The sequence below is a fragment of the Notamacropus eugenii genome, chromosome 3, assembly GCF_028372415.1.
Source record: "Notamacropus eugenii isolate mMacEug1 chromosome 3, mMacEug1.pri_v2, whole genome shotgun sequence".
In the NCBI taxonomy this organism is placed as follows: Eukaryota; Metazoa; Chordata; class Mammalia; order Diprotodontia; family Macropodidae; genus Notamacropus; species Notamacropus eugenii.
In genome coordinates this window covers 345,663,266-346,205,901 of record NC_092874.1, presented here as the reverse complement: position 1 = coordinate 346,205,901, position 542,636 = coordinate 345,663,266, and the positions used below count along the sequence as shown (strand labels likewise).

The 542,636-nt window shown below is 36.9% G+C and overlaps 3 protein-coding genes and 1 long non-coding RNA gene across 8 annotated transcripts; 2 read left to right on the top strand and 2 right to left on the bottom strand.

The window, feature by feature from the left end:
• The first annotated feature begins 93,391 nt into the window (after positions 1-93,391).
• Positions 93,392-116,852, top strand: PPIC (peptidylprolyl isomerase C). The gene is made up of 5 exons (XM_072597166.1): positions 93,392-93,756; positions 107,653-107,766; positions 108,381-108,474; positions 115,239-115,423; positions 116,276-116,852. Exons 1-5 carry the CDS (start codon positions 93,637-93,639, stop codon positions 116,402-116,404), a joined length of 642 nt encoding a protein of 213 aa, XP_072453267.1. The 5' UTR covers positions 93,392-93,636; the 3' UTR covers positions 116,405-116,852.
• A 26,991-nt stretch (positions 116,853-143,843) lies between these two features.
• Positions 143,844-374,174, bottom strand: SNX24 (sorting nexin 24). 4 transcript variants are annotated; one of them, XM_072597167.1, is made up of 7 exons: positions 374,001-374,174; positions 244,841-244,924; positions 227,142-227,246; positions 151,734-151,828; positions 149,623-149,655; positions 149,023-149,087; positions 143,844-144,952 (listed from the first exon to the last, which is right to left on the bottom strand). In XM_072597167.1, exons 1-7 carry the CDS (start codon positions 374,172-374,174, stop codon positions 144,882-144,884), a joined length of 627 nt encoding a protein of 208 aa, XP_072453268.1. In that variant the 3' UTR covers positions 143,844-144,881. The 4 variants fall into 4 exon arrangements, with proteins under 4 accessions (XP_072453268.1, XP_072453270.1, XP_072453269.1 ...); XM_072597169.1 differs by having other exon boundaries at positions 149,623-149,720; positions 374,001-374,132; XM_072597168.1 differs by lacking the exon at positions 149,623-149,655 and having other exon boundaries at positions 374,001-374,132.
• A 30-nt stretch (positions 374,175-374,204) lies between these two features.
• Positions 374,205-392,358, top strand: LOC140496860 (uncharacterized). Of its 2 annotated transcripts, none has more exons than XR_011964420.1 (2): positions 374,205-374,515; positions 388,051-392,358. It is a non-coding gene; the product is annotated as an uncharacterized lncRNA (long non-coding RNA). The 2 variants fall into 2 exon arrangements; XR_011964421.1 differs by having other exon boundaries at positions 374,205-378,763.
• A 32,731-nt stretch (positions 392,359-425,089) lies between these two features.
• SNX2 (sorting nexin 2) lies at positions 425,090-503,121 on the bottom strand. Its single transcript, XM_072597165.1, has 15 exons — positions 502,891-503,121; positions 465,906-466,023; positions 460,452-460,615; positions 458,809-458,875; positions 458,597-458,640; positions 456,268-456,409; positions 449,476-449,554; positions 442,311-442,386; positions 441,295-441,408; positions 440,948-441,041; positions 439,136-439,341; positions 434,758-434,901; positions 433,402-433,482; positions 433,215-433,286; positions 425,090-425,584 (listed from the first exon to the last, which is right to left on the bottom strand). Exons 1-15 carry the CDS (start codon positions 502,996-502,998, stop codon positions 425,534-425,536), a joined length of 1,560 nt encoding a protein of 519 aa, XP_072453266.1. The 5' UTR covers positions 502,999-503,121; the 3' UTR covers positions 425,090-425,533.
• Positions 503,122-542,636: the final 39,515 nt, after the last annotated feature.

The window sequence follows — 542,636 nt, the reverse complement described above, 5'->3', positions numbered from 1 at the left end:
GTTTACTCCTTACATAGAGCAGATAAGAAAACAGACGATGCAATGTTTATCTTAAACACACACACGCACACACGCACACACACACACACACATACACACCATAACACAATTATTTGGAATCTTCTCTGAGTCCTTTCCTTTCTCACTTTCTGTTCTTTTTTCTACCCTTTCATTCATTCTAGCAGAGCCTGGGAAAAGTTGCTGTTTAGATTTTGTCTGCTTCTAACGCAGGACATTTTAACACAGATTTGAACAGAGCTCCTCTAAAAATGTTTTGACTGGCGTCATTTTGACAAGGCCATCCGTCATGTGCTGTGCAGATTGATAACACCTAAGCCAAAGGCAAACACCACTAAGAAAAAAAATCTACGATTTTATGAGCTGTGAAGCTAACCATACAATCTAAGCTGTCTTTGATCAGTTTCATTGTGTCAGATAGAATGAATTTTCAGCACTTTTCTCGACTAATCTACTCGTGGAACTTCTGAAATGCACTTGTTCAGGCTTCGGGAGAAGACAGAAAGTCTTTCTCACACTTTCTCTGTCCAGTGCTGAGAATCAAGTGGAAGCGCTGCTTCCAAGCAAGAGCAGAACGCTACTGCCTCTCTGGGGTTTTAATCTGAATTCTCACGTTGTCACTGTAATATCATCAATTCTTCTCCGGCGTTTGCCTCTGTCACTGTGGCTCCCACTTTAACATGCAAGCACTCTTGCCTTTCCACCCCACATCTTCCCCAAATTCCCCAAAGCCTGCCTTTTTCTCTACCAGTTCATCACCTTTCAAGGTTTGAGAAGCTTCTGTGACACCCATTTACTTTAAAATTTCTTGAAATGTGGGTACGAAGTTTTCTTATAGGGGCCAGGAACCTGAAATGATGCCCCATTTCACCTATCTCCTCCTTCACAGTCTCATGACTAGGATAGCTCCCTGCCCCTCAGCGTTGAAGTCATGTTTCTGTAGTGGTGGAACATTCAGGACACAACATATCCTTTTCTTAGCATTGTAGAAAGGTGAGTGGAGGACAGAGAAGGGCTAATATCCCCTGGGTTAGGGACCTGTTCTAATATCAATGGGAAATTACATTACTTATTCCTGAATTCAGGACTCTGGAAGGGAATGGGGTTCAAGCTTTCTGAGTTCTGGGTCTGGGAAATGAGGTGGAGGTAAGCAGGGACAGTTTTGAGATGAAGAAAGTTGTCAAGATAATCTGTCTTCCTCGCTGCCCCCCCTCCCCCATCTGTAGAGCTGTCAGTATTTAGGCATTGAAACAATGGGACCATAATAGCCCATTTCTCACAATTACAGGGGCAGACAGACTGATGACAGCTGAATGACTGGTGGGTAAGAGAATAATAGTAAGTGGAAGAAAAGGGGAAAGTTTGAGAGCAAACCAAAGAGAAAAGAGTGAGGGTGAAACACAGGCAAAAAAGGGATGAAAGAGAAACTCAACCAAGAGACCAGGTTGAAAACCCTTAGTACAGAGGAAAAGTCTTTGCTGGGAGGAAGAGGCAGCCAATTCTATGTCAGTGCATCCCTGGCATAAGTGCATCCTTACAAGACCTAGCTACTAGTCCGGGTCCTGAGCAATGAGAAATGGATTGAGGTCTCTGAAGGGAATGGCAGAGAGTGGCCAGCTAGAAATAGGATTTGATCGTCTGGGACAAAATATTGCTGAATCAGTATCTCACTGCACTAGTCTAGCCCACAGTTTTCTTTTTGTATAGACCTTGAGATTTTGAGGCCTTCTGCACCTTGGTTTGAATTCCCACCTTAACCAACTTGTCTCTAGAGATGTGCTTTATCATTTTGTTTTTCTCTCCTGTTCAAATATTCTTCGGTTCAAATATTCACATATCATATTGCATGTAATGGACACTCTTGATTCTGTTCCTTCTTCTCATTTTATCCTCTCCCTCCCTTCCTGTCCCCCATCTCTATCACTCTCTGTCTCTCATCAACCATTCCTCCCTTCCCCCTTCTCCATTCCCTTCTTTCTCCTCACCTCCCTCCCCCTCCATCATTTTACAGAGAACGGCAATGGAAACAAATCACTTCACCAGCTCAGGAAGCGATCAAACCTTTATAAAAGTCCATGGCTCCCAAATCAATAGGCGAATATTTGCTGGGAATTTGTTCCAGAGGAATAAATAAGGAGTGTGAGTGTATTAAATGGAAGGGAGGACCTAGTGGTGTTTTTCTTCATTGATTAATGACCTCTAAAATAAAACATGCGGGAAGAGGAGCCAGGATCGATAAATTAACTACCCAAATTCATCATTTTCCCAGGGAAAAAATTAAAATAATCCCCAGGAAGCCAATTCTCCTGTTGTCTGGGTGTTGTGGAAAAGAGCTGGGGTTGAAGAGGAGAGGGACTACCCGAGGCAGCTGAAAGGCAGTGAAGTGATTCTGTTGGGGAAAGCCTCTATCTGATTTCATTTGACACGCAATTAAAAAGTTTGCCTTTCATATTAATTAATTTCTCCTGATGAGGGAAGACAAATGGTCGGTTTCCCTTGACAGGAGTCCAATAAAGATTTCAGCAGCTTTTCTCCCTGCCCTAGGCCTCTCTTGGTTCTAGTTTTAAGGTCATGGGTGGCTGAGTTAATAATTCATTAATGCAGACATTCTGAAAGGATTTGCAGATTCTTTCTGCAAATTCTTTTTTAAGGAAGAGGAGGAGGAGAGGAAGATAGAATGTAGGAATGGAGAAGGAAAGGAGAGAAGTAAAAGGGAAGGGAGAAAGGAAGGAGAGAGAAAAAGAGGGAGCATCTTCTCTATCTATGTAAAAAATTTGTTTGAAGATGAAGCATTCAAACTGGAGAAGGGAATTCTCTCTCGATTTTCCTCTCCCTCTTTTCCATTCCTCTGGAAAGTCCCTCAAAGAGCAAAGATATCCAACTTTGTAGACTTAACAATGAGCAAAGGATGAACTGGGCTCAGTGGGATCCCCTTCATCTGGCTCCCCCAAAGAATATTCTTCACAACATATAGGGCACTCTGAAATCTGGAATCAGAAAGAAATTTCTCTTAGCAAATAAGGAACTGGTATTAGCCAAGGCAACCTCAGGTTCTCCTAAGAGTTGCATTAGAAATCAAATAAGAGCTGTCCAGAGTATACTATTTTCTTTGCAAGAATGATGGTGTTCTAGGCTGTTAGACTGTTGACCATTTGAAGGGACATTGGGAGAAATATCCATAACTACAGTTTAGGGGATTTACAGATACTTTTATATTATTCTCATTCTGTTGCCTTTCTCTTTTTTTGACTGCATTTGGCTCAGGGTCTCATGACCAAGAAAGGGAAAACCCATGATGAATCAAACAATTATTGCTCTGAGAAATAGCTATTTTTGATACACTGTTTTAGGAAGGGCATTAGTACCATTGGAGCCACCCTAAAACCACACTAACCATAACTGCATAGATATATATGACCAAGTCACTCTTCCTCAAGGCAAATAACTGAACTACCTTAATTTCTGTTTTGAAAAACAAATTTAGGATACTGACTTCTGCTTTGACCCTCCATTACCCATCATCCACCTTGCAAAGTAACTTGTATAGTATATAACAAGAATCCAGGTGCTGAGTGAGGTGAGTGAAGTTTCTCATAAGAAAGAGGATATGTATATGCAAATGTATGTAAAAAATTCTTTTTCATCACGGTGTAGCTTATGCATGATTTTCTTAATGTCCCCTACTTATTTATTCCTGTCTATTACTAAAGTGGAAGAAAGAATATGTTAATGACAGATCAGATGAGACATGTCATAAGTTTTGTAAGAGAGTTGTATAGAAAGTTGTATAGAAAGATTAGCACATCAAGTAAGGAAATTACTATGTGGTGATGATGCAGTCACACCAGTTAGCATTCTGGTTGTCCCATTTACTGTCAATCTGATGTCCACTGGACCATATACATGTTGGGATTTTTTCTTATAGTGAAATTAACAATCAAAGTGCTGTTCTCTCCATAGGCGGCCAACAAAACAAGACACTGGAGTGAAAAATAAAGTTTTCCTTTATTTTGTTGAACTAAGTACTATCCTGGAAATTAGAAACTAATATCAATCTATTTTCTTACCACTTTTTCTCAGTCTCTGGCAAGACTGTCAGCGATAAGATTTGGCTGCTATGGACAGCACCTGTTCCCTTGAATTGTGCTTGACCCTATAACTCATTTCACCCTGGCCACCCAACAGCTGTCACTCAAACAATGGCTTCAAGGGACTACAGACGTGATTTGTATGTGAACTATTGACCTAGAGGTGAAAGGCTCTGCTGTCTATTACTAATCCCTGGAGTCACTTAATTCTCCTAGGAAATCCTTTAACCAAATCCTTTGGTTTTGCAAAGTATATCTACTATGATTTCCCTTTAAGACCTCAAGAGTTTGAAAAAAAAAATCAAATGGCTCCTTTATTTCATGAAGAACTTATATAGAGTCAATTAACCATCAAAATAACTACTTTTTTTAAAAGTTTGATAAATAAAGGAAAAATAATAATTGGGCAAGAGATGTACACTTCATCACAAGATCTTGTCATTTTCCACTCCCACCCTCTTCTCTTTGCCTCAATGATTTTATCATGATTTTAAGAAATGATTTATTAGTCTGACACTACAACCTACAAGTCAAAAGCAATCAACCAACCTTTCAATTAATCAACTATTATTTGCTGAGCACTTATTATATGCAAGACACAGTACTAGATATTATGAGAGTATCAAAGATGTGTGAACTGCTTCTCAAGGAGGTCAAGATGTATTTAGGAGAAAAGGCATAGGTATGAAATCTTATTCAAGGAGTGTCAAATGAATGACTAGTACAGGCAGAAAACGTTATAAGCTCAAAAATCATTATTGGCCCAGATGGGCAGGGAATTTATTACCTGCATAATTTTCGACAAGTCATCTAAACCCTCTGGGTGTCAGTTTTCTCAACTATAAAATAAAGGGATTCGACTAGATGTCTCCCTAAAATCCCTTTCACCTTAAATTCTAATCCCATGACCCTATCATTCCAGAATTTGTATAAACAGAAATGAGAGAGCAAAGAGGTTAACTATAAGTCTTGAGTAGAGTTCCAAAGGGAACGTACTCTAACCTCCAGAAGAGTTGTGTAATGGTTGTGTGGGGAGAACGTATAGTAGAAAATCCCACCTCACCTCACTCTTGAATGAAGCTGGTAAAAGAATCCAGTAAAAAGAATGCTAGACCTCAGTCCAGAGGATCTGAATTTGAACCTGGATCTGTCACTTTAGCATTTGTGTCATCTTGGGTCACATCCCTTCCCTAGGAACCAGGTTTCTTATGTGAAACACAAGTTGATTGTAATGTCATCTCTAAGATCTCTCGTTCAGTTGTTTTTCAGTTTTGCTTGACTCTTTATAACCCCATTTGAGGCTTTCTTGTCAAAGATACTGGAATGGTTTGTCATTTCCTTCTCCAGCTAATTTTACAGATAAGTAAACTGAGGCAAACAGAGTTAAGTGACTTTCCCAGGGTAACACAGCTAGTAAGTGTCTGAGTTCAGATTTGAACACAAGAAGAACCCAAGATCCCTCCTGTCTCTAAATCTATAACTTCTTTTTCAGCACAAAAATGACAGGATTTATCTATCACCTTTTAAGAAATTTTTGGACAATGCATGGAATTAGTATGTTCAAAATCTTAAGATTTTTTATAGAGAATAATCTGACCTGAAGCCTTGAAGTTTCACATTTGTTATTAAAAGTCATCATAAGGACCATTGAAGGAAAGTGGAAAGATAATTTCTCTAAAGAGAAATTACCAGATAAGGCTTCCTATACAAAGATAGGTCAATGGCATTAGCTCTTCTTGGGTTTGTAAATGTTTTTTTAATGTTATATTGAAAAAATGTTTAAGTGAGAAAATCCACTTACCCAAACCCCATTTTAACCCCATTATGGAACATTATGATCCAAATAACTGAGGAGATTAAGTACCACAAAACATAATTTATGATTTTTAGAGTTTGAAATAATTAAAATATTAAGATAATTTGGGAGTGTATTATATAAAATTTATAAAGATCTACGTAGTAATCCACTATTTAGAACTAATGAACAGAATCTTGTATAACACCACTTCTGTGCTAGCTTCCCAACTCAGTGCTCACAGGTTGGTAGATAGGTCCCCATGGGGATTATTATAACCTTGTTTCAAAGGATACTCTCTTGATCTGAACTCCTAAATCTAAAACTCATGAACATGCATTGGTGAGCTTACTTTAATATTCATTCGATAGACAAAATTAAATCAAGGCAAAGGCATTTACTAAGATAACATAGTAAGAATAGTAGCTAAAAACATTTCATCCATAAGCCTGGGACACACTATTCCACAAGTACACACATCAGTTTTAAGAGTGGGTATAAACTTAGAGTACATTGGAAGTGAGGCACACTTGTCAGGAATACATGTGGCCAAGGTAACTCAAGCCACTGGTTCAAGATCTTCATGTGAATGAATGAATGAAAAAAGCATTTTTAAATCACTTACTATGTCCTAAGTACTCTAAGTGCAGGAGATACAAATACAAAAGAAAAGACAGTTCTTGCCTTTAAGTAACTTACCTTTCAATGAGGGTAATAGTAACTCCCTGGTGGTCAGGAAGGGATACTTTGTTCCACAAAGTTATCGAAATGATGAATGGGTTCACAGGGAGTGAATTGACATGCCCCCTCCAGAAAGACTGGTAGAATTGATGTGAACAAAAAGTTCATGGTTCCAAACTTGAAGAGAGGTCTGGGGGGAGAAAAAAGGATGTAAGTAAGGTGTTGAAATGGTTTTGTAGGAGGTGGTCAGAGAGAGAGAACAGAGGGAAGTGGATCACAGTCAGGGCTTTCCTGGAATAGTGTTCTGGGAGAGACAATTATCAATCAGGAGTAAAAGAGTCCAAGGCAGAATTCCTTCAGATCATGATCTCTGGTGTGGGTGGTGAGAGAAGAAGTTGGAGTTTGTTTTCCGAAAATATTGTAAGTATGAAAATATATGCAATGTGTGATGCCTGTGGAACTCTCACCTCCATGAAGGGGTCAGGTAGGGAGGGGTCTCTTCTCATACTCTTCATTCAAATTCTGCTTCATCTTTATAATTTTGTTACATTTACTTTTTATTTTTTTTGTGTGGCATTGTTTTCTCCATTTTTCATGGTTGTAGTAACTACATACATCATTTTTTTGTCTCTGCTTACTGTGTACTCTGCATCAGTTCATAAAAACCTTTCCATGCTTCTCTCTGTTCATTATATTCTCACAGCACAATAATATTCTAATATATTCATGTACCACAATATTATAGCCTGATGGGCATATACTTTGTTTCCAATTCTTAGTTACCACAAAAAAGTGCTGCTATTAATATTTTGGAGTACATGGAGACTTTTTTCTTATTGATAGCTTCCTTAAAATATAAAGTCATCAATAAGAGTCTCTGGTTCAAACAGCATGTACATTTTGGTCACTGTGTTTGCACAATTCCAAAGTGCTTTCCAAAATGATTTTACCATTTCACAGCTCCATCAGCAATGTGTCAGTATATCTATCATTCCACACAACTCATCCATCATTGACTGTTTGTGACTTCTTGTCATTTTTGTCAATTTGCAGGGTGTATAGTGAAACTTTAGGGTTGTTTGGATTTGGATTTGTCTTATTATAAGTGATTTGGGGCATTGATGTGATTGTGACTACTTTGCAGTCTTTTGAGATCATTTGTTCATACCTTTGAAAATTTATCTATTGAGGAATGGCTAATAGTGTGTGTGTGTGTGCATGTGTGTGCACACACATATGCATGTGCTCCTGGAGAATGGCTTTTAATGTGTCTATCCTTCTACACAACTCCTCTAATATTGACTGTTTGCCACTTTTCATCATTCTTGTCAATTTATAGTGTGTGAGGTAAAACCTCAGAGTTGTTTAGGGAGATGACTCCATGTGTGTGTGTGGAAGGGGAGGGTGGGGGGTGGTATGTGTGAGTATGTATAGACATACACACAGTGATTCCCCAATAGATAAATATATGTTATATATTGTGATAAGGGCATCCAAGAGAATGATAGATGGATAGATAGATAGATAGATAGATAGATAGATAGATAGATAGATAGATAGATCTAGTTATCTTACTACACATATTTGACACAAAGATTTTTTTTGTCATTCAATCAACTTCTCTTCTTCTGCCAGTTGATTTTGTCTATACAGAAGCTTTTCAAGTTTGATGTAATCAAAGTTATCTGTTATCTTTTGTAATTGCTTTTATGTGTTTTTTGATTAAGAATACATCTCCTGCCCATAGCTGTGGGAGGCATATGATCTGTTTCTCTTCCAATTTTTTAAAATAATATGATCTTTAATATTAAGGGTCACATATACATTTAGAATGTATTGTGTAATATGATATAAGGTGTTGCTCTAAGCCTAATTTATGCTAGACTGATTTCCAGTTTCCCAACAGTTTTTTTTTTATCATATATGGAGGTTTTCCCTAGGCAATATACATTTTCCACTTTATTAAATACTGGGTTATTTAGTTCTATTACTCTAGAAGCTCCCGTGTCTAGTCTTTTCTATTGATCTATCTATATTTTTTAACCAATACCATATGATTTTGATGACTGCTGCTTTAAAATACAGTTTAAGATCTGAAAGTGCTATTCCCTATTTGTCCCTATTTCTTTTCATCACTTCCCTTAATAATCTAGAGCTTTTGTTTTTTTTTAAATGAATTTTACTATTATTCTACGAAGTTTTGTAAATTATCCTCTTGGTAATTTACTTGGCATAATATTAAAAGGATTAATTAATTTTCATAGCATTATCATTTTTATTATGTTGATACAGCCTCACCATGAGCACTGAATATTTCTTCATCCATTTAAGTTAATCCTTATTTCTTTAGAGAACACATTGTATTTGAAGCTATACAAGTCTTTTATGTGTTTTGGGGGTCAGTTCCCAAATGTTTTATAGATTTTGCAGTTACTTGGGATGGAATTTCCCTTTCTGTTATTGTTTCTTGTATGTTTTTTTTAACTATATAGAAGATTTGTTTTGTACCCTGCAACTTTCCTGAAACTATTCATTATCTCAGTTAGTATCTTTATTCATTCCCTTGGATTTCCCAAATAAATCATTATATCAGCAGCAAACTTAGATAATTTTATCTCCTCTTTACTTATCTTTATTCTTGTCATTTTTTCTCTTCTTACTACTGTTGTTAGCATTTCCAAAATGATATCAAGTAATACTGGAGAGAGGGGGCATCCTTACTTCAATCCTATATTTACTGTAAAAGGGTCTCGTGTATCCCAGTTGTATATGATGCTTATTTTTGGCTTTAGATAGAATCTTTTTGTGATATTAAAAAAAGATCCTCAAGGGTGGATGACAAAGTAGAAGCAGGGACCTGCCTGAGCTTTCCTCATATAACCCCTCAAAATACCTGTAAAAAATGACTAAAAAAATTCAAGAGTAGCAGAAGCCACAAAATGACAGAGTGAAACAGATTTCCAACCCAAGACAATCTAGAAGGCTGACAGGAAGGGCCTATTGCACTGGGCTCAGAGCAGAACACAGCCCAACATGGGTCATACCAGCACAGACAGGACTGGAGCAGGCCTCAGGGCACTGAATCACTGGCATCTGTAGCACTTTCCAGACTTCTCAACCCGTAAATGCCAAAGACAGCTTCAAAGGTCAGTGGGAAAGCTTTCTCACCTGAGTGAGAGAAGAATAAAGTCTCATCCCAGCCCCAACCCCAGCCCCATGGTGGCAGCAGCCATTGCTGCCCTGGCAGTTGCTTCTGGAGCTCTAGGCCTACAGATGGTGGGGGAATCAAGTAACTGATCTGGGTCCCAGTCCTGAGTAGCAGTCCTGGGGCAAGGAGGATCATTGGCATGGCAGAGCTGGTAGTGGCTGTGGAGAAGGAATCCTATTCACAGTTCTAAGGCAGAAAAGTGTGCTTATGGTTGCTCACAGACCACAGTGCAAATCAGGAGAGAAGTAAAAACCTCTCCTTTGATCATACCACTTTGTAGAATTTACAGGTACCTAGAGATATCTCTGAAAACAACTGCACAAAACCCCTGAAACTTAGGACAGTGAACCCTTTACTGAGTTCAAGAGTCAAGTAATTGGCTGAGAAAATGACCAAATGGAGGGAAAATAAGAATATGAAAGGTTACTTTCTTGGTGAAAGGTTATTTCTTATGATGAGGAAGATTGAAGCATAGAACCAGAGGAAAAGAGCAAGGTCAAAGCTCCTACATCGAAATCCTCCGAGAAAAATAAAAATATTCTCAGGCCATGGAAAACCCCAAAAAGATCCCAAGTAAGAGAAGTAGAGGAAAAATTATGAAAATAAATGAGACCAATGCAAGAAAAATCATGAAAAACAAGTCAACAGCTTGTTGGAGAATCCCAAAAATGCTGAAGAAAATAACACCTTTAAAAATAGACTAACCAAAATGGCAAAAAGGTCCAAAAAGTCAATGAGGAGAAGAATGCCTTAAAAAGCAGAATTAAATGGAGGGCAGGATAGGACAGAGGGAAATGTGGTTAGTCTTTCACAACATAACTATTATGGAAGTGTTTTGCATGGTTACACATGTATGACCTATATTGAATTGCTTGTTTTCTCAATAAGGGTGGTTGGGAAAGAAGGAAGGGAGAGAATATAGAACTCAAAGCTTTAATAATGAATTTTTAAAATTGTTTTAGCATGCAACTGGAAAATAAGATGTACAGGCAATGGGGTATAGAAATCTATTTTGCTCTACAGGAAAATAGAGGGGAGTGGAATGAAGAAGAGGGGTGATAGAAGGGAAGAGACTGAAGGAAGGGGTGAATGGGGTGCATGTTGTCCTGGTTTGGGAGGTGGGGAGAGATGGGGAGAAAATTTTGAATTCAAATTCTTATGGAGGTGAATGTTGAGAACTGAAAAATAAATGATATATTAAAAAAAATTAAGTTGTTAATTACTTCCCCCAAAAAGGAGCAGAATTAGCCAAATGATAAAAGAGGTCCTAAAGCTCACTGGTAAAAATAATTGCTTCAAAATTAGAATACAGCCAGTGGAAGTTAATGACTTTATGAGAAATCAAGAAATTATGAAATGAAAAGAATCAAAAACTAAAAGACAATGTGAAATATCTCATTGGAAAAACAACTGACCTGGAAAATGGATTCAGGAGAAATAATTTAGAAATTATTGGTCTATCTGAAACCAGGATAAAAAAAAAGAGCTTAGACATCATCTTTCAAGAAATTCTCAAGGAAAACTGTTCTGATATTCTAGAATTAGAGGGTAAAATAGAAATAGAAAGAATTCACCTATCACCTCCTGAAAGAGATCCCAAAAGGAAAACTCCTCAGAATATTGTAGCCAAATTCTAGAGTTCTCAGGTCAAGGAGAAAATATTACAAGCAGCCAGAGAGAAACCATTCAAGTATTGTGGACACATAATCAGGATAACATGGAATTTAGAAGCTTCTCTACTAAGGGATAGGAGGGCTTGGAATATGATAAAATTAAGGGGTGAGAGAGGAATATATTGGGAGGAAAGGAAAAAATAGAATGGGGAAAATTATCTCTCACATAAAAGAGACAAGAAAAAGCTTTTTCAGTGGAAAGGAAGAGAGGGGAGGGGAGAGGGAAAAAGTGAACCTTTCATCACATTTGACTTAAGGAGGGAAGAACATGCATACTCAATTTGCTATGAAACTCTATCTTACATTGGGGGAAAATAGGGGAGAGGGCGACAAGTGGGGGGACATGGGGAATGATAGAAGGGAGGACAAATGGGAGGAGGGCATAATTAGAAGTAAATACTTTTGAAGAGGGATAGGGTCAAAAGAGAGAGTAGAATAAATGGGGGGGCATGACAAGATGGAGGAAAATATAATTAGTCTTCCACAATACGACTTTTATGGAAGTCTTTTGCGTAACTACACATATACAACATATATTGAGTTGCTTGTCTTCTCAGTGACGATGGGTGGGGAGGGAGAAAGGGAGAGAAGTTGAAACTCAAAGTTTTAAAAACGAATTCTAAAAATTGTTTTTACATGCAACTGAGAAATAAGATATACAGGCAATGGTGTTTGAAAATCTATCTTGTCCTCCAAAATAATAGAAGGGAGGGGTATAAGAGAAGGGAGGGGTGTGATAGAAGGGAGGGAGGATTGAGGGAAGGAGTAATCAGAAAGCATGCTGTCTTGGGGTGGGCAGAGGGGAGAGATGGGGAGAAAATTTGGAACTCAAAATCTTGCGGAAATGAATGCTGAAAACTAAAAATAAATAAATAAATTAGAATTTTTTTAAAAAAATGTTTACCATAAGCAACAGATTATGGGATTTTTTCTATCCAATCCGTTACTTTTTCATTTTATTGGATTGCTTAATCCATTCACATTGAAGAGTTAGGTTCATATGCCCAAAGGTATATAAAACTGTGCACACCCTTTGGCCAAGCAATACTACTGCTAGTTCTGTATTCCAAAGACCTTAAAAGGGGAGTGAGGGAAGGATCTATATGTAGAAAAATATTTATAGCAGTTCATTTTGTGGTGGCTAAAAATTAGAAATCAAAGGGATGTCCATAAGTTAGGGAAAGGCTAAACAAGCTGTAGTATACGATTATAATGGAATATTATTGTGCTATAAGGAATTACAAGCAGGATGATTTCGGAAAAACCTGGAAAGATTTATATGAACATATACAAAATGAGGTGCGCAGAACTAGGAGAACATTATACACAGTAACAGCAATATTGTACAATGAAGAACTGTGAATGACTTAGCTATTCACAGCAATACAATGATCCAAGAATATCCCAAAGGACTAATGATACTATCTCTCGAGAAAAAGAATTGATATTGTTTTAATACAGACTGAAGCTTGTCATTTTTCACTTTCACTCTTATATTTGAGTCTTCTTGTACAAAGTGACTAATGTGGAATTGTTTTGCATGATTGCACATGTATAACCTATATTTGATTGCTTACCATCTGAGGGAGGTGTAGAGGAGGGAGGGATGAAGGGATAGATTCTGGAACTCAAAAATTTTTTGAGCAATTAAAGAATTTGTTTCAATATGTAATTGGGGAGAAAATAAAAATGTTTTTAAAAGAGTTAGGTTCATATTTTCGTCTGTCTCTTTTTTTTAGGTTATGATTTTTCTCATCTTCTGTAAACACAGTATTATGATCTTTTAGTTACTTTACCTTAATCTTTTTTAAGGTGGGCCCCAAAGGTGAACTTCTTACTGGCTCTCTTCCCTTCACCCCTAATTCCCTCTTTTCATTTGTTACCCCTTTCCTTTTGGAGTTTTGCTCATTAGTTTTTATGTCTCTTCTGATTTTATCTGTTTATTTAATTTTTCACTCCTTTTTTCTTCTCAGTTAGATAGATGTCCCCTTTCTCTCCTCCCTTTCAACTAGTCTTGTTCATAAATTTTATAAATTTAATTTTTTTGCTCCCCTTTCCAAAAAAGAATTTCTCTCACTTTTTCAATATTCATCCTTTCTTTCTGACTGCTCTAGACCCTCATTCTCTGATTCATGACACCTAAAATTATCTGTTCTCTCTCTTTGTATATTTCATGCAATCAAATTTTCCATTCTAGGTCATCCCTACTAGGAACTTTCTGCCACTGTCTCATAGGGCCTTCCCCATGTCTATCCCTTTTCTCTCTTTTTACATTGTTCTTTGCTCCCAGAATAATGGTGCTGCCCTATGGTAAGGTCCCTCCCCCACCATGGTATTGGTTATACAGACCATTTATAAGTCCCCTTGGTTACCATTCTCCTGCATAAGCCTCAAAATTTCCTCCCTGGGTCCCACCTCTCCCTGTCCCTCAGGTGCCAGTTGCCTCTAGAGGTTCTAACTCCCTGCCTCTCAATGTAGAACATGTAGACTTTGAAAGCATCAAATTCCTCAGTATCCAGTGTAAAGTCCCCATCCCCTTCACAGACCATCTCTATCCACCCAGAGTAGCATTCATCAGTGAAATCCCCTCCCAGCACCAAAGTTCTCTTTCCTATCCCTTCCCCCTTTACAATCTTTCCCCCTCCTCACCTACCCCTCTTTCTGGGACCATAGAGGTCACCTTTTCCTCATTACTAGCTCTTGATTTAACCTCAGCACATTACACACACTTCTCTAGACCTCTGTTCCCCTACCTCCACTTTCATGTATCTTCCCATGTTGTAATGTAGTCCCATAAAAAAATTGATTCATCAAAGCAGGATGTCACCAAATTCTGTCCTTAATGCCTCCTGTCTTTCTTCACTGTTACTTCTACCAGAGTAGTGCCTTCAACTGTGTCTCCTTTCATACATTTAGAAAAATGTCTCTTACTGGTATTTCTGCTGTCCCTCTTTCACTCTTGCTATTCTTGTCTGCTACATTTATTCACTCCTCCTGTATTCTTCTCATTTGAGATATTCAAGAACCACATGATCTCTTCATTTCTAGTTCTATTTCAATAAATGTTTCATTATTGAACATCCTTTATTTCTCCTATACTGCTAACCTCAGATTTGCAAGATAGGTCACCCTGGTCTCTATCCTGAGCTCCATTACCCTCCGGAACACATTAGTCCATTTCTTCCTATATTTTCTAGTGGGTGCAAAATATCCTTGCATTATTCAAATGTCCTTTCTTTTGTGTTTGAAGTCTTTCTCCTGATTGTTTGCAGAACTTGTTCTGAATTGAACTGTCAAATTTAACCACTATGCATTTGCTACCTTGAACTTTTTCATTGCTGTTGTTTTCTGAAAGTAATCTATGAATTCTTTCTATTGGAATTTCATTTTCTATATTCAGAAGTTCTGGGCAGTTCTCTTCTATTATTTCCTTCATCATAATGTTGAAGTTTCTTATTTGATCATGTTCTTGTGGGAGGCCTATGCTCCTTAGGTTGTTTTTACACATCCTGGCTTTGAGATTAGTGTATTTAGCTTTCATAGTGAACGTATTTTTTTTAATTTTCTTATTGCATTTTTTTTTTTTTTGCTTCTCTTAAGTTGTCCTTTGCTTCTATGCATTTGCATTTCCAATCTCTTGCTATCTTTTTTGTTTCTTTGGTAGGCGTGCCACTGTAGATTCCAGTTGTTTTTTTTCTGTTCTGCCTTGCTTTCTCTTCTCTCCTCTTCTCCCCTCCCCTCCTTTCATTACCTCCCTTCCTCTCCTCTTCCTTCCTCCTTTCCCCTCTCCTCTCTTCTCCTTTCTTTCCTCCCCTTTTCTCCTCTCCTCCCATCTTCTCCCTTCTCCTCCTCCCTTCTCCTTCCTTCCTCTTTTCTTTTCTTCTCTCTCACTCAGCCATAAATTTTACTTATAATTTTAATTTCATTTTGTAATTACACAGGCATACTGTGTTGTGATCCTATGCCCTCCTTAAATTCCACAGGTTCTTCTGTTTCATCAAGTGTTGCATCATTTTCCTTTGTTTTGCAGTATTTATTCATAGAGGTCTTAATTTTTTTTTTTTTACTAGATGTGGAAGCTGTATTTCCTTCCATTGTTACTATTTTCCCCTCTTGATTTGTCTGTTTATGTTTAAGGTCTTTGATTTTCTTCTTCCTGAAATGTATGGTAATTTAAACCTTTTTACTCCTCTTATTTTCCCTATCACTCACTTTATGATTCCCTCCCCTCTGATCATAGTTTCCTTGGGAGCAAATCTGAGTGTCTCAGTCTTCTTCTATGCTTCTCAGTTCACAGTTCACCAATCTAGGTCTCAGTCACAAATGTCTTTTGGGTGGTCAGAACTGGCCCCAAATAGATTCTGTTCTTTTCCCTTCAGGCTTAATGGACTGCTGCATTGTTCTTCACATATGATATCCTCTCCTGGTGTCTTATCCTGTTGCTTTTTTTCCCTTAGTTCTATGGCCCAGCAGTTCAGAACTTTGCAACACTGATGCTACAGGATTGTGGCTCCAGCAGACTATTTCTCCTCGGGGGCTGCAGCTGCCTAGATGTCTGTCTTGGTCAAGGAAAATTTACACAGACTAGAGCTTGAATCTTTACAGTACTAGAAAGAAGAGGAACTGGAGCATGGGGGTTAGTTTTGTTTTAAGCCTATGCTGTGTCCTGGGGTTTGCTAGTGTAGTCTCACAGCCAGTCACATGAGAGGTGAGAGAGGGCTACTGAATTAACTCATGGTTAGTGACCATCTGTTCATGGGTTTGGCTGTTTTGGGTTGTTGGTTTTTTTGGTTTTTTTTTTTTTACCTTATTTTGGATTCTAGGTGTCCTAGACCATGAAGATACCTGAAGTCGCTTTATCTTGGGTGCATAATTTCTGTTTTGGAGAGGTTTAAGAGGTCATGGGGATCAAAGAAAATGTCTAGTCCTCCATCTTTTGTTCACATGACCCAGTTTGCGCTTGTTAATAACACTTTACATCAGTCAGTTGCCTTGTTTTCTGCTATAATGTTGAATAAGCTGGAGGTTCGGTTCAGTCATCTTTTTCAATCATGTCTTACTCTTTTTGACCCCATTTGGGGTTTTCTTGGTAGAGATATTGGAGTGTCTTGCAATTTCCTTTTTCAGATCATTTTATAGATGATGAAACTGAGGCAAATAGGGCTAGGTGACTTGCCCAGGGTCACAATCACATAGCTAGTGAAGGTCGGAAGTCAAATTTGAACTAAGGAAGATCTGTCTTTCTGATTCCAGGTCAACCATTATATTTACTGTGACACTTAGCTGGGGTAGAACTCAATTTTTCCTTACTGCATTTTATTCATGTTAATAATACAGGGATTAATCAATTGACTCTTACAAATATATCTTAAGAAGTGAGAATGCCTTTTGAAACATTTTTAAAAACATTGAAAAAATTTTTTCAAATGAAATATTTTGATGAACTAGCAATTTATTTGGTACTAATCTGAAAGTATATTTTCGAATTTCAAAACTATATATATGTATACGTATATACACATACATATATATATACACATTTTCATACACACATATACCTATATTATTAGTAGATACTTTAAAAGTCATTTTAAATTGTTTGCTCAAAATAAATATCCATTTGGATGACAGTAAAGATGGTCAAATACTTCTATAAGACTTTATCATGGTATACCTGCCATTAATACTTCAACTTTCAAGATTTCCTGTTGACCAAAGTTGCGTAATGAGATTTCTAGTCATATTATTAACAATTTTTGGTAAAGTTAGTCCAAATATTTCATAAAAAGAGAATACTTTGTAAAATTGATTGCCATTTCTTGTACTTGTATTTTGCTTTAATCATTTAGGTACAATCTGTTATTTATTATTCCTAAGAATGAATTTAAAGCCAATACCTTAATTCACAATTGCAATTAACATAGATAGTTATAGATATATTTTTAAATAATATTTTTTATTTCATACAGGACATGTATTTATGAGGAAACATGGCACAGTAGATATGGAGATAGCTTCAGAGTCAGGATGATCTAGCTTGAAATCTTGCTTCTGAGTAATACTGACTTTTTAGTAAGTCATTTAGCCTTTCAGTGCCCCAGGCAACTCTCTAAGACTAAAAGTTGCATGACAGTTATAGATCTAAATTGGCAGTTTTCTTACAGGGAGTTACCAACAATAGAAGAACATACAGATTTTGACTCAAAAATGTATTCACTATATATAAGTGTGAGGCTTCTATATATTGTCCCACTCATTTTTAAAATTTTTTAAAGCTTTTTTTAAACTTATTTTTTATAATTGCTTATTGTCTCTTTCCGACTGCACCTATTAATAGAATAATGCGGGGTTTTTTTTAAAATGAAAACAAAAGAGGCAGCTAGGTGGTGCAGTGAATAGTGCATGGGTCCTGGAGTGAGGAGGACCTAAGTTCAAATCTGATCTTAGACACTTGACACTTAATAGCTATGTGACCTTGGGCAAGTCACTTAACCCCAATTGCCTCACCTTCCCCCTCACAAAAAATGAAAACAAAAAAAAAATCTCATAATAAATATGCATGATCCAGCAAAACAAATTCCCTCATTGGTCACGTCCGTGAATGTCTCAGTTTGGATTCTAAGTCCAGTACCTCTCTAGCAGGAGGTGGTTGGCATGATTAATCTTTAGTCTTTTAGACTTATGTTTTGTCACTACATTAATCAGAGTTCTAAAATCTTTTAAATTTATTTTCTCTACAATGCTATTTCATTATGGAAATTGTTCTCCCGCTCCTCATTTTGCTCTGCATCATATCATCTAAGTCTTCCTAGTTCCTTCTGAGGTCTTCTCAGTTTTCTTCCATTTCATTATTTTTTATTGCACAATAATATTCCATTACATTCATACATCACTTTGTTTAACCACTCCCCAATAGATGGGCACCTCCCCCCCACACTCCCCAAAAAAGCTGCTACATATATTTTATGCAAATTAGTCCTTTCCTTTTTTCTTTGATGGGGAGGGGGTGCCAATATGTCTAGTAGTAGTATAGTTCAGTCAAAGGATATGAACAGTTTAATAAATTTTGAAGCACCATTCCAAATTGTTTTACATAATGGAAGGAAGGAAGGAAGGAAGGAAGGAAGGAAGGAAGGAAGGAAGGAAGGAAGGAAGGAAGGAAGGAAGGAAGGATAAAAGAACCTACAGTGTGCCAGGCACTGTCCTAAGTGCTTTACAAATATGCCATTTGAACCTCAAAACAATCTTAGTAGGTAGGTACTATTATTATCCCCATTTTACAGTTGGAGAAACTAAGGCAAGCAGAGAATAAGTGACTTGTTCAAGGACCTACAGTGAGTAAGTATCTGAGTTCAGATTAGAATTCAGGTCTTCCTAACTCCAGGCTCTATCCAGGGTGCCACCCAGCTGCCTCTTTTTTTAGAGGCAGAATTGACTGAAACAGTTCAAAGCTCCACCAATAATGAATGCAATTTTGTTTCTGTTTCTCTCAAGAACCTTCAATATTTGCCATTTTCCTCTTTTGTCATCTTTACCATCCTAATATGGATGAAGTAAAACATTAGAATTGCTCTAATTGGCATTCCTCTATTAATATTTGGAACTTTTAAATATTGTTATTGGTAGCTTGGATTCTTTGCAAACTACTGGTTTATGTACTTTGTCCATTTATCTATTGGGGGATGTCATTAGTATTATCAATTCCTTATATGTCAGAAATGAGACCTTTTTTTGAGAAATTTGCTGCAATGATTTTTCCTTCAAGTTTTAACTGCATTGAAATTGTTTCTGTAAAATCTGTCCAATTTTATGTAATCATAATTATTCGTTTCATTTTCTGTGATCTTTTCTATTATCTGTTTAATCATAAACTCTTCCCTTAGCCATAGATCTAAATGGTAGTTTCTCCATGATTTCTTTAATTTGCTTATGGCATCACCTTTTATGTGTATCCATTTGGAGTTAATTTTGATACATGGTATGAAATGCTGCTCTATACCCAATTTCTGTCAAACTTCTTTCCAGTTTTCACTATAATTTTTGTCAAACAATGAGTCTTTACTCCAATAATCAGGTTTTTTGAGTTTATCAAACATTATGCTATTGTATTTGCTTACTTCTATATGTTGTGTATATAATCTTTTCTGTATATCTACATATAATACATATTTCTATATACCTAAATCTATAATTGATTTTTTTTCACCAGTACCAAATCATTTTTAATAATTACTCCTTTGTAGTATAGTTTGAGGTCAAGTATTGATAAATCTATTTCCTTCACATTATTTTATGATTACCTTTAAGATATTTATGATTACCTTTAAGTCTTTTGTTCTTTCATATTAATTTTGTTATTTTTTTAGCTCTACAAAATCATTCTTTGGAAATTTGATTGGTACAGGCACTGAATAAGTAGATTAATTTAGATATTATTGTCATATGTATACTCACTCTACCTGTACATGAGCAATTAATGTTTCTCAAATTATGTATGTCTATTTCTATAAAGTATTTCATAGTGGGATTCATATAGATCCTATATGTGTATTGGTACATACACTCCCAAATATTTTATATTTTTGGTAGTTAATGAGTTTATCTTTCTATCTCTTCCTCCCGGATTTTATTGGTAATATTCAGGAATGCTAATGGTTTATGTGGATTTATGTAATGTCCTGAAACTTTGTTGAATTTATTGTTTCAACTAATTTTTTTGGTTGACTCCTTAGGGTTTTCTAGGCAATTAACCATGTCATCTGCAAAAGCAGATAATGTTATTTTCCCTTTGCCTATGCTTATTTCTTTAATTTCTTTTTCTTGTCTATTGTTAAAGCTAGCATCTATAGAAATACGTAAAGACTAATTGTGATAGTAGGCATCCTTGCTTTAGCCCTGATCATATTGCAAAGTTTCTAAGTTTTCTTCATTAAATGTTTGCTTTTGGGTTTTGATATTTACTACATTAAAGACAGGTCTATATTTCTATGCTTTCTGTTGGTTTTTAACAGGAATGGGTATTTGTTAAAATCTTTTTCAGCACTTATTTATATAATTATGTGGTTTCTAGTATTTAAATTATTAATATGATTTATTATGTTTATAGCTCTCCCTATATTGAACCAGTTCTTCATTCCTGTTGAAACTCCAACTTGGAGATGGTGTATAATCTTTCTAACAGTTTATTGCAACCTATTTGCTAATATTTTAATTAGAAAAACCTTTCTGCATCAAAGTTCATTAGAGATATTGGCCTATCATTTTTTTCTCTGTTTTTTTCTCTCCCTGGTTTAGGTATCAAGATCATATTTTTATTTTAGAAAAGTCATTGAGAGGGTGTGTTCTTTTCTCATTACTACAAAACATTTGGGTAATACTCAGGCTAATTGTTCTTGGAATGTTTTATAGACCACTTCCATCTGGTCCTGAATTTTTTTTTTCCTTTGAAAGTTCTTTTATAACTGCTTCAATTTCTCTTTATGCCACTGGATTATTTAAATAGCCTATTTCTTCTTTTGTTAATCTAGGAATTTTATTTTTTGTAAATATTCATCCATTTCCTATAAATTATGAGGGTTTTTGGTATATAATTTGGCAAAATATATTTAGATAATTTCTTTGACCTCCTCCAGTTGCTGTGAGTTCTTTTTTTTAAAAAAATTTTGATGTGAATAATTTGATTTTCTTTTCTCTTTCTGAATCAGACTGTCAATCTAGTTTATTAGTTTCTTTTTTTTGTAAAAGCTCTATGTTAACTTTCAATACAACAGGCTTTTTTCTTTGTTGCTCTCTCTAAAACATATTTTTTCACCATATCCCACCATGTCCAGTTTTTAATTGAAGTCAGCTGATGCAGTGCAGAGTGCATTGAAACTAGAGTTATGAAGCTCTGAGTTAAAATCTAGCATCATACTAACGACAAAACCCCAAGCAAGTCACTTAATCTCTATTTGCCTCAGTTTCCTCATTAGTGAAATTCAGGTGATGATAGCACCTATCTCCCAGGATTGTTGTGGGGATCAAATGAAATATGTAAAGCCCTTTGCACATCTCAATATGCTACATAAATGCTAGCTGTTGTTGCTATTTACTATATTTGAAGGATCATATTTAGCTGTCCACAGAATTTCACTATCTCTTCATACTGTACACCAGATGTTGATGAATATTATTTTCATAGTGGTCTTTTTACAAATCCTTATCATGAGCATTGAAATATGAGGTAACAAATGTCCCATGAAATGATGTTTCTCATTGCCTTTTGCTATATGACAAAAATCAGGTTCTTTCTTTGTCACCACAGGGAAAATTTGTAAGCTCTCTTTGTATTAAATTGCCACTTTCTTTTGAGTTCTACTTTCATTATAGAGACAGCAATGAATCAGTTGCTATAGTAATATGTCCACTAGGTCATAATAGTTCATATTTAAAGTATCAACAGCTAATTTTATGTTCGCCTCTATAGTGAATGACTAATAGCTTTATAATTCTGAGCTCTCAATCAGTCACCAGTGTTGCTTATTTAACTATGAGTTCCCTGAGGGTTTAGAAATGACAGTCTCTGCAATCCCCTTAGCCTTTAGCTCCTTTGCACATAGTAGAAATTCAGTAAGCATTTAACAAAATTTACTGAATTATGTCAATTCTTCTTTTGAAGTATGACTGGCAACTATCCATTCCTTTCTATTCCCTTTGCTACCAGCCTAGATCAGGACTGTATTATTGCCATGAGGAGAAACTATAGGAGAGAGAATCAAGATGAATTTCAGAAGCATTCACCAAAGGCATGACTACAGTAGAAGAAGAGACTTCCTATGTATTTAATTAATTCCTATTCATAGTTTCCTATAAAATTTTTACTAAGTGCTAAATTCAGTTGTTTCTATGTTTCAGAAGAAATTCAATTACAAGCAAGATTCTCTAAATTTTGGAGTCCTGGGGCAAAGCCCCGGTCTTCTATTTACATCTGTGACTTACCTCCATAAGCTCTTTGGTCAAAAATTAGGTCAATATTATGCTTCATATAGCTCCACAGAACATTTGTTGGCATAAGACATTGAGAAAAACTTTTGTCATAAAACCACGGGTTTTGGGCATTGAAAGGGATTATTTTGTCAGCTAGAAGTAACAATTACCTCCATATAATTATGTATTTTTTAGGGATTTCCCATAGCACTTAGGATTTTGCTTTCGGACTAGTATCCTTTTTTGCATTTTATTATTATATGTATTAACATTGTCAGGTGTTTAGATAGCATTTTGTAATCTAAGTGCTTTCACATACGCTATATATCATTTGATCTTCATATACACAAAAAATCCTATCTGGTGGATTGATAAAGTGTTATTATCCTCATCCTATAGATGGACAAACTGAAGTAGAGAGAAGTTATGCAATGTGTCCCATGTGGCAGAACTAGGACCTGAATTTCGATCTTTTCAGTCCAAGACCAACGACCATTCCACTATGACATGCTGTTTCTCTAGCTCTTGGAGTACATGACCTATGGCTTATTTCTCAAAGCAGAGTGCCTTTTAAGTGCTTTGTAAATATTATAGCTGTTTAACAAATATTTTGAATGAATGAATGTATAGATTTCTCATGACAGAGATCCCAAAATAACTCTGGAATTTCTAAGGGCAGATTTTTTGGGAAAGTGTGACTAATTGGAACAAACATTGTACTGGTAGTCAGATAAGCCAAGTCAAGTTTCTACTTTCCTACTTTCTTGTTCTATGACCCTGGGCATGTCACCTAATCTCTCTTAGTCTTAGTTTTCTCTTCTATACGAGAGGTTTGACCTAAGATGACCTCTAAGATCTCATTCAGTTCTGACATCTTGTGATGTAAAGAGTAGATAACTCTCTAGTTATATATTAATATAACTATCAAAAATTATTCCTATAACTTTATTAAAAGAATGTTTTCTAAATACTTTGAGCTTTTTTCTATCAAACTTTAACGTATAAAGATTTGGACTGCAAAACATTTCCCTATGTTTCCATAGAAAAGCCAGTCTTTTAAATTTCAGAGAAGGATTAAACATCTTTATCTGGTAAAAAACCACGTAACTTTGCTTGAGTGTAGATTTTTTTTTACTCATGCCAGTCATGTCAACTCCACAGTGCCCCTCTTGTATTATAAACCACACAACCCCTTGGGGACAATCTACTAACCTCAACTATGCTCTGCAATTGCACAAAAGTGTGTTCCTTTCTCTAAGGAAGTGTGCTTATTTATAGTAAAAAACACTGAAAATGTTCAAACACATCCAGGAATGTCTCCTGTATGTACCCTATTTGCTTACCAATGAAGAATTTATTTTAAACAGTTTCCTCTTTCAAGCACTCAAGCAACTAGGCCTGCCAAACAGCAGTGAGGAGGAGGTGGGGGAAGCAATTGGATTAAACTTTAGGTTTCTCCTCTGTATGGATGAAGTGTAGTGCTGCTCTAAAGAAAGGGAAGTCATCTGTTCCAATCCTTTCAATCAAGCAGAACTAATCATAAATTTACAACACCTTTTAAAAAACCCAAGGAATCAGAAATTCCACTTCTTTTGAAGTGTGTTTTAGTGTCTAAATACCTTTTTCATCAATGAATGTTTTTTTTAGATAGAATGTGCAAAGTGGATAGAGGGATGACCCTGAAGTGAAAAATACATACGTTCAAATCCTGCCTTTGCTGTGTACTAAGTGTATGATCGTAGGAAGTGACGGTACCTTTTTTCCATATCCCAGAAAACTCTTTAATATGTTATATGAGTTATGAATCTGCATCAGTGCGAGAAGCTCCCCAAATCAATGAAATCTTACTTCTCTTCAGTTTTTCTTTTTCAGTTTCCATCTTTGGAAAGAACATGTACAGCATTTCTTTACCCTCTGTTCTCACAAAGCTCATTTCAAGAGCCAGGGTCTCTATGAACATTTCCTTCATTGCTTCAGGCTTTGATAATCTCACTTGCCTCTCATTGTTCTTAATATTCATTTGACCATTACCTACAGTACCTTAGCAGGCTACTAATCTTTTTTAATTGAATTTTATTTCCAAACATTGTACAAAACCCCCAACTCACTCAGAATTGAAAGATTCCTACAAAAGAGTGAAACAAAACAATATAAAAGAATAATTAACTAATTATTAACCCAGTTTTGAACTTTACTACATTTTGTTCAATGAAAAGGTAATTATGTGCTATGTAAGTTGATAAACCAGCATTATTTTTATTAAAGTTTTGTTGTGGTTTAAAGTTGTGTTCATTTAGATAGTTGTAGTAATTGCTTTTTGTTTCTGCTTTGTTAATTTCCCATCCCTTCATGCAAAGTCTTCCTGTATTTCTTTGAGTTTTCATATCTATCATTTCTTATCGCATAAGAAAGTTCTACTACATTCATGTACCACAATTTATTTAGCCATTCACCTGCCATTAGGCACGTAGTTTCTTTCTAACTGTTTCCTATAAGAAAAAAATGTTGCTACTAATATTTTCATACCACTAGGACTTTTCTTTCCACTTTTGTGGGCTTTCCCAACAGAAAGAAAGAAAGAAAACTGAGTCAAAGATTATGAATGATTTTGTATGTTTTTGCAAAATTCCATGTTATTTTCCAAAATATTTTAACCAATTCAGAGCTTCTCTAGAAGCATATTAATATGCCCATTTTAACAAATCTCTGCCAGCAATGACTTTTCTCCAACTTGATGAGGTCAGAGATCTTTGAAATTTGCAATTTTCCCACTATGACTGATTTTGAGCACTGAATTTTATTGTTGTTGAAAGAGTGTACTTCTTCTTTTGAAAACATCAAGTCACTTGATGACATCTTTGGGGAAACAGCTCTTAATCTTACCAAGTTGTGTCAATTTCCTTTCCTTTTTGTAAGACAGACGTTGTCAGACGTTTCACAAATCTGTAGTAGTACTGTATTTCATAAACTTAATCACTTCAACTATAATGAGTAAGAACACACTTTTAAAACAAAATTTTGACAAGAAAAATCTCCAAATATACAAATAGTTAAAGAATATGAAAAGACAGTTCTTAAGAAATACAAATTATCAATAAATAAGGAAAGTGCTCCAAGTCAATAATAGTAAGAGAAAGGTCAATTGAAACACCTCTGAGATTCTACCTTATATACATTCAATTGGCAAAGATGACAGAAAAGGAAAACAACAGTTGTTGGAAAGGTTAAGAAAGGACCCTCACTCTAGGCACTATTGCTCTTTACTGCTCCCCTCTCTAGACAGTAATCTCTTGTACCAAAGAATAAAGAAAAGATGAAGGTGGTGGTGGTGGAAAAAGGCTCAGCAGAACTAACCTGTAATTTTCTTTCACTGCTTTGTCTCTCCTTGGTTTAGATATCATAACCATATTTGTGCCATGAAATGAATTATTTATGGTGCTTTCTGTTTCTGGAAAGTTTATGTTATATAGGAGTGAATTGTTTTAGATGTTTGATAGAACTAACTTGTGAGTTCATCTGGGCCTAATTTTTTTAAAGTATGTAACAAATTTCACATTATAGTTCCAAAATTTCCCTACTAGTTAGTTTTTAACTCTGAACTTCTTTCAAGTCTTTTCTCTCAATTTTATCATGTTTTGTTGATATTTTTCTTTCTTCTTCTTTGGTATTACTGTCACATTTTTCTTCCCTTAATTCCCATTGTTTCTCTCTCTCTCTCTCTCTCTCTCTCTCTCTCTCTCTCTCTCTCTCTCTCTCTCTCTCTCTCTCTCTCTCTCTTTCTCTCTCTCTTTCAAAAAAAAAAAGCCCTTCCCTCTACCGCATAAGTATAGTCATGCAAAACAAACCCACACATTGGCTGTATATTAAAACATACATCTCATTGTGTATTTCATCACCTCTCTGCAAAGCATGACTCATCATGGTCTTTTGGAATTGTGAAGTTGCATTGGTCTGAGTGTGTAAATCTTCTGAAGTTGATTTCTTGTGCAATGTTCTTGCCATTATATAGCTTGTTCTAGTTATTTTCACTCCCAGTTTTCTTTGAGTCTGTTCTTTTCTTAATTTCTTATTGCACACTGACATATTCCATTGCATTCATATAATTTCCATTACATTCACATAAATTGTTCAACTGAAAGGATACCTCCCTTAATTTCTAGTCCTTTGCTATATCAAAAAAATAAAACAGTAGTTATTTGTGTAGATATGGTTCATTCCCTCCCTCTCTCTCTTTTTTTTTAACTCTTTGGAGTACAAACCTAGAAGTGGTATCACTGACTAAAAGACTATGCAGTTTACTGAATTTGGGGATATGCTCTAGTTTCAAATTACTTTCTTAAATGGTTGAACTCCCAAAAAGGAAATTTATGGAATATACATGGATGGGCAAAGAAGTTAAAAAATCATCTCTATTTGAAAATAGTTAAATAGTTGAATCCCAAGGATTCAGTGAAAGAAATTAATCAAAACAAACTTGGTAAAGTAGAAAGCTATAAAGCCAACCCAACATCAGCCTTTTTGTAAATTGCTAACAAAAAACAACAAGAAGAGATAGGAAAAAACTTCCATTCAAAATAATCGCAGAACGCTCTAAATATCTTGATTTTAACTGAGAAATATACTCTTAGGACTTAATAATAATAAAAATATAACTTTAAAATATTCTTCATAGGAATGGAAGATTATATTGTTTTGTTGGACCTAGACATTACAATAAAAATGAAGATACTACCTAAATTGATTTTCAAATATATTGCCATAATCACATTACAAAGGGTTTACTTTATAGAATCAGACAGAATACATTAGAAAGAACAAAAATTCAAGGCTCTCAAGGGAAATGATGCAAAAAAGTAAGGATGAATGTGGTGAAGTATTACCAGAACTCAAACCATATTATAAATCATTAATCAAAAAAAACTATTTGGTATTCATTAGAAATATAAAACTGATCACTGGAATAGATGAGGCAAATAAGAACCAGAAGAAATAAAATAACCCAGAATTTGATGGTCAGAAGAATTTACTACTATTGTAAGTTTTCATTATTTGACAAGGATTGCTGTAAAAGTTAGCAAGCAGTTTAGTGGGAAATGTGTTTAGATTGCATATTACATCACATTTCACAAGTGGATATGTGGAAAATATAAAGTCACACCATACAAAAACTGTAGAAGAATTCAAAGAGGTACTTTGCACAGTAGGTGGAAGAAGAATTCTTGAACAAAGAAGGGATAAAGGTCATGACAAAAGAGAAAATAGACAATGTTGATTACTTGAAATTTTAAAGCTCTTCATTGGACAAAATCAATGCAACTAAAATAAGAACAGATGCTGTAAAGTAGGGAAAATATACATAGCAAATACCATTGATAATGACTGGCTATCCAAAACATGTTATGGAATTGATACAAATATATAAGGATAAACACCATTCCTCAACAGGATAAGTGGGTGAAAGATATGAACAGGCAGTTTTCAAATTAAGAAACAGAAGTGATAAAACCATAATATGAAAAAATGTTTCACATTACTGCCAACAGACATGAAAATTAAAATAGTTCTCAGAATTTACTTCACACCCATCAGGTTTGTCAAAGACAACAAAAATAAACCTGGATCTTAGTCATTTTAGTAAGGTATTTAAGAAACTTCAAAAAACATTCCTACTACATTTTCTCCATGCTTTTGGTGGACCAGTCCAATAGAATCAGCCCAAACATGTTGGAAAATAATTTATCATTTTACTGAAAAAGTCACTAAAATATATATACCCTTTGATCCAGCATTACTACAACTAGACTGAAATGCTGAGAAGGTCAAAGACAGGGGGAAAGACTCCACATACACAAAAATATTTTGATCAGCAAGTTCTGTAATAGCAACAAACTAAAAATATATACCTATAAACTGGAGAATCACTGAATAGTGGTATGTGACTATAATAGAATGCTATTATATTATAAGATATGATGAATATAAAGAATTTGGGGAAATTTAGGAGGACTCACATGAGCTGACAGAGCAACAAAATATAAAATATACAATAATACCCAATAGCCAGAATTTATATGGCACTTTAAAGTTTCCAAAACACTTTTACAATACCTCATTTTTATCCTTGCAACAATCCCTATTATCCCTACCTTAATGATGAGGAAACTAAGACTGTGATTTCCCTACAGCCACACAGTTATCAAGCCTCTAAGACTGAATTTATAAGCTCAGGTCTTCCTAGCTCTGGGTCTGTGACCCATTCTTCATCTCTTTTGGGAAAGGGATGTAGTAGAAGCCTCCCAGTGCTATTTTCTTCCATGAACCAGCTTTGAGAAAGAACTTTATCTTCTCATTTCCGCTTGTCTCTTTCTCTCTTCTTTTGGGTAAGAAGAGATTTTGTCTAAGAAGACTCTCCCTGACTTTCTTGCTAGAGTTGAGGATGGGAGATTTTAGTCAGCCTCACTTTATATTACAACTATAAACATCATTCTGGAGGCAAAAGAAAGGCCATAGGTATTGTCTTAAATTCTACTTTGGGGAAGTATATTAAATTATTAGTAAAATAACAAAACTATTGAGCTCCAAAGATTTCCCCCAACCATAGACCAGGAAACTGAGATCTCCATCCTATATGAAATTCTGTGTAAATTTTAGTTAGCTACTGTCTCTTTTTAGCTCCCTCTGTACTTAACTCATGTGATAAGAAGTTGTTGTTTGGTTGTTTTCAGTCATGTCCAACTCTGTGATTCCTTCTGAAGTTTTTTTAGCAAAGATACAGGAGTGGTTTGCCATTTCCTTTTCCAGCTCATTTTACACATGAGAAAACTGAGGCAAACAGGGTGAAGTGATTTGCCTGGGGTCATACAGCTAGCAAATGTCTGAGGCCAGATTTAAACTCAGGTCTTCCTGACTCCAGACCCAGCCCTCTATCCATTGCACCACGTGATAAGTAAAACAGGACAATAACTAGTCAACCATATATTTTATGAGAGGGAAACAGAATTTTTAAAAAGTATATATGTAAAGCATAGCCAAAAAAAAGCACATTCCAGCTAATGCCCAGTTATAAAGATGAGAGTGTTGGATAGAGAGAAACCTATTTTCCATAGGTCCTCAGAAAATGGATCATCCCTTCCTGACAAGTGAGTTTCTTTTGTGTGGAGGCTAACTACCTAGCTAGGCTTAGATTCTCAGAGCTGTGTCCTTGAATGCACACTGCCAGACATACTCAGGGACCTGACTACCATAACTACCATTCAGTTTCAAACTTCTTCCTCTGCTGTAGCATGGTGACTTCCTCTCATCTGGTACACATTCATAAAGTATTAAACAAGCACCTGCTATGCGCAGACTGCAGCATAGTGGATAGAGAACAGGACTTAAAGTCAGGAAGACCTGAATTCAAATGCCACTTCTGACACTCACTAATTAAGCAACTCTGGGCAAGGCAATTAACCTTTTTATGCTTCAATCAATTCTCTAAGTTTACCTACTAAGTCATAAATAGGTTGCAATATTTGTATGTGGATTTGCATGTGTATCTCCCCCACAACAGAATAATATTTTCTTGACATATTGATGAATGCACACATAGGGTATACATGCTGCCCATGTAAGTTGTGTGTATGGCCATATGGGTTGTCTAAACGAAGCTTCTAGGAAGGCTTTGCCCACTCCTTCCAAAAGAATATTTTGATTCCTTGAAGGGAGCATAAGGGGTCATTAGGTTATCTACTTTCTTCTCCTGAGACAGGGGATACTAGACTAGAATTGTATCTATTGGCTCCTCCAAATATTGCTAGTCTAGGGGAAATAGTTTTTTTTCTTAATATCAAACTTTCTTGGTTCTTATACCTTAAGGAGCAAGGTGGGGGTTGGGAGCAGGGGGAGACTCAAGTTTATATCATCAAGCTTGGTTCTCTTCCATCAAATGCAGTTACACAAAAGACCATCAAAAATTGTGAATAGTGAATAAATTCATTTATCCAAGCAGATGGCAAACAGAAGTCAGAGATTGTATAAGACTAGATTATACCAGTCAATACACATACAGAATGAGCTCTTTGGGCATTACCTCACCCTAAGTGAGTTCCTGAATCAACCTTGGCCTCAAGGGGCCAAGGTCTCCTATTGCATCCTGGGTCATCTCCACTCATCCTGATGAATATCTGGTCAGTGGATTCTCATGGCTCCAGAGGAGAAGTGAGGCTGATGACCGTGCACAGTCCTTCCCCACTCAAAACAAAGTCAAGTGCAAGTCATGTCATCATTTCTCTGATGGCATGGTCTTCTTTGGCAACAAATGACAAGCACAACAGTCTTTTGCTAAGAAGGAGGTATCTCCAGTCAAACAAGAGAGAATCTCCTATCTCACCTAAGGAGAAATTCCTTGAAGTCCCTAGGCAGACAAACTATAAATGAGAGGCATAATGAAACATTTGCTCCTCTATATGTCTGCCACCTCCCAAAGTCTGTTTTCTTAATCCCTAGACTTCTCTCTCAAGTGGTTCCAGAACCTGTGTCCTCTCTTGAAAGAGGAAGCGAAAAGGTTTCCCTTCTTCCAAGCTCTGATTCCAACTCTGCCCCTCATGTAGGCATGTAATATAAAGTCATCATTTTCTCCCCCAATGAAAGTCTTATTCAAGTGTTCCAGTTTGAGCCCAGAGTTATATACAAAGTACTATAAAAAGGAGCCAGGAAGCTTAGATAAGACCCAGCTGCTGCCCTCAAGGAGCTTACTATCTAAAAGGAGAATAGAATATAAATATAAATAATTGTAAAATATATTATTCCATACTAAGTGCATTAGAAAGTTGAGAAAGAAAATACAATGTGAAACCTAATAAGGATAGTTGTTATTTGACTTGGGGAGGAGCTTGTGCCTCAACACACCTCCCATTTGTAACATTTTTGTTTGACTTTAAAGAATGAGTTTAAATTCAACAGGCAAAGAGGAGAGAAGACATCCCAGACCTAAGAAACAATATGAGCAAAGGCCAAAGAAAGAAAGGAATTCTGAGTGTGTTTGAGATTAGAGGAGTGTGGGTCATTTTAACTGAAGCATTCAGTGCATGGAGGGGAGCAGTATCAGACAAGTCTACAAAAGCAGATTGTGAAGAAGCTTGAAGGATAGTCAAAGGAATTTTAATGTATCCATCAAATGCAATCTGTTACATTATGATGACTACCATGCACAGAAGGACATGGACACAAAAGCAGGAGATACCTTCCATCCACCCATTTCTCAAAGATCGCAGATCTAGAATGGGAAGGAATTTCAGAGGCCCTTTTCTTCAGTCCTCTCATTGTAAAGATAAAGAACTGACATTCAAATAGTTTAGGTGATCTGATCACGTGATTTGACACAGATTTGGACCTAGGTCTTCTGTTTTCATAGCCAGTGATTTTTCCATTGTACCATGACATAACTCAACTGAATTTTTAATATTTATTTTTATTATTTGCTTTTTTGTTTTTATTTATTTATTAGCACCTATTATGTTCTAGGCATTGTTCCAAACATGGGGGACACAAAAAGGAAAAACTGAAGCAGTGTTGATACTAAATGAACTTATATTCTAAAATTCTTAAGATTTACTATTTGCTATTTAAACCATCAAAATTAGATCTCTTTTGGAAATGGGAAAGTTCAGAGTATCACTTACTATGTTTGCAAAGGCCAATGAATAAATTAAGTCGTACATTCCAATTTAGACTAATCTGAGTGCTAGCAACATCTCTAAAGGAAATATGAATGAAATTAAGTGCAATTATGAACACTTCTTTTTGTAGGACTTGTAATCTCAGTTTAATTTATTTCATAGTTATAGAGCATCATGGTTTTAGTATAATAAAATTGAGCTTGTGACTCACCACAATTTCAATGGAAAGATGAATAGCAGATATAAATAAGATACAGTGGATTACCAGTGACAATTTGCACATAAAAATAGCACAACAGATACCATCATGGATATGCATGATAGAAAAGAGTGATGGCTGGTTATGTATCAAAAGTGAGGGATAACAGATGGACAGACAAGTGCTGCAATGGTATTGAGGTAATATTGAACCAGAGAACCAAAGGAAGGCATTCAAGACATGGGGTAGATTCTTTATGGAGGATTTCTTTTTGTAAGGTCCATTAAACTATGACTGCCATGATTTATTTCATAATATCTGATATATGGTTTCTATAACTGTATAGCAAGTCAGAGATCATAGTTTGAAAACAGTAAAATTCATAAAGATTAAGAATGCACATTGGGGAAGCAGTTGAAATGGGAAATAGACTGTCTGAAGTATTTAAATGATTAATATGACGATTCCAAGAAATCTAAACCACAGTGCTATAGCTTATTCAAATGGCTCCTGTCTTATCTTTAAGATGGCTAGTGGGCCCAGTCTAGCCCCAGAAAATTAACTGCAGGCCCCTCTTATGAATGTGGAACAACCTAGTATATGAGGTCCTGAAAAGACTCAAAGTGAATGTGAATTCATCACGTAGACACTCCTTTAGGAGAATAAAAAGTTTAATAACAAAAAATAAGAAACCCTCAAGTTATGAAGAACTTGGCATCTTTGTTTTTTGTAGACTGTAAAACCTGTGTGGAGGGGTTTCTCAAAATCGTAATACACAGTCATCTTGAAAAATGGCCAGGCAAATTAAAATCAGAAGGCCTATGCTGACTCTATTGCAGGCAGTTACTACTGTGCCTTGCTACTTCATCACTTTCTATTAGTAAGTCTTGAAGACTTCATTCTTCTTTGAGACTAGCCAGTTTGTGCCCAAGGTAAATATTCCTATGTTTTGTCAGATTCAAACAGAAATGGATCTCTGAGGGCCATATCTTGACTTAGAAAACCAAAAGTCCACATTACGTATATTATATTGTATTTTTATTTATTTTCTTAAACATTTCCAAATTATATTTTACTCTAGCACAGGCCTCACTCAAGAGTTTTGCTGTTGCAATCCTGGGGCTGCAAGTTGAATACTTCTGCTAGGATATAATGCATGTAAGCAAAGGAGGAAAATTTGGAGTTGCTACTGTGCACAACTGGATGGTTTAACCCTAAATTTTCTTTTAGTAGTGCAATAATATGTTTGTGCCAGCATTATCTGCCAGGTTCTTAATGTTGAAAAACCAACTAAAATGAAGAAAACAGCATAAATAGCATATTTTTCTTTCTGTTAACATACAAGTTGATTTTATTCAAATGACTAAATCTTATAACAATGAATATGTTTTTGTTATAGCATATATGTTTTCAGGATGAGTTGAAGCTTATCCCACTGCTAAAAGAGACTCAAAAACAATCACAAAGAAATTGCTGAAAGACTTTGTAACCAGATACCATTAACCACCAAAATTGGTGCTGTAAGCCATGATCTTCAATCATATATCCCACTATAAAGGAACTTTTGCTCCTTTGGAGTTTGAAGCAAAAGGACAGGGTAATTGTACTAGCAATCTCTCCCCTGTAAAAAGAGGATTTGCCCCTCCAGAGAGAAGAGGTTGTGCTTCATGAAGAAAAAAGACCATACATTAATCCCTTATGGCCCAGCCTGATGAATATCTTTCAGAGGAAACTGGGAAAGGTTTAGCAGAGAATATCAAATGTACCGTTACCTAAGATTTGGAATAGTCAATTGTCCTTACATTTACAAATCTTTACAACTATCCAGTTGCAATATGCACAAAAATTAGAAATTATTGTACGTATAGTATGTCATAGGTACATTATGTAGGTACAGTAAATACAGTATATCATAAGATATATTAGGTTAAATAACAAATAGGGTATGAACTCTCCAGATGAGTTATGCTTGAAATGGAACAACCAGTATATAGATTCATGATGTTCATTTTGTAATAACTATAGATAATTAGTTATTACTAATAGCAGCAGATGATAAGAAGAATAATGTGACTTTTAAGTTCCAATTGCCCCTAAATTGGACCAATTTAGGGACCACCTTATCTCTTTTAACCTCTTTTTATTATAAATATGGAGCTTTCTACATTTTGCTTTGACATAGAAAGTATAGAAAAACAATATCACCTTGGCTTTTCCAACAAAAAATATGATATGAGCAGCTCAGTTTTGTCATTGACGACATTTCTGTGAGGCAGTTTCTGCTTATCAGCCTGGTGGAAGCCAATGAGAAGTTTGTGTGAATGGCAACACTAAAGTCTTGACCCAGCAGATAGACAAAATTATGGACTTCCCCTAGCTCAAGGGATTCTTCCCTGATCCCATGCTCTTCCTCAGTGGTACTAACTCCAAATCCATCCAAGTCACCATCCCAAGATCAAATACCTCTTCCCTAAAGTTTGGATCCCATGTGTCCCAAGGATTGGCCACTGTATCCATAGCAACCAAACCCAAGACATCATGGCTAGTATTTGAGGCAGACAATCAAGTTGAAAAAGGAATCTCTCTGAAAGCTAAGAAACTTTCTTGTGGTCAGCAAGTGGAAGGTGCCTTTTTAATTCAAGTAAAAGAAGGATTTCTTGAGTTCATAGCTGATCAGAGTAAAAGGGAAATCCTAAAAGAGAATGTTACCCAAAGAAAATATTCCCTAGTTTTGTCCTGGACTAAATGTGAGTCATTTGTTATACCTTGAACTTGAGACTTGAAGTAAGGCAGTGAAGCAGGATGAAGATAAGAAAAGAGAGTATTCAAAGCTAGAGGTACAGTCAGTAAAAACACACACAGTTGGGAGATGGAGAGCCTTGTGTGAAGAAATGAAAGAAAGACAGTTTCACTGAATCATAGAGTATGTGAAAAGCAATAAGACATAGAAGATTAGAAAGGTAGGGAAGGGCCAAGCTATGAAGTACTTCAAAAGCAAAAGAGAGAATGTTATAATTGATTCTGGAGGCAAAAGAGAGCCATTCTATTCAATAAATCCTCAATAAATAGAGAAGTTAATTCAATGGGGAGGGGACTGACATGGTCAAATTTGTACTTTAGGAGGATTACTTTGGCAAATGAGTGAAGTATGCAGTGGAGCAGGGAGAGATTTGAAGGGGGGGAGCAACCAAAAGGCTACTGTAATAGTCCAAGTGTCAGGCAGCCGGACTTGGAATTTGGTCTCAGACACTAACTGTATGAGTCACCTGTTTGCCCCAGTTCCTCATCTGTAAAATAAGCTGAAGAATGAAATGGTAAACCACTCTTTTATCTTTGTCAAAAGAAAACTCAAGGGGGGTGATGATGAGTTGGACATGACTGAAACAACTCAACAACAGGTGATGAGGGTGAAGTACCAGAGAAGAGAAGGAAGAATATATGAGAAGTGATGAAGGTAGAATATGATTTTGCAACTGATTGGATATGGAGGATTAGAAAAGAATAAGGAATTAAGGATGACACTTAGGCTGTGAGCATATGGGGCTGAGAAGATATTAGTGACCCCTACAGTAATAGAGAGGAAGAGGGGAGGGTTTGGGGGCTAAAAATAATCAGTTCATTTGTGGACATACTGAGTTTCAGTTTAAATTGGATATCCAATTAGAGATGTGAATGTAAAGATCAAAAGAGAGGTTATGGCTATGTAAACAGATCTAAGAGTCATCTGGATAGAAATGATAGTTGAATCCATAGAAACTGATGAGATTGCCTAGTAAAATAATATAAAGGAAAAAGAGGCCCTGGACAGAGCATTGGGGAATACTCATGGCTATGGATAAAAATACAACAAAAGACAAAGCAGGGGTCTCATAGGTCGGAGGGGAACCAAGAGATAACAGTGCAATGAAAATCTAGAGAGAATAGTGTATAGATTGCAACATTAAAGGCTGTAGATAGACCAAGAAAAATAAGGATGAAAAAAGGTCATTTGGTCTGGCAATTAAAAGATGGGAGGTGAGGTTGGACAGAGCAGTTTGAGTTTAATAATGAGGTCAGAAGCCAGATTGTAAAGAATTAAGAAAAGAGTAAAAAGGAAGTAGTGGCACTGATTGACCTTCTAAAGGAATTTAGTTACAAAATTGAGGTGAAATATAGGATAATCCCTCGTGGATATAGCCAGCCAAGATCTTACCAATTACATATTTAATAGACAAATGCTTACCTGGGCTCAAATGGCCACATAGTGTCAAGAATCATAATCCTTTTTAGCCAGTCTTGGGGAACATTAACATCTTAGGATTTTTCACCCTCCCCATGAATTACAGCACAGATCTAAAAGCAGAGATAACAGATAATAATGTGTTCCTCTCCAAACAACATTATTGGAACACCCAAAAGAGGAGAGAAAAGTTGAAAGTCACTTTGGGTGCTCTTACACCATCACTTCAAACTGGATACAGATTTAAGGGATCACAGCTCTACCTCACACCAGTTTTCCTAAAGCCTCAATTAGCTGTTTATAATATTCTCTAATAAATCTCATTTGGACATGTAAGTCTCATATATGAGGTTTTTTTCCTTTTCTCTTCCCTACAAGAGACATTACCACATAACCATTCATTGATATCAAATTTTAGAAGTGAAATGGATAGGAGAAACTGATTAAATCTCTTTCTTATTTTATAGCTCTTAGAGCTTATACTGAAAACTCACATTCAAACTGCTATGGTGAGTGGTCCTAATTTACCACTCAACATATGACTTCAATTCGATGTGGGTTAGAAATATAGATCAAACTCCCATCCAATGCTTATTCTACCAACAGACCAAACAAGAATCATAAATCAGTACCAAAATATTCAATGGAAATGGAATAGTAAGCTGATAAATTAAATCAATAAGCACAAGCACTGTGCTAGGTAATGGAGATACAAAGGCAAAAAAAATTTAAATCCCTGCTCTCAAGGAGTTACACTCTAATGTAGAATATAATATATAAGTATGTGTGCATCTGTAACAAATATAAATAGAATAGAACATATATTATATGTTCTTATATAATATTATATATATTATATATTTTATATAATATAATATATATATATAATATAAATACAAAAAAATCAGGCAAATAAATACTGGAGGCAAGTAGGTGGCTCAGTGGACAAAGCCCTGGGCCTGGAGTTAGGAAGACCTGAGTTGAAATCCAGCTTTAGACACTTACTAGCTGTGTGACCCTAGGCAAGTCACTTAACCTCTGTCTCAGTTTCCTCATCAGTAAAGCAGGGGAAATGATAGCACTTAGCTCCCAAGACTGTTGCAAGGATAAAAATGAGATAATATTTGAAAACACTTTGCAAATATGGTGGTGATGATGATGGTGGTGATGGTGGTAGTGGTGGTGGTAGTGGTGATGGTGGTAGTAACAGTGGTGATGGCAGTGGTGGTGGGTGGTGGTGGTGGTGGTGGTGGTTGTGGTGATGGTGGTAGTAGCAGTGGTGGTGGTAGTGGTGGTAGGTGGTGGTGGTGGTAGTGGTGGTGGGTGGTGGTGGTTATTAACAGACAGTCATTCTAGTTACTGAATAGGTGAATAACATGGCCAGGCCTGCATTTAAAGAAAATCACTTTGCAGCTATTTAAATGATATATATTGGAGCGAGGAAATGAGACAGTGAGATTTGGAGGTCATTCCAATAATCCAGGTGAGAGGTCATGATGGCTTGAATTCAGGTAGTGGCTGCGTGAGTAGAGAAAAGGAGTCAAAAATGAGAGCTGTTGTGGAATTTGCCAGTTGATTGTATTTGTATATGCGGGGTGAGACTGAAGAATCAAGGATAACACCTAGGTAATGAATTTGGAAGAGTGGGAAAATGGTGGAACCTTTTCAAGAAATGGAATAATTTGATTAGGGGTGTGGTTTGGGAGGGGGTAGGGAAAAGGGAAGAAAATGAATTCTATTTTGAACATATTGAGTTTTAGATGTCTTTGGGATATCCTGCTCAAACTGTCCAATAGCTAATTAGCAATGCGGGGAGAGAGACTGGAGATAGAAATATAGATCAATGGATCATCTATGTATAGAAATGAGAATGAAATCTATGAGAGCCAAAGAGGACACAAAGAGGACTTCTCCATATAAGAGAAGATAAAAAATGAAATAGAAATTCCTCTTTCTGACTTTTAAAGCCTTTCATATGCTGTCCTCAACTTATCTTTCCAGTCTTATTGTACATTACTCCCATTACCACACTACTTTCCAGTCAAATCCCACCTCAGGAGACATGAGAGAAGAAGGTCTATGACACCCACAGTTAGAGGGCTTGAGAAGGGAACGAGATTTTTTTAAGAATCCACTACGTGCCAATCACTGTGCCAAGTGTTTAATGAATATGATCTCAAATAATAGTAAATATAATAAATCAAATACATAAACTGTAAATAAAATAGCAAACCAATAGTAAATATGTATATATGAGCAATGGAATCGTTCTTAGCCTCCATACACAACAACTTCAATTTTCCAAACTTATGCATCAGTGGGGAAGGGGACATATTCTCACAAACATTCCAAAGTAAGAAAGGCTTCTGTGCCATTTGCCTTACGCTCTCAAGAACTCCTATTCTAATGCTGGAGACATTGTGTAAATAAATAATGAAGTAAATAAACTCTAGCTCTTGCTTTGGGTTCTGATCAGCAGAGCAGCACATGACCATCATCACCACAGGGAAGCTTTACTCAGTGGAATCAAGGATGTGTTATTGCTGAATATCCTTCCTTGGCTGTAAAATATCCTTCAGTTCATTGTTAGATGGCCCAGGAATCTCCTTTTAGTACAATAGGGATCCTCAGATAGTAGAGCCTGTTCTACAATATTTTGCTGCTGCTTTCTGCTATTGAGTTGCTAATTTACTTCTGTATTTGCATTTCTCTGTCCCCTTAGTTGCTTTCTACTGAAGTTCCATCTCTCTGTTCCTTATTGTTGCTACTGATTTACACTGACCATATTTCAAGGAGAAAATAATTGGATACTTACCCAAAAAGAAAAGAAAAGAAACAGAATATCTAGGGAAAGAATTGCACGATGACCATGGCAGTTCAAGAAAATTTTCTTTGACTTAAAGCTGGAAGGTGAGATAATTTAATGCTCAATTCTCCATTGGGAAAAAAATACAAAATGCACCAAATAAATACATGGGTCACGTATAAGCATTTATTTGTGTATGTCACTTTGTACAGTTATATGTGCTTGAAACTTGGTACAAATTGCATAGTGGAACTATGTTAAGTTCACCAGATACATAGGTCCCATTGAGATATATTTTATACAGCATCATTGTTGCTGCTTAATCATTTTTCAGTCATGTCCAACTCTTTGTGGTGTCCTATGGGGTTTTCTTGACAAAGATAGTGGAATGGTTTGCTATTTCCTTCTCCAGCTTATTTTACAGGTGAGGAAACTGAGGCAGAGTTAAGTGACTTACTCAGGGTCACACAGTATCTGAGGCTATATTTGAACTCAAGAAGATGAATCTTCCTAATTCCAGCTCTGGTACTCTAAATATAGTACATGACCTCAGGCCAGCAAGCACTATCACATTTACCCAATTACACTCTGGGCATTATAGATCAATCTGACCACTGACTGGATAATCTAGGCACCTCTCATTATCTGCATACTCAATCTTTCTAACTTCAGTGGATGAGTAGGAATCCTTGGACCCTTTGACCTACAGACCCAATTTTGGTTACATAGGTGTCCTAGGTTGAAAAGCTCTTTCTATGGTCTCAAAAGACTCAAGCCTTTTCCCCCTTGGCTCTTCCGTAAGTGGCAAGGCAAGGCAAGGCAAAGTTGGCATCAGAATCCCCTGGCAAGGCAAAGGTCTCCTTCAGATCCAGCATCCCTTCCAACCCTCAGGAGGGGAAAATATTCCATTTCCTCATCAAAGCCCTTCATAACCTAGCCACCTCATTCTTTGTGGGTTTCTTACATCTTATTCTTCAACACATACTCTTTGATCCAGTGACACTGTTCCAGGAATAAGGCATTCCCTCTCTCAGTTCTGGACATTCTCCCTAGCTATCACTCATGGATGGAATGTTCTCTTTCCTCCTCTCTGACTACTGACCTCCTTGGCTTCAAGTTCCAACTAAAATGTCGCCACCTACAGGAAGCCTTCTCTAATCCCTCTTAATTTCAATTCCTTAGCTCTGTTAATTATTTTCTATTTATTCTGTACGTAATTTTCTTTGTATATATTTATTTGCATGTTGTCATCCCCTTTCAGGTTGAAATATACTTAATTGCAGGGACAGTCTTTTGCCTATTTGAGTATTTCCAGTACTTAGCACAGTCCCTAGCACATAGTAGGCATGTACTAAATATTTTTGATTGATTATTGATTGACCCAGAACCTCCCTGTATGGACCACCATCCAGCGCAAATTATCCATATCCACAAGCATCCTACTTGGGACTTGTGTCTTGAATCTTCCTTGCTCCGATCCTTTTGTTTTCTGAGAAGACTGAATAAATTCACTATGGGAGCAGGTGAATACGATGATGACCAGAAATTCTCTTGGTTCTGATAGTCCCTGTGAAAACACTATACACCCAAAGGACATACACACTGTGTAGTGGTGGTGATATGCTATGGTGAATAGAGCTGCTCAGCTACTCTTGTTCATCCATTTCCTACTACTGACTCACTTCCTAGAAATGTTTCCTGGTATAAACATTCTTTCTCTGCTCTGGGAAGTTGTAACCAGAATAATCTATATAATTCTCTCTCTTCTTTTTGTTTTTAGCTCTAAGCCCTTAACCAACAGACAAGGCTCTGTCAAAGTGCCTGCCTAACTGCCTACTTCTCTGTCTCTGTGTCTCTATCTATGTGTCTATCTGTATGTCTGTCGGTCTGTCTCTGTCTCTGCCTCTCTCTCTCTCTCTCTCTCTCTCTCTCTCTCTCTCTCTCTCTCTCTCTCTCTCTCTCTCTCTCTCTCTCTCTCTCTCTCTATCTGTCTCTCCTGAAACATCTCCTCCTAGCTTCATTCTCAGTAAGTAAATCCAGATTGGCAATGCCTGCAGTTAACACTATTTATTGTAAATGCTGGTTTCAAATACAAAGTAGGGGCAGCTAGATGGCGCAGTGGACAGAGCACCAGCCCTGGAGTCAAGAGAACTCAAATTCAGCCTCAGACACACTTGATGCTTACTAGCTGTGTGATCCTGGACAACTCACTTAACCCTGATTGCCTCACACACCCCAAAAAAACAAAGAAATCATTCTAAACAACAACAAAAGGTAAGCAGACTTTCAAGAAACAAACTTTCCCTGTCCCCAGAGGAAAGACTTAAGGGTTTCATGAAGAAATCCAAGAGAAGAAAAGGACAGAATTGCACTTTGGAGTGGGGAAGAGGGTCACCAACATAGCATCTGTCCTGGAACTCCTGATCAAATATCACAATAACTGAAGAGAAAACAAAGGCAGTTCAGTGGCTGCACCAAGCCCAAGTTGGGTCTGTTGTTAGGGAGGAGTACATTAAGGATATACATGACCCCACCTGCTATGGCTGTGGTCAAGGCTCCTCTTCCCTCCTTTCATTTTTTTTACGCCTTGATCTTCCTTTCCTGCCTTCCTGGAGGGTGGCTTGTATACTGCGTAGCTGCTCCAACTTCAGGCAACTCAGGCTGATCTTTGAAGAGGGCAAGAGCCATTTGACTTTTTTTTTTCTACTTGAAGTATAAGAAAACTAGCTTGTGGGAAAATCGTGTCAAAGATTATTTCTGAGCTGCAGCTGCTTATGGGTTACCTTTCTTTGTTTCTAATCTGCTAACTTCAGAAGCAGAGAGTAACATATTCTTTTAACTCTGAGGTTGTATTCCTTGTCAGTAAGGCTGTTATTATTTTTAAAAAGAGGAAAAAAGCAGGAATAACTAAAGCCTCACAGTCTGCTTATAAACTTAGGTCACCAGTGCTTGCAGTGTCCATGGCAGAGAGTGAGCATATATTTGTAGATGTCTAGCAGGGAGGCACAAATGGGAAAATTCCTGTGAAACTCATGAATATGAACCGTAGGCTTTGAAATCCTTCCTGCCCTCAGAAACACTTTGCACCTCACAAAGCTGGTTCACTTCTAGCTATTCTCCTGGTTCTCACTGAAATTCTGCAGGCCAACACCATTCTTTTGATCTAGAGCTGAAGAAGCATTGATAAGCTCTTTTTTAGCTCACAGCTACCCTTAACAAGGTTATGAGATAAATGTCATCCAATATTAAGTGGGTGTAGGGTGTGTTCAGGGAAGACTAGTACTTCTGGTGTCATGACTGCTGAACCCTTTCCAAGGCTGCTTTCCACCTTTGGTGTCCACCTCTTTTACCTGCCTCTCACCTGTGGTTCCAAGAAGCTGTAGTATGCCTAGCAGCCACACCCTGATAAAACGTTTTGGCAGTTAGGCTAAACGAGTTTGGGGGTAAACAAGGGGTCTCAAACCCATTGCTGAGTTAGGGGGGTGTCTACCTCAAGCATATGAAGACTTCCCCTGGTGGAATGGGTGGAAGAGAACAGTTTGTTCCAACGGCCACAAAGGCAGCTGAAACAGGCGATGTGGAGCACTTTGAGGTTGGTTAGACATCAAAGACACCAAGGTCATCTACTGAATCTTGAGTCATCACCACTCATCTTGACTCTGTTCTGCCACTGGATGGTGATGACTCAGGAGGAGAGAGTGAGGCCGGCAACTTTGTGCAACTTTGCCTCACTTACATCCAATTTATGCATGAATCAAAAGACATCACCCATATCATTTTACCATTACTTGGGAGGTGCTGGCACAGGACCACTCAGCATGGCATACCTACATCAGAGAAGGCTCTGTGCTCTATGAGCAAAGCTCACAAGAAGAGCAAGATGTGCAAATTTAAAGACTCCACCCCAAATGTTCACACAGGTTATTTGTGCCTGACCTGTGGTAGAACATTCTGAACTCATATTGGCCATCCTGAAACTTGACTCTCACATAGTGATGCCATTTTGGTCCTTTTCGAGGACAAAGGACAACCAACCATTATATATTAACAAACAATATACGAACATTGCATTTGTTCAGTGACAAGCAGATGCTATAAGTCAGAGAAGAAGTCAGAGACCACAGAGTCATAGTCAGGATCACACAAGATTTAGTATAATCCTATAGGGGCAGAGGTGGGGGAGAAATGGATATTTAATGAAATAAGAGAACTTTTAGGCATTCCTAATGAAAAGACCAGAAGTGAATAGAAAATTTGACATTCAAACACAAGACTCAAAAGAGTAAACATGAGCAAGAAATCATAAAGGATTCAACAAGGTTAAACTGTTTAAATTCCCATGGGAAGGTAATACATGTAACCCCTAAGAACATTATCATCATTAAGACAGTTAAGTGTCTACTTAGAGGGCATGAATATGAGTTTATTACTTTTGGATGATCTTAAAAGAATGGAGTGATTATAAAGAGGGATCCACTGGGAGATGAGGAAGGGAGAGGAAGAATGGGAGAAATTAACTCATATAAAAGAGACCTGCAAGGAAGAATTTTTATAATGGAGGGGAAAATTGGGGTGGGGAAGCAGGCAACACTTGAACCTCACTCTCATCTGAACTGGTTCCAGAAGTGAAGAATACACACACACACGTGTGTGTGTGTGTATATATATATATACATATATGAACACATATACATATCTATTTTACACACACACACACAGAGTTGGTTATAGAAATCCATCTTGCCCAACAGGAAAGTGTAAGGGAAGGCGATGAAATAAAGGGGTGAGGGAAAGTGATAAGAACAAGGAAAGATTTAGGAAGGCAGTGGTCTGACGCAAAATAGACTTTTGAGGAGGTGTCAGGGTAAAAAAAGAAAAGGATGAATAAAACAGAATGGATTGAAGGGAAGTTAGCAATCATAACAATGAATGTGAATGGGATGAACTCATAAAAAGAAAGAAGAGGATAGCAGAATAGATTAGAAACCAGAATCCAATAATATGTTGTTTACAAGAGATAAACTTGAAACAAAGATAACAAAGAGTTAAAATAAGGGTCTAGAGTGGAACTGATTATGCTTCAGCTGGAATTTAAAAAGGCAGTAGTGGCAATCATGATCTCAGACAAAGCAAAAGTAAAACCAGACTGAATTAAAAGAGACATTCAGAGAAACTACATTCTGCTAAAAATCACCATAGGCAATGAAGTAATATCAAAAATGGATGTATATGAGCCAAATGGCATAGCATTCAAATTCTGGAAGGAAAAGTTAAATGAATTACAGAAAGAAACAGAGTAAAACTATACTAGTAGAGGATTTCAATTTACCCCTCTGAGACTTAGATAAATCTATCCACAAAACAAACCAGACAGAATTTAAGGAGATGAATAGAATTTCAGAAAAGTTAGATATCATAGACCTCTAGAGAACACTGAAAGAATCAGAAAGTCCATGCCAATTTTTCAACTATCCACGGTACCTTCACAAAAGCTGACCACACATAAAAATAAAATACCCACAAATAAATATAGAAAAGCAGAATTATTAAATGTACCTTTTTAGGACCATAATGTAACAAAAAAAATTACCTTCAATAAAGGGCTATGGAAGCATACATTGAAAATTAACGTATCCCAAAGAGATCAAAGGAAAAGGTAAAGGAACTATATGTATGAAAATGTCTAGTAACTCTTTTGTGGTGGCAAAGAATTGGGAATTGGGAGAATGCTCATCATTTGAGGAAGAGCTGAAAAAGTTATGACATATGATTGTGATGGAATTATAGCACTGATGACAAGAGGGATGGTACCATTAAAATATGGTGAGACCTACATGAATTGATGTAAAGATGAATGAGCATAACCAAGACATCATTGTACACAGTAACAGCAATATTATAATTATTATCAACTGTAAAAGACTTAGTTATTCTGATCAGTATAATGATCCAAGATGATTCCAAAGAGCTCATAATAGAAAAAAATGCTATCCACCCACAGAGAGAGAATTGATAAACTCTGAGTGCAAACTGAAATATAATTTTCACATGTTCTTTATTTCCTTGTTTTGTTGCAATAAAGTTAGTATGGAAATGTGTTTTGCATGATTTCACAGAAATAATTGCTTGCCTTTTTGGTGGGTGGGAGAGAGGTAGAAGGAAAAGACAGAATTTGGAACTCAATTTTTTTTTAATGTTTAAAAATAAGCAAATAATAAATTTAAAAACAGGGAAAACAAAATATTCAAAAGAATTTAATTGGGAAATAAATAATCTAATCCTGAAAAATGAGTTGGTCAAAGAACAAATCACAGACACAATCAATAATTTCATTAAACATAATATCAAGAATGAGACAACATACTAAAATTTGTGGGTTGTAGCCAAAGCAGTACTTAGGCAGAAATTTATATCTCTAAATTGTTATATCAATAAAAGAGAGAAAGAGCAAATCATTGAGCTGAGCATGCAACTAAAAAAAAACTTGAAAAACAATAAATTAAAAATTCTCACTTAAAACTAGAAATCCTAAAAAGCAAAGGAGAGATTAATAAAATTGAAAGTAAAAAATAATGATTGAACTAATAAATAAAAGTAGGAGCTTGTTCTATGGAGGAAAACAATAAAATAGATAAACCAGTGGCTAATTTGAATTTTTCTTAAAAAAAAGAAGAAATCCAAATTACTATAAAAAATGAAAACTTTGAATGCACAACCAATGAAGATGAAATTGATTGCTAGATTTTGTTTGCTCAACTTTATGCCAATAAAACTGACAACCTAAATGAAATGGGTGGATATTTATAAAAATATAAATTTCTTTGATTAACAGAAGAAGAAATAAAATATTTAAATAACCCTCTCTTAGAAAAAGAAATTGAACAATCCTAAATGAGCTCCCTAAGATTAAAAAAAAACAGAATCAGATTGATTTACAAGTAATTTCTACCAAACAACTAAAGAACAATTAATTCTAACATTATATAAATTGTTTGAAAGAAATAGGTAAAGAAGGAGTCCTACCAAATTCCTTCAATGATATCAATATGGTTTTGATACCTAAACTAGAGAAAGCAAAAGAAAAAAATGATACAAAAATTTTAAATAAAATATCACCAAGATCATAAAATCTTACCAGGTGAGATTGTACCAGTAATGTAGGGCTGGTTCAATATTAGGAAAACTATGTGAACAATTAACCATATCATTAAGAAACACAGCAGGAAATTTATCATTGTATCAATAGATATAGAAAAACCTTTTGATAAAATGCAACACTCATTCCTATTAAAAACACTAGAAACATAGGAATAAAAGAAGTTTTTCTTAAAATGATAAGTAATGCATATCTAAAACCAAGAGCATGCATTGTCTGTAATGGGGATAAATTAGAAATCTTTCCAAAAATCTCAGGGGATAAAGAAGAATGTCTATTCTTACCATTATTATTCAATATTGTACTAGAAATGCTAGCTAAGGAAATAAAACAAGTAAAAAAATTAAACATACCTTTTTGCAGACATATAATGGTATAGAGAAACCTATGGAATCAATTAAAAATAGTTGAAACAATTAACAAAGTTGTAGGATATTGAATAAAAGAATAAAATAAACCCCCATAAATTGTCAGCATTTCTATATACCACAAACAAAACACAGTAAGAAGAGATAGAAAAATTATATTTAAAATAACTGCAGAGGATATAAAATATTTAGCTATCTACCTGCCAAGACAAATAACACTGTTCACACAAACAGAGACAGATCCAAACAACTGGAGAAATATTAATTGCTCATGAGTAGGCTGAGCCAATATAATGAAATTACAATACTTCAGTGCCATACCAATCAAACTACCAAAGAATGATTTTATAGAGCTAGAGGAAAAATTAACAAAATTCATTGAAGGAACAAAAGATTGAGAATAGCAAGGAATTCAATGTGCAAAGTGGAGGGGGGATGTGAAGGAAGGGGTTCCAGCAGTACCTGTTGGGACTGGAAGCTCAATTCCGTGTGGACAGTCTCGGGCAGGTAAAAGTGGGACTTCTAAATCTTAGAGTCTTACGAGGCCCTCCATGAACAGCGGGGGTTCGAGAAGGTCAGACTGAGCTAGCTCGGCTAGCTCGGGTATTTCCGCCTCTCCCCTGGAGATACCTGATGGGTGGAGTCTCCCTGCCCTCGAGGTCGTCCCGGATTGGAGCACACCTAGTTACCTAACAGCATGGTATTGAGATGCAAACTGTGTGGCTGAAGATTAAGTAGGAATGAGGAAGCCAGAAAGCTCTCTCTTAGCACGTGTGGAGCCAAAGAGAAAAGTAGGGCTCCGCTTCTTTTCTTTCCTCTCTCCCCTCCCCCTCTCTCCCCGCTTGTACTTCTACTTCCAATCCCTTAAGCTTAGCCTCCTTAGGAAATCTCCCCCTCTTCCTCCTAAGGAAGACCCGACCCCTGCACTTGTAACCGATTCCCTGGAATAAAGCTCAACCCCTGTTTGACTCTGGAACGTCCTTTCTCTCATATGTGCATCCGGCGTGGCCAGCCGAAGACCTGGGACAGGTAGGAAAGACTCGGGTAGCCCAATACAGGCCTCTAGGCTTGGCAAGTACCAGATCTCTAACTATATTCCAGAATGGTAATCATCAATACAGTTTTGTACTGGATAAAAAACAGTGGTGGATCAATGAAATAGATTAGATACACAATATACAGAAATAAATGAGCACAACAACCTAGTGTATGATAAAGCTAAATATCTCAGCTACTGGAGCAAGAACTCACAATTTGACAAAAACTGCTAGGAAAAATGGAAAGTAGTCTAACAGAAACTATGCAAAGATCAGCATCTTACAAAATATACCGTGATAAGCTTAAAATTGGTACATGATTTGGACATAAAGAGTAATATAAACAAATCAGAAGAGCATGGGAAAAGGTACCTGTCAGATCACCAGATAAGAGGAGATTCCATGACCAAAAACGAAGGAGAGAATTGGAGAAGAAAAAAATGGATAATTTTAATTACACAAAGTTAGAAAAAGGTTTTACACAAAAAAAACTTCAATGAAGTCAAAATTATAAAGAAAGCAAAAAATTGAGAAGTGTTTATAGCAATTTTCTCCGATAAAGGTCTCATTTCTCAAATACACAAGGGAACTGAACCCAAATTTCTAAAATTAAAAAAAAAAAGGAACCATTCCACAACTGATAAATGGTCAAAGGATATGACCAGGAAGTTTTTGTTTTGGCATCATGGCTAATATGGAAACGTGTTTTTTATTACTTCATATGAATAATGGATATTTTATTTCTTGCTTTTCCAGTGAGGAGATTAGGGAGCAGAGGAAATAGGGAAAGGGTTAGGGACTGAAAATAAAATATTTTAAATTAAAAGAGAATAACAATACATGCACTATATATATTAGAAGTTGTTATTAGCTTCAAAAAAGATAATGCATGTAGAGCACTTTGTAAATCTTAAATTTTGGTCAATGTCTATTATACAGAGTGTCCCAAAAGTCTTAGTGCAATTTTAAGTTTTAATAGATTGGTATTGGTTAGTTTGATAAAATAGATAATGAGTTTCTGATACAGATCTCAAAGTTGATAGAAAAGGCAGAATGTAATTGTGATGTAGGACTTCAACTTTGCAGATATTTGCCTGAGAAATCATAATATCTGACAAATTCTTAACTTGGCTTCTTGATCATTCATCCTTCAGAAAGTAAAAAACACAGTGAAGACACCTCCCTCTGCCTTGAATCAATCTGCTACCTGTTGCACCAATTTGCCCCACCTATAAATCCACTTTATTGATTTGCTTAACCATCTAATTATTTAAATTACTTTTCTTACTTCGCTCTGCCTTGCCAGTTACCTCTAGTCATCACTCTTGAGTCTGTCTCCTCAGGTTCTACCCCCTAGTACTCTTTGATCCTCTTAAATCTTCCCTAATCTTTTAATATCTGCCTAAACTGTCCTAGATCATGCTTCTTTTAACCACCTCAAATTAGAATATGGTCAGTATGGGCCTGGAGATTGTTCTTCAAATTTTCCTCAATTTCTTCCAAGTTTTGCCAAATTTCTCCCCTCCAAAATCAACCTCTAGTATACTTTACTAGTCTAAATTCTACATAATTTCTTTCTCTTTTTTATTCAGTTTAAGTGCTTCTCTCTTCTGCTCTGTCTCCCACAAAAGACTGAACATATCTGGTGGTTTTAGTGAATACAAACTCAATAATGAGTTAATAGTACATTAGAAGTCAAAAAAGCTAATGGGAAGTCAAATTGCATATAGTGGGGCATAACTTTCAGGAAAAGGGAGATGATAGTGCCACTGTATTCTGTCATCATCAAACCTCAATTGGAGTACAAGGTTCCATTCTGGGCATCATGTTTTTAAAAGGAGCCTGATAAGCTAGTGTGTGTAAAGGATGGCAACTTCAAGTGTGAAGAACCTCAATTCCACGATGTATGAGGACTTTGAGTATTCTTTGGCTAGAGAAGAGATGGGGGCAGGGAATGTCATAATAGCAGTCTTTGAATATATGAAGGGCTGACATGTGAAGGAAGGATTGGACTTGTTTTATTTTGACCTTAGAGTGCAACAGCAGGTGTAATGGGTAAAAGTTTGAAAAAGACAAGTTTAGGCTTGATGTCAGGAAGATTTTCCTTACAATTCGAGCTGTCCAGAAATTATTACATTTCTGTAATAAATAAGTAAATAAATAAAGTGGTGACCTCCCTCTCCTTGAAATATGGATCACAATTTGTTAGGTATGTGTTAGAGTAGAGGACAAATGAAATGTGTTTGTTCTATGGGGGGGTATGGAGGAGAGAGGATAGCATATGGTACCATATACATAACCCCTCTCAATCTGAATGACAGAATTTCAGTTAGAAAAGACCTATGTCCATCTAGTCTAATTCATATATGTGCATGTATGTATTTGTGTATATATGTATAATGTCTATATATGTGTTATATATAATACATGTATATACATGCATATGTTGTGTGCATAAATATTATTTTTATATCCACACAGATATATATACACACATATATATATGTATATATGTATGTATATATATATACACACACACACACACACATACGATCAAAGCCTATCATGGACTCATTAATCATACACAACACCACTATTCTATGACTAGATCATCTAGTAGCTATCTGTCATTCAAGCAAGGTCTGATACAGTTGACTATCAATAACAGTAGAGTGAACCAAAATCCTTCAGTGATGGCAAAAGCAATCAATACAGCAAGAATTTTTTGCAGAAGTGACAGCTATATCAAACTTAGCATGGCAGGCAACCTCTGAGAGAAGTCAGCTCTTCTAATGAAGGAGCAAGAGCCTGTGTAATTTTAGTGAACTCACTGAAAAATCAGCAATTCTTCCAAAAGGAGTGAAGTGGAGATAAGAGCCTCTTCCTAGCAGAGAACCTGGCTGGACTTGAGGTCCAAAGGGTGGGATGTTCCAGAGTCAATTGCATCCAAGCAATGACCACAGAATTGGAGCATTCAAGCTGTTTCTCTCTCCAGTGCATTTGACTGTGGAAACTCAATCACATCCAGAAATGAATCAATTTCCTTTGCCTGTGTCCTTAAATTTGATGAATGGAGCCTTTACTTGAAGCTACTGAAGCTGCTATTCATCCCAGCTGGATCACTAAACACAACGTTGTTCTTGGACTTAATTCTGGTGGATATGACTTGGGAGATTTTTCATTTTAACTGTGTAAGACAAAATCACTCCCCAAATGACTCTGCATTTGAACTATTTTCGTCCCTTATACCCTACAGTTTTTTCCATGTTAGTGACTAGCAGGGACTTCAATCTGCCTGTTGCCTGGTGAAAAGGATAAATCTAGCAGATGGTTCTTGTATTATGTCATTCCCCCAATGACTCCTGATTTGCCAACTTAGTATTGCAAATTTAATTGCAAGACACTTAAAAGCAATCTCTTTATAAATACTTTTATATTTGCAAATATTTGGTCATATGAAAATACCTTCATATATGATGATAATGAAGAAATATATTACAGGCTGGATAAAGTTGTATGGAGGACCACAGAATCATGGAAATTAAGAGCTGTGTGACAAAGAAGAATTGTAATGTGGCAGAAGCAATAAGTGACATTGAAAAAAGTTAAGTTTATTCTGAACTTCAATCTTTTTATCCACAAAAATAAGTACGATAAAATCTGTGCCTATATCAATTTCACCAGAACATTGTGAGAGAAAGAATATATGAAATGTCGCATTTGAAAAGACTTTTAGGAAATGAAATGCTATTTAAAGTCAACACATACTGTTATTACTTGACTAATGGGTCCCTTCAGTGGCAACTTCTTCCTACCTTAGTATGCCATCTTTTCCATCCTGGTAGATCATAATATCAGGCAAGTCACCTAATATGTTCCAGTTAAGCTTTTTCTTCAGGCTTTCATCTATAAAAATGCAGAGTTCAATCTAATCCTCATGATTCACTCAAAAAACCAACTGTGAAATACTTCAAGTTTTCTGCTGCATTGCCAGGGGTTCTACATGAGAATTCAAGTCATCATAATAGTTACTAAGATTTGATTTTTCTTTATTTTGATGACTCTTTGGTCATATTGGGAAACAACTTTGACAATAAATAAGACTCTTTCCTATAATTTAGACAGTGGAAAATACTATAACTAAGAATACTAACCTTTTCTTGGACCTCAGTTCCTTTTCATTGAAACAAAAAGAATCAGAGATTCAATTTGACATTTTTAATTCAATTGCAATTTAAAAACAAGAAAATATAACAAAAACAAAAATTACACCTTTGGAGAATAACTGGACTTTTCTTAGATCATAAAACTTCATAACTGAAAGAAACCTTAGCAATTACCCAGTCTAGCTCATTTATTTTATGTGTAAGAATCAATTGAGAAAATCAATGAAAATATCCCTTCTCACACACACATACACATACACATTTGAAGGAAACTGATATTAGTGAGAAAGCATCTTGATTATTTACTAAGTAGAACAAGTCCTGAACAACATTTAAGTTGCTACAAGAAATCTGTTTTGATTGGTTGAGAGACTTGGTCTTGCCTTTAGGGATTTATATAAAACCATGGAATTGAATTTTATGTATGTGGTAGTGATGGGAAGAGAACTTAACTTGAGAAGTGGGGTGGAGGGAGTGTGAAAAGAGAGAACAGATCCCCAGGCCTCAGCCTAGGTCTCATCTCATCCTTCTCTGCCTTCCCACCACCCCACCTTCGTCAGAGAAGGACCTCATGTTGTACAAGCCCTATCTTCAATCAGCATCCTGAGAAAGTTTTTGGAGGAGCTGACAGAAGTGTCTCTATTGAATGTCAAGTATAGATTGGACAATCCAAGGTTCTACAAAAGAACCCAAAAGGAAAAAAAAGATTACACTTTATTTTAAAGTCTTGAAGATTCTAAGCAAAGGAACTTCCAGAGGCTATGCCATGTTTATTCTCAAAACTTGAAACTAGTTTTCCCCATATTCTGTATGAAATTGTGAGAATGTCACAGATTTGGGGGGGAAAGTTTTGTTCCAGCTATTCTTACTATGCTTTCTTAGTAATTATCTCTTTTGGAAAGCTAATTAAGTATGGCTGCCTAATTAACATTAACTAGAAACCATAATGGGAAGCACATTTGATAGGAGTTCGTGGGCAATACAATATTAGAAAAATAACTCTCAACTCCTCAGGGCTACCCTTAAACTGCTCTGGGGAGCAGATTTGTCAGTGGGAGTAAGAACTGGGATAGTCACTACTAGGTCTGTATCCCAGAAAGGTCATAAAAAGGGAAATGGACCCACATATATAAAAATATTTACAGCAGCTCTTTTTGTCATTGGCAAAAAATTGGAAATTGAGGAAATGTCCATCAATTGGGTAATGGCTACACAAATTGTGATATATGAATGTAATGGAATATTTTTGTGCTATAAGAAATGATGAACAGGCAGATTTCAGAAAAACCTGGAAAGACTTTCATAGACTTAGCTTTTCTCAGAAATACAATGATCTAAGACAATTCCAAAAAACTCATGATGGAGAATGCTTATCTGCATCCAAAGAAGTCTGAAGGCAGATCAAAGTATACTATTTTCTCTTTATTTTCTTTCTCATGGTCTTCCCCTTTCCTTTTTCCCATTCTTCTTTCACAACATGACTAATGTGGAAATGTGTTTAATATGATTAAGCATGTGTAACCTATATTAGATTGCATATTGTCTTCAGAAAGGGGGAGGGGAGGGAAGGAGAAAAAATTTGGAAACCAAAATTTTATAAAAGTGAATGTTGAAAACTGTCTTTACAAGTAATTAGAAAAAATACTATTAAGGGGCAGAGCCAAAACGGCAGAGTAGAAAGGCACATATACACTAGCTCTTACCCCACAGCCCATAAAATACCTGTAAAGAAGAACTCTTAACAATTTTTAGAGCAGCAGAAGCTACAGAACAACAGAATGGAGGAGATTTCTAGCCCAGAGTGACCTGAAAGGCTGATGGGAAAGATCTGTCCCACCAGACGTGGAGCAGAGCCCAGCCCTGCCTTGGCCACGCAGCCCTGAGAGGAGCAGATCTTCCAAGCAGGCTTCCGGGACAGAATCTCCAGCAGCAGTGCAGATCCCTCAACCCACAGGCACCAAAGGTCAGTGAGAGGGTCTTTTCAGCTGGCCGAGAGAGGAGTGGGGTGTCCCCATAACTCAGGACCCCTTAGGAGACAGCAGTAGAGGCAGCAGCAGATGAGACTCCTAAAGCAGGTGCTAGCCCGCATCCATTGTTGAAGATCTCATCATAAACCGCCAGAGGGAACTGAGCCCTGCATGGCAGCCCTGCCTCCACCTGAGCAGCTGATTTTAATTTCACACTGAATAGCAGCCCTGCCCCCGCTGAAAGCCCATGAGGCTTTGGAGCAGCTCATCTGAATCTCAGCCCTCAGTTCTGGCTTGGCGGAACTGGAGGTGAGGTAGTAGTGGAGAGGAAACTCATAGGTCAAGTAATTGGCTGGGAAAATGCACAAAACAGGGGAAAAAATGAGACCATAGAAGGTTACTTTCTTGGGAAACAGGAGTCTCCCCCCATCCTTTCAGTTGAGGAAGAACAAGGCATAATGTCAGAAGAAATCAAGGCCTCTGCCTCCAGGACCTCCAAAGGGAACTTAAACTAGGCTCAGGCAATAGAAGAGCTTGTAAAATGAGTTAGCTTACTAAAGGAGAACCAAAAAAATGCTGAGGAAAATAACAGCTTTAAAAAAAAGGCTAACTCAATTGGAAAAAGAGGTCCAAAAAGCCAAGGAGGAGAAGGAGGCTTTAAAAAGCAGAATTAGCCAAATGGAGGAGAAGTTTCAAAAGCTCACTGAACAAAATAATTCATTGAAAGAGAGAACTGAGTTCAGGAAACGAATGACTATGAGATAAACCAAGCAGTTAAAAAAACAAAACCAAAAATTTGAAAAAATAGAAGATAATGTGAAACAACTCATTGGAAAAACAACGAATCTGGAAAATAGATCCAGGAGAGACAATTTAATAATTATGGGACTACTGAAAGCCGTGATCAAAAAAGAGCCTAGACATTATCTTCCATGAAATTATCAAGGAGAACTGCTCTGATATTCTAGAACCAGAGGGCAAAATAAACATTGAAAAAATACTACAAAGTAGTGGGGGAAGGAATTGGGATAGTTGCCCTGGAGCCTGGTCTACTTTCTAATAGATAGATGAAAAGATGGGAGGGAGAGAGAGAGACAAAGAGAGACAGAGAGAGAGACAGACAGTTAGAGAGACAGAGAGAGAGAGAGAGAGAAAGAGAGAGAATTTATTAATTGCTCGCTAGGTGTTGTCCACTGTGCTAAGTACTAAGAATATAAATACAAGAAACAACTTGATCCCTTCTCTCAAGGAGCTCACATTCTACTAGAAAAAGACAAAAAAGAGAAGTTGGGAAAAGGTGGGGAAAACAAAACTACTAATGAATTAGAGGAGCAGGCCCCAAAATCAATAAAGCTTGGGAGTGAAGTCATCATGATTAAAGCACTTAATGGAATAGTGATGGGGCCAGGGACTTAGCAATCAGGAGAGGAGGCTCCAGAGTAGAGGACAAAGAGAATTAGAGAGGTAAAGCAACTTACTGAAGGTCATAGTGAAGTCTCAAGCAGAAAATCAAACCCAGGTTGTCTTACTCTCTGTCCAATGTTTTTCTTCTCCATCAAACAATGGGAAATACCACCTCAGGTTCTTTTATAGGATTCCTCTGGGTGGGAGAAAAATCCTAATATTACAGTACTCGAAGAGATTGGATATCAAATAATATTCCACTGTCTCCAATGCCTGTATTCTTTCCCATTTGGAAGTTGCATTAATCAACACTGAATTGCAAGGCCATGCACTGCCAGATGTAATTTGGTCATTTTATGACTTCATACCATTATAACTTTGCCCTTGGGTGTCATTACTGGCCAAACAACCCCTACAGCACTTGCAAGCTCAGAGGCTGAAGTGGCTCCATGAAGTGGTTAAAGGGGAAAGAGTTGCAATCATTACCCTCAATTACTCAAAAGTTCTATTATTTCAACAAGGAATAGTCACAGGGTGCATTCAGAGACTTCAGTAACTGCTGCATTTCAAGAAGAGTAGTGGTCTTTATTTTATTTTACAAAAGATAAAAGAACATTTTCTGAAAATTTTTATTGGACCTCAATCAAATACTTCTACTCTGTAGCTGGACGTTGGAAATTAGTTGGAGGTTATAAATTCTTAACGCCTTATTATATGAACTTTTGGGAGTCAAGGTAATGTATCTATTCCTGAAAAGACAGAAGTCTCTCTCCATAGGACTTGGCAAGAGTCAAAATCTTGTGCTGATCAAAAAGTAAGCAATGCATTCAAGTAAGCTGTAACTTTGGAGGAGGAGAGAAACCAAGAGAGTGCCAGGGCCATTACTGCAGCCATTGCCACAATCAGGGACTGACCTATGTGGAGGCAACACAAATGCTGGAAAGACCGTAGCTGTCTTGGTTTGTTGAAAACAAGACTGGTAACATGTCTCAATTTCTCTTCCTACCCCAACTTCAAACCCAACACTGGGGAGAGCATCTGTTCCAAAATGTATTTGTGTGTCTTTAAAGCTTTTATTTTACATTGCAATTCACCTAACCTCTCTACAAGCCAGTAAAAAACAAATTTAAAAAAACCACTGCAGTTAGTCCAAATGCTTGTGTGTATGAGTGTGTACACACACACACACACACACACACACACACACACACACATACACACACACACATATATATATATACATATATATATATGTGTGTGTGTATGTGTGTGTGTGTGTGTGTGTATCAAATATGTGTGTAGCTGTCTTTCTTGGTCACCAGGATGCTCCTAAGCTAGGGGCTCAAAACAAACCAAAGAAATTTTATTGAAAGCATGTTGTTAAATTTCACTAAATCAGAGCTCTAAATGAATCAGCAGTGCTGATGGGAGAAAATAGGTTTCGTAGGAAGAAGCTTTCTCTTTAATCTTTCTGAATCAATTGGCCTTTCACGGTTCCCCTCCTTCATTGTTTCTTCTAGAATACTCAAAGAATCTCATCTTCTCCAGGAGGGATATTGTGTAGACATTAACTAAGGGGAAAGTACTGGCAGTTCGGATGTCTTAAGGGAAGAGGTCCTGCCTAATTGAGGGGAAGGTCTATTCAGAAGGAGTAATGAACTCCAAACCTCAAACTGTGTATGTGCAAATGGGTGTGTGAGTATAAATGCATATGAAAATATGTATGTATATATGTATATATACATATATGGAGAGAGAGTGAGAGTTGTTCATCCTTAATATTCGAAAAGGACCAATGACATGATAGCTTGACTTCCAAGTGAATTGGATTTAAGTGAGGCAAGGTTGCTCAAAGCTGTCAGCCTCACTCTCATTTCTAGAATCATTGAAGTCCATTGGCAAGATGACTGGCTATAATGTGGGATGCAATAGCTGACCTTGGCATCTTCAATGTTTGACCAAGCTCTAAGCTCTCCACAGTGCCTACTTCAGCCACCTTCATAGCTCTTGGAGCAAATTGTTCTCATATTCCACTGGGGGAGGACTTCACAAGCTTAGGGTAGAAACCACTCTACTTAACTGATGAGTGTGAGATCTGTCAGTTACCCTCAATGTGATTTAGCTTGTCTGCTAAGATGGTTTACCTCACATCTTGTAATGTACTGTGCACTAGAGTTCTCACCTAGTAATGCCTAGTGATGCAGGTAGGCTCACATGAAAACTGAGAGGTAGAGTCCTGAGGAGTTTGGTTTTTTAGCGTCCAAGGACTATGGGAAATGGAGTCCAAATATCAGTCATGCTTGTTATGATATTTTTTAAAATATGTATTATATTAGAAATAAATGATAGGCCACAGCTAGGTGGCATAGTGGATAGAGTCCTGGACTTGGAATCAGGCAGATCTGAGTTTGAATCCTGCTTCTGAGATCTGTCACCCTTGGCAAGTCACTTAACCTATTTCAGCCTCAGTTTTCTTATCTGGAAAATAGGGACAGTAATAGCATATAATGTGATGATGGGATTGTGCAGAATATCAAGTGAGGTAATGTATGTAAAGATATGTTGAAACTAAAATGGCATATAAATGTGATGAGGAAGAAAAGGAGGAGATTATTGTAGATCATGGGTACATGAAAATGAAATGCTACCCTAGACTGCCTTTAGATAGGCACTGTAACCAGAAAAAGGAAAGGAATAATTTTCCTATCATCTTCCCTTGTCAGACTCCATCTTAAATGCTATATTCACCTCTGGGTCTCACATTTTAAGAAGGTTTTAGACAAGCTGGTAAACATACAGCAGAGCAGAAATAGGTTTGTGAAGTAACTCGAAGTTTTCTGACATGAGAGCATTCCTTTTAAAAAGAAGTGAATTTTAGCCTGAAGAAGAGAAAACTTAAAGAAGGGGTGATTTCTATCTTCAAGTATTTGAAGGAATATCATATAAAAAAGAGATTCAGTTTATTGTGCTTGCCTCTAAAGGCAGAAACAATGAGTAGAAATGCAGATATAGATTTAATGTAGGTAGAAATTCCAAAATCCATTCCTTGGAAATGCCCCCAGACTGAAAAGGTTATCTCAGAAAGTAGCGAGAAACGAGTTGATTACTTGATGATATTACAGAGGGTAGTCCTGTTCAGTTACGATTTATAACCAGAAATCCAAAGGCTTCTAAAATCTCTTCCAAGTCTAAATTTTATTGTTTTATTTTCGGTATTTGTCTTTTCTCATATGACTAAAACAGGGGAATCACTTGGAGAAATCAATCAACAAACGTTTATTAAGTCCCTGCTATGTGACAGTCACTGGGCTAAGTGCTAGGTAGATTAATACAAAAATGAAACAGCCTCTGCCCTCAAGATTACATGTAAACAGAAAGGTAATTATAAACATCTGTCTGTCTATACTTTTCCTTTCCATCTTTTTTTTAAAGAGTGGTATCCCTATCTCTTCAAGGTTGGAAATACACAGTCATTCCAAGGGATGAACAGTACAGACATTTTGCCTGCTCCAGGCAGCCTCGCGTCCTCTCCACTTCCAAAGGATCACCATATTGGTGATGAAATTAGTGTGAACATCCAACCACCATTGTTAGCACTACTAGAGTTCATAACTCCTCAATTAAAGTGATCCTTCAACAGGGACTACAGTTGTGTTCTGCCTTTCTTTTTTCAAGAAGTTTAGCTAATTAGGGCAAGGAAGAAGACATATAGAATAATAACTGGGGAGGAACAGAAGAAGGTATGTTTTAAATATTTTATCCCCCCCCCCAATTACATGTAAAAACCATTTTTTACATTGACTGTTTTTCTTTTGAAGTTTTGAGTTCCAGATTCTATCCCTCTCTCCCTCTCCTCCCCACGTCCTGAGACAGTAAGCAATCTGAAAGAGGTTCACGTGAAATCATGTAAAACATATCCATATTAAATCATTTTGTGTAAGAAGTCTTGAACAAAAAAGAGAAAGAGAAATGTTTTGTGCTTCAGTCTGTATTCAGACAACATCAGTTTTAGGGTTTTTTCCTCCCTCTGCAAGTGGATGGCACTTTTCATCATGAGTCCTTTGGCATTGTCTTGGATCACTGTATTGCTGAAAATAGCTAAGTCATTCATGGTTCTTCATCATACAACATTGCTGTTACTGTGTACAATATTCTTCTGGTTGTGATCACTTTACTTTGTATTGGTTCGGGTAAGTCTTTCCAGGTTTTTCTAAAATCATCCTGCTTGTTATTTTGTATAGCATGATAATATTCCATTATAATCATATACCACAACTTGGCTATTTCCCAGTTAATGAGCATCCCCTCAATTTTCAATTCTTAGTTACTACAAAGAAAATTGCTGTACTTTTGTACAAATGGATCTTTTTCCCTTTTGCTATTTCTTTGGGATACAAAGTGTTTTTTTTTAAAGGGGAAGACATACATATTTGATTAGAGGCAGGGAAGGAACCAGTAGATAAGGAGAAACTGAAAGATTGGAGTGATGGATGGAGATGACAATGAGGACAATCTGCTAGAGATGGGATGGGATCAAGGGTTTGTTTCAAGGATTTGGCCTTGGCAAGGAGAAGGCCCATTTCATTAGATATTGCAATATTTTCAGGAGGGGGGGAAATAATAGGGGAGAATGTTAAGGGGTTATTAGACAAGAAGAAAGTGCAAATAGGGAGCTCAAAAAGAATGGTCTCAATTTTTTTTGGAAGTACTCAGCAAAGTCCCCAGCTAGGAAGGTTGAGGAGAGGTACTGTGGGAAAATTGAGAAGAGGTCTGAAACAGCTATTGTGGAGAGCAGGATAGAGAATCAATTAGCAAAGACTAAAAGAATTGCCTTGCAAGAGTCCAGTTGAGACTGGATAATATAGATTGGTAGTGGAGCCAGTCAGCACTATCGGTATAATGTTCCCTTCAGTTCCATTAAACACCATAGTGAATAGTAGCTGAGGAGGTGAATGATAGGAGTAAGCTAGGGTTGGGATTTGGCAAAATATAAGCAATATAAAATAGTGTAAGGGAGCAAAGCATTTAAGAGTTGAGGATATTGTGTAGAGTTGAATTGGTTCCCTAAAGGAACTACTTGAGAAGGTGGAGATGGAGAGGGATCAAATGCTAAGAAAGCATAATAAGATATTGGTGTTTGAGTTATATCTAATAATAACTGATGTTTATTTAATATTGAAGTATTTACAAAGAATTTTACTTACATTATTTAATTTTATCCATTACAGCTATATGAGATAGTCACTATACTCATTATTGTTCCCACTTTACAGATGTAGTGCCCAGGGTCACACACACAAAGGTGAGACTGGAACTCAATTATTTCTGACTCAGTCACTCTATGTATTTACAGCATACTACCCACTCAGTAAGTCCCTGCTTACATATAAAGTGTACATTACAAAAAGGTACCAGATTTCTATTTCAACTCCTGTAAAATTGTCATGGATTTTTAATATAATTTCCAGAAACTTTGTATCACAAGATTTGTTTTTTTTTTTCTTAAATCCCAAGCCATTCCATGATAATATAAACTACATTCTGTTGGAAGCTGAGAATGAGAAATAAGGAATTTGTTCTTTCTGAACAAGAGGAATGGATAACCATGGAGGATTTGAAAGAAACCATTAAAAGAAATGCATCAAAATAAATAATCATCCATCAAAGAACAGCTATGCCAAGTACCAGTGATACATGTAATGGAATATTATCATAATATAAGAAATGACAAATATGAAGAATTTGGAAGTGCACGGGGAGATATATGTATGTGTGTGTATATATCTTCCCATGCATTTCTAAATACATACATATAAATATATATATACATGTATGTGCGTATGTATATATATATGCATATATGTTTATGAATTGATGCAGAGTAAGTAAGAAGAGCTAGGAAAAACAGTCTACACAACCACTGTAACGATGGAAAGAAAAGAACAAAACAAACAAACAAAAAGAAACTGAACATTGTATAATACTGACCATTCTTGACCTTAGAAAATAATTAAGAAAATGCACCTATCTCACTTCTTTGTAGAAGCTGGTGTTTTTGTGAGTGTGTTAGTAGTGCATACGTTGTTTTTTAAAAAAAAGTTGATAGTTGACTTCCTATTTCTCTCCTGAACACACACACACACACACACACATACACACATACATACACATACACACACATGCACACACATACATAGACACACAGACATACATACACACACATACATACACACACACATACACACACATGCAGGAAATTTTCTTAGTCTTTTACTCTTCTCTGTCCTCTCTTCAACCATCACAGTTAATAGTTTCTCCAGAAGGACAGTTAAGCTCTCAGCTCCCTCGCAGATACCTCATAAAATGACAGTCAGACCGTCACTCCAAGATTCTATTGCCCTTTAAAGATACAGTAGCAATATCTATAGTCTCTGTGGAACAGACTATTGAAGTTTTGTATATAACTGTCTCTCTCTCTCCTCCTCCTCTGTATGTATGTGTGTATATATATGCATGTGTATATCCATATACATATAGAGATATAGATATGTAAATATAGATACACACATGCATACATGCATATATACACATGTTGTTGCTTAGTCATTTCATCCATGTCTAACTCTTTAAGGCCCCTTGGAGGAGGGTATGGGGTTTCTGGCAGAGATACTAGAGTGAGTTGCCATTTCCTTCTCTAGCTCATTTTACAGATAAGAAACTGAAGCAAATGGGGTTAACTGACTTGCCCAGGGTCCATTATAACTGGTCTAATTATAACTAGTAAATGTCTGAAGCTGGATATGAACTCTTGAAGATGAGTCTTTCTGATTCCAAGCCCAGGGCTCTATCCACTGTGCCACCTAGCTGAAATACATACATAAATACATACATGCATACATACATGTGTGTGTCTTTACTAGTCATTAGTCATGTAAGCCTCTTGAAATTGGTAAATGTTTCTCTTTTGTCTTTGTATTCCTAAAACCCAGCATAGGTCCTCTCACAAAGTAGACACTTGTTGATGGACTGATGAAAACTGAAAATGAGATACATGAAGACAGTATTGCTAAAATGAAAAGCAATTATCTCTCAAGAACTAATTAGAAAGAAATAAAATCTTTCCTCATAGGACTTGGATCGTATTAGATAATTTATATTAAACATTTTTATACCATAAAGCTCTTCACAAATAAATGTGTGAGAAACATGATGCATCATTGCATCTTGAATTCCATTAAGACTCAGCCAACTGCTATGTGAATCTCTGCCTCCCACAATGTAGAAAATAGCACGAAAACTTGTGTGAACTGATGCAGAATGAAGAAATAAGAACCAGGAGAACTATGAGTACAATAATGTAAATGGAAATAGCCATAAATGACATCAGAAATCAGATTAAGTACGATGTCTAATCTTGAATACAAAGAATTAATGATACATTTCCTTCCTCACAGCAGAGAGGTGGTGGACAATGTGTTCAGATAGGGAGGCACAGTCTGTACTATCAGACATAGTCACTGAATCAGTTTGGTTTTTCTTTACAGATTTTCTTTGTAATGTAACTCAATAATTATTCATTAAGTGCTTACTATATATCAGGCACTGTGCCTAAGCCCTTCGGATAGAAAGAAAGGCAAAAATCATCCCCTTCCTATGAGGCTTCTATGGAGGTGGGGAATATTAGGAAGATTTATTGTTATTTTTTTAAGCACTTATAAAACATAAAATATAGCACCTTGGCCTCAAATTGTATAATGTAAAAATTCTTGAGGATGGGAGTGGCGATTAGCAAGGATGAGGACAGAGAGTCAGCAAAACATTCCCTGGAGAGAACAGCCATTCTCGAGCTGCCAAAATAACCCTAATCTTTGTCATGGCCCCTAGTCAAGTCCCTCAACTATTGGCAAAAACACTTAAACTATGTGACAAATAGGATACCAGAGTAATCTAACAGAAAAAGTGCTGGATGGAAAGAAAGCAGAACTAGTTACTATTCCTTCTTTGGCCTTTAAATAGAATAGTATGGAAAAGAACCCTGGTTCTGTCACTTTCCAGCTGTGTGACCTCAATCAGGCCAGAGCAGACATGTTCAGCTGTCTGAGCCTCTGTTTTCCCAATTATAAAAATACTCAATTCTCCTACTTCTTCAAATTTCGTTGTATCAGATGAGATGATCCATGGAAACTGCTTTGTGAACGCTAAAACTTGTAAAGGTAAGCTATTATCTTGAGGAAGTAATTTCACATCTCTGGGCCTCAGTTTCTTCATTTGTAAAATTAAAGAATTATACTAAGGTTTGCACCATGGGATCTGAAGGCCCATGGTTAGATTTCAGGGTATCCATGAACATGAAGGGAAAAAATACATCTTAATTTTCACTAAACTCTAAATGAAATTTAACATTTCCTTCTGTTATTTCATTTTTAAATTATTTTTTTAAATTTTGAGTTCCCATTCTTTCCTTTCCTCCAACCCCTTCCCCACCCATTGAGAAGGCAAAGGATCTGATAACTAATGTACACGCATCCTTCAATTATTTTAAACCATTATTCTGAGAAGGGGTTCAAAGGCTACCAGACTCCAAAATGGTCTATGACACACAAAAATGTGCAGTCACCTAGACCCCTAAACTAGATGATTGACAAAGTCCTTTTTACTATTAACATTCTGATTCTCAAAGTTGGAACAGGTGGGACTTGGAATTTTTTTTAACATTTGAATTTTCCCACCATCACTCTTGAACACAGATTCCTTATGGAGGGGGCTGAAGGAAAGGAAGACAGCACACTTGAGAAAAGGGAGAACTAGAATGACCACTTTTAGTGCCTGACTTTGGAAAATCTCATGTGACATTTAGGGTTTTGGAGGAGTTAAACTAGTCTATCAAATCCCATACACAATTGGTTAAATGAATTTAATACAACTATTTACTTTTATCATAAAATAAAATATAATTCTTAATTTCCCATTGTATTTCCCCAAAATTTAAAGATTTTAAATTTCATTTTCAATGGTGTCAGTTTCTGCAGTATGCCATTAAAAAATAAACAGAAGATGACACTGTTCAAATGTCAATGGAAGCATGTTATATTAGAAATACTCGTAACACACGTTTAAGGAGTGATTACCAATTCTGTTTTCACTGTCAAGATAATTTATTCCCTGAATTCACAGATTGGTGATAACTTGAATTTCATCTTATATTTCAATCTGATTTTATGGCAGTGGGTTACTGCACAATAATGGTGAATAAAGCCTGAATTTATAGGACTAGTATCTTTTTACTCAAAGAAATATATTACCAGGCCTCTCTAACGTCCAGACCTTTGACAATTAAAGAACATTGCTAACATTTAGCTTTGACTGTCATTCAACTTGAAGGAAAAACAAGAAATTATCCCAAGGCAGAGAGAAGCATTTCAGGAGCAAATAAAATGTTTGAGATCATCTTCCTGCCTTACAACTAACTGATAAGAAAGAAGAGATGGTTGTGAGGGCAATCTGCTGGAGAAAATGGCATACAGTTGATCATTCATCAAGTAATTATTAAGGGCCTATTGTGTGTCAAGAACTGTGCTGGGATGAAGGGTACATATGGAAGAGTTGGTCTCATCAAGGGGGAGGACCACCTCATTATCAGGGAGTGAACTAAACTATAAGAACCTTGGGATTAATGTCTAAGGATTTTGTAATAAAGAGAAGAGGGGGAAAAGTGGGTCATTTGATCTTGATTTTTTAGTTAAGAGGCAAGATCCTCAGTCAATACAATGATTATTAGTTATTAGTATGCCATGTGGCCATTATATAATTTATAACTGGAATGGCAGTTGGTTCAACATTAGAAGAACTATAAACAAATTATATATACACTGTAACCAAATTGTGTTTATACTGGAGATACAAAGTTCAACATTAGAAAAGCTGTAAACATAGTAATATATACTCCATAACAGACTATATTCCATGTTACTGTATCATATATTATGTATAGTACATTATTTGTAACATTTTTCATGAATAATATGGATAATACCTTTATGCATAGACATTTTACTGTTCAGCCTTGGGTAGGTGAATGCTACTTGTGCTTCAAGGAGTTAGTTGTGGGGAGGAAGCTAGTGACTAGTCCCTGTAGACTACATCCACTATGGAAACTCTTTCCAAAGTAACTGGCACCTATACATTTGAAAGACTAAAACAAAACGTTTCAATATCCTTAGAAAAAAAGGCTTACATGAAAGCTCTGTAATATAACTTCTCACAGGTCAACTTTATCACTTTAGTATTTTCAGTTAGAAAACAATTTTTATTAGATTTTTAAGTGTCTTGAAGACAATGACTATATAATTATTCTTCTTTCTATACCCAGTACATAGCACAGTGCCTGGCATATTGTAGATCTTTAATAAACAAATTAAATTTTATGTAAAACAGTAAACTGAACAATGGTAGCCAAGCTTTTTTTTAATTTCACACCCACAATACATATCTATCAGGGGTTGATCAAGGGACCCTTGGTTAACTGAGTCTTCCCAACCTACTTGATGAAATCACATTATTTAAGGAGAAGAGACAGTAAGGTGAATCATGTCCCCTTCAGACTGGAGAGATTATGTTCATACCTTTTAAAGAGTGTGAAACCTTGGATAGCTTGCACCCTAAGTGACTTTGTAAATGACAAAAAGAAAAACACCTGGAAGTAGTTGATTCACCTCTTTCAGAATCTGATGGACATATAAAGGAAATGCAAAGAAGTTCACTTCTTTAGGAAGTACGATAAAGTTTCTCAGTCAACTTTGTGAATTCCTAGGGTGGCTAGACATTGGAAGAATGGCTATGCCCAGTACTTCTCCTTCTTGACCTCTCTTCAGCCTTTACCACACCATTCCCTTTTTCAATAAATTCCAGTGGCTCCCTAATACCTTTGCTCCTCTGTCATTTAAAGCCCTTCACAAATTAGCCAACCAACCAGACAACTTTTCCCTCCTTATTTCATTTTATTCCCATACACAATATCATTCTTATTTTATAACCAAGCCAAATCAGATTTCTTACCGCACCTCCTACACAACATTCCATGTCATAACATTGCATTATATTCCTTTACGCCTAGTATGCGCTCTTTCCCTGTCTTTCCTTCTTAGAATCCCTAGTTTCTTTCAGGGTTCATCTCAAGTGCCACCTTTTTCATGAAGCTTTATCAAGGGTGGTAATGTATGAAGTGTTGGATTTGGAATCAAGGAGACCAAAATTTTAATCCTTTCTAAGATACTTACCAGTTGTGCAACCAGGGAAAATCACTTAACCTCTCTCAGTCTCAGTTTCCCCATCCATAGAATGGGAAGAGTAAGGGCATCTAACTCATAAAGTTGATTGAGGGGCAAACAATAAAACATATACAAAGCACTTTTCAAGCCTTAAAGCACTATATAAGTGCTACTTGTTATCAGTTTTACATTATCTGATCCCCCTAGATGCTACTGCCTTTCCCTTCAAATTATATATACCCACATATGTGAGCATGCACATATATATATATAACATATAACCCACATTCAACCTATGTACACATACATATATATTGTCTTTCCCAGTTACATTGTAAGTTTCTTAAAGGCAGGAACTGCTTCAATTTTGTCTGTGTTCCCAATGTCTGACACAGAGTAGATACTTAATGATTGCATGCTGCTGATTGATTCCATGCAGTATGCTTTATATTTTATTTATTTTTTAACATTCTTTTTTGAGTTCAAAATTCTCTTACTGTCTCCAGCCTCTGCCCTACTCATTGAGAATGCAAATATGATACTCATTTTACATGTGAAATCATACAAAACATATTTATATATTAGCCATGTTGCCCAAAAGAAAAATTAAGAAAGTTAAGAAAAATATGCTTCAGTTTGCACTCAAAATTCATCAGTTCTCTCTCTAGAGGTGGAGAGCTATCTTCATCATGAGTCCTTTAGAATTACCATGCATCACTGTATTAATCAGAGCAACTAAGTTTTTCACAGTTGATCAGTTACAACTCTGTATATAGTTCTGCTGACTCTGCTTCACTTTGTATCAGTTCATATATGTCTTCCCAGGTTTTTCTGAAACTATCCCTTTCATTATTTTTAACAGCATAATAATATTCCATCACAATCATATACCACAATTTATTCCTCAATTGTTGGGTATCCCCTCAATTTCCAATTTTTGCCCTCCACAAAAAAAGAGGTAGAATAAATATTTTTTTAAATATGTCATTTTTCTTTTTCTTTGATCTCTTTGAGATACAGCTCTGGTAGTGGTATTTCTGGGTCAAAGGGCATGTATAGCCCCTTGGGAATAGTTCCAAATTATACTATAGAATGGCTGGACCAGCTTACTACTCCACCAACAATGCATTAATGTACCTATTTTTCCCCACACACCCCAGCATTTGCCTTTTTTCTTTTCTATCTTGTTAACCAATCTGATAGGTATGAGGTGTTAACTCAGAATTACTTTAGTTTGAATTTCTCTATTACTGATTTAGAGAATCTTTTCATGTGACTATTGATTACTGATTTCCTCTGAATACTGCCTACTTATATCTTTTGATTATTTATTAACTGAGGAATGTCTCTTATTTTTATAAATTTGACTCATTTCTCTACATATTTGACAGAAACTAGTTGTAAAAATCTTTTCCCCAGCTCCCATCCTACTTTCCTTCTAATTTTGACTGCATTTGGTTTTATTTGTATGAAAATGTTATAATTTCATGTAATAAAAAGTTTCTATCATATTTCCTGTGATTCTCTCTATCTCTTGTCTGGTCATAAGGTCTTTGCTTATCCATAGTTTTAACAGATAAAATTTTCCATGCTCCCTTAATTTGTCTATGATGTCATTTTTATATCTAAATCATGTACCCATTTTGCTTCATCTTGGTATACAGTGTGAGATGTTGGTCTACACCTAGTTTCTGCCAGACTGCTTTCCAGTTTTCCTAGCAGTTTTTGTCAAATAGTGAGTTCCTGTCCCTAAAGTTAGATCTTTGGGTTTATCAAACACCAGATTACTATAGTCATTGCAATGTATTTGAGAGATACAACTGTCCTACAATGAAGTTCTGATGGTATTTCAAAAATTATATTCCAGATTATATCAAATTGAATCCTAAAATGAATAATGAGTTCTATTTGAGGTTCTTTCTTCACAAAGTTTTATTCCAATATCTCATCATAGTATTGAAATGATCCAAGTTTCTTAAAGATTAGCAACCAAAGTATCAACTCTAGAAGGTTCTACCATGCTGGCAAGAATTTGAGAGGATAGTGCAGGAAGCAGACTATATCAGCTTTCCAAGAACTAGCCTAGCTAATAGGCTGGCCACTTTGTGATGAATTTTTTGTCCACAGCAACCCATGAAATAAAGAAAAACATAGAATGTCTCTCAAACCTTTTTAGCCCTTTTATTCCTCTGTGGTAACGCTGTCAGAGAGGTAGAAAGAAGGGAAGAGTCTTTTTAGACCTCATTTTTAGATTATCTATAAATATTAACTTAGTTGTTAGTACTCTAATTGTGAGATCTTTATTCAAAGGTCAATGAGTGGACAGAAACATTATTGTTATTAATGAGACCAGAATACAAACAGAAGATGAAATTGAAGGGAAAAGATAGTTTATAGTTTTTACTTAGAGAGAGAAGATGCTGTTTTTATCCTGAATCCAAAGACATCCTAAACCATAATTTTCATTTTTTCCATTTTGTATTGTTGTGTTCATGTTATGTATTTGTGAAAAAACTATGGTGAAATTATGCATAGGTCATATAGAAATAGCTATTGTACAGAAAAAAAAGAGGTAGAAAATACCTATGAAGAATTTTATAAGACCCTCCAAATTAAATAAAAAATATACTTTGCTATATAGTGACTGCCCCTCTCTCAAGGGAGAATGTAGAAAACATGGTGGAAAATATGATTCAGGAGTCAGGAATGAGCAAGCCTATATATCACTAATTCTTTCTCTGAGAAATCCACAAGTACTAAATTACATTTTTGAGTGAAATTGTTTTTATTGTAACAGATAGAAAACAACTTACTATTGATGTGGAAGTAATTCTTTAATCAGCAGTCTATGTACTGTCAGACCATGGACTTGTTAGGGCAAAGATCAAAATTAATGCAAAGCTAAAAGAACAAAGAAACATGAGGAAAAGATAGGGTGTGCAATTAAAACAACTTCAACCTGTCCTAGTCAACCATGTTATTGATGGTGAAAAATGAGAAATGGATGGAGGAAAAAAATCCACTGATTATAACAATTTTATAGAGAAATTTAACTAATGTAAATCAATTGAAGGGGAACAAAAGAGCCTCAAAAAACCTCATTACTCAGCAAACACTTACTTGCCAGCATAGAAATACAGAAGCCAAATGTGCCAGTTGAAAACGTCAATACTGATTTAGAAAATATGCTCATTTATAAAATCACACAAAGTGATTAGAAGTAGCGTCAGTGGTATAATCTACATCCAGGTAACAGAACTCCTCCCACAGCAGCCTCCCAGTCTGTACAAATCTCCAGGCTAAAACCCACCACTTCCAAATGTTGTGCAACCATAGCAGAGTGGGGCAGGAAGTTGGGAGCTTCAAGAAAAACCTGCAGAGTTCTCAAATGGACCTGCCTTCCAATATCAATGAAAATATGGGGGCGGGGGGCAGACTTCTGGACCCCACCCTGAACCTAGCCAAAATATCTCCTTGAGGAAAGGAACCATGTTTTTGCTTCTTTTTATGTACCCGCCAGTTACCACAGTGACTAGCAAGTTTTGTTGTTGTTAGTAGGCACTTAATAAATATTTTTGATTGACTGATCAAAATAATTGGCATATACAAGCACTCCATATTTATAGGCATTCCAGAAATATTAACAGAAGTTATGGAACTAAAATCTACAATACTAGAGAGAACAGCATACAATCTGAAGAAAGAAAATGTTATATGGTGAAAATGGGGACAGAATTTTGAGACAAAGGATCAGGAATGACCACTCTCAACATGAAAAATACAAACATCATGAAAAGAGGAGCATCTTTTCCTTTCATCTACTACTTTATTTCCCTGATATTGCATTGAAGATTTATATTGGAAGATGTTTAACCACCTTAACCAGTAACTTCCAGAGCAAGATGAATGGGAGTCTGATCTCTTCAAGCAGCAGGGTTCCATATTGGAGAAGGAAGGGTAATTAATTGCAGAAATTCCTTGATCTTGTGATGGTTCCTATGACTCGTATCCATCTGTACTAAAAATATTGATGTTTTAGCTCAACTGAAACGAATAAGATACTTATATTCATTTCTTAGGAATTTTCTTATTGAATATACCTAACTGATTTATATTTCTTGTCTACACCAGTGGATAGTGAGAGCCAGATCAGTACTAAAGAGTATACATTAGATTTCCTGCCCTGTTCATGAGATGTCCCCAATTTTGGTGAAATTTAGAAACTTCCAGTTTTGCCCTAGCATTGATTTTTATTTCAACAAATAATATTGATAATAAAATATTATAGACTTAGAATGACAAATGATCATAGACTACTACCCACACCAGTTAGTATTTACCAGAGTTGTTACTAAATGACTTTCCTCAGTTCTACTGCATATGTTTCCTGGATATATGTGAAACAGAAAAGAAAAAGTAGAAAAAGTCTTCCTCTTGAGGGCTGAAGGCCAAGCCTTATTTTATCTTAAATTGTTGTGTTAATAATATGTTTAATTCCACCCAACCTGCACCCAGTTTTCTGCTTCAGGACTTTGTTCAACTGAACTTTCCAAATCAATTCCACTCTAAGGAGGCCTGAAACTAATAAATGGGATGAGGGGAGGAATCTTTGTGAGTCCTTCAGAAGTGTATTTAGTTCATGAGAAAATTGTATTAAATGACAAAATAACTGTATCAAAGAGAGATCTTAATCTAATCTTAAAAAAGAAAAAAAATGCTAGCACTAAAAAAACTACAAGGGGTTGGGGGGAAGACTTTTAGTCCTAATAATTTGCAGAGTTCTGTCAAATTTTTTTATAAAATAATATATCTACCATACAAATTATCCTCAAAATTTGAGGAAGAATGCACTCTACCAAAGTTCTTTAATAAGAAAAATGTACTTCTAATACCTAAAACAGGAAAGGACAAAATAAAGAAGGAAAACTACAGACCATTGTCATTAAGGGATATCAATTTCTAAAAATTTAAATAAAATCGGGGGGCGGAGCCAAGATGGTGGAGTAGAAAAACACAAATACGCTAGCTCCGAACCCACAGCCCATGAAATATCTGTAGAAAAGAGCTGCCAATAAATTCAGGAGCAGGAAAAGCCACAGAACAGCGGAGCAGACAAGATTTCTGTTCCAGAGAGCCTGAAAACCTCTCGCAAAAGGTTCTTCGTGCTGTGGACGTGGAGCAGAGCCCAGCCCTGCGTTGCCCGCCCAGTGCCAAGAGGAGCAGATCCGAGCAGGCTTCAGGGACAGAATCTTCAGCAGCTGCGCGGGTCCCTCCACCCACAGGTGACAAGGGTTGGTGAGAGGGTCTCTTTGGCGGACCAAGAGGGGAGTGGGGAGCCCCCATGACTCAGGCCCCCTCAGGAGGCACCAGCGGAAGTGGGAGCAGACCAGGGCTCCCCAAGCAGGCAGGATCCTGGATCCATTGTTGAAGGTCTCTGCATAAACTCCCTGAGGGAACTGAGCCTGTGAGGTGGCCCTGCCCCCACCTGGACAGCTGAACTTGATCTCACACTGAATAGCAGAACTGCCCCCACCCAAAGCCCTGAGGCTGGGAAACAGCATTTGAGTCTCAGATCCCAAGCGCTGGCTGGGAGGATCCGTAGGCGAAGTGGGTGTGAAGAGAATATTTAGAAGTCAAGTCACTGGCTGGTGGAGGAAAAACTGGGAAGAGCAATGAAAGACATGCAAGCAAAGTATGAACAGCAGATCAGCACCCTGCTAAAGAAGACCCAAAAAAATGCTGAAGAAAATAACACCCTGGGGGGCGGAGCCAAGATGGTGGAGTGGAAAGACACATGGCTCCCAACCCACAACCCATGGAACAACTGCAGGGAGGTAACTCACGGAGAGTTCTGCACCCAGAGGCCGCAGAGCATTGGAGCGAGGGAGGTTTCTGTTCTGGAGAGACCTGCAGACCTCTCGCAGAGGGTCCTTCAAGCTGCAGACTGGGCGCCGGGACTGGGAGCTGAGTGCAGCCCTGCCGCGGCCGTGGCACCAAGGGGAGGAGATCTGAGCGGGCTTCAGGGACGGGATCTCCAGTGGCCGCACAGGTCCCTCCACCCACAGGTGACGGGGGTCGGTGAGAGAGTCTCTTTGGTGGGTCGAGGGGGGAGTGGGGTGCCCCCATGGCTCGGGCCCCCTCGGGAGACAGGAGCTGAGGGGCGGCGGCAGACTGGGGCTCCCCAAGCAGGCAGGAGCTGGGATCCATTGTTGAAGGTCTGTGCATAAACTCCCTGAGGGAACTGAGCCTGAGAGGCGGCCCTGCCCCCACCTGAGCAGCTGAACTTAATCTCACACTGAATAGCAGCCCTGCCCCAGCCCAAAGCCCTGAGGCTGGAAGCAGCATTTGAATCTCAGACCCCAAATGCTGGCTGGGAGGATCAGGAGGCGAGGTGGGTGTGAGGAAAATATTCAGAGGTCAAGTCACTGGCTGGGAAAATGCCCAGAAAAGGGAAAAGAAATAAGACTATAGAAGGTTACTTTCTTGGTGAACAGGCATTTCCTCCCTTCCTTTCTGATGAGGAACAACAATGCTTACCATCAGGCAAAGACACAGAAATCAAGGCTTCTGTGTCCCAGCCCACCCAATGGGCTCAGGCCATGGAAGACCTCAAAAAGAATTTTGAAAATCAAGTTAGAGAGGTGGAGGAAAAGCTGGGAAGAGAAACGAGAGACATGAAGTCAAAGCATGAACAGCAAATCAGCTCCCTGCTAAAGGAGACCCAAAAAAATGTTGAAGAAAATAACACCTTGAAAACTAGCCTAACTCAATTGGCAAAAGAGGTTCAAAAAGCCAATGAGGAGAAGAATGCTTTCAAAAGCAGAATTAGACAAATGGAAAAGGAGATTCAAAAGCTCACTGAAGAAAATAGTTCTTTCAAAATTAGAATGGAACAGATGGAGGCTAAGGACTTTATGAGAACAGAACAAAGCCAGAAAAATGGAAAAATGGAAGATAATGTGAAATATCTCATTGGAAAAACAACTGACCTGGAAAATAGATCCAGGAGAGACAATTTAAAAATTATGGGACTACCTGAAAGCCATGATCAAAAGAAGAGCCTAGACATCATCTTTCATGAAATTATCAAGGAAAACTGCCCTGAGATTCTAGAACCAGAGGGCAAAATAAATATTCAAGGAATCCACAGAACACCGCCTGAAAGAGATCCAAAAAGAGAACCTCCTAGGAACATTGTGGCCAAATTCTAGAGTTCCCAGGTCAAGGAGAAAATATTGCAAGCAGCTAGAAAGAAACAATTCAAGTATTATGGAAATACAATCAGGATAACACAAGATCTAGCAGCTTCTACATTAAGGGATCGAAGGGCATGAAATAGGATATTCCAGAAGTCAAAGGAACTAGGACTAAAACCAAGAATCACCTACCCAGCAAAACTGAGTATAATACTTCAGGGGAAAAATTGGTCTTCCAGTGAAATAGAGGATTTTCAAGCATTCTTGATGAAAAGACCAGAGCTGAAAAGAAAATTTGACTTTCAAACACAAGAATGAAGAGAACCAGGAAAAGGTGAACAGCAAGGAGAAGTCATAAGGGACTTACTAGAGTTGAACTGTTTGCATTCCTACATGGAAAGACAATATTTGTAACTCTTGAAACTTTTCAGTATCTGGGTACTGGGTGGGATTACACACACACATATGCACACGCACACACACATAGAGACAGAGTGCACAGAGTGAATTGAAGAGGATGGGATCATATCTTATGAAATCAAGCAGTGAGAGAGAAATATATTGGGAGGAGAAAGGGAGAAATGGAATGGGGCAAATTATCTCTCATAAAAGAGGCAAGCAAAAGACTTATTAGTGGAGGGAAAAAGAGGGGAGGTGAGAGGAAAACATGAAGTTTACTCTCATCACATTCCACTAAAGGAAGGAATAAAATGCTCACTCATTTTGGTATGAAAACCTATCTTACAATACAGGAAAGTGGGGGAGAAGGGGATAAGCAGGGTGGGGGGGATGATGGAAGGGAGGGCATGGGGAGGAGGGAGCAATTTGAGGTCAACACTCATGGGGAGGGACAGGATCAAAAGAGAGAATAGAAGTAATGGGGGACAGGATAGGATGGAGGGAAACATAGTTAGTCTTATACAACACAACTATTATGGAAGTCATTTGCAAAACTACACAGATATGGCCTATATTGAATTGCTTGCCTTCCAAAGGGAGGGGGTGGGGAGGGAGGGAGGAAAAGAAGTTGGAACTCAAAGTTTTAGGAACAACTGTCGAGTACTGTTCTTGCCGCTAGGAAATAAGAAATACAGGTAAAGGGGTATAGAAAGTTATGTGGCCCAACAGGCCAGAGGAGAGGATGGAGACAAGGGCAGAGAGGAATGATGGAGGAGAGAGCAGATTGGTGATGGGGGCAATTGGAATGCTCAGTGTTTTGGGGTGGGGGGAGGGGACAAAAGGGGAGAAAATTTGGAGCCCAAAATTCTGTGAAAATGAATGTTAAAAGTTAAATAAATAAATAAATTTTAAAAAAGTTAAATAAAATCTTATCAAATAAATTATAGTAATTTTTCAAGAAATCATGCATTATCACCAAGTTTGATTGATACCAATGATGTAAAGGTGACTTCGCATTTGGTAAACAATATAATTAATCATATTTTAAACAAAAATGTACCAAATAATATGATTAACACAACAGGCAAAAAAAAATGACGTTTTACAAAATACATATTATTTGTGGAGAAATCCTACAAAATATAAGTATAAAGGATCTTTTAAAAATATGATTTTTTAAAAGTACCTATCTAAACCAAAAGCAATTGTCATATTCAATGGAGATTCACTAGAAGCTTTCCCAATAAATATAGGAAAAAGTAGATATCCTTTCTCCCTGCTTTTATTTTTATATAGTTGTAGAAATGCTAGCAATAGCAATAAGACAAGAGAAAGAAATTAAAGGAATAAAGATAGTTGATGACACTTATTAAATACCTATATGTCAAGAATTGTGCTAAGCACTAAAGATACAAAAAAAGGCAAAAGACAGTCTATGCTCCCAAGGAGCTACAGTCTAATGGGAAAGACAACATGGAAACAACTACATATACATGCAGGATAAATTGGAGGTGATCAACAGGAGGAAAATACTAACATTAATGAGGATTTAGAAAGGCTTCTAATAGAGAATAGAATTTTAGCTGGGACTCAAAGGAAGCCAGAGAAACCAAGAGGCAAAGATGCAGATTATGAGAATTGAAGACATAAGGGACATCCTTATGAATATGCCAAGAGTCAGGAGATGGAGTGTTAGTGGTGTTGTAAATTAGTGCAACCATTCTAGAAAAGAATTTGTAATTATGCAAATAAAAAGGTTAAAATGCTGGTGTCCTTTAATTCAGAAATTACATTGCTGGCATACATCCAAAGGATGTCAGTGACAAAAATGAAAGACATCATATACACCAAAATATTAATAACAGCACTTTATATGGTAGCAAATAACTGGAAAATGAAGTATATTCTGTTAGTACATTAATAATAGAATATTACTCTGCTGAAAGAAATGAAAAATGTGATTAATTCAGAGAAGCATGGAAAGATTTACATGAACTGATATAAACTAATCAGAGACAGAAAAATAATATATCTAGGGACAACAACAATGTAAATGGAAAGAAAAAACAACCATTGAAAATGAATGTTGTAAGATTATAAAAACAAAGTTAGTCCCAAAGAAGAGAGAGGAGAAGACTAGTCCTTTGCAGAAGGTGGGGAGGGGGAATCTACAGATGCAGAATATTGCATATAATTTGAAATTTTTTTCAATTTATTGAATGGTTTTCCTGATTCTTTCTCTTCTTGTTTTTATAAAATTTCGTTATATATCTGACTCTCCAGGAGGTACATAGAAAAGGATAAAGGGGGAAATATAGGCAAAGTAAAAACAAAAGGTAACAATAAAATCTATTTTAAAAAAATAGAAAATTTTTTTCTCTCATAGAATTTTAAAATCTCAACTTGGTTCACTATCTCTGCTGCCTTCTTTTTGGCAAATAAGGTTGAAAGGTGGTATCTTTGCTGTGCTGCATACAACAAACATTTTTCTTTGTCTCTTACATTTTCCCAACCCACCTTCATCCCCAATCCATTTAACTTTACTAAAATAAATGGGAACTCTCTGAAGAAAAGTAAAACAAACTCTTATGTAGAATGATAGTAGAAGATTATAAGCAGTGTCACTTCATACAACAGTAGGAAGCAGTTTAAGGAAAGTTTAGCAAGCAACTCAACTAAACAAATAATCCCAAGGGCATTTAAAGATTGTTGTTGTGTTTGTCCTTCATTTTCGAAGAAGACCATGACATCAGAGAAATGATGACCTGACTTGCAGTTGACTTTGATTTGAGTGAGGGAGGGCTGTGCAAGATCACCAGCCTCATTTTCTCCTCCTGATATTCATCAGGATGACTGCATACAACCCAGGGTGCAATGGGAGACCTTGGCCCTTTTCTGCCTAAGACCTATTCAGGTACCCACTTAGAGTGAGTTGATGCCCATTCAGGGAATAAACCTCTTTAAGAAGTAATCAGAGAATGGCCCCTTTAATGAGGAAAAGAAAAAAATATAAGTAAATCAGCCTAGGAGGGAAAGAGCAGCAGTTACTACTGATAATCACTCTTAAGCCAGGAGGGTCCAGAAAACAGCCATTAAGTGGAATTTGAGTAGAGGCCTATTGTTGTCCAATCTATGGACTGCAGAGTGCATTTAAAGATAAAACTGGCAAGGCAATAGATGAAAAAGATATACAACTTTTTTTCTGTGTTGAAGACTTTGGAGCTGCTCTAACTTCAAAGTTCTGGATATGCTGATAGGGAAAGTGAAAATAGCATTGAAGAAAGCAAAAAAAAAATTTTTTTAAAGTTGAACAAGACTCATAATGCCAGAGATGATCCACTCAAGTGGTCTTAATTCTGAGGATGTTAAGGGTTTGATCTGCAAAGTATGAGAAGGCATAAAAGATACTGAACCATATGTCTACCTTCCAGTGTATATGAAATTTTTACAAGAATAGTCTATGTATGTATCAAGTATGCCTATTCAACAAACTTCTGACAATATCAAGTGAGGCATAACACAGAGAAATGTGTGCTCAAAAAAGGTAAATTCATTGTAAATGAAGGGGGGATATGGTACAAAGAACAGGGTGAGGACTGATTCCCTACAAATCCAGTTCAACTTTGTGCAGATGAAAAGATAATGAGTTCTCTTTTGGATATGTTGAGTTTGAGATGCTTACAAGATGTCTAGTCCAAGATCCAAAAAAGCAGCTAGGAATCATTACATAGACAGGATTCAACAACTAGGGTGGAATTCCTGATTTTTAAGAACTGTGTCTTGAAGTTAGAGAGTCAAGTTATGGTCTTAGAAAAATGCATGAGCAAAAAGGACAGTATTTATGAGGGCAAAAAATTAAGTTAAAGTCAGGATTTTTGATGTCCAATACTGGAAAGCATGTTAAATCCAGAAGTATGCTGGAGCCAGCTCAACCAGGCTCATAAAAGCCGGTTGTTAAATTGTTAGTATGAACATGTGCATTTTAGAAACTAATAATTGCTACATATCAGGGCTTGCTTTGTCATTTTGATGATTTCTAGACTTAGGAAAGTGATACAGAAAAAAATTAATAATGTAAATTAAACTGTAAAGTGTGAACTTCTTTGCCCCAGAGATCCAGTTGTTAAACATTTGCCAACATACCCCAGGTTAAACCTAATCCTTTGATCCATCTATGCTACTATATCCTCAAAGAAAGAGGGAAAGGACCTTTGTACACAAAAATATTTATTGCAACTCTTTTCATTGTAGACAAAAATTAGAAGGTAAGGGAAACTATTCCTCTTATTACAGAATAACTTTTAAAATTGCAGTATATAAATGTAATAGATTATTATTGTGCCATAAGAAACAGGGGCGATTAACTGGAAGTCTCTTTTGCTGGTGTGGTGGTTAAGAGGACACTGAGGGTTAAAAAATAATTTGACATTTATTTAATTTACTTTTTGTTAATAACCTGATAAATTCCTAACACAGAGAGATGAAATGGAGTGTAGGGCTTTCCTTTCTGCCACTTTGACTAAGTAAGCTAGCTCTCACATTCACTGTAATTGAATTGTCCTTTTTTCTCCCCAACCCAGTAGAAGGCAAAGGAGGGGAAAATTTGGAGGATAGTGACTAGGAGAAAGGTGACACCCCAAGCTGGCTCTAAAGGTCAAAATTAGGTGTGATTTGGGAGAATTTTGTTTCTACCCATTTCTGTTGGGCAAGAGAATGAGGAGAGCTCAGCTAGCTGGCCATCACAGTGACACCTAGTGATTACACTTTCCTCCAGGAAGACTTACCTGATAAGAATGGCCAACTTTAAAAAAAAAAAAAAAGATTTTTTTAAAAATTCATTTTGAACTTAAACACAAAAAGGCCAAAAAAAAAAAAAGAGAGAGAGAGAGAGAATGTTTCCATCCACACAGCACAACATGAAAACAGGATTTAATATAAAATCATGAATTTTCATTTCACATTGCTTTTCTTTGAAAAACTATGCAATAAATAGTATACATCATTTTCAATGCTATCCTAATTTCAGAGCTTCTTTCTAGGGTTTTTGTTGTTATTGTTGTCATTTGCTATGCACTTTTTTTTCTCCCTCCCTGCATCCCCTGCCTGCCCCAGAAAAGGCTATCATTAGATGCAAATATATGTGTGTAAGTATATATATGTGTGTGCAGGGGTAGGGGAGGAGAACATGTATGTATGTAAAACCATACTACACATACTTCTAATTATCAGTTCTTTCTCTAGATGTGAACAGAATCTTCCTTCCTAGACCCTTTTTAGTTAATTTGAGCATTTAAAAAACTCAAAATGAATCAGTCGTTCAAAATTGTACTTAGAACAATATTGTTGTTACTGTGTACAATGTTCTTTCTACTGCTTATGCTCACTTCACTTTTCATTATTTCATGCAAGTCTTTCCATGTTTTTCTAGAATCAATAAGCTCATCATTTCTTACAGCACAGCAGTATTCTATCATTATTATATACCACAACTTGTTTAGCCATTTCCCAGTTGATGGGCATCTCCTCAATTTCTAGTTATTTGCAACCACAAAGAGAGCTGTTATAAATATTTTAGAACATATAAGTTCTTTTCCTTTTTCCCTAATCACCTTGGGAAACAGACCTAAAAGTATTGTGGTATCAAAGGGTATACACACTTTATAACTCTTTGGGCATAATTCTAGATTGCTTTCCAAAATGGTAGGATCAGTTCACAGTTCCACCAACAGTGAGTTAGTATCCCAATTTTTCAACATCCCCTGCATCATTTGTAGCTTTCTTCTCCTATCATCTTAGCCAATCTAATAGGTGTGAAATGGCACCTTAAAGTTTTTTTCTTTTTTTTTTTTTTTTGGTTTATTTATTTATTTAACTTTTAATATTCATTTTCACACAATTTTGGGTTCCAAATTTTCTCCCCTTTTGTCCCCTCCCCTCACCCCAAAACACTGAGCATTCTAATTGCCCCCTATCACCAATCTGCTCTCTCTTCTATCATCCCTCTCTGCCCTTGTCTCCATCTTCTCTTTTGTCCTGTAGGGCCACATAACTTTCTATACCCCTTTACCTGTATTTCTTATTTCCTAGTAGCAAGAACAGTACTCGACAGTTGTTCCTAAAACTTTGAGTTCCAAGTTCTCTTCCTCCCTCCCTCCCCACCCCTTCCCTTTGGAAGGCAAGTAATTCAATGTAGGCCATATCTGTGCAGTTTTGCAAATGACTTCCATAATAGTCGTGCTGTATAAGACTAACTATATTTCCCTCCATCCTATCCTGTCCCCCATTACTTCTATTCTCTCTTTTGATCCTGTCCCTCCCCAAGAGTGTTGACCTCAAATTAGTCCCTCCTTCCCATGCCCTCTCTTCCATCTTCCCCCCCAACCTGCTTATCCCCTTATCCCCTACTTTCCTGTATTGTAAGATAGGTTTTCATACCAAAATGAGTGTGCATTTTATTTCTTTCTTTAGTGGAATGTGATGAGAGTAAACTTCATGTTTTTCTCTTGCCTTGCTTCTTTTTCCCTCCACTAATAAGTCTTTTGCTTGCCTCTTTTATGAGAGATAATTTGCCCCATTCCATTTCTCCCTTTCTCCTCCCAATATATTTCTCTCTCACTGCTTGATTTCATTTTTTTAAGATATGAGCCCATCCTTTTCAATTCACTCTGTGCACTCTGTCTCTATGTGTGTGTGCATGTGCGTGTGCATGTGTGTGTGTGTAATCCCACCCAGTACCCAGATACTGAAAAGTTTCAAGAGTTACAAATATTGTCTTTCCATGTAGGAATGTAAACAGTTCAACTTTAGCAAGTCCCTTATGACTTCTCTTTGCTGTTTACCTTTTCATGCTTCTCTTCATTCTTGTGTTTGAAAGTCAAATTTTCTTTTCAGCTCTGGTCTTTTCATCAAGAATGCTTGAAAGTCCTCTATTTCATTGAAAGACCAATTTTTCCCCTGAAGTATTATACTCAGTTTTGCTGGGTAGGTGCTTAAAGTTGTTTAATTTGCATTTCTCTATTCAATAGCAACTTAGAGCATTTTTATATGACTATTCATATTATATATATAATTTCATCAAAAAACTTCCTATTCATATCCTTTAACCATTTATCAAATGAGGAATGTATAGTATTATTATAAGTTTGACAAATTCTTTATATATTTGAGATATAAGTCCTTTATTTGAAAAACTATCTATAAAAATTTTCTCCCAATTTTGTTTTCCTTCCAGTCTTAGCTACATTGGTTTTATTTGTACAAAGCTTTTAACATATTGAAATTACCCATTTTGTACCTTACAATACTATCTCTTGTTTATTCATAAATTATTTTCCTATCCATACATCTGATAAGCAATATGTTCCATATTCTTCTGATTTTGTTATGCTACCTCCCTTTATATTTAGGTCATTTAGCCACTTTGCTCTTATCTTGTTAAATGGTATAAAATAGTGGTCTATGCCCAATTTCTGCCAGTTCACTTTCCAACTTTTCCAATTATTTTACCAAATAATGAATTATTATGCCACAAGTTTAAAGCTTTACATTTGTAAAACCAAGGTTGCTATAACCATTTGCTACTGTGTATAATATTTCTATTCTGTTTCACTGATCTGCTTTTCTATTTCTTAGTCAGTACCAGATAGTTTTGATACTTACTGCCTTATAGTATAGTTTAAAATCTTGCAGTGCTAAACCTCCTTCCATTATATTTATTTCATTAATTCCTTTGATACTCTCAACTTTTTGTTCTTCCAAACCAATTTTGTTATTATTTTTTTCTACCGCAGTAAAATAATTTTTTTTGGTAATTTAACTGGAATGGCATCGAATAAATACATTAGATTAAGTTGCCATTTTTATTATATTGGCACTCCCTATCCATGAACAACTAATATTTCTCCAATTATTTAAATCTGACTTTATTTGTGAAAAAAGTGTTATATAATTATGTTCACATAGTTCCTGAGATATCTATATTTATATATATATGGGTATATGGATATGTATATATGTGTGTGTGTGTGTGAATGTGTATGTGTGAATGCATGTGTGTGTGCACATCCAGGTATTTTATACAGTGTACCATTATGTAAATTTATTATCTCTATCATATCTATTCTTTCAGGGTTTTGTTTGTGATATATAGAACTGGTGATTATTTATGTGGGTTTATTTTACATCCTGCTACTTTGCTTAAATTATTGATTCTTTCCACTAACTTTTTAGTTAAATCTTTAGGATTTTACAAGTATATTATCATATCATCTGCAAAAAAGAGGTAATTTTGTTACCTCACTGCCCCTTCTGATTTCTTCTATCTCTTTTTCTTCCCTTATTACTATTGCTAGCATTTCTAATACAATATTGAGTAATATTGATGACAATAGAAATCCTTGTTTCACTCCTGATCTCATTGGTAAGGCTTCTACGTTATTCTCATTATAAAAAATGTTTCCTGATGATTTTTAGGTAGATACTTCTTATCATTTTAAGGAAAAATCTCTTTTTGCTATGCTTTCATATGTTTTTAATAAGAATGAGTATTGTACTTTATAAAAAAACTTTTTTTACATCTATTGACATAGTCATATGATTGTTATTATCTTTGTTACGGACATAATCAATTATGTAAATAGTTTGTTTTATGTTAAATCATCCCTACATTCTTGGTATAAATCCCACTTGGTCACAATGTATAATCTTTATAATATATTTTTGTAGTCTCCTAGCTAGCAATTTATTTAGAATTTTTGCATCTATATTCATTAATGAAATTAGTCTATCATTTTTGTTTCTGTTTTTACTCTTCCTGGTTTAGGTATCAATACTATATTCGTTTCATAAAAGAACTTTGGTAGTACTCCTTCTTTGTCTATTATCCTAAATAATTTGTTTAATATTGGAATTAATTGATCTTTAACTGTTTGCTAGAAGTCACTTGTAAATCCATCTGATCCTGATAACTTTTTCCTAGAAAGGTGATTTATAATCTGTTCAATTTCTTATAAATGACATATTTTTGGATTCTGATGTTTGATCCATTTTACCATTTATTTCTGTTTTATGGGTGAGTGCATCCCATAGACATTCTAAGTTATAATTATGAGTTGTATATTTCTATCCATCCTATTTTTCTTCTTTATTATCCTTCTCACCCTCTCTTTTCTCTCTGGCCCTTTCTTATTCTGCCCCCTGTATGAGTCTGTGTGTGCCTTGAGGTTCCTGCCCTTTAATAGGTCTTCAGCTACCTTGGGAAAACAACTGAGGTCTCCCTCAATTGACAAATTTATTTTCTGTCAGGATAGTTCAGACAATTAATTTATAAAGAGTGCTTGGAGGAAAAAAAAAGGTGGAGGTGCCTTACTTTCTACCAATACTAGGGTGATAGTTTTCTCTGTGTATCGCTGATATAGATTTACCTTAAAAAAGGGAATCCTTTAGTTAATTTGATGATACTTCTGAGTTTCCAGATGAAGGTGAACTGTCCTCACCAATCCTCAGGAGAAGAAAGAGAAAGGTCCTAAGTAAATGGTGTTAAGGCATAAAGATTTGGTTTCATCCCCTGAAGGAGATCCTATGGAGGTAGAGGTTCTGATAAGTGAACCAAGAAACAGTGAGTGGGTGGGATGAGATGAATCTTAGTATTGATTTCTTCTTGGTCCCTGAATAGGTTGTATACATGAGGTATATAATCTCTTACTTTACCACAGATGACTGTGGACCATAATGAGGAATGATGACTGTGCCAGAATTTTCATCACCTATCCACAGGTTCACAAAGTGGATGAAATTGCCTTCTGGGGGGTGCTGGAATGATTCAGGGAGGTGGTAGCAGCCTTGGATGCAATGGGAGGGGGCATTGAATAAAAATAAGAGGATGGTGGAAGCATAAGGAAAGGAGAGAAGTTGTAACCAATCAGTGGTCATGTCTGCTGACCAGGCTTAACAATCAAGTGTTGACAGGCAAGTGTGTTTCACACTGTCAGGAAGTCCAGCATGCATCAAGAAGAATATGTGAATCTAATAACTTGTTTACAATACAATAGTATGTGGTCATATAATGTAACACTGCATCATCAAAATTTCAATGCAAGAAAAAAACTCACAAATTTGTAATAAATTATTAAATCTAAATATTGTATTTTTTCTTTTCTTCATTTATTTATTTTTAGATTCCAGCATTCATTTCCACAAAATATTGAGTTCCAATTTTTCTCCCCATCTCTCCCCTCCCCCCACCCCATAATACTTTGCATTCTGATTGCCCCTTCCCTCAATATATCCTCCCTTCTATCACACCCCATCCTTCCCTTATCCCCATCTTGTCTTTTGTCCTGTAGGGCAAGATAAATTTCTATACTCCATTACCTGTATTTCTTATTTCTCAGTCGTATGCAAGAACAATACTCAACAGTTGTTCCTAAAACTTTGAGTTCCAACTTCTCTTCCTTCCTCCCTCCTCACCCCCTCCCCATTGCGATGGCAAGCAATTCAATATAGGCCATATATGTGTAGTTTTGCAAATGACTTCCATAATAGTCATGTTGTGTAAGACTAACTATACTTCTTTTCTTCCTATCCTGTCCCCCATTTCTTCTATTCTCTCTTTTGACCTTGTCCCTTCCCAAGAGTGTTGACTTCTAATTTCTCCCTCCTCCCATTGCCCTCCCTTCCATCACCCCTCCCACCCTGCTTATCTCCTTCTCCCTCACTTTCCTGTACTGTAAGATAGGTTTTCATACCAAAATGAGTGTGCATTTTATTCCTTTGTTGAGTCAAATGTGATGAGAATAAGCTTCATGTTTTCTCTCTCACCTCCCCTCCTTTTCTCTCCATTGAAAAGTCTTTTTCTTGCCTCTTTTATGAGAGATAATTTGCCCCATTCCATTTCTCCCTTTCTCCTCTCAATATATTCCTCTGTTACCCCTTAATTTCACATATTTGGTATGATCCCATCCTACTCAACTCACCCTGTGCTCTCTGTCTCTCTCTCTCTAAATTGTGTGTGTGTGTGTGTGTGTCTGTGTGTAATCCCACCAACTACCTAGATATTAAAAAAAGTCTCAAGAGTAACAAATATTGTCTTTCCACGTAGGAATGTAAATTAAGTCCCTTATGATTTCTCTTTCCTGTTTACCTTTTCATGCTTCTCTTGATTTTTGCTTTTGAAAGTCAAATTTTCTTTTCAGCTCTGGTCTTTTCATCAAGAATGCTTGGAAGTCCTCTACTTCACTGAAAGGCTATTTTTTCCCCTGAAATATTATACTCAGTTTTGCTGGGTAGGTGATTCTTGATTTTAGTCCTAGTTCCTTTGACTTCTGGAATATCATATTCCAAGCCTTCAATCCCTTAATGTAAAAGCTGCTAGATCTTGTGTTATTCTGATTGCATTTCCACAATACTCAAATTGTTTCTTTCTAGCTGCCTGCAATATTTTCTCCTTGACCTGGGAACTCTGGAATCTGGCCACAATGTTCCTAGAAGTTTCTCTTTTTGGATCTCTTTCAGGAGGGGATTGGTGGCTTCTTTCAATATTTATTTTGCCCCCTGGTTCTAGAATATCAGGGCAATTTTCCTTGATAATTTCATGAAAGATGATGTCTAGGCTCTTTTTTTGGTCATGGCTTTCAGATAGTACCATAATTTTTAAATTGTGCCTCCTGGATCTATTTTCCAGGTCAGTTGTTTTTCCAATGAGATATTTCACATTATCTTCCATTTTTTCATTCTTTTAGCTTTGTTTTGTGACTTCTTGGTGTCCCATAAAGTTATTAGCCTCCATCTGTTCTATCCTAATTTTTAAAGAACTATTTTCTTCAGTGAGCTTTTGAACCTCCTTTTCCATTTAGCTAATTCTGCTTTTTAAAGTGTTCTTCTCCTCAGTGGCTTTTTGAACCTCTTTTGCCAATTGAGTTAGCCTATTTTTAAAGGTGTTATTTTCTTCAGCTTTTTTGGGGGGTCTCCTTTAGCAAGGTGTTGACCCACTCTTCATGATTTTCTTGCATCTCTCTCATTTCTCTTCCCAATTTTTCATCCACCTCTCTTACTTGATTTTCAAATTCCTTTTTGAGCTCTTCCATGGCCTGAGACCATTTTGAATGTTTGGGATACAGAAGCCTTGAGTTTTACGTCTTTCTCTGATGGTAAGCATTGTTCTTCCTCATTCAAAAGGATGGGAGAAGATATCTGTTCACCAAGAAAGTAACCTTCTATAGTCTTATTTTTTCCCCTTTTTTGTTACTGTTACAACCAGTTACTTGACTTTTGGGTCCTTTTTTAAAAGTAGGGTATATTCTGGGGATCTGTAAGATCTCAGTTCCTCCAAGGTGGCACAGTCAAGTGTATACACTGGCCTGGGAGCAACAAGAAACTTTTGTGCCCAGAATCTGTGAGTAATAGAATGTCCTCTCCACAATCACCTAGCCTCTAGTTCCACCAAGCCAGCACTGGGGACTAAGATTCAAAACTACTCAGTTCCCTCAGGGGCTTTCAGTGGGGGCAGGGTCACCATTCAGTGTGAGATAAAGATGAGCTGCTCAAATCTCCCAGGAGCATTAGGTGGGGGCAGGGCAGGTACACAGGACTGAGGTAGGGATCAGCTGCTCAGTTCCTCCAGGGGTTTTGCAATCCAGCAATAGATGAGGTCTGCTCTCTGGTGCAGCCTCTGCCACCTCCTGAGGCTGAAGTTATGGGAAGATACCACTCCCTTCTCAGTCAGCTGAAAAAACCCTCTCACTGACCTTTGGCATCTGTGGGTTGAGGGATCTACAAACCGCAGCTAGTGCTGTTGGGGATTCTGCCCCCAAGGCCAGCTCAGGTCCTCCTCTCAATGCTGGGCAGCCAAGGCTGGGCTGGGCTCCACTTCCAGTTTGGTGTGACAGACCTTTCCTGTCAGTCTTTCAGGTCACCCTGGTGCTGGAAATCTACTCCACTCTGATGTTCTGTGGCTTCTGCTGCTCTAGAATTTAAGAGTCTTTCTTCACAGGTATTTAATGGGCTGTGGGGGAAGAGTTAGTGTATGTGCATCTTTCTACTCAGCCATCTTGGCTCCATCCCCCCTAAGTAAGTTTCTTTTGTTAAATGTCATATGGCCTCTAAGTATATCATTTCTTTTTTTTAACTCTAACATTTATTTTTAGTTTGCAACATTCATTTCCACAAGATTTTGAGTTCCAAATTTTCTCCCCCTCTCTCCTCTCTGTCCACCCCAAGACAGCGTGTATTCTGATTACCCTTTCCTTCAATCTGCCCTCCCTTCTATCACACCCCTCCCTTCTCTTATCCACATCCCCTCTATTTTCTTGGAGGACAACATAGATTCTATAACCCAGTGCCTATGTGTCTGATTTCCCAGTTGCATGCAAAAACAATTTTTAACATTTGTTTTCAAAACTTTGAGTTCCAACTTCTCTCCCTTCCTTCCTCCCTACCCATCCTCACTGAGAAGGCAAGCAATTTGACATATGTTATATATGTGTAGTTATGCAAAAGACTTCCATAAAAGTGATGCTGTAGAAGACTAACTATATTTCCCTTCATCCTATCATGCCCCCTCATTTATTTTATTCTCTCTTTTAACCCTATCCCTCCCCAAAAGTATTAACTTCTAATTACGTCCTCCTCCCATTTGCCCTCCCTTCTATCATCCCTAGACTGCCCGCATATCCCCTTCTCCTGTACTTTCATGTAGTATAAGATAGATTTTCATAGCAAACTGAGTATGCATCTTATTCCCTCCTTAAGTCAAATGTGATGAAAGGTTCACTTTTTCCCTCTCACCTCCCTTCTCTTCCCTTCCACTGAAAAAGGATTTTCTTGCCTCTTTTGTGTGAGAGATAATTTGCCCCATTCTATTTTTCCCTTTCTCTTCCCAATATATTTCTCTCTCATCCCTTAATTTTATTTTTTAGATATCATCCCTTCCTATTCAACTCACCCTCTGCCCTTTGTCTATATGTATATAATCTCTCCAACTTCTCTAGTACTGAGAAAAGTCTCAGGAGTTATAAATATTATCTTTCCATGTAGGAATGTAAACAGTTCAACTTTAGTAAGTCCCTTATGATTTCTCTTCCCTGTTTACCTTTTCATGCTTCTCTTGATTCTTGTGTTTAAAAATCAAATTTTCTATTCAGCTCTGGTCTTTTCATCAAGAAAGCTTGAAAGTCCTCTATTTTATTGAATGACCTGAAGTATTATACTCAATTTTGCAGGGTAGCTGATTCTTGGTTTTAATCCTAGCTCCTTTGACTTCTGCAATATCATATTCTAAGTCCCAAGATCCCTTAATGTAGAAGCTGCTAGATCTTGTGTTATCCTGATTGTATTTCCACAATAGTCAAATTGTTTCTTTCTGGCTGCATGCAATATTTTCTCCTTGACCTGGGAACTCTGGAATTTGGCTACAATATTCCTAAGAGTTTTTCTTTTGAGATCTCTTTCAGAAGGTGATTGGTGAATTCTTTCAATATTTATTTTACCCTCTGGTTCTAGAATATCAGTGCAGTTTTCCTTGAGAATTTCTTGAAAGATGATGTCTGTGCTCTTTTTTTGGTCATAGCTTTCAGGTAGTCACATAATTTTTAAATTGTCTCTCCTGGATCTATTTTCCCAGGTCAGTTGTTTTTCCAATGAGATATTTCACATTGTCTGCTATTTTTTCATTCCTTTGGTTTGGGTTCATAATTTCTTGATTTTTTATAAAGTCACTAATTTCCATCTGCTACATTCTAATCTTTAAGGAATTATTTTCTTCATTGAGTTTTTGGGTTTCCTTTTCCATCTGGCCAATTCTACTTTTTAGGGCATGCTTTTCTTCATTGGCTTTTTGGATCTCTTTTGTCATTTGAGTTAATCTATTTTTTACCATGTTATTTTCTTCAGCACTTTTTTGGGTCTCTTTTAGGAAGCAATTGATTCATTTTTCATAATTTTCTTGAATCTTTCTCATGTCTCTTCCCAATTTTTTCTCTACTTCTCTTACTTGATTTTCAAAATCCTTTTTTGAGTTCTTCCATGGCCTATAACCAATTCAACTTTTTCTTGGAGACTTTGGATGGGGGAGCTTTGACTTTGTTGTCTTCTGTTTGCATATTTTGGTCTTCCTTGTCACCAAAGTAAAATTCTACAGTTTGATTCTTTTTTCAGTTGTTGTTCATTTCCCCAGTCATTTACTTGACTTTTGAGCTCTTTGTCAAGGTAGATCTCTGCTTTTAGTGGGGGTGAGGGAGTGTACTGTCAGCTGCTTCATTCCCCTATAATCTGTGGGCCTAGAGATCCAGAAGCAGTGGCTGTCTCCATCCCTGCTGCTGCTATGAGTTCCTCCTCCCCTTCTCCCTCTGTCGCCCTGGGGCTGGGGCTGGACCACTCATCTCTCTCACATTGGACCCACAGGATTTTTCCACTGACCTTCCAATTTGTCCTTGGTGTTTTGGGATCCCAAAGTCTGAAAACTGCCACAGATGTGAGAGATTCAGTCTCCCCAAGGCCTGCTCATTTCCTGTCTGTGCTGGTACAGCCCACACTGCACTGTGCCCTACCCAATGTTTGGTGTGATAGACATATCCTGGTGACCTTCCAGGCTGTCTTGGGCTGGATATTTGCTTCACTCCTTACTTCTGTGTGTTCTGCAGCTCCAGAATATGTTTAGAGTCATTTTCTACAGGTATTTGGCTGGGATTGGGGGCAGTGCTCTAGAAAATGCATGCTGTTACTCCACCATCTTGGCTCTGTCCCCCAAGTACAGCATTGCTTTCTAGTCCTGAGACTGAACCTCCACTATGGCCTAAATCAAGAATGATTAACTTGCAAAAGAGATCTAGAAGGAAGAGTCTGACTGGCAAAAGGATAAAGAGAATAACGGGGACAAAGCAATGTTATGAAAACTTAGTAAGAAAAAGTTATCCTGAAGGATAAAAGTGGTCAAATGTTGAGGAGAAGGTAAGAAAAATAAGATATGAGAAAAAATTGATTGAATTTAACAATAAAGAGACCATTTGAAGGGCAGATAGGTGGTGCAATGGATAAAGCCCCAGCCCTGGAATCAGGAGGACCTGAGTTCAAATTCAGCCTCAGATACTTACTAGCTGTGTGACCTTGGGAAAGTCACCTAACCGCAATCACCTTCAAAACAAACAAACAAAAAAGAGATCTTTTGAGTTGATGAGATCACCAAGAGTGAAAATATAGAGAAAAGTAAAGGGAGCAATACAGAACTCTAGGGCATACCCATGCATAACAGATATGCATGTTGAACTTGTGAAGGCAGGTGCTCCAAGTACGGAGCTTAAATTTCAGAATTTCAGTAGCAAATTGTAAACTTCACAACTAGCCAAGAGGAAGGCATTTGTTTGTGAAGGAAAAATCAATTTCAGTTGCCTAGGATTACTCTAGCTCAATTGGAAACCAAAGAAGGGATTGAAATATATTTCAAAAAGGAAAAAGATTAATATGTATCCTCAAAATAATGTTTTGCAAAGCTCAGGCTAATTATTAATGAAAATTTGTACTTAACAAAGACATAAGAAGTTAGCAGAGCAGTCAAGGTTTGAGGTACATCAAAGAGTGAAAGATGACTCTAAGAGTGAGTGAACACTGCAAATGAGATGTAAGGCTGTCATACTGGGTTGTTTTACAGGAAATGGCAATCTTAGATCTCAACTCAGAGCGAGTGTTGTGGTTCCCAGGACTGATTCTAGGGCTATGCTGGAGCCAGCTCAATCCAATTCAAAAGAGGTGATTGCTAATTTTTCAGTGTGAACATTTACAACTTGGAAAACTGCAAATACAAATTTGTAAATCAGACCTTGAGTTATTATTTTATTGATTTCTAGACTTAGGAAAATGATGGAGAAATGATACAGATTAAAGTTAAAAGTGTGTCATGTGTACTTCCCTCTCCCTATCCCCTCACCTTCTAGAGAGGTAAATATTTGCCAGCTGACTGAATCACATTCCAATAGTGAGTACATGTCCCATTAGAGAAGAGAAGCAATCCAGAGTTTTGGATCATGAGATTGGGCATCTTAGCCTTAGAAAGGTAAAGTAGTTGCCAAAAAGGCCTCTAGGCTTCAGAAACAGAATAACTCCCATCATGGCACATTGTCTCTATCATGAAATAATACTTTAATCATGAGATCAAAGGACTGGTACTGTTATTTTGTTTTTGTGCTTTTAAAAGTATAGCATCAATATGAAGGGCTATGAGTAACTTAGTCCCTGCCTCCCTTAGAAAACTCAGGGATGATTCATTGTCCTTAGGCAGAATAGTGAAAGTCTTTTGCTTGCTTGACTGTGTGATTTTTGATAACCCATAATCTGTTAACATTTTATCTTTCTTAAAGAGTCCTATTAGCTCCATCAAGGTGGCCCTGTTTGAATGTATCAATTAATCATATAAATGGCTGAGATATAGCAATTTCTCAGTGTCAATGATCCTCTAATACATTCCTTTCTTCCTCTATGCTTCTGATTCAGTTTTCTCTAGGGATATAAAAAAAGTTTTTTTGTATAGTTCATTGGAGAGATTCTTGTTATATAGAACTAAACTTTTAGACTTTCAGTCTTTCCCATGTAGCTTCATGTAACCAATAAAATGAATATGCTTTGGTTCAGCTGTGGCAAAAGGCTGATTGCTTTCACACAAATATGGCGCATTAGTTTAGGTGGTGAAGTTTTTATTATCATTGTGTTTGTCCTTTGTTCTCAAAGAGGACCATGACACCAAGATGACAACATGACTTGCCATTGAGTTTGATTTGAGGGAGGTAGGGCTGTGCAATGTCACCAACCTCACTTTCTTCCCCTGAGCCATCTGGGTCCAGTGGCCAGATATTCATCAAGATGACTCAAGATGGCCCAGGATGCATTTTTGTTATATTGACATTGTCAAACCAGGGGCCATGAATATTATTCTCTGTAAAGCAAATTTTGTAATTATTGTTATGTATATCGTCAGTGTATCTTAGTAGGATGACTCTGATAGTCTGTACATTTTGCGGTTACTTTGAGTGGAATTTTTCTTTATCATTTCCTTTTGGTTTTTATCGTTCCTATATAGAAATACTGATGATTTTTGTGGCCTTATTTTGTATTCTGCTACTTTAATGACGTTATTGATCATCTCTTTACTAATTATTTGGGGTTTTCTAAGCAAACTCTCATGTTGTAAGCAAATAGGGATAAATTTGTCCCCTCACTGCAGATATTTTTGACTTTAATTTCCTTCTCATGCCTCATTGCTATCATGAACATAGAACTATGTCAAATAATAGGAAAAGGAGAGACTATATTTGTTATTTTAAATGGACAAGTAATATAGATACCTTCAATACTTCTGCATTTAAAATAAGGCTAGCTTTTGGTTTTAGATATATGATTTTATTGTGGGGGGGGCTTCTCTGGCCATTTCTGCTAATATTCTTGTTTTGGTTGTATTCTTAATGTGGCGAGTTTTACTCATTGTTTTCTTAATGCTGATCCACTTTGCAACTAAGATATAAATTTAGTTTGGTCACAGTGGATAATTTGGGGACCTGCTTTTAGTTTTTAATTTTTTTGCATCAATACTCATTGACAGTTTTATTCCACCGCTGTTCTCTTTTTCAGCTTTATCCCTCCTAGTTTACATAATAGAACCATATTTGTATCATTAAAGGAGTTTGATAAAAGTGCTTTACTTCTCAATTACTGAAAATGACTTAAGTAGCATAGGCATTAACTGCCCTTCAAACATTTGGTAGAATACACTTCAAAATCTCTTGTGTTTTGTTTTGTTTGTTAGTTAATACAAGGTGTGTCCAATTCCACTTTCTGGGATTAATCAATTTGGGGGCTCCTTCCTTGTTTTGTTCATTTTAATTTGTGGTCATTAGTCTTTCATTTCCCGTAAATTCTCAGTTTTCCTACGGCGTAATTGTGTATAACAGACTCGGATAGACCGCAAACTGCCAAGAGCGGCCTCCAGTATTTCTTTTGTATTCCAGCCGGATCCAGGGCTCTGCATCCAGGAGACTCCAAATAAACGAGCTCAGACTATGAGCTCGCCACAAAGGGTCCGAGCACTTGGCCAAAACTGCCGGAAAAGAGAGCAGCCCCTCCTGGGCTCCTTCGCCATCCTAGCCCCATCCGCAATTTGGAAGCGGAGTGTGCCCGAGCCGCACCTCCCACCCCCACCCCAGGTTTGGATACTGCCAGGTCAGAGGAGGAGGGAGGGGGCTTGCCTCCTGCCCCCACCCCCACACCAGGTTTGGGTGCTGCCAGTTGGGGGGGGGGGGGGGGGAGGGTGCCTCCTGCGCAGGCGCACATCCGCCCCGACCAAGCTCCATTTGTAGCTCGCCGCTGCTCGCAGCTCCCGCCCGCAACATGCGCTCTCCCGGCTCGCTGCCGCTGCTGCTGCTCGCCCTGGGGCTGGGGCTCTGCGCCCTCGCGCATTCTTCCAGGACTGGGGGCATCAGGAAAAGAGGACCGTCCGTGACCGCCAAGGTGACTGAGCAGTAAGAGCTGCACATCCCCGCGGCCGTAGTTGAGACCAAGTGCTCGCCCACCTCCCCCCTTCTCCACTTGACTCCCATCCCCGTTCCCCTCTCCCCCAATCAGCCCCAGTCCAGCTGCCCGACCTGGACACCCCCAGCCCGACTGTTCTGCCCCCTGGCCAAAGGCGCCGCCTCTCTCCTCCCCTCTTTGCCGCCGGGTGCACAAGCGGGTGGCACAGGGCTGCCCTGTCCCGAGCGAGAGGAGCTGCCAGCGGCCGCAGGCCGGGGCTGCCCTCCTCCGCGGAGTCGGGCCGGGCGGGGTGGGCACACTTGAGTGAGCTTGGGTCCCGCAGCTCATGTTGGCCCCTAGGCGAGGTCAGGAGCTGCAGCATCCCGCAGCTTGGAGGCCAGCGAGGGCCGTGAAAGATGGCTGTGGGTGAGGACTGGAGTTCGAGAAAGTGGAACGGGCAAAGCTTGAAGGCAGGGGGAGGTAGGTTTGGGAGGATGTGGGCTTTGGGAAGAAAAAATATGTGTGTGCACACACGCACACACATGCACACACTCATGCATACGTGTATAATTTGGATTTAGTTTGTTTGGCCTCCATCCTGTTAAACAAAAACCTATCTTCACTAAAGCTACAATGCCTACGTTGACACCAATATACTCCTCCTACTTCCCCGCCCCATGACTTTTTATGGGGAGTGTATTCCAAACCAGCTCAGCCTTTCCCACAGGAAGAACTCATTGCTAGGACTTCCTGCAGCTTTTCTGGGACTTAGGAACAAGAAAGGGAAAAAATGAGAATGAAGGTTAAAACTAGCCTGACATAACTGGGAGCGTGCATATTACAGCAAAAATACTTGGTTCTACGTATCAACATATCAATCAGTTATGTCTCTTGTAATGTTAAGGCAGCTATCAAAAATCTACACCTACAAGCATACTTAGACTTAGTAACTGTTGTCTTCCATGTGGTTAATTTTCATTTAGCTAGAGTATAACTCTTTATGGCTTGAGACTGTGGTTTGATTTTTCAGGCCAGTTTTCCATAAAGGAATAAAATATGCCCCAGTCTTACACTGTAATCAATCAATCAGTAAGTATTTCCTAAGCTCTTACTATGTGCTAGGTACTGTGCTAGGATCAGGAGATACAAGTACAAAGAATGAGACAGTCTTTTTGGTCTGACTTTTTCTTACAAATATTTGCTTCCTCACAAGCATAAGGTATGTGGGAAAATGGTAATGGTGACAGTAGGAATAATATAGACAGTGTATGAAACAACCCATGATCACTACTAGAAATCTCAACAGAACCTATAGTGTCATGCAGTCACAAAATTTTGGAGCTTGAAGGAAACTTACAGCAATCTGGTTCAACCCTTTTGTTTTACACTTTGAGAAAGTTGAAGCTTAAAGAGGTTGTGCCCATGTTCATAACGCTATATAGAGCTTTTTTTGTAAGACCTTAGCCTAAAAGAGTCAAGGTCTCCCATTGCATCCTGAGCCATCTCCAGGCATCCTGATGAACATCATGTCACTGGACCCAGATGGCTCAGGAGGAGAAAGTGAGGTTGGTGACCTTGCACAGCCCTCCTGCACTCAAATCAGAGTCAACAGCAAGTCATGTCATCATGTTGATGTCATGGTCCTCTTCAATAACAAAGGACAAACAGCTTTTTGCAAAGAATCAGAAAGGACCTCAAACAGATATTCTAGTCCAACCTAATTCTTATGGACAATTCCTTTCACAATATCACTGACTTGGTATTCAGCCTCTGGGAAGATCTATAGGAAGTAAAAGACACTCTCAACAGAGCCTATTCCACTTTGTGACAGTTCTAATTTAATTCGATTTAATTCAACAGTCATTAAGCCTCCACTAACTAATCACTTACAAAATTATGTAATAAATAATATTTGTATTGATATATAATCACCTATTAATCACCTGTGTAAGGCACTACAGTAAGTGGTATACACAGAAAAAATAGCTCCCTCAATGATCATACCTTCTTTTGGGGAGGGGAGGTTAGGGGGGGTCAAGTGACTTGCCCAGGGTCACACAGCTGATATTTGAACTCAGGTCTTCCTGACTCCAGGGTCTGTGCTCTGTCCACTTTGCCACCTAGCTGCCCCCATCATCCATTCTTAGTGGGAGATACAGCATGCGTAAAAACTAAGAAAATATAAATGAAGACCCAAAGGTATCATAATTTAGTACCAATGGAATCTGAAAAGGCTTGAGTTAATCCTCCAAGGAAGTTAAAGATTCTGAAGCATCTGTGAGAAGGGAACACATTTGTTTAGTCATTTCCCATACACTGCAGACTTGGAGGATAGCCTTTGTAAAGGGATAAACAGAGGATGAAATGAGTTCAGGAAATAGCAAATAGGTCATTTGGGTTGGGACAAAGTGAAATAAATTTGGAAAGGTAAGTTGGAAGAAGAGTGAAGGATTTTAAATGCCAAGCTGAGGAATTTATGGTTTATCCTAGAGATAAGGAGCCACTGTAGATTTATCCAGAGATTGACACGGGGGAGGGGGAGGATAATATCTTCAGGAATATTATTTGGGCATCTTTATGTTTTTGTGGAGTGGAGAGGGAAGAGATTGGAAGTAGTCCTGCTGTTTAAAAAGACAGTTAAGCTATTGTAGTAATACATCTCAGAGGTGATTAAGGTCCTGAATTACAATATTGGTCACGTAAGTAGAGAGATGGAAATGTATTCCAAAGATGTTGTGGATCTATAAACAGTAAAGCTTAATAACAGCTTGAAAAGGGCTGGGGGAGGGAGTTAGGATTGGGAGGAGAGGCTCAGGGTTTGAGAAGATTAAAGAGTCACAGATGACTCTAAGAACCTGTGTGAGAAGGTGGATAGTGGTACCTTTAACAGAAATATCAACCCTAATTCTCTACATCTTCCACCAGTTGCTCATAATTCTGCCCTCTAAGGCCATATAAAACAAGTCTTACACATGGCCGCCTTTTAGGAGACACCTTGTTGAAGGAGAGTCCTTAAGGCTGCTTTTGCTTTGCCAGCTCAAGTACTTAATCAACAAATAAGAAGCACCTTTATATTCTTTGCACTTTTCAATCAGTTGTGTTATTGTAAAAATAGAGTCTTCTGTAAACTCTCATTTGTAAAAGCCTGCTTGTTCCATAGAGCATAAAGTTTGTTCCGTAAAAGCATCAAGAAAGTTCTTAATGTATTTGTAGAAAAATTCTGATGAATATTTTGTAGACTTAGGTAAGTCCTTTTGGTAACCTTTTTATGTTTTAATACTATTTTATTTTTCTCAATTACATATATCAACAATTTTAACATTCTTTTTTTAATTTTGAGTTCCAAATTCTTTCCTTCCCTCCCTCTCCTCCACCCTCATTGAGAAAACAAGTAATTTGATAGAGGTTATACATGTGCAGTCATGCAAAACATACTTCCATATTAGTCATGTTGTGATAAAAAGCACAGACCAAAAAAACCAAAACAAAACCATGAAAAATAGTATGTTTTGATCTGCATTTTTTCATCATGAGTCCTTTGGAATTATCTTGGATTTTTTATTTTATTATTATTTTTATTTTTTATTTTAATTTTTATTTATTATTATTGCTGAAAATAGCTAAGTCATTATCATCAGTCAGATTATCATACAATGTTGCTATTGCTGTGTACAATGTTCTCCTGGTTGTGCTCACTTCACTTTGCATTAGTTCATGAAAGTCTTTCTAGGTTTTTCTAAGATCATCTTGTTCAATATTTCTTATAGCACAATTATATATCACAGCTTGTCGGTCATTCCCCAAATGATGGGCATCCCCTCAATTTCCAGTTCTTAGCTACCACAAAAAGAGCTGCTATAAATATTTTTGTACAAATTAGGTCCTTCATTCCCCACCCTTTAAAAGTTTTTTTGGGATACAGACCTAGTAGTGGTATTGCTAAGTCAAAGTCTTATGCCCTTGGGCATAGTTCCAAATTGTTCTCCAGAGTGGTGGGATCAGTTCATAACTTCATCAACATTACTGTCCCAGTTTTCCCATATCCCTTCCAATGATTATCATTTTCCTTTTCTGTTATAGTCAATCTGGTAGGTGTGAGGTGGTACCTCAGAGTTGTTTTAATTTTCATTTTTTAATCAGTAGTGCTATAGAGCATTTCTTCATATGATTATAGATAGCTTTGATTTCTTCATTTGAAAACTGCCTGTTCATATCCTTTGACCATTTATCAACTGGGCAATGACTTGTATTCTTACAAATTTGACTGAGTACTTCATATACTTGAGAAATGAGGCCTTTATCAGAGACAGTTACTGTAAAGATTATTTCCCAGCTTTCTGCTTTCCTTCTAATCTTGGTTGCATTGGTTTTGTTTGTGCAAAATCTTTTAAATTTAATATAATCAAAATTATCCATTTTATATCTCCTACTGCTCTTTGTCTCTTATTTGATCACAGATTCTTTCCTTCTCCACAGATTGAACAGGTAAACTATTCCTTACTCTCCTAATTTGGTTATAATATCACCCTTTTTGTCTAAATCATGTACCCATTTTGACTTTATCTTGGTATATGCTGTAAGATGTTGGCCTATACCTGGTTTCTGCCATACTCTTTTCCTGGTGACCTTTTTAAAAGAAATAATATCCATTATTTTCTGCAAGGCTCTCAAGATTAGTCTAACGGAGGAGACAACATGAAAACCAAGTAAGTTATATAGAGGATAAATAGGATGTAATTAAAGAGGGAAGATGCTAGAATTAAGAGGGATTGGGAACAGCTTCCTGTAGAAGATGGGATTTTAGCTGAAAATTAAAGTTAACCAGGGAAGTCAGTAGGCTGAGTTGAAGAGGAAGAGCACCCCAGACATGGGGGACAACCAAGAAAATGCTGAGTCAAGAGATGCAGTGTCTCTGGATCAAAGAGTATATGTCAGGGAATAAGGTATATGAGTAATGGAAAGATGACTACGTTATGAAGGGCTTTGAATGCCAAACAAAACATTTAGTATTTGATCCTGATGGCAATAGGGAGCCACTAGAATTTATTGCGTAGGGATGTTGACAGGATCAACAAGAATGGTTGGATATGGAAGCTTAGGGACATTCAAGGATGATTCAAAAAAGGATAAACCTGATAGCCTGGTACATAAGTAGACACTTAATAAATGTTTGTTAATTAATTAAGAATGGTGGTATGCTCAACTGACATGAGGAAGTTTAGAGGGGAGTGGCATGATATAATTTTTTCTTTTTTGGACTAGTGAGATTGAGAATGCTGACATCCAGGTAGGGATTTCTGATTGATGGTATAAACTAGAATTCAGTATCATAGTTTAGTGTTGGAAGGCAATTTAGAGGTAATCTAATCCAACCCTTTCATTTTATGGTCATGTGTGAAAAATCTAGGAGACATGGTTTCGGGATAATTAATCATTTTATTAATTATGGCTAGTGAAAAATTAATAAAAGGATAGTCATTTGCCTTTCTCTCCTAAACCAAAAAACCCCTCATGGAGGCCTCTTGACATGGACCCTTGGAAGAGTGGGCATTTCTGACAGGCAGAAATCAACTCTGATTAGTTAACAATTAATGAGAAAATGAATATTATAATGAAAACTGGACCTATTCTAACGAAGGCATGGGGGAGGTGACTTTGTCACTCTTACTACTTTCTGTCCAGACCACCCCTAGTCTTGAATAATCTAGACAAAGGGATCTCCTTCCGCTGAAGCTTGCCAGAATAGAACACAATGGGCTGGAATTTACCTAGATTAGATTGTTTTTACTCTTTAATCACAACTAAACTTCCCCATTGGGTGGGGTCTCAACAAGATTGTGGACAGTGTTAATCCAGTTTCATAATCAGCCCTGTTCTTCAGAGGCTAATTTGACTTAGTAGAGAATGATGAAATGTGAAGGGAGAAAAACCTGGATTTCCCCTGCCCCCCCACCTTTTAATTGGTTATTAATATGAGAAATGATTATAGATTAAGAAATAAAGTACAATGATGTGTGACTTGTCCGACATAATGTATCTGTCTTTCCAGTCTTATTGTTACCACACCAGTTCAGGACCTCAACTGTTGAAGTAACAAAACTGGTCTTCCTGCCCCTGGTCTCATCCATTTTCTAATCTATCCTGCAAAACAAGGGAATCTTTCTACAACAGTGATTACTCATAGTCTACCACAAATACACAAATTCCTAGCCTAGCATTCCAGACCCTCAATTATCTGGTTACAGTCTATCTTTCTAGTCTTATCACCAGCTGCCCTTTACATATGGATTATGCTGTAATCATTGAGCTCCAAATAGATAATGGTTTCCTTCCTTCCACCTATAATATCATCTTCATTGTTGCAGATCTTATCCTTTTCCTCAAGGCCTAACCCAAATGTTACATCCTCTATGAAGTTTTTACTTAACTGTCCAGACTGTAAAGGGTCCCTTCTTCCTATATCACTTAATTAGTTGAGACAAAGTAAAATAATCATAATTATTGATTGTACTATATTGATATACCATAAATACTGATGTACTATAAACTAGTGGTGTCAGACTAAAAGAGAAACTGATCAGGCTCTATATTGACTTAGAAAACCACAAATTAACATCATCTATGCTAATATAAAATTAACATTGTCTATGTTAATATCTAAGTTGTATTGAATTTTTATTCATTTTGCTAAACATTTCCTAATTATATATTTTTTGTCTGTTTTGGGGTACTTTTCAGGAATATTTGCTGTTTATTACCTGTTTTTTAACAGCTATAAGTCTTACTCATAACAGCTATAAATCTTACAACTTTAACATCTTTGAAAAACTTTTAATATGCAATATGTCCTTCTTTTGCTGCAATCACTTATCTTACATGATTTGGCATTGAATTTCCAAGATATTTACAATATTCTTTAATTGTCCCTTATAAAACCCCACTTTTATCACATTGAATATTAAGTATATCTTTAACCAACAGTCCCTTTTTCTAATCCTATCCTTGATTCTAGCCTATAGATTTTCAGTAGAGTTTAAATCAGGTGAGTTCCAAGCCATTGAAGCATGTTATTTCCATCTCTTGAATAAACTCCTTAATTTTTTGTGACATGTGAGATGGTGCAAGATTAGATTGCTATTTTCTAGCTCCCCTGGGGAATTTCTATAATTTTATAACATTTCTACTTTTCATTATATCTATTTATCAGAGTTCATAATTTTCTCATGGAGACAAAATTTGCAGGCCCATTGGAAGTAAAAAATCCCAACATATTTAAAGTGAATGTTTGACAGTCAAATTAAGATGCTCATATCTGGCAGGCTCACCTGGACTTCTAACAATGGTTTGCTATAGTCTTGAATGAAAAATTGATTTTCTTCTGTAAAAAATTACTTTTCCCCAAAGGTACTTCAGACTTGGTATTGTCTTGTATTGCCTAGGTTTTGTATTGTCTTAACCATAGCAAGTGTTTTCTTTATAACCACTAAAAACTAGAGTTTTTTTTTTAAACTGGTCTTCTCCATTTTCTTTCAAATTCAAGAAGCTGGTATCATAATATAGAGAAATGAGAACAATCTTCCAGCTGCCAGGTCCCTCTGAAAGTCTTTGTGTGTTTGCTATGGATTAATTAGATAGTTTTGCCACCATAATTTGTCAGTTCTTAGTGTTTTTGGTTTTCTACCTCATTTGTGCTTCAGGACAATTGATCTGTGTCATTGTGAATTTAAATGATCCTTGAAGTGCCACATCATTCAAAATTGAAATATCTTTAATAGTCACTGAAGTGTAATCTTTAAGAGCTATGTGTTCTGCACATATATACATCCTTTAAAATTACACATTTAAAACTCAACCAAAGAGAACAACGAAAGAAAACTGGCACTGGACTGTGGGAGATTTAAGTAAAGGTGGGAAACCAGATCAATTTGGTACCATGTGGTCAAGGTCACACATTCTGAATGAGCCCAATATCAAAAGCACAAATATAGGATCATTGCTTTCCTAAAATGAAACCATATCCAAATGACTCATCTCAAATAATTTGCAAATGATTTCAATCTATAGCATATATATGGTACTTTTCACATATTACCTTCCATTGTTTTTATTAATATTAGTAGTTTATCTTTCTTACTAGATTAGGAACACCTCAATTACAGACACAATATATTATGTATGTTTGTAATCCTATACAACACAAATCTTGTACACTGTTTCACACATGGTAGTTTTCTACAGGCTAATTTTCTAATCATGAAAAACAGAAAGTTGCTTTCCTAAGTCTAGTGAAATGACCCATTTTGCCTCTTCTTCTGAGACTTACTGTTTTGATAGGAGTTGAATGAGGAAAATGATACATTATTAACTTCTAAATTCCAAAGAGATAAAAGGTAAGTAGTTGTCAGTTAATAATTTCACATTCCTGAGGAGGAAAAGATGGAGTTGTGGACAGACTTTTGAATTTGGAATTAGGAGAATCTGGATTTAGGTTCTGCCTCTGATTTTTACTAGCTATATGATCAGGGATAAGTCACTTAACCTCTCTGAACCCCCAGGTAACTCTAAGATACCTACTACAGATGATTGCTTCTCTAGTTGGAGGAGGGAGTTTCTGATGTACAGATATTTGACATATATACACAGACATACATGTATACATACATACACATATGTGTATATACATATATACGTGTGTGTGTGTGTGTGTGTGTGTGTGTATTCCCAAGGATAGCTAAGGAGGTATGCTTAGCCTGTGGTACATACCACCTCTTGCCAGAAGGAACTTGAGGTATATGCAGAATTCTCTGTGCCTTACCAGGCTCTCAGAGCAGTTGATTGTCACCCCTCAGATCTGACCTTTTATGGGTGGTGTTATTTTCTTACATTACTGTAGGGTTTTATCTAAGTCATCTAATCATATCACATGGCTCATTTTGCCCCCATCCCACTGGCTCCTCCCATTCATATGTTCTTCAATATGTTTCTCATTCAAGATCATTTGAAAAGGTATACCTATACAAAGGTTTTAATGAACATGGTGATAATAAATCAAAGCAGGTTGATTTCAGTTCACCCAATGCACACCTTCATCAATCTCAATCTCCTACTCAGTCCTATTCCCCAAGTAGCAAAGAGGAGAAAATATATTCATTTCTTTGCTCGGCCCCCAGCTAGTAACTGAGTAAAGGAATGGTTTTTTGGATTTGTTTTGTTTTACTCACTAACTGGATAATAACCAGATGTACGCTAATAAATGCAGAAATTTCAGGGTACTTAGTGTCTTTTCTGAAGGCCACACACACTGGTTGCATTTGTCTAGGCAAATGGGACAGAAAGATACGAGCTCTGGGACTTCAGGCAGAATCTGAGACCTTGCCGGGCTTGACAGTACCAAGGCTGTGCTCATATGGTATAGAGCTTGAGCGTAATAAATTTAAAGTCTTCAGTGGCACAGTCTGGAATTTTCTTAATTCACAGGTCTAACACTGTTACCATCTTCTCTTTCTCTCTTCACCCCCATCCCCATTCCCCTCGTCAGGTCCCTTCTGGAGGCACTATGAATCCCAGAAGGCAAACAGCAAATGAAGCTGTGTCAAAGCATCAATGTACCACCAGTCCTGTTACATGCCTATGTAGGAGAGATACAAAGTCCCTGCCCTTGAATAACACAGTCCAGTTTCGGAGAGAAGGCATGTGCACAGGAAAAGTTAAATACTGAAATGAGTTAAATAACAAGAGAAAAGTTACAACCTGCAAGACCCAGTGAGAGAATGGTATAGTATACCATGTGCCTTAGGAGTTCAGAAAAGGGAATGAGGTACCTTTTACCAGCAAAGCACACAGTGTGGAGCCACTCTCCAAACTGCCACTCACACCAGCAGGTCAGATCCCCAGAATTTGGGGGGTTTACTTATTGCCTCAGTTTTCTAGAGATAATCCTAAGGGATTAGAGATGTCTTTTCTAGTGTAATATTAATTTAGTTCACAAGCCCCCCAACAGAGATTTTTCTCTCCGATAATTATCCAGTGAGAATCAAGTAATTAGCCAGACTTAATTGGCTTTCAGTAAGGGTATTTACTAAAGTGATATAATAAGAACAGGCATCTAGGTGGCAGACTCATCTTCCTGAGTTCACATCTGGCCTCAGACACTTACTAGCTGTGTGACCCTGAACAAGTCACTTAACCCCAATTGCCTCAATTTTCTCAGCTGTAAAATGAGCTAGAGAGGGAAATGGCAAAACACCCCAGTATCTTTGCCATGAAAACCAATAGGATCATGAAGAGTCAGACATAACTGAAAATGACTGTACAATTCCCCCAAAAGATGGTGACACACCAAAGTCTGTCCCACAAGTATATGTAAGTCCAGGGAAAAGTGGACTCAAAACTTAAACACATGTAGGAAAGAAGTAGCTCCTAGCTTCTGGCTGCTGGGAATCCCTTACTCTCTTTCATGGGCTACTCATAAAGTTTCCCTTAGACATATTGTAACTTTTATGTTGAGTACTTTGTGGAACTCTGAACAAGTGTTTCCTCATTAAGCCCAGTCTTTTCTTGGTTTCTCATAAAGATATTGATACCAGCTACTGCGGTCCCAGAAATACTACTAGGATGCCAATAAAAAAGTCCAAATTCTTTGGTCCTTCAAAATTTACAAAATTATCCTCCTTCTGGCAAGGTGGGAATAGAAGGGAGAGACTGAGGCCAAGACTAAGCTGCTCCCCATCCCCCACCCCAAGCAATTCTCTCTAAGGGGCTTAGCTGGAAGATTTGCCCCAAAAACTTCCTGATGCCCAAATCTCTAGTTCCCAAACTGTCTCACTATTTTATAGGTGGCCCACAAAGTAAGAGTCAGTGCCCTCAATCAACTGGAACAATTGAGATGTGCTCCCCCAGTTAAGGTATTAGGGGTAATCACATCACTTATTTAAGAAGTTTGGAACAACTGATCACTCAACTAAGGACCCAACACTTACACCAGCATGCCAGTCCCTCAGGGGTAGTTCTCTTGGCTTCTAAAAATCCAGTCTTCGTATACTCTCTTTTTGCTTTGAATTAAGATAGCTTACCTGGCTTACTGCAAGAATACCACAGTTTGCTCAATTTCCTCATGGTGCTTCAAAAAAATTCTATCTCTTTGGAAATTGTATCTATTTGTAAAATTGTCTTACACTAATAATATGCCTAGTTCTTTTTTTTAAAATTGTAGCTATATTGTTTTCTCTGATAGGCAGGATCTTCATTTTTCTGAGTTCTATAAAGCTATATATAAATAAAACTTTCCTGCTGCTTTGGCCATGTAAAAATTGTAAAATGCCACATAGAACACTAAATACCACATCATACCGTGACAGACGCGCTGATGTATTGGCAGGAGCCCTTGTCTTGTAAGGAAAGCTTGACAGTCTTTACTTAGTGATTTTTCTAAACTGTAAGACATCTTTTTTCTTTGACAACCCTTCTTATATTTTTAAAGCCATCTTTAGAATTTTTTTTTACACATTCACACAGTAAATTGGTTCATATAATCTAAACTCACTAATGGAATGCCCTTTGGCTCCTTGGCCTTTTCAAGCATTCTATCTCCAAATCGTGGTTATTCAATGATTACATGAAAGGAAGTGTGTATGGTTTCATTTCAGTTCCAATAGTTAAACTGTCCAAAAAATTTATTAAGTCCAAAGAATGTCTTATCTCTAATAAAGTACGTTGCCAACTAATGTGTGTTTGTTTTCTTTTAAAAATGTTTAAAAGTAAGGCTAAATTCCATTTTTGTAACTTTGAAACCACTGAGAACAAATTCAATTGTGTAATTTGGGTAAATGGCTCAGGGGGTTGTTTTTTATTCTGAACTTAGGAAGCACCAAATAAAATTGCACTTCTATGTACAAAATAGAACAGGAGTAGAAGTGCACATGAAAATAAATAATAAATAAATAAATATAGCTTGCTTTTCCCTTTAACTATATAATAAATTCAACATGAAACTTTTAAAGCTGCCTTGCTTGTCTGTGTTTCCTTCTGTTCTTTTCTGTGATTTTTTTAAAGTTTCAATTGCCCTCTTTTCATTTTTAAGAAACACTTTTATTAGCTCCCCTCTTTCACCCATTCTCTGTCTCAACATATTCAGTAGATATATGGTTTTGTCAACATGTGATTCCAAAGAAATGTCATCCAAACTCTCAACAGCATAATAGGAAGTACTGTAGTATGAGCAGAGAACTGAGGATGAATGACAGCTGTGTTTCTATCAGTGAGTGACCATTCAATTCTGAAGGGTATCTGTGGTCCACGTGTCAGAAAATGCCCATTGAATGCCCATTGGGTTCTTGGCATTGTTGGAAGCTACAAAAAGTAAAGACATCTGTCTGGATGATAGCTGTGGGTGTTTTGCTTCTTTTTCCTTCTTCAGCATTTTTTCCCCTGCCAGTATTTGGATATATCACCTTTGAAAACAGATAATAACATCCAGGCCTAACTTTTATTTTTTTTTTATTAATTTGTTTTCAGTTTTCTACAATCACTTCCATAAATCTTAGATGTTCTCTCTTTCCCTCCCTCCTTCTTTCCCCCTTCATCCTCCCTCCCTTCCTGAGATGGCGTGCAATCTTATATGGGTCCTACACATCCATTCTTACTAAACACATTTTCACCTTAGTCATGTTGCATGGAAGAATGAAAATGAACGGGAGAAACCATTAAACAAAACAAAACATAATACAAGAGAAAATGGACTGCTTCATTCTGCAATCCAATTCCATAGTTCTTTCTCTGGATGTGGAAGGCATTTTGCCTCAAGAGTCCATTGGGAATTTTTTAGGTCTTTGCATTGCTTTGAAGGACTAAGTCTAGGAGTAAAATTCCTCGTACACTGTGGTTGTTGCTGAGTACAAAGTTCTCCTGGTTCTGCTCCTTTCACTCAGCATCAGATCATATAAGTCTTTCCAGACCTCTCTGAAGTCTTCCTGTTCATCATTTCTTATAGCACAATAGTATTCCATTACATTCATATACCACAACTTGTTCAGCCATTACCCAATTGATGGGCATCCCCTTGATTTCCAGTTCTTGACCACCACAAAGAGAGCTGCTATAAATATTTTTGTACATATGGGACCCTTTCCCATTTTTATGATCTCTTTGAGACACAGTCCTAGAAGAGATATTGCTGGGTCAGAGGGTATGCACATTTTTGTAGCCCTTTGGGCATAGTTCCAAATTGCTCTCCAGAAAGGTTAGATCAGCTCACAGCTCCACCAACAATGAATTAGTGTTCCAACTCTCCCACATCTTCTCCAACATTTATCATCTTCCCGTTTTGTCATGTTAGCCAATCTGATACATGTGATGTGGTACTTCAGAGTTGTTTTGATTTGCATCTCTCCAATCAATAGTGATTTAGAGCATTTTTTCATATAACTATAGATAGCTTTAATTTCTTCCTCTGAAAACTGCCTGTTCATATTCTTTGCACGTCTAACTTTTATTGTTGGGTTTCTGAAAACACAATTTAGCAAATACCTGTTTTGATTTCCCCTGGAACCTCATACAACATTCTCTGCGCATAATAAGCACTTAATAAATGGTGAATTTATGAATAAATAAATAAAAGAATCAATGAATATTGCGATTGTGGTATGGCTGAATCTGAGTATTGAATGAGTCTTCAAAACCATTCATAAAATGAAATATTCTAAAAAGTGCCATGATTTTAAACTGTATGGTTGTTTATAGATTATCAGAATTATATATTCTCAAAGGACATTCTGTTTGTATTATTGCTAGACAAAAAAAAATGTCTATGTGTTTAATTCTGAGGTATAATTTTTATGCATCGTGTTCATATGGTTCTTCTGTGTTATATTCTTTTACTTTGCCCTTTAACATATACAGGTCTTCTTTGACATAAGGATCGGAGACAAAGACATGGGCAGAATTGTAATTGGCTTGTTTGGCAAAGTTGTACCCAAGACTGTGGAGAACTTCATTGCTCTGGCAACTGGAGAAGTATGTCTGCTTTATTTTCTTTCAAACTATATACAAGTTAGGATTTTACTTCCACCATTCAAAGTAAAAATATGCCTTTGGGAAAACAGATGCCAAAAGAGTAGCTGTAAAGAAACAGCGACTTTTTATTGGGCAGATCCTCCTTTTTAATTTTTGTGTTTTCCAGGCATTTTTGGGACCTTGGATTCCAGGAATTGAGGCAATGGGTGATGGGTGGAGCAAGGAGGAGAGAAAATCAAAGAAAGAAATTTAGAGGTTGAGTCCTGCTTATATTACTGCTGGTCTGGCCTCCATAGCTTATCATTTCATAGGATCCTAGAAGTTAGAGCTAGAAAGGGCCTTAGGAGTTGTGTAGTCCAACTTCCTCACTTAACAAATGAGGAAACTGAATCCTGGACAGAGGAGGAGATATATCCAAGGTCACACAGCTATGAAATAGCAGGACTAGCTAAGGTCAGTTACTGGTTTTCTCTTCTTGGTATATCATCATAAGCATCCACTTAGTTCATCTAGGTCTACAGTCATTTTCTTATTTCAGGTATAACTGAATGCTAGAGTTTATCTATTTAGTAGTTTAAAACTCTTGCATATGCAGTTGAAATTTTTCTCTTTAGAAAGGATATGGATACAAAGGAAGCAAATTTCATCGTGTGATCAAAGATTTCATGATTCAGGGAGGAGACTTTACTGCTGGAGATGGCACTGGAGGTAATTTTATCTTTTAAGCCTTTCCTATCCACCATAATGTAAAAAATTTGTTTTGCCTAAGCCTGAAACCACGAACTTGCAATTGCCAATAGCAATTATTGTTCAAGCCAACATTCAAACTAATTTTTCAAAATTAAATTTTATTTTCAGTAAGTTTTACCTTTTATCTCCTCCCTCCTCCCCTATTCCTACCATTGTAAAAACAAGAAAAATAGATCCCCTTTTATAAACACATATAGTCAAGCAAAATAAAACCCTGCACTATCCTTGTCAAAAACAAAACAAAACAAAACAAAAAACCACCTTAATCTGAACTCTGAATCTAACACCTGTCAGGAGGTGGGAAGCTTGTTTCATCAGGAGTCCTGTGAAGTCACAGTCGGTCATTACGCTGCTCAGAGTTCCTAAGTATTTCAAAATTGTTTGTCTTTACAATAGTGTTGTTATTGTGTAAATTGTTCTGTTCACTTCATTCTGCATCAGTTTATACAAATCTTCCCAAGTTTCCCTGAAATCATCTATTTCCTCAGATCTTATCAATATTCATATATGGTAAGTTGTTTATCCATTCCCCAGCTGAGGGACATGTCCTCAATTTCCACTTCATTGCTACCACAAAAAGAGTTGCTGTAAATATTTTTGCATATGTGGGTCTTTTTCTTCTTTTGATCTTTTTGAGGTATATACCTAGTATAGTTGATGGTCAAAATCAGAGACCAAGAGGAAAATGAAATAGGTCAACAGGAACAATGAGAATGGGGAATCTGAGTATCTCCATTGGTTCCCATCCAGTGTCTGGTATTGCCTATGGAAATAAAGCAACAGTGGTACAGACCAGGGTCTAGAGTTCTCCATCGTATCAGTCCATATTTTTCCTCCTAGGTGTAGTCACTTCTTTTCCCACCAGTCTTTATAGGTGGACTGTCCAGTAGACATGATCCACAATGTTCTCCCCAGTCCCATGTCCCAGTATCTCAAATGGAAACTATATTCTCACCGACTGATTTCTAATGGATTGTTCCCCACTCCTTACCTTGCTTAGAGTCCCTCCTACATCTGTGACCACAGGCCCTGGTGACGTGAAAGAGAGCCTACATAATCCATTTGTCAATAAATGGCGACTGTAACCCCCTGGGAGATCTTCCCTAAAACTTCCCTTTCTGTGTGGCAATGGAGTTGGCAGGAAATACAACCAGCCCTTTCTTCCTTGGCTTCTTCTTCAGTGAAGTAGGAGCCAGTGAGTCTGGTCCTGCACAGTGTGTTCATTTCCATGGTCAGTTTGAGCATGGATCCATCATGCTATTGAGGGAATTTGTTGGATGAAGGCTTGACTAGCCATGTTATTCCAACTGGATGTCTCCCTTAGGGAGACAGGTACACGAGTGACATACAGCTGTTGGCTTTTTATTTTGACCAGTAAGGAGCCCACAGGGTTGTTATTTCCCCTCCCCCCCTCCACCTTCCATCCTGGGCTATACTTGATATTCCAACTAGTTTGACAGGGGTTGCTACTACAACCCATTAATTGTGGCAGTCACTTGGGCACCCCACAAGAGGGGACCTGGGCTTAAGCTTGTCCTTCACATATGAGTATTCTGGTGTTATAGTCACTTGGGTTCTAGAATCTAGGAAACTCATAAAATATCTAATTCCCTCATCTGGCAATTGGATAGTCACTGGGACATGTGACCTACAGTACCCTCAGAGGAAGGGCCAGCCTGGAGACCACTCCTCATCCCCAGTGTTTTTAGCTTATTTTAAAGAGGGGTGGGGGTAAGATCAGGATAGAGGGCAAATATCTGGGGTGAATCTTGTTTCCCTGCCTCAGAGGGATATAGATACAACAGAGTTTGTGGCCAGAGGCTTCGGTCTAATAGAGCTAAAACTTTGTAAAGTAGCTCCTCTTCCTCCAAGGTATTCAGAATTCCACTGGGATATGTTCTAAAAGTAATTCCCATCCCCCCTTTTAGATCTTCCTTTTCCCCATATTCTTACTTATTCTGCTATCACTGCTTAGGTTATCTTCAATGTTTTCTTGTCTCTGGACTGCTGCATGACAATGAGAGGGTGGGCATGGGGTATCTGCTACCAACTACCAGATTCCTCCCCACCCCTTGCTTCATCTAGTGTCACCTCTACTGTGGGGGCTTTAATTCTTTTAATTCTTTAGTTCTTGTGCTTTAGTTCTTAAAGGAGTCTCTACAACAGGTCTTAGTTCACAATCAGAAATTATCTTCATGATAATTTTTATTTATGTTTGTCATGAGAATAGCAGTATGAGATGACCAAGTCTAGTAACTCTTTACTTCCTTCTTGAAGGACAACCCTTGAGTCATCTATTCACTTAAATGCAGCTTCCTCTATTTTCTGCTTTCCTTTATAATGAGACTGACAAAATTCAGACTATGAGAACTGGAAGACCTCAGAGTTTGTCCAGTCTGGTACACACACAAAAGGGATCCCCGCTGTAACGTACCTGATAAGTAGTCATCCAGCTCTGCTTGGAGAGAGCCTAGGAGGTAGAACTTGTTGAGGCAGCCGTCCATTCGACTTCTGGACAGGTCTAATTGTTGGGGAGTATTTTTCCCTGACATCAAGCCACATCTGCCTCTTTGTAACTGCTGCTCTTTGTTCCTGGTTCTGTATCCTTGTAACAAACAGAACACGTCTGATTCCTCTTCCACATGAATAGTCCTTAAAATACATGGACACAGATATCATGCCCTTACTGAGTATTTTCTTCTCTTTAAAAGTTTTATTGATATGTTTTATTTTTACATTACAAATTTTTACAGATTGCTTTCACTTTTTGAGACATCTTTGTAAAAAAAAAAGTAAAACAGGTAAGTAAAACTAAATGACCATATCCAAAAATACATGCAACATTTCACATCCTCACTGATTTATTTTTAAAAAAATCTCTCTTTCTTCTACCCTCTTTCCACCCCACTGGAAAAAAAAAGAAAAGAAAAATGCATAATCAAGCAAAATAAATTCCCTAAATGGCTATATACCTACCTACCCACCTACATATGTATATACATATATTCAGTGCACATGTATATATGTGATACACACACACATACACACACATGTCATATCTCATTCTGTAATCTAAATCTATTACCTTTCTGCAATGGATAGCATGTTTCATCATCAGAGCCTTGGAGTCATGAAGGATCATTGCATAAAAAGATGAAGAATGAAATGAATACAACCAGGAGACCAATTTAAATGATAACAACAACGTTGTAAAACACAACTGAGTGATTTCATCTCCAACCTCGATATTCTCAGTTCCTTCACTTAATCTCCATATAATCTGGACTCAAGCTCATCACCTTCCTACCACTCACAACCTAAGCATCCTCCTCAGCTCACTGCTGCTTATCCCACATATCCCATCTCTTGCCAAGTTCTGCTCATTTTTCTTTTGCGACACATACAACCGTTCCCTCCTCTGTGCAGACCCTTATCTCCTCACAACTGAACTATTGCAGTAGCCTTCTGGCAGGTCTCCCTGCCCTAGCATTTCCCCTGCCCCAGTATAACCTCCTATTAAACTGATCTTCCTGAAGTACAGGTCATACCCCTGTTCAATAAGTTCCAGTGGCTCCTCTCATCTCCAGGACCAAAGATAGCATCTTCTGTTTGACTTTTGAAACCCTTCATGACCTGGGCCCTTCTGTCTTTCTAGTCTGTTTATACCTCAGTTTTCTAATTTCAAGATTTCTTCAATCCAGTGATAATTGGCTTAATATTATTCCTCATAAAAGATGCTCCAACTCCTGACTCTGGACATTTTCAGTGACTGTCCCTCCATGTCTAAGATGCTCTCCTTCCTCATCTCTGTTTTCTAGCTTAAGTCTCGCTAAAATCCTACTCTCTGCAAGATTTCTTGCCCAGTCCCTCTTAGTGCCAGTACCTTCGCTTTGAGAGTAGCTTCATTTTACCTTGTGTATATCTTATTCGCATGTAGTTTTTGCATGTTATCTCCACAGTTAGAATATAAGCTCCCTCAGGGCAGGGACTGTTTTTGCCTTTTTTGTGAGTGTATCAGTGCTTAGTACAGTAACCTGGCATATAGTTAGTGCTTAATAAAAGCTCATAGCTGACTAACCATCCTCACGGCCCTCCTCTGAATGCTCTTTAGCTTATGGAAGTTGTTCTTAGGCTATGGTTCATAGAACTGGATAAGATGTTCTAGAGGCAGTTTGACTGGATTAGAGTGCTGAGGAACCACCCTTCCTTAGATCTGGGAGTTTAGGCCTCTCAGTACAGTCCAAAATGTCATTTGCTTTCTTGGCTGCCACATCACACAGCTTCATTCACATTTCTGTCATTTTGTTCTTCCAGCAGTATTGAATAGTATCTAACAGTTAAGTTAATGTTTATAGCTTATGTAAAAATGATCTGCTTCTTAGTACCCTCTCTCTAATTTTCCACTAGTCTGTCACCAGAAGGAAGTCTCACAGGCCTAAGTGTAATATTTAATTTTTTTTTTTTGCTTCATGACAAAAGCCAAATAATTCATCACCTGCATAAATAATACATTGTCTTCTCTTAGCAAGGCTGCTTCTTGGAAATCAGACCATTCCAGGGACCATACTTGAAGCTTTCCCAGAATAGTTCAACGTAGGTTTTGTTGACCATTCTGAGAACTTAAGTTCCTTTGTATAATATCTATATAGCATTTTTTTTTTTTACTTTTAAGAAAACGTGTTAAGTTTCAAACAATTGACTTAAAAATGAACTTTACAGTATAATCTATTGTCCTCTCTGGTTGTTACTACTGCCATCTTCTGGCTTGGATTCACATAAGGGCAGGTGACAGCTACAAGGGTTCCTTTGGCTGACTTTTCACCTTCCTTTCCACCTCTCCCCTAGGCCCATTTTATGAACCAAAGAGTCTCTCAGACTGAGGATAATTTAACATGGGGAAATGTAATTAAAGTTTCCACATGCACAGACCTTCAATAGGGGTCAATTTCTTCCCTTGATTTTGAAAGTTCCCAGGCTACAGAATCTGAAAAGAAAATTAATAATCAATTAAATATAGTATTAAATGCAGAAGGTATCCTAAAGGATTTAGAATCATACAGAGGGCTTAGCCATGAAAAACAATATAATACAGCATCCAGCAGATAAGAAGTTGCAAGAGAAGACACAGAACACTCTTGTTTCACTAGTTTGCAAAGTTTAGAAATTTTGTCAATTTTGTTAGATTATAGGCAGCATGGTGAAGTCTTCGAGGAGCCTTAAGGAGTATTCCATAGCTGGTGCATCACCTACAGGGAGAGCAGGCCCTTGCTAAACAGTCTGCAAAAAGTTTTCAGTTCACACTCTGATCTGACAAATCATACCACACAGGATGATTTCAGCTACTTCAGAAGATACCAAGTCATATGAGGATTAATAACATTCTAGCAGAAGAAAAAATGAATTAAATAATTATTTGGCAAATTGGATATGTATTTTTTTTACCAGAAACCCCAACTTTGAAAATTTAAGTGATGTCAAAACAAAATTAGATTAAATAATGAGAATCTATCAGAAGATTATTTAAGAAACATGCTGAAAATACTTAAATACAGAATCAGGTTTACAAATAAAGTGACAGTATCTTTCTGCTTGAAAGTAATGAGTGTCATCATATTCAATGACCAGATGTATCCAGTGGGAGAATTTGTCAAAACTTTAAAAATGTGTACAAAGGGCATATTAAAGTCCATAAGGACCAGTTTCCTAATAACGTGGCAGACTTTCTAAATATTTTCAGAAAAACAACAAAACATTTGGATCTAGACACTACATCCAAGAACATTGAACAGACTTATAGGATCATAGATTAGAGAAGGAACCTAGAAATCATCTAATCTAACCTTTCATTTTGCAGATGAAGAAATTAAGATTCAGAATGCTTAAGAGACTTACCCATGGTCACACATGTAGCAAATGGCAGAGATGGAGTTTGAACCCAAATCTTCTGACTCTATGCTGTAATAACAGTAACCTGGAATTAGCACCTTCTGAAGAAAGAGTATGGCATTCCATTACTGAGATAGTTTTTCTAGCAAATGCAATTATTATCTGATTCATTCCTGCATTTTTATTTTTCTTCTTCTACCCCCTTTCTTAATCATATTCTTGTTTTTTTCTCTGCCGAAATCAATAAAATTATAAACTGAAGGAACTTCTTCCTTTCAGCATGACCATTTAATTATGCATACCTTCACTGAGAAAAATTCTGTGACTTGAACTAAACATTTTTATACACGGATTTTGGATACCTAATATTTCATGCTTTCTCTGCTTGTTTTTCAGGTTAAAAATCTACAATGCTTTCATTTTCTCTAGCTATTTTTTAAAAAGTACAACTGAGGCCATAATGTTTAAATTAACTGTGTTGTACAAAATGGCACCCAATCCAAGATTTTTTTTTAATCTAGTTAAAAAAGGGGGGAGGGGCAAATTTATTTATAGTTTTCTTTACTTTTTGATTTGGAGGGATGGACGTTGTGTTTAATTTTTAGTAACTGGTGTTAAAAACTGATCTACACATAAAGAATTGTATATGCATTTTCATGTTTAAAGAATGGCTATTGATTATCAAATAAAAATCAGGTATCATTTGTTCTAAAACCAACTAACTTCCTATTGAGTGTACTTGACTTTCCCTCTAGTACATTCTGTCAAAGAAAAAAATCCCTCCCTATATCATATATGTAGATATATTTACCTTTATTTGCTTATGTATATTTTAGGTACTAGTATCTATGGAAACAACTTTCCAGATGAGAACTTTAAGCTCAAGCATTATGGCATTGGATGGGTCAGCATGGCAAATTCTGGACCAGATACCAATGGTTCTCAGTTCTTTATTACTGTGACCAAGCCTACCTGGTTGGATGGAAAACATGTAGTATTTGGAAAAGTCATTGATGGAATGGTAATTGGAGAGGTTTTTTTTTTAATATTATATTAATGAGCCATGTTATCTAATTTAATTTTAAACATACTTAGCAGTAAATTTATCTACCTTGTTTGACTTTTTCTTGAAAAACGGATTAAATTGCAGCTAATACTTTAATTGTGGAAAGGGATAGAGAAGTTGTGGTCATTGAAGTTAAAGACAGCTGAGCACTTCATAAGAAATATAGAAATGAAAGGAAAAATGGAAGATACATTGTGATGAAAGAATCTGCATTTTCATTTCAAAGACATGTTAGTGGTCTTGGTGTCATGTACAGAATAGTCCAAAAGTTATCTGTTTAAAAAGTAAATGTGAATTCTACTCAGATTCTTGGGAGTAGCTCACATTAAGGAGGATTCATCTATACATCTGATATAACTATTTAGCATACGTTCACACTAGCTGTAGCTGACATTATTTGCCATGTACAGATCCAGTTCTAAGTGGGCAGATTAATTTGTTCAAATTACCCTTCAGATATCCCATTGGTGGGTCTTAGGAAATACAATTATTTTGACGGTTTTGCTTTGAAATTTGTTCCCTGTCCCATTACTTTGTATTTGTGCTTAACTTGCCTCGTGCTTAGTAAGCCACTATCATGAGTTGAAGACCCCTCTTCCACTGTGTTATGGCATGCAAGTAGAATTCATTCATGAAAACCAAGTGCTTTTTCACCGGAAAGCAAAAGGCAACTTTTTGTCAGGTGTGGGATACCTGTCTATTTCCATGTGCGCCCTCTGAATTGAGGTGATAGCTTTGATGTTTTTCCAAACTTTGGTTTGAAAGTAAATCACGCTGTGTCTCTTCCCTCCCTGCCTTTTTCCCTAGGCTGTGGTGCACTCCATAGAACTCCAACCAACAGATGAGCAAGACCGTCCACTTACAGACTGTGTGATTACGAATAGTGGCAAAATAAATGTGAAAGACCCATTTGTGGTTGAAGTTAATGACTGGTGACAACTTGGAGAAGAGAACAAAGCTGATGTTAACTCCCAGGGAAACTTTGGAATATTTAGAGTAACTTTTTTTCTTGTTCCTTGTTTTCTCACAAAAATGCATAGCAAATTCATTCAGGAACCAGGAAGCAGGAGCCCAGATCAAACAGAAAGAACATTTTAAAAACTGTTCATTTCGGCAGCTTGGCACTTAGAAGAGTGCTGAGAAAGACAAATAGAAAATAGAGAACTTTGTATAATACTAAAGTGTGGGGAAGGCCTAGCAGATATAAGAACCACCATGCTGGCCCATAGGGGCGTGTGCAAAAATGATCAACATGATATTTTAAAGGCCCATCATTAGTTTTGTATTTAAGTACAAGTTCTTTTCAGCTAAAGAATAAGATCAATGTATGTTACAGGGATTTTTTTATGGAAATAAAAATAGTTTGATAATCTATACATTAAAAGTGTTATTAAACAGGGTTTTTTTTTGCTTTTAAAATTAAAAATATTTAAGTGCCTTAAAATAATACAAAAACATTCATTATAATTTATCTTTTAAAAAAGTGAGCCCTTTTGCTTTATACCGTATGTCAAAAATACTGGCACAACAGAATAACTTGAAGGAAATACGCTGTCTCTCCTGGACTTGATCTGTCCATTACAGATTTGGAAAGTTTGTTAATGGAAAGTGCAGAAACAAAAAGTGGTGGGAGAAGCACAGAAAAATTATCTCCACAGAGAAATGACACACAGAGAAAAAGTGGTTGACATGTCTTGTTTTCCAGCATCAAAACTGCATGGGGGCTTGGAAGTTAAAAGCTGAGAAACTGTGGTCCCTGGAACAAATATATATTGGCTAGCTGTGTGGCATGGTACAAATGCAGATTTTGTTTTATCACCCTGACATAAATGTGAGTTATCCAAAAGAGACCCTCTTTTGGACCACAAGGCTAGCTAAAATTAAGGCGCACAGGATGGCAGAGCAAAGTCCATAACAGAGCTGAGCTCAGAGAAAAGCTGTCTGCCCCTCCCCACCTTTTCTCTAAGTTTTCTCCAGTTTGACTAGCTTGCCTGACCTACACTCATACTTTCATGTCAATGAAAGTTTCAGAGGGGGTGGCAACTACCCAGAATATGCTGGTAAATATTTAACAACTGGCTGTCTGTACTCACGACATGTTTTTGTTTAATTTAAATTATTAACTTTTTCTCCATTATGTTCTCAGGTCTAGAGTCAGGGGTGGGGAGCCTACAGCCTCAAGGTCACATGTAGCCTTCTAGGTCCTTGGGTATAGCCTTTTGACTGAGTCCAAGTTTTACAAACCAAATCCTTTTATTAAGGAGATTTGTTCTGTGAAGTTTGGATTCAGTCAAAGGGCCACACTTGAGGACCTAGAGGGCCACATATGGCCTTGAGCCGGCAGGCTCCCCACCTCTGGTAGACAATTAACAAAACAATAAATCCAGCCTTAAATTGTAGTGTTTGCTGATTTCTAAGTTATAAATGTTCACAATGAAAATTGACTAATTGGCTCTGCTGAGCTAGTTCAAATTAGTCTCAGTATGTTCCTGCTACTATCACAACTCACCCTTCCTACCACAACTCCCTTGAACTTAGAGGACTCAAGGGTTAACTTTGGTAAAAGAAATACTCCTACTATGGTACTCTATATCTCCTAAGATCAATCCAGTGAGCTTTGATTAATTTAACAAAGCCAAGATGAATTCCAGTAACTCTTGATCAGAAACATTTACTAAGCAGAAGACAATTACTATTATTAATACAAATGAGAGAAATAACATTCCTGTTAGCCTGTAAGCCAGGGACACACTATTCCATTGATGTACATGGTGTCTGAAGGGGGACACTGAGCCAGTCTTACAGAACAAGGAGGTACATGTGTAGGGAACATGTGCTTGGAGCAACTTACATTCCTAGACTGGCCTTGATTTCCTTTTTTTTCTCATTAGGAAGAAACTGCAATAGTTCACTGATGGGGAAGGCCACTTCTCTTCTGTTCTCCTGTTGGGCAGAGGCACCTCCTTGCAGACTGCTTTCTTTGTGCCAACTTCTATGCTGTAGAGTTAGTGTTTTCCTCTTTTAGAAAAGGTAGAAACTCTAAACCAAGGATCTACAGAGCTTTGTTAGGTCTGCCCCCATGATTAATCTCTGAAGAATCTCCAACTCTTATGCAATTGGTTGAAGTGCAAGTAAAACCTTTCCTCTTCCAGTCAGATCTTCCCAGTTTAGCCTCCATTCTGGTGAGTTCTTCTGAGTTCTGAGTATTCTGGAAGCCTAAACTCAGCTACTCTAGTGGTCCAAATTAGGGTCTCTCTAATGCAATCATTCATTTCTATTGCATGGTGATAAATCAAAATCCACATTTCTAACACCTACAGTAGGGCATCAAATAGTTCTGGGGACCAGAATTTTGTAGCTATTAACTTAAAGTCCTCATAAAATTAGTTTCCAAGTTCAGTGATGGGAAACAAGAAACTTCAACCATCTTCACCATTTTCTCTGAGTGGCTACTGTTTTCACTGTTTCTTTGACAACTGTCCTTGATTTCATCCTTTCCCAGCAGCAAAATGATCCATATCTGAAAGTAGTAATTTTGGATTTTATGTGGTATAACATGCTTTCAAAGCTTCCTGGAATCACTGAAAAGAAGGCATCATATATTCTAACCTTACTTCTTTGATTTGTGCATTATAATTATATACTTCTCAGTTTTCTTATTTATATATAATACCCACCTCTACGCCTATCCCCCCAAATCAGACACAAATTAGGCTGACTATTCCAGGTTCAGGACATTCTGTTGGGTCTGTATTTCTAAAACTATTGCTCACGTACTGGTATATTTACCATTACCAGTAAGTCATTTTACACAAACAGCTCAAAATAAAGTCATTTTCTGTACAGGCATATCACAAACAATGATAAGAAACTATCCCTAACCCATAAATGTAGATTACACTCTCACCCAGATAACAAAAGCATTGGTAGAGACAATGACACTGACAGGGTACACCAGGAAAAGCATCACACACAAGGCCAAGACAACTCACACCCCTAGCACTGTTGAGCCCTTGTTTTACACACACACACACACACACACACACACACACACACACACACACACACACACACACACACACACACACACACACACACACACCACTGTGATATCTTCACACTATTTTGATGCATGTGTCACTCCGCTAGGTTTCATATCCCTGCTCAAGTTCCCATGGATTAACTCAGCTCTGCAGATGGACTCTCTGGGCCCACTTTCTGCTGGAAATGGAGCCCACTACTGGATAAGTTGCTCTTCTACAAAATGTCATTCGCAGTGGGAGAGGAAAACAAGAAAATCCTCCCCTTTCCTTCTGCACTTCAGAGGAGGTGAAAATGGTTCCCTCTCAAGAACTGGTTTAATCTTCTAGCTAGCTTTCTTCTTGACTGCCATAGATGACAGACTTACTATTGCTTTTTCAGGGTATTATGGAAATGGCTGATTCTTCAGCTAGCAAATGGCTAGCCACCTTAAAATTATGAAGTTGATAGAGAAATTTACCCACACCTCAAAAAAGTATAAAAATTTCTTTACACTTCCTTTATTTTTATCCTTTAAAGTCAGAAAGAGGTGAATCATTTTGTAAGGTACAAATGTACCAATGACACTTCTGAATTCCTTATAATCTGAATACTAACTCAGGCTGTGACTTCTTAAGTTTTCACATTCTTTTCAAGCTCTGAAGGCAACCACTTAGATTCTTAATACTTCATTGCTTGTTACCTTCCCCTTACATCTTCTATTTCAACAAGCAGAAGGATTATTACATAAAAAATTTGGATTAAGGTACAAGAAAATCAGTAAAACATGAAAAGGTATCCTTCCAAGCACAGACTTGCCTATGAGCCTATACACTCATAGGATTTGGGGGAACTTTAGAACACCACAAACTCTCTGGATCTAAAAGAGTTATTTTAACCTTAGTAGCCAGAGGGAAAGAGAAAAAACCCTAGGAGCCTTTTGTATGTACAACCAGTTCTGATTCCAGAATTGCTTAAAAAGATTTTAAAGTTTAATCTAGAAAGGGAATAGGAAATTACACACAGAACACCCATGTATACTCTGACATAGAGTGTAGTTCCATCTATACCTCTACTTGGAAGCAGGGTCCCCAAGCATTCACATGTGTTGGCACAATGTGGGACAGACTGTGCATGCTTGAAGGAATGGACCCTTCCTGGCCAATCTCCTATTACACAAAAATCCCTTCAACAGTATATTCAATAAGTGGTTATCGAATTCCATTTAAAGACCACTTGTAAGAGGGAATTCTCCAACTCCTATAGCAATCCATTTTGCTAACTATGAAGTCCTTTGTACCAAGCCAAAATCTACATCCTGTAATTTCCATCCATTAGCTATATCACTGGTTCTGGGATTAAGCAGAACAAATTAAATCCTTCACATGAAATCCTTCAAAGAACCAAAGATAGCTATGGTACCCATTCAGGTTACACATCCCTTGCTAAAAGTTCTTTTCTGCAGATTAAATATCCTCACGTCCTTCAAACAGTTTTCACATGGCACGGATTTCGGTTCTCTCACCATACCAGACACTCTCCTCTGGACTCTAGGAAGCAAATACTTCTAAAATGTGGCATCTACAATTGGACACTACATATGCTGGAAACTATATTTATATAAGATGACCTTACCGTTATTAGCAGTCATTACACAATGAACTCCTATTAATCCCATAGTCTACCGATGCCACCAATTCCTTCCTTTTTCCTCTCCCCCAAAATTCATATAATTTTTTTTAAACCTATGTGTTAGGCTTTACATTTGTTTCTATCAAGTTTCATCTTATTAAATTTTGCCTGGTTGACAGCTTAGGCTGCCTAGCTCCCTAGCAGCATCTACTGTTTTGTCCATTTATTGCTGTAATGTTAAGAGTTTAATTTGCCTAAGAGTGTTCTTACTTGTCAAGATTCCATCTATTCTTTCTAGGGAGGGAATGTACTTGTAAGAAAGCATCACAGACTTGGGGTGGAAGGAATATTGTGTACCAATTGTTCTTGTTGTATCACCTTAGTAAATATTCCTTTTGAAACTTTTTAAGACTACCTAAATGATTCTTCACTAATAATCCTGTTAAGCACACCAATGGGGGTTCCAGCTAATGGCATTGGAGATTCACTCTTGGACCTTGAGGAGAAAAATTAGCCTTGTTCTAGGTCCTGAGACTCACCTGTGAGAGTTGGAGTTGGAATAAGAATCCTTAGCACTTATGTGGACTATACATCAATAAGGTGTGGTTTTTTGCAGCCAAATTAAATTCAATAGCAGGCATTTACTGTATGCCGACTATATGTAAAGTTCTTTGCCAATACTAAGAATACAGAGGTGGAAAACTGCCCAGTTCCTTGCCTGAGAGGAATCAGTAATACAAAAGGGGATCTGCCACATGCACAACTATGCATAACCCAAGGTAAAATATAACAAGGACAAAAGAAAAGCCTATACAAACAAAATTTAGGAAGAGCACTCTGAACAAGGATCATAATAACATTCACAGAAATTGAGGTAATCTAGACATGAGCAAAAGTCTGAATAAATACAGAGAGGTAGGAGAATGCAGGATGACAGATCTAGTAATAGCTAGTACTTTGGTATGACTGGAATGTAGGGTGCAAGAAGGGAAGTAATGGAACGGTAAATTGGAAAACCTAGCCCATCTGGAGAAGAGGGGGAATGCACTTCCCTCCATTTGTTGGGGATATGAGGGACTAGCAATCTGGAATGTTGAATGCCCAGTTAGCTGCTTTCCACGTGTTGATTGTGATTATATAGTCTTTTGAACTGTGGGGTCCTTATTGCAGTACCTTCTTGAACTGACAAATCAGGTCACCATAAGTTCATGGCCAGTTACAGTCCCTTCTAAGGGTACCCTTAAGGGGTTACAGGTTCTTCTTTAATACTTTGGCTGAAGCACCCAGTCCAAGGTGTTCTCCCCAATATCTATGATTAGTGACAGTCAGAATCTCCCTTATATCACTGTCCTAATGATTAGCTCCCCAGTATCATTTACCCAATTTTCATCAATTAGCTTTTACAAAGGGGTATTTACAGAGAAGTTATAGAAAGAACAGATGTACAAACATTTCACCCCAATCTTTAGGTACACACACTCCTGCATATCATTTCAGTCCCTGCAGAGAATGGTTTCTCTGACCCAACCCACACCCCTCTCCAATTTATTCTCCATAGAGTTACCAAAGTGATTTCCTAAAATGCAAGTTTAACCATGTCATTTGTGTAATCAGTGAATTTCAGTGGCTCCTTATTTACTCTAACTTTAAATATTATTTCACCTTTATCCTATTCTTTTTTATTTTCTATTTTTGTGTAAGTTTTATAATTCCATAATTATTAGTGGAGTATAGCCAACGTACATATACATAAAATAAAACATATAATAAAATATCAAATATATAGTAGAAATATAATTAATAATTAACAAATATATATAGTAGGGACATGTTCAAATTTTTTTGTGCTGATAGTAATATATAAACAAAAATATTGAAGACTACAGCTCTAAATAATTTTTGTTTAAAAGTTTTGTTTTATTATGAACTTAAACACAAATAAAATGTATAGTTCCATAATAAAAGAACAGAAAAAGATTAGATATGAAACTGTCTCTGTGTACAGCATGCTTTTTTTTGCTAAATATATATTTATAGAAAGAAATTATATATTATATACTATATAAACACATAATGTTAAACGTATAATAAATTCAACATGTAACTTTCAATGCGACCCTATTTGTGATTCATTATGACCTTCCTTCAGTTCTATTTTCTGTGTTTAATACAATTATTCTCTTTAACTTTTTTTATTACTATCCTATTCTCAATTCTCTTTATCCTTCCACCCACACCCTGGTGGGAAAAGAACAGTGAAAAATAAAGCCCTCAACATCAATATGTAAGAAAGTTCTGAATTGGCCATGTCTACAAATATATGCCTTATTCTGTATCTCGAGTCCATCACCTATGAAGGGGAGGAGTATAGGAATTTCTTCCCATTCCCTCAATAGTACATGACTAGGAGTAAAGAAGGCAAATGGTACAAGTGATCCAAGGTCAGAATTTGGCAAGGGATAACCAACGGGATATGGGAGAAAAGGACTTGTCAACAGAGAATAGTGCTGAATAGAGTTGGCTTACAAAAAGGTCAAAATAGGGAAGGAAGGAGAACGAACTGGGATAAGGGTGATGATCTGGGAAAGAACTTGGGGGAAGACAGGTCATAGTGAAGATGAAGAACAGGGATAGGGGTCATAAAGCATAAAAAAGAAAGATGGAACCATTAAAAATGAATAGATAAATGGATTTCAGAGCTGGTGAAGAATAAAATAGGATACTTGTGGGTGATGGCAAGATTAAAAGTATGAGCACCTTTATGTAGCTGAGGTGGAGTGGAGGAATTGAAGAATTGAGAATGTAATGTGCAAGCCTGATTCAAGCTTATTAGTTTGGGTTTGATATTTGAGTGAAATGAGACACTGGTAGTACATGTCATTCAATAATTAATAAAAGGAAGTTTATTTAGCCATAGCATAGAAAAGATATTAAACAAGGATACTGCAGCACTTAACTTGGATTGATGTGTTCCCTTGAGTTCATATAGAACTGGGTCTGGTCAACAGGACAAGTTGCAGTGACTTGTGTGACCTTGAACCATACAACAAATCCAAAAAGACCAACTCCAGGTGGGTTAGCCTTTATCCTTTGGTGACTGGGAAGTTACCTCAATATGGCCAGAAGTCACTAGGATACAGTTTAAACCTTAGCCCCTAGGTTTATTAATCTTGGGAACAGCTTTCTTTCCTTTTAGGGAAAGAAGTAGCCTAACATACAAGAGGTGGGGAACTCTGGTAGATTAGTGATCCCATCAGAGGCAAGTTAGGATATTTGAAGATGTATCAATAAGAATGTTGAAATTGCTTAGTATGATGGTAGGGTAGCACGCTTCATTACGTCTTCTAGAATCCTGCCTGGTCATTACATTGATCAGTTATTTAGTCTTTCAAAGTTCCCCTCTGCCTGCCTACCTTCCCCTTGATGATGTTGTTGTGAGAAGGTGATTGAATGAGTGAATCAATCTAATCACCTTACTCAAATTAAGTGTCAAGATGCTAGATCCTGATAACATTATCAGGTGAGAACACATCTCAGTTATTCACTAGATATGAACAAAGTCTGGAAATCTTCCTAGCTTGCAGAGTAAGTCTGAGGGAATTAGTTACATCCTCTGAAGGTTGTGTAAAGTCATGGAGTTAGCTTTTAGCAGAAGAGCCATCCCTGAAAAGGAATTGATTAGCGGTCAGTCTTGATCTCTTCCCCTCCAACTCCCACCCCACTTTGGATGGAGAAAGACCTCATGAGCTTTGGGGACAGATTCATATAGTTCCTGTTAGTGTCTTGGTAGATTCCCAAATACTTTTACTTTCTATATTTATTTTGAATGGAACTTCTGTTTTCTATCTCCTGCTGGATTTGGCTGGTAATATACAGAAATGCTTATTTATGTGGATAGAATTTGCTGAATATAAATTCAAGGACAGGATGAATACATATTCAAGGCTCTATGTGGAGCCCCATACTCCACAAAAAAGACACCATGTCTAAGGGGAACATCTTTAGGATTCCAGCAAAAAGGACTTCGAAGAGCTATGAAATTACTTTTGTCACATGTTCTCTCTAAGCTTCATCCCACTTTTCCCTGGATTCTGTATGTACTGTTGGGAGGGTATGTCACAGATTTTTTTTTTTGGGGGGGGGGGATGTTTTATAGCAACTATTCTTATTCTACTTCTTGGTAAACACTCCTTTCTAAAAGCTAATTAAGTCTGGCTGGCTAAATTATATCAACTGATAATGATGGCAAAGAGCACACTTGTTGGAGCTCTTGCATATTAGAAGAGGCACCCTCATTCCCAAAGGGATAATCCCAGTCCTCAGGGGAGACAGAAGCCATGGCAGATGGACCATTTGGGATGGTTACCTCAGAGTATGTGCTGTATTGTTCTTGTATAAATTGTTCTCTAAGTCCTACTCATTTCTGTCTGCCTCAGTTCATAGAAATCTTCCAAGGTTTCCCTGAAATTGTTTCATTAGTTTTTAAAATAGCACCATAATTGCACAATACTCAAATATCATAATTATTTATTGTCATTGCCAGCCGATGGACACCCCTTAAGTTTCCAAATTTTTGCTATAACAATAAGAACTGCTGTGATTGTTTATGTTTATGAGGTACATTTTGCTTTCTTTTTATTACTTTAGAATAAAGACCTAGTAGCAGTGTCACTGGGAAAAAAGGATAGGAATGGCTCAGTGACTTTTGGGACATAATTCCAAATTGCTTTACAGAATGGCTAGACCAATTCACAGACAACATGGAACATTTTTATTATATGGAATTCGAAAAGGTGTTGCAAAACAAAATCAATGCATCAATTTGCCTAATTTTCCAGAGACCTTCCTTTGAAGAACATTTATTGGGAAATGCCTCTTGTTCTAAGGGATCTTTATGTATCTTCATATGAGATACTTATCAGAGAAACTTGCTGCAAAGATTCTTTCCCACCCTCCAGTTTCCTGTTTCCCTTTTAACGGTATTGGTTTTGTTTATGCAACACCTTTTTAATTCTGAGTAACAAAATTATCAATTCTGGCTCTTGTGGATTGCTCCCCTAATTTATGATATGACTTTTTATATCTGTCATATCCATTTGGAGCTTATTGTGGTATAAGATGTGAGATACTAATCTAGTTTTTGCCAGACTGCTTTCCAGTTTTCCTAGCAGTTTTTGCCATAGCTAGGATCTTTGGGTTTATTGGACTTGGTTACTGTGTTCATTTGTTTCTCTCTCTCCCCTCCCCATCCCTCTCTCTGTATATAATCTATTCCACAGAGTGACCTATTTTCTATTTAATTTGTACAAGATCATTTTGAGAATTCTAGTTGGACACCTTCTTTTTCAATATTTTTTTCATTATTTCCTTGAGATACTTGACCTGCTATTCCTCCAGATGAACTTATCATTTTTTCTAGTCCTACATTTTTTGGTAGTTTATGATCCTAAATAGATTAATTAGAATTGGTAGTATTATTTAATACATTGACATGGCCTAACCATGAGCAATTAATAGCTCTCCAATTATTTAAGTCTTTATTTCTGAAAAGTGTTTTGTAGTTGTATTCATATAGTTCCTGCTTATTTCTTAGTAGATGCTGAAATATTTTATACATTCTGTAGGTTTTTTTTTTAAATGGAACTTCCATTTCTCTCTTCCTGTGGGATTTTAATGGCAATATTGATTTGTTGGGATTTATTTTATATCCTGCAATTTTGTTTATTTTTTCAATTAATTGCTTTGTGTTCTCTACTAGGTTCTTGGGTTAGTTGGGTTCTTTTCCCCAAAAAAAGTGATAGTTTTGTTTCCTTTTTGTTTATGTTTATTCCCTCAATTTCCTTTTCTTATCTTTTTGCTTCTGCAATAACTTCTAAATAGTAATGGTGATAGTGGACATTCTTGCCAAACCCCTGATCTTATTTGAAAGTCCTTTGCCTTTTCTCCCTACCATATAATGTTTTTTAGTTTTATATAACTACTACTTACTATATTAAGGAAAAGTCCATTTATGTGTCCTAATGCTTTTAAAGACCAATGCTGGATTTTTCAGAAGTTTTAAATGCATCTCTTGATATGATCATGTGGTTTTTATTATTTTTGATATTGATATGGTCCATTGTGTTTATAGCATTACTTTATATTGGATCCACTTGAATTCCTGGTATAAATTCAAAATGCTCATGGTATATAATCAGTCATTTAGTTTTTTATTTAATTTTTTGTGTTGATACTCCTTAGAGACATCAATCTTTTAAAAATTATTTGATTTTTCTCTAGTTGGTTTAGGTATCAAGAACATATCTACATCATAGGCATAGCTTGAAAGAATCCCTTCTTTTCCTATTTTAACAAAAAAGTTTATGCAGTAATGCAAACATTGGAATGTTTGATAGAAAGCATTGTAAATCCACCCATTCCTGGGAATGTTTTCCTTGACAGCTTATTTATGGCTTAATTTCTTTTTCTAATATGCAACTATTAAAATAACCTATTTTAATATGCACATTTAAAATTTTTGTAACCATTCGTTCATTTCATTTAAATTATTGGTTTTGCTATATACAATTGGGCAAAGTAGTGTATGGTAGTTTCATTTATTTCATATTCACTCATAAATTCTCCTTTTTTCATTTTTGACACGTTTATTTTTCCTTTCTCTTCACTTCACTAGCTGTTTTTCTGTTTTATTACTTGAAAAATTGTTACTAGTTTTATTTTCTTCAAGTTTGTCACTCTCATTTGACTTTCAAAGTTTCTACTTTACTGTTTAATCATATTGCCTTTTTAGTTTTTTTAATTGCATTGATTTTTTTTCTGCTGCTGATGAAAGAATATAGACATGGGATGTTTAATCTGAGTTCATGGATGGATTTCATAGTATCTTTTTAAAACTCGATATAATTGATTTCCTTTGCAATCCAATTTATTTTTATGCATTTTAAAACATTAGTATGTTATGGAAATGCTTATTTTATTCCATAAATAAAAAATAAATTTTAAAAAATTATTCTGATAAGAGGTCCATTTCATACTCCTGGTTTAGATATATGAATGTCCTCTTAAGGATTGCTTTAGCTGCATCCCATAAGTTTTGGTATGTTGTCTCATTATTGCCATTTTCTTTAATGAAATTTTCTGTGTTTATGATCTATTCTTTGATGCATTAATTCTTCAGGATTAAATTATGCAATCTTTAACTTTTCTTTAAAAGTCTCTAAAGGAAAGGTAGCTAGGTAGCACAGTGGATAGAGCATGGCCCTATAGTCTGGAGGACCTGAGTTCAAATCCAGATTCAGACACTTACTTAGTGTGTGATCCCAGGCAAGTCACCCAACCCTAACTGCCTCCAAGTAAGTTTTTTTAAAAGTCTTTTAATGAATATAATTTTTGTTTCATTGTGGTCAGTAAAGGATATATTTAGTGTTCCTCTTTTTCTTCATTTGTTTTTTGGATTGGGCTTTTACACCCAATCCAGGGTAAATTTTTGTAAAAGTACCATTCACAACTGAAAAATATGTAAATTTGTATGACCATTGAGTAATTATCAGAGAGCTATAACCTCCAACTTTTCTAAAGTTCTCTTCAGGTCTTTATCTCTTTGTTGTTATTGTTGTTTGTTAGTTTTTCCAGTGTCTGAAAGGGAGCACACTGATATTATCCAATATTAAAGTTTTATTATTTTCCCCTAAAATCCTATGATCTTTTTTCCTTTAAGTTTTTGGAGGCAATGCTTATTACATGTACATTAAATAGCGATAGTGACTCATCTAGAGTAGTTTCTTTGCCTATCTCTTTGTTGTCTATTTTTATTGTTACTTTGTCTGAAATAATGGTTGTTATCCTTGCTTTTTTGAGTTCACCTGTAGCTTAGCAGGTTTTGTTCAAGACCCTTACTGTTAGAATTATGTTTCATCTGTGTTCCTTGCAAATGGCATATTGTTAGATTGTTTTCTAATCCATTCTACTATCCTCTTCCATTTTTTAGATGATGTCTTCGTATTCATTTTCACAGTTGATTGTTAAATTGCATATTTTCCTCCATGCTGTCCTTTAATACATTTTCCTCTCTCAGGCCCCTGATGCCCTCTTTACAAAGCAGGTGGCAAATGAAAAAGTTTGCATAACACTATGAATTAATTCATAAAATTATGAATGCCCATAATCAAAGGTTTTTATTTTCTTTTTTTCATACTCCACCCTGATTCTGGAGTTCATTTTGCTTAGAAGTACTCAGTACCTAACCTACCCTCCCTCTCACTTTCCCATGCCCCATTGAATTCAATATGCCTTCTACACTAAGCTGTTTTATCTTCCTGTTCTTGGTTCAGTGAGGTTCTTGAGATGCTTCCACTTTTTATCTCATGCATTCCTATTATGGGAGGTAGTAAATTCTCTCTCCTCTTTCTCCTTTCCTCCCCAGTATATTCCCTTTTCAGCTCTCATTTCCTTCTGCTAAGGGCATCAAAATGGAACAAAACCACTTCCAGGTCCTCTGTCTTATTTAACTTTCTCTTTGACCCTTGCAAATATTAGAATTTTGAGAAGAAATTAGTTTTTTTATCACTCTATTAGAATATAAACAATTCATCATCATATAGTCCTTTCCAATTAGTTACATGTATTTACCTTCCTAGGTTTCTCCTGATTCCTGGAGCATATGCATTTTACAGTTTCTACTTGGTTCTGGCCTTTTCATTAAGAATGTTTAGAAGTAATTCTTTTCATTCAAGTTCTATTATTTTTTGCCTTTTGGAACATTGCACTCTATGCTCTTCACTTTTTTTATTGCTCCTAATTCTTGTGTGATCCTGACCTTGACTCCTTATTTGCACTTTTCTTTTGGTTATTTAATCTTATTTTTCTTGGTAATGATGTTAGTGGGAGTTTTCATTTCGGGAAGTAACTGGCGGGTTTTATTTTGACATTGTTTTCTGGTCTTAATATATTTGGACAGTTTTCGTTCATGATTCTTCGAATTATAGTATCTAGTCCCCTCTTTTGGTCATGATTTTCAGGTAGTGTGCTAATTCTTAGATAATCTCTCCTTGATCTGTTTTACAGGTCAATTATTTGTAGTGGATAACTCACGTTTATGTCTATTTTTTTAATTCTGGGATTTTGGTTTCTTATCCATTTCTTGTTATTTCATAGAATCTGATTTCAATTCTTGGGTAAGCTTTACAATGATCTGTTCCAAGCTCTAAATTCTCCTTGCCATTCTTTCCTCCAACCTATCTTTGATTATAACATCACTTTTTGTAGATACTTTCATTTCTTCTCAGCATTCTTTTCTCTGAATTGCTGTACCGTTACTCTTTTCTGGATTTACCTTTTGGATTCCTCTGTTCATAGTTTTTCTTCGTTGTCCTCGACATTTGTTTGTTGTTATCCTCAGCCTCGGTTCATGGATGGGTTCTTTGTGTTAGGATCACTTTGATCCTGGACGTGGTAGCTAAAATCAGGTCCTGCCTTCTGCAGGCACTCCTGTACTTTGGCTCAATATCCTGGCATTTCCCCTTGGGTTTTAGTCCTGGTTTTTCTGCTTCTTTACACAGTTCTGAGCCCAGAATCGACTCTGTTCTTAGCTCTGAGCCTTAAGGGCAATGCCCTGATATGGAGACACCTGCTGGGAGAGGGCAGGTGCTTCAGTTCTGAGGTGCTCTCTCAGTTGCTGTGTCCTGGGTGGGGTTGCCCAGATGCAAAGCTGCACTGCCTAGGACCTGGTATGGTCTGATTCTCTATTCCTGTTCCATCATAGACATGGTTGCCTCTGGGTTATTTGTGTGCTTCTCTGGCTCTGACTCCTACTGCAGACCTACTTGGGCTTTGCTTTGAACCTACTCTGTCTTTCCTCTGCTGTTTTCATCAGAATTCTGGCCGCCTTTTTGTGAAGTTCAAAAATAGATGGAGTAGGTTTTATAGTTGTTTTCTTTTAAATTTTACTATTGTTCTTCCTGGTTCATTATTGAGGGCATTCCAGGCCCTCCAGGTCCTAACACACAGCCATCACTCCACAACCCCAACAATGATAAAGATTTTTAGTAGAATGACGTGTCATAGGTGCGCATTAGAAGTTCCACGTAAGCCTCAATAGTTTTTTTGCTCATGAGAAGTCTGTAATTTCACTGCCAGAATTTTGTTTCTTCAAGTCTCATATCTCATTAGTTTATTTACAATTCATGGCCTCAGGCCACGGAATCTTACCTGTTCTGTCCGAGCTCAAGTCTTGGGGCCACACAAGTCCGCTCAGTATTCTCTCCTATCTATAACAAACTCTCAGACAGCATGGTTTGGCAACAGCAATGTTATCGATCAATCATTCCAGACAACGTGTGAAAGATACAATACAAAGAGTGAAGTAATCCATTCTCACAAGGAGCTTACTTTCTAATTGGGAAGACAAACATATAGGTAGAGAATAAATAAATACAAGATAGTCAAATGCAAGGTAGTTTGAAAAAGCAGGAATTAGTAGTTGGGAGGGTCAGGAAAGGCTTCAAACAGAAGGTGGTGTTTGAATGATATATGGGAAGAAGAAAAGGCCTTTATGAGATGGAAGTGATGAGGGCACACTTTCTAGGCCTGGGCAGCCAAGGAAGGCAGAGGCCTGGAGATGGAGGACAGGGTGTCATGTGGGAGGAACAGAGAGGTGAGCAGTTTGCGTGGATTGCAGAAGCAGTCAGTAAGTATTTATTAAGCCCCTACCATGTGCCAGGCACTCTGCTAAGTGCTGAGGATACCGAGAAAGGCAAACAGTTTTTTTGCCAATGGGGCAAGATCTTAGGAAAACTAGCCCAGACCCCAAGGTGGGTGAGACTCTGGCAGATAATACTGCTCATACCACACATGGTCACAGCTTCCTAAGATTCATGTCATTATCACTTCAAGTTTCTCTATTGGCCAGAATCAGGATAAGAATAGTAGTTTGCCTGGTTTCTTTCTTTATCTTCTGGCTGATGAAACTTGTTTGGCAGGTCAAGAATTTATCAGCTGCTCTGCTTTTAATAGAAAGGTGTCCTTTGGAAATGCAGGTAGTAAAAATTCCCCATCATGGCACTATTTATCTTGATAGGTATAAGATCTTTATCAAGAACTCCTCATCAGCAGAAATATTCATTGTTTCAACTATGAAATTCATAATAGAAAATAACATTTTTAAAAAAAGAGCTAATTATCCATTTTTTTCATCTGACCTAGTTTATATACCACATTCTCATTCTCCTTTCTATTTCTCATCCTCTACTTCTTTGCAGATTATTCGTAACTACCATTTAAAAATAATAGCTAATGTTTATATGGTGCTTTAAGGTTTGTAAAATGCTTTACATGCTGTCTTGTTTGATCCTTTCAACTACCGTGTGAGGTAGATGCTGTTTTCTCCAGTTTACAATTGCAGAAACTGAGACTGGAAAAACTTAAGTAACTTACCCAGGGTCACATAGCTAATAAATGTTTAAGAAAGGATTTGAACAGAAATCTTCCTGAGCCCAGGATCAGGACTTCACCCATTCTACCACCGAGCTGTCCACCCTTTCCTCCTAGATACTTCTTTCTGGGTTTTTGTAACATTATTTTCTCTTGGTTCTTCTCCGTGTCTTACTCCTCAGCCTTCTTGGTCAGACCATTCTCCATGATCCACCCCAGTTGTGGGTGTTTCCCATGGCTCTGTTCTCTACATATTCTCTTATAGATCTCATCAGTTCCCATGTGTTCAAATATCTTTAGGCAGATGACTCCCAGATCCATACATCCAGTCCTAATCTCTCCCCTAAACTCCAGCCTGTAGGCAATTCAACAGTTCTATGGAGCCAATAATCATTCTATTTTATTAACAAAAGCTAATTTTCTTAGAGAAGATGAATGTGAGAATCTTTTGAAAATCACTACTGCTCCACACTTCAGCTACAGAGTACATGTCTTCAATCTTAGTTTCATTTATCCCTTTGTATTACTATGAGTAGCAGAGTGTCTTATGTATGTTAGGCGCTTAACAAGTGTCTATGGAATTGAATTGTAAATGACCAAAACCTTCCTGTCTATTTAATCTCAATAATACTGTTAATTCACCTTTGTGAATATTGGAAAACCTAGTTTTCTCAGACTTAGGTAGATTTATTTAAAAAAAAAAAGCTTTGTTTTTTGCTTCTGTGCCCAATGTGTATGATGCATAGGAAAAAAAGTCATTCTGTTTGTTTGTTTGTTGTAAAGAAAAAACATCTTCTTGATAAAGAGTTGGGGAATAAAAGCAAACTAATTAAATTCTATTTAAAATGAACTTAACTTTCTTTAGGAGTTTTCCAGATCTTCAAGAAAATTAGTGAAATTATCTCAAAATGATATTTTAGGTAGGGCTTTATCAAGCTACCCAACTTCAAATGAATTTCCAGATTTTAAAAGAAATCATGGGCTAATCATAGGAGATAAAATGGTCAAATCTGATTCTGCAACACTAAAAAGTTCTGTAAATAAAATCAGTGTATTTAGAATTAAAAGAAAAAAGTTAATGGGAAAAAATCCTTTGCTACATGTTTCTCTGATAAAAGTCTGATATTCAAGAAATAGAGAGAATTAATACAAATATATACAAACAAGAGCATTTCGTCATTAGATAAGTGGTCAAAGGATATGATCAAACAGTTCCCAAAAGAAAGGCAGGTCATCAACAATAGGAAAAAATGCAGCAGATAACCAGCCACCAAAATGCTCATTCAAACAACTCTGAGTTTTTACTCACACCCATCAGATTAGCAAAGATTTTTTTAAAAAACGGGAAAAAAGGTGATAATTATTTGAGGGACCATGAAAGGACAGGAACTTAATGCACCGGAGCAGTAAAGTGGTCAAAGCATTCTGGAAATTAGTTTAGAAGTAGATTCAGAAAGTCACAAAATTGTACATTGTACAATTACGCACTGCCAGGTTTATATCCCAAAGAGATCAAAGAAGAGGGGAGAACAGTTGTGTACAAAAACATTTACAGCAACATTTTTGGTTGTAGCAAAGAAATGGAAACAAAGTGGATATCTATCAATTGGAGATATAGCTATCAATATCTCAATATGATATATAAATGTAACAAGATTATTGTGCCATAAAATGATGAAATGGATGGATTCAGGAGATGCCTGGGGAGAAGTGCACATGCCGATGTGTACAGAATGAAACCAACAGAACTACGACAATAACTATGACATGATGCAGAAAAACTGAGAAAGACTAATAACTATGATGGAGAAAATGAGGCATTATAACTCCAGAAGGTTGATGAGGGACCATGCTTCTCATCTCCGGGTAGAGAAGTAATAATAAGGATGGAGATGGTGGCAACAATCATAACAAAACACATTTATAAAAGCACGTTAAGGTTTGCAAAGTACCTTATAATGGCCTCGCTGTATCCTTACAGCAAGCCTGGGAGGTAAGTGTTATTATCCTTTTAGAGATGAGCATATTGAGGCAGATAGAGGGCAGATGACTTGTCCAAGGCCATACAGGGAGCAAGTGTGCAAATCTAGGCTTGAATTCAGTTCTTCCTGACTTCAGGTCCAGTGCAATAGCAGCTCCACCACTCAGAGGTAATGGGTTGATGGAACAGAGGTGCAGAATTACATATACATGTTCAGACATAAATATTGGATGGGTTTGTTTTGCTTGGCAATAACTTATTTGTCAAAGGACGGCTTGTATTTTTTCTTTTTTAGGGAGAGGGGAGAGTTGGTATGAAATGAGTAGGTAGAAATAATGAATCTAAAACAAAGGGAAGAAAAAAAGACCATCAACAATTGGCTGTGGGTCGGGATACTGGTGGAGCTTAGGAGGTGTGAGTTAATTGTGGTGCAGAAGTAGGGCAGTTGGGGTGAAATTTGCTCCCAGGTGGATTGATCTAGGACCCAACTGTGGATCCTTTGGGTAAGAGGAGCAAAAGTGTAATATTCAGAAATTTGGCAGAGTTCCAGAAACTCTAAGAAACCTCCTTGACAGCTGTTTTTGAACCTCCTGACATTAGCTTTTATATCTTCCTGAATTGCTTTGAGGAACTAGGTGCTGGGACATAATCTTAGTAAGAGGTTGTTTGAACCCTTGGGCTCTGGGTGATCCACTGCAGCAGATGAATGATACTGACCTGGGCAACAATTAAATACAACAAAAAAAAAAAAATAAAGAAAAGCAAGGAGAAGGAAATTCAGAAGAGGACACAGATAAGCAGGGCAGTGTTAGAACAACCATGCCCAATTTGAGTTACATTAAAAAAAGGTGTATATAGTGAAAAGCCACAAATTTTGTCAGAAGTTCAGTTTCATAAACAATTTCCCTTTTTATTTTTCTTACCATCTTAATATATATTAATATATAATAATATAATATATATTATAAATATAGAAGCCCCAGAGAATTTAAACTTCTGATGACTTTGCTGATGGTAGGAAAGAGGAGACTCCTCTACAAAAGGCTCCTAAGCCTGGATTTTTCCAAATCTCAAATTCAAACTTGAATTGCTAAAATTCATCCAACTATTTAAAGTCCCCAGGGGACTAGGGCTAGATTTTTGTTCAACCAATGTGTCAGTTCCCTTCTAGACACATTCAAAAAGTTTCAAACCATATAAAGGGTCATAGGGCATAGATGTATAATGTTTACAGGTTAAAATCTCATCTTATGTTATCCTATTCTGTGTTTATATCAAGTGGGGGCGGGTGGGAAATCATACCCCCCTTTCCACCTTACACTACTATTTCCAAGTTTATTCTAAATGTAACCACAGAGTTTAAGACAACTCCTCTGCCCAGAATGGTTTTGGAAAGTGGAACTGTGATGCTTTAACTTCTACCCTCCTATTTGTCCTTTTTATGTCTCTTCTCCATTATTACATAATCTACATTGCCTCAACTACAGTGTGTTTTAATAATGAAAGGTAAATTAACACTATTTCTGTCTAGAGCAAAGAGAACCAAAAATTGATTCAATACCATAATGGCTGCAAAGGTTTTTGTATGGAGCCCAGAATAAGATGAGTTATCTTCAAGTTTACTGTTAAACTTTAACTCAGGGAAAATCTGATGTTTGTAAAAGTTGTTAAACACTGGCACCATGTCAACAAACATTTATTGAGCAACTGTACATGTTATTGTGTATAGAAAACATTAAAAACAAAACAAAGCACAATTCTTGCTATCAAGTTACTTTATCAACTATATCAAGTTACTTATAACTTAGTTGAGATAGAAATCATTGTACTTATGTAAAGGATAAATAGAAATAAAATTCTAAAAGCCACTGCATAAGTAAAGCAATGATAAAGGAAAGATGGCGTTAAAGACAAGATGCTTTTTGGAGGTGGATCTCTAAATGAGTTTTGAAGGATAACAGCAGTATTTTTAATACCAGGCTGAGTAAAGTTGAACAGGCATAAGGAAATCACTGTAAATTCCATTTTTATCTTTTCCTTATCTTTTTTAATTAATGCCTCTGTTTTTTTAAAATCATACTCATCTCTTAACACAGCCCTTGACCCTCTCCCACCCAGAAAGAAAAGAGAGGGAAAAAATTAGTTCAACAAAGCCAACATTGACCATGTTTAATAGTATACACTATTGCACAGAGTCTACAGACTTAGACCCCTATGTCTGCACTAAAGGAGAAGAGCATATTTTCTTAACTCTTCTCTAGATCTAGCCTTGGTCATTATAATTATACATGGTTCAGTTTTATTTTATGGTCCTTTTCCTGTATATTGTTATGGCTATTGTAGATAGTTTTCCCGGTTCTTCTAACTGCTTTACATCAGTATGTCTTACCATGCTTCTCTGAATTCTTCATATTTGCCATTTCTTATCATGTAGTCAGGTTCTGTTATGGTCACGGACAGCAATTTGTTTAACCCTGCCCCCAAATGAAGTACCTTTACACTGTTTTCAATTCTTTTTTACCATTAAAAAATGTAGCTATGAATATTTTGGTAAATCTGGCATATTTCTCTTTTGATCATGTTGGAATACAGGCCTAGCATAAAAAAAAAAACTTTCACTACTAGATCCTATTATTCCTGTGAGCTATTGCTATATAACCTTCCTTCCTTTCATAGCCAAACTAGTGGTGGAGAGCCAGGTACAAAGTCAGGAAGACTCGAGTTTAAATCTGGTCTCAGAGACTAACTAGATGTGTGACCTTGGGCAAATTACTTAACTTGTGTTCATCTCAGCTTCCTCATCTATAAAATGCAGAGAATAAAACGCTGCCTCCCAGGATTGTTGTGAGGATCAAATGAAATCATAATTAATAATATGCTCAATGATGACAGAGTGAGTGCTATGTACAGGACAACATTTCTGGACTATGACCTCATCATTCAGCTGAAACGCTACCTTCAAAGTCCCCAGTGATCTCCTGGTGCTCAATTTTCAACTTGCTTGGCTTCTTTGAAGCACTTGACCCTGCTGACCATCTTCTCCTTCGGCTTTTCATGGCACCATTCTTAGTTTCCTACCTCTCTGACCATTCCTCCTCAGTGTCCTTTGCTGATTCAACATTCATACAACACCTCTCAACTGTGGGGATCTTTCCAGGACTCTCTTCTCTTTCCTCTCCATACTTTCTATATTCTATGTATACAGAATATATATACTATATATCTATATAGTTCATACTATGTATATCTATATGTTAGCTATGTATATACATATACCAACCATCTATCCTTTCTATATGCTATGCCCCTCTTTAGCTTCCATCACTTTGATTATCATCTCTATGTTCATGACTACCAGATCTATACATCTAGCTCTAGTTGTGCATTTCCATATGTCTATTGGACATTTCAAAGTGGATGTCCCCGTAGGCAGGGTGGATACCAGCTCTGTGAATAGTAAGTTTAATTTGTATTAATATTTTCTTCACCACTTTCTTAAGTTTAGACAATCAACAAAACAACTAATCAAACCCTGATTTGTATGTGTATGCAGTGTGGGCTGACATTAATACCCTCCTGCACAGGCCTCTCAAATTCACCATCTCCAAAACTGAACTCCTTATCATTCATTCCAAACTTTCCCTGCTTTTGAACTTCTTTAATTCTTTTAAGGGCAACACCATGCTTCTAGTCTCCCAGGTTTACAACTCTGATGTTATCCTTTACTCTTTACTATCCCCACATATCCAATAAACTTGTCAAATCTTATTATTTCAACCTATGTAGGGGGAGCAAAGGTTAGCTTCTGGGTGCTGCACTAGCTACTGGAACCAGGGAAGTCCTCTGCATAGATCTTTGGCATAACCCCACCTGGTACTCTGCAGGCCTGGTGGTTTGAATTTTAAATGGGCCCTAGGGTCAGGATGGGACTCAGAAATGTTTTCCACTAAACTGCCTGTTGAAAGAAAATTCCAGTTCCATTTCAGAAGTGGTGTTATTTTACAGACTTTTGTTCTAGTATTATTTTAAAAAAACTAAATAGCGAAGTTATTTTAATAGGATTTTTATGGCTGACATGCTTATTGAATTTTAAAGAAGAAAACACTTTAACCTATTGGATCAGGTAAACTTCAGATTCATCCAACAACTTGTTTTGCTTCTGCTTGCTTCTCTCTATTCACACAGATGCTACTCTAGTTCAAGCCCTGATAACGTCTCTCTTAGACTATTGAAATGGTCCCTTTGCCTTGTCTCCCTCTACTGTAATCCATCTTCCACACAGCTACTGAATTGATTTTTTTTTCCCAATTCTAAGTTCTGATCAAGTTACTCTCCTATTCAATGAATTCCAAAAGCTACTTATTGCTTTCAGAATCAAATATAAATTTTTTGCTTTGCATCTTAAAACCCTACTGTCCCCAGCATGCCTTTCCAGCCCCATTATACTACTTTACACATTACTCCCCTTTTTGCTGTTCCTTCCACATGATGTTCTAGCCCCTAATCCATGCTTTTGCATGGATGTCTGTACCCTCTGTCTAGAATGCATAGTCTTAACTTTCCTCTCTTGAACTGAGTCATATTATTCAAAATTCAGCTCAAGGACTACCTTCCATGTGAAGTTTTTCCTGATTCACTGAGCTACTGGTCTCCTTGGCCCCCACATCATATACTTTGTATATATTTAGCATAAACATTTATATGTATGTAGTCTATATATTTATCTATCTATCCTCCCTCCTTGGATAGAAGGTACGCTACTGAGTAATTTTAATCTCTTGTGATTTCTATTATTTGTTTGGTTAACTATTTTCCCCCTAACTATAGTTATGATTGTATATAATACTCTCTAAACACAAAAACACAAATAATTTATCTTTTAATTGTTTTTATGATGAAAACTTTTATATGTAAATTAAGTATCCATTTGGAACTTATCATTACATATAGTATGAGATATTGGTCTAAACCTTTTTTTCCAAACTATTTTCCAGTTCATCAAGAACTTATCATCAATAACTTGCCCAAAGATTCTTGCTTGTGTCACTTATTCCTGTTCTACTTTTCATCAGAAGCCAAAAGTTTTGATAATGGCTTTATGATTTGATGTTTGCAAAGATGTTCCCTTTCATGCCACTTTTGTTTGTTTCTTTGTTATTTCCCTTGAGGCTCTGAACCTTATGTTCTTCCAAATGAATTTCCTTATTATTTTGTCAAGCTTAATAAATTATCCCCTTGGAAGTATGGCATAGCTCTAAATCTGTAGATTTAGGTAGTATTTTAAATTTTATTATATTGATGCAGCCCAAACATGAGTAATGACTATCCCTCCAATTGTTTAACTCAGTTATTATTTCTTTAAATAGTATTATGTAATTATATTTATATATTAAATATCTGGTCCAAGGTAAATGCTTAATAAATACTGGTTGGCTGACTCAGAAGATTCGTAGGCATATGGATTTATGAGTAAAGTCAAAGGTTGGATTTGGGTAGGAAAAGTTTAATGAAATTTGGGGGAAAATGAGGAATATTTGGAAAGCAATCTACAGGACCAGATTTCAAAACATTTCAGGAAAAGAAGCAGGAACTGAGATAAGGACTTAAGCTGAATTAGAAAGGAAAAATAGGAAGATAATTTTGGGGGGTTTGGATATGTGGGAAAAACTGAGGCTAAGTATGGGAGAGGAGACATTTCAGAAAACTTAGGACAAGATGAAGAGTGACTTGAGTTGAAATTCTCAGTCTGAAGAAAGAAAAGAATTAGAGAGCAGGGACCTGAAAATGGTTAAAGGGAAGTGAAAAGTAAAATGTAGTTGTAAAGGGAAAGGAGATTAAAAAAAGGTGAGTAAAACAAAGTCACCATCTACTTTTGGTCCTACTTCATGCACTGAATGCTAATCATAATTAGATTAAATCTGATAAAAGCATGTGACACAATCTCAAACAGGTCCTGACGGGGGCCTGCCTGTCTCCTTAGTCTCCCTAATTGATTGTCTGTTCTACTCTGCACCATGTTCCACATCTTCCCTTCTCTCATCACCTCAATCAGCCTTCCTCACAGATGCTACCTGCCAAATACTTTATGGAAAACAAAACCAAAACACCGAGACTGCCAAGAGCTCTGAGCCCTATCCTGCACCTCACATCCCCTCGGCAGCAGGGCACCGCTCCATCTCTTCCTCTTTGTGCTAGTCCTGGAGCAAGAAGCATCTCTTTTCCTTGCAGAGGCCTCTGCCTATGCTTTATGTCTATCCCCTCACATCTCTTTTGCTTTCCGGACCTTTCCATCTTCCCCACTCTCCATTAATATTGCCTCCCAATCTACTTGCTCCTTCCCTAGAGTTTACAAACATTCACAAATCACCCCCTCGCATAAAAAACAAGAATAAAACTTCAACACAGTGTACCCACAGTCAAACCAGAGAAAGCTGACTACACTTGGTGGTGTTTTTTCTGGCCTCCCACTTAGGACAAACCTTCACAATGTTTTTTTATCTTATAACTCAACTGAAACTACTTCTCCCAATGATTCTCTCATTGCTGTTCAGTTGTTTCGGTCATGTCTGACTCTATGTGATGCTGTTTGGTGTTTTCTTGGCAAAGATATTGGGGGAAGGAGAAAACTTTTTATTTATATCTACCAAGCAAGATATAATAGCTAATGGCTCTAATGAAAGAAGAAAAATGATTGAGATACCCAGAAGCTCATGACAAGCAAAATCCAAGAAAGGAGCCTGTAGTGAGTCAATTAATCATCAAACATTAATCAAGCACTTACTGTCTGCCAGGTACTGAGCTAAGTGACAGGGATACAAATACAAAGATGAAATGATATCTACTAGTAGACAAACATTCCCAGGTGCAGACAATCACACAGATGAGTACATATAAATAGATGGCAGCTTGGGAGGGAAGGCACTAGCAGTTGGGGGGGGAATAAAGAAAGGCTTCATGTAGACTATGTCTCAAAGGAGAAGTAGGATTCTGTATAGCATATATAGATGGCATTTGAGATATGAGGTTGGCCTGTGCAAAAAAAGAGCTAAGTGATTGAATACTGTGTGTTAGAAACAGAAGAAAATTTGGCTATATTACAATGTCACTTGAGGCTGGGGTCAAGTTGTGAAGCTAAACAGAGCAAGTTACTGTTTATCTTACAGGTAATAGGAAGTCACTGGAGTTGACTGTATAAAGAAATAGCATGGTTATATCTGTATTTAAGGAAAAATTATATAGGCAGCAATATGCAGAACGCAATGGGGTGTAGTAGGAGACCAATTAGGAGGTTGCTGCAGTCATCTAGGCAAGAGATGTTGAGAATCTGAATTAAGGGAGCACCTGTGTGAGCAGAGAGGATTTGCACGGGAGAGACGAGGCTCTACAAACAGTAAGGTTTGACAAGTGATCAGATATGTGGGATGAGAAGAGTGAAAAGTGGAGTATAATGTCGAGGTTATGAAGTTGGGAGACTGAAAGGAAACTGGTGCTTTTGAAAGAAATACAGAAGTCTGAAAGAAATGAGGGCTTTGAGGGGAAAGATAACAAGCTCTGTTTTGGACATACTGGATATGAGATGTCTCTGGGACATCTATTTTGAAATATCCAAGAGGCATTAGTTGATGTGAAACTAAATATCAGAGGAATGGATATACTGATCTGAGTTATTTAAAGAGAGGTGATAATTAATCACGTAGGAGCTGATGAGGTTACTAAATAAGAGTGTAGATACAGAAGAGGGCATAGGACAGAAACTTGAGGAATGCTCATTATTAGGAGGCATGCTATGGATGATGAGTCAGCAAAGACTAAGGAGGTGTTGATTAGACAGAAAAGAGGAAAGCCAGGCCAGAAGAGTATGATGAAAGCCCAGAGAGGGGAGAGTATCCTGGAAGAAAGGAAGGAGAGTATCCTGTATCAAATATAGGAGATTGGTAAAAAAGGATGAGGTCTAAGAAAAAAAGATTTTACAGTTAAGAGATTTTTGGTAACTTTGGAATAAGTAGCTTCAATTGAGCAAGGAGGCTGGAAGTCAGAATGTAAAGTGTTGAAGAATGAAAGAGAGGTAAGTGGAGGCAACAGGTATAGACAACTTCTTCAAGGACTTTGGTTGAGAAATGGAGAAGATAGCCTGAGGGTCTAGTAAAAGATGTTTAAGGGAAGACGTGTACATGTTTGAAGGTATTAAGAAAGGGACCAGCACAAAAGGAGAGGCTGAACATGATGGAAGGGATGATGGAGATTATAATATACTAGAGAAATAAGACCATGACCTCAAATATTTCTATACAAATGTGTATAGTTTAGACACCATGCCAAAAGAACCCAGAGACTCTAAAACAAGGAGGCAAATCTGACTTCACTGGTTACCACTGAGACTTTGTGGGATGAAAACAATGCCTGTAATATGGCTCTGGACAGGTATACTTTACTCAAAAGAAAACAGGATAGGTAAAAGGAAGGAGAGATAAAGTAGTAGCATTATCTTTTCAGAAAGTATACTCATGTGTGAGGAAACGTAGGAACCTGAGGGGAAGAAGCATGGTACAGAATACTGTGTGAAGAGGGAACAGCAGAAGTCATTTTGATATGTGAATATACCACAGTTCACCTCAACAGAAAGAGGAAACACATGAGAAACTCAAGAAACAGATCACGAGCCCAGAACCGAATGCTACGAGAAAAGGGATGGTGCTTAATGGTGGCCACAGTGTGGAAGCTAGGGGTATACAGAAGATATCACAGCTTCCCAGAGCTAGTGGAGAAAGGAACTCTCAAATGGATTCTATATGCCCTCTTCTTTCTCCTAGTTTCCTTCTTGTCTTGTTATTTCTATCTCATCTTTTTTCTTTCTCTCCTCTTTTTCTCTATCAGTTTTTATTACCTCTCTCATTATTCCAAATTATATTCCTTTCCATAATGGACTTTGTCATATTTCCCAAATGAAACCCAAAAGTAGCAGAAGACTCTAAAGTTCAGGACATTTTACAGACTTCTTATAATTTTAATTTAAATCTAGAGTTTATTATTAATTTAGGCTAACTGTAATTACAGTAATAAATAAAATTTAAATTTAAGTTTAAGTTTAAACATTTGTTTCCTTTTTTGCTTTTATAAAAAAAGTATTGCTTGGCCCCTGTGCTGTCATAGCTTCTTGGGACTTTATTTTTTTAATCTGTCCACTGTTAATCACTAACTATGAGCCCTATTCTGTACTTAGCACACAATAAGGTAACTTGACTATTATTTTGTACAAATGGAAATATATTTATAAAATACTATTCATATTTCAAGCAGAAAAGATCAACTCAAATATTTTCTTGTATCTTAAGTTTATTTTACAGCCCAGTATTCAGTAATATACAAACTATTTTAGTGTATCTCCAACATTGGAAAAGCCCTGTTATTCAAAGTGGATGCTATTTTATTACTTGGCAATACTATCTATCTTCACCATGAAGCAACATAAAATGCCCTTTGTATAATTTATCTTTAAAACGTAGGAAGGTCTTGAGTTTATTCAATTAGACTATTATTAGCAGTAGTGGAGTTCATTAGTTAGAATTCTAAATTTGTTTCTGCATACATTGCCACCCAGGAACTTATTAAAACCAACCACCTTAAAATGGAGTTGCTATTTAGTTTTCAACCAAAAGTGCCCAAGTACAGGTAGCAAGCATATGCTTTTACTTTCCACCAATCAAATATGAATTGGATATGTTAGGGGGTGGGGGCCAGGGAAGGGGGATGTGGAGAGCCAATACAAATATACTAATAGTACTCTTAATTTCCAGTTTAAGCAATTTCTCACATTTATTTGTTGCAATGTTTCTGTGACAAACCTTTCTTAGTGCCGGCTCTTCAGTATACACCTTTAGCCAGCTGGGAAAATCCCAAGGTAATAAGATTAGTGTATTGCAAAACCCAAACTAAACCAAGTTTGCAAAGTTATTCTGTCAGTCTCAGTTTGTCTCAGTCTTCAGTATGTGACCCTCACTTAACTTAAAGTGTTGCTGATGCAGACAAGAATTCATTCATACTGCACAAGAGCTTTTAAGGATAAGATGCATAAGAACCTTCTCTATATGCCTCTTTTTTATGTACTTCCAAGCAGGCTGCTATATCCTATTTCTTAAAAATTTTGCCTTTGCTTGACCAAACCCCAAGTTCAGTATCTATTTTTAAAAAGAACAATTTTAAAGGAAACATACATTTCCCTGAATGTAGCTGGGACTATGAATTTTAGCAATGACTATAGCTATTATGTCACAGAGTTTAGGTAATTTGGGAGATATCGATTTCCTTGACTAAGACTTTGAAACTTGCTCCAGCTTCTTTAGCCACACAGGATTTCTACCTGGGCTGTAGATGAGGGTAAAATATCCCATGGAGAACTCCTTCAATAACTACATTTGGAAAATCATCTGAAAAACAAAAGAAAAAAACTTATTTCTTATATGCATCAATACAACATTTTTTGGAAAAAACTAAACAAGGTAAGACTCACTATAATTTAAGCAATGGCATCCGTCTCCTGTTTATCCATGTTCAGGATGAGCTATTAGTAATGCTGTTTCAGCACTAAAGCCATTTCAGTTCAGCACTAGGCACTACATGAATGCGCCACCAGATTTGTAGCTTATTGATTTAAGGGATGTTCTAATACTTAATGCTGCTGGGCTCCAGCTCTTTATCTGAATCTTTTCTCACAAGGAAGATGGATTACACTGGCAATTCAATTTCTAACAAAATCTCAATATACTTGAAAGAATTCCAAGATTTCTACTGGGAATACTTCACTGCAGGTTTTCCACTGTGGTTTACAGCAGCATTTAGTCCAAGTCATTTTGAGGATGCTGGTGCTATCAAATAGGCTTCTTTAGAGCAATAAGATGCTATCCTGTCTTCCTAACTTAAAAGGGCAAATTTCCTAAAAAAGTCAACCTGTCATACTTGAAAAATCAGCCACATTTCCAGAGCATATGCAAAGGAAACTCACTGCTAGAGTCTTTTCCTACATGCTGCTTCTCAGAGCAGGTAGAATATGAATGGATTATGTGAACTAAGCTATCAGCACTCAACTTTCCATTTTAAATCCATTCATCCATATGCTACCCCATAGGAGATTGTGATGTACTTAAAACAGGTATTATAACCCGCATTTCACATATAAGGAAACTGGGGCTTAGGAAGGTGACAGGATCTGCCTATGGTCACAAAGGTCAGGTGTGAGACCAGGTCCTTCTGACGTCTTCTTCTTGTGCTCTGTCACTCTCAGAAAAGACACGCCATTCACAATAAAGAAAGTAGGTCTCATGTGACCTGAAGAAGCATGATAATATTTGGAAATCATTCCTGATGGGAAGATTAAAATTATTTTTTGCTTTCCACCTACATAGGATAACTGGATCAAATCACAACTCTGAACTGGAGATTTTTCAATCATCTAGTCAACCTATTCAGTATGCATAAAGGTATAAAGAAAAAAATTCTAACTTTCAGGGGTTTGATTTCCAGTTGAAAAAAAGTAAACTCGAAGTAGCGTTGGTGACATGTGGTAGTCAGTGAGTTCTGATTCAGGCCAGAATTCTTTCACACAGGAAGCACAGCACAACAAAATCAGACTGAAGCTTGTAGTTCTGCGCCTCTCTGTCTGCACCATGGGGTACAGGGATAAGTGTGTGTGTGTGTGTGAGTGTGCATGTGTGCATGTGAGTGTGTGTGTGAGTGTGTGTGTGTGCTTGTGAGTGTGTGTGAGTGTGTATATAAGAGTGTGTGTGTGTGAGTGTGTGTGAGTATGCGTGTGAGTGTGCGTGTATGCATGTAAGTGTGTGTGTGAGTGTGTGTGTGTGTGCTTGTGCGCGAGAGACAGAGAGAGAGATGCATTTAAATCAGTAACAATCAGCTAATGGTTTATTCAATTACAATGTTTACAGAATATCTGTTTACAGACATACTCAAGTGATCAAGGTTTTATACTGTTCAATAATTTTTTATATGGACCCAATCTTCAAAATTCTTTAATCCTTTAACAACTAGTGAAAAATTGTTTTTAAGAGTGCTTTAATATTTAAGTGCTAAAATCTACAAATGAGTTCTAAAAACCACTTTTTATAGAGAAGTATTCCAGCATCACGATTGCAATTTGCAAAAGAAGAGATTCTATTCTAATAGATTAATTCTAAAAGAATAATAATATTCTAAGAGATGCCTGACCTAAATTGGAGCTTCAAAAGTTTGAAAATACCTAGAAAAAAAGATATGACTTGAATGCCTTTTAATCCAGAGACAATACTCTCCTGATAACACAATAATGTGTACCTGTTGGAATGTAGGTGGCACAGTATATTTGGATTTATTAGATAGTGGATTTGGAGTTAAATGGATCTGAGTTCAAAACCTGCCTCAGGCATGTACTAGTTGTGTAACTCTGGGCAAGTCACTTAACCTGTCAGCCTCAGTTTCCTCAACATTAAAATAAGGATAATATCTCCCAGGGCTGTTGTGAAATAAAATGAGAGAAGATCTGTAAAGTGCTTTGCAAATTTGAAAGTACCATGTAAATTCTAGCTATTGCTACTGTTTCTGTGTATTCCATTAATATTTAAGGGTTATTATGGTCAAGAGCTATTTCTTCATTCATTTCCTCTGGCAAGATTGTGAAAACAATTTTTATTAAGGTACAGCTAAACATTAAACTATGACACAGAAAAGTTTTACTTTGAGTGCTGAAGATTTGAGCAGCCCTTTTTCCCAGCTTACACTTTCGTAAGATTAATGATGCTGGACATGTTGGAATATCCATCGGTAACAATATATTTTTAAGACCAAGAATTCCAATGATAGTATTGGTGAATAAAACAATGAATAAATCTGTGATAGCTCAATTTTCTGTTTTTGAGGCCCTCTGTCATCTAGTCCAACATTACAGATTTCATCTCATTTTCCATCATTCTTCAACATGAACAAGGCAAGCTCTTGCTAACAGATTTATTAATGCTCCCCATTCATTCCTGTCTTTTTGTCTTTGTTCCACTTGCTCCCTCTTTTGGGAATGTCTTTATGAGGCCTTTCTGCTAATCTGAGTGCTACACTTTTTTCAAAGTCCAATACAAGTCTAATCTCACTCAAGAAACTAGATTACACCAGCATGCAGATATCTTTTTCTTCTCCACAGTGTTATAGGGTTTTTAGTCTGAACGGTGCTAACATTTGGACCTAAACATAGCTGGAAGAAGTGTAGATACAGATGCTGTTAAAGGTAAGGTAGCAACAATTCTTTTTAGCTGGCCACCTGCCAGATCCAATAATGTGTGTGCATGTGCGTGTAAATATACACACATGCATATACATATATACATACATATATGTATACAGACATATCTACATATACAAACATATATACACATAAAATATATGTGTATACACACATACGCACATATATATAATACGCCTTAAAATGTGCAAAAATGCTATGCATGTTACATCACTCGATCCTTATAACAACTCAGAAGTAGGTGCCATTATTATCCCATTTTACAGATGAAGAAACGGAGGCTAAGAGAGGTTAAGTGACTTGCTCAGGGTCACACAGGTAGTATGTGTTCAAGGCTGCACCCAAATTCAGGTCTTTCTACCTTCACGTGCAGTGCTCAACACACTGTGTCACCTAACTATACAAATGACATTTTTGTAACCTTCCAAACACTGGATGAGTACTCAGGAGACTTGGATTCTAGTTCTAGTTCTGTCACTTAACTGGCAGGTGTAACTGAGGCCAAGCCAAGTAATCTCTCAGCACATCTAATTCCTCTGTAAAGTGGGAATAATTATATGTGTATTATTTACAGGGTTGTTGGAAAGATCAAACAAGACAATGAATATGAAAGAGCTTAGTAAACTGTAATGTGCTATATTATTATCAAAGCATTTAAGGGGGCAGTGTGAGAATTTAAAGAATTCCTGACAGGGAGGAATGAATGAGGGCAATTATTTCTTCTGATAAATCCTCTTGAAATTGGTGGTGGTTTGTGATTAATCTAATGAATTTTATTTAAAAAGGAATTTTTTTAAAAAAAAACAAACCATAAAGGCTACCAACAACAGAAAAATATTATCTAAATGGAAATAAGGGTACATTTGCAATATAGAGATTAAGCTTTAGAAGCAATGTATTTAAAAATAACTATACTTTTCTATTTCAAACTTGAAAATGAAATTAATGATAGTCAACCACAGTTAAAACAATAATAAGTATTTTCAGTTAACTGTTGTACTTAACAATATTGTTGTTAGAGAAAAAAATGACTATTTCTCATGAAAGACCTGCCCCAATTCATATTCTTAATGTCTGTTACACAAAAAGCCCTACTTTATTGGCAGATTATTAGGCTCTGGACCAATGTCACTCTGTAAGTCCTGTATTAAAAACATGGTTTATGTGGTGCATGGTCAGATCAGTAAAGAGCTGTTAACACATGACAGGTTTGATTACCGTTGGCTGTGGGCAAGACATATGGATCCCTCAGGAACAGCAGCACTGGCTGGTGGGACAGTTTGCTGGAAAGGTCAAGAACAGGAATGTCAGCATCAAGGGAGAGTAAACAGAAAATACTACAAACTAGCTTTGAGGTGATCAAACTGCTATGCAATGATGTTGAGAAGGGCAGACGTATATACACACACACACATACATATTATATGTAACACAGGCAGACATATCTGCAACTATGTAACGAGTTTAATTTTAGAAAGGTCAAACTAACATTGCCATGCCTGTGTAGTTTGAAACAAACATACAATCTTTATTATAAACAAGTATTAAAAAGTTTAAAGGCAAAACAAAAGACCAAAAAACTGTCTCTGTTGCAGCATAATTAATTGGCAAACCAGTATTTTTATCAGCTTCATGTAAGGATGTAGGAATCTATACGCTTTCATATATAACCAATTATTCCACTGTCTTTATTACAGGGACCAATAGTATGCTAAAACCACCAAATAACAGGATACTGAAGTAAGTCATTAACATTTAAAATACTGAAGTAAATAATAGTCCTTTTAAGAATTTACACAATACTTGATTAGCTCTCACCTAGACTCTTCAGATTCTGTTTCCTCAAAAGAGCTATAAAAACAAAAGCATGGAGAGACCAGATCATTGTCCACAAATTATAGAATAGCAGCATGCATCTGTAAAGCAATGAAGTAAGGGATCCCTTAAACAGAATGAAGAACTTAGCAAACACGTATGTGCTGGACCTGAAACAATGGAGCTTTCCTGAGTTTCACTTCTGCCTAACAGAATTACTTGGAAATACTCCAGTTTTACTATAAATTATGGTTTTGGGTCAGGAACAAATGGTTTCCAAACATTCTCTCTGTAAAGTTTTAGAGATACAATGATATGTCTATCAACTTTTAATGAAAATATATTAACACAAAGATTTCAACTTCCCAAACAACTTCCCAACAAATACATTAGTGATACACATTAAAACATATGCAACTCTTGAAGAAAACTCTCCAGGTACTGGTTTTGAGGCATATGGACAAAGGCATAAAGTTGTGAAAGCCTCTGAGTAAATATGGGATTTGTTTAGTGTTCCCTCTGTTGACTATTAGAGAGGTTCAGGGAGATCACTCTGATTTAACAAAATTCCTGTTACAATGAGTTATCCATTGGGTATGGGTTAATCAGAAGAAATCTGTCTTCCCTGCTTGGATTTACAGAGACTCTGACAACCGGTTTTCTTTATAAATGATGGTTTAGGCCTGACGGTAACTGACAGGTATAGCTGGGTCATTCTAGGGAGTACAGCTATATGGGCAGGTAGGTCATTTGTTGAAAAGTGGTTATATCAAGATAGTCAATGAGAGTCATAGGGCCACAGACTTAAGAGTCTGAAGGAATCTTATAAGTTATCTAGTCAAACTCCCTCATTTTAGAGATGAGGAAACTGAGGATCAGAGAAGTTAAGTGATTTGCCTGAGGTCACAAAGCTATGAAGTATCTGGGTTGTTTCAAATACTATCTTATTTGAACTACTCATGATATGTCAACCATCCAGTCACCTGGCATCTAAGATTTAGGATCTCAATCCTTCTCCCTTTAAACATTTTCATAGGGGAAAAAAGGAAGTTAAAGAACCTTAATAACTAAGTTTAAGTAAATTTTGTTGTTCAGTTGTGTCCAACTCTTTGTGTCCATATTGTCCATGGGGTTTTCTTGGGCAAAGACATTGGAGTGGCTTGCCATCTTCTTCTCCAGTGGATTAATGCAAACAGAGATTATGTGACTTGCTCTGGGTCACAGAGCTAGTCAGTGTCTGAGGCTGGATTTGAACTCAGGTATTCTTGACTATAGGCCCAGTGCTATCCAATTAAAGACATTAGTTCAATTAACTAACATGTCAATGTTTACTTCTTTGTAGAAGAATGAATTACCTTGAAACAGGTCAGATTCTTTCCCAAATATAAGCATGACTTAATGGCTATGTCTCTTAAGAGGCCTTTGAGGAGTACCCTTAATTACATGTAGAGGGCAAAAGAACTATTTTTTTTCCTCTACATCCTAAATGGGTCCTGAGCTACTAAGAGTAGGTATGCTCATAAATTTCATATGATTTAGTGCTGAGACAGAGATCATTTAGTCTACCTTTCTCACTTTGCAGATGAGGAAACTCAGGGCTAGAGAGTTTAAGTTAACAACAGAGTTGATCCTAATTGTGACATTCACGAGTTTTTGCTCTACTCATGAAAACTGTACAAAGCCTGCTGTCCTGACTGTCACCACCATTCAGTAGGAATGTGGTGGGCCCACTTTAGGTAAGGGCCAACATATTATCTAGATGAAACCAGAATATAAACCAGAAACCAGAAATAAAACTGAATACTGTTAAAAAACTAGGGGTAAAAGAAGAAAGGGTGATAACATAGGGGGAAAAGGAGGCCTTTCCCCTTCTGTGTCTAAGGCACATTGTTGTTCATGTCCTTGCAGAGGCAAAAGGGAAACACTAAAATGAATTTCTGGGAAAATCAAATTTAACTAATACATCTCTACATCATACTCTAGAATGAACCTAAATGTCTAATTTGGAAAATTCTATCGTTTCAAATTATTTTCTTAATTATACTGTTTTACCAAATCCCTTAATTGGAAATATACTTCAAAACCACACTGAATATGTTAAAAACAAATCTTACCCACAACTTTCTGTCTTTGGTAGAGAGGGTAAATGCCGTACATTTAGAAAATCAAGAAATAATTTCGGAAGCTCCTCATTTTCCAAAATGACAGCCTGTGCAAGCAGAATATAGTTAGAATTAGTGACTGAAGTAAGAATTAGAAACCATAAGCCATCAAAAAAAAAAAAAAGGAAAAAGGAAACCATAGGCCATTTCAAGTATCAGTCATAGTATTTGAAATATTCTTAAAAGACTGTATAGTTCACAAAAGTTTCTATCCACTCACCATTTTCAGATTCACAGGCATTACTGTTTGCAAATTCAAATTAAACTGCTCCTGCACACCTCAACCACCAGGAATTCCAATGATTCACAGAACTCTTTTTTACATAAATATCAAGAGATATTTCAGAAATCCCCTCAGACTTATAAATTAGCAGTACTATTAGACAAAGCTAAACTTAACACAGAAAAATTTATATGTATTTGTTCTATATCTGATGCCACCATTTGAATAAACACTCCATACAATGATCATGGAAGACTACTATAAATTCAGTCAACCCTGGAAATGTTTTTGTCAGGCAAATCAGTCTGAACTTCTTATTTATCAATTTGTTCAGTTATTAAAGCATGCTGCCTTTGTCACTGTACAGTTAAACATTTATTTTCTCCACACAATTCCTGATTGGAATTTATCAGATAACAATTACTAGATAATAATTATTAAAGGTCTACTGTGTGCTAGGCATTATATGTTAGGTGCACAATGACAGGCAAAATGATTCATGAAATGAAAGTACCTAGAACAGCGCCCTGAATAAAGTAAATACTTAAATAAGTATCTCAATGAATGAACGTTAGAATGTTTAAGTGTGATTGTTATCATATATTGTAGCACAGATATTTAGGGTAGGCACATATCTCTAAAATTATGGTGAAAGTTAAATGGAAATATGTAATACAATAAAGAACACAGAGAGAATACACAAATTGAACCAAATTGCACAGAATTTACAATGACAACAGAATTTACATCTTGAACAGCCAAACTTCATCGACCATCCTTGAAAAATATTACCATCCACTTTATGCATTCATTTCAAAGAGTTGTATTATTTGTGGCAAGTTGCAGTGATTCAGGTTTCTTATTTTTATTTTTTGATAGCCATTTAAGTACATCAGAAAACAACTGCTTGAATAAGCAAACATAATGTGGTAAAATCACAAAATCATCCAGTCGAGAAATCTGCATTCATTTAATTACCTTGAAGAATAATTTTATTTTTGAGGGTGGTGGGAGTATAACATTCTTATCTCTACCCTCACCTTTTAAAATAAATTAAATCAATAACAAGTGTGGGACACTTTAAATGACCTAAACTACTTCATTTCCAGGATCTTCAGATGTGTCATCCATCACTGTGGTATGTAAAAGACATCTCTCATGTGTTCAGAGGGCCACTTTGGTTTTATTAATGCAAGATTTAGGGAATGTTAACAAGGTGAATTATTTATTTTTCATGATGGATTGGCTTACAATGCACTGGTTACAGTCAGAATGTGATCATTAATGAGAGAAGACAGGCCAAAAAAAAAAAAAAACAACTGTTTATATCTCTGATACCATCCCACATCATTGCAACATTCCTGGAATGAATTTTGCCTAACTTCTACAAACCTGATTTTCTCAATGAAAGGCAGCATGGCACAGTGGATAGGGTGCTGGTTTGAGAGTCAGAAAGACTGAGGCTGAAATCCCATCTCTGCCACTTGGTACTTGTGAGACCCTGGACAAATCCTCTCTATGCCTCAGTTTCCTTATTTTTAAAATGAAGACGTAGGACTCAATGGTCTAAATCTAAATATGAGGAATAATGTATGGCTGTATTATTTTAGGTAAGGTATAATGAAAACTGTTTCTAATAAAAGGACTTTAGGATATTCACTTTTTAGTGTACAATGAACATGCTGCCACTTTTTTCCATAAAAGAATTACAAAGAAAATGCTAAAGAAGATAGAAGGAAGTCTATATTGGTGAGAGGTAATGTTCAGTTAGATAAATATTCAATCCAGTAGACAGCAATGAGTTTCCTGGGTTCTCTCTGGAAAGATTTGTTGGAAAAGCATTAAAAATAAATTTAAAAGACAATACAGGCTACTTTAATTAGCTAAATTTAGCTAGGTTTTATATTATTACCAACATAAAATATTCATCCCTCATTTCTACTTATACAAATCCAAGATAGTTTTGAGAAAAAACAAATATTAATTAAATCAATTATCATCAATATATGTATGAAAATGCTTAACTTACTGGAAATTGACCATTATCTGTGAAAGACTAAAAAGACTGACTGATACAAGAACAGCAGTCCGTCCTCTTGGCTTGCAGCCTACATCTGCTACTTGAAGAACTTGGTAAAATAGTGTTTTAGACATTATGTTTACAGAAATGTTTGTTAGAGCCACTCCATTCCTCAGTACAAGGTTATAAATATGCCCCAGGAGTCAGATGCAATAACTATAGATGTTCCAGGTCTCATAGGAATATGAACTACTCTTTGTTCAGTATTTAAGTCCTAAAGCTTAAGAGACTGGACCCTTCTCACCCTGAGCCAGAATGCTAAATATAAGGAGGGTTTGAACCTAGGTCTTTTGAGTATGTATGGAGTACTCAGCTGTTGCAGTTCCCATGTGAACTTTGTGTAGACACTGTAATTGATTCCAGTCAACTAATCACTTGGTGTCGAGGAACCTTTTTGATCGGCACTATAGCCAGAATAGGGGTAGAAGTAATGGGGGGAGGGTGGAAAAAGGGACATTAAAAGGCATTAGTTGTCCGTTGATTTGACTACTTCCAGCATGGCAGAATCAAAGTGTTAGTGTAAAGTGTAAGAAGAAAGACAATGCTATAAGGGAAGAGCCCTTGGTTCTTTGCCTTTGCATTTCTCTTTTGTTTTATGTAGAGACTGGAGGCCATGATCTTGTGAGTTCTAAAAGTCCAAAGAAAAGGCCATCAGGAAGTCCAGGAATGAAGTCTGTGCTACATACAGCTTTTGGCTAGCAAGTCCAGTTTTACAACCTGAGGAGTGAGGAGTAACTAAGATAAGGGCCCATGCAGTAATGATGACACCTTTGGAGGTAAACTTGGTGATGTCAATATTATGGAGAGACTATATTAAGTCTGAGCCAACTCCCCCTAGGGACCGAAGTGTGACAGGAGAAAATGTGCCCCAAAATACTTGGGGGGAGAGAATGCATGCACGCCTGTACTCTGAAGACCCTATGCGACCTGAGAGCATGTTGCTTAACATCTCAGTGCCCAGCACATAAACTCTCTGAAACAGAGATCTCCAAATACTTTTGATCACATAAACCTGTAAAAAAATTTTTTTGGGTATGCACCCCCAATATGTGTCTATTTCCTTATTTGTAAATGACATGTACACACATGCAGAGATTTAAACAGGATGAGATGAAGAAGCATGTCTGTGGAGAAAAGGTGCTGGTCGTAATTCATTCTTGCTCATGCCAAATGATGTATTCTGAGACACCCAAAGTGAAATGGGGATGAGAAGGGTCCCACTCGCAAGTCACTATCATGGAGTACACAACTAGCTCTGAAAGGTGCCTGATGCAGCCATTAGGTATCTGGGGTATAAGGGGAAGATTTCACAATGGCACATACATTGCTACTGCTATGGGTATCCAGTAGTGGTCAGGTTGCAGCTGGCCTGAGGGTTCAATACTTAGCTTAAAAGGAGGGGAGGCTGACAGCTTGTATAGCAGAGAGTGGGGATGAAACTAGGGAATATCTGGGGATAAGGGTAGGTGTGAATGCACTGAAGACAAGCCCCCTAACTAGCTATCACTGGGAGGTTGAGATACAATCTATCTTGCCATCCTCCAAATGGTTGTCAGGCATGGCTTGCCTCCCTGGGTCATGCCATGGTCCACATTTTGAAGTGTACTGCTCTAAGCCTACAAGTTACCCACATGCATCAGTGGAGGAAGTTCCAAAATGGGCACTCCCCATACAAATGATATCAGATCAGGACTAAAAACATGAATGGAAAAGTTCCTAAAGTCACAGATTTTAATTTCAGGGAAGCTTTACTTTCATTTCTGACCAGGTGTTCCTCAATTAATAGCCATTCCTCATATTTCAGCTTTAAGTCTCTTCATTTCATTATCCTTGAGTAGCTAATGATCAGTAAAAAACAAACAAAAACTTTAAAAAGCAAAGAATAACAAAAAAAAACCTTAAGTGCATTTGAAAAGATCCTATTGAAAACATTTCTATATAGTAAGTGATCTGTGGAGCTGAGATGGTGGAGTAGAAGAAGCACTCAGCTGATCTCTCCTAACATTGCGCCCCAAACAACTTTAAAATAATGCCTTAAATCAAAATCTGGAGAAGCAGAATCAACAAAAGGTCAGGGTGAGACATTTTTCAAACCCATGACAACTTAGGATGTTGGAAGGGGAAATCTGTGACACAGGGTTGAAGGCTGGCCCATGCCCACATAAATGAAATACCAATGGCTTCCATAGGTGGTGATGACAGAAGGAGCAGCAGCTTCAGAAGCTCTAAAGCTAGAGACAGTAAAGGGACCTAGCGACTGGTCAGAAAGAGATAACAAGGGACCCCTGTGCTAGCACTGGGCACGGGACCAAACACTATGAAGCAATTCCATTATCTATACCTACTTCTGGCTCATAGTTTAAGAGAACAGGGGAGCACTTTCAATCAAGAAGGAGGCCCTAAGGAGAAGTATCGCCTTCACTTACAGGGGATCAAGGGCACTAAAGAGCAGTATCACTTCCTGTTCAAACGTAACCCGCATTAGTCATGCTGCAAAGAAGAGTTAGAACAAATGGAGTGGACTACAAGAAAGAATAAAACAAAACAAAAAGGAGAAAGAGCAAATAGCATGCTAAATATCCTCTAAATAATACTAGGATCTGCCTGAACCCAGGGGTGGGGCAGGGTTTAACTTGTACCTCCCCCGATAAAGCTGGCTTCCTGGTCACCTGCACACAAGGTTCCACTTACTGGGGGTCAGTGCTCTGTGGGCTTGTTAAGACCATTTAAGTAAATCCTACTGAAAAGATGAGTTTCCATAAGGGGTGGAGGCGGAGTCTACCAATAAGTTCTACTATATATCCTTTCTATGATAAAGCTAGGTGAACTTCCCTTTGCTAAGTGTTTAGTGACCAAGTGTCTCATTTCATCCCACACTAAACCACACCTAACACCCTTTTAGCCAAACTACATATTGAACTCCACTATGTTCATTTCTTTGTTCAAATCATTTATCATGTATATGGAAAGGACTGCCTTTTCTTTTCTTGGTCAGATGAAGTTCCTTTCCTCTTTCAGGGCCTAATTCAGATACCACTTCCTCCAAGAAGCTTTCCAGACATTCCCACCCTGTATCCTGATCTGAGTCACAAGACAACATATTACCAAATAGCAAAGAGGCCTATTCACTGAATGGGCATTCCCTCACTCTAAGTGAGTACCTGAATAGGCCAATGGGTCATCTCCAGTCATCCTGATGAATAACTGGCCATTGGCTGCAGATGGCTCAGGAGGAGAAGTGAGGCTGGTGACCTGCACAGTCCTCTCTTCCTCAAAACAAAGTCAAGTGCAAGTCACGTCATCATTTCTCTGATGTCATGGTCTTCTTCAAAAATGAAGGACGAAGACAGTCCTGTGAGTAGACAGAGCTGTCTTGCTGGGTAACTCAGCTCATCTGCTCCCTTCTGCCCCCACCCCCACACCTTTTTCTCCTCTCCAAAAAAAGGTAAATTTGGATGGCCAGAGGATGCCATGCCTTCCCTTGCCTTGCCTTTCCCTTCCCTCTCTCCTTCCCTCCTATCTCCCTTCCTTCTTTCCTTCCTTCCTCCCTTCCTTCCTTCCCTCCTTCTCTTTGCCAAAACCTTAAATCCAGTGCACTCTGAAGCCCATACACTTCACAACAATAGGTCCCAGCCCAAACTTCACATGAGGGCTCTTTTCAGGACACTCCTGGTTTCAGAATGATTATTAACAGTAACTGTGGCTCTTTCTCTCTCAGCTCCTTTTACTTTTTTTCTTTCTTTTGCTCTTTAAAGAGGCCATCCCCAGTTTCCTTCTTAAAGAGGCCTATTCACCGCATGGGCATTACCTCACTCTTAAGTTAGTACCTGAATAGGCCCAGGTCTCCCAGTGCATACTGGGCCTTCTCCAGCTGTCCTGATGAATCTCTGGTCACTGGCTGCAGATAGCTCTGGAGGGGGAGTGAGGCTGGTGATCTGCACAGCCTCCTTCACTCAAAACAAAGTCAAGTGCAAGTCGTCATCATTTCTCTGAAGACATGGTCTTCTTCAAAAATGAAGGACAAACACAGCAGACAGAAATGCCTCAGTGCATTTTGCTAGAACCTCTCCTTTGTAATTATCACATTCCCCTAGTATCAGTATTTTTTGTTTGTTTAGATGCTCTCTCCCTGCTCCCCACGTACAATTAGAACTTCTGGAGAACAAACTTTTTTTTTATATACCCAGTGCCCAGGTCAATGCATACAGTAAGTGTTTAATAAATAGCTATTAAATTATTTAACTTTGTCTTGAGCTTAATGTCCTCCATGTTTGGTACCATACAGTATGCCTGCCCTCCAAAAAAGATGTTTGACTTCTGGTTTCATTCTTTACTTTGTCAGTTAAAACATTACTGGATGATATGCTATTAGATTTATTAATAACCTAGTTCTCTGTACTACTGATTAAAAGGAGAAGTTGAAAGGAGAGTCTCATTGGTTAGGGTTCTTCAGGATTTTTTTTTTTAATACAAATTACTGGAAAGTAGCTTACCGTCACTTCCATATCTTCACATGTCACACAACTAATTGTTAAGTATAAAAGACAGTGATGAAACCTAGGTGTTCTGACTTCTATAACACCAATATGACTCTAGAGATAAGAAAGGAGAAGGATGTATAAATTGTGATCTGTAAGTACATGAAAGGTTACTTTGAGGATGATGAATTTATTTTCCATTTCCATGGTGAGAACCATAAAATAAAAACATAAAATAGGTACATATTCATTATATCTATTTATCTATAAACAGGAAATGGAAAGAGCAGAAGTTCTATTACCAATGGAGTTAGGATGCCTGGTTTCAAATTCTTGCCGTCATACATACCTGTAAAATCATAGCAAGCACCTTAAACCTCCAAGCCTCAGTTTACTTAATGGCAAAATAATGGGGAAAATAATACTTGCACTATCTATTTCATTGGGCTGTTATGAGGAAAGTGTTTAATAAATCTTAAAGTAAATGTGAATTGTTGTTGTCTATAACTTACGCTGGGGCAACGAAATAATCATAAAAAGGTAGATTCACAGATGGCCACAAAACTGGTTTCTTGAGGGCAAAAATAATGTCTTATTTTTATACCTGCTATAGTATATGTAAGTGTGCTTTGCACACATATTTGCTTAATAAATGATGATCTATTTTATGGTTGAATGAAGCCATTTTATAGAAACATAACTATCCTGGATTTCCAATATCTACCAACAGCTCTTGAGAAAAAGGCTATGAAATAATGGTGTGTAATGAGGGATAAAATGCATTCAAATATACTATTTAATTCAATATCTGGTAGTGTATTAGACACTTAAAAAGAAGTTATTATTAATCCATTCAACTTTGGAAATCCCAACCTAGAATGAAACAGTCTTGATTGGTGAATGAGTGCAATCTATCTGTCTGTTCTAGGCAAAGTAAGATTCAGGTCAATACAGTGCTTCAGTTTTGGAATTGAAATCAAAAGAGACTTCACTTACTTAACCAGAGCATGGAAAGGATATTCAGCAACGACAGAGAATAGTTCAGTTAGGCACTGCTTCCCTTCCTCTGTCTTGGCCATGCTGGACTGCTGGTCTAGTCTGAGAGAAAGCAACTCCTGTCTCTTCATGGGCTAGCTTTTGTGCTTAGACCACCAGAAAGCTATGCTAACTGCCTGACCCATTTGATTTGAGCATGATTTCAATACCTCTTAAGAACAATTTTATCTAGACTATATGGCAGATGCAGTTTGTTTCACAGCATTCCACATCCCATCAAACTGTCCACCTGAACCATCTTGCCATTGGCCCTGTTGCTGTCCTACTTGCAACTGTAGTCTCTGAACTAGACCTCCAAAAAACATAACCTTAAGTCCCTGGGACTTGTTCTCCTCAGCTTTGTAATTCCTGCCCTAGTAGCCAAGTGATCTCGATTGGCAAATGAAGGGAAAATTCACTAGACTATCTAACCTGCCCTAGACCAGACCAGACCACACTTCAAATCCCATCCAGCCAGGGTCATTTTGCCATCTGCCATAAGCTTAAACTCTCCTTCCCTCTTCTTCACTCCCATTCCATATTTTCTCTTGCTCTGGGATCAGTGACCAAATCAATATTATCTTGCTGCTGGAAAAGTCATGTCAATAGGCTGCTCTAGGGAACAATTTGCTATCACTGTGCCTCTCCAGACTCAAACTCCCTTCCCTGGCAACCGATGCCCTCCATGTGTTGTTTGCTTCATTAGAAGGAAAGCTCCTTGAGGAAAGACTGTCTCACTTTTATACTTGTATTCCTAACACTAAATGAATGCTTTAAGTTCAAAGCCCCTCAAAACCTAGTCCTCCCCATCTTTTCAGTCCACTTGTACTTTATGCCTTGTCTACTTCCCCTGTTTCTTCAATCCACTGACACTGGCCTCCTTGTTGTTCTTTGAACAAGACATTCTACCTGTCAATATGGCATTTTCACTGCTTGGAATGCTCTTTCTCCTCATTTTTGCCACCTAGTTTCCTTTAAGTCCCAACTTAAAGTCCCACCTACTACAGGAAGCTTTTCCTCTTAATTCTTGTTCCTTCCCTCTATTATTTCCAACTTATCCTGTATATAGTTTGGTTATACATTGTTTGCTCATTGTTTTCGACACTGGACAGTAAACTCTTGAGGGCAGAGACTGTCTTTTGCCTCTTTGTATATTGTATATGTGCATACTGATGGAGAGATTTTTTTTTCCATTTTCAATCATTTATTTATTCAGTTATTCAAGAAATACAGTGAAAATTGTATTTGATTTTAGAAGATTTAGAGGCATGTTTAGACTTTCCAATGTAGTTAAAGACTGTCAAATATTAAAACTAAGTTAGTTTCTCCTAGGTGGCACAATGGATACAGCACTGGCTTGGAATCAGAAGAAATCACCTCCATGAGTTTACAACTTCCCCTATGCACTAGCTGGGTGACCCTGGGCAAGTCACTTAACCCTATCTGCCTCAGGTCCTCATCTATAAAATGAGCTGGAGATGGAAATGACAAACCACTCCAGCGTCTTTGCCAAGAAAAACTCCAAAAAGGGGACATGAAGTCAGATGCAACTGAAACAACTAAGCATCAACAAGGTTTAAGAACTGGAAACAAAAATGTAAATTTTTCTCCTCAAACTATACCATTTTCACAAGAATATAAGTTCTCATTATTTGAAGTGGCACAAAAAAAGGACTCAGCAAAACTGACTACTTCTCCTTAAGAACCAAACTCACAGACTAGAAAAGAAAATTTGTAAATAACTTCTTTGTTTAATAAATGAGTGGAAAAAATAAAAACCCTGCAAATAGAACATGTCCCTTGAAAGCCCAATATTTACTCCACTAGAAATGTCTTTTTTCTTGAAAAGGTGCAATTATCGTCATGTAACACAAATCATAAAATCCCAATTTTTCTCCCTTATCAGCTTTATAAAACCATGTTCCCAGAGGATACCATTGATTAGTTGCATATGTTCTTTTAGTGACATCCCAAGTACTTAATTGTCAGGTATCTTTTCTTCTTCACTAAGTAAAATATAGTCACAAAATTACAGAGGGACTTGTTCTGCCTTAACCTTAGCTAGATGCCATCATGCAGTGGAAAACACTGATAAAATATCACAAGATAATGCTGTCCAACCAGGGAGACATATAAACACTGTAATGATTTCCCACGAGTTTCCATTTTAGAAAATTGTCACTAAAGCCAGCATAAATGGTGACACATCTTCACAGAGGACACTCTGAAATCGAACACTGGCATTCTAGTTAGGTCCAAACCTACTCAGCAGCCAATTATAACAGTATCTGAACATCTTGTTGGAAACTTGAACAAGAACACTTGCTAACCTTCTAAGATTGCTGAACAGGCTGCCTTGTTTTCACAGACTGGATTCTTTTACTCTTTCTTCAAACACTTAAAAAATACATTTCTTTCCATTGTCTACCATAGTTTCTTAAAAAAAAAAAAACCCAAGGTGTACAAAAAGCTATGCAATGAATTAAGTAGTAGAGTTTCTAAGAATCCTTTAAGCTCTTTCTCTTTCTATCTCGTTTGGTTTGAAAAGCCCAATATTACGGTGAAAAAGTTCATGACAGTTTTTTCTCTCCTCACTGAGAGATCCTTCTTACTAGGCTTTATTCAGAGGTGTAGCTAAAAACAGGGAAGGAAGAAAATCAATACCTATTCGCTGTAAGTAGGCCGCAGTGTCACTCTCCTTGGGGGCTGAGAACCATATGCTTTTAGAGTGCTTTAGAGTCTATAATCTTTTATTTATCCATTTTCTATCAGATGCTTACAGTTCACAAAATGATCCAAGGCAGAGTTAAAATTCAGCACAAGAGACTAGTCTCAAAAATGGCCATGAATGGGTGAAAAAGTAGAAGTGTATGTACATCATTTATAATCATTTCTATTCCTTGTTTAGGCAAGTTATGAAAGATATCTCCTTCTACACATCTGTAATTTGTTTATAATAGGAATAGTTTTATTTTTAGATCATGTATTCATTTGGAATTTATTGTGGTATATGAAATAAGTTGTTGATCCACACCTAGTTTTCAGCCACACTTTGCTCCAGTTTTCCCAGTATTTTTTATCAAAAAAGATGTCATTAGCACAGTAGTTCACATCTTTGGATTTATCAAGTATGATTGAACTGTTAGAGTATTTCTGAATTTTGTTTACCTAATCTGCTCTCTTCATCAGATTCTATATTTTTTAAGCAGTAATAAAGAGTTGTGATAACAGCTTTGTAGTATAGTTTGAGATGTAATACCCCTTCCATCCCTACAATGTCACTATTTTCCTTTATATTTTCACCTGTTATCTTTCCAAGTAAATTCTGTTATTTTTGTCTAATTCTACAAAATGACCTGTTAAAATCTGAATGATAAGACATGAAATTTGTAAAATATTTTAAAGTAACATTATATTTCTGTTATTTTGGTGCAACCTAACCATGAGCAACTAAGTGATCTAATTATTTAAGTTTTCTTTTCCTTCTTTAGAGAGTGATATGTAGTAGTGTATAAGATTTGGGTGTATTTTAGTATGTAGACTCCCTGATATTTCAACACAGTCTGTATTTTTAAAAATTTCTTGATTCTTATGAATTAACAAAGATTACCAAATTCAACATAGTAACTCCAAAGCTACCTGTTTGCCTCAGCTTCCTTCTGAACTACATTCTGATCTCCCAGGCATTTGGAAAAAATGTTTCATTGACGTTATTTTCTTTTTATTTTTAGTGACATCACTATCACTACTTCTTTTCTATCATGTCATCTGAAAAAAGGCATAACTTGATTTTGTGTTCCTATGCTTGTTCTTTTCATTTCTTTTTCTTATTTTATTGCTACAGCGAGCATTTCTGGAACTACTTGAAAAAAATAATAGTGACAATGGACATTCTTGCTTTCCTTCTGCTCTTATTGGAAAGACCTTTACACTCCCCATTAAAAATATTGGTAATTCTCGGTTTATAAAAGATACGGCTTACCCTATTTATGAAAAAGTATGGTTAACCTCACACTTAATGGTGTTTTTATCATAGCTGAGAATTGTATTTTGATAAGGTTCTTTTTTTGCCTCTATTGATGTGAATTTCAGCATTTCTGTTAGTAATGATTCATCACGTTTACATTTTCTTAATACTGAATCAACCCTGCAGTTGTGGTAAAAATCCAACCTAGCTGTAGTGAACAGTCTTTTGAATATGCTGCTGTAGACTTTTTCACAGTCCTTTGTGAAATATTTGCAAATACATTTTCATTAAAGATAGCTTTCCCTGACTTAAATATTGGGACCATATTTGTTTCATGGAAAGAATTTGGAAAGGCACCTCTTTTCTCTCTTAGAAAACAATGCAATAGTGGAATTAATTACTTTTTGAATATCTGAAAGAATTTATAAATCCATCTTGTACTGGGGATTTTTAGCTTTGGGAATTTATGGCTCATTCTGTTTTTTAAAAAGATTGTTTAAATTGTCTACTTTTTGGTCTATCAAAGCATTCTGCATTTAGTTACTTTGTTAGCTTATAATTGGGGAAAATAATTTTTATTTCCTCTTTTTAATGAGTTTCCCCCCTTTGACTTTGTTAATTTGGCTTTTCTTTTTTAAAAAAATCAAATGATCTGATAGTTTGTCTATTTTACTAGACTTTTCTGAAACACAACTCCTACTTTTACTTAGTCATTTTTTCCAATTTTTCTTACTTTATTTTCAGAATTTCCATTTTTATTTTTTAAGATATTTCTTTTAAGATTTTTTTCCCTAAAAAGTAAATGTCTAATTCCTTGATATCTTGTTTCTCTTTTATGGTAATGGATGAGTTTAGAAGGAATGTGAACTCATTGAAAAGGTGGCTAAAAGAACAAAAAGGAAGCATGGCAAAACATGGAAAACTGAGATTCCCTTGGGAACTTGCTAATCCAAGTTAATATCAATGCTTCCTCTCTCCTCATTTGTAATACTGATATAGAAGCAGGTGGGGAAAGCTAAAAAAATAAGTCATTCCAGATTAACAAGTACTTATTAAGTACCTACTGTGCCAAGCCACCAGTTCCATTCTTGGGTTGAGGCTAAGGTCTTTCATAATATTTCTGGATTCTCACTACTTCCTTCCTTACCCCAAAGAGTGTGTGTGTGTGTGTGTGTGTGTGTGTGTGTGTGTGTGTGTGTGTGTGTGTGTGTGTGTGTGTGTGTGTGTGTCCCTCCCTCTTTCTGTAGTGTTTTCTGGCCCTAATGTACAATATATAAAATAAAACTTAAGAGCAGTGTTGATATAATTGTGGAACATCTTATGATTAAATATTTTCTCTTCTGTCTTCCACGAGTTCCAAAAGTAACAACGTCTCAACAACATGAACCTAATTGGAACAAACCCATTCTTTTTTTCTTTAAAGAGAAATATTGCGTATGTTGGAGCCCTTTGTCTCTCACCCAAAATATATATCCCATTAAACATTAAAATTTGTTTTACTGAAATTTATTTTCTTTACTTCATAGAATTTCTGCCTCCCTTTCCCTGGGGTTTTCAATTCATCTTAATTTTTTCATTAACTATTCCTAATATATAAAAACTAATTTGAAGATACTGATTTAATTTCTTCCACTAATGTACTCCCAAATCCACACAAATGAAACACATTATACTTCAAAAGTCAGAAGTTTTGTGCCAGAAGAGACTGTAGACATTATCTAGTCTAATACCTTCATTTTAGAGATATTGGAAATAAAACTCCAATGTTCCAATTCCCAAATCATGCTTTTCCCACTACAATACTGTTTGGAAACATGAGATTCTTTGACAACAATACATAGTCCCAGAATCAGTCTATATTCAAAAAGTCTTTCCAATATGTGTTTATCTGGCATAACCTTGCAGAACCTAAAGATGAAATAAAATAAAGACTTTAAAAATAAAATAAAATTTAAAAAATAAAACTTGTTTTGAAACACATTTCTCTGTGGTCAGTTCTTAGTAACAAGATAAAAGTATCTGACTAGGATTTTAAGGGAAGATAGTTTTTTAGTTATATTTTTATTACTTTATAGCACATATGATAACTGAAACTAGTTGCCTAGGAGATATTTTTAGGGGATTTGTATTAACACAAGAGTGTTAACACATAATTAGCTTAACATAGCACAATATGTTTATTTAGTAAGAAATTATGAAGTTTTTAATGACCCCAAGATTCCCTTCCTGATTACAATTTTTTTGGGTAACATACAGCTGTAATGAAATATCACTGAGATGCACAGTGGTCATAACCAGATTGTAACATATTACAAATAAGGAACCGCATAGGAGAAATTTCAAAAACTATATTAAGGAAATGCATGACCAGGAAAAATCAGCAAAGTATAATCAGTAGACAGTCTAAGTGCTCCACTGGTAGCTACACAATGTAAAAAGATTTAAATGAACACCTCCAACAATTACAGAAATTCATAGACAAGAATTGTACAAGATAGGCAGGCATTAAAGGGTCATAATCCACTTTGTTGGAGGGAGTATCCCATGAATGAGATCACAGGCTCTTAGAAGTATCCAATATAGACAGGTGTGATAAGATGATTCTAAAATGCTTAAGGTGCTCAAAATCAATTTGATCTCTTTACTAGTTTAAAGATTTCTCTAATAATCTTGTTAACACTAAGATTGCTTACCAATCTTTTTGTTTACAAGTTACTAAAAAAAATTGAGTCAACTCCTAGGAAATGATAGGTAAATTTCAAATTAGTAATACATTATCATAAGAACTGACCACAGAGAAATAAGTGTTTCAAAACGGGTTTTACTTTTTAAATTCTATTTTATTTTTAAGGTCTTTATTTTATTTCATCTTTATATTTCATTTTTTTACTCCCATTTCCTTCTCATGTATACAATCAAGAAAAGCAAATTCTTGCATCAGTCATATTGGGGATGGGAAAAATATACATGGTAATTTTATTATGTATTTAAAGGAATTGCAAGTCATACATAACAGACAGGCAGTTTCATGTGCAATCATCTTTTTTTTTCTACTATGTTAGGGAAATGCTTGTTTTATTTCATAAATTAAAAATAAAATAAATAAGATAAAAAAATAAAGCTTATGGCCTAATCAGCACTCTGGGGCCATCACTTAGCTATCTGGTGGCAGGTGACATGATTTATCATATGAGTCCTATGGAACTGAGGTTGGTCATTGTGTTCATCACAGTTTGCAAATCAAAAATCTTTGTCTTTACAATATGTTGCTATTTATAAATAGTCCTCCTGTTTCCATTCACTTCATTTAGCATTAGTTCATACAAGTCTCCTTACGCTTCCTGGAAACCAACCCCTTCATTATTTCTTAAAACAAAATAGGAAGCAGGTAGATAGCACAGTGGATAGAGCACCAGCTCTGGAGTCAGGAGGACCTAAGTTCAAATCCACCCTTAGACACTTACTAGCTGTGTGACCCTGGACAAATCATTTAATGCCAACTGCCTCCCAAAAAGAGGAAGGGGGAGAAGAGATAAAAGTATTCCATCATGTTCATGTAGCACAACTCATTCATTTTCCAATTGGTGGGTACTCTTTCAGTCTCCAATAAAAAAGAGGTGCTATGAATACTTTTGTATGTAGAGATCTTTTTCCTCTTTCTTTGATCTCTTTGGGATATAAACTTAATACTAATTTTGCTGAGTCAAAGGATATGCACAGTTTAACAGCTTTTTGGGCAGAGTTCCAAATTGCCCTCCAGAATGGGTGGACCAGTTCAAACTTCCGTGAATAATATATTAACATACAATTTTCCAATAGCTGCTCCAATATTCATCATTTTTCTTTTTTGTTAGCTCTGTCAATCTGATGGTACCTAAGAGTTATTGCAATTTTCATTTCTCTAGAGATTTAGAACATTTTTTCACATTGTTATTGATAGCTTGGAATTCTTTCCCTGAAAACTGCCAATTCATATCCTTTGATCATTTATGTTTTGGGGAATGGCTCTTATTTTAATTTACTTCCTTATATATCTCAGGAGATCTTCATTAAGGAAATTTGCTGCAAAGGTTCATACCTCCACCTCTATTTGCTTACTTTTCTTCTAATTTTAGATGAATTAGTTTTGCTTTGCTTAAATTTTTTAATATATAAACAATCAAAATTATCTATTTTATAAAATATATATATGTTTCCCTTGTTTGGTCATGAACTCTTCCTCAGTCTAGAGATCTGACAGCTCTTTTCTTTCACATTCCTCTAATTTGTTTACAATGTTTCTACGATTTGTCTATGATAGCTTTATATCTAAATAATGTAATCATTTGTAATGTGGTTTGTTAAATGTTGTGAGATGCTGATGTACAACTAGTTTCTGTTGTAATTTTCCCCAGCTTTTCCAGCAGTTTTTGTCAAATACTGAGTTTGTGCCCCAATGGCTTTGATCTTTGGGTAGCATGCTAGTCTTTTAAAAAGAGCTACTAAAGTTTAATCACCAATTTATAGTTTTCCAGGTACATTAATTGAATGTAAATTACTCCTGTTGAAATGGAATCTACCATTTAACCAATAACTTTACTAGAAAATTAACCAACAAAAATTCCATAACAGTTCGAGAAGTTTGGAAGATAAAAATCAATAGTGCACAGAAAAACATAACATATGAAGGTGGGAGATGGCTAAAGAAACTATTATTAAGATGCTTCTAACAAGTCCTCAGAGAAATAATACGAAGAATGAAAAGTGGCCCTTATGGAGCTTGTTCAAGGACCTAAAGTTAAAAACAAACCTGTATAGGAAATGACAAAGAAGGGTGGGGAATGAACCTCTGACCTTAGACTGGTACCAAAAAAAAAATGTAGAGTCAATGAAACCGGTCAGGGAGAGTACACAGGCAGCAAAAGACCAACGAGTTAATAGTAGTCAAAAGCAACCACCAAGGGAGACTGTGAATATGAAAGCAGAAAAAAAATATAATCAGGCAAGTCAGCTTGTAATAAGAGAAAAATTCAGTTTTATCGTGAGATTGAATTTTAGGAATGCATGGAGACTACTCTATTACTTCTCTTAGACCAAGCTTTGAAACTAAATCTAAACTTGGTTCTAGCACTGAATTGGTTATCTAAACGCCTGTATTTCTAAAGTGTTGAAGAAATCAAATGTTATCACTCTTGCTTGAAGAATCCCAAGGGCTCTCAAAGAAGCAAGAAAGTGCTGCTGCATTTCTAAATACGGCAAAGAAGAATTTTCTGTACTGCCTCTAGTTCACTAGGGATTTACAAAGGCTTTGTCTCTGATTTTAAAAAGTGATTTCTGTGAAAAATTTGGTATGGAAAACCAAGGCATAATTAAGATTATATGAACTAAACTGTCAAAAAACAGCAACAAAGATATTATTTACGAAAGTATACACAGTGTGCAAAACTCAGTAGGAGGAGAGAATAGAGAAGGTGAGTGAAATCAACCTTTGGCTAATTAGAAGAAACTAAGCGAGATGGTGCAGCTTATAGAGTTCTAGCCTGTAGTTAGGAAGATTCATCTTCCTGAATTCAAATCTGGCTTCAGACGTTTACTAGTTATGTGACCCTGGGCAAGTCACTTACCCCTGTTTGCCTTACTTTCTTGTTTGCCTTACTTTCTTCATATCAGGCAGCTAGGTGGTGCAGTGGATACAGCACCAGTGCAGGACTCAGGAGGACCTGAGTTCAAATCTCACCTCACACACTTGACACTCACTAGCTGTGTGATCTTGGGCAAGTCACTTAAACCCAACTGCCTCATCCTGGGTCATCTCCAGTCATCCTGATGAAGATCTGGTCACTGGATTCAGATGGCTCTGGAGGACAAGTGAGGCTGGTGACCTGCACAGCCCTCCCTCACTCAAAACAAAGTCAAGCGCAAGTCATGTCATCATTTCTCTGATGGCATGGTCTTCTTCGGCAACGAAGGACTAACACACACTTTCTTCATATGTAAAATGAGCTGGAGAAGGAAATGAAAGCCACCAGTATCTTTGCCAAAAAAACTCAAAATGGGGTCACCGCAACAAATGAACAATCACCACCACCACCACCAAGAACAAAAACCTCCAACAAAACTGGACTAACTAATGGGGAAAATGTCCTACCAAACTAGGCCTCTGGAATGGAAATATTTTCAAACTCTCTGAAAATAAACAAGACTGTACAAAGTATAGGACAATATGACATAGGAGATAACCTAGCACAGACTGGCTGGGCACCACAGGAGTTGTACTGTATAAGAGGCCCCTTCTCTACTAACAAAAATGAACATTCCAAAAACCAATTGTAATAAAATTATGCATATAACCAAAAATTCCAAAATATTCTTTATCAAAAAAGTGTATACAAATATTAACAAAATAATAGCTCTTATTTACTTCTATGTCCTCTTTCAATTTATCCACTTTTTACCAACCAAATTCCCTGAAAAAGCAGTTTGAATTAGTTGGCTCCACTGACTTGCCTCTCATACTCTAAACCCTACGCACTCTGGCTTCCAACCTCTTCACTCAAATGAAATGGCTCTCTCTGAAGTCACCTGTTCTCAATCCTCATTCTTCTTGACTTATGTTCAGCACCTGACATTATTGACCATTCTCTCCTAGTTGATACTCTCTCCTGTCTGGGTCATCAAGCCACTACTATTTCACTTTCTCCTGCCTGTCTGGTCCTTCTTAATGTCCACTGCCTGGTCATCACTGGGATCAAGGTAAGTTAATGCCAATGTTCTGTCTTGGACCACCTATTCTTTCTTTTTGGTTCTTCCTAAATTTTCTTTTTAAAAAAATGTGTAAAGTATATATAATGGGGGCAACTAGGTGGTGCAGTGGATAGAGGACTGGCCCTGGAGTCAGGAGGACCAGAGTTCAAATCCAGCCTCAGACACTTGAAACTTACTCACTGTGTGACCCTGGGCAAATCACTTAGCCATGACTGACTAGTCAAAAAAAAATGAATAAATAAGTTGATAAACCTCAACAAATGTAAACATATCCATCTACCAAAAAGAAAATAGATATGAAATTGAATCTCTAATATGTACAGATTTTATTTTAAGTGTATGTTAAACAATACAGTACAATACTACCCTAATTGTGTCCATTTCTGAGCTACCTTCTGCTTGCTTCTATGTATTTTAAAACTACTTCACTGAAACTTTTCTTTCTTTTCTTCACCTTTAGTACTTTTCCTTTTACTCCCATAACTGCCTCACCCTCAAATAAAAGCCCCCGCTTGTAAAGTACAACACAGTCAAGAAAAGACATTTATCCATTCTCTACAAGAAAATGTATGTCTCATTTTGCATCTTAGTCTATCACCTCCCCAAAAGAGATGGGAGGGCATTATTCAGAATACTGAAAGTCTTTATACTGTTGTCCTCTGATAAACTATACTCCAGCTTCTCATCTTTCTGTATCACCTCATACCAGTCTTCTCTGACGCTGTCCCTTTCATATTTTCTTTCTTTTTGGAATTCTTTTATTTTTGGTTCTAAATTCTCCATCCCCCAAACCTCCTGCCCTATCCAATGAAGAAGGCAAGAAAAGATACCCATTATATATACTTTTCTTTGGGGGAAAGAATGGGAGAAAGGCAAGTAAAGTGATTTGCCCAGGATCACACAGCTAGTAGTGTCTGAGGCCAAATTTTAACTCAAGTTCTCCTGAATCCAGGGCCAATGCTCTATTCGCTGCACCACTTAACTGTCCCCATTATATATACTTCACATATTTCCTAATGGAAAAATAATATTTCATTGTATTCACATACAATAACTTATTCAGTCATTTCTCAAGTGATGAGTATCCACTCTGTTTTCAGTTTTTTGCTACAGTAAAGTGCTGCTATAAATAGTTTTGTACATCATGAGTCCTGTTCCTCTATTTTTGAACTGTTGGGGTACAGTCTTATTGATTCAAGGTCAAAAGATATGCATAGTTTAGTTACTTTTGGGGTATAGTTTCAAATTTGTTTTCAGAATAGTTGCACTATTTCACAGCTTCACAAGTGTATTAGTATGCCTGTTTTCTCATAACTTCTCCAACAATTGTCAATTTTCTTTTTGGTCTTTGGTCCTTTACCCGAGGAATTTGTTGCAAAGACTTTTTCTCCAGGTCAATATTTTTCCCTTAAAATTCTAAATCTATTTATGTTGTTGTACAAAACCTTTTGTAATAAAAACTCATTTTCTCTTTTATGGTTGTCTCTGTCCCTTGTTGGTCAATAATTCTATCCATGGTTGTGAAAGGCATCTCCTTTTTTTTAAATTTTATATGATATGGTCTTTTAAATCTAAACCATCTACCCATCTGGAGCTTTGACTGGTCTAATCCCAGCTTCTTCCCCATTATTTTTAAGCTTTCTAGGTAGTTTTTTCAAATAGGGAGTCCTTGCTCCAACAGACAGAACTGGTATCCTTTTGTTTATCAAGTACTATGTTCAATTACTGCTGGATTTTGAGTTATCTGCTCCACTGATCAATTAAAAATGTTTTTAACCAGTACAAACAGTTTTGATTATTAATCCTTTGCAATGAAGTTTTGAGAACTAGTGCTACTAGGTCCCCTTCATTCCTATGTGTTCTCATTATTTTCCTTGAGATTTTTGATTTTTTGTTCCTCCAGATGAATACAGCTATTCTTTTTCAATTATGAGCATAATTTGGATTTTCTCTTATCTATTATAATATTTCTATTTTATTAGTTATTTATTCCTCAAAAATTAACTTAATCTATGGATCAATTCAATAGTTACTTGTTCTCAATTTTATTTCTTCTTGGGTTTTCATAATTTCTACTTTTGTGTTTATTTGGGGCTTTTGATTTTTTTTATTGTATGCCAGTTCAATGCTCCCCTCTTTCTATTTGTTAATTAAAGTGTCACTAACTCTGATCCTTCTTAATATAGCACAAAATCACATTTGCTTCTTTGGCTGCCACATTAAACTGATGATTCATATTGAGTTTGCCCCATTCCATCTTCCTTAGATATGCTACACTGGTAACATTTTTGAGTATTCTACACTATTTGTTCTCCTTTCATTTTTTTCCTAAAGAGCTCTGCTTTCAATAATCATATCTGTTCAGGAGTTACTCTCAGGTTTCTCTCTTGGACTCTTCTTAGCCCAGAGTATTTCTTTGTTGTGGTTGGTGATTTCTTCTGATTGCTTTTATCTCCAGGCTCAGTCTCGATATCCAGGCTGTGGCTCAGAGTAGCCTCTACTACCTCTCAAACTCTTAGGTGGCAAAGATGGCATAGATAAGCCCTATTTGGTTTTACACCCTCTGTAATATGGATGCTACTATTGTAATTGTTGTTCTGAATGGAGTGGGTGGAACTAGATTTTATCCTCGTCCACTGCCTCTGCCCTGGGCCTGACTTTTGCTTCCTTTTCTGGTGGTCCAGTGTGGGTGCTGACCTATGTCCTCTGTCTCCTCTTTGCACAATTCTCAATAGTTGGTTCTGACTTCTGCTGTAATGGTCTTCGATCAGATGTTGAAGATCATACTCTGACTTAGTGCTCATTAATTTCCATGGGTTCAATTACAGGCTCCATGAAGATACCATCTAAATCTACATATCCAGCCCTCACCTGTCTCCTGACCTCTATAAATACCTATTCAATATTTCAAACTGTATGTCCCATGGACGTCTTCAATTCGACATGTTCAAAACTAAACTCATCATCTTTCCCTCTAAGCCCTCCACTTTTCCTAACTTCCCTATTGCTTTCAAGGATATTATCCTCCTCCCAGTTACCTACCTACCCTGAAAACCTAGGTGTCACCTTCAACTCCTCACACTATCTCACAGCCCTTCTCTCCCAATTTATATATCCCCTTCTCTTCTCCGACCCCAGCAACTACCTTGGTGCAGGTTCTTATCACCTCAAGCCTCGACTACTACAATAGCCTGTTGCTTAGTCTCCCTGCCTCAAGTGTCTCCCCACTCCAATTCATCACCCATTCAGTTACAAAAGTGATCTTCCTCACGTGCAGGTCTGATCGTGTAATTTTCCGGCCTCTCTGTTGATCATCTCCATACTCATTCCTCTCTGGACTTTCATGACATTACCCTTTCCATTACCCTGTCTCCTACCTGTCTTATCCGCTCCCTTTCTCAAGTTCCTTTGTTGAATCATCCACATTATTCCCCCATAATTGTGGGCATCCCCCAAGACTCTAGCCTAGATTGTCTTCACTTTTTCCTTCTATATTCATTCAGTAAATTTTGTCAGCTCCCATGGGTTTAACCATCATCTCAATGCAAATTGTTAACAGATTTATATGTACAACCCCAGTTATTCCCCTGAACTTCAGTCTTACAGCACCATTTATTTGCCTACTGGGCATTTCAAACTGGATGTCATAAAAACTGAACTCATTATCTTTCCCTCTAAACAGTTCTCTCTCAAATTTCCCTAAATCTGTTGAAGGAACCACTACCCTTTCAGTATCTCAGGTTTATAACCTTAGCATCATCCTACTTTCCTCATTTTCCAATCAGTTGTCATATCTTCTCATTTATATCTCCAGAATATTTCTTGCATTGAAGCCCTTCTTTCCACTCATATCCACCTTTCTTCAGACCCTCACTTAGGGCTTAGCCTAGTTCCTAATTATTCTTCCTACCTCAAGTCTCTCCCACTCCAGTCTATCCTACATCATGCTACCAAAGTAATTTTCCTCAAATATATATCTGATCATTTTGTCTGGAACTCCCTCTTTCTGTCCTTATCACACTCTATCATGTATTATTCTTAGCTTATGTATGTATCATACCCATTACTCTCATACCTTACAGACTGTGAGCTTCTAGATGAAGGGACTATTCAGTTTAATCTCTGGACTCCACCTCCTACAACGAACATGCTAGGCACTGCAAAAATGTTAACTGAATAGAATTTATAGGGTATACCTGAAGTATTGTGACTTATTCTGAACGCCACATTTTAAGACAAAAATTGTAACAAAAGAAGGAAGAGGTCTTCAAAAAACCACATGAAAATAAAGATTAGATTAACCAGAAATGTTTAACATGAAGAAAATAAGATGAAGGAGAAGAGATATGACAGATGTTTACAGATATTTGTAGGGTTTTTATTTAAGGAAGAGATTTTTTTTTGTTGTTGTTTTATACACATAGACTCTGAACCACTGGGGAGAGGTCACATGTGCATGAGCTGTATGTAGCTTTTATAATCATGGCAGGTGTTTAAGGAGAGACTGAATGACTGTCAGGTGTTGCTGCATGAGAAATTGTTATACTAGGGGAAGAGGCAGTTCCCCAAAAGGATTCATTCCTCACGCTGCCCCCCGTTTAAAATGGAGGCTGCTTCAATTGAGACATTGGCAATAGCCTTTGTAAATAATGTGGGATATCTGTGGCTTTAAAAGAAACCAACAAACCTGATATTTCTGTATCAGTTGTTTTGCATTGTCTTTGTCTCCTTTGTGCCTGTAGATCTATTTCTGTCTCCCCAAAAATGTATAATGGGTGGGAGACTGTACTAGGGGATTTCTGATATGTCTTGCAACTCTAATATTTCATGATTTCAAATTTTGACAAATTGTGAGGTAAAATAAACCATTAACACTTAAATTGAAGGACGAGCACAACTTGACAATGGCAGTATGCCTACTAGTGTTGTTGTGGCATGTGAAGAGCACTGACTAAAAGATAATGACTTTTTGAAACCTTTAAAAACAACTATTACAATCTGATATTTGAAAACAGAATGTTTGAAACTTTGGCATTACCTTTAATATAATAAAACTGCAATCTAATGTAAAGATAAAAATTAGAAAACTATCTGACATTGCCTTCTTTTCAAAATTTTTGCCATGGAAACCAAAAATAACCAAAAACTAGAACTGAATTTTGAAAAGCCTCCACCTTTATGATAACTAAAACTTGCCTCTTCTTCAGTTTATAAGATGAAAGTGGACATTTAATAGGATGAGTGATCCTGGATATAATTTTTGCAAACAGGACCAGGCAGAAAATGGAGCCCTTTGATAACACGGCACCTCAATAAAATGATTTTATTCTGGTAGGTGATAACTTTTTTTCTTGGTCTCATTGGTATTTTCTTATGAGGGGTTCTGGGTCAGACTGAACTCCTGAGGACTGATCTGACATTCCCTCTGAAACTAATTACAATAAATAGCAGGTGCTCAGTTATAGTCAAGAGCAGGTGAATGCAGAATGCACAGGGAATTCAGTGCACTTGGGGTTAATGTACTCATTTTTTAGCAGCTTACTTACAAGCAGATACCCACAATTCTACTCTAATTTTGCTAGTATAATAAAGGGATTACGTAACAAATAAGTTATAAACTATACCAAAGTACTCTATTTCTTTGCAAGACTACCTCTAAGTGAATAATTTGAAATATCTGAAGTATTTTATAAGTTATTGGTTAATCATGCTTTAAGGAAAAAATACTACATATAGAATGTAATTTTCAACAACCTCCTAAGTTGTTGATGAGAAGTTTTGTGTGTGCAACTCTCCATCAAAACAATTATCAGTAAATCCTATTTTTACTGACTAGTAGTTTTTACCCTAATTCAAGTGCTGTCTAAAATTATGACTTAGAAAACAATTTAATGCTGAAACTTGAGGGATCCAGTAAATCTCGATAATTTGTCCAGGGGCTTTTTTATTATTGCTAAGATGATTAAGTATTCTATGTATATTTAGCAAACCCTAAAACATTATTTACTTCTTAATGCATCTTTTCCATTTAAAATATGCCTAAGCATAACTAGGAAATTTAAGAAAACTGTAACTCTGTTTTAATCTGACTGAAATCAGTAGTTAAAAGTATTTGGATTCCAATACAAATGTGATTATTTAAATTTTATATTATACTCCATAATACACTATAATGACAATAATTTAAAAATATAATCCACATAGATCTGCCAGTACCCAATTACCTCATGAATGAATGATTACTTCAACTAGAAGAAAATATGAAAATGAAATTAAAATAGTGGTCTATTGTGAGAAAATAGAAGTTTGCAAAGATAAAATGATAGTCAAAATTTCAACCTAATTTATTGTACATATAATTTGTAATAAAAGGTCACCTGGCCTATTATATATTAAAGGAGTAAATGGGTTATAAACGTACTTTAGCACTGAGACTTGATTACTGGATTGTTCACTCAATGTCATTTCTTGAACACAGTGTGATTCCCTTTTCTGAGTAAGGAAACCAGGTTTGAATTATTATTGTATAATCATGACTATAATTTTGCTATGTACATAATTTGTGTGTATGTGCGTACACACATACATGTACAATTATGACTTTTTGGAATGTTTTTGTGGAAACAGCTCCACAAATAGGAAAGTTCACTTAGGACTATTTTTTACGTGTACCCTCTAAAACTAAAGTTTAGATTTACTTAAATTTAGTTTACCTCTGACAAATTTCATTTTCAAATTTACTGCTATATTCAAGTATTTTAAGTACTTGCTTTGCTAAAATACCTCACATTCATCACTAACTGCATACTCACAGACAATACAAGCAGAAACAGACATTCCAAAGTACAACATAGGTAAGTTGTCATTTTGGAACCTGATAATTTTCTTTAGAGCTAATAATTTTTTTAAGTCCCCAGGGTTTTGTCTAACACATTAAAGAACTGCAACAGCCTCAAAAGTTTCTAATTTGCTTTGTGTGTTAGATGGAATGATTATTTAGGTGCTAAAAAATCAGCTCTAAATAAAGGTGCCTCAGATTTTCAACAATGAAAGGTGAATTATAATAGAATTTGGTACAAATGTCACAATTCTTCCAAAAGATAACTATAGAAATAACAGGGGAAACGGTTTCTTCTACATAACAGCAATTTATCCTCCAAAATGAATTTGTATAACAACAAAAATGATGAAGGCATAAATAAAATAAAAATTAAATTATGATCTCCCTATCTCTCTATTCTACCTATTCCCACCCTTCTTTTTCCTTAAATGTTTGTTAGTACTAGTTATGAAAAAGATAAGCTTCTCAGATCCGTGCTTTAATATTTCAATTCATGATTTAAGAATCCATCCTAATTTTTGCATAAGTTACAAAGATGAAAGGATATCCATTCAAAAGAATTAGGTGAATTTAGAGACCAAACAGATGAATTTGTAAGACATGGTAGACTATCATTAATTCATTAATTATGTTTTTTTTTTTTTTAAATTAGGCATGTAACAAAATCTATTAAAACTACCATGATAATTAATGAAGTCTGGTGATCTTTTCTTTGACAGATACATAACACTTTCAGTGTAACTGACAGAAGCTGGGATATAGTTTTCCACTCATTATCTTTTTAGTACCCAGAAAACCGTGATTTAACAGAAAGATTATTAAATGAAACTGAGAGCTATTATGTCAGTTATGCTCAGAATATGAAAGGGAACTAAATTTCTTAAGGAAAAACAATTAACATGCTGCTTCAAGTATGCACATATGAAAGTTAGAAACATTTAGTAGTACATTCTTAATTTTGAATAAAGGTAAATATTTTCCTGAATTAATTAAAAGTATAAAGCACATATTTTTAAAGGAAATATTTTCCTACTTTCAATAACACCTCACACTTGTGTAGTATTTTAAAATTTACAAAGTATTTTTACATATGGTAATTTAAACTGTATCTTGAAAACACTGCCAAAGAGAAATTCTCTTGATAGCTTTAATGAAGAGAAAAATGTTTTTAGATGCAATATTATTTGTCTAATTCAATAACATTTATTAAGTGCTTTCTGTGTACTTTTATTGACCAAGGTCTTGGGAATCAGACAAAAGTCCAGCAGGGGGATTCACAGGTAAACTGAACGTTGCTAAAGTAGTTTCATAGATTTTAGGGGGAAAAAATTTATTTTAGCTAGGTTAAATATCTCCCCTACAAAATCTTACTTGCACCACTAGCTTGGTCTGAAAACCCCCTTGGGAAGTACTTTGCCTTTCCATATGAATATTACTATTATTCAAAAACCTTTTTTAAATTTAATTTTATTATTATTATTTTTTAATGTTTTACAATCACTGCCATAAAATTAAGATTTTATCCCCCCCACTACTCCCCTCCCTCCCCACGACCACATACAATTCTGTATAGGTTCTACATATACTTTCCTATTGAGTACATTTTCACTATAGTCATGCTATGTAGCCGAACTAAAATAAATGGAAGAAATAACAAATCAAAACATGATACACAAATAAACACACACACACAAACATGATCTGCTACATTCTGCGAATGACTTCCATATTTCTTTCTCTGAGTGTGGAAGGCCTGGAAGGACTTATATGATCTGATGCTGAGTGAAAGGAGCAGAACTAGGAGAACTTTGTGCACAGCAATGACCACAGTGTGAGAGAGTTTTTTCTGGTAGACTTGGAATTTCATAATAATGCAAGAACTTATCAAAAACTTTTTAAAAAAGACATGGGAAAGAAAGCTACCAGATAGAAACTAAGGGGAACACAGAAACAGATAAAAACACTAGTACTATAAGAATATATTGATATTCCCTAATGAGAGAGAGTAGGCTCATAAATGTGAAACTCACATAAATGTGAGTCCTCTACCCCACAATAAGTGAAGAAAAATGGTTGTCTCCTCAAAAATGATGAGGGCCTGTTAATTGGAAGCCTGATTCAAGGCATAAATTTAGACACTTCTCTAACTTGGCATCAGGGTTAGCATCAAACACAGTGAGGTTTAGGTTTGGCCATAAAGGGAACAAGTTCATCCATTTCTAGTCAGTCATTAGAGAGAAGCTGACACTCGTGCCTTCTAATGTTGAAGGCCAGCAGTTTGTTTATTAAGCACTTTGGTCATTTATTATTTTACTCAACAAATATGTGAATATCTACTGTGGTGACGCTAGGCTTGTGCAAAAGACCAGTTCTCAGCACTTAAGAAGCTTATGTAAATTTTACTTTTAGATAAATTTGTATTTAGGGGAGTTAAGAAACAAACCATCAAGCTTGATAAGAGTTCAAGGGGGAAGAGAACTGTTGATTGGGATGACCACTGGGTATTTTCTATTCATATTCTAAGTGGTGCCATTCAAATCCTGATAGTTATAAATGCTTATTTATTTATACTCTGATATTTATCACCTTTGTGACCATTTAACCTCTACTTTCCTTAGGCAATTACCTAAGGTGTATATCAATTAACTAGTTGAAATGCCATGATATGTATATTAGTGCTTGGAAAAACACAGGTGCTTAGTAAATGTTTGTTGAATTAGACTGAATTGGTGGGGTATTTCCTCTCAAGTACTCACACAGATCTATAGTATGATCTCATTAATCTGGCTATTCCCTTCCAGTGATGCTGACTGTAACCCATCCATCTCCGTCCATCTTATATGACTCTTGTGTGTGCTTTCCCACAAATTCACTACAGGGGATACAGCTGAAATGCTCACTCTCTGTTGACATTTTGAGAATATTAATGGAGCACATAAGTTGTATATACTAGTTATCCTGGGTATCACTACGTTATCCCTTTGTTTTTCATTTATATATTTCTTTAATTAAATCCGTTATTCAGCTTTACCTTTGCAATTCCCTGTATGTAATGTGTTTCAGAATACTCACATCCACTATGTGCTTTTCCATTGCCCTCAGGATGATACTTATTTTTTAATTTTTTGGTGACCTTGGTGTTGCAGGTCTTGTAGTCACACAACAACACTGGAAGACTATTAGTATTAAAAAGATGGGCCTTGGGCGGGGGGGGGGGGGGGAGCAGAAAGTCTGTGATCATTAAACACACACACACACACATACACACACACACACACACACACACACACACACACACACACACTGCATTTTCACAGAGGTAAGTCATTCTAATCTCCTTTTCATGTTTATTGCAAGGTCCAAATCATTGTCCCTCATCTCTTCCTACTAGGCCAGCAGATCAAGGATTTGCCATGTAAGGCACTTTTTGATTCTTTTTATCTCTTTAATATGGGTATTAACATTGGTTAAATTTGTGCACAAAATTATTATAATTGTAGAGATACTTTTCTCCATCTGTATCCTATTTTTATATCAATACCCAGTTTAGGTCAAGCTGGAATTGTTTTAACTGCAAAAAATATTTTTCTTATTTTAAGTCTCACTTTAACTTTCTATTAATTTTGATCTTTGTGTCAGTCTTTGACTGGCAGACTAACTGTACAAGGACAGATGATTCAGGATTGACTCCCACTCAAGGATAACAAAAGATGGAAACAGTTAATGTTAGAGAGGCTACAGGAAGATGAGCACATTAATACACTGTTAGTGGAGCTGTGAATTATACTCACATGATTCATCCAACAATTCTGTAAAATAATTTGAAATTGTACTAAAAAGTGATTAAATGTCCCAACTTTTGACAAAGAGTTCTCACTGTAAGGCATATATCACAAGGAAGTTCAAGACAGAGAGTCTCATATTTACTAAACTATTCACTATGGCAAAAAAAAAAAACCCAAAACTAAGCAAAGTGGGCATCCACCAATTGGGGAATGGCTAAACAAACTATGTTATATGACACTGACTAAGACATGTAAGTGGAAAGAACAATAAATCAAAACAGAACACCATGTAATTATAAAGACCAAGATTAACCCTGGGTATGAGTTGAGAAAGCTTAACTTTAATTGGGGAGGTGAAAGCACTATGGATATGGTATATTGTCTACACTGTCAGATACCAATGATGTACTAAGTGGCTTTCATAAACTACTCTTTTTTTTTTCCTCTTTCTTTTAAAATCTTTCTTACAAAAATCAGAGACAGTAATCCTAATCTCAGACAAAGCAAAAGCAGAAATAGATCTAATCAAAAGAGTTAAGGAAGGAAACTATATCCTGCTATAAGGCACCATAGAAAATGAAGCAATATCATTACTAAACACATATGCTCCAAGTGGTATAGCATCCAAATTCTTAGAGGAGAAGATAAGGGAGTTACAGGAAGAAATACACAGCAAAACTATACTAGTGGGGGACCTCAACCTCCTCCTCTTTGAACCTGATAAATCTAACAAAATAAACAAGAAAGATGTTAAGGAGGTGACTAAAACTCTGGATAATGTAAATATGATAGATCTCTGGAGAAAACTGAATGGGGATAGAAAGGAATATACCTTTTTCTCAGCAGTACATGGCACATGTACAAAAATTGACCATGTACCAGGGCACAGAAACCTCACAATCCTGTGCAGAAAGGCAGAGACAGTCAATGCATCCTTCTCAGATCATAATGCAATAAAAATCATATGTAATAAAAGGCCATGGAAAGATAGACCAAAAATTAATTGGAAAGTAAATAATCTAATCCTAAAGAAGGCATGGGTTAAACAACAAATCATATAAACAATCACCAACTTCATTCAAGAGAACGACAATAGTGAGACAACCTACTAAATCTTATGGGATACTGCAAAAGCAGTTCTTAGGGGAAGCTTTACATCTTTGAATGACTACATGAATAAAATAGAGAAAGAGGAGATCAATAAATTGGGCATGCAGCTGAAAAAGCTCGAAAAAGAACAAATTGAAAATCCCCAAGTAAATACCAAATTAGAAATACTGAAAACCAAAGGAGAAATTAATAAAATTGAAATTAAGAAAACATTGAATTAATGAATAAAAAGTAAGGGATGGTTTTATGAAAAAACCAATAAAATTGATAAACTTTTGGTTAATTTGATTAAAAAAAAGAAGAAAACTAAATTACCAATATCAAAAATGAAAGGGGTGAACTCACCTCCAAAGAGGAGGAAATTAAAACAATAATTGGAACTTACTTTGCCCAACTTTATGCCTATAAATTTGGCAATCTAAATGAGATGGATGATTATTTTAAAAAATATAAATTGCCCAGACTAACAGAAGAGGAAGCTGAAGACTTAAATAAGCCCATCTCAGAAAAAGAAATTGAACAAGCCATTAATGAACTCCCTAGGAAAAAATCTCCAGGGCCGGATGGATTTATAAGTGAATTCTATCAAACATTTAAAGAAGAGTTAATTCCAATACTATACAGACTATTTGGGAAAACTGGGGAAGAAGGAGTCCTCCCAAATTCTTTTTATGATACTACCTATACCAGGGAGAGACAAAACAGAGAAAGAAAATTATAGACCAATTTCTCTAATGAATATAGATGCTAAAATTTTAAATGAGATTTTAGCAAAAAGAATACAGCAACTTATCATGAGAATAATACATTATGTTCAGGTAGGATTCATACCAGGAATGAAGAGCTGGTTCAACATTAGGAAAACTATTAGCATTATTGATCATAACAACAAATCTAACAGAAACCACATGATTATCTCAAAAGATGCAGAAAAAGCTTTTGACAAATTTTAACACCCATTCATATTAAAAACACTGGAGAGCATAGGAATAAAGGAAACTTTCCATAAAATAATAAGCAGTATCTATCTAAAACCCTCAGCAAGCATTATATGCAATGGAGATAAGCTAGATGCATTTCCAATAAGATCAGGGGTGAAACAAGGATGTCCATGATCATCACTATTATTCAATATGGTACTAGAAATGTTAGCTGTAGCAATTAGACAAGATAAAGAAATCGAAGGAATTCGAACAGGCAAGAAGAAACTAAGTTGTCACTCTTTGCAGATGATATGATGATATACTTACAGAATCCCAGAGATTCAAGTGAAAAACTACTTGAAACAATGAACAACTCTGGCAAAGTTGGAGGTTACAAAATAAACCCACACAAATATTCTGCATTTCTATATATTACTAACAAAGCCCAACAGCAAGACACAGAAAGAGTAATCCCATTTAAAGCTAGGGTAGACACTATAAAATATTTGGAAGTCTACCTGCCAAAACAATCCAGGGACTTATATGAACACAATTACAAAACACTTTTTGCACAAATAAAGTCAGATCTAAGTAAGTGGAAAAACATCAGTTGCTTGTGGGTAGGCTGAGCCAATACAGTAAAAATGACAATTCTACCTAAATTAATTTACTTATTTAGTGCCATACAAATCAAACTATCTGATAATTATTTTCTAGAGCTGGAAAAAATAATATCAAAATTCATCTGGAAGAACAAAAGGTCCAGAATAGCAAGGGAACTAATGAAAGGAAATGCTAGGGAAAGTGGCCTAGCTCTACCAGATCTCACATTGTATTATAAAGCAGCAATTATCAAAACCACTTGGTACTGGCTAAGAAACAGAAGGGTAGACAAGTGGAATATGCTAGGTACTCAAGACAGAGTAGTCAATGAATATAGCAATCTATTGCTTGATAAACCCAAGGACCCCAGCTTCTGGGATAAGAACTCACTGTTTAACAAAAATTGCTGGGAAAACTGGATAACAGTGTGGCGGAAATTAGGCATAGACCCATGCCTGACACCATACACAAGAATAAAGTCCAAATGGGTACATGATTTAGGTATAAAGATTGATACTATAAACAAATTAGTGGAGCAAGGATTAGTGTATTTATCAGATTTATGCAGAAGGGAAGAATTTGTGACTAAAGAAGAGACAGAAAGTATTATGAAGTACAAAATGGATAATTTTGATTACATTAAACTGAAAAGTTTTTAATAACCAAATCCAATGCAGTCAAGATTACGAGGCAAGCAGAAAATTGGGAAAGAAGTTTTGCAACTAGTGTCTGTGATAAAGGCCTCATTTCTACAATATATAGATAAATGAATCAAATGTACAAGAATATGTCATTCCCCAATTGATAAATGGTCAAAGGATATGAACAGGCAGTTTCAGAGAAAGAAATTAAAGATATCTATAATCATATAAAAAATGCTCTAAATCACTATTGATTAGAGAGATGCAAATTAAAACAGCTCTGAAGTACCACATCACACCTATCAGATTGGCTAACATGACAGAACAGTTGGATGATAAATGCTGGAGAAGATGTGGGAGAGTTGGAACACTAATCAATGTTGGTGGAGCTGTGAGCTGATCCAACCATTCTGGAGAGCAATTTGGAACTATGCCCAAAGGGTTACAAAAATGTGCATACTCTATGATCCAGCAATATTGCTTCTAGGACTGTATCCCCAAGAGATCATAAAAATGGGAAAGAGTCTCACATGTACAAAAATATTTATAGCAGCCCTCTTTGTGGTGGCCAAAAACTGGAAATCAAGGAGATGCTCATCAATTGGGAAATGGCTAAATAAATTATGGTATATGAATGTAATGGAATAGTATTGGGCTATAAGAAGTGATGAACAGGAAGATTTCAGAGAGGCCTGGAAAGACTTACATGAAATGATGCTGAGTGAAAGGAGAATAACCAGGAGAACTTTGTGCACAGGAACGACCATAGTGTGCAAAAGTCTTTTCTGGAAGACTAGGAACTTCATTGCAATGCAAGGATTTAAAAAAGTTCCCAATGGTCTTTTAAGGAAAAATGCCTTTCATACCCAGAGAAAGAACTTTGAAATTCAATCATAGAACATAGCAGATCATATTTGATTTGTTATATGATTTTGGTTTGTTATATGATTTTTCCTATTCATTTTAATTCTTCTACATAACATATGACTATAGTGAAAATGTATTTAATAGGAATGTATGTATAGAACCTTTATAAAATTGTATGCTGTCTCAGGGAGGGAGGGTGGATGTAAAGGGGAGGGAAGGAAAAAATAATCTAAGTTATATGATAGTGATTGTAGAACACTGAAAACAAAAGTAATATTAAATAAATAAATAAAAATAAAAAATAGAACCTTTCTTACAAGGGTTTGTTTGAAAGGGGGTGGGGGAACAACACAGATATTCATTCATTCACTCACTCAGTAAATAAGTATTTATTAAGCACTTATGTTTTACCAGGGACAGATTCAGAAATCAACATACTGTAAAAAACAAAAAAGTAGCAATAAAAATAAATTTTATTTAAAGAATATCTCCAACATTAATAATGAGTCATTTTCTGTTAAGATTGTGTGATGTTATTCAATATTAAACATGTCTGCTGTCTGGTAATACTCTTCTCAAAGAAAGTATTCATGATATGTAGATTTGAAACTCCAGTTTGGCTTGCAAATCTTTGGCCTCTCCCTCATTCTTTACTCATTTTCAACAACATTTTCAGCCCTGCCCCCCCCCCCTCCCCGGCCCCATTTCCACCTTTCTATTTAATTCACTAAATACCAAAGTATTTGGTGATTTAATCTGGAAGGCCTTAGAATTTCTCTATATCTTCATCCTCTACAAAAAATGTTGGTACAAAAATTACAATTATTTGAATTAGGAAAGATGATTGTGGGAAGATGGCAATATGTTAGGACAGAAGACCCCATATCTCAAACATTCTGTCTAGGCTAAGTGATAGCAAGAATCACTATCCAGGCTCTCCTACTCATCCCAAAAAATCTGAAGAGGGACTCCTAGAGTACTATAGATTTCCTGGGATAGGTAATCTGAAAAAGATGGAGAGTAAAGTATAGAGGGCAGAGCATAAAGGGCCCCTAGGCCCTTCAGAGTAGTTCTAGCAGTTCTAGAACTCAGACTGAACTAAGCAGCACCCAACCCCAGATGCTTCCTTGAGGTCAGAGATGCAGGAGAGCCACTCTGGTCTTCTGTGCTGGGCATGAAAGTCTAGCCTGATCCTTCCAGAAGTCTGTGACTGGTTCCCTGAGCCTAGTACAAAAGAGGTGCCTCAGGGTATTTGTGGTGATCCAGGAAAGCACTCTCACAAATAGACTAAATCCCATCAGAACCTGAATGCCATCCTAGCAAGTGCATAGACAGTAGCCATATAAAGAGAGAGGAAGGGGCAGGGGAGGTTCAAAACCAGGTCCAACACAGTACAAGTGTCACAGGTCAAGAAACGTCAGAAAAAAAGATGCCAAGCAAAATCCTGTCATAGTTCTGATGCCTTAATAGTAGGAAGAACCCCAAGGAAAGTTTATGGTAGCTCTGTGAAAAGAGGGACCACTGAGGTTGAGCCTAGCACCAGAACTTTCACAGAGACCTAGAAAGGAAGGAGGCTAGTTTGGCATACTGTACTCAGGACCAGGCAGGCCTTATCTCCATCATTCAGGTGTAGAGCTAGAACCAAAGGCAAGTTTCTTGACGTTCTACATCACTCTTATTAGAAAAACAAAGATGAGAAAAGAAGAAAATTACAAATACTGGAGAAGCTGCAAGGAAAAAGATAACACTGTTAGTGGAGCAATGAATTGTTCCAGCCATTCTGGAAAGTAATCTGGAATGAAACCCAGAAAGTTACCAAACTATGTATAACCTTTGAATTAGTTGTACCACCACAAGCCTCATCCTTCCCCCCTCAAAAAAAATATCAAAAAGAAGAAAAAGATCCTTATGTACAAAAATATTCAAAGCATCTCTTTTTACAACTGCCAAAAACAGAAACCTGGGGTTGAGGGTGGGGGCGGAGGAGTTTTCCTACTCAGTAATGACTACACACATTGTGGCATATGAAAATAAAGGAATATAACTGTACCTTATGACACAAGAAAATGGGTCTGCTGAGGCAGAATCAAGAAGGCAGAGTAGAAAAAGCAAATGGCTGACCTCTCCCAACATTCCCCTTACAATTTTAAAATGATGCCTCAAATCAAAATCTAGAGTAGCAGAGCCAACAAAAGGTCAGGGTAAGACATTCTTTCAGCCAAAGTCAATTTTGGAAGTTACAAGGAGAGATCTGTGACACAGGCGTGGAGGCTGGCCTAGAGCTCATGTGGATGAATTACCAAAACTGAGACTAACTGATGTTGACAGAAGTTGCAGCAGCTTTGGGAGCTCTTAAGCCAGAGGTGGTAAAGGGACCTGGCAACTGGTCAGAAAGTGATTGCAGGGCATACATGGGCTAGCACTGGACACAGAACTAGAAGCTGTTTGGCAAGGTGACTGTCTATACCAAGTTCTAAATCATAGCTCAAGGACAAGAGGAGGGAGCACTTTTGGTCAAGAGATAACAGATGCCCTGAGGAGGAGCAGCACTTCCAGTCCCAAGGAATGGGGGAGGGGGAGGGGGGGCTCAAGAGCAATAAGAATTGCAATTCCAGGAGAGGAAAAGGCCTTTTGGAGTAAGGACCGGAGTCAGAGAAGGATTGCAGTGACTACATCTCTCCCTAGATCACATCACATTGGAAGCACCAAAACCATCCAAATTCCCAGAACTAGCTCTATAAACAGCACTATGAAAAGCCCTGAAGCTTGGGACACTGTCCCATCCACCCTTACTGGGAACAGAGACTAACTTTAATGAAAAGTTAAAAATCAAGAAATAGGCTAGAAAAATGAGCAAACAACAAAAAAGAAATTGAACATAAAAAAATCTACTATGGTGACAAGAAAGGTCAAAACATACTCAGAAGAAGATAATGAAGTTAAAACTGCTACAAGCAAAAAGTCCAAAGCAAAAGTACAAATTGGACACAAACCCAAAAAGAATTCCTAGAAGAGCTAAAAATTGTTTTTCAAAATCAAAGGTATCAAAAATGAGAAAGGTGAATGCACCACTAATGAAGATGAAATTAAAGCAACTGTTAAAAGTTATTTTACAAAATTAAATGCCAGTAAAAATACAGAAGAAGAAGAAGAAGAAGAAGAAGAAGAAGAAGAAGAAGAAAACTGACTAAATGGAAAAAGAGGTACAAAATAATTCCTTAAAAAGCAAACTGGCCAAATGGGAGGAGCAAAGGTACAAAATTTCACTCAAGAAAGTAATTTCTTAAAAATTAGAATTGGGCAAGTGAAGGTAATGATTCCATGACACATCAAGAAACAATAAAACAAAGTTAAAAGAATTTTAAAAAACAGAAAAAATATGATCTCACTGGAAACACAATTGACCTGGAAAACAGATCGAGAAAAGATAATATTAAGGATTATGAGACTACCTGACACTCATGATCAAAGAAAGAATCTAGACATAATATTTTAAGAAATTATACGGAAAACTGGCCCAATATCCTAGAACCAGAGGGTAAAATAGAAATTGAAGCAATCCATAAATCCCCTCCTGACATTCCAAAATAATAACTCCCAGGAATATTACAATCAAATTCTAGAGCTCCCTGCACAGAGAAAATACTTTGAGCAACTAGAAAGAAACTATTTAAATACAATGGAGCCACAGACAGGATAACAAGGATTTAACAGCTTCCATGTTAAAGGAGGAGGGGACTTGGAATATGATATTTGGGAAGGAAAAGTGTTGAAATTACAGCCAACCAAATTACGTAACCAGCAAAACTGAGTGTACTCCTTCAAGGGGAAAAAATAAATATTTAATGAAACAGATGACTTTCAAGCATTCATGACAAAAGAACAAGAGTGGAACAGAACATCTGACTTTCAAATACAAGATTCAAGATAAGCATAAAAAGATGAACATAAAAGAGAAATCATATAGGAATTAATAAAGTTAAACTTTTTATATTTCTATATGGGAAAATGATATATGTAACTCCTAAGAACGGTATCAGTATTATAGCAGTTACAAGGATTCTACATACACAGAGAATGCCAGATGGAGTCAAATATGTTGAGTTCATGTAAAAAAAAAAAAAAGATGGCTGAGAAGGAGGGATTCCCTGGGGGAAACTATCTCACATATAAGAGGTTTGCAAGGAAAAGCTTTTATAGTGGAGAGGATAATTGTGGGGACAGGGGCAGGTAATGCTTGAACCTTATTCTCATCTAAACTGGTTCAGAGGGGGAAAAATGAACACACACATACATGTTCAATTGAGTATAGAAATCTGTCTCACTCAACAGAGAAGTAGGGAAGGAGGTACGAGGAGAGTGTGATAAATGGGAAAATAAAGGAAGGCAATGATCAGAAGCAAAACAAACTTTAAAGGAGAGACAACAAAAAGTGAGAGAGAAGCATAAACAGAAGAAAAAAGGTGAAGAGAAAAGTACAGTTAGCAAATGTAACTAAGAATGTGATAACCCATAAAATAGAAGCAGAAAGCAGACTGGATTAGAAACCAGAATCCATCAATATGTTGTTTACAAGAAACACACGTGCAACAGAGACACACACACAGAGTTAAAATGAGGGGCTGGAAAAGAGTCTATTACATATCAGCTGAAGTAAAAAAGGCAGGGGTAGCAATCATGATCTCAGAGAAAGCAAAACTAAAAATAAACCTAATTAAAAGAAATAAGCAGGGAACTTAACATCTTGCTAAAAGTCAGCATAGACAAGGAAGTAATATCAATTGTGAGAACATACACTCAATGGCAAAGCATCCAAATTCTTAAAGGAAATGTTAAATGAGTTACAAAAGGAAACAGATAGTAAAACTATACTAGTGGGGGCCCTCAACTTTCCCCACTCAGAAGTAGACAAATCTAACCATAAAACAAATAAGAAATTAAGGTGATGAACAGAATCTCAGACAACTTAGATATCAATATGATAGACCTCTAGAGAAAACTGAACAGTTTTCTCAGTTGTACATGGCACCTACACAAAAACTGACAATGTATTAAGACATAAAAACTTCACAGTCAAATGCAGGAATGCAGAAATGTTACATGTTCCTTTTCTATATTTCAATAAAAATTACATTCAATAAGGAGTGTGGAAGCATGGATTAAAAATTAATTGGCAACTAAATAATCTAACCCAGAAGAATGAGTAAGGCAAAGAACATGTAAGAAAAAAAATGGTTTCATTAAAGAAAATAACAATGAAATAACAACATCAAAATTTGTGAAATATAGTCAAAGTAGTACTTAGGGGAAGTGTATATCTCGATATGTATACAGCAAATCAAAATAGAATTTAATAACATTGAAAGTTAAAAAACAATAGAACAAATAAATAAAGCTGGAGCTCACTTTAGGAAAAAGCTAATAAAATTGATAAACCATTGTTTAATTTGAGTTTTTTTTAAAAGAAGAAAACCAAATTATCAAATCAAAAATAAAAAAGGGTGAATGCACCACCAATGAAGATAAAATTAAAGTAGTTATTAGGACTATTTTGCCCAATTATATGCCAGTAAAATGGATGGTCTAAGTAAAATAAATGATATTTACAAAAACATAAACTGCCCAGATTAACAGAAATAGAATACTTAAACAATTCTATTTTAGAAAGAGAAATTGAACAAGTCATAAATGAGCTCCCTAAGAAAAATTTCTTGGACCATACGGATTTGCAAGTGAATTCTACCAAACATTTAAAGAACAATTAATCACAATACTATATGAATTATTGGAAAAAATATGTGAAGGATTCCAAATTCCTTTATGTTACAAATATGGTTTTGATACCTAAACCAGGGAGAGCAAAAACAGAGAAAGAAAATCATAGACCAATTTTCTTGAGGAATACTGACTGAAGATTTTTTAAAAAAACACTAGCAAGGAAATTACAGTAACATATTACAAAGATCACACACTATGATCAAGAGGGATTTATACTAGGTATGGAGGGCTGGTTCAATATTGGGAAAATTATCACCATAACTGACCATATCAATAACAAAAACAACAAAAATCACATGATTCTATTAACAGACGCAAAAAAGAGCTCTTGAAAAATACAACACTCATTCCTATTAAAAACATTAGAAAACTGAGGAATCAATGAAGTCTATCTAAATGATACGTAATATCTATCTAAAACCAAAGCATTAGAAGCATTTATGAAAACAAAAAAAGCATTATCTGTAAAGAGGATGAACTTAAAGCCTTCACAATAAGACCAAGGTGAAGCAAGGACATCCATTATCACCATAATATTCAATTATGTGCTAAAAAGTCTAGTTACAGCAATAAGACAAGAAAAAGTTTTGCTGGGTAAGTGATTCTTGGTTTTAATTCTAGTTCCTTTGACTTCTGGAATATCATATTCCAAGCCCTTTGATCCCTTAATGTAGAAGATGCTGGATCTTGTCTTATCCTGATTGTATTTCTACAATACTTGTATTGTTTCTTTCTTCCTGCTTGCAATATTTTCTCCTTGACCTGGGAACTCTGGAATTTGGCTACAATGTTCCTAGGAGTTTCTCTTTTGAATCTCTTTCAGGTGGATTCTTTCAATATTTATTTTGCCCTCTGGTTCTAGAATATCAGGGCAGTTTTCCTTGATAATTTCATGGAAGATGATGTCTTGGCTCTTTTTTGATCTTGGCTTTCAGGTAGTCCCATAATTTTTAAACTGTGTCTCCTGGATCTATTTTCCAGGTCAGTTGTTTTTCCAATGAGATATTTCACATTATCTTCCACTTTTTATTCTTTTGGTTTTGTTGTGTGATTTCTTGGTTTCTCATAAAGTCATTAACTTCCATCTGTTCCATTCTAATTTTTAAAGAACTATTTTCTTCAGGGAGCTTTTGAACCTCCTTTTCTATCTGCCTAATTCTGCTTTATAAAGCATTCTTCTCCCTCATTGGTTTTTTGGACTTCTTTTGCCAACTGAGTTAGCCTATTTTTAAAGGTATTATTTTCTTCAGCATTCTTTTGGGTCTCCTTGAGCAAGTTGTTGACTTGCTTTCCAAGATTTTCTTGCATCACTCTCATTTCTCTTTCCAATTTTTCCTCCCCCTCCCTTACTTGACTTTCACGGTCCTTTTTAAGCTCTTCCATGGCCTGAAACCATTGAATATGTATTTTGAAGGCTTTGGATGTAGAAATCTTGACTTTTAAGTCTTCATCTGATGGTATGCATTGTTCTTCCTCATCCAAAAGGATGGAAGAAAACACTTGTTCACCAAGAAAGTGGCCTTCTATAGTCTTATTTTTTTCCCTTTTATGGGCATTTTCCCAACCAGTTACTTGACTTTTAGGTCCTTTGTCAAGAGTAGGGTATACTCTGGGGACTTGTAAGTTCTCAGTTTCTCCAAGGTGGCACAATCAAGGGAGAGGAGTTAACTCCTTGCCTAGCTCTTGGCTAAGGTTCAGATCAGTGGCTCAATTCCCCCAGGGGCTTTAAGTGGGGGTGGGGCCACCACTCAGGGCTGAGGTTCAGATCAGCTGCTCAGTTCCCCCAGGGGTTTTCTGCTGAGTGCTCCAACAATGGAACAATGAACTGAGGCTGCTGCCTGCTGTGGCCACAGCTGCCCACTGCTGCTGCTCCTGCTACTGAGGCAGCCTCCTGGGGCTGGGGTAGGGGAGAACCCTGCTCCCTTTGTCACGGAGGTGAAAAAGCCCTCTCACTGACCTTTGAAGTGTCTTTGTTGCCTGTGGGTTGAGGCTTCTGCCCCACTGAAGTCCTGTTTCAGCTCTGCTCCTCCTGGTGACAGCCAAGGCTGGGCTGTGCTCCCCTCCGCATCCGGTGGGACAGACCTTTCCTGTTCGCCTTCCAGGTCACCCAGAGCTGGAAATCTCCTCCACTCTGTTGTTCTGTGGCTTCTGCTGCTCTAGAATTTGTTGAGAGTCTTTCTTTACAGGTATTTTATGGGCTGTAGGGGAAGAGCTACAGTATGTGCATCTTTCTACTCTACCATTGTGGCTCCACCCCCCTTTAATACATTTTAAAAGAAATCACATAAGTGGAGTTTTCAACACTTTAAATAATTTTATTATCTCAATTATTCAGATTATAAGTGTTTTACTTTCAGTTGTTACCAATTGTTAACTTTATGATAAATAAATGATCAAAGGATATGAATAGGCAATTCCTGAAAGGAACAAAAAAAGGAAACTGAAGTTAGCAACAATCATATAAAATTGATCCAAATAACTCATAAATTGAGGAACACAAATTAAAATAACTTTGACATTTCATCTGACATCCATCAGATGACAAAAATGGAAAATGACAATTACTGCAGAGGTTGTATGAATACAGGCATGCTGATTCACTGCTAGTGGATCTGTGAAATGAACTGACCCATTCTGGAAAGCAATTTGGAATTATACCCCACAAATCATGCGACTAACAGATTAGACCCTGGGATACCAGTACTAGTCAAAGGAATCAAAGATAGAGGAAAATAATGTATATGCACACAAATATCATCCAAAAAAATGGAGGCAATGTGGGAGTCATTAGTTGGGGAATGCCTCCACAAATTATGGTACCTTAATGTCATGTCATATTATTTCAGTGTAAGTAATTATAAAAGGGACTGAGTTAGAGAAACCTGAAAAAACAAGCATAAACTGATGCCAAAGAAAGCGAGCATGATCTACTGAACAATTTATATATCTACTACATTACAAAGGATATCTTCTGAAATTTCAAGACTTAAGAACTCTGACTCACTGATCATTAATTATTCATTATGATCATTAATTATTAATGATAATAACCATTCACCAATACAAAAAAAACTGAAGATTTAGCATGCCTCCCACTCCTTGGCAGAAAGATGATGAATCACAGTGCAGAACGTAATAATATTCCAGCATGACCAATACATCACAAATTTGTTTTGATTGGTTATACTTATTTGTTACAAGAGGGGATTTTAACTGGAGGGGAGGAGTGGTATGAGGAGGTAATGGTAAAGATATAGTGATGAAGATGCAAAAACAAATTTTAAAGAAAGAGAAGTGTTGATGAAACATAAAACTATACAGAAAAGAACAGATTCAGAAGGATAGGGTTGGTCTTACCATGATCAAGGTGATGCACACTAAAAACAAAATAATAACAAGCGGTACATGGTAGATTCATACCTCCATGTGCAACACAATTTATGTATGGAAATCACATTTGCTCATGATTGTCAAGTTCAAAATTAAAAATAAAAAGATTTTTTAAAAAGTTAACTTTGCCATAATATCTGATGTTTCACAGTACAGATAAAATTATATTGCAACAAACTCTGTAGACCAGTGGGAAAAAGATTATCCAGGAAGTTGGGAAAACTTTGATCAAGGCCCTGCCTAGCTATTTAATGGCCCTGTGATCTTGGCAGCTTATTTAATCTCCCTGAGCTTCAATTTCTTTCCCTTTAAAATGAGAGGCTGAATCATATTTAGCAAAAGAAATATTAACTATCTAATGCATGTAAAGGATTGCATGAGCTACTACGGATACCACAGATGAAAATAAAATTACCGTGGTTTTCACCAAACTTAAATTTTAGATAAATGAATAAAAGGAAATACAAGGCCACATCACTATCAGATGAGGGGACCAGGGAAGATGAACTGCATAATCTTTTTTGAGTTATTACATCATGATTCTATGAATTCCATAGACCGAACACACTTTGTTATTGTGGATTTTTTTCTTTTGAGTACAGGCTTAGAAAATAACAGTGTTAGGAATCACTTGTCTCTGATCAATTAGTAACTGAAGAAAAGGGCTCTCTAGCAACTTTTAAAGGAAAAAGGAAGCAACGCCCTATGCTTACCTTCCCCCCTTTCCTCTCATAAGCTTGTCTAATTTCGTGCATATTTGGGTAGTTTAGGTGGGTTTCCTGGTGCTTGTCTTCACTAAGACTAGGAGCTGAATGCAGTTCTTCGTGATGCTTTCTTCTTCCCTCAAATCTCCATTTATCCCTCCTGCAATATATAGGACTGCAAATATCATATTATAAAGAAATGTTTATTATGTAAAAAGTTGTTACATGAGCATGAACAGAAGGTATTTTATATTATTATTAAGTATAGAAAATTCAGCAAAACTAGATCAACAACATTCAATTACTATGGACAATCAATAGAGAACAGCTTTAGTGAAGAGAAAACTTTATTGTAATTGTATATTGGAATAATTATATTTTATATATTATATGTAATTATAATAATTATAATGGAATATTACCTAAACATCACATTTTAAATTATCATCATTTTTGTAAGCTAGAATTTATCTTGAAATTTAATATTTCATTAAATTTAGGATAAATGTTTTATAAAGTAAATATCTTCCAAAGTCAATATCTTTATAAAGTAACTGTTCATGTTTTGTTTTCACATGTTACCTGGCATCGGAAGAGACCTGAAAAAGTCAAATCAGTCTTTCATATATGAGATATGTCATAATTTTCAAGAAAATCATTTGCAAGTTCAACAGTTGTACCTACTTATTAGGGAAAGCAAATGTGACTATTCACTAGTGAAATAAAGACTATACTATCTGGTAAACAAGAATGTAGGTAGTCAGTGCTATTATATACTTTTATCAAAGGCTAAATGTCGAATAGTTGATTTAATACAGCAAACTCTGAGGTCTATTAAATTAATCTCACTCAGAAAGCAATCAGAATTTTATTTGACTGGTTTTTTAAACAGTGTTCCAAATTAAAAATTAGTGTTCATCATTATTATTCAACTTGTTAGCCAATGCTGAAATCTGTGTGAATGAAGAAACAAGTATGCTTTCTTTATAAGTATAAAGTTCTTTTTACATATATTCCTTTTAGAGCCATTAAATGAAGCACTTAATTATACAAATTTTCCTAAGGTTTTTTTTTCCTTAGGACTTTAGGAGAGGTCAAGTCAGTCTTTCTGTCTTGCTTCATGGTCCCCAAATAAACCCCCTTTTGAAATGAAATGGGCATGCCTAGCTCAAGGCTGCTTCTTAACTATAGGAGTAAATCAATAGCAGCTGAATGCCATCTGCTGCGGGCCACACAACAGCACCAAAAGTGTGAGCAATGCATCTTCCCTTATTGAAAGGTTATTTTATGCAAGTAAACAATTCATCGTCTTCTTGCACGCTTGATGCTCATTTACCACTCTGATCAATAAAATATGCAAAACAACAAAAAAATTGAATCCTAGGAGTAGTTCTGATACCAGTGTGATAGTTAATCAATATCAGGTCTCTGCTCACCAAGGCAAGCAGTGGGGGTATTTCTACGAAATCTGGAGAAAGATATGTGACTCTTTCAGAAAATGTTTGTTTTAGGAAATGAGAGACATTACTTTTAGTGCTAAAGCAGAAAAATGACAACATTATGAACTTAAAAAAAAAAAGCCAAAAGGTTTTAAAGTCAGTACTTTTTCCAAAGCCAAAAAACAAATAATTTTATCTGATATACAGGGTCTTAAAGATAAATACTGGATGAGATTCTAGACATAAGTCTCTGGACAGCAACCTATTTAACTATTTCTAAGCTCTGCATTATTAAAGTCTTGGTTTCCAATGTATTCGTGTTTTAGGTGAACTCAGTTTTTCTTCTAAAAACAAACTGCTGTGGGAATTTCTTTTGTACAGTGTTCCTTTCAGTCAGACCTCAAGCTGCTTTATTATATTAAGCCTCTTGACAATTGATTCAAGTAGAATATTTTTTCCCAACAAAGAAAACTACATAATTTTACAGCACTGAAGACCCTCAATTAAAGACTGTTTCCTAACATGATACAAAGGATTCAAAATGTCAAAGTTTCATCATGTAAAATATCTCCTCTCCTACTGAACTGAAGATTCAAAGACAATAAATTATTTTTTAAAATCTAAATATATGGATCATTCCTAACAGGTATAACAAAGAAAAATCACAGCCATGTAATAACAAAACAGGAGATAAGATTTCTTCCAATAATATTTTCAGAATTTAAATACGCTGTATTAGTAAAAAAGTATCAAAATACTGGTTTTAGTGTTCTAGCTGAAAATATTCCTTAGTTCTCCAGGCTGATAAAAAGAGATGCTACTATGTGTTTTCAGCTAAAATGACTGTAACCATCAAAAGAATTTCTTACCTATTTCCATAAATAAAATCTTCCTATCTTATTCAGATGTTGAAGATAATTAACATTTACACAATGTCAGAAATAAATTCAAAGGTACTTTTCCCCACAAAAATATGTTGCTAGTATGTCATTATATATTAATATTATACAGTCAAAAAGAACTGTATTTTGAAAAGAAATGAACCAGTCATTAATGTCCATAAGAGAATATTTTCAACATGAAGGAAAAAAACCCCACCAAATTCATAAAAATACATTTATCTGTTAAGATACGAATAATGTGAACAGAAAAGGAGGGCAAAATGTTCTTAAAGATTTGTTTTTGTTATGGAATAGCCAAAATGGGAAAGTTACCTGATGAAATTCCTAGTTTTCTAAAGACTCAAACAATAGGACCATTCCCAGTTCTTATTTTAAAATATTTTTACCATCATATTTCATGTCTTTATATTTTAACAGAGATAAACATATAGAAAACAAGCTAATTTACATATTTATCAGAAAAATTATTTTAATCAAATTAATACTATAGCACAGATATTAAAGTGCAGTAGCTTTGAGTCATTGACCCAACTGGTGGCAAGGGTATAATTTAAAGGTAGAAATTTCCAGTGCATGCACTGTTAGCCACAGTGAACCTGTTACTGCTCTAAAGGGAATTGTGTGCCTCTTATTAGATTTTCTACAGCACAGCCATAAGTGATAAATGTACTGCTGTACTCACTGTCAAGTTAATCAATGCTGCCAAAGTTTTGTTGACCTAACAGTAATCCATAAAGTGAGCGGCATTTTCTCTATCCCTATGACATCTCAGTCCACAGAGGGGATAGGAATCCTAAAGCAGTTTCTTATAAAGAGGGATTTGAAGGCACTGTTAGGATGAAAAAAAAATCGGTTATTTTCAAAATTAGCAGATTGTAAAAATCTCTCTCCAGCATGAGAAATGGCATAAGGACCAAAGTTAAAAAATAAAGATTTAGCTTAAATGTAAAGAAACAAAACAAACAAACAAACACAAACACCACCTGATTAAAAATTTCTCATAGGAAAGAGCCCTGTTCATTTCCTTCAAGGACCCTCTCTTCACAAGAAAAAAAGAACTTACAAATTTAAAAAAAGCCTCCAAGAAATTTCAAAGGAAAATAAACCTACTGTAGGAGCCAGCACACTACTGTACACACTTCAATGCACTGATCAAATACAGTACGAGCCGCAGTAATAAGAATGGTAACGTGGAAAAGGGAAAAGAGTTTTGCTTCAGACTAGAGCGATTCTGGGCATGTGAAGGACGTGGCCATTAAGAAGGAGAGAAAGGAAACAAGAGGGGAGGGAGAGCTGCCCTATAAACAAACTACTGCCGTGCTTTCACAAGCAATTATAGACATAGGAAATATGAATCGCGATTGATTTTCCTCCTAGGGGTCACTGTGCTCCATGTTTTTACGCACTGTAGGCATTTATTTGGGCAGCAAACTGACACGTTTTTGTAGGATGATCCGAACAATGTAATCTCTGTGCAGTCACAGGATTTCACTGCGGCTTTTATTCAGCGACACTTGTCCCTTTCCAAAACTCGCTGGCAAGGAGCTTCTTGATAAAGAAACAGAGCACTTCAATTACTGTTACAGAAGGCTAACACAACTTCACCAGAAAGTGCTTATTAACCTCTTTTGTGCTGATATAAAATAAATAGCATAAATCCAGGAGAGGATAATTCATCACCTAAACACTACCGTAAATCCTCTTCCTTGCGTCAAACAACACACCTGCATTACTAGACCCATGTGATGAGATAATTAATTTAAAGCAAGCCTTAAAGGGCTACCTAGATGTAAATTACTATTATTACCAAAATAATTTCAATACTCAATTCTAGCAGTTCTCATAAAGTATACTGATTTAATTCATTTAAATAAATTAACATGAAACAGACATATTTTTTTTAAAACTCCACCTCTCTTCACTCTGTATTTTTGCATTTAAAAAAATAGACTACCTAAATGTTTTCTTTGTAGATAAGACAGAGTTAAGTGTGCTGGGTGAGTAACCTTCAAAGGGGATGGGAGTGGGTATTCCTCGGGATACAAAAGATGATCTGTGGAGATGTAGAAAGAAAATTAGAGCCTAGAGCCTCTGCATTCTGGCAACTGTTTTGTGCAAAGGATGCTGTTTAGGTGGCTTCTATAGCAGTTGGGTAGCTTGCCAGTTCCTCTCTCACTATCCATACCCCTCCAAGGTCTGGGACGTGGCAGTGGCAGCTGCAGATGCAGATGCAGGCTGATCACATGGCCTTGGGACCAGAATGGCCCCAATGGATGGAGATGGTTGAGGTCTCTCTCAACTTGAAGCAGCAGTGATCTTAGACAATGTCTACATGTTGGCTCTACTACACTGTGATTAGATCATAACTGGAGTATTTTAAGTTCAATTCTAAGAGGCATCACCCCATTTCAGGAAGGTCATCAAAAAGCTAGAGCCCCTCCAGAGGAGAGCAACTAGAATTCAAATTTAAATTAAACCAACCTTTATTAAGTGTCACTGTGCTAGGCCCTGGTGATACAATAAAACAGAAATCTTGACATTTAAGGATCTGGAGGATACAAGTACAAACTTATTAAAAACAAAATAATTTCAGGAAGGAGAGCATGTTAATTACTACTAAAGATCTAGAAAGGCTTTGTAAGGGAAATAGTGACTGATTTGAACCTTATAAGAAGTTCTGAATTTTCAGAGGTGAAGATTGTACATTTCAGGGATTGGGGAACAGCATGTTGAGCATACAGAACAGATTGTATACCAGTTTGGCATGTGGGAAGAGAAAGAAATAAGGCTGGAAAAGTAAGAGGAAAAGAAGGAAGTTGGATTGTGAAGGAATTAAACTATAGATAAGAAATGTGTCTTTTAGCCTTGAGACAAAGGGAGCCACTGAAGACTTCTGAGCAAGGGAGGGATATGATTAGACCTGTGTTTTGGCATTAGTAATTTTATAGCTATGTAAATTTTATATGTAATAAATCCCATACGTAATATTACAGCTGATTATAGAGGAGTTGGGAGGAAACAGGAACACGAAAACAAGAAAAGGGGTTGACCTTAGAAAGGAAAGTCTGTTCTTCAGAGATTGGATCAAAGAAGAGACCATGGGATGATTTAGAGGGGCTTTGAAGTATGGAGTAGGGGACAAAAGGGAACTTGTGACAGATGGCCTCTAGCTTTTCATAAAGCAGAAGGCAAGTTTCTCTGCTAAAGGACAGGGAGATGCAGAAGAGAAAATTAGTGAGCTAAGGGACTTAAGGAAAAAAAGTTTGGAACAGGCACCAAAGCCAGTGTAGAGTCAATCAGGAAAGAATGCAGTATTGCCTAACAGCAATGAAAGCCCCATCATAAGACAGGGAAACTAGAAAATTTATTGTGGTTACATCAGTTTCTTCATCTGAAAAATGAGGGAACTGGACTTACGTCTCTTCCACAACTACCAATCTCGAATCCTGGGACTTACCCCATAAGAGTTAAGCAGCAGTAAGCTAGGCATGGAGTTTGGTAAGGCATGAGTGACAAGAAAATAAAAGGGAGAAAGGCGAGGGCAGCAGACAGCCTAACAAGCAAACTATGGTGTCAAGACTGCAATTTAGGAAAATGAGCCCAGAGCAGGAGTCTAGAATCAGGAGAAAGGGCACAATTAGAGGTCATAGTGAAGATAATGAGTAAGTTTAGGAAGAATGAAGTAGAAAAGATGAAAGCATAAGATGGGATGAGAAAGAGGAATTTCAGAATATAAAGAGAATGTGAAGGTAGCACATTTATAGAGGGTGGCAGGTTAAAGAGTATTACAACACTTGTTCCAGTCCTCATTCTTCTTAAAAACACTGGAGAGAACAGAAATAAATGGAGTTTTTCTTAAAATGATAACTAATATCTATCTAAAACTATAGCAAGCATTATCTATCATGGGGATAAGCTGGAAGACTTCCAATAAAGTCAGGGGTGAAGCAAGGGTGTCCATTATCACCACTATTATTCAAGATTGTATTAGAAATGCTGGCTACAGCAATAAGAGAAGAAAGAGAAATTGAAATCGGCAATGAGGAAACAAAACTACCACACTTTGCAGATGATGTGACAGTAAACTTAAAAAATCTGAGAGAATCCAAAAACTACTAGAAATAATGAACAACTTGAGAAAGGTTGCCTGATTTAAAATAAACCCATCAAAGTTATAACCCTTTCTATATATCACCAACAAAGCCCAGAGATAAAAGAGAAGTTCCATTTAAAATAGACTATAAAATACTGACTGCCAAGAGAGATTCAGGAACTATATGAACACAATTACAAGAACTTTTCACACAAATAAAATCAGATATAAACAATTGGAAATATATAAATTGCTCACGGGTAGTCCGAGCCAATTGAATAAAAATGACAACTCTGCCTAAACTAATTTACTTATTCAGTGTTATGCCAATTAAACAATCAAAAAAGTATTTTATAGAGCTAGAAAAGATAACAACAAAATTCATCTGCAAGAACAAAAGGTCAAGAATATTACAGAAAGTAATGAGGAGAAAAGAAAAGGAAGGGGACCTCGCACTACCAGATCCCAATGTACTTATAAGGTGGTAGCCATGAAAACTGTCTGGTACTGGCTAAGAAACAGAGTGGTGGAGGTGGAGCAAAGATGAGCTCTCCCCCAAACCCCTCGGAATACCTGTAAAAAGTGACTCTAAACAAATTCTAGAGCAGCCCAACCCACAAAATGATGGAGAGAAACAAGGTCAATAGGAAAGGTCTGCTGTACCCGTCTGAGAGAAGAGCACAGTCCAGCATGAGCCACGCTTGCACAGACAGGCAAAAGCAGGCCTCAGGTGACTAAATCAGAGGCACCTGTGGCAGTTTTCAGACTTCTCAACCCACAAACACCAAAGGCAACTTAGAAGGTCAATAGGAAAGGTCTGTCAGACCTGGGTGAGAGAGGAACACTGTCCGGCCCTAGCCCCAGGTGGTGGCAGTGGTTACTTCCGGAGCTCTCATACCACAGATGATAAGGGGATTGAGTGGCTGATCAGAGGGGGTGTGGGGAAACTGAGGAAGATTCTCCCTCACCTCTTGCAGGACCACCATATGACCTAACATAAGGAATGTAACTTAAAGTTGATATGCCTAACTGTGAGTGCCAGGGGAATCAGCAGAATTAATGAAGCACACAGCCAGGGCAAAGAGACCCTTATCTTAAGAGTCATAAACTCCTTCAAGGAGGAGGTGTCTGTGCCTAAGGACCCAGCCTGCCCTTGGGCACGTACACCAAAGTCAACAGCTAGAACTTTTGGCTGGAGTTCCCTTTTTGTTCTAACTGTCCTCTTTTCCCTGAAGTTACATGTATAAAGGGACAGAGTGAGAGATGGATCTTTGGAGGTCTTTTGCCGCAGAAGTGGGGATGCCCACTTCTGCTCTCCAGCCAGGACCTTTGCTGACTACTCCCCCTGTCTCTGCCTTCCCAGTTGGCAAAGTGTTAGAGCTCAGATTTGGCTGGTGATGTATACTTCTTCTTTTTCTATTCTGTCTTAACTATTATCTATTGCTCATATATATATATATATATACACTTCCTAACTTGCACTATTTGTAGTAATAAATTTTAATTGCCTATTAAGCTTGTTTTAGTGCATGTCATTGCATCTTAAGGTACAAACCTAAAGTAAAAGTACTGCACAGTCTATGTAATTGCTTTCCATCACAGGGGGACTGCAGGGATTTCTTTGCTGGAACTGAGACAGGATTCTCTTGCTTTGCCTGTGCTTGGATCTGGCTCGCGGTCCTAAGTGGTAGTCCTGTGGTGAGGAAGCACACCGGCATGGTGGTGTTTGTGGCAGCAGTGGAGAGGGACTTCTCCTCATAGTTCCATGGCAAAAAAAGAATACTTGTGGTCACTCACAGACCAGAACACAGGCCAGAAGAATAGAAAACACTTCTCCTTTGATCATACCACCTGGAAAGAACTGAAAATTTACAGGTCCCTAGAAGTATCTCTGAAAAAGTTGCACAAAATCCCTGAAGCTTGGGATAGTATACTTCACACACTAGAACCAGAGTCCTACCTTGACAAAGAGCTAAAAAAGTCAAGTAATTGTTCAAGGAGAAAATATTACAGGCAGTCAGAAAGAAACAATTCCAGCACTGTGAAATACAATCACAATAACACAAGATTTTGCAGCTTCTATTTAAGGGGTGGAAAGGCTTGGAATATGATATTCCAGAGGTCAAAGGAGCTAGGAATAAAACCAGGAATCACCTACCCAGCAAAACTGAGTATAATCCTTCAGGGGAAAAAATAGATATTTAATGAAATAGAGGACTTTCAAGCATTCTTGATGAAAAGAACAGAGCTGAATAGAAAGTTTGACTTTCAAATACAAGAATCAAGTGAAGCATAAAACGGTGTTTGATTTAGAGAACAAAACATTCAGGTTTGGAGTTTAAGCAATCCAAACGCCCTTGGTCCTCAGTTGGAGCCACCTGTACCTGGAAAGAAGTCTAGGAATCTTAGCAAACACTGCGGGGCTTCTCAAAGATGACTGCGAGAGAGATGAGCCACAGCCCTTGGTATGGATCCTTTCCAGAAGGCACAGGCCTAGAGTGAAATGTTTGGATTTTCAACACTGAAGTGAAATATAAAATGGCTATTCATTAAACGATTAAACACTCAAAAAACAAAGTAGAGTGGTGGATCAGGGCAATAGATCAGGCACACAAAACACAATACTAAATGAACCTAATAACCTAGTGTTTGATAAACCCATAGACCCCTGTTTCTGTGATAACAACTCACCATTTGACAACAACTGCTTAGACAACTAGAAAACAATATGACAGAAACTAGGTATAGACCACCATCTTCCACCATATACCAAGATAACATCAAAATGAGTATGTGATTTAGACATAAAGGGTGATACCATAACCAAATTAGGAGAGTAAGGAATAGATTTCTTATCACATCTATGGAGAAGGGAACAATTCATGACCAAACATGAGATAAAGAACATTATAAAATATAAAATGGATATTTTTGATTACATTACATTAAAAAGGTTTTACACAAACAAAATCAATGCAACAGAAGGAAAGCAGAAAGCTGGGCCCCTGCTAAAGGCCCCTTTCTCAAATATATAGAGAACTGAGTCAAATTTATAAGAATACAAGCCATTCCCCAACTGATAAGTGGTCAAGGGATATGAACAGGCATTTGCAGATGAAGACATCAAAGCTATCCATAGTCATATGAAGAAATGCTCTAAATCACTACTGATTACAGAAATGCACATTAAAACAATTCTGAGGTCCTACCTTACACCTGTCAGATTAGTTAATATAACAGAAAAAAAAATGATAAATGTTGGACAAGATGCAGGAAATGGGGACATTAATGCACTGTTGGCAGAGCTGTGAACTAATCCAACTAATTCTGAAGAGCAATTTGGAACTATGGGCAAAGGGCAATCAAACTGTGGATACTCTGATCCAGCAATATCACTACCAGTTCTGTATCCCAAAGAGATCATGAAGAAAGGAAAAGGACCTACAAGCACAAAATAATTATAGCAATTCTTTTTGTGGTGGCAAAAAACTGGAAATGGAGGAGATGTTTGTGGTACATGAATGTAATGGAACAACTGTAACAACAACAACAATAATAAAATAGTAACAGTGCCATAAGAAATGATGAGCAGGCAGATTTCAGGAAAACCTGGAAAGACTCACATGAACTGATGCAAAGTTAAATGAGCAGAACCAGGAGAACACTGTACACAGTGACAGTAAGTCTGTGTGGTGATCACCACGAATGACCCAGCTCCTCTCAGCAAGAATTCAGGATGGAAAATGCTATCCACATCCAAGACAGGACTGATGGATGCTAAATGCAGAACCAAGCATGCTTACTTTATTTTCTGTGGTCTTTTTTTCCCTTTTGGCTCTCGTCTTTTGACAACATGAGTAATGTTACACAACTGCACATATGACCTATATCAAATTGCTTACTGTTTTAAGAAGAGAGAAGGGGAAGGAGGGAGGGAGAAAATTTGCAACTCAAATATTTGTACAGATGAACGTTAGAAATTGTCTAAATATAATTGGAAAAAATAAAATACTATTTTTAAAAAGATAAAGGGTATTACTAATCAAAGCTATGAGAGGCTGAACTGGAGTGAAAAATATATGATATAGGAGCTAATGAATTAGTTGATTTAATGGGAGGACAACTTATTCAAGAGAACATCGATATTTATATTGAAATTTCCAATTATGAGGGCAGGAATTGGGATGAAAAGGAAAATTTTAATTTTTTTGAGATACAGCTATATCAAGGACCTGAATCTCATATAGATGGAAGGAAATAACCTTAAAGGAGGAGAGGTTTATATGTGAAAATGGCAAAGGGGTAGGCTAGAAGTGATAATGAGGCGCAAGGAGAAAGCCTATTGCTCTTCCACTGTGTCACTGGATATGACACACAGTGCAAAGAAGAGTGTTCAGTTGCACAAATGAGACTATTAAAGTTGAAATTGCAAAATGAGAGAAACCTCATAAAATATCATCAGAAACCCTAATACTCAGGGCCCCCCATTCATAGTCCATAGTCTCTATGCCTACAATGCATATGGGGCAAACTAAGTGCTAACAGACTGGCACACTTGTGCTTTCCAGTTTGGCTTTGGGATGGGGAGGGGGGGTCTCTAGCCAGACTAAGTTCCTTATTCTAAACCTCACAAGAGGTGGTAAACATTGATTCTGCACAAACACACAAATGAAATCAGAAAAACTGAAGGAAACAGAAGATATTGGCAACACAGAGTCAAACAGATGGGAAAGAACTCCTATGTCCAAGGAAAATGGGACTAAAAACTCAGCAGAGTCAATCTTCCCTCTGTGGAGTTTACTCTGATTAGGGAACAGACATAGGACTCCATATGAGGAGACTGAAGGCGTTTACTCACTAAAATCAAGGCACCGGAAAAAGAATGAGGGGTCAAAGAAAGAGGCGAAGAAAAAAATCAGAGATAAGCTCCTGGGAACACAAAAGAGAAAGAAGAGACGTCCAAGAGAGAAAGTCAAAGCATGAGGCTAGCTCCCAAGCTCACCACCATCACCATCAGGCAGTAACTAACATCATGGAGCATCTACTATGTGTCAGGCCTTGTCTCATTGGATCCTCCTAACGATCCTGGAAGGTGGGTACTGTTATTATTCCTATTTTACAGATGAACAAACAGGCAGACAGATGTTGAAAAAAGGAAAAATGAGCAAAAACGCAAAGGGAGAAAGAATACAATGAATGAAAATTATACCATGAAGGAAAATAAACCAAAAATACGTGATAAATAAAATTCCAGAATGGTTCAAAAGAGAAATAAATTGTATAAAAAAATATTAGGGAAGAAATCACATCAAGAATCAAAACTCTCAATGCAAAATTTAAAAAGACAAACCACAAAGCAGAATATATATATATATATATATATATATATATATATATATATATATATATATATATATATGAAACAACATAATATACAAAAGACAATCTATCCAAAGAAATATTCTGAGAATGACAAATTTGGAAGACAAGGTATAGAAAAAGAAGAAAATGTGACAGAAAAGAAGTAAAGGTAACAACCTTAAAAGAATACATGAATTCTTTACAGAACTAAGTGAGTAATTTTGAAAATGGGTGACAAGGAGGTAATTTAAGGATTAAATGTATCCCAGAAGAACAGGATAGATAGATAGATAGACAGACAGATAGATAGAAAGATATAGATATATAAATAAAATGAATACTAAGTGGAAAGAAATAACCCATGTAATGAGCCCCAATTTCTGAATGCAAACAAAAAAGTAATAACTGCTGAAACCCATGTATTGATGGCATGAACAAAAACAAAAACCTTAAAACTCCAATACATATAGTGCTTTAATTTCACAATTTCAATAATGAACAACAGAGGTTGCAAGAAACCAAGAAAGAGACTTTCAGTAATAAAAGAATGCCAACCTGAATAAATCAGGATTTCTTTGAGGACATGAAAAATCAGAGAAGAGACTGGAATAGTACAGGAAAAGAAAGCTAAGTAGTTTTAGGTAACCCCACAATATATACTGAAAACCTCAGCTTCCTCCTCCTCAAGATGAGCCTTCAAAACAGGGAGACATGTCAGAAATTCCTGAAAAAACAGAGGTGCTTAGAACAGTCAATTTTCAAACACTCAACCAAAAGAAACTCAAGAAAGGTAAATAAGTAACAAGAAAATAATGAAATAACTTCTCTCATTTGAAGAGGAACATAAATCTCACTGAGGAGTTAAAAATTAAAAGGGGATCTCATCAAGCAAAAAGACCCAAAGGACTTTAAGAAAGGAAGGAGGAAGAGATGAAATAATCTAGATAGGTAAATCAATATACTTGTGAGAGACTTAAGATAATGAGAAGCTGTATAAATGGCGATGGTGAAAGGGGGGAATCACCCAATCTAGAGACGAACACAAAGAGAAGAATTTAAAAAAGAAGTCATTTTAAAAAAAAGTGGGAGCTGTGGGAGAACAGAATAGAAGCAATATAAAGAAAGAACCATGTAAGTGTACTAAAATGACGTTGAAAGAATGAAAGTGAAAGGAAAGGTGTCCCTAAAGAATTTTCTCAAAGTTAGAAAAGGTCAGGAAAGCAGTTTATGTGGTAAAAGAGATGTTTTTGGCTGTAAGACTTTGTAGAACAGATCACCTATTCTGAAAAAGAACACCCTCCCCCCCCCCCAAGAAGACCTAAATAATTAGAAAGCTTTTAAGTTCTTAAGGGACATGACAGTATAACAAAAATCACAATTTTATTTAAATTAATTTGCTTGTTCGATATCCTACAAACCAAATTAAAGGTCAAGATTATCAACAGGAATAATGGAAAAAAAGTGGGAAAAAAGAAGCCAGCAATTCTAGATTGCAAAGTACACTACAAAGCAGTACTCATCAAAGCTATCTGATAATTTATTTAAAAACAGAAAAGAAGTCAATGAAACAAATTAGCTAAATGATAACAATATCAGTGTGTGGTAAAGTCAAAGACTCCAAATAACAGAGTAAAGACTCATGATTTGACACATGATGGGAAAACTGGAGACTAGTTTGGTTTTCAGAATAATATTTTTAAAAAATTAAAATTTAAGGAGATGATGAGTTTCAATTAGAAGTTAGTGAAAACAAAGATGCAACTTCTTCTCATCCAAATTTCTAGAGCCCTCTGAAATGTATCCACAGAAGACAGGCTCAATGGATCCGAGGTGAAGAGTTCTTGCTGCAGAACAAATGTTCATACCGTATAACAGTAAGCTCCATGGATGGCTACCATGCTATAACCACCTAGAGGAACAGGAAGAGACCTTTAACAAAGGAAAAGATAAAGATGGAATGGAATAAAATGTTGGAGAAAACAGAGCTGAAAGACTCATGATATTATCTTAATTAAAGAATATATGCACATTTCTCAGAATCTCATGTTATATTTGCAAAAACTGACCATGCGTACCATTAAACTATAAAGAAACATTAAAAAGCAGAAATACTAAAAACATATTGTAGAACACAAGAAAATATAAGTAGTAGTAACAAATTCATGGAACACATGTAAAAAGTACAGATCAAAATTTTGTTCTATCATTTTTCAATTGTGTCTGACTCTTCATGACCCCATTTGGGGTTCTCTTCTCAAGGATCCTTGAGTGATTTGCCATTTCCTTCTCCAGCTCATTTTACAGATGAGGAACTTGGGCTAAAAGGCTTAAGTGACTTGCCCAGGGTCACACATCTAGTAAGTTCTGAGGCCAGAATGGAATTCAAAGGGTCAGCACTCTACTGTCACTCATCTAGGTCAAAATGAAGACAATAATTATATTCTAAGTGAATGGGAAAAGAAGAATTTTTTAAAAAATCAATTACCTATGAAAAAGAGAATGAGAGCACACTACCATTTCTGGGATGAAGCTAGTTTTCAGAGAAAAAATTTTATCTCTGAAAATATACTTGAGGATAATATAATATAATATAACATAATATATAAAAATATATGAGAGGATCCATGAATTGAGAATGTAATTTGAAAAAAAACTAATCAAACAATCAATCTGTATTTGATAAACTCCAAAAATACAAGCTATCTGGGGAAAGACTATTTGATAAGAATTGCAAGGAAACCTATAAAGTAGAAATTGGCAGAAATTATGCCCAAGCTAACATTTATAACATACATTAAAAAAAGCTCAAAATACTAAATTTGGATATAAAAGGTCATTAAAAAATGAGAAGAGAACATAATCAGTTGTCTTGTACAACTAGAACTACAGGGATAATTCTTAACCAAAAAGGGGATAGATAGTTTTAGCACCAAAGTGATATTCGCAGGACCTACAGCTGCCATGAATATCCCAGTGTAATTCTGAATGGCAAAATACAACAGATTCTCCATATGGAAGACAGAACCAAAAACATTGATTCAGACACCAGAAAGCCAAATCCATCATAGTAACAAAAATCTATACACAATAACAGTGCAGAGGACAATATCATCCCCAAGCCTTCCCCCTGCTAGGCTTCCCTCAAACCAGTTCCATTAAACAAATCACAAGCAGGTTCCCCTTAAACAAAATCGTAAACAAGCTCTCTCACTCAGGCTAGCCAAGAGCCTGCTTGCCTGCATCCTTCCTAGCTCTGACCAATTTCCTCTCAGTAACTAAAGATGGAAGAAGAATGAAAGAAGTCTAAGATGAAGGGAAATTTGTGTAGAGGAGGATGGTTTTCATTTAGGCAGCTGCGATTTCAGCATCACTGGAATCAGAAGGCTTAAAGGTGGGAGTTTGTTGGCCACAGGATAAAATGTAGTACATTTTGACTAGGGCTAATACCCTCATGAATACTGTGGAACACAGTTTCTTTCAGATGTTATAGAAGAAGGCAAGACTTGGAGTTAATGACTCTTCCTGTATATAAGGTCCTAGTAATAAGAAATCTGTTATCCCAGTAGGAAAAATTGTGGAAAAAGATGCCCATGATCTCCATCATATTTCATACTATATAAGAACTGAAAGAAGAGGAAAATTATCTCTACTTGTGAACAATATGATAGTTTATTTAGAAATTTCAGAAAATAAAAAAATTGATAGATGATTTTCAGGAAAATAATCAGTTACAAAATAAATCCACAAAACTGTCAGCATTTCAGAAAATTACTAAAAAAAAATTAGAAAGACATCAAAAGAGAAATCTCATTTTAAATAACCACAAAAGGCTTCAATATCTGGAAGGGTATCTTATCAAGAGACAAAGAATCCTTACAGAAATGCAATTACAAAATAATTTTCACAGAAATAAAAGAAGAAAATTCATACTGCTGTGCAAGGCAGCCTATAGATTTATCAGTATATCAATGAAACTACAAGAGTGATATTTTATGTTATGAGACAAAATAGCACCAAAATTCACATGGAAGAATTAAAGGTAAAAAACATTAAGGGAAGTAATACAAAAAAAGTAGGAATGAAAGAGGCTTGGGATACAAGGACTTAAATTATTAAAAATAGTTATTAAAACTACCTAGTACTTCACTAAAATTAGAAAAGTAGATTAGCATACTGGATCAGATAATCAGCACATAGAAACATACACATAACTGTGAAGTGGAAAATAAACTCCCAAACACAAATTCTTCAGGAAGAGACTTTAGAAAACAAGAATTTTGGTGGAAACTGGAAAGTAGTTTAGTGGAAAATAGGTTCACATCCATATTTTATGCTACACACTACAATAAAATGAAGATAAATGATTTACATATAAAGAGTCATATCATAAAAGAATTAGGGAGAATGGGAGTCTACATTTTTCACAATTGTAGATAAAGCATGAATTCATAACCAGATGAGATACTTATAACAGATAAAATAATCTTGATTATATAAAATTTAAAACTTTTTACACAAAGCCAATGCAGTTAGAGTTTGAAAAAAAGGTAAAGATTGGGGAAAAAGTACTCTAAACAACTGAAAAATCTGACATCCAAAAATCTATAAAAATTTGACAAAAATACGTAAAGATTAAGAGCTATTACATTCAAGATAGAGTAGAAAGATAGGAGAAGCTATCAGGAAAGGAAATGCAATTTGTCAACAACAGTTTGATATACTGTTCAAAATCACCAACAATCACAGAAACAGAAATTAAAATAACCTATACAACTGACAAAGCTGGTAATAGAAAATTTTAATGTTTAAGAGAATGTGGGGAGAAAGGTACATTAGTTGTTTGAAAAATGATTTGGGATTATGCAAGAAAAATTAATAGTTTATAACTTTTGCTCCAAAAGTCCTGTTCCTGGTTTTGTAACATAAGAAGGTTAAGTATGGAAAGAAAAGGCCTATATGTAAAATATATTCATTAAAGCATTATTTGTAACAATAAAAAGTTAAAAACAAAAACATGTGCCCAATGATTGGGGAACAGCTAAAAAAAATGTGGCACAGGAATATAACGGGATATTATTGAGTAATAAAGAATGATATCTATGAAGAATTCAAAGAAATATATTAAAACTTGTCAGACATTTCAGAGTTAAAAAAAGGAGAGTCAAAGGAGCTCTACACACATTGACTAGAGTAATATAGGTAGCACAACACTAAAACAATAATCTACAGGTCAATGATTAAGAATAGGTTAATTATAAGAGGTCAAGTATCTTTATAACATATATAATCTATAATATAATTATAACATATTAGGTCTATTATAAAATGTTGGCACCAAAATACTGCAATGAAAGCCCCATACTTTCTGTTCATCAGCAATGCTGAAGGTGATTTACCATCAGTAATAACAATTATTACTTGGTGGTCTTGATTAGTTGTTTATGGGAGAGTTTGCTTGAACATGGGGGGAGAAGTTATCAGTTGTATTAAAGTAAAAAAGAAAGTAAAGGCAAAGTATAAACCAGCCCAGACCTGAGGCAATATGAAGTCCAACTTCCTTCTCCTTTTCTATGTGTATGCCTGTCCTGCATCCTCAGAAGAACTGATGAAAATGGTATTTTCTTTCAAATCAATTTCATTATTTAAATTAAATACATTATAACCTTCCATTTTGAATTCATTACTGGCTTTCATGTATACACAAATCTTACACTGGTGTCTAATTTATTCTGGATATAACATTATTTGGGAAATAAAATGTTTTTAACATTAGAAATTATTTTTAAAAATTAAAATTTTAGCAAGAAAATTTTGTTCTTTTTAACTAGAATGGCTTAGTTACATCAAAAATGGTCACAACTTTGTTTCATGCAAAATTAACATTACTAATGTTGGTTTACTTTCACTATTATAAGAAGCCTTAAACTAATTGCTTTCAATTAATCTGTTCCACTCTTTGATAGCTTATTTATCAGATTGGGAAAGATAGATTTAATGGTACTTGCTTGAAACAGGTTCTTTAATTGGAAACATCACAGCATTTAGCTCACTCTGTGCTCCAGCAATTAAGAACAATTTGGAAAAGTGGTGTTGTTTTTTTACACTATTGTCTCCTTGATTAGATTTCTGAAGAAGCAGACAAAACAAATGACAATACTGCCCACAACTATTGGTATAAATAAAAGCCCAACAGCCAGATTACTTACTATGAGAAATGTGAGCCATCCTCATCAATTTCTTCAATGTCTTACATTTATTTCACTGTACCCTTGCCTCTTGTGTAGGTAAACAGCAATATTTCTTATAAAATACATCATTTTGCATCTCCCTTTACACAATTATCCTTTCTCCAAATAAGCCAAATCAACAGAAGAAATTATTTTTCTTGATTAAGCACCCACGTTTCTCTTGGGATGAAACAAACAAACAATTAATCTTTCCTTATTTGTTCTCAGAAGTACCTGTATTCCTTAAACGTACAATATCCAAGGTACCTGTGGCAGCTAGTCGGCAGCAATTAGGCTTGTGCAGAAAATGAATGGACTCCAGTCAGAGGGCCTAATCTGTTGAGAGTTTCTAAGAGAGGGCAAGGTTACACCAGTAAAATTCCCTTGTTGTGGAAATACTGTTAAAAATTACCACTTGACTTCAGCATAATTAACGAGGCTTGGGAATTTATATGAACTAAGTAATTGGAAAGAATTAACAAGAGATACATACATTAATCTTTACCAGTTACAAAGTGTTTAATGAAATTAAAGTTCCAGTTCTCATTCCTGTCTTGCTTAGTTTGCACACTTTTTATTTCACATGTAGATCAAAAGGGTGTACTATGCGAAGAAGAAAACCTTGCCATTTTAGTGAGTCAGTTATCTTTGGAGAACTCAATTACATATTTCAGAAAATAAGTTTAACTGGATAGAAATTCAGACATAATCAACAGAGAAATAGTTACCATGTTAAGTGGCCTATACCATGAAATTTAATTTTAAAAATCAAATGATGATCACCAGCCTGGTGAAATACAACTCAACACTGCATGCTACAGCTTTTGATCCATGAAATATTATCTGAATGGAAATTTTCAGAATTAAGACAAATAAAACCCTAATATTTCCACCTTTCAATGGGGCTAATGTACCTACGTGTTAATAAATCAGTTTTATGCAACAAGAAGATCGACCTTTGGGCTAATTCTCAATCTTGAAACAAAAGAAAATAACAATTTATGCAAAAAAATCATTAGACTGAATTTGGAGGTGTTTTTTTACAGAAGTTGTGATGAGACTGGGCTAATTCACTTAACCCTTTCACACAGTCCTTTGGTGGCCAACAATACACACCTGGGAGAGGACAAACTAGGTCTAATGTGGTAGCAGTTAAGAGAAGAGAAGCGACAGCTCTCTATTACCTTGCTTACACAGGAATGGAACCCCAGACTTGCCACTCTAAGGACACTAAGGTTTCCTTAAGCACCATGTCTAACCACAGGTAAAGGGTATCATTTCAATTTCAACTTTTTTTTTTAATTTATTTATTTTACTTTTAACATTCATTTTCACAAAATTTTGGGTTACAAATTTTCTCCCCTTTTATCCCCTCCCCCCCCCAAACACCAAGCATTCTAATTGCCCCTATGACCAATCTGCTCTCTCTTCTATCATCCCTCTCTGCCCTTGTCTCCATCTTCTCTTGTGTCCTGTAGGGCCAGATAGCTTTCTATACCCCTTTACCTTTATTTCTTATTTCCTAGTGGCAAGAACATTACTTGACAGTTGATCCTAACACTTTGAGTTCCAACTTCTTTACCTCCCTCCCTCTCCACCCCTTCCCTTTGGAAGGTAAGCAATTCAATACAGGCCAAATCTGTGTAGTTTTGCAAATGACTTCCATAATAGTTGTGTTGTATAAGACTAACTATATTTCCCTCCATCCTATCCTGTCCCCCATTACTTCTATTCTCTTTTGATCCTATCCCTCCCCTTGAGTGTCGACCTCAAATTGCACCCTCCTCCCCATGCCCTCCCTTCTATCATCCCCCCCACCCTGCTTATCCCCCACTTTCCTGTATTGTAAGATAGGTTTTCATACCAAAATGAGTGTGCATTTTATTCTTTCCTTTAGTGGAATGTGATGAGAGTAGACTTCATGTTTTTCTCTCACCTCCCCTCTTTATCCCTCCACTAATGAGTCTTTTACTTGCCTCTTTTATGAGAGATAATTTGCCCCATTCAATTTCTCCCTTTCTCCTCCCAATATATTTCTCTCTCACTGCTTGATTTCATTTTTTTTTAAGATATGATCCCATCCTCTTCAATTCACTCTGTGCACTCTGTCTCTATGTGTGTGTGCGTGTGTGCATGTGTGTGTGTGTAATCCCACCCAGTACCCAGATACTGAGAAGTTTCAAGAGTTACAAATATTGTCTTTCCATGTCTTTCCATGAACTGTAAACAGTTCAACTTTAGTAAGTCCCTTATGACTTCTCTTTGCTGTTCACCTTTTCATGCTTCACTTCATTCTTGTGTTTGAAAGTCAAATTTTCTTTTCAGCTCTGGTCTTTTCATCAAGAATGCTTGAAAATCCTCTATTTCATTGAAAGACCAATTTTTCCCCTGAAGTATTATACTCAGTTTTGCTGGGTAGGTGATTCTTGGTTTTAGTCCTAGTTCCTTTGACTTCTGGAATATCCTATTCCATGCCCTTCACCCCCTTAATGTAGAAGCTGCTAGATCTTGTGTTATTCTGATTGTATTTCCACAATACTTGAATTGTTTCTTTCTAGCTGCTAGCAATATTTTCTCCTTGACCTGGGAACTCTGGAATTTGGCCACAATGTTCCTAGGAGTTTCTCTTTTTGGATCTCTTTCAGGCAGTGTTCTGTGGATTCCTTGAATATTTATTTTGCCCTCTGGTTCTAAAATCTCAGGGCAGTTTTCCTTGATAATTTCATGAAAGATGATGTCCAGGCTCTTTTTTTGATCATGGCTTTCAGGTAGGCCCATCGTTTTTAAATTGTCTCTCCTGGATCTATTTTCCAGGTCAGTTGTTTTTCCAATGAGATATTTCACATTATCTTCCATTTTTCTATTCTTTTGGTTTTGTTTTGTGATTTCTTGCTTTCTCATAAAGTCATTAGCCTCCATCTGTGCCATTCTAATTTTGAAAGAACTATTTTCTTCAGTGAGCTTTTGAATCTCCTTTTCCATTTGGCTAATTCTGCTTTTGAAAGCATTCTTCTCCTCATTGGCTTCTTGAACCTCTTTTGCCAATTGAGTTAGGCTAGTTTTCAAGGTGTTATTTTCTTCAACATTTTTTTGGGTCTCCTTTAGCAGGGTGCTGACCTGCTGTTCATGCTTTGACTTCATGTCTCTCATTTCTCTTCCCAGCTTTTCCTCCACCTCTCTAACTTGATTTTCAAAATTCTTTTTGAGCTCTTCCATGGCCTGAGCCCATTGGGTGGGCTGGGACACAGAAGCCTTGATTTCTGTGTCGCCTTGATTTCTGTGTCTTTGCCTGATGGTAAGCATTGTTCTTCCTCATCAGAAAGGAAGGGAGGAAATGCCTGTTCACCAAGAAAGTAACCTTCTATAGTCTTATTTCTTTTCCCTTTTCTGGGCATTTTCCCAGCCAGTGACTTGACCTCTGAATATTCTCTTCACACCCACCTCACCTCCTGATCCTCCCAGCCAGCGTTTGGGGTCTGAGATTCAAATGCTGCTTCCAGCCTCAGGGCTTTGGGTGGGGGCAGGGCTGCTATTCAGTGTGAGATTAAGTTCAGGTGCTCAGGTCGGGGCAGGGCTGCCTCTCAGGCTCAGTTCCCTCAGGGGGTTTATGCACAGACCTTCAACAATGGATCCAGGCTCCTGCCTGCTTGGGGAGCCCTGGTCTGCTGCTGCCTCTCAGCTTCTGCCTCCCGAGGGGGCCTGAGTTATGGGGGCACCCCACTCCCCTCTCGACCCGCCAAAGAGACTCTCTCACCGACCCCCGTCACCTGTAGGTGGAGGGACTTGTGCGGCCGCTGGAGATCCCGTCCCTGAAGCCTGCTCGGATCTGTTCCTCTCGGTGCCGCAGCCGTGGCAGGTCTGGGCTGGGCTCCGCGTCTGCGACGGACCTTTTGCGAGAGGTTTGCAGGTCCCTCTGGAATAGAAATCTCCTTCGCTCCACTGTTCTGTGGCCTTAGTGCTCCAGAATTTGCCGTGAGTTACTTTATACAGATGCTGTATGTGTTGTGGGTTCGGAGCTATGTGTATTTGCGTCTTTCTACTCCGCCATCTTGGCTCCGCCACCCCTCAATTTCAACTCTTTCAACTGCTGCTGCTACTAGCTGACAAGTATTTGTTGTTTTAAGGTTTATAATGCTGTCTCATTAAAAAGACTCATAATAACTGCCCAGATTTTTCACTAACATTGACAAATCAAATAGTCAAAATTTCTGACTCACAAATTAACTGGCTGCCATACTTAGAGTTTGTTGGTGTACTGGATAAGTTTTGGCCAGCTGAACTGTATATTTCATTCGTCCAATGACCTTCTGAGCAAAAAAAAAAAAAAATAAGCTGTTATATTCTCTTACTTCTAAGTTTCTTCTCCACAGAGGCAATTTCATGTATTGGAAAGAACACTGAGTTTAGAGTCATAAGACGTGCGTTAGAATCTTGGTTCTGATACCCAGTAATTGTGTGACCCTGGGCAAATCATTTAAAATCTCTGGGCTTCAGTCTGCTTATCTGAAAAAATGTGAGTGGGTAAGCTAGACAATCTCTAAGGACCTATCCAAAGGAAAAATCTATAAAAGAGAGAGAATTTGTGATTTCTCTTTTACGTTAATAACTAATTATTAACTGAGATTAAGATTTTACCTTTCTATTTCCTCATTCAGAAACGAATCCTATTATCAGCCAGTCTTACAAGGACATTGCTGATAGATGAGATTACCCAAATCGTTGGGGTACATACTTGGGTAGAACCCTCCCCAACTGAAAACCTTACCAAGAAAATCTAATCTAGGTGAATTCCGGTCCATTGTACTTCATTTGAGCAAGCTTGGCAGAAGCTGTCTATGAAAATTCAAATAAGAGTGACATCAAAATCCCATCCTCTAGCCCCTCGTTAGAACAGGTCCACCTCCTATTGTAACATTCATTCTCTCATTAATTTTTAACCTATCAAAACTGACTTCTGCCTACTGGGAATACCCACTCTTCCAAGGGCATATAAATGTTGAAATGTCTCTGATTCATCTTTGGTTTATGAGAGAAAGCCAAATGACCATTTTATTATTTGTTAGCCATAATTAACACAATTATTAATAACCCAGAAACTACTTCTAACTTTTAGTGTCACAAAAGCCCAAAAAATCTAAGTCTTGCACATGTGCATAATATCTACATATTCAATCCTAACCATTTAAATGTTTATACATTTGTGTTGCTTAGTTGTTTTTCAGTTGTGTCCAAATCATCGTGACCCCTTCTGGGATTTTCCTGACAAAAAAAGAAAAAGGGAATGGTTTGCCATTTCCTTCTCTACCTCATTTTACAGATGAAGAAACTGGGGCACACTAGGTTAAGTAACTTGCCCAGGGTCATACAGCTAAGTGGATTTTAACTTAAGTCTTCCTGACTCCAGGCCTGGCACTCTATCCACTATACCAGTTATCTGCCCTTACTTTAAATATATGTATATACATATACAATGAGACACACACAAAACACTCATATATATATGCTAGAAGAATTCTATGTTTCTTTGTCTCTGCCTCTGTCTTTCTCTCCTATATCATATATATGTAGACACATCCACAGAAGCTCCTATAGAATAAAAAGTCATGGGAATTTCATATATTGATGAAATCATTGTCCAATATACACAGATGCATAAACGTGTGTATGTATATCTAAGAAGAATTATGAGTTCATACTGCTACAGGTGGGAGAAAGAGAAATCTCTCTCCTTTGTTCCTCAGTCTTGAAAAATGGGCATTGCTGAAAGCTCCTCTCTCCCTCTAGTAGGCCTCACCTACTCTCTTGATGAACTCTCCACTTAGGGATTTCTCTGGGCATGCTAGAGGAGAAAAATGAAAAAAACGGCCACGCGACCAAAACAGAAACCCAGTCCCACTGGTTAGCCAAACTGCTATTTTTAACCTCATGGATTGTTTGTGGGGTCATTTGTCTATTTTGGGCTAGGCAGACCTTGCTTGGATCCATGCTTTCTATGCTCTGCTTTGGAAAGTTTATGAAATCAAGATAAGTTAAGCATTTATAAAGCTTTTAATCTGTGCAAGTCAATATGTTAAATGCTGAGGATAAATATCTAGACTCTGATTTTAAAATATATTCAGTATCTAAACTTGTTTCTTAAAATAAGGAATATCACCTTTAGAGAAACTTAGATAAAGTTAAATCACTTGGGTAAATAAAAGAAAACTTGCAGTATCATATTTCTATATATTTAAATCTCTTGGGGATGCTATGTTATACAGCTGTAAACCTTAGAGTATCACACAATCTCTAGGCAACCAAAGTTTCAGAGGGCCCCAAAATGAATGAAAGACAAATAGTGGGCACAATTAGGTCAAATGGGACGTCAAAATCAGAAAAAGGAGTGGGCCAGGCACAGGGCAGGAGTGATAATAGATGAAGACCTTAAATGACCCCTGACATCCAGGAAATGTAAGAAGACCAAAGGAAGGACTCTGGTATGCTGGGATAGCTGTCTGCTCAAGACTAAGAAATGTTATATATAGAAATTGAACACAATGAGAAGTCAGAGACCACAACATCAATGAAAAGAATTTAAAGTAATGAATTTCAAAACCAAATATTTACCAACCACCTAATATGTGCAATGAACTATGCCAGGCCCTGGAGATGTCAAAAGAAAATGAAACAACGCACGTCCTCAAGGATTTCACTGATCGTTAAGTATCCTTACCAATAATGATCAAAGATCTACGTGTCAAATTCCTGAGGAGCAGTTTGGGTTTTCCTGATTGAGAAACCTATTCCAAATGAAACAAAGTTATATGGATCCTGACCAGACACCCTAGAAACATGTATGCACAAAAGAACCTAAAAACAGCTTCAAACAATGATGGATTTAAGTTATTACCAGATCCAAAAAAGATGGATGGCAGTCTGCTTTTCGTAATCTACATCATCATCTAGATCTATTTAAAGATATGTGATACACTAACAAACTTAGTTAACATTTCGATAAAATCAGTAAAATAATCTGCCCCTGTTACACTGAGTCTGTATCGATCAATAAAATCACTTGTACAAGGAAAGTACTGTTAAGTACTGACAATTCTAGCCATTAATATTATTTAACACACTGTGCACAGTCTTTAATGAGGACAAAGAACAGTTTGTCTCTTTATACTTACTGCATCCATAATACTACTGTGACAGACTTTCTACAGTATTTTCATACTATCCAAACTCTATAATACTTTTTTTTTACCTAAGTACCTATGGATTCATCAATTATTTTAGCTATTGTTTAAAAACAATCCTTTGAAGGGACAGAATCTGCATTTTTAAATATGTTTTTACTCTAAAAAGCAAACTAAGAAATTTGAGAACTCAAATTTCAAAACTCTGAGTATAAAGGTTTGAATATACAAAAGAGAGTCTGAACTTTCCCTAAAGCATTCATCATTTAGTCAATCCCTTTATCAAATTATATTATATATATATTTATAATATATATTATAAAATTATCAAAATATTTTAAAAGTCTCATTATCTACAAGAGATCATGTATAGCTAGGTATAGACACATGAGTACTTTTAGACAGAAAATTAGAGAGTAAAGATGGAGGAAAATGTGGGAAAGGATAAAAATTATTGTTTATGAATTAATTATCAGGATAATGATATTTAATCAGGCCTAACTCAAGTCAGTACAATGAGTCAGGCTCAGCAATAAAACACTCATAGACCACATCTTGAAATAAATATGACTTTGCTTATATAACAAATTATTTAAAAGACTCCCTTTGCCTCTGTGAATTCACCAAGGTAAGTAATGGTGGGTCAGAAATATGTCTCACAGATTCAACCACTTTCAGATCAAAGTAAGCAAAGGACTACACTGGCACAATGTTTGCTGATGTCTGGTCCAGTGTCTACTCCTCTGGGGCCCAAATAATGTCACTGGGACCAATGCCTCTGTGCAGGGATTACCCATCACTCCTAGGGTCTGGTTACTACCTACTCTACTGTTGCCTGTGCATCACCAAGGCAATAACCACAGCACTGGGGGTGACTACGAATATGCCTGCTTAGCTCTCAATTGCAAAGTATAACAGACTCTCCACAGAGAAGGCAGAAGAAAAACATTTGTTCCAACACCAGAAAGCCAACTCCCAAAACCAGAAAGTCAAATCCATCATAGTAGCCAAGAAATCAATACACATTACACGCAGGGAGCAAAGCCATTCAAAGCCTCCTCCTCTGCTCCTTCCCCCACCCCAGGGACCTTCCCACAAACAAACACTCAGGAGCCTAAGCTGTGGCTGCCAGCTCTGACTAGCCTGACTAAGCTCTGCTCCACCCTTCCTGTTCTACCCACTCAGCAAGATCCTCTCACCACATGACTTAGGCTTCCATGTGGTTTAAGCAGGTCACAAGGGCCTATTCGTGAATGGGAAAGATGTTCCCATTTCAGCCTGCAGTAATGTCCTACATTACAGTGTATGGTTATTTGGAGCCCCATGCTGTCCATTCTGTTAGGGCTACAATTGGAAGAACGTCATGGTTGGTATCTGAGTGCTAGCCCTCCAAAGCCAGGTTAAGTGATGCTTTCCTATACTTTGTCCCAAAGATGCCCTCCTAACCCAGGACCTGAGTACACCCCCTCCCAATCGGATCATGTGTTAGCTCAGATGCTACCACTACTGGGGCTGAGGCCTGCCTGGGGCCCCTCATCCCACATCAAGCCCACAAGGAAAGTTACTGTTCAAAGGAGAAAGAGTGGAAACTGTCCATCCTTTAAACTTTTAAAACTGATGAGACTTTTACTGTCTTCAGCAAATCAGCTGGGGTTCATTGAGCACATTTGTTCATGTTCCTAATTCCAGAAGCATCTCCAGACTCCTGGTGGAAAAAAAGCATTGTCTTTTCAAACTCTCTCCCAACGCTTTCAACCAAAAAGTCCCCAACTAGTCCATACAGCAGTTCCCCCAGGCTTCCCACCAGTCACTTTAAAAAGTTCTAAGTAGTTCCTTCAGTACAGTTTTTGGATAAGCCCAAAATTCTAGTCTTCAAATTAGGCCCAAACCCACAACCGCTTCTGAGCCTGGGGATCACAACTCCCAAATAAAAAAATCAAGCCGCACAACAAAGAGTTTGTGGCATTTACCATCTTTAGATCGTGGTCCTTAAAGACACAAAATATATTCATATCTGTGTCTAGTTGCTGAATGCTCACAGACAGTGGGAATTTTTCTCATGGCATGTGCCAAGCATCATCAAGTACACAAAGACCACTTTGGAATTCAACTTATTCTGTATTATCCTTCCTCCATTTCCAACCCTAGACTACTAAGCATCACCTGTGTTCTAGTCTGGGCCTGACTGAGGTCAATTTGGCACATCATTTCTGCAATGGGAGTAAAATGAGACCCGGTAGATCCTCTAACAAAAAAAGGATATTTACACAGACCTAGCATAGAAAGGATACTGAGCAAGGATATAGCACTGATTCACTAGAATATAGCTTCCCTAATCCTTTGTTAGCTATTCATAAGTCTGCTAAGCACTTAATGGAACAGTTACTGATTTCACATTCAGCCTTTTTCTGCTTAGGCCACCAGGAAGGCCACCGTTTCAATGGTCCTAGTCTCAGTCCTCTCAGACAAGAAAGTCTTCAGTAGGATTCTTAAAGGGAAATTTAGACTAGTTTATTTTTTCCTACCATAAAATATATAAATCATACAAATTCCCCAAATCTGATCAATTTTAATGTAGAGTTAATATAACATTTGTTATGTTTTTTATTGCAATCAGAACAAACTGATACATTTGATCTCCATTCATGCATAATAGTCTTATCTGAAATTGTAAAATAGACCTAATATTCAGGAAACTCACAATGCCATCCATATTAGTCAAGGCAAAAACTAGTCCCTTCTGAGATAACATTAAATAATAACTGATGATAGAGTAATAACCATTCATTACAAATGGCAAATTTCAAAACAATAATTATTCCTAAATCTTTTCAGTGGTCAGACATGCTAAAAATATGACTAGAAGACGAGGAAGCTCAGATCAGTTCAAAGGACTAAGATAAAAATGTTTGAAGTCAGAGGAAATGTGTCTGAAGGTCAGTTTTTCTACCTCTATGGCCTTGGGAAAATCAATTCCCTCTGTTGGCCTCAGTTTCCTCAACTGTAAAATGGAGGGTTCAACTCAATGATCAAATTCCTTCCCACTCCAAATCCTATGAAGCAAGTTTACAAGAATCCACTAACTGACCGAATTTAAGAGACATTTTTGCCCTATTATGCATTTTAGATTTTAGATTTGCATGTAGCTTTCAAAAATCATGTTCATTCAGACTAACACAGATATTAAAAACTGGGTGACTATAATTTTTATGACATTGAATGTTTCCTTTGGGGTTACACTTCTTAGAAGTAATATCCTGAAGGATAAAAGGAAGCTGCCTTCAAGTTGAGTGAAGCAGAATATTAATAGAGATGGAAATCTGCCTATGTGTCTTTAGGATGGTTCTAGAAAACTGGTGCCAAATCTGAATAGGAACAAAGACCAAAAAGCCATACTTACGTGACCATGACCTAAGAAACCATTTATTAACAACATCACTGTTCTATTATATTTTCATTTATTTTGGAAAATGTTTTCCAGTCACATTTTAATCTGGCTCAAGTACAGACCATGTGTTTGACACCTCTGCTCTAGAATACCCTGCTCTGAGTTCTCATGGAGACTGAGATAGTTCAGTGGCTGTATTTTGGTACCTTTCTTAACCGTGTGATATCCTGTTATAATAATTAGCTCATTTTAAGCTTCAGGGGTCCATCTGGTCAAGAATTTTAGATAAAAAATTCTGAGTTCCATCACAATTGCTCCAAGCCCACAGTTAGGAAAACTTCCTGACTCACAGGGAGAGAGTGGGCTCTCTGGCTTAAGTCACACTTATAATTCTCTCTAGTTAACCCTTGGTTTCTGTGGTTAAAGCAAAATCCAGTTTATTGGAAATATTTGGTAATAAAGCAGCAGATTATATGGCATTACAGTACTTAAGGATTGAAAATCAATCAATCAAGAAGCATTTAAGCACCTACTATGTGGCAAGCACTTGTTCTAAGCACTGGGAGTACAAAAACAGGCAAAAGGCAGGCCCATCTCTCCTAAGGAAGAGAAGTTAGGTGAGAAGCTGCCCTTTTCCTGGGGCATCCTTCTTCGGGTGTGTGTGCAAGCATCTCCCTTCTCTGAGGCAGCTCAGTCCTCTCTCTTTGCTCCCAGAATCTCCTTTCCTCTCATTCTGGAGATACCTTCTCCCTCTTTGACTGATGAGAGTTAGCACACAAACCCCACCAAGCCCCCTAAGTCCTCTTAAATACTCTTAAGCAGCTTTTGTTCCTATGAAAGAACATGGCCACACAGTGGACTTCGGAGACTCTGAATCCTCTACGTTTCCATTTGCCAAATAGTCTAATATCCTTAATCCTGCTTACTAACCTTCCAGAAAACAATAGCAAGGGGAATTGCATTATTATTTTTAAATTAACTTGCATTTCTGATCCTCTGCGGAGACATTCTTATCACACTGCCTTTTCTCATTTTCCAGAAAGTACATGCACAGATTATCCTGGTATTAAAAACTATTTCCTAAGACTAAGAGAAACTTTGGGCTTAACATCTCAGGGTCTCAGTTTCCTCATCTGTAATTCAATCGGTCAACAAGCATTTATTAAATATTTGCTATGTGTATATGGTACTGGGTATACAAATATATGGAATGAAATAATCTTATCTGGTCAAGAGAGAAGGCCAGATTAGAATATTGCCAGCTCTAATGTTTTATGATTTCTATATGCTATTTAAAAAACTAGAAAATATGTGTTTCTGTATTTCCCTGATATAGCTGTCATATACTTAAGTGTCTTTCAATCAGGTTTTTATATAAGAACCATGGCTGGTTCTTAGCTCTTAAATAAAGTATGATTTCTTTCCTATGGGAAATGATATCCTCTATTGTTCACAGTTATTCCCTCTTCCTTTTTATCCATCCTTCTGGAATTCAGAACAGTATTCAGAACATGTATCAGAATTACTAGCGAGATGAAAGACACCCTAAGAATCCAGCAGCAGCATTTACCTTGTGTTATAGGAGGAATGAAACTAGATTATTTCCTAGAAAATAAGCAATAAAAGACACTGAAAAGGGAGAAGCCTGATGAAGAGGTAGAGCTCTGTTATCCATTTCAACTCCACGTGGACTTTCCACAATTATAGCTCTGGCTCTGCGCTCTTATGCCCACTCCTACAAAGACTCTAAAGGTGTTGCCAATGCTGCTATTAAGGCTGATGATCTAGTCAACAATGCAGATGATAGGGACTTACAGAACTTGTGACAAATGGGTCTGGTACCGATCAGACTGAGTCTAGTGTGATGACATTACCTACCCTTAAAGATAACATTCCCTTGTCCTAAATCTAGATTAAAGAAAGAAGCAGCTGCCCCAACTTCTCTCTTGTGTGAGGGGAAGTGTTTGGAGCGAACAGTCCTCTGTGGATACCTGCCTAAGTACATGCATTGCTCCTTGCCCCAAGACGGTCAGTTCACTCCTTCTCTACCAATTTCCCGTTGTTACATGGTACACAGATAAACTCTGTGGTAAATTTTATACCAGCCACACCAAAAGATATCTGGAAGAATGAGTCTGCCTGGGAAGGCAAAGCTGAAGATATATTTAGCCTCAGAGAAGAGGTGGCAAAGTGATGAATGCCCCTTTGGGAAATCACAAACCTTTTCAGTCACTGCAATCATACTCATTAGCCAGCCCGAAGCTGATTTACAGGAAGGAGTATAAATAGAGAAAGTTTGATAACCAGAAGCCAAGCAAAAATACCCTAAACTAGAGAAGAACAGGCGCAAATAGGAGCCAACCTGAAATAAAGAAGGAGAGATGGCTTTCTGTAACTCCTTTTGGATTTCTTGATGGTATTTACATGGGTTTTCCCCTAGATACAGCAGCTTGGATGAGGACTTACAGGATGAAGGACTCCCTCTGGCACCTTCACCAACTAGCATTTACGTTACAAATGGAGGCCATCGTCCAAGGAGTCATGATTAATCTCACATTAGGAGATCAGTCAGTTTGACACTTACATGTGTAGGGGCAAATCTAATTCCTTTGATCATATCCCAAATTCAAATGACAATTTCATAAATAGTGTCCACCATGTTGTAACTCTTAGGCTAACTTCAGCCCTAAAGTATGGTGCCTAGACTAACCATCCACCCTAAGAACTTGGGTAATTCTTTTCTCTTTAATTTCTCAAGCTTCTTTGCCGTAACCTCTTGTTTCCTTTTTTACTTACTAATAACCACAGGTGATCCCTTCACTCACCTTAAAGTTTATTCTTCATATATTTTCTAGTAATATATAGGATCTTAACCCCCCAAAATACACTCAAAGTTCAAAACTTTTGGATCTGGAGACAGAAGATGTAAATTTAAATCTTGGCTGTGCTATTTATTGCCTCAGTGACCCTAATCTATGTAATGAAGGAGACAGACTAACTCTACATCCGTGTTCTTATGATAATTTCCCATGGGAAGGAATGGATATTTCACCATGGCTCTCCATCAGAGTGGTTTCAGTGGGTCAAGCTGACAACAAGAAGACCTATGTCACTCATTCTCTTCTAATATCCTGCACTCTGGTTATAACAACCAGGCCTCAGCTGAAAATGGACAAATCTTCACATCCTCTAAACGATTACATACACATTCACATCTGTCTTTATATGAGGATCAGGGTTCTAATGAAATTAGGAAATTATTCACTAAAAAGATGATTTAAAATTAAAAATGAATAAAAATTGAATAGACTGTCTTTCTTCTCATTTATGATCATCTAAATGTCATTTTATCCTTCTCTGAACTAAAGGTAATAAGAAAGTAACATCATCTCCAATCTCTAAAATTATCATTTCTGGAATATAAAAACTACATTTTTTATACTTCCATTCTCATTTCTTAGTAATATGGGAGAATACCAAGTCAAATTATTTTTAATTACTTTTTTCATGGGGACAACACTTTCATATTAATAAGTGATACAGTGAATAATTCACAGTGTAAATTACTGCTTCCCACAATTTGTAAAAGTTGAAAAGACACCTTACCTGTAAATAGGCTTCCAAACCTTGTCGTCGCTGCTCCAAGACTTTTGGGACCCAATTTCTAACATGTTTGGAAGGAATTTCTGGAGTTTTTATACATTTCTTGAGCTATAAAGGCAGAGAATGATTTTTTAAGATTTGCAGAAAATGATCAAAAATTTTGAAGACAATGTTGAAACAAATTCTACAAAAATGAGGTATGATAAAAAATAAATCAGACATAAAAGATTGATATAATACAGGTCTATTTAAAAGTTCTGCCCCAGACTTATATGAACTGATGCAAAGTGAAGTGAGTAGAACCAGAATATTTTACACAATAAAAGCAATATTGTAACAATGATCAACGATGAAAGACATAACCACTCTAATCAAGGCAATGATCCAAGACAATTTCAAAAGACCCAGGATGCATCTATCTCCAGAGAGAACTGATGAACTGAGTGCAGACTGAAGCATACTTTGTTTAACTTTATTGTTCTTGTGTGTGTGTGTGTGTGTGTGTGTCTTCTTCACAACATGGCTAATAGGGATATGTTTTGCATGATTTCACATATATAACTGATATCCTAATGCTTGCCTCTCAAGGGGTAGGGGGGAAGGAAAGAATCTGGAACTCAAAATTTTAAAAAATGAATGCTAAAAAATTTTTACATGTTATTGGGAAATACTTAAAAAAAACTTATTTAAAAAATAAAAAAGTATTCTCCTAAACATACTTCTTTTTTATATACTTCTCAAGTGATAGAGATTTTATTACATGCTCTTTTAATGTTTTATAATAGTACATATGTTAAGCATGTGACCATTTTTCCCAAAATATTTTAAACAAAGTGAAGTAGGTGAACTAATCTAAAACTGCAAAGATGTGAATAGTTCCTTGATCAAACAATATGAGAATTTGCTTATGTAAATGAATTTGTTAGAACTATAACTTATTTTACATATTTTGAAAAAAGTAGAGCCAAATGTTGTCTTCAATAACACATGACTGGGAAGGCTTAATAATACACTATGCCATCCCATTTGGAGATCATTCACAGAGGAATAAACTAAAAAACCACAGAAACGATCCATCTCAATTCCTAAGAATCAACTGAAAATATTCAACGAAAACTGAATGGTCCTTTCAAGAGACCGATGATGAAACCTCTTTTCAGCCTTTTGGCAGCTAATGGACTGAAGGCATAGCCTGATTACAGGTATTTTCAGGCATGGCAAAAGTATAGGTTTGTTTTGCTTACTTACGTGTATTTGTTTCAGGGGAAGGTTTCTGCTTGGGAGCTGGGGGATGGTGATTAGTGGGTAGTGACAGAAAAAAGAGCATCAATAAATCATTTTTAAGTGCACAGAAGAAAAAAGAAGTATATGAGACACTGAAGAAATTTTGATTAAATAGTTAAATTTAATATATTCATACATTATCTTTCTAAAAGCTGTATATAACAAATTTAGTTTCTTATGTAATCCTTTTTTGTTTTCTTCATATGATAAAAAGTGTTTATTAAGATTATTTTAAAAAGAAAAAAATAAATGAAGTTTTCAAGCCAAAGTTTTCAGGGCTTTATGGGAAAGTATAGTTTGAAAAGAAATGGCCTAAAGAGGAAAGAGAAACTATTTCAACTATCAAAAATTCTCATTATCCTCATTAAAATTATCCTCATTAAAAAAACCAAGAAACATTATGAAATAAAACAAAGTGAGGAAAATAGACTGAATTAAAGAGTACACTCTAAATGTAACAGAATATGAGGAAAAAAGGATGAAAATGAATGAACAAAAAATTCTGATGGTGACTCAGAACAAATGAAAATGTAATGTGTTACTTGATGTTTTAAAATTAATAAATGTAAATAAATAGTTAGAAAAACAAAACAAAAAAACAAAAAACAAAAAAATCTGATCTTAATGTTCTAATTAAAAATATGAAAACTCTACTTAATATGTCAGTATGTGATTCTTTGCTCTACATCCAAAGAATCAGCATGCAATAATGATTTAAAAATTTAACATTATGTCTTCAATAAACTAAAAATATGATTCATTCACAACATTATATTGTAAACTTGCTTTTCAAAACACTTTATAACAAAATAAAAAATGGAATTTTTTGGTGCTGTATGTCATTCTTTTTGCTTGATACTGCCTCTGAGAAAATATGGAGAGAAACACAAGGACAAACTCAAAATCAACTTTGACATGCCTGCCCACAGGGGATTGAGAATTTACATTTTGTCTCTGAACTGATCGAGTTGTTTCTGAAGCAAAAAGCAAAACCAACAAAGCCAAATCATTATGAAAACAGTTATTACAATTCAAAAGGAATTTTCAATTTCATAATAAATTTCTTTTAAAAGTAATAAATTACAACTCAGATAATGTTTAAGAATGGGAAATCAAGTCTTTCTACATTATGTCAAAGCTATAGCATAAAAAACATTTTCTCTCTATTTATGAGTCAAGAATACTGAGGAAGCTATCATCAAATAGCTACTGGGATGACAGCATTTGTAGGTGAGTAATGAATTGCTTTAGATGAAAAAAAGACAAACTTGAAACAATATAAGTTTCCAATAGGGCTCAGCTACTTATAAGATAAATACTCCATTGCTACTCTACTGATGATCAACTGTCTGGATTATACTGTGATCCTGTTGTATAACTTTTACCATCCATTTGGATGACCAAAAGATATACAAGATATTTATACAAACACAACCCTATTTTATCACGGTGATTAATCTGTATTATTTTTAGGCAATATTACATCTGTTCTATGAAATACACATCTGTTTTGTGAAATACCTTTTTGCTACAAACCTTGACTTAAAAGATAATTTGGCTATACTTAATCATTTTCCAAAATTTGATTAAAAATACTTTCTTTTGTGGACACAGAATGATACATATAAATAGGTTTAAGAAGAATTCATATAAAATATGGTTGATAAATCCAAATCAGGAAATTAAGGATAAAGAGAAAAATGAGGATATTTGGAGTTTAAGGCTAATGATGACATTATGGAAGGAAACTAAATTTTCCTCAGTGTTACTTACTGTCAGAGACAGAATACTTGGTTAACTGGTCTGACCTAGAATGGCATTTCTTGGGTTCTTTCATAATTCATTTTTCACTAAGTGAAATGCAAGAAATTCATTATTTTATTATTGATTATGTGCTGGGTACTCATAGAAAAATGACTGCAGTCAATATTAAGATAAATAACAATAGTTCAAATCACCAGTTAAAACCTCTATGAAAAGAACTAGGTCTGGGAAACAACTATAAACAAAATTGTAGATTATATGAGATTACTACAAATAGTTTGCACCTAAGTCTCCTACAATTGAATACTAAGTTTTCATAGCATACTCTTTCCTAAGCGTGTGTGTACAGAAATAGGGACCTGAATTCCAAACAACAGATTTTCTGGTTTCATTGCAGGATATAAACCCAGGTGAAATGGAAAACTTGGGGGGAAAAGGTTTGTAAGCTTTTCTTTTTTAATGAAAATGAACATATTTTTCCACCTGTTTCTGACATAAATTACAAACTTCAGTATCAGGGAAAATAGTCATGATTCCCAACTTTAAGTCTCTGTATACAACAATTTAACCAGAAATCTACAAATATCAATGAAATTCTCTGCAATTAATTTCCATTGAGAAATATTCAGGAAACCACTGTTATTTGCTCAGCATTACAAATAGGAATTGGTTCATTCTTTGTACTTGTATCCCCAGTGTCTCATACACAGTAGGCATTTAATAAAAACTTCTTGATGGCCTGGTTGACTGAAACATAATGAAAGATACAAAAGAATTATTAGGCAAGGGCTCTATCTCCAAAAAACTTACAGATTCTTTGGGCAGGTAAAACTAGTACTTATGAAACAACTAGAGAACAACTAGATGCCAATGTACTTATATATACTATTGGAATTCAAAGACCAAAGAAGAGACTTCAAGCAAGAAAGACTTCATGGAAGAAATAAGACTTCACTGGGGCTTGAAGACAGAGGAGGATTTAGATAGGTTAAAAGCTGAGGGAAGAACCACTTGGGCTGTGGAAAGCATTAAGAAAGGTGCAAAGACAAATCAGAATGACATGGGGTCAAGTGAAGACACCAGCTTCTCCATAGCAATAGGCATGTTTGGGGAAACTTTGGGAAACAAGGACAGTCAGAGTGAGTCCCTAATATGGAAGGCATTAAATGCCAAGATAAGAAGTATGGACTTAATAAGGAAAGGAATACATTATAAGTTCTTAAGCAAGTGGAGAAAACAATAATGGTAAAATGAAAAGTAGTGTCTTTAGGACAGAAGTTAGCTGAAGTGATGAGGTTCTGAACTAAGAAAAGAGAAGTCATGATTCAGAGCAAGGGATAAATTCAGGCATTTTAAAGGAAGAAACAATAAGGAATATAATATGGTAAAGAAAGGGGAAGAAAAGAAAGTTAAGAAGGAAAAAGTTTTCTGGGCTAATAAAACTTTAAATAAAAATATATTCTATAGGAGAAGACACCTTTAAAATAGTAACTCTAATACAATCAAATAAAAAACATTTTACAAGTACGTAAAATAAAACATTACACATTTCTGGAGAAAACTCTAACAAATTAACAAACGTGCCTTGGCTTCCTTTTAATGTGAACAACAAATACTGAAAGTACTGATGAAAGTGGCCATTGTGAAACTTCTTCAATCTAGGTATTCAACAGAATGTACTTATATAACAATGATGACAGCTCCTCTTCAGCATTAATGACTATTTCCTTAAAAGGCCCTTTACCATCCTGGATGCCCTCCTCCTTTCTAGCTTATCAGTGTCTCTCTAAAACTATAGTGCTCAGAACCCAACATAATACTCCAGATGAAGTCTGATGAAGAATAACCCAGAAGAACTACTCCCTTCTTATACATGGAAGCTACATCTCTTTTAATGTAGCCCAAGATTCCTTTCCCTACCCTTCCCCCTTCCCTTTCCTTCTGTTCCCTTTCCTTTTTTTTGGTAGGCGTATCACAATTATGAATCACTGTTATCTTACAGTCCACAAAACACCCTAAATATCTTTCAAACTTTCATTTAACTATGACGCCCCCTACCCCCAATTTATACCTGTGTGAGGTTGATTTTATATACTCAGGTATGCATTTATGCTTACTGAAACTCATCTTATTAGATTCAGGCAATCAATGCTCCAGCTTGTCAAGACCCATTTGGATCATGACTCTGTCACACAGTGTGTCAGCTCTCCCTCACCTCTCAATTAAGTCTACAAATATGATAAGCATACATACCACTTATGACTTTATACAAAGTCACTGAAAAATTGTTAACCAGCACTGAGCTGTGCATAGGTCCTTGGGGTCCTCTTCCTAGAGATCTCCTGCCAGGCTGACAAGGAACTCGGCCATCCAACCAATTCTGAATCCATTTAACTATACTGTCTTCTAGCCTTTATCCTTCTATCTTCCCCACTAGAACAGTATGAGATCCTTCACAAAAATCTTTGCTATAATATAAATTACACTTATTTCCCCACCTATCAGTTTATTTAGTGCCTCTGTCCGAAAAACAAAAAAGAATTCAATTTCGTCTTGCATGACTATTTTTAAAATAGAATTTTATTGGTAACTTCTGTTTTCACATTTTCTGCATTACATTCCCAAAAAATCATTTCTTATAAGAGAAGATTTCAAGAAAAAAAATTCAGCAAAATCAATCAACACACTAAAAAAGCCTGAAAATATATACAATATTCCATGCCTAAGGATCTGTGTAACCTCTGCAAAGTCATGGGGGCAGGGGAGTGAGAGAGAGTTTCTCATATCTCTTCTTTGGGACCAACTTGGTCTTTGTAATTTTGCAACATTCATTTTTTATTGTTTTGTGCTTGTTTTTCCTCGCATTTGCATTGTGGCAGTCCTGTATCACTGCCTTTTCATGGCAGAGGGGTTTTCATAGCTCAATGAAACTATGAGCTATAATGTGCAGGGTTACCCAAGATGGATAGGTCATAGGGGAGAGTTTTGACAAAAGGCGATTCACTGCAAAAGGAAATGGTAAACCACTCCAGTACCTTTGCCAAGAAAAGCCCATGGATAGTATTAAGGTACTAAAAGATATGACATCAGCTTGGAAGGTGTCCAGAGGCTAGACAGGCCTGGCCTGCTATGGTCCACAGGATCATGAAGAATCAAACATGACTGAAAGACTGAATGGTAGTCACTATGTATATTGTTTACTTCATTCTGTTCACTTGACTTCGTATCACTTCATCTAAGTCTCTCTGTGCTTGTCTGTAAGCACTATATTTGTGATTTCCTACAGAACAGCAATATTATTACCTTCATGTACCACAGCTTGTTTAGCCATTTCCCCAGTCAATGGCATCTACTTTGTTTTCCCACCAAAAGTGTTGCTCTAAATATTCTACATATAGAATCTTTCTTTTTGTCAATGACCTCCTTGGGGTACCTAGTTATGCAATATTTAGGTCAAAGGATATAGACATTTTAGGGACTTTATTTGCTTAATTGCTATCCAGGATGAATTTACTAATTCACAGTTTTAGCAACAACACATTAGTGTGCTTCTCCTTCCACAATCCCTCTATTGTTAACTATTCTCATTTTCTGTCACCTGTGCCAAACATTTTGATGGATGTGAGGTAAAATCTCAAAGTTGCTTTTATTTTAATTTCGGCTATTATTCATGATTTATGGCATTCTTTCATATGGTTGTTAATAGTCTGAAATTCCTTTTGAGAAAACTGCTGATAGCTTTTGACCACCTATTTATTGAGGAATGCTTTTTGGTCTTATATATTTGTTGTATATTATATATTTGTTATATATTAGTTGTCTTTATATACTGAATACCAAATCCTTATCACAGAAAGGCTATCTAAAGATTTTCCCCTAGTTGACTGATTTCTTTATCATAGATGCACTAATTTCATTTGTGCAAAAGCTTTCAATTTCTAGTAATCAAAATAATCTATTTTATCTTTTGTGATTGTTTATATACCTTTTGTTTGGTTAAGAATCTAGCTTCTAGGGGACAGATGGCTATGAAGAGACAGACACTCCAGTGAAAAGGCAGTTTTAGGGAGTGTGACCCCATGTGGCAGAGAGAAGTACTAACTAAAGACCAGCAGTACTAATTTTTATTTTCTTCTCTGCTACGTTTCCTATTGATCTGTCTCATTACCGTAACCACTATTCAAAAGGATGCTATGTGTATTTATGAGGGTACACCTTAGGCATTTCATAAGAAAGTTTTGTACTAGGAGGTGGAGCCAAGATGGCAGAGTAGAAAGACACACATACGCTAGCTCCTAACCCACAGCCCATAAAATATCTGTAAAAAAGAACTCCCAACAAATTCGGGAGCACCAGAAACCGCAGAACAACTGAGCAGAGGAAATTTCTGTTCCCGAGGGACCTGAAAACCTGTCGCGAAAAGTCTGTCCCGCCCTGGACCCGGAGCCGAGTCCAGCCCTGCCTTGGCCCCATGAGCAGATCCCAGCAGGCTTCAGGGACAGAATCTCCAGCGGCCGCGTGGGTCCCTCCACCCACAGGCCCCAAAGGTTGGCAAGAGGGTCTTCTCGGCTTGCCAAGAGGGGAGTGGGGTGCCCCCATAACTCAGGCCCCCTCGGGAGGCAGCAGCGGAGGCGGGAGCAGACAGGGGCTCCCCAAGCAGGCAGGAGCTCAGATCCATTGTTGAAGGTCTCTGCATAAACCCCCTGAGGGAACTGAGTCCCATGTGGTGGCCCTGCCCCCACCTGAGCAGCTGAACTTAATCTCACACTGAATAGCAGCCCTGCCCCCGCCCAAAGCCCTGAGGCTGGGAAGCAGCATTTGAATCTCAGACCCCAAGAGCTGGCTGGGAGGATCTGGAGGCCAAGTGGGTGTGAAGAGGGTGCTCAGAAGTCAAGTCGCTGGCTGTGAAAATGCCCAGAAAAGGGAAAAAAATAAGACTATAGAAGGTTACTTTCTTGGTGAACAGGTATTTCCTCCTTTCCTTTCTGATGAGGAAGAAAAATACTTACCATCAGGGAAAGACACAGAAGTCAAGGCTTCTGTATCCCAGCCCACCCAATGGGCTCGGGCCATGGAAGAGCTCAAAAAGGATTATGAAAATCAAGTTAGAGAGATGGAGGAAAAACTGGGAAGAGAAATGAGAGAAATGCAGGTAAAGAATGAAAAGTAGGTCCACACCCTGCTAAAGGAGACCCAAAAAAATGCTGAAGAAAATAACACCTTGAAAAATAGACTAACTCAACTGGCAAAAGAGATTCAAAAAGCCACTGAGGAGAAGAATGCTTTAAAAAGCAGAATTAGCCAAATGGAAAAGGAGGTTCAAAAGCTCACTGAAGAAAATAGTTCTTTCAAAATTAGAATGGAACAGATGGAGGCCAATGACTTTATGAGAAACCAAGAAATCACAAAACAAAACCAAAAGAATGAAAAAATGGAAGATAATGTGAAATATCTCATTGGAAAAACAACTGACCTGGAAAATAGATCCAGGACAGATAATTTAAAAATTATGGGCCTACCTGAAAGCCATGATCAAAAAAAGAGCCTAGACATCATCTTTCATGAAATTATCAAGGAAAACTGCCCCGAGATTTTAGAATCCGAGGGCAAAATAAGTATTCAAGGAATCCACAGAACACCGCCTGAAAGAGACCCAAAAAGAGAAACTCCTAGGAACATTGTGGCCAAATTCCAGAGTTCCTTGGTCAAGGAGAAAATATTGCAAGCAGCTAGAAAGAAACAATTCAAGTATTGTGGAAATACAATAAGGAGAACACAAGATCTAGCAGCTTCTACATTAAGGGGGTGAAGGGCATGGAATAGGATATTCCAGAAGTCAAAGGAAATAGGACTAAAACCAAGAATCACCTACCCAGCAAAACTGAGTATAATACTTCAGGGGAAAAACTGGTCTTTCAATGAAATAGAGGACTTTCAAGCATTCTTGATGAAAAGACCAGAGCTGAAAAGAAAATTTGACTTTCAAGAACAAGAATGAAGAGAAGCATGAAAAGGTAAACAGTAAAGAGAAGTCATAAGGGACTTACTAAAGTTGAACTGTTTACATTCCTACATGGAAAGACAATATTTGTAACTCTTGAAACTTTTCAGTATCTGGGTACTGGGTGGGATTACACACACACATATGCACACACACACACACATAGAGACAGAGTGCACAGAGTGAATTGAAGAGGATGGGATCATATCTTATGAAATCAAGCAGTGAGAGAGAAATATATTGGGAGGAGAAAGGGAGAAATGGAATGGGGCAAATTATCTCTCATAAAAGAGGCAAGCAAAAGACTTATTAGTGGAGGGAAAAAGAGGGGAGGTGAGAGAAAAACATGAAGTTTACTCTCATCACATTCCACTAAAGGAAGGAATAAAATGCTCACTCATTTTGGTATGAAAACCTATCTTACAATACAGGAAAGTGGGGGAGAAGGGGATAAGCAGGGTGGGGGGGATGATGGAAGGGAGGGCATGGGGAGGAGGGAGCAATTTGAGGTCAACACTCATGGGGAGGGACAGGATCAAAAGAGAGAATAGAAGTAATGGGGGACAGGATAGGATGGAGGGAAAAATAGTTAGTCTTATACAACACAACTATTATGGAAGTCATTTGCAAAACTACACAGATATGGCCTATATTGAATTGCTTGCCTTCCAAAGGGAAGGGGGAGGGAGGGAGGGAGGAAGAGAAGTTGGAACTCAAAGTTTTAGGAACAACTGTCAAGCACTGTTCTTGCTACTAGGAAACAAGAAATACAGGTAAAGGAGTATAGAAAGTTATTTGGCCCTACAGGACAAAAGAGAAAATGGAGACAAGGGCAGAGAGGGATGATAGAAGACAGGGCAGATTGGTGATAGGGGCAATTAGAATGCTTGGTGTTTTGGGGTGGGGGGAGGGGACAAAAGGGGAGAAAATTTGGAACCCAAAATTTTGTGAAAATGAATGTTAAAAGTTAAATAAAAAATAAACAAACAAAAAAAAGAATCTAGCTTCTATCCAAAGCTGCTAATTTTTTCATAGCATCATCTTTAATATTCAGGTCACATATGTCTTTTGAATTTTTTGGTGGAATAAGCCTAATTTCTCCAAAACACCTTCCTACTCTTACCAGCTGTTCTTATAAAATAGGGAATTCTTTCCTAAGGAATCTGTGTGTTGGGGTTATCAAACACTAGGTGACTGAATTCCATGATTTCTGATTCTCCCAATATGATGAAGCCATGGTGCCTTTGACAGTACTACTTATCCTTCTGGATGTTCACCACCCACCTTTTTAATGATTTGTTTTAGAATTTTCTCAGGAATTAGTCCAGTTCATTGACTCATAATTTGCAGACTCTTCCCTTGTCTGAAAATCAAGATATTTGACCATGTCCAATCTTGGGATATTTTTACTTTTCCATAATCTTTCAAATACTATCAACAGTGGCTCAGCAATCACGTCTACAAACTTTCTTGGTACTCAAGGATATACTGCATTTAGGTGGGGTAAATTAATATCAAAGGTACCGAAGGTGTTCTCTCACTATCCCCTTACATATTCTAAATATCAGCTTCATATTACTCGTTTTCTCTCTCATTCCAGAACAATGGGCAATCTCAAGAAAAAGATGACAATAAAACTAAGCATCTATACCTTTTATTGTTATCCCATGTGGGATGCCCCACGGGGCTTAATCCTTCTTTAATCCTCATTTCCAAAGACAGCTTAAAAAAACTTTTTGACAACCCTGACAACTCAATTTCGTACTTCATACTTAGTGCTCTCAACACTATTTTTACAGTACTGTGCCATAGTCCTCTATTCATCCTCCATTACCTGGCCTTTCTTCTATTTTATTTACATTTCTTTAAAAGAAAATCTAAGTTGACTGGTGATCTCCCTTTGCATACACACAGTGGTCTCTTCAGAAAAATACCATTTTTCCTCCTCAGTGGCGTTATTTCCTTTGTATCTTCAGAATTTCGTGCTTGAGCATCTTCCACCCTTCCTGGGTTCACTTCCCTTACAGAATTTTCATCCTTTGGATCCTATCTATCCCTCTTCTGAACCCTTTGAAACCTGTTAATCCTATTATGGCTACAATCCTTTCTCACTATCCTCCCTTCCCCACCCCTCTATCTCTTTATTCTTTCTTCTCATTTTTCTATGGCTAGTTCTGCCTAGAATTTTATATAATGGAGTGCTGCTTTAGTGGCAGGTGAACTAAGGTAATCCTTTAAGAAGAAGGGGACTTTTTTGCTACTGGATGTGTAAGAGGCTTAGCCTGGGGGAAAATGGTAGAGAATTGTACAAAACACCAAGGTAACTGGTTGCTTTGAACCCTGATGAGCTACTACTTATGGGAAAACACTTTGTCTTGGGCTGGAAGAAGACTTGGGTCAAATTCATTCAGGTAGGACCCAGGGTCCCAGCACTCCTAAACCTACACACTAAAGATGTACAAAAATATTTATTGCTCTTTTTTGAGGTGACAAAGTGTGGGATCTAATGGAGATGGGGAATGGCAGGACAAATTATGGTATATAAACGTGATGGAATGCTATTATGCTACAAGAAATGGTGAAGAGGATGGTGTCAGAGAAACCTAGGAAGAATATTATGAATTGATAAAGGGGGGGGTGTGAATAAAACCAACATAACAATTTGTATAATGACAATTATATGCTAAAGGCAAACAACTCCGAAAGAATGAGGGACTCTGATCAGTGTTAACAACCAACCACAATTCCAGAAGGCTAATGAGAAAATATCACCCCAACCTCCTGATGAGTGAGAGACTTGGGAGTGTAGAATCAGACATGGTTTTTGGGCATGTGGTCAACGTGGAAATTTGCTTTGCTTAACTATATGTGTTAATAACAGCGGTAGTTTTTCTTGTATTCTCAGTTGAGATGGGGAAGAGTGGGGGGGGGGGGAGGAAAAGAAGGAAAATTTTGTTGACTGAAAAACATAAAACATAATTAAAAATGAAAAAGTTGTATTGACAAGTCAAGGAAAGAGGAAATAAGTTGTCCTTGTATATTAAACAATTAGAAGCAGAGGTAAATGAGCTTTTGATATTTAGTAATCATGCACTGAAGGCAAACATTTAACATGTAGACCAGAATGAAATCAGCACCAGACCATCCATTCTAGCAATGTACCACACTGCAGGCACCAGTACCTCCCATCTCTCTGGACTAGCTCACTCACAACAAATTCCCCTCACAGTCACTCTTAAAAAGCACAGAAAAAGTGTTACCATTTTTTTAAAGCAAGAAGTATATCAACATCACACTTGTTTGGTGACAAACAATTCCCTTAAGCCCAAAGAGAACTCATCAGATTGGCTTTCTGGTCAATGCAGAAAAGCCCAGCCAACTCTTCACTAAATAGGATTTTCGTTTTAGTGGATCTGTTTCTAGTAAAGTCTGTTCTGCAATAAGCATAGCTCAAAGTAAAGGAGATGCAAAGTTGTTCTTTTCTCTTATGTTAATCTTTCCCAAACTATAAAGGGTGGTGGAGGGCAATCAGGCTTCCCTGAGAGTTTTACCTTTTCTTAGGCTGTTACAAGTAGACAGTCATACACTCAGGAGCAAGACTCAGCTTCCCTCTAATTACACAACTACATCTGAAGAACTCTCTTAGCTAATCAAGCTTTTTTGCCAACCAATGAGTAAATCACTTCTTCTCTACTAATTAGCATGTTTCCACCAAAAAGACAGAAGAGCTTTTTTTAGAAGCAGCTTCTCTTTTAGTGCCTGAGTGCTCTATCAACAGCTTCTTGTGGTTCCACTTGTGATCAATGGGGCTCTCTTGATTCACATGGGAGCTCATTCTCTTACTTCTCCATTTTCCTATATGTCCTTCTCTGGCTCCCTATCACCCAATGCCTCACATAAGAGCCTCCTAATGATCAGTGACTTGTATTTATTACCTTATGAGGTAGAGCTAAAGCAATCTCTGTCAGACAGGAACATAACACTGCGAATCTTCCTGTAATCAAGTCAAGTCAACAAGCATTCACTAAGCACTGGGGATACAAAGAAAGGTTAAAACAGTCTCTACTCTCAAGGAGCTCACATTCTGATTCAGAAGACAATGCAAAAGCAACTATGTACAAACAAGATATATGGAATATATACTGAATATCAGAAGCAAGGCATCAAGAAGAAAGACTTCTTGCAGAAGGTGAGATTTTAGCTGAGATTTGAAGGAAACTAGGGGGTAGAGAAAATGGAGAGTTCTAGATATGGGGATAGCCAATGAAAATGCCCAATTGGAAGATGTGAAGAACAGAAAAGAGGCTAGTGTCACTGGACCACAGAGTAGGTGACTAAGAATAAGGTGTAAGGATACTGTAAAGCTAGGTAGGTGTCAGGTTATGAAAAGCAAAAGGATTTTGTTTGATCCTAGAGGTAACAGAGATGGCCAGTGGAGTTAGCTTCTTTTTCAGGAAGATTAAAGGGACAGCTAAGTGGAAGACAGACTTAAGTGGAAAGAGACTTGAGGTAATCGGAAGGTTACTTAAGTCTAAGTGATAACAGCCTATTCTAGGGTGGTAGCAGTGTTAGAAGAGGGAAAGAGGAATGTACAGAAGAAGTTGTAAAGGTAAGATCAAGCAAAGACTCGGCTTTTGACTAGATAGGGGAAGAAGCTGGGTGACTAGAATGCTGGTACCCTCAAACAGTAACAGAGAAATTAGGTAGAAGGGAGGATTGGGGAGTAAAGATGAGTTCCATTTTGGATGTGTTGAGCTTAAGATGTCTACCATGGTGGTGTCAAAGAAACAGAAACCACATATTGAGTTAGAAACCCACAAATTAACATCCCCTATGCTGTATGAGATTTTTATTTATTTTGGTAAACATTTCCCAATTACATTCCAATCTGGTTCAGGCTAAACTTAGAAGTTTTGCAAGCTATTTGCAACCCATGGGTGGTAAGTCTGAAGCTGACGCATCCCATAGGCAGTTAGAGATGTGAAATGAGGTCAGCAGGATAGTTAGGGCTGGATAAATATACCTAAGAATTACCTGCATAGAGACCATAGTTAAATTCATGGGAACTGATGAGATCATCAAGTGAAAAAGTACAGAGGGAGAAGAGGAGACCTAGGAAAGAACCTTAAGGGACAACCACAATTATTGGATGCGACCTCAGTAAAGATCCAGCAAAGGTGCTGGAGGATTAGTCACTTAAGTAGGAGGAAGACCATAAGAGTAGTGCAGAAGAACTTAGAGAAGAGAGAGGATGCTCGAGTGCTAAAGGCTTCAGGGTGGTCAAGGATGAGGAATGAGAAAAGACCATCAGAATTGTCAATCAGGAGGTCATTAGTAAATTAGGTGAGAATAGTTTTAGTTAAATGAGAAGGTCAGAAGCCAGACTGTAAAGAGTTAAGAAAAGAATGAGAGGAAAGGAAATGAAGTCCCTATTGTAGATGGCCTTCTCAAGTAGAGCTACAAAAGGAAAGAGGAATAAAAGATGATAACTAGCAGTGATGGACAAATAAAATGAGTTTGTTTTGAGGGTAGAAGGGACATGAGCATGTCTGTAGGAAGTAATAAGGAAGTAGCTCGTAAATAGGAAAAGATTTAAGATTGGTAGGAGTACAGGGATGATAGAGGGGGCAATCTGAGGAGAAGACAGGACAGAATGGGAATCACTTGGGCAAAGCAAGGGTTTTGCCTTGGCAAGGAGAAAGCCCACCTTTTCATGGGGTAATAGGGATAGAGAAAATACTGGTAGAAGGTATCTGAATATTGTGAGAAGAAGTGGAGATAAGGGGGAGCTCTCAGAGAACAGCCTAAAATTTTTTAGTGAAATATGAAACTTCTTGAGAAGGGGTAGGGGTTGGGGGGTGGGGCCCATGCAAGAGAGGTTTGAAAAGGAACGAAAACTTTTAGAAGAGCTGCCACAGTGAGCATGATTGTGGATTGATTAAGGAGGTAGGAAAGGAATTCCTTTTGCTTCTGGTCTAGTTATCATCATAGCATCATGTTTATGATGCTAACCTTAACAATGATATAGAAGCATGAGATATCTATCTAATCTACAAGTTTTTGGTCTTTGCCTTTCCTTCTTACTTAACAACAGGCATCCTGTTGCTACCAGAGGATCATGAAATAATTGAATCATGGTTTTTTGGCTGAGAGAAAGCTGAGGTCACACAACTGGTATGTGTATGAGGCAGAATTTTAATGCAGGTCTTCCTGAATGTAACTCTAGTACCCTAACCACTACACTCTCCCTATCCTAACCTTTTTCCCATCTTTGATTTGAAGTTATCAAAGATCAGACTGTACATTAATTGGACTTGAAGGGTCTTATCAATTTTCTCTGCAGAATTTCCCTGCAACTTCAACCTTGGCAATTAATGTTGGTACATGAGTTGGTACTATTCTCATGATATCTTTGTGAAAATATTTAACTTCAATACTGTAATACAGGTTGAACAAATATCCCAAAATGTAATGTTTTCATTGCTTTGGATTTACAATAAAATTACTACACCAAATCCTTTCTTTGCTCGTCTAAGAATTTCCCATGAGTCATCCTGCCCCCACATAGTGGCAGTTTCCTTCTTTCCTTCTTCTAATTTAATTTATAATAAAGCTGTCAAGCTGGATAAAATTTAGTTTTATCAGCTACATATCTACTCAATGGTCAAAGAATCGGAAATTTAGAGTAGCAATACTCAAAATGAAATTCACTGACAGTCTAAAAATCATGTGATTCATAGTACCCTTTACCAAGCGTCCCACTATTACTGCAGAAGCAAAAGGTGGCTACAAAGGCCTGAGGACTACTTTATATTTTGTCTTGCTTCTTTGGTTGCCATGCCCAAAAGAAATTCATTGCCAGGTGGCCAGCCCACTTATAATTAGCCAAGGTAGTCTTCAAAAAACAGGCTTAGTCTATTACCCAGGCAATATTCAAAACCCATACTACATGGTTTAAACTGCTACATAATTTATGTACTGTTTTAGGAATACATAATTTTCAACACGTGCACACACACACGCACATGCACACACATACACACATATACACACACATATCAGGATCCAAAAGGATCTTAATAGGATAGACCTAGGATTCAACCTGGAGTTCATGATTTTTCTTTTCTTTTCTTTTCTTTACATTTTGACAACTACTTTTTAATAAACTCGTTTCCTCTATAATCCATTTAAAAACATTATTCTGAGAAGGGTTCCAGAGGTTTCACCTAACTGTAAAAGGGGCCCATGATACTAAAGATTAAGAACCCCTGGACTAAAGTTAATTAAGATTAATCGAATAAGGAGAAGTTCAAGGGGGATGGAAAGTCTTACAGTTGGATACAAAAAAAAAAAAAAATCAATTTCACAGGTGCAAGATGGGAGAGGCTTGGCTAAACAGCACTTATCCTACAAAAGATATGGAGCGTTTAATGTACTTCAGGTTCAGTAATAGTCAGTTATGTAGTGTGGCAGCCAAAAAAAAGCAAATGGAATACTGGGCTTCATTATGAGATAAAGTTTTTAGGAAGGACAAAGGGACAGACTTAGCACATTCTTCCCTCAACAGATATCATCTGGAGTTCTGTGTTCAGTTCTGGGTACCATAGATAAATATATGTAAGATAACATTTGTAAAGTGCTTCACAGTCATACTTAAATGCTTTTTCCCCTCTCTCTCACCTCTGAAGGACAGACAACCAGGATGAAAGGGCCTTGAGCCCATGTCATATAAGGATCCTATAAAGGAACTAAGGATATTTAAGATGAAGAGAAGACCCAAGGGAGAACATGATAACCACCTTCAAGCATTTGAAGGGCCGATAATGCAGAAAAGGAATTACACTTGTTTCATCTATTTCACGGGGCAGAGCCAAAAGTAATGAATGAAAATCCCAAAGAGGCCAATTTAAATTGTCAGAAAAAATTTACCAAAAATCAGATCTGCCCAAAAGTGGAAAAGGGCTACCCAAAGAGGTGTACTGCCCTCTCCTATTCAAGTAGAGACTGGATGACGGTTTGGTGGCTGTGCTATAGTGTAGCTTTCTTTTGTGCATAGTTTGGACTAGACGGCCACTGAGGTACCTTCCAACTCTCAGATTCTGTCATACTTCCAGTGAATTATATTCCTAATTTCCTTCAAAAATAAATATATGACAAAATATAAATTGTAAAAGTCAGAAAGAAAAAATAGTACATAACCAGAATGGACAAAAAAGTTGAGGTAGTACTTTTGTAGGCAGGAAGAAGGCTAAGATTTTCCTTTTATGTTTCAAAAACTTTCTACATATGCAAACATGGATAATCTTTTTTGTCCAAATTTAAAGTAAAAACTAGTTGTAAAAACACAAATAGTATAAAATTGATATTCATAAAACTTTTCTCCATGAAAAGATAACTTTTTTCTTTTCAAAGAACACTCACTATTTATCAAGAGTAAGACATTCTAACCAATGTTTAAGAACACATGATTCAAAATAATACACTAATAATACTAAATAAAAAGTAAATCTAAGTTACTTTAAAAGCTTGATGAAGAACACTTCAAAGTATGAAAACTATTTTAGGATGAAACAAATTATATTGCTCTATAAAATATAAAAAATATGGAAGAGAATCAAGTTATACTGGTTAGGCCAATAAAAAGAATAGTTACCTTTTTATGCAGAGCATGAAATTCACTGTACCTTTTTTCTACAAAATGCTTTCGTCCACTCATTAGCACTTCTATCTTAAAGACCTAAGGAAAAAAATTAAAATATTACTTTCACCAGTTCAATACATTAAACTGTCTCATCTTCTAAGTTTGGGATCATGATATATTTCATCTTTTAAATTACAATAGCTGATCCCTCAAAACCCAGAACACTCAGGAGACACTGCAGTAATAGCAATGATTAATGAGTACTATGACTAAATCTTTATGAGCAAGTATTTTTAACAACCACAAATAAAAGCAATGAAAGTTTGTATATACTGAAAGACACACACATATACATATATATTATCATTTGTTAGTTTCCTTAAAATTCATGAAATGGGTATCAACGAAATAAAAATAATAAGATGCTGTTTGGTAAAGAATCTCACATATAAGTGAGTTCTAATTTGTATTTCTGTGACAAAGCACTATGTCTTCTGCAAAACAATATCAGAAATAGTAGTAGAGTTTTGGGTTAATTTCTTCCTAACCTACATATTCATATAGTCTCAGCTGGGCTTATTCTCCTGCTTTCAACAAAGAAAAAAAAATGTAGTTAAGATTCATTTTCCCTGCATGATACGAATGACAGCTTGTGCTTCTGCCTCCAAAAGGTTGAAAGGGCAAATGAAAAGGCTCTCTGGATGCACTAATTAGTAACCACTAACATGACATTTTCTGGATTCTTAGGTCACTGGGTCAGGACTAAGGACAGGAGTAAGAACTATTGTGAAATCTTCATGAAACTACAGTTTTCTTTTTTTAAAAAAAGCTCACTAATGCTAAAAGGAAAGGTATTTTACTTATCCAAAGACTTTGACATGACTGTTCTCTTTTGCTGAGTAAGTTTCTGAGGCACTAAGTTAAATTAAGATTATTCAATTACTTCTGACTTCTAGATTAAAAAATAACAATTTCACTTTGTATGAAATTATTACATATATATTTATGTATACATGAAAGTTATAAGAAGATCATTAGCATTCTTTTTTTAATTCATTAAAATGATAGTTTTACTATTATTTCAATTTATCATATAAAATCATACTCCATTTGGGTAAGGAGTACATGATCAATATCAGGTTTCTTTTTTTAAATCTTTGTACTTCTTTTAAGTTTTACTCTAGAGTAAGAAAATTAAGTCATCACTAAAACAAATCACATTAGAAGCAACAAATTGTTTTCAAATTCAGCTGTAATGTATGCCTTAAGCTTTTAGAAAAGTGTTTGTAATTTTTTTTACCAATTTAAACTTTCAATATTCAATTTAAGCTTCTTAAAAAAAATTTACATGTACAAATCAAATTCTCTTTCGATATAAGTATATGTTCACTTTAATAAAACATATTATTAATTTACAAAAAAGGATGTCTTTTTCAAAAACTGTTCCAGAAATCAAATAAGGAAAATGCAGTGAAGAACATAAGAATACAAGATTAGTTAGCAGCATATAAGGTTTGGTTTGGTTTTGCTTTCAAACTATTAGAGCCCTGATTTAAATCAAGACAAACTGGCAGCATTATAAAAAAGTAGGCATGATGTGTTCTGGGTTACATGAAATAAACAAATTTTTGGTCTATGTCTGTTTACTAGTAGATTTACCACTAGAACTACCACCTTAATTGGAAGGTTTTTTAAGAAACTTCCGAAGAGGGGGTAAAAAGGATTGAAGAATCAATAGAGCTTCAACCTCTGTCACATCTAAAAGCAACTTTCATTTATTAAAGACTAAGGATGAAATACTTTTTTGCAGGGTTTGTCATGAAAAGCCTTGATTGTAACAAACCAAGCATTTTGTCATAAAGTGTCTTGGTTGCTCTTTATAAACATCAACTACACCGGAGGAAAAAACAAACATGGTAACCATCTTGTTGGGGTTTTCTTTTCCTTCCAAAGATAGCTTTCTCTCTTAAAAAAGACTTGGTTTATAAAATTAATTAATTTAGGGTTAGTGTTTAGTTAACTAGAGGCATCATCACCAAAACCACCACTTCAGTTACTGTGTATGTTGACCGGATGCAAGAGTTATTATGGAAGTAGAAATGGCAAGGTTAGGAAATTAAATGGAAATTTTTTGAGGGATGAGCAAAGAGTTGAGCTAATTCCAAAACCATGAACTTGGGAGACTAGAAGAATAGCAGTACTTTACAGAAACAGAAATTCAATGCAAAGAAGTATTTGGGAGGAAAATTTTTTTTTTCATTGTCTCCATTAGATTCAGTTTGAAATGTCCAAAAAGGCAAATGGTCATATGAGACTAGAGCTCAGGAATGACTTAAATTGGATATATGGCTATATGAGTAATGTGTAAAGAAATGATAGAAAGTATAAATAGAGAAAAGGTGTCAAGTCAGAGCTTTGCCTGAGGCATTACGTAAATGATGATCTAGCAAAGGAGATGGAGGACAGGCCAGAAATGTAGGAGTTTACACAAGATGAAGCCATGTTATAAAAAACTAAAGATAAGTGTTTCTAAGTCCTTGATAAGAAAAGGTGGTCATTAGTGTAAGTAGAAGTCAAAGAGGAGAACTGAGAAAGGAATAACATAAACAGAACAAAACAGCAAATTAAATTTGAAATAAGTAGAAAGCAAATACAAAGTAATTAGGGGAGGTGAAAGAGTGAAGGATGGTAGATGGCATTTGAACTTAGCTTTGAAGGAAGCTAGGAATCTTAAAGGGCTTTTATAATGGCACAGAGATGGAAAACGGAATGCTACATATAAGTGACAGCAAGCCATTTTGTTGGGACCATAAAACATATAAGGGGCAAGCCAGAACTAGACTTGGAAGGGCTTTAAAAGCCTGTAAACAAAGGAGTTTGTATTTGAAACTAGAGATAATATAGAACTAGTGGAGGTTTCTGAGCCTGGAGTGACATGGTAAAACCTATGCTTACAGATATCATTTTGTCACTTTATGATGGACTGGAAAACATGGAAATTTAAGACAAACAGAACAATTGGGCAACTATTTCAATAGTACAAATAAAGAGTAATGAAGACCAGAACTAAAATGGTAATCTTAAAAGTGGAAAGAGAGGCACAGAAGAGATACTGCATCTAGAGGCAGAAAGAAATTAAATTCACCATGGAATTAGGCAGGAAAGGGAGATATTAAGAGGGTGGACAGATTAAGGGTATTAATCTCAAAAAAAACCCCTCCTATTTTGGAGGATGAATCAGGAAGGATGGAATAAAAGGAAAGAAAGAGTAAGAATATGTCTTTGGAGACTGAGCTAGGAGAAGAAAAAAGGAGCAGTGAAACTAGAGTAGTTAGCTTCAAATATGCATCACTAATGTTAAATATACTCTTCTCTCACCATACTCTTCTTTGGCAAGAATAGGGTAAGGGCAAAGAAAGCAAAATGTCTAAGAAATAGGATTAAGGGAAATAATAAGTGATCAATCATAACTATAAGTGTAAATGGGATCAGCTCATTCATAAAACAGAGAAGTTTCTATGAATGGATTAGAAAACAGAATTCAATGATATATTTCATTTTTTAAACAATAAATACTTAAGACAGAAAGAATCAAAAAACACAACAGATTTTACTCTAACTCCTTTCTGAATTGCTAACATACTTCTTTGAGTTGATTTTTTTTGTTTGTTTTTGAACAGAAGAGGTAAACAGGGAAACTATATTTTGCTTAAAGGTACCATAGACAATGGCTTAATATCAATATTTAATGCACACAGATAAGCACCAAATAGCACAACATCTAAATACTTAAAATGAAAAATTAAGAAGTAAATTGATAGTACAATAATACAATCAATGTACTCTTCTCAGAACTAGACAAATCTAAGGAAAAGATAAACAAGAAAGTTAAGGTTCTGAATGGACATTTTAGAAAATTTAGATATGACAGACCTCTGTTAATTACTCAGTTGGAATATTTAAAAAAATGTAGCTATATCTGAGAACTGCATGGTACCTTTAAAAAATTCAACATGTATTAAAGCATAAAAATCTCAGAAACAAATGCAGAAAGCAGAGGTGTTTTTTCAAATCTTAGATTGATCATAACAATAAAAATTAGGTCTAATAAAAGATCTTTGAGGAAAAGATTAAATTAATTGGAGGCTACATAATTTAACCTAAAAGAATATGTGGGTCAAAGAACAAATCAATGAACAGAAAATTTCATTAAAGAAAATGATGAAACGATACAGAAGTTTTAGAATTCAGTCTATAATTGGCTGGACTTCAGTCCGATAGATCTCTTGATAGTTAAGTCTGAAAGCAGAATGAAATGAGCCACCAATAACCTATCTAACAGTTTTTTAAAGAGGTTTACTTAGCCAAAGCAGTGGGAAGATATTCAGGACTGGGGGAGAAAATGTTCATCTAGAATAAAGCACTGATTCAGCTGAGTGCAGTGCTGGTTCGTATACTTAGTCCCCATCTGTTCATGTCCTGATTGTACTTGTATCTAAGTGACCAGGAAGTTACACTCCCCTGAGTTAATCAAATGTCAAAGCCAGTTCCAGTATCTTTTCAAGAAAAAACTAGCTTAACATCCATGGAGAGGAAGAAGAGACAGGATGCTGCTGTTGCTACCACCAAAAGAAAAGACACTGAAGGGAAAATATCTCCAAATGCTTTATTCAAGTACTAAAAGAAAAATAAAACAGGTAAACAAATGGGGTTTACAACTAAAATACAAAAACTAAAACCCGTCAACCAACCTCTCCAATTTATCATCAACCTAGAAATTTTGAAGATCAAAGAGAAAATAAATTAAAAGAAAAAACACTAAATAAAACTAGAAGTTAGTTTCCTTTTAAAGAAAAAACACAATCAACAAAACATTAGCTAGCCTAATTTTAAAAGAAAGGAAATCATTTTGCCTACTAAAGCCAGCAAAAGTGACATTTAAAAGCGGTGGATTAAAATCACAAAAGGATAAAATACAGTTAACAGAACAAGAGAATTCAAATAACCCAATCACAGAAAAAACCAATTGAGCAATCCATAATGAATCCCCCCCCAAAAAAAAACCAGGACCAGGTGAATTCTATCAAACATTAAAAAATAATTAATTATAATACTGAATAAACTGTTTGCAAAAACAGGAAAAGAAGAGATCCTACAAAATGCTTTGCATACTACAAATGAAGTCTTGATATCTAAATCAGGGAGAGACAAAGCAGAGAAAGAAAGCTAGAGGCCAATATTCCTAATAAATATTGAACGAAGATTTTAAATAAAATATTAGCAACACTGCTTTCATTTGAAATTATGCCCAAAGAGCTATAAAACCTTGCATAACCTTGGACCTAGTCATAGCACTACTAGGTCTCTATTCCAAAGAGATCAAAAAAGAAGAAAAAGGACCTCTAGGTACAAAAATATTTATAGTAGCTCTTTTTGTCGTGGCAAAGAATTGGTAATTGAGTCTATCCCCTCAACTGGAGAATGGCAGAACAAGCTGTGGTATATGATTATAATGGAATACTGTTGTGCCATAAAAAATGACTAGCAGGATGCTTTCAAAAAAACCTGGAAAGATGAACATCAATTTATACAAAGTGAAGCAAGCAGAACTAGAACACTGTACATAGTAACAGCAATATCATACAGCAATCAACTATGAATGACTTAGCTATTCTCAGCAACACAATGATCCAAGACAATTTCCAAGCACTTATGATGAAAAATGCTATCCACCTCCAGAGGAAGAACTGATGAGAGTCTGAATGCAGATTGAAATACACTTTTCAAAACTTTTTTTATTTCTCTTGGCTTCCTGTTTTGGTCTGTGTTTTCTTTCATAACATGACTAATATGGAAATGCTTGTGTAAAAGTAGTCATCTTCTACTCAACTGAACTCAATCTCAACTGAAGCCACATCTTCTACAGAAAGCCTAATCCCTCAATTCTGGTGTTTTCCGGCTTTTAATTATTTCCTCCTTATCCTGTACACAGCTTACTTTGCACATATATGTATGTATGCATGCAAAGTATATATAACAAATACATGTATATATGATAAATATATAAACATATATATAAAATATATATTTGTTTACATGTTGTCTTCCCCATTAGCTTGTAAACTCTTTGACAGCAGGAACTATATCATTTGCCTCTTAGTATCCCCAGTGCTTGGCATAGTATGTGGCACATAGCAGAAGTTTAATAGATATTTCTTGATTGATCAAACTTCTACTCCAGAACTTTATTCTGAAACAGTGACCTAGGTTAATGACAGTGACTGACTATAGAGCAACTGCAAGCACTAGACTAGCTAAGTTCAGACAGACTCATTAGCAGATTAGCTAAAAAATGATGAAATTTTGGCTACAACAATTTAAGAAGATCATCTAATAAACCATTATAGGAATTACAATTTGTGTCTATGGAAAGAGTGCCTCCTCCTTCAAGTGAAGCAAGTAAATTTCTAGTTCAACAAGTATTTATTAACTGCCTATGTGCAAGATACTGAAAATACAAAGATACAAATGAAACTGTCTCAGCCTTCAAGAAACAGTATGAGGATGAGAAGGAAAGGGACACAATCAATGTATGTCTTAAGTATGATAAAAGTTTACTGAAGCAAAGAAAAAAAACCAGTTGTGATCATGTGACTCCTGTACTCAATAATTTTCAGTGAGTCAAATATAAACTTGCTCAGTATTTTAATTTCTTCACACATGATCTCAAACTTCCAGTTCCCTTACATATTACTCTCAATAACTATCCTACTTGCTATTTCTCATACAAGATACTCAATCAGCTGGCTGTCCCTCATTGCTCTATCTCTTAGAATCCCTGATTTCCTTTAGATGCATGCCAACTGAGTGGTTAAAATAGCATTCTGTTTTTAAGTTATTCAGCTGTCTTATCACACTATCTTTGAGTTCTCAACAATTTGAAATGTGAGAGCATTGACAGGTGTTTCTCCTTTAGTGCTCGATAAAAGTATTATGAGTTATGCTTTCTTATTTTCACAAAAAATGCTCACTCAAAAACCTACATCAAGGAAATCAATATTTTTGTTATTGATTTGTTATCATATGTCCATGAAAATGATTAGCTGAGGTTACCCAGAATTACATGTCTTAACCACAGTGGATTTGATTCCTTTTCTAAGTGTACTTGAGAGATGAGAATCTTCTGTACTCTTTCTAGTGTTCTGTATTACAGGGGGGAAAAAAACACAACATCTAACTCCAACAAGGGAAATGACATTTATAAATATGTAGGGAATGGTGCCTATTTGTTGTAGAAAGCTCACTTTGGACACCTTTTCTTTTCTGGCCTAAGTGGTATAGAGTATTCATAGGAAAAGACCCTCTCATCTTGTACAGAAGAATGGAACTCTTCCCTTAGTAGTGTAAAGCCCTACTAGAGGATTTTAAGGCATAATAATCTGTTTTCCTACTTCATAGAGACTCCAGTGGTGTGTAATGGACTCCTAAATCTCTTTAATGGATTATCATCTCTCCATTGGTCCCTTACCCTGAGTGTTCCCAAGCGTTCTGTTCTCTTTCACTCTTCTGAAGATTCCATCGATTCCCACAGGCTCAAGTATAACCTCGATTCAAATTACTTCCAAATCTATACAACCCATAGTTCTCCTGAAATCCAGTCACACATTATTAAATGATTCTTAGATATATTTTGAATTTCAAATTCAAGAAGTTTAAAAGTGATCTCGTTATATATACCTTCAAACTTCTATGTTTCTCCTGAAAGTACTGCCACCTTACCAGACAGAAACCAAGTTCACAAACCCAAAGTTATTCTTTATTCTTTTGTCACCCTTCCTAGTTAATCAAATGTCCAATTTTGTAGATTTTACCTAAACAACACCTCTCACACTTTTCATTTGCTCTGTAGCATCTACCTGATTACCAGCCTAGTTCAGATTGTCAACACTTCTTGGAGAGATTGTTACAGTTTCCTAAATAATCATTTGCAGCCACTCCTATCTCCTATCTTTCACACAGCTATGAAAATAATCTTCTAAATACACAGATCTTTCCACATCACTCCCTTGTGCAAAAACTTTCAGTAGCTTCCCACTGCTAACAAAAATGGCCTCCAAACCTTACATAGAGAAATCTATCCCCCTTTTAAAAAAAAACCACAATTACATATCCCTGCATTCTGTAATAATCTAGGCAAATATTTTTCTTTGCTTATATTTTATACAAATAAAATCTAGTATTTATTCTATTTTTAAGAATAGCAAAAACAAATCTTAAACACCATGAAGAGAATGTAAAAATGTGAATAATTGCTTTGCAGCATCCACTGTCATAGAATCATAGGATCATCAATCAATAAACAAACATTATTAAGTGTGAACAAATACTGTTCAGTGTGTCAGTTATTGTGTTACCCTTTGATGTTAAGGGTTTTAAAAGCCAAACAGAGCAGTTTATATTTACTCTTTGAGGTAACAGAAAAGCCATTAAAGATAAATGTTGAAGGAGATGGGAGAAAACTGGGGCACTAGTGAACTCTTGGTGGAGTTGTGAACTGATTCAGTCATTCTGGAGAGCACTTTGGAACTATGCCCAAAGGAATGTCAAACTGTGATATCAAACCCTTTGATCCAGCAATATCACTACTAGGTCTGTATCCCAAAGGGTTTTTTTTTTCAAGGCGGGGGAGTTATTTGTACTAAAATATTTATAGCAGCTCTTTTTGTGGTGGCTGAGAATTGGAAACTGAGAGGATGCCCATTAATTGGGGAACAGTTGAACGAGTTGTGGTGTATGATTGTAATGGAATATTACTGTGCCATAAGAAATGACAAGCAGGGTGATTTCAGAAAAACCTACAAAGACTTACATGAATGATACAGAATGAAGTGACCAGAATGAGGAAAACACTGTACACTGTGATATCAATATTGTGCAATAATCAACTGTGAATAACTTAGCTCTTCTTGGCAATACAATGATCCATGTCAATTCCAAAGGACTCATGATGAAAAATGCTATCCACATCCAGAGAAAGAACTGATGGAATGTGAATGCAGATCACAGTATATTATTTTTCACTTTCTTTTTCTATTTTGCTTTGTGTTCCCACAAAATAACGATTATGGACATGTTTTTACATGATTACACATGTAACCTATATGAGAATGCCTTTCAGACATCTCAAACTGGATGCCTAGTACAAATTTTTGTCCAGAACAAAACTACTTATCTTTTCCCCTAAACCTTCCCCTTCCCCCACCCCTTCCTTATTACTGTAAAGGGCAACACACCACTGCCCCAGTGACCCAGTCCCTTCAGGTCCACAACCCAGGAGACTTCCTTGATTCCTCACTATCTCTCAACCTCAGATCCAATCTGTTGCCAACACCTTTTGGTTTCACCTTTGCAACATCTCTCCAGTAACACCAACCCCGTTCTTTGCTCTGATACTGCCACCACTCTAGTGAAGGCCTTCATCACCTCACACTAATAGCCTTCTCATGGGTCTGCCTAACTCAACCCTCTTTCCACTCCCAACAATCCTCCATTCAATCACAGAAGTGATTTTCCTGGAGTCAAGGTCTAATTTTATTGGCCCCACCTCCCCTACTCAATAAACTCCAGTGGCTTCCTACTGCCTCCAAGATCAGATGCAAAATGTTTTATTTGGCATTCAAATTCCTTCATAACCTTCATAACCACTGCTCAAGTCTTCTTACACTTTACTCCCAGACATGTACTCTTCAATCCAGTGACACAGGTCTCTTGGCTGCTCCACAACAAGACACTCTATCTCTTGACTCTGGATATTTTCTTGGGCTTCCCCCTACAGTGTCAAAGTTCCTCCTTTACTGCTCTGTCTACTGATCTTCCTGGTTTTTTAAGTCCCAATGAAAATCCCATCTGTTACTGGAGGTCTTCCCTAACCCATCCTAATGCCTTTCCTTTGTTATTTCCTATTTATCCTGTATGTAATTTGCTGGTCTATATTTGTTTGCATGTTGTTTCCCCCATTAGATAGCTAATCTCCTTAAGGACAGAGACCATCTTTTGCCTCTTTTGGTATCCCAAGCTCTTAGCACAGTGCCTGTGGCACTTAATTTTTATTGCATGATTAACTGAATGACTGAGGTCTAAATGGAAAATGCTTCCACAAGAAACAGTTACTCTTTATGTAGAATCAGCATTTTCATACCCTTCATTTAAATAGTGACACTCAAGAAGGGGCGAAAGGCTATTCTGAGAAATTCCAATATTGATTTATTTTGCCCCAAAGAAACTTCTCCAGTTGTATGATATATCATAAACACTTAATTTGTACTTGGGCTTTAGCAGAAGAATAATGAATTCAAGAAAATGTGTCGATTTGTGAAGGTATAGACTATTTAGACAGATTTGTTTTCTTTGGCAGTAGCATTTCCATGGTAATAAGACATTTGGTTTGTACAGAGGAAAAACAAAAATGCAAATCCTATTGCTAAGAACTTAAGCTAAAACACAGCCTAAAACCTTGATATTTTCCAAAGTATATAAACCACATTATACCTGACATTTTGGCCATAATAAGATCACCACTGGAAAAAACAGCAATCATATTGTGCTAACAACACTGGCTTTTGGAGTCAATTCAATTAATTCCAATTCTGGTTCTCATACATACTATATAAGTTTGGACAAGTCCTTCAACTTCACTGAGCTCCATTTGCCTATCTATGCAGGGCGACAGCAACATCCCAATGCAACTTAGGGCTGGATAAACTTTCGCTGCATCTTATATTCCTGAACTCACTGATTTTCATTCCACTAGAATCCCCAAAATCTTTTTCAGATCAATGACTGTCACAGTTCTCATACCTGAATGTGATGTTTTCTAAATATAGGTGCAAGATTGTACACTGACCCATATTCAGCTTTGCCTTAGCCTGATGTTCTAACCTATCAAAATCTTATATATATACATATATATATACACACACACATATACATATGCATACATACACATATATGCACACACATGCATACATATATATACGCATACATACATATATACGTACTGCATACATATGCATGTACACACATGCGTGCATGCATATATATACACACACATGCATGCATGCATACATATATATCTGAATTGTCACTCAGGTCTCAGAATTTCTAGCTTGAGGTTTTTTCTCTATAGGCAATCTATGGATTCTATCAATCATTACTTGGACTTTTGTTTCCAAAAGTATGGAGCATTTTGTTTTTTTGTATTTTCCGCTGGATAGCATTTTGACTTTTACATTTTATCCTGTCTTTCTTGGAGACCTATGATCCTTAAATAATCTTTTGAACCATTCTAACATTTATTGCTGATGTTCCATGATCTCTAGAGAATCTATAGCATCTATTGCCTCATTCTCTTTTCATTGTGGCTTTTTAAAAAATGCTTTCCTTTAGAAAAGGTGTTCCTAACCTAGGGTCTATGAACTTATTTTTAAAAAAAAATTGGTAACTGCATTTCAACATAATTATAATTGCAATCATATATATTTTATGTCTGAAAACATATGCATAATTGTAATTCTATGTATTTTATGTTTAAAAACATTCTGAGAAAGTGTCATAGGTGTCCAAATATGTCTATGACATACCTAAAAAGGTTAAGAACCCTTGATTTATGGTATTAAACTTATTTATTGTAGAAGGCAGCCTTTTTTTGGACTTTGGAGTTCATTTTACCTTCTATCTTGATGAACATTGCTACTAATTTACTTTCTTGGGAGTTGCTTAAACCAAGCCTTTGTCCCTTGGCCTTTAATTTCTGACCCTTTTTCTTTTCTCGAGGTAGACTGCCTGTGGTTTCAGTTTGGCCTTATCCTCTTTCACATTTCACAGAGTACATGTTTTCTCCTCCATGGGCCCTCAAAGCTAGATGATCTTAGTCTCCTCAACACTCTGAAGGCCCTCATGAGGAAAAGACTAAGAGTGGAATTTCTAGGTCCCTTCTCCTACTGCCTCAAAATTTGGTCACGTGGCTTTTTGGGGAAGAAAAGAAAGATTACTGATATCAAAAGAAGAAGAAAAGAAAGTGATAGAAGTAGTTTTAAATGCACAGAAGACAAAAGAAGGAGGGTCAGAAGAAAACACAGATAAGCAGGATAATTTTCAAAGTTACATAATAAATTTCTTATGTGCTTAAAGAAAAGCAAGTTGTACATAACAGAAACTTATGATTTTAGGGAAAACAGCCTTTTTCTGTTCTGCTTTGTATATGGAAATGCTCCTTTCATTTTGTATTTATTAAATTCTGAACAAAAATAAAGAAAAATTTTAAAAGAAAAGAAAAAGAAAGCAAGTATGGAGGGAACAGTACTAAGTGACTGGGAATTGGTGGAACCCTTGACAGTAATGGGCAAGTTGCAAACAAGAGATGGTGAGGGGAAGGAGAAAATAAGTTCGGTTTTGGATGTGCCTCGGAAACATTCAGTCCTAAATGTCTTATTGGAAGTTGGTGACTAGTATGTGCTGACAGGATACAGTGGTCATATGTACTACTCAAAGGCCCACTCAAATATTCAGTGACTTCCTGTTGCCTATAAGATAATACAGCCTTCTTAAATTGGAATTTAAGTTCCTCCACATTATACTTTGTGATCTAACCAAACTGGATTACTGTCTCTCCACTGAACATGGCTCCTGCTCCCCTATATTAGTCCATCGGATTCCTTAGGTATGGAACATTCTCTTATCCCTTTGCCCACTGAAGTCCTATCTACCCCTCAAAGTCCGACTCAGATGCTGTCTTTTCTATAAAACTTTGCTTCGTTCCTAACTGAATGAATCGACAGGCATTTTTAAGTGCCTACTATGTGCAAAATACTTCGGAACTATGCTAATTAAGGATATTAAGACTATCAATGAAACAGTTCCTATCATCAAGAAGCTTACTTTCTATCACTAAGAACCTTTCTCTTACTGCTGTACAGAATAATTCTGTAAGTTTTTAATGCACTTATATATTATATAATTAAAATTGTTCATTTTATCTCATACTAGACTACAATATCAATGAAATTAATCTGTTTCATAGCACCTAGAAGAGTACCCTAATACACAGACATTTCACAAATGTTTGCTCAATGAATGCTTCTGATACAAATTCTAAACAACATATTTCATTTCTTACCCCAGCCTTAGAAGATATTTGCAAACACTTCAAGACAACTTCGAAACCATCTAATCCATGAATGGATTAGGTACCTCATGATGTGGTACCTTACCCCTTACTGAAGATCTACAGGCAATGAATGGATGATAATTTATTCAGGGTATTGTAGTGGGGACACTTTTTCAACTATGAGTTCAACTAAATGGCCATGGAATCCCTTCTAAATCTAAAATTCTACAGTGTTGAGGCTTTGAAAACAGTGGATCCATTCAGGAAAGTCGTAGTCTGTCAGAAGTTTTGTTAATAGAACAAATGTTTGTGATTCTTGCTTGTAGCCCTACAATAAAATTATTATAACTTAGTTTATAATACCTCTGGCCTTTTTTAAACCTAGTACAGTGCTGTAGCATTGCTTTTACACTATAGCTGGAGTAGAGCAACTTTGTTTCATTTCCATGGCCCCTTTTTTATTTTGGCCTTTTGGTCAAGGCCTATTGCTACTGGCCACTCCTGGAGAGAAACTTCCCTCTACCAATGCAGACGGGTGAGGAAACCAGCAACTGCTCTGCAATTTCTAGTCCCAGAAAGCTTCCCAGGACATGCAGTCATTCCATTAGTCACCCAGGATCACATTGATCAGTGGCAAAATCTGACTCCCTCTCTTTCTGGTTCTAAAGCAGACTATGCTACGTTGCTCCTAATCAGTGTTTGTAACATATATTGTCTTGTATTATTAATATTGGTAAGTAGATGTCTTATTTTCCCTTTGGAGCTTTAAGTAACATGTGAAACGTAACTGAGCCTTACATAACTTTGTCTCAACATAATAATGATTTGCGTATAGTAACTACATAGTAAATAGTTATGAAATGAATGCAGAATGAGGTCTGACACTTGTGGATGAAAGGATAATACTACGTACTTATATAAATATATTTACCTGTATACAAAATCATGTATTTGTGTTCTGGCAGAAATTTTTCTGTATACTCTTAGTGGCATTACAACTTTTTGCTGTTTATTAAGACTTCAGAGATACAAACCAGTAGCTTAGTAATTGCTTTCTTGAATCTGCCTTTAATAATTACATTTAGTAAAACTATATTGAAAATTAGAAAGGCAGAGACTAATGGAAAACTAGATTTTTCACTGAATTAGAAAGCAAGACAATCCATATATTGACAACATTTCAAGTTGAAACAGATCAAGAAAACTGTTTTGGACTGTTTGTGCAAAGAGGCAAACACAGACCTGATGGGCAGTGGCATCTGCATTTTATGGGAGGAGAGAAACTATGAGAGATTTCATGTAAATAGGTGTCTTGAGACAGGACAGTACAAATGTGATTTAGATTCATGTCATCTGAATCTTCTTAAGTTTGAATTTTCTGCTCAGCACTAACAAAAAGCTGAAAGTTTTTTTTAAATGTATTAATGATATGGAAATATGGTACCATTTTAAAAAAGGAAACTTACTAAGAGCCATATCTTTGTAATAAAAAGAAATTTGTGCAGAAAATGGTGGGTATTTATTTAACATGCCTCTATAATGTTTGCAATCTTTTCAGAAACCTTTACAAGATTCAAATCCCAGATGGAAAAGCTGAATTTGTTTTCAACTGATAATTTAAAACATATTATCTAAAATAAAAAATTTATTTGTATCTTTTATTTTACAAAACCCACATTTTCCATTCTGGGAGCATTCACTTTAAGAAAATCACTTTGACATCCTGGTAGAGGATGGATCAGATAGAGGAAAGATTTGAAAAATTCTGACAATTAGAAGAGGTAATGAAGGCATGAAGTATGATGGTGACTGGGTTAGTAGATAAATGAACAAATAGAATACTTAGAAAGACAGATAGCTAGATGATAGAACTATACATACATACATACACACATATTAGGTAACTGTTATGTGACAGGCACCATGCTAAGCACTGGTGATAGTAATATAAGCAAAAACCAGACATGCTCTGCACAGAAGCTTATATTCTAATGAATGAAGACAACACATAAAGGGATGCTGGAAGGAGACAGTTGGGGTTAGAAAAAGACTCTTGAAAGACTGTGAAGATATGGCCAGACCATGGAATTGAGCCCTTGGTCCTAGCAAGATAAGGTAAAAGCTTACCTCTCAGATATGGATAGAGTCCAAGTCTGGCAGAGGGAGGAATAGAGAATAAAACATACATGAAAGATATTGTGCACTTAAAAATGACAAGATTTGGCAATGGATTAGGCATGTTGGGGAAGATTTATGCTCCCTTTTTTAATAGTTTAATATGGCACTAAGACTAACATACATACTGCGTATTTTAATTTTCCACATATTTTGACTACCAAATCCCAGAGAAATTTAATACAAAGATTTTTTTCTCTCACTCGAATGCTTCCATTCTTATCCTAGACATACTAATTTTGTTTGTGCGGAAGCTTTAGAGTTTCATGTAATAAAACTTATATTCTTTTGGCATCCTCTAGGATTAGCTAGAATTATCTCCATATTAAAATTAGGCTTCAGAGTAGGATTTTGTAGATGTTTACAGCTACCAATAAAATATTCAATATGATCACATTAGATTTAAATCAGGGGTATAAAGATGATTTAACATTGGAAAACCAATCAGCTTAATTATAAAACTACACTAAGACTTTTGGAACACTTTGAAACATATAAGGAAAACAACAGAAACAACATATTAAATGAGAAAAATTCTTTGATAAAATTAATCACCTATTTTTGCTAAAAAAAAACAATTACAGAAATGTAGATTTGGAAGCATCTTTAATACATTCAGCAGATGATCTCTATCATCAGAAGTTAGTATTTATAATGGAGAAATACTAGAAGTTTTTCTAGTAAGTTCAAAGGTTAACAAGGATGCCCATTCTTTTCATTATTGTTTGACATGGTACTGGAAATATAACCTATAGCTATAGGACAAAAGTAAGAAATTAAGGGAACAAATAGCGGCAAAGACGAGTCAAAATTGACCTATTGTTAGATAATATATTGATTTACATGGAAACTTCACAAGAATCAATGAAAAAAACTAAACAAGACATTAGCTTCACCAAAGTAGTATGCAAAATAAATCTTCAAATGATTAATGTTTCTATATATTACTAACAAAACAAAAAGAGAGGCAATATGGCATACGTGGCTAGAGAATTGGTCTTACATCCAGCAAGACCTAGCTAGGTTCATGCATCTGACACATGCTAGAGACATCACTCGGAGTAAATTCCCTAACCTCCAGCACTCTTAGGAAAGATTCTAAGACTAATTCAGAGAGAATGAGCTGAACAGCCCTAGGATAGGGAATTTCCTCACCTGGGGGTTTCCTAGATGAGTAAAACCACAGATCTAGTTCCCTTGCCCCACTAACAAAAAGGAAAAGAGAATTCCACTGAAAATAACTTATAAAATCCATAAATTCTTGGCAGCTGGCCTATCAAGACATACACAGGCAAAGGAGACTGCAAGGAAACCTAGGAAGACATATAAACTGATAGGTCAAAACAATTTATACTGACCAAAACATAACATGGACAGCTTTCCAGACATGAGGGACAGCTAGTTTAAAGGCATGAGTGGCATATATGAGAAAGGATGCTAATTTGACTTTAACCATGAAGTACATGGAGTGGAGTAATATGTAATAAGGTTAGAAAGATATTTTGGGGTAAAGTTATTAAGGGCTTTAAATGCTCAAGAAATTTATAGTTGCTTCTGGAGTCAACAGAGACCTCCTAGAGTTTGTTGCATGAGAGAGACATGGTCATACCTGTATTTTAGGAAAATCACTTTGGTAACTATGTAGAGGATATACAGTTGTTCAGTTGCTTCAGTCATGTCCAACTCTTCAAAAGTCATCTGGAGTTTTCTTGGCAAAGATACTGTAGTGTTTTGCCATTTCCTTCTCCAGCTCATTTTATAGATAAGGAAACTGAGGCAAACAGGGTTAAGTAACTTGCCCAGGATCACATAGCTAGTAGGTGTCTGTGACCGGATTTGAACTCAAGAGGATATATTAGAAAAGGGGAAAATTGAAGGCAGGGAGAATAATTAAGAGGCCAATATGTAGGCAAAACATGATAAGGCCCTGAACTAGGGTATGTGAGAGAAGAGAAGGCATATATTGGAAATGCTGTGCAGGTAGAAATAACAAAATTGGGCAACTAATTGTATAGATGGTAAGACTGAGTAGTTATGAATGATACTGATTAGGTAACTAGAAGGATGGGGGATCCCCCAATGGAAGGAGGGAAAGTAAGAAGAGGGATGAATTTGGGTAGAAGTAAAAGTTTGATTTTGAATTTGTGAAATTTGAGGTGTGTACAAGGTATACAGTTTGCATTGCCTACTAGACTGGCAACTGGTGATGCCAGAAAAGCATTGATGCTGACATATCAGCAACCTTTCATGAACAGGGGAAATGTTAGTAGGTTGAAGATGGAAGTGCTGAACAGCATCTGAAAATACTAAATCAGTTCCAGGTGGATACACTGGATTTCTGGGAAAGTTTGAGAGTTAGTACTGTGAAGATAGCATAATGATTTTCCTATCCCACTTCCCCTCTATCATGCTTCTCTCTTTTGAACAGGAAAGTTTCTCACCAGTTCTACCATGGACCTATTAAACATTTGAATAATATTAAGTTATGCAGCATAAAATCAACTGTTTAAAAAAAGATCTCCAATCTTCATGCAGGTGCTGTAAAAGTCTTGTCCCAACATATCAATGAAAGGACATGGTTACTTATTCTGTAACTTTCAGAGTTAGACCTCAAAAAAATTTGTTTTCAAGTTATTGTAGCAATGTCCTATTCCCCCCTATAATATATTCCTTTATTACAGAAAACACTTCAATGCTTCATGTTTGATTTTACTAGTTATTGCTAAATCCATAAGTTATGAAATACAGGTGGAATAGCTTTCATGTAAGTATCAGACATCTACTAATTTTGTATATCTGTATGTACCAAAGTTTCAGGAATTGCTATCTTCTAAGATGCTGTTAGGTATACTGTACAGGTGAGCCTCAGTCTATGAATTGACTGGGAGGACTTGCACTGATTCCAGGACCCTTAATTTAATCATGAGCACCATGAAATATTACATTAGCAATAGGGTGATAATTATGATTAAAACAGGGTACAATTAGCTGCTTGGCAGTCCAATAGCACTATTTGAGTTCTCTTTTCTGTCAGGGATATAACACTAGGAAGTCTGCAAAGGTAAAACAAACAAGTTATCTCCTGCAAACTGACTTAAACAGCCCAAGCTCCCCAGGAATGCATATACATTAAGACTATGAAACAGAGACTCCACATTAGCTCTTGTTGGATAGCACAGTAAAGAATTAAGTTCCCTGTATATATACCTCTCATTACTCACTCTGTGTTAAACAATTTAGAAAATAACCCTCATTTACTAGTCCTGATTATATTACTATCTTCCCCTATGTAGAACAGTGCATTCATTCCCAGAAACATTAATTCATTGAGAAAGTAGGATAAAGTTAAAAAAAACCCCAATAGATTTTGGAAGCAGAGGACAAAGCACTGATTCTGGAGTCAGATGGCATGGGTTCAGATAAGATGGGCTGTGTGAAGATAGATATTTCTTTGAATAGTTGTTTTTGTGCAACATAACTTCATATTGGTGCCAGTAGGTGTTTTGTCTAAAACTCTAAAACTCATAACTAGTTTCAAGAGGAGTTCCAGAGCCTTTGACTGGAATATGAAAACTCCTGCCCATGGCTCCATGTCCAGAAGATACACTACTGAGCATTAGTCACTCTCAACAGTGGCAATGGGAGTCACATAGCAAGACTTCTGGCATCGGTTCTCCTCCTCCCCTTATGAGTAGTAATAAAGTTTTTTAACTGCTATACCTCTATGGCTCTGCAGCTTTTTACATGAACTCTCCTGAACTACATCTAACAGAAAATTTTTGTAAACATAGTGACTGATACTATTCAAATGCAAAATGCTGTTCTTTTGAATACATACTTATAATAGTTTGCTTGAGTTCAGAAAGTACTGAAACTTTGTTAAAAAAAAAAATATTGATACTGTTACAATTACTAAAAGACTTAAAGAAACTTATTCCCAGATTTGTTATACCCTTGTACATTAGTAGTGAAATAGACATCTTTTTTAAGGGTTAGATTGTAAGAGAAATTTGCAAGGTTTTGCAAATTCATCAGTAATTTTACTGCTCACATCAGCATGAGTCTGTAGGAGTAGCCAAATGATGAAACCTAATTCTAAAAAATAAGCTACCTAGCAAGGCATGGCAGTGCACGCTTATGGTTCCAGCTACTAAAAAGGAAGGGACTGACAAATCTTTTGAGTTCAGGAGTTCTGAGATGCAATGACTAAACTAGGTCTGGAATCAATACAATGAGCTCCAGAGAGAGGGGCTGGAGAGAAGTGTATCAGCCCAGGCTGGAAGAGGAGTAGATCAAAACTCCCATGTCAGTAAGAAGTGGAATCAGGACCATGAATAGTCCCAAAACTCTAGAATGGGTGAGATAGAGAGATCTAGTCTTTATAAAAAGCATGAAAAAAACAAACTAGCTAATACTTATGTTGAAACTGGATTCAAGTGGTCTAAGGTTTTTCTTATCACTCTTATGCACAGTAAGAACAAAAAAAGGGCATTAGAGGCCACCTAGTTTAACTCCCTCCCTGTCTCCCACAAACAAGGAAGTTATGTCCTAACACCACATGAAATTCTCATGGACGGCCCTAAGAAAACTATATCTAATCAAAACTGATTATTTCCAGAAATCTGTCTAGCTCCATAATTTCTTTCTTTTGTGTTTTTCTATTAGATTTGTCAAGCTCTGCAAGAAGAATATTAAAGTCATCTAAAATTACTATTCTACTATTAACTTTTTTGTATTTTGATGAGCTTTTCCTTTAAATATCTGGATGCTATTAATTTGTATATTTGATCATATTATTTCATTACCTATGGTATGTATTTATCTCTTAACAATATTTTTACTGCAGCATTATCTGAAAAAAAAAACCAACTATATTTGGAATCACCTGAAACATAATAAATTTTATTCCAATCACTTTTTTAAGAGTGCTTTTATGTTTAAAAGTACTTCTTGTTTGCTGAAAACTGTGGGGTTGATCCTAATCAAACTGGCCACTTTTGTCTGTTATATATTCTAAGCATATTCAAAGCTATAATGACTAATTTTGCATGTGTCTCCCTTATTCCCAATCAAATTCTATTATGCTAATTCTTTTTCTTACAAACTGGCAGTAGGTCTCTGTGGTTGGTTGGTTTTGCTTTCATCAATCTGATGTCCTCCCACCAAACCTACCACCACCTACCCTTAGCCAGTCCCAGACCAAATTCTATGGTTTTATTTTTAGTATACTTTATTTAGTATACTTAATCTCTTTAATATTGTTATCATTTCCTTTCCCAGACTGGAATACTATTATGAACCAGTACCAAATCCTAGTCCCAACAGATATCTCTCAATTTGAATGGTACTCATCTATGGCATGTCTTTCCAACAAATATCAATTTAGTTCATATCTTTTCATTTTTAGAATGTTCTAAAGATCTCATCTCTTTTGGGGGAACTGCAAATAAACACTCTCTCAATATGAACTTCATACCAGGCAAAACATCTAGGACACAACAACCCTGCCCTACCCTTTATTGTGTCTGTTTAAGAGTCTGATTCTGGATTCCCAGTCCATCTTCCATTCTCCCAGAAATATTAATTCAGTAAGGGGACAAGTCACAGTAAAAAAAGAAACAGCAGATTTTGGAAACAGTGGACAAAACACTGACTCTGGAGTCAGATGACCCAGGTTCAAGTTCCATCTCTGATTCCTGTGTGATGGTGGGCAAGTCAATTCATTTCCCCTGGCCTCAGTTTCTTCATCTGTAAAATATGTGAGTTGGAAAAGATGTCCTCTCAGATTCCTTTCATCTCTACAACCATGATTTTTATGATGGTTCAAGATCAGTCCAGGCTCTGCCACTTACCACCTAAACAATCCACCATACCATTGTTCTGGACCTCAACTCCCCATCTGATAAACGAAACGTTTCTACCAAACAATCTCTAAGGCTAGTTTCTTTTTCATGATCAAGTACAAATAAGAATATCAGATTTGAAGGTACTTATTGTGTTTTTTCTCTGAAGTACAAAAAGGATAATTTTGCTTACATTAAATTGAAAAGTTCTGGCACAAACAAACCTAATGCAACCAAGATTAGGAGGGAAGCAGAAAACAGGGAAAAAATTCTTATAACTAGTATCTGTGATAAAAGCCTCATTTCTAAAATATAGAGAGAACTGCATCAAACTTACAAGAATACAAGTCATTCCCCAATTGATACATGGTCAAAGAATATGAACAGGCAGCTTTCAGAGGAAGAAATTAAAGCACTCTATAGTCATATGAAAAAATGCTCTAAATCGCTATTGATCAGAGAGATACAAATCAAAACAACTCTAAGGTACCACATCACACCTATCAGACTGGCTAACATGACAAAACAGGAAGATGATAAATGTTGGAGAAGATGTGGGATAGTCTGAACACAAATTCATTGCTGGTGGAGCTATGAGCTGATCCAACCATTCTGGAGAGCAATTTGGAACTATACCCAAAGGGTTACAAAAACATACATACTCTTTGACCCAGCAATTTTGCTTCTAGGTGTGTATCCCAAAGAGATCATAAAAATGGGAAAGGGTCCCACATTCACAAAAAATTATTTATAACAGCTCTTTTTGTGGTAGCCACAAAAAATCGAGAATAAAAATTTAGAACAGAAGGTAAGAAATCTTACACAAATAACAGACTTCCTGAAAAACAGAATGGAATAAACAACTCAATGATTCCGTAAGACATTATATATTAGGACAAAATCAAAAGATGGGAAAAATCGTGGAAAATGTAAGATGCATATCAAAAACAACGGACTTGGAAAACAGTTTAAGGAAAGGTCATTTAAGAATCATCAGACTCCCTGAAAACAAAACTCTGATACTATATTTCAAGAAATTTACCCAGATCTATTAGAAACAGAGGGGCAAAGAGAAATAAATTCACCAATCACTGATGAAAGAAACGGAGTTAAAAAATCATAATCAAAAATGCAAAGTAACAGAAAAAACGAAAAATACTACAAGCACCAAGAAAGGAATAGTTTATGTAACAAGAAAAACAATCAGGATCACACAAGACTATGCTGAACTACTATAAAGGAAAGAAAATCTTTGAATATGATATTCCAAAGAAATAAAGAAAAATAACTTACCCTGTTAAACTGAATTTCCTTCTAGAAAGGGGGAAAAATGATTCTTTAACATAACAGGGGACTTTCAAACTTTTGTGACAAAAAAACAAATAGAATCTGTATAACAAATGAATAAAACATCAGAAAGGTAAATAATATCTGAGTCCACAGAAGGGGCTAAATAATGATGATATGCTTCCATTCTCATAGAGAGGGAAAGAGATTAGTGTCCCTGTAGAAATACACTGGATTCCAGTACTATGGAGGGAGAAAAGAAATACAAACATAGGACCTGAGAGTAGTTTTGTCTGTATTATAGGTATTGAGAGAGGAAAGAAAAAAGAGGGGGAAAATGTACCAAAAATGAAATGAAGAATAAGTGAGAAGAAATTGCAAATTTTGTATAACTGGGGTATGCAAAGAGAATATACAAACATAGAGGAAGATGCAGAGAGAATGTAGAGCATTTCATGAACTTCACACAAACTGGACAAAAGAGGATTAAACATACAAACACAAATAGTTTGGTGCAGAAATCCATTAATCTCAAGAGGTAATCAAGTAGAGAAAGGGAGAGGGAAAAGGATAGTAAAAGAGGGAGGACAAAATTGGGGAGATATTAGTTATAAGATAAACTTTATCTTCAGAGAAAGCACATAATTAAGGGGGACTCAAAAGGAGAGAAAAAGAGTATAAAAACCAATGAACAGGATCTGGACTAGATGAAAAGAGGTGGTCTTAGGAGGGGGACCAGATCACATCAATTTATTTCACCACCTACTTTTGCATAAATGAAGGTGAGCAAAGAAAGAGAAGAAATATAAATGGCTATGATGACAAAAATATGCAATTAGTTATTAAAGTAAATGGGATGAACAACTGTAAGATGGTAAAAGGTATCAGAGTAGAAAGCATAATCCAACAATATATTATTCACAAGAAACGTTTATAATATAAAGATTTACAGGAAAAATGAGAACATCTAGCAAAATTTATCATGCTTCAAAATATTTCAAGTAAACAGGGTTAGAAATCATGAGAGACAGTATGGTGAGATGGACAATCCACTGGGCTTGGAAGTCATGAAGGACTGAGTTCAAATTCCACCTCAGATAGGATCACACAGGCTCACTTACACAACCTTGGGCAAATCACTTGACTTCTCTGTGCCTCACTTTTCTCATTTGTAAATGGAAGGAGCTGAAACTGGTGACCTCTTAGGTCCTTTTGAGCCCTAATTGTATAATCTTATGACTTCAGACAAGGTAATAGTAAACAATGGCATGATTAGGAGACAAGCAGAGAAACTACATGATACCTAAGAAGATCAGGAATTATTGCACTAAATAATAAGTATAGGGACTGGACTTGTGACTTAATTGATACAGACAACTCATGCCTCAGGATGCAGGTCACCACTGAAATTTGTTGTCCTACCAAGTTGCCTTGAGCACTGAAAGTGACTGGTCTTGAGATGACACAGCCAGCATATGTTACACAGTCAGTATATGTAAGTATCTGAACCCAGGTCTTCCTGGTTTCATAATGGGTACTCTGTATTACTGCTTGCTTGCAACTGTAATAATCTGTACTTAATATATATATGTACCAAGCAGCGTATCATCTGAGTATCTAAAGGAAAAGTTCATTGGATTACTGGGAGAAATAGGTAGTAAACTATAATAGAATCACAGAATTGGAGAGTTAGAAATATCATTAGCTATCTGGCTCAATCAATATATGAAAGAAATCCCCACTGTACCATATCCAACAAGTGGTCATCTTGCCTCTGTATGAAGACCCTCCAAAGACAGGGAACTCACAATCACTCAAAGCAACTCATGCCACTTTTGGACAACTCTTATTGCTAAGAAACTTTTCTTGATGTCAAGTCTAAATTAAGTCTCTTTGCACTTCCATACAAAGCTTCTGGTTTGGCCCTCTGTGGTCAAAAAGAAGACAAACTCCATTTAACATTAATTCAAATATTTGAAGACAACTATCATGTCCTAGGCTAAACATTCCCAGTTCTTTCAACCAGTTCTTACATGCTTGAACTCAAGGCACTTCACCATCTGGGATGCTATCTTCTGGATACCTTCCAAGCTTATTATATGTTGTGGTCTTTCTTAAACAGTCTTTCATAAGCAGTGGTGCCCCTTTCTTTCTAGGATTCCCTTCATTTCCACCCCAGAAAACAATTCTTCTCTGTCAAGAGAATCAGATACAAAATAGAATTTTCCCTTATTGATTCCTCAGCCTTTTGAAGGATGAAATTATCACCAAGGCAAGTCAAAAAGTTATCAGTTGCCCTATTTTTGGCAGAATGAAAGCTTGAACAGAAGTCTGGATAATTGAAATCCCTACCACTACTGTGCATGTCTTATGACCCATTTTCCAAACAACTTATTTATTTCTTTGTTCTGTCCAGGTAGTAATATACTTCATATTGCTTAAAAAAAAATCATGCCTGTTTCTCCCTCCTTGAGCATTCATACAAATGGTCTCTGCCACATTTCAGCACTTTGGTTCTGTGGTTTTCCACATGAGACTATAGCTTCCTAATATTCAGTGACATCTCACTCTCTTCACCCCAACTCCTCTATCATCTTTTACTATTTATTTTGAATAAAGTATACCCACCATTCATAGCCATGGTCCAGTTATAGGTTTCGTACCACCAAGTCTCAGTGATACTTATGAGGCAAATTTGCTTCCTTGTATAAAGACTACAGAGCAGCTAGATGGCACAATGGATAGAATACCAGGTCCAGAGTCAGGAAGACTTCTCTTCCTAAGTTCAAATCCAGCCTCAGACACTTATTGTCTGTGTGATCATGTTAACTGTTTGCCTCAGTTTCCTCATCTGTAAAACAAGCTGAAGAAGGAAATAGCAAATCACTCCATAATCTTTGCTAAGAAAACCCCAAATAGGGTTATGCAGAGTCAGAAATAACTGAAAAATGACTGAACAATAACAAAATAAAAACTCTGCACTAATTTCTTAAACTGTATTTTTACATATATATTTGAGGCCCGAGGGTTTTACTATTTAATCTTTTCTTGCATGTTATCTTCTGAAAATGTCCAGATTTCTCAGCTGCCATTCTTCCTTCCTGTAGTTACTCTCTACACTACTTAATCTGGGGAGAATATGGAGGTAGTTGCCTCTCTTCCACATTTTTTTTAGCTTAAAGTACTTTTGATTAAATTTATAAGACCCCTGGCAAATACATTCTTTACCAGCTCTTATTAGGTACACTCTATTGTTGGGCAAAAATGTGTTATCCTTACACTTTAAGCCAAAAATTCAAATCCCATTCTAAATAATTTTTAGCCAGCTGTTCACTTCCCAAACTAATTTTTCCCATTTATATCCTTTTCCTTACTCAGTTGTGGCACAAATTCAAACAACACACATATAGTGCTAATCATGTCATAATTTCCCTTACTTTTCAATAATAGTTGGGATTTTCAGATCATCTGTTTCTTTGAAGTACTTGTGCGTTTTTGCACCTCAAGCTTAAGCCATTAATTAAAACTTTTATAGCTAATTATGACCTCTTGAAAATGTCACAATACTACCACTTCAAACTTGTACTAACTACCAATCTGCTTCATCAATTTGTACCACTAGTTTTTTGTCTAAAATAAACTCCCTGTAGCCTTAGAGGGACTATTATATTGCCCCTAACCTTAAAATGAGCTTGAGTCTTTATACAATTCACTAGGAAGCTGGAAGTTTTTAACATGGAAAATTCACCCATCAGTCCATTCTATCAATCTGCTTAACTCCTGAATTGTTCCACCTACTTTTTCTTACTTACCTTAGCTTGCATTATCTGGATAACTAATTGGTCTTTATTCTGTTCTCCCTGAGTCATGTACATTCTTTTACCTGCCTGGGACCCTACCCTACATCTTTTCTGTAATCTTCCAACTAGAAACTTTCAGCTTCCCAGTGAATTGTATAAAAACTCAAGGATTCCCTTGTGGAAGTTAAAATGTGCCAAATAAAAGCCTATTACACTTTTTTTTTCTAAAGACCCTATTAAAATAATTTGCTCATTTTTAAGGTTAGGGGCAATATAATGGCCCCAATGGTATCTGTGGTTACCTCCCCTGAGGCTTTAGGAGTTTATTTTAGACAAAAATTAGGAGTACAATCACAATCACTTAGGCAGAGGTTTGGCTCTTTGCCTTAATTTATATCTATATCTATCTCTAATTAAGGCCTGGCCTCATTGTGGCTGAGGCAAAATTCAGGTTGCCTGAAATATTTGGGTATCGTAAAATAACTGAACAACATTATAAGTGTCTTTGGATAGAAAGAGACTGTGAATAGGAAGTTGAGAAAAGCCAAGATTTTTTTTTTTTTTCAGAAATACCCCAGTCCTTGTAGTGGGTGGGTATGCTGGGTATTCACCTGCTCCGGTTCCTGTTCCCAGTTGGCTGTAGGGCCAAAGGCCCTCTTCAACATCTCCCTTCCCCATCACAGTTTAGTTCTACCTTCTCTTTTTCTTTCTGTTAATCATTCCTGGGTTGCTGGCTCTTTCTGGATCAGCTCTGCATGACCTCACTGCGTTCAGACTCTCAGAATCTAATTCTTAGACAGCTCCTCCCTTTCATATAAACTCTTAAGGGTATAGTAAAGTCTCTCAACAATGGTTTGATTGATTCAAGTACAGATCCTTTTTACATTCACTTCTGATTGACACAATCAAGAAGTGTTTTTTATCCACAAAGGTAATTATTTTGAAGTGGGCTGTGATAACATTGCTTTATACTTCTCAGAGAATGGTCAGTCTACTCCTGCAAGGCCCCAGAACAGTAGTATTGGTCCTGAAAAAAGTGAACAGGGATTGATTCATTCTTTGAATTTGTATCCCCAGCAACTTAACAAAGTTCCTAAAACATAGCAGAAGCTTAATAAATACTTGCTGAATTGACTGAAGACAACTCCCCTGTTTTATATATGAAAATACAAAAGCACAGAAAGGTTAAGTGACTTTTCTATAGTCATATAGGTAGTTAAGTAGCACAGGAAGGACTTGAACAGAGGTCTCAAGACTATAAATCCAATCCTTTTTTCATTATACCATGCTGTCCAGGTCTCTGAGCCTCAATTTCCTTATCTGATAAATAGTGACAGTAATATTTTTACTAAGTACAAACCAAGAAGTGCCACATGAATGCCAATTATTATCATCATCTTCATTAGCTAGTGTCTAAGATGTGGGGTTTATGGACCTCTCTGGTATCGTGAACCTCTTTAGGAAATGAGTAAAACCTACGGATCCCAGCACAGAATAATGTTCTTAAATAAATAGAATAAAACACGTAGGATTACTAAAGAAACCAATTATATTAAAATACAAATATTAAAAGACAATTATCAAAATATTTTTAAAACAAATACATGGATCCCTGTTCTAAGGGAAACCACCTGCAACAGATAAACTTGTTTTACTTACTGAACTGAATCAATTGGTATATTGTGCTGACAATTAACAGTTAAATGCTGAAGTTAATGCTCAGTTTTCTTCCCCCAAAACTATTTTAAAATACCCATTATATGTTGTGCATGTACCAGAATCATTTTGCTGCGTGTTTATATGGAAAAAAAGTCTTGCTGCCACAATATAAAATCAGTTATACATAGCAGACATCAGTTGTCAGTGATGTCCATCCCAGTGATTTCCCTCACCTATTCCATTCTCAGTCTGGATGCGCTGTCAAGTTTCTGGTTTCTGATGTGCATTTGCATCATTCAATGACATCTGACAGCAGTGAAAGGCCACAGAAAACTGCTTATTGATCAGAACAAAACGAGCTGATGGAACAGATGAGGTTGTATCACAGAAACGTAGCCACACTCAGGTGATGACATTTTGCTCCCCTGCATACAAGTGTTTAATGGAATACAACTTCATTATATCATGCCACTAGTGCTTACAGCAACACACTGATTTCATGGCTGTTTTGGCTATGTGGTGATGAGGGCAATCTTTTTGTGTTGGTATCAATGCATTACTAACCTGTTTTGCTCATGAACACTTGCAAACTACTGACCAATCTGTCTTGATGAATACAGCAAGAGACACTGAAGTCTCAATCTTGCCAAAATCTAATTGTGCTGACCTTTAAAAAAAAAGAATTACCATTTAGTGATCCACAATTCCTCAGATTTAGTTGCTTTAAAACTTTTGCACTTTTGTATAGAAGTTTGAGATGAGAAATTCTTGAAATGTCTTCTAAAATGATTGAAAGCATGTTACAGAGTGATGATTAATATTGGGGATGTTGCTAAATAGTCTTACTTGTGATTCACACTTGGATGCTTTAAGTATTAAAGTCTTAAATCCCAGTCCACTGTACTTTAGTGCTTCTAGATATTTTTTGCTTTAAAGATATCAACTTAAAATCCACAAGGAACTTATGTTGTTCTGCACATTAATTATAAACCAGTATTTGTCTTAAGCAAAACAAAAATATACACTTGCCATGTACCATAAAGAATGGTGGAGTGGGTTTGGACAGCAAGGTGACAAATCAGGCTAAAATATACACCAACCTTATCTCACAGGGCTCAGAAGTAAAAAAAACCTGGTATAACTCACTTATTTACTTTTAGCTTTGTTATTTTTACATTTACTTTCCCTTCTTTCTTCCCATCTCTCCTTTTATTTCTCTATTAAGACAAGACAATGGAGAGCTGAAGTGAGAGGGGCAGAGGTGAGAGGAAAAGGCTGGAGTCAAAGACCAGAGAATTCTTTTCAAAGGAAAAAAAGGAAGTGAAGCTAAAAATCCATTTGATTTGTACCACATACACTCTTCTAAAGACTAACCCAGTTCTAATCAAATTTCAGAAAGCTATTTATACCTCATTAACCTATGCTTACTTCACAGCTTCCATGCTTGTGAGGATTTCGCATGTCATCTAGTCTAAAAACCTCATTTACCAGATATTAAAACTAATTTCCAATGTGATACTATCAGTGCTGCATCTAGAACTTGACTCTGACTCCCAGTTTATGCTTTTTCTACTAAACCACTCTGGTTCCTGTAGTTCCATAGAGGTAGACAGATCAGATCCTAAGCTATCTCCCCTACACTAGCTATTCTTTCCTCTTTTTCTTCATACTGACTGCATGGTAAACCAGTTCAACTAAACACTATCCTCTTCTCTTGGGTCCCCAGTCCCCTTATCATATCACCAACTGCCACCCTTCCAAGTCTCAGTCTTCGATGGCTGTCTTGGCTTTTACACATATGCTGCTTTATGGGGATGAAGAATGCACCCATTCTAACTGAATTCACTACAAATTTATGCATAATTGGAGTATATACACCCTATAACTGGAACACAGTGCTTCTTCCTGATCACACCTCCTCAAATCTCTGGATAGTCTTTCTGGTCTGCCCACTTAAGCATGTGTCCCTGGGCCCCTGTCTACTATCTGGCCTCCTGTCTACCACTCTCAAATACCCACCCCTCCAGTAACCAATGTGAGGACAGATCCTGGCTCTGGGTCTGCCTTTGGCCTTATTCACATCAGTGCATGCTCAGTCTTTTACAACGATTACTCTAATGATCTTTGGTTAGTTGACTTCACATATCTAACACACTAAGTTCCAGATAAGTATTACATATATTTTATTGGAACTACAATTTACAAAGAAAAATTATTAATTCAGGTCATATGAACATATAATTACATCACTGAGAAAGAAGTAAATATAATATATATAATATAATAATATAATTGAATAGCTAGAGACCAAGAGTGTCTGAAGCCTTGGAAAGATAAAATGGCTATCACTAACAAAACAACAAAATTATGAAAGAAAAAAGAGTTTTGTGGCACTGGAAATTTTCCACATATCATTATCTTAAGCTGATTATCATATAGGATCATAGGCTTTAGAGGTGAAAGGAATCTGAGAGATCAAGTAGTTGGAGGAAAGGAAAGAGTCCTAGAGAAATGAAGGAGGGACTGATGTCCCTAGTGCCTTTCTCTTTAAACTTAGTGCTTAGCACAGTGTGTGGCATGCAGTAAATGCTTAATAAATACTTGGTGAATAACTATAAATACATGTAGAATAAACATTAGGAGAATAAATACTAAGTAATTAAATACAATGTAGTTCAAGGAAGTAGGCAATATGACTTGAGGAAAACAGAATAACAGAGGGAACAAGCATTTATTGAGTGCCTACTATATGCCAGGTACTGTGTTAACCATGGGAGGCAGTTGCTATTATTATCCCCATTTTACAATAGAGGAAACTGAGGCAGACAGAAGTTAAGTGACTTGACCAGGGTCAAACAGCTAATAAGTATCTGAAGTTGAATTTGAACTCAGGACTTCCTGACTCCAGGCTGTAACATTAATATACAGTTAATGGTGGGTGAAGGGAATAGTTAAAGATCTTCCCTGCCCATTAATAGGCCTCAATACTTTTTGTTAATTTCTATTGGGGGTCATGCCCTCCAGCTCTGAAAAGCATATAAATCTCTGAGGTGAGGTTTTATTTTGGGGCTTACTCACTGGAAGTGTTTGTTTGGTCAGAGGAGACTCTGGGCAGCCACTAAGGAGCCCCCAGCATTGAAAACCCAAATGTCAGTGCTTCTCTCTTTCTGATAATGTTCAGACAGCTGGCTGTATCTGTTGATCTGTGATGTATGTACTGCTTATGGTCAGATAGCTGGAAGCCCTGTCGGTGTTTATTTCTCTGTTTGTATTTTCTCTGAAGTTCAGGGTGCTGACTTTTTCTCTGAACTAAGTGAATAATATATGTATTTGATTACAGTGACTGTTAACCCCACAAAAGTTGCTTTCCTTTTAGACAAGCAGATCTAAGAACCTGTACAGCAGGCCCTTCTGTGTGTGTCGCAGTCTTTACTGTTACAGAGGCTCAGGCTCTATTCATTGCACCTCCTAGGAAAGAGTTTATGTAAAAAGTAGTACTTAAGGTCAATCTTGAAAGAAAAAAAGGATTCTATGAAGCAAGGATGAAGAGACAATAAATCCCAGGGGATGGGGATGGCCAATGTGAAGGCATGAATATAGGAAATAGAATACTGTGTGTAAAGAAAAGAATAAAGACATTGTGGCTGGATCTCAGAGTGTGGGAAGAAGAGTAATGAACAGTGAAGCTAGAAAGAAAAGCTAGGGCCAAGTTGTGAAGAGTTTTAAAAACTATCAGGATTAATTTTATCCCAGAGGAATTGGAAGCCAATGAAGGGGACTGAGTAGGGGAATAAAATGGTCACATCTGCACTTAAGGAAACTCACTTGGGCAGCTGTGTGCAAGATGGACCTAAGTGTGCAAAGACTTGAAGCAAGGAAACCATTCAAGAGAACAATGATGATAACACATTGCATTTATGTAGTGCTTAAGGAATTGCAATGAACCTTACATGTATTATGACACTGTACCCTCATAAAAACCCTCTAAGATAGATCATAGATCACAAATTTAGAACTATAAGAGACCACAGAGGCAATGCAACCTAACCCCTTCATTTTACAGAAAAACAACCCAAGGAAGACAAATTAAGTGACTAACCTGAAATTACGCAGCTAGGAAAGCCTTTGGGTCAGTATTTTGTACTCAGGTCTGCCTGACTTCAAGTCCAGCACTCTATAAATGGTACTGGCTTTGAATGTGTAAGGTTTTAGTGATGTTATGGAAGTAGAAAAAGCAAATTTTGGCAACTGTTTTGTGAGGTGAGGAAGAATGAGGAGGCCATAATAATGCTAGTACTACAAATCTGGGAGACTAGAAGAATGGTGGCATATCTTTGACAAAAATTGCTGTTGTGTTCGTTCTTCGTTGCTGAAGAAGAACATGTCATCAGAGAAATGATGACATGACTTGCACTTGACTTTTTGAGTGAGGGAGGGCTGTGCAGGTCACCAGCCTCACTTCTCCTCCAGAGTCATCTGGATCCAGTGACCAGATATTCATCAGGATGACTGGAGATGGTCCAGGATGCAATGGGAGACCTTGGGCCCTTTAGGCCAAGGTCTATTCAGGTACTCACTTAGGGTGAGGTAACACCCATTCGGTGAATAGGCCTGTTTAAGAAGTAGTGGGAGTGGGGGGGGAGGGGGGGGCGGCGGGATGGTCTCTTTAATGAGGCAAAGAAAAATAACTATATCAGGCTGGGAGGGAAACAGCAACAGGTACTATTGATAATCACTCTTAAGCCAGGAGGGTCCAGAAAACAGCCCTTAAGTGGAGCTTGAGCAGGGGCCTAGTGTTATCCAATCTAAGGGCTTCAGAGTGCAATAGGGGGAAAGGGAGGGGAGGGGAGGAGGGAGGAGAGGAGGGGATGGGGGAATAGAAAGGAGAGAAAGGAAGAAGGGGAAGGGAGGGGAAGAGAGGGAAGGGGAGGGGAAGCAGATGGGAGGGGAGGGGACACAGGAGAAAAGAAAGGAGAGAAAGGAAGAGGAAAAGGAGGGGAGGGAAGGGGAGGGGAGGGGAGGGGACATGGGGGAAGAGAAAGAAAAGCAGGGAAGAGGAGGGGAGGGGAGGGGAAGACTGCAAGACATTTATATCTTACATGTTACTCAAGGCTTTGCTTTTGCTCCTCTTTTCTCAGTAAAATCCCTTCTTGGGGAACTGCTCTCCAAGGTTTAATTATCATCTTAATGCCATGACTCCCAAGCCTATTTAACCATCTCTAATCTCCTTCTGGAGGTCAGGTCTCAGATTATCAACTTCCTTCCAATCCCTACTTGGATATTACATTATCACTTCAAAAGAGAAGTCATTACCTATCCTTATTTCTGTGGAAAACACTATCATATTTCCAATCACACAGGTTTACAAATTTGGAATCATCCCTTGCTATTTTCTTTCCCTTTCATTACATCCACCACTGTCAATCAATCACACAGTCTTTCCAATTCTATCTCAACAAAAATCTCTTCCATCCATTCCTTTCTCTTCACTCACAAAGCTGCCACTCTAGTTCAATGCCTTGTAATTTCTTACTTGGACTATTTTGAATTAGTCTCAAAGTGGTATTCTTGTCTCTAGACTCTCCCATCTCCAGTCCGTCTTTCACCTAGCTGCCTAAATAATCTTCAGCATAGGTCTGACAATGTCATTCCTACACTCAAAAGTCTTAAATGGTTCCCTATTGCCTTTAAGGTAAAATAAGAATTCCTAAAAAACAGTACTTAAAATACTTAACATAAAATGATCATCTATTTTCAATCTATATTTCCAGATATATTTCACATTACTTCTTTTTGTATACCCTACATTCCACCCAAACTGGCCTACTTGCTCTTTCCTGAATTTGGGTTGCCATCTCTCTCAACTCTGTGGCTCTGCTTGGGATTTCCCTGTATCTAAAGGCATTTGGTAATACATTCAAAAAGACCTCAGTTTAAATCTGACCTCAGATACTTCCTACTTATGTGACTCTGGGCAAGTCACTTACCCTCGACTTCAATTTCCCCAACTGTAAAATGGGTATAATAATAGCATCTATCTTGGAGGGCCGTTGTGAGGATTAAATGAGGTGATATTTATAAAACTGTTTAGCACAGCTCTTGGGTCCCAGTAAGCACTATATAAATGTCAGTGGTCGAAGAAGCATTGCCACTTCCGAGGTTCCATGTGGCCATCTGTCCATTGTTCAGCAGCTGTTATTGGTGGAATGAGAGAAGTGGGCTTTTTCTCTATAATGATTTGTCCAGTCATTGATGGCTATAGGGACTGGACTGGAAGCAGGTCTAGTAGTTTGGGAAGCATTTTAATTAATAAGGATCTTGGACTCAAGATCCTAAGTAACCAATTATTCTTGGATGTAAGCTTTTAAAATCAAATCATTAAATCAAAAGGTTTTCCTTACATAGTCTAAAAGGTGAACATACAAAAAGCATGTCTTTGAACTTTTCAATACTCTAATACAGGGATTCTTACCTTTTGAGTATCATGCACCCCTTTAGCAGTCTGCTGGAGCCTAAAGACTCCTTGGAATAATGTTTAAAATATCAACATATTAAACTATATTAAATATATAAATAATATCAAAATAGACAAAAAGTAAAATCACAATTGCTCTGAGCCCCCAGTTAGGAAAATTACTAACAAGTAGGAATGTCTGGTTTTCTATCTTAATTTATATTTCTAATCTAGTTATTCTTGGACTACTTATGGCATATAGCTAAAATTCAGGTTACCAAAAACTTCTGGCCAAAAAAGCAATACAGGGTATGTTATTCTATCTGTTCATGAACAGGCTCTAGAAGGAAAATTTAGAGAAAAAGCAAACCATTTCTGGCTTGAAGACTTCTCAGTTTTCAAAGAGGGGGGAAAATCTAGTGGCTTCAGCTCTGAGACGCCTGAGGATCCATGGTACTCCTCAATCTCCCCTTCTGCACACAGCTCAGCCCTACTTTTTCTTTCTTCTTCCTCTTGGTACCTCTGTGCTTGTTGTTTCAGCTTCTTAAAATCCCAAGCAGGGTAAAGGAAGCTAAGCTAACCCCATTGTAGTTGCTACTGAGCTGTTGAGGCCCCTACCATTTTCTCTCAGTCTGTCTCACAGATTCTGCTTGTCTCTTTAAGAACAATGGGGCATGACTTAATTATACCTCAAAAATCTTCACAGTCCCAAATCCCTTCTCTGGGGTGGGAAGGGAATACCTGAGCATGTGAACTACAAATCCTGAGATGCCAGTCAGTTCTCAAACCCTTTTGATGTTTCTACCCTGAGTTTGGAAGTTTGCGATCCCCTGTCCAAAAAAAAAGGAAAAAAAAAAGAAAAATAGTTTTGATACATTTAACACCTGGATTAATTAAATTACATCTGCATTTGACAGAACAAAGGTGATTAACCCAGTGTCCCAGGTAAAAGTCTTAGGACCCCATCTTCAGCAGACATACACTAGCAATACAAGCAATAAATCTAGCATAATATAGAAAATCACTTGACAGATTCTGGATCCACAGAACACGATAATTTCAAAACATTTCTCTGGAATGAGAATACAGTGCTTGTCCCAGGTCAACTTAACACAAAATTCTATCTTCTAAATGCACCCCTCTTCCTAACTTCCAAATTACTGTTAAGGGTAGCACAATCCTTCTATTCACCTAATGTAGTGGAAATATATTTTCCAATGTGATCCATTGCTTTTTTAAAACTCCATTTTGTCACTTGGGACCCATGTTGTGACTGACTTGTGAGACAGTTTTAATTTGCTATGAAAATTTAATAGCTGGTATCAATCTTTATACCTAAATCATGTACCCATTTGGCTTAGGTATAAAGATTGATACCATGAATAAACTGGAGGAGCAAGGAATAGTGTATTTATCAGATTTATGGAGAAGGGAAGAATTTTTTACTAAAGAAGAGATAGAAAGCATTATGAAATGCAAGATGGATAATTTTGATTACAAAAACTGAAAAGTTTTTGCACAACCAAACCCAATTCAACCAAAATTCAGAGAGATGTAGTAAATTGGGAAAGAATTTTTATGGCTAAGCTCAGGGATAAAGGCCTCATTTCTAGAATATATAAAGAACTGACTCAAATGTATAACTATACAAGTCATTCCCCAGTTGATAAATGGTCAAAGGATATGAACAGGCAATTTTCAGAGGAAGAAATTAAAGATATCTATAATCATATGAAAAAATGCTCTAAATCACTATTGATTACAGAGATACAAATCAAAACAACTCTGAGGTACCACATCACACCTATAAGATTGGCAAACATGACAGAACAAGAAAATGATAAATGCTGGTGAGGATGTGAGAGAGTTGGAACACTAATTCATTGTTGATGGAGCTGTGAGCTCATCCAACCATTCTGGAGAGCAATTTGGAACTATGCCCAAAGGGCTACAAAAATGTACATACCCTTTGATCTAGCAATATCTCTTCTAGGACTGTATCCCCAAGAGATCATAAAAATGGGAAAGGGTCCCACATATACAAAAATATTTATAGCAGCACTCTTTGTAGTTGCCCAAAACTGGAAGTCAAGGGGATGCCCATCAATTGGGGAATGGCTGAATAAATTATGGTATATGAATGTAATGGAGTACTATTGTGCCATAAGAAATGATCAACAAGAAGACTTCAGGGAGGCCTGGAAGGACTTAAATGATCTGATCCTAAGTGAAAGGAGCAGAACCAGGAGAACTTTGTGCACAGCAACGACCACAGTGTGTGAGAGTTTTTTTCTGGCAGACTTAGAATTTCATAATAATGCAAGAACTTATTTAAAAAAAAGAATCCCAATGGTGGTTTTCTAAGGCAAAATGCCTTCCACACTCAGAGAAAGAAATATGGATGTCATTCACAGAATGTAGCAGATCATGTTTGTGTGTGTGTGTGTGTGTGTGTTTTTGAGTATTATGTTTTGATTTGTTATATGATTTCTTCTATTTATTTTAGATCGACTACATAGCATGACTACAGTGAAAATGTACTCAATAGGAAAGTATATGTAGAACCTATACAGAATTCTATGCTGTCATGGGGAGGGAGGGAGGTAGCAAGGGGTAGGTGTAGGGGAGATAAAATCTTAATTTTATGGCAGTGATTGTAAAACATTAAAAATAATAATAATAAAATTATATTAAAAAAAAAAAGAAAATTTAATAGCTGGCTTGCTGCCTTCCCCCACTATGCACTCTACAATCCCTGACACAACATCATCACTGTCAAGATGGCCCAGAGTTGGTATAACTTTCTCCCCTGCCATCTGAAGATAAGGCCTATGACTCTTCAGATGCTTGGGGAAATGCTCCACCCCCACTTTAAGGTTAAGAAGGAATATCCCTCCATGCTTTGAAGCTGAAGGGGACTGCTCTATTGCCACACAGATGGTCAAAGGGAATATCCCAGAAAAACCCTACGGAAACTCTACTCAAAATCTCCAGCAAGAAGAGCAGTCTACAGACTTTGTGATCATCTCCCACTCTTGGATGATGCATAGAAATCTCCTTTGTCCCTCAGGATTCTTTGGGGATCTCTCCCTCTTCCTTCCCCTCTCTCCACTTAAGTTTTGCTGTTGTGGCACTTCCTGCCTCTGGAGCCTCCCCATCAATTGCTGGTACTGATAAGGGTTAACAGGCTCCCAATAAATCTTCCTGAATGACTCCTGGAGTTGTCCTTTCCTAACAGAATCCAACCAAACCAGCCAGATGGGTAAGAGGTCAAGCTGGGGCAATAAGCTCCTCTCTTCAATTCATGAACCACTAACCAGAGTTCTAAATGAGTTTCCTAGCAGTGAAACTTATATGGATGGAGAGGGACAAGCAGTTCCTCCCCATTCCCATCTTCCCCAGAGAGAGCAAACCCAGGTTCTGAAGCATATACTCTAGCAGTAGAGATTTCTGTGACCACTGAACACACCATTTTTAGTTGACAAAGTGCTGCCCAGAACAGGCACTACTTAGCATGGCAGTTGCCGATATCCTGACAAGCTTAGTGCTATGATTCAGGACTGGAACATAAGGATTTGGCTGAGGAACTTCATCAAAGCAAGACCAGTGCCCTCCAGGCAATGCACCCAGGTTTGAAACCTAGGTGTCATCTTTGACTCCTTACTCTCTCCCACCTCCCATTGCCAATCTGTTGCCAAGGCCTGTCAATTTTATCTCCAGAACATCTTTTGTATATATCTTTTTCTTTCCTCCAATACTTCCACCACCATAATGGTTCAGGCCCTCATCACCTTACGCTTAGACAACTGCAACAGATATCTGGTTGGTTGGTCTGCTTGCCTCAATTCTCTCTCCACTCCAGTCTTTTTCTGTCAGAGTGATCTTCCCAAATGCCAGGTATAATTATGTCCCCCTAGCCCAGACTCAAAGAACTGCAGTGGCTCCCTAACATTTCTAAGATGAACTATAAAATATTCTGTTTGGTGTTCAAAGTCCTTCATAAACATCCCACTTTTAGATTTCTAGTTGTATTACACTTTACACACACACACACTTTGTGCCTTGTTTTCTGTGGTCCAGTGACAATGGCCAAGTTGCTGTTCCCTGAATAAGATACTTCATCTCCTGACTGGAAATCTTCACTATCTGTACCTCTATGCCTGGAATGTTCTACCTCCTCATTTCTGTCATCTCACTTCTCCGGCTTCCTTCAAGTTTCAAAATTCCATCTTCTACAGGACACCTACCCTGATGTCATTTAATTCTACTGCCCTTCCCCGTATTGACTGTCTCCAAATTATCCTGTATATAACTTTTCTATCCACAGTTGTTTGTATGTTGTCTCCACCTGACTGTAAGCTCCTTGAGAGTAAGGGCTGTCTTTTAACTTTCTTTGTATCCCCAGCACATATATCACAGTGCCTGGAACACAGTAAGTGTTGGGGGTGTAAGCTCAGTTCCATGTGGACAGTCTCGGACGGGTAAAGGTGAGAACTTCTAAACCTTAGAGTTCTCATGAGGCCCCCCAGGAAACAGCAGGGAATTGAGGAGTGAGATCTCGTGCATTTCCGCCTCTTCCCGTGAGAAACGTGATGGGAGAGAGCTCTCCCCGCCCTCGAGATTGGCCCGGGTCTGGGCACACCTATTGTTATCTAACAGGCACGGTATTCAGGTGCAAACTACTCGGCAGGAGAGCTTAAGTAGGGTCAGGAAAGCCTGAAGGCTCTCTTAGCGCTGAGGGCCCTTACAGGACAGAAGGCCCCTTTTCCTCTCTTCGCTCTTCCCTCCCCCCTCTCTCCCCACTTCCACTTCTGCTTTCATTCTCTTACTGTAAGATCTTTGCCTCCTTGGGAGATTTCTCTCTCTCTCCTAAGGAAGAGTTCCCCCTGCACATGTAACCAGGACCCTGAATAAAGCCTAACCCTTGTTCGACTCCGGAAAGTCTCTTCTCTCATACGTTTATCCAGTTTGGCCAGCCGAAGACCTGCGATAGGTAAGGTAAGACTCGGGTAGCCCTCAGGCCTCTAGGCCTGGCAAGTAAGCACTTAATAAATGTTTATTAACTGAGTGAATCAAGATGCAAGCTAGTTCTCAAATCTACCTTTTTTCACCACTCCCTCTGCTGATCTGCAACTGTCTTTCAGACATATTAAAGTGGATGTCCAGTGGGCATCCTCAACTCAACATGCCCAAAACAGAACTCATTTTCTTTTCCCCAAATCCTCCTCCCATTCCTACCTTCCAGTCCCCCTCATGCTCATGACTTAGGAGTCATGCTGGTTTCCTCACTGTCTCCCATATCCCATATCCAAGATGTTTCCAAAGTCTGTTGATTTCACCTTTGCAACATTTCTCAAATACTCCCCCTTCTCTTCTCTAATACTGTACTACTTGAATGCAGACTCTCATCACTTCATGTCTTAAATATTGCAGTACCTGGTTGGTGGACAAGCCCGAAGAGATGGTGAGAGACAGGGCAAAAAAGCACCAGGCTTTGGAGGATTTGGAAGTTCCGTAATTTCTGGTGGCAGCACAGCTACCATGATCACAGAGACTATTACTGAAATAGAGAACACAAAAGTGGCACCTTCACCAGCTAGGCCTTCAGGTCCAAGCAAGGCTTTGAAATCTGAAGCCAAAGGGAAAGAGGTAGACAATTTGTGGACAGGGTGTGCCTGTTTCAAGTTTCTCCTCATTCCAAATCCATCTTCCATTCAGTCACTAAAGCAATTTTCCTAAAGCACTGGTCTGATCATGCCACCTCCCCTACTGGATAAACTCTACTGACTCCCTACTGCCTCCAGGATCAAATACAAAATGCTCTGTTTGGCATTCAAACTCCTTCATAACCTAGCCCCTTCCTACCTTTCCAGTCTTCTTACATCTTATTCCCCACCATGTAGAATTTGACCCAGTGACAGTGACCTCATGGCTGTTCACAGACACTCCATCTCTCCACTCCAGCCATTTTCTCTAGTTGTCCCCCCAAGGATGGAGCACTCTCCCTCCTCCATTCTGCCTACTGACCTCCCTGGCTTCCTTGAAGTCCCAACTTCAAGGAACTTCCCCAACTCTTCTTAATTCCAATATCTTCCCTGTTAATTATTTCCTACTTATTCTGTATATAGCTTTGATTAGGATGGGATCTGAACCCCTAAAAGGAAAGACCATGTCTTTTGGATCTGGACTCCAAAAAAGAAAAGCCCCTGGATTTTCCCACATGGCCCAAGTCCCTGGTGTTCAACTGGGGCACTGGGTCACAGTCACTAGAAGGTAACAGAGAAGGACCAGGAAGGGCTCAGTGCCCAAGGGGAATGCCAGCTTTTGCTTTTGGGGGTCCAGATCACAAAGACATGGTCCTTTCCTTTTAGGGGTTCAGATCCATCCCCCATCAGCTTACTTTGCATATATTTGTTTGCATGTTGTCTCTCCCTTTAGATTGTACGTCTTTTGAGAGCAGGGCCTCTCTTTTGCCTCCTTTTGTATCACTAGCACTTAGCACAGTGCCTGGCACATAGCAGGTGCTTGATAAATGTTTAATAATTGATTCTCAAACTGGAACAAAACCATTGGAGGGTGAAGGATGAAAGAATAATAGCGTGAGCTCATGTTTTCTCTTGGTCTCTGAGTCTCCCTCAGTCTTTCAGTCTCTTTCCCCCCCTTCCCCATTTATTTTCTCAAATCTAATTAAATTTGACAGGCTAATTGTTAATCAAGCACCTGGAGCTCAAGAACACTAGAACTTAAAACCTAGCCCCTCAGGCTACACTAGAACACTCAGAGTAGCAGGAGCCACCCTCAAGGAAATTGAAAAATTGGTTAACTAAGGGTTCAAACTGGGAAAGTACTCCCAGTAGGGGTGCTAAAATGACTAGCATTTTTATAGTGTTATGCTTTGTGAAAGATGTTTTTAAAATATTTCTACCTTTTTACATTTATTTATGATATCTTTATATCCAACTACATGAATAATTTGTGTAATGGTACCCTTTGAATCTGAGATGGATACATATTCTTTAATATTCCTATTCAGAAATTATCATGTTGATAAGATAGGATATTCCCAGATAGTATCTGGGAACTCCCTGGAACTCTCCTTCCCACTTGATGTGGCATTTGCCTAAGATCATAAGTCTTCCATTACCCTTAAATGAGCCTAGCCCTCCACTGTCTGTTACCTCTGGGTTGCCCCTGCCTGCTTCCCACCCTTGATCCCATTAAAATCCCACTCTCTAGGTTCTGATCTCTAATTACCCCAGTCCCATCAAGATCCTCCTCAGACTCCTCAAGACCCTCCCTAAACCCCTCCTCTGAGACTACTAAAGTGACCATCCCTAGATCCCTCCCATAGTCTTTCTGTATATAAGATCCTTCCTGTCTCCATGAAGGTGCTCAGATTCTATTTAGTTCAGATTCTATCTGGCCTGCTTATCAATACAAACTTCAGAAATGGTGAAGCTTCTTAAGGGTCAACTCAATATGGCGGACCTTTAATAAACTTTGATTTTCTCTTTGGCTAAAAGAAGGCTTGAGTAGAATTTATTTGGGCAGGTATTTTGGGGACCCAGGCACCCCAAACCTAATAATATCTTTAACTTAAAATTTTTCGAGTCTTTTCAGCTCTCTTCTTCTAATTTTGCATTATTTTCCGGTTAGATTTATCTATTTCTAAATGAGAATTCTAAAGTCTTCCAATTACTGCATTACTAACAACATATTTTCTGAATTCATTTATTTGCTTTAAGAATATAGATGCTATCCCATCTAACGTTTATTTAATAATGACAGTTTCATCCATAATGCTTTTAAGAATAATGCATTTCCCTGTTTCTTTTTCAACATCATTAATTTTACTGTTGGCTTATCTGAAATCTTGTTTGCAGTTCCAGTGTGTTAGGAATCATCCCAAGTTTTGTTCCAGTCTCTTGTTTTCACTCTGAATTGTGCATATATATATTTTAAATGTGTTTCCTTTATAGAGGAGCTATTTTGGTTTCCTTATTCATTCTTCCTTTCTCTTTTGTTTTGAGGAGTTAATTCATGCACATAAAAAGCATAATTATTAAGCCTGTGCTTTCCTCCATTAAATTTATTACATTAATTCCAACCCAACCCCCACCTAAATTAGACTCTACTTACGGTTTCTTTTATTTTCACTAATCTGATTTTAGTCTCCCACATTACTTCAACTACTGTTCTCTTTGTTTTTAAAACCTTCCATATTCAAACCCTGCTCCAACAGATACATAATCATAAAATATCTTAACTTAACTATTTACTAAAATTTTGCAACAAGAATTAATTCATCGCCTTTTTAACATCGTCCTCCATCTAGTACACTCTAGAATCTAATCTCTCATTTAAGAGGCTTTTTTAGCCTTTCTATATTCTCTGTATTCTCAGAATTACATAATCATACATATTGAGGGTTGGAAGGAACCTCAACAGCTATCTAGTAAAATCCACACACAAAATGAATCAGTACCTCAATATACACAATGAGCAGTCATCTATGCTCTGTTTAAAGACAAAGGAAGAAGTGAAGATCCTTCACCCAACTTCTTCAGGCAACATGTTCCACTTCTGACAGCTCCAACTGATAGTTTTTGTTAACATCAGTCCTAAAGCTGCCCACTGCAGCTTCTAACCATCTTTCCTGACTTTGCCTTTTGGAGACAAAAAGAACAATTCTAATTTCTTTTCCAGGTCATAATCCTTCTAACACTTGAATACAGCTGCCTTACCCTAAGAATTCTCTTATCCAAGATAAAATCTCCAATTCGTTTAACTAATGCTCATGGTATGGTCAGATGGCTCTGGAGGAGAGGTGAGGCTGGTGACCTGCACAATCCTTCCTCACTCAAAACAAAGTCAAGGGCAAGTCATGTCATCATTTCTCTGATGGCATGGTCTTCTTCAGCAACAACAAAGGACGAATGCAACAACAACAACAACAACATGGTATGGACTCAAAGCCCATCCTCATCTTGGCTGTCCCCCTCTAGACATTTTGTAGGTTATCAAATATGCCTCTTAAACCACAGTGCCCAAAAATGAACATAAGACCCCAGATAAGGACTGATGATAGCACAGGAGATTGCCATCTCCCTATTCATCGAATCTAAGATTCTCTTAATACAGCCTAAGATTACGTTAGGTTGGGTTGGGTTTTATTTTGTTTTGTTCAATATCATGCATGCAGTCCACTAAAATTCTCAAGTCTTCTTCAGAACTGAAAATAGCATGAAATATTTTATTTAAAAAAAAGGCTTCTTAAAATATAGGTAAACTATCAACAATAGTGTTCCCCTCATCTAACAGTTGAGTAATCCTGTAAATAAGATTATTTTGCATGACTTGTTCTTAATGATACCATGCTGGGTATGAGGACAAGAGAGAAGTAGAGCTTTTTATTTTCCTTTCTGGACATGTGACTTCATCAAAAATAGTCTCTGGACCTGGCATAATGAGTAGTCAAGTGTGCTTTTTTAGAATTTGAGCAATTCTTAGTCTGTCCCAAGGTTAAGTGTTGATAAGACAAAGTTTTCCACGTCTGCTATTCCTATTCTCTCCTTGAAAGAAATAACTTGCACTGTTCTGCTTGGAAGGCTGACCAAAGGGGAGGAAAAGTTGTTGTTCTTAGAATATAAAAATCCTACTATCTCTTCAATTCCTCAGTTCAGGGAGAATCTTCTTTGCGAACCTGTGTATAGCTAATGTTACTGCCCTGGGCCCTAAATTGTGAGGTTTGATTTTTCTTGTTGGTTTCCTCTCTCATAACGAATTTAGTACACCACTGTGAAATGGATAGGGTACAGAACTTGGAGTCAGAAAAACCTATATTTAAAATCCCACTTCAGATATTACTAGCTATGTAACTTTGAGCAAACCACTTAAACTCTGTGCCTCAGATTCTTTATCTATAAAACAAGAGGTGGAAATTAATGGTGCTACTATCCCTCCTAACTAATCTATTATTCTATGGCACACTGGTGAGAAATCCAGCATATGGATGACATGAGAGGACCCTGCTTCCCTTTAAGTCCTAGGCACTCATCAAAGATAAGGCATTCTTTACAAATTTCCATTTAGAGTCGGGAAGGTGAGCTGCCTGTAGACTAGATCCTTGTCAAAGACATATGGCTAATAATAACCTTTATTTCTATTTAAATTACTTCTATGTTCTGGGCCAACTGATTTTTTGAATGGAATGCTTATAGGTAACATCTATTTAAGCATCTTCATTCAATACAACACAGTAGATGTAAGTATAGAAAGAAATGGGCCAGTGTTTGAGGCACTGGATGAATTAATTATCTGTACTGTGTGACTTCAGAGAATAAATTTCTCTTTTGAGGGATCTGAAAGGGTTTCGGAAGTCTCTATAGACTCTGACCCAGGAACATCCTTCTGCTATCAGCCTGCCAACCAGGAAAGCCATCACGGCCAGTGATTAAACACAGGGCAGCATTCATGCTCAAGATGAACATGATTATCCTCTTTGTCTCTTGTCTCCTAAGCTCTTCTCCTATATTTCTGCACTATGTGCCTTCTACCAGGTCTCTGACTCCCACCTTAGTGGAGCCTTATCATAGGCATCACCCAGCAAGGTTAGACAGTGCTGATGATCTTTAAGTGAAGTTTGTTAGAAATGTGAATATTTAGAATGTAATTAAATTGTGAATGTTATTTATATGGTACTTAAAAGATTGATTTGTTGATTTGCCCCTAGAAATAAAAATCTGAATGATATAGGGTACTCAAATTATTGTATTTCTATCTACACATCTAAAGTATTCACCTGACAAAAACAGACTTTGTCCTATTTGTTGATAGGTCTTGTCAAAGAGACAATACTGTGTCATTTTGCAAAGTCTCCATAGTTTATACTCTGTATGAGTTAGTGGAAAATGACACTATCAATTTCTTTTTCCTTTTCAAACTGCTGAATGAGATGCTCACACAAATTTTATTCTAAACTCATCTCTTTTTTGTTAAACCATTTAATAAAAACCAGTTTTCATTCAACCATTAAAGATCTGGCTTTTAGACATATTTAAAACAAATTCACATGATTTCTAGATTTTCCAAGCTGTCTTAAATTTTTAGAGTTCTAGAGTATACAAACTGAATTATAAATATGTCATGTCACATACTAAGTCAGAGATTATGAGATGTCAGAAAATATATTAAGGAAAAGTCAAAATTAGTACATATTTGAGTCATCAAATATCTGCTACTAACATGAAAATAAACCTGCAAATACATATTAACAAAGTAGATCCATAAAGTAAAAGTAAGTGGATGTTAATAGTGTATGGCTTATTAATATTACTAGACAGACTACTAGATTAAACTGTGACTGGACTTTGAATATTACTCAATTAACACCCTATAATGAATTTAAAATAGAAATACTTGTATTATTCCATTGAGTTTTTGGAGACAGCAGATTAGAAAGCTATCCTTCTTATACTTCATATACATGTTATATCTACTATTGTCATACATATTGTCTCTCTCATGAGAATATGGATCCTTGAAGGTAAGGACCCTTTTTGCTTTTTCTTTGTATTCCTAGCATTTGGCATATAATAGCTGCTTAGTAACTGCTCTCTGACTGAAATTATATTGGTCATAATTGTTGGGAGTTCAGAAATTATTAATTATAATAGTAAAGCATTTTACCTATAACTCTGACTAATCTAGAATTTGATAAAACATATTAGAAAAAAAGGTGATCTGAGTTCAAGACCAGGTGAGATACGAGAAACATTCTGGAGCTCCCTAATTTATTTACTGTACATGCAATAACTTTTATTTACAGTACTCCTTTAAATTTATTTATTAGTAGCAATTGCAGAGTTTTATTGGTTCATATTAGAAAACATCAAAATGTTCCTCCCCACAAGAAAGAAATACAAAATATCAATACTACAATTATTAAAGACAAAGAAAGGGAGAGAATAGAAATAAGGAATCTAATAAAAGGTGACATTTGAAACAAAATATCATCCTCTCCTTATCCCTTATGACATTATACTAATCTTGAGATCCTGGCTAAATCATCCCTTACTTGTTCGCAAATTGATATCAAAGAAGGATTATTAGTTATTGATTATTAAAATTACTGATTTGATTATTGAATCAATGGATAACAAACTAGATAATTATTTAGCATTTGTCTTACAGATAATTATCTGCCTCATGCTACAGCATAAATTTTAGTCATTGATACGTTCAAAATCTCTTTCGCTATTGCAACATTATTGCTAAAGTTGCCATATTTGCCCCATCTACGAGGATATTATTTTGGGAAATTGATCAAAATAACGCAACAGCAGATCACCTTTGCACCCTGTATGTAATTGCTCTGACACTGATGTTGCATGTTAAAGACTTACACTCCAAGTACTTACAATCTCCATTTTAAGCCAATCAAGGAAAGAAACTGCCTTGAAGCCTGCTAAAAGAGATTAAACTAAGCAGGGATGCATTCAATGTCAAGGCTTGCAACTTTGGATCCCCTGGTTCCAGTTAAAAAACACTTTTGTCCCTTTAAAAATTGACACTGAAAAAGAAAGGCAGGGTGATTGTGCTGGTAACTTCTTTCCTACCCAAATAAGGCATAAAAATATAATTATAACCCTACAACCTTAGATATAAAAAAAATTGCACAGTAGACCACCATTACTAATCGTAACAAGCACTTTTCTGACCTTGGGTGAGACGTCATCATTTTCTTTGTAAATCTCAAATGTCACTTATATTTTTGTGATTTTCACTTCCATTACCAATTTTTTACTATAAATGAGGAGTAAGTATCATACATGACTGGAGAGGGTAAAGCTGGAAAAATTAAAATTATGTGAAAAAATGAAATGAAATTATATGAGCTTAAAATGAGTACAAAAGATGAATATTTTATTATTGTGCACCATGTTATTAATTTAATCCAGTTTCAATACTTGCTAGTAGTAATGGTAATTTTAAAAATAAGTATATACTGTCGTAATTACAGGCACTAGAACCTGAGGTGGAATGTCTTAGGTCTATAAAATCAGACTAAGCTATTGCCTATGATCTCACTTTGACCTGAAAGAAAAAGAAAAAAAATCAACAACATAGCGTTCACTGATTTATCAGCCACGCATGATGTAAGGAAATTGTTAGCAGGTCCATCTGAAATGCTGAATGGTACATATCCAAAATTTTAAAACTCTGTAGGTGAATATTTTAGAGAACAGTTCTGCAAAGTCAAGTGATTTCCCTGAACTATTTACCCTGCTGTTCTGCTTTGTACGTTAAAAAGAGAAAGCCTCCCACTTATTGGACCACCAAGTACCTATTATCCTCCTTGAATGATATGATGTTTCCATGTATAAATGGGCTATTCCAAGGAAATTTTATGTCTTTTACCAAGAATTAAACAAAAATGAAAAAAATCTGAATAATCTATAACTTTTAGATCCAGAACAGAAAAAAAATTTAATGATGCCATAATTATATTCTACTCCTCCATTATACAGTACTATACTGTTCCTTTATTATAGGAATCACCTCAAAACCATTAGGATATATTAAATCTACAATGATGAGAATACAAGGGCAAAATAACTTTATTGCAAAAAATAGTCTACCTACCCTAACTGTTCATGGATATATATACATCAGAGTTCTAGTGTCCTTTAAGGTCAATGATGCTGACATGGGCTAGGGAATCAGTTAAAAAAAGACAATACATGAACTTTAGTGCATAAATATACTAAAAAGACTTCAAAGACTTATACTTATTCTAGGATCTCTTTGACCCATACTCACCTGGGGTTGGGGAGTTGGTGATGGTGAGAATATTTGAGCAAAAGGAGAATGATTAAAAGACAAAAGTTTTCTTCAAATTTCCTGATACCATACCATGATGTTTCTGAACTTGAAGAAGCTGACATAATTTCTCTACATCTACATCTCTACAACTGGAAATAATCATTAATAGCACCACCACCTATCTATAAGAGTGCATATTAGTATTTTATTTATTCCAAAATTTTGCCACTGATGAGAGAGTCACTAGCTTTTCTCCTGGCTTCTCTATAGGGCTACCATAATCAGCACCTCCTGTTACAACTATATTTCCCCATCTAGCCTTGTGGAGACCAATCTCAACAAAATCTGGGCCCTTCTATTTTCTTTATACCAAGTGTCAACTGAAGATAAGCTAAATACTGGACCCAGAATTTCCTGACTTAAGTATTTCATCCTGAGTCTGTAGCCTCATCCAGGTACTAAACTCAATATTCACCATTCTTTTAGTCTTTTCCCTCAACATATAGTTCTTTCAATACAGGACCAAAGCTCTCAATTGTTCCAGGGCTGGTAATACCATCTAACCACTCCTCCTCGCTCTTATGTAGTGACTCTGTATTTACAGACCTAACAGATGGAGATCATAGAAAATGAAGCCATTAAAGCTTAAAAGCAGGAATAGTGGAGGTCCAGAGAGACAAGTCTTTTTAGCTCACATTTTTTGATACACAGATAACTCCCAGTTCAGGTAAAATGAACCTTCATGGATGTTTCTCAAAATTTGAGCTCTCTTGCTCCACTCCCTATGAAGACCAACTTCAAATTAAGAACAAGCCTCTGTGTCTGCTCTCTCCTTAAAAGAATCAAGTTACCTTGTTCCATTTTCAAGTTTGTTCTTTTTAGTGACTAAAAGATAGCTGAATACTTAGTTGAGGGGATTCTTCCTTCTAAATTTACTTGTAGCTACATGTTCCCGATTAAAACTTCTTCAAACACGTGTCTCAAACTGTACATTATGGTTTTTCTCCCTTGACACTGACTCTGTAATTAACACTTCCCATTCTAAATGTTCAGCAACAATCTCTAAAATAAAATCTAAATTTCTCCTAGCAACCAAGTCAAGTCCATCGGTCTTTAGCTAGCAAATTCTTCTGTCTTTTGAAAAATGACGGGGGGCGGAGCCAAGATGGTGGAGTAGAAAGACGCACATACACATAGCTCCGAACCCACAACCCATACAACATCTACAAAGAAGTAACTCACGGCGAATTCTGCACCCAGAGGCCACAGAACATTGGAGCGAGGGAGATTTCTGTTCCGGAGAGACCTGCAAACCTCTCGCAAAAGGTCCTTCGCAATGAGGACTGGGCGCCGGGACTGGGAGCTGAGTACAGCCCTGTTGCGGCTGCGGCACCGAGAGGAACAGATTCCAGCAGGCTTCAGGGATGGGATCTCCAGCGGCCGCACAAGTCCCTCCACCCACAGGTGATGGGGGTCGGTGAGAGAGTCTCTTTGGCGGGTAGAAGGGGGAGTGGGGTGCCCCCATGGCTCGGGTCCCCTAGGGAGGCAGAAGCTGAGGGGCGTGGCGGGCTGGGACTCCCCAAGCGGGCGGGAGCTTGGATCCATTGTTGAAGGTCTCCCTGTAAACCCCCTGAGGGAACTGAGCCCTGTGTGGCAGCCCTGCCCCAACCTGAGCACCTAAACTTACTCTCACATTGAATAGCAGCCCCACCCCGGCCCAAAGCCCTGAGGCTGGGAAGCAACATTTGAATCTCAGACCCCAAGGGCTGGCTGCGTGGATCTGGAGGCATGGTGGGTGTGGAAAGAAAACTCAGAAGTCAAGTCACTGGCTGGGAAAATGCCCAGAAAAGGGAAAAAAAATAAGACTATAGAAGGTTATTTTCTTGGTGAACAGATAATTCCTCCCTTCCTTTCTGATGAGGAAGAACAATGCTTACCATCAGGAAAAGACACAGAAGTCAAGGCTTCTGTATCCCACACATCCAAAATAAATATACCATGGGCTCAGGCCACGGAAGAGCTCAAAAAGGATTTTGAAAATCAAGTAAGAGAGGTGGAGGAAAAACTGGGAAGACAAATGAGAGAGATGAAAGAAAAGCATGAAAAGCAGGTCAACACCTTGCTAAAGGAGACCCAAAAAAATGCTGAAGAAAATAACACCTTGAAAAATAGGCTAACTCAACTGGCAAAAGAGGTTCAAAAAGCCACTGAGGATAAGAATGCTTTCAAAAGCAGAACCAAATGGAAAAGGAGGTTCAAAAGCTCACTGAAGAAAATAGTTCTTTCAAAATTAGAATGGAACAGATGGAGGCTAATGACTTCATGAGAAACCAAGAAATCACAAAACAAAACCAGAAGAATGAAAAAATGGAAGATAATGTGAAATATCTCATGGGAAAAACATCTGACCTAGAAAATAGATCCAGGAGAGACAATTTAAAAATTATGGGACTACCTGAAAGCCATGATCAAAAAAAGAGCCTAGACATCATCTTTCATGAAATTATCAAGGAAAACTGCCCTGAGATTCTAGAACCAGAGGGCAAAATAAATATTGAAAGAATTCACCAATCACCACCAGAAAGAGATCCAAAAAAGAGAAACTGCTAGGAACATTGTGGCTAAATTTCAGAGTTCCCGGGTCAAGGAGAAAATATTACAAGCAGCCAGAAAGAAACAATTCAAGTATTGTGGAAATACAATCAGGAGAACACAAGATCTAGCAACTTCTACATTAAGGGATAGAAGGGTGTGGAATAGGATATTCCAGAAGTCAAAGGAACTACAACTAAAACCAAGAATCACCTACCGAGCAAAACTAAGTATAATACTTCAGGGGGAAAAAATGGTCTTTCAATGAAACAGAGGACTTTCAAGCATTCTTGATGAAAAGACCAGAGCTGAAAAGAAAATTTGACTTTCAAACACAAAAATGAAGAGAAGCATGAAAAGGTAAACAGCAAAGAGAAGTCATAAGGGACTTTACTCAAGTTGAACTGTTTACATTCCTACATGGAAAGACAATATTTGTAACTCTTGAAACTTTTCAGTATCTGGGTAGGTGGTGGGATTACATACACACACACACACACACACACACACACACACACACACAGCACAGAGTGAATTGAATAGGATGGGATCATATCTTTAAAAAATGAAATTAAGCAGTGAGAGAGAAATATATTGAGAGGAGAAAGGGAGAAATGGAATGGGGCAAATTATCTCTCATAAAAGAGGCAGGCAAAAGACTTTTTAGTGGAGGGAAAAAGAAGGGAGGTGAGAGAAAAACATGAAGTTTACTCTCATCACATTCCACTAAAGGAAGGAATAAAATGCACACTCATTTTGGTATGAAAACCTATCTTACAATACAGGAAAGTGGGGGATAAGGGGATAAGCAGGGTGGGGGGGATGATGGAAGGGAGGGCAATGGGAGGAGGGAGCAATTTGAAGACAACACTCTTGGGGAGGGACAGGATCAAAAGAGAGAATAGTAGCAATGGGGGGCAGGATAGGATGGAGGGAAATATAGTCTTACACAACATGACTATTATGGAAGTCATTTGCAAAACTACACAGATATGGCCTATATTGAATTGCTTGTCTTCCCAAAGGGAATGCGTGGGAAGGGAGGGATGAAGAGAAATTAAAACTCAAAGTTTTAGGAACAACTGTCGAGTACTGTTCTTGCTGCTAGGAAATAAGAAATACAGGTAATGGGGTATAGAAAGTTATCTGGCCCTAAAGGACAAAAGAGAAGATGGGGACAAGGGAAGGGAGGGATGATAGAAGAGAGGGCAGATTGGTGATAGGGGCAATGAGAATGCTCAGTGGTTTGGGGTGGGGGGAGGGGGCAAATGGGGAGAAAATTTGGAACCCAAAATTTTGTGAAAATGAATGTTAAAAGTTAAATAAATAAATTTTTTTAAAGAGTGCCACTGTAAATATTTTGATACATATGAATCCTTACTCTCTTGGTTTAATCTCTCAGAGGAATTCTGGATCTGAAGGATTAGACAATGATAGGTCTCTCCCCCCCAAGCACCACTTACTACTTATTTTTTGGGCCCTCCAGGCTCAGAGTGAATGTAAATAGTAAGTATTTCTCTTTTGGCAAGCAACCCTGAAGATCTTCACTTCCCAGTTTGACTTTTTTGTTATTATGATTATTAAAGGGGCCATCCCTTGACTCACTTCATAAAGAAGCCTACTCACTCAATGAGTATTGCCTCACTCAAAGCCAGAACCCGCAAAGACCAAGGTCTCCCACTGCTTCCTGGGTGTCTCCCATCATCCTGATCAAAATCTGGCCACTGAACCCAGAAGGCTCTGGAGGAAAAAGGGAGCCTGAGGACTCTGCACAGCTCCCCCTACACTCAAATGAAAGTCAACTGCAAGTCAAGTCATCACCTCCCTGATGTCATGAGCCTCTTCCAGAACAAAGGAAAAACCACACAAGCACAACCTAAGAAATATGTCTAGTAATAGCATAGCTGGGTTTTCTAACTTTGGGGATGTAGTCACAAATTATTTTCCTGAGTTATTACATCAATTCACAGCTAAACCAATAGTGCATCAATATGCAAATCTCTTACCTCAGGTCCTCAAACAACTGTCTTTTTCCTTTTTTCCTCTTTACTAACCTGACGGATGTGAAGTGTAAGTTAAGAATTGTTTACTTGTGCATTTCTTAATATTACTGATTTGTAACATTTTTCACACAGTTATTGATAGTTATCATTTCTTCTTTTGAGAAGTATTTGTTCCTAACCTTTGACCAGTTCATATGCATTATCTATTGGGAAATTATTCTTTTTCTAATTTGTTTATATCATTTCTTTCACTACTGGATATTAGACCTTTATTGGGGGTGTGGGGAAGATAATGTAAAGGTTTTTTTTTTTCCAGTTAACTGTTTCTCTTCTAATCTCATTGATCTTATGTGCAAAATCATTTTCATTTTTCATTACCAAAATTTTCCATTTTATCTTCTATGAGCCTCTCTGTTCTTGTTTATAAAGGAACTCTTCCTCTATCCATAGCTGAAAAGGTATCTCTGTCACTATCCCTTTAACTTATTTAGCAATATGATCTTTTAAATTCAGACTATGTATTAATTTGGAGAGAACGGTGGTATTTGTTATGAGATGCCAGTCTGAGCCTAATATCTCTCAGTCTGCTTTTTAGTTTTCTCAACTATTTTTGTCAAATAATGAGTCCCTACCTAAGTAACTGGTGTCACTGTGTTTATCATCATTATACTATTATGTTCATTTGCTTTTGGATTACATGAGCTTAATCTGTTCCACTAATAAACTCTTTTCATTAGCATCCCCAGTGCTTAAGCACAGTGCCTGGCACATAGTAAGCACATAATAAATGCCTTATCATCCATCCATTCATTCATTCATTCAGTCAGTCAGTCAGCCTTCCTATTTTAAGCATTCTCTTGTCACTCACAGTCCTCCTTACATTTCTACGCTTCCTGCACGAATCCCAGCCACAATAAGCATTTCTGCTGTACTACAACTCTCATCTTTGCCAATGTTACTATATTATTGCTCACACATTACCGAGAGATTAGGAGTTAATAAAGATCTTAGTCAATAAGCTATACATTCAAAAGTGAAATGTATGTGAACCAGGTCTCCTGTTAGAGGTTCTGAATAATCAAGACTGAAGGACAGGGAGAAGGAAAAAAAAAAGAGAAGGAAGGGAAGAATGGAGGAGGAGAGAAGAAAGTAAGGAAGGGAGGGAGGAAGGGAAAGAACAAATATTTAGTAGGTACTGTGTGGCAGGACTACAAGCTTTACAAATACTATCTCATTGTACTCTTACAACCTTTGGAGGTACATGCCATCATTATTATTACCATTTACAACTGATGAAACTGAGGCACAGATTACGTGACTTGCCCAGGGTCACAAAGTCAGTAAATATCTGAAGCCAAATTTGAACTCCTGATCCAAGGTCAAGCTTTCTGCTCACTGTGCCACCTAGGAGAATCCAGGGGTGTCAGGAATCTCTCTCCAAGCTAAACTACAAATCATAGAGAATTTTGTGATACCTAATTTCATTAAGCTTAAAGATTTTGGAGCATATTTCACATTCATAACTATTACAGGAAAGTTGAAGTTGTAGAAATACTACTATGCAAATGTCTAGACAACTAGGCATAAGCCCCCCCAAAATATAACGTCCAAGAAAATTAGTATTGTTTACCTGTTTTGTATATTATCATTATTTTATTCTAAATATACAATTTTCTTTTAACTGTATACTTTCAAAAGTACTGAATTCTTAATTGTGATTTTTGACTATGCTTTAAGATTTGGTTTTTCCCATGAATTCCTGTAAAACCCCTCTCAATTGAATGAAGTTCAGGAGAAACCAAATCTAACTTGTTTTACAGTTGACTTCGCAGCATAATAGTGAAGTCAGTAATAAAGTTCCTTAAAATTTCTTAAAGTAGAGTAAATATACTCTTAGAGTAGAGTAAATACAATAAAATAAAATTTACCACCATGGTTTATGTAGGCAATGTCAAGTTAAACATGTATAAAAAATTACACACACTTTCGAACTATCTGTAAGAATATTCTTCTGTACTCAAGTGATGACAAGAATACTAAAAGCATCATATTTTCGAACAGTATGTATCTTAATTTTTTAAAATGAAATACCACAGTTAGACAATTTGCTGCCTTTAATTATCAAAATTTAATAAGCACACAATTAAACATTTTCACAAACAGCCATAAGAATATGAAAGTCAAGTGCTCAATTTGTTATTTCAATTTTCGAGGGGAAGGGGAGAAAAAAATTATACCACAGGAAAAGTTTCAAAACATATCATGACTAAATCCCATAACAGATAAAGCAGCAATTAAACTAATTAAGCATTACCTTACACCGCATATACAAAAACACACTCAAAATATAAACAACAATATGACAAAGATATAAAAACACAGGATTATAGATTTAGAGCTAGAAAAAAATTTCTAAACATCTTTAGAGATGGCCCACAGGGAAAAATTTTCCTAGGATCATCGACCCAAAGCTCCAAGTTACTTCAGAGGCCCATAATCAAAACCTTCTCATTTTACAAATAAGGAAACTGAAGCTGAGGGAGGATAAATGACTTCTCCTAGGTCACACAAGGAGAATCACTGTGTTTGATCATAAGTTCTTTGGGTGATTCTGCTGTTGCCTAACAGATGTTACCACCAAGTACTTAAAGAAAAGAAATTTTGGGGAAAAAACACTGAAGTACAATCTTTCTTTTTAGAAATAAATTTCCCAGTCAAAAAAGTAAGGCAAATAATTAAAGTAGAATCTAGTGACTCTCTCACTGTCATGTGAAACTTGCAAATTCAGCAAAAGGAATAGAATATTTTTTCCCCATGTCATATATAAGTAAATGCCAGATTGTATATACAGGGGAATAGTCTTCATACTGGTTAGCCTAAACCATATTAATAGTCATATTAATGACTCTGTGAAACAAAAATGTATTAGGAAAAAAATTTTTTGGTTGTATAATATTGACATAATTCACTTTTCCAGTACTAGGTCATGAAATTATTCTGTGAGTCAGAAGTTCCTATGTATGTTCATGACCCACAGATATATGTTTTGAACAACAAAGTTCAACATTACATATACAAATGGAAAAAAATAAAAACAAAAAGATCAGATTTCAACTACTTGATTCTAAAAACATGGATCTTAATGCAGTTTATTTACTTTAGTCTAATAATACTCATAAAAATAAAACAAAACATTTTAAGTCCTTACTAGCCTTTTTGGAATTAAGGAAGTTCAAAATTTTCTCCTTGCTCATCCAAATAAAATTCTCTTTATAAAAAACTCTTCTGAATGTTAAATTTTTAAAATACATTTACTAATATTTTTAACTTCCACTCAATGTACATAGTGACATCTACTGGCACACTGCTGATGCAACCAATAAAGTGTTCTGAATTCAAGCATGTATTAAATGGGATAGCTTTGAAACAACAATTATTAATAATAATAAATAATAATAAAATAACCAAGTTAAATAAAGTATTCCAAAACAATGTAATTTGTATGACTTTCTATTCCACCATCAAAGAAAAACAGATACTTTTCTAAAATTTGAAATAAAAAGCTGACTAGAGCCCAAGTTTCCAATTACTTGATTTTAGGTTTGCAAACTCTCTTGAAAGCTATACTAACTAGAATAAATCATCTTTAAATCCCTGCATTTAAAAATAGCTCACTTAGTTCCCCACCAAAAAAATAAAGGAGTAAAACTTGAGATTCATTATTTGAAAAGTGTTATATAACAGAGAAGAAAAGGAAAACATACTTATACATCTCCATTTTTGGTTAAAAAAAAATTTCAAGAATTTAAATCACTAATATGTGGCCAATGTAAATTAAATTTATATTATTTAAATGGACAGGAACTCTTTTTTAAACTGCAGTATTTCCTCAGCTTCCCCCTAAAGAAAATACATTTGGGTAGAGTTATAAAGTTTCTTCCTATATTTAGTTTTATGGGCATATTATATAAGAACTATTGGAAAAATTATATCATATATATTATATGTATTGTATATAAATTTATATTATAAATTATATTATATAAGAACTATAGGAAAAATTGAGTTTCAATTCCAGCCCCAACACACTTTACCTCAGTGACTGCAAATCATCCAACCTCCCCACACCTTGGTGTTCACCTGTAAAACACTCTTTCTCATAGAGGATTACTGTAAGGAAAATCCTTTATAAATCTTAAAGGGCTACATATACCTGAGCTATCATAGTTAACAATATTAAAAATCTGCTTTACTAAATACAATTGATGAAAAATAAGAAAATTATGATTAAGTGCAACCATGTAAATAGTCATTATAAAGTACAGTCACATTGCTCTTTCACCAGGAAAAAAATGACAACCTTGATATTGTTTGTTCTCCATCAAGAATTTATTACCACACACAGTTTCCTTAGGCTTTAAAAATATAAGCTATAATATTGACAGGATCAGAGAAAAAGGAGGACTGAAGGAAAATTATTAGGACCAATTCCTTTTTCTGTAATTAATACTGTTGCATTTAACTTGGTCTGCAAATCTGTTTTAATGGTGCCATGCTTTTAAAATAATGAGAACTGCTTGGAAGTAAGAATGACTGCAAGTTAAAGGAGAACCTGCAAGAAGCCTCATTGAGCAGATGGGTAGAAGACAATACCTGAGCAAAACAATGAATTTTATTTGATTTAAAAATCATAAATTGCCTAGACAAAAATGCTCTTGCCTTACTCACCATTCCCCGTTCCCTCTGTCCTACTGCTTCTCATTTAGCGAGGCTCTCTACTCCAGAGTATATGATGACATCCACTGAAACACCTGGGCTTCCCATTTTATCAACTTCAAATACCATGAAGTACACATTAACTCCTGGACAGTTAGGTGGCAGACTCACCTTCATGAATTTATATCCAATTTCAGACACTTACTAGCTGTGTGACCCTGGGCAAGTCACTTACCCTTGTTACTCATCTGTAAAATGAGCAGGAGAAGGAAATGGAAAACCACTCCAGTATCTTTGCAAAAAAAAAAAAAATCAAACAGGGTCAAAAAGAGTCAGACATGACCGAAACCACTCAACAATAATAACATACATTAATTCCACCTAAGGAAGTTTCTCAGCACCAGGATACAGAACTCTGTTTCTTCCCTTCCTACTGTCTTCTATCCTGGAATCCCTTGTACTATCAGAGACCTATTCTTTTCAAGTCAATATCTGGCAGAAATCAGATTTAGACCCACAACTTACACCATTCATACTACACTCTAAATGGATGGTGTTATTGTGTAGTCGTTTCAGTAGTGTCTGATTCTTCATGATCCCATCTGAGGTCTTCTTGGCAAAGACATTGGAGTGGTTTGCCATTTTCTCCTCCAGCTTATTTTACAGATGAGGAAATGGATGCAAACAGAGCTAAGTGACTTTCCCAGGGTCACACAGCAAGTAAATGTCTGCAGCCATATCTGAACTTAGGAAGATGAGTCTTCCTGACTCCAGGCCCAGCACTCTATCCACTGTATTAACTAGCTATCCACTTCTAAAAAGATCCATGACTTTAAAAATACTACAAAAAAATTAGAAGAGGAATATAACATGTCTCTCACAACTATGGGTAGGACATGTATTTTTAACTAAACAAGAGATGGAAGTAAGGCAAAAGACAAAATAGATGTTGATTACATGAAACTGAAAAGCTTTTTTGCTCAGACAAAATCAAGGCACCTATGATAAGAAAGGAGTAGTTGAATGGAAAAAAATCTTTGTATCAAATATCTCTGATAAGACTCTGGTGTCCAAGATAATATAAAACATTATAATATATGTATGTGTGTACATGTGTGCATGTGTACATAAATATACATGTGTGTGTATACAAACATATGTCAACCTTACATATGATCTTCGATACTGTTGGTCATGAGTGAATTTATGGAAAATTATATCAAAATGTGGTTGCCTGGAGAAGCTCATCAGTATTGGATGTCAGTTTAATGACAGCATGCTTGCCTAGGGTTCTGTATAATAAGCAATGCTCTCACACTTTCCCAGTCACCAATGGAGTGAAACAAGGATGTGTGCTTGTGCCCATGCTTTTTAGCATGATGTTTTCAGCTATTTTGCCAAATGCCTTCAATGAAGAGAAATATGGCATCAAGGTCAGCTACCACACCAATGATAAATTACTCAACTTGAAGAGGTAGTAAGGCAAGACTAAAGTAGAGGGAGTACTGGTGCATTTTTTGGTTGCAAGTGATTGTGCACTTAATGCAGCATCTGAAGATGAGATGCAACAAAGCATGGATCAATTCTCTACTATTTACACTAATTTTGACCTAACAATTAACATAAAGAAAACACAGGTGTTCCATCAGCCATCACCACACCATCCATACGTGGACCATTGGTTACAGTAAATGGAGAAGTTTTGAACACTGTGGATAAGTTCATTTACCTTGGCAGTATACTTTCCAAGGATGTACACACTGATAATGAGGTTAACACACACATTGCCAGAGCTAGCTCAGTGTTTAAGAGGCTCCAAAGGAAAGTGTGGGAGAGAAGAGTAAGTATTAGACTGACTGACTACCAAAGTGAAGGTCTACAGACTTGTTATGCTGACCTAACTGTTGTATGCCTGTGAAACCTGGACAGCATACCAGGCGTCAGTCATGCCAGAAACTGAATTGTTTCCATTTAAATTGTCTTAGGAAGATTCTAAAGATCACCTGGCAGGATAAGATACCAGACACTGAGGTTCTTTCTCAAACTAAACTGCCAAGCATTGAAACTCTACTGCAGATAGCACAATTCTGATGGGCTGGCCTTGTTGTTCAAATGCCAAAAGTATACTTTCCTAAAAGACTATTTTATGGAGAACTCACACATGGTGGTCAGAAGAAGAAATACAAGGACACTCAAGTTCTCTGCAGAACTTTGGAACTGACTGCATAACATTAGAGGCAGTGGCACAGGCCCACACAGCATGGCATGCCCTCATCAAAGAAGATACTGTGCTCTATTAGCAAAGCAGAATTGAAAGAACTTAAAAGAAGCACAAGATGTTCAGATTTAGAGAATCCACCCCAAATATTCACATCATATTTGTGCCTGACCTGTGGTAGAGCCTTCTGAGCTCATGCCAGTCTGGATCAGCCACAGCAGAATATGCTGTAACTTGATTCTAATATAGTGATGTCATGTTGGTCCTCTGCAAGATGAAGGACAATAACCAACACACACATATACATACATACACATTCAAGCATGCTCAGTGGATAGAGGGCTGGGCTAGAGTCAAGAAGACATCTTCCTGAGTTCAGATCTGGCCTCAGACACTTTTTAACTGTGTGGCCCTGGGCAAGTCACTTAACTCTTTGCCTCAGTTTCCTCATCTGTAAAACAAGATGAAGAAGAAAATAGCAAACCACTTCAATATTTTGCTAAGAAAAACCCAAATCAGGTCATGAAGAGTCAGACATGCCTGAAAAAACAACCGAAATCTACATACACATATATACACAAATACACATGTATATGTACATTTTATATGTGTGCCTATGTCCATATTATCCATTCTCTGATAGATGGTCAAACAATTCCAAAAGAAACATGAAAGAATGTGCCAAATCACAAGTCACTAAGAGAAATGCAAAATAAAACAAGGCTGAGGTTTTACCTTGTATCTAGCCAACTGGCAAAGATGACCAAAATCATGGTAATATTAAATTTTAGAAGTGTTGTGGAATGACAGGCACGTAAATATATTTTAGAAAGCAATTTGGAATTGTGCAAATAGAGTGACTAAGATATTCTATACCCTTTGAACCAAAGACTCCATTACTGGGCTTATAATCCAAGGAAGTTATCAGTAAGAAGAAAGTTCCCATATACACCAAAATATTTATAATAGCACTTTTTGTGACAGCAAAGAAATGGAAATAAAGTATATACCTGTGGAATGTCTAAACAAACTGTGGGGCATTAATGAAACGGAATGTCATTATGCTATAAGAAATGATATATGTGATAAAAACAGAAAAATATGGAAAGATCTACGAGAACTGATGCAAGTGAAGGAGAGCCAAGAAAACAATAACACAATACGTATAACAACGCAAATGGACAGAACTAGCATGCTCCAAAAAATCCAAAGTGAATGTAAAAAAATTATAAAAATCAAGCATGCTTTGAATGAAGAGATTGAGAAGAGGGTTCCAATTCATTCCTTTGTGGAGATGGAAGGCCCACAGGAGCTACACAATTGAACATATTTTCAGAATTCTTCCTTAAAAAAATAGTATTTCTTATACGGGATGGCTCTCTAGGAGAGTGAAGGGGAAGGATACTAGGGATAATTATGATGCTATAAAAACAGAAGACCATCCATTAAAGACTTGTACAAAGAGAGAAAATGACAGATAGAGTGAGAGAAACCAAGAGAGAAAAGAAATTTAGCCTCTCAGGAAAGACCTGTGTAGATAGTGTTGGACAAGTCCTATTGGTGCCCATCGAAATATATGTTGAAAGTAGAACAGACCATTCATTTGGTCTCTCCGTCTACACAGAAAAAATGCATATCATTGGGCAAGCTCTATAAAATGTCCATAAAAATGCATGTTAAAATCTCTACAACAAACAATTCATTTGCTCTTTCTTATGTGAGTCAAAAGGCTAAACTTTGAAATACCATACTTCTGTTTCAGGAGGCATGAGTTTGCTGTAGCCAACTCAAATCTCATCAGCCAATCATTAAATTTTCAGTGTGAGCATTTATACCTCAGAAATCAGCAAACGCTACAAATCAGAGCTTGATTTATTGTTTTGTTGATTGTCTAGACCAGGAACTGGCAAACTACTGCTCATGGGTGAAATCCAACTTGCATGCCAGATTTTGTCCAACATGCTAATTTGATTTTTACATTTTAAAATACAGTTTTACTGTATTTAAAATATAAAAACCATTAATAGCTTAGGCTGTACATAAGCAGGGCAGGGGTGGAATCTGAACCTCTGTGTAGTTTGTCAATCCCTGATATAGACTTAAGAAAACCATAGAGAAAATGTTAATCTTACCAAACATTAAAAATATACAGTCAGCAGATTTTTTTTCAGGAAGCCAATAATTAAACATTTACCAGCACACCACTGGGTTTGATGCAATTAGCACCATGTCATTTGAAAACAAGAACATCTAGAGGACCTCACCATCCACAAGCATTCCTTCTTCATGCTGGATTTTCTCAGCAAACACTTCCCTATTTTATGCCTCACTTGATCTTTGAACAGAGAACCACTGAACGTGACTGATTCAGCTGTTTTATCTTCAAAGGAATCTGGAATGATTTTGGTGAGATACTCTGTTGAAGTTGAAAAGCCTTTAGGGCAGTATTTTACTACTCTAAAGAATCAAATGCTTTTTAATCATCAACAAACTATAAGGATGGTGGGGATAATATTCTCTACATCTCTCATTAAACTGTAAAAATGCGATCCAATTCCAGTAGCAAATACCTTTGGCAAGCATACATTTCCCTGTTCTACATTTCTCATGATGTTTATGATCACTGGATGAGGTTATTTATGCTGCTAAACCCTCCAAGGAATCTACTGATCTTGGTATATGGATGGTGAATCATTTGATTTAATTTGGGAGTTACTATGTTCTCGTTACAGAATTTCTCCATCTTTTCATTCTTAGCAGCGGATGTTAGCACACAAGCTAAAATTATTTTCACTGTGGTCTTTTTGCAAATACTTAACAATAAACTGTACAACATAAAATGACCAACTGTCACCATGAAAGAATATTTCTTTTTGCCTTAGATATATGGTAAAGCCAACTCTGCCAACTCTTTTCTATTGCCCTTTCTAGAAGAGGCAGTGGTCAACCTTTTACTTCACTTTAGCTTTCTTCTGTCTTCTCATTACATTTCATTTCTACTAGATGTACTACCTGTTTAAAAACAAAACCAAAATAGTTTCTATCCTCAAAGAACCTATATCATATTAGGGGAAACAACACATACATATATAAGTAAATGTAAACTATCTACCATTTTAGAGGGGAAAGAACTACAGAATAGGGTCATAAAGCCTCATGGAGGAGGCAAAAACTTGAGCAGGGCTTTGAAAGAAACATGAAAGACATTGTAGAGATGGGGGAACAGTCTGTGAAAACGAACAGAGATGGGTGAAGCAATGTCGCTTTGGAGAGGAATAATTAAGTAGGCCAGCTTGGATGGACTAGGGTATGAGAAAAGGAATAAATCTGGAAAGGGAGGCTGGATAAAAATTGTAATGAGCTTTAAAGATGGGATTTTACACCTCACATTTAAAGTACCAACAGCATGCTTTTAAAGCATGCCTAAATACAAAGTGATTTTCAGCAGCTTCTACATGTCTTCCACCATTGTCACGTGATACATTGGTATAAGGGTTATTTTGCATTGTTTGTTCGTTTCATTGGGTGCTATAGCCAATAATTAATTCATTAGCAAGAGGTAAAATGTTTGAAACAACTTAAAGTTTCAACATTTATAAAAATTATTCATGATCAATGAATTCACTAAAAATTTTAAAAATGACAGCACAGAAAAGAACAATCAAAACTGCCTTTGACATTCTTTGCTAGATTTGTTATTATACTATATTCTGGTAAGTGCTAAACAAAGATTAGTCAGATATGACAAGAAAACATGGAGCACTTTTGGAATACTTCCTCAGGAAGGCTCTTCTTGCACAGTTCAGCATTAGCTAACTGAATCTCAGCTAAGAGTTTCACTACTGGAAAACAACAGTAATTATTATTAATCTGGGTTACTTCTGCAATTTCAAAAGCAGCTATTTCTCAGCATTTTAGAATTGGAAAAAACTTGCAACATCATCTACTTGAACCCTTTCATTTCACAAAGGAGGACATGAGAAACCTCGGGAGATAAGTTACCCAAGATCACAGTAAGTTTATCAGTACTGGTCTGTAGACCAGTACTCTTTCAGATATGCTCTGAAACTTTGCCCCCAGGGAGTTCCATGTACTAAAAGAGGAACATTTCCTACTTAGTGTGGGTTACTTTAGGTTATTTTTACTTTAGTTATAACCACAGGTCTTTTTTCACTGACTTGCTATGAAAGATTCCACATGACTTCCAAAGCTTATCCAGATTCTGCAGTGATCACCAGAAAAATGGTCTGTGGCTCCTCATTAGTCACTTGGATCTTGGAAATCTAGAATTTCTAGGAAGTAACATGTAAAACAAGTCCAGAAGTGTAAGTAAAAAATGAATAAAGGCAAACATCATCTGAAAGAGTCAAAAACACAAAGTTCAAAGGAGGAACATTCTGATTGGTTGATTAGCCAATCCAAAGAAACAAAGGTTCAGGGGTCCTACTTTCATCTGTTCTTCCTTCACTCTTCTCCCTGCTCAGGGATAGTCACTTTCCTAACCTCACTTGTCTTGGGTCTCCAGACTGTTCACTCCCTGAGATTAGTTCAGAAGTACAGTAAGGAGGGGAGGGAAGAAAAGAAAGGCAGAAATAACCCAGAAAGAGGACCTAAAGGGGAGGGGGAAATGGAGAAATAGATAACAGAGAGAAAAGCAGAAAAGGCAGATGTGGCAGCAGGAAAATGAGTCAGTCTTGACTTCCAGCTAAGTTAAATCTTTACATTCTATTCCACAATCAAGCCTATACTTGATGTTTTGCTGTGCTTTACATTATTTTTATTATTATATATTACTTTATTTTAGCTTTTAGAATAAATATGTATCTTTATATATTAAAAAAAGATATCAAATCAATATTACCATATTTCAAAGTTTACATGATCTCAGTGAGTGTGAGCGTATGACAAGTCAAGGATGATTCAGGTTACAAACCTAAGTGACAGAATGGTGGTGCCTCGAATAGTAATAGGGAACCTCGGAAAGGGGCCGGGGGAAAGGTTGGAGGTACACTCTTGCCTAACTACTCTCACCAGTGAAAATAATAACCCGTTTCATTCTATACAATTCTTATCCATATTCTGCTGTGAAGATGGGTAAAATTGAATCAATTAACCAATTACCCAATCCCACTTAAAGTAAATGATAAGATAATAAGTCCCGGTGAGGGTACTGTTGCATTAAATCAATTATAATCTTTAGACCACTGGTTCTTAAACTGGGATTCATGAATTTGTCATGGTTTTTTTTAAATTTTTGATAACTGTATGTTAATATAATTTGTAATCCTATATATTTTATGTATTCAAAAAACATTTTTCTGCAAAGGGGTTTCTAGGTTTCATCAGACTGCCAAAGACTGACATAAAAAAGATTTTAAGAATGCTTCTTTAGAATAAACATGGAAAAATTGCTCTGTCAATTTAGATATACTTTAAAGCCACTGACAAACTGAAGTGACACTAAAGAGAAAGTGTGTTCAGAATGCTTAAGGAAATTTGGTAACTGTCTATGACTTGATTTTATATAAACAGCAGACCACTTCAGAACCCAGGGATTTGGGTGTCCAGCAACTCAATGGTGAAAGCTTCTAATCAAGCCTCTGAGAAGAAATCATTTGAGCCCTGGCCCCTGACCTCAGCTTCGATCTCAATCTCCTCTCCTCCTCCACCTGCCCAGAGTAGGACCTGATGAATTTTGGAAGGTTGGAGGGTCTGGACACTTCATTTGCATGCCTAATATCATTAGAGGAACTGCAGCAGCTGGTTGCAGTGTCCGCAGCAAGAGCTAATAATAGACCAGACATGCTAAGGAAAGACAAATTCAAGGCTCTACAAGGAGCCCAGCAGCACAACACTACACCAAAGGGGAACATTTTGAACTACATCTCCTACAGACACCTTAAACTCAACATGTCCAAAACAAAATCATCCTCTCCTTCTAATTTCCCTATTACTAATCACCATCCTGTCACCTGGGCTCACAACGTAGGAATCATCCTTTATCACCCTCTGACTCCTCCCCATATCCAATCTGTTATCAAGTCCTGTCAATTCTACTATCACATAACATCTCTCACATACACCCCCTTTTCTCCTCTGACAGTGCCACTACTCTAATGGAGGCCCTCATCTGCCACCTAAACTACTACTCTACCTTGCTGGTTGGTCTTCTTGCCTCAAGGACTCCAGTAAAAGGAGTAACTTCAGTAGCTGTGAGTTTTCCATTTGTCACAAATGATCTCTAAGCTTAAGACTACTTTCCACTGGATTCTGTATGTACCAGAGGGATAGTGCACCATATTTTTGTGGGGATGTTTTCTACCAACTGTTCTTAGTGTACCACAATAGCAAATATTCCCTTTCTAAAAACTAATTAAGTTTGGCTCACTAATTGGAATCAACTGACCATCCATGGAGGAAGAGTACTAAAAGGGGTTCATGAGTTGTAACACTAAGAAAACCATCCTCCTAAAACTCTGCAAGAAGCAGCAGCCAAGCTCTGGGGATCTATTAGTGTGAGTCAGAATTGGGAGCCCAGAGCACGTGCTATATTTACATAAATTATCCATATAGGAGTTTTTTGACATAGTGATGCCTTGTTTTGGGCCTTCTTAACATTATCTGCATAGCAGAATATAATGTTAAGGTAATTTGAAGATCTTCCCTGTCCCTCAATAGGCCCATGTGACCCGCTTTGAGCTTTGGCCCAGACCACAGCCTGAGTCACATGGAGCCAATGGTAGGAGGAGTTTGCAGGAAGAGAGAGTGAGGTGCACCTGAGAGAGAGGAGGCAGAGCAGAGCAGAACAGAGAAGCTAGTCTGGGAGAGAGAGGAGCATTTTGCCCAGGGGAACTCATTTGTGGGGAGGCCTGATGGATGTAAGGATGGGGGATGGTGGTCCTCCCTCTATTGGTAATGTGTACAAATTTCGTTGTTACCATGGTAGAATTGGCTTTCTGGTATCTGAATAAGTATTTTGGTTTCATCTTTGAGGAAGAGAGTTTATAACTTGCGAATTTGCACTGGAAATATGCCTGCATATTCATGGTGACTGCTGTGGGTATTCCACTGGTGCTACACAGTATAAATAAGACTCTTGGTACTTTTTTTCTGACCATATATGATTGAACTGAATTTTATGGCACTTCTTACATATAAGTCATTGTTGAAAATATACTACAGTCTTTTCAAATGCATAATACGTTTCAATTCACCATTATATCAAATAAACTCTGAAGATTTTGAGTGATGTGTCATAATTCTTATTTAGAGTATTACAGGAGAATAGTAGTGTTAAAAAGATACTCTTTGGCAGCAAGAACTTGGAATCATTGAAAGTTCAGCACAATTTCCTGAATGCAATCCAGCCTGCTTTCCTCCTCCTACTGAATTTTAAGCCCAGCTCATTGTCCAAATGTAATGTCTGTCCAAGATATACATGTATAGATGAACTAGTTCAGTATGTTTGCTCTATCTTTTTCTACTACTAATTACATTCTTTGAAATGTCAAACTTTTTATTTCAGTCAGTGTTCACTATTTTTAGTCTGTCACTAAATTTCATAAAGAAATCAACTAAAGCTTTTAAAAACTTTATTTCAGATAGTACAGTACACTACAACATCAACTGGCATCATATTAAATTCTGTCCAAGACATCTGGATTCCAAAAACATGCTACTTCCTTTCAGTAATTCAAAACAACAAACATACATTAATTACAGTGTCCAAGGCATTGTGCTAGGTGTTAGGAATGCAAAGATAAAAACAGAACAATTTCTACCCTCAAAGATTTTATATTCTACTAAGGAGATGAAACATGTAGACAGATAAAAATGCAAAGTATATTTAAGGTAATACAAAATCTCAAAAGCAAGGAAAACTCTTCCAGCTTAATTAAAAACAACAGAAAGATATCTTGGAAGCATCTGAGGCAAGATTCAAACTCTTTCCTACTTTAAGTCTAACACTCTATCTGCTGAACTACCTTGATGCCTTCAAGGATTAGCTCAAGTACTACACCTAAACAAGACCTATTCTGAACTTGATTGCTAGAGCATCTGGATTTACTTTTCCATGTATTTTGTAATCATCTGTTAGTGCTTCTGCAATTTTACCCAGTGTAGACTCCTACAGAGTAAAGTTCACTGCACTTCTGTTTTGTTATCCAAAGCATCTAGTACAGCGTCTGATGTAGAGTAGCTTAAAAACTGCTTGTTGATGCACGATATTTTGTTCAATGTTTAAAGAAAAAGCCCATAAGTAGCCAAAACCTGGTGCTACTATCCTGTCAAACTGATGCTACTAAACTGTCAAATTACTGAAATACAAATCATAGGAAGGATCATAGGACTTAGAGGGCAGAATTCAGAAGGACCATCTCATGCAACCTCACTCCTTTTACAAATGAAAAGCTCATCCAGATTAAATAACTTGCCAAAGGTCACGTGAGTCATAATAGAGGCAAGATTCAAACTAAGCTCTAACTACAAATTCAGGGTGGCATATTCTCCAATACTCTTTCCTCTCTTTCTATTTATTTTTCTTTTTGAAACAGTTCTAATGCTTAATTATCTGCCTTTCCATAAATGAAAGATTAAAAGTAGCAAATCAACATGGCAGTGTGACAAAGTTAGCTGGAAACATGCACACAAAAGATATCAAGAATTGACAAGTCATAGAAAGAAACAGAAAGGCCAAGGACACAAGGATTCCATAAAGAATAGCAATGTAAAAGGATAAACAGCTCTCTATATTGCAAAAGCCACTGAAGGAATCATGGTATATTATACAGTGATAATAAATATATGTCAAGCTCTCTTAATTGGTTATGGATCTCATTTAGAAGACTTAGCAGTGATCTAGGGCTTGATAGAACCCGTGTAATGTCATCAAAAACTAGATTTATATGGTAAATTTCATCATCTCTAAGGAATCCCTCTTCAACTTGGAGTCTACTCCAGATTTTCTCAATGACAGTAGTGAATATATTTAGTAAGGATATACAATGCTTACCTGTTTTATACCTCACCAGATATTCAGGATCATACTTGTAGAATGAGATTCCCTCTGTTGTTACATCTTTCAAGAAATTTTTATAGAGACTTTGTTCTACCAAATCAAATTTTTTATAGCCAACAAATAAAAAGTATTAGTAAGTCACTGTATAATATTAACTATAAATATAAATAATATAGCCCACAGGGGACTAGCATTTGACCTAACTATCCCTCCAAGGAAAAATACAGCAAACGAAGATAAGAATACGTAACTGCTTGGAAAAAATAGAGAACCTGTCAATCACTACATATGTATATTATGTGCACAGCATATGTGTATACAAATAATACATATATGTGTGTACATGTGTTTATATATACATATGTATGTTGCATTTTTACATTTTGCATGCAAAACGTGCACTTGCCAAAAAGACTATTTTATGGAGAACTCACATGAGGTCACATGGTGCAGAAGAAGCGACACAAGGACACTCTCAAGGTCTCTCTCAAGAACTTTGGATTTGACTGTGCAACATGGGAGACACTGGCACAGGAACGCTCAGCATGGTGTGCCCACATCAGAGCGGGTGCTGTGCTCTATGAGCAAAGCAGATTGAGACAGCACAAAGTAAACGTAGGATGTGCAAATTTTGGAGTATCCACCCAAATATTCACACGGACTATCTGTGCCCAACCTGTGGTAGAGCATTCCAGACTTGTATTAGTCTGATCAGCCACAGTTGGACACACTGAAACTTCACTTTATCATGGTGATGTCATTTTGGTCCTCTTTGAAAACGAAGGACAATAACCAACAACCGTGTGTGTGTGTGTGTGTGTGTCTGTGTGTATGTGACATGTGTGTACTGGAAAAAATACTGCTAGAGGATAATCAGATCCACAATTGAAAAGGATAAGAGCTGCCTCAATTGCTTCTGAAAAACTACAAAATTTTAATGATCCTGAGCTATTCCTTGAAACAAAGATCCATTTTTAAAAAATTCGGAATGAATTAGCATCCACATATATACACATATATGTGTGTGTATATATTGTGTATATGTATATATACATGTGTGTACATATATACATATATGTACGTATATTTCCACAAAAACAAAATAGAACAGAAAAAGAGGATTATATGTGAAACCAGGACTTTATTATGTAGTTTTTTCAAAGTATATAATAAATTACTTTCAAAACTGTCCTTTTTGTCAGTCCATCTAAATTTCTCTCTGTTCTCTTATGTGCATTTTTTCAAATGCTTCAATGACTTTCCATTCTTCAAGTACTTTTCTTTGGCAACACTATCACTATTTATTGTTCAACTGTTAGACAGACACTTTTGTTTCCAGTTCTCTGCTATAATTAAAAAAAAAAGTTTCCCTCAGTGCATATGACTTTCTCTTCCTGAAACATCCCTCCCCTAGACCAGTTTCCTTTTCCCACATTCAAGTTCCTTTAGGGGACCTCTCCTTTGGGACAGACCCAAGCAAGTCATCTTTCATGACCTTCTTGAGTTTCTGACTCTCCCAGAATTCACCACCATGACTCAGAAGCCTTGTCACCCTGGAACTTTCCTAGAGTACCTGGGGTCATTTGACCATGGAACATCCCTTGCCTACGCTGGCCCCAATCTCCTGAGTTCCTTGCAGAGGGCCTTCATTTCTGGATGGGATCAGATTGTACATGCTTCATTCCTTTCTCTACTGTATTTCAGACTCAAGAATCTGTCACTATTCCCCTGTGAACTTCACCACTATGCCTTCATGCAGGCACCTTTTCCTTTTCATACCTTTCTGGTTTTTTTCAGTTAATGTAATACTGGAATTAATTTTTCCTTAAATGTTTCCTAGGATTAACTTTTAAATTCATCTGAGATTTTTCCCTCTCTTTGAGACTTAATTTATGCTTCGTTCAATTTCTGTTTCTGACACTGTGTTATTTAAATTCTCTATTTCTTGTTCTCAACCTGGGTATGTTATATTTTTAGGTAAATAGTCAAAAGCCCACCTTCTTGATAATTTCTTTCCAGTGATATTGCAAGACAAAAACGCACCATATTTCCTGAAGAACTGAAAAAGGATATCACCAAAAAAAAGCAAAAGTAGGGTATATAGTGAATGTGGGTGGGCAGCAACACAGTACAAACAAGAATTATGAAGTAAAGAAAACCATGAGCAAAAAAGTGTTGGTCATGTGACAAGAACAGGAGAAAAACCAATGGAAAACTAATGTACTCCAGTGTAGTGTCATCAAATTAAAATAGAAAAGGATCCTGGTTGACCAAATATTGACTTAGAAATGTACAAATTAACATTATCTATGTTTTATTTTTGTTTGTTTTGTTAAATAATTATGAGTTACATTCTAATCTGTTTCAGGTTGCAATTGAGACCTTAACTTTCAAGTTCCTTTAGGGGGCCTCTCTTTTGGGACAGACCCAAGCAAGACACAGTACCTCTGTTCTTTTTTGCTACACTTTCAATATATAGTGAGAAAGTGAGGACCCCCTGTGATGAACTTATGGGAGGATATGGCCAAGAATCAATTAGAATGAAAAGGTATGGATCTACACTATTAATGGGAATACTTACACTGATGAGTTCATTGATCCATGAGTATTTTAATTTTATAACAACTGGAATTAATAATTAAGTAAATATTTATTAAGCTCTTTTTACATGAAATGATAAAAGACAGGAAGTTTAATTTATGTTCAATTAGGAATGTCTTCTTGAGATATTCAGTTGAATACATATATTTATTAAGCAACTATTGTGTACAAGAAACAGTGTTTAAACATGATAGTATTTAAGATTCCTATCCAAAATGTTAAAAACAAGTTTCAGCACTTAAGGGATTAAAATTTATCCAACTAGATACTTTACAATTATATTCTTATCCAGAAGACAATGATGAGATATCATTACACTCAATAAATTGAATTACCAAGGCAAGTTTCACCATCAAGTCCTAGATAAACATATGCTACACACTTTTATAAGAAAACTCATGCATCAAAAATCCATCTAGAGGAATGAATGCCACGAGGCTATCCTTAAGGAGATAACAGAAAGCCCTTTGACAATCTACTTGGAGATTCTCAGAGTAAACAGTTAATGAATAAAACGTTATGATGTCCTTCAGATATCTCCTGATATTAGCTCCTTGGGAATGGGCTGTTTTGCGCTTCTATTTATATTCCCTAATATTTAGCACCACACTTTGCAAGCAGTCAGTGCTTCATAAATACATTTTTACTGATTCATCTTAGAGACCAGTGATTCCCAAAGAGATAGTAATAATCCCACGATTATTTCAAAGTATATCTGAATCTAAATTCCTATCAGAGAGATAATGTAGAGGAACTGAAAATGAAGGTTGAGTCCTTATAATGTATGTCCTATATAATATCCATGTGCAGTCTTGGGAAACCTACTTTGTAAAAGGCATGCTGGAAAGGTCCTTTATCACCCTATTTAAGAACAAGTACCCTATCTTTCCTACGGGCTTACTTCACAATGATGAAAAGCCTTAATTGGCTGCAGAGATGGAAAAGATTATACAAACTCTTCAGAAGCATGAACAGTTAAAAATCGATTATCCTTCCTGGTGAGGAGCAAATAAACAATCATGGCAGCCATCTCTCCCCACCCAGTCACCTTATGGCCGTGAATGCAAGACCCCACTGTTTGGTTTTAGCTATGTTCTTACTCTTATCATAGGTGAATAAGCATTAGAAATGGAATGGACCAGGTTCTGAATTTGTGAGCCTCAAAGGGTTACAAAAGCCATTAAAGAGCCTTTCAGTAACCAGTTTAGCAGCAGTAGCCATGCCCAGTGAGAAACCAGTCCTTAGGAATAAACAGCTTGAACCAGTACAGCAGTAAACCCAGTAGCTAAAATGTCATGTCATGCGAGCAAGGAAACAACTTCTTCAATATATATATATATATAGCACACTGGGGTGTAGGGTGTGTTCAGGGAGGACCAGTACCTATACCAGTACCTTTGGTGTGATGGCTGTCGAGCCCTTTCCGGAGCTCTTTTCACCTTTGGTGTCCACCTGTTCCACCTAACTCTCACCTGCGGCTCCAAGAAGCTGCTGCATGCGCAGCAGCCACACCCCAGTAAACCATTTCAGCAGAAGGGCCAAATCAGGTTGAGGGTAACCAAGGGATCTCAGACCCATTGGTGAATTGGGAGGCTGTCTACCCCAACCATGTGAAGACTTTCTCTGGTGGAACGGGTGGATGAGAACAATTTGTTCCAAAGGCCATGAAGTTGAAGCAGGCGATGTGGAGCGCTTAGAGCTTGGTTAGACACTGAAGATGCTAAGGTAATCCGCTGCATCCTAACCCATTGCCAGCCATCTTGACTCTGTCCTGCCACTGGACTATGATAACTCAGGAGGAGAGAGTGAGGCTGGCGACTTTGTACAACTCTACCTTACTTAAATCCAATTTACACATGAATTAAGACATCAAAAAAAAGAAAAAAGCACACCAAGAAGTGAACATAGTGGGGACAATGCTTTATGGCAATCACTTTTACCTTTGAATGTACTCTCCCCAGGGACAACAGTTGTAGAATTTTTTCCTAATATGGAAAATTGTGGCATACCAATCCTTACTATACCTTCTCGGTAAATATTCCTTTATAAAAATCAATTGGTCAATAAACATTTATTAAGCAACTGCTCAGGATAACATGTACTCATATGCAAAAACAATCCTCAAGCTTGACATCCATTTCTAAAACATTCAGCCAAGTACTTTTCCCTTTCACCATATGTAGATCCCAAATCCCTCATTCTCAAAAGATAAACCTACTAAGAGTCTCATCTATCTACCTCTTGAAATAAGCTACAAAATTATCCCTTAAAATACTTTCCATTCTCTTTATCTAATGCTGCATTTCAATTAAGTATACTAGTAAAGAATTTTAATTATTTAAGGCATATTTTGTGAATAAAAATTCAATTTCTTTATGATATTTTGCTAGATAAGTAAACAATCCCTTCTCCTTATCACCTTTAATCTTATTCAGTTAAAACATGGAAATGCAGCACTTATTTGTTTTACTTAATAAACATTTATGTTCCTAAGTTCTTCATTTAAAAACTGGTAAACTAGCATTTACATTTCTCTCCCTTTAAAAAAATATTCAGGTATTTTTCTTTTTTTTCCTTTAATGTAACTATTAATGTTTTTTCCTGTGAGCTCTGGGCAGAATTAAAGTACTTTACCAGCACACTCCAGTAAAATTTAAAAGTAGATAAGGAATGGAGAGAATAAAAAGCATACCTCACCAGAAAAAAAAAAAAAAGCTTCCTGATTACAAGATTTAAGCAATATGCTTAAGAAAGACAATCCTAAATAGCTGAAACACTACCAATGGTTCAAGATGTAGAAGAGAGAACATGAACTTTACCAGTATGTGGCCAAAGCATAGACAGCCAAAAGCCAGGCAGGCTGAGAAAGTCTTCAGTAACTGAATTACAAGGAGAAGAACCAAGGAAGTATTCTACATGGCTCTTCCATTTTTTTATATAACTTATATCACCAATTTTACAAAGACCATCCCATGAAATACACTCAATTTTCTTTCCTAGTTCCAGCAAACCATGCCGGCCTCAGCACTCTCCGCACAATAATGGTTTTCCAGACATGTAGTGGCTCTGCCACCAGAAGGATTTGGGCACTCAAGTTTTCTTTTTAACTTTTTAAAAAAATAGTATTTTATGCTTTCCAATTACATGTAAAGATAATTTTTAACATTCATTTTTTATAAAATTTTGAGTTCCAAATTCTCTTTCCCTCACTCTCCTCCTCCAAGATGGTAAGCAATTTCATGTTACATATGTGCAATCATGTAAAACATCTTTCTACGTTAGTCACGTTGTAAAAGAAGAAACAGAACAGGGGGGAGGAGCCAAGATGGTGGAGTAGAAAGATACACATATGCTAGCTCCTAACCCACAGCCCATAAAATACCTGTAAAGAAGAACTCCCAACAAATTCTGGAGCAGCAGAAGCCACACAACAACGGAGTGGAGGAGATTTCTGTTCCAGAGAGACCTGGAAAACTGACACAAAAGGTCCATCCTGCACCGGGCCTGGAGCAGAGCCCAGTCCTGCTGTGCAGGTCCCTCCACCCACAGGCGCCAAAGGTCTGTGAGAGGGTCTTTTCAGCTTGCCGAGAGGGGAACGAGGTGTCTCCATAACTCAGGCCCCCTCAGGAGGCAGCAGCAGACAGGGTCTCCCAAAGCAGGCAGGAGCTTGGATCCATTGTGGAAGGTCTCCACATAAACACCCTGAGGGAACTAAGCCCTGTGTGGCGGCCCTGCCCCGACTAAGCACCTGAACTTAATCTCACACTGAATAGCTGGCCAGGAAGGGAGAAGGGCTTTTCCATAGCTCCAGCCTTAGACAGCAGCAACAGAAGCTATATCAGGCAGGCAGCAGCAGTTCCCACAGCAGCCCCCACAGCAGGCAGCATCCATTATTAGACTGTAAAACCCCTGGAGGCACTGAGGAGCTGATTATTACCTCAGCCCTGTATAGAGGGCCTGAGGGAGCTGATCTTTATCTCACACTGAATGGCAGCCCTGCCCATGCAGCTTATCTGAAAATCATCCGCCAGTGCTGGCTTGGTAGAACTGGAAGCCAGGTGGCTGTGGAGAGGATTCAGGGCACAAAAATCTCTCCCTGGTACCAGACCAGTGTACACACTTGATTGTGCCACCTTGGAGGAAATGAGATCTTACAGATTCCCAGAGTATACCCTACTCTTGACAAAGGACCCAAAAGCCAAGTAACTGGTTAAGAAAATGCCCAAAAAAGGGAAAAAAATAAGACTATAGAAGGTTACTTTCTTGGTGAACAGATATCTTCTCCCATCCTTTCAGATGAGAAAGAGCAATGCTTACCATCAGGAAAAAACATAGAAGCCAAGGCTTCTGTATCCCAAACATCCAAAATAAATATTCAACGGGCTCAGGCCATAGAAGAGCTCAAAAAGGATTTTGAAAATCAAGTAAGAGAGGTGGAGGAAAAACTGGGAAGAGAAATGAAAGAAAAGCATGAAAAGCAGGTCAACACCTTGCTAAAGGAGACCCAAAAAAATGCTGAAGAAAATAACACCTTGAAAAATAGGCTAACTCAACTGGCAAAAGAGGTTCAAAAAGCCACTGAGGATAAGAATGCTTTAAAAAGCAGAATTAGACAAATGGAAAAGGAGGTTCAAAAGCTCACTGAAGAAAATAGTTCTTTCAAAATTAGAATGGAACAGATGGAGGCTAATGACTTCATGAGAAACCAAGAAATCACAAAACAAAACCAGAAGAATGAAAAAATGGAAGATAATGTGAAATATCTCATTGGAAAAACAACTGACCTGGAAAATAGATCCAGGAGAGACAATTTAAAAATTATGGGACTACCTGAAAGCCATGATCAAAAAAAGAGCCTAGACATCATCTTTCATGAAATTATCAAGGAAAAACCGCCCTGAGATTTTAGAACCCGAGGGCAAAATAAGTATTCAAGGAATCCACCCATCACTGCCTGAGAGAGATCCAAAAAGAGAAACTCCTAGGAACTCTGGCCAAATTCCAGAGTTCCCTGGTCAAGGAGAAAATATTGCAAGCAGCTAGAAAGAAACAATTCAAGTATTGTGGAAATACAATAAGGAGAACACAAGATCTAGCAGCTTCTACATTAAGGGATAGAAGGGCATGGAATATGATATTCCAGAAGTCAAAGGAACTACAACTAAAACCAAGAATCACCTACCCAGCAAAACTGAGTATAATACTTCAGGGGAAAAAATGGTCTTTCAATGAAACAGAGGACTTTCAAGCATTCTTGATGAAAAGACCAGAGCTGAAAAGAAAATTTGACTTTCAAACACAAGAATGAAGAGAAGCATGAAAAGGTAAACAGTAAAGAGAAGTCATAAGGGACTTACTAAAGTTGAACTGTTTACATTCCTACATGGAAAGACAATATTTGTAACTCTTGAAACTTTTCAGTATCTGGGTAGTTGGTGGGATTACACACACACACACACACACACACACACACACACACACACACACACACACACACATAGAGACAGAGAGCACAGAGTGAATGGAATAGGATGGGATCATATCTTAAAAAGATGAAATTAAGCAGTGAGAGAGAAATATATTGAGAGGAGAAAGGGAGAAATGGAATGGGGCAGATTATCTCTCATAAAAGAGGCAGGCAAAAGACTTTTTAGTGGAGGGAAAAAGAAGGGAGGTAAGAGAAAAACATGAAGTTAACTCTCATCACATTCCACTAAAGGAAGGAATAAAATGCATACTCATTTTGGTATGAAAACCTATCTTACAATACAGGAAAGTGGGGGAGGAGGGGATAAGCAGGGTGGGCGGGGAGGATGGAAGGGAGGGCAATGGGAGGAGGGAGCAATTTGAAGTCAACACTCTTGGGGAGGGACAGGATCAAAAGAGAGAATAGTAGCAATGGGGGGCAGGATAGGATGGAGGGAAATATAGTTAGTCTTACACAACACAACTATTATGGAAGTCATTTGCAAAACTACACAGATATGGCCTATATTGAATTGCTTGCCTTCCCAAAGGGAATGGGTGGGGAGGGAGGGATGAAGAGAAGTTAGAACTCAAAGTTTTAGGAACAACTGTCAAGTACTGTTCTTGCTGCTAGGAAATAAGAAATACAGGTAATGGGGTATAGAAAGTTATCTGGCCCTACAGGACAACAGAGAAGATGGGGACAAGGGAAGAGAGGGATGATAGAAGAGAGGGCAGACTGTTGATAGGGGCAATTAGAATGCTTGGTGTTTTGGGGTGGGGGAGGGGACAAATGGGGAGAAAATTTGGAACCCCAAATTTTGTGAAAATGAATGTTAAAAGTTAAATAAATAAATTTAAAAAAAAACTAAAAAAAAAGAAACAGAACAAAAGGAAAAACTACAAAAAAAAAAGTGAAAATAGCATGCTTCAATGTGCATTCATCCTCTATCAGTTCTTTCTCTGGATGTGGATAGCATCTGGATTTGTATTACTGCAAAGAGCTAAGTGAACCATAGCTGATCATCTCACAATGTTGCTGTTACTGTGTACAATGTTTCCCTGCTTCTGCTCTCTTCACATAAGTCATTCCAGGCTTTCCTGAAATCCACCTGTTCGTCATTCTTGTAGCACAATAGGATTCCATTACATTCACACATGACAACTTGTTTGGCCATTCCCATTTGATGGACATTCCCTCAATTTCCAAATCTTTGCTGATGTGGGCACTCTGAAAGGGTATACAGCTCTACTCACTAGCTACTGAGCAGAAGGATGACTCAGTGGACCTTTTTAAAGAACAATAACTTCCAACCTGCTCTGTTTGAAGCATCTCTTCTGGATATCAAGCAGCCTAACTCTGTCTCCAGACTCTCAGTGGGGAAAGTGGAGAAATAGACTGTTTCACTGCCTTGTAGATCATGAACTCAGTTAGGTAAGCTTGTGAGCAGGCCTCGGGCACTTTTTTTCCTTTCCTGAGTGACTGAACACTTTACACCAGGTGTACTTGTCCTTTTAACTTCCCAGTCCTAGGTACAATGAGTTAAGCTTTCTGGAAGCAAGGGAAGCTTCATCATCAGGAAGACAACTGACAACAAGACGAACTCAAGTCTTTGTCTTGGCTTAACAAGTGAACTTTGAGGAAGTAATACAGAACCAAAGTGAAGTGTAAAATGATTAATTAGCAGTTCTGAAAACCATGGTTAGATGCCTCCCAAGACACTGTGACAGTAGTTACAACTTAAGTTCCTGGATCCTCATTCAAGCCATTCTGCCCATGTGCACTGTGGATCTTTTAGCTTTTCTTTATGTGTAGAAAATAAATGCCTGCCTCATACTCGATTCACGTTGAGGACTTTTCTACTCTCCTCTTATGGGGAGACCTTAGTCATTAAGTACAACCTAATTTTAAAGCAATTTTCCCTGGAGCACTTGGACGCAGGCAGGTCTGGGGAAAGAGAGTAAAAAAAAAGAAATCTAGATCCTCTTTCACTAAAGATAAGGTTTCCTAAAACTGAACCTACTACATAGCATTTGCAGCCCCTTTATAAAGAAATGAATAGGGCCAAGTAGTGGTTTATCACAGTTAGCGAAGTAACATGGTACTTTTTATTTGGTTGGGATGTGCCTATTCCTGGGGATTCCACACAAAAATCAAGCCTGAAAAGTGCTGTAGGAAAAGGCCAAGTTTTTGGCTTTTTTTAAAACTATAGTCATTTGTTCTGTTTAACCAAGAAGCTCTGAACCTTTGTAGAGGAGACATTATTTGTGAAAGGATTACTTCGGCTAGAGTAATTTGGCACAATGTTAGAGGTGGAAAGGGTTCTAGAGAGCTTCTAGTCTAACCTCCCTAACTTTATAAATTAGGAAAATGAAACCCAGAGGCAGAGACATAATTTACCTACTAATTATTTTACTGCTATAGTCTATATAATTGAAAAGAAATAATTTTTGAGTTAACATTTTAAAAGTTCAAAAGAAAATTGTATAGATTAGGTTGCAAAGTAAAACACTCCTATCAAAATGTAAAATATTGCATCTTAATATCAACTTTTAACGTGAAAAGAATAATTTTCCACTTTCCTGTTAGGCTTTAGTCTCTACCATGTTATATCCAAATCTAGCGTATTCTTTGCTTCTACAAGCAAACCATCAGAATCTATTAAAATTACTATACACTGATAGCACCAGAGACATGACAAATCACAGGCCAAGAGTCAGATACCAGGGAATGTGTTCCAGGGCTTTGAGGGCAGGTCTATTTGCAAGCAAATGATATTGTGTGGAGCTGGCATGCTCAGTGCATGACAAACTGATGCAATTTCGGTACTGTCGAAGAGGCTAGGTGAGATTTCTCTGATGCTGGTTATGGTTAGTTTACAGAATTGTGCAGCATTCCCAGATTTGAATCACTTGGGGCTTGAAAGGGCTTCACTTGACAAGCTACAAATAATTACACTGCACTCTTTCCATTGTACTCTATTATTTCACACCCCTTATCTCGAGGTTTTGAGTTCTTGTGAACAAGCAAGGTCGGCTTCTATTTTGACCACAACACAGCCAAACATTGTTCTTTCGTGATATGATAAATAAAATAAGGCACTGCAGACTAAACATTTTTATCAAGCCCATTTTCTACTTTTATAAGCAAAAACAACTTTGGGCACATGTTAGAAGGGCTGAACAGGATGTAGCCATGCAGACAAGTTCATGTGTTTTTCACTTAAGGACATGATACAGCTATCTAGTTATTGTAAAAACTCATTTGAGAAATGGAGCATTAAGTACTTATTACCTAACAGATAAAAGTACTTTTGGCAGCTGCTTTTAGACAGTTTCTTCTTGTTTCTGCAGCCCCTAAACTCAACACAAATAATAAATTCATTTTGATATCTTAAGTGAAAATGTTGTTCCAAGTTGATGTGCAATTAGAAGGAAACAATTTGGAATCTTCCTTTGGTCAATCACACTCTTCTCAAAAGCATTATATTCTTCAGATTCAAGCTGACTATTCAATTTGGGAAGGTTTTTTTTTTTTTAAAAAAACCTACAACTTTCATATCAATGGAACTCTATTAACTATTCTAGTAACTTTTAACAAAGTTGAAATTTTAATCTGTCATTTATTTTGAAATTTCTTCAATAACTCATTGAATATTAAGTGCTTTATTATGTGTCAGGCACTTTGCTAAAGCACTGGAAATACAAATAAAGACAAAAAAATAGTCCCTGCCCTCAAGGAGCTAACATTCTAATTCAGGTGACATATAATCTCAGTGAGAAATCAGGGTAACCAGAAAAAGTATCCTTCACGTATGACTTTAAGCTGAAGGAAGAAAAACTAAAAGGAAGAGATGAAGAGGGGGAGGGAGTCGGAACAGCCAATGCAAAGACATGGAGACAGAAGGTGGGGCACAGTGTTCGAAGTCACACAGTGTAACTGGAATGCAAAATATGTTGAAGAGAATAAAGTTGTAAGACTAAAAAGGCAGGAGTGTACTTGTGAAGAACTTTAAATGCTAAAATATAGGACCTTATATTTGATCCTGGAGGTAAAACAGAGTAGCTGGAACTTACTTAGCAGAAGTAGACTTGTTATATATAACCTTGCTTTAGGATAACCACTTTTGAAGCTCATGAATTGCTGCAGGGTTAGAATTGAAGCCAGAAGACCAATTAGAAAATGAAAGCAATAATGCAGAGCAGAAGTAATGAAGACCTTAAAATGTCATGGATAGCAGGCTCTCAAAGGACATGCCCACAGAACACAAATAATGGCAGGTCCTACAAAGCAAGAAAAATTTAAAGAATAGGCCCAGAAAATTCCATAAAACCAGTCTGGATAAGCTTAGAATGATGCAGGGTGATAAACTCTCAAGTCTCTGTAAGTCTAGGAAGCCATGGTAAAGAAGAAAGAAAAGTGACTCTGCAGTCAAAGGATCTGAGTCCAAATCTCCCCTGACATTTACTAGCTATGTGAACTTAATCAAATTACTTAACTTCTTTAAGCCTCAGTTTTCCTATCTGTAAAATTATTAGGTTGGACTCAGTGGCCTCTGAGGTCTCTTCCAACTCTAAATCTTTGACTGTATCATACATCGATAATTTAGATGGGCTGAAATCTGCACCAGTAACCAACTATACTAAATAAATTACAGACACTTGAGATATAAAATATGCTTGGATATTTGACTTTGGTCTAGACCTGTGATTTCATCCATTTGGGAAACTACCAATATGGAAAGTGCCTCCACTCAAGCATACCACTAATTCACTATCAACTTAAAAGTCCTCTACTACTACACATTATACCCCTTGGACAGCATAGTGAGTAGCAGGCTGACCTTCAGGTCAAAAAGACATGGGTTCAAGTCCTACCTCTGATACATAGTGGCTCAGCAATCATAAATTTAATCTCTCAGTGTCCAAGGCAACTTTCTAAGCCTATAAATTACATGAGTTGCCAATCTGCAAAGAAAGGGAAACAAGTTTCCAATACCAAAGACACCTAAAAAAAATCTATGAAAACACATGTATGTATGTATGTATATGAACATACACAAAAAATAAGGAATTAACATAGAAATATAAGCAATTTACTTCAAGTCACACTATAAACAAAAACCTGGAAAAGACATTTTTATTTTACTAAGTCTATTTCTGATTTTAACCAATTCAATACTGGAATCTGAAATCTCTCAAAATTTTTAAATAATAGCTAATATTTTTAAAACATTTTAAAGTTTGCCAAGTTTTACACATATTATTTCATTTCAGCTTTACAACAACCAGCAAGGAAAGTACAAGTATTATCCTCATCTTACAGATGAGAATCTTGAGGCTCAGAAAGGTAAAGTAAATGCTCTTGATCATTTTTCTAATACATGTCAAAGGCAGGATTTGAATCCTTAGTCTTCTAGACTTCAAGTCCTACAGAATATCCACTATTATAAGCTGCCTCTCTAATCTGTCTCTTCAATGACTATTTTCTTCCACTAAATAAAATGACCCTTACAATAAAAAGGCAAATTGGAACAACTTTACTATCATATACTTCCAAACTCTGACTTAGGTAAGTTTTTATCAAGATTTTTAAAAAATGATAAACTATAAAATATTTAATTTCACTAACCTTTAGACTTCTCTCTCAGAGGGCTACAAGTGCTTTAGAAAGCAGCACATAAAGTTCCACAGTGGGGTAAGGTAATGGGAGGTATAAAATATAAATGCTCTGAAAATAGACTACAGAAAAAGGAACTGAATCAAAGATTTCATTGGTACATTCCCAGATAAGGAAATTCCTTCTACCAGTGAAGGTAGGTCAACATTTTCTCTGAAAATTGAGTCTTAGAGAGTTGCCTAGACAACTGAGAGGTAAAGTGACTTGCCCAGGGTCCTAAAGCCAATATGTATTAAGGGAGGCATTTGAACCCAGGGCTTCCTGGCTCTGGGGCTAGTCTTCTATCATTGTCACATAGTCCAACATTCTGAAAAACAACTCAAATGTAAGGCTTTGAAAATTTAAGAGTCGACTATTCCTATGGAAGATACCTACCTAACCTACAGAACCTGTATACTACGATGATCAATTTAGACTGTCCATTCTGATTAAGTCAAATTGATCTACACAGAGATCCTATTCTCTTTTTGTTTAAAGTTACATGTTGAATTTATTACATACTCAAAAAGAAAAATAATCTCTATGTAATATAGATTTGCAACTGCATGTACAATCTTCTTCAAAACATATGGAAATATTCATGGGGAGGTATCTGTCAACTTCAGAATAAAAAATTAAATTTAAAAATAATCTCTCTAGTTTGATTGATATGGTATGGAATAAATTAGTAAATTAATTTAAATATCATTGTCATTTTTATTTCCTTGTCCTGGCCAAACCACAAGCAATGAGTATTTCTCCTATTACTTAATTCTGGGCATTTCTGTATACATACAGCGTTTTGTAATTGTATACCTATGTATGTTGTGGTAGGTAGATTTATTTGTAGTTATTCTGAACGAAATTCCTCTTTCTATGTTGTCCCAATGGACAACATTGGTAATAGACAGAGATGCTTTTAATGTGGTTCTATTTTATATAATATTTATAATTTTATGTGGTTTTATTTTATATCCTGGTAATTTTCTGGTTATTGTAAAATATTTTATTCTTAACTGTGTTTAAGATAATGCCTGAGGAAACTGTATTCCTATTTTATAATGTTGAAATACATACCCTAATGGAAGATGTATTCCTCCTCATCTCTAAGGCTAACATTCACATGGTCATAGCAAGCTCCAAACAACATTATAAAAATGAAATAGATAATATCTTAATAGTCAGGAAACAAATGGGTACAGAACAGGAATGATTTTAGAATTAACTTCTCTATGTGTGACGTGTGATCAGCTGACTAGAAGAAATTAATAATTTTGAAATAAAAACTTACTCTTGAGTCTGCTACCTACTCTAGTTTATTATTTTATCTCCAATTTATAGCCAAACTGACTGAGCTGTTTGACTCTCCTTTCTACACACTCATTTTGTAACTTGCATCAGAGCTGTCACATTCTGTCATTTCTAGCTCCACAAAATCTCTTACACAACCACTTCTCTAGTCTTATAGCTTCTCCCCTCTATTGCAATGGCCTCAATGCCTCAAGTCTCTCGCCACTCTAATCCTTACTACACTGCTACCAAAGTGATTTTATTTAAGCACATATCTGACCATGTCATTCCTCTATTCAATAAAAAGGAGATGATACTTGAATTCTCTATCTCACAAGGTTCCTATGATGATCAAGAGATAACACAGGTAAACTATTCTATAAACTTCGATGTACCACAGTATCAATTATTATACAAACTTACTTCCTACTACTATTTATATTTATATTTCTGTAACAGCTGAAACCACCTTCCTCACTTCTGCCTCCTAGAATTTCTAGCCTCCTTCACGGTTCAAATCATGTGCCACCCCATACAGAAGGCCTTTCTTGATTCTCCCCAGTTGTTCATGCCCTCTTTTTCACATTCTATCCATTCACATTCCCCCCAGAAGGATTTCCTTCTCCTTGGCATTCCTGAAATACCATATAACTCAGCACTCATAATGACCACTGCTGTTTAAGTGCATACTTTTTATATCCCCAGCAAGGTTGTATGCTTCTTGTTGAGGTCAAATAACAAGGTAATAAAGACAAAACCTTTGGAAAGACAAGGCTGTGTTAGTCACTCTCTTTGTTGCTGCTATTGTTTTTAAATAACGTTTACACTACTTAAGAGTCAAACAAAGAATGTTTAGGTGTAAAAAAATCTAAGGGCCTTAAGATCCAAAGGGTCTAATGCCATACCAAAGGGATATGCTCCCCTGACTTAGGAAGGAGAGGTCCAAGAGCACAAGCTCAGGGTCTGACCTTGGCAAGGAGAGGGACAAAGGGACAGAGAATGATGAAAGATGAAGAGAGGGTTTTGTTTCTCTGGATTCTTCACAGTCATCATTGCTTACACAGTAATAACATTACATTCATATACCTCAACTTCTATCATTTCCCAATCAATGGGTACCAACATTGCATCTGTTTTTTTCCCACTATTAAAAAGTGCTGTTATTAAAATGCTATTTAAAAAAAAAAGATTCTAAGGGTTTAAAAAAGTAAGAAGAAAAAAGAGATGAACCAACCTGTGCTTTAAAATAAGTGAATCATAAGTGAAACATAATAGAAGAGGGGAGGACACAATGGGAAGCCACTTGGGGGAAGGAAAGAAAAAAGAGGAGGAATCTGGAATACATGCCTACTGGTCTGGAATTGAAAAAGGTACGGAGAACGGCTTCTTTGTTCCCTAGCCCTACCGAGAATATAAAAAGAGCAAAGGGGGAAAAGGGGAAAAAAAACCAGATTATACGTTAATAAAGAGAAGGGGGGGGGAGACTGTAAGAAGAGAGATTTAAAGACTGAATTTTATGTTACTGTGCCAAATTCTTTGTACTCAATAAATAAACAATGGTAGCCTATATTTTCATATTGTAGGTACTCAATGGAACTGTTATTTATTTAGTATGAGTATTTCTTCCCAGAGCTGACTCATCAATACTTTTGAATAAACTATACCTTTATATATTTGTATTTTATATATACCTATATGGCTGTGTGTGTGTGCATAAAATACAAACTGAATGAGCTGGAGAAATATCACAGATAGGTAAAAAAGGAAAAAAAACAGTTATGCAAACTGTAGTCAAAAATGGTATCTCTATGGGAATGACGGAATATTAATTTTTTTATATTACATCATACATCTTTGCAAAAACATATGTTAAGGTACAAAAAAATTACATAAAAGTAAGATGTTAAAAATGTTAAACAGATCAATTATAAATCATAATGCAACAGCTACAAACATCTGAAACATTAAAAAAAAGACAGATCAAAATGGAGGCTAAGTAATGCGCATCAAGAACAAAGAGTTGTTCAAATAACAAATCATGGAAACAATAAGTATGTTCAAGAGAATGACAAAGTGGTAACATACCAAAATTTGGAAGATGCAGCTAAAGGAATCCCCCAAAAGAAAAAACTAACTCTGGGTTCAAATCTTGAGCAAGGCATTTAATTTCAGTATTGCTAAGGCAACTCTCTAAGACACAGGCTGCTATGATGGTGGAAGAAAGGAATTCCCTACATTTTTGAATCATAGATCCTTTAAATATTTGGCATATTGTTCTAGTATATCAATAAAAAAATCACAGAAATGATAATTATGTAAGGAAATGCATACTTAGGGGATGAAGCCAGAAATTCTAAAACTTCTAATTTTAGGTTCAAATACTGGAAAAGTCTTAATCTTTTTATTCTAAAGACATTATCTAAGTCAGGGGTAGGGAACCTTCAGGCCTCAAGACCACATGTGGCTTTCTAGGTCCTTGGGTGCGTCCTTTTGGCTGGGTCCAAGTTTTACAAAACAAATCCTTTTATTAAGGGGATTTATTCTGTGAAGTTTGGATTCAAAGGGCAGCACTTGAGGTCCTAGAGGGCCACAGGTTCCCCATTCCTTCTCTAAGTCACATGCAAGCAGCTACACATGTTGGTAGGGAAAGTTCCCACAATGTAAATTATTCACACTTTTAAAATAAGGTACTGGCACATTCTACCAGTGAAACTATGTGGCTAGGAGTTACAGATCAACACAGTCTTCCAAGTTTTAAAAATGCAAGTCATACAAAGGACTATGGAAGAGGCACACAACTGGTGTGAGCAAGCTAAGATAGACAGACAGAAAGATAAATAGAAGACACATGCATGGAATATATATACGTGTGTCTTAGTGAAGTTTAAAGCTTTAAAAGCTACATATCTCTACATCACCAAGAAAGAATCACACAGAAGTGGCAGAAAAGATATCATTAGGAAGATGTGTGTGGAAAAGAAAGGTGAGGGAGTCATATAAAGTGAACAAAGGATAATTTACTGGTAGTACATTTGATTCACTGTAATGTCGTAAGTAATGCTGGGAGATCTAGAATCAGCTCCTAGCCACTAGGCTGGCTCCCTGGAGAGTATTAAAATGATGAAATGGTTCAGTCAACATTGAAAGAAATAACAGACTCAATGATATGGCTTCTCTAATCACAGAACTGACAAAAAATATGGCACAATAAGATAATACACAGTCTTTAATCTCTCTAGGAGGAATCCCTTATGCATGTGCAAAGACCATGTAAGATTTATTAATAAATATAACCACCTCAATAACCCTATTTAACAATTTTCATATTAATAATATTAAATGAAGCATAAAACAGGGAGATGTGTACTCATGAAAAAGAGGATGCTTCATGCATAATCCAAATGGAAAAGAGATCCTCTACAGATAGTGAGGTCCTTGAAATACTCTAGTTCACAGATTATACTGTGCTACTTAGAACAAGCTTCAACACATTACATGACTGATGATTACTCAAAAAAGATTGACCAGGTAGAAAATCTTTATAGGAAAAAAAACAAAACCAAACCTACTGTCTAGATTAGGACAGGAGGTTGGATGCCTAGTCCACTGAGCTAGGCAAGGAACCACAAGTAGACAATGAACTGGACAAGGAACTGGAGGAAGAAAGTAGGCCTGATTACATTTAGGAAGTAGCAAGTGTTTTTTAACAATATTCAACTGCTCTGACACAAGATAGGAACATAAGCGTTTCCCTATTGTTTTAACACCAATATAATGACGTATGAGTCCCAATCTGGGAACACCATCATCTTTGAAGAATTTAAGCTGCAAATGAAACAAAAGGCAATTAAAAGATACACTACATTTCCCTAGGTGGCCTAGAAATAAGAACATTTTAAAAGTATCCATGAAAACCATTCAGTATTGGAGGAGAGTGCGTCAAGCAAAAATCAATCAACAGACACTTATTAATCACTTGCTATGTGACAGGTACTGAGGTAGGAATATGAAGATAAAGCAAAAAAATCTTCCCTTTAAAGAGCTTACATTCTAAAGGAAGAGACACAAGTATAAACATATATTTGTGTGTATATAAGTTTAAAGAACAAAAAACAAATAGATGGAAGGTAACCTTGGAGAGGAAAGCACTTGCAGCTGGGGTACAAAGAAAAGATGCATGCAGAGGTCAATGCTTGAATTTAGTCATGAAGAAAGCCAAGAATTCTAAGTAAAAGAAAGCAGAGAGGGAGGGAGGGAACAACAGGGAAGGAGAGAGAGAGAGAGAAAGAGACAGAGAGAATGAGAAAATGAACGCAAGTCCATACAACATCATAGAGACGGGAGATTCAATATTGTGTGTGAGAAACAGAAAGTAAGTATGATTTGACCAACATCTGAAGAGGGTTAGTAGAGCATAAGAAGATTAGAAAAGTAGGAAAGAGGCATGCTGTTAAAAGTTTTAAGTATGTACTTAAGGATTCAGTGTTTGGTTCTGAAGGTAACTGAGAACCACTGGAGCTTACTGACTACCTATATCAGACTGGCATCCTGGTAATTTAGGAATGATGTTAGAATGAAATAAGACACACATCATTTAACAGGAAACAAAAGGTTTACTTAGCAACAGTACAGAATGGATACTCAACAACTCAGATCACACAGATCATGTTCATATATTCATTTATTTATGTGTCGTTCAAAAGCATGTAACTCATACAACCTTGGGACAGAAACATCTTACCAAATCCAAAGGGTCTACACTCCACTTCAGTAAACTTTAAGTCCTCAGGTAACCAGAAAGTTGTGTCAATAAGACCTGAAGCCACTGGGAAGCTGAATCAACAGCCTAAGGGCTTAAGCTTTAACTCTTTAGGTCAAACAAGTCAAGGACACAGCTTGCTTGACTTTTTAGGAAAAGAATTAGCCTAACCTATCTTGACAAGGATAGGGAAATACTGGCCTATCATGTTACAATCAGCTCTACCCTTTAGAAAACCTCTTGCTGCCCTTGACAGTAATGTGTTCTGATAAAGTGTACGTTTGGGGGAAAAGAGAGTTCTGTTTTGAAAAGAAGTCTACCAGGCTTCTTCTGAAATGTCTAAAATTCAGCTGAAAAAAGAGAAAGACTAGTACAGACTCTTGGGAGTTACATGCAGTTAATGTACATGACAAGCATGATGATCTACCAAAGGAAATTGAGAAGCAGTAGACAGACAGGAAAAAGACAACAAAATGCAATGTTGTTAAAAACTAGAGAAGTTATTCAAGAAGAAACAGTAGTCAACAGTGTCAAATGCTTCAAACTGGTAAAGAAAAACAAGGACTAAGGGGAAGCCACTAGATTTGGCAATCAAGATCACTGGTAATGCTGGAGAGGCCAGTTTCATTTGTATGACGATGCTGGGAACCAGAGATTACAGGAGGTTTAGAAATTATTCAGAGGACAGGAACTGGAGACACTGAACATAGACAGTTTTTTCAAAGAATTTAGCTGAGAAAAGAGGAAGGGATACAGGATTATAGTAGTGGGAATGGTAGGCTACATTAAATACATTTTTTGTCATTAAAAATGTTCTATTTAACTACTCTGTATCTTACAACCTGAAGAATCATTGTGTTGTTACCACTCTCCAGTGTGATCAGTGAGTGACTAGTTCTCAGTAATCAGAAATCAAGAACAACTTTCTTGTATTATGTCCTGAATTATATTGACAAGTTTTTGATAATGTTGTTCTAGGAGCACTATGATCCTTAAGTCACTGCTAGGTATCCTGCTATCAGCATCCGTTGTTTCACCTTATATAGAATCTATATGTTCTTTGAATCTTGTTGCCTTTTGCTTTTTTCATGTCAAATTTCCTTCCATTTAAGTATTTTTGCATTCAGTAACTGTTAATAGCTATTTCACTTCTTTAGAGACATTGCTTGTGATAGATTTAATTTTTTACATGTACAAACTGCATATTCTATTTAACTCTTAAATGCTTTAATCTCTGACCTATATTCATTCCTAATTTCTTGTTTTATGGATTTTTGTCTCTCATAAATTGTCTTGGATTTTCTTGTTGTGATCCCATTATGTCAGGGGAGTCCAAAGGATTCTCTTCATTTGGCAATAATGGTTTGGTTGATCTCCCACTGAGTTTTTACTCGTTCCTCCTTCTGGTTTTAGGATATTCTCTGTCGATTTATCTGTTTCTGCACTGGTAGGGGAAAGACACTGATTGAGCACTCTAAGTATCAGAGTTCTGTGTTAATTCATAAAGGATTTTACCTTATCGGAGCTTCTGTCTTCTTTGGATTTAGTTGTAATTACTCTTCAACTAGTGCATAATTCCTTTTTTTGAGGGCTAGAAGGCCTGTAGAGAGGTTTGAGGAAAGTGGCTATTCTACAATCCTGCTGGTTAAGGCACCTGGCAATATGTCACCTATCATTATTATTGCTGTTGTTAATATTATCAATGTCATTATGGAATGTGAGAATAAACTTTTTCACATATCAAGAGCAACAAAGAAAAGCAATGCTATAAAAAAACTCAGTTCACTGAGTTTTATATTATTATATTTATTATTTATGTTATGTTACAGAATACTTAATGATGGTGATATAAAAATTATTTGAAATTTTGGTTTTAAATGTAATTTTTGGAAAGATGTATTTAAATACTATTCAGACATGTGATTTGTCCAGTTTGGAATTTTTAGCTATCATGGATATGTAGAAAGGTATCACATTTTCCAGTAAATTATATGTATTAGTGAACTTTGTTCAGTGATATGATACTACTCTTTTTCTCTTATTAACAATTACCCTGACTCTGGTTTTTCAAATACCACGTAGAATATTTAGGGTAAATTGGGATTTTCACTGGAAATCTGAGTTGGTCTTGATGTTGCCATTTGGAAATAATTTCTTTCGAAACATTCTTCCAAGTGACTGATATATTCATAGAATCTGTTTCAGTCAGGAGGATGGTTAAAAATTAATAATGAAATCATAGTAAGGGCTGGAAGGGCCCTCAGAGATTGTCTCGTCTAAACCACTCATTTTTACAAAGAAAACACAGGCACAAAGAGGTTATAATTGCAAAAAGTACCTGTTTGATTCAATATATAACTTGGGCCATTCACACATTACTTTTTATTCTTTGAAGGCAGAGCTCAGCACACAGCACCTCCTGACTTCCAACCAAGCTTCCAGAGGTCCCTTGGAACCACCATATTTTGCTTGTAATCCCCAAGAGACAGATGAGCTTCAGGTTAAGATAGCCACATGAAAGGCCATAGAGGAGCTAAACCTATTTAGATAAGTAATAATCTAAAAAGAGCACCAAACTGAACTATGATCAAGAAATATAAAGAGAAACAAGCTTACAGCCTCCTCATTCAGCAGAGGATAGTACAAAGAGATAGTTGGAAACTAAGGAAACTGGAAAGAGGGATTTGTCAGAGAAGTTAGGATGAGTATAGGCCAGAAACCCACTGCACTTTCCTGATCTAGGAATACCACACAATTAGGGGAGTGGAGGGGATGGAAATGGCAGTATTCTGACTGGGGAAGCCCTGAATGGATTAGCAGTAAGAAGAAAGAAGACAGCAACCTTGCCAAGGAAGAAGACCCAGTGGGCACATAACACTACTACAATAAACTGGAGGGTGATTCTGAAGTCTGCCAGTGCTCTGAGCACCTATACATCAAGGGAGATGCAGGCCAATAAGAGGAAACCAGGGAAACAAGATCAGGTCCAAAAAGAGCCTGACCATACCATTCAAGAATTTAGGGAAGAGGGGAGAGAGACACTGATAGTAAAAATAAAATGAAGACCTGGGGTTGAAGATACGAGTAACCAGAACATAGTAAACACTGTGAAGAAATATTATGCATCATGAGTTGCCCAGCAGGAAAACCATTAAGAAGAGAAAATAACTATGAATCTGAGAATGTGCAGGACTTGTTGCTGTTGGATGTCACTCCTCTCTTACTCGGAATTGAAACTGTTGGTGGAGTTATGACTGTTCTGATCAAATGTAATACCACCATCCCCACCAAGCAGACATAGACCTTTACCACCTATTCAGACAACCAGCCTGGTGTGCTTATTCAGGTTTATGAAGGTGAGAGGGCAATGACAAAGGATAACAACCTGCTTGGCAAATCTGAGCTCACAGGAATCCCCCCAGCACCCAAAGGTGTTCCTCAGATTGAAGTTACATTTGACATTGATGCAAATGGCATTCTCAGTGTTTCTGTTGTGGATAAAAGCACAGGCAAGGAGAACAAGATCACTATCACCAATGATAAAGGATGTCTGAGCAAACAAGACATTGACCGTAGGTCCAGGAGGTTGAGGATGAGAAGCAGAGAGACAAGGCATCTCCCAAGAATTCTCTGGAATCTTATGCTTTCAACATGAAGGCTACTGTGGAGGATGAAAAACTACAAGGCAAAATCAGTGATGAAGACAAACAGAAGATCCTTGACAAATGTAATGAAATAACCAACTGCTGGATAAGAACCAGACTGCTGAGAAGGAAGAATTTGAGCATCAGCAGAAAGAGTTGGAGAAGGTCTGCAACCCCATCATTACCAAGCTGTACCAGAGTGCAGGGGGCATGCCAGGAGGCACGCCTGGTGGATTCCCAGGGGGTGGAGCACCCCCATCTGGAGGTGCTTCTTCTGGACCCACCAGTGAAGAGATGGACTAAACAACAGAAGAAAGAGCATTCCACACAGCTTTTCCAAAAATTGAAGGACACAAAATTTGTAACCAAGGCAGTAGCAGTTTAAAAGTAACATTTCAGCTACTGTGTAAATCTGGGCATTCTGAATACTTGAATGTGTGCAGAGGGAGAGAAGTGAACAACATTGCACTTTATCAGTACAGTAAACAAGAGGAGGGCAGCTAGGTGGTGCAGAGGATAGAGCACCAGTACAGGAGTCAGGAGGACCTGAGTTCAAATCTCACCTCAGACACTTGACACTCACTAACTGTGTGACCTTCGGCAAGTCACTTAACCCCACAATTGCCACATCCTGGGTCATCTCCAGTCATCCTGATGAATATCTGGTCACTAGATTCAGATGGCTCTGGAGAAGCAGTGAGACTGGTGACCTGCACAGCCCTCCCTCACTTAAAACAAAGTCAAGTGCAAGTCATGTCATTATTTCTCTGATGGCATGGTCTTCTTCAGCAACAAAGGGCAAACACAAACAAGTGGAAATGCAATTCTTGTCCTGAAGAATAAAAACTATTTAAAATTGGCACCACAAAAAAAAGAAAGAAACAAAGAAACAAAGACAGCAAAGGGCCTAGGAATTTTGTCCCATTCTGATGACCTTAAGAGAGAAAATAAAAAGGAATACAGTAAAGAAAAATTAAGGAAGAAAGGAAAGAATTTAGCATTTCTCACAATTCGGGTACATGAGCATAAAAAAACAGAGAATGGAATAAGAAGAATAGGTATCATACAAATTTCAATCATCTATGTACCATATAAAAAAGGATTCTTCTCACGTATATACACACAGATACACAATTTGGTGTAGTAATACATTAAAATTAATGAAAAAATAAATAGCAGGGAAAAATATAAAAGAGCCAAAGAAGGAGGGCAGACCAGTATCAGCTGGATTTAAAAGTAAATTCTATCAAACATCCAAAGAAAGAGCACTGATTGCAATTCCAATATTACATAAACTAACTGCAAAAATAGGAAAGAAAGGATCTGACCTAATTCTATGATAAAACAAAGGAAGAAATCTATATACCAAAATCTCTAATTCTAATTCTCAAAAAATGAAAAAGAAAATACTCTTTCTAACTTCTTTTTTGAGATATTTAAGTATTTAAACCAAGAGAGGATAAAGCAAAGAAGCTCAAGTTTAAATTTTAAAATAAAATCCTGCTCTTTCTCACCCTCTCCCTCAAAAAATTATAGCAATATATTAAAAAAAAATTAGTTGCTCACAAGTTAGATTTATGCCAGGTTTACAAAAATGGTCCAATTCTAGAAAAACTATTAAAATAAAAAATATTAAAAATAAAAACAACCAAAACAGTTATGTCAACATATACAGGGAACACTTTTTTGTGTGTGTGTGCAAGAGTGATTTTATTGCCAGGATACAGTTCCCTCCTCTAAAAAAAAGTTTTTAACGTTTGGGAATATGAAGGAGACACCATCAACCTCGATTTCATCAATTTAGTCACATCATAAGTTTGACCATTGTCCTCAGTTCAGAATCTACAGTGTACTAGCAGCTACTTTCCCATAACCTGAAAATTCAAAAGTATTCATAGGCCTTGATCTGGTCATTCTTTGTAATTGTCTTGGAAAGATACAAGTTACCTAGAAATCCATCATTACTCATATAGAAATCCCTCTGTGGTAGGGTTCCTGAAGCTTGATTGTGGAAAATACCTTCACTTTATTTAACTTTAATTTTATTTTGAAAGTTTATTGATGCCTTTTCACCCTATACATTTCCTGATATAACTACTTCATCCCCAAGTCAACCCTGGTACATAAGATCCCTTATACCAAAGAAAAACAGTTAAGCAAAGCCAACTAACACTGTCCAGTAGAGAAGACTCCAATTAGGTCCATCACTCTTTATTGAACTGAACTATATATTCAAACATATTCAAATTACTTAAGAAAACAAAATGATGTCAGAGTGTGCAACATTCATCATCTCCATTCCTTCCCATCACTGTCTCTGTCTCTGTCTCTTTCTTAGCTCTCTCTGTCTCACTTTGTCTCTTTCTGTTTCTTTTTTCCCCCACTTACTAGTGTTTTATTTTTTCCAGTTACATGTAAGGATAGTTCAAAAAGCAATCTGGACAAAATAAAATATATATTTATACTAAAAACGCTACAAAATGTAAGCATAGATGAATCTTCTTTAAAAATGTAAGTATCTATATCAAACCAAAAGTTAAAATTATACGTAACAAAGTAACACTAGAAGATTTCCCAATAAATATAAAAGTAAAGTAAGGATGTCCCATTTCCTTCACTTTTATTTGACATGATTGTAGAAATGTTGGCAATAGTAACAAGACAACACAAATAAATTAAGGCATAAACATAGGTAAAAAGGATACAAAACTGTCCTTATTTGCTGATAACATTATGATTTACTTAGTGACTCCTAAGGATCATCAAAGACAATACCGGAGAGAAATTATCAGAATAAAAAATAAATTCATAAAAGTCAACAGTATATCTATCTATCTAATAATAAAATCCAGCAGGCAACAATAGAAATGAATAATTCATTCAAAATATACAAAGTATCTAAGAATCAGTCTCTCAAGGCTAAGTCAAAACTTGGATAGCTATATAACAGCAAAATGCTCATTTAAAAAAAATAGAGAACTATTTCAAAATTTAGAAAGCTATTTGATGCTCATAGTTGATCATAACAAAATTAGAATATACTCAAATTAATTTATAGATTTAGTGCTATGTAACTACCAAGGGGAGATGCTTTATAGAAGAAGATAAAATAACAACAAAATTCATTTGGAAGAGCACAAGATATAGCATCTCAAAGGAAATAATGAAAAAAAGTAGTGATGCAGTATTTTCAGATCTCGAATTTTACTGTACAGCACTAATCATGAAAACTATTTGAAACTGATTAGAAAACAAAAAAGGAGATCAATAAAACACACTAACTAAGGGAGAATAAGAAATAGCTAAACTCAGTAACTTAGTGTTTGATAAACCACAGAATACAAATCACTTAGAAAGGAACTCATTCATCAAGAACTCTAAGGAAAACTGAAAAGCAGTTTAGCAGAAATTAGGTGTAGACCAATAGCACACACCATATACAACAATAAGCTCAAAACAAACATATAATTTTAAAGATCATACTATTAAAAAGTGACAACTTGAAAATAAAATTTGGAAGCTTTCATAGCCATAGCAAAGAGTGAATTATTAACCAAACAAGGGTTAGAGGTGATCACAAAAGATAAAAAGTTAACAGATTCCAAGAAAATGAAAAGCTTTTGCTCAAACAATCAATACAGCTAGGGTAGTAAGGAAAAGTAGTCAACTCAGAAAAAATACTTGTATCAAATACTTCTGACAAGGGTGTCATATCTAAGACAGAAAAATAACATAAATATAAGACCAAAAGGCATTCTCCAATGAATAAGTGGTCAAAGGATATTTTCATTAAAGTTCTGAAATGAATTTTAAATCATTAATAAATACTTGAAAGACTACTCCAAATCACTTGTTATAATATTATTACTGATAACATGTTAAAGTATTATTAATAAATTTGTTAATTATTTTATAGTTAGCACTTTAAGGTTTGTAAACCATCTTACAAATATCATCTCACTTTTACCTTCACAACAATCCCAAGAGGTGGGATGTGATTACTGTTCCCATTTTACAGATGAGGATACATCATATGAAGTTAGATGACCTGTTGAGCATCACACAGCAAGTAGACATCTGAGGTCACACTCAAACTCAGGCTTTCCTTGCTCTGGAAAGCAGTTCATTGTTCACTTTGCTACTGAGCTTTCTCAATTCAAAGCAACTCTGAGGTTCTGCTTTACATATACAGACAACTGGCAAAGATGAAGTTCTGGGGCAATGGAGAGGTTTTAGAAAGACAGCTACATTACACGCTGTTGATAAAACAATGAATTAGTACAACTATTTTGAAAAGCAATTTTTTTTTTTTTAAATGACTCAACAGGAAGGACTCAAATCCATCCTCAGACACTTAGGAACAGGGGAACCCTGGGCAAGTCACTTAACCTCTGCCTTTCTTAATTTCCTTATTTGTAAAACAGGATAATAAAAATGTTTTCAAATTTTAAAACATAGAAATTATGGCTAACTATAAAATGCAACCTCCTGGGGGAAAAAGAAGTGACTCAAATGTTCATATTCTTTGACAAGAATATGTACTTCCAAGGAGGTCAATATTAAAAAAAAAAAAAAGGTCCAAACTGTCAGCTACATTAATCAACAGTAGAAAATAATGATCCAGTACAAAAAGTATATATATATAAGAATATACCTGCCAAAACAGACAAAGAAACTATACTAATATAAAAACAAAACACTTTTCTAAATAACTGAAGTAATATTTATTGTGTATGAGTAGGGAAAGCTGATATAATTTTTTTAATGACAATTTTACCTAACTAATCTATTTATTAAATGCCATCCGAATTAAATTAAAAAACAAAATCTTACTGAGTCAGAAAAAATAATAACAGGGTTCATTTGGAAGAGCAGAAGGTCAGGAACTTCAAGGAAACAAAGGGGAAAAGCTGTGAAGGAACTAGATTCAGTAGTATCAGACATTAAAACACATTATAAGGTGAAAGCAGTGCTGAAGTGCAAAATGGATAATTCTGATTATTTCAAAATTTTCCTATATAAATAAAACCTATACGGCCAATAGAGGGAAGGTAGAAAATTAGGGGAAAACTGTCATAGTCAGTCTCCCAGACAGAATGTGACTGGGTCAGAATACTATTGTAGTGTAGGAAACAAGACGGAAGATTTTAAAAAATATGGAAAGACTTGGACATATGAAGGAAGATGCTATCCACCTTTAAAGAAACAGATGACAAGCAGAAATAAGAATAATACATTATTATGTATATATTTGAATATATGTGTATGTTTATGGATATCTATCTTTCTATATCTACATATAATATAGATATACACATATACACACATACATACATATGTAAGTATATACAATATCCACACTTAATTGTAGCTTTCTGGGGGGGAGGGAGCAAACAAAGTAAAAAAGGCACAGCAGAGGACAAAAGAAAACATAAAAGGAAGCAAAGGAAAGGATAGCTTTGAAAATAATGTGCAGCATTCATTATATAGGCTTTCTTGAAATGGAAATTTATTGCTTTATATTAAATCCTCTCATGTTCTGCTGATACATGACATTTTTTCTTTTCTTATTTTAAGTTTAAAATAAATTTTAAAACTAAAAACTAAAAAAGAAAAAAAATAAAGGTCCAATATATGCCAAAATATTTAGAGCAGCACCAAAGTACTATTTACAGCAATCACCAAAGAACTGGAAACAAATAAAATTTCCAAGACAGGGCAATGGATAAACACATTGTGGTAAATTAACCTAACAGAACATCACTATATTGTAAGAAACAATGTATATGGTGAAGAGGAAGCACAGGAAGAGCTATATGAACCAAGGTGAAGCGATGTAAGCAGAGCCAGAAAACAACGTAATAACAATTACAGCAAAGTAAAAGAAAGAACAGCGAAGAAAAAGCAAAGGCAACCAAAGCTCAGTACTGTGAAATAGTAATGACCACGTTCAGCCCTCAAGAAGAAACATGAAAATGCGTCCACCTTTTTTCTCTGCTAAGGCAGAGGACTGCAGCTACAGAGAACCGAATATCATGTCTGACTTGGCTTAAGTACAGGGGAGCTTTGCTGAAGGGGATCTTCCTCCCCTCTCTCTTATTCCTGATTATAAGGGAGGCTCTCTAGGAAGAGAAGAGAGGAGAGATACAGTGGAGAATTTAGATCATATAAAAGTCACTAAAGCTTTAAAACATATATGTATGTACGTACATATGCGTGTGTTTTAAATAGATGGGATGGACCGAACCAGGCAAAGGATACACAGAAACAAATGAACACAACAAAATATTTTACAAACTCAGGAACATAAAACTACTGAGTAAAAGAATCTCTCTTCAAACAGAGCAGAAAAAGCTGCCAAGGAATTTGACAGAAAATAAATTTAGACTGGCATCTTATACCATGTGGCATATTGGAATGGGGAGTGACTTTAGAGTCGCTAAGACCTAGATTTAAGTCATGCCTCTGATATAAAATGGTTGTGTGGCCCCAGGCATGTCACTGAGTATGTGCTCATAGGCAATTCTGGTTGCAAATAAGGCACTAATCCAAACTGATAATGGAAGTTTCTCACTAGGAACTTCCAACGCCAATAAAATCACACAATTGATCCACAAACTATATATGTATATGTATATGAATTTTTATCATATAATACAATAAATTCCACATAACTAATCAATCAAAAAAGTATTTATTGAGTGCCTGCTATGTGCCAGGGACTAGAACAAGTGATAGGGCATATAAAGAAAGGTAACAACAATCCCTTGAGAAGCTCACATTCTAATAGGGAAGAAAATATGTAAATAACTGGGTACCTACAAATGTATACAAAGTAGATGGAAATTAATCTCATGGGAGAAGGGACTAGCAGTGTGGAGTAGGAGAGGGGTCATAGGTAACTAGGAAAAGTCTGCAAGAAGGTGTGATTTAAGCTGAGTCAGGAAGGAAGCCAGAGAAGAGAATAGGTGGAGATGAGGTGAGGAGGGAAAGCATTTCAAACATGGAAAGCATCCAATGCAAAGATCCTTAAGACAGAAGATAGAATACTCTATGTCAGGAATAGCAAGCAGGTCAGTGTAGCCTGATAAAGCTAATAAAGCAAAGATCAGTGCAGAGCACATAGAGGGGAGCAAAGTATAAGAAAACTGAGCTAACAGCATGTCACTAGAGTTTACTAAATAGGATAAAGTTAGTATAAGAAAAGAAACTATAGAGGGGGGGGAAGGGAGTCCACATCAAGCACCTCTTATAAAAGCCTGATTTCAAAACAGAGAATTAACATACACACATATATAAATGTGCATATACATAAATATACATATTTTGTGTAGAAAATGTGGATTTATATTAGCTGTATAGACATGAAAACTGACTATAAAAAACACATTTCCTCCCTCTCAGCAGAGAGGTAAGATAGTAAATATGGAATGTCACTATCAAAAATCATTTGTATTTGTTAAATTTCTATATGTCTAGGATAAGTTTCTATACTCTTGGATAACACACTTTCATGAGAAACATTTGATATAAAGTTTTTCAACTCAACACTTTGCCTTCTTATATAAGCAACACAGATATTTTGTGCAAAACTTCAAAATTTTAGATAATTAAAATGATGCATTATATGTCTTTTGTAATCAATCATCTCTAGCCTTTTTCAGTCATGACTTCTTCCCACAGGTGTGAAAAGGCCTCCCTTCTATTCTTTTCTAATATTTTTTATGATGTAACCTCTTACAGTTTGATTACTAATCTATTTTGGAGCTTATCACGTTACAAGATAATATTCAAAATTTTGAAGTTTTGCCAGTAATTCTTATTAAGTAGAGAACTGTTCGCTCAGTAGTTCATGTTTATCAAACACTGAGCTGTTTTATGATATATAAACATATACATATAATACATATGTACATATATACATAGGGGCAGCTAGGTGGTGCAGTGGATAAAGTCCTGTGCCTGGAGTCAAGAAGATCTGAGTTCAAATCTGCCCTCAGGATACTTTTTGGCAGCTAGGTGATAAGTGTATAGAGCACCAGTGCAGGAGTCAGGAGGACCTGAGTTCAAATCTCACCTCAAACACTTGACACTCACTAGCTGTATGACCTTGGGCAAGTCACTTAACCTAACTGCCTCATCCTGGGTCATCTCCAGGCATCCTGATGAATATCTGGTCCCTGGATTCAGATGACTCTGGAGAAGAAATGAGGCTGGTGACCTGCACAGCCCTCCCTCACTCAAAAAAAACAAAGTCAAGTGCAAGTCATGTCGTTATTTCTTTGATGCATGGTTTTGTTCGGCAGCGAAGGATGAACACACACACATATATATATATATATATATATATATATATGCATATGTATATGCACATGCATATGTATATGTGTATATGTCTATGCATGTGTATATATGCATATATATGTACAAAATCTGTTTTTTATAAGGAGCTATTTAACAGGTAGTGAAGAGATATGAATAGTTTTCAAAAATGCAAATTGAGCTAACACATGAAACCATGCTCCAAATAATTAATCATATTACAGCAAATCAAAATACTTGTAAGCTTTCATTTCACACCTATCAAATTGGCAAAGATGACAAAAAAGACAAAACAATCTATTAAAGGAGTTACAACATGAGAGCTACATTAATATGTTTTTGGTAGAGCTACAAATTCATACAAAACTATTCTGGAAATTAATTTAGAATTATGCAAGAAAAGTCATTAAACTCTTCATGCCCTTTGACCCAAACATCTTACTGTTTTCTCCTGAATGAACTGCAATGCAAGGAGAACAAAGACAGAAAGAAAAGCTCCATATGAAACAAAATATTCATAGAAACCCTTAATGTTGGGGCTAAGAACTTAAAATGAAGTGCCTACGAAAGGGGGACTGGATGAACAAATTGTGTTATATGAATGTACTGAATACTACTGTAAAAGAAGAAATGAAGAATTTAGAGAATATAGAATGAAAGAGACAGAGTTAGGAGAAGAGTATATACACAATAAGTACAATAATAGATGAAAAGAAAACAATACTAAAAGACTTAAGAATACAGATTAAAGACCAATCATGGTTCCAGAGGACTGATGATGAAATGTACCTCCTTCCTCACAGCACAGGTGGCATGATAGGCAGGCAGTTACTGTGTTGATTAATGTTTCTTATCTTTCTTTTTTTAAAGGTTCAAGGGCTGCTTCCTTCTCCAGATCACTTTACAGATGAGGAAACTGGGGTAAACAGGGACTTGCCCAGGGTCACACACAGCAAGTATCTGAGACCAGATATGAACTCAAGAAAATGAATCAGAGCTGTCTCCATTGTGTCGCTTAGCGGACCATATAAAAACAGTTACTGATGTGGTGGTCAAGAAGTAGACACTGAGGGGATGTCCATCAATTGGGGAATGACTGAACAAGTCATGGTATATGAATGGAATGGGACACTTGTATTCTTATAGAAATGACGGGTAGGGAAACTTCAGAAAAACCTGGAAAGGCTTACTACATGAAGTGATGCTGAGTAAAGTGAGCAGGGGGACATAGGCTCAGCTCTTCTCAGCAATGCAACAATCTAAGACAGCTCCAAAAGACTCATGGCAGAAAATGCTATCCACATGCGGGGAGTTTGAATGTAGATCAAAGTTTACTATTTTCTCTCTTTTTTTCTTTCTCATGGTTTTTCCCTTTTGTTCTGATTCTTCTTCCACAACATGACTGATGTGCAAATATGTTTGATATGATAATACATGTATGGCCTATATCAGATTTCATGCCATCTTGGGGAGGGAGGAGGAAAAAAAATTTGGAACTGAAAATCTTATAAAAGTGACTGCTGAAAACTAACAATAAATAAATTTTAAAAATTAAAAGAACATTTAAATTACATAGAAATGTAGATTTTGTTGTCTGGTTTGTCTTCCAATTATCATCCGCAAACACTTCATATTTGATCTTTAAAATACTTCTTTTGTATTTCAAGTGTCACTATCCATTAACGAACTATGAAAAATATTCATGAATACACTTATATGTACTAGGTAAGACACTGAGTAGAATGAGGCCAAATTGTACTTCTTGGAGAGGCAGAAGTCATCCTATTACTTTTTTACAGGAGGAGTCCATGATAGAATAACTTATTCTCCCTATTTAATGAACTGACATCCCTTTCCACACTGTCACTACTCTTCTAAGTATCAGTCCCCTAGTATCAGTAGGTACACTAAGGTTCTCTGACATAAGGCAACCAATATCAAACATAGCACAGCTAAGAGAGACACTGATGAGTACAAGGTTCTAATATAGTAGGGCAAAAAGAATCCCCCTTCTCCCCTCTTGAAGGAGCCCATAATCTCTAGAACGTAAAAGGTTAAGTATTATTTTTTATCACATCTACTCTGCCTGTCTTGTTTAAATTACATGCAGCTGTTAAAGGTACCTGTAGCCCTGCCCGACAAGATGCAGGCACTGCTCTAATCCAACTAATACATCAAGTGACTATAGCAGACTGCAATGAAGATGAAGTCTTGAGTCAAGAAATACCAAAATGAAGATTCATCTGATCCAAAGGACAGAGAGCTTTAGGTAGAATGGATGCCAGCATTGTTAGTGATGGTGATGGTACAGAGAGAAATTTTGACTCACTTTTTGCAATAAAAAAGATGAAAGTTCAAACACCATGCTATGCTTCTAGAACCCATTTCAAATACTATATTAACTACATTTCCTTTAAATATAGCAATGCCTCATAATATAAAGAAATTGTCCTTCTAGTAATTTGCAAATGCATGGGAGAGAAGAATGCAGTTTTTAAGAGATTGCTAAAACACTCCCGAGCAGGGTTCTAGGCAGTCTTTCTCCACAGTATCATAGTTTTACTAATCTGTTACACCATAAATATTCTGTTTTGAGAGTCAATCAAAAAACATTTAATATTATTAATAACAATAATATCAATAACAATAAACAGTTATGGTAAGCTTACTATGTGCCAGGCATTGCGCTAAGTGCTTTACAGTTACTTTAACTGATCCTCACAACAACCCTGGAAGGTAGGTGTCATTACTATTCCCATTTTACAGAGAAGAAAACTGAGGCAAACAAAGATTAGGCAACTTGACCGGGGTCACACAGTTAGTAAATATCTCGGGGTGAATTTGAACTCGGGTCTTCTTACCTCCAGGTCTGGCAATCTATCTACTGTGCAACCTAGATATCCCACTGACAGACACTGTGCTATATAAAGAAATAAAAGACAGTTCCTTTTCTAAAAAAAGGTCACAGTCTAATGCACAGGCAATATGAAAACAACTATGAACAAATAAGATATGTAGAGGATAAATTGGAGATAATCTCAGAGGAAAGGCATTAAGGTTAAGGAGAACTGAGAAAAGCTTCTTTCAGAAGATGAGGTTATTGCTGAATCTTGAAGGAAGCAGGAAGCAGAGAGGGAGAGAGACAGAGACAGAGCACACATGGAATCTGGAGATGGAAATCTTTATGTGAGGAATAACAAGGCTGAATCACAGTGACAACGGAATGTGGAAGGTAAACTATAACAAGACTGGAAAAGCTGGAAAGGGTAAATCATAAAAGGTTTTAGAAGTCAAACAAAAAAACTGAATGTTTGATCCTTGAGAGAATAGGAAGCCACTGGAGTTTGTTGAACATAGGGAGAGGAGCCCTGGTTCTAGGACCAAGAGGAACACTAGCATTTATAGCTTCTGGGGAAATAAGTCTGTTCCTGTTCCACGCTGTTTAGATCATATCACCATGTAAGCACTGAAAACTTAAGACACGTCCAGAACCAGCTGTGAAAGCAGCAGCATGAACAACTTAAAGCTGGGACAGTACCCCCTCCACCCTAGGAAAGGAGCACAACTCTGTTGTTGTTCAGTCATCTCAGTTGAGTCCACTCTTTTCGCGTTTTCTTGGCAGACATACAGGAGTAGTTTGCTATTTTCTTCTCCAGCTCATTTTATAGATAAGGAAACTGAGGAGGGAGGAGCCAAGATGGCAGAGTAGAAAGACACACATATGCTAGCTCCAAACCCATAGCCCATAAAACATCTGTAAAGAAGAACTCCCAACAAATTCTGGAGCAGCAGAAGCCACAGAACAACAAAGAGGACAAGATTTCTGTTCCAGAGAGACCTGAAAACCTGACGTGAACATCGAGCACCAGACCCGGGGCAGAGCCCAGCCCTGCCTTGGCCACGTGGCACTGAGAGGAGCAGATCCCAACAGGCTTCAGGGACAGAATCTCCAGAGGCCCTGCAGGTCCCTGCACCCACAGGTGAAAATTATCGGTGAGAGGGTCTCTTTGGCTGATCAAGAGGGGAGTGGGGTGTCCCCATAACTCAGGCCCCCTCGGGAGGCAGCAGCAGGGGGCAGCGGACAGGGGCTCCCCAAGCAGGCAGGAGCTTGGATCCACTGGTGAAGGTCTCAGCATAAACCCCCTGAGGGAACTGAGCCCTGTGTGGCGGCCCTGCCCTCACCTGAGCACCTGAACTTAATCTCACACCCTGAGGCTGGGAAGCAGCATTTGAATCTCAGACCCCAAGTGCTGGCTGGGAGGATCTGGAGGCGAGGTGGGGGTGGAAAGAAAACTCAGAAGTCAAGTCACTGGCTGGGAAAATGCCCAGAAAAGGGAAAAAAAAATAAGACTATAGAAAGTTACTTTCTTGGTGAACAGATAATTCCTCCCTTCCTTTCTGATGAGGAAGAACAAGGCTTACTATCAGGAAAAGACACAGAAGTCAAGGCTTCTGTATCCCACACATCCAAAATAAATATACCATGGGCTCAGGCCACGGAAGAGCTCAAAAAGGATTTTGAAAATCAAGTAAGAGAGGTGGAGGAAAAACTGGGAAGACAAATGAGAGAGATGAAAGAAAAGCATGAAAAGCAGGTCAACACCTTGCTAAAGGAGACCCAAAAAAATGCTGAAGAAAATAACACCTTGAAAAATAGGCTAACTCAAATGGCAAAAGAGGTTCAAAAAGCCACTGAGGATAAGAATGCTTTAAAAAGCAGAATTAGACAAATGGAAAAGGAGGTTCAAAAGCTCACTGAAGAAAATAGTTCTTTCAAAATTAGAATGGAACAGATGGAGGCTAATGACTTTATGAGAAACCAAGAAATCACAAAACAAAATGAAAAGAATGAAAAAATGGAAGATAATGTGAAATATCTCATTGGAAACTGAGGCAAACAGGATTAAATGACTTGCCTAGGATCACACAGACAGTAAATGTCTACAGACAGATTTGAACTCAGGTCTTCCTGACTCCTGGCCTGGCCCAATATCCAATGTACCACCTACCTGCCCAACGTTAACATAAAGTTTAAAGCCAAGAAATAGGCAGGAAAAGGGAGCAAACAACAACAAAAAAGAACACAACCATAAAAAGTTACTATGGTGACAGGGAAGATCAAGACACAAATGCAGAAGACAACAATGTTAAAACAAGCAAATCCTCAAAGAAAAATGTGAAATGAACATAAGTTCAACAAGAATTCCTAGGAGAGGCTGAATAAATTATGGCATATGAATGTAATGGAATACTATTGTGCTATAAGAAATGATGAACAAGAAAACTTCAGAGAGGCCTGGAAGGACTTATATGAACTGATGCTGACTGAAAGGAGCAGAACCAAGAGAACTTTGTGCACAGCAATGACCACAGTGTGTGAGTTTTTTCTGGTAGACTTTACTGCAATGCAAGAACTTAAAAAAATTCCCAATGATCTTTTAAGGCAAAATGCCTTCCACATCCAGAGAAAGAACTATGGAATTCAATTGCAGAACATAGCAGATCAATTTTTGTGTGTATTACGTTTCGGTTTGTCATATGATTTGTCCCATTCATTTTAATTCTTCTACACAGCATGACTATAGTGAAAATGTATTTAATAGGAATGTATGTGCAGAACCTATATAAAATTGTATGCCGTCTCGGGGAGGTAAGGGGGAGGGAGGGAAAAATAATAATCTAAGTTATATGGTAGCGATTGTAGAACACTGAAAATAAATAAAATTAATTAAAAAAAAAGAATTCCTAGGAGAGTTCAAAAAGGATGTTAAAACCAAATAAAAGGGATAGAGAAAAAACTGGGAAAGGAAATGAGAAGTAACATAAGAAAACTATGAAAACAAGAGTCAACAGTTTGGCAAAAGCTATAAAAATTCAACGAAGAAAAGTACTCCTTAAAAATGTGGAAATGATACAGAGTCAGAACACAGAATGAAGCAGATTATTTTCTCTTTTGTTATGTTTGGTTTTGTCTAGTTTTTCTCATGCTTTTTCCCACACGTTTTAATTCTTATATTCAACATGACTAATGTGAAAATGTGTTTAATAAGAATGTATGTGTAGAGCCCATATAAGACTGCATGCCATTTTGGGAGGGAGAGGAGAGGGAGGGGGAGAAAATTTAAAACTCATGGAGTGATTGTTGAAAATTGAAAACAAATAAATAAATAAATAAACAAATTTGGATGAAAAAAGTAGAACTGGCCAAATGGAAAAAGAGATACAAAAACTCACTGAAGAAAATAATTCCTTAAAAATTATTACTGGGCATGTGGAAGCTAATGCTCACAAAACATCATGAAACAATAAAACAAAGATAAAAGAATGAAAAAATTGAAGAAAATGTGAAATATCTCACTGGAAAAACTGCTCACCTGGAGAACATATCAAGGAAAGATAATTTTAAAATTATCAGAGTACCTGAAATCCATGATCAAAAGAAGAATGCAAACATCATATTTCAAAAAATTATTAAGGAAAACTGCCCTGATATCCTAGAAGAGGGTAAATAGAAATTAAAAGAATCCATCTATCTCCTCCTGAAAGAGATCCCAAAATGAAAACTCATTCCCAGGAATATTACCCAACAAAACTAAATACAGATTGTTCTCATTTTACATAAATTTGTATTACACAAATTCAACTTTCAGTAAAGAATTCTGAAAGAAATCAGCATTCCAAATAAGTACCTATGTTAAATTTACTGTAGAGTGCTGTGTTCTCTCTCTCTCTCTGCTCCTGTCCCTCTGCTCAGCACTCCACAACCTCCCACTCCACGATGAGAAATCTAAACCTCCTCATCTCCTTAGAAAAAACAAACAAAATACCTCCAAATAAAAGCAGAAGAATGGACTGCTGCCACATCTAGATCGGGCTTGGCTTGAGATCTCTAGTGCTGAGAGAGCAGACCTTTGCCCCACTCTGCCCACTCTCCCTTAAAGCTGGTTTCTGTCTTTCATCCATCAGTACTCGGATACCATGTATTTATACCCAATCCCCATGTTGCCCTTCCTCTCCTGTCGGTGTCTGTCTCTGGCCCCCATATATCTTCACCCCAAGAGATATAAAACTGTGTATGCCCTTTGACCCTGCAATACCACTACTATGTCTGTATCCCAAAGAGATCAAAGAAAAAGGAAAAAGACTTATATGTAAAAAATATTTACATCAGCTCTTTTAGTGGTGGCAAAGAATTGGAAATTGAAAGGATGCCCATCAATTGGTAAATGTCTGAATCAGTTGTGGTATATGATTGGGATGGAATACTATTGTGCTATAAAAAATGATGAGCAGGATGGTTTCAGAAAAACCTGGCAAGATTTAAATGAACTGCTGCAAAGAGAAACGAGCAGAACCAGTACACTATACACAGTAAAAGCAATACTGTACAATGATCAACTATGAATGGTTAAGCTATTCTGATCAATACAATGATCCAAGACAATTCCAAAAGACTTATGATGAAAAATATCCACTGCCAGAGGAAGAATTGGCAACTACAGTTCAAATATACTTTTTTAAATTTTATTTTGGGGGGTTTTGGGGAGAGGGGTCTGTGTTTTCTTTTGCAACAAGGCTAATATGGAAATGTTTTATATGACTTCACATGTATAATCTATATCAAACTGCTTGCCTTCTCAAGGAGAAGGGAGAAAATGGAGAAAAGGAGAATATATGTAACTCAAAAAAATGACTTTTTTCATGTAATTCAGAAATATTCAATGAAAACAATAAAAATATATTTGGGGAAAAATTATCTACTTCAGACTTTACTTTCATTACTTTACAAGTAATAAGGGGGTAAGAAGGAGGCCAAGGGAAAAATTAATCAGTCAGGTATATGTTCTAATCCAACCAAGGCTAACTGCAGCTCTAGCAGCTTTAGCTGTTCGGGCTTCCTCGGTATCCTCAGCAGCCAAAGGACCAGTTTCCTCCCCCAGTCTGGGCTTAGACTTTTCCTCAGCTGGTCTGTATTCATAAGTCTAGGGTAGGAATAGGATTCTTTTAAAAGCTTATGAAGATATTAGACTTGCTTTCTCTCTCTGCTCTGGTTCCCAGCCCCAGCTTGTGTTAAGGGCAAAAAATTATTTCCTGCCCTTTTAAGGAGTTTTCTGGCTTTATCCACCTCTCAATCTCCCTGAATTCATAATCCTGAAAACAAAGCAAGCAAATATATTTTACTTATGTTTTTTTAAAAACAGCATTTAAAAAGGAAGGCTTTCAAATGACAACTCTCTCAATACTACCAATGGGAGGGCATATGAATCCTCTTAAACACCCCTGGCTTAGATATGATATATGTGATATGTATATATAGATATAGATATAGATAGATATATTTGTAATTTAATTGGGATGACATTACATAGATTAGTTAGGTAAAACTATCATTTAAAAAATTATATCATATATATCATATACAATAAAAGACCTAAGAATTCAGATTAATGACCAATCATGGTTCCAGAGGATCGATGATGAAATGTACCTCCTTCCTTGCAGCATCACTCAAAGATAAAGATAAATAGTCAGATGAGAAATAAAACATAGATGTTAGTTAATATCAACTACATTCCCAATAGGGACCAGAAGAACAAAGTGGGTTTCCTACCACCCCTTGGCCATGTCATCATACATATATACCTGGAGCTCTACCCTTCAACTCTTGAATACAATCTCTAGTTCCCATCTGGCCCACTTAACCCTCTCAACTATGCAGCTCCCAACAGTCAGCAAAGAGCTGGGGGAGAAAAGGCACTCCCAATTCAGGCCTATGTGGACCTCTTTCGCCCTTCCATCTCCAGCTTGCCGCATTTGACACTTATCTTGAGCCCATGAGGGTTTTTATTTCTGGATACCCTCTTGTTCCTCTATCCTCCAGGCCATCAATCCTGAAAGTTGAAGCTACACAAGTGAATGATAATTCAGCCCCTCCAACTCTCTCTGGTTCAGCTCCCAAGAAGGATCATCTGCCTGTAAAGGTAGGTAGCCATGAGAAAAGGAAGTTCTGAGGGGGCGGAGCCAAGATGGCGGAGTAGAAAGATGCACATACACATAGCTCCGAACCCACAACCCACAGAACACCTGTAAAAAGGAACTTACAGCGAATTCTGGAGCAGTAGAGGCCACACAACAGTGGAGTGAAGGAGATTTCTGTTCCAGAGGGACCTGCAAACCTCTCACAAAAGGTCCTACGCACCGCGGACTGGGCGCTGGGACTGGGAGCCGAGTACAGCCCTGCCACGCCTGCAGCACCGAGAGAATCAGATCCGAGCGGGCTTCAGGGACAGGATCTCCAGCGGCCACGCGGGTCCCTCCACCCACAGGTGACGGGGGTTGGTGAGAGGGTCTCTTTGGTGGGTCGAGAGGGGAGTGGGGTGCCCCCATAACTCAGGCCCCCTCAGGACGCAGCAGCTGAGGCAGCGGCAGACCAGGGCTCCCCAAGCAGGCAGGAGCCTGGATCCATGGTTGAAGGTCTCTGCATAAAGCCCTGGAGGGAACTGAGCCCTGTGAGGCGGCCCTGCCCCCACCTGAGCACCTGAACTTAATCTCACACTGAATAGCAGCCCCACCCCCGCCCAAAGCCCTGAGGCTGGGAAGCAGCATTTGAGTCTCAGATCCCAAGCGCTGGCTGGGAGGATCAGGAGGCAAGGTGGGTGTGAGGAGAATATTCAGAGGTCAAGTCAATGGCTGGGAAAATGCCCAGAAAAGGGAAAAGAAATAAGACTATAAAAGGTTACTTTCTTGGTGAACAGGCATTTCCTCCCTTCCTTTCTCATGAAGAAGAACAATGCTTACCATCAGGCAAAGACACAGAAATCAAGGCTTCTGTATCCCAGCCCACTCAATGGGCTCAGGCCATGGAAGAGCTCAAAAAGGATTTTGAAAATCAAGTTAGAGATGTGGAGGAAAAGCTGGGAAGAGAAATGAGAGACATGCAGTCAAAGCATGAACAGCAGGTCAGCACCCTGCTAAAGGAGACCCAAAAAAATGTTGAAGAAAATAACACCTTGAAAAATAGGCTAACTCAATTGGCAAAAGAGGTTCAAAAAGCCAATGAGGAGAAGAATGCTTTAAAAAGCAGAATTAGACAAATGGAAAAGGAGATTCAAAAGCTCACTGAAGAAAATAGTTCTTTCAAAATTAGAATGGAACAGATGGAGGCTAAGGACTTTATGAGAACAGAACAAAGCCAGAAGAATGGAAAAATGGAAGATAATGTGAAATATCTCATTGGAAAAACAACTGACCTGGAAAATAGATCCAGGAGAGACAATTTAAAAATTATGGGACTCCCTGAAAGCCATGATCAAAAAAAGAGCCTAGACATCATCTTTCATGAAATTATCAAGGAAAACTGCCCTGAGATTCTAGAACCAGAGGGCAAAATAAATATACACCGCCTGAAAGAGATCCAAAAAGAGAAACTCCTAGGAACATTGTGGCCAAGTTCCAGAGTTCCCAGGTCAAGGAGAAAATACTGCAAGCAGCTAGGAAGAGAAAAGGAAGTTCCAAAAGCTAAATGACTGGTTCAAGGTCATTCCAGTTATAACCAAGCTACACAGGTCTCCTGATTCAATTCCAGACCAATGTTCTTTGTACTAGGTCACACTGCTACCCACATTGATCATGTATAATTTGCACATTCAGTTAATTTTGCTATAACATGAATTGCCTATTTCCACCAAAAGTACTAAGTCATTAGGAACTTCACATATATATCTCAAATATAAAAGTTGTATGAAACTAAAAAAAAAAAGAGGGGGCAAGTCTGGTAGCATAATCAAAGACTTTATTACTTGTGATATGCACAACACAAAAATGTCCTTATGAGGTTCATTTTAAAATATATTCTGAATTCACAGCGAGTGGAATAGGTTTAGTGAAGACTTCTCAGACTGTAATTCTTCTCCCAGGGGTGAGGTAAGACCTAGAGGCTCAAGGTTACAATATTTTTAGAATAGAATAGTTCCATATAAGGATATAAAACTGTGTAGTGTATTAGGGTCTCAATGATTGGATAAAACTTACATAATTCCTCGATGTCTTCATTTCAAAAGGGATTGGTTAGATTTCGTTGTCTAGAATGTAAGATCATATTCTCAGCTAATGAGGATAATGGTCAGTGGGGGAGGAGGGACTTGCGTTAGGGTCTATATAAATCACTGCCTTTTCTTTGTCTTCGGCTTTCCTACTCCAGGTGAACTGGTATAGGATTGTCCCGATTCTCGAGAATCGAATAAATAAACTTTCTGTCATCACTTTGAGAGGCCTCTGAGTAATTGATTTAAGTAGGGACTTGAGCCATTCCACACAACAGGAATAGTTAATATTTAAATCTCTCCTTGCTCATTACACGTGGAGCACAAATTTCAGAATCGCTAATCCCATGCTCAGCATTTTCCTTGCTATCCAAGTTGTTGGACATCCACAGCTTATCCCAACAAATGTCCAGCCTTCCAAAAAGAGTAGGCCTCAAAAAGAATGATTTTTCCTTTTCTTCCACAGTTAAACAAGGTTCAAAAGAATATTTTGAGGCAATGGGTTATACTAAGATATTACATAACTGACAGCCTTGGCAACCATGAAATAACTTCCCTCTAAGCTGCTTTATCAACAACAGTTCTCTTTAAAGTACTTTCCAAAGACTTAAGAACATTAATTAAGAAGTTTCCATTCACTTTTAACAAGTAAAAATCAATCCTTGATAATACCAGTCACAAGTATTTTAACAGCATAAGCTGAAACTAAGTACATCCTGATATATAAAAGCTATATTATATTTTTTTAATTCATTTAGATATCATGGTTAAATACTTCTTTGAAAAAACTTAATCACAGAAGGTAATGTTAATTGACCGATTATGATTTCACCAAATGTCTTACGATGTTCCAAAGAGAAAATCATTTCTATAGTGATGAACTATTTTCTTCTTTAAATAAATCCTCACTTGTAAGCTTTAGTTATTTGTTTCATTTTTAAAATCCTTACAGAAAAACATTTACCTTTGAATGTGAGATAAACACAATTTGTTGAAGGGCAGTGGTATAGATCGTTTTATAACATCTTAATAATAATAATTTTATAACACTTTATAATTTTTCCTATATCTCATTTTAATAAAGACTTTTTTTCTAGGAGTATTAGCTAGCAAAGTAGGGAAGAGGTAGGACTAGTCACTGAACTAGCTGACCTTTAAGATCCTATGACTCAGTTGGTATTAGAACTATGAAAGGAAGAATATTTCATTCCTATTTTGTCCCATGTCCTAACTTTTCTCAGCTTCTTCCTGTTTTTATATGGCTCGGTTAACTCTCTTGGTCTCCCCAACAATTTTTCCTGTCCTCTACAATCTTCCCCCACCCCCACCCCAGAATAGAACATACAAATATAGTTAGAAGAGAAAAAAACACCAAACAACAAGAAGAATTCATTAAATCCATCAACTACTGTAAGGGAATAGATAAAATAAATGTATCTGTTCTATAGAAATCCCTTCTACATAATTTTTAATATGACAATAATGTAATGAATAAGGAAAAAACTTTTAACCATGATCCACTGAATGACTCTGGTCAAAAGAACCTTATTTTAAATGGTTTATTAAATGGTATACTTAAATTACATTTAATAATAAAATATATTTAAATGGTATATTATGGTATAGTAAAACTGTATTTTTTCTTGTAGCTGAATGAGTTGAGTGGTAAGTGATGACTCAGAGGTCAAGCTAAAACAAAATGCTGAAAACGGGGACAGTCATTAAAACATCTGGAGCACAAGCCTACTGCTGTCCTGTTCTGGTTACATGTAAAATTGCTTAAGTTGATTCATTAATACTCTTTTTAAAGAAACAAGGCATACTTCTTTATAAGCTAGAAAATAAGGAAACGTACATTATTTTCCATAAACAATACCCTAAAGTAAAGCAAGTCAGCTGAAATTATCTAAACATTTCCTATAAAACAGTTCTCTAAAATCAATACTTATTGTAAACAACTGATTGTTCAACCACATAATCAACATTCTTAATTTGTTATATACTAAGAGGTTTTAGAAGATATTCTCTAATATAAAAGAATAAATTCCTTCATTTTAATCTTTGTTTCAAACCACATCAAAAAGAAGAAATATATGCCCTATATTCTCTATCAACATCTATCTAGTTCTACAAAAACCTCAGCTAAAAACAAATTTTTAATATGCAGGGATACCTTAGAAAGTCATAATAAATTCCAATGTATTATTGTCACTACAATATTTTCATAGTTTGAAAAAATAAAGCCTTTTACATCCCACCTGGAACACATTTCATCTTTTAGGTATGCCATCTTCTCAACAAAATTCACAAGAAACTTCTCAATGAACTAAAAACATAACTAGTCATGATGTAACAGTATTTAGATGCAAATAAAGGAATTTTAAATCAGAATAAACCACCCTTACAGGGAGAGTTGATGATTAAACCTGTCCTAAATTTTTAATACAATACTATTTGCATTATGAGTAAATAAATATGGCTGTTTCCAAACTATTGGAGCATTCTGTATTAATGAATTACATTAACTGGTAGAGTCACTGCCTTAAAAAATAACACTTAAATACACTAAGAAAATAAGTTTCCCACAATTTTTCTATCAAAATAAAACTTTATAATATTATCTCTTTTACTGTCATTTCAATATTTTTCACCCAAGCTATCAGCAAAAAAATCAAAGATATTTAATTAATATTCTATAATGTTTATATGCAGCTTTTACTTTTTAAAATTTATCAGAAAAAATTATTTGCTCATCCATTATTCTCTTGCAAAGTTCAAAGACTATTGTCTTCTTAAGTTGATTTCCGTCCTGTTCCCACATAATTAGTACTTCAAAAGGAATTTTGGGATAATGTTGAAAAGTTAATTAAAAGTAGTGTAAGCAGATGTGTCAGTCAAACATGACCTCTGCTCTAAAGTGCATTTAAATGCATGTCACCTTGACATGTAACACACAAATGTAAAATTTTTTGGTCAATATAAATCAAATGTACACTAATTTATTCAGCAGGTTCCCAGTATCTGAATCAACATTAGAAATATAACCAGTACTTGTTATTCCGTTATTGACAAAAGGAAGCATATTTAAATGATAACAAGTACTCATGGGTGTCATTTGGAAGTTAAATTGTTCCCCAAGGATATCCTCAGTAAGCTTCTACATTTAAAGGTCATTTAACACCAAATTATGAACAACTGTTGCATTTATTAGCACAGGCTCAATAGTTTGTAAGCTATAGTCATCAATTTAAACTGACAATAGAGTCTAATTGTCCACTGGAATTAAACAAGGAAAACAGACCTTTGTATAAACTTCTGCTCTCTATTCCATAATTTAATTTACTAAGGCATAATAGAAAAATCACTTTGCAAAGTGGAGATAGAAACTTTACTCAAATGTATTTACGAGGGAAAAGTATGTTTTAAAGTCCCATCTCAACTATTTCATCAGCTAAGACAGCAGAGCAGCTCTTTTCTTCAAACTTCCAATATGGAAACCTAAGAAAAACAAATTTTGTACCAGATATAGAGTCACTAAAACAAATCCACAAGATGAGACAGTAACACAGGAAGAGGTTTTAAAAAAATCAAATAATACAAAGAATTTAAATACTCAGAGCTCACACTGAGCTTCTCTCCCTCCTAACCTGCTCCATACCAAGGAGTTGTGCGCTACCAAGTCTAGCAGTGGCACATCCAAGGCAACCACTCAGCATAAACTCCCCACATCCCACAAAAGGCAGCCAATTAGCAACCAATTCTGCCAAGCTACACAGAGGAAAGCAAGAGAAACTGAGGCAGGGAAAGGAGGAAAGAAACAAAAACCTAAGTACTACAGAGTAAGTTGGAAGGGAAAGAATTTCCATCTAGGGGAAAATAAATTGGAAATCCAGTCGCGGTCACTCCTTGCCCACTCACATTAAACTGAACAAAGACAAAAGGCCAGGCCACCACAGCCTAGAGGAGAAGGGAGGGGGTCACCTGCAAAGTAGTGAAAGGTGAAGGGACCAAGGATAAGTAAGAGGAAGTTCTAAGGCCAAGAAGTCAAGCGAGAAAACTTTAGAACAAATGTAGCTCACAAGCAGATAAACTAGCAAGGAGAGCCATAAAAACAGAAGAATGAATGAAACCCAAAGAAATGCCAAAGCAAGTTATTACACTGTTAAGGAAAATGAGCCAATAGTAAAAAGAGAATTTTGTAGATTTCCCAGAAACCATGAAACAAAAGCAAAAAACTCCAGAAAAGTTCCAAAGACAAATAAAACTTCTAAAATAAGATATTAGCGATGAAATTTGGTTTTAAATCAGAACTCTTTAAAAAAAAAAAAAAGCAGTACATAATCCAGATGACCCAATGGAAAGTCTTTCCAAAGAGGTACAGGATTCTTAATCCAGGGTCTATGAAGTTTTTAAGAAAGAATTCTGATAGCTGTATCTCAATATAATTGGTTTTCTTTCTAATCCTTTGTATTCTGTGCATTTAAAATCATTATTCTGAGCAGAGGTCCATAGGCTTCACCATCCAATGATACAAAAAGGTTAAAAAAAAAAACAATAGGGAAAGGCTCTGAGAAAGAATAATAGATTTGAAGGATAAAAATACCAAAGTGGAAGAAACTCTGTCAAAAACAAAAGGCTTTAAAAGAACACTTTTAAAAATATATATGCATTCTATATAAGCATAAACAAATGACTTGAGGATAGGATGCAAAGAAAAAGCTTAAGAATTATGAGTTTTCCAGAAGAGTATTACAAGTTTAAAAAAAACACACCAAAAAAACCCTTTAATACCATACTGGCAGGAAAAATACGCAGAATTTTCTAATATTAACAATAAAATATTAGTCAACCAAACTAACAAAATACCACCAAAGAAAAGTCCCAAGATCAAAACCTCAAGGGCATTAAAGGAAAGAAATAAACACTGTACTAAGAGCTTTACAAATATTAACTCCTTTGAGCCTTTAAACAATCATGGGAAGCGGACAGAGGTTAAGTAATTTGACCAGAGTCACACAGCTAATAGATGACTTAAGTCTGACTAGAATTTGGATTTTCCTGACTTCAGGTCCAGAACCTAGCTACTGCATCACCTAGTTGCTCCTACATATAATTAATCATTTCAACAATAAACAAAATATTTTCTAAAGAACCAAGAGAAAAATTTTCAAATATGATACTACCTCAAATAATTAAGGACAGTCATGATAGTCTATGATAGTTCAAAAAGCAAAGGGGCTTAAGAAGAAATCCCAAAATAATAAATCCGACAAAACTAGCCTAATCATCAATGAAAAAAGACAGACAAAAAAAATAAAGATGGGAGAAATATCTGATTTACACTTCTAACAAAAGGAACAGAAGTAAATAAATACAGTTTTTGAGAAAAGACTAAGTAAATAAATTTTCTCATGTTTATAGGAATGACTGGGGTTTCTTTTTAAGAAACTGAACTGATGGTATTGGTAGGCTACATGTACTCTGGTCAGAGCAGTAGGATATGACGTAGAGTCCTAGAAGACGATTCCTTTTTTACCTTTTAAAAAGGATGTACCAAGTGTAGCACTCATTGCCTAAAATGCCAAACCAGTCACCCTAAATTGAAAAATCAATATGGGCAGCTACCAAGGGGATTCAGTGCCAAAAAAGTTGACAGGTGTAATATACTAGTTATAGTTATTGCAAAGTTAGTATGTATCTATCCAGTTTCCATTAGCAGTTCTGATTGGTTTCCATTCCAGGGAACATCATGCCTCCTTCAGTATAAGTTGATCACTTGAAATATCATCACCATGTAGACTGACTTAGCTACTGATATGCAACATTTTCTCAACTCCTTCAGTTGCCTCTCGCCTGTGACTGGAGGGCTGGAAGTTAGAGCCATAAATTGTTCCCAAAGCCTCCTTCATAGATGAGTTGGAACTCTGCAAGTAACTCTTCCGTTTTCACCAATAGCTCTGTTTGACTTCCCCTCCAGGTACCTGCTGGTACCTCCTCTCTCTGCTTTTCAGCTTCCTTTTGTGTGGTTTTCCCCCATTAGATGAGTGTTTCCGAATGGCAAGAAATAAAGAAGAAATTTTGCAAATATTTTTACAAGGAAGACACAGGCATAAGGGTGTAATATCATTGATGGCAGAGACACCTGTGTGACTCCCGAGTTTTGAGGAAGCTGCCCTTACAGAACATATCTAAGACTGGGGTACTTTACTCATTAATGAGTATCACAATTTGAGCCCCAGATCTGTTCCTCTACTTTCAGAACACCAAGTATTCCCTCTCCCCAAACTAAGACTATTAGTGAGCAATAAGAGGGCTAAGAAAGAAGGCAAGGATTAAGGAAGATAAGGTCTAATATCAAATAGTGAATCCAAATCACCAGGGCCATGGTATCCAGAAAAGAGAGATGAGGCAAGTCAAGTCAAAAAGCATTTATTAAAGTGCTTGTTGTATGGACAAAACAAGGCCTTACTACCAGGCACAAACCTCTTTAAACTCAAAGATTACAAACTCTAACAGTAAGACAATATGTAAACAACTAAATATATAATAAATATGCACAGAAGAAACTGGAGGTAATCTTAGAGGGAAGGCACTAGCAGAAAGTAGAATGGATATCTTGAAGGACGTCAGGAAGCCAGGTGGTGAAGGTAAAAAGAGAGAGCATCTTCAGGCATGAGAGACAGATAGCTAAAAGGCAGGAGTTCAGAAATGGAGTGTCCTGTGTGAGTCACAAGAAGGCCAGTGTAGAGGCACCAAACAAGACCTACCATGCATGGAAGTGTGCTATATGAGAATGACACAAGCACAGAATCCCAAACCAAGAACTGACGCTAAAAATAAGAGTAAACAGAAAAAAAGAGGGGCAGCCAGATGATGCAGTAGACAGAGAACTGGGTTTGGAATCAGGAATGCTCATCTTCCTTAGTGCAAATCCAGTCTCAGACACTCACTAGCTGCGTGACCGTCGGCAAATCATTTAACCCTGTTTGTCTCAGTTTCCTCAACTATAAAATGAGGTGGAGAAGGAAAGAGCAAACCACTCCAGAAAACCACAAATGGGGTCATGAAGAGTCGGACACAAATGAAACAACTGAACAACAAAACATTCTCCACATAATTACCACCATAGTTACCAGTTGGACATGACTGAATAACAACAGAAAAAAAAAAAGCAAACACAATGAAAAAACAGTATGGTTTAACAGAAAACCTAGAGGAAAATCCAGAAAAGGGAATAACCTAGAAAGACTACAAGAGTGAGTAAAACAAAGGAAATAATGAGATGAGAATTTGGGAGAGGGTAACTGAAAGGTGAAAAAATAGCTTAAAACTGAAGGTTGAAAACTTACCCCCCAAGTAATAGACTACCTGAAAAACAGAACATAGGAAACCCAACCTAAACAAGTCTGCAAGATACACAACAATATTAGTAGAGTCAGAATATAGAAATAACGGAAGAAAATGAAAGATAACTGCTACTGAAAACAACCTAGAAAATAGATTGAGGAGAAATAATTTAAGAATCAACAAACTCCCTGAAAACCAAGATAAATGTAAAGAAATAAAAATAAAAATGAAAAACTTAGACCAATTTATTTCAAGTAATCATAAAAGAAAACTGCTCACATGTATCAGAACTGAAAGACAAAGTGAAAATAGAAAAAACTGTCTGGTCAGCGTCTGAAAGAAAGATCCAAATCCAAAAAAGATTCAAAGATTCAAAAGAAAGACTCCTAGGAATGCCAAAATCTAAAAAAGTGACGGGTCACTTCCTTAAAAAAAGGCCCAAATGAAAACTCCAAGGAACGCCACAACCAAAATCCAAAACTTCCAGGGCAAAGGAAATATATTGTAAGCAGTCAGAAGACAAGACTTCAAGTAACAAGAAAACACATTCAGGACTTGACAGCAATCACTATAAAAAAAGAAAAAGAAAAAAAAATCTAAGAATGTAGCATTCCAAAAGGAAAAAAATAAAGACTTATAACCAAGAATAACTTATCCTGAAAGACTGAGTGTAATCTCTAACACCATTTCATGGTGCACTAGCAGCTAACTGCATTCTAAACCCAGAGACTGAATCACCTGACTGTCCTAGGACAGGTGCGCTCCAAAGAGAAGAAACATACCAAAAAGATAAATACTTGCACCAAGTTATGATAAGGGGCAAAATACTGGGAGTCCCAAAAATTGAAGTACAGTTTTAAGCTTTGACAGCTAAACGATATATTATACTTCAGGTGAACTCAAAAAAGCATGGGCATTTCTGAAAACATGATCTCACAGCAACAGTAAAACCAGAAATTGTTACAAAAGGAAACTATATTATGCTAATGAAGTCATTGTAGATGAGGAAATCATATCAATACATAATATATATGCTCCAAATGGCATAGTATCTAGGCATGTAAAGGAAAACTTAATTGAATTACATGGAGAGATAGCCAGCTGACATAACTATTAAATTCCCTCTAAGATCAAGAAAAAACAAACAAAAATGTAAACAAAAAAGAAATTAGAGCTTTTAGAAAAGTCAGATCAGAGAGATTTCTATCAATTACTAGATGGGAATAGAAAGTAGTATACATATTATCAGCTGTGTGTCAAATCTTTACAAAATGACCATGTACTAAGATTATAAAACCTCATAAAATTGCAAAAAAAGTACAAATATTAAGGATATTCTTTACTGGGAATATGCAATAAAAATTATAACCATTAAGTAATGAGATATTAAAGAAAGGATTGAAAAGTTAAGTAGAGACTAAAGAATTTATTCCTAGAGAATCAGAGGCTCAAAGAACAGATCAAAGAAAGATAATTTCATCAAAGAAAATGACAACAATAAGACAGCATATCAAAATTTGGATGATGTTATACAAACAACTTTTAAGGAACAATTTATGTAACTAAATATCTTCCTCAAGGCAAAAAGAAAAAATCCCAAATAATAAATAGTCAAAGAACATGAAAGGGCAAAAGAAGAAATACAAACTTCCTTCTAAGGAAGAAATATTATCAGTAAATATATATATTTATAAATATAAATATATATAAATATATCAAAAATGCTACAAACAACTAATTAGAGAAATGCAAAGTAAATTAGAGAGATGCAAATTAAAACAACTCTGAGGTACCACATCACACCTATCAGACTGGCTAACATGACAAAACAGGAAAATGATAAATGTTGGACAACATGTGGGAGAGTTGGAACATTAATACATTGTTGGTGAAGTTACGAACTGATTCAACCATTCTGGAGAGCAATTTGGAACTCTGCCCAAAGGGCTACAAAACTGTGCATAACCTCTGACCCAGCAAGACCAATTGTAGGTCTGTATCCCAGAGACCATAAAAATGGAAAAAGGACCCACGTGTACAAAAATATTTATAGCAGCTCTTTCTGGGGTAGCAAAGAACTGGAAATTGAGGGGAGGTCTCAACTGAACAAGGTATGGGATATGAATGGAATGGAATGCTATTGGGACCTCAGAAAAACCTGGAAAGACGTATGTGAACTGTCCACTCACATAACTATCAGCCCAGCCAAGTGAGCAGAGCCAGGAAAGCCTCGTACCCAAGGAGAGAGACTTTCACAGACTTGGCTCTTCTAAGACAACTCCAAATGACTCATGATGGAAAAATGCTGCCACCTCCAGAGAAAGGGCGGAGTCTAACTATGCAGGGACGCACACTATTGGCTCTTTTTTGTTGTGGTTTTGTTTCATTTCTTCTTTCTTGTGATTCCTCCCATTGGTCCTAACTCTTCTTTACAATATGACTAATTTGAGAATGTTTAATATGAATGTATATGTAGAATCTATACCAGATTGCACACCATCTCGGGGAGGGGGAAGGGAAGGGAGTTAAGAGAAAATTTAAAACTCAAAAGCTTATGGAAATGAATGTTGAAAACTCAAATTAATTTTTTTTCAAAAGTTTAGAGAAAAAGAATTATACTTAATGTAAGGAAGAACTTTCAGGAAACAACTTTCTGAAAGTGGAAAGTAGTGTCTTAGGGAGGTAATGGGGTTTCTTTTATGGACAATTGTCAAACAAAAGTCATATGTGGACACAGGGCATTTGTTGGATCATGTATGTGACAAATTAGTTGTTCTCTAAGTTGTTTTTTCCACATCCAAGACTGAACTCTGTGGATAACATTCAACTAAAAATAGAGCCTATGTTACATTTTTATTTGATTTCCAGACTAGGTTATCTTTAGAAGTTGAACAGATTAACAAGGGTAACTGCTTCTCTGGACTAAATTATATCAAGATGGAGCTATATGGTGACCTGAACATAATTGGAACCTTTGAAGGATTTGATGATGTTATCTTAGAGCTTATTATATGCCTATCCTCAAAAACTATTTTAAGTTTGGAAAAATTATGTTTCATCCTATCATCACGAAAAATTACCCCAATTATGAATCTGAGTAAATGGAATGATGGTGGTACCATCAAAAGGTATAGGGAACTCTGAAGGACAGATGGGCTAGTGTAAAATACAGTGAGTTCTGTTTTGGGTTTATTGAGATGTCTATGGGACATCAGAAATGTCTCTGGGACTTTTAGTAGTGATTATTACATTAGAGAGCTGATACACTGGAGCTGCTAGCAATGAGGACTATCATCAGAAAATTTGATAAGGATGCTATCTTTGTGTTTGAAAGCATTGATAAAAATGTTAAATAGCAGAGAGTAAAGGAGAGAGAGACCCATGGCACTACAACTTAACCTCCTTCCAAGCTGATAAAAAATGGCAACTCCTCTTTGACTCTAGGCACAAAACAAGTTCTAAACCCACTCATTTAGTGGACTTAAATCCACTAAATTAGATTTAGATTTAAATCCACAAACATTTATTAAGTCCTTATACTACATCAGATACTGTGCGAGGTACTAGAGTTACAAAAGCCCTGCCTTGAAGGAACTTATATACCAAGTCATATAAAAAATAATTGGGGTAGGAAGTGGCACTAGCAACTGATGGTATCAGAAAAGGTCTCTTAAGAGAACTTTCGGCACTTGAACTGAAACTTGAAAGAAGTTAGGTATTCATATTCTAGTGTTCCTATTTTCTGGTGAAAATCAGATTTAACATACAATTAACAATTAAGAAATGGAGATACACATTTGGATTGTCACTGCAGAATGTGTGTTTATGTAAACTGAGGTAAAAATCTGGTGAAGTTAAATAAAATTTCTACTTGCACATCTGAAAAAAAAAAAGAAATGCAACTAAAACAATTCTGAAGTTCCACCTCACACAGATCAGATTAGCAAAATTGACAAAAATAGAAAAGGACAAATATTGGAGAAGAAAACAGGTCGATTAATACAGCAGAGCTATGAAGTGGCCCAGTCAGCTTTTGATTGAGTGATGTCACAAGGGGGCTTACCTCTCGAAGTTATTATAAAAAGTGGAAAAGGATTCAATATTTATAACAGATCTTTTTGTGATGGCAAAGAACTGGAAACTAACAGGGTGGCATCAACTGGGGAACGCCTGAACACAATGTGACATCATATGAAATGAACTGATGCAGCCTGAAGCCAAGAGAACCAAAGGAACAACTTATACGACAGCAACAACACAGCAAAGACAGCTCTGAAAGGCTTCAGTGTTCTGGTCAATGCAAGGACCAAACATAGTTTCAGAGGGTTGGTGATATAACATGCAAACCATCACCTGAAAGAGGGGATGGACTCGAGGTGCAGAGTAAGACATACAGGTTTGGACATTGAGTGGGAATTTGTTTTGCTTGACTATGCACAATTGTTCAAAGTTTTTGTTTTTCTTTTTACTTTTTTCAAAGGGAGGAGTAGGAAGAAGAAAGAGAAAAAATAATGCTTGTTAATTGAAAAAATGAAAAAAAAATTTTAAAGTAGAGAAAGAACAGGTAAATGATTAGATTTTTAAAAGCTAGAAAAATAACAAATCTAAAAACTCCAAAGACAAAAAAGAACATTTAGAAAATCAGGGGAAAGATAAAAATTACAGCAAAATAACCATTATAAATAAAAAGAACTTCATTTTAAAAAATCTTCACAAAATATATTAGCAAACCTGATTTTTAAAGAGGAAAATTGAGTAAAGAGGAAAAAAAAGGAAACTATTAGACAATATTTTGCCCAATTACATATTAACAAAGTTGATATGAAATGCAAGAGCATTTCCAAAAATATAAAATAGCAAGAAAGAGAATTTAAATAACTCAATCTTAGAAAAAGAAATTTGAACATGCCATAAATTCCCAAAGAATATAACATCAAGACTAGAAGGATTTACTAGCTAATTCTATTAAAGATTCAAAGAAAAAAATTAGTTTCAATATGAAATAAACTGTTTCCAAAAATAGAAACTGAAGGGATCTTAGTAAATACCTTTGGTCTTGATACCTAAAGTAAAGATAAAACAGAAGGAAATGACAGACCAATATATCAAGACCAAACTGACAGACCAATATACTTAATGAACATCAACGTGGAAATACTAACTAAAATATGAGCAAAGAGGCTGCAGCAATGTATTAAGATCTTATTCGCTTCCTTCAAGACTTAGCTTAAACTTCTAGATCTTGTTATCAATAAGAGGTTAAATACTTTCTTCTGTCTTCACAATCTCTAAAGCCAGCAAAATTCATTTGGAGAAATAAAGCATTTAGAATATCAAGAAAAATAATGAAAATAACTAGGGAAGAACAGCAAGTCCAGACCTCAAACTATCCTGTAAAGTAGTCATCATCAAAACGATTTTCTATTGGTTAAAAAACAGAGGCTGATCAATGGAAAAGACCAAACAAGGGGGAATTAGAAACAATGGAACTCAGTAATCTAGAGTTTGATAATGGGGGAGGGAGGTAGGAAACAACTACTTAAGAAAGAACTCCCAACCGGATTAAAAACTTCTGCCAACTTGGAAAGAAGTCTGGCAGAAGTAATACACAATATATTTTAAAAAGATAAATGATCTTAATATTAAAGATAATATTATAAAAAAGAGAGAAACATAATATAACTTTCACAAAAAAGACAGAAACATAACTTTCACAGCTATGAGCAGGTGATGTATTCTTAACCCAACAAGGGAGAGAGGCAATTACAAAGGTTAAAACGTATTAAATAGAGAATAAAAAAGAGATAAAATTAAATAGATAAAGCAGAAATAAAAAGACTGATGAAACTTTCTGAGAAGCTTCTATACACACAAAATCATACACCTAAGTTAAAAAGGGAAACAGTCAAATGGAAAAAAAAAATCTTTCCATCAAAATTTCTCTGATAAAGATTTGTTATCCCAGATACAGATAAAACAGTAAAAAAACAAAAACTACTCAAATATCTGTGGTCAAAGGATATGAAGAAAAGAAAACTTAAGAGAACAGCAAACTATTAATAACCATATGAAAAAATATTCCAAATTACTAATAATAAGGAAAAGTAAAATCAAAATAACACTGAGATTTAACCATACACCTTGAAAATCTGGCAAAGATGAAAAAAGATGGGAATAGTCAATGTTGGAAGGGTTGTAGGAAGATAAACACACTAGTACATTGTTAGTAAAGTTGTGAATCAGCACGATCATTTTGGAAAACTGTACAAATAAACAAAAAAACTATACAAATAAAATGACAAAATGACAAAAATTCCATATCCTTTTACACAGAAATTCCACCATGCCCCAAAGAAAACACTAATAAGGAGAAAGTCCCTATATCAATCAATCAATTAATAAACATTTATTAAACTACTATTATGTTTCAGGCACAGTGCTAATAGACAAAATATACAACAAGTGGCAAAAGTCAGATCCTGCCCTCAAGAAGCTTACAATCTAATGGGGGAGACAACATGCAAATAAATATACACAAAGCTAGCTACATACAAGATAAACAGGAAATCATTAAAAGAGAGAAGGCCTTGGAATTAAAAGGAATTGGGAAAGGCTTCCTGTGGAAGGTAGTATTTTAGTTGGGACTGACAGTAAGCCAGAGAGTTTAGCAGTTGCAGCAAAGGAGGGAGAGATTCCAGGCATGGAGGACAGCCAGAAAAAATGCCTGGAGTGAGAGATGGGATTGTCTTGTTCCTGGAAAAGTCAGCAGGCCCAGTGTCACAGAGTCCAGAGAGTAAAGCATAAGACTGAAAAAGTAGATGCAGGTAGGTTAAATGAATGCCAAACTTTGAATGCCAAACACAGTATTTTGTACTTGATCCTGAAGGCAATAGGAAGTCACTGGAGTTTATTGATCAGACCTGTGCTTTGGGAAAATTACTTTAGTGGAGAAGAGATTAGAGTGACTTGAGGCAGGTAGACACACCAGCAGGCTACTGAAATAATCCAGGGGTTTAGTGTTGAGGGTCTACACTAGAATGGTAGCAAAGAATTGACAATAAAGTATATACCCATAGACAGGCTAAACAAATTGTACTTTAAGAAATAACAAATACGATAAACACAATAAAGCACAGAAAGATCTATATGAACTATATGAAATAAGCAAATCAAAAAGTCAATATATACAACTACCCCAAGGTAAACAGAAAGAACCACAAAAAAAATCAAAAGTGAAAATTACAAAAGTGCAAAATTACAAAAAAAAGCATGGCTCCAAAGAAAAGATATAAGATACTCCCTCCCCAGAGTCCAGGGTCCAGAAATGTGGTTCATTATATAGATTTTCAGACTTTTGCAACATATTGATCAGTTTTGCTTTCTTTTCATTCTCTTAAAAATTGTTATATGGAATGGCTTTCTGAGAAAGAGTACTGGAAGATATTCTAGTGACTTATAAAAAGGATAAATAAAAATATATTTTTTAAAAAGACAGCTCAAATCCCACCTTTTGCCAATGGTTCCCCATTTCTCCTCCCTCCCCCCACCCAGTCCCTGGCCTTTAAGGGGACCTTCAACTTATTCTGTATGTATCTTTACATACATGGTTATTTGCATGTTGTCTCCCCATCAGAAGGTGAGCTCCTAGAGGAAAGGGATATTGTCTTGGTCTTTCTTTGAATCCCCACTGCTTAGCATAGTGATTGCCACTGAGATTAATAAATGGGTGGTGACTGACTACACTTCTTGACTCTAGTCTCTCCTGATCCAAAACTTCTGCATACCACCACCAGATGGTTTTTTTAATTTAAAAGGATCCATCACCTCACTGATATTGGTACCTCTTCCACCAGTATATTCAACAACTCTTCCATACATTCTTTCCTTGTGGGATTTCTTGTCCTCTCCTTAAAGGAAAGATTTATACAATGCACTAGAGGTCTTCTTTCATTTTTTTTAATATTTACAGGATAGCAGTCTTTACTCCTGCTACCATTTATCCCTCACTCGATTCATGACCCATTAAATTAGAGATTGGTACTGGACCTCCCTCTACCAATGTAGGTTTTTTCCTTCTCAGAAACTTGTAGTCTCAGAGTTGCCTAGACAGAAAACTGAGAGGTTGGGCCTCTCCCAGGATCTCCCAGGATCACACGGCTAGTATGTGTCAACAGGTGGGACTTGAAACCAAGTCTTACTGGCTTTGAGATCTCTTTTCACTATGGCATGATGAATGCCTCTTAGAATACTAGATTAATCTTCCTAAAACACAGGCTTAATGTTATTCTCCTGTTCAAAATCTTCAATAACTCTCTAATACCAGGAAGTTCTTCTTACCTGTAATGTATCAACATTGCTTACATCTCCCGCTAGTAAAGTGGTCCCTGACCACCCTTTCCTTCAAAGTTCATTTGTCCACTGAACTTCATTACCACTTGCCTGTATCATTCACTTACCAATCAACAAGCACCTACAATGTACTAATTACTTAAAGCCTCTGTTCTCAAGTTTGTATCAGAAGAGATGTGTAGATAAAATTATATATTTAGAGCTAGAAGGGAACTCAAAGCTCAAACAGTTCAACCCTCTCATTTTATAGAGGAAACTGACATCCAGAGAGGTTAAATAATTTTCTGAAGCTGACAGTGGCAGTAAATAACAAACTTAGGATCTGAACTCAAGTCCTCTAACTCCAAATCCTTTTAGGGAAAGCACTACAAACAGAGGGTATCAGGGTCCCTTCAAGGATCTCCCCTTCACAATACTGCAAATTAAAGACCCCTGGACCTGCAGCTAAGCTTTTCCATACGTTGTCTTCTCCAAATACAAATGTAAACTTGTGGAGAACAAGGACTGTCTCCATTTTCTACAGGTAATATTTTCTATTAGAGTAGTTGGCACTGATAAGTACTTAATGCTTTTGTATTCCATTTCTCACAGAAGATGGCTAAGTCTTAGATTCTAAGAGGCAGAGGTGAGCATTCCAAGCACAGGGGAAAACAGTATGAGCAAAGAGATGGGAGTTAGAGTGTCTGTCATGTGTGAGGAAAAACCCAGTTTGGCTAGAGAGTTAATTGTGTAGTATCGGTGGCGTTTTCTGAATCAGGGCTTAAACCTTTTATGATTAATCTTCTACAATCTGTGTTCTCTCTTACTAGATAATCGTAAACCCCTCAAAAGCAGGAAACACCTGCAAAGAGCCCTGCTCTGGCATCCAAAACTTGCTCTGGAGACATAAGCCTTATTACCAGTATCATGTAAGGCAAGTTCCTTGGCCTTGGAGTGACTCAGTTTCCTAACCTATAAAACAAGAGGACTGGATCATCTACTTACTAGATTATGTCAGAAGTCCCTTCTAGCAATACGTCTATGATGCTGCCTCTTATAGGCTCCTACCTTCCTGACACAGAACAGGAATTCAACCTGATTTAAACCACAAAGTTTTCACGGAGGAAGGGATGTTGGAAATTATTTGAAATTGGGAATTTCAATCTATGCTTTTTAAATAATGCCCATCTTGATCCAAGCCAGAGAATTTTGCCAACTTCTTACAAAGGACTTTCGCTATAAAAGACAGCAACTTTAAGGCAGAGTGGCAGCAGCTCAAAAAGCAACAATATATTAACACTAAAAGTAGATGGTGAAAAGACTGTGTTCCCCAACGCCAGTCAACTCCGGAAATCTGTCATTCCAGAGACTCTCCAGGCAGCCTTTTGGATTTGGGGCAGGGGAGGAAAGAAGGTGAGAGACTGCAGGTTCGGGGTGGGGGGCATTCTCACCCCACCACCCCAAGCTTTTTTATTCTGGCTGGTTTTCGGCTTTATTTGGGGTGTTTGGGGGGCAGGGCAGACGAAGAAGCCCCTGGGAGGGGGCTCGGAAAGCCAAGAGCCCACAGGCTGGGGCGCAGAGGGTCTGCTCGGCAGCTGACCTGCGCACACCACACGGTCCTCGGCACTCTGGGATCAGGACCCGGGCCAGGGAGCCGGGCAACGCCTCCCGTGGTGAGTCCGAAGGCGGGAGGTGAAAGGATGGGGGAGGGGGGCTGGCGAGGGAGAGGCGGGGGAGGGGCGGAGGGGGGAGGGGAGGCGGCGGTCTCCAAGACGACGCGCCTCCAAACTTGCGGGACCCCGCCCTTTCTCCCCGCGGGGAGAGGCGCAGGGGTGGGAGCCCGTCCCGAGGGGAGCCGGGCTCAGGAGCAGGGAGGGGGAGCCTCCCCCTCGAGATTCCTCTCACTTGTCCCCTCCCCAACAGCCGGCCGGCTCCCTCCGACCCGGACTCGCGCCCTACCGTGTAGCCTCTCTCCAGCTCGCTCTCTTCGTAACGAAAAGACGGAATGTAGACCTCCATGGCCTGGCCGGGCTGGGCCGGGCGGGCTGAGGGCCAACCCCCCTCCTCTTCCTCCTGCCTCCGCCCCACCATGGCCAGCTCCGCCCCCGGGGTGGGAGGAGGCGGAGGCTTCATTCAGAATGAGGCACGGGAGGGGCGGGGCCGCCTCGCCTCCTCCCACCCACCGCCTCTAGGCCCCGCCCCCAGGCGCCCGATCCCGGGGGTCAAGCTGCAATCCCGTCATGTGAGGACGCCACGCCTCCACGTGACCCGACTATGTCCGGGCGGGGAGGCGGGAGAGGCCTGAGCCCTCGGGGGTCCGGGCTGGGCGTAACCTGGAAAGGAAGCGTCCTCTAAAGCCCAAGGGACTGCCCGGGCCTGGGGTGGCCAAGCGAGGCGGTCCCGGAGCTAGTAACGCTTCTGGGTCACTGCGGAGCGGCTGGTGACTGGCGTTTGTGGCCAGAAGTGAAGGATGGGTGAGTTTAGATAGATAAGTATGGGACTAAATACACCTGACGTTACAGTGCCCAGCAGCACACACACACACGTCCCACACATTTCTTCAACGTTTCGTGTATAAATCTTCCTATTTGTGTTTAGAGCGCGTATCATTTTTGCCTGGACCTTCAAGACAATCTAGAGAATTTTTGGGCACATGTTCCAGCTCTTAGCCGTCGGAAGGTATTAAACATCTTCCCGTCAGATTTTGTACAAGTGCTGTGCTTTAATGTCTTTTGTAATTCCTAAGAAAGAATACAGTGATATAATACAGTAAACAAAACTGGCCTTAAAGGCGGAAACTCTTGGATTCAAGCCTGACCTTAGATACATCATGCTATCTGTGTGACTTTGTACGAGGCAGGAAATAACCTTGACCTCTCAGTCCTTCAAATGGTCTTTCTCAGACCATGAGTTACAGAGAAGATGCTGGCTGACCTTTCTTGGAAGAAATTTCCTCATGGATAACTTCCCAGTGAAATGACAGGTCTAATCCCTAAACCAAGGTATCCACTATATCCCCACCCCACCCCGATGATGATTCTTCACATGTATAATATAGCCCTTTCTTGAAACAAGGGAAACCAGTTATGCAAAACCATCTGATTCAAGGACCTTGTATGAGAACAGACTTAGTTTCCCGTCTCTCTACTGATGGAAGGAAATGTATTTCATCATCTGTCTTCCGTAACCAAGATTAGTCATTGTATTTAATCTTAGTTCCAGTGCATTGTTTCCAAAGGTGAAATTGACGGACCTTGGCAACATTGTTGAATATGGGGGGTAAGAGATAGTGATGAATGAAGGAAAACTCCTAGGTAGTGACACTGAGGAACTAGAAAGAATTGTGTTGCTGTCTAAAATACTAGGGAATATAGAGGGCATGGAAAAGGTGTAGGGGGAAAGATATATTGAGTTTAAGATGTCTACTATCCAGTTTGAGATGTCTCAAAGGCAGTTTGATGTGAGATTGGAGATCAGCACAGAGATTGGAGCAGAAAAGGTAAATTTGAGAGTCATCAGCATAGGATGATGAGATCACCAAGTGATGTAGTATAGACAGAGGGAAAAAAGAAGATGACCCAGGAAAAAAACAAAAATTTCAGTAGAGCAGGCAATCTATATCTACCTGTTATCCTTTGTTCTCACTAGATCCCTCACCTTTTTCACTATACATTTCCTTGCTGAAATCCTTTACACTAGTTCTTTTCAAAGTTCTTAATTTATTATATGCTTCTTACAGCCTGCCCATTATACACATTTTTATGTCTTAGAGATTTCATGACTTTCAGCCATGTAACACTTTAAGAAAATTTTTGTTTTTTTTTAAATATGGGGCCTTTGTTTTGGGAAAAACTTTTGAGATTATTAAAAGTTTTACAGTTTCAAGAACAGTCTACTCCACTGTTCCTTTTTTAATTCTGGATCCAACTTGTCCATTTGTACTATCTGTCTCAGATATATATAGACATATATATATATATGTCTATATATACACACATATATCACTATCTGTAACTAGCTAGCTATCTGATGGACTGATAGACAAGAGCTACAGGTTTTCATTTTAACTGTGTGTTATCTGGCCAGCAGATATTCTTTATCCATTCAGTTTTTCTTGTGTAGATGGTTAGGCCAAATTCCTTTAAGTGGTTATAGATCTCCTTCCAGTGACTCTACAGTATTCTGGGGGTATAAGGCAGCTAGCATGGCATCATTTACAAATATAAATATCTAGCACGCTTTACCAAGAAGGAATGCCTCCTCAACTAGGATTCTGCTTTCAGCCCTGGATCATAACCCTGACAATATCAGAATCCTTTGGTGACCAAACATCTCCTTTTTTTTGATACTTATGATCAGAAGCTTGTCAAATAAAATTATCTCTATTGTTTTAAATTTCAAGGAAACGTGAATAATTTAGATGTACAGACAATTCTTCCTTGATGTAATCTGCATCATGCAAATTAAATTTTACTTAAAAAATTATGAAAGGAATCCACATTTTAAAAAAAAATTTGTTTACTAGAGGATACTATGTTCTCCCTGTGCTCACCATGGCTGGATTGGGCACTTGGCTTGAGACTTCTGGCACTTTTAGAGAGTCACTCCAACCACCCATCAGAGCTCAAGTACTACTTGTCTATCCCTAGCCCATCATCGGTTGTCAGTGGTTGCACCCTCCATCCTTCTCTCATGTTCTTCCTCTGGAGTCCAGCCATAAAAATCCCTTTATGCAGAGCTCTTAGGACAGTCCATTTAACATCTACTTAATGTAAAGTGAGGACTGTCTGTATGGACTTTCCCCTCGCCTCCCACAGTATGGGGAATGCTCCCTGTACTTCCTCTAGTCAAAATGCACAGGTGAAGACCATATTGAGGCTCATCTCTTTTGTCTACAGAGTTGCCTTGGGATTCCTAAACTGTGGCAGCCTAAAGCTTCAGGCATTTCAAGATAAGCTAGCATACTTTTAAGGTTTTCAAAGTGCTTTACAAATACTACGAGCTTTATCCACCATAGGAAATAAAGGATAATCCCCATTTTTCAGATAAAGAATTGAAGCAGAGAGTAAGTGACATGCCTAGGGTCACACTGCTATAAGTATGTGAGGCAGAATTTGGACTTAGGTCTTCCTGACCTCAGGTTCAGAATTCTATCCACTGTTCCACTTAGCTACGCCTTATATGCAGAAGGGCCTACTGAATTAAGGTTTTCCTCACTTGGAGTTAATGTGAAGCAAAAGTAGATCTATTTCCTGGGACCAAGTTCAAGAACTTTGCCACAAATTTCAGAAAAACCTGGGAAGACTGATAATCTGATACACAGTGAAATGAGGAGAACCAGGACAACATCATATATGGTAACAGCAACATTGTGCAACGATCAACTATGATAGACTTAGCTCTTCGCAGCAATACAGTGATCCAAGACAATTCCAAATGACTCATGATGGAAAATTCTATCCATATCCAGAGAAAGACCCAATGGAGTATGGATGCAGATAGAATCATACCATTTTCACTTTTTCTCGTGGTTTTTTTTTTCCTTTTTTGTTTCTTCTTTCACAACATGATTAATATGGAAATATGTTTTAAATGATTGTTCATATATCACGTATCAAATTGCTTACCATCTTAGGGAGAAGGAAGAGGAAGAAAGGAAGGGAGAAAATTTGGAACTCAAAATTTTATAAAAAATGAATGTTAAAAAACTGTCTTCATATGTAACTGGAAAAAATAAAATACCTTTTAAAAAAAAGAAGTTTGCTCCTGAGAATGAGGCTTGGACTTTCATCCAAAATATTTCAAGCATTATTCAACATATTAGAAAAGGAAATATTACAAACAAGACCCGAAAGTGAAGCCAGACAAGAGACCCTGTCAGTCATCAGATGAAGAATAAGAGCTTTGCCCAAAGCTTGCAAAACAAAATACAGACTCAATATTCAAAAGTTAGCAAAAGCATTTTCTTACATACCAAAGATTCAGCAGTTGTTTGCTAGATAGTTTCTGCTTCAATAATGAAATGAGGAGGGCACAAAACAGGCATTGTATTCCCTGGAGGTCAGGTCATTCCCTGAATTCACATAATGGACTTCCTGGGTGACAGAAACTTGGACCAGAAATACATGCAAACTAAAACAATTTGAACAAGTAGAGAATCTAAAGCTAGTCCTTTCCATAGATAGTATGCTTATTGTATATGATATTACCAGTTGAGTTAAAGACTGGAAAAGATGTAAGCAGCTCAGAGAACTTTGTAATGCCTGTTAACCTTACTCAGAGCATGGCTATTGTCATTCGGTATTTGTGGACGATGAAACAGATAAATTAATAAGAGAATTCACTAAAAATTCTGGAGATTTTTAGTTGATTAAAAAACAAATTATATCTTAGTTATTTGTGTGAAAATTGTCCTACATAAACTATTACAAATGGATATAGGTGAAACTCAACAGTACTATTTAATCAGAAAGGCAGTGAGTCTGTCAGACTATGATTGGACATATTAAACTACCTCTCATTATCTTGAAAAACAGTTTTCAAATTTCAAAATTATCATCTTGAAAAATACTTTTAGTAAATGTATGGAATATACTTTCTTGAAGAAAGCCTACAAAATGATATTTTGTCCTACAGATATCCCTCACTGAGTCTTTGCCTGTGCCATTTTCACCTCTCCAGCTCCTTCTCCTATTGGTTCATCATGGCACATTCACTCAGAGGTAAAAGCCAGCCTGGCTTGTTTCATTTCCACTCCCTGCTGTGCTTTTGACTCTCAGAACTTCTACACCTGGCTCCAGAGAAGGAACTCTTCCAGGACCTCCCTTTTCAACTCCTTTTTGTCTTCTTTCATCTTATACCTAAAGGGCAAATACTATCTCTTCTTTTTTGGCTTGAATTTGTTATCTTCAAAGATCACCGTGGTACCCTGCACGTGCTTCTTGCCTCTTCTAGCTTGCCAAAACAAATGCTTTTAAAAAAATAAACTACTAACCATGAGCGTAGCAGCTTGTATTCTACATCTTTCAGTCAATTTTGTGGTCTCTTATCAAATATTGCTTACAAAAAGTATTGCTTTTGATACTACTAATATCCTTATAGATGATACCCTTGATGCCTGTGTGTATGATTCTCATAACCATTTTACATAGATAGGCAAGTAGACATATAGTGTGTTAGTTCTTAATATTTTCTGGGTCACTTTTTTTATTTTAATAAAGCCCAAGATTGTGTACGTACCTGTGGTAATTTCTCTTCTTCACATACCTTGTAAAGAAATTTCTCAACACCTTCATAATCTTTGTCTACCTTTTCTATTTTTCCTTTGTGTAGTTTTCTTCCCATTTTCATCCTTAAATGCCTTCAGGATGACTTGGCTTTTTTGGGTTCTCACTAGGCTTTTTTTAAAGAGCTTTTACCCTCTACTGTGTTTGTTTGATTACCTTTGGTGAATTTAAGAGAAGATATGGAAAATAGTCTTGTGGGATGGCCAGATGAGAACGTTGTTCCTTGAGGGAAACATCCTAATCAATAAGATCAGAAATCCATTTGAGTTTTATACAAAGATTTGTTTCCCTTTTATACCTTTTTTCATTTTGCCCTGATTTTGTTGATGTAGAAGCCTTTTAGTTTTAAAGAATCAAAATGACCTATTTTGTGATTTCTTCTAACATTTGATTATAAATTTTCCTCCCAACAGAATAGATCTCCTTTCATTTTCCTCTATATTTTTAATAGTATAAGATTTTACATTAGATTGGTTATCTGCTTGGAATTTATTGTGGTACAATCTGCTGGAGTAGACCTGTTTTCTGCCAAACTGCTTTCAAGTTTTCTCAACAGCTATTATGAAAAAGTACAAAGAAGAACTTACCTCTAGACGTTCTGTGTGGGGGTTTTTTCTCTCAAAAATTGGAAAACTGTCCTTCCTTGTTTCTCAGTCTGATCTTCCAACCTGTTCCACTGTTTCAGGTTTTTTTTTTTATTCTTTTGACCAGTACCAAATAGTTTTAATTATTTGTTATTATTTTGTTTAATGTTTTTAAATAACCTGTAGAAGTTTGATTTTTATAGAACTCAATCTGCAAATTAATGTAGGTGATTATTTGTATTATTTTGACAAAGCTTTCTAATTTACAACTTTAGACTGTTTAATAGTGGTACTTAACATCAATCAATCAATCACTATACATTTATTAATTACCTACTTTGTGCCAGGCACTATTCGAGGTACTGGGCATACAAAGATACATCCAGTCCATGGGGGTGGGGGGTGTACTACTGGACTACCAGCCCTAACACAGACTCATAAGTTGGGTTTCCTGGAGAATAGCTGTCTCAGATTCAACGTACTCTTTGGTTGCTCAGTCCTAAAAGCATAACTCACAAGCTCCAATTGATATATTTCTCTTTTAGTAGTCAGTCACAGGGCAAGGATAAGGGGAATAAACATTTTTATAATGCTTACAGTGTGCTAGGCATGGTGCTAAATGCTTTACGAATATTCTCTTTTTTGATCCTCAGAGCAGCTTTGCAAAGTAGATGCCATCATTATCTCCATTTTACACTTGAGGAAATAAGTGACTTGCCAGGGGTCATACAAATAATGTCTCATGCCAGACTTAAACTTAGGTCTTATTGACTCCATCCCCCATGGTTTATCCACTATGCCATCTAGATGTTTGCAGGACACAATTACCTCAAAGCAAAGGCATTTACTGAAATAGCATGATAAAATATACCACAAAACATTCTCACTGTCATCCCTGCCAGTAAACTTAGGATAAATTCCCAAAAACAAACACATCATTAGTGGAGACAGTGAGCAAGATAAGAAACCATGCATGAAGGTCCCACACATGTGGAAGGATGGGCAACACACTTCCAATTCTGAATGCTGGTGCCCTCTTGTGATGTCTTTCCACCACTCCTTGCTGATCTGTATATTTATCAGGCTCATTAGGCCTGCCTTCCCTGGGACTGTTGCTAAGCTGGGCTCATTGGGCCAACTCTTTCAGGCACCTTTCTTCAGTGGTCAATCATAATCTTCAAAGCCTTCGGCTTTTCTTATTCTAAAAATAGCAGGAAGTATCCCAATACCACTCCCTCCAGTCTTGGCTTGGTGGTACATCAGCCATCTCCTAAGCAGTAATATCTTCATATCAGTGAAGTTCTCTCTTTAAACCATTTGATGGAAGCATTCAGGGTTAGGAAACAATGTCATTCTACACATGAGTATATGTTTCATATGGATATGTGCTTCTGCTTCAAGGCACCATTGACGATGGGAGCAAGAAGACAGATATCTCTTGTCCCTTGCTTAACTCCACAAGAGGGACAATGCTAAGTCCTCAAGAGCTGAGAGTCTTCTTGACCAACATAGCCAGGGTTGGTTTCCTTGTTTGTAAAGTCTTAATCTCTCCCAGTTACCTGTATAATTGAGTAGATAGAGAAAAAGAATGGAGGCAGTTCTTAAGTGGCAAGTCCATTGTGCCTGACAACTGCTTCCCTCAGAAATTATTTCTAATTGTCCAGGACATATCTTGCTTCTACATAGTTTGAAGTTTGTTTCTTATTAAAATATGAGCTTCTTGAGGGCGGTATCTATGTTTAGTGCAGTGCCAAGTAGTGTATGTGCCTAATAAATATTCTTTGACTTAGCCTTTTTCATATGTGATTACCCAAAGGTGGAGACACACCCTTCAGTATCATTTTCTCTGTTATTTGCTCCTCACACCCTAAAAACAGAGCCACTGAAATCTGAAAAGGCCTTTTGCTCCCTACCTTGTTTTTCCGTCAAGTTGATTAGAGAACTCAGTGGATCGGTGATTCCCAGATCAAGGTTTCCTCTAGCATCTGTTTCCTCTCCCTATAAATATTTGGGAGTAGGAGGAGTTACCCCTCTCAACCTCAATTACTAAACTCACTCAAAACAAAAAAATGGATAACATAGGTAATGAGGTGTTAATACCAAATTATTTCTTTATAAGAACATACCTTTCTTTATGAGAATTAAAGGAAACACTGTGATTGGCTGAGCAAACAAATTATCTTCGCCCCTGGGGGCTTTAAATAGGTAAGCCTTGAAGAGAGGAAAGCAGGCCAGACTTGGAGATGTTACAGCCTGATTCTTAAAAAAGTCAGCCACAGGATCAGTCAGCCTAAGAGATTCTATTTGTTAAGTTTACTTAACCAGCCTGGGGAAGAAAGTGGGCTCTGGGGCTGATTCCATCTCCTCAGGGCTAATTCCATCCCTTTAGGGCTGGTGGTAATTGCTTGATGCCTCAGAGTGCTAACAAACTCCTTTAGTTTTATATCCTGAGGTTACCTTTATTAACCAGGGTGAGGTATAACCTGTACTGTCCTTAGCTGACTTTGATTTGAATGAGGGAGGGTGGTGCAAGGTCACCAGCCTCACTTTCTACTCCAGAGTCATCTGGGTCTAGCAGCCAGATATTCATTAGGATAACTGGAGATGGCCAAGGATGCAATGGGAGACCTTGGCCCTTTTAGGCTAAGGACTTTTCAGGTTCTCACTTTGAGAGAGGTAACTTCCTTTCAGTGAATAGGTCTCCTAAAGAGGTGAGTCAAGGGATGGCCCCTTTAATTAAAAAAAAAAAAATCAAATTGGGAGGGGAAGGACCCTCAGGGTTACTGGTCAAAAGAGAAACAGTTACTGTTGACATTCACCATGAGCCAGGAGGGCTCAAGACATAGCTAAGTGGTGCTTGGACAGGGACCTATTGTGGTCCAACGTATGAGCTCCAGAGTGAAATGGGTTTAAGGTTAGGTCTTTCAGAAGGAAGGAAAGGAGAGAGGTAGGAAGGAAGGAAGGAGGGAAGGAAGAAAGAAGGGAAGCTATATTTCTTTTAACTATTTCTTCTATGCTTGGGGATAGGAACCTAGGAGCAGATTTACTTTCCCAGAAGGAGACCATTCAACAATACCAGTTAAGTCTAGGACTATAGGTTCATGTGTACCTTTTGTAGAATGAGATCCCTTTGTTTGAACCAAAGAGAAGCAAGGTAGGGAGGTGGACTTCCTCTTTCTTCTCTATCAACCATGTCATCAGAGCTACTGAATCAGTAGAAAACAATGCATCCAGTCAGGAGACATATGTGGAGAGACGGTCATTGGTAGGAGGAGGCCACTTCAGGGAGTGTGATCCTTTTTGGCAGGTATAAATTATCACACAGAAAATTCAACAATTGACTCTTAAAAGCCAGTATGAGCTTCTTCCAGCATTCTCCTACCTCTAGAACCCAGCAGGAGAGACTTTCTGGGAACCCAACCCTTGAGTGTAGGTTGAGTGAGTAAGCCTGTGGGAGTACTATGGATAGAAGATAATTTTGGAGAAAAGGCACCAGAAGCAGGGGAGGAAATGGAGAGGAGGCATCTTGGGAAAAAATTAATAAAACTGAACCTTGAAAAATACTAAGGATTCTAAGGGGCAAAAGGAAGATTAATTTGACTGAACCATAATGTGTATGAATAAGAGAGCTTAGGGCCAGGTTGTGAAGGACTTTAAAAGCCAAACAAAAATTTAAATTTTATTCCAGAGGTACCAGGAACTCAAATTTAATGAATAAGGGAATTAGATGATTCTTGAGTATTTCTTGGTAAGTATTTTAATGCATTGTGTAGTTACTCTGAGCAATTTTTCTATCATCTCTTTTTTGTTAGCACTGCTGCTCATTGTTGTGGAGTTATTGTGCATCCTGTCATTTTCTCTTATCAAGAACACCATTAAAGAATTTCCCCCCTTCACCTTAAAAAGTGAGAAATAAGGTTCTTTCATGCCAAGAGGAAACTAAGGGAGCAGGACTGATGCAGCAGCCACAGAGTTAGGAAGGAAGGAAGGGCCAGCCAATCTTGCTTAATACAGAAAGAAGCAGTAACTCTTACTTCAGGCTTCATTGTTGTGGCTTTTAGTAGGCATTATCTTGTGGGGAAGTATTTCCTTTTAACTGTTATTCCTTTTTTTTTTTTTTTTTTGCTACATTTATTGTTTTAAACAGTAAGGATGGAAGTTAGATTAAACTCAACTCATCCCTCTAGTATCTTGCCTGAAGTTTAGTACTACTTCTTTTTGCAAACAAGATTTAAAATATATAGAGGAATCAGAATAACATTCCTAATCCATAAATGTGATTATTGAGTTGTCCTTTGCAACTTTTGGCTGTATGTTACAATTCATCTATGAGATTTTTTTGTAGGTTGTACAATGAGATATTTAGCTAAAATTAGAATTTAAAATTCTATATCACTCATCTTTAAAATTCTGTTGTTGTTTTTAAAATTTGGTTAACCTCTAAAGAAGAAATACTTTACAGGCATTTCCTCAATTTACAAACAAGGTTAGTTTCAAAAATTTACTTATAAGGCATTTGTTAACCTGTAACACATTTTCCTTAGAAAATTTTTGTAAATTATTCTCAGATTCTTAGACTAGCCCACAAAATCCAATTATAAACAATAATATAGCTGCATTACATTTACTAAAAGTACTGGCCATATTCCTGGGTCTGAGAACAGAGAAACCATGTTGCAGAGGGAAAAAGGGAAAGAAAAGATTTTCCCTTTTCTTTTCTTAGAAACACAAGGCCATCCTTAAGCTGAAAATTTGTTTGTCTTTAGTCTCCCACTCCTCTCACTCCCACTTCCTCCACTTTATGTAAATATAGGGTGAGGGAAGTCAAAAAGCCAGAAAGAGAGACAGACAGAGACAGACAGAGAGAGAGAGTATGGATTGGTTGAAGGAACTGGAATTAGGAACATTTAGCATGAGAAGACAAGATTTGGGAGAGACATGATAGCATCATGCAAGCACTACGTAGCAATCATGTGTCAGAGGAATTACATTTTTTCAGTTTGTCCCCAGACAGCAGAAAAAAGAGCAGAAATTGAAGAAATGCGGGTTTGGCATTTGATAGAAAGAAAAATTTCCTAATAATTTGAACCAAGAGTGAAGCTTTGAGAGGGAGTGGGTTGACCGTTACTGGAGGTCTTCAAGTACAGTCTAGCTGACGGAAATCAGACATATTGCAGAAGGAATTCTTGTTCAGGTATGTTAGAAAATCTATGAGACTTCTAGCCTTCCAATTCTTATGTTCTGAGATTCTGTAATTCCTGCATACAAGGTCCTGTTCTAAAAGCTGGAGGATATGAAGATAAATAAGACATAGTAAAAAAAAAAAGTTTAAAAAAGACATGGTCCCTGTACTTAAAAAGTTTACAAACTAAAAGTGAATATAGTAATATAGAAATAGTACTGCCACACTAATTACAATAATATGAAATAGAATATTCATTCTGAGATGGGGCTATGAGATAAGTAAGATTTCAACAGGCAAAACTTTCAGTAGACAATGATGAATGAATATTTTCCTGGCATTGAGAAAGCAAGCACATAGTCAAAAAAATTTTGATTGAAATTAGTAAAGATGGGCAGATCACATGAGAAAAAATGAATAAATATGATCTGCCACTGCCATCATCAAAGAGTTTAAACACAAAGAACAGGCTATTTGCCCAACAGTTCAAGATCTATGATGTCACTAGAAATAAACTTGGTTGCCATGCTAAAGGCAAGATTTCACCTTAATAACTTGAAGTCATCCTCAAAAATGGAATGCGTGCCAATAAAACAGAATGATGTGGAATAATTATATATAAATAAGAAACAGACCCTTCCTCCTTACCACCACACACATAAAAAGAAGAAAAGTCCTCCCCTTCTAATAAATGAATTGATTCAAACAAAAACAAATCCACATTTGTCTGCATCTGGAAATAAATATCTGCACCCTGCCTTTCCACCATCAGTAATCTGCAGTTGTAATTGATCATTACCTTTCTCAAAGTTATGTCCTTCAAATTTGTTTTCTTTTACAATTTTGCAGTTATAAATTATTAATCTGTTTATGCTCGTTTCATTCTATATCAGTACATGCAAGTCCTCCCAGTTTTCTATAACTGTCTTTTTTTGTCACTTCTAATCATTCCACAAGTATTAAATGCCTATTATGTTGCCAGACAATGTATTAGATGCTGTCAGAACAAAAACAAAGAATGAAACAATCCCTACTTGCAATGTGCTTATTACATTCTAATGTGAGAGGCAAGTACATATAAAAGTATATCAGCATAAATATAAAGTTAATAAATACAAATATATGCAAAGCAGTTATTACACAATTTGTTCAACCATTCCCCAATTAATAGGTACCCACTTTGTCTGCTGTTCCTTACCACACAAAAATTACTCCTGTATTTTTGTACACATAGGTCATTTCTTACTTTCTTTGGTCTCTCTGAGGTATAAGCAATACCACTACCCATAAATTTGTGTATGTTGTCTCATTAATGTCATTCTCTTTGATGAAATTATTGATTGTTTCTATGATTTATTATTTGACGCCCCTCATTCTTTAGGATTAAATTATTTAGTTTCCAATTAATTTTTATTCTATCTTTCCATGGCCCTTTATTAGATCTAATTTTTTATGGCATCATGACCTGAAAATAATGCATTTAATATTTCTTTCTGCTTTTGATTGTGAGGTTTTTATGCCCTAACATGGTCAATTTTTGTATAGATGCCATGTACCACTGAAAAAAAAGTATATTCCTTTTTATCACCATTCAGTTTTCTCCAAAGATCTATCATATCGAAATTTTCTAAAATTCTATTCACCTCCTTAACTTCTTTCTTGTTTATTTTGTGGTTAGATTTATCTAGTTCTGAAAGGGGAAGGTTGAGATCCCCAAATAGTATAGTTTTACTGTTTATTTCTTCCTGCAACTCATTGTTTATTGTAGCTTTTAGCAACATGAAATTTCTTTCCTTGTCTCTTTTCATTAGATCTATTTTTGGCTTTTGCTTTGTCTGAGATTATGATTGCTATCCCTGTTTTTTTTTTTGTTTTGTTTTTTACTTCAGCTGAAGCATAATATATTCTGCTCTAGCCTTTTACCTTTATTTGGTGTATCTGTTTCAAATGTGTTTCTTATAAACAACATATTGTAGGATTCCAGTTTTTAATCCACTCTGCTATCTGCTTTCATTCTGGGGATGAGTTCATCCCATTCATTTTCACAGTTATGATTATTAACAGTATATTTCCCTCTATCCTATTTTCCTCCTTTATATATTTCTCTCTCTCTCTGTCTCTCTCTCTCTCTGTCTCTCTCTTTCTCTGTCTCTCTCTCCACTTTGTTTATCCTCACCAGTGTTCAAAATTTTCTAAATTTTCTGCAAAAGTAGACGGAAGTCAGTTTCTTAAACAGTGGGTCACATGCTTCCTAATTGACTGTGTGAATGCTGAATTCAGTGTTGAGTAACTTGCAATAAAGCTGTTCCTCCGCAAACCCCTTCCAGGCTTTGGGCTGCATAACAGTATTGAGGGTTTTAATACTGAAATGCTGAGCAGGTGATTCTGTAAAAAAAAATAAAGATATAAATATTAGTAGTTAATAATTACTTAAATGATTTCATTAATAGGTGACTGGGAATCATTTCTGTTTCACTAGAATTTGGAAGCTGTTGAATTGTCCAAACCCTGCTATTTGAGTTGTGCATATTTGGACCATATATGCAGAAACATAGAAGTTAGATATAGACTTAAAAACAAGCCAGTCACAATTAGAACTCACATGCAACTACATCAGCACAATCTCATAAATACAAATAAGAAAAATTTGGAAGGAGACGCTAGGCAAAAAAAAATCTTTTATAGGCTTTTGATTGCATGCGCAATTTTTATTCACATATTATTAAAACTAGAAGAGACATGAGAGATAACCCAGTCCAGCTGTCTCATTTTACAGATGAAGAAGTTGGGAAGTGACTCACCAATGGACACATAATTACTTAGTTGTACTACTTTGTTGCATTAATGTGTATTAATTCATAATAAGCATTTTAAAGCAAATAAATGAAATTGTATAAACACCTGGAAGAATTATGGGAATGGTAACTGTTAAAAATTGTGCATAATTTTTATTACAGATTTTTCTCAACGGACTACTTGTGCCTGACCTGTGGTAGGACATTCCTAATTTGTATTGGTCTGATCAGCCACAGTTGGACACACTGAAACTTGACTCCAGCATGGTGATGTCATTTTGGTCCTCTTCCAGAATGAAGGACAACATTAGAACCCAGTGCCTCAGGGGCAGAGTCCAAGATTCAGAATGGGGAGATGGGAATCATGACTAAGAGCAGTTGGCGTGACTTGAATGAAGAAACAGCTTTGAAGTCATAAAAACTTGGCTTCAAATTCTGCCTTGGAAACATACTGGCTGTGTGACACTAGGCAAGTCACTTAACCTCTCTGTGTTCCAGGCAGCTCTCTCAGACTATATATAAATTGTGGAATAGTTGTTAGTCTGTATTGGCAGATGGAATTTCCTCAGGGAGAATTCCCTACAACTCATTTATAGATTGGATTAGGGAATTATTATTTCTATGTATTCCTTATTTTAATATGCATTTATCATTCAAATACAGCATAAGTTGCCTTAAAGTATTCCTTTATTTAAGGAAACTATATTAAGAGATATATTGAAAAGGGATATTTTGTTGTAAAAACTAGTTTCACTGACTAAATTAGGAAATTTTTATGCCCAATTAAATTACTCAATTAAAATTGATTGAACTATTAGCATTCAACTAACATTGAAACTACTAATTACCTTGAAAGTAACAATAGGAGAAAGTAATATGAGTGGTAGTTTTTATTTTCCCCTCTTTTTACCACCAAAGTTCATCAACAAGTTAGGCATCAAGCCACAACTTCCCTTTGTTTTCTCCAACTTTCTATTCCTAGCAGCTTCTGCATTCAGCCATGGAATCAAAGAGTCAGACTGAACTAACGTTATCAGTACAGTGTAATATTGTAATGTAACTATTTAAAGAATTGAAATCTTTATTCATCAAAGAATTATTCCTGGTAGCTTAGAATTGCAAACCTAAAAAAACATAGCTTATAAACCTCTTTTGTTTTCCCTTTAAAGGAGGATATTTTTTTAGTCCATCACTAACTACATGCATTTAAGAAGAAAATAAGAATTAAAATTAGACTTCAAAGCACAAGATTATTTGATCTCTCAAGGTTTGTGTTCTTATTTATAAAATAAGTCAGTTGGCCTAGATGTTTCTTTCCAGCTATAACATTTTTTTTTTGCTTCTACCATTCAGTCAATAAACATTTGTAAAGTGCCCACTATGTGCTAAGTATTAGATACAAAAAGAGACAAAAGCCAGTTGCTGCCCTCAAGGAGCTCATAATCCAATGGAAATTCTGTGACAGATAATGGGATTTTATGACAGGAGACCCAACTGAAATTAATTTGATTTAGATTCATATCAAAAAAGACAAAGAAAAGGTACAGATACACTTCCAAAGGTGCCTCATGGCATGAATCCAAGAAAAAATGAGCACATCTGTTCTTTTTGAAATTTTTGCTTCAGGATCCCAGAGCTTAATTATCTCATAGCCTTGTGGCATTAAACAATTTATAAATACAATAGGGCACTGGCCACTAAGGGTCTAGTCTGGGGAGGATGAGCAAGGGGCTCATGAATGTTTGATGAATCTTCTTCTGGAATTATTTAATAATCTGGAATGGAGGAGCCCTGCCCTTCACTCAGAGTATAGCCAAGTATTCTTTGGCTGTTTCCTGTCCATTTACTGTGGTGTCGAAAAGATTTTATTTGTTTGTTTGTTTGCCAAAACTGAAAGTGCATACAAAAGACACTAACTGGCCAATTCCAAGTGTTTTTATCTGGTCATGATTTGAGGCAGTGATTTCTGTAACTCTCCTAGAGGAAACCCTGGCACATGTCTCTAGTTTCCCTTCTCCAACAGAACAAAGAAAGCTTTTTGCTTATAATCTCTTTGAGCTCTTTTTTTGTTTTATTTCATTTTTCAGAGTTGACAGTTGACATAAAACTTTCGCTATAATCTTTCTGGGTTTTTGGTCAGCATTGACAGTTGGTGTAATAATCTCTGTGCCTCTTTCGTTTATTTTATTTCTCAGAGTTAGCAGTTGACATACAACCTCTGTAAGTTCTTTGGTATTTTCAGTGTTAACAGTTGTTATATAACCTCTATGGCTCTTTGATGATTTATTTTCAGAGTTTGACAGTAGAAAGAGGTAGCACCAGTGTCCTCTTTCCCCCACCCTACCACACACGAGTCTATGAGGGCATGATATGGTTGACTTTTTTACACTTGTTGTGTTTCATTCTTTCCTCCTCTTAGGTGGAGTGTTGGAGATGGAACAGAGTAGATTATGACCTTATGAACCTTGAAAGGTTGAAAAAGCCACCAAAGGTCCAAGAACTGGAGTTTGTTTCAGTTTGCTAACAGTTAGCTCCAGTGGTTGGGGAATTGTGATGGGGGAAATTGGCAGTGTGCCAGGACCTTTAAAAGACCAGATCCTTAATAACACACTAACAAAACTTAAAAATGCACCAGTCAAAAAAGAAATCATGAGAATCACCAGTAGATTCCTCCATCCAGTGATAGGATGAACAGAGTGACTAACATAATCCTGCAGAAACCAGCAGAAAGCCCTGCACAAAGCAGCTCCCTCCCAGGCAGTAGTAGAGTAGAAACCAGCACAGCCCAAAGCCCAGCAGGACCTAGAGGATGGTGGCTGAACCTCTTGTCAGGAGAGAGGCCTTAGATAAAGACCAACCTAGAGAAATCTGAAACTCAGTGCAAGAAATCTAGCCTGGGGGCAACTCAGGAACCCTGTGACATGGCCACCACATTCTGGACCGGTTAGGGCCTGCTCATACATTCAGGAGTGGAGGGATGAAATTTGATCCAACCAAAGAACTGGACACGGAGGCTGCTGAGATGAAAGAAACACAAGGAAAAGATTGACTTATGAAGAAATACCTTAGATTGAGAAATGGCCAGGGGGTAAATCCCAAGGAAGAGAGACCCCCAATAAGAATAAAGTCTCAATAAAGAGTGAATTGTCCTTAAAAATTAGAATGGGCAAAATAGAAAAGAACTTACTGAAACAAATTTTAAAAAAAAAATAAAAACATTGAAAAAACATAGAAGAAAATCTAAGAAATGTAATATGAAAACAACTGACTTGGAAAACACATCAAAGAGAAAAATCTAAGGATATATATATGTATATACATAAAAACATGATAAAAAGAGAAAACAAATAGCCAATATAGCAAAATTGAAGTACTTTAATCAGGGCTATTGAGTTCCAGATCAGGGTGCCACATAGCAAGTACTGTGGTACCTGAAGGGGGCTGGGAATAAGGTTTATGCAAGGTACTAAGGCAGAAGGAATGGCTGAGCTGCAGGTGGGAGGTAAATTGTTTTGCACAAGGGAATGTCCATAGAGTAAGTTTGGAAATCTCTGGAGGGGAGAATTTGGGACATTTTATGAAATAGAGGTTGGGAGTGGTAATGTCTGGTCAGCCTCAGGAAATTTGTGGATCTGGAAATGGAGAAAGGTCATCTAAGTTTGACACTATATTTCAAGAAATGAAACAGTAAAACTGTCTAAAGCTCTTAGAACCAGAACGTAAAGTGAATATAGAAAGAGTCCACTGGTTACCTTCTGAAAGAAATTCCAAATAAAAATGTCTAGAAATGTCACAGCCAAAATCTGGATTTTTCCAGTTAAAGGAAAGTAAATCTGTAAATAGCCAAAGAGTGCAGTATCTAAACAGACATAATAAAGCACCTGCCACTTTAAAGGAGAGAATTCAGAATATGATATTGCAAAGGATAAAACTTAAAATCAAGAATAACCTAACAAAAATAAAATGATCTTTAATGGAATAGAGAATTTCTAAGCATTCCTGATAAAAGGGCCAGAGTTGAGTAAATATTTGGGAATGGAAATGTAGGAAACCAAGGGAAACATAGAATGTATACGTTTTCATTGTAACTGGAAGAGGATACATGGAGATGAGTTCATTTCATGCTAAAAGGTGGGAAGGAAACAAGTGTGTTCTCAGAATTCTAATTTCTTTAAGGAAAGCAGAGAAAGGTGCTATGATAGATGGCCTGTGTGGTTTTGTTGTGTTTTGATGGTCTATGAAAAAGAAAAACATGGGAAGAAACAAAAAAAGAGAGGAAAACCACTATCCCATAATAGAAGTTCCTAAGAAGAAGAATATTTAATTATAGAGGAAGGGGTAGGAGGAATGAGCATCCCTATGATGGTTGCTTTCATCCTAACTCGTTAAAGTAAGGTGAAACAAAATTACACACCCACATACATAGATCACAGCTCCTGGGATTAGAAATACATTAAATTCAAAAGGAAAGCAAGAGGGAATGGAAAAGAGAAGAGGAGAGAGGATTTTAAGAGGGAGTAAAGGATAGGCAAGCAAAACCAACTTGAATGTTGAAGGAAAAAACTTTCACAGGTGACTAAAATAACATAAAGAAAGAGTAAAAACCTGGGATCTGGGATAGAGCAATGTGAAGAGGACTGTGACAGAATGAAATTATGTTGTTTCCTCTATGGATTGCAAGTGTCAGGCAAACTCCCTGTCTTTTATCACCTTTTTATTAGTAAAAAGGGTGAGAGCAAAGAGAAGAAAAAGTACAAGTGGGACACGATGGAGGAAAATGCACAACTAACAATCATAACTATGAACGTGAATGATACAAACTCCATAAAACATAAGAGGACAGCAGAAGGAATTGGTAAACACAGTCAAACAATAACAACAGAGAAAAACATTCCCACCCCACCCCCAAACTAAAGATTCACATAGAGTTAAAATGAGAAACTGGAGCAAAATCTATTATACTTCAGCTATAATAATAAAAAAAAAAAAACGTAGAAATCATTTCAGATGAGATAATAAATATAAATATTACAAGAGATAATAAATCAATATCAGTACTTAATATGTATGCACCACATAGGATAGTACCTAAAAACTTAAAGGAAAAGTCCTTTGAATTAGAGGAAGAAATTGACAGTAAAATTATAACAATGAGAGAATGCAGTATACCCCTTTCAGATCTTGACAAATGTAACCAAAAATAAGAAAAACATTAAGGACCTCAATAGAGCTTTAGGAACATTAGAGATAGTAGCTCTCTAGTAGCTCTGAATGAAAATAGTAATTTATGTACTCAATTTATGTAGATAGCATCATTATAAAATTTGATGGGCAAAAAGACCTCACAAAAAGTAGAAAAGTAGAACTAAACACATTTTTTGCTGATCTCATTGCAATAAAATTACATATACTAATAAGTCCTTGAAAAATTATTTTAAAATATTTGGAGACTGAATAAAAAATCCTAAGAAACATTGGTCAGAGAGCAAATTATTTTTTTAAAAATAGAGATTTTCATTAAGGAAAATGGCAGTGAGACAATATGTAAAAACTCATGGGATGCAACTAAAGCAATTCTAAAGGGAAAATTTATATCTTTAAAGGCTTTCATTAACAAAAGAAAGATAAATGAATTAGCTATGAAACTAAAAAAAAAAAAGACCCACCCCAAACAGCACCAAATCAGAAACCCCCCAACTAAGCAACAAAGTAGAAATTTTGAAAATTAAAGATGAGAATAAAATTAGCAGCCAAAAAAAAAAAAAAAGTAGAAATGACAAAACTAGGAGCCATTTTAGCTCCCAGTATTATTAGGATAGAATAAAAGACACAATGTAAACTAAATGATTAAAAAAGAGATGGGGGGAGGAGCCAAGATGGCGGAGTAGAAAGGTACACATATGCTAGCTCCAAACCCACAGCCCATAAAATACCTGTAAAGAAGAACTCCCAACAAATTTTGGAGCAGCAGAAGCCTCAGAACAAAGGAGTGGAGGAGATATCTGTTCCAGAGAGCCCTGAAAAACCAACACCAAAGATCCGTCGCACCCAGACCCAGAGCAGAGCCCAGCCCTGCCTTGGCCATGCAGCACCAGGGCACCAGGGGGGAGCAGATCCAAGCAGGCTTCAGGGACAGAATCTCCAGCAGCCACGCAGGTCCCTCTACCCACAGGTGAAAATTGTTGGTGAGAGGGTCTCTTTGGCTGGTCGAGATGGGAGTGGGGTGTCCCCATAACTCATGCCCCCTTGGGAGGCAGCAGCAGGGGTAGCAGTGGACAGGGGCTCCCCAAGCAGGCAGGAGCTTGGATCCATTGTTGAAGGTCTCCACATAAACCCCCTGAGGGAACTGAGCCCCGTGTGTGGCTGCCCTGCCCCAACCTGAGCACCTGAACTTAATCTCACACTGAATAGCAGCCCCACCCCCACCAAAAGCCCTGAGGCTGGGAAGCAGCATTTGAATGTCAGCCCCCAAGTGCTGGCTGGGCGGATCTGGAGGCGAGGTGGGGGTGGAAAGAAAACTCAGAAGTCAAGTCACTGGCTGGGAAAATGCCCAGAAAAGGGAAAAAAAATAAAGACCATAGAAAGTTACTTTCTTAGTGAACAGATAATTCCTCCCTTCCTTTCTGATGAGGAAGAACAAGGCTTACCATCAGGAAAAGACACAGAAGTCAAGGCTTCTGTATCCCACACATCCAGATTAAATATTCCATGGGCTCAAGCCATGGGAGAGCTCAAAAAGGATTTTGAAAATCAAGTTAGAGAGGTGGAGGAAAAACTGGGAAGAGAAATGAGAGAGATGCAAGAAAAGCATGAAAACAGGTCAACACCTTGCTAAAGGAGACCCAAAAAAATGCTGAAGAAAATATCACCTTGAAAAATAGGCTAACTCAGGGGCAGAGCCAAGATGGCAGAGTGAGAGCAATGACTCACCTAAGCTCTTGGACAAACTCCTTTGGATACCCCTGAAAGAAGAATCTGACAAAATTTTGGAGGTGCAGAATCCAGTGGGAGACAGATTGTGACGGATTCAGAACCCAGGTTAGACTGGAAGGTCCATGGGAAGGATCTGTTCCACGGGGGTGAACCCTCAGCGCACAGTGTAGCGTGGTCAGTGCAGGGAGTGGAAGGGACCCAAGAAACCTGACAGTGGCAGGCAGGACCAGCAGAGCAGGAGACAAGCCGAACCACGCTGGTGAGAGCCACTGAACACCAGATATCAGCACAGCAGCTCCTGAGACCTTCAGCCTGAAGATTAAACTTCGGTAAGTCACCTACTTGAACTTCTGGGAGCCAGGATGGCGGAGTGATCAGTAAATGCTCTCTCCTCCCCCCCATGACTGTGAAAGTACCATAAAATATTTCCCCAGAAAAATCTTTGATCAGCGGGAACAGCAGAAGGGAGCAAATGCTCTCATAACACCAGAGGCTAGGGAAATAGCTAAGGGGGATTCCTTCTACTGTGGTGGAGGCGAACCGGAAGGACAGAGGACCCAAGGCAGAGAAAACTCACACTAGGACCCAGGCAAGCCTCAGTGCCAGGAGAGGAGCCCCAGGAGGGGTGGGAACATGCATTAGCATCTAGGCATGCCTCAGCCCTCCAGAGGAAAAGGGAAGACAATAGGGAAGCTGGGATCACCATCCCCTGAGCTTGCCTTTGCCTCAGTTCAGCTGAGGAGATCTTCTGTGACCAGACCACTCCTCCCACACACTTAACAAGCTAAACCCAGGGTTGATCCGGGAAACAAAAAACAAAAACCTGCTTTTAGCTTTTTCACACATCAGCTCAACACAAAGTTCTGTAGCTTCTGACTGAAAGAACCAGAAGCTACAACACTCAGCCAACATCATGAACAGGAAAAGGCAGATGAATGGTGAAAAAACCATAGAATCTTTCTATGGGGATAAGGACCAAAACACAAACACCAAAGAGGTCAGAGCTGAGACTGTACTTCCATCTGAAACTTCAGAAGGGACTATGAACTTCTCGCAAGCACAAGCAGCTCTCCTGGAACAGCTGAAGAAGGAAATAGAAGAAAAACTGGCCAATGATTTTAAAATTATAAAAAAAGAATTCACTGATGAGAACTTCACTTTGAAAAGGAAAATTGAACAAATGGAAAAGGAAGTTCAAAAATTAACTGGAGAAAATAATTCCCTAAAAGGAAGAGTTGATCAAACAGAAAAGGAAACCCAAAACCTAATTGGGAAAATTGGTCCAATGGAAAAGGAAACACAAAACCTAACTGGGAAAATTGGTCCAATGGAAAAGGAAGTACAAAAATTACCTGGAGAAAATAGCTCCTTAAAGGGAAAAATTGGTCAGATGGAAAAGGAGATGCAAAAGTTAACTGAAGAAAACAATATGATAAAGATTAGAATTGGCCAAGTAGAAACTAACAACTCAATGAGGCAGCAAGAATCAGTCAAACAAAATCTAAAGAATGAAAAGATAGAAGAAAACATAAAATATTTAATTGGAAAAACAACTGACCTGGAAAATAGATCCAGGAGAGAAAATTTAAGAATTATTGGCTTGCCAGAAACCCATGATGAAGAAAAGAGTCTGGACAGTATCTTCCAGGAAATCATCAAGGAAAACTGCCCAGAATTGCTAGATTCAGAGGGCAAAATAATTATCGAAAGAATCCACCATTCCCCTCCCAAAAGTGATCCCAAACTCAAAACCCCAAGAAATATCGTTGCCAAATTCTAGAGCTATCAAGTGCAGGAGAAAATACTACAAGCAGCCAGAAAGAAACAATTCAAATATCAAGGACATACAGTCAGGATCACAGAGGACCTTGCAGCTTCTACATTAAAAGATCGAAAGAATTGGAACCCAATATTCCATAAGGCAAAGGAGTTGGGACTTCAACCAAGGATCAACTACCCAACAAAGTTCAGCATAACATTTCAGGCAAGGAGAAAGTCATTCAATGATATAAGGGATTTCCAGAGCTTCCTGACCAAAACGCCAGAACTCAATAGACAATTCGATGTTCAAATGCAGGTCTCAAGAGAATCATAAAAAGGTAAACGGGGGAAAAAACAAAAACAAAAACTTGTTACTCAATTAGGGCAAACTGTTTACCTCCTGATAAGGGAAGATGATACCTGTTAATCTTGAGAATTGTGTAGCTATTATGATAAAAGGGATATACATAGAGGGAACGGGTATAAAATAAATGATGTCATGTCAAAAATATGATTTAAGTATGAGAAGGGATTGTAATAGGGGGTATGAAAAGGAGGAAGCAGAAAATGGAAAATTACATCACAGGTAGAAGTACAAAATTATAGTAAAGGGAAGGAGGGGAGGGAGATGAGCATTGTTTGAGAAGTACTCTCATCTGATTTGTTCAAAGGAGGGAACAATAAACTTAAGTAGATAATCCTAACTAGCTCTAGGTAGTAGGAAGGGAAGTGGGAAGAAAGGGGAGGGAGGTTAAAAGGGAGGGAAGAAGCAATAAGAGTAAAGGGGAGTAAAAGGGAGGGGGGCTAACAGAAGGAGGGGAAGGCTGTAGGAGGAGGGGGTGAAAAGTGAATACTGTTGAGGAGGGGAAGGGAGACAGGAGAGCTAAAAGCACAAATGGCGGGAAAGAGGATGGAGGGAAATACACAGATTGTAATCATAACTGTGAATGTGAATGGAATGAATTCTCCCATAAAATGGAGATGGATGGCAGAATGGATTAAAAGCCATAATCCAACAATATGCTGCTTACAAGAAACACATTTGAAATGGGGGGATGCACATAGGATAAAGGTCAAAGGATGGAGCAGAATATATAGTGCTTCAGCTCATGTAAGAAAGGCAGGAGTAGCAATCCTAATCTCAGACAAAGCAAAAGCAGAAATAGATCTAATCAAAAGGGATAAGGATGGAAACTATATCCTGCTAAAAGGCACCATAGACAATGAAGCAATATCATTACTAAACATGTATGCTCCAAGTGGTATAGCATCCAGATTCTTAGAGGAGAGGTTGGGGGAGTTGAAGGAAGAAATTGACAGCAAAACTATACTAGTGGGGGACCTCGACCTCCCCTTCTCTAAACTTGATAAATCTGACCTCAAAATAAACAAGAAAGAGGTTAAGGAGGTAAATAAAACTCGGGATAAGGTAGATATGATAGATCTTTGGAGAAAATTGAATGGGAATAGAAAGGAATATACCTTTTTCTCAGTGGTACATGGAACATTTACAAAAACTGACCATGTACTAGGACATAAAAATCTCACAATCCAGTGCAGAAAGGTAGAGATCCTTCTGCATCCTTCTCAGGTCATAATGCAATAAAAATTACATGTAATAAAAGGCCATGGAAAGATAAACCAAAAATCAACTGGAAACTAAATAATCTAATCCTAAAGAAAGATTGGGTTAAAGAAGAAATCATAGAAACAATCAACAATTTCATTCAAGAGAATGACAATAATGAGACAACATACCAAATCTTATGGGATACTGCAAAAGCAGTTCTTAGGGGAAGTGTTATATCTTTGAATGCTTACATAAATAAAATAGAGAAAGAGGAGATCAGTGACTTGGGCTTGCAGTTGAAAAAGCTAGAAAAAGAACAAATTGAAAATCCCCAAGTAAGTACCAAATTAGAAATACTGAAAATCAAAGGAGAGATTAATAAAATTGAAATTAAGAAAACTATTGAATTAATAAATAAAATCAATAGTTGGTTTTATGAAAAAACTAATAAAATTGATAAACCTTTGGTCAATTTGATTAAAAAAAAGAAAGAAGAAAATCAAATTACTAATATTAAAAATGAAAGAAGTGAACTCACCTCCAATGAGGAGGAAATTAAAACAATAATTGGAAACTACTTTGCCCAACTTTATGCCCACAAATTCGATAATCTAAACGAGATGGATGAATATTTTAAAAAATACAAATTGCCCAGATTAACAGAAGAGGAAGTTGAATACTTAAACAACCCCATCTCAGAAAAAGAAATTGAACAAGTCATCAATGAACTCCCTAGGAAAAAATCTCCAGGGCCAGATGGATTCACAAGTGAATTCTATCAAACATTTAAAGAACAGTTAATTCCAATACTATATAGACTATTTTTGAAAATTGGGGAAGAAGGAGTCCTCCCAAATTCTTTCTATGATACAAATATGGTTTTGATACCCAAACCAGGAAGAGACAAAACAGAGAAAGAAAATTATAGACCAATTTCCCTAATGAATATAGATGCAAAAATTTTAAATAAGATTTTAGCAAAGCGAATACAGCATCTTATCATGAGATTAATACATTATGATCAGGTAGGATTCATACCAGGAATGCAGGGCTGGTTCGATATTAGGAAAACTCTTAGCATTATTGATCACATCAACAACAAAACTAACAAAAACCACGTGATTATCTCAATAGATGCAGAAAAAGCTTTTGACAAAATACAATGCCCATTCCTATTAAAAACACTGGAGAACATAGGAATAAAGGGAACTTTCCATAAAATAATAAGCAGTATCTATCTAAAACCTTCAGCAAGCATTATATGCAATGGGGATAAGCTAGATGCATTCCCAATAAGATCAAGGGTGAAACAAGGATGTCCATTATCACCACTATTATTCAATATGGTACTAGAAATATTAGCTGTAGCAATTAGACAAGATAAAGATATTGAAGGAATAAGAATAGCCAAAGAAGAAACTAAGTTATCACTCTTTGCAGATGATATGATGATTGACTTAGAGAATCCCAGAGATTCAAGTAAAAAACTACTTGAAATAATAAAAAACTTTGGCAAAGTTGCAAGTTACAAAATAAACCCCCACAAATCTTCTGCATTCCTATATATTAGCAACGAAGTCCAACAGCAAGAGATAAAAAGAGAAATCCCATTTAAAGCTAGGGTAGACACTGTAAAATACTTAGGAGTTTACCTGCCAAAACAAACCCAGGGATTATATGAACACAACTACAAGACACTTTCTGCACAAATAAAGTCAGATTTAAGTAAGTGGAAAAACATCAGTTGCTCATGGGTAGGCCGTGCTAATATAATAAAAATGACAATTCTACCTAAATTAATTTACTTATTTAGTGTCATACCAATTAAACTATCAGATAATTATTTTCTAGAGCTGGATAAAATAGTATCAAAATTCATTTGGAAGAACAAAATGTCCAGAATATCAAAGGGACTAATGAAAAGAAATGCTTGGGAAGGTGACCTAGCACTACCAGACCTCAAATTGTACTATAAGGCAGCAATTATCAAAACCACTTGGTATTGGCTAAGAAACAGAGAGGTAGACAAGTGGAATAGACTTGGCACTCAAGACACAGCAGGCAAGGAATATAGCACCCTCCTGTTTGATAAACCCAAGGACCCCAGCTTCTGGGATAAGAACTCACTGTTTGACAAAAATTGCTGGGAAAACTGGATAACAGTGTGGCAGAAATTAGGCATAGACCTATGCCTGACACCGTACACAAGAATAAAGTCCAAGTGGGTACATGATTTAGGTATAAAGATTGATACCATGAATAAACTGGAGAAGCAAGGAATAGTGTATTTATCAGATTTATGGAGAAGGGAAGAATTTTTTACTAAAGAAGAGATAGAAAGCATTATTAAATGCAAAATGGATAACTTTGATTACATTAAACTGAGAAGTTTTTGCACAACCAAACCCAATGCAACCAAAATCCGGAGGGATGTAGTAAATTGGGAAAGAATTTTTATGGCTAAGCTCAGGGATAAAGGCCTCATTTCTAGAATATATAGAGAACTGACTCAAATGTATAATCATACAAGTCATTCCCCAATTGATAAATGGTCAAAGGATATGGACAGGCAATTTTCAGAGGAAGAAATTAAAGGTATCTATAATCATATGAAAAAATGCTCTAAATCTCTTTTGATTAGAGAGATGCAAATCAAAACAACTCTGAGGTACCACATCACACCTATAAGATTGGCAAACATGACAGAACAAGAAAATGATAAATGCTGGTGAGGATGTGGGAGAGTTGGAACACTAATTCATTGTTGGTGGAGCTGTGAGCTTATCCAACCATTCTGGAGAGCAATTTGGAACTATGCCCAAAGGGCTACAAAAATGTGCATACCCTTTGACCCAGCAATATCGCTACTAAGACTGTATCCCCAGGAGATCATAAAAATGGGAAAGGGTCCCATATGGACAAAAATATTTATAGCAGCACTCTTTGTAGTTGCCAAAAACTGGAAGTCAAGGGGATGCCCATCAATTGGGGAATGGCTGAATAAATTATGATATAGAAATGTAATGGAGTACTATTGTGCCATAAGAAATGATGAACAAGAAGACTTCAGGGAGGCCTGGAAGGACTTATATGATCTGATGCTGAGTGAGAGGAGCAGAACCAGGAGAACTTTGTGCACAGCAACTACCACAGTATGTGAGAGTTTTTTCTGGTAGACTTGAAATTTTGTAATAATGCAAGAACTTATTTAAAAAAAAAATCCCAATGGTGGTTTTCTAAGGCAAAATGCCTTCCACACTCAAAGAAAGAAATATGGAAGTCATTTGCAGAATGTAGCAGATCATGTTTGTGTGTGTGTGTGTTTTTGTATATCATGTTTTGATTTGTTATATGATTTCTTCCAGTTATTTTAGTTCGACTACATAGCAGGACTATAGTGAAAATGTACTTAATAGGAAAGTATATGTAGAACCTATACAGAATTGTATGCGGTGGTGGGGAGGGAGGGAGGTAGTGGGGGGTAGGTGTGGGGGGGATAAAATCTTAATTTTAGGGCAGTGATTGTAAAACATTAAAAAATAATAATAAAATTTAAAAAAAGAAAAGAAAATTAAAAAAATTAAAAAAATAAAATAAAATCTCAGACTTTGTGCACAGCAATGACCACAGTGTGAGAGAGTTTTTTCTGGTAGACTTGGATCTTCATAGCAATACAACAACATAAAAAAAATTCCCAATGGTCTCCAAAATATCTTCCACATCTAGAGAAAAAACTATGGAATTCAATCACAGAATGTAGCAGATCATTTCTCTCTCTCTCTGTGTGTGTGTGTGTGTGTGTGTGTGTGTGTGTGTGTGTGTGTGTGCATGTCTGTGTTATGTTTTGGTTTGTTATATGATTTTTCCCATTTATTTTAGTTCTACACAGCATGACTATGGTGAAAATGTATTCAATAGGAATGTATGTATAGATCCTATATAGAATTGTATGCCGTCTTGGGGACGGAGGGTGTAGGTAGGGGGAAAAAATATCCAAGTTTTATGGTAGTGATTGTAGAACATTAAAAATAAATAAAATGAATATAAAAAATAAAAGTAAAAAAATAAAAAAAAAAAGAAAAATAGGCTAACTCAATTGGCAAAAGAGGTTCAAAAAGCCAATGAGGAGAAGAATGCTTTCAAAAGCAGAATTAGCCAAATGGAAAAGGAGGTTCAAAAGCTCACTGAAGAAAATAGTTCTTTCAAAATTAGAAAGGAACAGATGGAAGCTAATAACTTTATGAGAAACCAAGAAATCACAAAACGAAATGAAAAGAATGAAAAAATGGAAGATAAGGTGAAATATCTCATTGTAAAAACAAATGACCTGGAAAATAGATCCAGGAGAGACAATTTAAAAATTATGGAACTACCTGAAAGCCATGATCAAAAAAAGAGCCTAGACATCATCTTTCATGAAATTATCAAGGAAAACTGTCCTGAGATTCTAGAACCAGAGGGCAAAATAAGTATTCAAGGAATCCACCCATCACCACCTGAGAGAGATCCAAAAAGAGAAACTCGTAGGAACATTGTGGCCAAATTCCAGAGTTCCCTGGTCAAGGAAAAAATATTGCAAGCAGCTAGAAAAAACCAATTCAAGTACTGTGGAAATACAATCAGGATAACACAAGATCTAGCAGCTTCTACATTAAGGGATAGAAGGGCATGGAATATGATATTCCAGAAGTCAAAGGAACTAGGACTAAAACCAAGAATCACCTACCCAGCAAAACTGAGTATAATACTTCAGGGGAAAAAATGGTCTTTCAATGAAATCGAGGACTTTCAAACATTCTTGATGAAAAGACTAGAGCTGAAAAGAAAATTTGACTTTCAAACACAAGAATGAAGATAAGCATGAAAAGGTAAACAGCAAAGAGAAGTCATAAGGGACTTACTAAAGTTGAACTGTTTACATTCCTACATGGAAAGACAATATTTGTAACTCTTGAAACTTTTCAGTATCTGGGTAGGTGGTGAGATTACACACACACACACACACACACACACACACACACACACACACACAAACACACAAATAAACACACACACATAGACGCACACACAGAGACAAAGAGCACAGAGTGAATTGAATAGGATGGGATCACATCTTAAAAAAATGAAATTAAGCAGTGAGAGAGAAATATATTGGGAGGAGAAAGTGAGAAATAGAATGGGGCAAATTATCTCTCATAAAAGAGGCAAGCAAAAGACGTTTTAGTGGAGGGAAAAAGAGGGGAGGGGAGAGAAAAACATGAAGTTTACTCTCATCACATTCCACTAACAGAAGAAATAAAATGCACACTCATTTTGGTATGAAAACCCATCTTACAATACAGGAAAGTGGGGGTGAAGGGGATAAGCAGGGTGGGGGGGATGATGGAAGGGAGGGCAATGGGAGGAGGGAGCAATTTGAAGTCAACACTGTTGGGGAGGGACAGCATCAAAAGAGAGAATAGAAGCAATGGGGGGCAGGATAGGGTGGAGGGATATGTAGCTAGTCTTACACAACAGGACTAATATGGAAGTCATTTGCAAAACTACACAGATATGGCCTATATTGAATTGCTTGCCTTCCAAAGGGAATGGGTGGGGAGGGAGGGAGGAAGAGAAATTGGAACTCAAAATATTAGGAACAACTGTCAAGTACTGTTCTTGCTACTAGGAAATAAGAAATACAGGTAATGGGGTATAGAAAATTATCTGGCCCTACAGGACAAAAGAGAAGATGGGGACAAGGGAAGGGAGGGATGATAGAAGAGAGGGCAGATTGGTGATAGGGGCAATTAGAATGCTCGGTGTTTTGGGGTGGGGGGAGGGGACAAATGGGGAGAAAATTTGGAACCCAAAATTTTGTGAAAATGAATGTTAAAGTTAAATAAATAAATTTTAAAAAAGAGTTAGGAAAACATAATTGTTCATGTCAAAAATGAAAAAGAAAAATTCTCAATGGAAGAAACAAGTGAAATCAGAAATTTTATTCAATTATATGATAAAATTGATAACAAACGAAATGAATAAATACAATATAAAATACTCAGATTAACAAAAGAAAAATTAGGTTGCTCAAATAACCCAATAGAACAAAAAGAAATTGAATAAAACATAAATAAAAGAAAAAATCTCCAGGACCAGATGAATTTATAAGCAAATTCAATCAAATATTTCAATAAAAATTAATAATGCTACATAAACATAATAAAATGATCTAAAAAAGCAGAGGACAAAACCTGTAGGCCAAGTTCCCTAACATTGATGTAAAAATTTTAAAAGTACCAGGAAGTGAACTTTTCTAAAGGTAAAAAGATGGTACACTATGACCAGGTTATATTTATACCAGTGATAGGGTTGATTCCACATAAGACTACATATATAATAAATCATGTTGATAATAAAAATCACGTGATTATATCAATAGATGCTGAGGAGGCTTTTGACAAAATCCAAAATCTGCTTCTACTAGAAACACTAGAGAGCATGGGAATAATTCCATTGTATAGTAAATATCTACCTAAATCCAGGAATAAACATTATATGTGACATAGAAAACTTAGGGGCTCTCCCAGGTAAAGCAAGCATGGCCATTTTCACCACTTCTATTTAACATAGTCCTAGAAATGCTAATTATAGCAATGATAAGGGAAAAAGAAATCAAAAGAATAAGCATAGGTATAGAGAAAACCATTATTGCTTTTTGCAGATGATATAATCTTTTCCTAAAAGAGTGAACCAAAAAATTAATTGAAATAAATAATGAATTCAGAAAAGTTGCAGGATATAAAATAAAGCCACATAAATCATTAGCATTCCTGCATACTATGAAAAAAATCTAGCAAGAATAGTTAGAGAAATTCTGTTTAAAGAACAACAGAAGCATAAAATATTTAGGAGTTTATCTACCAATACACCCCCAGAAATTATGAACCCAACTATAAGATGCTATGCAGAAATAAATAATAGACAATTGAAGAAATATTAATTGCCCATGGATAGATTGATTCAGTATAACAAAACTAACAATAATGCCTAAATTAATCTATTTATTCAGTACTGAACAAATTAAGCTACCAAAGTATTATTTTATAAAGTTAGAAAATAATTATTCTGAAAGCCATTTGGAGGGGGTGAAGCCAAGATAGTGAAGTACAGGCAGCAAATCAGCTGAACTCTCCCAACATTCCCTCCAAATGACTTTTAAATAATACCTCAAATAGAATTCTGGAGTGGCTGGACCAACAAAAGATCAGGGTGAAGCATTTTCTAACCCAACACTACTTAGGAGTTGGCAGGAGTGGTCTGTGATGCTAGGGTGGTGGTTTGCACAGAGCCCAGTGCACTCTGGCAATACCTACAATAGGTGTTAGAAGTAGCTGCAACAGTGACAGCAGCAGCTTTGGGAGCTCTTAGTCCAGAAATGGTAAGGGGATCAGACAACCAGTTGGAAGATTACAAGGGATCCTTTGTGGCACTGGGTTCAGTATCCGGTTGAAATTGCCTCTATGTGGTTTGGGGTTACAGTTCTAGGGCAAAGAAGAGCACTGGTGCTTATAGCCAAAGGGAAGCAGGGGCACTGCTCATAATTCTAGAGAAAAGTAGAGTGCTTATGGTCATGCACAAGGGAATAGGAGCCCTGCTCTCAGTTCCAAGGCAGAATGGTTGCTAGCAGTTGTGGCTGCAAGGGAACAAGATCACTTCCTGGGTGAAGACCAGAGCACAGGCAAGAGCCTGGTGACCACATGCTTCCTTGAATCACACCACCTTGGAAACACTGAAAACTTACAGACTCCCAGAAATAGCTATGCAAATAGCAGCATGAAGAACCTGAAGCTTGGGAACCTTATCCCTTTTCACTTTGGGAGCAAAGCCCAACTTAAACACGAAGTTAAAATTCAAGAAATAAAAGGAAAAATGACCAAGCAACAACAACAAACACGAAATGAACCTGACAATAAAAATCTACTATGATGACAGATAAAAGCAAGATACAAACTCAGAAGACAGCAATGTCCAAACAGCTAAAAGCAAAGCCTCATAGAAAAAAGTGAACTGGATTTAAGCCAAAGAAGAATTCCTGGAAGAGCTCAAAAAAGATACAAAAACAAATAAGAGAAGTAGAAGAAAAATGGAGAAAGAAATGAGAGTAGTACAAGAAAACTATGAGAAGAGAATTAACAACCTGGTGAAAGAGGCACAAAAGAAAATTGAAGAAAATAACACTATAAAAAACAGAATTGACCAAATTGTAAAAGAGGAAAAAATATTTACTGAAGAGAGGAATTCCTTAAAAAGCAAAATTGATCAAATGGAAAAAGAGGTACTGAAGAAAATAATTACTTAAAAAAATGAAAACCAGCAAAGTAGAAACTAATGACCCCATAAGACATCAAGAAACAATAAAATGAAGTCAAAAGTCAAAATAGACAGAAATCTCATTGGAAAAATGACAGGCCTGGAAAATAGACTGAGGAAAGATAATTTAAGATTTATTGGACTACCTGAAAGTCATAGTTACAAGAAAAAAGAAAATGGAGCCTATACATCATATTTCAAGAAACCACCACGGAAAACTGCCCTAATGTCCTAGAATCAAAAGGTAAAATTGAAATGGAAAGAATCTACCAGTTACCTCCTGAAAGAGACCCCAAAATAAAAACTCCCAGGAATATTATTGCCAAATTCCAGAACACCCATGTCTAAGAGAAAATACTTCAAGCAGTGGGAAAGAAAGAATTTAAATATTGTGGAGCCACAGTCAGGATCACACAAGGTCTAGCAGCTTTCATATTAAAAAAGCAGAGGGTTTGGAATATGATGTTCCAAAAGGAAAAGCTGTGATTACAACCAAAAAATAACCTACCCAGCAAAATTTAGTATAATTCTTCCGAGGAAAAATGGACATTTAATGGAATAGACAATTTTCAAGCATTCTTGATGAAAAGACCAGAGCTGAATAGAAAATTTGACTTTCAAATATGACTCAACAGAAGTATAAAAAGTAAACATGAAAGAGAAATCATAAGGGGTTCACTATGGTTAAAATGCTTACATTCCTATAGGAGAAGATGACACATGTAATTCCTAAGAACTTTATCATTAATAGAGAAGTTAGAAGGAGTATACATAGATAGAGGGCATGAGTATGAGTTGAATATGATGAGATGATCTAAAAAAATGAAGGAGTGAGAAAGAGGAATGTACTAGGAGAATGAGAAAGGGACAAGAAGAATAGGGGGAAATTACCTCACATAAAAGAAGCATGCAAAGAAGAGCTTTGATAGTGGAGGGAAAATTGGGTGGTGGTAGCAGGCAACACTTTGAACCTTACTGTCATCAGAATTGGCTCAAAGAGAGAAAAATATACACATTCAGTTGGATATAGAAATCTATCTTACCCTATAGGGAGGTAGGGAAAGGGGATAAGAAAAGGGGAAGAGGGATTGATAAAAAGGAGAATGGATTAAGGGAGGCAGTGGTCAGAAGAAAAACAGAATTTTGAGGGGAAAGACAGAGAGAAAGAGAGAGAGAGAGAAAGAGACAGAGAGAAAGAGAGGGAGAGACAGAGAGAGAGGGAGAGAAATATGACAAAATATAACACTCATTCACATTAAAAATATTAGTAAGCAAAGGAATCAATAAAACCTTTCTTAAAATGGTAAGTAGTATCTATTTAAAACCAAGAGCAAGCATTATCTGTAGTGGGGATAAACTTAAAGTCTTTCCACTAAGATCAGGCATGAAATAAGGGTGTCCATTATCACCACTATTATTCAGTCTTGTACTAGAAATGCTAACAAAAGCAATAAGATAAGAAAAATAAATTGAAGGAATAATAATAGGTAATGAAGAAACAAAACTAATACATTTTCAGATGATATGATGGTATACTTAGAGGATCCTAGAGAATCAAAAGAGAAAACTAGTTGAAACAATGTGCATGCCCAGCAAAGTCTTAGGAAATAAAACAAACCCACAGAAATCACCAACATTTCTGCATTACTACCAACAAAACATAGTAGGAAGAGATGGAAAGAATTCCATTTAAAACAACTGCAGACAATATAAAATACTTTGGAGTCTACCTGCCAAGACAAACCCAGGAATTATATGAACGCAGTTACAAAACACTTCTCACACAAATAGAGATCTAAACAATTGGAGAAATATTAATTGCTCAGGAGTAGGCTGAACCAATATGATACAAATGACAGTTCCACCTAAGTAAATTTACTTATTCAATGCCATACCAGTGAAACTACCAAATGATTATTGTATAGAGCTAGAAAAAAAAGTAACGAAAGAACTGGAAGAACAAAAGGTCCAGAATATCAAGAGGACAAATGAAAAAAAGTAAAGGAAGGCAGCTTAGTAGTTCCAGATTTCAAACTGTATTACAAAGCAGTAATCAAAACAATCTAGTTGGTACTGGCTAAGAAATAGAGTGGTGGATCAGTGGAATAGGTTAGCTACACAATCTGTTGTTCAGTGGTTTCATTCGTGTACAATTCTTTGTAACCCCATTTGGGGTTTTCTTAGCAAAGATACTGGAGTGGTTTGCCATTTCTTTTTCCAGCTCATTTTACAGATAAGGAAGCTGATACAAACAGGGTTAAATGACATGTCCAGGGCCATAGAGATAGTAAGTATCTGAGGCTACATTTGAACTAAGATCTTCCTGACTCCTGGCCCAGCGCTCTATTCATTGCATCACCTAGCTGCTAAATGATCATTGTAATCTAGTGTTTGATAAACCCAAAGACCCAAGTTTTGGGAGTACAAACTCAACATTTGATAAAAATTGATGACAAAACTGAAAAGTAATTTCACTGCAACTAGGCATAGACCAACATCTCACACTATATACCAAGATAAGGTCAAAAAAGAGTTTGTGACATAAAGGGTGATATATAAGTAAATTAGGGGAGCATGGAAAATGTTGCTAAATAGCTAAAAAATATGAACAGGCATCTATCAGAAGAAGAAATCAAAATTGCTGATAGTCATATGAAAACAATGCCCTAAGTCACTATTGACTAGAGAAATACAAATTGAAATAACTATGAATACCTATCAGACTGGCTAATATGACAGAAAAACAAAATGACAAATGCTGGGGGTTAGGGAGAAGTATGTGGAAAAATTGGGACACTAATGTGCTATTGGTGGAATTGTGAACTGATTCAGCCATTCAGGAGGGAAAGTTGGAACTATTTCCAGAGAGCTATAAAACTTTGCATACACTTTGACCTGGCATTGATCCCAAAGAGATCAAAGAAAAAGGAATAGGTCCTGTATGTACAAAAATAGTTGGATATGAATATAATGGAATGCTATTTTGCCATAAAAAATGACAAAATGAACAATTTCAAAGGAATCCAGGAAGACATCCTAGAAATTGATGCAGAGTGAGATAAATAAGTGAGCCAAATTAGGAAAACAACTTATACGACAACAGTATAAAAAAAAAATTACTTGGAAAGACATTAGAACTCTGACCAATTCAATCAACTATGATTTCAGAAGACTAAAGATGAACCTACCTCCAGCCAGAACAGTGGTGTGTGTGTGTGTGTGCTCATCCTTCATTGCCAAAGAAGACCACGCCATCAGAGAAATGATGATGCCATCAGAGAAATGATGACATGACTTGCACTTGACTTTGTTTTGAGTGAGGGAGGGCTGTGCAGGTCACCAGTCTTACTTCTCCTCCAGAGCCATCTGAGTCCAGTGACCAGATATTAATCAGGATGACTGGAGATGACCCACAATGAAGCAATTGGGGTTAAGTGACTTGCCCAAGGTCACACAGCTAGTGAGTGTCAAGTGTCTGAGGTGAGATTTAAACTCAGGTTCTCCTGATTCCTGCACTGGTGCTCTATCCACTGCACCACCTAGCTGCCCTACAAGGTGATATACTTAAAATGCAGAGTATGAGACATACATTATTGGAGAAAGCCAAAATGAGAATTTCTTTTGCACAACTATGCATATTTATTATGAGGCTTTCATTTCTTCATTTGTGGAGTTGCAGGGGAAGAAGAAATAATAAGTATTTGTAAAAATAAATATAATTTAAAAACAAGTAACCCATGGCATCTAGCCCAGAAGTGAATTAACGTGGCATGCAAGACAAAATCTGTTGGTCACTTCCTGAAAGAAAATGCAAGATAAAAATTCCCAAGAGTGTCTTAGCTAAATTTAAGAGCTTTAGTACATTGAAACTACATGTTGACCAGAGTGAAGAGGGACTCCTCCCCATCCTATGCTTATAGCAAAGATGCCAGGGAGCCAGGGGGTGTGTGGGGGTGTGTGGGGTTGTGTGGGGGTATGTGGGTGTGTGTGTGTGTGTGTGTGTGTGTGTGTGTGTGTGTGTGTGTGTGTGTGTGTGTGTGTGTGTGTGTGTGTATCTCAGCAGTCTATTAAAAAGCTTTTCATCACTACACATTATGCTAATGGGAATATTAGTCCCTGCTCTGAATCAGGGGCAGGGCATTCCTCCATTCCAGGAAGCAATTTCACTAAGGACCTATCAATGTACTTCTCATGCTCCAAGGACTGGACTCTTATTGGTCAGTAAGATAATTATAGATTAGAACTAGGACGGATCTTAGAATTCATGTAGTGCAGAGGTGTCAAACACTTGACTTGCAACACTCCCAAGTGATGCTTGAACCAGATTTAAATGTAATTGGGAGATGTTTAATACAATAAATGAAAACGTAAACATAGATAACACTACATTTTGAAACTGTCAATATGCAATCCTCAGGGATTCTTATGTACAGTTTGGTGACCCTTATTTCTACTTTAGGACAGCTAGGTAGTGCAGTGCACAGAGTGCCAGGCCTGGAGGCAAGAAGACTCCTTTTCCCAAATTAAAATCTGGCCTCACACACTTACTAGTTGTGTGACTCTGGGCAAGTCACTGTAATGTTAATGTAAGGTTAATGATGGGCTAGGGAGGAGAGTTAGATCTTCCCCATTCATTAATAGGCCTCAGATACCTTTTGTTAATTTCTAATGATGCACTAGGTCACTCACTGGAGGGTCGTGCCCTCCAGCCCTGAGGTGAGGTTTTGCTTTGGGGCTTAATGTTTGGAAGAAGATTCATGTGCCAGATGAGACTCTGGGAAGCCACCAAGGAGCTCTCTGGCTTTGAAAACCTAGATGCTGGTGCTTCTCTCTCTGGTAATGATGTACGTATTGTCTATAGTCAGACAGGTTGAAGCCCTGTCTGCTGCTCTTTCTGCTTGTAATTTCTGCTTGTTAGTATTTTCTCTGAAGTTCAGGGTGCTGATTTTTTCCCCTGAACTCAGTGAATGATATACGTGCTTGATTAAAGTAGATTGTTGACCCTTCAAAAGTGGCTTTCCTTTTAGAAAAGTAGATCTAAGAATCTGGACAGCATGCCCTCCTGGGTGTGCTGTGTCCTTGCTGTTAAGTCATTGTTAACTGTTGGCCTCAGTTATCTTCATCTGTAAGTTGCTGCTTGTCTTTTGCTCTCGAAGAGGACCAAGGCATCAAGGTGATGCCATGACTTGCAAGTGAATTGGATTTCAGTGAGGGAGGGCTGTGCAAAGTCTCCAACCCCATGTGAGGAGGAAATGGCAACCCATTTTAGTATCTTTGCCAAGAAAACTCCAAATAGTGTCAGGAAGAGTTGGACACAACTGAAAAGAACTCAACAACAACAAATTTCTATTTGAATTTGACACCATTGATCTAGTCCAGCCTATTCATTTTATAGGTAATTAAAGTGATGCCCAGAATGGTTAAGCACTTTGCACAGTGTCACTTGGATAAAAAATGGCAAAAGAATGTCTTCTGACTCCAAATTAACACTCTTTTCACTGTACACATAAAATGGGATTCAAGCACACCCAATTTTTGCTGAATTACTCATGTTAAATATAATTGGGGGCTGGTTTTTGTTGGTCTGTTTTTAATACTAGAGCTAGGATTTCATCTTTATAGTGTTTTCTCATCAGGAGTTTCCTTACCAATCTATTTATTGCAATTTATCATCTTAGAAAGTTGTCTGATACACCGGGAAGCAGAGACTTGCCAGAGTAACAGTCAGCAAGTGTCAGAAGCAGGATTCAAACCCTGGTTTGCTTTATCCCAAGGCTGACTCTTTATTCTAGTGGATAGAAAGTTATATTAACCCATCATTTTTAAATGCCCTAAAACGCCTTTTTTAAAAATTTAAACCCTCTGTGTGGTTTTCCCCTCCAATTTTGTAACCACCATAAACTCCCGGGAATAAATTTATTTGAAGGTTTTAAATACAAAACTCCACAAATAAAATTAAACTTAACTAATTTAAAAAAAATTTTTTTATAGCAGTGGGGTAGAAGAGAAGGAGGTTACTACTCCTTTAAAAAGACGGCCCATGAAAGAATTGCAAAGAATTTCAACAGACAAAAGCTTACATCCATTTTCCTGACTTAAATAAAGCATGTGATTCTCAAGTGGCTACTTATTTTACTTGTCACTCCTCCATGCATGGTCAGTCGTGCTTCACAAGAGTCAGATAGTCAGCAATAAGTCAATAATGGTGCCACCAGATAGCATGAGTGTAAGTTTCATGTCATAAAGGCCAGTGCATCCATAACTCAGGGGAAGATGACATATCCAAAATGGGGAGGAAGGCATGGAGTTGTAGACAAAGGACAAGCCTCCCCATCAACCAGCAATAACAAAGGTGGGAGCAGGAAATGGATCAAATGATCATCTGAGGTGTTGTTTTGAAGAAGACAGCCTCCCAAGAAATTGCACTTAGCTCTTAACACTCCTTCCCTTTAAACCCTGAGAATGTTTCCTCTATCAACTAAAGCCTTAAGTATAACTGTATAAACACAGTATGCAAATACAAGAATGAACACCCCACTATTGATTAATATTTCTTGTTGCCTAGAATATTTCTTCATGGACACAACTGTAAGTATCATTGGTAACTGTTCACTTCCTATTAAGATCTCTGACAGGATTTAAAGCTGAAGACTACGTAAAAATAGACTTTTTTAGTATCGGCCACTTTTAAGAGTATCCCCAGTTTCCCTTTACTGGATTGTAGTAAAGTGGCACATCTATGACCCTCATCCTGCCACATCAGTCCATGTGACTTGTGGGGAGCCAGAAGAGTTCAAAACAGAACTTAGACTCTGATGATAGAATCTGGGTTACCTATTAAAAACCATGGCTTACAACACGGTTCAAGAGTTAAGTATTTCAAAATCAACAATTATCATTGTTGATCAACAATTATTATTTTGAATAATAAAAAATGAATCCATCAATTCCTATGCTAGTGGTACTTCATCTTCAAGGTGATCTTAATAAATATGGGTAGCAGCCAATATATAATGACCAGTCTTTGTAGGCTTAGAGAAAGAAAAGGCTAATATGACAATAGCATCATGAAAGTTGAAGTAGTAGTTTAGAAAAATTAGGACTCCTCATCTCTTCATGAAGTAAAAGCTCCTCTGGGATACTGGAACATTTTAGGGACTGATACATTTTCCTGGAGAAACACCTGTTTTTTCATTTTTTGACACAAGGCTCAACTCAAACACCTCCTTCTCTATTAGCTTCCCTGATTCACAGCAAATGTCATTCCTTTTTCAGCCTAAGATAGAATAAACAGTTTGTACCTCCTTTATAACATTTGTATTCTTGTCAGGTATTTGAGTACATAGCTGTTCTCTCCTTTGACCTTTATAGGACAAAGACATTGTCATATTCATCTTTGTACCCACCCTCCTCCAGTGTCTCACATATGATAAACACTATGCGGTACTGCGTTTGTTGAATTGATTTATTCAAAACAGCCTGCATGAGGAGTTAAGTGGCAACACTTTACATGAAGTTAAAAAAATGAACGAAAGGACATTTCCTTAACAATAGCATGGAAAAGATAATTAGCAAGGATACATTAGTTGAGCACATCTCTCTAGCTTCTAGGCATTTGCCATGGTTATTCTCCTGTTTAGTGGTGTCAGTCTTGAGGAGTTCCTGTCTCTTCATTAAATGGAATTTTGTATTTGGTTGATCAGGAAGCTACAGTAACAGTTTGGCCCTTTTGTCCCTGAAGCAAGAAAGCCTTTTTTTAAAAACAAAAAAATAATTTATTTGTTTTCAGTTTTCTACAATCACTTCCATATATCTTAGATTTTTCTCCCTCTTTCCCTCACTTTCCTTACTCCCTCCCTTCTCCCTCCCTGAGATGGCGTGCAATCTTATATAGGTTCTACACATACATTCTTATTAAATACATTTTCACCTTTGTCATGTTGCATAGAAGAATTAAAATGAATAGGAGAAACCATGAAAGCAAAACAAAACATAATATAAGAGAAAATGGTCTGCTTCATTCTATGATCCAATTCCAAAGTTCTTTCTCTGAATCTGGATGGCATTTTGCCTCAAGAGTCCATTGGGAATGTTTTAGGTCCTTGTATTGCTGTGAAGGACTAAGTCTAACAGAAAAATTCCTGGCACACTGTAGTTGTTTCTGTGTACAAAATTCTCCTGGTTCTGATTCTTTAACTCAGCATCAGGTCATGTAAGTCTTTCTAGGCCTCTCTGAAGTCCTCCTGTTTATCATTTCTTATAGCACAATAGTATTCCATTACATTCATATATCACAACCACAGTCATTCCCCAATTGATGGGCATTCCCTTGGTTTCCAGGTTTTGGCCACCACAAAGAGAGCTGCTATAAATATTTTTGTTTATGTGGGACCCTTTCCCATTTTTATGATCTCTTGGGGATACAGTCTTAGAAGATGTATTGCTGGGTCAAAGGGTATGTACATTTTTGTAGCCCTTTGGGCATAGTTCCAAATTGCTCTCCAGAATGGTTGGATCAGCTCACAGCTTCACCAACAGTGAATTAGTGTTCCAACTCTCCCACATCTTCTCCAGCATTTATCATCTTCCTGTTTTGTCATGTTAGCCAATCTGATACATGTGATGTGGTACCTCAGAGCTGTTTTGATTCGCATCTCTCCAATCAACAGTGATTTAGAGCATTTTTTCATATGACTATAGATAGCTTTAATTTCTTCTGAAAACTGCCTGTTCATATCCTTTGACCATTTATCAATTGGGGAATGTCTTGTATTCTTGTACATTTGACTCAGTTTTCTATAAATGAGACCTTTTCACAGATACTAGTTACAAAAATTCTTTCCCAGTTTTCTGCTCCCTTCCTAACCTTGGTTGCATTGGGTTTGTTTCTACAATAACTTTTCAATTTAATGTAATCAAAATTACACATTTTGCACTTCATAATGTTCTCTATCTCTTGTTTTGTCAAAAATTTCTCCATTCTCCACAAATCTGATAAATACACTATTCCTTGCTCCCCTAATTTGTTTATAGTATCAGAATTTATACCTAGATCATGTACCCAACTGGACTTTATTCTTGTGTACAGTGTCAGGCATTGGTCTATGCCTAGTTTCTGCCACACTGTTATCCAGTTTTCCCAGCAATTTTTGTCAAACAGTGAGTTCTTATACCAGAAGCTGGGGTCCTCAGGTTTATCAAACAGTAGATTGCTATATTCATTGACTACTCTGTCTTGAGTACCTAACCTATTCCACTGGTCTACCCTTCCATTTTTTATCCAGTACCAAGTGGTTTTGATGATTGCTGCTTTATAATACAATTTGAGGTCTCGTAGGGCTAGGCTACCTTCCCTACCATTTCTTTTCATTAGTTCCCTTGATATTCTAGGGATATTTTGTTCTTCCAGATGAATTTTGATATTATTTTTTCTAGCTCTAGAAAATAATTATCTGCTAGTTTCATTGGTATGGCACTGAATAGGTAAGTTAATTTAGGTAAGATTGTCATTTTTATTATATTAGCTCGGCCTACTCACGAATAATTGGTGTTTTCCCACTTACTTAAGTCTGACTTTATTTGTGTGAGAAGTGTTTTGTGATTGTGTTCATATAGTCCCTGGATTTGTTTTGGCAGGTAGACTCCCAAATGTTTTATGGTGTCTACTCTAGCTTTAAATGGGATTACTCTTTCTGTCTCTTGCTGTTGGGTTTTGTTAGTAATGTATAGAAATGCAGATGATTTATGTGAGTTTATTTTGTAACCTGCAACTTTACCAAAGTTGTTTATTATTTCAAGTAGTTTTTACTTGATTCTCTGGGATTCTCTAAGTGCAAATCTGAAAAGAGTGATAGCTTAGTTTCTTAGTTTCTTCTTTGCCTATTCTTATTCCTTCAATTTCTTTTTCTTCTCTTATTGCTAAAGCTAACATTTCTGGTATCATCTTGAATAACAGTGGTGATAGTGGACATCCTTGTTTCACCCCAGTCTTATTGGAAATGCGTCTAGCTTATCCTTATTACATATAGTGCTTGCTGATGGTTTTAGGTAGATACTGCTTATTATTTTAGTGTTTTCAATAGGAATGGGTGTTGTATTTTGTCAAAGGCTTTTTCTGCATGTATTGAGATAATCATGTGGTTTCTGGTAGTTTTGTTGTAGATATGATCGATAATACTAATACTTTTCCCAGTATTGAACTAGCCCTACATTCCTGGTATGAAACCTACCTGATCATAATACATTATTCTCGTGATAAGTTGCTGTATTCTTTTTGCTAATATCTTATTCAAAATTTTTGCATCTATATTCATTAGAGAAATTGGTCTATAATTATCTTTCTCCATTTTGACTCTTCCTGGTTTAGGTATCAGAAACATATTTGTATCATAAAAAAAATTTGGTAGGACTGCTTCTTCTCCAACTTTCCTAAATAATATTAGAATTAACTGTTCTCTAAATGTTTGGTAGAATTCACTCGTAAATCCATCTGGCCCCAGAGATTTTTTCCTAGGGAATTCATTGATGGATTGCTCAATTTCTTTTTCTGAGATGGGGTTATTTAAGTATTCAACTTCCTCTTCTGTTAATCTGGGCAATTTTAAAAAAATTCATCCCTCTCATTTAGATTGTCAAATTTACAGGCATGCAATCGGGCAACGTAATTTCTAATTATTGTTTCAATTTCCTCCTCATTGTAAGTGAGTTTACCCTTTTCATTTTTGATATTGGTAATTTAGTTTTCTTCTTTCTTTTTTTAAATCAAATTGACCAAAGGTTTATCAATTTTATTGGTTTGCAAGTAAGCCTTAAGGATTGTCTTTCAGGAAAAAAAAAGCACAAGCATACAACTAGCCTTACTAGTATTTGAACTTCAGTCTTTGTGACTCCCAAGTCTAGTACTCTATTTGCTACATTACCTAGCTCCATTACACAGATATTAAGTCTCTCCAAATTATTGTCTTCTCCAGATGAAAATTCAGCTGATCCTCATGGTTTTTATGACTTCAAATATCCTGGTGGCCTTTTTGGAAGGTGTTCCATAATGTCACTATCCTACAGGGTACAATGGGAATGCCATGTCCCTCTCTTTGGATAGTGTATATTAATGAATAATATTCAGTGAGATTTTTTGCATCATTCACACTGAATTTATGGTCTACCAAATCTCTCAGGTCTTTTCATGTAACAGTTATCAAGATGTACCCATCATTTTTTTACTCATAAAAATACATTTTTTTTTAGCCCACACTTAGTATTTATCCCTAGTAAGTACTATCATATTAAAACTGGCCTCTCCATCTAACCTGTTGAGATTGTTGGACAATGGAATTGAGAGCCATAGTGTTGTAACTACCCCCCTGCCCCACCCAGCTTCATTGTCACCTGCAGATCTGATAAATACGCCATGTATACCTTCATCCAAATAACTGAAATAATGTTGAATTTATTTCTCCACTAAGTTGGCATCTATTGTTTTGGGTCCAATTATCCAACTAGTTCTGAATCTACTTAACTGTTCTATAGGTTCTAGCCCAGAACTCCCTGGTCCAGGTTTCAAGTCCACAAAACTCCAGAGTGTGACCCAAAACAGATCCAAAGGTAACTGGGAAATGTTCAATAAAATACAAATACAAATATAGATACTGTTAATTTGTGGTTTTCTAAGTCACTATGTTACCCACAGGGATTTCACATTGCTTATCTTACCCAAATCTCTCCAATTTGTCTAAAAGGGTATCTTGAAGGATTATCACTTTTTGACTCAGTTTCTTTAACTGTAAAATGGGGATGGAGAGAGGGGAGTGCGTCAGACTATAGACTTCTTCTGGATGTGACAGGTAGCTTTTGTTTTGTTTTTATTAAACACCAAAATCATGAGTCTACTTAGTGAAGAAAATTGGTAGAGCAAAAATGTAGGATTGCTTCTTTCTCAAGGGCAAAAATATTACTCTTTATTTTTTCTCAGCCATGCATTAGTGTTTGTAAAACAAGATGGTTACTTTAAACAAATCTAAAGTTCTTTCAGTTCATCAAACATTAAGCGCTTTCCTTACTTCTTTCACTTAAAACAATTTCCTTCAAAACTTAACTCACGGAGCCTTTCTTGACCTTCTATATTGCTAATTCTTTCTCTCTTCTCTCCACAACCCAAAAATTGCCTTATAATTTGTTTCATGTATATTTAGAGCACTAACAGTCAAATGAAAGAGTATTGTCACCTCCTACCCATCTAACATGTCAGTAAGGCATAGCGCCATCTCCCATCATGCCCAAAGTGCCTATGTGTGTGGACATCCCTAATTTGACCAGATACTGTTGGTATTACTTCCATTTCCCTCTCAAACTTCATCAATTAATCTGCTTGGGACTGCAAGGTGGGCTTTGGGGAAAGGCTTTACCCAGAAGACTGGATCTAGCTGTACTCAAAGGGTTGACTAGTCCAGTAATGCAGGTTTGGGATTCAAGTACAATAATGCAATCAAAGGATATAAAGTACAATAAAATCAACTTTATTGAGGACAAAAGATAAAAATTTCTAACATTAAAAAGAGAGTAATTTAAACAATACAGCTACTCTCTTCTACATCTACATCTACCACAGCAACTGACAATGCTAAGTAGAATGATTTCCCTAAAGGGCAATAAGAGACCTAACGAAAGTCTCTGACCCCAACTGGGTCTTTTATACATCAGGTGGCCAGGAAGCCAAACTAATAATGATCCTTCTCAGGATGGTGTGCCTACCCCTTTAAAGAGAAACCAGTCAAGTCTACATAAAGCTGTTGCTTCTCCTTCCACAAGGGTAAATAATTAAAAATGAGTATCACACAGAGAGTGACATAGGGGCACATGGCAGGTGTGAACAGGCTACAAAATATAACCAATGAGAACATTTGAAGAAGAGAAATAAAGGATTTCATCAAGGAGAGTAAGAGAAGACAGGGAAGTCAAGTGGCAATGGTGAAGGATGACAGAGAACCACAGCACTCTGGTACCCTAAGACATCAAGAGAAAATAAGGATGGCTCTTGTTTTTATCAGTTTGACAGTCCTCTATGTTTGAGAAATGAGGCCTTTATCAGAGAGACTTGCTTCAAATTTTGTCCCCCAGTTACTATTGCTGTGGTAGGAAATTGTATTTCCCTCCATCCCATTCTCTACCCCCCTCTATTTATTCTATTTTCTCTCTCCTTTCACCCTGTCTTCTCTCACCCTCCTCCTTGTCCCCTTCCCCTCCGTTTCTATATGGTAAGATAGATTTCTACACCCAATTGAGTGTGTATGTTATTCCCTCTCTGAGTCAATTCTGATGAGAGTAAGGTTCACTCACTCCCCCTTATTTCCCCTTTCTTCCCCTCCACTGTAAAGGCTTTTTCTTGCCTCTTTCATGTGAGATAATTTATCCCATTCTACCTCCCTTTCTCTTCCCCCTCCTACATTCTCTCAACTCTTAATTTTATTTTTTAATATCATCCCGTCATATTCAACTCACACCTGTCCCTTCTATCTACATATACTAAACAATTTAACCTTATTAAGTACCCTATGCTTTCCCTTTCCTGCTTGCCTTTTTTATACTTCTCTTGACACTTATATTTGGAAGTCAAATTTTCTGTTCAGTTCTGCTCTTTTTAATAAGAATGCTTGAAAGTCCTTTATTTAATTGAATATACATTTTCTTCACCCCTGAAGGATTATACTTAAGTTTTACTGGGTAGTTGATTCTTGGTTGTAATCCTAGTTCCTTTGCTTTTTGGAATATCATATTCCAAGCCCTCCAATGATTTAATGTAGAAGTTGCTAAATCTTGAATTATCCTGTCTGTGGCTCCAGGATACTTGAATTGTTTCTGACTGCTTGTAATATTTTCTCCTTGACCTGAGAGTTCTGGAATTTGGCTATAATATTCCTGTGGGAGTTTTCATTTTGGGATCTCTTTCAGGAGGTGATGAGTGGATTCTTTCAATTTCTATTTTACCCTCTGGTTCTAGAACATCAGGGCAGTTATCCTTGACAATTTCTTCAAAGATGATGTCTAGGTTCTTTTTTTTTTTGATCATGGCTTTCAGATAGGCTTTTCAGATAGAAAAATTTAAAATTTCTCTCCTAGATCTTTTTTCCAGGTCAGTTGCTTTTCCAATGAGATATTTCACATTGTCTTCTACTTTTTCGTTTTTTGGGATTTGTTTTGTTTCTTGGTTTCTCATAAAGTTCATCAAAAATTTAGCATCCATTTACTCCATCCTAATTTTTAAGGAATTATTTTCTTCAGGGAGCTTTTGAACCTCCTTTTCCATGTGCTCATCTGCTTTTTAAGGCATTCTTCTCCTCATTGGCTTTTTGGATCTCTTTTACCATTTGGCCTACTCTGTTTTTTAAGGTGTTACTTCAGTATTTTTTTGTGTCACCTTTACAAAGCTGTTGACTTTTGTTTTTCATGATTTTCTTGCATTACTCTCATTTTTCAATTTTTCCTCTACTTGATTTTCAAACTCCCTTTTGAGCTCTTTCATGGCCTGAGACCAACTCATATTTTTTTTTTGAGGCTTTGGATGTAGGGGCTTTGACTTTGTTGTAGTCTTCTGAGTGTGTTTTGATCTTCCTTGCTACCATAGTAATTTTCTATAGTCAGTTTTTTTCCATTTGGTCATTTCCCCAGTGTGTTATTTGACTTTTAACTCTGTTAAGGTAGGGCTCTGCTTCCAGGGTGCAGGGTGCACTGTGCTAAGCTTTAGGGTTTTTTTGCAGCTGTTTTCAGAGATACTTCTAGGGACTTGTAAGTTTTCAGTTCTTCCAAGGTGGTGTGATCTACAGAGAAGTATTTACTACTCTCCTGGCCTGGGCTGTGGTCTGTGAGTGACCACAAGCATTCTTTTCTGCCCTGGAACTGTGAGGAGGGTACCCCCTCCACTGTGGCCACAAGCTCTGCTGTGCTAGAGCTCCTCTTTGCCCTGGGACTGCCACCCAGGACTGAGACCTGGATCCAAGAATGGGCAAGGCAACAGAGTCCTGCCTCAGTGCTAGCCAAAAGCCCCCATAATCTCCTACTGACCAGTTTTTTGACCCCTTTATCATCTGTAGGCTGAGAGCTCCAGAAGCAGTTGTTGCCACTGCTGATTTAGTCACTCCCAAGGCCTGCTCCTGGTTGACTGGGATAGGGGATGTGCTGGAGTGGCCTGCACTAGACTGTGTTCCACTCTTCCCAGGTATGAGAGCCCCTTCCTGTTGACCTTTGGCATGTAGGCTGAGACTTCTGCAAACTGCCATCACTGCTAGTGATTCAGTCTCCCCAAGGACTGCTTTTAGTTTGCTGGGGTTTGGTCTGTGCTGGCATGGCTAGCACTACTCTCTCACCTTGGTGCAACAGACCTTTCCTGTTGACCTTTCAAGTTGTCTTGGGCTGGAAATTTCTTTTCACTCCATATTTTTGTGGATTCTGCTACTCTAGAATTTGTTTAGAATCATTTTTAAAGGTATTTGGAGGGGTTTGGGGGAGACGTCAGGCAAATCCCTGCCTTTACTCTGCCATCTTGACTTCATCTTCTCACATAATAAACACTTAATAAATGTTACTTGACAAGGAACAATTTTATTTTTGTATTTTTATTTCTCCAGTGTCTATCTTGGTGCAAGTAGTGACTTAAAATGTAGAAAATCAGCACTAGTGTTCCTTTGACTTGACTCTTCATAGGACTATTAAGAGCTGAAAGGGACCTTAGAGATGTGGGGAACCTGCATCCTCAAGACCACATGTGGCCCTCTAGGTCCTCAAGTGCAGCCCTTTGACTGAATCCAAACTTCACAAATTCCCTTAATAAAAAGTATCTATTCTGTAAAACTTGTATTCAATCAAAAGGCAGCACCCTAGGATCTAGAAGGCCACACATGGCCTCAAGGCCACAGATTCCCCACCTCTGATCTAGTAAAACCCCCTGCCCCCATTTAAAAAATGAAAATGAGGGCCAAGGAGGTTAAGTGACTTTTTCAATTAAACATATATACCTACAGCACAACTTGTTCTTAGTAAATTCCTCTCAAATAAATCCTATTTTCCATTGGACTTCAGATTTTAATGGAAGCACAATCTCTTAGCAAAAAAATAGTGCTGGATGGCAGCCCCAAGCCCTTTAAAAATCACAAAATTAGAGGAAAATACATCTAATATCTAACAGTATCAATAATTCTGTGTTTTGTTGAAGAAAAGCCACAAAATTAAGGTCAGTACCAGTGCTTCTCACATTGTCTCACTGTGCTTCATTTGCCCTTGTAGAGTCGGTAAGCTCTAAAACTTTAAGTTCGCTTTTAAAAAAAGTCATGTCAAGAAAATTTTCAAGCAAGTGTTGCTCTCCTCATAACTTTCCTATATTATTTGAAGTTATCACTCTAGACATTTTTTCCTTAGTAGTTTGTAAGAAAGAAAAGCAAATGTGGTCTGGTGGAAAAGATCCTGGGGTCAAAAACCTGGGCTCAAGTTCTGCCTCTGACTTATACTGGCTGCATGCATGATCACAGATAAGTCATACCCTTTCTTCTTTTCTCTTTCTTATTTTATTTTCCCCCAATTACACATAAACACAAATTTTAATACTTGTTTTTAATATTTTAAATTCCAAATTGTCTCCCTCCTTCCCTCTTCTCCCTTATGGAGAAGGCAAGCAATTTGATATAGGTTATATTTGTGTAATCAAAGTCACATCTTTTTATGTATCCTTAAGAAGCTAAGATTTTAAGATTAAACCAGTTTTCAGTTCCTTGATATTGGAGGGAATTCCTAAAGTCATTGTACAAAAGCAGAAACAACCTCTCCCGATTTTTTTATTTTGAGAAATTTGTTGAATAAAGTATTTACTCAAATGAAAAGTGTGATTTCTTCTGCTCCTACATGATAACCAATTGTTTCCAAAAATTTTATTAAATATTGTTGTTTGATAGGTGGAAAAACTTCATTTGATTCCTCTGTGATTTCACATAACACAAGGTGAGCCACCCTTCCTCTTTGACTATAATCTTATAAACAAAAGATTTTGGTTTTCTAGAAAAATAAGTCTATTATTACCTGACCTAGTATAGTGCTTATTCTCACTGTGACTACTTGAGAGCCAAAACTGGGTCTTCTTACAGCATCTACAGTTGTTGGGTTTGCCACAGTTCTAGGGGTACTAATGTATGTCATGTCTCATAGAAAGGTAGCAAAAGAGTCATTTAATTTCAGGGATAGGATTTGAAATTTTTTAGCAAAAAAGGATCTGAAATCTTAAAGAGTATTGGAAAAAAAGGAAACAGAAACATGGAATATCAACCTTCTCTATCTACTCCTTTACAACTATAATCCTCCTCTGCCCAAATGAAATATATTCAGGATATAAAAGACAACTTGGGAAAAGAGGAATAGGAGAGGGCAACAATTATAATTTGCATTCTAATTTTCTATAATGCTTTTAGCCATGCTTACCATGTAGAATACTTCACTGAAATGATCAAGTTTCCTACATACTTACTGCATACTATAAAGCCTTGTTATCAGAAGTCAGATACCATTCAGGGGTGGTAAAGTTAAGTTTGTTGTTTACTCCTTTTTCACAAATAGAATAATGAAGGGATGTAGGAAAAAGTTCTATATAATAAGTTCTATATGCAAGAATTCCTTTTAAAAGGGAATATTGGGGAGGGAACACACTCAATGTTAACTCATTACCAGCTAATACTTTAAAGGAAAGATTTAGACTGTTAAGGCATAGAAAGGTATAGAAATTTCACTCAATTCACAATTTTGTCTAAGTTCACATTTAGTCTTCAGTTACTTTGCATCTTTCTTTAGCAATATATGCTATAGGTTGTCAAACTCTGTCCTGGGGGAAAAAATAAATTTCATGATGTTAAAATGTGTGTATGTGTAAAATTATAACTATATGTGTATTCATATATACATATATATAATTATAAAATGCTGAATTTTATAACGTATGAAAATTTATTTTAGTACTTATAAATCTGGGATAATCAGAACAATAATGGAACATGTGATAAATACATAAAACTTATAACCAGAAGCACAGAAAACATATTTTTTTTTTCTGGACAAACCGCACTTCTGAAGTTATATATGGATAAAACTCAACACCCATAACTTCCCTATTTCTTACCTACTCTAGTGTGAACACTCTTTGGTTTTTTTGAAAAATGGAGAATTTTGTTTTTTGGTCATAGGATCATAGATTTAGAGCTGGGATTTGGAGGTCATCTAATCCAACACATTAATTTTATAGAGGATGAAACTGAGATTTAAAGAGATGAGGGGACTTGCTCAAGGTCACATACAGATAGCAAATGGCAAAGCCAAGATTTGCTCCTAGACCCTCTGACCAAAACCTTTTTCATCTGATCATGCTGCTTGATGACTTCTGATAAATAAACCAGATAAATTTTTTTAGTAACAATTTCAAATCCTATCATGAATAAAAATTAGAATTATGGTAACTAATGGAAACCAAATTTGCTAAAAGAAAAAATATATGCCATTAAAAACACTTTAAAATTTCCTATATATTAACCACCATGCTCAAAAAATCTGTGTAAGCTAGTATTTCACAAGATACAACCTTTTATTATTGTAATCACAAAATCATGACTCTGTACAGGAATGTATAAGCGAACATTAATCAATGCAATTATAATTTGATTTAAAGAGGTCAGATAACAGTAGTAGTAATAACAGAACATGTTGTAAAGAAAAAATATTGTAAAACTTTCTGGCCTTGCAGTGCACTTTTCAGTGCAAATATTAAGACATAATAGTGTTCAATTCAGCAAAGTACTGCAGAATGTCATGCCACAGTCCACTTGATTCAAAGAGGGTCAAGGACATGCAGCTTGTTAATAAAATGTCAGAGTATATAAAAAAAGCCACATGTTAATTCATAAAATATATAGTGGTTTATTTAGATGATTTTAAAGTGATTTCACTGTGGAATTTCGCATAACTGAGAAAAAAAACATCCAGAGAATCTTCTGATTTGAAGTCACCTTGCTAGGCAATAGCTTTGGCTTCAGGTAGGAATGCCTCCCAGTACTTTATGAGCTGTGTAGATAAAAACAAAAGGATATGAACGTTATTTTCCACAGGCAGATACATGCAGTAATCAGCTAAAAGTAGCCTAAGACATTAAAAAACATTAATGTAAATTCAGCTGTAAATCAAATGAGTGGAAATCTTTTATCATTTTAATGAATTAGTTGAATATTATTATATGAATATGTTAACCAGTTAAAAAAAAACATTAGCTATCTAACTGTAAATCACTGATATAAGTACACTTTCCAATAGAGTAAATTGTAACCCCATTCCTACTTCTTCATCCCATGTGACTCTTGCTTATGTTTTCCGGTAGCTCTTCCACTAGGGTGTCAACCTAACTTGCTAAGTTATGTCTCTTAACTTTACAGAAGTACTAGTGCAGCAAGTGGCCTCTTTGTTCACCTGTTTTTAAACTACATATCTAGTTCAATGCCCCTTCTGGTTATAGATCTCTTTACTGGTATCTTTGATGCCACTTCTGCATGTGGTTCACCCTTGGTAACGCAATCTATTCATAACTACTATTACATTTTGGGTGGCCTTTTGTTTTGATTCTCTGAAAGCCAATCTTCCTAGCTTTGCAGCAATATAAAAACGTATTCTTCTATATCTTTCTACCAAGTGTGTGTGTGTGTGTGTGTGTGTGTGTGTGTGTGGCGGGGGGGGGGTCATGAAAGCTCTACTCAATTTCCCAAACCTAATCCAATCCACTCATTTTCTCCAATTCAATTCTTTTTTATTTGCAGTATTCATTCAATATATGTGTACAGATGGACTACACAGCACAATCTGGAAATCTTCATCCATTTGATTTTAGTAGCACACACAATAATTGCATCTCACTCATTTATGTAGCAATGACAATGTGCCAGGCATTGTGCTAAGTGCTTTTACAAATTACTTCACTTGATTATCATAACTACCCTGTGGAACAGGTGCTAAGAATTATCATCTCCACTTTAGAGCTGAGAAGACTTGTCTGGGTCACACAATTAATAAGTGCTTGAGGCTAGGTTGGAACTCAGGTTTCCTGATTCCAGGACCAGCACTCTATCTAATGCACAAACTTATATAAGTATCTGTGAGGGTTTTTTTTTTTTTTAACCAAATCTGCACTTGTCATTCCCCCAGGATAGTGACAAAACCTCTGGAAAATACAAATCTCTGTTACATGCCTCTCTTGATACTAATTATCAAAAGATTAAAGAAAAATTTCTCCACTCTTGCATCTATCAAACAATTTCATAAAATCTTAAGACACCACAAGGAGATAGCTTTAAAGTAGCCTTTTGTTTTACTATGTATGATTTCCCTGTACCAAAACAAAAATTTTGCAGTCAAACAATAAGGAGAGTGGAAGAGTGTATTTTATGCACTTTTCTAACATATGAATCACCACTGTATCATTCCCTGGTTAGACTACAAAAGAATAATATGTTCAGTTACAGTTGTTACATTTTAGGAAGCACAGTGATAAGTCGGAGTTCATGCGGAGAAAGGCAACTAGGACAGTGAAGGACCTCAAAGTTCTTGCCGTATTAGTATCAGTTAAAAGAAGTTAGAATCATTTAGTCTGAAAAAGAGAGGATTTGGGGAGAAGGGATAAGACATCTGTCCTCAGCCATTTAGAGAGTCTGTCAAATAGAATTAAGAATACGGTTGTTCTCTTGACTTGAAAAGAAGAATTAGAAGTGATTTAGAGCAGAAGTTGCAAATTCAGGCTTGAGGTAAGCAAAAACTTCCTAACAGAGATATCCAAAAGTGAAAAGGAACCTTTTGTCTGATGCAAAATGTGTAGAAACAATATATCAACTTGTAGATCAGGTATAGGATGGATTAGATGGTATGGATGACATGGTCTCTGAAGACTATAGCCTGCCTATCCATAATCACAAAACCACAAAGGCTGGTAAAAAATGCAAAGTCTCAGTTCTTCTCAGCCATTCAAGGATCTAAGTCAGCTCCAAAAGACTCATGATGGGAAATGCTATCCACATCCAGAAAAAGAACTATGGAATCTGAATGGAGATTGAAGCATGCTATTTGATCTCTTTGTTTTGTTTCTTCTTTATCATGGTTCCTCCCATTGATTCTAATTCCTCTTTACAATATAGCTAATGTGAAAGTATGTTTAATATGAAGGTATATGTAGAGTCTATGTCAGATTGCATGCTTTCTTGGGGAGAACAGAGGTAGAGAAAACTGAGAATTCAAAATCTTATGGAAGTGAATGTTGAAAAATAAAAATAAATTTTTAAAAAATGTAAAAAAAGAAAAAATGCAAAGTCAGTGATAGAGGGGGTTTGGAAATTTGTGTACAGTAATACACACTATTAGCAGAGAGATGTTAATTGGTCCATTTGAAAAACAACTAGGAATTGTATAAATTTATTAACTGGATTTAGAACCAAAGGAGTTTAATGTCAGAAAGAAAAGTCTCATATATACATAAACACATATGCCTATATAAACATATATACTTATGTACACACATATTCATAGCAGCACAATTTGTGTATGAAAGAGCTGGAAACAAACTGTCCAATAACTGGAGTATAGAGGAAAAAACTGTGGTATAAAAATGAAAGGATTATATAGGAAACAATTTAAAATATGAAGAATACAAAGAAACAGGGAAAGACTTTCATGAACTGACGCACAGCAAAGAAATCAGAAGTAAAAGAACAATGTTCACTAAAAGACAATAGAATTCAGGTCAAATACAATGACCAGTTTTGATTTCTGGTCCTTCTCTTTTGTTAATGTGATAGACCATAAGGGTGTGAAATGTCATTTGCTATTAGTTACAATCATTCTTAACAAATGGTTTTTGCTTAACTATATTTATAGAAAGGTACACCATAAGGGGTTACTGCTTATTGGAAAGTGATTTTGTAATAAAACAAAATGTAGCAACAAAAAATTTGTAGAAATAAGAAATTAGACATATGGGAAAGTGGTAACTGATGAACTCTCCATTGGCTTTTTTTTCCCAATAGTAATAATAACCTTTGTATTTTTTTTTCCAGTTTTGACTATCTTCACCTCTTTCAGATATCTTGAGAAGCAAACCTCAATTGCCCCTAAATTTTATCAATTCCTACAAAGACCTCTTCTATGGCTTAGTCTGGTCCAAGTGCTCCTCTTGTCTTCATTTACTTGAAGCACTTCTCCTTCCTCATGTAGCTCATCGGATGTGCAAATGTGGTGCTTCCACTGTTATTGATGGAAATGTTGGCAGGCTTTTTCATCTTTTCATCTGTTGTTATCCTCCTTCCAGTTTTATCCTTAAATCTTCTTTAGATCATGTAGATCAACTGGACCTCCTGCCGAATTGTTGGTAAGCTCATTTTCCCTCCATAATTTCTCATTGTTTTATGAAGTGATACTTTTTTGTGATTTTCCACCATCCTTGTCCTGTATAGATTTGCAAATGAATTTATTAAACTAGTGGTGTCCTTTGTTGACAAATCTCTGCTTGGCAAGGAAATCATGTTGGATGTCTATGGCAAATTCCAGATCCTTTTTGCTTCCTCATTATAACCACTGCTTTACCTTCACAGGAATTGTTGGTAGTTGCTATATAGTACTCTTTCGACTAAAGCAGAACTTACACAATGTCTCTCCTGTCTCTTAAGTTATAATTCCTTAAACATAATATCAAGTGTGAACAAACTCAAAAGTGCATACTTGATATAAAAAAACTTCATACTCAGAACACTTGTTTTAAAATCACCTATTAATTCTAAAGCCTATATCTTATATACATGTTTTTCCATTAGAATTACATCATTTCCTACTTGTCATTCAAATATGATGCTTTGTACAACTTTTTTTTATTAAAAGATACAAGGTTAGTTTTTTGTTGGAGCTTTCACAGACTCATTTTACTGATCTGTTTAATGTAATGTTTACTGTTTAATGTAATGTTTAATGTAACATAAAGATTCCATGGTAAGGTATATAGGTACTAATAAAGTATTCAGATCAGACTTGTGGTAGCAACCTAGAGGCAAAGTAAATGCCCACAGATTGGGGAATGTCTAAAATAAATGGAGGAACATGAATGATATATAAATATTACTGTGCTTTAACAAATGATGAACATGATGAATACAAAGAAATATAGAAGGACTTCTATGAGCAGATGCAAAGTAAACTAAGCAGAATCAAGAAAACAATATACAAAAACAATGTAAAGGGAAAAAATAAGAAAACAACTAAAACTGAATGCTGCAAACTTATATTGAACAAGCTTGGCTCCAAAGAAATAGAAGAATGTATTTTCTTCCCTTTTTTGCAGAAGGTGTAGACTATGGGGAGGGGTGTGGGGCATGGGGTTGAATCATGCATATAATATGAGAAATAGTTGATGTGTTGGTTGCCTTTGCTGAACAGTCCTTTCACTCTCTGTTTTATACTTTTATATAAGGGACGGCTCTTTGGGAGATGGAAGGGGAAATGAAGGTGTATAAAAACAAAATATATCAATAAAATTTTAAATTAAAAATACTTGTTTAGTTTTCAGTCAAATAGTAAAAATGAAAAGCCTTTCCTAAGGTTTTCATTTGCCCAAGTCCAGAACTACAGAATCTGAAAGTTGGAAGGGATTTCTGAGACCATATGGTTCAACTCATATATGAAAGGAATCCCTATTATACCATGCCTGACAAGTGGTCTCTGCTTGACAACTTCCAAGGAGGGGAAATTCATCACCTCTGAAAGCAGCTCATTTCACTGTTGGATAACTCTAATTTTAGGAAGTTTTTCCTAACATCAGGCCTAAAGCGGCCTTGTGACAAGCTCAACCCTTTGCTCTAGGTTTGACTCTCTGGGCAAAAAACAAAATAAATTTAATCCCTTCTCCACATGATATCCCTTTAAATACTTGAAAACAGCTATCACGTCTCCCCCTAGTCCTCTCATTTCCAAGCTAAACCTAGCCAGTTCCTTCAATTAATTCTCAACTGTCACAGACCCAGGGCACTTTTGACTACTCTACTCTGGCTATGATACAGTGCATCAATGTTTCTCAAACTGAGGTATTCTGTAATAGTCTGATGAGGACAGAGTACAATAGGATAGAGCACTTCCCTATTTCTGAAAGCTATGAACCTCTGGACAGTTATTCAAATTTCTCAGGTAAATTAAAAATGTACACAGTAGAAACAACGCAAATTATTTTGTTTCTTGCTATAAAAACAGCTATTGCCTCAAAACTAGCATTTTATTTTCAGAAATCTTCCCTTTGAGATAGAAAGAAAAACACAAATTCAGTTTATTAACAATTTTGTTATTACTTCTTAAAATAAGAAGTTATATGGAAAGTCAAAGGATAAGAACAAAAGATCTGCAAATCAAGAGACACAACAACAATTATGAAAAACTGTTCCAAATCAATAATGGTAAAAGAAATTACAATCAAAGCAAGTTTGAGGTTTTACCTTACACCCAGTAATTTGATAGACATGATCAAAGACAGAAAAAGTTCATGTTGGAGGGACTTCAAGAAGACAGGAATACTAATGTGTGTGTGTTTTGTGTGTGTGTATGTCTGTCCTTCGTTACCAAAGACCCTGCCATCAGAGAAATAATGACATGACTTGCACTTGATTTTGTTTTGAGCGAGGGAGGGCTGTGCAGGTCACAGCCTCACTTCTCCTCCAGAGCCATCTGAATCCAGTGACCAGATATTCATCAAGATGACTGGAGATGACCCAGGATGAGGCAATTGGGGTTAAGTGACTTGCCCAAGGTCACACAGTTAGTGAATGTCAAGTGTCTGAAGTGAGATTTGAATTCAGGTCCTCCTGACTCCTGCTCTATCCAGTGCACCACCTAGCTGCGCTGGAATACTAATGTAACTTATTGGGAGAGATGTGAATTGGCCTACCTATTCTGTTACACAATTTGGAATCATGAAAGAAGTTTAAGCCAGCAATCCCATTACTGGACATAAATGCAAGGACGTCAAAGAGATAGAAAAGTACCATATATTTACCAAAATATTCACAATAGCACTTTTGGTATACCAAAAACAAAAAAGCAAACCAAACCAAACCAAACCTATTAAAATGGGTACCCTTTAATTGGAGAATGGTTGATCCAAATATATGAATATAATGGGAGATTACCGCACCAAGAAAAATGAGGAATATGAAAATTTAAGAGAAACATCAGAAATATAAATGAGTCAGGGGAAGGAAAACAGAACTAAGGGAACAATAAATACAATGGCCACAATAATGTAACAAAAAATAATAAAAGATAATTGAATTAAGATTAAATGCGAACACCAGCTCGGCTGTAGAAGAGATGGAAAATACTGACTGTATTGCTAATGTGAACACCATGAGTTTTGTTTCACTTAACTCCTTTTTCTTATTATAAGGAAAGGTTCTATGCGTGGCTGGTAGAGGTGAATGTTGAGAGTAGTATTTTATTTTTTTCTACTCTTTATTTTTATTTTATGTAGTATTTCATTCCCCCCACCCCCAGTTACATGAAACAATTTTTAACATTTGTTTTTAAAACTCTTGAGTTCCAAATGCTCTCCCTTCCTCCTCTTCCCCTGCACCGAGAAGACAACTAATCTGATTCAGGTTACACGTGCAGTGGTGCAAAACATTTCCATAAGTTATGCTGTGCAAGAAAACATGGACAAAAAACCTCAAGAAAAATACAGTTTAAAAAAGTACACTTCATTTCGTATTCAGAGTTCTTCAGCATTCTCTTTGGCGATTGCTAGCATTTTTCATCCCAAGTCCTTCAGAGTTGTACTGGACTGCTGTATTGCTGAGAAGAGCTAAGCCATTCCCAGCTGACTGTCTTACTGCTACTTTGTGCACAGCACATTTCACTTGGCATCAACCCGTGGAAATCTTTGCAGGTTTTTCTGAGAGTATCTTGCTCATCATTCCTTATAATATAGTACAGTACAGTACAGTTATAATATTCCATCAAAATCACATACCACAACATGTTCTATAGTTCTCCAACTGATAAGCTTCCCCTCAACCTCTAATTCTTCACCCCTTAGAAAACAGTTGCTATAAATATTTCTGTGGGTCTTTTTTTTTTTTTAATCTCTTTTGGGATACTGACCTAGTAATGGTATTGCGAAGTCAAAAGGTATGCACAATTTTGTAGCCCTTCCCTTTGGGCCTAGTTTCAAACTGCTCTACAGAATGGTTGAATCAGTTCACAATTCCACCAATAGTGCATTAAGGTCTCATTTTTCCCACATCCCCTCCAACATTTGTCTCTTACCTTTTCTGTCCTATTAGATAATCTAATAGGTATGAGGTAGTACCTCAGAACTGTTTTAATAAATACAGAGCTATATTTTTTCATATAGCTATAGACAACTTTGACTACGTCATCAGAAAACTGATTGTATCTTTTGATCATTTGTCAACTGGGGAATGGCTCATATTTCTATAAATCTGAGTCAGTTCTCTACGTTTGAGAAATGAGGCCTTTATCACAGAAACTTACTTCAAAAAATTTTTCACAGATACTATTGCTAACTGTATTTCCCTGATAGTGGTATTTAAAATGGCAACAATAAAACATTTTAAAAGTTATGTGGAAAGCAAACTTTATAGTTTTAAAATCATTGAATCTAGCTTACCTGTTGTTGTGTTTGTACTAATGATTCCAAGTACTTGATAATAACAGTTTTAAAGTCTTTCACTCGTTCCTTCTATTAAATGAAATAAAACAAAATTTCTCATAATTGAAAAAACAAATTCCTTAAGATAAAACTGCAATAAAATATCATCATGTTCTCATGGAAATTAGAAAACTATTATACATGCCTCAAATCTTCCAACTTCCTTTCTAATAGTTTTGGAGATTTGTTCAAAGTCTCTCTCTCCTTGCTGAACTTTGGCTTCCCACTGATAAAGAAAAACACACACACACACATACACAATTATATTTTATCCCCACCGAGCAAAGAAGTTAGTTTTAAATCTACAATGTCTGGTTTATCTAATAAATTAAGTTTCAACATGATACTTTAGTGCCTCAAGGAAGCTCAAAACTGTAACTCTTGAGACCACATTTTTAACTTTTATGTATTCTTTAAATAGAACATACCTCAGCCTTCTTTACTCAAAAATTGTCCATTTTTGAAAGTTTATTAATATTTACTTCCACAACAGAGAGTAACTCAGGACTGGAATGCTCTAGCATTTACCCAAAGATATTCTCTATAGGTAAAATATAACAGATGAAACTCTGATAAAAAATATGTGCTCTACTGATATTATTCTACTTCCCTTTCTATTACATTTTCAAAATATTAAATGATGTCCATGAAGACTTTATCTAAAGTATTTTTCATTTAAATAAAATAAGTTATAAACATATCCATGAAAATACTTTAAATTAAAATCTATGCAGAATAAATTATCTAAAAATATGACTGAAAAAGGTGAAAATTACAGGTGAAATTATGTTCAGAGAATAAATTCCCAGTAACTATCTCAAGGTCTATGGGTAAATAGATCAAGTGCAACAATGACAAAACAAGTTGTGATTAGTGACCAATGAAGCAGCCAAAATAAAAACAACTGTGAAAATTTAAGCTATGCAAATGATGGTTCCCCTTTATATAACAACACTGGCACATACTCTTTAAAGAGCACTTGTATTTATTTTCAAAAATATAAAGTTTGTCCTACCTCTTCAATTTCCTTATTGAAGCATGGCAAAAAAAGTGTATATATTATGACAAACCTCCACAAATTTACTAAAATACCATATATACATATATATGGGGAGAATGTTGCAAAAGACAGCAAAATATAGGATAGCTCTCTTACTCTAATCCTTTTTAGACACTTATATTTAGCCATTTACACTAAACTACAAAAAGGTTCAAATTATAGTAACAAAGGATAATTTAAAAATTTCCCCCCTATAATCTGTCCATCATTTCGACTCATCGTCACTAGGAATAAGCTAAGGCCTCTATGAGATTCTTGTTATTTCAGACCAGCTATGTAGAATTTCTTAAAATAAATCTAAAAAATCCAGAAATATATGAAAACAGCCAAAGTGCCCAATGGTTCAGAAATTAAATACATGAAAAATATGCATTAATGAATGAATTATGAATAACCTAGATCTAACAATGTGAACAGATTAAAAAAACTGACATCAATTACCTCTCTGATTTCATTTTTAGCCTGCTGTATTTTATCTGGTTTGTTGGCAAGCATCATTTTTGCTTCAGCTTCACGTTTTTTCTGCAAGGTAATCTGAGCATCATCCCATTTCTGCCAACATTTCATTCGATGATCAAACACACCCTATAAGCAAAGTATTATCATAATTTTAACAATGAAATACATATATTAAGATTACCTTCAATGCAAACAAATCAGTGGTTAAGAAAAAAGAAAATTCGTATTCCATGGTTTCAGAAACTGACAAAAGACAAAATAAAATGAAAGATAAATCCAAGCAAAATGAGTAATACAATTAAACTGAAGTCCATACCAGAATCATAGAGTCTCAGATTTGGTATTTAAGAGGCCATTCAGTTCAAACTGAACCCATTTCAACAAGGGGTTATCCAACTTCTGTTTAAAGGCTTCTGTAAAGGAACACTGCCTGGGAGGGCAGTCCATTTTATTTCTGGAAAACTTTAATTTTTTATGAATATTTTTATCTTATATCAAGGCTAAAAATTCTTCTCTGTAACTTCTCCACTGCTCCTAATTCTGTGCACTAGGGCCATGAAAAAGAAATCTAATCCTTCTTCCACATGATAGCTTTTCAAATAACTAAACACAACTTTTCTATCCCCCACAAAGTTTTCTCTTTTCTAAGTTAAACTTCCTTTCTTCAGCTTACTTCCTTCAACTAATCCACAGAGGGTAAAACCCACTTTAGGGACTTTTAAGGAGGTTCAGAATAAGTAAGCTTAAAAAAAATTTAGCCTTTGAAGAGATGTCTAACAGAAGCATGTTGTTTTTCAAATGTAAACCAAAGTCCCAGATCAAAGGAATAATGCCATTTTTGTCACCCTATGTAAAATTCCAAACCGCTCACCAATGGTTGGACTAGTTGAAAGTTCTATCAACAAAACATAATTACACCCCTATTTCCATAACTTCTTCTACACTAGCTCTTCCCGCCTTGTTTTCATCTTAGCTTATTTGCTGAGTGGGTACTTCATTTGCACCTTTTCAAATACATGAATTATAGCATTCTTTCATATCATTAATAGTTAACTTTTGAGAACTCTTTGTTCAAATCCTTTGGCTGCTTGTCTATCGGAGAACTGTTTTTTACTACTTTATAGGTAGTTTATATATCTTGAATAGCAGACTTATAAGAGATATATGATAAAAAGATTTTTTTCTTAGTCATCTGTTTCTATTCTATGTTGTATAATTTTGTTAATAGAAACACTTCAATTTATGTAACTGTAATTCAAATTATGTAATTGAAATTACTTTACCTTTTAAATAGCTTCTACCCCTTTTTTGGTTAAGAAGTAACATTCTAAGAACTGCTGTAAAAGATTTGATCTGATTCTGACTCTTAAAAATTAACCTTATGTGCCCATTTAGAATTTCTGCCAGGTTGCTTCCAGTTTCCCTAGAACATCAGGTCAAACAGGAATCATAAAGGAATCACATGTTCTTTCAGTGAGTCCTTTTGCTTGTCTTCTGCAGAATTTCCTTTTCTTTGGCTTCTTTGAAGAAAATAAGTGCCTTAGATTCAAATTTTTCTAATCTACAGATTTAAAAAACTTTTTTTTTGGCTTTGAGAGCAATACATTCTGACATTTTTTCCTTCTTTTATAATTTGTTCCCTTATGGATATAATTTCTCTTTTGAACTAACATTCTGGATTTTCTTACTGTTCTTTTGGGATTTCCCAGGATTCTGTGTTTCATCAAGTGCTGTCCCATTTTCTTTCGTCTTCTAATATTCATTAAGAAAGCTTTGCCGTCTCTTTGAGGGTTTAGTATGCATTCTTCTGGTGATTTATATGATTGTGCTCCAAGTTTTTTCCTCTTGAAATGTTTCATCCTTCAGCCTTTTTTCCTTCTATCCCCTTCATCACTCACTTTCTGATTCCTCCTTTGGTAATGGGTACACCCCCTGGGATTAGACTGGGAGATTGCTTCAGACTCTTCCCACATTGGGAGATTTAAGCTTCAACAGCTTTGGCCCCTCCTATAAGGAGTTACGTGAGTACGGGAACTGACCATAGCTGTTTCTTCAGTCTCCTTTCTTTTAGGCCCAGTGATGCCATGAAGACTGGCTTGTGACCCAGTCTATCCCCACCTCCCCCACTCCCTGGCTTCCTGTAGTTCTCCTTTCCTACTTTCACTGGAATGAATCATCACCTATGACTTTTTTTAAGATTAGAAGAGGGTTCAGAGGATATTCCAGACAGAGTATGTCTGCAGCCTTGTGGAGGTAGGGGAAGGGAGGGGGGTCCCTAACCTAGAAACTTCTCTAGGCAGATAATGGCAGGTTTTCCCTACTTCCTCCACATATTACTAGGCAGAATCAATGCCTGCCACTTGATATGGGGTTGGGGAATGAACAGAGGGGTAAGGCTTGTCTGCAAAGTCTCTGAAAATGGAGGCAATTCCAACATGAGCCTCAGTCACAAACCCACAAGATGGTTATACACCCCTATTGGAAATGTAAAGGCTGGTGGGCAAAAGGTGCTTAGTAAGTACTTTAAGGATTGTCAATTTTTGTGTTAACAAGGATTTTACCTTGCTGGGTGCGGTTTTCCCTTTTTTGTCTGATGGAGTTAGGTGCAGCTGTTCTATATCTGGCATATCATGCTTATTGGGGCATGGGGGGGAGGGGGAAGAGGTCCCTGAGAATTAGTAGGGATTGGAGAAAGTGTGTAGTCCACTGTCTTGGTGTCTTCATAACCCAGAAGTCCCACTTGGCACTTTCAATTATCGCAGGCTGTACCCTGCCCAAAAGGTCCAGACTTTTAGCAACAATATTCTCTTGGTCAATGCTTTCTGGCTATGAATCATGGAACAACACAATTTTGGAAGAATCACAATTACAGGTAACTAAAGAGTAATGAGGGAGAAAGTAACGGTAAGTAGGTTGTAGTATACTAATAATGATGATTTGTGTGTGACAAGTACCTAAATCATCAAGGGTATCACAGGCAAAACTGTGCAGTGGAAAGCATACTGGTTTTAGAATCAGAGAACCTGGGTCCAAATTCTATCCCTCACACTTACTGTGACCTTAGGCAAGTCATTGAACACCCCTAGGTCTTTGTTTGCTTATCTTTAAATTGAAAGGACTGGAGTTTTGAAGAACTTGGAAGTTCCTTCCAGGGTTAGACCTATGATCCTCCAGAAGAAGTTGGCATGGTACACAACGCAGTGCAGATCTGCTGTTTGGGATTCAGTTCCAATACTCATTCTGCCACTTATCTGTACAAGCATATATAAGTCACTAAGGCATATAGAGGGGGTGAGGGGCATTGGATTAGATGATCTCTAAATTTATGAACAGAAAATGAGGCTGGCCAGTCACGTGCTAAAAGCAAAGAGTAGAGAGCTCAAGTGTATCTATAATAAATTAAAGGAACTGAAGGAAGAATGATAGGCTATAGATCCTTTTTATTAACAGATCTTTTATGAATGATTTGTGGGAGGACAAGGACAGGAATGGCACAAATCAAAAAAGCATGGATGAGTTTCAATCTGCTTTGGTGGAGGCAAGGATGGAATATCCATTTAGATTTGATCACAGATCCACAGAAGTAGTTCCACAATCCTGAGATTTTGGTAACAGTAAATGATGCAAAATTTGTAACATTTTAATGACTAAGCTTTTCATTTGCACCCTCTCTTCACACAGTCCATGTTCTAGCCAAAATGGAATATTCACTAAAGAGAAGCTGCACTCTCCCCCTCAGCCTTTACTCATCTTTTTTCTTCTTCTTTAGAATGCTCTCTCCAATCTTTGTTGATGTGAGATTTTGAAATCCCAGAAAGTCCAATTCAAATGCCACTTTTTCCAAGAAGGTTTTCTTGATCCCTATGATATGGGACTATTTGTCTTACCTTATAAGACTTTGTAATTTTCTTTAAAATATCTAAAGCAGATATTTTCCAAATAACATTTTGGATCTTATAACAATTGTTTTGGTTAATATTTAAATTAGTTGGCTGACATCTAAACTAAATTTTTATCTTTAATGTACATGTTCAGCATTTGATTTTATTTGGTATCCCTTTCAGTTATTAGAAATATTAATATGTTACTGAATTGTCAAGTCAAATAGCTTTTCAGGTCAAGATATTCTAGTCCTCAAGATATAATCTGTGGTTATTTGTAATTCTGTGTGTGTGTGTGTGTGTGTGTTTATACACATATATACACACATATATGTACCACGTACATTTATGTGCATGTTTTTAAAATAACCAATACACAACACAGAAATATTCCCAATATAAATCTTCTCCTGTTCATAATAAGGGCCAAGTGAGGAGCAGGGGAGGGAAGAGTCAAAAGTAGGGAAAAGAGAGCTTACCTTTACGGCAGCAATAAGGCGGATGTAGTCACTGAGCAGCTCTGAAAATACATAGAAGTCAGCAAAGGCTTGCTCCTGGTGTAGCTGGTCTATCTTCTCCTCCACCTCAGCAAGCTGAGACAAAGCTCGAGACAGAGCAGTGTGGTCCTCAGAATTACCCAGCATGGCGGCACTTTTAGCAAAGGCGGCTGTGTTGGCCGAAAGTTCTGAAAAAGAAGTGTGACAACTTTTAGCAAATGAGTACATGTACAATTTCTTACTCATGTCTTTATGTGCTGTCATGTTAGTAGTCACCATGAAAAAAAGAGTATGAAACAATTAAACATTAAGCACAATACGGTAGACACTCCCAGAAAATTCCTGGCAACAGGTAAGACTTATCACTGTCTATGTTTTCAGAGGCTTTAATCAGGGGTGGGGAACCTGTGGCCCATATGTGGCCCTCTGGTCTGCAAGTGTGGCCCTATGACTGAATCGAAACTTCATAGGACAAATTCCCTTAACAGAAGGATTTATTCTGTAAAACTTGGACTCAGTCAAAAGGCCACATCCAAGGACTTAAAAGGCCTCAAGCTCACAGGTTCCCCATTCCTGGTTTAAATAATTAAGTACCAAAAATCTTTAAGGAAGGAGAATAATAGACTGGAGATTATCTTGAGCTTTTCCATTCCATTAATGAATGTACCATTAAGAAGTATAACATGCAAAGAGATCACATAATCTTTGACCTGCAAACTTATTCATCATTGAGTGCTTATAGTTCCTAGTGAAACAGCTATTCAAATAAAAGAAAATTCAAAAGAACAATTCAATAGCTATTGAAATAGAGAAGTGAAAACTATAGACACATTAAAAATAAATGTACTTTTCCTTCCTGGATGTCCAACAAAGCTCAGAATGAGGTATTCAAATTACATTGAAACTCGGTAAATGAAAATTTTATGTATTAATAGAGCTGTTACTATTTTAATTAAAATGGCACATGGGAAAATTATTTACTAAGTATTATGGTAAATATAATGTTGTTTAAAAATATACCCTATTCTCTTAAAAGGACTCAAATATGAAAAAATTTCTCTCTGTATGTATACACATAAGTTTTACTGTAGAACCTCAAGGAAGTACTATAGTTTTCCAGTTCTTTCAAAGTAAGAATAAAGTACTTTACTTTTAAGCTTATACTACTATCTAAAGAAAAGCAGAATCAAATGCAAATTTTTTAAAAAGACATTTAAAAAAAATCTTGATGCTTTCTTATAATGTAAATTAACTAAAATTTATGCCATTTACTCATATCCCAATTCAGAAATATACTTAATGTACATGAAGAAACATAATGGCATAGAATAATTTTATTTTATTTCTACTAAAAAAGTCCTTAAGACTTTAGTAACTCAATGGCAGCTAGGCAGTGCAGTGGGTAAAGCGTGGATTCTGCTGTCAAGAAGATCTGAGTTCAAATTTAGCCTTTAACACTTACTATATGTGTGGCACTGGACAAGTTAGTTTCTGCCTGTTTTCTCATCTGCAAAATAGTGATAATATCAGCATCTGCCTCCCAGGGTTTTGTGAGAATCAAATAAAATAATATTTGTAAAGCACTTAGCACAGCTCCTGGGTCCTAATAGGCATTCTATACGTGTAATCTACTTTTAAACTGCAATTGCAAATCAGATTCAGACAGGAACAAATAAGCTGAAATAGACAAGAGTATCCTTCCACTGCTATTGGACATTTTGTTGTCTTTCTGGAACAACATTATGATGCCTTTAGTTTAATAAGGTTCTAAACTCACAAAAGAATAAAGCCAACCTTTCCTATGACAGACCAGGGCTTCAACGCTGGCATGAAGTTTCCTAAGCTGTTGATCCAGATTCTCAAATTGCTGCTGCTTTTCTTCAAACCACTAGGAAAAAATGAAAAATGGAGTTAATTTAGCAAGAACAAACCACTATAAATTGGGTTACCAATAGCAAGATATACTCCTTGTTTTAAAGCAACAAATTAGCCATGTATGGCCATGGTGGCCGACTGATGCAGCCGAGAACTAAACTCAATAAGCAAATTAATATCCTATTTTCTACTTCTACAGCTTTAAAATGCAATTGTTGAGGCTCATTAATTCATCTCATTATTCAAGTCGAAAAATCAGCTCTTACTGCATCCGATTCATTCATCTTGATTGTCATTTTGTTGACAGCGTCGGCAGCCTTGTTCACCATCCTCAATATTCCTGCTCCACTCAGAGCCTGAGTGTTAACTGCTCTCGGCAGCTGGAATTGAATGACAAATAAGGGCAAACAAACCGGTTAAAAGCCTAGAGGTTTAACTGGGCACAGGAGGGACTGAAAAAAAAAAAAAAGGATGTTGTGTTTTCTTCACTCTCATACATTTCAATATAGCAGGACCTCATTTCTCAAATATACTACTTGTACATTCTCAAAGGAAAACTTAAAAAATGGACTTTCCATTTGCTTTCCCTCAGCATCTTTTTACATTTAGATGGAACAAACACCCTGTTTGTCAAACGATATTAAGAAATTGCCAAGAACCTTAACACTAACCACCTGTTTGCTAGCAGGATAAATTGTTAATAAAGAAAGGGGGAGGGAATCAAATTTTTTTTAGCCTAGAATTTATATTCACAAAATAAGGGATTAATTTCTTAGTACCAGTCTTCAAATCTGAGAGTCTAAATCAGGTAATATTTTGGCTAGAACTCTTTTGAATCTAAAATATCAGATATATATATATATATATATCTACAGAACTTTAATCCCTCAAATATAGAAAAGGGAGGTAAGAATGTTGACATAAAATAACGCATTTCTTACCCTAACATTAAAATTTTTATCAAGTGCTTTTTATAAAAAACATTTTTGCATAAATGATATGTAATTTTATACAGATTTCCAACAATGGACTTAAGCAACAACCTAGTCTATTTTTAAAAGGCAATAATATTTAGATTACTATTTAAATGTTAGCTTTGTTTTCAAGAAATTATTTCAAAATTTCTGTTAAAACAGGTATTTTTCTTTAGAAATTGAGTTAATTTAACAAACTAAAATACTAAGAAAAAATGTAGTGCAACTGATAAAATTCCATTTTTGACATGTCATGTCGGAGGAAATAAAACAATAAAACCCAAAAATTAAGTAAATAGAAATAGCACCTCAGAACTCTCTAGGAACTGCCTTAAATCAGGATCTTGAAGCAATGTTGGATGTTTCACTGTACGTTGAAGATACCTAGGTTAAAAATATTGGGATTCTATTTCAGGACAAAAAGTGTTAAAATATTTTACCTGGAGAATAAAAATTGGTAAAAACAAAACCATACTATCATTTTACATTCAACTTAATTTCAAGTATTTAAAGAGCTTTTAATGATTGAAAAGTCTTTAAAACAGTTTCTCTCCCCTCCTTTAAAGGTCAGAATTATTTTTTTCATACCATGCCTCCCTCTTTCTCAATTCTACATAGCAGAAACAACAGCAAAACAAAAAAGAGGATCAGCCATTATTTCATTTAGTTTTATGATTATGGAATTAGACCTAGGCACAACCTTAACGGCAATCTAGTCCAAACCCCTAATTATAAGTACCTTTACACCTCCTCAAAAAAAAGTGAGTCCTGAAAGGTTAAGTAACTTGTCCAAGACCACACAAAGCAGGAGGTGACAACCTGGATTCATTCTGGCTCCACATTCATCCATTCTTCCCCTGCAATGGGGTTAAGTGATTTACTCAAGCAAAATAGTTTCTTCCTAGTTAGAAGACCTAGGATCAAGCAAGGTAAGGTTTGCTCCTCTTAGTCTTGTTAATATTTTATGTAAAGTTAAGGAATTGGGCTACATCAGTGGTCTTTAAAGTGGAGTGTGCAAAGGAGACATTAAAACTAAAGAGAACAGCATAGCTTTCTGCGTACTCCTGTGCCGATGCCACTCTCTTTCTCCAAGTGTCTATTGTAAGTGGGCTGGACACTCACTGCCTGCACTACTTCTCATGCACCTTCTTCATCCCCACTTGGCCCTTGGTCCCACATTTCCTTGTCCCTCTTCCTCCTCTCTAATGATAGCCTCTGCAACTGCAATGGTAGTGAACCTTTTAAGTACCCTACTTGGCAAAATAGGGATATTGTAGTAACACTAAGCAATAAAAATTATTCTTAAAATACTACTTATTTCATCTTTATCTTTTTATCTCTTTTACCAGTTTTGTGCACATTTTATAAGATAAATAACATATTTGCATAGCAATACATATATTTAGAAATAAATATGAAAACATATGCAAAAGTACATATGCAAAAATATTACTGATAGAGATGTACAATCAGAAGAGTTGAAGAGTTTAGTCGTCACTTAGTCAGATGATCTCTGAAGTCCCTTATCTCCTGGATTCTATGATCCAAAATTGCTTTCTACTTTATGTTAGGTTTCTGGTGAGACAAGAAACTGCTAACTTCATTCAGTGCAATGACTTGGAAAAAATGCTAATATATTTATAAGGTTATTTCTTGAGATTTCTGTTCTCAGCAGCACTACCCAAATGAAGGGGAAAAAAATTTCAGAGGTTCAAATTTTAAAAATCAGTTGATTTTCGTCTTTACTGACAAAGATCAATGGAAGGAACAGGGGATTTTTAGTTCAGAAAACAGATTTGGGGAGGAATGACAGTTGTCTTTGATGGGCTGTCATGTGGAAGACGATTTGCTTTGCTTGGTCTCAGAGGACAGAACCAGGAATAATGGATAAGAGGTACAGAAAGGTCAAGTGAAATCTGATAAAAGGGAAAACTTCCTAACAAATGGAGCTATTCAAAAGTAGAATGGGCTGCATTCTGGAGGCAGAGGGTTCCCATCACAGTAAATGTTTTTCAGAAAAGGGTGAATGGCCACTTGTAGGATATGTGGTATGGCTGAATTTCTTATTTTTGTCACATTTGGCCCTCTGGAACAAGTGCCATTTTATTACATATATAATGGGGTCAACATTTTGGGAATAATATAGATATATTTTTAATCTTAAATATTTATAAGCATATCTATAAAATGAAATAAACAACATTATACACCTTCATTCACTCTGGAAAGACATACAAGAATAAATGAAATATTAACAGTCTTGCAAGTTACAAATTCCTTCAAGAAAATCCAGAAGAAATCCTTAATTTCAAAGCCAGTCATCTTAAAGTTACATTTGACAGTCACTCACACCCTAGGAAAGACCTGGATACCAGGCCAGGTACAGGCAAATCAACCATTCTTTTTTATTGTTCTCTAGTTTTGAACACTATATATATGTATTTGGGTGGTGGAAGGTGGGGAGGTTAAAATTACCCTGTGATTTCCTCACTGTAGGAAATTTCCAACACAGAACTCATTCCACTGATGAAGATCAGTAATTTGTCTGTATGTCTTAAACAGCTGCCTGGGTCAGAGAGCAAAAATTATTTGCCTATAGTCACACAGCTAACAACAAAGGCATGATGTGAACTTTTTTCCCACAGTAAGAGTTTGCATTTTTATTTTTTTGAGGAGTTACTATTTTACCATTAAATAATACAAACTAGAACTTCAACTTACTACTTACAGTGGATCTCACAGTAAATATAATTTACCCTTTAAAGTGCTGCAATCTTGTTTTTATCAATTGATATGGTAGAAAATATTAGTATCTTATAAAATTCTGCCAGTATTTGGCAATGAAAATAGTTTTCCTCTAAGTTTTTTCCCCTCCAAATCCTTCATCTTTCAAATTTGATAACAGAACTTGAGAGTTTGCAGGGACTAAAAAAAATTTCTAATCTCATTTTACAGTTCAGGAAACTTCAAGAGGTGAAACAGTTTCCCTGAGGAATAGATCGTTAATGGCAGAGCTAGAACAGGAATCCAGTTCTGCTAAGTTTCCAGACCTATGCATTGCCTGGTACATCATCAAGTCGCCTCTCATCTCTCCCCTAATTTTTTCTTTCTTTACTTTACCCACTAAAGTAGCAAATAAGCAGGGAAATAATTAGGAAGAGAGGGGAAAGGAGATTGCTAGGACAAACTAGAGGCCTTGCTTGGCTTTCTTTAATATTAAATGAACATGCTCTTCACATTACCCTGTTCCTTCTGTCTCATTTTCTCTCTTTTCTCCACTGAGAATCTCACCGGCACAGCCTTTAACAAAGACTAAGTGAGGAAAATGTCCTCACAAAACAGCCAAGCCAACTGCCAATATTTCCTTAAAACTATCCTTACTGCTTCACTCTGCATGAAGGTGCAATAAGCACTATGCTTCAGGAAAGGAGGCAAGAGATTCAAATTATGTGTCCTTGGTACAATAAATCTTCATTAACTTACTGATCAAGCATGCCATCTAAAATAGCTCAATTGCAATCACTGAATCATATAGGTCTGGAAGGGTCTCTCAAGAGGTCATTCTCTTGCTTTCAGAATGGAAGATTATGATTAAACTATGACCTTTCTCATAATTTAGAACCAGAAAGTTCCTTCTAATGCTAACCTAAATTCTTCTTGCTGTATAACTCATTCCCTCTTGCTATACAACAAACACTAACTATAATACACATGCTATGCTTTCTGAACCACAGTAATCATCATTTAAGACCTTTCTATTAGTAAATTACTAAAAGGTAATTTTTTTTTATTCTAAGAAATTCTCTTATAAGTTGAACTTTTATAATATGAATCAAGAATGATGACATAATTGTAAAATCATAATTACCTAGATCTTCATTTATAAATGCAATTTAACATTATAAAGCATGGTGATTAAATGTGACAATCAAAAGTATGTGATTTCACTTTATTAGAAGTTTAAAAGTATTTGATTTTTGCACTACTTTTTATATCCAACACCAAATTTATGTTTTTTCTATGCTCTGTACTTATTAAGTTCGTTTTGCAATCCCACATTTTTCCCTCTAGATGCATTAGCTACTTTCCTTTCCTTGACTGCTTTTCATTTTCATACTTCCCTTTTCTATTTAATTAGGAACACAAAGAAAAGAAATGATAAAAAAGTTATCAGTTCTTTTTTAAAGAGGTCTTTGGCTTTCTGACTCATCATCTCAGTTTTTAAAGCCTATTATGAATTATTTTATTTAAACTGGGAAATTGGCTTTGGTTGTGAGAAAGTATGATACAGCGGCAGGTTGGGAAGGTAATTATTCAAAGCCCTCATTTAATTCCAAGTCTCACTATGCACCTATAATATTTTTTAATTTCTTTACACATGGAATAACTAAATAAAATGTTTCCTTTAAGTGAAAAGTTAGGATAATTAGATTGCTTATACTAGCACTGGTTATAGAATGATTTAAATTTTAAAATAGTTCCAATTTGGGAGGAAAGAAATCCTGTAAATTCCTGATACCCTCTACAACAACTGCTGGATCCTCTTTTTCCTTGCCAGTCTGCTGGGTTCTGGCTTGAGTCTAGACTACCTGGGAGCTGGTCTTTGTACTGATCCTATGGAAAACTGAAGACAGCAAGCTGTAGTGGAAAACATACCCTCCAGGATCACTGTACAGATTCCACCTTTGATGTTCACTTTCCATGTGACCCTTGGCAGTCACTGAATCTTTCTGAGCCTCAGTTTCCTCATCGTTAGAGTGATGACATCTATGGCTCCTTCAAGCTCTACATTTGGGGTTAGCAGGAGAGGCACCACAGGGAGCAGCCCCCTCAGCCAAAACTGTCAGGGACAGGTAGTACAGACAACAACGCACTGTTTCTGTGACTTTGGGCAAGTCACTTACTGTCTCTGGGCTTCAGTTTGTAAAATGAGGGGTTGGACGACACAGGTCAAATCTAAGATGATAAAGATCTTAGGTATTAAGCTGTTAAACTTCATGTAGAGATGAAGTATGAAGTATGAAGGTCTTATGTCTAAGCTTGATGGAATAAGAAGGTGGCTAGACACTGGCTGGCCACTGGATGGTCCCTTAAAAAAAAAACAAACAAGACACACTCTATATGGAGTCAGTTGGAGCAGAAGAAAGCCTGAAGAGAGTCAGCAATAGAAGAACCTAGCCCCTGAGACGGAATAGCTCCTTACCCTTCAGGGTTAGGGAGAAGGGAATGGCTCCATGGCTCCTCCATCCGAAGACACAATGTCCAGCAGTTAGCCAGGTGAGTCAAGGCAGGAGATAGCTCTAGGGAGCAAAGAGCCCTGCAGTACTAGAGGTGTGAGCTGCTTTCTCTAACGTGCCTTTCTATCAGTATATCCAGACTGTGTGCTTTCCCTTCCCATGATGCTGTGTGTAGCTGTAAGAGAGGATAATCCCGGTTTATGGGGTAATGTTTTTATGATACCTTCTCAGTAAATAAATGCCTTTGCTTTGAGCTGTGTTTACTGGCTATTGATGGAAAGTATTGAAGGACTACAATTTTGGGAGTGTAAACCAACAGAAAACTGTGAATCTTGGGGTAACTGCTTTCTCTGGGCTACTCAACAATTCACACATGTAGGTGGGTACCCAAAGTTCTTGGGACTATATTCCTAATACTACAGCTCAAGCCCTAACTGGTATGTTTATCTATAATATTGCAGTATATTACCACAGAGGTACATACTCAGGGGACACATGACCAAGGTGACAGACTTCTAGCACTGCAGGGCCTTGATGTCCTTTTACTTCTCATTGTATCTGCACATTGTACCCACTGCTCAATTAGACTTCTTGGGCATATTCTGTAGCATAACCCCCAATGGCCAGAGCTGGCTCTCCTCTTGACTCACAGAGATTATTCAAAATCTTTTCCTGCATCAGCTCTTAGTTGTCTCCCTCCTGGGTTTTAGGTGTCCTATTACATCAATAACTCCATTGCAAGACTCTAAGGCAGGTAAGGAAGGGAGGATGAAGTAGCAAAGGAGAGAGCAATCCTCTCTCTCTCTCTGTCCCTGAGAAGTAAGGAACTACTCTGCCTCAAAGGATCGGTTCATCCTCTATGGCTAACTTCCTTATCTCCTGTCAGGGGTCGCAGTCCTTAGAGTCGTCTCTTACCTCAACTGACTCATTACAAAATGTGTCTTGCTTTTAAGGGTACATCAGGAGTGCACCAACTCTTTAGTCACCCAACGCAAACCCTTTAATTTCATCAAGCTTTCATCTTCACACTTTGTAAAGGAATAACAAAGTACAACCATGTCTTTATACTTTAAGACCTCAACACTGATGCCCCTGTTGTGTGCTCTTTATATTCCTTGAATTCATTAAATGGACTAAAGGAAAATCAATTGACAAGATTTCTTCTGATTAATTCTTCCTCCTTACTATATCTATGATCCTATGATTCTGTTCCTGACAGGGTCACAAGTAGGAATGGGTAGGATACCATTATTACTATCACTAAGTACTCTGCTCTGATTCCTAGCCCCAGTTCCAAGCTTTGATCCCTGATTAAGTCAAATGGAGTGCTACCAGTTCTGCTTCTAGTCTGAAAACATCAGTAGTCCAGATAGAGGGCCTAGCCCCAACTCTGGTGTTAGCTACTTCATTTCCTGGTTTTATATTCCTAGAGGGAGGGGTGTGTGTATGTGCATACATTTATTTAGAAAAATGAACCCCTTAGTACAGTAAGAAGGGAGTGAACTTGCACAAAGAATATACTTCATCCACCCACATCTCACTTTCCCTCCACAATAGAGGCTGACTATTTATACCTTTAAGATATAAGCCGGTTTTTTTTTTAAGTTAGGGAGGAACCATTTATCAATCTTTAATATTCAACTCTATTATAATAACATAGTACTGCTTACTAAATTGAATGACTGACAGATAAACATTTTCAAATCACAGATCAAATCCCATTACAAAACTTCAAGGAGGTATATCCAAATCCTATCATTTTTGCATACTATCCAAAGTAAACATATTTAATACTAATTTAAAAGCAACATTTTTTGTTCAGCTTAACAATGCTTAATTAATTGTTCACACCCATAAATAGTACAGACCTAATGATAATGTAAAGAAAATTCTTTTGCCAAGTTTTCATTTGTTCCATTAGAATCAATGAAACTTTATCTAACTTTCAATTCTTCCTTCTAAAGAAAACAGCAGATGTCTCTCATTTCTTTTGTTCTGCATGGCTCAGGAGCATCATTAAGTTGCTGCTGACCTTCACTTTCAATGTATGTTTGTACAATACAACACATAATCTGTGGCTCTGGTCATTATTATATGGACAATGGCTAAGTATTAAATACAGCACTATTGTTGTGGGACATCAGGTGTAACTTAGAAACACTTGTTTCATCACAAACACTGCAATGAGATGAGATCTAGACTACTGAAATAACGAAGAAAAGATATAGAGTGTTACCTCTCAAGGGCTGCTCTCCTCTTTTCTACAAATTCAGTGGATGATGAATCTTCTTTCCCAACTTTCACTTTGGTCATGCCTTTGAAGATATTAAGCAAGTCTTGAATCAATGTTTACAGTATTTGAAACAATTTTTATCACAACTATTGCAGCAAGGAATTCTTTCCTCTACATTTGGGTATTACAACCAAAAATACAATAAAAGTTCAGCCAAACAAGAAAAGCATGAAGGACAGAATTTAAAATTAACATTTAAAATTCTGAAATTGATGCTATATATTAAGGAAAAAAATTTTAACTTCCATGAAATTTCCTCACATGAATGACACATGCCTGTCTGTCTCTCAGCAGTTATACAAATCCATAAACTAGCCTGTGCTGCATTTTTGCCTCTTAGAACAGAAGCATAAAGTAAGGTTTCTTCTGCTTTAGTTACAGTAATAGAAACATATCTTATATAAATAAAAATGTATTTGAGAAATTTGTAAAATTGATTTTTAAAACAGGAAATGAAGTTCTTTTCATATTTTCATTCTTAGGCAGTATTTAATAATCTACTTGCCTAGAGAAATACAAAAATAAGTGTGATTTATTATTATCATATCTTACTGGCCACAACTTTAGGATGAATTCTTTTAACAGTATGACAGACTCAAAACTCTGACATGAAATTTCCCTACTAGAATGTCATAGCTAGTATCTTAAAAATAGCCTAAGACAAATATTATGAAATACTGGTTATTGTGATTATCAGAAAAGTTTTTCTCATTATTGAATCTCTGGAACACTAGGGTTCAAATTAAAACAAATCAATATAATGCTGTATTCATTCCAAAATTTCATTCATTCAAAATTAATTTTCTAACTGATAAATAGTCAAAGGATATGAAAAGGTAGTTTTCAGATGAAGAAATTAAAGCTAATTATAGTCATATGAAAAAATGCTCTAAATCACTATTGATTAGAGAAATGCAAATCAAAATGACTCTGAGATACCATATCACAACTATCTGATTGGCTAACATGACAAAACAAGAAAATGCTAAATGCTGGAGAAGATGTGGGAAAATTCAAATACTAATGCTATGATGGTGGAGTTGTGAACTGATCCAGTCATTCTGGAGAGCAATTTGGAACTATGCCCAAAAGACTATAAAAATGTGCATACTTTTTGACCTAGCAATACCACTTCTAGGTCTATATTCCAAAAAGATCATACAAATGGGATAAGGACTCACATATACAAAAATATTTATAGCAACTCTTTTTTGTGGTGACAAAGAATTGGAAATTGAGGGATGCCCATCAGTTGGAGAATGGCTGAACAAGTTGTAGTATATGAATGCAATGGAATACTATTGTGCTACAAAAAGTGATGAGCAGGCAGACCAGAAAAACCTGGAAAGATTTATATGAAGTGATGCTGAGCAGAACCAGAAGAACATTATACACAGTAACAGCCACAGTGTGCAATGACTAACTTTGACAGACTTATCTCTTCTTAGCAAAGCAAGGATCTGGGACAACTCCAAAAGGCTCATGATGGAAAATGCCGTTCACATTCAGAAAAAGAACTATGGAGTCTGAATGCTGAGTGAAGCATACTATTTGCTCTCTCTGTTTCTTCTTTCTCATGGTTCCTCCATTTGGTCCTAATTCTTCTTTACAACGTAACTAGTGTAAAAATATGTCTAATGTGAATGTAAGTGTAGGACCTATATCAAATTACATACTGTTTTGGGGTGGCGGAAGAGGAGAGTTGGGGAGACTATTTGGAACTCAAAATCTTATGGAACTGAACGTTGAAAACTAAAAATAAATAAATTTATTAAAAAAAAAACAACCAACTAATTTTAGTGCTATTACTTCATATATGACGAATTTTTTAAAATATAGATTTTCTGTTGCAAAATTTAAGAATAGAACACACCATAAATTGTAATTATTCTTAGGAGTTAGGTTACTATAAATACAATTTGCAGAGTCTAATGTTTTAGTTTTAGTCCTAGAATGATAATAGCAATTCCTAAACACCCTAAAATCAATTAAAATGCTTGATGGTAATGAAATGGTATGGTATAGTATAGTATAGTATAGTATATGTATAGTATTCCCAGAGGAACAGGTCAAGAATTAATTATTTCACAAAATGTGATGAGCAAATTGATCTTAATGCAATAACCCTTCTTTTCTTTACAAAAGTAAAGTTTTTCCTTTCCTCTTGTTGTATCCTAGAAGGGCCAATTATGATTTGATGGCAACCCAGTCAGCTAATAAGAATTTTGTTCCTAATTTTGTGGCGTAGGCTTCAGAGGCTAGTTGTGTAGGTTCTTTACATGGAGTCTATGATTTTTTTAAAAAGTGCATTTAGTAACTATTTCAATATAATTGCTTCCCTTTATAATCCTATATAATTTATTTTATGCATTTAAAAACATTATTGTGAGAAGAGACTCGTGGATTTCTGACTAACAAAGGGGTCCAGGACATAAAAAGTTAGGAATCTCTGAATCAGAATCTTTTTATATTGTCAGATCTAGATAAAAGTGGGAATAGCTATATTACAAAGGACATTACTAAACTTATTCAAATGAGTTCAAATGAATCAGAGCCATGTTGCTTATATTATAATAATGGCATCTTATTTTTTTGTTTTTAAAAAAAGATTATCTTTTATCATTTCACAATTAGTATTACGAAAAATGTAATTTGGCATGTTCTCTCTCAATACACATACTTCACTGTAGTTAACTGAGAATATACTCTTATGAACACTTAGAGAAAGCCATATAAGCCTTCCTAAATTTCCACCTCTCCAAAAAAAAAATAAAGAAAATAGCAAAAACAGAGTGTTCCAAAATGTTTCAGTATAAGTGATAATAGCTTAAAACTGCACTAAGATTTTTGGGACACTTTGTATATCATCCATACAACTAGGATGATATTCAGTATTTGAGGATGTATAATCATTTTAACTAATTCTTAAATATGAAGTACCCTTGCTTCATTTTGGAATTCTGCGGAATATAAATATATCACATGATAATTCTACAATTATATTTAATTTTATACTTAATTTTCAGGGGAGAGGGGAAGTCTATTATTAAATATTAAATACCATAGCAATTTTTTAAATATAAAAAACATAATACCATGCAAGAAGAAAAAGTAAGAGATCCCCCATTTAAAATAACTCTAGACTGTAGAGGGCCGGGCTCTGGACCGTGGGCCCCTGGTGAGCCCGGAGACGCCCGGGGTGAGAACCTGCCTTCGGGTGCTGGGAACGCCCCTTCTGGAGCTGAGCTCTGCCTCCAGGGTGGAACATGGGAGGAGCTACGGCAGGGTATATAAGGGGGAACACGGGAAGGTCGGGAGGACTGGGGTAAGCAATAAAGTGCAGTAAACAGCCCCCTCGGGTGTACTGTTTGGTCATTCCCCTCCCCCACAGGAGGGGGCCAGAACCACTGGAAGACCTGTATAGCAGGTGGCTTACAGGAGAGGTAAGCTTCTAGGCGACGGCCCCGGGCAGGCCCGGTGCACTAGACAGTATAAAATATCTGGGAGTACACCGACCAAAACAAACCCTGGAACATACGAATAAAATTATAAAAAAACTTTTTATACAAATAAAATCAGATTTAAATAATTTGAGAAACATTATTATTTACAGGCAGGCAAGGCCAATATAATAAAAATGATAATTTAACCTAAAGGAATTTACATATTCAATGTCATTCCAATTAAAATTACCAAAAATTTATTTTACCAAATTTTATCAAAAAATTATTTTACTAAATTAGAAAAACAATAACAAAATTCATTTAAGAGAGCAAAAGTCAAGAATATCAAAGGAACTAACAAAAAAAAAACACAAAGAAAGATGACTTAGTGGTACCAGATCTTAAACTACATTTATAAGGCAAAACTAGCTGGTACTGGCTAAGAAATAAAAAGGCAGATCAGAGGAGCTGAGTGGACATAGAATTTACAGAAGCAGATGAATATAGTAAACATGTATTTGACAAGTAAAAACTAATTATTTGGTAAAAATTGTTGGAAAAACCAGAAAGTAGCATGGCAGAAATTGGACATAGACCATTATCTTACAACATTTATCAAGAAAAGATCAAAATGGATACATGACATAGATACAAAGACAGTATAAGAAAATTCAAAGAAATATACATATAAGAACACAGACTTATGGATAGGCGAACAATTTATGAATAAACAAAAGATAGCAGTATGACATATAAAACTGATAATTTGGATTACATTAAATTAAAAAGATTTTGTCACATGAAACAAATGTAGTCAAGATCAGAAAGAAAGTAGAAAACTGGGGAAAAGTATTTATAGAGTTTCTCAGATAAAGGTCTCATACCTCAAATATAAAGAATTTTGTCAAATCTATAAGAATATGAGTCATTCCCCAATTGATAAGTGGTCAAAAGATATGAATAGGCAGTTTTTCAATGAAGAAATAAAACGAATTTATAATCATACCAAAATGCTCTAAATCACTACTGTTTAGAGAAATGCAAATTGAAACAACCTCGAAATATCATTTTACACCTACCAGATTGGCTAATATGATTAAAAGGGAAAGTGACAAACATTAGAGGGGATATGGAAAAATTGGGAATTAAATTCACCATTGGTGGAACTGTGAACGGATCCAACCATTTTGGAGAGTAATCTGGAATTATGCCCAAAGAGTTATTTAACTGCCTATATATTTTAACCTAGCAATACTACTGCTAGGCTTGTTTCCCAAGATGTTTAGGGAAAAAGGAAAAGAACCTACATGTTTGAAAATATATATAGTAATTCTATGGTGGCAAAGAAGTGGAAATTGTGGGGATGCTCATCAATTGGAAATGGCTGAACAAGCTATATATGATCGTGATTGATACTGCTGTGCTATAAGAAATGATGAGTTCCATGATCTTAGAAAGATATGGACAGACTTGCATGAAATAATGAAGAGCAAATGAGCAGGACCAAGAGAAAGCAGTATACAGTAACAACAATATTGTTTTAACGACTGAAAGAATAAGTCATTTTGACTTATAAATGCCCAAATTAACTACAAAGGACATATGAAGGAAGATGCTATCTGCATCCAGGGAAGACTGAAAAATAGAAGTATGTATAGAATAGTTTTACATACATAAGCATATTTGTACCTAATGGTAGCCATCTCTAGGGTGGGGGACATGGGGGTTGTGAGGGAAGTGGGAGGGAGAAAAAAATAAAAAAAAGTTACATGATAACTTTATTATATATGTAAACGAACAGCAAGTTACACACAACAGATATGCAGTTTCATATGCAATCACCTTTTGTTTTTCTATTCTATTATCTTATGGAAATGCTTGTTTTAAGTTCAGAATAAAATGAAACGTTATCACAAGCTTTGGTGACTATATTGAAGCTTGAACAAAGAATGTTTCCCCATCCTGAATTCTTCACTGAGGGGCCCCAGTATCAAAAGCTGTGGTCTGTGGCAAATTTAGGACTTGATTTTCTACCTCATTTGAATTTATTAAGTATCCTATTTATTCCTGTGTTCTAAGTTGTAAAGAATTTGAGGTTATACTAGTTCAGAAAAAAATTAGAGAATCAGGTCTCAGAGTGTATCAAAATTTAATTTTCAAATTAAATTTCTTTTTTAGGTGAGTCTATGAAAAAGGACTAGACTAAACTCTTTGAGAAAAAGAATTTGGGTGTGCTCACTCTCAAAATACACACACACACACACACACACACACACACACACACACAAACACACACACTAGGAATAGCAGTATTGCAAGGACTCTAGAAAATTCATTATAGGAGAGACTTGAATTCCATACATGGAAGAAGGTATACATCTACAAGATGTTGCAAGAAGAGAAAAATCATTAAAAGCATTAACTAGATTATAATGAAAAAAACTAAAAGGTGTAGCATTGTACAATGCAAAAAACACTGGCTCTGGAGTCAGATCTATGTTCTAATTCTGCTTCTGAGGTTTACTGTGTTATCTTGAGCAAGTAATTTAAGTGCCCCAGGAGTCAGTTTCCTCATTTGTAAAATGAGGGGATAAGACTGGATGGCCCTCCAATCCCTAAATCTATAACAGATCCCATAATAGAAATGGTGTGCTTAAACATCAATGATGTTAGTTTGCAAAAACTGTAAAAGTAATAAAATTCTATCTGCTTTCAAAAATCAAGAATCTAAACTAAGAAAAACAGACAAACATTTAAGGCCCAGCAAAGTAGAATATGAAAAAGCTTAAGGATCAAGGAACTGGGTTAGGTAAGAGAACAGAGGCAGTATAATTCAATCCAAATATACTTCATAAAAGAGGCTAGATCCCATAAAATCAATAAAATACTACCTTGGTTTTAAGCTACATTACTTCTTCCCACTTTTTCTGGATGTTAGGAAATCACTGTTCAGTACTGACTCACTTCCATGACCACACTGACCAGTAAAAGCTTAACGGCTAGAAAAAGCCAATTGCTTCTAACTTAGCATAGTTTTGTCAAATATTTAATGTCTTACTTATTAGCTCAAATTCTTCAAGTATTAGAAAGAAAAACTGTAATTACTTGTATATATTCTAAAACAGTCTTACAGACTCCATTAAATGAAATACTTTAATTTTGCATCTACATCAAGGATTTTTTTTCAATATTTGGGAGAAAATGAATATAAAAATATTAAAGTATTTATAAATTTGTATAGTAAAACTTGTCAACAATTAAAAAATAAGACTGCTTCCAAATTTATGCTTACCTACAATACTCTTCTCTGGAGCTGGAGGCACAATATAACCAACATGTAAGTACTTTGTGGCTAATTTGCTGTGTAATCCAAGAAAGTCACTAAACCTTCTTTTAACTGAAAATTCATTCTTATTGAACATGGATAGGGAAGTCTGTCAAAAAGTAAGAAAATAAAGAATTTAAGATAAACATTAGATAAGTCAAGGTTAAAATTATATCCTACCCCCAAAATACTGGATATCTGGGTTTGTTGAACACTAGATTACTATGGTCATTAACTACTATAATAACCTAGTGTTTGACAAACCCAAAGAACCAAGATTTGGAAACAATAAATCACTATTTGACAAAGTTTTCTGGGAAAACTAGAAAACAGTTTGGGAGAAACTAGTTATAGATAGGCATCTTACACCATGTACTAAGATAAAGTCAAATTGTGTACATGATTTAGATATAAAGGGTGATATCATAAGCAAATTAGGAAAGCATGGAAAAATGTACCTGTCAGATTTATAAGTAAGGGAATAATTTATGACCAAATGAGACAGAGAGTATTACAGGATGCAAAATGGAAAATTTTTAGTTCCATCAAATTAAGAAGTTTTTGCACCAACAAAACCAATGCAGCCAAGATAAGAAGGAAAGCAGGAAATTGGGGGGAAATTTTACAGCAAGTTTCTCTGATAAAGGCCTCCTTTCTCAAATATATAAAGTACTAAGTCAAATTTGTAAGAATAGAAGAGATTCCCCAAATGGAAAATGGTCAAAGGATATGAACAAGCATTTTTCAGAAGAAGTCAAAGCTATTTATGGTCATATGAAAAAATGCTCTAAATCACTACTGATTAAAGAAATACAAATTAAAACAGCTCTGAGGTACCACCCCATACATATCAGATTGACTAATATAACAGTAAGGAAAAATGACAAATGCTAGAGGGAATGTGGAAAAATAAGGCACTATTGGTGGAGCTGTGAACTGATCCAACCATTCTAGAGAGCAATTTAGAATTTATGCCCTAAGGGCTATAAAACCATGCATACCTTTTGATCCAACAATACCACTACTAGGCGTGTACCCCAAAGAAATATTTTTTTAAAAAAGAAACGGGACTATGTACACAAATATTTATAGCAGCTATTTCTGTGGTGGGAAAGAATTGGAAATTGAAAGGATGCCCATCAACTGGGCAACGGTTGAACATGTCGTGGCATATGATGTGTGATGGAGTACTATCGTGCTTCAATGAGGAGCAATTTCAGAAAAACCTGAGAAGACTTACATGAACAGATGCAAAGTGACATGAGCAGAACCAGAACAATGTACCAGTAATAGCAACATTGTAATGATGATCAACTGTGAATGACTTAGCTTTTCTCAGCAACCATATGATCAAAAATAATTCTAAAGGACTGATGATAAAAAATGCTATCTATCCACCTCTAGAGAAAGAACTTACGGAGTCTGAATGACACACTGAAGCACGCTTTTAAAACTTTATTATATCTTCTTTTTTTTGGTCTGCACTTTCTTTTGCAACATGGCTAAAATGGAAATGTTTTACATGATGTCATGTGTATAATCTCTATCAAACTGCTTGTCTTCTCAAAAAGGGGGAGGGAAAGGGGGGATAGAATTTAGAACTCAAAATCTGAATGTTAAAATTTTTTGTTTACATGTAATTGAAAAAAGTAATTAAAAAATGCTTGGAAGATCCTGCAAAAAAAATTAGTACAAGCTATAATACTTTCAAATAAACTAATATAAACAATTAAAAGTCAATGTTTTAGAAAAAAGGTGAGAGACCACACCTGTTTTGCCTAGACATTTAGCAGTATTAAATGCTGTGAAAAGCTTACACAAATTGATACAAAGTGAAGTAAGCAGAACCAGGAGAACACTGTACCCAGTAAGAGCAATATTGTACCATGATCAATGTGAATGACTGAGTTATTCTCAGCAATACAATGATCCAAGACAATCCCAAAGGACTCATGATGAAAAATGTCATCCACGTCCAGAGAAAGAACGGATGGACTCTGAATGCGGATTGAAGCATGCTATTTTTCACTTTATTTTTTGATGTTTTTTTTCTTTTGGTCTGTTTCTTCTTTCACAATATGACTAATACGGAAATATATTTTACATGAGCATACACATGTAACTTCTATCAAATTGCTTACTGTCTTAAGGGGGGAAGTGAGGGAGGAAGAAAAACTGTTATTCAAAGATTCAAAAACTGAATATTAAAAATTATCTTTACATGTAATTAGGAAAAAATAAAATATTATTAAAAAATGTGGTCAAAGCAATGCCAAATGATGCAGGGAAGACTCACCTTTGTTGTTACTCTATATGCCATATAAGCATTCATGCCATCACCTACAAGACAAGTAATAAAATGAAAGAACTATTAAAGTAAGAAGATTTTTTTAAAGAGAACGCAACCTTTTAATATTGTAGATATTAAGTTTAGTAAAAAATATATATGTAAAAACAACAAAAGCTTTATAAAATAATCGGAAATGCAGTACAAAAAGTTTGCCTCACCAACTTTCTCTGGGTCTGAAACACCAATTTCTATATCAAAAACATCTCCATTTGCTTCTTCTTCAATCTAGAAAAGAGAAATTTGTGGTACTGGTGGTCAAATTCTAATTTTTGTTACATGTATAACAATCAATGTAATTTGGATAATGACTGAGTCCAATATAAGTTGCAACCAACATAAGCAGTTGTTACACATTCATGATAAATCCACTTGAAGTCTCACTTCCAAAAAAAAAGTTTCAATTCCTCAGATATCCAGATCTTTGTTTTGTTTTCTATAATTATAAACAAATGGAAAGTATTACTTCCATAATGATCGTTTGTGTTTCTAGATTCAAAGAGACTATGGACAAAGATGCTAGGCTTTTTATAATTACATAAAGCCTTAGGTCTTTTCATAGTAAATACTAAAATCTACAGCTACAAAATTTGTATATCTACTGTTTAACAATGACAAAATAAATGATGGTCTGGGGCTAAGAGTTTTACCATGCCTATTTTCAGAAAATGTTATACTCGTAATGAACAGCTTTCTAGCTTCAAGATTTCTCTGTGCTTCCTAATAAGCACATATTCTCCCTGGAGGTTGATAAAAACCAATAAAAGCATGTAGTATGGTAAGCAACTGTTTACAAAGCATACCTAACAATACAGCAAACAGAAAAATGATAAACCTGTGATACAACTAAAGAAGTCCTTTAAAAAATAGTATTCTGAATGACAATTTAGTCAGCAGCCTTGCATTAAATGATGTGGGTTTTTGTTTTGTTTTCACAGAAACCACCTTTTTTGGGGGAGAGGGGGGACATATGTGAAAAGAATATTCAGCATTATGAACATTAAAATGATATAAAAATATCTGAAAACAAGTTACTTTCTCATCTACATACAGCTAATTCTCAAATGTCAATTTCTATGTTTTCCTAATATAAGCATGTATTTTTGACATTATTTGAACTTTCCTTTCTTAAAGTAATGTGCTTTAATAAAAGAACTACCCTTAAGATTTGGGCAAAAAAATATACTCAGGAGTCATACCTTATTTTTGACAATAGTAGATAAGGGAAAGTATTTAAGTATTTACAGGCATAATTTTACTAGATTTAAAATTCAAGAAATAATGTTGCAGAGAGAATAGTGTTGTGTCTGGAAACAGAAAGACATGAAAATCCAACCTCTGAAACCTATCAACTGTGACCTTGGGCAAGTCATTTAACCTCCCTTTAAACTACTTAACCTGCAGCAATGCTCAAGGACTTCCTTACATTTATCATCACCTCAGTTTAATAAAAGACTCTCATATATATGAGAACAAACATACACATATACACACACAGACACAGACATACAGACACACACACAAACACATGAGTGTGCGTGCATACACAATTTTCCTAACAATCCTGTGGGATAAGCATTATTCCATTTTTAAAGATGATAAAACTGGGGCTCCGAGGCCTGTGGTTTGCCCAAGGTTTCATGTCTAAGGAACAGTGAGGTCAAGAGTAGGATCAAACCTAGACCTTGCTTTTTTGAAAGGCTGATCAAGGAAGACTAAACTGAAGAAAGAAAATAAAATTGATAATTTAACATAATGATTTAGATAGCAAAATGTATTCTTAAGTTATAAAACTATTCAGTACCTCATCCCTAGATCTATCGAAGATCACAGGAGCAGACATACTTTTTGACTCAATTCTGGGTGCCATTAACGTGGTAGGTGTTATAGGGGTGATCGCAGGAGAAGGCTCAGGAGAAAGTATAGGCTCCCTTTCTGGACTATCCAAAGAAACTTCTTCTGTGGCTTCTAGACACAAATTAAGCAAGTTAATAAAAAATACTGAAAGGAAAACTTGTAATTCTAGTACAGCTTATTAAACACTGAAAAGAGCTAGGACTGTGCCCACAAATAAAGTAGTTAACAAGAATCTCTTGTTTATTATAATAACTTTAATTACAAAATAATTTTCTTATGTTTCTTCCTACATAGTTCAACTTAACTTTAAAGTTAATGATTAAAAAAACAAACAACTCATATAAAACAATTTACTAAGTCAACTCCTAGTTTTATATATTAACTGGAGAGAATAAAGATGAGGATTAAAAAAAATTAATTTGTAATTGACTTTCTAACAATGTATATTTTACACGTGGGACAAAATTTCTTTTCAACGCTCTTGTACTTAACATAACATTAAAAATTAATTTGTATACATAAAGTTTTGGCAGGAAGTTGATCAGAAGCAAGATGAAGCTGAACTGGAAATCAAAATTTCAGAATCACAGTAATAAAGAATATGTAAGTGAGAAAGGATCTGAGAGGCCACCAAGTCCAACTCATACATAAAAAGAATACCCACTATAATATATCCAGTAATGGTTTCCCTGCCCTGCAGGAAGACCTTTAAGGAAAGAGAACCTCAATACCTGAGGTTACCAGATATGCATTCAACCAAATCACTGATACAATTGTTAAACAGCACAGGACCAAACACAAAGCCTCTTGCCACACTCACACTGCAGCATTCACAACTACTCTTTGAGTTAAGCCATCCAACCAGCCCTGAACCCATCTTCTCAGTGAACAGAGTATGAGATACTTTATCAAAAGCTTTGCTAAAGTCTAAATAACCTATTTGACTTCTAGACAGTTTAAATTAGGAAGTTTTTCTTGACATTAAGCCTAATTTTGGGCCCTTGTAACTGCCATTCACTGCTTTTGGTTTGTCCTCTGGGGTCAAACAGAGAATCCTTAAAATAACAGAACATAGCTAGGAAATTTCCCTGAGACTTCTCTTCTTTTTGTTAAACGTTTCTAGTTCCTTCGACTGATCCTCATGTGACATGGACTGGAGGCCTTTCAACATTCTGGGTGTTTACCAGTCTTTCTTCAACCATGGTTCCAAAAATGGAAGGTTTATTCCATTTATATAGTGCTTACTGCGTGTAAGTCCTTTACAAATATTATTTCATTTGATCTTTATAACATTCCTGCAAGGTAGGTGCTGTTATCCTTTTTTACAGTTGAGGAAACTGAGACAAACAGAGGTGAAGTGACTCACCCAGTACTACTTAGCTAGAAAATGTGTGAGGCTCACTTTGAACTCAGGTCTTCCTAATTTCAGGACCAGCTCTCTATTCATTGTGTTCAGCTGCCTCAAAAACCTAATACAATGCTTCAGATGAGGTCTGAGGGATTATGAAGTATAAGAGCACATTTTTTTTGGCTTCCACATCGTATTGCTGACTCAAACTAAACTTACAATCCAAAAAAAGCCCCCAATCTCTTGATAACCATGCCCCCTCCTTGTAACTTGTGTCACTGATGTGTTGTACCCAAGAGTAAGATTTTACATTTATCTCTTCTTAGACTCAGCCCAACGATCTAGTCTAAGATTCTTATTAGATTCTCACTCTGTCCCCCATTGTGTTGGCTCTTTCAACCAGCTTTGTGTCATCAGCAAATCTGAGGTTACCAGATATGCATTCAACCAAATCATAGATACAACTGTTAAATAGCACAGGACCAAGTACAAAGCCCCTTGCCACACTCACACTGAAGCATTAACAACTACTCTTTGAGTTAAGCCATCCAACCAGCTCTGAATCCATCTTCTCAGAGAACAGCATATGAGATACTTTATCAAAAGTTTTGATAAAGTCGAAATAAATGATATCCCTAGCATCCCTCTCATTTACTAGTTTAGTAATCCTGTGACAAAAGGAAAAGTGGTTAGTCTGGCATGATCGGGTCTTGAAGAAGTCATACCGGTTTTCTATAATCACCTCTAACCATCTCTTAAGATACCAAAAAAAGAACTGAAGCTCCATCTACTTGCCTATAGTTTGCAGACTCTGTTCACATCTCCCTTCCCCCCCCTTTTTTTTTTAAATTTGTGTCCTCCAATCTTTCAAATATTACTGATAGTGGTTCTTTCAGTATCTAAGGAAACACTTATCTGGAGTGATGACTTGAAATAATCCATGAAGTCTTAACTACTATTAATATCTCCTTGAGTATCAGTCCCAACCACCCCACTCTCTGCCATTTTTAATGGTCATGTCCAGTGTAAAGGTCATTCTCCTAGGCAGTGAAAAAACAGCAAAATAAGAATTTAGAAGTTCTGCCTTCTATCATCATCTCCTTTTTCATCTCTGATCCTCCTCTGTCTCCCAAAAAGGGTTTTAGGTAACACTGGGCAATTATTTAGATCATTTTATTGAATTACTTAACCTTGCATTTTTTAAGTCGTGTAGTCTTACAAGTCTTACATAATTCTTCTGTGTGTCTGAATAGCTAGATGACCAGATACTTTGTATATTCTGTTATTCTGAATGGGATTCCTTTTCTATCTCATCCCACTGAGAGTACTATTGTTCCTATATATTACTTTTAGTAGTATATAGGCAAGCTGAAGATTTTTATGAGTTTCTTCTATATCCTGCTACTTTACATGTTATTATTTCAATTAATTTGCTAATTGAATTGTTAAGGTCCTCTAAATTAAACTATGATATCACATAAAAAAAAGTGAGAATTTTGTTTCTTCTTGGCCTAGGCTTATTCTTTCAAATTCTTTTTCTTATCTTATAGCTATTTCTAGAATTATCAAATAATAGGGTAATGAGAGGTATCTTTGCTTTACCTCGATCTTAGTGGAAAGACTTTTAGAACTTTTTCATTACAGATAAATACAAGCTGTTGATTTTAGAAAAATACTATTTTCCACATAAAGGAATGGTCCACCTATACCTAGACTTTTTAGTATTTTTAATATAAATGAAGTGTTTTATTTTGTCAAAATCTCTTTTAGAATCTGTTGATACAACCATGCAATTTTTGTGTTTGTTGTAAATGAGGTATATCATATTTATAGTTTTACTAACACTGAACTGAGTCTACAGTCATGGTATAAATTCAACTTAGCCAAGAGTTAAGAATGGGCCCAATTACAGTAGCATCTCAGAGTCAACCTGGATCTTTGAGGAACACAGACCTCCTTCAAGCCTGGTGTCTTGAGAGAAAGGAGAAGAGGCAACAATGAGGCAGAAGAGTATAGTGCTAGGCCTCAGGAAGGCAAAGGAATGGTGTAAGGGGCATATTTTTAAGTGCTGTCTGTAACATCTAATGATTGGCTTCTGATTTGATAGTAGACACAGATAGCAGAGGTGACCTATGGAGGATCTTGAAGATCTCCAAACTCTAATTTACTAATAGAAGATTAAGCATTTGGGTCTCTTTTCTACTTTTCATTCCTTCTATAGGCTGTCTGTTGTTTGCTGTGTTGTAATCCATTTCATAGGCATCCTGGTATAGTATAGAAAGTTGGCAGAAGGTAGAAGCAAAATAGCATAGTACACATTGGATTACTGAAGACCTGGGTTCAAGTTCTGCCTTGGATGCACAATGGCAACATGATTGGGCAAATCATCTTAGTGCCCTAGATAGTTCTCTAAGATTGTAAATTGAAAAGCAGGTCCAGACTTGCACTAGTATGTATTTATGTATGTATGACTAAATGAGTGAATATGCATTTATTAAATGCTTACATGACTTATATACTTATAAACTTTAGAAAATGGAATAAATTATTTTGAAATGTACATAATGCTTAACAAATTTTATAATATTTAATTCTTAAAATTTTAAAATGAAGAAAAAGTAGCAACTGAGAAAAATATATTGTGGCTAGTTTTTTTGCACAAAATATATGGAATTCTGGAAAATACTTATTATACTTTTCATCAGAAATTTCTTCTTCCCCAATTGATAAATGGTCAAAGGATATGAACAGAGAGTTTTCAGAGGAAGAGTTTAAAGATATCTATAATCTTATGAAAAAATGCTCTAAATCACTATTGACTTGAGAGATGCAAATCAAAACAACTCTAAGATACCACATCACACCTATCGGATTGGCTAACATGACAGAACAGGAAGATGATAAATGTTGGAGAAGATGTGGGAGAGTTGGAACACTAATTCATTGCTGGTGGAGCTGTGAGCTGATCCAACCATCCTGGAGAGCAATTTGGAACTATGCCCAAAGGGCTACAAAAATGTGCATACCCTTTGACCCAGCAATACCACTTCTAGGACTGTTTTCCCAAGAGATCATAAAAATGGGAAAGGGTCCCACATGTACAAAAATATTTATAGCAGCTCTCTTTGTGGTGGCCAAAAACTGGAAATCAAGGGGATGCCCATCAATTGGAGAATGGCTGAATAAATTATAGCATATGAATGTAATGGAACACTATTGTGCTATAAGAAATGATGAACAGGAAGACTTCAGAGAGGCCTGTAAGGACTTATATGATCTGATGCTGAGTGAAAGGAGCAGAACCAGGAGAACTTTATGCACAGCAACAACCACAGTGTGCAAGGACTTTTTCTGGTAGACTTAGAACTTCACTGCAATGCAAGGATTTAAAAAATTCCCAATGATCTTTTAAGGCAAAATGTCTTCCACATCCGAAGAAAGAACCATGGAATTTAATTGCATATTGTAGCAGACCATTTTCTTTTGTATTACATTTTGATTTGTTATATGATTTCTCCCATCCATTTTAATTCTTCTATACAACATGACTATGGTGAAAATGTATTTAATAAGAATGTATGTGTAGAACCTATATAAAACTGTATGCTGTCTTGGAGAGGGACGGGGGAGGTAGGGGGGAGGGAAGAGGAGGGAGGGAAAGAAAAAAATCTACGTTGTATGGTAGTGATTGTGGAACACTGAAAATAAATTTAAAAAATTTTTTTAAAAAAGAAATTTTTTCATCAGCACAAACTATTTTTTAAAACTATCTACATACAACACAATATTCAGGGACAATAAGGCACTACAGTAAAATACAGATTATAATCATTTATAGTTATTCATTAAATCAGTCTGTGAAAAACTAGAAATCACTACATTTTCAATTACTTTTCTGGAAGAGCAATGTTTTGACAAAACAGTTGGGAATATGCCCTATTTTGCTACAGATACCAAGTATTTCAAATACTATCTACAACTAACAAATTTCCATTTAAAATCTAACAAACATACTTCACTTGGGTAGTAAAAAGTTATATTGTTGATAATTACCTGCAAAAAGATCTTCTCTGTCATCATCTAGTATGATTTCTGCAGGTTTAGGACCATTGGAGTTTGTACTTAGATCTTCTGCAGGAAGACTAGCTGGTTCTGGAGATGATGGACTTGACTGTTTAAAAAAACAGATAATGCATAAAGGATTAGTATGTTATCTCTAAGTACTTGTGTTTTCTCTATAAATGTTATATTCTTTAAAAAATAGATTCTTGTTGTCTTTTGTTTTTACATTGCCTAGCTTTTTCATGTTTTACTCTCATTATTAGGGCTTCCAAGAACAGGGCTTTAGAACAAAAAATCTTTCTGAGAAAAAAGAAGAAGAAAATAAAGTCATATTTTTGATAAGAATAGGAAATAAATTTGGTTATTTCCTACTTCTAACAAGATAACAGTGAACAAAAGGAATATGTTACATATACATGTGTATATATTTATATCATACTAGCAGATTATGTTTTGGCAGAATATTGTAAGTATTTCCTTTTCAAAACAGTAAGTGTAATAAGAGCAGCAATATGTTCAACTTTAGATTGCTTGAGTACTTTAAGGATCAGAAATTTCAATGGTATGAGTACTACCTTCAGTGACACAGATCAAAACCCATTTAAAACTTTGGATAGTAGAAAGTTACTGTGGCTAAAAAATTAAGCATCCTGCAGGAAACTTGGTAATAAGCCTTCCCTAAGCTTAGCAAAACTTGTCTTTAGAAGAGAACTATACAGTCATTTTCAGTCGTGTCCTATTCTTTGTGATCTGATTTAGGGTTTTCTTGGTAAAGATACTGGAGTGTTTGCCATTACCTTCTCTAGCTTTGTTTTTTTTTGTTTTTTTTGTTTTTTGTTTTTTTTACAGATGAAGACACTGAGGCGAACAGGTTAAATGACTTGTCCAGGTTCACACAGATAGTAGGTGTCTGAGGCTAGATTTGAATTCATTAAGATGAGTCTTCCTGACCTCGGGCCCAGTACCCTATCCATTAAGCCACCTACGGCCTATCAGAACTACATTTGGGGAACAAAGGGAAGCTGTTGAGACTAATGTTTTTTTGGACTGGATGACATGAGAAAATGAATGAGACTGCTGGGACTAGAAAACTTTTTGAAACAAGATGACTTTTTAAAGGCACGAATGGGTTGGGGGTGATATGGTGTTGGGTGGATTTTATAAATCTGAAATTCATCTCAATGGGCTTAGTTTATTTCAAGTTGATAGTACTTCAAATTTCTTCATAGTGTTTAATTACCTGTGATCATTTAGAAAACGATAAAAAAGAGTCATGACTTTCTGTCATGTTCCTCCTTCCCCAAAACTGAGCCAGAGAGTGGATCATTATGTACCAAGAGCCAATCAATCTATTGCTACACCTCTACACGATACCTTTCCTACTTACTAGGCCCTAGCAAAGCTTACGCTCCACTAACATAACCTTCAAGTACTCGGGGGCTACCTCACATCTTGATGAGGCATTAAACTAATGTATTAGTGAATCTCAAATTCATATCCTTTAAGATACTGATCTAGGATAAAAAATAAAACTACACAATTCTTTATGATAGATTTCCCTAGAAATTTAAAAGTAAAATTCCATAGAGCCCTCTATATTTTTATACATTTTAGGGTGGTGGTGATAATTGTGTGTGAACATTTTAGAAATCTACAGATCTTGACAATGTTTCAAAAGAACTCTATAAAAGAGTTTAAAGGTTATTTACTTCTCAAATTAAAACTTTAATAAGATGGAAACTCCAATACTTAGCGTCAAACTACCTTAGTTAAGAAAAGTAACAATGGTATCTCACAAGCACAAAATTGACACTTATGCTGAGTTTTCTGAGGGCGTACAAATTTTTCAAACACAAGGCATTATAGCAACTAGAGAGTAAATCAAATATGAAAGTGAAGTAACATCTGAAAGAGATACAAGTTTAAGGAGCTTAATGTACAGGTGGAAGAGAACATATAATCCAATCTCATTATTTTAAGGTGAGAAGACTGAGGTCTGGGAAACTTGCCCATATCACAGGTAATAAGTGGGAGAACTAGATTTTGAACCCAAGCTCCTTGTCTCTAAATCCTGGAATTTCTCCTTAGACTCTGAGGAGCCTTAGATTATAGGTGCAGTTTTTATATTAACTAGCAAACCTCAGTTTTCTCATTTGAGAAAAAAAAAAGGATGAGAAAGAGAAGAGGGGAAGAGAAAGTGTAGAGATGTGATAAATATGAAATTTTATTTGCATATTCAATTTACCTGGAAGATAGGTGAAGTATAGTATAAGAACCTGAATATGTTTTCAAGTCTGTAAGCATTACTCTAAGAAATGCACTGAAGCTGTTAAATGTTTTTGAGATTTGCCTCCTTTAGGTGCTATAGGTTAATGTTATCAGAAATACATGTTACTAAATTAAATATGTATGATTTTTCTCATTTGTATACTTGGGATTTTTCTAGAAACATACTTTTACTGCCAAATAATATAAAGTACCAACAAACAGCCTTGTTGTTTTTCATCATTCGTTCTTTTTTTGTTTGTTTGTTTTTTTTAATTTATTTATTTAACTTTTAACATTCATTTTAACAAAATTTTGGGTTACAAATTTCTCCCCTTTTATCCCCCCCCCCAAACACCAAGCATTCTAATTGCCCCTATCACCAATCTGCTCTCTCTTCTATCATCCCTCTCTGCCCTTGTCTCCATCTTCTCTTTTGTCCTGTAGGGCCAGATAACTTTCTATACCCCTTTACCTGTATTTCTTATTTCCTAGAGGCAAGAACATTACTCAACAGTTGATCCTAACACTTTGAGTTCCAACTTCTTTACCTCCTTCCCTCCCACCCCTTCCCTTTGGAAGGCAAGCAATTCAATATAGGCCAAATCTGTGTAGTTTTGCAAATGACTTCCATAATAGTTGTGTTGTATAAGACTAACTATATTTCCCTCCATCCTATCCTGTCCCCCATTACTTCTATTCTCTTTTGATCCTATCCCTCCTCATGTGTGTCGACCTCAAATTGCTCCCTCCTCCCCATGCCCTCCCTTCCATCATCCCCCCACCCTGCTTATCCCCTTATCCCCCACTTTCCTGTATTGTAAGATAGGTTTTCATACCAAAATGAGTGTGCATTTTATTCTTTCCTTTAGTGGAATGTGATGAGAGTAAACTTCATGTTTTTCTCTCACCTCCCCTCTTTATCCCTCCACTAATAAGTCTTTTGCTTGCCTCTTTTATGAGAGATAATTTGCCCCATTCCATTGCTCCCTTTCTCCTCCCAATATCTTTCTCTCTCACTGCTTGATTTCATTTTTTTTTAAGATATGATCCCATCCTCTTCAATTCACTCTGTGCACTCTGTCTCTATGTGTGTGCATGTGCATGTGTGTGTGTGTGTGTAATCCCACCCACTACCCAGATACTGAAAAGTTTCAAGAGTTACAAATATTGTCTTTCCATGTAGGAATGTAAACAGTTCAACTTTAGTAAGTCCCTTATGACTTCTCTTTGCTGTTCACCTTTTCATGCTTCTCTTCATTCTTGTGTTTGAAAGTCAAATTTTCTTTTCAGCTCTGGTCTTTTCATCAAGAATGCTTGAAAGTCCTCTATTCCATTGAAAGACCAATTTTTCCCCTGAAGTATTATACTCAGTTTTGCTGGGTAGGTGATTCTTGGTTTTAGTCCTAGTTCCTTTGACTTCTGGAATATCCTATTCCATGCCCTTCGATTCCTTAATGTAGAAGCTGCTAGATCTTGTGTTATCCTGATTGTATTTCTACAATACTTGAATTGTTTCTTTCTAGCTGCTTGCAATATTTTCTCCTTGACCTGGGAACTCTGGAATTTGGCCACAATGTTCCTAGGAGTTTCTCTTTTTGGATCTCTTTCAGGAAGTGTTCTGTGGATTCCTTGAATATTTATTTTGCCCTCTGGTTCTAGAATCTCAGGGCAGTTTTCCTTGATAATTTCATGAAAGATGATGTCTAGGCTCTTTTTTTGATCATGGCTTTCAGGGAGTCCCATAATTTTTAAATTGTCTCTCCTGGATCTATTTTCCAGGTCAGTTGTTTTTCCAATGAGATATTTCACATGATCTTCCATTTTTTCATTCTTTTGGTTTTGTTTTGTGATTTCTTGGTTTCTCATAAAGTCATTAGCCTCCATCTGTTCCATTCTAGTTTTGAAAGAACTATTTTCTTCAGTGAGCTTTTGAATCTCCTTTTCCATTTGGCTAATTCAGCTTTTGAAGGCATTCTTCTCCTCATTGGCTTCTTGAACCTCTTTTGCCAATTGAGTTAGCCTATTTTTCAGGGTGTTATTTTCTTCAGCATTTTTTTGGGTCTCCTTTAGCAGGGAGCTGATCTGCTTTTCATGCTTTTCTTTCATCTCTCTCATTTCTCTTCCCAGCTTTTCCTCCACCTCTCTAACTTGATTTTCAAAATTCTTTTTGAGCTCTGCCACGGCCTGAGCCCACTGGGTGGGCTGGGACACAGAAGCCTTGACTTCTGTGTCTTTGCCTGATGGTAAGCATTGTTCTTCCTCATCAGAAAGGAAGGGAGGAAATGCCTGTTCACCAAGAAAGTAACCTTCTATAGTCTTATTTCTTTTCCCTTTTCTGGGCATTTTCCCAGCCAGTGACTTGACCTCTGAATATTCTCCTCACACCCACCTTGCCTCCTGATCCTCCCAGCCAGCGTTTGGGGTCTGAGATTCAAATGCTGCTTCCAGCCTCAGGGCTTTGGGTGGGGGTAGGGCTGCTATTCAGTGTGAGATTAAGTTCAGGTGCTCAGGTGGGGGCAGGGCCACCTCTCAGGCTCAGTTCCCTCAGGGGGTTTATGCAGAGACCTTCAACAATGGATCCAGGCTCCTGCCTGCTTGGGGAGCCCTGGTCTGCCGCTGCCTCAGCTTCTGCCTCCCGAGGGGGCCTGAGTTATGGGGGCACCCCACTCCCCTCTCGACCCGCCAAAGAGACCCTCTCACCGACCCCCATCACCTGTGGGTGGAGGGACCTGCGCGGCCGCTGGAGATCCTGTCCCTGAAGCCTGCTCGGATCTGTTCCTTTCAGTGCCGTGGCCGCGGCAGGGCTGGGCTGGGCTCCGCGTCCGCAATGCGACGGACCTTTTGCGAGAGGTTTGCAGGTCCCTCTGGAACAGAAATCTCCTTCGCTCCACTGTTCCGTGGCCTCACTGCTCCAGAATTCGCCGTGAGTTACTTTATACAGATGTTCTATGGGTTGTGGGTTTGGAGCTATGTGTATGTGCGTCTTTCTACTCCGCCATCTTGGCTCTGCCCCTCATCATTAGTTCTTGAAAACCAAAGACAATACAACATTGGAGTCAGTGCATGGTGTGTTTGACTGTGGCTGATCAGACCAACACGAGTCTGGAATGCACTACTACAAATCAAGCACAAGCGGTTCATCAGAACCTTTAGAGTGGAAGTGGTCTTGGATTTGCAAAGCTCACATTTCCTTTGTGCTTCCATGATTATGCTTTGCTCACAGAGCACAGCACCTTCTCTGATGAGGATACACCACAATAGGCAGTCCATGTCTCACAGTGAATACTAAAACTTCTTCAGAGACGCCTTAAGAGTGTCCCTGTGCCACTTTTTTTGTTCACCATATGAGTGCTTACCTTTGTGTGAGTTCTACATAAAATAGTTTCTTGGGTAAGCATGTGTTTGGCATCCGAATTACGTGGCCAACCCATTGGAGCTGGGCTCTCTGTTATAGAGTCTGGTACCTTATCTTGCCAGGTAATCTCCACGATCTTCCTGAGACAATTCAAGTGGAAGCAGTTCAGTTTTCTGGCATGGCACTGATAGACTAGTTAGCATGATGGCTGTGCAGACCTTCAGTTTGGTATGCAGCCTGGTATCTCTTCTCTCCCATACTTTCTTTTGGAGGCCTCCCTCCCCTCCCCGCCATGCTAACTTAGGTCTGGTCACCCAAGCATCAACCTCATCATCTATATGGATACTCCTGGAGATATGCTGTGAAGTTCAGCAAACTAATAAGCAGCATTCAAAATTTCCCCACTTACTGTGACCAAAGGTACGGACTCTGGGAAACGTTAACTCTCCTTGAACTCTCCACTTAATCTGGCTTTTCATATCCAGATCTGTTATCCTAAACATAGCCTGCCCCTCTATGGTCTGTTACCTCTGGATTGCCCTGCCTGATTCCCACTCCAGCCCTCTACTGTCTGCCTCTAGCAGTTTCCCATCCTTGATCACATCAGAATTCCATTCTCTAGATTCTGACTGGTAAATCACTCTAATCCCATTAAGATCCTCCTTGGAAGCCCTCCTCCCATCACCCCAGGCTACTAGACCACCCCTAGATCCCTCCCACAGTCTTTCTGTATGTAAATTCCATCTCACCTCCTTGAAAGCCCTCAGATTCTACCTAGCATAGATTCAATCTACCTCAGATTCTATCTGACCTGCATCACAAAATGTAAGGTTTCTTAAGAGCCAACCCAATCTTTAATAAACTTTGTTTTACTTTGGCTGAAAGAAGGCTTGGGTCAAATTCATTTGGGCAGGATCTGGGGTGTTTGTATTTTGGGGTCCCAAGCACCTCAAAACTCAACATTATAGGTCCATGACCTCAATAGTTCCATGTACAGATGGCTGCAATGCTGACTGTTAGAGTTCTGTTTTTCTGGTGTTAATTATAAGACCAAAATTTGCACAGATGGCAGAGAATCAATCCATACACTCTTGCATCTTGACCTCGGAGGCTGCACAAATAACCTTAATTCTTACTGGAAGAAATGAACAAAGAGAAGTAAGGAAGGAGGGAGGGAGGAAAAGAAAAAAAAGGAGATAGGTAAGGGAAAAGAAACAAGCATTTACTGAGCACCTACTATGTGCCAGCATTGTACACAGTACTCTACAAATATCTCCTTTGATCTTCACAACAATCCCAGAGGCAGGTGCTATCATTATCCCCATTTTACAACTGAGGAAACTGAGGCAGAGAGGAGTGATTTGCCCAGGGTCATACAGCTAGTAAATGTCTGAGACTGGACTTGAATTTAGGTCTTTTTGACTCTAGGTCTAGCACTCTATGCCTCTGTGCTTACTACCCTAGGAGTTTACTCTTACGGCTGGTAACTAGGTATATGCCTGAAATTTACTCATATATAAAGGAACTGACCTAGAATAGCACCAGTCTAGATACAGGAGTTTCCAGTGCCATTCTCTGTTTCTTTCACCAGGCTTTACAATGCATATGTCAAACTCTAGGTAAGAAGATTTCCAAATAAAGATTTAAGTTCAAGAACGATGAAAGATGCTCACACATGCAATCCTTCACAAGAGAAGGATTTATTTAGAAGAATTCAACTGGGAATTTTATAAAACTGCTGAAAATTAAATTGATGAAGTGATTTATGTAACAAAAAAATTTACAGCTGGAAAAATCATGATGATCTGGGATTATTGCATAGTGTTACGAATACAAAGGACCTCAGATATTATCTAATTAAATCCCCTCACTTTTACAACTGAGGGGACTGAGGATTAGGGAGGTGAAATAATCTTGTGAAAGTCTAACAGCAAGTAGAAGAGCCAGAATTCAGACTAGTGCTCTTTCGACTATACTTTTGCAAATAAGGTCCAATGTTTACCATCTTTTGGTAAGAAAGCACTCTAAATCTCTTTTTTCCCTAATTCTAACAATAATATATAAGTTCAAATCACATCTATGATAATGTTTAATATAAAATTTTGGAATAATCTTTGTTGTCTCTGAAGCAAACTCAGAGAATGCCTCTTCCTATGTCAGCAAAAGCCATTCCTTAGGAGACCTTTAACCTAAGACATTATCTTGAATAATGGGACTTTCCTTTATATCTTGTTATCTATAGACACATACTGTGTTATGGCATATTAATGGTAAAGAAAATATAGACATCTTAGGTCGTAATTTCAATTGAAACTTTGTTTACCCTTTCCTGTATCAGCTATTTCGAGTACCTGTTTAGGACAGGAAGCCTGGTAGGATTTTCTTATTGTAACGTCACAGAGACATATGTTTACACAGCCTGGAATTGCAAGGCCCAAATGACATTGCTTTGTTAATTGTCTTGTCTTACTAAATTTATGATTTGTTCAACTAGGAGAGTTCCTTTCTCATGGCAAAATGTATATAAGCCAGAAGATTTCTGCACTGGGTAGCCAGAACATTTCTGGCTCCATAATGCATTATGTTACCGTTGTCTTTAATAGGGAATTGATCAATTAATTAATTAAATCATAAAATGTATGCAATTAGCCTGTTGCCTTTTCTTTAACCAAGTTTTCAGGTCAACAGTTATGGTGCCTAAACGTGGATTGGAACTGTGGAACTGAATGGACATTTCCTCATCTCACCAATGCCAGGACTCCGGCGCCAATAGGAACCGTTTTTCCTAGAGTCCTGGGCCTTGATGGGGTTGGGGTAAGTCCTTCCATTCCCAGCTTCCAAAGAACTCAAAAATTCCCTTTAAAGATAACCGCAGGACAGAGACCACTCTGCGTGAAAACGCCTCTGTATTAATTAGATCTCCTCTGAAGATCGATCTAGGGAAATCAGCTAGCTATGGGTCAGTCAAAAACTAGAAGTAGAAATCCGGCTGACAAGACCCCTGCTTCTTGTGTGTCAAGCCGTTACCAACCTGATGATCACAGGTATTACTAGCACTAGTGTTAATCAACTAAAGATAGCCCTAAATTACGTTGGCCACCACAGGGCTCTTTTGGACCGGTCAAAGTTACTTTATCTTACAACCAAATTAAGAAAGGACAACAAAACAACTAGCCAGCAGCGAGAGTGTTTCATCTTGGGCTTGCTGACTTGGCTGAATGAGAACAAAAGACAGGCAGCCTCTTCCCTCTAGGGCTGGGAGCTGCTTCAGCACCTACCCGTGTCCTGGCAAAAAAAAAAAAAAATCCTTTCTTCTTCAAGGGCTCCAGTCTGTCCTTCCCTTCACTCCCTCTGTCCTATTCCTCACCCCTTTCCTTCCTCCCCTTCCCCTTGAAGGCCTCTGATCTGGGGAAACTGATGGCACCTAGATGCAATCTTTCCCCCTCGCCTTCCCCTACCTTAGACCTGAGGAAGGCAGCCTCTGTTCAAGCCTCTGTTGCCTCCCTCCTCCCCATTCCCCCTCCTCACTTTCCCATAAGGGCTCTGGTCCTGAAGAGAACAGTTACAATCCACCTAAGAACTAGAGGCCTGAACCTATTCCCATGGGGCCTGTTTCTTTAAGACAGTCAGAAACTTTGGGGCACCAAGGCTCTCCACCCCTCCAACGACCGCAGAGGTGCTCTGAGCAAAGGCTGCAGGATTCCCCTTTATTATCAGACCTTGGATTCTTGCAACATCCTTTCCTCAGAATGATAATAGCCAATTCATGATGGGGATTTCTAGCAAGCTTCTAATTGCCTTCTCTCTCTGGGTTGTTTTTTGTGAGCTACATTTGTATTTGTCCTGTTGTCAATTTGTCTGTTGGTGTATGTCCCTGTCCGTATCATGTATGCTGTGAATGAGTGTGTTATCTTGTAAGATTTAAGTGCAAGCAGCCAGACTTCAAGGGCTGCAGCTAGGGAAATAAACAAACAAAACTTTGAGACTTTTCCTTGTCATTCTGGTCTGGCCAACCTGGAATTACAATGGAAAGTTAGATCACCTTAGGTAAAATCATTTTAGCAGATTTGTATGTTGTGAAATTAATCAGAAATATTTCGGGAACTGATCATTTGAAATTACTCCTAAGATTGTGAGTAGCCCACCTTTCTAGGTACAGCTTGGAAATGCCACCTAGGTCCTAGACATTCCGCCCACCCTGTCCCAGCAGCTGCATACCGCCTTGGGCTCAGTAAATTCTGCTGCTGTGGGGGGGATTGGTAAACGTGGAAGAATCAGGCCTGTAGCGAGCATTCTCTAAACTCTGCCTGTGAAAGTCACCACTGGGACATCAGTTTCTCTGCTCTTGGTAAGCTTCACTTCTCTGTTCAGTTGCAAAAAGTATTTTATCTCTGTTTGACCCATTTTCTGATTTGAAAAAATAATTATGCTTGTTGTTATGGGATCAAAATGATAAAATGATTGTAAAATGCTTAATGTAATGACTGGTATATGTTACATACAACATTATTATCTCTAATGTAATTGTTACCTTTGAAGTGGTTTTAATTGCTAAAAGTAATAAGATCAATAATTTCTGGAAATGCAAATTATACCATCTGTAGTTATTGTTGTGTTAAAACTGTATTTCTAGAATTGTATTTCTGAATTTCTCTTAGATTGTGAAAATTGAGTGTCCACTGTAATCTAGAAATAGTGTTAGACAAAGCAATTTTTAATTTGAATTTTGTTGAAACTAAAAGATGTTGGGAAAATTGTGTAACACCAGTTATGTTACTTTATCAGTCCTGCTAACTTTGTCTTATAATGTTTTGCAATTGTCATTTAGAAAATCAGGTATTTTCACCTTTATCTGTTAAAAAAAAAAAAGTTAAAGCTAAACAATTTGGCTATCTTCTATGAAGTTGTAGGATTGTTAACTAAGCTATTTGGGATTACTGTTTAAATGTTGAAACCTAAAATTGTTAAATGATTCCTATGTATGGAAAGGAGGGAATGGAGTGAAAGCTTTATTTAAATTCCTTCTGTTAATTCAGAACAGTCCTCCCATTCCTGTGGGTAAGATCATCAGTCCTAGTAAAGGAATTTGGTTGGTTAATTCAAATTCTAAACAATGAATATTACTTGCACAGAAGTTGTAATAGATAGAGAGAATTTTTAATAATTGGCTTTTACATCAGGACAAGTTTTAAATTTGAGAATGAAAGATGTTAAATAGAATCCCTTATGTGTGTGTGTCCTGGTAAATCTTTATTGTTTATTGTAACTCCAAGAGAGTGGAAATAACTGTTATCTGACTCTAAGTTGTGATTAGTGAGACTTGCTGTTTAAGGTAAAAGGCATTTGGGACCATAACTATTTTTGGTTTTGAGTTTGAATTTGGGTACAGTTGTCTGCATTAAATCAGTATCTGAGACACATGCCACAAAGGAATATTTCTCACCTGACTAAACACCGAGGGGACAATTCTAGACTCAATCTAAGATGGGATCTCCCTGGCTCAGTTTCCCTATTGTGTTCCTTTAAAAAGCAGTGTTTCTCACCTGTCTTATTCCTGAGTCTGGCTATGAAACAGATACTGCATGATTGGAGAATTTCACTCCCATCTGAATTCAGAGTAAAAGATGTTTTATCCTGTCATATTTGGTATGTCACATGCCCCTGCTTTTTCCTTCTATAGCAAATTTCTGTGGTCAATAACAAGTGACCAGCAAAACATGTGAGCCTTTTGTGTAATCTTGCTGGGAAATCTAATATTATTTTTGTCTGAAATTAGAACATATGCAGAAATTTATGTAAACTACTTAAGACTCACTTTAAGATGTTCCCATTGTTTAAAAGGATTTTAAAAGCAACAGTGTTTTTCTGTGAGTCAGTCTCTTATATCTAAGAATACTACAATAATTAAGAATTCAGTTTGTTATAATACTTTGGAAATTCATATTACTTAAGAACATTTTTGTAACAGCTCAGCTTTAATGAATTCCAGTTTTAAAGGTTTATTTTTGCTTAAGAAAAAAAAAGAGATATCAAGCATTTTGAAAGTTTCCAACTAGTTTTCTTCATAAGAGTTTAGTGAACATTAGAGTAAATTTTAAACTGTTTTTAAAGAAGGGAAATACTTTTAGAAGAAATATTTTGAAAAATCATGTGTGATTCTTAGAAGGCCTACTAAAGCTTCAAAATAATATATTGTTAAATTAAGCTGTTTTGATCTGAATATGTAGTCATTCTATGGCCTAAGTCAGAGTTAAAGTTTGCGTTTGAATTTATTATATGCAAAAGATTTAATTCCTGAAGTATCTCATTCTTCCAGAGTGAGTATAATTAGTGAAGAATAACAACTTGTGAAACAAAGACATAATTCCATCAAACTATAAATTTAGTCATTAACCTCTTTGTTTTGTTGAAGCTGGAATGAGATTCCAGTACACTTTTGCTAGTAAAAAGTAATAACTTATGAGCTATCTTGTCTTATGGTTAAAATGTAAAAGCAAGTGGAAGAATAGGATTGAGAGATTTGGAAAGACAAATTAAGTTCTGCTTGAAACTATGAAAGTTAGATAAATTTTAAGTATAAATATGGATTATCTTAACCCCTATTGCTCCTAGATAGTTGTTCTGGATACTTTTGGTGTCAGTTTCAGATGGTTTAAAGAGTGAGGAAGTATTTTATCTGAGGGATACCAGCCAATATTTATTTGCTATATAAGACTGGGACTGCAATTTACTACTGTTTGAAGCTCTGATTACAGGAATACTTGCCTAAGTTATCATAAAGCCAGTTGACATGTGCTGCAGGCTAATGGTGGATGCTTGGAAAGGTTTTGAAGATGACCTTGGACACGGCCTAGGTAGGATCTTCCTAACTTTATTTTCCAAATGTGCTATTTCCTTTCTGAGAAAGGAAATCTCCCACCTGATTACCTCTAAGCCCTGCTTTCAGCACCTTGTAACCTCATGATTACATGTCAGATAATGGCTTTTTCCTGGAATCAACCAGAACTAAGGAGATCCTTTCCTTCTGTTAACATTGTCCCTCTTTTTCTTTTATAGCAAATCTTTGTAATTAAGAAGTTCTGTAAGTACAATACTAATTCTATCAATAAATGGAAATTGGAACATCTCTGAGTTATTATAATGGGATACAGGAATGAATAGCTTACAACTTTAACCTATATTTCTGGCCAAATAAATAAATATAATATAGAGATAACATTGAGGAAATGATTAGATCAGGTAATAAGACAAAGATGTAATGTGACAGATGTCTAATTAAAAAGAGTAACAAATTTTGAGGAAAAACAACAGGATCAGCCTGATTCTTCTAAGAATTATATGCAAATGTACATCATTGACTTCCAAAATTTATCATGCTTTGGATAATAAGATCTCAAATTTGGATTTTTGCATAAAATTTGTACAGGACAGTAGTAAAAGTAAGTGAAATTATTTCTTCTCCATTAAAATATCTGTCCAATAATTTAAAAGGCAGATGAGTTCATTTTATAGTTGAACCCTCACATTTTAAAAGATTCTTATTCCAGGTACAAGATTTAGGTAAAGATAGAAACAATAAATAATGTGAACCGAAATTTTCTGAAATTTCAAAAAATGGAGAACAAATTTTAAGTAATTGTACTAATTTATATTGTCAAAAGTATCTGGGAACTTCTAGATCTGAACCAGAAAAGCAGAATTCTTTTTTTTTTGAACTGTCCCAAGAATAAAACCTATTGTCAAAGAAAAGGTATCTAGGTATCAGATAACTACATGAGAAATCTGGGATTCAAAAAGTTTTGTTTAAATGAAAATTAAGAATGGATTACTGGGATACAAGGAACTTAACGTTAATTAACTTTGAAATAATAATTGCATTGATTTGTATGGTTCATGTCTAATTTTCTTGTTTATATTGGTGACATGTAAATCTCCCTTTCAAAACTAGTCTATTGTGAGCCATCTAAGTTTTAATCTGTACCTGACTTAATGTAAAAATACAATTTGTGAACTGTAAAAAAACTTCACTGTGTTGTTTGAACCTAGCCCTGCATGGCTGGGAAACTGAACTATTGCTAAGTGTCTTTAGCCATGTTAACTATGTTGTATTGTTTCATCTCAACTATCAAATCATGTTTTCTGGGAGACCCTGTCAAGTTTTCTGTATAGACTCTTGGATCCATATGTCACCTCCATTGCTCCTGCTCCTGAGTGGATCATGCCCTCCAATTTTGAAAAGGCCTGAAGAAGATGCTATCAGACATAGACAACTTTCCCAAGTGCCTGGACTAGACTTGCATGAAGAGTAAACTCTCACAATACTGGTTATTTAGAGGTTTTTTTTCATATCTTTGTTGGTCCACAGGCGAAGCCTTCAGCTCGCCTTTGACCAAAAGGAGGGAATGATAATGTTTAATATAAAATTTTGGAATAATCTTTGTTGTCTCTGAAGCAAACTCAGAGAATGCCTCTTCCTATGTCAGCAAAAGCCATTCCTTAGGAGACCTTTAACCTAAGACATTATCTTGAATAATGGGACTTTCCTTTATATCTTGTTATCTATAGACACATACTGTGTTACGGCATATTAATGGTAAAGAAAATATAGACATCTTAGGTCGTAATTTCAATTGAAACTTTGTTTACCCTTTCCTGTGTCAGCTATTTAGAGTACCTGTTTAGGACAGGAAGCCTGGTGGGATTTTCTTATTGTATGTCACAGAGACATATGTTTACACAGCCTGGAATTGCAAGGCCCAAATGACATTGCTTTGTCAATTGTCTTGTCTTACTAAATTTATGATTTGTTCAACTAGGAGAGTTCCTTTCTCATGGCAAAATGTATATAAGCCAGAAGATTTCTGCACTGGGTAGCCAGAACATTTCTGGCTCCATAATGCATTATGTTACCGTTGTCTTTAATAGGGAATTGATCAATTAATTAATTAAATCATAAAATGTATGCATTTAGCCTGTTGCCTTTTTTTTTTTTAACCAAGTTTTCAGGTCAACATCTAATTTGTTCTTTTTCCAAAAAGTATGGTGGAGTTTAGAGTAAGAATCAAATGCTGGGTTCCTACACTGACCTGTTCATCATTAGCCATGTTACCTTGGGCAAGTCACAATTTTTCAGAGCCTCCATTTTTTCACCTATGAAATTAAGGATTGTTTAAAAAAAGGTATCAGTAAAAATGCTATTTAAAATATTTTCATGACCTACTTCATAAGGTTATTGTGAGCATGAAATAATATTATTCAATTAATAGACATTTATTAAGTCTCCACTGTGTGCCATGCTCTGGAGACAGTATTAAAAAAAAAATAGCTCCTGCCCTTAAGGAGTTTAAAATCTAATACAGGAAGATAACACACAAAAGGAAACTCAAAAGAGGAGAGAGAGAAAGAGGAAGGGCCTGAGAGAAGGAGACAGAAGGGACATGATGAAGTCTAAAAGCAGTGTAGTTTGTGGGAAGTGGTCCCTTTCTGAAAAAGAAGCACTAGAGCCCATGGTCCTGTCCGCCTGTCAAAGGGTCCAGAGGGACAAAGAGTACTGATGAGATGTAATAGCCAGATTGAATATTGTAGAAGAGTGAGATTTTCTAATGATGAGTTTCCTAGAGAAGGAAGGCACAAGAGAGGCCCAGAGAAGTCCAAAAGTAGTGAGGCTGTTGAATGTACCCTGGTTACCATTGAGCCAGTTGTGAAAACCACCAAAATATATATTATCTCACAACTTTCCTCCTTTTCCAAAAGTACAGAAAGAAACTTCACAAGTCTAGGTCAACTTTCTATCTTCCCCCTAATTTACTAATCTAGTAAACCTGTTGGAAAAAGGAAATAAAAGATTAGTCTGGAATTACTTATTCTTAATGAAACCATGCTGGGTATGATCATGTATGAAGTTTCCTCTTCTAGATGGTTCACTAACCATCCCTTTTAACAACATGTTCTAGAATTTTGCAAGGAATCTGATTTAATAAATATTGAGTAAAAGCACTGACTACTATGAGTCATGAACTGTGACAGGTGCTAGAATTGAAATGAAGTTGATTGCCTTTGTATACAGATTTTATTCTCTTCTTTTTTTGAAAATGAGAACATTTGTTCTTTGGGCCTACAGTCAGAAAGATGAGCTCAAATCTGAACTCACGTACTCATCAGCTGTGTGACCCTGGGCAAGTCACTTAACCTCTATTTGCCTTAATCTACTGGAGAAGAAAATGACAAACCACTTCAGTATCTTTGCCAAGGTCACCAAGAGTCAGATGTGATTGAATGACTGAACAACAGTACTGCAAAACTTTCCCCATGTTTTCAAATACTTGAGTCTCTAAGTCAGGAACCACACCTGCCAATTCTTTCAGAAGTACCCTATGATAGAGTTCATTTTGATTCGTACATATCATGGGCTTAACGAGTCATATTATTCATTTAATCGAAAAAAAATGTCAGGCTTAAGACTAATCTCCATTTGCCTAAGTCTCCTCTAGTTTGTTAGTTACATCCTTCTACCAAATGATGTCCCAATGAAATCTCCAACTTTAACATGTCCAAAATTGAAATCATTATCTTTTCCCCAAAACCCATGCTTCTTCCATACTTCTCTACTGATGTCCAGGTTACCAACATCCTTCTAATCCCCTTGGTTTACAACCTCAATATCATCCTTGACTTCTTACTTACCCCATATAACCATATAACCAGCTGTCAAATGTGTCTTTTGCATACTTCCTCTCCTTTATATTCATATCAGCACCACCTGAGCTAAGGCTACAACAGTCTCTGATTTGGTTTTCCTGCCTCTACCTCTTGCCAATCCAGTACTTCCTCCACAGATGCCAAAAGGAATCTCTTAAATTGTAGGTCTAAACCCCTTTATTCAATAAACTCCAGTGTTCCCAGCTGCCTCAGAAATCAAACTCTTATTTGACCCTCTAAGTGTTGGGGTTGGAAGCTCAATTCCGTGTGGACAGTCTCGGGCGGGTAAAGGTGGGAACTTCTAAATCTTAGAGCTCTCACGAGACCCCCCCAGGAAACGACTGGGAATCGAGGTGAACCGAGCTATCTCGTGTATTTCCGCCTCTTCCCGTGAGAAACGTGATGGGAGAGAGCTCTCCCCGCCCTCGAGATTGTCCCGGATCTGGGCACACTATTGTTATCTAACAGCGTGGTATTCAGATGCAAACTATGCTGCTGGAGAGTCTAAGTAGGATCAGGAAAGCCTGAAAGCTCTCTTGGGCGGAGGGGCGCGGAGCGGACAGGACAACAAGGCTCCACTTTTCCTCTCTCTTCTCTCCCCTCCCCTTCTCTCCCCACTTATACTTCTACTTCCAATCTCTTATTGTAAGATCTTTGCCTCCTTGGGAGATTCTTCGTTCCCTCCTAAGGAAGAATTCCCCTGCACTTGTAACTAGACCCTGAAATAAAGCTCAACCCTTGTTCGACTCTGGAACGTCCTTTCTCTCATACGAGCATCCAGTTTGGCCAACCGAAGACCTCGGGAGGTGAGGTAAGAAGACTCGGGTAGCCCTCAGGCCTCTAGGCCTGGCATCTAAGCTTTTGACAATCTGGGCTCTCTTTAAATTTCCAGTCTTCTTATACTTTACTCCCTTGCACATACTTTACAATTGAACCATACTGGCCTACTTGCTATTCTAATAAACAAGACACACTAATTCCTATCTTTGTGCCTTTGTACTGGCTGCCTTCAATGTTTAGAATATCTCTGCCTCTTCAGGACATAGCTTAAGTGTCAGCTTCTTCATGAAGCTTTTCCCAGCTGTTGTTGTTTCTTCTACAAACTACCTTTTACCGATTTTTTATCATATATTCTTCACATATTTATTTGTGTACATATTATCTTCCCAGTTAGAAGGTAAGTTCCTTGTTTCACTTTTGTTTTTGTGTTCCCAGCACCTAGAAAACCCCAGCTAGAACGCAGTAAATATTTACAAATGCTTATTGATTAACTGGTCAAATGAGAATGTATTCAATTCTTTTGAGGTACCTGAATCTTTTATCTTTTTTCCCTGACATCATATAAAGATCAGAATGACAGAGAAACTATAAGTACTTTTACAAACTTTTAGCTCCATCACAAAGAGTTTCTTCCGACATTCACGAATATGTATAGGTCTTGGCTTTATTTCATTGTGAAACTTTATGACTGCTATGTGTTTCATGTTGACTGTAGTACCAATTACAAATTGCCAGGTTTTCTAACTGCTTCACAAAGCATCACTTTTCCCTTTGGGATACCTCTGTTAGGAAGTTTTTGCTCGTGCCTCAAGCTTGAATTTGCCTCTTTGCAACTCCCACTCTAAATTACTTAGAATTCTTTCTTCTAGGCCAAGCATGAAGGGCTTCCCTCTACCTTACTTCCTCTACCATGGCTGAATTGTTGGGTTTTATTACACAATGTACTCATTTCCAGTGCTATTTTCTATCACTTCCCATCACAAATTATTTTCCAATCAAATGAGACTTCTAGTTATTCCCCAAATTCAATGTTCTATCTCCTACTCTGGGGCACATAAATGCACAGGGGCCCATGGCACCACTTCTTCACGAAGCCTTCCTTGATTCTCAAGTTGTTAATGCACCTTCCTTCCTCAAACTGCCTTGTTATTTATACTACTCTGTACATATTATGCCTACTCATTGGGGATTTCTTTCAGGAGGTAACCAGTGGATTCTTTCAATTTCTACTTTGCTCTCTAAGATATCGTAATGCCAATGTGATACCCACAGCAGCCACTATGGATTGCATGTGTATTTTCAGGGTAAATTTGCAAAATATAAATAATTCTCTTCCTCAAAAAAGAAACCAAGATATTTATTGAGATGCTGGAAAGCCAAATCCACCACAGGAACAAAGAGGTTGATACACATCACCAGTGCAGGGAGACCAATCAAGCCTTCCCTCAGTTAGGACTCCCCACAAACAAACTCCCTTAGGCAAAATTCCTCCCTCTCTCACTCACACTAGCAGCTCTGCCTCAGCTCGGCCTGTCTCTCTTCCTGCTTCACCCAAGAGGCAAGTTCCTCCCACCATGGGCTCCATGTGACTCAAACTGTGGGCTGGGCCAAAAGCTCAAAGCAGATCACATGGGCCTATTAAGGGGTAGGGAAGATCTCCAAATTTCCTTAATATTACAGATACATGGGCAGTTTTTCTTACAATTTCTTGAAATATTATATCTAGGTTCTTTTTTTTGATCCTGACTTTCAGGTATTCCAATAATTCTTAAGTTATCTCTCCTTGATCCATTTTCTAGGGTAGCTGTTTTTCCTATGAGATATTTCACATTTTCTTCCATTTTTTTTAGGAGTTACTTTCTTCAGTGAAGTCTTGTACCTCTTTTACCATCTAGTCAATTTTAATTTTTTTAGCTGTTATTTTCTTCAGTATTTTTTGTGCCTCTTTTCATAGTTTCTTGTATAGCTCTCGTTTCTTTTCCCCAATTTTACACACACACACACACACACAGAGTTGTTGCTATTTTCTCCCTAAATCATTTTCTTTGGGTCTTCTAGGAATTCTTGTTGAGCTTGTGTCCAGTGTGTTCCCTCACAACCACAATCATTCCTCTCTGCCCTAGAACTGGGTAAAGAGTGAAAGAGATGCTGAACAGCAACTGATTCTGCACCTAGTGCTAGCACAGGGGATCCCTGGGAATCTCCTTCTGGTAAGATATTCAGTTCCCTTACTATTCCTGGGTGCCAGGCACGACAGCTGGTACCCCTGCCTCCATGCCCACAGTTGGAAAGTGGTTGTGCTCTCAGCCAGTCGGAACCTCTGTGATCGCAGACCTCTTTCTATCTTTCTAAGCTGGAAAAATGACTCACTGGACTTTTTGTTGGCTTTTCTTCTCAAAATTTGTTTAGGTGTGTGTGTGGGTGTGTGTGTGTAGTTGTTATAGAGATGTCTACTGGGAGAGCCCAGAAAGACTATTGGTGTCACTCCACCATCCTGGCTCTGTCTCTCCTCCCCTTCTATCTACTCTAGAAGAGAATACATAAACTTGCAGTCAGGGACTGTTTTGTTTTTCTACCTTTGTATCCCTATTGCCTTATACAGCCTTGTTGCTGTTGTTGAGTTATTTCAGTCTTGTCCAGCTTTTCATGACACCACTTGGGGTTTTCTCAGCAAAGATAATAGAGTGATTTGCCATTTCTTTCTCTAGCTCTTTTTACAGAAAAGGTAACTAAGGCAAACAGGGTTAAGTGACTTGCCAGAGTCATATAGCTAGTAAGTGTTTGAATTTGAAGTGGGGTCTTCCTCATTCTAGGCCCACTGATCTATCCCCCAGACTACCTACTCACAGTCAGGGGGTAACAATTGTTTGCTGAACTGATTATAGCATGACAAGACCTCAGTATTCTGGAAGTAAAAACAATACTAAACATTTTACATTTTAGGTAATCAATCAACTCTTATTGTTTACTATGTTTTAGGTACTATTGCTCACTTAACAGAAAAGAGGCCTTATGGAAGTTTTCCAACAGTAAAATTAGGATTTAATTTTACACAGAACTGAGTATATGAAAACATGAAAACAAATTTTAAAAAATTATCATCCAAAGTATTAGATTAAAACTGATCTACTTTTAACCCTAGAGGCTCACAATTTCTGGATTTAACAGGCACATGGAAAAACTTGTGCAGTTCTAGTCAGGTTTAAAAAAAAGACAAATATTTTCAAGCATTAAGTTATGTAAAAAGAACAATATAAACAAACATGGTAGGAGCAAATAAGCAGAGAGTAAATATGTAGTACTTTTATACATAATATAGTACTCTGTACATAGTGGATTCTCCAAGAAATGCCATGGTGGTTAAATGTTAGGAAAATATCTCCACATTCAACACTTTCTGCTTTGAAATATTTAACTAAAATTCTAATGGGTAAAGTTTTACTTCAATCTGTTACATTAAAAAAATTCTAAATAAAGTGGACTCTCTTTCAAAAGCATAACCTCTTTCACACAGTCCAAAACCCAAGCACCTCTCTTTGAACTACTGCAATAGCTTCCTATTTGATCTCTCTCCCTCAACACCTCTCCCTACTGTGCTCTTCACAAGACAGACAAATTAAATTTTCTAAAGCATAGCACTTTAATATGCCACCTCTTCTTATCATACTGGGATCAAATATAAAATCCTCTGTTTGGCGTTTAAAGTATATCTAATTATTGATACGAATAGGCAGTTTTCAGAAGAAGAAATCAAAGCTCTGTATAGTCATACTCTAAATCACTACTGATTAGAGAAATGCAAATTCTTAACTCTGAGGTTAAGCAACTCTGAGATAGCACCTTACTCCTATCAGACTGGCTAATATGACAGAAAAGAAATATGATCAATAACAGAGAGGATGTAGGAAAATTGGGATACTAATGCACTGCTGGTGTAATTGTGAACACATTCAACCATTCTGGAAAGCAATTTGGAACTATGCCCAAACGGCTATGAAACTGTGCATACCCTTTGATCCAGCAATACTACTACTAGGTCTGTATCTCAACAAGATTAAAAAAAAGGATTGAGGGGATGTCCATAATTTGGGGAATGACTGAAAGTTGTAGTATATGATTATAATGGAATACTATTGTGTTATAATAAATGATGAGCAAGATGCTTTCAGAAAACACTGGAAAGACTTATATGAACTGATGCAAAGTGAAATGAGTAGAAACAAGAGAACATTGTACACAGTAACAGCAATATTGTAAGGATGATCAACTGTGAACGATTTAGCTATTCTCAGCAAAACAATAATCCAAGACAATTCATGATGAAATATGCTATCCATATCCAGAGAAAGAACTGATAAGACTGTAGATCGAAGCACACTATTTTTCCACTGTGTTGTGTGTGTGTGTTTTCTTTCACAACATGACTAATATGGAAATATGTTTTGCACGACTGCACATATATAACCTCTATTTAATTGCTTATCTCCTTAGTGAAGGGGAGGATAAAAGAGAGAGGGAAAGAATTTGGAACTAGAAATTTTTTAAAGGTAATATTAAATTTTTTTCCATATAATGGGGAAAAAAATAAAGTATCTCTAATTATCTACTTTTTTTTTTTTTTTTACAATTTAGGGGAAGAATATAAATTGTGGAAAACCTAGAAGTACAAGGTATATAAAAAGAATAGCCAAAAGTAATATAAGAAGGAAGTAACAGTAAGGAGAAAGTAACATTGAATATACTTTAAAAAAAATCCTCATTTGTCCTTTTAATAAGATGTTTGTAAAGAAAATAAAACTGTGAACCCAAGTCATTAAAAAAGATTCCAAAGAATCATTGCATTTGAAAAGGAAAGGGATCTCAAAGATCATTGCACCCCATTCATTTTCACTGGCTGTTCCCAAGTCTATAATACTCTTCTTCCTCACCTCCAACTCCTGGCTTCCCAGCTAAAATCCTACCATCTACAAAAAGTCCTTCCTGTTCTTTCTTAATGCTGACGCTTTCCTCTATTAATTAGCTCCTGTTTATCATGTGAACATTTCGTTTGTACATAGTTGTTTGCATTCTGTTACCTCCATTAGATTAGGAGTTCCTCGACAGCAAGGGCTCTCTTTTGCTTTTCTTTGTAGTCCTAGCCCTAAGTACAGTGCTGAGTATATAATACGCACTTCATAAATGTTTAATGAGTGACCAAGGCTGAGAACGTTTAAGTGACAAATACAAGAGTCATACAGTTATTGAGTATCAGGGCTCAGCTGTTTCTATTTAAAATTAATAAAAAACATATTGAATGTTCTTTGATTTTACATTAACATCATCCATTAAAACAAAATGGTACTGTAAATTGCGGATCATTTTGAAATTTTTATTCTCCTTGGAGTCTATGCCATTTCTCCATCTTTGCCACATATCTAGTCTGAAAGGAAGTGAAATGGGAAGAAAGGAAATTCAATTCAGGATAAGAAAGAAGTAGCACTGAGAGACTGACTTTAACTCAGTTCTCATCTTAGATCATTTATTGTAGAGCTGGGAAAAATAGTTAACCTATGAGTTACCAAAAAGAGGCACCAATCATTCAAACGTATGACTGATTACTACTTTGCTACTATGTTCCTACTATGTTTCATAGTCACAAAAGTAGTCGGTCAATAAACATTTACTAAGTGCCTACTATGTGTCAGGCATTATATTAAGAAGCACTGGGGACATGTACTGTTAATGTATTTTTAATGGAATTAATTCATTTTTAATGGAATGGGAAGAATAGATCTATATGACCTGCTTAAGTTGCATGGAAGCCTAAGTCACATGAGTTTGAATCATATGAAGCCTGTGGAGGAAGGAGCTTGCTGAACATGTAGAACAGGAAGGGATGGAGCAGGAAGAGGTGGAGCCGGAGCAGAGCTGAGAGGAAGTTGGTCAGACTAGTCAGAGCTGGGAAGGACAGAGGAAGCAAGCAGCTGGCTGTGAGTGAGAGAAGAGCATTTTGCTTAGTAATGTGATACTTGATAATGTGTATGAACTTCTTGCTTACTATGATGGATTTCTTTGTTGCTATTATAAATTTGGCTTTCTAGTGTTGGGATTTGGCTTTCTGGTGGTTGAATAAATGTTTTTCTTCTGATTTCTATATAGTGAGTTTGTTTCACTTTGTGATTCAGAACTATGCCGGTGTATTCATAGTTACCGTGGATGCTGTGAATATTGCCTTGGTGATACAGGACACAAACGCAAAAGAAAGCCTACTCCCAAAGGAGCTCACAGTATACCAAGGAAGACTATAATTATGTGGAAATAACTATGTACAAACAAGCTAAATACATGATAAATTAAAAATAATCAATAGAAGGAAGGCATTAGAATTAAAAGAACAAGGGAAAGGTTTCCTGCAGAAAGTGGTATTTTAGCTGGAACTTTAAGGAAGCCAGGGAAGCCAAGAAACAGATCATTCCAGACATGGGAGACACATAATAAAAATGGCCAGTTAAGTGACTGAATGTATTGTTTGAGAAACAGTAAAGAAGTTACTGTCACTGGATTACAGTGTATATGGGAGGATATAAGGTAGAAGAAGACTAATGGTGGTAGTGGGACATGAAAGTTATAAAGGGCTTCAAATGCCAAATAGAGGATTCTATATTTAATTCTGGAAGTGATAGGGAGCTAAAAGAATGTATTGAGTAGGGAAGACTGGTCAGATCTGTACTTTAGGAAGATCACTTTGACAACGGAAAGGCGGATGGGAACAGAAGGGGGAAAGGCTTGTGGAAGGACGGCCAATACAAGGACTACTAAAAGAGTCCAAGTGTGAAGTGGTGAGAGTCTGTACTAAGGTGATAGTAGTATAAGATTAAAGAAGGGGGAATACAGGAGAGACCAGGAAGATAAAATTGACAAGTCTTGCAACGGTTCAGACACATAGAAGGTGGGGTTTGGAGTGTTGTAATCCAATTGCCTAGGTTGCAAACTGGGGGGATGATGGTACCCCCAAAATAATAGGAAGTTAGGAAAAGGAAGAGGTTTAGGGGCAGAGATAATGACTTTTGTTTTAGATGTGATGAGTTGAAGAAATCCACAGAACATACAATTCAATATGTCCAATAAGCAATTGGAAAAGTGAGACTGGAAGTCAGGAGAAGGATTAGGGAAGGAAAAGTAGATTTAAAAATCATTAGCATAGAGATGATATGAATTACTGTCATAGTGAGGAAATCAGAATAAAAGTTAGTTGCAACCAAAGTACTTTCAAATATTACCTCAACTGCTAGAACACATTATGGAATTTGGAGTGCTTAGTGTTTTGATATGTAGAATGAAATATTTAGGTCTTCACCCACTACTTCAATACTTCAGTTGAAATAAAAATTCAATACTACCAATTATTCACTATAAACTACCAAATAAAGTACATGTTTCTTAGCCTGTCATTTAAAGTCTTCCCACAACTAAAGCCCTGAAGTTATAATGGAAAAGCTAAGTATTTCATTGATAAAATTTTTTTTTGTTTTAATCAGTTAAGGTCTGCCTTCTCATTTTCCTCCTACCCCACTCTTTGGCCAACAATTGAGAATATATGAAAAAACAAAACCCATTACAAACGTATAATCAATCAAAGCAAATTTCCATATTGGCCATGCCCTCCCCCAAATTGCTAATTCTGCACTGAGTCCCTTTACTTCTCAGTAAAGGGGGGTAGTATGTTTCATCATCAGTCCCCTGGAATTCTACTTGCTCATTACTCTGGTAAGAGTTCAGTACAAGAAAATTCCATCACATTTATATATAACTTACTCATCCACTTACCAATATACAGGAATTCCATTCTTTACCACCTTAAAAAGCTATCAATATTTTTTTCTTTTTTTAAAAATTAATTTGCTTTCAGTTTTGTACACTCACTTCCATAAGTTTTGGATTTTCTCCCCCTCCCTCCCTGAGATAGCATGCAATCTTATATGGATTCTACACATACATTCTTATTAACAACATTTTCACATTAGTCATGTTGCATATAAGAATTAAAATGAATGGGAGAAACCATGAGAAAAAACAAACCAAAATAAAACATAACACAAGAAAAAATATTCTGCTTCATTCTGTATTCTGATTCCATAGTTCTTTCTCTGGATGTGGATAGCATTTTGCCTGAAGAGTCCTTTGGGAATGTTTTAGGTCTTTGCATTCCTACGAAGGGCTAGATTTACCAGAAACAGTTCACACACACTGTGGCTGTTACTGTGTACAATGTTCTCCTGGATCTGCTCATTTCACTCAGCATCATTTCATATAAGTCCTTCCAGACCTTTCTGAAGTCCTGCTGTTCATCATTTCTTATAGCACAATAGTATTCCATTACATTCACATATCACAACTTGTTCAGTCATTCCCCAACTGATGGGCATATCCTTGATTTCCAGGTTTGGCCACCACAAAGAGAGCTGCTATAAATATTTTTGTACATTTGGGTCCCTTTCCCATTTTTATGATCTCTTGGGGATACAGTCCTGGAAGCGGTATTGCTGGATCAAAGGGTATGCATATTTTTATAGCCCTTTGGGTATAGTTCCAAATTGCTCTTGAGAATAGTTAGATCAGCTCATAGCTCCACCAGCAATGAATCAGTGTCCCAACTCTCCCACATCTTCTCCAACATTTGTGATCTTGTTTTGCCATGTCAGTCAATCCGATATGTGTGATATGGTACTTCAGAGTGGTTTTGATTTGCATATCTCTAATCAATAGTGATTTGGAGCATTTTTTCATATGATTCAAGATAGCTTTGATTTCTTCGTCTGAAAACTGCCTGTTCAAATCTTTTGACCATTTATCAATTGGGGATATCAATAGTTTTTACATCCTTAGAAGTGATCTGTCTAGGATTAATCTCTCCCTTAGTTACTCTTTCCCTAAATCCTCCTCTCCTCGTCTTCCCTTTCCCTATTTCTTTGTTAAGTGAAAGGTATTTCTATGCCCAAGTGTGTTTCTCTGTGTATATTCCTCCTTCTTCTGACCAATTCTGATGAGATTGAAGTGTCAACCACTCACCCCAATCCCACCCCTTTTTTGTCTAGATGTCTATTTATGCACCCTGATTACATGAGACAGTATTCCCTACCCCACCTGGTGTATTTCTCTTCCCTTCTCTTTCCATTTTTTTCTTAATGTAATCAAGATATAACCACTCCCAGGCTTAATTTAATAAGACTCTCTCTATGAGCCCTGATGATGAAAGGATTCAGAGGGGACATGTGCTTCATTTCCCCATATTTGAATATAGAGCATTTAAGCCTTTGTCATTGTTTATTTATTGCTTATCTTTATTATGATTCTTTTCATTCTTGTGTTTAAATTTCAAAGTTTCTATACAGTTCTCTTCTTTTCACATTAGTAATGTCTGGAAGTCCTCTACTTCATTAAAAATTAGTTTCTCCCCCTTATAGTATTATACTCAGTTTTTTTGGGTAAATTATCCTACAGGCTCCTATCATTTACCTTCTGGATCCAAGTTCTCTGCCCCTCTACACTGGTGGCTGTGATTTTTCACTGTGGCTCCTTGGTACTTGAATTCTTTCTGGCTGCTTGCAGTATTTTTTCTTTGACTTGGAAAGTCTGGATTTTGGCTATCATGTTCCTCAGAGTTTTCATTGGTATTTTTTTGGAAAGAAATGATGGAATCCCTTCTCCTTTCACTTTGCCCTATGATTCTAAGAGATCTGGTCATTTTCTTTTATGATTTTTTTGATATATGCTATCTAGGCTTTTTTTTTCCATGTTATACACATTGTCCAGTGATTCTTAAATATTTTCTCCTTGATGTGTTTTCCAGGTCAGTTGTTTTTGCTATAAGATATCTTACATTTTCTTCTATTTCCTTCCCCCAGCATTTTGACTTTGTCCTAATACTTACTGTTGCCTCCTGAAGCCATTACTTTCTATTTTGGCCATTCTAATTTTCAGGACTCCTGGAGCCTGAGTCATATCACTGCTGCTCTTGGCTTCTGAACTTTCTTTTTTCTCCATACACAGTCCAGAGTCTCCCTACTTGGGAATGCCACTCCACAGTGCAGGTCCTCTTCTTAATACATCCTAGATCTATGAACTAGAACTAGGTAGCAAGCAACAAAGCTGTCTCTAACTCAGTGACCCAGTATAGGGTCTGGTAGTACCTCTGTACGGGTCAGGGTCCTCCTCTTGCCCCGGTGCACATATTCTTTCTGGATGTTAGAATGCTCTAAATGTAATATTCTCCTGGTCCCCAATATCTGCAAACTTTCCATTCTGTCTGAGCTGGACAAACTGGCTTATATTTTCTGGATTTCTCCATCAGGATATTCAGTCTGGTGCATTTTCTAGATCTGTTTGGAGGAGTTTATGGAGGGGATTTCACCACCATATTGCTTCTGACTACTCTGCCATTTTGGTTCTACCCCTTAATTATTTCAATTTACACAATAGTAAGGTAGTCCCATTTTTTCAGTACAACATATCCCTAATAAACTCAATATGAAGTTGATCCTTGCAAAGCAAACTATATTATTTCTGTATCTCTACCTACTGAAATTCTTCCCTTCAAATGCTATATCTACCATGAATGTTTTATTGATTAGCCCAAAGAGAAATAATATTTTCTTCCTCCTTAAGTCTTTTATGGTACTATTTTACTTTAAGCTGATCTCTTTGCTTACAGTTCCTCTGCCTTCCAGTCCATCTTCTACAACGATAGTCAAAGTAATCCTCCTAACGTACAGGTTTTATCATCACATCACTCCCTTGTTAGAAACCCTTTTCCATCCTCCATAAACTATCAAATAAAATATAACTTCTCGGCCAAATATCCAAAGCTCTCCACAATCTAGCTCTAATCTACATTTCTAGTGGTATTTCACTATTTGCTTTTATAAGGTTTACAATCTGGCCAAATTGAATTTAATCACTATTTATCTCTTTTCTGCTCTCTTGACTATGTCTTTCTACAAGTATCCCTCCATACCACTGATATCTCCATCTGCTGAAATTTTTCACATTTTTCAAGCTCAGATGTCCTTCATGAAGTTTTTTCTGACCTGTTCATCAAAGTTATCCATTCCTTCTCATATCTTTCGTCACTTAGATTCATTCATTTACACTTTATTATTTAGGTAATAAATACTATGCTAAGTGTTAAGGAAGATTAAAAAAAGATTAGATGACATCTTTGTACTCATGAAATGTATAGTCTAGTAAAAGAACTAAAGAACTTTAGAGTGAACAAGGGAAGATAGTTATTGACTAGAAGGATCAGGAAGGAGGTAGTATGAGTTTAACTTTTCCTCTGCATTGAAACTGTACCTTGTGTTACAAATTATTTGTGTACATCTAAGCCTCTTGTGGATAATAAGTTTCCCAGGTAAATGACCATGAGATTTTACTTTGTATGTTCACCAACAATACTACCTAATATGTAATTGAGATGCTTATGAAATATTTATTGAATTTATGATTCTTTCTATCTAATAGAATATCATTTCAAAAAGGGGTAAGTCAATTTTTTTTCTCCTTATGTTCTTCTACCTCTTAACTCTCTTAAAAATTATAAATATAGCTGCTTTAGTATCAGAGCAAATAAAAGGCTACCTGGAAGTGGCAAATGCTATTAATTATCATCTTCCACTGCCAGGGAACCTAATCTACATTTTGTTGACAGATATTAAAGAATCTCTTCGAAAAGTCATAAAACAATTATCAGGTCATTAACATGGACATTTTAAAAGGTAAGTCAAAACATCTTTAGTGGAATTTTTAAGCTGGGCATCAGAGAATCTTGATCACCAAGTACAATTCTCTTCTAGCTTAAAAGAATGAATAAGTTAAAGGAAGAAGTGGCAGTTTCAACAAGTGGAAGCATTATTAAACGTATTAAGTACCCTAGTCATAGAGTGTTGTGTTGTCTGTTTGAAAGTCAAAGGTGATTTTTGACTTCTGTGGCCTTCTTGAGGGCAATAACGGTTTTATTTTTGTCTTTGCATTCTCACCACGTAGCACCTGTAGGTTTCCAATAAATGTTTGTTAAACTGAATTTATTTTCTGCTTATTTGGAAAACTGTTACATTGCTACTATATTCTTATTCTAACCAAATTCATAAGTGCTAAGGAGATATGAAGAAGTGAGGTATTTACTAAGACAGTTATTTTAAATCACTGAAGTGCAGACTGTATAGAAAATAAGAAAATTTCAAGTTAAATACTCTTAATTTATCAGCATCTGGCACATTGTTTTAGGTCCCTTTACCATCCCTGAATGTCCTTGTCAGGTTTGCAACAATGTTCCTCCAACTATAATGCCCAGAACTAAACAGTCTATATGTGGTGATATAGAACACAGTGGGATGATTATGATTTATCCTGGATACTTCTACTGTGTGTTCGTCCTTCATTGCCGAAGAAGACCATGCCATCAGAGAAATGATGACATGACTTGCACTTGACTTTGTTTTGAGTAAGGGAGGGCTGTGCAGGTCACCAGCCTCACTTCTCCTCCACAGCCATCTGAGTCCAGTAACCAGATATTCATCAGGATGACTGGAGATGACCCACGATGTGGCAATTGGGGTTAAGTGATTTGCCCAAGGTCACACAGCTAGTGAGTGTCAAGTATCTGAGGTGAGATTTGAACTCAGGTCCTCCTGACTCCTGCACTGGTGCTCTATCCACTGCACCACCTAGTTGCCCAGATACTTCTATTAATGGAACCTTAGATTACATTAGCTTTTGGGGGCAACCCTGCTTAACTTCTAACTCCGTGTTCCTGAAGTTACCTAAACGCCTAAGTCCAAAGCTAGGTCATCCTGTATTTCTAAATTTAAGGTTTTTTTAGTTCAAAATGTATACCTATTAAATTTCATCTTATTATATTCAGTCTATTGTTCCAGTTTGTCAATAGAATTTGGATCTTGATTCTGTTATCCCATTTGTTAACTATTCTTACCCAGTTTTGTGTCATGGACAAATGAGAAGAGAATGTCTTTGAGGGCTTTACCCAAGACATTCTTTGGATATATTTATTTCCTGTTTTTCTACTCTGTCCTCAAAGATATCACAAAAAACTCTGCTAAAAGTTTCAGTGAAATCTAGACATACCTGTTTACAGCATTACAAAAATATAAACAAGGTTAGTTAAGTATCAGTTAATTATTCTAAGAGAACTCATACTGGTTTCTAGTTATCACTGGCTAAGTGCTAAGAAATTAATTAAACAATCTATTTTAAAATCTGGTCAAGGACCTATATCAAAGTCATAGGTTCATAGTTTGTAGAATCTACCTCTTTTCCTTTTTAGAAATCGAGAACTGCTCTATAGAATAATTCAAAGATCCTCAAACACAATTCAGTAATCCTATCTGCAAATTGTTTCAATACCCTGGAATTCAGCTAGGTCAGAAGACAAAGAATCCTTAAAAATTGCAAGTGCCTTTTACTACCTCTTCACCTATATTGGCCCTCAAATTCAATCTTTATTTTCCCATTAAATTGATCAATATACTTTGTTTTGATCAAACACTTCCAAAGAAACACCGGACCCCTGATTCTTAACCATCCCCTCACGCCCTACCCTGCCTCCCACACAGTCAAAGTGCATTCTCCAAAAGTTAGTTTTTTGCTTGCCAACCTTGGTAACATTACCATAGTACATAACTTGTCAATATCCACTAAAGCATGTTTACTTTATCCTTTTCTGGCTTTCATATCTTAATAGAAAAGACAGAAACAAAATAATTTTTCAATAATTCTGCTCTCTGCATATTTACTGTTAACAGTGATTGCCATCAGTTGAACCACAGCTTTCTCAAGGGTCCATGGAATTACTGCAATAGGTCCATAAATACAATTTTTCTTCCACCAGTAGATGCTAAATTTTATATTAAAAAGGGTCCTCCCCATGATGAAAATTCCACAACCAGAGAGAACTGAGTGCAAACTGAAGCATAATTTTAAAATTTTTCTTTATTTTTCTTGGATTTTGGTGTATTTTCTTTTGCAACATGGCTATGTCACATTGCTTACCTTCTCAAGGGGTAGGGGAGGGTGGGAAGGAGAGAATTTGGAACTTGAAATTTAAAAAAAATGAATGTTAAAATTTTTTCATACGTAATTGGGAAATATTTAATGAAATGAAAAATATATTTTTCAAAAAAGGTCATCATATGTTAAAATATTGGGAATTACTAGACTATATACATTTTTTTAACCATCAGGCTTATACCAGCTTTTCTCCTTTATCCTAGTCTAGACATTTTTTTAAAAAGTCCATTGTATTATCTGTAATGCTTTTCACAAGGTTCAGTTTGTTCTGGGCTTAGTTTTCTTAATGCTATTTTTATACATCTGTGGCTATCCTTCTTGGTTACATACCTCTCCTTTCATCTTTGTACATAATCTTTTAAAATCAGAACTCAGAGAGCTTATTATAGAGCCACACCAGTTTTTTCAGATGGCATTTCCATGTGATGATATCAGATTTTTGTTTTTTGAGAGTTTCTTAGCCCTTAAGTTATCTTCCTTTCCAGAGATTTTGGAGGGGATTTTGGCCAAGATGACTGCTTAAATGGGAGCAGTTAGACCAATTCTCACATATCTTAGTTCATCAAAACCTAAAAATAGCACCAATGATCAAGAAATCCAACGAGAAGCTAGAGTAGGTGACTTTTTCCAATCAAAAACTGCACAAAAAGCCAAGAAGGCAACAGAAAAGGCTGCCAAAAAGAAAAGTCAGATGCCCTTCATAGACAAACAAGCTAGACATCTTCTATCATGAACAAAGACACTTATAGCCTGCAAAGCTCCATATTCTGAGACAGCAGGAATAGAACTCCCTCAAGAAAACCCCGGGATGGAAACCCACCACCAGCATCCTTGGAAGTCAACAAGAGCAGCAGCAATTGGCCAGGTGCAGCACTATTCACACCTAAAGCCAAAGGGGTCTGAAATCCCTAGCACTTAGTCCTGAGACTAGAATAGTCTGACACTGGCCTTGTGATTCTTCAAATAAGTCACTCCATCTCCCAACTCAAGGCATTTTCACCGGCTGTCTTCCACACCTGGAATTTTCTTCCTCATCACTTTTATGTCCTAGCTTGTTTCAAGTTCCAGCTAAAATCCCATCTTCTCCAATCAGTCTTTCCCAAGTATGTCCAATTTATCCTGCACAGAACTTGTTTGTATGTAGTTTTCTGAATGTTGTCACATCCATTAGACACATGACCCACCTCAGAACAGAGGCTGGTCTTCCTTCCTTCCTCCTGCATTCCTTCTTTTCTCTATTTGTATCCCTAGTACTTAGCACAGCACCTGACATGTAGTAGGCATTTAATAAATGTTTGTTGATTTGACAGAAGATTCAGAAAGTGCAACCCACGGGAAAAGAAGTCAAGAGAGAAACCCAGGTGACTCAGATAAAAACCAAACAAGGTTGACCATGCCAACCAAAGTGAAGCAGGAAGTACATGGAACCTGGACAAAATCCCAATTGGGGAATAAAGATGAGAGAGATAAGTAAACATAAGAAGATGCAGGCTACTATACAAAATTATAACAGATTCAGAGATACCCAGAAATATGATTTAGAAAAATAACTCCATAACAACCTCAAGAAAAAAGACGGTCACTGAAATATTTTTTAAAATTGCATAGAGGAAGGTTTGGGGGACTGGAGGTAGGGGGAGCAGAGAAGCACAAATTTGTTGGGTTTTTTTTGAATAGGTTAAATTTAATATGTGATTTTAAAAGGCAAGATTTAAATAACAGAGATTTGTGGTTTCATATCCAATTCTCTTTTCATGTTCTACTTTGTATATGAAAATGCTCTTTTGAGAGATATTTGTTAAGTTCATAAATTTAAAAAGAAGCCAAGGAAGGTCTCTTAGCACCCTGGGGATCCCGAGTGGGAATCTGATGGGAGAACACAGCCAATTGTTGCACATGACAGGCAGGCATAGATAATTTGCAATATGATTCTTTGGAAGGAATCTTCAAATTGATGTGATCACAGAGTCATTTGATCAAAAAATGGTCAATATGAGGAATTCAGAGAAAAATGAAAAGATCCGTATGATTTGAGGCAGAGTGAAATGAGAACCAAAAGATTATACACAGATATAATAATTAGACTAAAAGATCAGTAAAAGTAAACCAAGGGCAGCTAGGTGGCCCACTGGATACAGTAACTGGCCTAGAATCAGGAAGAACTGAGTTCAAATCCAGCCTCCAACACTTACTAGCTGTGTGACTCTGAATAAGTCACTTAACACTGTTTGCCTCAGTTTCCTCACTGTAATAAAATAGAGAAGAAAATGGCAAATCACTCTAGTATTTTTGCTAAGGAAACCCCAAATGGGGTCATGAAGAATTGGACAGGATTGAAATGACTGAACAACAACGAAAGTAAACCAGAACTTGAGTAACTGAAAAACCAGGGATGGTCCTGGAATATAAACCAATAATTAAAAAATAGCTTTTAACTCACAGCAGATAGGAAGGGGACTACTAGGGCAGAATGCCGTACATACTGTCAGATGTGGTCACTGTATCAGGTGTTCTGTCTCTGATCACTTTATTCTGCATCACTTTCACAGGCATTCTCAGATAGGCACTCCTTTGGTTTCTAATTTTTTGATTTCCATCCTTTTTTCTTCTTTTATTTTCTTTTTTGGGATCAGCCAAGGTTGTTTTGATTATGACTATTCCCTCTCCAGTACTGGCCTTCCCCTTAACGGCTCCTCTCACCTTATCCATGCCTATTTTTTGATTGAGTTTGATATATTTCTCCACTAAGCTCTTGGGTGTGTAAATTTCTATCTGTGTTCAGCTATTTGTCTCACTAGTATGATTTTTATTTAATCCAAATTAAACAGAAGCTATTATTAATCCACTTTAGTAAATAAAGAGGAAGTGCATTCAACAAAAAAATGAACACAAAAAACAACCTAATAATAACTAGCATTTACATGTATTTACATAAAAATATCATTTATATATAAAATGGGGGTAATCATAGCACCTAATTCCCTGGGTTGTTGTTCATAAGGTCAAGCACATTGCAGGGAGGACTATATAATGCTAGTTTATTGTTAATACTTTGTTTTTGCTGCTGTTGTTTTATCCAAATTTAACTGTTTCTACCACATAACATTTTCCCCAGTCATTTAATCTCAAAACCACTTCCCTAGCTCAGACCCTAATCACCTTTAGCTTGCAACAGTCTGTTAATTGGCTTCCCTGGGCTTCAAGTTGGTACCCCCACCCATTCACTCTCCATAGCTGATTTTCCTGAACTACCAACTACACCATATCTCTCCTCTACTCAATAAACTCCCAAAGATCCCTATTGTCTTTGGAATCAAACATAAGTTCCTTTCCCTTGTTTTTAAAGCTACCTTTTCCAACCTCATGCATTACACATTACTCCCCTTCTAGAAGCCCAGGAATGGGGAACCTGCAGCCTTGAGGCCATACAAGGCCTTCCAGATCTTCAAGTGAAGCCCTTTGACTGAATCCAAACTTCACAGAACAAAAACGGCCTTATTCTGTAAAACTTGGATTCAGTCAAAAAGCCGAACCCAAGGATCTAGAAGGCCAGAAAAGGCGAAGACTCCCCACCCCTGGACTTTAGCCAAATAAGCCTGCTTATTTCTTACCACAAGACTCCATTTCACACCTTCATAGCTTTCCACTGGCTTTCCCCAAGCCTGAAATGAACTCTCACCTCACCTCTGCCTCCTGGAATCCCTATTTACTTAAAAACTCTACTCAAGTGACACCTTCTACACAGAATCTTTCTTCGTTCTTCTCAACTGCTAAGGTTCTACACACAGCCAATTTAGCTAGTGTTTACTTCATACACATGTACGTACCCGCTGTCTCCTCCAAGAGAATGTAAGCTCCTGAAAGGCAGGTACTTTCATTTTTGTCATGGGATCCCCAGCAATACAATGATGGGCACGTAGAAGGCACTTAAGTAAATGCACGTTGACTGATTTTGTTGAAAAGATAGAAGCAACATTATTTGAAAGTTTCACCTGAGAATGGCCAGAGTACACATAACCAAACTTCTCCACACTCTCTTGAAAAAGATCAATATATTTGAAAAAATATTATGCTGAAATACACAAATCCACATAAACACTAGTTTTTGCTGTTGTTCAGTTATGTCCAACTCTTCCTGACCCTGTGGACTATACTGTCTATCCATGGGGGTTTCTTGGCAAAGATACTGGAGTAGTTTGCCATTTCCTTCTCCAGTGGATGAAGGCAAAGAAAGGTTAAGTGATTTGCCTAGGGTCACAAGCCTAGTGTCAGTGGCCACATTTGAATTTCACACCTTTCTGAAGCTAGCCTCACACTGTATCCACTAAGCCACAGAGCTGCCTCTAGTGAAAACACCAGTTTACATAGTTTCTTTTACTTAACTACAACAAAACTTTGCTAAGCAAAATATTTAGTGAATGGTCTGACTTGAGGCCCAGTACCTTCCATTTAACTTAGATAAATCAATTTCTAAAAATTGTATGTAGCTTTTAAATCTTAGAAAGTCATCAGGGTGAACGTATTATTTTTTCCTTTATAATTCAGAATCTTGCACTGTCATCAATTCTCACCACATGATGATATAGCAGATGCAGAAGATGTTAAGACACTAAAATGAATGTGTACCAACTTCAGAACATTCCCTAGAAGGTGGTGGGTTTTTTGGACTGAATTTCTGATAATCAATGTTTTCTTATCTTTAGTCTTTCTCCTAAAATCTGATTTGGAGGTTCCAGGAGATTTAGATTTTACCATATTTTGCAATTAACTTTAGGTAAACACCTTAAAACTCTTTAGGTAAAACACCCTAAAAATATGTATACTAAAATCCTTCACAGACAAGGGAAAAAAATTCCTTAAAAAAACTACAAGAGATTTATATGAGAAAATGTGAATGAATGAATGTGTGACCGTCCAGGATTTCTTTTTATTCGATACTTAATCTTACAAAACTGTCTAGGGTGCTGAGAAGTTAAGTGCCAGGCACAACTTCCAGAGCGGTCTGAGGCACTGAGCAGGCTCAGGGGTCTGCCCAGAGTCCCAGACTCGGACTCAGGCACACACAGATCTGAAGACGTCCCACGTCCATGGAGGGAAGTCAAGTGACAACCAGATAGATCGGCCCTAAGCGAAGTTCCTTCAGGGTGTTTCCTTTAACAAAAACAGGAACACAGTTTGACAAGACGCTGATAATGCAAAGCAGAGGGCGAGGGCAAGGCCCCCCCCACCCCCCCCAGGGCAAGTGAAGCTGGGGTTTGGGGACTCGATGCCACATATTCTGAAGTTACGGGAGCCGTCCCAGGGTCCGAGTCTGAAGTCGGGCAGCTGGAGCGAACAAGGCTGGGCTCCGGTTTACCTTCGAGAGAGACCCCCCCCCCAGTAACCCACTGAGGACCAAACACCCGGGCGTCCCAGGCGCTCCTTGGACCCTCCCAGGCTACGTCCCCTCTCGGAGCCCCAGATCGCCACACCCCCTCCTCCGGACCAGCCTGGAGCCCGAGGGGGGCTCCCCCGGCGACAGAGGGGGTGCGTGCCGGGGCGCCCGACACCCCGAGGGGCGCGAGAGGGCGGGGATCTGTCAGGTCCTGGCGCCAGCAGAAAGGCGCCTTCCCGGGGGCAGCGGGGCTCAGCCGCCGCGCCCGCCGCCCCGGCCGGGGTCCCGAGGGCCGGAGAGCGGGGGAAGGGGCTTGACAGGTGGAGTCAGGGGGGGCTCCGGGATGGGGTGGGGGGAGGTTGGGAGACGGCGAGAGAAGGGAGCGAGGGAGACGCGGGACAGAGAGCCGGGCCTAAGCACCGCCGGCGGGCCGGTCTCACCTCCAAGGTGGAGACGGTGCTGGTGAACAGGTCCTCCCCGTCCTCCAGTTCTTCAAAGTCCGTCTGCTTCCCGTCCCCCAGCGGAGGAGGTTCTCTCTCGGCCGCCATCTTCGTCCATCCAACTGCGCGAGCTCAGCCTCGCAGCCCTGTCACGTGAGCACACCTCGCCAGCGCTCCAGCTACCGGGTCCCCGCCCCCCCAGCCTCGTGATCGTGCTCTCCCCGGCTTCTTGCCCCGCCTCCCCGGACCTGCGCCTGCGTGCTAGAGCACCGCCCCTCCTCCCTCTTTGGCTCCGCCCCCTCGTCCCGGATCCCTCCTCCTTTTCCCGTAGCCACTGACTGGAGCGAGTGGATGGGGCTTAGCTGTAGAATGAATGGGCTTGGGAGTCGGAGCCGCTTCCTGGAAATCAAAGCTCGTATTTTCTGCCCTGTTAGTCTTTTATTTATCTATACTTCGGATTGGAAGGGGGGACCTTGAAGAAATGAAGACGCCTCAGAGTTTAGGAGGGAGTGCCGTGCAGACAAGAAGGGGAATGCCTCGGCTGGAAATAAAGGGGCATGAAGAACCGTAACGGGAAACGTGGTTGTGGCCGACCTTCGTGGGGGAAGAAGCCAGTGCCAGCAGGGAAGTGATGCCGTGAGAAGTGATGCCGTCAGAGAAGTGATGCTGTCAGAGAAGTGATGCCATGAGAGGTGATGCCGTCAGAGAAAGGATACCATGACTCGCTCTTGACTTTGTGCTGAATGAGGCGGAACTACGCAGGTCACCAGCCTCGCCTCCTCCAGAGCCATCTGAATCCAGGGACTAGATAGTCATCAGGAGACTGGAGATGACCCAGGATGCCTGGGAAATGAGGGTGGAACCAGACTGTAAGGCATCTGAGTTTCATTCTAAAAACCATAGGGAGTCACGGAAGACTCTAAAGCCAGATAGTGACAGGACCCAAGCTGCTGCCCTGTATATTTCTGTCCTTTCTCAGCAGAACTTGAAAAAGCTGTGTCTTCATCACCAATAACTCCCTTCTAAACCCTCTTCAGTCTTACTCTGGACCTCTTTATTCAAATCAAACCGGTGATCCTTTCTGGAATCGCCACAGATGTCTTCACTGTCAAACCTGATGGTCTTTTCTCTTTTACCGTTCTAGATCTCTCCACACCATCTGAGATCCGTAACTCTTCTCTCCTACTACAAACTTTTGTCTGGTTCTATCGCTCAGTTATCTTTCTCCCGGCACATTTTTCTGCTTTTCTGACAGTTTCTTCGCAGTCTTTGCTGAATCATCACCCACAGCACATACTTTAACTGTGGGATGTAGCCCTAATATCTGTCTTACATCTATCCCTTTCTTCCTCCTTCCACAGCCACCAACTCTAGTTCAAGCTTTTATTGCTTCTAGACTGAACTACTAAAATTGCCTCCTAATTAATCTTCTGCCTCCAGTCTCTCCCCTCTATTACCCCCCTCCACACAGTTGCCCAAATGATTTTTCTAAAAAACAGATATGCCCATGTCATTCCAACTCAATAAACTTCAGTGGCTACCACTATGGGTAAAATATTTACTTCTTCATTTCATTTAAATCTCCACAACCTGACCCCAACCCTAACTTTATAGCCTTATTGCACATTAATCCCTGTGAAAAGACCCACAATGCTACAATACTTTCTGTAATCTCCAGTGTATATAAGGGTGTATTTGCTAGTAGAATTTTTTTTTTTTTTGCAGCTGCAAATGCCAACCTACCTCTGAATGTAAGAGTTGATACATAGTGCTTGTTGGAGAATACATTCATAGGCAGCTATATTGGCCTTTTTTCTCTTTAGATTCCTTGTGAAAGTTCTCCCTATTCCAATCTAGGCCAACTTTCATATGTTGAATACAAGGAGAAAAGCTTTTTACTTTTTGCCCTTTGGAAAAAAAAAATCAATTCAGGCAGCTTAGGCAGGAGTCCAACCTTCACTAAGCTCATATTTATAAATTTCAAAAGATCTCTCTTTACCTAGGATAGGACCCAAGTGCTGGTGATAGAAGACATCTGTGGTAGGAGCAATATCCATTTTACATAGTCTAGGCTGGTTCCTCTTTAAAGGGGGAGGAAGGCAGACTTGGCTTCCTGACTACCTGAGGTATATAGGCCCACCCTATGAAGAGTCATGACTCATACTTGATTAAATTCCTACTGCCAAGTGAGTCATCATAACTCTCTGATTGGCTAGTGCCATTATAACGGATTTGGAGACAGAGAAGAAACTCTGAATCACTGTTATATACTTATTGATACGTTGTTGAGTAAACTTCTCTTTGTTAAATATTTTATGACCCACAAATATTTTATTGCACTTCAATCCCAAACCTGAACAATTGGATTGATACGAATTAAATCTGGCCTTGCACATTTGTTTCAGTTAACAGAAAGATCTTGTGGCTGTCTTGTGATTGAAGTGGGGGGAAAACAATGTGGAAGAAGAATAACATGGGTGATTGAATGGCCAAATACAGGGGTCTGGCATTCATTGATTGCCATACTTCTAGCTGCATATGGGGAACACTCTCAATGGAATAAGGGGAGATCCCCATGGAACATATTAAATTAATGGAGGGAGTCAGGGAAGGATGTTTAAGGAGCTTGGCGAAAGGAGTAAAGGCATTATATAAGTTAATATTCCCTGACTTTTGCTAGCCCTTTATGAAAAGGGATCATCAATAGGAGAAAAAAGAAAGGAAATTGTTGGTGTTCTTAGTAGCATGAGACAGTTGTGGCTTTTGAAACATGAGGGTGATAAGGAGACAAAACATCACCAGCCTATGGGAGTGTTAATAAAACTATATTGGATATCTAGGAAGAGGAAAGGAGAGGGACAGTAAGCATTAATCTAGTGCTTAATATGTGCCAGGCACTGTGTTAAGCACTTTAAAATACCATCTCATTTGATTCTCACAAAACTCTGTGAGGTAGGTGCTATTATTGTCTCTATTTTACAGTTGAAGAAGCTGAGTCCAACAGAGATGAAGTGATTTGATCAGTCACACAGCTAGTAAGTTCAGAATTTGAACTCGGATCTTGTCCAGACTCAGTGCTCTGTAGCCTCTTTGCCCCATTCAAGATAGGTTATCACCAAAAGTAACATACTTACTTGTTCTGAGCCATTCAAATCTCTATTTGTAGGCTTGAGGGATTCCTGGGTTGAGTCCCCCTAGGTCTATAGACAATGTTCCCTTGAGATTTGGGCCATGCTACTTATCAGACCTTGAGGGGCTGGGAGTCTATCAGCCTGTGTCACTATGACTTGAAAAAGAAGGGACATTGCATACTAGTAGTCAGGTTACTATCAAGACAGAGGAACCCCAATAAGTCCTTAGGAGCACCCCAGTTTCAGAGGGCTCATCAGGAAAACCACTAAGGGAAAGTGCATCCTTGTTCAAGTGAAGGTGGATAAAAACTCCCTCATTTGGGTAACAGTTATGGTTAGTCGATATTTTTGTATTATGAGAATGGTGCCTATTATGACTTCTTGGGATTTGGTACCTGTATTTGTGCTTATGGCAACTCAATGCCCTTCATAGTGGATACAGTCAAATGACACTTTTGGAGCCATCTGAACCTCTTTTATGTAATATCAAACAACACCAGGTCCTGGGAGGTGTTAAAAGTATTTCCTTCTTTATTATGGAAATGAAGGAGGCAAGAGTACTTCACTACACTAACTCTTACAATAACCCTGTGAACCCAGTGTGGAAGATGGCACCATGTGGGTTAGAGTGGACTATAGGGATTTGGACAAAGATTCCATGCCAATTTCTTTGGCCACTCCTGACCTTGTCAACGTGGTAGATTAGGCAGCTCAGTACTGAATGAAGATATTGATCTTTTCAGTACTTTTTCCCCCTATTCTTGTGGTTAAGACTAATTAGGAACAGTTTTCTTTCATCCAGGAACTTCATTCCACCTTCACTGTACTTTCCCAGGGCTATGTGGGTTCTTCCCTCATTTTGCCACAGTCTTTTGGGCTGAGAAAGAGGTCTTACTTCCTAAGGGCACTAAAAACTACCACTGATGGCACATAATGTTGACCAGACCAATCAGGGCTATAAGTCTTAGACTGGATTGTGGCCCCCATAAGGAAAAAGGGATAGGAGATCAATCCTAAGAGAATGCAGGTTCCAGCCTATATAGTTAAATTTGGGGGGATACCATGGCTAGAGAAAATGCAGATAGTTCTATAATATGGAAAAAGCTATTGTTGCTGGTCAGCACAGCAGATAACTAGAACTTGCATTAGTATCAGTGTAAGGGCTAACAGAGTGAGCCACAATGTGAGTCCTAGCAGAGTTGGCAGTCATACAGGGACCAAAGAGGGAGTGACATGGAAGATACTGACAGCAATTATGGTGTAAACCCCAGAAGAATGTACAGCTTCAGCAAAGTGTTCAGTGTTGTTGAACTAACTGTGAGTAGTGTTGCTGGTAGGGTTTATGGACAGGTTGTGAAGGTATAGAACAATGTTTGTCCTTGCTAAATAATAGCTTTGTCATCATGCCCCTGACTATTGGGATTGAATGTGTCACCTCCCAGAAGATGTGATCATGATGACTTAGTGCCACCTTAATCCTGAGGAAAGGCTTTCTGGTCCAGGGGTTCCTTGAATTTGTTCTCTAGCAAAGTTTACTCAATAAGGATGGACTGCTTTTAGAAACAGTTGGTATTATTTCTCTCTGGTTTTTCCTTCCTTATTCTTTCTTCTATGTAAAACCTGGATCTTAAGGTCTCTGCCTTCTTGGAAGGCTCCATATCCTCTGAGAAAATGGCTCGGGTCCCCCTTCAATTTTCATAATTTCTGTCCCCATGATGGTTCAGAGAGAGCATCTGTAGTGTAATTTGGGTGAAAATGGGTAGAATTTAGGGGAGGTGTTTTGTTTTTTAGCAACGTGGGAGAAGTGCTGGCTAGTTAACCAGCTAACAAATGAGTAAAAGTGATAGTACAAGGCAAGTTACAATACCAACTCCGGCCCATGGACAGGTTGCATATAAGAGGTTCTTGGTGATCTTGCTACAGATGATCCTGTCCTATGATGGAAAATGGTAGCTAAAACTAAGCGTTGCCATCCAAACTGGATGATACTTAGGAGGTTGCTTCTGCATCAGTGGATCTGCTATTATTAACTGCACCCCTCCTTTATGGACTGTGATCTTTTAAGAAGATGTTACATTGTTTTCTTTCTGTATTTATTTTTCTTTTATCTAGACTATCCTTCCCCTTCTCTAGTGCTTCCTGTGCAGAGTTTTTCACATTCTTGAAAGCAGGATTGTCTTCTGCTAGCCCTATGGCCATTTAAGTGATGAAAGGTCCTTTAATTACTTCTAAGACAGTCACCAAAGGGAGGAATGTGGTGGAAATGGTATATATTTTACATAGGCTAGATCTGTTTTCTCTTTCAAGTGGCAAGGAGACCATCCTCAGGATATGAATGGTGCAAGGAACTGTACTTGAACCATTAACATGGCTTCCTGGACAGCTGACGTATAAAAAGACCAGTCTATGAGAAATCGAGACTTCCCATCCCACTACTATGAGAGTTATCTTTCCTCTCTGACTGGGCATTGCCTGAGACAGATGGGAACTGTGTTTTCTTGAATTAATGTTGCATACTCATTGGTCCTTTTTCTTACGATTGGGTAAATTTCTCTTTGTTAAATATTTTACAATCCACAATTATCTCACTGTGTTCCAGTCCTGAGCTTGAACCACTACACTGGCCAGATCTAGAGCAATCTCCCGGCCAAGCTTCCCAGAGCCAGAAAACAGTGTTGCGTCTGACTCAGATTTGTAACTGTCAAAGAAATAATTCAGTATACTGGATTTTTTTTTTTTTAGTTTAGCCAAGGCCTTTTTGTGACTTTTATTTAGCAGAGAAGTGGTGCAATGGATGGAGTATTGGATTTAGAGTTAGGAAAATCTGGGTTCAAATATTGCCTCAGACACTCAATAGATGTGTGACTCCTGGACAAGTCACTTAACTTCTCATAATCTCAATTTTCTCCTCCAAAAAATGGGAATAACAATAACCTTACTTTAGAAGGTTGTTGTGAGGACCAAAGGAGGCAATGTTACATGCATAAAGCATTTTGCAGCCTGAAAGTGCTATCTATGTGCTAACTTAATTATTGCTCATATAGAAAAAGGAAGAATTAGATCATGAATGGGCCACCAGGTCTACTAACCAAGCAGAACATGTCTGACCAGTTTATAATCTTACAACTGTGTTGAAGAGACAAAGGAAAAATTGGAAGTTGCAGAGTTAATTTATAAATAGTGGTGTAGTACTGTGCTGGGAGAAGGAAGTACAAAGTCAGGAGTTGGTAAAGATTTAGTTATCACCAAGTAGTGATCAGAACATTTTAGTTACAAGTATTGCAAACTGGGTAAATTCTTTTTGTTTTTCTTGGAGACAGCATTCTTTTCCAGTGGAGCAAATTTGCCCATAGCTTTTTCAGGTTAACAATACCTAGGCTACCCATAGGCCTTTGCAGTGATATCATTGTTTCTAGAACTGTGAAAAAGACTGGAACAGAGTCCTAGTTCAACAGATCTCAAGACACAGGCACAGAGCACCCCATCTCCCACCTGCCTGTAGATTTCTACTGGCTCTAAGAATATCGTTTCTTAAATCTTTTAAATTTGTAAATTTAAAGCATGTAGTCTGTTTCTTTTTCCCCTGGGTAGTGGCAGTCATTTTTTTACAGATCACTCAATTCAAAGAGTGTTGCCACTAAATGGAAATGTGAATAAAAATATGTAAATTTGAATGTGAATATGTAAATGTGAATAGGCAGTGTGAATAGGAAGACCTAATCAATCTTATTTGTTAGTTTCTTTTTATGAATCCCAAGAGTAACTGACTCTTTTTGGAAAAAGGCTTTAAAACATTTGGCACCATAAGTGTGATGATTTTGTGATACCCTTTTCTCCCTAGTGTTCTTTTTTTGTACTTATATATACTCTTAGTTGGCGTTTTACATTTTTGTGGCTCCTACCTAAGCTTGCAAATGTGCATTGTTCTCCAAGATGAGGTATGAGCAGTTGATTCCTGGGAAACAACTCTCAGTGATGAAACCATAAGTGGGTGTCTAAGAGTTGCCTTTGGACTAGGCAGAGGCCGTGGCTAGCTCTCTCACGATCCAGAGATTTTCCAAGTAGGCTAATTTTTCCTTATTTGATGGGGGCCTAGTCAAAATGAACCCCATTCTCAGAGCATACTCAGTATATTTAGCCTCCTGCCAGCCCACATGAAAGAGTCTAGGAAGTCTGCATCTCAAAAGGTATGATGATATGTAATGGAAAAACCCTACTTCTCAAATGAAAACATCTACTGGCATTCTGATGGTTTCTGAACCTCTTAACAACTGAAGCAAAGCCTTTTTTTGACTGCTTGAGAAGGTTTACAAAAGCACTCATTGGATGATTTGGTCTTTTTTCCTTCTCTGGTGTTGAGCAAAGAGGATAAAATGCTACACACTCCCCCTGGGTGGGAGAGGTACCATAAATCCACTTTCCCCAAAAGCCACCATTAAGCCACAGATGCAGGATACTGAATTTTCTGAGAGAGAGAAAGAGTAATTGGCTCCTTACTGTTTCCTGTATTCATATACTTTTCTTCCCTCCACATGTTCTATGATATAATGACACTGACCTCTTTGATGTTCCTCATACATGATGCTCCATCTCTCAACTCTGTCTATTTTTATTGACTACCCCCATGTCTGGAAACCCTCTCCATCCTTGTCTCCACCTCCCGGCTTTGCTAAATTCCTTCAAGTCCCAGGTAGAAATCCCACATTCCCAAGAAGTTTTTCCTGATCCCCCATAATACTAGAGCTTTCCTACTGAGATTTCCTCCAATTTAACTTGTATGAGTCTTCTTTGTACATAGTTGTTTACATGTTGTCTCTCCCATTAGAATGTGAGTTCCTCAAGGACTTTGACAGTTTTTGCCCTTTTGTGTATCCCCTGTACCTACTACATTCCTGGCATGCAGTAAAGCCATAACAAATGATTTTTGATGGGGGAACAAATATTTGTTGAATGATGGGGGAAAATTGGGTCTGGAAGTGGCAATGATGAGTAAGGGATATTCTGATCTCATCTTGACCAGGATTTCAGGGCATAAAAAAAGTATAGTGAGTTCTGGAAAGGGTGACCTTAGAAACAATGCTTAGGAGGAAGCCAGGACTTAGGGACTACCAGAAGATAGAAGGAGTGATAATGAAAGAGGTTTAAGATGAAAAGAAGTTTGTTAATTACAGAACCTGCATTCCAGAGAGTACAATAGAAGGGAGAGACAGATCTAGAAGAAGACATTATAGGGGTGAGGTTGAAGTGGCTGGGAATAATATAGCAGACAGTAGCAGTTGGGGAATGGGATTGTTCATTTTCAGGCAGGGGCTCAGTATCACTAGAAGGTAAAACATATAAGGTGATGGGAGTGTGATTCACTACTGGTGAATGAGTTCAGTCAGAAGGGTCTGTTGAAGGAGGCAGATGATGAGGGTGTTCAAAGGTATGGGGAGGGGGGCGTTGTGCTAGCAGTACTGTCAAGGTCCCAGCAGTAGCAGGCATTAGTACAAGCAGAATGCAAGGGTTTAGGCAGTGACATGGACTTCAGTGGCATTGAATAGGTTTACCTTAGTAGTAATAGAGTGGGTAGTGGACATTGGCCTCAGAAGTGTGGGCATTGTCATGGGCAATAGCAAAATTGGGACCACAGTAACTCTTTGTTCATTGTAATCTGGAATGATAGAACCCATTTAAATGAACGCCAATGCAGAATATATTGGTCACTGGGCAACTCCTTCCCAAGGAGAGCTTGGAGCACCAAGGGGTGGCTGTTGGAGGTGGTTTGATTTCTGGTGGCAGAAACTGCCTACATATTTTCTTTTGAAGAAATGGGATATTTACCCTACCTCCTACCATCATGATTGGGGCAGCTAGGGGGTACAGTGGATAGAGCACCAGTGCAGGAATTAGGAGGATCTGAGTTCAAATCTCACCTCAAACACTTGACGTTCACTAGCTGTATGACCTTGGGCAAGTCATTTAACCCCAATTGCCTCATCCTGGGTCATCTCCAGTTATCCTGATGAATATCTGGTTACTGGACTCAGATGGCTGTGGAGGAGAAGTGAGGCTGGTGACCTGCACAGCCCTCCCTCACTCAAAACAAAGTCAAGTGCAGGTCATGTCATTATTTCTCTGATGGCATGGTCTTCTTTGGCAATGAAGGATGAACACACACACACCATCATGATCATTATTAGGCAGAATCAGTCTAGCATCAAATTCCAGTTTTCTCTGTTGTTGTTCAATTGTGTTTGACTCTTTGTGACCCCATTTGGGGTTTTCTTGGCAAAGATACTGGAAGGGCTTGGTTTTTCTTTCCCTAGTTCATTTTACAGATGAGGAAACTGAGGCACATAGGGTTAAGTGACTTGCTTAGGGTCACATAGATAGTAAATGTCTGAGACTGATTTTGGACTCAGGTTTTCCTGACTTTAGACCTAGCCCTCTGCTTTCTGTACCACTTAGCTGTCTTCTGTCAAGCCCTAGACTGAATTAAATATCTAAATAATCTGTTGCCATCCGTTATCATTTGCCTTCTTCAACCTCTCAATGAAAGCTTCTCAGTGAAAGATTTAGAGTCAAATGAGTTCAGTTAGAATGTCATTTCTGCTACTTATTACCAACTCAATAGTGGGTAAGTCACTTATTTCAGTTTTCATATTTGGACAACAAAGGGATCTCAGAAAATATGTAAGGTTTATTTTACTTCTAAAATCCTGTAATTACCTAAGGTCAAATATGGTACATAAATTGATTTTCACCAACACATGGGTTTGCTGTCACTGCCACATTTTTCTCTTTTATTTGCAGTTATTGCAGATTACACATCTCCAATGACAGTACCAAGATTCCCACTCCTCCCTTCCCCTCAGTTCTTGAATGTTAGGAATCATGATTGAAACATATATTGCTCTTCTGAGAATCTTCAGATAGAAGATATTCTTATCCAGAAGGGCAGAAAACTGAGCATAGCCTTCTTGAAAGGCTACTGACCTCTTAAGCTAGGTATCCTGGACTATAGCATGCCTGTGAGTATAGGAGTGGGGAATAATATGAAATCAACCTAGAAAGATAAGTTGGAGTTAGAGTGTGAGGTGTTTTAAATGCTGGACAGAGGAGTTTGTAATTTATTTTAAGGATAATATGTCTCCACTGAAGCTGTTTGAGCAGCATCTGGCATTTTCATAGCTATATTTTTAAAATAACAAATTTTGGGTTTTTTGGAGTGCAGACTGGAAGTAAGAAGACCAATAAAGAGGCTGTTGCAATAGCCATCTGGATCATCAATAGTCATCTTGACTATTGTCTTGCCACTGGACTTGGATGACTAGAGAACAGAGTGGAATCGATAACTTTGTACGGCTCTGCCTCACTTAAATCCTATTCACTAGTCAAGACACCACCCTTGAGATGTCATTGGTCCTATTGGAAGAGGAAGGATGAACCAGGACAAGCAACAGAGTAGTCACGGCATCTTGGCTTTTAGAATCCCCAGGTTATTAAACAGTCCCTCAGTCAATAAGCATTTATTAAATACCTACTGAATTGTGCTAAGTTCTGGAGATAAAAAGAAGGGCAAAAGATAGTCCCTGCTCTCCTGGATCTATTTTCCAGGTCAGTTGTTTTTCCAATGAGTTGTTTCACATTATCTTCTATTTTTTCAAATTTTTGGTTTTGTTTGCCAACTTCTTGATTTAACTCATAGTCATTAGTTTCCCTGAACTCAATTCTCTCAATGAATTATTTTGTTCAGTGAGCTTTTGAACCTTCTCCTCCATTTGGCTAATTCTGCTTTTTAAAGCCTCCTTCTCCTCATTGGCTTTTTGGACCTCTTTTTCCAACTGAGTTGGCCTCTTTTTAAAGCTGCTATTTTCTTCAGCATTTTTTTTGGTTCTCCTTTAGTAAGCTGCTAACTTGTTTTTTAAGGTCTTCTATTGCCTGAGCCCATTTTAAGTTCCCTTTGGGGGCAGAGGCCTTGACTTCCTCTGATAGTACACCTTGTTCTTCCTCATCTGAAAAGATGGGGGGAGACGCCTGTTCCCCAAGAAAGTAATCTTCTATGGTCTTATTTTTTTCCCCTTTTTTGGGCATTTTCCCAGCCAGTTACTTGACTTCTGAGTTTCCTCTCCACAACCACCTTGCCTCCAGTTCTGCTCCCAAGCTTTAGGGGTTTTTGGTGGGGGCAGGGCTGCTATTCAGTGTGAGATTAAGTTCAGCTGCTCAGGTGGGGGCAGGGCCACCACACCAGGTTCAGTTCCCTCAGAGACCTTCAACAATGGATGTGGGCCACTGCCCACTTTGGGAGCCCCTGTCCACTTCTGCCTCTGCTGCTGCCTCCTGAGGGGGCCTGAGTTATGGGGACACCCCGGTCCTTTCTCAGCCAGCTGAAAAGACCCTCTCACTGACCTTTGGCACCTGTGGATTGAGGGATCTGCACTGCCACTGGAGATTTTGTCCCTGAAGCCTGCTCAGATCTGCTCCTCTCAGTGCCGTGTGGTCAAGGCAGGACTGGGCTCTGCTCTGTGTCCAGTGCGTGACAGACCTTTCCCATCAGTTTTTCAGGTCTCTCTGGAACAGAAGTCTCCTCCACTCCATTGTTCTGTGGCTTCTGCTGCTCTAGAATTTGTTGAGAGTTCTTCTTTACAGGTATTTTATGGGCTGTGGGGTAAGAGCTAAGCGTCTGTGTATCTTTCTACTCTGCCATCTTGGCTCCTCCCCTTGATAGTCCCTACTCCCAAGGAGATCACTGTCTAATAGGGGAGACAAAATGAAAACAACTATGTACAAACAAAATTTATTCAGGATAAATCGAAGTTAATCAACATAGGGAAGATACCAGCATTAAGGAGCTGAAGAAAGGCTTCTCATAGATCATGGGATTTTAGCTGGAATTTGTTATTTGTTTTTAAGGGCCATTGCCAGTCATCCTGAACTATGTCTTTTCACTGGATCTTGATGACTCTGGAGGAGAGATTGAGGCTGATGACTTTGCACAGCCCTGCCTCACTTAAATCCAATTCACTTGCAAGTCAAGACATCACCCTCCTGATGTCACTGGTCCTTTTTGAGGACCTAACCCACCAGTTCCAGTTAGTCAGTGCTGTTATTTCCTCCTCAACCTCCTTTTCTTTCTCCTCTTTTTTCTTCTCCTCCTGCTCGAACAGCAACAGCAAGAAAGAGGACCCTCAGGAGGGTGATGTCTTGACTCGCAAGTGCATTGGACTTAAGTGAAGCAGAACTGTGCAAAATTATCAGCTTCACTCTCTTCTCCAGAATCATCCAGATCCAGCGGTAAGATGTTAGGTCAGGACGATGGGTGGTGGTCCTAGATGCAGTGGAAGATCTAGGCTTTTTTGAACTAGAGTCTTTCCCAAGTCTCATTTTGACTGAAGCAATACTCATTCAGTAGTTAAAGGCTAGGTAAGAATTGAGGCAAAAAGATAGCCTAGTTTGCCTTCACCATTGGAACTTGAAGGAAGCATGGGAAGCCAAAAGGTAGAGATGAAGAGAGAGTGTTTCCTAGGCATGGGAAACAGTCAGGGAACAGACAAAACAAAATGGGATTTTGGCATTTAGAGTCTCCTGGGGCTGAAAATATCTTCTCGGAACATGGGTGGAGTATGGAGTCATTCAGTCATCAGGCAACGTAGAATGATGAAAAAGCTGAGAATCAGGAGACCTGGATTCCAATTCTTCCAGTACTTCTAGCCATGTAAAAAATAAGTACTATTACTAATAATAATCATGGAAATTTATAAAATACTTTTTGGTTTGCAAAATGCTATATTATATTATTATGTTATGTTCATTACTTCAAACAACCCTGAAAGGTAAGCACTACAGATAATTATTCCCATTCACAAGTGAGGAAACTGAGGCTTAGAGACTCTTCAATAGAAGTATAACTGGAAAATACCAGAGGCCAGGATTCTAATTCAGGCTCTTCCAGATTCTGTGTTGCAATACGTTTTACAGTACCACCCAAGGTTCCTTTATGGTTTGTGAGCACCAGTTGTGTGCAAAGAAGGAAGTAAGAAAGATCTATAAATAAGTTTCTGCCTTTGAGGCAGATTCTCCAATTAAAGAGATAAAACAAATGCATAATGACTAAGAAAAACTTGCCTTTGTAACGGCATTTCATCCCTCTCGCAGGGTTCTGGTACCCCTAAGAGAATATGAGGTAGGAATGTCTAGTCTCTGTCATTGGTTCAAGCCCCAACTGATTATGTTCCCTCCATTTTAGAAGTTCCAGCATCCCAGTTCCATTGAAAGACTTTAGTAGTAGAAGAATAAATTTATAAACATCTCCCCCAACACGTGTGGCGAATAATACCCCCTTGTACCACCTCAATCTATGGGGAGGGAAGGATGATTAGATTCATAGCTTGATTCAGTTCCTACTTGGTCCAGGGGTGGGGAACCTAAAGCCTCGAGGCCACATATGACTTTCTAGGTCTTTGGGTGCAGCCTTTTGACTGAGTCCAAGTTTTACAGAACAAATCCTTTTATTAAGGGGATTTGTTCTGTGAAGTTTGGAGTCAGTCAAAAGGCAGCCCTTGAGGACCTGCAGGGCCACATGTACCCTCAAGGACTCAGGTTCCCCACCCCTGACTTAGTCCCACTAAGTTCCAAGTCCAAAGTTGTGTCACTCCTCTTCTGCAAGTCCCTTCCCTCTTTCACTGTTGGGCTAGTGATAACATCCAGAATGGAATCCTGGAATCCTCCAATGTTGCCATGGCTCAAGTGTGGTTCTCAGGCTAGGGAAACAATGGCAAAGCAGGAATTTATTAAGCTCCTACAACTTGCCAGGCACTGTGCTAATTACTGGGGATGCCACAAAAGGCAACCCCCCCCCCTCAAAAAACCAGTCCCTGTTCTTAAGGAGCTCACCTTCTAATAAAGCAGACAATATGCAAACAACTATGTACAAAAAAGATATATACAGGATAATTTGGGCATAATCTCAGAAGCCAGACACTAAGATTAAGGGAAAGGGTTTTGCTTCTAAATTGGGACTTTAGCTGAGATTTGAAGGATACCAGGGAAGCCAGGAGGCAGAGAAAAGAAGGGAAAAAATTCCAGGCATGAGGGACAACTTGGAATCTGCAGATGGAGTATCTCATGTGAGGAACTGCAAGGAGGTCAGTGTCACTGTACATCAGCGTATGTTGGGGCAGGGAAACAGGTGTAAAGTATAAGAAGAATGGAAAGAGAGGAGGGGGAAGCAGGGCAGGCTATGAAGGCCTTTGAATGCCAAACTAAGCATTTTATATTTGATTCTGGAGGTAATAGGTAGCCACTGGAGATTTTTGAATGGAGGTGACATGGTCAGACTGGCATTTTAAGAAGATGAATTTATTAGCAGAATGAAGGATGGATTGGAATGGAAAGAGACTTAAAATGGGGAGATCAATCAGTAGGCTGTTGCAATAGTCCAGGACTGAGGTGATAAGGACCTGCATTAAGTAAGTTGCAATATTAATGCTATTTGCTATAATATCTTGTTAAATTCATACATCACCATTTATTTCCCTTTTCTCTAATTTGTAAGCATCCAATTTGTTTGTATTTTTTTTTACTGCCCTTCATATTGTTATATATAGAGGTTTCCTTTGTGTCTTTGACTTCTTTGAAATATATTCCAAGTAGTGTGATTGCTGAATCAAGAGATGAGACCAATTTATTTTTCTTGCCTAATTCTAAATTGTTTTCCAAAATACTTAGAATGATTTATAGCTCCAGCAACAGTATATTAGTGCACTTATTCCTACAGCCTTTAACATGGTGTCTGTTTCCATTTTATATTATCTTTCAACTAGACAAGTATGAAGTAGAGTTACTTTAATTAAAAGTTTTCATATTAGTGATTTGGAGCAATTTTCCCCAAGATTGTGTGGTATATATTTCCTTTTTTTGAAAATTGTTCACATTCTCTGACTACTTATTTATCTGTTGGGTAAATGACTCTTGGTCTGATCTAGCCATATGCATCTGATGTAGAGATAGGTGGATGGGTTGTGGAGTGGGTAGAGTACTAAACTCAAGAAGACTTGTGTTCAAATCCAGCCTCTAACTCTGACTAGCTATGTCATATCACTTAACTTCTTTCATTCTCAGGTTCTCCATCTATAAATGGTGATATTAATAGTACCTGTCCCCCGTGGTTGCTATGAGGATAAAAGGAGATGATAATTGTAAAGTGCTTTGCAAGTATTACAGTGCTATATAAATGTTAGCTATTATATATTTGTACCTAACCAAGGGTGGGGAACCTGAGGCTTTGAGATCACATGTGGCCCTCTAGGCCTTCAATTTCAGTCCTTTGACTGAATCCAAACTTTACTTGTTTGTATTCACTCAAAGGGCTATAGGTTATCAAAAGCTGCAGATTCCCCACCCCTGAAACCTTACATATTTTAAATATAAGATTTTAATCATAGTTGACTCAAAGATTTTTTCCACTTAATAGTTTATCTTCTTATTCTATCCATTGATTTTGAGCTAAGGCTCTTAAATTTTATATACAGTAGAACCTCGGTCTATGAATTTAATTCATTCAGAGATTCTGTTCGTCATGTAATTTGTTCAAATTGCAAAGTGAATTTTCCCATAGGAAATAATGAAAACATCGGTACCACATCCCCAAAAATATTGATATGAAAATAATTACTTATAATTTTAGGTAAGTTTTTTTGTTGCTAAATGCACCAGAGAGAGAAAAGTGACCATGAGTAGGCTAGGGGAACTTACTTGGGGAGGCCTAACAGAATGAATGTTTGTGATGTCAGGAGCCCTGTCTGTTGATCTGTGTTGATTTCTCAGACATAAGTCTTATCTGTTAGTGTGTGTTGATTTCTCAGACAGAAGCCCTGTCTGTTGGTCTTTATGAGTGAATTGAGATAGTGGCACTGGTAATATGGATAAATATTGTTTTAGCCCTGTTAAGTTTTGTTTTCCTAAAAACAGAAGCTGTGGGCAGTAGACCCTGGAGACTGCTGTTAGGCAGAAGCAGGAAAAGTTTGGAGAGGAATAGTCACCATGAGCTGAGACAAGGAGCAAGAGCAGAGAGCTACCTATGTGTGAACCCAGGCAAGAGTTGGGAGCGGGTTGGCCCACAGAAGAGGAAAGAGGAGACGTGGGGCTTAAAAGTCAGCCTGGAATGAAGATGCGAGAGGACTTAACTTAGACATTGTGTACTGATTAAGGAGATTTTTCTTACAGTGACCTAGGGGTGGATGGTGTGGTATTTTCTGCTATCCCTTAAGGATATAGCATGCTGGGGAAGACCATAGCCTGGAACCTTCTGACTTTGGGGATACAATGATATATGCTATGCGCCATATGACATACTGAATGTTATGAGATATGTGTGTGTTAGATAACATGTTTTGCTTTAGGATGTTGCTATGAATGTTATGCTTTACTTTATTGAATAATGCTTAGTTTATTGCTGAATAAATAGAGAGTTCATTATACTGTGAAAATAGACCCTTAAAATCATTCACAGCAGCGGTCCTCAGGTGTGCTGCCATGACTGACTTTATAGTGAGTGACCATTTTAGAAAGGATTGCTGGCTGTGTAACATTACTTTTAACCTCCCTTGGACTCAAAAACCTCATAACAACATTATATTTTGGTAACACTATTTAAAGACCTTGCTACTTTAGCATGTAAAGGTAATATTTGTTTCCACTAATATATTTTTTGTACGTGACTAGGTAGAGGCAGTCAGAAATGGAACCCAGATCTCTTGTATCCTAGTCTTTCTACTATTCCATACTACATCTCTGTTGACTAAGTGAATTCATACTTTACTCATATCTAGACAGGATAATATCAGAAAACTTTGTCAGTTTTTTTTAATGAGGTTATAACTTCTTTTATTCAGAAGGTTTGAGAATCTTAATGTTTGATTTTGGTATGCAAATAGAGATAGGAACAAAAGGCTTATTCCAAATAGAGAGTATCCCATGCAAATATATTAGAGTCCTATTTGTTGTTGTACTATGGTATGGAAGATAGTCATTTGTTAGCATTACTAAGATGTATCTTCAAAACCCACTTCCATCCTGTGAAAATGAAGAGTGAAACTAACTCCTAGAAGGAAATATTAAATGAAATTCACTTATAATATTCAAGCCCATTATCTCTTATCAAAAGGTAATATTGACTCACTTTAAAGAAAGAAATTATTATAGTCAAGAAATAAGTATAAACAGGACTATGATGAATAAATTTGCTAATAACCTATCCCTTTATATTTATTAACATTAGCCCAAGTTCAGAATGGACCACACTTGAACCAATTCAAAAAGGTAGGTAGATGGCAAAGTGGATAAAGTACCTGGCCTAGAGGTATTCTGAGTTAAAATCTGACCTCAGAAATTTACCAGGCGTGCAACCTTGAACAAGTCATTTAACTTTTCTTTGCCTCAGTTTCCTAATTTTTAAGATAAGGATAACAATAGCACTTACCTCAAATCAAAAGAAGTAATGCACTTAACATAGTACTTAGCACCATACTGCTTATAAATGCTAGCTATCATTAAAAGATGAGAATCTGGTTAATTTTGAATGGTCATTATTATTTCCTTTATCTACCTACCCAACAGGACTGATATGAGGGAAGGATTTTGTCAGTCTTTGACATTTTTTTTTTATTTAGCTTTTAACATTCATTTTCACAAAATTTTGGGTTACAAATTTTCTCCCCTTTTCTCCCCTCCCCCCCAAACGCCAAGCATTCTAATTGCCCCTATGACCAATCTGCTCTCTCTTCTATCATCCCTCTCTGCCCTTGTCTCTGTCTTCTCTTTTGTCCTGTAGGGCCAGATAGCTTTCTATACCCCTTTACCTGTATTTCTTATTTCCTAGTGGTAAGAACATTACAGTTGATCCTAACACTTTGAGTTCCCACTTCTTTAGCTCCCTCCCTCTCCACCCCTTCCCTTTGGAAGGCAAGCAATTCAATATAGGCCAAATCTGTGTAGTTTTGCAAATGACTTCCATAATAGTTGTGTTGTATAGGACTAACTATATTTCCCTCCATCCTATCCTGTCCCCCATTACTTCTATTCTCTTTTGATCCTATCCCTCCCCACGAGTGTTGACCTCAAATTGCACTCTCCTCCCCATGCCCTCCCTTCTATCATCCCCCCCCACTCTGCTTATCCCCTTATCCTCCACTTTCCTGTGTTGTAAGATAGGTTTTCATACCAAAATGAGTAGGCATTTTATTCTTTCCTTTAGTGGAATGTGATGAGAGTAGACTTCATGTTTTTCTCTCACCTCCCCTCTTTATCCCTCCACTAATGAGTCTTTTGCTTGCCTCTTTTATGAGAGATAATTTGCCCCATTCAATTCTCCCTTTCTCCTCCCAATATCTTTCTCTCTCACTGCTTGATTTCATTTTTTTTAAGATATGATCCCATCCTCTTCAATTCACTCTGTGCACTCTGTCTCTATGTGTGTGTGCGTGTGTGCATGTGTGTGTGTGTAATCCCACCCAGTACCCAGATACTGAAATGTTTCAAGAGTTACAAATATTGTCTTTCCATGTAGGAATGTAAACAGTTCAACTTTAGTAAGTCCCTTATGACTTCTCTTTGCTGTTCACCTTTTCATGGTTCTCTTCATTCTTGTGTTTGGAAGTCAAATTTTCTTTTCAGCTCTGGTCTTTTCATCAAGAATGCTTGAAAATCCTCTATTTCATTGAAAGACCAATTTTTCCCCTGAATTATTATACTCAGTTTTGCTGGGTAGGTGATTCTTGGTTTTAGTCCTAGTTCCTTTGACTTCTGGAATATCCTATTCCATGCCCTTCGATCCCTTAATGTGGAAGCTGCTAGATCTTGTGTTATCCTGATTGTATTTCCACAATACTTGAATTGTTTCTTTCTAGCTGCTTGCAATATTTTCTCTTTCACCTGGGAGTTCTGGAATTTGGCCACAATGTTCCTAGGAGTTTCTCTTTTTGGATCTCTTTCATGCGGTGTTCTGTGGATTCCTTGAATATTTATTTTGCCCTCTGGTTCTAGAATCTCAGGGCAGTTTTCATTGATAATTTCATGGAAGATGATGTCTAGGCTCTTCTTTTGATCATGGCTTTCAGGTAGTCCCATAATTTTTAAATTGTCTCTCCTGGATCTATTTTCAAGGTCAGTTGTTTTTCCAATGAGATATTTCACATTATCTTCCATTTTTCCATTCCTCTGGCTTTGTTCTGTGATTTCTTGCTTTCTCATACAGTCCTTAGCCTCCATCTGTGCCATTCTAATTTTGAAAGAACTATTTTCTTCAGTGAGCTTTTGAATCTCCTTTTCCATTTGGCTAATTCTGCTTTTGAAAGCATTCTTCTCCTCATTGGCTTTTTGAACCTCTTTTGCCAATTGAGTTAGGCTAGTTTTCAAGGTGTTATTTTCTTCAACATTTTTTTGGGTCTCCTTTAGCAGGGAGCTGATTTGCTGTTCATGCTTTGACTTCATGTCTCTCATTTCTCTTCCCAGCTTTTCCTCCACCTCTCTAACTTGATTTTCAAAATTCTTTTTGAGCTCTTCCATGGCCTGAGCCCATTGAGTGGGCTGAGACACAGAAGCCTTGATTTCTGTGTCTTTGCCTGCTGGTAAGCATTGTTCTTCCTCATCAGAAAGGAAGGGAGGAAATGCCTGTTCACCAAGAAAGTAACCTTCTATAGTCTTATTTCTTTTCCCTTTTCTGGGCATTTTCCCAGCCAGTGACTTGACCTCTGAATATTTTCCTCACACCCACCTCACCTCCTGATCCTCCCAGCCAGTGTTTGGGGTCTGAGATTCAAATGCGGCTTCCAGCCTCAGGGCTTTGGGCGGGGGCAGGGCTGCTATTCAGTGTGAGATTAAATTCAGATGCTCAGGTGAGGGCAGGGCTGCCTCTCAGGCTCAGTTCCCTCAGGGAGTTTATGCACAGACCTTCAACAATGGATCCAGGCTCCTGCCTGCTTGGGGAGCCCTGGTCTGCCGCTGCCCCTCAGCTTCTGTCTCCGGAGGGGGCCCGAGCCATGGGGGCACCCCACTCCCCCCTCGACCCGCCAAAGGGACTCTCTCACCGACCCCCGTCACCTGTGGGTGGAGGTACTTGTGCGGCCGCTGGAGATCCCGTCCCTGAAGCCCGCTCGGATCTTTTCCTCTTGGTGCCACGGCCACGGCAGGGCTGTACTCAGCTCCCAGTCCCGGCGCCCAGTCCGCAGCACGAAGGACCTTTTACGAGAGGTTTGCAGGTCTCTCCGGAACAGAAATCTCCCTCGCTCCAATGTTCTGTGGCCTCTGGGTGCAGAATTCGCCGTGAGTTACTTCTTTGTAGTTGTTCTATGGGTTGTGGGTTCGGAGCTATGTGTATGTGCGTCTTTCTACTACGCCATCTTGGCTCCAGGATTTTGTCAGTCTTAAAGTACTATACAAATATAGGTTGTTTTTGTTTCTATCATGGTTGCTGATGTGTGTAAACTAAGTCAACTAAGGTTTGGGAGGTATACAAACAGTATTATTGAATTGGCAATAGCATAGAGCCCCAGCAGGAACATAAGAGGACATCTACCCATGTCATCTTACCATCTGCCTGGGGAGGCAAGTCCCATGACCTGCCCTTCACCACGTGGATCAACACTCAGCACTCCAGACTTTACACCTAGATGTTCACACCTGTGTAACTGCATCCATTCTCTAGTCCTTGGGGAAGTTAATCTACTAATCTTTGTAGTTCTTACTCTAGGAATGGTGATTGGGTAATGCATAAACTTGTCCACTTAACCCCTTGTATCTACTGACTCTAGATACCAGACCATACTTCAAATATATGTCCCATTTAGCCTTCTACCCAGTTTTCCAGTTCCTTGGAACAAAACTCCCTAAGTCACCTCCTTTATATACGTTTGTCTTGTTCTTTGAATCTTTGTATGTCCTCAGTGCTTAGCATAGCACCTGGCACAGAGTGAATGTTCAACAAATATTTTTTCATTCATTTCTTCATTCATGTTCTTAGTATTGCTGGAATCATATGGATTATATAAATGTTATAATATGTCAGATTATGAATGGGTGTATTGATAATACATTTTTGCTTATTGTTAATGTAATTTTGCTTCTTAATGGGAAGATCTTTCCCATCCATTAATAGAACCATGTTACCTCTCTGGGTCACTTGGAAGTCTGAGTCTTGTGGGATGTGTGGTGGGAGGAGCTTGCTGGACAGGTGAAACAGGAGGGGTGGAACAGGAAGAAGTAGAGCTAGAACAGAGCTGGGAGGAAATTGGTTAGAGTCTAGTCAGAGTTAGGAAGGATGTAGGCAAGTGTGAGCGAAAGAGCTTGTCTGTGATTTTGCTTAACAGAGCCTGCTTGTGATTTGTTTAATGGAGTTAGTTTGAGGGAAGTCTTGCAGGGGGAAGGCTTGGGAATAGTGTTGTCCTCTACATTGTTATTGTGTATAGACTTTTGTTACTATCATGAATTTGGTTTTCTGGTGTCTGAATAAATGTTTTGGTTTTGTCTTCCATGTGGAGACTCTGTGGTATTTCATGATTCAGAATTGTGCCGCGATATTCGTGGCCACTGTGGGCGCTGGGAAGATTGCATTGGCACTATAATGGGCTACCATGGGAATGAAAACAGTTGATATTGAGAGTAAAAAGTGTTTACTAGGTTATGTTTTGAACTGCCATTATAAGAACCAGACTTAAGCTAATTCCTATAACTAGTTCCAGTTCAATGCAGCATTTATTGAGTGGCTGTTACATGCAAGGGATTGTGTTAGGGCTTTTGAGTCAGGGGTGTGCTGTTAAATTATGTACTACTGGCTTAGTGAAACAAAATACTCATGACACACGTTAAAGTTTAATCTACATTATCAACATTTTCTTCATAACTTTCCTAAACCTAGAAATCAACAAAATAATAAATCAAACCTTAATTTATAGAGTTTGCATTTTTTTGAATGTAAAGGCTCATACTGAAAGTGGGACAATTGACTCTCATGAGCCAGTTTGAGTTGGCTCCAGCACACTAACAATGAATTAGACATAATACTAGCCTTTAAGTAATTTTTTCTTGTTACGTTCTCAGTCTAAGAAACACTATGGAAGGGAGTTTCCCTCCTTCAAAAGAAAAAAAATGTATTGACATTCTTTCTGTCTCTTATAACACTTAGTACAGTCCCTTGAACATGAGAGGCACTCAAATATTTTTAAAGTGATTGAAAATAATAAATTCCAGAGGGAAATAAGACAAAACTTATAGATTCACTTTGAAAATGGGGTTTTCAATTTTCTTTCAGCAATTTGGTTTATTCTTGCTTAACTTCCTTCTGTACTCAACCAATCTCCTTTTATAAACCTCTGAATAAGTCCTGATAGAATGAAAGCTTTTCAGGAACAGGGATTGTTTCATTTTTTTGTCTTTATGTCCTTAGCCCTTAGCACAGTACTTTTCATATACTAGCGTTTGTTGACTGACTGCTTGATTGTGCTATTTGTTATTTATCTGTCCTCCCTCTTATCTCCTCAAGAGGCAGGGTTTCCCTTCTCTACCACATTTATTGGCACTGGCAAGTAAATAGATAATATTAGAAGCTTAGAGATGAACTTTGTTCCACAGGGAATATGGCTTCAAGGTATGGGGCATTGGATTTCAGAGGACTTACAGCCATATTTTGAGAATACTGGACCAACAGTAAGTGCCCAGTAAATTACATGTTGATTATATCCTAGTCTCTGTGGTGTCTGGCAGTGTTTGGGTCCCAATTCCTAAATTTTTTGCAAGAAGAGTAGGTCCTTATGATTGGAGTAAGAGATATGGGACCAAGTACTCATTTTTTTCTGTCCATTTCTCCCTATTCTGTTCCATTCACAGTTGAGATGTTGTAGGAGATTTGTTGTTTGTTCTTTTTCTTTCAGTTTTTCAGTTTTTGTTTATTGATACCTTCTCTCAGAATAACCTTTCACATAAAATACCACCTCCCACTCAAATATTCATAGGCAATGTGATTCGATGCAGTTTTTCCTACAAGAATTCAGCAGCCATTTATCAAAAAGAAATGTGGATTATATACCATCACCATCTTGTTGTAAAGGTCAAACAGGCCATTTGTGATAAAACCAACAGAAAGGAAGCAGGAATCCTTGGCTGGTGTGCTCCAGACTTGCTTTTTGGCACTGCTAAGTAACCACAGGCCAATAAAATTGTCACCTCCTCTTTAGCTCATGTTTAGAACTAGGAGTTCCCATACCTTGTAGTGTTGAGGTTGAGGGGTGTTGGAACCCTGAAACAGCAACATGCCAGGTCCTGCTGGAATGAATTTGACCCAAGTCTTCTTTTAGCCAAAGAAAAATAAAGTTTATTAAAGATCTGCTATATTGGGTAGATTCTTAAGGAATAAGAACATTTGTGACACCTGTATTGACAAGTAGACCAGATAGAATCTGAGCCCCTGTGATGGGGCAGATTGAATCTGAGATATTTGTCCTTTATCTTTGAAGAATACCAACGACATCATGGGTGATGTCTTGACTTGTGCCTGAATTGGATTTAAGTGAGGCACATAAGCCATCAGCTTCACTCTCTCTTCCTGAGTACAATGGTAAGGGAATTTGAAGATATTTTCTGCCCTTTAATAGGTCCATGTGACCTGCTTTGAGCTCTGGCCAAGCCCACAACTTGAGTCACATGAAGCCCATGGTGGGAAGAGCTTGTTAAATGGGTGGAGCAGGTTGCAGCAGGAAGAGAGCTGGGAGAGAGAGCAGGCAGAGCAGAGCAGAATGGAGTGGCTAGTGAGTGAGAAAGGGAGTGATTTTGCCTAAGGGAGCTTGTTTGTGGAGAGGCCTGATGGAGGGAAGACTTAGGGATGGCTGTGTTCTCTGCATTGGTAATGTGTACAGATTTCTTGGATACTATCATGGATTTTGGCTTTCTGGTGTTTGAATAAATGTCTTAGTTTCATCTTTGAGGAAGAGTTTATATTTTGTGAATTTACCCTGGAAATATGCATGCATATCCATAGTGGCTCTTATGGGTATCACATTGGCATTACACTGAATCATCGAAGTCCAGTGGCAGAACAAAATGCAAGATTGGTGATGGCCCAGGATGCATTGGCCTCTTCAATGTCTGACCAAGGTCCAAGCACTCCACGGTACCTGCTTCAGCATAGCTGTTGGAGGAGGGTCTGCTGCACAAGTTCTTAGATCTGTTTTTCTAAAAGGAAAGCAATTTTTGAGGGTCAACAACCACTTTAATCAAACACATATACCAACAGAGAAAATACATGCAGGACCAACAGAAAGGGCTTCCAACTGTCTGACCGTAGGTAATATATACATCATTACCAGAGAGACAAGCTCAACATCTGGGTTTTCAAAGCCAGGGAGCTTCTTAAAAATGGCTACCTAGAGTCTCATCTGGCACATGAGCCTTCTTCCAAAAACTAAGCCCCAAAGCAAATTCTCACCTCAGAGTGTATATACTCTTTTTAGAACTGGAGGGCATGACCCCTCCTGACCCAGTGCCTCATTAACAATCAGCAAAATTTGTGGACCTTCATATAAATAAACCTCTTCTGATCAAGCATCCCTTAATAGTCCCACCTGAGGCCTATTAATGGGCGGGGAAGATTTTTTAACTTGCATTACACCTTTCTACTGGGAAAGTCTTCACACACTTTGGATACACAACCCCCTAACTCACCAACAGATTTGAGGCCTATTGGTTACCCTCAACCTGGTTTAGGTTGTTTGTTGGGAGGGTTTTGTCAGGGTGTGGTTGCTGGGCATGTGACAGCTTCTTGGAGCCACAGGTAAGAGTTGGGTGAATCAGGTGGACACCCAAAGCAGCCCTAAAAAGGGCTTAGCAGTCCTCACACCAGAGGTGTTAGTTCTCTTGAACACCCTTTATGCCCCATAAGGAGAGAAGAGTGACAATGAAGGACTTGCAGAAGGATCTAAATGAGTTGGGCACTATAATGTACACAATTACTGTACCCAGCTTATTTAGATCCTTCTGCAGGTCCTCCATTGTCACTCTTACTATTCTCCTTGGTTTTACCTCAGGATAAAAGAGGATTGTTGAGTTGGGAGGCAAAGTGGTGTATTAGAAAGGACTCTGGACTTGGAATCAGAGGACCTGGGCTGAAATCCTGGCTCTGCCTTTTATTTCCTGTGTGATTTTAGACAAGTTCTTTCTGGGTCTCAGCTTCCTCATTAACAAAATGTCTTTATTGTCCCTTCCAACTCTGAAGCTATGATCCCATCCTAATTTTTTAGAGAAGTGGCTAAGTTCAGTTGATGAACTAACAATGGCAGAAGAGACCTTTAAAGGTCATTTAATCCATCTGTTTGCAGTTGAAACCCACTTGGTGGGTAGAGAAAGTATTCTAAGTAGAGAATGGTATGGTGAAAGGAAGATGCTATAGGATTAGGGATTCCCCCTCCCCTTGCAGCATGGGTTAGTTTGGCTTTCCCCTGAAAACTGGTAAACCTGTCCTTTGATTGCCCCAGATGCCAAGGCTCAGGCTATGCCTCCCTTGATGAATTATATTGGGGCAAAGCTAAAAAATCCTAGAGGCTTCTTTTATTTCATGCTTTATGATTACAAAGAATTTTCACATATATTAACTCACCTTATTCTTTGAGTTAATTAACACAGACATTTTTTGAATTAAACAGGTCAGAAATGACTTGTACAAAGTCATACATATATGTGTAAAGTATGAAGTAGAGCCAAGACTCAAACTCATGTCTCATAACTACAAAAATGGTGCTCTTTCTATGACACAAAATAATCAAAATGCCATGTGTGCTTTAATTAGAGATATATTTTATATTTTTCAGAATAATTAAGAACATTCAGGAGATTTTTGTTAAAAAACCCCCCAAGAAAACCAAACTGTGGAACACGCACATTTTCATAGCCTCCAAGGATGTGAGAGATTGAATTGTTTTCCTTCCTCAACATCTGTTGAAAAAGAGGAACTAAGAGTCTCCCTCTGGCTACTGTGCTGCTGAGTAGTTAAAATATGAACCCATAAAATTCAATGATTCTGCATAGAATGAAAAGGATGTTTTGGGACTCAGTTTTCCAAGAAAAAAATTATGGAATATAAACTTTTTCATATTATTCTGATCTCCTCCATGCTAGCAATATTATTTTTTTAAAAAACATCCTCATGCATGTAATGGACATAGACTGTCATCAGATAGTCTACAAATCATGCAAGGAGATCATATTCTGTATTACTTCATCTTCTTCCCTCTTACTGCCTACATTGTTTTTAAGCAGTGATGCTGCAACGCTTTTTTTTATGTTTTCACATTAATCATGTTGTAAAGAAGAATTAGAGCCAATGGGAGGAACCATGAGGAGAAACAAAAAACAGAAAAAGAACAAATATGTTTCAATCTGAATGCAGACTCTACAGTTCATTTTCTGTTCTTTTCATCATGAGTCCTTTGGAGTTGTATTAGATCCTTGCATGGCTGAGAAGAAATGTCTATCAAAGTTAGTCATTGCACCATATGGCTGTTACTGTGTACAGTGTTCTCCTGGTTCTGCTCACTTCACTCAATGCTGCAACTTGTGACTTGTTCCAGGATGGGACGTGGATTAGGGAAGATGAGAAGCTACAGCATGGGGACTATACTGCTGTATGTAATAGCTAGATGATTGTGCTAAATGATTTATAGAGTTGTCAGTCTAAGTCCAGGAATTCCCTATAAAGGAATGGTTCTGAGGTTGGGAGCTTGATCTCTTTTCTTCCATGAAAGGGACAGTTTTCTCCCTCTTTGGCTCTAATACTACCTTGGAGTAAAACTCTAGGGAAATTGCTAAGACAAAACTTAGGTATGACTCATGTTAGCGTCTTCACAAAATGTAGGTAATAGTTAAAAAAACAATGTACAACAGAAAACAGATAGACATTTCTTTCCTCCACCACATAGTATACGTAAGATGCCAAACTGGGCATGCACAAATAGAGGCTACATGAAATAGTAAAATGCCTATTATCCTCACTACATTTTCCCCTCAAGGTTAAAGACAACTTTGTGGTGCTGCTACCCAGATCTTTTATATTCCCATTAACTCCCAAAGTCTGAGGAACACATACCTTTCATCTCTCATGACCAAGCAGAACACAACTCTCTTTAATACCCCAACTATAGAATGATTCTGGTGTTCGTCATCTATCCTGAGGAACACTCTCTTAAGGAAATTCTCTATGAACTTGGCTGGAGCCTGAATACTGAGCTCTTGACTCCACATGGCTGGACACATCTATTTATCAGAATCACTAGTTGCTGACCTGTGTTCAAGAAAGGAAATAGCAAATTGGAAGAAGGTGGACATAGATTTCCATTATTCTTATGACTTCATTAATGTAAGGATTTTATTGTTCAGTCTTTCAGTCATGTCCAACTCTTAGTGACCCCACGGGCCATGACGTCCATAGGGTTTTCTTGACAAAGATACTGTAATGGTTTGCCATGTTTTTCTCCTGTAATATGTAGATATACACTACCAAATTGGTATTTCGTAAACTGAAGGTAACAGTGCTAGATTTGTATAAAATGCTATCCCTCCTGGTCATTTTAAATTCTAGGTTTAAGTATACTATAACATGACATGACAGTCTATTCAAATGAACAGTTATAACTATATGAACATTCTTGGAAGTGGTTAGTGAATATGTTCTGATTGAGGACCATTGGTTTAACAAAAACAGCATGACATGGTAAGAGTGACTGACAAAATACATACAGTTTTAATATTTAGTTTTCTTATTTTCAGCTGTTGATGCTCTGCTGAAAAGTGTTGTGAATATCCATTCATTTATTTTGCTTGAAATAATCTAATTTCTGTGTGACAGATAAATACCTTTTTCTCTTTTTAATACTTCCTCTATTTTAATTTCTTCCTCCGTTGACCTAATTATTTACTACACAGTGTGAACTTAACCATAAACTTTCTTCCTGACTGCCTCTTTTCTTACATGAGACCTAGATTGTGGATACTTTTGACTAAGAAACTTGTCTTGGATGGTTTTAAAATTCAAAAGTTTATAGGATTTATTAAGGATGCTTTGTCTGGAATTGTGATTTCATTTTAGTAAGGAACTCCCAATATTGAAACTCTCTCTAGTGATACAGATCAACTACTTCTTTATAACTTATAGTCTTAGAGAGATTACTTGAAGCACTGACAGTTTAAATGAATTGCCCATAGGGACACCACTAATATGTGTTAGAAGTAGCAACTGAACCCAGGTCTTCCAAGACTGTCTTGTCAATGATTCACTTATTATCAGCATTTCCTCTTTAGAAAAATGGAAGACGTTAAAACCAAAGATCTACATAAACTTTACAAATCTCCCTAAAATGAAAAGTGATAACACAGACTGAAAAATATGAATGCATTTGGTGTTTTTAACTTCAAAAGCTCTTTGCTAGTGTATGGTATAGTTGAAAGAACACTGTGGATGGGTTTTACACTTAGCGCATATGTGACTTTCATGTCCCTGGGCCTATATACCTATGTATAATGTTAAATAGATGATTCTTTGAGATATATTAGCAACGTGCAATAAGTTTTTGGAGTAGGGGAAATTCACTTCTGACCAGAGTGATTGGGGAAAATTTCAATGAGGATGTGACATTTGAATCTGACTTTAAAGGATGACTGGGCACTTGCCTCTTTATCTGGTCGTAAAGTCTTAAATTTAACAAAAAAATTAAATCCAATAAGAAAGCAAATAAAGCCAAATTATGTGTAAAGAATGAGAGATAAGTGCCTTACTTTTTTTTTGGGGGGGGGGAGCAACCACATTACAAATTGTTTCCTACCATTACTTTCATAAAGGGTAAAGGCCATATTGTGTCCCAGATTTATAACTGGTCTCATTGGAGTTGTAAAATTTTTATAATAATGTCTTAACTAGTTTTATCAGTTTTTTTTGAGTAACACAAAATAGCATAATATTTTGGTAGCATATTTATGAATTATCTAAATTTGTTTTCTGTATTGTTAACCTGTTTCATAAAAGGTGGGCAGATAGTTAAAACAGATGAACGGGTTTTAAAACATCCTACAAAACTAACTGGTCTTTCAGATTTGCCCTACTACATTTTGGGGGGAGATTGTTGTTGTAATGCCTGGTTTTTAAAAAAATCTTTCCTACAAAGGTTATAGCTATTGTTACCTTCCCTTTAAAAGGCAAAGAAGCTTGGAGAGTAACAATTTTAAATAATTCTATGAAAGATCTCTGTTGTGATAGTTTTAAAGATATTTTTTAATTGAGATTTTTTTAAAAGAAGAAATAGTTCACAGAGACTATTTAAGAGGCACTGGAGAAAACAGAGGAAATAAAACATTTTGGAAAGACCTTTGTGACTGATGGGGCAAGTATTAGGCTTCAGAACAACCTTATATGGCTAGCTAAAGTGCAGGAGAGTTTGCATGTGAAGCTACAGAGAGACACAGAATAGAAGTTAACAAAACTTAATTTTTAGTACTCAGAAATGGAAGAGACCAGATTCTGAGAGGGAACAGTCTCAGTAGATGACTTCCATTGCCTTTAGCAGAGGGCAGCCCATGGTGGAGTGCAATTACTTTTGCATTCAAAGCCCCAGAACCCTTTAGAGCTCAAACCTATATGGAGTTTTAGACAAAGAGCCAGCACAGCACCAATAGGAGACAGCCTTCTCTTTCATTGGGGAAGATAGTATGTTGTTGTTGTCTGCTGTGTCTGACTCTTTGTGACCCAGTTGGGAATGGTCTGCCATTTCCTCCTCCAGTTCATTTTTATAGATGAGGAAACCGAGGCAATCAGGGTTAAGTGACTTGTCTAGCGGGGGTCTGGGGTTGGACTTGAACTCATGAAGAAGAATCTTCCTAAATCCAGGTCCAGCACTACCCACTGTGCCACCTAGCTGACATAAGTATAGGGAAGGTAGTATAGTGAGAACCAGTGAATTGAGAATATTTTCTATATTGCCTAATAAGGAGTGAGAAAAGAAGGTCAGGATTATAGGGAATTTTATTTTAATCATGTCCACAAGGAAGAGGATAGTGGTGGGGGTGGGGGAGGATGCCTAGTGCTGAGCTCATTAGCCTTAGTATTCTTACATACCACTCAAAACACTTTTTATCATTCCATAGTAAGGTACAAATGAGCCTGGTTAATTAGTCCAAAAATGATGTTATTTTTAAAGTAAAATTCTGAAGTGCTGTTACATTTCTGACTTTTACAGCCATCCTTTACTGCCTTTGCTGAAAACAATCTTGACACAAAGCACTGATAACAACGATAAAACAAAAATAGAAATTAATAGTAAAAGTGAAAATAATGCAACCAAATGTGGAAACACAATAAGCTACAACTTATGAATCTCTGGTTAAGGCCTTTTTCATATAAGGGGAATGCTTTTGAACATTGCTGTATCATGCATTTTAATACACTATAACAAGCAGGAGGTTCTCTTCTTAATCCGTCCCCACCCTCCCAATCCAACCTAAAATCTCCCCACCCACTCCTGGTCATACACATTATTGTGTGTGTAATTATTGTGTTGGTTAATATCTGTTGATTGAGAAAATACATGACTAGATATGAACCCCTTACAGTAATTTCCAGCTTCCCAAGGGTCTGCAAATCACAGTATGGGTATCATTGTCCTGTTAGGGGCAGCTAGGTGGTGTAGTGGACAGAACATCAGGAGGACCTGAGTTCAAATCTCACCTCAGACACTTGGCATTCACTAGCTGTATGACCTTGGGCAAGTCACTTAACCCCAATTGTCTCATCCTGGTCATCTCCAGTTGTCCTGATGAATATCTGGTTAATGGACTCAGATGGCTCTGGAGGAGAAGTGAGGCTGGTGACCTGTACAGCCCTCCCCTCACTCAAAACAAAGTCAAGTGCAAGTCATGTCATTATTTCTCTGATGGCATGGTCTTCTTCGGCAACGAAGGATGAACACAGACATCATTGTCCTGTGGCATTTTATTGAAAAATAAAACTTCCCACATGAGCAAACAATCTGTTTCTATTTGTGCTCCTCAATCAGCTAAAAAATGTAACATTTACACAAATTTCATCTCTGATTTTATCCTAGGAGTTATAAAGTAAGTAAATTACCTGATCAAAAACATTTGTGGGGTCTTGCTCTTTGCAGCTGTTTCTTATTATGTTTTTCAAATGTGCAATGCCTGTCATGCTTTCTAAACAAACAGGATTTGCATGCATTTCTTTTATGGTCCTTTCAACTCTGGAATAGCTTTTTGAAACTCCTATAGATATGTTTACCTATCCATTCCTCTTTTCCTCCTTTCTCTGAGGTAGAGGTGGCTTTATTCTCGGTCAAGGTCAATCTCTCTACCTGTGACCTTTATCCAATTTCCTTTCTTCTCCAGAAGCTTGACCTATTGATCGTGCTGTCACTCTCATCTCCAATTTTTATCTATGGATCTTTCCCAGCTGTTTACAAACATGCCTAATTCAATTCTATTTTTAAAACATCCTCACTTGATTATGCCAGCACCAGTCACCCAATATTTCTTCACTCTTTCATTCCCAATCTTTTATAAAGAATCTTTCTTACCAACCACTTATTTCTCAATCCCTTGCAAACTGATTTCATATCCCACCACTCAACTGAAATTGTTCTCTCCAAGATTACTAATGATCTCCTAATTGCTGGATCTGATGACATTTTCTCAGTTCTCATTTTCTTTGACCTTTCTATAGCTTATTATACTATCGATTACCCTGTCCTTCTAGACATTTTCTTTTCCATTAGCTTATTTTACATTTTTTTCTTCTGGTTACCCTCTTACTTACTACTTCCCCTCAGGCTTTTTTGCTGGATAATCATCCATCTTCAAATCTAGTCATATGACCAAGGTATATAAGAGATAAAAATAAAAAGTCTGTGAAAGCAAGAGAGATATAGGAAGATAGTTTGAGGAGATGATAGAATATATATATATATATATATATATATATATATATATATACGCATATATATAAATAATGAGAGAGATTTGGACATATTTGAAGGCAAAAGAGATAATAGGAGAGAATAAAAATTAAGGGGAGAGGGGAATTATCAAAGGGGCGAGCTTCTGGAAGGATAAGAAGATATGGAATCAATGGCACAAGTAATAGGTGTTAGTATTATCAAATATAAGTGTCATTTCTTCCTCTGAGACAGCAGCAAAGGAGGAGAAAATGGGGGATGACGTTGAGGAGATTTGAGGCATAAAAATGGAGACAAAAGAGAGCTCTTTGTGGAAAGCCTTAATTTTTTTTTCAGTGAAAATATGAGGAAAGGTCCTCTGCTGAAAATGAGGATTAAGAGGATGGTGCAGGTGAGACAAGGAGGGAAGGGAAGATTTGGAACAGATGCTGTAGGGAATGCAGTAGAGAGACAATGAGAGAAAAATTAAATAAGGGCCTAGTTAAGATTAGAGAGCATTAATTTATAGTGAAACTAGTCAGCATAGTTATTTCACTTCTTCTAGCAGCAGTCAGTGGTCTCCAGAGGAGCCTGAGTAGGAACAGAGGAACTAGATAATATGAATAATTCAGGGTTGTGATTTGGAAAAATATGAGTGGTGGTAGGCCAGAGTGGGTGATGGGTGGAAGGGTGTAAAGTATTAAAGGATGGAAGAGAGTGCCAAGTTGAACTGGTTAAGTAAGGTCAAGATTTTACAAGGAGGAAAATGGAACCAGAATAGGGATAATAACCTAGAATCAGGTATGGGGAACCTGTGACCTTGAGGCCCCATGTGGCCCTTTAAGTCTCCAAGTGTGACCTTTTGACTGAATCCAAACTTCACAGAACAAAGCCGCTTAATAAAAGGATTTGTTCTGTAAAACTTGGACTCAGTCAAAAGGCTGCATCCAAGGACCTAGAAGGCCATATGTTGCCTCTAGGCGGCAGATTCCTCACCCCTGACCTGGTTCTCTTATTAGAGAAGCAAATGACTCCCCAATCTATATATCTAGACCTAACCTCTCACCTGAATTCCAATCACTCATTGTCTCAAACAGAACTCATTATTTTCATCCTTAAATATGTCTCTCTTTTAAACCTCCTATTTTAGTTGAGGGTCTGGGTGTCTATTATAGACACCTAGGTATGTAACCTTAGATTCCTCCCCTTTCCTCTTTTTATTTTATTTTTTAACTTTAAATTATTTTATTTGTTTTCAGTTTTCTACAATCACTTCCATATATCTTTAGATTTTTTTCCACTCCCTCCTTGAGATGGCCTCCTCTTTCCTCTTTCTCCATATTTAATCATTTGTCAAATATTATCCATTCTACTTTTACAAAATCTCTTGTACCTGATCCTTTATCTCCACACATGCCACCATGCCAAGGCCTCATCATATCTTTCCTGAATTACTGTAATAGTCAACTAGCATTTATTAAGCACCCATGACATGCTTGGCATTGTGGTAAATACTGGGGATACAAATGAAGGCAAAAAATAGTCCCTTCTTTGGAGCAGCTCATCATCTAATAAGGGAGATAAAATGCAAGCAACTATGGAAAGTAATTATATTGAAAATAATTACCAAAATAGTTGAAACAAACTGTATGTATAAATTGGGGGTAAGCTCAGATGGAAGGCGCTAGATTAAGGAGAACTGGGAAAGGCTTTTGGCAGACAGTAAGACTTTAGCTAAGATCTGGGAGGAAGCCAAGAGGTAAAGATGAGGAGGGAGAGAATTCTAGGCATAAATCAGCCAGCGAAAATGCTGGGGGTTAGGAGATAAAGGTAGGAGATGAAATTAGGAGAGGACATGTGGGGAACAGCGATGAGGCCAGTGTCATTGGATTGCAGAGCACATGATGGGAAGTAAAGCATAAGAAGACTGGAAGGGCAGGAAGACAGTGAGTTATGGTTTTAATAGCCAAATAGATGTTATATTTGATCCTGAAGGTAATAGTGAGGCAATGGAGATTTTTGAATGGGAAGGGGTAATGTGGTCAGACCTGCAGGGTAGAAAAATCACGCTGACAGCTGTGTGGAGGATGAATTAGAGTAGGATGACTTGTGGCAGGGAGAACAACTGGCGTGCAATTTCAGTAGCCTAGGTGTGAGGTGATTGGGGCTTGTACTGCAGTGGTGGCTTTGTCAGAAGATAGACGTAAAAAAGCTAGAAAAGACAGGACTTAACAAATGATTGGATATTAGGGGTTAAAGAGAACATGAGTAGAGAATGATACCTAGGGTTTGAACCTTGGAGACTAGGAGGATAGTTGTACCCATGCCAATAATAAAAAAGTTTGGAAGAAAGGAAGGTCCAGGGGGAAGATGATGAGTTCAGTTTGGACATGTGTCTAAGATGTCTATGGGATGCATAGTTTGAATTGTCTACTAAGCAGCTGGAGATGCAAGAAGAGAAGTTAGGGATAGACAAGCAAACCTAAGAGTAACATGCCTAGAAATGATCATTGAAACCATGAGAGCTGATATAAAATAATATAGAGGGAGAAGAGAAGACAGAGCTTTGGGGAAAGCCAAGTTAGCAGGCATGATCTGGATGAGGAGCTAATAAAGGAGATGGAGGAGTGATCAGGCAGATGAGAGAATGCTGTCTCTAGATAAAAACCTAGAGAGAAGAGATTATGAAGGAAAATAGGGTGATTGACAGTGTCAAACATTGCAGAGAGGTCAAGTAGGATGAGAATTGAAAGAAGGCTATTATATTGGCAAGTAAGAGACCAAAACGTTCACTTGAATTATGAGTTGGAACCCAGCTTACAAAAAGTTAAGAAGAAAGTGAGAGGAAGGGAAGTGGAGATTCCTATTGTAGATGACATTCTGAAAGTGTTTGGTCACGAAAGGAAGGGGACATATAGGATAATAGTAGGGATGGAGGAAGAGGGTGACATAGGAATGTATGGGATGTGGGCAGTAGGGCAGGAGCCAGGAGATAGGAGTGATTGAAAATTAATGAGAGAGTAGGAATGATAGAGGCGGAAATCTGCTGGAATAAATAGAATCACTCATTCATGATGAGGACTTTAGCCCAGGAAGGAGAAGGGCCAACTTCTCATAGGGCAGAGATAGTGGCAGAAGGCATCTGAGGGATATGAGATGAAGAATAGGGGAGAGGAGGGAGCTCTTGGCAAATGACCTCAATTTGTTCCTTGAAATAGGAGGCAAGGTTCTTGGTTGAGAGAGTAGAGTAGCAGGGACCTGTGGGAGATTATGTAACACAGTCTTGAAGTAGATCCAGTCAGGATAGTTTTGTGATTTTCTTTGGCTTTGTTCAGAAGTACATTTGTAGGAAGGAAGATAGCAGATGGTGGGAGTAATGCAAACTGAAAGAGCAAGATCTTCTATAGGATAAAGGGACAAAGGGTTGAGAGAAGAGCCACCAAATTGTTCTTAGGGTCCCAGTGTCTCCTCTGTCCAATCCATTCTTTACATAACTGCAAAAATATCCTTCCTGAAGCTTTTGTTTGACCAGGTCAGTCCTCTGCTCAATAATCTTTAGTGACTTCCCATTGCCTGATAAGATACTTGCTTATATATCAGAGGTTCTCAATCTTTTGTGTGTGTTGTATATGCCTTTAGCAATCTTATGAAGCCTATGAATCTCTTCATAGAATTACATTTTTAAATTCATAAAATAAAATATGTAGGATTACAAAGGAAAGTAATTATATTGAAAATAATTACCAAAATAGTTGAAAAATAAATTCACGGATGCTAGATTAAAAAACCTTGCTCCATAATCTGGCTTCTACTTCTGTTTTTAGCCATATTTCATACGACTCTTCATGAACCCTGTGCTCCACCCAAACTGAACTAACTATTCCCTGAAATCAATGCTCTTTTCCCTGCTTCCATGCATTCACACCTTTTATTTCCTAGACCTTATATTGTAGGAGCAATATCCTAACCCTTCCTCCCATATAAAGTAAGCTAATTTTTCCTAACTGAGAGGACAAAAGATGCAAAATGTTAATATCACTTCCTCATCACCTGAGTATAAAGTAGGCTTTCATTGTACTCTAAAACTTGGCTGATGGATTTCAATGAGTAACTTAGGCAAGCAAGCTTGGCTTAGCTGTAAATCAGCTCAGCATGTCCTTAAGCCTGTTCTTGTTGCATATCCTTTTCCTGGATGGCCAAGTAAATTAATCTCTCTCTCTCTCTCTCTCTCTCTCTCTCTCTCTCTCTCTCTCTCTCTCTCTCTGTCTCTCTCTCTCTCTCTCATTAACTGTTGAATCTATGAATATCTCATTTTGTTCCAATTTGGAACCTAAATTGTCAGGGGACTGGCCTGAGTCAGGTCCAGCCAAGAACACCTAGAATTCACTTTCTATTCAATTCCATCTCTAGGAACCCTTATCTTAAAAGTTCAGTTTTTAGTGATTTCTTTCTCAACTTTCTGTGTGATACCTCTTCCTTTGCAGATGTTCTGCTACCTCTCATCTCAGAGCAATGAGGGATTTTGGTTGGAATATTAGAAAAGAAACGATAACACACAGTTTTACAAGTAGAAAAGACCATAGTCAAAGTGGTGGAGGTTTTCCAGGGCACATGGCAGATAATTTTTCCTTGTAGGGGCTGACCATTGGGTTCTCATGCTTTTCTCCACAAGTAAAGTGCTAGTTATGGCCAGAGGTCATCATTGGTCCTTGATAAGGACAGGGCAACCAAGATTGAGCAAAGTTTCTACCTTCTCCTAAGTACACACAGAGCCACAATGCACCCTGAGAGAGAAATAGGAGGCAGCATAAGCCAAGCTAGTCAAACCATTTTCATCAACTTGATTACCACCTTTCCTCAAACCCCAATAGTTTGATCCTAAATGGACTAGGACTCTGAGCCCAAGAACCTTGGGAAGGGCAGTGCACAGCCTCTGCTAGACCACTGCCCCTGCTTCTAGCCCAGGCCATCACTGAGGCAGTCATCATTGAGAGGAGCTGTCCCTGTGGAGAAGAGGCTCATATTTCTTGATAACACTAATTGCTGACCAGTAACTATGCACAGGCATGTATACCCAAGAGCATGGTAGTGGTGGCAAGTCACAGACCACTGGTCTTCTTTCTATCCTAGTCCCACAGCCATCATCTTGGGAAGCTAGCGCTATGAAGAAATGTCTTAGCAACTGCTACTGATGCTACAGCCCCTTCTCCTTCCTACTAAACACCTTCGAGAGAAAGTTCTTGTATCCAAAAGCTTAGCACTGTCAAATGGTTCAATTTAAGAAACATATAATTTTATAAGTAGAAATGATCATAAGGAAAATGCATTGCCATCTCCTTTGGGCCTTGGTACCCTAAGACAGTGGGAGCTTTCTTTTTCTGATTTTGCTGCTAAAACATCATGTGTATTGTCTCCCTCATTGGAATGTGAATTCCTTGACAAGCAGGGCCTATATTACTTTTTCTATTTAATCTCCAGTGTTTTATACATAATAAGTGCTTAATAAATGCTTATTCATTCATCCTTTCATCAGGAAGACCCAAGTTCAAGTTTTGACTCTGATACATGGTCATTTTGTGACATAGGCATATCATTTAAGCTTTCAGTTGTCCTAAGCAACTCCCTAAGGCTGTATATTTTAGAGGAGTTCCTGATCTCTATCAGTGGATGAAGTTTCCACACCCATATTTTCTTACACTGATGAAATCAGTTTGGAATGAAAATAGACAAATAAAAAACCCCCAAATAAACAAAGATATCATATAATAGAGTGCTGAATTGTGTGCTACAGATACTAACATATTGTGGTTTAGAAAACAGAGGTTAATGCAGACTGAATTTTCTATGGAGGAAATAAACATTGAATTGAGTCAGGGCAAATTATCCACTAATTCATTTGAGCCCAGGTCCCAATCCCTCTAAACTCATTTTAAAGAAATGACTAAAGATGAAAGTATTAAAGATAATCGTGGGAGCAGGGAGGTAGCCAAAAGTACTTATTAAGTACTTAACTTAATGTGAGAAGGTCTGCAGATAAACATCCTAGGTTACCTTAACAAACTCTTATCTTCTCTGTAGTCCTAATGGTAACAAAGACAAGACTACTCCTCTTTAAAATCTCCCAGTATTTTTCACTGTCATGTTCTAAAACTGGTCAGGAGGGTCAGGATATGGGTCTGAGTCAATGGTCCTCCAATTTTCCAATCTTTATTTCACAGGGCAAAAACCTTATGAATCACCTCGCCTACTTATAGTGAGAAAATATTTATGAAATTTCTTTGAGCTGGGTAAATGACAATAGTTAAAATTACATTTTAAAATATGCATCATTCTGTTTAAAAAATAAATGTAGACTGAGAATAGCAAGGGAAAATACTCCTAAAATAAAACAAGTACCTCAAATTCAAGTGAAATGTGAATTTTGGAGCAGTCTGTTGACCCCCTTGGTTATCACTTTAGAGAAAAACTGGATGAAGGAAGGAATAAAAAATCTAGTCTGTGGAACACAATTTGAATCCAAGGCCATTCCTCCCTGAGAAAGTGTCTACACATTCAATTTGGCTTGACTAAATATGGTAAGAAAAAAATTTAGTTTACTCATTCATTCTATAAATATTTACTGAGCACTTTTGTTGAATTAGTATGTGTATCTACATGACACCAAACAATCTTTTTGTGTGTATTTTGTTTTTGGCATCAGGTAGACCCTCACCAAAGTCTCCCTCCAATCTCATTTGGTTATCATAGTGATCCTAGGTTCTTTCAGGATATGCCAGTGGAGCAAAAACTCTGATAGGTCTTTATAAATCGAAAAGTTCCTAGTATAATTGTAAAAGACTCATCATCCTAAAGTTGGTCACCAAATAATGATTTTTGTGTGTATGTTTGGCAACTCATGATACCATCTGCTAAAGTTTGGGGGATTGTAATCAGAATAGGAGAGGAGAGTACCTATGCTGATATAATTATAGTTTTTTTCAAGTGTTATAATTGCAGTGCCCAACACTCTCTAATTTAGGCCACTGACTCAGGCACATGGTGCTTAAGGAATAGTCTTATCTCAGTCCACAGCTCATGAACTGTCATTTTCTGAATCTCCCTGATCAAAACAGAATGAAACATGTAACATCATAATAAAGCAAAGGATATTTATTTAAAATTGAAAACAAAGTAAATAACTTAGTATAGCATCTGTGGAGACAGATCAGTAGGCAGAACAAGCCTATAAGAACTAGCTGGAAAATACTTGTCCAGTATGCTAAAGAACCATTTTCCCAGCTTAGACTGTAGGGATATGGGAGGATGGGTTATGCTGGAAATGGAAAGATTTGAACTGAGCTAAGAGATTAAAATGAATGGAATTGTGGTTAGAGAAAAGCCATAGCTCTGCTATGGTGATAGGATTATGGACAATGCAGAAGGCTATGCTTAGCAGTCAGTGTGATTTGTCAGAAAATCAAAAGGAACTCAGACTACTTATTGCTGGGAAGTGACTATTCTCTGACAAGCTGAGGTTGATCAACAATATTTTTCTCTCTTCGGCTTTCCTTCATTCCTCCTCACTATATGCTACCTGGCAGCTGACTCAAATGTGTTTCTTCCCTATACTTTAAGCCATTCCTTCATATTGCCTTTATTTTCCTTTTCATGATTGATTATGAAA

Bases quoted from the DNA above. Each gene is read 5' to 3' on its own strand.
- SNX24 (XM_072597167.1), bottom strand. From the start codon at position 374,174: ATGAAGCCTCCGCCTCCTCCCACCCCGGGGGCGGAGCTGGCCATGGTG. The intron at 227,247-244,840 runs GTAACTATTCTT...CTGCCTTTATAG, and splicing joins TTCATGCTCTGCATAAAAAG to CTCAAGAAATGTATAAAAAC. The intron at 144,953-149,022 runs GTAATCAAACCT...TTTGTTTTTCAG, and splicing joins TGTCTTGCCCACAGCCAACG to ATGATTTTCCAAATGTAGTT.
- SNX2 (XM_072597165.1), bottom strand. From the start codon at position 502,998: ATGGCGGCCGAGAGAGAACCTCCTCCGCTGGGGGACGGGAAGCAGACG. The intron at 433,287-433,401 runs GCATGTATAATA...TTCATTTAATAG, and splicing joins AGGAAGTTGGAAGATTTGAG to AAGGAACGAGTGAAAGACTT. The intron at 425,585-433,214 runs GTAAGCTAGATT...TTATCTACACAG, and splicing joins TAGTACAAACACAACAACAG to CTCATAAAGTACTGGGAGGC.
- PPIC (XM_072597166.1), top strand. From the start codon at position 93,637: ATGCGCTCTCCCGGCTCGCTGCCGCTGCTGCTGCTCGCCCTGGGGCTG. The intron at 93,757-107,652 runs GTGACTGAGCAG...TAACATATACAG, and splicing joins GACCGTCCGTGACCGCCAAG to GTCTTCTTTGACATAAGGAT. The intron at 115,424-116,275 runs GTAATTGGAGAG...CTTTTTCCCTAG, and splicing joins GAAAAGTCATTGATGGAATG to GCTGTGGTGCACTCCATAGA.